Source organism: Podarcis liolepis (genome assembly GCF_965112155.1).
Source record: "Podarcis liolepis genome assembly, chromosome: 1".
Taxonomy (NCBI): domain Eukaryota; kingdom Metazoa; phylum Chordata; class Lepidosauria; order Squamata; family Lacertidae; genus Podarcis; species Podarcis liolepis.
In genome coordinates, this window is record NC_139554.1 from 24291656 (window position 1) to 24833590 (window position 541935).

General features: G+C 42.9%; 8 protein-coding genes and 1 long non-coding RNA gene across 42 annotated transcripts; 5 read left to right on the forward strand and 4 right to left on the reverse strand.

The window, feature by feature from the left end:
* Positions 1-64272: 64272 nt before the first annotated feature.
* On the reverse strand, positions 64273-97259 carry TTC8 (tetratricopeptide repeat domain 8). 3 transcript variants are annotated; one of them, XM_083502565.1, is made up of 14 exons: positions 96990-97250; positions 85864-85984; positions 85423-85486; positions 84488-84647; positions 83366-83455; positions 81799-81843; positions 78619-78704; positions 77983-78070; positions 76044-76154; positions 72684-72823; positions 71021-71195; positions 69828-69950; positions 65850-65933; positions 64273-65058 (listed from the first exon to the last, which is right to left on the reverse strand). In XM_083502565.1, exons 1-14 carry the CDS (start codon positions 97101-97103, stop codon positions 64939-64941), a joined length of 1521 nt encoding a protein of 506 aa, XP_083358691.1. In that variant the 5' UTR covers positions 97104-97250; the 3' UTR covers positions 64273-64938. The 3 variants fall into 3 exon arrangements, with proteins under 3 accessions (XP_083358691.1, XP_083358693.1, XP_083358692.1); XM_083502567.1 differs by having other exon boundaries at positions 84488-84945; positions 85004-85486; positions 96990-97246; XM_083502566.1 differs by lacking the exon at positions 76044-76154 and having other exon boundaries at positions 96990-97259.
* A 10448-nt stretch (positions 97260-107707) lies between these two features.
* EML5 (EMAP like 5) lies at positions 107708-207309 on the forward strand. 15 transcript variants are annotated; one of them, XM_083500656.1, is made up of 44 exons: positions 107715-110174; positions 125960-126119; positions 131597-131695; positions 133186-133254; positions 137286-137471; positions 140672-140807; positions 141884-142085; positions 142824-142961; positions 143575-143831; positions 144244-144456; positions 145181-145348; positions 145692-145798; positions 146658-146776; positions 148733-148919; positions 149803-149908; positions 150627-150720; positions 152348-152448; positions 153365-153567; positions 154195-154306; positions 154922-155049; positions 156159-156300; positions 156691-156843; positions 158516-158647; positions 158853-158941; positions 160841-161017; positions 171394-171595; positions 172453-172579; positions 173927-173941; positions 180999-181077; positions 182611-182740; positions 182868-182966; positions 185057-185077; positions 186715-186888; positions 187004-187212; positions 189053-189210; positions 190131-190245; positions 191650-191838; positions 192056-192228; positions 194328-194490; positions 195800-195903; positions 196155-196308; positions 197242-197342; positions 197970-200297; positions 203022-207309. In XM_083500656.1, exons 1-43 carry the CDS (start codon positions 109978-109980, stop codon positions 198004-198006), a joined length of 5925 nt encoding a protein of 1974 aa, XP_083356782.1. In that variant the 5' UTR covers positions 107715-109977; the 3' UTR covers positions 198007-200297; positions 203022-207309. The 15 variants fall into 15 exon arrangements, with proteins under 15 accessions (XP_083356783.1, XP_083356784.1, XP_083356785.1 ...); XM_083500657.1 differs by lacking the exon at positions 203022-207309 and having other exon boundaries at positions 107708-110174; positions 173865-173941; positions 180986-181077; positions 197970-198801; XM_083500662.1 differs by lacking the exon at positions 173927-173941 and having other exon boundaries at positions 107709-110174; positions 172453-172597.
* On the reverse strand, positions 207063-235319 carry ZC3H14 (zinc finger CCCH-type containing 14). The gene is made up of 17 exons (XM_083501963.1): positions 235112-235319; positions 231995-232037; positions 230334-230448; positions 228513-228553; positions 227980-228175; positions 226671-227091; positions 221049-221209; positions 219734-219834; positions 217999-218154; positions 217219-217293; positions 214992-215151; positions 213693-213916; positions 212680-212800; positions 211060-211193; positions 209673-209767; positions 208710-208816; positions 207063-208453 (listed from the first exon to the last, which is right to left on the reverse strand). Exons 1-17 carry the CDS (start codon positions 235145-235147, stop codon positions 208447-208449), a joined length of 2193 nt encoding a protein of 730 aa, XP_083358089.1. The 5' UTR covers positions 235148-235319; the 3' UTR covers positions 207063-208446.
* Positions 235320-246631: 11312 nt separating this feature from the next.
* On the forward strand, positions 246632-302286 carry PTPN21 (protein tyrosine phosphatase non-receptor type 21). 8 transcript variants are annotated; one of them, XM_083501202.1, is made up of 20 exons: positions 246632-247203; positions 250869-251226; positions 262573-262742; positions 264052-264149; positions 269751-269818; positions 272421-272491; positions 273212-273299; positions 276652-276740; positions 277064-277151; positions 277617-277696; positions 279756-279857; positions 281989-282049; positions 284266-284356; positions 285467-286935; positions 288767-288904; positions 289915-290136; positions 292437-292565; positions 294537-294771; positions 296726-296886; positions 297722-302286. In XM_083501202.1, exons 2-20 carry the CDS (start codon positions 251047-251049, stop codon positions 297848-297850), a joined length of 3669 nt encoding a protein of 1222 aa, XP_083357328.1. In that variant the 5' UTR covers positions 246632-247203; positions 250869-251046; the 3' UTR covers positions 297851-302286. The 8 variants fall into 8 exon arrangements, with proteins under 8 accessions (XP_083357328.1, XP_083357327.1, XP_083357329.1 ...); XM_083501201.1 differs by having other exon boundaries at positions 246684-247203; positions 288764-288904; XM_083501203.1 differs by having other exon boundaries at positions 246684-247203; positions 284269-284356; positions 288764-288904.
* A 4285-nt stretch (positions 302287-306571) lies between these two features.
* Positions 306572-360231, reverse strand: SPATA7 (spermatogenesis associated 7). Of its 9 annotated transcripts, XM_083502265.1 has the most exons (12): positions 359860-360231; positions 352571-352645; positions 347651-347746; positions 339084-339131; positions 333411-333544; positions 322511-322986; positions 320028-320094; positions 318743-318807; positions 316337-316390; positions 309603-309680; positions 308304-308361; positions 306572-307129 (listed from the first exon to the last, which is right to left on the reverse strand). In XM_083502265.1, exons 1-12 carry the CDS (start codon positions 359909-359911, stop codon positions 306650-306652), a joined length of 1683 nt encoding a protein of 560 aa, XP_083358391.1. In that variant the 5' UTR covers positions 359912-360231; the 3' UTR covers positions 306572-306649. The 9 variants fall into 9 exon arrangements, with proteins under 9 accessions (XP_083358391.1, XP_083358393.1, XP_083358394.1 ...); XM_083502267.1 differs by lacking the exon at positions 339084-339131 and having other exon boundaries at positions 359860-360037; XM_083502268.1 differs by lacking the exon at positions 316337-316390 and having other exon boundaries at positions 359860-360037.
* Positions 360232-381926: 21695 nt separating this feature from the next.
* KCNK10 (potassium two pore domain channel subfamily K member 10) lies at positions 381927-461960 on the forward strand. Of its 2 annotated transcripts, XM_083502388.1 has the most exons (8): positions 381927-382873; positions 383851-383966; positions 409110-409447; positions 427826-427943; positions 437111-437271; positions 448760-448946; positions 454160-454302; positions 456640-461960. In XM_083502388.1, exons 2-8 carry the CDS (start codon positions 383915-383917, stop codon positions 457258-457260), a joined length of 1620 nt encoding a protein of 539 aa, XP_083358514.1. In that variant the 5' UTR covers positions 381927-382873; positions 383851-383914; the 3' UTR covers positions 457261-461960. The 2 variants fall into 2 exon arrangements, with proteins under 2 accessions (XP_083358514.1, XP_083358513.1); XM_083502387.1 differs by lacking the exon at positions 381927-382873 and having other exon boundaries at positions 382970-383966.
* On the forward strand, positions 385649-386568 carry LOC310707200. Its single transcript, XR_014526387.1, has 2 exons — positions 385649-386013; positions 386410-386568. It is a non-coding gene; the product is annotated as an uncharacterized lncRNA (long non-coding RNA).
* Positions 461961-500550: 38590 nt separating the features above from the next.
* Positions 500551-504143, forward strand: LOC310710886 (uncharacterized protein; the record flags this gene model as incomplete). Its single annotated transcript, XM_083512185.1, has 2 exons — positions 500551-501229; positions 503605-504143. Exons 1-2 carry the CDS (start codon positions 500560-500562, stop codon positions 504141-504143), a joined length of 1209 nt encoding a protein of 402 aa, XP_083368311.1. The 5' UTR covers positions 500551-500559.
* Positions 504144-518128: 13985 nt separating this feature from the next.
* GPR65 (G protein-coupled receptor 65) lies at positions 518129-538016 on the reverse strand. Of its 2 annotated transcripts, none has more exons than XM_083503286.1 (2): positions 537897-538016; positions 518129-519824 (listed from the first exon to the last, which is right to left on the reverse strand). In XM_083503286.1, the coding sequence occupies exon 2, from the start codon at positions 519662-519664 to the stop codon at positions 518609-518611; it is 1056 nt and encodes a 351-aa protein (XP_083359412.1). In that variant the 5' UTR covers positions 519665-519824; positions 537897-538016; the 3' UTR covers positions 518129-518608. The 2 variants fall into 2 exon arrangements, with proteins under 2 accessions (XP_083359412.1, XP_083359413.1); XM_083503287.1 differs by having other exon boundaries at positions 537902-537990.
* Positions 538017-541935: the final 3919 nt, after the last annotated feature.

The following is a 541935-nucleotide window of genomic DNA, read 5'->3' on the forward strand; positions in this document are numbered from 1 at the left end:
TTTTAGTTTGCAACCCTAGGGACACAGCTAACAAGCATTGGAACTGGAATAGTTCAGAAATGGCCAGGGATGCGGGGGAGAGGCATCTTTTGAAGTCTTTAATGAGGGGAAATGGTCAGAAATATGTTACCAACATAAAATTCTGGACTTCGAATTAGAGGAACTCATCAGGTGGCTTTGGACAAGCTAAGCTTTCTGGCATTCAGCCACCCCTGTGTCGTCTTCAGGTTCTGAAGAGCCCATAGGCAGGGCCACCTCTATAAACTCCCTCCCTCAGTGAGTCAGCCTAGATTCAGGGTCAAAAGATCCTAAAGAGGAAGAGGTTGCATGTGAGAGCAGCAGATTTGCACACATATAGCACCCTTCATAACCTAAGCAACTCACTATAAGCAAGCATGCCCAAAGGCAAACAGGAAGGCTGTATTCACCAGGAAAGAAGACTAGAAATTCAGCCTGTCCCTGGGGGAAAGGGATAGTTTGCAACATACGTAGGGATAGAAGCTGGAGTGGAAATTGCCAGTGTTTGTTTATTCATCCCATGACCAGAAATGGTAATCAGTCCAGTGTCTACCATCAGTATTTGCTGCTGTTTATGTTTTCAGTCCACAAACAATATGTAATGGGTGGCTTTTTCTATATGTACAATTCCATTGCAGCAGACAGGAAGACATGTTGGTTTTTTTAGAAGCCGAACTGCAGCTGAATGGAAGCAGCACTGCCTGTGATGAAAATGGGTCAGGATTGGCATCAAAGCCTTCTTACATCCATATAGGATCATCAGATGAAGACATAGCTGTCAACTTACAGATTTGAAAATAAGGGACCAGCAGCCTCGAAAATAAGGGATCAGCAGCCAAAATAAGGGATTTTAGTCAACCAGCAGCCAAACGAAGCCTCATGTGGTGGTTCCCACAGCACAGCAACCTGGCAAAGGAAAGGAAAGGAAGGAAAACCACCGTCACCTCTCCGCTGCGAAGCGCTGAGCAAAGGCGAGTCCCCAGGCAACGTGGCCGATTTGATCGGCACAAGGCATGCAAGCTCCACCCCCCAGTTGTTCTTAGACTCCTTATTGGGTGAGCAACACAGCCAAGCAACACAGTTGGAGCCTCCCTCCTCCCTGGCCAGCAGGGAGGGAGGGAGAGGAGCTGCTTCCTTTGAAACCCAGGAAATATCATCAATCCGGGACAGCAACGGGAAACGGCGCTGGGATAAGAGTTTCCCGCCAAATAAGGGACTGTTGACAGCTATGGATGAAGAGCCTGGAGTGGAGAGCTCACCCCAAAGTTCTTTAGTTGGTTGTGTTTTCCTGGGTTCTGAGAGTGGGCAAGGAGAGAATCTGGTGGTGACAGTGGATGAGCAGGCCAATCCTGGCTTGGGGAAGGTGGTAGCTCATTGGTGCATGAGAAGGGTCCCAGGTTCAGTCCTCGGTGTCTCTAGAGTAGGGCTGGAAGACCCCCCTGTCTGAAACTGGAGAGCTATTGCCAGTCATCTAATTGACCAATGTTCTAACTCAGTATAGGGCAGCTTCCTATGTTCCTAAGGCAGATGGTTTGATAACTTTGGGCTAAATATTTAAGCAGCCTGCACAATCTCTGTACTAATGCAGTGACATGAAAGGTCAACACCAGCTGATAAATCATCAGTTGTGGAGCGAGATGCCTGCAGTTTTGGCTTGGGTCCTGATCTGTAAAGCTACTTTTCTATTAGCCATGCTGCAATCTTTGTCCAATATGTGCAGAGCCAGATTACTCTTCCAGCAGGCTGGGTTATTAATATTCGCAGTGTTAATGTTTTTGAGGCCCCCTTTTAAAAAATAAAAAATAAAAGCAATAGGAGGAAGGAAAGCCATCTTTTAAGTTCTTGCACGTAAGGCCAGCAACCATTACAAACTGACAAAAATAAATGCAGTGGATTCTCAGAGATATTACACCATATGAAAAGGTCATTAAAAATACATTTGAGAGACTTGCCTTGTCAATACTAATGTACTGAGAAAACCAAGAGTATGTCTGAGCTCAATGTCTGAGGTGCAGCATTAGCGATGACACTAACTAGATTTTATAGCTTGAACTTGACCTGCAGGCTGGTCACCTTTCAGAGGGGGAGGGGAATGTTGCTTGTAATTTAAGAAGTAATAAACCACAGGCAAAGTTGTACAATTGCTTCAGTTTTGTTGCAGCCCAAGTCAACTTCTAAGGGATGCCTTCGGAAGAAAGCCTGACAGGTGTCAACACACTGTTCCTTCAGGAACCAAGTTGAGCCCTTACTCTTCTGATAAGCCTTTGGACCCGCTTGATGTAATGTTCTTATTTTTGCTGATAACTGATATTTTGTTTTTTATCCTTATTACTTTTATATTCTCTGTTCATTTATGTTTTGATAACTATATAAAATCACTTCATTGCTTTATATGTCTATAAAAACAGTGGGATGGGCAACAAAATGTTGCGATGGAGGAGTCCTGCTCAGGCTTCCAGCCAGCTTCCCTTTCCTGGGATACTCCATTCCATTCTTCCTTCCCCCGCTGCTCACCTGCAGTTTTCCATTTCTTCCTTTTCCACAATCACTAGGCATTCAGCGTCTGCTTAGCCACCAGTGAGCTGTTCGGTCCCTATAGGGACTTTAAAAAAGATAGATAAATAGATACTTCTGCAAACCTGAGTTGCACTTAAAATTGATTTCTATGATGTGCTCCACACGGGGCTGCCTTTGAAGACTGGAAACTTCAGCAGCTTGAGAACATTGCAGCTAGAAGGTTGACTGAAGCCATTTACAGTGGTACCTCGGGTTAAGAACTTAATTCGTTCTGGGGGTCCGTTCTTAAACTGAAACTGTTCTTAACCTGAAGCACCACTTTAGCTAATGGGGCCTCATGCTGCCGCAGCGTGATTTCTGTTATCATCCTGAAGCAAAGTTCTTAACCTAAGGTACTATTTCTGGGAGTCTGTAACCTGAAGTGTATGTAACCTGAAGCGTCTGTAACCCAAGGTACCACTGTATAGGGATAACATGGCTCCTAGGCTACAGCAGTTAGACTGTCTTCTGGTCTGTTTCTAGGCACATTACGGTTAAGACTTATAAAACCCCAAACAACTCGTGGCCTAACTGAAGGGCTGCCTCCTCTTGTATGACCCTGCATAGATGCGCAGGTCAGAGAGAGGAACTTCTCCCTGTTCCGCCAACACCTGGCGTGTGTTTCTCATCATGCCCCGATGCCTTCTGCTGCAAAAGGTGCCTTGGCCTTCAGCCACAGCGTCCTACACTGCACAGCGAGTGTTGTTAGTATACTGCCCCAATGAGAAGTCTATTCCTCTTCCGGATGAGCCACTGTCTGTAGAATTACGTCGGTCACATCAGTCCACCAGCCCTTTAGGAAAGGCAGGGAAGCGGCCGCCCGCTTTTGACTGCCTTTCCTCTGCTTTGATGTGGTGCCGCTGCGCCCTCCAGCGTCCAAAAGCCGCTAGTGCAACAGGAGGAACCCGAGGTTGGTTTTGTGTTGTTGTTGTTGCAAACGACCTTAAGTGCGTCCTTTTGATCGTCTCCTCCGCGGCAGTCTTCTAAACCAGAGAAAACAACAAACGGGGTCGGCGGGTGGAGTTGCACCGCTGCATCCTTCCTGCGGGCTCTCGAGGCTTCCTTGGCATAGTCATTGTGCTGCAACCACATCGGGCAGAGGAAGGGGAAATTCTTAGGAATACAGGCTGCTGCTGCGCGGATGGCATTGCATTCCCGGGCAGGGTGGATTGGCTTCGGATCCCGGCGCGGAACCTGGAAGCAGCTCCGGCAGTTGCGCCTGCAGTTTGCGCTCCTTTCCCGGCCTCAGCGTCCGCCCCTCGAGCGACGCTAACCCAGGATGCCGCTGCTGCTTTTAAGCTCTTTTGTTGCAGCGGGCAAAAAGCCCTTTTGCAAGGCGCCTCGGGACGTGGAGCTGCTCTGTGCCTGGTTTCTCGCATTGCACGACATCCTTGCACATTTTAGAGAGGCTGCAGCACAATCAGCGCTTGGAGTGCTTAGGAATCGAGAGTTCGATCCTCGCAGAAACCTAAATTGGACAACAGAATAATATGGGGAGATTTTCCCCTTCCTTTTTTGTCGTCTGTTTAAGGAGCCACGTTGTAGGGGAGGAAGGTTTCCTTCTGTATTCTTACTACCAAGGCTGGCCCGAAAGAGGGGGAAATGCAGGAAATGCAGAAAAAGTTAAGTAAGATTGGAGATGATAGAGGATTATAATTCTATGCATGTATCTATTTGCCCTCAAATTTATAATCATTATATTTAAATAAAGGTTGGTTGATTATTCATTTCTATGCTGCTTTTCATTCAAAGGAATCCCAGAGCGGCTAACAAACAATAAATAATAATAACATAATAAAACCTCACAAATGTAATGTAAGTCATGTAAAGTAATTAACAAATCGCCAATAAAACAGTTATAATCTATAAAACATTATTAACAAAGCAGCAACTAAATACTACAAGTCATATTACAGTGGTACCTTGGGTTACATACGCTTCAGGTTACAGACTCCACTAACCCAGAAATAGTACCTCGGGTTAAGAACTTTGCTTCAGGATGAGAACCAGAAATCACGCGGCGGCAGCGGGAAGCTCCATTAGCTAAAGTGGTACCTCAGGTTAAGAACAGTTTCAGGTTAAGAATGGACCTCCAGAACTAATTAAGTACTTAACCTGAGGTACCACTGTATAAAACTATAATCTATGAAACAATATATAATGATACATGATACTTATAAAGCACTTAACCTTTTCTAAGATATCAACAGCTAAGAAGACAGATCCTACTCACAGGCTCACAATCTAATAGACATGATACAAAAGGAATAAGGAACAGGGAGGGAAGAGGAAACAACCATTGGAGCAGCTGCACTTTTATGAGCTGCTGGATGGAGCCAGCTTGGTCTGCATCTTGGCAGGATACTCAACCTGAGAGGCAGGGAGTACAGTCTCCTATTCTCCTGGCCGGGGACAAAGAACATTTCCCTTCATCTCCAGAGTCCCAGGCTAACAGAGTTATAGAACATAGGGACATAGGACTGGTACTGAGTCAGAGTATTGGCCCATCTCTCTACACTGACTCTCCAGGGTTTCAGACTGAGGTCTCTCCCAGCCCTGCCTGGCGATCCTGGGAATTGAACCTGAGCTTCTTCTGCATGCAGAGCAGGTGCTCAACCGCTGAGTTAAGGCCCTTCTCCAACACCAGTCATTTTCCTGCCGCAGCTATCTCACGGACCATGGCATTTGCATCCATAAATTTGTGACAAACTGTGAGAAAAGTGGATATAAAGAAACAAGGACCAAACTGGATGGCATCCGTCTGTCCTGAGAGGTGATGGAAGAGTGCGCCTTTGCGGTTGAATATGCACACAGCGACGCATAGGAAAATAAAAAGATGGGCATACATGAGGGAATGTACGTAAACACTTTGATGCAAATCCTAATATGTATGGAACCATGTTTCAAGGATGGGTTGTATTTGTAGGTATTCAATGAAAAGCATTTCTAAACTGCATATTATTATTTTTTAAGTATCTAAGCAGTGTACATTATCTGCAATATGCATTAAAACAGAAATATTCTGCAGCAACAGCAGGGACTGCAACCTTCCAACCATTTGACTTCACCCCCAAAGGCGCTCTCCTCCATTGTCTCCTGAGACAGATGGATGCCAGCAGCAACAAGCCTTAATTCAGTAAAAGATAAAATCATATAAAAAGAAATAGAACAGGAATTCAGGGTATTAAAAAAATAGGCTAGTGTGAAGCATGCATATATTTGTGAAAATAACATACAAAAACGCATTATATTAGGGGAAATTGCATACAAAAATGAATTATATTAGGGGAAATTGCATACAAAGATGTGTTTAGCAGGAGAAATTGGCACAAAACTGTTATAAAAATGTGGAGAACTGAACTTAAGATTGGCAAAATAGGAAACTGAGGGAAATGGAAATGGACTCATTCACCCATTGCTACTCACAGTAATCATGTGATACCCCCTTCATGTGACTAATGCACAAGGGGAGCTATAGTGCTCTATAATCCAGGAATGCCCAGCGCTTGCTAAGCCTCGCTTGCAGGCAATTGGACAAAATGGGAAACCAGGATCAGATAATACTGAATGTGGTCTGTGAGGAGAGCATGCAAGCCAGAGATTCCTGTGTGCTCATTCTTGTAACAGCCAAATGATGGGTTGATATTACACTGAATGGCCCCAGTGTTTTTCGTAGCTCCAGAAATGCCAATATATAGCAATGTTATCTTGCGGCTCTAGGTGGCACAGCAGAGTTAGGTTTTTATTTTTAAAAAGGCACTTTGCTCATAAAAATGCAGGTCAAGAGATTTGAAAGGATAAACCGATAATATGTAACAATGAGACTGTGTTTCGCTCTCAGTCTGGCTGGCTGCTACATGGCTCCCTGCTTGGGTGCCCAAACACAATGTTCCCTCTGATTTAAATATATGACAGGCTGCTGCAGAAGATTTCTCTGGATGGCTCCATCTCGCCGGGCTTATTGATATTCATCTCTGCTTTTCATAAGTGTCCCTCCCAGGCCTGTCTCTTATATTATCGTCTTGTATCATAAAAGTGCTTTGATCCAGTGACATCAGAGCACACACAAGCCTTCCATGCTCAGGATGCTGTGCAAACAGGATGCAAGCATTGGACCAGGGCCTGGGAAAAGACCACAGACCCTCCAAGTCTCCCTATCTTCCAGGAACAGTCCCAGAGTTACAGAAGCCACCCCAATTTCTGATTTGATCCCTGAATGTCCTACTTTTCCTTAGGATGTCTCTGTTTTCATCAGAGAAATGCTGGAGGGTTCAGAGTTATGCAACCCCTGAGATATGTAACTATACAACCTTTAGAAGACTTCTGAAGGCAGCCCTGAATAGGGAAGTTGTTTTTTTAAAAAAATGTTTAAAGTTTTATTATGTTGGAAGCCGCCCAGAATGGCTGGGTAAATCCAGTCAGATGGGTGGGGTATTATTATTATTATTATTATTATTATTATTATTATTATTAAATAGGGTTTCGCTATTTTCATCAGGGTATGAGGCAAGGGTTCAATTTCCCCCTCAGCCACGAAGTAAACTGGGTGACCTTAAGCCGGTCACCAACTCACGGCCTATCCTATCTTACCTCAAAGGATGTGGATAAAATGGAGAGAAGAAATATAAACATTATTATTATTATTATTATTATTATTATTATTATTATTATTATTACCCACTGAGCCTCTTGGGCTTGCTGATCAGAAGATTGGCAATTCGAATCCCCGTGACAGGGTGAGCCCCCATTGTTCTGTCCCAGCTCCTGCCAACCTAGCAGTTCGAAAGCATGCCAGCGCAAGTAGATAAATAGGGACCACTGTGGTGGGAAGGTAAATGGTGTTTTGTGTGCTCTGCCTTCCATCATGGTGTTCTGTTGCACCAGAAGCAGTTTAGTCATGCTGGCTACATGACTCGGAAAGCTCCCTTGGCCTGAAGCAAGATAAGCGCCACACCCCATAGTCACCTTTGACTGGATTTAACCACCCAGGGGTCTTTTACCTTTTACCTTAGCACCATAACAACAACCCATTAAACTCTCTGTAGCTTTAGATCACCATGGAAGCTGTCACACAGGCCTTTCCAACGCTTGATTGCTGAGGAACACTGAAAGCCAGTTGCTTTTTTCTCCCAACACTGCCCTTCCCACCTTTGCTTCTGTGTCAAAGTACATCTCCTGCTTCGGGCTTCTGTACGTATCACAATTAAATAACATTCCCCTTTGACTTTTCACCTTTTGTCCCACTACAGCAAGAGGCCAAGCTGCCCAGGGGGCCACTGTGACATTTGTCCCGAGCTGTAACCTGGAAAGGGGGACAGCAGTCAGCTGCTGGGAGATGCCTGACAATGTCCTTAGCACATTGCTTGGTTTCCATATGCAGCAGAATGAGGTGATGGAGAGGACTCTAGCTGGGTGGGTTGGGCAGGTTTTTTATTTGGATGGCCTTGAGAAAGTCATTAGGTATCATATCAGTCTCAGTTTCCCAGTCTATAGAATGGGAATTCAATGAGTGGCTCCCTGGACAGTTGTGAGAAGGATGATAAAAACATTAGGACTGAACCCTGAAAGAGCAAATCAAAGACATTATTGTATTAAAATGAAAACAGCAATAAGACATTGCCGCTGCAATATTGCCAAAATGAGAAACATCTCACAATTTTCAGATCCATTACCCAGATAATAGTGCAATCCATTAGGGATGGTTACTAAGCAAATCTGTTAAAATTTTATGGGTCTTAAATAAGAGTGGTTGTGTCCCAAATCCACAAGGTGAATTTGTTTTGCCACTAAAGCCAGAATTCAACTTTGAAGATTTGTATAGGAGAATAGATTGAAAATCACCAAAGATGCTAGATTTGGGGTGGGGGGAGATAAGAATATTTGGCTGGTAAGCTGCTAGCATCTGGCTTTGCACAAATAATGAGTGTGTGCATTTTCCAAAACCTTCTATAAATACAACTTCAGAATATGGGGGTGCTGGTTGCCAGGAGCTGAGGTGGCCTCGGAGTAAGCAAGCAAGTAGGTGAGGGAGTTCAGCCAGCCAATCTGCCAGCCCTTGCTGTTGGGAATGGACAGACAAGTCCCAGCCCCCTGTGGGGCAGTGTGAGGAGGCAGCTCTCTTCAGCTCAGACCAGGGGTGGCAGAAGTGGTTGCCCAGAGGACTCCCAAGGAGAGGGGAGAGGAGAGGAGGCTGGGGGAATGCTCCACAAGGGAGGCTATTCGAAAAAGGGTGAGAAGCTGCCAGCTCTGCAGGCAAGGGGGGAGGTAACTGGGCTCCTGAGCCCCACAGGGTTGTCGCAGAAAGAATGTAGTTGGTCAAGGGAGCCGTGGACTCAAAAAGGTTGAAAACACCCACCCACCCACAAGCGTGCCTAGAGGAGTTCTGAAATTCATTAGTGTGTGATAATATTGCAAGGCTGCAACACAAAGAAATTTTTAATGGATTTATTAGGATCTTTTGAAGTGCTTGTTTGATATAATAATGATGATGATGATGATACTTTATTTATACCCCGCCCTCCCCAGCCAAGACCGGCTAACACCAGGTATAAAAACAATTGATTAAAATACAACTTAAAAACAAGATTAAAATACAACATTAAAATGCAGCCTCGTTTCAGTAGAAACTCAAATCAAAAAGTTTTGGGGGATGAAAACGTCAACTCTTTACCAAGGCCAACTACCCAGACTGGTCCTACGTGGGCCAGAAAAAAGCCAGGGAAGTCCCCAAATAGGAGTTCCATCACAGAAGGAGAAAGGAAAAAGGAAAGAGGGGGAGGGGATCAAGTTGATTCCAAGCCAAAGACCATATATTGATTAAATTTATCTATAATAAATTTCTAATGTGTGATTCCTTTAAAACGAATAGTAATCATTTTGAATTCTTCCATTGCTTTAGGTCACCTGTTGGGCACAGGATTTTCATTTTCAGGAGGTGTGTTTTATAATTTTGGACACCAAGTATTGCCTCATGCTTTCCATCTGCAGCCTGGATCAGGCTGGCATACATTACGGTTCCTGACCTGCTGTGTTATAGTTCATGAGTTCAAACCAGCTGTGACTCTTAGCTTGCAGCTCCAAGCAGCTGAGAATATCCAGCTGTGTTATTCTCCAAGCCAGAAGGGGTATTACAGTACTTACTTCCTTAAAACAGCTGGTGTATCCTTTGAAATAACTTTGGCAGAGAACTGTACTACAATCTTAAATATGTTTTAATTTGTAAGTATTCTTCTTTTTAAGTACAGTGGTGCCTCGCAAGACGAAATTAATTCGTTCCGCAAGTTTTTTCTTCTTGCGGGTTTTTCGTCTTGCGAAGCACGGTTTCCCATAGGAATGCATTGAAAATCAATTAATGCGTTCCTATGGAAACCGCTTGCCAGGCTGGCGGTGCGGAGAAGGGTTTTTCTCCCCACCGCAAGCCTTCAGGACAGGTACGGGAACAGAGGGGAAGGGGCACAGCGCTTCTCCTCTGTTCCCGGGGCTTGCGGTGGGAGGAGGGTTTTTCCTCCCCACCGCCAACATTCAGAACAGCATTCTGAATGTTGGCGGTGGGAAGGAAAACCCTCCTCCCACCGCAAGTCTTCAGGACAGCCATCCGAAGGCTGGCGCGGGGAGAAGGGCTTTCCGCCCCACCGCCAGCCTTCGGAGCAGCCTTCCGAAGGCTGGCTCGGGGAGAAGGGCTTTCCGCCCCACCGCCAGCCTTCGGAGGAGGTCCGAGGACAGTGGGGAAGATGCGCTGCGCTTCCCCGCTGTCCCGGATATTTCCCTATGGGCTGTCGTCTTGTGAAGCAAGCCCATAGGGAAATTCGTTTTGCGAAGCGCCTCCAAAACGGAAAACCCTTTCGTCTAGCGGGTTTTCCGTCTTGCGAGGCGTTCGTCTTGCGGGGCACCACTGTATAAGCTTTCCCAGTGTGTGTACCAGAAATAGAATAATAAGCTGTGCATTGCCCAGGATGGCAGAGAGAAAGCAAAGTCATTTCTCTAATACTTAGGCTGCATCCTGGGGTGGATGCACACACAGGGCAAAACACTAAAAATAAGTCAGAAATTAAATTGTTATAACAAAAGGGGGGAAATGCTATGGAAAATCGCGTAGAATTTCTTTTTACTCTCCAGCACCATCTGGTGTTGCAAGTTTATAACGAATTCAAAACGCTGTTTCTTTACTAATGTAGCATGAGTCAGGGTAGCCAACATGGTGCCGTTCATCGGCTTGGCAGGAATAATGGGACTCGTGGTTAGGAATGACTGGATCTGTCAATTTCAGATTCTATCTGTTTCTAATTTCCCCAAACTCAAATATGTTGTTGTTGTTGTTTAGTCGTTTAGTCGTGTCCGACTCTTCGTGACCCCATGGACCAGAGCATGCCAGTCTTCCACTGCCTCCCGCAGTTTGGTCAAACTCATGCTGGTAGCTTCGAGAACACTGTCCAACCATCTCATCCTCTGTGGTCCCCTTCTCCTTGTGCCCTCCATCTTTCCCAACATCAGGGTCTTTTCCAGGGAGTCTTCTCTTCTCATGAGGTGGCCAAAGTATTGGAGCCTCAGCTTCAGGATCTGTCCTTCCAGTGAGCACTCAGGGCTGATTTCCTTAAGAATGGATAGGTTTGATCTTCTTGCAGTCCATGGGACTCTCAAGAGTCTCCTCCAGCTCCATAATTCAAAAGCATTAATTATTCGGCTCAAATATAGTTCTCCGCATTTTGGCAGCAATATGCAATTTTTAAAAAGTCATCATGAAAATCCACCTGCATTTTAGTAACACATAGTGGTTTGGACTGTGCAAGTGAATTGTTTGTGTATATTTGTGACTGACTCACAGACAGACAGACAGACAGAATGAGAGGAGAGAGAGAGATTTCTCCTGGACCAACCTTAGGATAAAGAACCTGATTTGATTACCTTCTTGTATCTTAAAGCCCTATAGTCCTATTGTATACTGTGAAGTGGACTACTAAACTTGTGAAAATCTGGAATACTTTAACTGCCTAGCTTGCAGCAATGTCGAAGCTCATTTCCATTTTCTCTGCATCCTCTGAAGCAAGAGAAATGGTTGAGAACATTTCCTTCTACCCTACTAACTTCCCGTAAATATTCTGCAAAGATTCCTGCACAAAGCCCTAACCCTGAGGCACAGTGACAAGGCTGCCTGTGCAAAACAGATAATCTATTTCCTGTGGCAAATAAGAAGAGAAAGGTCAGGTTAGATACATATTTCATTAGCAAATAATATATTAGAAGCACATCCTCAGCTGTGTGGACAATTCAGTATTTTTTATAGGAGGAATGAAATTATGCGATTGAGTACTGGACTTTACAGAAAATAGATTTTACTGTTAAGGAGTTGGGCCAGATGTCCTCTTGGAACCCTTCCAGCCCCATGGTTCTTGATGGTAAGGGTGGGGTTACTAAAGTGGTTGAATTAGTAGAACTGCCAGAGATTGTTTCCATGACCTAGGCGGGTTGTGTGTGTATTTGAAAACGACATTGTTGTAGCTGAAGTCAGTATGAGGAAAGATCAGGGTTGGGGATTCCTTTGGAGCTCTGAAGATGCTAGGTGTCCCCGCTACAAATCTGTTGGCAGAGCAAGGTCTGTTGGGGTGTTACTGCTGTGAACCTCTATGTATGCCCAACCTGTATGTTCTTATATAAATGCAAGTATTGCAAAACATCATCAGTCTCCAGTGACTTCCTTCAAAGGAAACCAAACCTATGGTAGCCCCTTCATCTCTGAAACTTCACCACCAATAGAACACCACTTCTAACACCAGTGTTGCATCGAAGCAAAAAGGTGAGATACAAGTATGTGAAAATTCAATTTAATTGCGGGTAAATAAGCACACATTACCTTCACCCAGTTTTCAGCCCTACAAGAGTTTGAGCGCAAAGACCTGAAACAATTTTAGAACGCTGCAGACTCACGGCTCTAAATCACATGATTAGAGGAGGACTCCCACTTTGCCCTCAAACTTGTGGAAGGCTGGTCAAAGGCAAAACATCAGAAGGAGTGGAGTTTGAGAGGGCATCTCTGCTCTCCTTTCCTTGTTTTTTTTTATAAAAACACAATCAAAATTGAATTCCCAAATAGGGCTTATTTCACAGGTATGCAGACCAGATGTTTGCATGTTTACTCAGAAGGAAATCCCACTAACATCAGTGGGACTTATAATGAGAGATGGGGATAAATTCACTTCACTTCACACTTAAGGGTGAACTGAACAAATCTGCAGTTTCCAAAACCATATATGAACAAAAACAAAGCCACCCTTTGAAATTTGAATTTTGCAATACAGTTCCCCAGCCAAGCCATCGGTGCAAAAATGCACACATTAGAACAAAGTTTGTGTGTAAATGCAGATGTTATGAAAGTAACTTACAAATATACATTATATTAGGGGAAATCACTAGCAAAATGTATAGAATCATAGAGTTGGAATAGACCACAAGGTCCATCGAGTCCAACCCCCTGCCAAGCAGGAAACACCATCAGAGCACTCCTGACATATGGTTGTCAAGCCTCTGCTTAAAGACCTCCAAAGTAGGAGACTCCACCACACTCCTTGGCAGCAAATTCCACTGTCGAACAGCTCTTACTGTCAGGAAGTTCTTCCTAATGTTTAGGTGGAATCTTCTTTCTTGTAGTTTGGATCCATTGCTCCGTGTCTTCTCCAGGCTAAACATGCCCAGCTCCCTTAGCTGTTCCTCATAAGGCATCGTTTCCAGGCCTTTGACCATTTTGGTTGCCTTCCTCTGGACACGTTCCAGTTTGTCAGTGTCCTTCTTGAACTGTGGTGCCCAGAACTGGACACAGTACTCCAGGTGAGGTCTGACCAGAGCAGAATACAGTGGCACTATTACTTCCCTTGATCTAGATGCTATACTCCTATTGATGCAGCCCAGAATTGCATTGGCTTTTTTAGCTGCCGCGTCACACTGTTGGCTCATGTCAAGTTTGTGGTCAACCAAGACTCCTAGATCCTTTTCACATGTACTGCTCTCAAGCCAGGTGTCACCCATCTTGTATTTGTGCCTCTCATTTTTTTTTGCCCAAGTGCAATACTTTACATTTCTCCCTGTTAAAGTTCATCTTGTTTGTTTTGGCCCAGTTCTCTAATCTGTCAAGGTCGTTTTGAAGTGTGATCCTGTCCTCTGTGGTGTTAGCCACCCCTCCCAGTTTGGTGTCATCTGCAAATTTGATCAGGAGGCTCTTGAGTCCATCATCCAAGTCGTTGATAAAGATGTTGAATATATTTAAAGATGTTGTATATATTTGTAAAAACTGCATACAAAATCAGAGGCAGTTTTAGCATGGAGCAACTGGGCGCATTGGGCGCTGCACTGCAGGGTCGCCAAAACAATGCTATAGAACATTGTAAAGGTAAAGGTAAAGGAACCCCTGACCATTAGGTCCAGTCGTGACCGACTCTGGGGTTGCAGCGCTCATCTTGCTTTATTGGCCAAGGGAGCCGGCGTACAGCTTCCGGGTCATGTGGCCAGCATGACTAAGCCGCTTCTGGCGAAGCAGAGCAGTGCTTGGAAACGCCGTTTACCTTCCCATTTACTTATTTATCTACTTGCACTTGGAGGTGCTTTCGAACTGCTAGGTTGGCAGCAGCAGGGACCGAGCAACGGGAGCTCACCCCGTCACATTGTAGCAAGAGGCAAATTTTAGTGTCACGCATAGCACTTCTGAGATTTGAGAGCCCAAATTTCCACCGCTGCAAAAATGTGTTTATTAGGAGAAATTTTCACTAAAATGCTGAACAAATATGGAGAACTGGATTTAACTGTCAAAAGAAAAAAGGGGGTGGGGGGGTGGGAAGGAGAACTGACAGGACTTGCTCTACTTACAATGAAGCAAAGGTGCCAAGAACTGCAGGTCAACAAATCACGTTTGTTTGTTCAGAGGAAAATTCCACAGACCTTCCAAATAAAGTATGCAATGTGATTTCATCTTTAGTCAGGCAAGCAGTTCCATTTATATTAATGGGATTTTGTTATTACTTTTGGCTCACAAGTTTAAAAAACACTTCTCAGTTACAGTTAGACAGGTTCCCCACCACCACCGCAAAAAAATTACTAATTCAAATCCTTTTATATAAATTCATGCCTTGGCAAGGGCCACCTTAAACAACCTAATATGAATGAAGAGGTAATAAGTTAATTTGTTTGGCCCCGTTGTAGAAAATGATTGCTTTTATCTCTCTCTCGCTCTCTCTTTTAGTTGTCTTGGAGTGCATTGCTCTTCACGACATAACAGTGGTTCTCAGACACCACCGTTTCACAAACAACTTTAAAATCCTGGGGTGTATCCACAGATCACTAAATAAATGCTATTTTCTTCAGTGCCACCATCACAATCCAAACCAGTGATTTATTACAAAAATCACAGGCCTTAGTCCAAGCTGCTTAGAAGGTCCTGTTTATGTTTGTTCAGAGCTTTAGAAGGTCTCCTTTAATGGGCAGTGTTAAAAAGAAAAATTACCTAATAGGCTTCTCCAGTGCTGAAAATCACGGGCCCTTGGTTTGGCTCTCCAGTGCTAAGGTGTGTGGAAATCAAGTGCGGGACCAAATTCAGACATTCTCAACTATTCTGTAACCTTTGAGCAGACCACTTCAACTGAGTTCAGACCACAGCTTCAGATTATTATTATTATTATTATTATTATTATTATTATTATTATTATTATTATTCCTGCTCCTATATTGGATAAGTCCTTTCCAGTTTCACCAGCAGAACTTTATTAAGCATATGACAAAACCTATATCAGTAACGATTATGTCTTTTACCATATCACATCCTCTTGTTTGCTCAAATTTGCAGCCAGTGTGGGGTAGTGGTTAAGAGCAGTGGACTCGTAATCTGGGGAACCGGGTTTGCGTCTCCGCTCCTCCACATGCAGCTGCTGGGTGACCTTGGGCTAGTCACACTTCTCTCTGAAGTCTCTCAGCTTCACTCACCTCATAGAGTGTTTGTTGTGGGGGAGGAAGGGAAAGGAGAATGTTAGCCACTTTGAGACTCCTTAAGGGGAGTGAAAGGTGGGATACCAAGTCCAAACTTCTAAGCTGAGGGAGTGTGTCATGACTTGCTGCACATAAAAGCAAGTTGCGGAACTTATTAAATGTAAAAAAACAACAACACAAAAAACGTGTCTAAATTCGAGGCCCAAGCTAGATGGACCATGGGTCTGACATCAGTCCAGGCCCATGCGGTGGGGGGCAGCCCTGAGCCTTGGAGGGCCTAAGCTGGCTGGGCAGCCCCATCAGCAACTGGCTGCTTTTTTGTCTGAGTTTATAACTTTATTCTAAGTGACTCCTGCCCCTGGCGTCAGACAACTTCTGCATGGGCCTGCACCGACCCTTCTGTAGGAAGGGAAAGTGGCAGGAGAAGAGAAAAGGAAAAGCTTCAGTTTGAACCAGAACTCACTGGTTGCCACCTGGAGCTTGTATTGAAGGTTGGAGCTCAGACCAGAAAATGGCATAAAACAACAACAATGGATAATCTTCACCTGGGTGCCATTTTTCCACACTGGAGTGCCCAAGAAGCTCACCCAAAAAAATCACTGCATATGAAAGCATAATTACAATTTATTTATTTATTTTATATCATCTATACCCTACCCTGCTTTTCTACATTTACATGTACTTAAAACGGCTTGCGTGTTTTATTTAAGGAACAGACCAAGAGAAAAAAATTGATCAAAAGAAAAAGAAAAGCCAGTGTTCAGACACACCGTTTAAAGCAGTACCATAAGCCACTGCAGGGTAAGGCACATTGAGGAAACCCTTAGTTCAAGGGTGTTCACTGAAAGAGCTCCGTTTTCTGCATCTTTCTAAATGTGGCCAGTGAAGGGGTGAAGAATACTTCCTCTGCAATTTCACTTTCTACTGTCTCTTCCCAATGTCCCAAAGGCTCCGAGAGCCATTGTATACACAGCCATCTTGTGAACTGCCCTGAGACCTGTGGGTATAGGGGGTATACAAATTTAATTAAGGGACGTGGGTGGCGCTGTGTCTAAACCGGTGAGCCTCTTGAGCTTGCCGATCAGAAGGTTGGCAGTTCGAATTCCCACAACGGGGTGAGCTCCCGTTGTTCTGTCCCAGCTCCTGCCAACCTAGCAGCTTGAAAGCACACCAGCTGCAGCAGGAAGGTAAACAGTGTTTCTGTGCGCTCTGGTTTCTGTCATGGTGTCTCGTTGTGCCAGAAGCGGTTTAGTCATGCTGGCCACATGACCCGGAAAGCTGTCTGTGGAGAAACACTGGCTCCCTCAGCCTGAAAGTGAGATGAGCACTGCAACCCCATAGTCGCCTTTATCTGAACTTAACCGTCCAGGGGTCCTTTACCTTTTACCTTTACAAATTTCATTAATAATAATAATAATAATAATAATAATAATAGCCAAAACAGTACCAGCCATGCACACAAGGGGACCCAAGTACAAAAAGGCTTTAGGGGAAACAGTTAAAATGGGAAGGAGGGGACCCTGCTACCACTGAGGACTGAGCATGCTCAGTGGCCATGGAATGCTGACTGACTGTTGTGGGGAAAGGAAAACCCAATAGGGGAGGCCCAGGGTCGTGCATTTAAAGCAAAAGCACATGGCTTCCCCCTCCCCTCAAGAATCCTGGGAACTGTAGTTTGTTAAAGGTGCTGGAAACTAGCACTGTGAGGCGTAAGTTGTAGTTCCTGGGTGAAATATACTCGGAGTCCTGTAGTGAGTTCATGCTCTTTATTGCAGCTTGTAAAACAGTGATTGAATTGCCCCCCAAACCTCAGGCTTTTATATACATTATTTACACAATGAGTCTCATCTGATTGGCTGAGTCTGCTTCCCTCCTGGAGCCTGATTGGTCTTTTCCTGCAGGCCAGTCAGTTGTTGCATTCTATGATCCTACTTGCCTATTGTTCTAGGATCCAAGCTTAGTACATAACACTAGGATTTTGGGGGTGGGGAAGCAATGTGTTTTACATGCATTGTGTGAATGCAGCCAGAATGGAACAGAGCAGTGGCGGAGCAACACGCTGCAGCCCCCAGAGGGGAGAACAGGCAGGGGTGTGGCTGGCACGCGTCCCGGGGTTGCGCATCCTGGGGGGGGGTGGCCGTGATGATGTGGCACACTCCCACACTCCCCCCCCCCTTTGTACGCCAGTGGAATAGAGTGGCTGGAACTCCAGTGACTGCAACATTTTAATTGCAGGTTCCTATTGCCAGTTCAGTCGGAGCATAATATAGCAAGTAAAAAACAAATCAATAACAATTCATCTCCATAATACTATTGACAGGGTTATAACCAAAAGTGAACTTCACAACGAAGAACTTAATTACAAACTGCAAGCCTAACAATATCAATTTAGTTATCACTACTGGTCTTCAAAGCCAGCAAAATAAAATAAAATAAACCACATTAGTCAGCAGAGAAGAAAAAGAGAACCTGTAAAATGAAATTCAGATAGATTTAAAATGCAAAGTGCATTTAATTAAACGAGAGGGTGTATCTGAGAATGTGCCAAATAAAAATCCCAGACATTTTGGGATGTGGGGAAAGGCACAAAGGGCTGGCAGGTTGGCAGCCAAGTAGCTTTTACCCATCACTGCCTCCCCTTTGAGAAATGAGGTTATTATGTGCACAGCAGCACATACCCTCCAACATTTCTCCAATGAAAATAGGGATGTCCCATTCCATAATAATAATTTAACTATTTATACCCCACCCATCTGACTGGGTTGTCCCAGCCACTCTGGGCAGCTTCCAACATATATAAAAATATAATAAAACATTAAACATTATAAAAAACCTTCCCTAGACAGGGTTACCTTCAGATGGCTTGGGGGCTGGATAACTCCATACCCTCCAGCATTTCTCCAATGAAAATAGGGACATCCTAAGGAAAATCAGGACATTCTAGGATCAAACCAGAAAATGGGACTGCTTCTTTAAATCCGGGACTGTCCCTGGAAAATAGGGGCACTAGGAGGGTCTGGCAGCATGGCTGGACAGTTTGTAATCAAGGGCTACAATCCTGGTACACACTTACCTGGGAGGAAGCCCTACCAAACCCAGTGGAATTTACTTCTGAGTAAACTTGCACAGGTGTGAATTACAGCCTCTTAAAGAGTACCTTTTATTTTAGTTCAGTTTAGTATATTAAATTGTGCCTCATTATTTTGAACCTCACTGAAGTCCATGTGAGTTGCTCAAGTGCTGGCTTTGAGGATCAAGCATGAAAAGTACTTTAATCTTGCAAGGGCAGAACACAAAACCAAATTGTTCTGCCAGCAGGTGGCTTGTGCATTTAAATTGGCTGCTTTCGGTAACTCTTAAAGCGCAGCAGAAAGAAGTGAATATAATAATTACAGCTGTACGCAAAAGGCTGCAGGAGAGAAGTGGCAAAGAGACTGAATATGTATAACAAACATAGTATTACCGTTAATACTTTTTTAGGTTAAATAAGAGCCCTGCTGCTTTTGATACGATACATGGCTCTAGAGCATGTGGCTAAGAAATGTTAAACTGAAACATGTTAAATAAAGGCATTAATGCTTTGCAGCAAAGCAGTATTCAAGTGTTCGCAGAGTGCAATTAATGCAAAGAAGTGATAGGGGCTTTCAGTATTATTATTTTTAATAGCAGGGGGGCTGCAGCAATTGAACTCACCCTGATTCAATCTCTGTCAGAGATCTAACAAACCCACAAGGGCAAAATATACTGTTGTTCTTTTCTTTTTTTGCTTCAGGTGTGAAACAAGGATTAGGCTATTAGAAATTGGTAGATTCTTAAAAGAGTTGACAGGAACAATGCACAGTTCGTTATCAGGTTTGCCACATTTTCTGTTGCTGAAATTCCTGGTTCCTTTAACAAGATTCAGAAAGTCATTTACCGCAGCTTCCCTTATGTACCAGAATGCCAGGGAGGGTCACCTCGGATATTTTTAAGAGACGGTTTGCTAAGATCCTTGCAAGAATTTTGCCAGCTGCAGCTTAATAAAAAGATACCTCAATAGCTTCTTTAATCCGTTCTATCATCTTTTTAAAGGAGATTGATAATTTTAGCATCCCTAAAGTCTGCTGGGATCTCTTCTCTCTCCCAGATTTTTCCAATGAGCATGTGAAGTAGTTTGTAAGTTCAATTCCGCCCACTTTGAAGACTTCGTCAGGTATCCCATCAGGTATACTGGCTTTGTTGTTTTTCATTTGGTTAATAGCTGTACACAACTCTCTCAGATTTCGAGACACATCTCTACCTTGTTTTTGTGGAATTTGTGAGAGGACCTCAGCAGCTACAAGGGAGTTGCGGTTAAGGAGATGTTGGTAATGTTCTTTCCAGCACAGTGCAATAGCTTATTTATCTTTTAGAAGTGTGATACCGTCTGCTGAGCGTAGGGGGCATATGCCATGATTTATTGGCCCATAGATGCTCTTTGTGGCTTTAAAGAAATTCTGTGCATCATGAGTGTCAGCTAAGTGATGGATTTCTTGAGCTTTTTTTATCCACCAGGTGTTCTTTAGTTCTCTAATTTTTCTTTGAACCTCAGCCTTAGCGTTACTTAGGGAAGCTTTTAATGTTTGATGTTTTCTTCTGTTTTTAATATTTTGTTGGGAGCCACCCAGAGTGGCTTGGGAAACCCAATATTATTATTATTATTATTATTATTATTATTATTATTATTATTATTAGTTTATTTCTTAGTGGTACAGTTTCTATCTCTTGGCCAGATCTGAAAGGCCTTCCTTTTCTTGTCAATAATGTGTTCAGTCTCACTGTCATTCTCATCAAACCAGTGGCGAAGCTGCATGCTCCGTTACTGGGGGCGGAGAGCAGGCAGGAGCGTGGCTGGCGACCCCGGAGGGCATGGCGCACATCCCAGGGGGGTGGCACACCATCCGCAGGGATATGGCACACTGCCCTCGGGGGCGTGATGTGCGTTCTGGGGGCGTGGCACGCCACCTGTGGAGGTGTGGCGCCAGGAACATGCGGGGATGCGTGGTGAGTGTCCAGGGGGCCCGCCACGATGGCACCCTACCAGAATAGTGGTGCCAGGGGTGGTCTGCTCCCTCCACACCCCTGTTCCTCTGCCAGCACATCAAACCAGTCCTGGTGTTTCTTGGTTTAGTATCCAATAGTTTGTTCACAGGCTGCAATAATGGATGTTTTTAGCTTGGCCCAGTGTTCCTCCGTGTTGTCAGGGAACTCCGAAAGCAGATAGTCCTTAAGAGTCATTTGGAAGCAATCCCACTTAATAGGATCTTGCAGGGCTTGAGTGTTCATTTTCCACCTTGGTTTCCTTCCTTGAAGCCTGTGTTGAGGTATAATCTTGATAGCTATAGAGGAACATATTAATCTGTGATCTGCAGTCATCAGCACTCGTGGCTCTGGTAAGGAGCACATCACGGAAATCTTCAGCTTGGACAATTACATAGTCTGAGAGGTGCCAGTGGTTCAACCGAGGGTGCCTCCATTATATTTTTAATTTTTTTGTTGTTGAAAGAGTGTGTTGGTAATAACAAGGTTGTGTGCTGTATGTATAGTAAAAAGGAAGATTCTATTCTGGTTGCTGTTGCCAATTCCTTCTTTCCCAATAGTTCCAGGCCACAGATTGAAATCATGCCCAACTCTCGCATTAAAATCACCCATGAAGATAATTTTATCCTCCTTAGGCGGCTCTGATATGATGGCATCTAGCTGAGAGTAATTTTTTAATGCCTTCATTGGCATCCGGTATTGGTGCTTAAGCGCTTAGAATAGTAGCCTGTTGGTTTTTGGTGAGTTTTATTCAAAGGATTGAAAGTCGCTCATTTATGCCAGTAGGGACTTCTGACAAAAGCTTCACAAGATCGTTTTTGATAGCAAAGCCTACTCCATGTATTCAATGTTTTTGTTCAGATAGACCTTTCCAGAAGAATGTGTAACGTTCTTTTTTCTTCCTTCAGTTGTCCCTCTCCTGCTCTTTGAATTTCTTGAAGCGCTGCCGTATCAATGTTAAAACTTTGCAACTCTCTTGCAATGATGGCAGTCGTGCTATCGGGAAGCTCGTTATCTGTGTTATCCAACAAAGTCTGTATAAAATAAAAAAATTCCTTCCAGTAGCACCTTAAAGACCAACTAAGTTAGTTCTTGGTATGAGCTTTCGTATGCATGCACACTTCTTCAGATACACTTCTTCGTATCTGAAGAAGTGTGCATGCACATGAAAGCTCATACCAAGAACTAACTTAGTTGGTCTTTAAGGTGCTACTGGAAGGAATTTTTTTATTTTTGACTATGGCAGACCAACACGGCTACCTATCTGTAACTGGAACTATGAAAGTCTGTATATTCCATGTTCCAAAGTTCAATGGTCTATTAGGACTGCTGGGTGTTGACCTCACTGGGCCCGGTAATCCAGTCAGGGGAAAAGGGAGGCACGCTATGTTTAGGGCACCTTTTCTAGCCCCTCCTCCTTTTCAGGGTGAGCACAGTGGATCCTAAATAGGACTGCTAACTCATGGATACAGCTGTTGAGCTACTCAACTGCCTCATTCCTTGAGTCAGACCAAATGAATTTGTATCTACGGCCCACATGCCGGTTCATGACTAGGGGCTTCCAGATTTCACGGTCTTGCCCCTGTTACCATTTGCCGATCGCCATGGGACTTTTTTAGGTTTGCGTTTGGGATGGGATTTTGGAAGACACCTGTGTGTGAATTTGTTTTAAGTCTGTAGATCAGTGAACGCTGACCAACACACAGTCTTCGCAGTAACGCTCTATTCTGATGGCATGAGTATCACAACGACTGGTAGATTCTTATCTGCTGCAGCCTTCATCCGCCTTCACAGCCATTGTAACATACTGCTTGTTATCTTCCGCCTGTTCTGCCGTTGAGGACTTCTTGGATCATTCTTTGTCTATCTCATCCCCTTTGACTGGGAGTACTGGGAGTACGAGACTTCCGATGGCTTTGCTCACAAGGGTCATAGCAACGTGTAAACCCACTCACCACGACAAGGTGATGATCCAGCGAGTTAAGGATACTGTATTCCCTAAGTAACTGAGATATCTAGGAGTGTTGTTTGGGGGTTTTTTTGTTGGGGAGTTTTGTTGCTGCTGTTGATGTTGGTTTTCTGTATCTTTATTTTAGATCTGGTGATTTATGTGGAAATTGTTCAGTTTGGCTGTGTATTTCTTAAATGTTTTATTTATTGTTTATGACTACTTAGGTTGTAAGCCAATTTGACCATGGTTTCAACTGTGGAAAGGCAGCATACAAATAAAATTATGTATGTATGTATGTATGTATGTATGTATGTATGTATGTATGTATGTATAAGAATCTGAATAAACTTTTTGTAGCTAACTGGGGATCTCTGGGTGACACTTCTCCCCCCCCCCCAAAAAAAGCTAACTGTGGTCCAGCTTGGAAAGGGATCAAGTGAGAACTGAAAAGATGGAGCAAATAATTTTCTTTCTTTTGGATGCATTTTATGTTATGAACCGCCCTGAGCCCTGTATGTATAAGGCAGTATACAAATTGAATTAATAATAATAATTTCTCATTGTGCTGCTGTTTGGAACTTACGGTTTTTGCATTACATCATCTTATTTCACATTGTATTTGTCCTTTAGGAGCTGTAGCTGGAACATACACTGTCTTGCTTGAACTTTTAATTCTAACCAGGTTTTCTCCTATGGCTCTTTTAGCTGCGATACATGCAATAGTTGCATCGTGTCAGGTGTGTGTGTGTTTCTTTTTTTGCTTTTTAGGGGGAGCATGTTTTTGTATTTACAATAGTTTGTGGTGTTGTTCCCATTTTGAAAAACCCATGAATATCTTAATAAAAAGAAAACGAGCGCACCGGGGGAAAAGGTTTAATGTATCTCTCTGCCTGATCTGCAGCAGTATTACACGCAGGAGGCCTTTTCCCTTGAGACATCCAGAATTCTGTCATTTTGGCACTCCACCTTGTTCTGTGCAACTTGTAAACTGGCTTTCAATTAATACAGATAATTAAGTATGTAAGTGCTCCCTTCCAGTTTTTCTCCTCATGAGCGCACACACATATAGACCTGCATTTTATGCATGCCACCATTGATTTAGAGTAATTGCTTGTGGGATTTTCATACAGTTTTCCCGTAATGGTTCCATACATCAGCTGTCATAGCTTCTGCAGGGCTTTAATATTATGCAGTTCAGCATTAAGAAGGCTTAGAAGATCTTCTTAGATCATTTGTCAGTAGTCAATGCAGAGTTTTCATTATTTCTAGGGTGGATTATGGAGACGCAGACTACTCTTCTAATGGCTTTCCTTTGAAATTTGCTAACAGTGTCTTATCGGGAGAATTATGCATGGCTGTATGGTACCTATAGCATAATGCTATAATGTGCACTGAACAAGACACTGACATTTGCTTTATTCTGGATTCTAGGACACAAGGGTATTAAGGCAAAATGAAATAGCAGATGCAGCTGTTGCAGGCATTCCACCACCCCCAAAGGAATCAAGCTAATAGGATATATATCATCATCCAAAACTCAGTTAATTTTTAAATCAGAGGATTAAAAAAAATTAAATCCACATAAACACTACTGCACCAGACTGTGTCAGATAATTACAATAACATGGGTATCTATCAATAAGAAAACTGTAAAGAATGGATGATGTTCAAAAGTAATATACCTATGAATACCCCATGCTGTGAAATAACTGTTGCCTTCATGACTGTATATTGTGGGTTACCCTGAGTTATCCGCTTGGTCGCTATGGGAAACGAGTTGCTTCACTGGAAGATTGACACTTGATCTGATCCAATAAGATTCTTCTTTTGATGCTGAGATATTTAAGAAGAGCATGCCAAGAAACAGAATGGATCATCAGGCAGATAATTGATGTAAGACCCTATGTGTATATATAAACATCCAGCTGTATAGATTCAATCTCTCCTTCTCCCCTTCCCTCTGGATAGATAGATATATAGAGATATATAAATATAGATGTGAAGACAGAGAGGGAGAGAGAATGCTGTAAATGTATTACCCTCAATGGAAAGCAATTTCACTATTTGTTCAAGGTCATGTATTAAAAAATGTAATCTATTCTGTGTGATTAAGCCTTGGATGAAATATGGTGATGGAAAATGAGAGTTGCCCAAACTTTAATTCAATTTTTTAAACCAGTTCGACGACAGAAAACACCCCAGTTTCAGCTTTCCACAGGGAGGCAAAATTCATTTGGATTGGATTTAGCAGCAGCAACAACAAAAAGCCCTGAATTCTCTGCTTTTTCTTCAAAACAATTTGCTGCTCTTCCTTTTTAATTAATGAATCTCAGGGAGATGTTTTTGGGGTGTTTTTTTGTTTTTTGTTTTGTATTTTTGCACAGAGGAATAAAACTTCAATTTTAAGCTGCTTGGGAAGTCACTCCTCTGTTTATGTTCCAGTGGTTTTATAAGGCACCATTTTCTGCTTTAAGCAGATGGGCTCTCAGCTGGATGGGCTCACTTCAGAAAATCTCTCACCAGGAGTCCTCTTAAGCTGTGCCAAGACAGTATGGAACTTTGGAAGGCTACCTCTCCAGTAGCCATTACATGCCTTAAATGCACCTATCTATGTGTTGTGGTATGCGCAACAATCACGTAAGCAGCGTCAAGTCATTTGGTGGTTTATTCTGAAACAGCAGTTCTACTGTATGACTTTTTTTAAAAAAGGTAATTCATATTTATCTCTTAACAAGGAGTATACATACAATTCATCCTTCTCATCTGTCAATTGGTCTAACATAACATTATTATATATATTCTATAAAACAAAGAATACAGAACAAAATTCATTCATGCTACAACGCCTAACTACATAACATTAATATATATGGTTTCTGAAAAAAGGCTTACATAACAAAATCAATTCAAAATACCATCCAGTTTACTTCCCTCCCCCCCCCTTTCCTCCCCACTCCAGCCCTCCCCGCCCCCAGTCAGGCCTTCCTTCTTCATATCTTTATCCATGTACACAGTCTGTTCATTCGAGCTTGTATGTTAGGGTTGGCTTCCCCTCTTTCTATCCAGTTCCTGTAAAATGCCCATTTATTTGTGATTCTTTGGCATTTATTTTCCCATCTATCCTCTACCACTATCCGTGCAAATATTTCTGATTCTACGTATTCAAAAACATAATCATTCCATTTTTCCATATTCCATTTGGCCTTTTCTTTCCATCCCAAAGCAATAACTGCCATTCCAGCTAGAATCATAATCTTGTAAGTTCTACTGTATGACTTGATTTGACTTTGCAAGATGTTTTGAATGACTTTGTAGTGAAAAGCCAGATATAACTAACTAAATTAATACCACGTCTACATAAGCATGCATAGATGTATACTGGCACAGACCGAGAGGCGGAGTAAGTAGTTGTGATACCGGTAGGACCTGCAACTGAATGTTATTCAGTGTTCCAGTCAGCCATGACATGCTCCACAATACGCCATACTGTTTTCACCTTATCCCCAGTTTTCCATTCCTCCCTCGCAGCAGACACTCAGGAGTCTGTGGCCGCAGACTCAATCCTCATCAAAGATGGACAAGCCTGTCAATTTTAGTTTCTCACCCTGCTCACCATCTTAAATTCACTTTGCAACATTTCTGCATCAGTTTGTGGGGGGGAAAGAAGTCTGAATGAATTTTTTCAGCACGTTTCTCCTAATATATTCACACTTTTGATCATGAATTTAAATAGAAACAATATATTTTGAATATAAAGCACCATAACAACAATCTTAGTAAATGAGAAGAAAGGGCAACGACATTGATCACTAACAATATTCAGTTGGGAAACAAGGCCTGAGGCAGCTTTGACTCCTCAGAATATCTAAAGGCAGAGGAAAAAAGGGGATCCACCAGAGCAATATATTCTATGTAGAAGGTTTAACCCTCAAGGTTAAACCTTAAAGCAGATGTGGGGAACCTGTGGCATGGGGGGGGGGAACAGATGCAGTGTTCCCCCCCCCCTTATAATTTTGTCTGCCTTTTGGATATTTCCAGAAACCATTCACTGCAGTTCAGGACCAAAGATGTCAAATAAGAGAAACACCCCACCCTAATGTCATATATATGTGTGTATTATATTGCTCATAATAATTTTTTTTTACTTAATTAATCCAACTGATTAATACTTTTGTGTGATCCTCAGTAGCTCCCCCCCCCCTTGTGGGTCAGAAAAAGAGGGGTTTTTTATTACCACTTTAACTGAGAATGAGAGGTAGGGGAGGGTTATATAACACACACAGAGAGAAGTAAATTAGCCTGTGGGCAGGAAGCTGGTTGTAGTAATTATTATTTTATAATAATCCAACATAATCCATTTTATACTGTGTTTTCTGGGAATCAATAACGTCTGTATGAATGTACAGTGCTTAAAAGTATTTGGTGAGAAATAAAGAAAGATTAGTTCTGTCGTCCCTTGCCAGGTAGAGATGGCAGTGTGGAAATAGTATCAGGCTTCTGTAACCTAGAAATAAATGTTTTCATATTTGTACAACAAGCAACAAACGAAGGGGCCAGTAGGTCTCACCGGGACACAGTTTTCAGGATACACTTGTAACCTGAACAAATGTTACTGTATTTAAAGGGACTGCCATGTCTGTCTCAGTTACCTCCAGGAGAGATGCAAGTATGTGAGGTGCTAAAAGTAGCTTCCTTTTATGTGATCCTCCGTTATCTCATTACCATGAATTAATAAAACAATAACTCGAACCGAGTTGGGTGGTTGCAAAGTGGTGCCAAACAGGTAATTGGGAACCATCCTCTCATTGCTTTGCAGAAAGAAATGCCCATCCATCCCACAAAAAGATTACAAAATGGGATGGTGTGATAGCCTTGTGTAGTTATAGTGCCTGTAACGTAAGTCACATCAAGATGCCTGGATAAAGTTTCTGTCAGAGTGTAGAACTAAGCCTTTGACCACAATGAAGTCAAAGCAGTTTGGCCACTGATTAATGTGGAGCAAGTGATGGGATTTCAAGAACAGGTCAATGATTAGGGGGCGGTTTCAATAAACTGTTGTACCATGGGACCTTTCTATCCCATCAAAGCACATAGCTCATCATACATTCCCATTTGGGCTCTTTTCTAACACTCTGGGAACCAGTGAGCCTGAAGAGGACCAGCTCAATGCATTTTAGCGCCTGAGGCAAAGGACAAAATGTCGTCTCCCCACACCACATGTACAAAACTCAAGAAGACCACCGCTGAATGTTACTTCAGCACTGGTAATGGGTCACTGTCCTCTACTGCACCTGACTGCATCCAGGGCACAAGGAAGGTCACGTGAAACCCATGGCTCTGTCTGCTTCCTGCCCTTTAGCATCTGGTGCTGGAGGCAGCTGCCTCATGTTGCCTAATGATAGGGCCGGCCCAAAACCTGAGTCATAGACAGACCACTAGAGATTACTATACTTCTGAAGGTATGCTTAGAGACCATGATTTCTTCTCTGGAATTGAGGATATTTTTTAAAGGTCGCTTAAGCAAGAAACTGCCACAGTCTCTTCTATTAGACCATGATAGTAGGAATGGGAATCAGTGGTGCAGAATCCCACCAAGCCAGCTCCATTATCGATTAAATGCACCACAAAGCAAAAGCAAGAAGTCATTTATCCCTAGTTACCATGACGCAGGGATGTCCATGGTAACCAGAAACAACACATCCTTTAGCACTAATCTGAGTGACCTATGTTTGTTCCAGAAAGCCAGATGGAACTGCAGCACAGCAGGACTGGAAATGAGGACTCTGATTAGAGGCCATTTATATAGAGGAAAATAAAACAGCAGACGCCTCTGTTTGCAGCTTAGTAAACTCCGCAGTGCTCATAATAGTTAATTTATTAAGAACCTCGTTGGACATTCTCTCCCTTTTCCCTTCTGCTTTCTATCCTCTTTCTGCATCTATCCTCTTTTAAAAATAGAACTGAGTGCAAGTCTGTAGTATAACCAGGAAAAATAGGTTCCAGGAGCAGGGAACCTGTGGCCCTCCAAACTGTTCTTGGACTCCAGTTCCCATCAGCCCCCACCATAATGGCTACTGGTAAGAGATGATGGGAGTTGTAGTTGCTAAGACCTCCCTTCTTGGGCAAGTTTGCAGAGGACAGGGTTGTCTCAATTTTGTTCTGTCCTTTGGCTTTCTCTCTGCTGTAGATATATATGAAACTATCCCCACTGCTGTTTTAGTCTTTTTAATATCTTGTTTTAATTGATTATGGTATGTTTATTGTGATATTATCGGCCTTATTTTATTCATCACCTCAAACATTTAATGAAAAAAATGTGCAAAATGAATGAAAGACAGACAGACCTTGTGCATACTGTCAGTCCCACTTTGCTCAGGGGGAAGTGCATCAAAAGTAAACACACATAGGATTGCAACCCTCTTGATGTTGTCTCCATGTCCTTTAGTAGCAGAGTATTCTTGGTTTTTGGGGACACGGTTTCGCTTTGGGTTAAACCACAGAGCCTAGGACTTGCCAATCAGAAGGTCGGCGGTTTGAATCCCTGCAACGGGGTGAGCTCCCTTTGCTCGGTCCCTGCTCCTGCCAACCTAGCAGTTCAAAAGCACGTCAAAGTGCAAGTAGATAAATAGGGACCGCTCTGGCAGGAAGGCAAATTGCATTTTCATGGTGCTCTGGTTTGCCAGAAGCGGCTTAGTCATGCTGGCCACATGACCCGGAAGCTGTATGCCGGCTCCCTCGGCCAATAAAGCGAGATGAGCGCCGCAACCCCAGAGTCGGTCACCACTGGACCTAATGGTCGGGGGTCCCTTTACCTTTACCTTATTCTTGGTTTTTAGATGTTTATGGGAGTAATTTCATGAAAACCGAAGAGACTATTCCAAGGAGCGTCTCCACCCCCCTTGTTCTGCCTGGACACTGAGGTCCAGCTCCGAGGGCCTTCTGGCAGTTCCCTCACTGCAAGAAGTGAGGTTACAATTGTGCCTGCCCTATGGAATGTCCTCCCATCAGATGTCAAGGAAATAAGCATCTATCTGACTTTTAGAAGACATCCGAAGGCAGCCCTGTTTAGGGAAGTTTTTAATGTTTGATCTTTTATCGCTTTTATTATTATTAATAATAATATTCTTTTGGGAGCTGCCCAGAGTGGCTGGGGAAACCCAGTCAGATGGGCGGGGTATAAATAAATTATTATTATTAGTAGTAGTAGTAGTAGTAGTAGTAGTAAGCACCTTTTTGAACCTTTGCACATTTAGCAAGTCATTATGACGCTTTATGTTTTCAGCAGTGTATTTATTGGGTTCCCATTGAGTTATTCAGCTGGCACTGCTTGTTATCCACCAACACATTAATTAAAGGATATCTTATCAGGTAGAATCAAGCCACTTTGCTCTCTGTCTGTTGTGGTTTTTTGTTTCAATGACATTTCTCTTTATTTCTCTGACAAGATGTGCAGCTTTTGATAATTAGCTATATTATGTTTATACATCGCATGAAGTACACTAGAGCAGCCATTTTAGTACTTGAAAGCCTTAGAAACCCAAGAAAAAAATAAAATTTGCCTTTTGATCCCTGTTCACTCAAAGTGTAGACTTCCTGAATAAACTGTAACATTAATTTAATATAAAAAGGGTCCATATAATGGATGCCAGATGTTGTGAAGTGACTAATTTTGGCTTGTCATTCAAATAAATAAATAAAAATCAAGCCCTTTCCTGCTGGCACAATCCTTTTACTTAAGCTTTGATTAGATTTAAGGAAATGCATGTTTGAATTGCTGAATCACTGCTTTTAAGCATAATTTTAAACCCTAGCTTTTAATGATGGGGATCAATTCTTTTCTGTGCTATTCTTCCACTCTTCTATCACTTATAAAGCTGTACTGGTGTTTAAAAAAAAACTGGCAAAAGATCCTGTCGTATTAATTTTAACTGCAATTGAAATTAAACATCTTTTAAAGCTATAGTGCAGGGCACATTCATCATACACCCAGTGAAGCAGATACTTGCCTATGAAAGCTGATGCCACAATAAAATATAGTCTTTAAGGTGCTTACAAGACACTTTCTTGCTTTTGTTGCAAAATAATAACATGATCTGTAAAAGGTATTGCTTGGGTTCCATTGAAAATGGTTAAGTCCAGTTCTCCACATTTCTTAAGCGGCTTGGGAGTTATTTATTTTTAAAAGTCCTTAGCACTTTAGTGTGGATTTCTCCTAATAATACACATTTTTGTATGCAATTGGCCCAATATGCTCAATTTTGCAAAGCAGTTTTCCCCAATATAATGCATGCTTGCATGCTGTTTTTATTAATGTACCCTTCATTTATACAGACACCACTTGGCTGGCGAACTGCATTGCAAAATTCAGAGGAATGTTAATTTGAAAGGATGGCTCTGTTTCACTTTGCATAGTTATGCCTTTAAAGGTGGACTGAACTGAATTTCTCCCTCATTCCTAATGGAAAAGGACTGTAATCTTGACTATCATATGGATGCACCTCAAAATATTATCCTGCATGAATGCATGCACACAGACACTGTTGGGTCTGTCTGTGTAGCTGTGCCAGCCCTGCCTTTTTCAAAACATTCTGACCCGACTTCTCAGAACTGTTTCTTTTCATACTAAAAATCTTCCCTGCTACATGTAAAGTATGAGAGGCACGCAGACACTGCAGAGGCTTGTTAAGCAGGTTCCTTCCTTCGTTTCAAGTTGCCAGGTAATAGGAGAACACCTGAGGAAGGTCTGTCTTCTTCGTAAACGGATCGCTGTTGGCAGCATCCACCCTCCTGCTTAGGAAAGATTGTGTCAGCACTGATCGAGGGTTTCCAACTCAGGCGTGAAAACGTGCGATTGGCTGAAATTTGTCATATGAGATCTACGCTCGGAATGGAAACATGTTGGTTACAAGAGTGCAAAGCAAAGGAACACCTGTCAGGTTGCCGAGACTTGGTTTAGAACAGGTGCTTCGCAGTAGACCAGGAAATGCACACTGCACACTTATCAATTTTTCTATTGCCCTCTGAATTTTTGACAGTCAAAATGTGTGTATCTCCTAGGCCAGACATGTCCAAAGTCCAACTCAGGGGCCTAATACTTCGGCCTGCCAATTTTAATCCAGTCCCTGTGGTAGTATATGTGCTATCCTAAAAAAAGTTCAACGACTTTGAACTTTGGTCAACCCTCGTGCATGTTCACGTCCTCATATCTGGCCCTCTTTGAAAAAAATTTGGGCACCCCTGTCCTAGGCAGAAGCAACAGGGTGAGCATCAACACTCAGCATCCATGAGCCGTTTTCAGGGTCTATAAGTGCCTTTCTTTCTGCTTCTCTGCTTGCCCATCTTCCCCAACCCAATTTTCCCTTGTGGCAAGCAGCTGCAACCTACCCACCATTTTATTTTTGGTGATAATGCCCCCAAGCAATGCTATATTGGAGAGTTGTGGGGAATTTGCATTGTCAGCACCTCTGTCTGCTGCTGGTCTGGGGCTCACAAGGTCTACACGTTTGCTCCTCAACCCTGATGCCAGCCATGAGAACGAATCACAGCCAAACATTGAACACAAGGCACACTGATCATCGCCCAAGCTGCCCAAACACTCCAAGTGACTAACATTCATGCTGGATCAATAATGCTGTATTCTGTGTAGTTTAATTTTAGTTTTGCTTTAATAACAAAAATCTGAAGAACAATACTGCAAGGCTTGAAAACTTGGAGCACTTTGAACCATTAGCTTAAATGTATGAACATATGATTGTAACATATGATCGTAAAAGCATATGATCGTAAAAGCAGAGACATCACCTTGCCAACAAAGGTCCGTATAGTTAAAGCCATGGTTTTCCCAGTAGTGATGTATGGAAGTGAGAGCTGGACCATAAAGAAGGCTGGTCGCCAAAGAATGGGTGCTTTTGAATTATGCTGCTGGAGGAGACTCTTGAGAGTCCCATGGACTGCAAGAAGAACAAACCTATCCATTCTGAAGGAAATCAGCCCTGAGTGCTCACTCGAAGGACAATACTTTGGCCACCTCATGAGAAGAGAAGACTCCCTGGAAAAGACCCTGATGTTGGGAAAGATTGAGGGCACAAGGAGAAGGGGACGACAGAGGACGAGATGGTTGGACAGTGTTCTCGAAGCTACGAATATGAGTTTGATCAAACTGCGGGAGGCAGTGGAAGACAGGAGTGCCTGGCGTGCTCTGGTCCATGGGGTCATGAATAGTCGGACACAACTAAATGACAACAAATGATTGTAACTTATACTAAGTCATTCCATGAGCCAATTTATTAGTATGGACTATTCTGGCTATTTAATCTGAAACGGTCATCTTTTCAGAGAAAATCCAGAGAATATTATTATCAACTTGTTTTATTGCTGTGTTTTCTGTTCCCTACCCTTTAGAAGACCTAATTTGTTGTGGTTGCCCTTCGCTTAAGACACAATTACAGTGCCATGCTATCCAGTGTGAACAAGAAAACATGATTGAAGGTTTTCATGACTACTGTACCTTTAATTAACAGCTTTCACTTCTTCATTGCAGCTGCCTGTTCAGCATGCTCCAGCATTACTGATGAATTGCCCTTTAATTGTTCAAGTTCCTGTACCTTGTGACAATGACTTAAATATTGGTTTTCTCTTTATTTCCTGTTCTTGCTTTTATCGAAAAGCTATGTAGTATATAGTAGTAATATTTCCATTTCATAGTAATGGAAAAGCAAAATAATAATGAGAGGAAGCAGGTAATAAATAACCTGCCTCCTTCCTCAGAAAACATAAACAGTCTTATTATATGATATTTAAGGGGAAATTAATCAGTAATACCCTGTCTATTCTAGTTCAGAAAGCAGAATCAGAAGGAGGAAGCTTCTAATTAAAGTTGCTGGGATTTCTTGTAGACTCTTGGTCATGGGTATGAGCGAGCATTTTGATACATTTGACACAATTCCCTAATGCCTGAGTAGTCTAAAGGGTGTGAATGTAAGACTCAGATGTGCTAGCAAAAACCCTTTAAATGCAAGTACCATAGAATGAACATTGGGCCCCATAAATCAGCATATTAAAAATGGTCATTTGAACCACATGAAATCATGGGGTGAGAATGCATTTTATTTGAATTAAGGGCCATAATTAATATTTGCTTAAGTGTTCAGAGTGTTTGTTTTGCATAGTTGAAGTCTACAGTTCAAGTTATACTAATCAGGTTATCCCTGTTGTGGAATGATCTGGAGAGACAATCTGTGAACTTAGTGGTAGATTTCCTGCTGCTGGGGGATTTAAAAATTGTAACAAAGGCATCTAAAGATGATGAAAAGATGGTGATGTTGGGTTTCTATTCCTTTCACTGTGCAGATATTGTGTAGGATTGGTTCATCACATGTCTGTGTTATGTATTCTAGCACCGACTGTTGGAATCATGGGAGCGGATGTTTACTGTACTCTGGTTTTTGCTTTCACTTCTGACTTCTCTCTGAGGAAGACCAGAGAGAGGAGCTATGTTTTCTTTTGTTCTGCCTTATGCTTAATAAAGTAGCTTAGTGCTTACAACCCCAGCCTGGCTCTGACTGGGTTTTATCTCTGCTGGACTCTGGATGTGTGCTCAGTGTCTCCAAGGCATGAGTCACTATAAATCGCCAGGGACAAGAGGTACAGTGGTACCTCGGATTACATACGCTTCAGGTTACAGACTCCGCTAACCCAGAAATAGTACCTCGGGTTAAGAACTTTGCTTCAGGATGAGAACAGAAATCCCGCGGTGGCGCGGCAGCAGCAGTGGGAGGCCCCATTAGCTAAAGTGGTGCTTCAGGTTAAGAACAGACCTCTGGAACGAATTAAGTACGTAACCAGAGGTACCACTGTATCCTCCTTCAATAATGTCAACAACATGGATAAATTGTAGCATTAGGGCCAAAGGATCCTGAGGTAACCTGAAGCGTATGTAACCCGAGGTACCACTGTATTTAGTTACTTGGCCTCTTCAACATGTGCCAAAATTTGCAGTTAATCTTTAGCTGCATATATTTTTCTGCAGTTTAGACCCAGTTACCAGAATACTACCATTTGCTTGTGGGAAGCGACAACTCTTCAGGGCAGCTTGAATAACAGAATGCTTTCTTTTCTCTAGTGAAGAAATTTAGTGCATTGATTTTGGCAGCGTGCCATGACATGTATTTTTGATTGATGGCTCTTTCCTGACAATCTTTAAAATATACATTATGACACTTTCCCATTGCAACATAACAAGTGATAATCTCAGAGATGGACTATTTCATTCCCGTTTCTTTGGAGATCAGCATTTCCAAAATCTCCTGCTTCTACAAAATGGTCTACCACTTATGATCTAATAACAAGTCATGGAGCATTGCTGGGAATATGGCTCAATTCCAAATCTCAGCCATAGCCCTGATATTCCCTTAAATCCCACCCCATGCAAGATCACTTATGAAGCAAGGACTAGTCCACCTGATCTGTTAAACTGGCAGTTTTCAAGGACCAGGTTTATTTTCAAGCAAATTTGTCTGGTTTGATAGATTCTGGGTTTACACATTATGAAAGCTCTAAACATGATCTGTGGTAGCCAGGTCTGAGGACCAGACTCTATACTGCTACACAACAAGGATGCTTGACATCCCATTTAAAAGATGCTTACCGCATGCTTTCTCCATGGTAGCACTTATTCTGGACTTTTCTTCCAACCAATACATGCCTAAACCAGTTTTTGCCCTTCTTAGCAAGCAGATAAAGTCTTAGGCAGATAAAGTCTTCTGCCCTCGGTATGTTCATTTTTCACCTTTCCATTTTGATTCTCTGGCCCCATATCTGCACAAACTTATTATCCCAAAATACAGACATGCTTTTACACTTGCAAGATTGGATGTTTTGCCATCTGCTGTACTTGAGGGTCAATTCCAAAAGATCATGCCTGAGAAATGTCTTTGCCTCTTTGGAGACAGTAGCATTGAAACACTGGCACACGTCCTCCTGTCTTGCACTCTCTACAAAGACCTGAGGAGCAAGATAATCACCCCACTTGTACTAACCATCCCAGGGCGCTCAACCACTGCCACAATGTCCTTTCTTCTATCAGATCGAAATGAGCAGAACCTAGCAAAGGTTGCTAGGTTCATAGCAGGGGCAATCAGAATAAGGGCCACTAACTGACTGCTGATTCAGGACCTTAAATTGTGCTCTTATATCAAATTTCCCTTACTGCGTATACTGTAATGTTTTATTGTTGCTATGGCCATTGGCTAATGCGAATAAAGTTTTATCTATCTATCTATCTTAGGCAGGCTTTGGGGCTGACTGGCATTTTTATTCTTGCTTGATCACTCTGCTAAAACACATATTTTGTGGGACCCCTGACCGTTAGGTCCAGTTGTGACCGACTCTGGGGTTGCGGCGCTCATCTCCCTTTACTGGCCGAGGGAGCCGGCGTACAGCTTCCGGGTCATGTGGCCAGCATGACTAATCTGCTTCTGGCAAACCAGAGCTGCGCACGGAAATGCCGTTTACCTTCCCGCCAGAGTGGTACCTATTTATCTACTTGCACTTTGACGTGTTTTCAAACTGCTAGGTTGGCAGGAGCAGGGACTGAGCAACGGGAGCTCACCCCGTCGTGGGGATTCGAACCGCCAACCTTCTGATCAGCAAGTCCTAGGCTCTTTGGTTTAACCCACAGTGCCACCCGCGTCCCTGGTGCTTTATTACATAATGATGATGATAATAATAATAATAATAATAATAATAATAATAATAATAATAATAAATTTTATTTATACCCCGCCCTCCCCAGCCAAGACCAGGCTCAGGGTGGCTAACAACCAATAATAAAAAGAAGTTGATTGAAATACAACTTAAAAAACAAGATTAAAATACAACATTAAAACATTAAAATGCAGCCTCATTATATGGTGTGAATGCACAGGACACAGCAACTTTGCTGATTTAGATTGGTCTCTCTGGATGGAAGACACCCCCCCCCCTCCACCGGAAGCCTTTATAGGATACTTCAGATTCCACACAAGAAAGGCAAGATATGATTTATGCAGCTCCTTGCTTGGTCTCTGTAGCACCATCTTCTCCAATTGGAGTCTGCTCACCCTGAGATCTTAATTTGAGGCTCTTCTTCAGGTGCCCCAAGAAAAAGATGGCATCTTTTTGGTGATGCCCAATGTATGGGAATCATCCTTCAGGGAGGCTTGTCTGGTACATTGTTGTTGCACCAGCTATGATTTAATTGCAATTTTTATTTGCAAATATAACAAAGAGAAATGGAAAAATTAAAAAGACAGGACTTGCAAAAAATAATCATCCACATTTCTTGGACTCTAATGTCTTGTTGGCACCTTTTTACTTCACCCAGGCCCCTTTAAATCCATTTTATATGTAGTTATTTGTAAAGGGATTCCTTGTATGAGTTTATACTTTGATGATCCCTCAGGAGCCCCTGCCACTTCCAGGTTAGGCATGAGAGCCATTTTTCTTCCTCCTGCAATAGGACTGCTTTCTGCGATACTGGGATTTGAATAGATATAAACAGGGTTTGATACTGAGTTGTACACATCATTCTGTCACTGCCTTGCTTCAAGTCTTCGAACCTTTCTGCTCTAGGACTCCTGATCTCATTCTGCCTCCTGTCATTCTGCATTGAAATATTCTCTTCCCCTCTGCCATAAAAAAACCTCAACAACATTTTGTCCTCGTTTTCCAGTGGTATCTCATGTTCCATTCCCCTGTCTGGAGCTTAGTGTCAACTGACATTATGGATGAATAATACAACAAACTTAAACCAGGGCCTCTGGCAGAAGCACAACTTTCCAAGGCAGGCAGGAATGATCACATACCATAAATTTTAAAAATGAAATGTGTAAGATTGAACAGACTACACCAATCAGGCCTTGCGTTCTTGCCAAATACTATTTGAAAGTATTAAGTGCATTATTGAACATCTTGTCATACTTACGTACAATGTACCACTCTCCAGTCAAGATTTACTGGGAGTAAAAAGATGAGGAGTCATTTCTTTTTATAATTTCTGGTATTTGTAATGGGTTCTTTATAGACTTGAAAGATACATTTCTCAGTTGGAACTTGGGGTATTAGCAGTGCTTTCCACCAAGATGTATATGACAAAAAAAGAATTTCTTTTGCCAACGAAAAGACAGGTAACAACATCTTCTTGATAACAGCAGCCAATTTACAGAAAATCTTATCCAAAGAACACATAATGCACTATGAGAAATTACAAAATATGGGGTCCTGGGATCCATTAAGGCAGGAGGAGCAAATGGGGAAATCCTCACACAGGGCTTAGGGAAAGTGAAAGAAAGCACAAAGGGATATACAGTGATACCTCGAGTTACAAACGCCTCAGGTTACAAACGCTTCAGGTTACAAACTCCGCTAACTTGGAATAGTTACCTCAAGTTGAGAACTTTGCCCCAGGATGAGAACAGAAATCGTATGCCGGCAGTGCAGCGGCAGCAAGAGGCCCCATTAGCGAAAGCACGCCTCTAGTTAAGAACAGTTTCAGGTTAAGAACGGACCTCCAGAACAAATTAAGTTCGTAACTGGAGGTACCACTGTAGCTGAAATATTCAGAATGAACAATTAAATGTTTTTCACAGATCTCTAATCGTAAGAAAGAAAGACACGCGGAACTGATGGCACATCAAATATTCAAAAACATTCCCCCAAGTGGGGAATGTTTGAAAAAAAAGCAAGTATGTTTTCTGTGTACTATCTGAACAAATGGAGGCCGTAATCAGAGTGATAAAAGCAACAGCTCCCAGCAGAATAACTAAAGGAGTTGGCCACAGCTGCCTAGATATGCTTAACAGCTCACTGAGTCAGCAGATCCCCTGTGAAATCATTTCCTCAAGTAGCTGCCTCTTCAAGCCATAACAGAGAGAGGACAAAGTGGCCACCTTCCCTTTTCAGCTGATTTGATGCATTTGTAGCAGCTGTTCAGTCCAAACATTCCTGGGAAAGGAAGAAAAGCAAACCACTCAACCACTCTTTCAGCACTTAGGCCAGGGGTCGGCAACCTAAGGCCTATGGGCCACAAGCAGCCTATAGGGGTTGTTTAACCGGCCCACAAGCTGCCCCCAAACCGAGCCGCCTGCTCGGCGTATCCCCACGCACTGCGCTAAACTGGCACAGCGCGGTGCGGGAACTTGCTTCTGTGGCGCCAGAAATCACGTCTGCGCAGGCACAGATGCCGGAAATCACTGGCGGGCGCGCGATCGCACTGAGGGATCTCTGCTGGAGTGAACCAGCCCAGGCGAGGTAAACTTTGCCAACCTCTGGCTTAGGCGGCCCCCTTCCAGACGTGCAATGAATATGAGGGTGAGGTGGGATCGTTTGTCAGTGTTATGTACTGAGTTGAATAGGATCCAAAATGCAGCAGTCTGATTGGTCCTAGAACAATAGGATTCAGAATGCAACAGTCTGATTGGTCCTAGAACAATGCAGCAGTATGATTGGTCCACAGGAGCCACCCAATCCAGCTCCAGGTGGAAATGAATCTGCAACCTGATTGGCCTACAGGAGAATCCCGGAATTAGCCAATCACGTGCAGCCCATTGTGTAAATAATGTATATAAAGCAGATATTGTGGGGGAACCTTCATTCCTCGCTACTGTGAGCTGAATAAAGAGCATGAAATCCACACTCGACTCCGAGTATATTTCAGTCAGTCTCTTCGATAGCTCAGTCAGTAGGGCATGAGACTCTTAATCTCAGGGTTGTGGGTTTGAGCCCCACGGAGGGCAAAAGAATCCTGCGATGCAGAGGGTTGGACTAGATGACCCTCGCGGTCCCTTCCAACTCTACAATTCTTGCCTGGAAAGGGCCACACCAGTCTTCTCACTTGGGCACCACAGAAACCCAGAGTCAGCCGAGTGAAGCTGCACAAACACGACCTCCTCCCAGCATAGCATCCGTGCAGCGCTGTACCTAAAAATGCTTAGTTTTCAAAACAGTGGCTCATAGGACTGGACTATTAGGCATCTTTGAGCACAAAGCTGCCCTTGTTATATAATTGCAATGATTCTCTCATGAAGCTTAAAGGGAGCAGAGGATGTCTGCCAGCTCTCTGCGTGAGCATTCTTCCCTTTTGCCCATCCTGCCCTTTACAGGGAAACACAGGTCATATTCTTGACATCAGCTTTGCTAGCTGCATCAAAGTCTCAGTTACAGATAGCTGTGGATCCTGTTCTTCCCGTACCCTCCAGATTCCCTTCCAGCAGTTGTAACTTACACTGCTAACTGTTGTGTTAACAGCAAAGTGTAATTGTAGATGCTATGGTTCTTGAGTCACACAGAAGCTTACAGGCAGCTGGAGCTTTAGGCTAGAAGATGTAGCTGACTTCTGTTTTTCTTTTTTTCTGGCAGGGAGATTTGCCTCGTTTTGCAATTACATAATGACTTCACAGCGCTCTCAAGGGGATAACGACCTGCCATCTCTCCCCATGCAAATGCACTTGATTTGATTTCTCTTTAAAAAAAAATATTTACTCAAGTCCATTGCTTTTCCATACGGACAGTCTGGATTTATATGTCTTTTTAATTGACATGTAAAGTCTAGGCTGATTTTAAGAACGCAGAATGTAGATAAAAGTAATACAAACGGATAGTGGTGATTGCTGAGAAACGCAGGTTGTAGGAAGAGTCTTGGGAAAGATGCTGTGCTGTGCACTACAGGCCCAGGGCATGCTGTGAAGGCACATGGTTCAGTTGGTAGAGTATTAGACGCTTAATTCAGGGGAATGGGTTCAATCCCCATGATGGGCAAAGGATTCCTGCATTGCAAGGGGTTGGACTAGATGACCCTCGTGGTCCCTTCTACAGTCCTATGATTCTATAATGCAGCAACCTTGCTGAAGCTAAGTAGGACTGGCTTTGGGAAGTGCTTGGATGTGAGCTTATGTGTGTCACCTAAAGGTAAAGGGACCCTGACCGTTAGATCCAGTCATGACCGACTCTGGCGTTGGAGCGCTCATCTCCCTTTACTGGCTGAGGGAGCCGGCATACAGCTTCCGGGTCATGTGGCCAGCATGACTAAGCCGCTTCTGGCAAACCAGAGCAGTGCACGGAAACGCCGTTTACCTTCCCGCCGGAGCGGTACCTATTCATCTACTTGCACTTTGACGTGCTTTCGAACTGCTAGGTTGGCAGGAGCAGGTACCGAACAACGGGAGCTCACCCCGTCGTGGGGATTCGAACTGCCGACCTTCTGATTGTCAAGTCCTAGGCACTGTGGTTTAACCGACAGCGCCACCCATGTCCCCTGATGTGTGTCACCTAGAGGACTGCAAAGAAAAGGTGGGATACAAATAAAATCTGTTTCGCTCCCTTGGTCTTTATGTAATGCTTCCATACTTTTAGAGATAAAAAGGTCCGGGAGCAAACCAGGAAAAATGGGGAGGGGGGAAGTTTTGCCCTTCCCCTCATTTGTCTGTTTTTATTTCTGGGCATTTTCATATTCCTTACAACTATTCCCCCCCCCCCCATTCTTCCACCAAATTGCTCCCTGCACAAAACATGCAGCAAGTTTTAAAATCCAACTCAAAACCAAGCATGCCAGAAACATGCTTCCAGTCCCTGTTTCTTTGGGCTCACAATCTGCTGTCCTTTTTGGCCTTGGTGTACGCAGTGGTGGAAAGGAGAACTTAAAAGAGTTCTGTGGAAGTCCTCCTGAAACTGTGCATGCAATATAATAATGGCTGTCACTAAAATTTTAAAACATTAAAGAAAACCCTTCCCCTTTTCAGCAAAAAAGGCCTATTCCCTTTAATTTGGTGGCTTGGCACAGGTCTGCCATGTGACCGTACTAGGACACATCAGTAGGCATTGCATGACATGATGGGAGGCAGCCTAACTGAATCTGACACAATGTCACTTCGATACACTGGGGAGATGTATATTATTAGCATGTTAGGAACTGCTGCAGTAACTAAAATATCCCATTACCTGAGGTTTGCCTAGTTCCTCCAGCCTCCATATGAAAATGCTCGAATTTAGGAGGAATTCTGCTCCCCTTCAAACCTGCCCCAGAATAAACTCTCTTGTTTTGGGAAACATTTTGCTAGTTTTCCACTGAAAAACGTCTTTGACTGTGTGGCTAAAATACAAACTAAGCTGATCCACTTGAAGAAGGCAAATAATTCAATTAGATCATTCAATTAATAAATAAGCAATAAGGCTGGAAAAATGCAGTGGTGAATGCGAAAGCACAGCAAAGCAGGCTCTAGTCTAGTTGCAGCTTGCCAAGTCCTTCCTGTTGAATTAGAGAGTTGTCATCCAGCACAGAGTCATGTTTGCTGCTTAAACTGGAGCTGTGCTGATTAGTGGTTGTTGCCAAGGTCAAATTACTGCAGAACTCCCTCGGTGTAACAACATTGAAAGAAAGTGCTAGGTGCGCAGCGGATGGGACAGATAAATAAAAACAAGGCTGCACCAAAAGTCGTAATCCCCTCCATCTGAAGTCAATAATTACTCCCATTGATGTCAGTGGATGGCAGGATTCCGCCCCGCACAGTCAGAAGAAAGCAAAAAATTGTTCTTTCCCACTCGCATTTACCATTATATATTTGTTTTAGAGTAAAGAGATAAATTGTCAAAAGAAGAGTTTGCGTTTCATGGCTTAGCCCTAGAGAGGTCACCATAATTTTTCAGGTGTTACACCAAATGTTACACCTAACTCTAATCAAAGGAAAGAGAGAGAGAGAACTGGTCTCCTTGGCTCAACAAATACTCTGTTTCTTATTTATTAAATTAGCAATATACCACTTAGCTGCAATCGGCTCTAATGTGGGGTTTGATATTCTGCTATTCTGTAGAAACAAAGTAGCTTACAAAGACGAATGAAACAGGACACAAAAAACACATGCCAGCAACTTGATTTATTTTATGTATTTAAAATATGTTAATACTATTCTTATGGGGAGGCAACCCCTCCCAAGTTAATGGACAACTACAGTACAGTACAACAATAAAATAATTAAAAGCCAGTAAAAATGAGCATACAGGTGTGTAGCAGCCGAATCACAGCAGAGTTCAATTAAAGGAACATCCTGTTCATGGAAGGGAAGCAGCAATTTTTGCTTTTCCTCTGACACTGCCACTAACTCTAGGGGGCCCTGGGTGCCAGGGCACCTACAATTTGTTTATTTTTTTGCGGGTGCTCAGCAAGAGGCCCAATGCGACGTCTGAGGCCCTGCGAAGCCTCGGAAGCGACTTCTGGTAGAAACTGGAAGCCGCGTTGAAGGTCTCATGAGGCCTTCAACATGACCTCTAGTTCTTAAACACACACACACACACCATTAAATGAATAATAAGAAATATAATTTCCAGATTTGTAGCTATATTTGTCTGTTTCAGCAGAAACAACAGTCTTCCCAGTCTTTAAGGTGTCACAAGATTCTTTCAAGAAGATTCAGTTTTAGCAGAGGAAAGGATTACCTCAGAAGAGCTCTGTTCAATGTTCAAAAATATTCAAAAGTTCTCAATTGTCACACAAGATTCATTTGCACTAAATTTTAGAAAAAAGATAAAAATTGCAGTAGCTCTCCTTTCAGGTAGGTAGCCATGCTGGTCTGCCATAGTCGAAACAAAATAAAAAAAAATCCTTCCAGTAGCACCTTAGAGACCAACTAAGTTTGTTATTGGTATGAGCTTTCGTGTGCATGCACACTACTTCAGGTACTCTGAAACAGAAGTTTCAGTGGACTTCTGTTTCAGTGTATCTGAAACAGTGTATTCAGTGGACTTGTATCTGAAGAAGTGTGCTTGCACACGAAAGCTCATACCAATAATAAACTTAGTTGGTCTCTAAGGTGCTACTGGAAGGAATTTTTTATTTTGTTTTTACTCTCCTTTGTTTCTCCTTTATACAGCAAGACAGTTTGCTCATCATGACAGAATTTAACATATATGGGGAAAGGCATGCATAAAATCCCAGAATCTTCCAAGTTGGACTGGGAAAGACCCCAGAAGAATAACTATCTGTAGATGTAGACAGTACAGTGGTGCCTCGCAAGACGAAATTAATTCGTTCCGCAAATTTCTTCTTCTTGCGAGTTTTTCGTCTTGCGATGCACGGTTTCCCATAGGAATGCATTGAAAATCAATTAATGCGTTCCTAGGGAAACCGACTTCAGACCAGGTCCGGGGACAGTCTGTCCCCCGACCTCTTCTGAAGGCTGGGGGGGGGACAAGGGCTTTTCTTCCCACCCCCAGCATTGTAAAAAACCCCGGGACAGCGGAGGGCTTTTCCGCTGTCCGGGGCGATCTTAAAATGCTGGCGGGCGGCATTTTAAAATCGCCCCGGGACAGCGGAGGACTTCTCCGCTGTCCGGGGCGATTTAAAAGCCCCTGTGAAGGCAGGCAGGGGGGACAAAGACTTTTGCCCCCCGCCAGCCTTCAGAAGAGGTCCTGGACCTCTTCTGAAGGCTGGCTGGGGCGAAAGTCTTTGCTCCCCCCGCCTGCCTTCAAAAGCTGTCCGGCCAAGGCTTCGCGGACCTCTGCCGGCATGCCGAAGCCTGCGCGCGCTGACATTAGCGCGCCCAGGCTTCGCGGAGCGCTCCGCCAGCAGCCGCAACGCTGCCGCTGCTGGCGGAGACTTGCCCGCCTGCCGAAGCCTGCGCGCGCTGACATTAGCGCGCCCAGGCGTCGCGGAGCGCTCCGCCAGCAGCGGCAACGCTGCCGCTGCTGGCGGAGACTTGCCCGCCTGCCGAAGCCTGCGCGCGCTGACATTAGCGCGCCCAGGCTTCGCGGAGCGCTCCGCCAGCAGCCGCAGCGCTGCCGCTGCTGGCGGAGATTTGCCCGCCTGCCGAAGCCTGCGCGCGCTGACATTAGCGCGCCCAGGCGTCGCGGAGCGCTCCGCCAGCAGCGGCAACGCTGCCGCTGCTGGCGGAGACTTGCCGGCATGCCTCTCCTGCCTTCAAAAGCCGTCCGGGATAGCGGGAAGCGCTTCCCTGCTATCCCGGACTGCTTTTAAAATGCTGGCGCTGGGGAGCAAAGCCTTTTGGCCCCGCCAGCCTTCCTGGACCTCTTCTGAAGGCGGGGGGGGAAGGCTTTGCTCCCCACCGCTAGCATTTAAAAGAGGTCCCCATTGATTTACCTATGGGCTTTCGTCTTGCGAAGCAAGCCCATAGGGAAATTCGTTTTGCGAAGCGCCTCCAAAACGGAAAACCCTTTCGTCTAGCGGGTTTTCCGTCTTGCGAGGCGTTCGTCTTGCGGGGTACCACTGTATTGAACTAAGGCCACCCAATAGCCCTCTGATACGGTGTTCCGTTCTCTTAAGACCTTTAATCATAGGACTTCTTTCTTTTCCATTAAGTTGCATAAACCAATCTAGATTATAAGCAGCGCTGACTTTAGCATATGCGCCGCCGGGGTGCAAAGATCCGCCCAGTGCCCCCAAACTTAGTTTAGCGCCCAAATTAACTTTTATTATGCTTATGTCAGACACCACACTTACGCCTTATCTCTTTATGTAAAAGAAACAAACTTTTTTATTTGCTCATTTATTTACAATACGCTTATACTTAAGAATACAACACCACCACATTTAAACTTATAAGTATTGTTTAGGCACCTACTTAAGAGAAACTTCAGTTGTGTCAAAGGTGCCTCTGACCCTGCTGCCACATAGCAGCTCAATACAAAACGTAACATAATATTTTAATGTTAGAGTTAATTTCGTGTGCATGGCGCTATTGTGAATGACAAGCGCCATTGTTGAGTCTGACGAGTGCCGCCATTGTGAAGGACAAGCGCCGTGCTGCCGCTGGTAAATGAGCGCACAATGTCGAACGTCCTTTAGTGAAACAGTAGGTATACATTTCGGTAATACCTAGGTATATATGTATTTTGTTTTTCTAGCTTGATCAAAATTATTTATTATTTCATAACAGGTAGATAGTTAACAGCCTAGGCAGCTTCAGCAGTAGGCGCCTGGTGCCCCTGAGAATTCTGTGCCCGGGTGCCCCACACCCCTTGCACCCTCAGGTAAAGATGGCCCTGATGATAAGTGGCACTTTTTTAGGAATAATAAAAAGCATCATTCTTTTGAACATCTGCAGGCACAAACAGGAAGGCACAAACAGTTTAGTCCCTAATTACCTTTTACGATCAGTGAAATGAGGTGAATAATACGCCAGACTGTAAGATAATTATAAGGCACCCTGAGTGCCATATAAACAGAAGGATGCGTTGCAAAGAAGTATTTCTCACACATTCCTAGGTGAAAGATCTGTATTTTTGTTTATTAGCTTTAAGCTGTAAATTAGGTGTTTTTTAAGATTAAGGTTGGACCAATTCATTAAAAAAACAAAAACACTACTTGCACTATTGTGATATCTATCATGGATGGTCATTAATTCATTCCTTCATTTGTTTGGTAAGCAGTTAGTTATTTTTACCAAAATAGACCTCAAAACTCATGGTACCATTTGGAGGCAGGAATGGTTTCTTTAAGCTTGGTGAGGCACAGCAGGAACAGGAGTACGGAAAGCAAATTCATTTATTCCGAATCACCAAGGAAGAACCTCAAAGGAGCTGTAGAAAAGTGGCAGAGCAGATTTAATCTTTAGCATCTTCAACTGAAGGAGTTTTGGGTAACAGGGACGAGCAAGATCTCAGTCCCGAGACCTTGGGGTGCTGCTGCTAGCAAATATCCAAGCTGGCCAGCTAATTCAGTTGATCAGAGCATCATGCCGATAACATCGAAGCTACAGGTTTGAGCTCCTCGGGTAGGTGCCAGAATCTTCCTCTTATAGTCTGAAAGTATTGTAAGTCGGTTAAGTAGCGTTGCATGCAGAATTCAATCCACAGGAAAAGGAATCTGTGTGAGCCCTGGAGAGCCACTTCCAGTCATTGAAAACGACGCTGAGCGAGAGAGTCCAATGGTTTCATTTTGTATTAGTTAGTTTCTTTCCCATTAAAAGCCCTGCTGGATCAGGCCAAAGGCCCATCTTCCTGTTCAGCTTCCTGTTTCCACAGGCCAGGGAAGGTAGATTTGGGCCACATGCAAGATATTCTCCAGAAAAGGTGTGTGGATCTGTTTCCAACAAGGTGCTCTCCTAATAAGAGATATAACTCATATACACAGGAAGGGTAGAAAATATGATCATCATTGGGTAACTGTTGGGTGATAACGCCAAGGCCGGTGCCACTCCCACCCCCCAATGTAGCATCCCTCTGGTCTCCCATCAAACTGATGTGACCCATATCCAAGGACATGAGCACACAACTAGCAGAGTCCAAACAGACGCTCAGCCTTGAGGAGTAACACCTAAGCCTAATTTATTGCAAATTAAATCAAACGTAACAGAACAAAGAACAAAGAAGAACATGGCTTCTCTCTCTGTCTTTCTTTCTCGGAGAGAGAATTGCAAAAATAATTGCTATACAGAGCAGAAACAGCGTATCTCCCTTTCCGCTCACAAGACTCCAATAACCAGTGCTGGGATGTAAACAGACATGGGACATGTAACAATCCCACACATCTGCAGCACAGGAGGAATGGAATTCTCAGCAGCCATATGTGACCTTTTCATTGAATTTCTCAAATGAAAAATTTGGGCTCTGTGGTTGTCTCACTGTTATTGCACACCCTTCCCCAAACCTGGAAGATAGAATCCCAAATCTCAGACTTAATAAAGGTTGATTATGATTACCCTGGTGTGATGAACTCTGCACATGAGCAGAGGTTATTACTTCACACCTTCAGGACTGAGCCATGCATTATAAATGTGCTCTGATGTGTCCCAACTCAAAGGAAACAATCGCTTTTTGTCAATTCATTGGTTGGAATGCTTAGTTCTTTTAATTTAGAGATTTGTCATTTCATTATGCATATTGTATTTCATCACAGATAAAATACACTGGAAGATTTCGACAGGTCTGCATACCATAATAATATATATCCAGCTTTTACAACAATGCATAAAACTGATTTCCCCCCTTAGGAATAGTCAGTGTAAGCTGCAGGTGCACTTCCTTTGGAAAGACAAAGCCTTTGGGTGAAGTGATCTAAAATAACCAGGCAAAATTTCCTAAAGTTATATATGCCAATGGTTTATAGTTGGTGCAGCAAAATCATGAATGACATGCAATACATGTCTTTACGTACTTTTTAAAAAATGGGAGGAATTCAAAATAGTGCTGTGGCAATAGTTCTGTCAGCGCAGGCATTTATTTCCACTTGCCAGATGGAATGATCCCATCTGCACTGTTTGGGGCACTCTCGCAACTAAAATTAGAATAATTCCATGAGGGATTAGAATTGTGAGTGTGGTGTTGTGGTTGGAGTCTTTGACTTGGACCTGGGAGACTAGGGTTCAAATCTCCCCTCAGCCAACTCTATGCATGTACATTGCTACATTTGTAGAACTTTCTGGTGTACTTGGAACATGTGGGAGTGTAGCCTTATTGGAGTTCACCGATTGGGTCTGCGTTGCTCCGTGACAGGAGGAAGGAAGTAAAAATGACACCGAGTTGGTTCAAAGAAAGAGTTTATTCTGCTCTCCGGATAGCAGAAGGCACTTGCATGGTGAGTCCACAGCAAGTCCAAAGAAATGACAAGTTTCATGCAGTATATATACCCTCCAGGCACCCTCTCCCTCCTTCCAACCACGTCAGCTTGTATACGTAGGTTGACATCACATATGTTCCTGCTCCGGCATTCTTAACCATAAAAGGGATTTCCTTCCTGCACTCCTGACCATAAAAGGATATTCCTGTTCCTACTCCTATCTTGGAGCAAGAGGTCACTACTTCCGAGAACATGCTCTGGCGTTAGTCCCAGACTTGGGTCTCTGCGTCATTTGTGGTCAGGACATAAGATATATCTGTGTCTGTTCTACTGGTAAAGTCAAGGCCAGTCTTGCCGTCAAACTGATAAGGGAGAGAGCTGTGTTCTTGTTTTGCATTTGCTCAACGGCTAAACTTCATGCATTTTAGCTAAGGAGAAATGGGGATTTTGGTGCAGTTCAAAAACTGCCTGCACAGTCAGTTTTGGGTTTTGGAAACCCATTCCTTCAGGAGCAAGGGAGCATGGCAGTTGCTTGTGGCAGTGAAGGGCAGAGCTTATTCACATGACTCCATGACCCCCCCCCCCGCCCTTCGCACATGGAAGGTGTTGTATGAGCCCCCATATTCTCAGCAGTATTTTTATTTCTTTATTTTATTGTTGGTGGGAATCTATGGGTTTTACACCTCAGATGCCAAAATATATTGGGGTTAGTTCTGACACGAGCTGACAATGCAGGCCTGATTTTGAGTAACTCGCACTTCTCTTTCTTGTGGGGATCCCATATCTCAGCAAACCACAGCTTTGATGCATTAATTAACTTATTTCTTGGCTCACATTTCTGCACAGTAAGTGAGAGTTAGTTAGCTGAATAAAATCCACTTTGATTTCTAAGTCTATCTGTCACTGACAGGAGAAGTCTGTGCCGCATATATAGTATCAGTATCTTGGGGGAAAGCACAGAAGTGGAGGAGAGAATTCCCATTGATGTGAGTGGGCTCAACTTCATTTATTTCTGTGAAGTTTTATAACAAGGGAGCCTTTCGTTGTCTCATTAATTTGCTTCTGCAGTGAAGTCCACTAATCAATATTTATCAGGTCTGCATTAATGCCAAGACTGAGACAACAAACACTTTATTAACTAGATAGATGGGTTGCCAACTTGCATCGCTTCAGGTATTTATTGAACCTTTGTACTTTTCTGTGTTTTTGTTTTGTTTTTTTAAAAATCTCTTACAGCTACACCTGTAATTTACACCATGCATTCCAGTTTACACACACGACAAAGCTGTTTCTGGACTGAAACAAGCAAAAACACCTGAAACCACAGTTGAATATGATATTTTGTTGACTATGGTTGTCCATTGAATTATTCCCTAATTTGGGAAAATACTAGCATATCAATGAGGAATTTAGACTAGAGTCCTGGCATCTGGTTTTCTTTTGGCAGCGATTTATATAGGAGCAGCATTCATCCATGTTATTCCTGCAACCAGAAGACATAAGAGTCCAAGTTCTACCTCATCTGTTGTGTATTTAGACTTGGGCCAAATGCGATGTGTCATCCAAGGGAGGCTCAACCAACCCCTTTCCAACTATTGTCCCCTTTAGGGCAGGACTACTCCCCATCTGATACACAATTTTTGTTATCAATCACAGAATTGCTCTGGAAAATGATTCCAGGGCTCACCAGAATAGGTTCTAGTGCAGACTCTAGCACATGTGAAGTTAATTGTCCTTTCTACAATCAACCTTATAATCACTACTTCATCTTCTAAAAATTAACACAGATTCTCTGTGTGACCTAAACTATCAAGTATATATTATACTCATCAAGATTAAACAAGTTTGGGACCTTAGAAGAGATTTGTTAAACATCATGAAGGAAATGTGGAGCCCATGGAAACAAGAGGAGATGACATTGGGGCCTGATCCAGCTGGACTTTTTCTTTCCTCTCAACAGAGGACCTCAACCACCAGCTGCCTCATGATAAGGATCCTGATGAGCTAGAAGAGACACTGAAAGAATTGACAGATTGATCTCTTTTTCTCAATTCTGGTACAGCCAACTGCAGGTTCCCATGAAGTATGCTTACCATCTTGTCTAGTTTGAGCCTCCTCATAAGACAATCTGAAGTGTGCTAGTAATTCAGTGAAAATGCTAATTCATTTACATGATTCCGGTACATCTGTACTCTTGTTTGGTTTGAATATTGCTCATTATGGTCAATCAGTCTTAAAAGCTCTTGCTGTCTCCTGAAAAATAAAGACTGACGGCTCCTGAAGGCTGTCTCTGGCAAAGCAAGGATGAATGATTCTCCTCCATCTTATCACTACTGGTAGGTTAAAGCTGATTTACGGTACTCAGGCATATGTTTGCCAAGTTTGTTTTAAACTGTTTTTAAAGCCATGTTTTATATTGCTGTAACCCTCCCTGGCACTTTCTGGGAAAAGGCTGGTGGTAATCATCGTAATCATAAGTTTATCAATTAGCAAAAGGCCAGAAGGAGTATTCAAAATACAGAATACCACGATAAAATGCACTAAAATCAGGCTGGTATGAGGAGCTTAACAAGAGGAAAAGAACTAAGAAGTGTGTACTACATTTATGTCATATAGATATCATAAAGTCATCAAACAAATTATCTACAACTAAAAATGTATTCAAATCAAAGAATAAATCGTTCATTGCATGCATTTCTTCCAACACATCTTAAAACATTTTCTTGCTTTTGCTGCGTAAAGTTCATAAATGATGCTATTCCTCCAACAGGCTCAAGGATATACATGGATAAACTATCAGGCTGAGCAAGGAAACTGAGGACATAAAAAAACTGAAGCCAAAGCTGTGGTATATGGTGTAAAGGGTTAACAGGAAGTGCAGCCATAGCTCCTCAGTGGGTGAGCTTTATATTGTGTGTGCATTTCAGCCCTCTTCCCGTTCACTTCTGAGTAAGCTGGCCTCAGACCTAGTCTTGTTTAAGGTAAAGATAAAGAGACCCCTGACATTAGGTCCAGTCGTGGCCGACTCTGGGGTTGCGGCGCTCATCTCGCTTTATTGGCCGAGGGAGCCGGCATACAGTTTCCGGGTCATGTGGCCAGCATGACTAAGCCGCTTCTGGCGAACCAGAGCAGTGCACGGAAACGCCATTTACCTTCCCACTGGAGCAGCACCTATTTATCTACTTGCACTTTGACGTGCTTTCGAACTGCTAGGTTGGCAGGAGCAGGGACCGAGCAACGGGAGCTCACCCTGTCGCAGGGATTCAAAGCGCCAGCCTTCTGATCGGCAAGTCCTAGGCTCTGTGGTTTAACCCACAGCGCCACCCGTGTCTCATTCGCCCAAATGTGGGGAAGCTTTGGTCCGCCACATGTTGCTAAACCACAACTCCCATCACCCCTGGCCATGGGCCATGTTTGCTGTGGCTGATGGGATCTGTAGTTCAGCAACATCTGCAGGGCCAAAAGGTTCCCCACACCTATTTTAGGCTATAGACCTGCTAGTCTGGAGGTTGATACAGCCATGAATAGGACATCCACAATAAGAACAAAACTGTAAAATCACTATAGAAACAACACATGGAACAGGTATGCTTATTTTGCCAAAAGCTCAACAGAGGAGGATGGATACCGTGGTACCAGCGTCAGGTACCAGTCCCTGGTATGCTCACGCTGACCCAAATTCTGGGACTGCTTATAAGTACCCCGTTGTTAAACAAGTATACATAGTATAATCCTGCCACCAACAATGCCGGGTGCTTGTGGACAGAATTGATTGGGCTTTTCTGTTGCCACTTATTTATTCCTTTATTGGATTTCTGTCCTGTTTTCCTGTTTAAAAAAATAATAATATTGAAGCGGGTATGAATTTGTTCATCCACCCTCACAGTAGTAACCCCAGCAGTTTCCATATAGCAAATTCTCACTCCAGGGCACAATAACCATCTGTGCTGTCAACACCACAGCCTGCCTCAGAAATGTAAAAGTTTGCTGTTAATGCGTAGGCACGGTTTGTATTACTGGCAGATTGAATGTTCAGGAGAAGTTTCCAGTAGTATGGCACTGACAGAAACATTTCTGAGATGTGGGCATTTTGGGTACAATGCATCCTCACCCCACCTGCACTTTTTGCAAATGACACATTAAATTGCCCTTTTGTTTTCAAGGGCAAGTGTTGGGTGAGTTGTTCATCTCATCTTAAACTGATTGCAGGTTAATCAAGGGTAGTGCTTCTTGACATTAAAGCTTAAGAGAAAATAATTAGAAGCCCTGGCCAGGATAAAGAGCTGTTAAAACAATTTCTATTTGGCAGTAATTTCTTTTGCACAGCAGCTCAGAAAAAGACTACTCAGCTTTCCTCTCACCTGCCTGCTTTAATTTTTATTTTATTTAGATGCGGAGAGAGAAATTAATTTGGTTTGTCCTGATATTGTTCCAAGCTGTTTCTGCAGTTGTTTAAATTTGAAGAATCATTTACTTTCAGAATTTGTAGAACTAGATAGTTCTTCAGTGAGTCGTCGTACCCACCAGACATGTAAACTTACATTTAAGATTTCTTACAACAGTGAGCACCAGAATTCCCCCCCCCCTTTCCCCCCCTGCTTGGTTCAATTGAGGTGCTCTTTCCCTCATCCTTGTGCACCAGTCTACATCACTAAAACATGCTGGGTGATATCCAGCTAAGTTAGGGGTTCCCAAATGGTAACCCTTAGACCACCACAGATCCACAACCTTCAATGGGTCTTTGCAATTTGATTTCTATGGACTGCAATAAAATACAATATAAGAAACAAAAGAAGCAATCAAACACAATTAAAACCACACAGCAACTAGCCAGCACATGACAATTACTACAACAAGCAGAAAAATCATTAATTGGTCCATCAAGACTTTCAGCAATTTTCAAATGTTCCACAGGAAAAAATATTTTTGGAACCACTGAACTGAGTCACCCTCATAATAGTCCCATTGATTTCAGTTAATCTGACTTAGCTGAGTGTCACCTATAACCTTTTACAAAAAACCTCCGCTCTAATTGACCAGACCTTATAAATTGCTTTTTATACAGTAGGTATTAATTTTTACTTCAATCACATTCCCAGGGTAGTTTACAGAAAGAATCAAACAATGTATGTATGTATGTATGTATGTATCTGGTTGGTGTTTTCCAGTCTCGGTGAAACAAAATCAGGCCTTTTAATTCTCTGGCTGCCTGAGTGATCAATCATCACTTTATCTACCCAGTCAACATCTGATCCGACTCCATCTGGATCAGTCTGCTTATCAGCTGGAATTATCTTCTTTTCTCTTCTCGATTCCCTTTTTCCAAGAGGCAAGTTTCTCCAGCCGGTTCCTTTCGCTGAACAAATCTACAACCCGCCTACATTTTTGGTTGGGTATATCCACCAAGCGCATGGTTCTGCTTACAGCAACCTGTCCTGTCTACCTTCCCTTTTCTATTCTTTGTCTAAGCTCCCTTACAAATGCATGTTAGCAGGCTCTGTGTCTGGCTGCCTGGGCTGGCAGCACCACTACAGCTGGACGTAAACTTTTGACCTCCCTGTGCTGTATCATGGGTCATGTTGATAGAAACAATTAACCCTGCACCATATGAACAGTTGAACAGAAAGGGCCATTCAGCAAAGCCCATTATTGCTGTCAATATGCAATTTAGGAACTAATATAACCAGTTATTGCTTCTGCTTTTTAATGTGTTTGCATTTGTCTTCAAGCTGCTTTTCTCTTCTCTGGCCTTTATTGTTATTCCTTTTGGAGCTATTATTTATTTGTCTGTGTCTTCCAGGCTTGGAATCTATTATGAAAGGCTGCAGTAGCGCACTGTAACCTTGGCTGAGCTGCTAGCTAATCCCTGCTTTGGAGGAAAGCAAAGCAGGAAGCAGAAAAACAGAAGCTTTGGAAGAGAAGAAACAGAAAGAAGCTGGGAAGGGGGAAGGGGCGGAAATGCACTTAGAAAAGCGACTGCTTTCTGTCTGTGGTTGAAATAATGCCACGCTGATTCTCCCTAAAACAAGTTTTGTTTTACTGCAGATGGATTCAGCCCAACAGCCATTTCCATTGTAATAAAGCGCAGCTGGGTAGATTCTGTAATAGCAGCAGGTTCTGTAACAGCAGGTTGGCAAAGGCGTATCTATCCTGATGAAGAACTCTGGAGAACTTGAAAGCTTGAACATTATTTTGTGACAATTTGATTGGCCTAATTCAATGTATAACCCTAGCGTGACTTTCACCTTCCTTCCTTCCTTCCTCTTTCTTTCTTTCTTTCTTTCTTTCTTTCTTTCTTTCTTTCTTGCCATACTTTTTGTATGCATAGCTACATGGTTTTCATTCAACACATCCAATATCTACTTATTTATTTATTGCCCCAATTAGCAGGAATTTTGCTTGGTGTATTTGTGGTGGCATAAACCTATGTTGAATAGAAACCTGTGTTGAATAGAACAAAATAAATGGGGGGAAAGGAGGAAGGGAAAGCAGGGCTAACCTTCTAAATAAAATATCAGCATATGAAGCAGCTGTTAATGTCCCAGTTATGGCTCCGTTCCTTTTAAAATGTGCACTCCAAATTAAAAACTACAGAGCAGCTGTACTCTTGACAGAAATTTATAAAGAATGTGGCTTTGCCTTTTAATATGCAGAAAATCCCTATTTATCCACTCATGGAAATGACAAATAACATGGTGTTTTGTTCTATATACGAAGCTTATCCAATTAAATCTTATTACCTCATAACTTTCTTTGATTTTCAGACCCTTATTGACACTGTTATATCTAGAACAGTTCTGTGGCGTTGTCAGTGGCTACACACCCCACCCCAATACCAGACACTGACTTGACAATATTAGCAGGTGCAGGATGAGGATGCAGTTAAGGGGTGCTTCACCTGTTGAATTTCTGCCTGCTGTGCAGAGAGGAACCTGGAGAATGGCCTGAGGTCTGGTGGGATGTTTTTGATGTCCATGATGTATCCTTTAGAATGCCAAAGCAGACATCTAGCTTTACATTAACCTAAATAAACTACCAGTTGACATTCACAGCCTGAACACATCTCATAAATCCTCAATCTACATAAAACCAGCTCAGCCCTATGGTTGTCAGCTTCATCATTCTGGAATAAATAACTTGAATACTATTGCACTGGAAGGCCCCTTTCCATCAAAGAGGTACCGTTCTGTAGCACAGCACAGGAGTGAATTAGCATAGGTTTAAGTGCAGATCAAGTGGTCTGCGATTTGCTGCAATGGTGCATGTTTGCCTATGAAAATATAGCATGGCATTTACAAAATATTTTTTTTTAAGATTACCTATTAATAATATTTGATCCCCATTTGGTGCTTCCTCTTGGTCGTAGTTTAGCACTTGCATATGTTCTCCTTCTCGTTGCAGAAATTGTGCCTGAAAAGGCTTCACAGCCAACAGATGGCTGCCCTCCCCCCACCCAGCCAATGGAAAAACAACTGAAAGTCAGCAATGACATTCTGCAGTTAAATCAAATTTATTTGGGGGGGGGACCCAGCGTCTGCAAAACAAAACAAGCAAACCCCTATAGTACACATACGACATGAGTCATATGTTGGCAAATAGTTTACTAGCCTGTAGCTGCAATTCTAGTTCAATTTACCATGGAGTAAGCCCCATTGAACTCAACAAGGCTTACTTCAGTGTTGACACAGGACTGCAGGGTGAGAAGGAGAGCAAGGCACAAGTGATAATTGGCTTACTAGGTTTCACGTATCATAAATGTTTTCATCCCCCAAATTCAGGTTACCTCCACACCATATATTTAAAGCACATGACTTCCTCCAAAGAGAACTGTAGTATACCCCTCATAAAGCTGCAATTCCCAGCACCCTTAACAAAATATCATTGGCGATTACTGGATTATTTGGCGAAAGCCATGTGCTTTAAATGAATGGATGATAATGACTATTATTATTCCACTATATACCCCGCAGGTCTCAGGGTAGTTCGCAGGATAAAATCACAATATAAAAACACAGAATACATAATCAAAATAAGAACAGAAACAATGAAAATTCTCTCCACCCACCCCTGCAAGATGTAACATGTGACCCGCGCATGCGCTGACACGTTGTCTTGTCTTACGTTCTGTTCGGGATGCAAACGGAGCTCTGGAACGCATCCCGTTCACATCCCAATGTACCACTGTACCTGGAAGCCCTAGTGCAGTACAGTCATACCTCGGGTTGAAGTAGCTTCAGGTTGCGTTTATTTAAGCATTTCCGGGTTGCGCTCTGCGGTGACGCGCGTTACTTCTGGGTTTGGTCGCTCACGCATGCGCAGACGCTCAAAATGACATCACACGCATGCGTGAAAGTGGTGAATCGCGACCCGCACACACGCAGACATGCGGACGTTTGTTGCGTTCGCTTCAGGATGCGAACGGGGCTCCAGAACAGATCCTGTTCGCATCCAGAGGTACCACTGTAGTCAGACTCAACACACACTGCAACATTTCGTTTATTTATTTTTATTTCATAAAATGTATACACCGCTTGATTGTGAAAAACCTCAGAGCAGTTTACAGAAAGATAAAGAAACCAAGGTGGTGGTGGTGAAATACAACCATACTTAAAAACATACAAAAGTTAAAATACTAAAACAGATTTAAATTACCTCAACTTTCTAACCTTGCTGATGTTTTTAGCAGGCGCCACAATGAGTACAGTGAAGGCGCCTTCTTGATATCAATAGGCAGGGAGTTCCACAGTGTAGGTGCTGCCACACTAATTGCATCCACAGAGGCATTCTGTGTGGTATCGTGGTTAACGTGTCAGACTTGGATGGAGGAGAACTGGATTCTTTGCCATAAGGTTTGTTGAGTAGTCTTGGGCAAGTCTCGCTGTCTCTTGACTTAACCTACTACCTTGTAGGGTTTCTACAAAATTACAGAACTCCCTGGCTTGCTTGGAGAATAAAAACAAATCAACCAGAAAATGATCTGAAGGCAAGTAATGCTGTTCTACTACTGAAGCTAAGCAGGTCTGACCTTGTAAGCTGCTTGAATGGAAGACCGCCTGCCTGGAAACCAGGCATAAGCTGGGCTGAGCTCCTTAGAGGAAGAGAGGGGTGTAAGTATAGCCAGAGTTGCAGCTTTCTAATTTTCGACGCAACAGACCATTTTTGGGCCTGCAGCTGAACCAGGTGTTGAAATAACCAAAAGAAGTTAATGGAAAGCTATGTTAGTGTCTGCATTTGCAGGGCTGTTACGCAAGTTCCTTGGTGCGTCCTCCACTCTGAGCTTGAGTTTGTGTTAACAGTGCAGGCCAGGCTTCTGAGGCCTGCATTGTGATTCGCTGCCCTGGCACAGAACAACCAATCAAGCACAAGGTGGGTGTCACCAATTGTCACTGGCAATTATGTAAAAACCTGAAGGTGTTAAAAAGTCATAACGTAAACAAGTTCATAGGAGTAATATCTAACTTTAATAAGCCAAAATGAATAGAAATATTTTCTGGCTCACAAGCATATCCAAGTGGGTTTTTCATCCAGTTAATGAGATTGACCTTTTAATATTGTTTTCCCAGCTTCCCACTGCTTCATCACATTGCATGTAGATAAGTTTCCAGGGACAATGTTATTATTCTTATTGATACACTTCATAAAGCAGTAGAGTATTAACTGAAATGCCTTTGGTATAGCATCACCCAGGTCTTACAGTTATGCAATCAATTATTTAATTATATCTTCCTGGGTGGATGAGTTGCACATAGTTACATTTTAGCCTAATATTTTTCCATTTGTATAGGCAAATGATGCCATTTGAGACAACATCAATTAAAAAAAGCAAGTTTTTGCTAATGACTGTTTACATAACAGCACAGTACAGGGAGAAGGGAAAAAAATATTAGATACAGTGGAAGCCAGCCATGCATGGCAATGCAATAATCCATCAGGCATGTGGGCTTAATAAAAAGCCGGTCAGACTCACATATAGGTCAGACTCATTTTAACATTTCCAAAATCAGAATCAAGCAGACACAGAGCAAAGATGCTCTCAGAAAGAGCGTAGCGTGCTCAGCAATACATTTCTAAGAATCAGTTTGTAAAAAGATGCACACACTTTCTGTGAGGAATTGCAGTCAAACATAACTGTATATGAGTGCTAGTTGATGCATGAAGGGGTTAAGACCACAGAGCTGCATTGCTAGACTCAGGTTATTGCCCCTTTACCTTTGGTGAGGGAGGAAGTGAGGCTTCTTCTCTTCCCTGTCCTCTTTCTTTCTGCCATGTATTTGAGCAGGAAAAACATGTCTGAGCTTGCTGCACCTGGAAGCACTATCTGTACACTACAAGTGTATTTGGGGGGCTCTATGCACACACCACATACATGCACAGAGTTCCTCCTCATAAATGGTTAGGTAAAAGGGTAAGGCAAAGGACGCCTGGACGGTTAAATCCAGTCAAAGGCGACTATGGGGTTGTGGCGCTCATCTCGTTTTCAGGCCGAGGGAACCGGCGTTTGTCCACAGACAGTTTTCTGGGTCATGTGGCTAGCATGACTAAACCGCTTCTGGCGCAACGGAACACTGTGACGGAATCCAGACTGCATGGAAACGCTGTTTACCTTCCCGCCGCAAGGGTTCCTATTTATCTACTTGCACTGGCGTGTTTCCAGTCTGCTAAGTTGGCAGAAGCTGGGACAGAGGAACAGGAGCTCACCCCATTGCGGGGATTCAAACCGCCAACCTTCTGATCGGCAAGCCCAAGAGGCTCCGTGGTTTAGACCACAGCCCCACCCACTTCTGGGGTATCATGACTGGGCCAGGGCTTCCCTTTCTGTGGAAGACATCTATGTACATGAATGCCATAGAGCTTCTTTTGACATGCTTCAATGTAAGAGCCCTGTAATACTTCATTTTGCATCTAGGCTTATTAAACTGAGACCTGAACATCTAAGTGCAGCAACAGTATACAGTCAAACTTCAGGTCCCAGACACCTTCGTTTTGGAATGTTTTGGCTCCCGAATGTTGAAAACCTGGAAATGCTCCGGTTTTCCAACGTTTTTTGGAAGCTGAATGTCCAACGTGGCTTCCGCTTGAGCGTAGGAGGCTCTTGCAGCCAATCAGAAGCCACACCTTGGTTGTTGAACATTTTGGAAGCCCAACAGGCTTCTAGAATGGATTACGTTCGACAACCGAGGTTTGACTGTATTGTTGTCGTCCATCTGTCTTGAGAAACAATGGGCTACACTTCCGGATGTGGAGTCAAACCACTGTGTTAGCAGCACTGAAGACACCTCTCCAGGGAGCAAGTCTGGGCATTGTCTATGGAGGTCCTGGGCTGCCCAGATGACAAGACTCCCCACTTGGCCTCGCTGATGTGGTCCAAAGGAAAGCAGAGCACTACATTTGGCACCAGCTTGGCTGCAGGAGTTGCTGGAAGGAGGAGTACAAGGTACCATCCAACTGTTTTGGGGACTCCGCTCTGGATTTGTGTAGGGTTTACTCCTTAGCCTTTTCTTTTCCCAAAGGTGTCCCATAAAGCAGTGGAGGTTTAGGGTAAGAGTTTCCCTTCTCCTAGGTGGGCTACCTTCCCAGATTGACAAGCCCCATCTGACCTTCACTTCTCTCTACAGCATGTGTAAAAAACACCTTCTTAACCGTTGGATCCACTATAAGTCTCATTTGCTCAATCCATTAGAGCCAGTCTTCACACGCAGGGGAAATGCCTATCTCACGGAGGGTTTGAGACCCATCGGCTACCCTCACCTGGTTTAGCTGGCCAGTCAAAGCCATTCTTGGGGTGTGGTTACTGTTGCATGATGACAGCTTCTAGGAGCCAGACCTGAGAGCTGAGTGCAGGGTGGAGATCAAAGACGGACAAACTACTCCAGAAGGAGCAATATGTGTCTACACCAAAGGTACTCCTCTTCCCCTAACACTCCAGTATATACACCCCACTTATAACACTTTCAGGAAGCTGGTCTCCTTTCATTGCTCTTGCATGTGGAATCAAGATTGCCCTTAATAAATCTGATACACTCAGAATAGTAGCATTCGATTTCTAACAAGAATCAAGCAGTCATTTGCTTGTTTATTAAGAGGCACAAAACTGGACTTCTGCCATTATATATGTTCAATATGGGTAACTGGGCATTAGCGGCAGTTGTGTTAAATAGAGCTGGATAAAGTAGGAGCCTAAAAGTCACACTTCTTAATGTGATGTGTAGGACTTTGGGACTCATTTACTGTGAGATCCCTCAAAGCTGCAGGAGTCAATCTCAGGGATTCCACTCCAGGCAAAGTAGTACAGTAGACAAGTCCCACTTTTCACATAACAGCAGAAGCTGGGAGAACTGAAGAGGTTGTCATCAATGCCTCATTTTCCTACTCCTATGCACATACTGGCTCAAAGGCAAACCGAAAATGGCTTCGCCTCTCTCTCTCTCTCTCTCTCTCTCTCTCTCTCTCTCTCTCACACACACACACACACACACACACACACACAGCGAAGGGTGGAATACAGTTCAGTGCACAAATTATGTGATGCAAACCTCAAGAACAAAACAAGTTGCCTGCAGGGAAGCAGCAGCGTTCAGAATTCCTGCAGTTTAATAAAAATGTCACACAACGGGGTAAGTGGACTCGGTCTCTCTTTTACCCTGACCACCTGCTGGAAAAGCAGCTTTGCTTACTGCTTCATTATCCAGGCTGTTGCTTTTGCCAGTATAGGTCTGGTCTGTGTCCTGCAGGACTGCTCTAGTCTGGGGTGGTGTTGTGGTGGTGGTTGTGGTGGGGGAGTAACGTTATTAGGTTTTCCAAGTTCCCTTACTCGGAAGCCCTTTTCTTAAGCAGTGCCGTCACACCCCTCTTATGTTCTTTTGTTTTGGCTTTTAGGCTTATTTCCAAACTGTATTTGTGTGTGTGTGTGTGTGTGTGTGTTGCACTTGTTTGACTGCTGAGAGTCTTATCTCAGTACAAGACTGCCCTTCCTGAAACAGTTGCAGGCGCCAAGGCTGGGTCCTCTTTTGAGGCTTTTGTCCAGCTGTAAGATTTGGGGTTCACCAAGATGCAACCACGGGACGCGGGTGGCGCTGTGGGTAAAAGCCTGCCAACCTAGGAGTTCGAAAACACCCCCGGGTGCAAGTAGATAAATAGGGACCGCTTACTAGCGGGAAGGTAAATGGCGTTTCCGTGTGCGACTCTGGCTCGCCAGAGCAGCGATGTCACGCTGGCCACGTGACCCGGAAGTGTCTGCAGACAGCGCTGGCCTCTTGAGTGAGATGAGCGCACAACCCTAGAGTCTGTCAAGACTGGCCCGTACGGGCAGGGGTACCTTTACCTTTACCTTTAAGATGCAACCACACAGCTTTAGGTATAGGAATTGCAATTTCCCCTACAGACTTAAGAGAACTAGATTTTCTTTATTTAGCTACCAGGCTCGGTTCAAGTACATAACCCCACACACCAGCACTTGATCAGTGCATTTTGCGAGAGGGCATCCTGCAGACACTACCCTATCCAGAAGGTCTGGCATGACATCAGAATTGGGCCTTTAATGTGGCAGCACCTCCCCTTTGGAACTCCCTCCTAAAAAAAAGGTAAAGGACACCTGTACGGTTAAGTCCAGTCAAAGGCAACTATGGAGTTGCAGCGCTCATTTTGCTTCAGGCTGAGGGAGCTGGTGTTTGTCCACAGACAGCTTTCCAGGTCATGTGGCCAGCATGACTAAACAGCTTCTGGCACAATGGAACATTGTGACGGAATCCAGAGCACAAGGAAACGCCCTTTACCTTCCTGCCACAGTGGAACCTATTTATCTACTTGCACTGGTGTGCTTTCGAACTGCTAGGTTGGCAGGAGCTGGGACAGAGCAACGGCAGCCCACCCCGTCATGGAGATTCAAACCACCAATCTTCTGATCGACAAGCCCAAGAGGCTCAGTGGTTTAGACCACAGCGCTACCTGCATCCCTTTGTAACTCCCTCCTAGACAGTTTTTTAGCATATGCTAAAGACATTCCTCTTTCAATAAGCCTTTTTTATTCCAGTTGGTAACAGCATTGAATTGATTTTGTGTGAGCTGCTTTAATCTCTCTTTCTGTATGTGCGTATGCACTTTTTAAAAAAATAATAGTAATTGCTTTTATATGTTTTAACTGCTTTTATCTATGGAACTGTTTTATATGTTTTTATTATACAGGTGTGCCCCCCCCCACTTATGTAGGAGTTATGTCCCAGGCTTCTGTGCACATAAGTGAAAATTGTGCAAGTGGGGAGCACCCTCTAAGCATGTGTTTTTTTCCTGTTCTCTCTCTCCACACTTGAGTTGAATCTCTGGGATTGGCTGGAAAATCGCCAGCTATCGCGCTACCACACGCGTCAGGCAGGGAGGCTGAGCAGTCTAAACAGAGCTCTGCTGCATCTACTGTCTCTTTGGGGCTTCCTCCACCCTCACTGAAGTCCTCTTCAAGGTCCAGGGAAGGTCTCCTTATGAGCCACGAGGACTCTCCAACTCTCCCTTGCCATTTCCTGGTTTTTATCTATCTATTCATTTATTTCCCAGCACCGCACGTATATGCAGTCCCACATGAATGTAAGTAGGGGGACATCACAGCCTAGGACCCTCGTACCTATGGGACCGCCTCTTCCGGCATGCCCCCAGAGAGCCTCAAGGTCCATAAATAGCAACACCCTAGTGGTCCCAGGCCGTAAGGAAGTTAAATTAGCTTCAACCAGAGCCAGGGCCTTTTCAACTCTGGCTCCGGCCTGGTGAGACCAGGGCCCTGCAGGATCTGATTTCTTTCCGCAGGGCCTGTAAGACAGAGTTGTTCTGCCTGGCCTTTGGCTTGGAGCCAATTTGATTCCCTGCCCTTCTTTCTTTTTTCTTTTTCCTTTCTCCTCCTGTGATGAGGCTGCATTTCAATATTTTAATGTTTCAATATTTTAATTGTTGTATTTTAATCTTGTTTTTAAGTTGTATTCATTCAACTTGTTTTTATTATTACTTGTTAGCCGCCCTGAGCCTGGCCTTGGCTGGGGAGGGTGGGGTATAAATAAAAATTATTATTATTATTATCTGTATTGTAAATTGCTTTGGGGATGCCTCACGGGAAGAGATCAATTAAATAATTTAATAACAATTTACTTCGCTGTAGCTTGTAAGATACAGGTGAAACACCGTTCCTCTTGAGCTACAAATTAAAATAGGAAATGTACAAAGCACTGCTGTGTTCTAGGGATACTGCAAACTGTATGAAGAGGTCACATCGTCTGAACAGAATTCTTCCAGAGAGATGGATACCATTTCTGAAGCTTTGTGTTATGCCATGTCATACCAAATTAACTAAAGGCTGCTTGCTCCAGGGCCAGCCGATTCGCCTGCTTATTGGTGCTCATGCAAATTAAAGGAAAACCGAGACATCCTTCCATGACTAACTGCCTGGTATGGGGATCTGCTGTTCCTGTGGTAGTGCTGCTGTGTTCTCATTTCCACACTGGCTTTAATTAGTATGCATCCAGCTCTCTGCAAATATTGGCATCCCTTTGCTTAAGGGAAGGAAAGGGTAAAAAGAGCAAGCAGCAACTAGCTTATTAAGCAAACAAATCCAGCATGCAGCTAGCTAGCCAGACTGATTATTAGTGGCTTCAAGCTGATGTTTGTTAAAGCACTACACAATTTAATTGACCCAACTTTGTACTTCTATATTCCAAAATGTTAATATCTATATTGGATTGAAAGGAAGCAGATTCAAGTTAGCTGACTCCTTCTCAGAGACTCGTTCCAAGATGCTAACTACAACTGCAGCAAAATCACTATTTTTAAAAATCTCTCATGTTAAAACGGTTATGCCTCTGCTTCCTCTTTATTCCCTTTTTGGGGACCCTTAAGGACAGAGATGTCATCTTTCACTTACTTCAAAAGCTAACTAGGTTCCCCTGAAAACTCAAGCCTTTCCAAATGACTATGCTTTAAATAAAGGTAATGTGTTTTGTAAAAAAAACCTTGTAAAAATTTAAGTTTGCAAACTACAAAGTTGTACATGAACTGACTGAAGGTTAAGCAGAACACAAAAGTGGTTTTTGCAAACTAAGAGCAAGTTCAGTTTGCAACATTATTTTCTGGGGGGCGGGGGTGGACTAAAATGTAAGCCATTCCTCAATTTTCAGAGTTTGTGACCCATTGAAAAGAGAAAACAGACTCTTAATAAATTATAGACTGCGCTTTATTATAAATAGTATTCAAAGTTAAATATACATAATAGCTTCACAAATGACAATTTAGGTTTAAATGCCTGAAATATAATAAATCAATGTGGAATGCAGTGAAAAATTGGAAGTAACATTAACACAGATCCATGTTTTACTATAAAGCCTAATCTGATGGTTCAGGTATGACTTCAACTGCTACACTTGCTGTGTGACCTACATTGGTCCCCAAATCACCAGAAATGTGTGGAAGAGGGCGGCACGGACAGATCTTTAGAACCTGAACGCATCAGTTTAGACTTAAGGGATTGGCGACCCAAGGACAAACCTTTAGTGTGCCTTATACAAATAGGTTGCTTCTTTTTTTAAAAAGGATCATATGCTAGACTTGCTCTGGAGCAACAACTTAACCAGCTGAAACATGAGCTGTCATGTTGCTTAACTGTTCAAAATGGTGGAGCACCACTGCTATAACCGGATGGTGAATAAAAGTGGAAAACATTCCCTTGAAGGAAACAGACTAGCACTTTCTGCTTAAGGAAACAGCTCTTCCTCTAGTCTGCACAAACAATACTTCACTATAAATAACATTCTGAGGATTCAAGCATTAACTCATCTACTCTGCAAAACTGCACATGCCAGTAGCTTTGAGGGACAAAGGTGTTTCACCGAAGTCTGGCAAAGTGCTGTTTTAACTGTTTGATTAGTTGCTTCGTATCCACGTGCTCTGGAAAAGCTTCTTCAGACTTCTGACTGGCTGCATAACTCCTTTGGATATCTCCAGCCTGCAAAAGACACACAGGCCGAAGGACACAAACATGTCATCAACACACTTTTTTTTTTTACTAGGTTGGTCACACCCCAGTCTCTTTAAAAATTCCAACTCCCAAGAAAGAATCCTGACTTGGCTCCAGTTACAGATAAGGTGCTACTGGAAGGAATTTTTTTATTTTTTATTTTATTTTGACTTGGCTCCAGTCACTCACACCCTCATTTATTTCCATGGATTACAGTAATGCATTCAACAGGAGACTGTTTCAGAATGCCAATAGTTCTGACTTGAGTCAATAGATCAGATCTCAAAACACCACTGTTTTATCTTTTATACAAAGGACGAGGAAAACGTGTAGAAACAAAATGCCCATAAAAAGCATTGATAAAAAATACTGCTGCCTTCCTCAATGCTTCTAATATTGGATATCTTTAGCATACTCAGGAATCAAAGTCTTGTGTCTCTTTTGTAGGAAATGCATACTTTTTGTGTGTTCTGCAATTTGATTTTGGGCTCAATTGGCAGTGCTTTAGAGTCCCAAACTTCCTGGGACCAATAGATCTCAAGCATATCCACACCCAACATGAGCTTGCCCAAGTACTCTGGATTAACAAAACTTTCAAACAATCTACAAAACGTAAGGTACATTTAAGAAAACCACTTGTGAAACCCATCATTGGAAGTTTGAAAATGCTTCCCCAAAACTACAATTTTCATACAGAACTTCCCTTGATAACCTAGAGAAGACCGTACACTTCCTGTGCCTACTGGAGAAAGAACGAAAGCATAAAGCAATGATGTTACCTTATCAGACAGTACAGCAAAATTGAAGTGTGGCTCATACATATGAGGTGCTATCCGTGCAGCAGTCTGCAGAAACACTCTTGCCTGAAGAACAAGAAGCAGACACACAACTGACCTATAGATTTGTCTAGGGCAAGATATTCCTACTTTTCATTTGTTATGCAGTTGGGACAGTCAGAATATAGTGCATTTTAACTAGAGGGCTGGTGGGGTTTGGGTGGCAAAGTTGTAGCTTCTTTAAATTTTGCATACTGTAATCCTTGTGCATAACCACCACTTTACCTGATGTTTAAATAGTTTTATTGCACACTTTATTTTCACATGAAATCATTGTATCCCAGTTTCCCCCTTGCATACTCTGCACCCTCTATTTCTCAATCCCTAAGACTCTTTTCTTTATAACGCGACTTTGATTTTCCTTTGATTTATTATGGTTTGCATCCTTCGTAAACCGAAATACATTCGCTGGTCTTCTGCTGATGTAGCTTAAATACATTTTCTAAGCTGATTTCAGCATCTCATCATATTTTGTCATAACCCTCTCATCCATAGGGGAAATTAAGGTTCCAGTTTCAGATATGGGTCCATCAAGCTCGGTTTAGGTACATAGATTGGCTGCAGGCCCCCACGGTTTCAGACATAGGTCTTTCCAACCCTGCCTAGAGGGTGCTAGGGAATGAACCGGGGACGTTCAGCATACAAAACAGTTCTCTACCACTGATCCACTGCCCATTTCTCAAGCGGGGCTGCTGTAACATTCCTCAACATTAGCAACTGTCAGCGTTAGCAGGAGATATGTTATGCAATGTTATATATTTTTATAAAACATTATATGCACCCACACACATGCAGCCTACTCTGAAATTAGCATTACCCCCCAACCCTGCAAATGTGCAGTTCCCCTCCCTATCTGCTCACCCTCCAGCTTTATTCTTGCAGGATGGCGAAGGATTAGAATTGACAAATGCTCTGTCCTTTGAAGTGCTTGGACAGCAGAATTCTTAGTGTTTCCCGGAGGCTCACGGAAAAACAGACTGTCACAGGAAGACATGAAGGATGATACACTGTGCATATATGCAGCCTGACCCCCAATTCGCACAGCACTCAGTTGCCCAGCCTAAGCGGCAAAGAAATTGCCAGCATCGTGATCTGCTTCTGAGAAACCAGAAGTACAATTTATGAAAGCCACGGATCAAGCAAACATGGGGTGGAATTTGGTGATGGATTTATGTGTTTTTTAATAACTGTTCTCACAGAGCTGCTACTTCAGGATTCTAATCACATCAACTTTGGTTTCTAAGCAGCAACAGGGAAGTTAATTCAAGGTAACAGCAAGGATGTGCACTGTATGCATGTTTCCTAGAAAACACATGGCTGGAAATAACTTAAGAGAAGGGCACCTAACCTTGTTTGAGCCAAGAGACACAATGACTCACAGTCAACCCTCTGAGGCCTGCATGGTAAAGTGAGCATGGCTGGGATAGAAAAGTAGGCGTGACTGATATGGAAAATGAATACCTTTAATTTTCTTTCTATCCAAGGTCAGGCTGTTCACTTCCTTAGTCCCTTCCTCAACTCATTTGCATTTCATTTTTTCAAAAATGTTTTTTTCTTTTTTATGGTTCCTTCAAAGTCTCTCCTCCCCTCAGCCAAAATTTCCCCAAATACTTGCCATTTGCTTACCAATGAGACTAGCAGGTGATGCTGACTTCAATACTTTTATTCCCCTCGATTGTTTCTGTTAACTTCACTTCTATTAATTGCTGGCTGGCTGCACTGTTTGTCCTGCTTCGATGCCTTTGGCAGCACTCGGAACGATCATTAATCATCAGCTGCTGCAGGCATCACAGTGGGAGGGATAATGCAACCAGCAGTTAATAGAAGTAAATTGAAAGGGCTTTTAAGGAGTAGCGCTATAAGGAGCACACCTAGAAGCAGCAACAGGAAATAATCGATTAGACGTCTGGGTTTTTTAAAGAAGCCCCAGGGCTTTTCTTCAGCTGGAACTCACCAGGACTCAGTTCTGGCACCTCTCAGGAGGGCGCCATTGCCATTTTAAGAGAACAAGGGAGGTGTTCATGGTGAGTTCCAGCACCTCTTTTGCTAGAAAAATAGCTCTGAGAAGCCCCAACTAAGTTAAAAAGCAGCAAAACTTATCTAAGGGCACTTGTGAAAGCCCAATGAAGGTAATTAAACATGGGAAATTGTTTTTTTGGGGGGGAGGTCTGCAAGCCACCCCAAAATCCCTTGGCAGGCTGTTTGTATGCTGCAGTCCAGCTACCCTTGACTTAGAGGCACTCCTGATTATGAAGAAGAGGTTGTTGCTGAGTGGGGAAAGTGTGGTGATTTCTAAGCTTCAGGAGGTAAACCTCAAGCACATGAACTGCAAATGCACTGAAAGTTTCTTGAACTCAAGTGACAATGGTTTTTTAAACAGCTTGCAACAAGCCACTTCTTCTTTCACTGTCATCATACCTTAAGCTACAAATGAAGCCTAAGCCTAGGCCAACTGAATATGGCTCTGTAAAACTGATATTCATCTATCACTACAAGGAATGCAGGAGTACATTTGAATGTTGCCATGGCAATTGCTAGAATATTTATATAGTAGCCTCGAAAGCAACTTGCTGCTTAGAAACAGAGCTCTAAGGACTGCATGTTGTACTGTAGCTTATCTGCTGAAAATTTAAATCCCCCCAAAACACTTTCACTATTCAATTAAGAAATTCATCAATCTTGTTCACAGTCAACCAAATGGCAAGTCGAAGGCACACTCTATTGATGACATTTTCAGAAAGGTGCATACAGTGGTACCTCGGGTTAAGAACTTAATTCGTTCTGGAGGTCCGTTCTTAACCTGAAACTGCTCTTAACCTGAGGTACCACTTTGGCTAATGGGGCCTCCCGCTGCCGCCATGCAATTTCTGTTCCCATCCTGAAGCAAAGTTATTAACCTGAGGTATTATTTCTGGTTTAGTGCAACAATCCAATGGTGCAAGATCCCACTCCATTTCTATTGTTGCTCTCTACCAACAAATATAGTCCACTTTGAATGCTCAGTTTCAGGGTGGTGTTTATGGTCTTTTCACCTCGGTCTTCAGATCTGTTTCCTAGCTTTAGAATTCTCAATGCTGTAAACAAACCTGTGCTTGTTTCCAGCCAGGTTCTTACAATGGAACTTTTATTTTTATTTTGCATCCGTCTGTCTCAGGAAACAATGGAAGAGTGCACCACTGTGAGTAAAGTCAAACTGTTGGAGAGTTACAGCGCCTGCTGTGGTTGTAGAGACCAATATGGGAGAGACATGCATTATTGCAGGTGGGGCAAATGAAGCCGTCGGTTTCACTGTTACAGAGGAACCATGGCATTTCTTCTTCTCTCTGTGCTCCTCCCAGCAGTCTTGTCTTCACTGGTCACTGCTGTGGATAAACCACCTCTCTGTCTCTAGGCACTGTGGTTGTCTGCAAGGGATTTCTACACAGCAGGGTTAATGTTGCCAGCCTTCATGTCGTATCTGCAGGCATCTTTGTAACACACAATTCGTCTGCCAACAGGTCTGGTATCTGAAGCTAGTTCCCCGTAAAGCAAATCCTTGGGGGTCCTGCCATCTTCCATTCTGTATACACGAACAATCCAGCGTAGATGTCACTGAGACAGAAGTGTGAACATGCTAGGCATGTGGGCTTGGGAGAGCACATATTTGTTTGAGACTCTGTCCTGCCATATGATGCCCCAAATCTTTCTGACACAGCACATATGGAAGGCATTGAGGTGTCACTCCTGGTGGGTGTACGTTGCCCGTGTCTCACTTCCTTCTTACAATGGAGATTACACATCAGAATATGAAATCAGCAGGAAAGATATGAACTTCCAAAGCTCCAGAGACTTCTACCCCTCTTAACCCTTCATTCATCTCAAGCAACAACTACCCTGAAACAATATGTAAGCTACTGTTTTCCTTTAGAGCAGAATACCAACCTGCTCTACGCGGCCTTTCTGCATCTCCAGCACAGCCAAGTTATTGTAAGCTTCTGCGTGATCGTTGTTGTTGGTCAAGGTAAGTTTGAAGCACTGATAAGCCAAGCTTATATCCCCTATTCCCTGAGAAGGAAAAGCCAAAAATACATATATATATATTTTAAAAGTTGCCATCGTTTTCACCCTTTAGTGTAACCAAGAAACAGAAGCAACAGTATGTATGTAGCTCAAGTCGCTTAGATCCTGGAACAGTACCCGAACCACTTTATTTTTCCTTATTTCCTTGGGAGGCCATTGATTCCTATGGATAAGGTTATGCTGCACATGAGGGCAATATTAATGTGAGAAAATGTGTGTGTATACACATATGAGCTCATCCGTCACCATGCCTGGCATATTCTACTAACCTTTTTGTCATGCTCTAGAGGAAGAGTAAGGATGTGATTGGACTATAACTCTCATCATCCCTGATATCAGGATTTAAACCAGGAAAATTCTGAATGCAAAGCACTTTCACTACTGCTGAGCTCTGGTCCTTGGCTACATGCAAACTCTAGGCTTACAGACAGTATGCTGCTGAATCCCACAATTGCTCCCAGCGACTGGCAGAGGGCACTGATTTATGTGTGTGGTGTGTATGCATCTCAATCAATTATTGCACATCTGTTAATACACAGAGATGTGGACAACGTAAAGAGGAAGTCTTTTGAAGTTACTCTGGCATAGCATTGTACTGCATTAGGTTGATTCAGAGCCAGGCTTTAATACCAGAGCAGTTTTTAATGCTACGGTTGCAGTATAGGAAATAGTGTGCCCTTGAAAGGTGTGTGCAGGGTGTTTTGCCACAGAGGAACAAAAGCTTGTCCAGAAATACTTAGATATGGCTTGGGCTGGGGGACTTTTAAGTGCAAGGGACAACTTTAAGCAGCCTTCTGAAGTGCCTTTATCTATTTTTGCTGCAATTCCCTCCTATTTCCTTTCCTGTCTTCCCCAACGTTCACATTGATTCTGCTATGTAGAAAGCAAAAGCACTCCTCTTTGCATCCTTTTGATCTTCAAAACTAGGTCTGTATCCATAATCCAAGCAGAAACTGGGCAGTGTTATTGACTTGCAAATAGCTTTCTAGGATAACGTTTCATTATTTCCATACAAATGTTTCAATGAAGTATTCTTAACTAGTACTGGCTCTTACCACAGCTACGTGTCCCAAGTTGTACCACACATCTGCAGCCTCCTCCTCACTTTCAGCAAGAGAGAGGGCACGTTCAAAGGAGCTGAGAATCATGTCATACTGCTGGGCATAGAAACAACAGAGGCCCAGGTTGTTGAAGAGCTGGCTGTTATAAATACCCATCTGCAGGAGCCGTCTAGTTCAAGAGGGGAAAGAAATGTTTTTCTTTTGTAGTATGGGTCATGAAAGCAACTTATATATTGCATGAACACTACTCACATAATTTTTAGGGAAAAAGAAAAAGAAGGTATAAATAGTAATTTGACCCTTTGCTGTGGCATGATTTCTTTCCACACTACTCAGCAACACCAGAAAACCAAAACCTCACGGGAGAAACACAGCCAGTGGTTCTTCCTACACTATTGCCAACCCTCCTGAAAAAACTGCATCAGAGAAGATAGTGAGAAAGAACTGCAACATGGGACTCTTTCCAGCTGGCATGGAGTCCACCTGTACCTCTACTGACAGTGATGGGTATTGGAGCATGCCCAGATTACACACCTGCTACTTCAGAGGGAGTTCATCTCCACCCAGAAGAGGCAGCTTCCCAAATTCCCAGACAAGGAAATAGCCTATCCACAGGGCCTCTGTCTTGGTCAAGAGTCAAATTCAGCATTCACAGTAGCTTCAACACCCACTGTCTAATATAGAAAGCTGGCCTTAAAATGATCGAGTGTCACTATTGTAAAATTTATATTAAAATGGGTGAAATTATTATTTGGCACTCATGTATTTCTACCGCCCAACCCCCCCCCCTTATCTCCCAAAAGCAAAACAATTTGATGGGACTTTTCTAAATACTGTTCAGCCATCATCATCATCTCCAATGAGGAGCACCTCTAAGTAGAACAGTCAAACAATGCAACCCCAGAAAGCACTTCTGTTGTCATAAAGTCTGGCGTTTCATCAGGTCCAAAACATTTCTAATGGCATAACCTTTCAAATACCAAATATACCTTTGCAATATCTAGAAAGTAAAGGGTAAAAAAGCATTCCCCTTTGTTTCTGGGTTTCTGCGGAGGCTCATTCTGTCCAGCACTCAAGCACACACCTCTTTGAAATTTTATTTATCATTTAAAATTATATCTCATCTTTCTGCCAAAGAGCTTTCAACAGACAACAAAGCCACCCTTTGTTCTGTGGAGTCATAATTGCTACAAATGGCTCACAGAAACTGCTGGGGAAAGCCCAGAAAAGGAACTCAAGTGCATTATTTAGGCAGAAAATCTATGTTCCGGATAAGAGGAAAAACAATTTTAACATTGAGAACATTCAGAACACTTAACAGAAAAAGGAACACAAATGTTTGCCACAGCCTTCGGGGATATGTGGTGAACTAATGGGCTGTATACTACAGGCAGGTAGAACTAATAAGAGCAGCTCAGAAATAAGGGACTAATTCTTCTAGTGCATTTTGGAGAAAAGGTTGCATAGAAACCTATTGGGGATGCTTTATACAAACAGGGCTACAGATTCTACACAGGTTCCTTCTAGGGCTATCACAATAGGATTCTTGCAAAGATATCATTTAGTTGGCCATGCCCCCATCCCCAGATCTACACCAGCCATTAGTTTTCCTTTTCAGCTGACATAAGACTTGAATAAATGTACATGCACATCCTACCTGTAAAAACGCAATGCTATCTCCGGCTGGTCAGAATAAAAGTGATTACTTCCAATGCATGCAATGGCTTCCACATGGGTGTTGTCTTGTTTTAAGACATCTTTATAGCACTCTGCAGCAGCAGAAATGTTGTTCATTTCCTACGGATGGGAGCATTGACACATTGTAAGAGTAGCTTTGATATATACATAAAACTATAAACAGTAATATTTCAAATAATAAGCAGAGACAAAACGGAACAGAGATTATACAAGTTTTATTAGACAGTATACAGCACCCCAAGTTTATATGCCTTCTTGCAAATTGCCTCTTCTCCACCTACCTCTTTATTGCCAAAGAGCAACTATACTGCAGAACGATAATTTTAAATAGCACTCCATATGTTTTCTCCAAGCCTACTCACAGTAAGTAGGCATGCTATTGGGTTTCTCCTGCTATTTATAGGCTGCAACAAGGTAAACAGTACTGCATAGTAGCATCAGTTTCCTATAGCATGGAAACACACTCTTCTGATTGACAGAGTAGGTTAGGTAAACAATCATGGACAAAAGTTTTTTTAAGGGCCACTTAAAAGCTTGGTTGTTAAAGTGTAAGGCACTGGCAAGCCTCCCTGGGGCTACAAGCCCACTTACCTTGATGTAAGTGCCATTGAACTTAATGGTGCTTACTTCTGAGTAGACACATTCACATTAGAGTGGTTGATCAAAGGCCAAGCTACTCTCCCAGTCCTCTGCTATTAGAGCAATTCCACAGAAAAGGGACAACGAAAAGTACAATGTGGAATGTTCACGATATAGCTGCCCTGAGCTTTTTCTTTTTAAAGGAAATTGTAAACAAAACAACATTTCAAATTCTTTCTGGAACAATGCTGCAGCAAATGTTAGATGGTGGTTGTTAAACAACTGTTCTCTGCATAAATATATAATAGTGCCTAGCAAAGTGAAGACAAAGTTACACATCAGACAAAACTACAAAACTCTTGAAAAATCTTGAATTCAAAAACATCTGTATCTTCGTTATAAAATTAGCATGGCAAACCCTTTAATAGCATTAACAGGCTTTCATCTTAAAAACAGATGCATTGCATTCCACCCATCTACTATATTTTATATTGCTGAATGATCCTCCTCCCTCTCTAGCTCCTGTTATGTTACAATTTGGAAAATAACTGTTTTCAAGATAGTGGCTACCTTTTTTTAGTTTACCTTGAGCTATTCTGTTTATTATGTGTGGATTGTTTATTCAGAAATAAGTCTCCAGTAACTCTTTTTTAGAATAGTAACCTTAATTACTATTTCCCGCCCCGACCTGGCCACAGTGATCCATGCGACCATCGCCTCCAGGCTTGACTACTGTAATTCGCTCTATGCAGGGCTGCCCTTGAAGCTGTCCCAGAAACTCCAGCGGGTGCAGAATGCTGCAGCGAGGCTCCTCACGGGGTCTCTGCCATGGGAGCATATTCACCCAGTGCTTTTCAAACTGCACTGGCTCCCGGTAGAGTACAGGGTCAGATTTAAGGTGCTGGTTTTGACCTTTAAAGCCCTTCACGGCCTAGGACCCTCGTACCTACGGGACCGCCTCTCCCGGTATGCCCCACGGAGAGCCTCAAGGTCCATAAATAGCAACACCCTAGTGGTCCCGGGCCCTAAGGAAGTTAGATTAGCTTCAACCAGAGCCAGGGCCTTTTCAACACTGGCTCCAGCCTGGTGGAACGCTCTGCCTCATGAGACCAGGGCCCTGCAGGATCTGATTTCTTTCCACAGGGCCTGTAAGACAGAGTTGTTCCGCCTGGCCTTTGGCTTGGAGCCAATTTGATTCCCTCCCCCTCTTTCTTTTTTCTTTTTCCTTTCTCCTCCTGTGATGAGACTGCATTTTAATATTTTAATGTTTCAATATTTTAATTGTTGTATTTTAATCTTGTTTTTAAGTTGTATTCACTCAACTTGTTTATCTTTTGTGAACTCCTTCATTGAAAGTTATATTCTGTAAGCTCCTTCAAGGATATGGGGAAAGTATTTTGTACATATTTATATAAATAAATACTGAAAAATATACACTCTGCTGAAAGTGAAGTGAATTACTGCAGGAATTCTTACTAGCATAAATGAATCCCCAAATGACAAATACTGATTAACTCAGTATCGGTCTATGAAAAGTCCTTCTGACAGGTTCTTTGCCCGCTCAGACGTTTGTTTCTTCTGTTTGAAGTGAACAACAAATGCGAGAGGAAGACAGAGGACCACAAGGTCAATATCAGGCAATGCCTCACTGGACTAAATGCAGATTTGCCTTTGAAGTTGTTTGAAGCTAGAAAGACAATTGCAACAGAACTCAGAAGGGGTGTGCACTGAATGCAAAAAAGCCCCAGGTTCAATCTATACCATCTTCCAGTCTGAAATGTGGAGAACCACTTCTTGCCAGTGTAAAACACTTCAGAGTGAGATGGATCAGTGACTTGACTTTCTGTATCATAAAGCTTTCTATGTTCCTATATTCCAGAATAAGACTACAATAATGGGTAGGCTGATCGCCGAAGAATTGATGCTTTTGAATTATGGCGCTGGAGGAGACTCTTGAGAGTCCCATGGACTGCAAGAAGATCAAACGCATCCATCCTTAAGGAAATTAGCCCTGAGGGCTCACTGGAAGGACAGATCGTGAAGCTGAGGCTCCAATGCTTTGGCCACCTCATGAGAAGAGAAGACTCCCTGGAAAAGACCCTGATGTTGGGAAAGATGGAGGGCACAAGGAGAAGGGGACGGCAGAGGACGAGATGGTTGGACAGTGTTCTCGAAGCTACAAACATGAGTCTGACCAAACTGCGGGAGACAGTGGAAGACAGAAGTGCCTGGCGTGCTCTGGTCCATGGGGTCACGAAGAGTCGGACACGACTAAACGACTAAACAACAACAACAACAACAATGGGTAGGCTTGGTTCAAGCTTCCCACGTCAAGCACTGAATAATGTGACTTGCATTACAACATGCTGGAAATTAGTGCAGTGAATTTTTGAGGACAAAAATGGGCACGCTGAACACTTATCTTTGTTTAATAATAATTATTATTATTATTATTATTATTATTATTATTATTATTATTTATACCCCACCCATCTGGCTGGGTTTCCCCAGCCACTCTGTGTGGCTTTCAACAAAGCATTAAAACAGAATAAAACTTCAAACATCAGAAACGTCCCTAAACAGGCCTGCCTTCAGATGTCTTCTAAAAGTCAGATAGTTGTTTATTTCTTTGACATCTGATGGGAGGGCGTTCCACAGGGCGGGCGCCACTACTGAGAAGGCCCTCTGCCTGGTTCCCTGTAACTTTGCTTTGTTTACAATAGAAACTTGTTTTACATACCTCGTGGATCCTGGCAATACCACAAATGAGGGACACTTCTCCAGGAAACCGATCTAATCCTTGCTTGAAAACATTTAAAGCTGTCAGAGGCTGGTCTAAGCGGGAATACACCTGAGCAAATAAATGATGGGTGCATCTGCGTCAATGGCTAGAATGATTCTAACATCTGACAAGTAGCTGTTTGTGGTATAGGTGCTACATAAAAGTCTCTGAACAAGGCAGCATCAAGGTATAATATGAAAGGGTGGTAAACTGCCTCTGCACACTTTCCAGGACTCAGCTCAGTTGTATGCCAGAGAGTCATAGCTCCATTCTCAGTTAAGACCTACATAGTGGGGAAAACTCAAGGCTGCCAGGAAAAACACCAAGTTTCCCTCTGCTTGGGCCCTAACAGATTGAGCTAGAGGAATACGCATATAACCTGTTATGCAGGTGAACTCAATACCCAACCAATTTCTTCAAGCTGCACAGTGTAAATACATTGTTTTGTGAGAGCAAAACCTGTTGAGGCCACGCATACCAGTGAAATAACATGATAAAATATGTACTGCTGACATGGCATACAGAAGAACAGAAAGTCAGCTGTCACTGGTGTTCTCATTAAATGAAATAGGCAATAAAGCAAGAGCACAAAGTGGTACAAACAGTACCCAACTCTTTTTGCGAGGAAACAAATTACTATGACTACAATAGCAAATCCTCCCAAATTTTGCACAACCGTCTCCTTTGAAAAGGCACCTTCAGCAAGAATTATGTGACTAACAGGATACAGAACAGCTTGAAAATGTGTCTTCGTAAAAAGCAATAGAAATAAGAACACCAGGATCACTGCATTCATTTGCCAACTACTCCCTACTGTCTCTTCTATTGACAAACAGAAGTAATTGCTTCCTGGAGAGAAGGAATAAATGAGATTGGCTAGGTTCATTTTTATTAAAAGGCATGCTGGACTCTGACCATCTCAAATTGATATTACCAATAAAGGAGGTCATTTTAAGCAGTTTAACCACAACAAGCTACTCTCAGAAGCACTCATTTCTATACGTCAGTCTTATATTGCATCTAAAGCAGTCTTCACTGTAAATTTCTGTCTGTTTATAGGCTATATAGCAGCTCCCAAAGGATTAATCCCAGCAATACCTGCATTAAAAAGTTTTTTAAATGTCTGCATTGTGCTTGCCTTGTTTCTTCTCAGTTCTTTAACACCCGAACCCATTTCTCTTTCAACAGCTTTCCATAATTGCTCCCCTTGATATAAACACATTCAGCGACAGGTTTACATATAAAGGAAGATTACATGGTACCTTGTTAATTCTGAAAAGCAACATATTGGGGGGAGGAGAGGAGAGAGGAGAAAGGAGAAAGGGAGAGATGGGGGTTTCACACAGCTAGAGAAGTTTCAGTTGAAGCCACACATAACTAAGCAAGCAATTCAATTGTTCTGTCCCTTCAGTGGTGCGCACCACTACAGGTGAAAAGCCAGCTCTGCTTTTATCCACAATATTGTACATATAGCTAATTAGATATGCAGGTTTTTGCATAAATAGGGTAGGGGGATGACAATACATGTGATGGACAAGGAAATCAGTGCAAGTTTGCTACTTGCAGCACCAAGGAGTATTACAGAAACCAGAATTGCGGTAAGAGTGATGGCTTATGCGTTATTAAGCCTAGAGAGTTATTAAAACTAACCAAACGCATGCAGCTAAAAAGAAAGGAGATCTAGAAAACTGCATTAGTAACTGGAAAACAAAGCCAAACAATTTTATTAACAAGAACAGATAAAATCCTTGACCAACCTGTAAAAAGGTTAAAATATTAATATTTTGAAAACATTCAAATTCAAGGGCCTCAGCACTGCCGTCACTGCACTTCCAGGTTACAGTTTCAAACTTTTAATCTGAAATGATTCATTTTTTCATTGTAAAGTCCAACTTACTTTTGCCAAATACAGTACTGTATCTACCATATCCTGTTGTCTCAAAGCGGATTTAAATTGTGTTTCTGCTTCACGATATAATCCTAGCCTGAGGAAAAATGCAATAAAAGGTATGACAAAACTGTAGAAACATGGCAGGGGAGAGATTACATTTTTATAAATATTCTAAATTAAAAAGCACCATCAATGTGGAAAAATATGGGGGAAATAGGACATTGGAAATTAAAATTTTAGTCTTCTCCACCTCCCCTTGAATTGATCTTGCTAAACCCTGTCAAAAGAAGTAGATAGCCCATGGCAGGGGAACAAGAAACTCCCAGCCTGTCTTCTTCTGCTTGGATTGGACTAAATAGATGGGAAAGCTGGACAGGGATAAGGAAAGGGTTTACAGGTGTGGACCAGGCCTCTGTTATGTCCTATGGCAGGGACAGGCAATGTGGTGCCCTCTAGATGTTGCTGGGATACAACTCCAATCATCTCTCATCATTTACCAAGCATACTGGGGCTGATGAGAGCTGGAGTCCGACAATACCCATGCTGGCTATCCCTGCCCTATGGGGATCTCTCTCTGGGACATTCACTGGGTTGAGCAGACTGGACTGAGCCCCAGGTTTAAGAACAGGTGAGATGTTTTACCTGTAATAACATTTCCCAATTTGAACTTTCCACCACCAGTCCTTGAACTGAGCGTGTTGCGTGGCATATGCTGCCAAATCTAAAGCCTTAAAAAACAGAACACTTATGAGATTTAAACACACACACACACACACGAATTAGTAACGTGTAAAAAAATAAAAGAAAAAAGATTAAAGCAAAGAATACAAAACAATAGAAAAATACTGGGTTTTGACTGTTTTTAAAATGCGCTATTAGGTGAAAACCAGAAAGGAAAGTAATAACCTTATCAGTTTTAAGGACTTGCAGAATTAACAGAGGTGTTTTATAAATGCATTTTAAAAAAACCTCTCAAAGCCAAAAAATGTAATTAATAGCTAAGGTGCTGCAGCACGACTGTTCCTCATCTCAAGTATTATCTGCTTTTAATTGGATCAACACTTTCAGGGCTTGCAGATTTAATACAAAAAAAAATGTACAAGTTCCCCAAAACCATACTAGCCTGCTTATAAAGCTGGAGACTGAGGAAGTAGAGTTTAGAGAACTGTAAAAAAAGGCAGTAGCAGCCAGCTAATCATTAAATTCTTCACCATTGAACAGTATTTTGAAACACTGACTGACACACAGAGGGGAGCTTTGTCAAGCGTACACAGATCTCACAATGTGCATTCTGTATGTGCAATAGCATTTCCCTAACACGCTTTTGTATCATACCCAGTTTTTCAACAATCAGCAGTTTCAAGGGGGAAATCTGGGGCTGGGGGCTCTATTAAGAAGGAAATTCTTTAAAAGATTTAAGACCCCTGGTTCTTCCCAGTCTTGGTTAAACTGACATAATTGTTGGAGAAAGGGAACTTGGAATGTTTTAATTTAAACCACATATACTCCTCCTATTCCTAAGCCATTTAGATGCAGAAAAGTTCCACTCCAGAAAAACTGTCTTAATTCGGCAATGCACATGCATCAGCTCATGTGCCCATCATTCTTTATTAGACTCTTTTCCCCTCCAGCAGTTTCCTGCAAATATACACGCAAGCTTTTTTTCTTTCATTCATTCCTTCTAGCTGGAAAGACAGCTTGTAGCTTGGAGGGGGAAAGTGCTGGAGGAAACAAAGCCTCAAACAAGCAGTACATTTGTGTTGCTTGCATATGTGTAAAGCGCCTTGCCCAGAACGGGTTGTTACGGTGCATAGAACATACATGGACATATCAAAAATGAAAGCATTGTTTATCTCAACTAGAGGGAATTCTGTGATGATTTATATGGCTAGTATACTTCTGCTCTGAAAACAATAATTTATCAAAGTATGGATGTAACTGGTGAAAAACCTGGTACGCCACATGATGGGAGGTGCTGAAATAAGCAACAATCTTCATACTCACGGTACTGATAGAGAAAAGCCACTAAAGAGTGAATGTATCTAGGCCCAGGAAGCTGGGTGACCTTGGGGCCAATACTGCACTCTTAGCCAAACCTACCACACAGGGTTGTTGTGGGGATTAAATGAGGATGAGATAAGCACACAGATAAGCACACAGATAAGCACACAGAGTGCAATGAGACTGAGTGTTGGGGGGGGGGAGGCTCTGTTAATTTCATTGTACACAGGTTGTACATTGACAATAAATGTATTATTTTATTATTTTTATTATTATTATTATTATTAATGCCACGTTGTGCTCCTTGGAAGAAAGGTGGGATATAAATGCAATAAATAAATTTGAAACAAGCGGCCTTCTTGAGTTGTGAGTTTAGTTTCTCTTTTGCCTTTCCAGAAGTTGCAACTTTGCCCCACTTAAAACTCCTGTATACCAGTTGAAGAAAATTCTACTTCTGAGGCATCAGGCATAAGCCTGCATTTTATTAATGTTTGATCAGGGCTTGTATATTAAAGAGGGCTTAGATTTTTAAAAGTTTCATGCCAGGCAAGAAGGCTAGCTGCTTAAGAAAACACTGACAGTGTTTTCTTCCTAGACAAGGGGCCCCTTGATTGATAGCAGAAAACAATTCTCAAAGTCGTAAAAGCTGAAATTACAGACTGAGTAAGGACACTGACCCTACATGTTATAGAAGATAAAAAAGGCAGAGATAAACATAATTAATAGTTGGTAAATAGTAAAATAATGCCAATGTGCCTCCCAGTAAAATGAGCCAGATCTTCTTTCCAAGGTTAAAAAGGCCAAGACCAAATGGAGAAGCATTTAGCTGGCAGAAATTTTGGGAAGTCTTTTAAAGCTGTTTCTTTCTTAAACTGAGAGAGTTTAAGGGCAATAAATGTTGGGAAGAGATAATGGGAAAAGCAGCTGGCTGAAGCAGCTGGAGAAGGGGGGGATGCAAACTGAAGAGGTTTCTTCTGAAACTGTTTTAAACTGAGTTCCTTTTTTACAAAGGCCTTATTCCTTTTAAGAGGCTACTTGTGTTGTGTATTAAATATATTGGCTTAAATGTAATTATGCAAAGGATTTAACAAATGCTAGATTCTTATTTCATATAGTTGTAAAGAGTTGTATTTATCCTGGAATTAAGTCAGCCACCAGCCTAGCCCTCCTGCCAGACAGGAAGACGCCATCCGGGCGGTCCTGATATATGGCTGTCAGACATTTGTTTGGAAACCTTCAAATGAAGGAGATCTTTCAATGTTGATGTGAAACTCAAGATCCTTGACATATGTTTAAGATAAAAATTTAAGATTAACCATTTGTTTTAGAAGGCAATAGGGCAAGGAGGGCAAGAGGTGAGCTGGTAATTAAGATTCCTTGTTGAGACACATGTAAGATATATTACTACTTATTTGTCATTTATAGATGTAACAATATATAGCTCTTTGTGTTCCATATAAGGACAGGAGGATATGGGTGTATCTTTTTGTGATTGGTTCTAGCAATCAGCCAATAGGAAATCCAACCAGGCTGATTGGACAGAGGCAGCCACAGGAGGAGCAAAGGGGGCTGGATTAAGGGAATATAAGGGCTGGCCATAATGGCAGGAAGCCAGGCCAGAGCTTGGTAACCATATACCACTGTGCCTCTCATTTATTTGTCTGACAAATAAATAATTATTTTAATTTCTCTATTGCTGCGTTGAATATTTCATTCCAGCTAAGCGTTAACCACAAGCAGGGTGCTACACTTCTATCTCATACTCAAAAGTAACATTTCAACTGAAAAGAGCCCTTTAAGTTAGAAATAAATAAGACTTACATTCTTGACATCATTCTCATGGTGAAAAATGTATTCAAACAATGCCTGTAAGGAGAACAATTTGCAATATTCTGTTAAATTGAAGAAAAAGAACAAAAGCTATTTGCAATTAAACTCAAGTTGTCCGTTTAAAAGTCACAAACATCTTTTATACAAACTGTTTTATGCAATAAGGAGTTTACATTGTGAAAGCCAGCACATGTCAGGAAAGTATTCTTAATTTTACATCTGAACCAGGGGAGTTTTTCATTATACTGGATGACAGTGAAAGATCCCTGAACACTTCTACACATGTACCTGGGGCATGGGGTGTGTATGTGACACCAACCCCCTCCCAAATTGGGAATAATGCCCCCTTCCCTAGTACTCTTCCTAAATGTTCTCCCAAAATGGAGGCAAGGCCCCCTCTGACCATCCTGAAATATTGAGCACCACTTAAACGTGGAAGGCTTCTTTTCATCAGACTCATAGCGGTCAACGTTTCCCTTTTTTTAAGGGAAATCCCCTTATTCCGAATAGGATTCCTCGCAAGAAAAGGGAAAAGTTGACAGCTATGATCAGACTGCAAGAAATGTCAAAGATGGCCTCTAACCCTGGCTTCCTTCTAATATCAGCATCACCTCAGGAGGTTGTTCTCCCAGGAAAGGGGATGATTTCAAGACACACGGGATGTCTTGCTCCTAGTGGTGAAAGAAATGTGATAGGGACATGAGAAAGTGTCTCCCATGGGTCTCCTCAGTGAAAACCCTCTGGGAATGGGAAAGATCTGAATACAGTGGTACCTTGGGTTAAGTACTTAATTCGTTCCAGAGGTCTGTTCTTAACCTGAAACTGTTCTTAACCTGAAGCACCACTTTAGCTAATGGGGCCTCCTGCTGCCACCGCACCGCAGGAGCACGATTTCTGTTCTCATCCTGAAGCAAAGTTCTTAACCCGAGGTACTATTTCTGGGTTAGAGGAGTCTGTAACCTGAAGCGTATGTAACCTGAAGCGTATGTAACCCGAGGTACCACTGTAATTAAGTACGGAATGAATTAAGTACTTAACCCGAGGTACCACTGTAATAATAATGATGATGATGATGATGGCTGCCACAAGCCATAAATAGACACTTCTAATTTCAACGATGAAAGAATGACAGCCTGCTCATTTTTGTAACACCAAACTATGGTTTGGTGATACGTCTGAAATGCCTCATTAATGTTGCTACTAGCATAAACCTAGTTAAGTCCAACTAGGGTTTCTGGTCAACCAGGATTCAAAACTAGCTCAGAACCCTGGTTTAATTACTAACATTGCTACTGATGCAACTGCTTCCCTTTGAAGGTAGAAATTTGTGCTCCATTCATGCCTGGAGAGGGCAGGCAACCCTCCAGTCTGCTTCTGACTGCTTCACCTTGTTAAATAATTGGCAATGTTATGCCTAAACAAAAAACTAACGCAGAAACAGATACCCATTTCACCAAAATCAGCACAAAATTAGTTGCCGCTCATTCCTAAACATTTGCTTACATATGACAAGGATTTTAAAAGATATAAGAATACTACGTTTATGCAAACAACGCACCTTTGCCAACTTTGGTTTCTGAGCATAATTATTTAAGTTGAGTTTAGACACGTTTATAAATGGGCCATCAGGATTTGTGAGCATAGAGGCCTGCAGGGGGAAAGATACCACAGAACTGCTTAACATGCATGTTTAAATAATCATCAGCAAAAAATACCGTCTAGCAAACCATTATCTGAAGAAACAATGCAAACTTACTACAGCAGGCAACTGAATTTGGTTGCCAAATTCTTCCCCACCCTGCCATGGATCAAATTGGCATAATGTCCTCATAATGTCCTCAGGTGACTGAACTCTGACAATTGCCAAAGGCAACCACCAAACAGCAGTTACAGCAACCTCCTGTGAAGACATACTTTTGAGTACATCTTCAAAAAAGGCTCTCTGTAACTCACAATCAGCTGATTTTCAGTTATAGGGCACATCTTTGAAGTCAATTGTTTGAACTTTTTCCTCTCTGTACAGAAAAGCAATTCATACTCAAAGCAATAGGAAGCACTTTGAAAACAAACTGCTCTCCTGAATTATTATTATATATTTTTAATGCTCATTTGTATTCAAAGCATTCCCTTGAATGCTTTGAATACAAATGGCTTTCGGTGAGGGAAGGATGTTCCTTTAAAAATTGGCCTTTCTTTCTTTGGCCTCCATAGAAAGCAGCTTGGGGTTTTTAGGGCTGCAGGAAGCATTTTGAATCCAAGCCACTTCCTCCATCTCCCCTCAGCTGCACCAGGGAGTGCAAGGGAACTCCCCAGGGTAGGCAGTCCCAGCTGACTGTCAGGGTTTCAGCTGAACAGCAATCTCTTCAACCACCAACAATCAGCTGATCAAATATGATGTTCAAAGGCATCATAAAAAGCAGCTCTTATATAAAGCACATACTTCTCTTACCCAAGGAAGATGTGCAAATTTTCCATTACATGTGCTAATATTTTGAAAATACAGTTTTTAGATTACTATAGGAGAGATTGAAGAAAATGTAGCCAGGTAAAACACCAAGCACTAGCGAGATGAAAGTTTTCTTATTTTAATACACACATATGCACTTCAAATTTCCAAGGTCTCAAATACTGTGTGTGTTATACTTATTAATAACATGCTCAGTTCTTTCTCGTTCCTTACCGTTCCAAGCCTGACATATCGCCCTGAGGCGCTAGTCATGGGGCGGGCCGTGTGAGCTGTCCTTGGAGTCCTTATGGCCTGTTCAATTGTACCTGGCCGTCCACTCTGTGTACTGGGTCGCACAAATCCTGTAAGGGGTCTTCCTGTCTGAGTCACCGGCCTGAAATGATCCACAGATTGAAAGACACCATCTGTCTGCCTTAGCAGACATGCCACTTGTTATATCTGCAAATAACTTCTGAAGTTTGTGTTGCACTCTGTTACTGTTAGTTCTACACTTCTTTGGGGTTTATATGAAAATTAGTTCCCAGTTAAAGGAATACTAACCATAACATAAAATCCCATGTGATTATTTGGAAAGACAATTTATAACACCCTTCATACCATTTAACTACTTTGTTATTAAAGTGTTGTAGAGTACTATTTTAGGTGTGTGTGTATATGATGACGAGTGAGACCTCGTCGAAACGTCGCCTAGACACCCCAACTCTTACACGGGAAGACACCCGAAGACACCAAAACCTGCATACGTATATATGTATACACATAATTTAAATACCTCGTGTGTGCTTGTTCGCCATGCTCTGAGCATCTTCCAAATCTCACGGCTTTTGTTCACATTCCAGCACAATTATATTTTCACATGTTTGCTTACAGAAGGGAAGACTGGGGTGGGCGGGAGGTGAAGGAATCATCTGATTCAATGACCAGTCTGTGGTTATGAGTCAATGAGGGCAGGAAATGCATAAACAGCAATACAGAAGCAACTGAAGAACTTAAAGTGTGAAGAACTGCCACAGAGGGTGTAGGAATGGATAAATCAAAAATTTAAGAGACACTACTCGCTGGACAGCATTTACTAGTGAAGGGCCACAGTGAACTATATGTAGTGCATTGACACCTGGACTAATTAAATTTATCAATGAACTGAATACCTCACAGCTTGGCTAGGACCTCCACCCTGACCAGTTCCAGGGATTTTCAGTGAAGTACCAGGACCTACAAACAAAAAGAAGTATCATTATTTAATGTAACCAATAGATCAATCTCACCTCTCTAATTCTCTTCCCATTTATTTATTTTTTTAACCCTTCTAACTACTCAATAACATGAGGCAGAAAGTTTTCCTGCAGGGCAATCCTAAACTCAGCAGGGCATGACAGAGCGCTGCAGCTACTACCACAGTCAGTGAGGTTATATTCATTTAAAAAAAACAACAACGAAAATAGCAACTACATCATATAATTGCATTAACTGAAAGTGTTCAGTTATGCCACAGTATAGTCTGTGGGAACAATACACTATTTAAGGGAAATGCCGGGAAGGGAGTCATTGTGTGGCCAAGACATTTTGAAGGAACTATAGATATAGCTTACGTGCAACTTGAGCAATAGCATTTTCATCAAGCATCATCTCAGCGATGCCTTCCTGATCCACATCAATTTCATCCACGTAAACCATTTCTGTTAATGCTCGTATTTTTAAGCACCAAGCAGCCTAGATGATAAAGAGGGGAACCAAGGTTCACTAAGCCAAAACATTTACAAAAAGACAATGCAATATTAAATTATACAGATAATACAGATGACTGAAGCAACTCAGGAATAGGTCTGTCGGCAGATGTGAGCAAAGGAAGAATAGCAAGATAAAAGGTGGAGACTGTGGCACAGAAAACACTGGCTGGATTCTAGTCTGAGACACAAAAGTGAGAAAAAAACAGTGGATGGGGGAAGGCTGTAGTTGTCCTATGTTATTACGGTCCTATACAGCAAAGTTCAAGCTGAGATCTCTTTTCCCCATTACCAAAAAGGAACAAATCTGTCAGAGCACTATCAGAACATAGGCAAAGGGGTTTTTAAAAACAGGATTTGTGATATGGAAATGTATTTTACTATAACATACAGAGTATGAGCCAAAGTGCCCTCTAATGTCTGATATTTCTCAGAATTTGCTTTTAAAATACCAGAGGTGCTGTTGGTATGTGTATGGCATTTTCCTACAACTTTTCCTTTTAAAGGGCTCTCAGGCCACATCCTGCTTTTTGAATTTGGGCATATTTTGAGGAAGGGGGGGCTGTGCATAAGTATTTTGAGGGGGAAACTCAGTAAAAGTGAAGGTACAGATCCAGCACATGCATCTTCTGAATCATAAGCATATCGCTTTAAATGCAATTAATCCTCAGCCTTGCGGGGAGCACTTTTTGGGGGGAAACCACCCAAACCAAATAAAAGTAATCACAGAGCTGATATTCTGCTGTGTGTGTGATTGGCTCTGCTTTAGTTGTGTACCGACACAAATTTTTTGTGCTTACTAATAACCTGAAGGAAAGTATTCCGTGCAGACCAGTCAGTTTATTGAACAAGTACCAAAAGTAGCTTCTTCCTAATGGCTGAAAAACTCTCAACTCTCTTTTTTGGGAGGGCAAGGAAGAGAGATGTGCACCATCTCTACATATTCTCCCAGTCACTTAATAAAAACCTAATGAGCTAACTGAAGTTAAGGGAAAAAAGCTAAAATGGTAAAGTGGAACTGCCAATACAGACCACCATCTGTTTCTCAGGCAAAGATTTGCAATCAAAGTAAATATCAGGCTTTTTATTCACCACAGACATATGCTAAAAACGATGCAAAGCAAGCATTTCAAGTATCAAAGGAAACCTTCCAGATCACAGAAAACCCAGGGTTTTTCATAGCCAAAGAGGTTTCCTAGCGGCCGCCTGCCCATAGATGAATACAGGGATAGCTTCAAGAAACCTCCAGTTCTCTTACACAGACTACCCCACCCCCTGGAAAAAAAATGTTTCATATATTAATCTCCAGGGCAAAGGCATCCATGAACAAGATGTAAAGAAAGCAGTGTACTTTAAGGCAGTTTAGCAGCTGGAAGTAAAGAGAAAGTTATATAATCAGCTCAGCCATACTTTAAAAAACCTACATGCTGCAATAATCACAGTAAAATGTCTGGAAGATCCCATGTTAGAGATCGTTAGGAAAACAAGCTGAAAATAAAACTGCCAATATTGTTATGCAAACTGGTAGCATTCTGGTTGCTGCACCTCAAAGAGAGTACTGTAGAGCTGGCAAAATTTAGGGGGAGAAATGCTATAGATGGGGGCAGAACAGAAGGAAAATGATAGAGATGTATGGATTTATGCACAGTGTGGAGGAAGAGGTGAGAGGTTTTTCTATCTCTTTCATAATACTAGATTAGTTGAATGCTAGGTTAAGTCCCTTGAATGCTTATGGATTTCTCCTAACAATTGGCTACTGAAGAGAAGGAACAAGTAGTCAAGAGAACTTTCCATATATCTGATGCCCTATTGAAGCTATGAAGAACTCTGCTACCAAATCTTTTTAGCAACTAATTAAATAAAGGATAAATTTAGGTTTTTGGTTTGAATGTCATTTTTGTTGTTGAGAAAAATGGACATAATTGTGTGCCTCTTTAACAATTTATATCTTGCCTCCTGCAAAATATCTAAGGCACCCCGTGACATGAATATATCTACTCTGTGTTTTGCCATAGCAAACAAATTGAGTTGATCATTTTAGCAGCTCTGAATATGAATACATTTGAACTCCCAGGATGCTCTGCCACCTACCTTAATGTGGCTATTCTTGAATGAAGGAATTTCAAAAGGAGGCGACAACAGGAAAATGCTAAATAACAATTTATCTTATAGATTCAACTCTTATCACCTGTGGCTTAAATTGGGATAATGGGTTTTGTATCATCTTCTATGAGTTTATTAGCTTATCAATGTCAGAATGTTTGTGTTTTCAACAATGGTGTTTCACCATTAAGCTTTTGTCACTATCTGTACTTTATTTCATTTCCCTCAGACCATATTGTTTACAATCCCCTCTCCCAGGTGCACACATACTAGCAAGTCAGGATACCATTTATGCATCTGATGATAATGGACTCCAGTTCATTATGCCATAAGTTAAAGCCGATACAGCAAAAACAACAGTCTTGATTGTAACAGGCCAGCACCTATAGACACTGCTCTTGCTCATTTTAGCAACCACTGAACAAAGCTCTCAGTATGCCAAGTGTCCCCAAGCTTTTTGGTACTGGGTGCTCATTTAGAAATCTAATAAACTTTTATGGGGATCACAAAATACCTGTTTTACAGAAGAAAAATGGCAAGGTTCAGAATCTCCACTAACAGAAAAACGTTTATGTACAGCCTAAACCAAATGAAAAAAGGGGGAGAAACAGACAACCTTCCTAAACAAACCACCACGATAAGTTTTTAAAACTCCTCCATTTCAGGTTTTTTAACAACAACAACAACAAAAATTGGGAGGGGCAGGGGGCCTTGGTGGGCACAAAGGGAGGATCGGTGGATGCTGTAGTGCCCATGGGGACTATGTTGGTAGCCTGAGAAGTATGTCCTTCTATAGTCCTACATTCTACGTTTTACACAGGCTTATGGAAAAAGTTCAAAAGCACTCTTAAGTGCAAGTAGATAAATAGGGACCGCTTTATAGCGGGAAGGTAAACGGCGTTTCCGTGTGCTGCGCTGGTGCTGGCCACATGACCCGGAAGTGTCTTCGGACGGCGCCGGCTCACAGCCTCTAGAGCGAGATGAGCACGCAACCCGAGAGTCGGACACGACTGGCCCGTACGGGCAGGGGTACCTTTACCTTTACCTTTATGGAAAAAGGCTTCTATAAGCATTAAGCAGTCAGAAGTAAGAAACTACAGACAACAATCCCCAGAGTGTAGTTTAAGTTAAACTCCTATTTTCCAGTAGCTTGGCAGGGGATGGCAGTGCCAAAACCCTCATTCACACCATCTGGCTGGGATCAATACCACACAACCAGGCTAGGATTAAGAGAACAAAATTTTAAATATTACTTATTTCAGATTTTAAGGACAATTTTATGCAATCCACAGTCTGGAAAAGATATATACAGAGCTTGGATTATGATTTGGGTTGCGTCCCACCCTCAACTCCCTTGAAATCAACACTGCAGCTAAACATGTGCGATAAAATATACATACACATGTCTAAGTAAGTAAGCAGCCCCTGTAAGTCCCATTGAATTCCATTTATAAATAAACTATTTTATTTATTTAACAAAACCTATGTATCGCTTACTCTAAGCAGTTAACAAAGAAAAATATAAAACATTCCTTTAAAATAGTGGTGAAAATGAACATTAAAAAAGTTAAACCTAACATCTGCAAATGTAACAAATGTAAACCAAATATAAATAAAATCAGCAACTCAAAATAAACTGTACATAATAAAATTACTTGTTAAAATTGCATGCCTGGATAGGCTTACTGAAACAAGCAAAAAAGCCTTTAGCATGAGCTGAAACCAACACAACTAAGGTGCCTGTCTCATATTAATGAGCAGGGAGTACAGCCACATTAAACAATCAATTCATTTTAAGAGCAGAATGAACATTATGTGGCAGTACACGTCCACAAGTCGAAGCAGTCAAGTGGATACATATGGGGTGAGACAAGCCTTCAACTAAACTAGGCCCTTAAAGAGTGAAGCCCTTGATATTAGCAGTTCCTTGAGATTAGCAGTCCTGGGTGTACTTGATGGAGATGACTTCATATATGAAGAATCGGTCAAAGAAGAAGGAGGAGGTGGAGTCTGGATTTGATATCCCGCTTTATCACTACCGTAAGGAGTCTCAAAGAGGCTAACAATCTCCTTTCCCTTCCTCCCCCACAACACACACTCTGTGAGGTGAGTGGGGCTGAGAGACTTCAGAGAAGTATGACTAGTCCAAGGTCACCCAGCAGCTGCAAGTGGAGGAGTGGGGAAGTGAACCCAGTTCACCAGATTATGAGTCCACTGCTCTTAACCACTACACCATGCTGGACATGCTGATGGACAGCAGGACCATGGTGAACTGAGGAACCACAGCTACGTTCACCAGGCTGGTGTTTCTGCTCATCATCTCAAGCTCCACGGCTTTGCTAATGATTGTTGTGGCTTCTCCCCTGAGGTGAAAGGAGAACATGTCCCTTCCCACAACTCTTATTCTCGTATTCTAGAGGGGACTATGAAATCAAGCACTATGCCTAAAGTCATCTGGAGAGTTTATACAATTTCAACTCTGGAGAGTTGAAATTATAAGGGATATCCTTATTAGCATTAGCTATTAGTTATTATACTACACTCTGATGTGAATTTAGACATTTATTTTTCATTAGCAAATACTTTGAGAAGTTTTAATCACCACTCCATCTCTTATTATTTCACCACTGATCCAGAAGGCACAGAATTTGCATCAATGATGAAACATGTATGAGGCAGCAGTAAGAAATTAATGAACATGGAACATTAAGCACCGGCAACAAAATACTATATGTATTTTATACATTATATAATTATCATACAGTTCAACAACAGTTGACAATTGCTTTTCTCTTGTCAACCAATACTATAAACTGGTGTTAGTTCCTTGCCTTCAAATTGACATATGGTACACAAAGAACAATAATCAGATTAGGCAACTAATCAGGATGATCAACCACGACAGCAGCACAGAAGCATGTTCCTGCTATAAAACAAAGAAACCCAATATACATATTTTTCCTATGGTTGATGATGAAAGGTTATTTCCAGCAGCAGAACCTGACAGACTGCAATCCTGTATCCATTTGTCTGGGAGTAAGCCCCACTAAAATCAAGGGGAGTTACTTTTCAGTAGACAAGCACAAGACTGCAGTTAGTTCCTCTCTCAAATGCTTGTTTAAAGTGATTTACATTTACTTGAAGTTTCAATGACAACGTAATCCTAGGCATGTCCACTCGTAAGTAAGTCCCATTAAGTTCAATGGAGCACTCTCTGTTAAGTGTGTATAAGATCACATGTTAAATGTATATAGGATCACATGTGTTGCACTCCCTATTAAGTGTAGGATTGCAGCTTTAATTTTTAATCTCCAGTACTGATTGTTCTGGTAGCAAGTTAATGCTGCTGCTGTTTTAAACTGTACATTTTGTAGATTAGACCCATGGATGCAAACGACTACATGAAAAATTCTCCTACCCCCCAGTTTGTCTGTGTCTGTCAAATAATCACTTAACAATCAGATCTTGCGACTTACAGTACAATGCATTGCACTTAAAATGGGGCGTATGGCCTGTGAAACCAGCATGGAATCACAATAGTTATGTTTTCTGCCATGCCATTTTTAACTCAACAGTTTTAAATAAAAGGCTGTTTACAATAAAGTTTATTGTGGGTCAAGTTTATGTAGTATCAATACAATAAATAAGGTTTGTTATATATACATTATATATATATATGACTTAAGCTTAAGTGCTTGATAGATTAATTGATTAGACAGGCACCCTCCTTTCTGAACTTGAGGTACACGACTAAGACTCTCTTGTTCTAGTAGGAATTTTAAAGTAGTGTTTAAGTTTCACAAATTGTTATCCTTTCATTGTCCCATTTACTGTGGATTGTTTCTATGTACACCACAGAGAAATGTGAATAATTAAGCTGTATAAAAATTTCTTAAATAAATAAATATTTATTCACTATATTCCTTTCAGTGCCCTGCTGAAGACATTATTTAGACAAGCCTTCCTAGATGTTTCAAAACTCTGTAGTGTTAATTTGTTTTAGTCTATTTTACTGCGGTTTGAACCTGTTTTAAATCAGTGTTTCCCAACCTTTTTTGGGCAAAGGCACACTTGTTTCATGAAAAAAATCTCGAGGCACACCACCATTACAGCCCCGTGACGTCAGCGCACAGCGTCACGCCGGGATGGACGCACGAAAGTGTAAGTTTCAATTTTTCCCCCTCCCCCTTGCCTTCCTTCTGTGCCAACCGCCAAAAAGCCAAGAAAAAAGCCAAGACTTTAGGGCAGCAGGTCGACACGGAAGAAGCTCCTACCTAAGGACAGGTGCGACGGCCGTGTCCTCTTCTGCCACACTTGGCAGCCCTGCCTCACGGTCGTGACTCCCACCCTGATTTCTCCCCGCAGGTCGAGCGGCACAGGCAGCCCAATGTGTCCAGCCCAGACACAAGCCCCGCTTCCCCACTCTAGATCCTGAATGCGACCAAGTGCTCTGGACTCCCGAGCAGGGTGGGAAAGAGGACTCGCATCTGGTAGCCTCCGGGCTCCTCACCTGCTCGAGGGATGGCATTGCAGGCAAGCTGCCGGCCATCGCCATCGCCGCCCCCTCATGCGAGTGGACCTGCCCGGAGTGGTGGGCCGGGGGAGGCTCGCTCTCTGTGGGGATGTGGCCCGCACGCGCGGCCCCGCTTCCTCCTGCCCAGGGCTGAGCTCCTTACCCGCGATCTCGGTCTCGCGCACGCGGATCCCACTTATTCCGAAGCTCGCGCCACTAGCCGGGGCTCTCACACCGTGCCAGGGCGAGGCGGCGCGGCCCACTGACATCATCGCGGCTCGCCGCCGCCCTCGACTTCCCTGTTCCCTCCCCTCCCTCGGGTCGCCGTGGTTACCGAGGACTGCAAGCTGCTCGGGCGAGCGTGGGGCATTAAGTGGGAGAAGGAAAATTAAAATTAAAACTCGCCTGAAGGCCGCCTCTCCGGATATGAAGCTATCTTTCGAATTTTTTAATTTTTCCCGCGGCACACCAGGCAACATCTCGCGGCACACTAGTGTGCCGCGGAACAGTGGTTGAAAAACACTGTTTTAAATCATGGTTGTGTTTTATTTTAGTGATTATTTTATTGTTCCATCCTTTTGCAAACCGCTTTGAGATTTTTCTACAATTAAATAGTACATATATTTTATGAAATATAAAATAAAATAAAATTCTTATGAACAAAACTATGTCATAAAGATAAACCCATGTCCCACTCTATCTTCAATGAAGCATATATATTTGATCCTGGTGCATATAAAGTAATTACTTTAAATTATGGTGATGACACTGAATTATACACCAGTACTGTACTTCCCATTGTCCTGAAGGACTAAATAACTTTTATTTGTTTGCTCTTTCAGCTTTTTCTTAAGGTGAATCCCTACATGCAGCCCAGGTTTATTTGCTATATTTTAAAATGCCAATATATAGCATTAAACCTTTATCCTGGGCATCGTTTCAGTGCTCATTGTATTACAAATCTTGCAACGAGTCTGCAGATCTGATTCTACATGCATCATGTCATATTATATGGCTGAGAGAATTGTGTCTACCTTCTTGAGGTTAAAGTTGGCTCATTAAATAGAGAAAACTAGAATGCTGAGCTTTTCTAAGTACCGTATTTTTCGCTCTATAACACGCACCCGACCATAACACACACGTAGTTTTTAGAGGAGGAAAATCCGTAGGCATGCCACCCGTAGGCATTTCCTCCATAACACGCACAGATATTTCCCCTTACTTTCTAGGAGGAAAAAAGTGAGTGTTATGGTGCAAAAAATACGGTAATTTGTACCAAAACTTTAGAGCTGTTGCTTCCTAAAGATCTGCCAGATCACAATGGAAAGCATGTCAGATAGTATTTAAGTTAAGCAAAAAGGCAACTGAGGCTTTTAGCATATGGTCTTTTAGTTGCTTTAACCAAATTTTAACAGGTTTAAAATCTCTGTTTTAAATCTACCATCACCTGCCCTGAGATTAATTTATGTCTCAGTTCAGAACATCCTACAGCTCTGGTAGGACTGGAAACTATGGTTTGTTTATACTTCACTTTGGCAAAATATAGAAGCAGAAAGCTTCTAATCTCCTCCTGTGATGTGAAGGTTGGAATACACAAGGCCTAAGTTTACTGTGGCTTTTTCATGAATCTCTAAACTATGGGCTGGATCTAGGCTTCCCATGAGTGTAGTTTCACTCATGTGACATTCCCACTGAAGGTCATTTTCATCCATTCCTCCCTGTAAAACTGATACAAATGATTTGGGAACCATCTGGAACAGCTGGGAGGTGGTGCTGGGGTCTGACAGGGTAATGAGAAATCAATTAAAATTGCCTCCCCTTTTCCACACAATTAAGAGTTTATGCTATTCCAGGAACAGGAGGAGTCCTTTGGTTCATGGAAGGGCATATCTAGATCTAAACCTATAGTTGGAAGGATTGTCCGAATTAAACCATTGTGTTTGTGTCATATAAAACCAGTTCCTGGGTTCACTGCTGTCACACATAGACATAATGCAGTTAAGGTCTGGCTTGGTCCTCAGAGTTGTCCCCATCAATTTCCCTGGAACAAAAACAATCAATCTTCAACTTGGGACACTGTTAAATGGGCAAGACTTGACCACTCCTGCACATGCTGTGTGACTTTCACTGATAGATGTGGGGTGATGGATTACAATACAAAAGCCCTTCCTTAGCTGTCACAATGTCAGACATTTAGGCAATGTATTCAAAATAAATTAAAATATCCTCACTCCTCTATCTGAATCCTTCCCATCTTGTTGATACCTTTCTTCAACTGTGAGCACACTATAAACCACAACACACCAAATTATATTAGTAATGAAAATAGTGGCACTGCTGCTACCTAAATCTTGGAAGCAATGCTTATGATAATATAGCCTGAAGTGGTACTTATTGTTGTTCTCTCTTACATTCCAGATGTACCTTGTTGGCTCATGTTCAACAATAATTCTCTCTTCAAGTCTTCAAGCGCTATTGCCTAGCTAGAACATCTCCCATGGTGTATGTAGACTTTGTTCGTTGTTCTCATGGCTAACATTTTACATTTCTCTTTTGAATTCTCTCAAACTAACCTTCCAATTTAACCATGTTTAATCAGAGATGAGCCCTATTAAATTCAATGTGACTTTCTCTCATCAGTGGGGTTAGGAATGCATTTTAAATTATCATCTGATATACTTGCCGATTTTTCCAGTTTACAATGCCAGCAAATCTAATAAGTGAACAGTCTCCTTCACCCAAATAATTACTGAAATTATTCCCTCCAAAACCAGATCAAGAGTAGAGCCTTTCTGAATGCTACTGAATATTTCTTTTCAATGTAACATCATACCATAAAGTATTTAATCTTGTATTGCTTTCTTAGAAAGTTCTCCGATCATCTTACAAGAGCACCTTCTAAAGCATAATTCTCAAACATAGTTGGGAAGAAAGTACTCTATGCAGAACTATGTCAAAGGTTATCCTGTACTAAAAGTAATTATCAAAGGATACTAGGTAGTTTGGGTGCAGTTTGTTCTAAATAAAATCTTACAAATTACTTATTTTATAGATTATAAAGAGAACCAGTTTGTCTCAGGTTTTTGTGGTCTTTTCCATTCTCCAGTATTTCGAAGTTTGCTTTGTCAAAGAGGTTCAGTCTACTTATTTAAAAGATGCATGGGAAGAGGTTGACACAGTTGTTGCTAAAGAACTTGTAAATAATCATGTTAATAACTAATAGGAAATCATGAGCTTGGATGAAAAGAAAGAAGCTTCCATTTCCATGCCCTCCTTTTCTTTTACCCTATTTCAAAACTAACCACTTTTGTTATAAAGCTTCTGCCTTCTGGAAGAAGGTACAGGGTTATAAAGACCAGCCGCCTGAGAAACACTTTCTACCCAAATGCAATTCTGGTTTTAAACGCAGTATAAGGAGTCTCTATAGGAGTATACTGTATTTTAAAATGGGGTTTCAGAGTTTTTAGGGGTTTTTGAATGTCTTAGGTAGATTTTTCAATTTCATCGTTCTGTATGGGACAATGACAATAAAGATATCGTACCGTATTGTATTGTATTGTATTGTATTGTATCGTATCGTATCGTATCGTATCGTATCGCTACAAACAACCCTGTGGCACCTTCAAGATCAACAAATTTATTATGGCACAAACTTCTGTGAACTTCAACTGTTCATTATCCAGAGTTGCAGGTACATGCACAAAATGCTTGGGGTGTGTGTGTGTTAAAAAGGGAGGTCAGATGGAAATAAAATGCATAAAAGTACAGAGAGGGTAATCATACACTTTTTTAAAAAAGTTTTGTGAACTGCTGCTGTTAGCTGACAAGACATTCCAGTATTAGTCAGGCAACTAAGCCATAAAATGTGTTTAAAATCCCTTGTCTAAGTTTCAGCCTACAAGTGGAACCGCATCATTCATGACACCATGGAGCAAAGAAAGCTCTTTGTATCTGGTGCCTAGAGTCTTCTTGTCAAGGTGTGCATATTGCTGACGTACACAAACAAACAAACAAGAGCAAGAAGTGCAACAGGCATAGCTGTCAACCTTCCATTTTTTTGCGGGGAATTCCCTTATTTCAGCGCCGTTTCCCGCTGCTATCCCGGATTGTTAGATACCCCGTAGACTGTCTCCGGGACAGGTGAGGCTGCTGATCCCTTATTTTCAAATCCGAAAGTTGACAGCTATGGCAACAGGCAGTCTCCCACTCCTATGCAAAATGCCGGCGCGTGTGCACGGTAAGGGAGGGGACCTCCAAATGCACAAAGAGCCATTTTTATCTTTTAAATCTGCCTGCCCACGGGCCCATTTTACGTCCTTTCCCCCCGGGGACCCAGCACCCCACACGCCCACACCCCGGCTCTACCCGACTTGACCTGGTCGCCGGGCTCCTTTTCCAGCAGCTGGGAGCAGAGATCCGAGCAGAGCTGGAACTTCCTCCGCCTGAAGTAACTCAAGGCGTGCAGCAGCGGGTCCATTTCCAGCCCCATTGCGGGCCGGAGGCGCGGCGAGTCGACGACGAGAACAGCGCGCCTCCTTCGGCGTCGCCGCGCTCCCTTCTGCCTAGGCCCCGCGCCCCAACTTAGCTTTGCCCAGCAACGCTACAGCCAGGGTCCTCGCCGGCGTGTAGTCGGCTAAGCAACTGCCTGCGCAGGAAAAACAACAACAACAGCCGAGTGGGAGCCTTAGCTCTCCTCGCTGCTCAGCCCTTCCCGCTCGCCTTGCGTGAGAAGTAGAGAGAGAGAGAAAGAGAGATGGTTGGCCTAAAAGACTCTTAGGAGTCGCCTCCCATTTCTCTTCTTCTGTGCTCTATTTTGTTTTGTATTATTCCCCCTCTCCTTTGCAGGGAATTAAGGCTGCCGGTTGCTGGCAGGGTTCTTTCCCCAGGTGCTACTATATTATTGAGAATTTTTGTGTGTGTTTTTTTAAAGAGCAAGCTTTTCACAGCAGGAATGTTTCGACTGTTTTTGTTTGTTTGTTTGTTTTGACTGCAATGAAGCTGCTTAAAAGCTCAAGAGCTCTGTCCGGGGAGCGAGAGGGCAATCCTGTATTTAGCAGTGACTGAAGAAGAAGGGACGTTCTTTTCACTTCTCAATTCTGGTGGGGTGGTTCGCCTGAGTCCAGCAATGAGGAGCTTGTGGCCCTCCAGATGTTCATAGCATCGTGAAATTGTACAGTTGGGAGCATAAGAGCTAACCTCCCTCCCCCCAAGTTGATAAACATTGCCATTCAAACATGTGTGCACACCATATCATGTGATCAGTTGTGTGGGGCGGGGCTTACCTGGGCCCCCCAATATTTTATTCAGGTTGGCACCCCAGGTCGGAAGAGACCCCGAGGTTCATCTAGTTCAACTCCCAGCAATGCAGGAATCTCAACTAAAGCATCCCTGACAGATGGCCATCCAACCTCTGCCTAAAAATGGCAAATGAAGTCCACCAGCGAGTACACCAGCTTCTGAGGTAGTCTGTTTTACTGTCGAACAGCTCTTACTGCCAGAAAGTTCTTCCTGATCTTTAGTTGGAATCTCCTTACTTGTAACTTGAATCCATTGGTTCAGGTCCTGACCTCAGGAGCAGGAGAAAACATCCATGAGGCAAGGTGATGCCAACACCTTGGGCATGCAGGATCCACCAGGGCAGCAGATCCAGTCTCCGAGGAGTGCATTGCCTGCTGCTGCTTCTGCGGTGGCAGTGACAGTTGGATCTGCCGCCACCTCGTCAGCCTCCTCCCGATGCCGCTACTACAGCAGCCTCTTGGCAAATAGGAGTTGCTGCTCGTCTCCCACTTTTGTTCCCAATGTAGACCTTTATTCTCCCACTTGTTCCCGATGTAGATCTTCACTCACTCCTTTTCCCCTGGTGGGCATGGGTGCCAATTTGAATAAAATATTGAGGGGGAGGTAAGCGCCACCCCATAATATTGATCACCAATGCTATTTTTCTAGAAAAAGAGGTGCCAGAACTCACCATAAACACTTCCCTTGTTCTCTTATAACAGCAATGGCACCCACCTGAGAGGTGCCAGAACTGAGTTCCAGTGAGTTGCGGATGAAAAAAAGCCATGTTGATCACAATGCGTGGCACACACACACTGTTTAAATGACAGTGCCTATCAACTGGGGGGGGGGCTGCCCTGCCCTCCTCAAATATTTTATTGGGGAGGGCTGAAGGGACCTTGGCTCCTAGGAGGTGGCTCTTCTGGGACACCATTTTGTGGTTTGCCACAGGTGTCTTGGACCAGCCCTCTAACCAACAATCAGCGGTAATGGGAGTTGTAGTCCCAGAAGTATCTGAATCATTTCTTTATTTACTTCCTGTCCTTCACCCTGAAGGCCCACAAGTTCCTCTTGCCTGGTCTAAGTTGGACTAGGACTGAGGAGACCCAGGTTCAATGTCTCACTTGCTCATGAAGTTCACTGGATGATCTTGAGCCAGTTACTATCTTTCAGCCTAAGCTACCTCACACTGCTGTTGTGATGATACAGAAAACTCCTCTCTGAAACCCAAATGAACCATTGGCCTGACTCCATACAGAGCTCTCCATGGTCTTAGATATGCTGCCTTGAGCTCCTTTGATTAAAGGTGGGGTATAAATATAAGAAGCAAATAATAAGAAACTGTGTGAGGTCTCATTATTATAGTATTATTATTATTTGCTACCGCTGCTGTTGCAAGGTTTAATAGTAAAAGCAGGGTGGTGCTGTGTATAAAGTCCTTAGGAGCTAAAGAAAATCCATTTTGTGCTATGAAATACATTCATCATAATCCACTTCCTTTGCAAAGCCTTTCCTATAAAGTCAGTCTGACCTCTGCTTTGCTAACTACCAGTAAATCCCCATCTCTGCTACTCCATTAGCAAGCCCAGCACCCTCCCTCTCTCTTCTGTCTTATGTGGGATGTGATCCTGTGCATATTCACAAATAAATTCAGTGGGACTTACTCCTTGGTAATTGTATATAAGATTGCAGCTTGTAGTCACAAGAGTAAGGTTACCAGTTGTCCCCGTTTCCCAGGGACAGTCCCTGGATTTACAAATCAGTCCCCTGACAATATCTATTTATTTAGTAGGAAGTTGAAAAGTGTCGCCAGATTCATTGAAAAAAAACTGGTAACCTTACACAAGAGTCCTAATCCTGTTCTTTACAGGGCAATCAGAGAGTTGATAGGAAGCAACAGCTATTTAATATGTTAAACATGCTCATCTTCAGTATACCGTATTTTTCGCCCTATAGGACGCACTTTTTCCCCTCCAAAAATGAAGGGGAAATCTGTGTGTGTCCTATGGAGCAAATACAGGCTTTCGCTGAAGCTTGGAGAGCGAGAGGGGTCGGTGCGCACCGACCCCTCTCGCTCTCCAGGCTTCAGGAAGCTATCAGCAAGCCTGGGGAGCCCGCGGGAGTTCCCGCAGGTCTCCCTAGGCTGCAGATAGCAGCCTGCCGCCTGGCGTGTGTGGCACCCTAAAGCAGAGCACCCCGTGCGCCGGGCAGACATCCGCAGCCTGGGGAGCCCTGCGAAAACTCCCGCAGAGCTCCCTAGGCTGTGGATAGCAGCCTGCTGCACAGAGCGCGGGGTGCGCTGAACCAGAGCGCCCCGCGCTTTGGGCAGACATCGGCCAGCCCCACAAGCTCGGGGGACAGCGGGGAAACGCAGCGCCGCCATCCCGCTGTTCCCCAACCTGGTTTGGAGGCTGGCGCTGGGGAGAAGCGCGCTTCTCCCCAGCGCCAGCCCCACAAGCTCGGGGGACAGCGGGGAGGTGGAGCGCCGCCATACCGCTGTTCCCCAACCTGGTTTGGTTTCCCCGACCTGGTTTGGGGGGGGGGAATAAAGGGGGGGAAATTCCTTTATTTCCCCCCCCAAAAAACTAGGTGCGTCCTATGGGACAGAGTGTCCTATGGGACGAAAAATACGGTATATTACCTGTGATAAACTATGAAAAAACATGTTCTGTCTCACATCTGTGCTGTGTCCTTTCCCCCAAAAGGACCTATTTGTTCCATTGTATTATTCTTAATTCCATCTGTGTGCTACTGTGTAACCCTCCATCTACAGCTTAAAAGATGTGGGAGAACAAGGCAGCAAATCTTTAAAAATGCTCAGCTGCTATACAGTCATCAGCCAGTCACAGCCAATACAGTGAAACAATCTGCATTTCATGTTCACATTAACTCTCTTGAGAACATGCTGTAGCACTATGGAGAAAAGCCTTAAATTATTTATTTATTTAAATACTATGCACAATTGGTTAGATTATTTATTTATTATATTTTTTTATAATAATTTTTATTTTTATTAATTTTCCAAACATATAATAACACAAATAATAAAACAAAACAATACAAAACATACAAACAAATAAACACGTATAATTTCTTCAACTTGTTTTCATACACCTTGTTTCCCGGACTTCCCCATACCTCCCTTTTTCTGCATCCTTATGTTAACCCTTTCTCAGCAACCCTTCGTTCAATTGATTCGCTCATTTTCATTTTACATTCTTTAAAGTTATGATTTACAGCTGCAATTCTCTAATTCTTATGACCATAACATCTCAGCCATCATCAATCTTACAACAGTCTTTAAGATATTTTTTAAATTTCTTCCAATCTTCTTCCACCGTCTCACTCCCCTGGTCACGGATTCTGCCGGTCATCTCTGCCATTCCCATATACTCGATCACCTTCGCTTGCCATTCTTCCAGAGTGGGTAGCTGCTGCGTCTTCCAGTACTTTGCCAAAAGAATTCTTGCCGCTGTGGTAGCGTACATAAAAAATGTTTTATCCTTCCTTGACACCAATTGGCCTACCATGCCCAGGAGAAAGGCCTCTGGCTTTTTCAAAAATGTCCATTTAAGGACCTTTTTAATTTCATTATAGATCATTTCCCAGTAGGCCTTTACCTTCGGGCAGGTCCACCAAAGGTGATAGAAGGTACCTTTAGTCTCATTACATTTCCAACATTTGTTACTGGGCAAATGATAAATTTTTGCAAGTTTGACTGGGGTCATGTACCACCTATAGATCATTTTCATTATATTCTCTCTCAATGCATTACAAGCTGTGAACTTAATACCTGTATTCCATAACTGTTCCCAATCATCAAACATTATGTCATGACCTATGTCTTGTGCCCATTTGATCATAGCTGATTTTACTGTTTCGTCTTGTGTATTCCACTTCAGCAGCAAATTGTACATTCTCGACAAGTTCTTAGTACTGGGTTCTAACAATTCTGTTTCTATTTTCGACCTCTCCATCTGGAAACCTATTTTCCTGTCCTGTTTAAATACCTCGTTTATCTGACGGTAGTGGAACCAATCTCGTACCTTAGACTTTAATTTGTCAAAACTCTGCAATTTAACTCTTTCACCATCTTGTTCTAAAATTTCACAATACTTTGGCCATTTGGACTCCATATTTAGTTTCTTTGACTCATTAGCCTCCATTGGTGATAACCACCTGGGAGTTTTACTTTCCAGTAAATCCTTATATCTTATCCAGACATTATACAGTGCTTTCCTAACAATATGGTTTTTAAAGCCTTTATGCAATTTTACCTTGTCATACCATATGTATGCATGCCAACCAAATCTATTGTCATACCCTTCCAGGTCCAAAATGTCTGTATTCTCAAGAAGTAGCCATTGTTTCAGCCAGCAAAAAGCTGCCGATTCATAATAAAGTCTCAAGTCCGGCAGGGCAAAACCCCCTCTGTCTTTTGCATCAGTTAAGATCTTGAAGTTTATTCTGGGCTTTTTGCCCTGCCAGACAAATTTTGATATGTCTTTTTGCCACCTCTTGAAACAGGCCATCTTATCCAAGATCAGATTATTTATTTATTATAGCCCCAGATATGCACATTGGTTTTTTAAAAAAATTAGGCTTGTTTTATATGCCTTTTGAAAATTGTTATTCAAAATGTTGCACTATACATATAGAACTGCAGGTGAACAAACCCCGTTTCAGAATTTTTTTACTCCTTGTTGCAATGATTTTTGCCCAAGACATAGATCCAGTAGATTGTGCCCTCTCTCTTTAATTCTTTAGTACTACACATTGTGTTCGCTCCATAGTATTTCTTGATAGGTTTGCATCTCAAGTTGGTTGTCCAGTAAAGCTGTTTTACAGTCATGTTCTATAAAGTATAAGATACTGGTGTAGTGCATATATATGCATCAAACAAACATTTAAAAATGAAAATATTAGCCTGCACTAATTATAAAAAAAGATATTAAAAACATACTGGAAAACACTGCAGATGCAGTTTAAATGCATATAAAGTATTGCTTTATGTCATTTTAGATCACATCATAAGATAACCAGTTCTGCAATTGCAGTCACAGAACTAGAATTTTAAAGAGTTCTATATTTAGTTCTGTTGTCAGTTCAAAATCAAATCAAGCTGAGACACAGAAATCAAATTTTCAGTGAAAGAACATTTGTAGGAAAATGAAGCAATTTAATCAGCCTATTTTTGTGTGTTTCATTTATGCCATCGAGGCTTTCATATACAGTACTGTACACTGTGTTCAGTATAAGTTAGTGGTGCTCAATACAGAGTATCTATTTCAACTACAGTGGTACCTCGGGTTACATATGCTTCAGGTTACAGACTTCGCTAACCCAGAAATATTACCTCGGGTTAAGAACTTTGCTTCAGGATGAGAACAGAAATCATGCTCCGGCGGTGTAGCAGCAGCAGGAGGCTCCATTAGCTAAAATGGTGCTTCAGGTTAAGAACAGTTTCAGGTTAAGAACAGACCTCCAGAACGAATTAAGTTCTTAACCCGAGGTACCACTGTACATGGATTATATCCACTTTTTTTAAAAAAAAGCATACTGTGCATTATGAAAAGGATGCTACATGTATATGGCAAAATTCTTTTTGCATCTAGTGCACCTAGTGGTTTGAAGTGTGCTGTATGGGTAAATGTGAAAAGTGCTGGGTGATTCTTGTCACTGCTAGATATTAGTAGCAGGTGTTATAAATAAATATTTAGGCAAAGGATGTTGTAATCATGTTTATAATTTAGAACTTAATTTTCAGTGGACTGTGGAAATACAGAGTTTATATATCTTTCATAATAACTCTGTTAATAGGTTGCCTTTAGGGGTATGATATACACAAGATGGCTTGCCTTATGAAAATATATATATTATTATATTCATTACAACTTTTCTGTATTAATTGGTAATATTAATAGCTATTAATGGTACTCCATTCCAGTGGCACCATAGAGAAGTGGATATGCGACTTCACAGATCAATGCTTCAGCTAACAGAGCAGTGCCTCAACACAACACAATATAGTCAGAGCCTCTGTTTCCACGTAAGCATAAAACATCAGATCTAATATGTGCTCCATCACATATGTTGTCTCATTGCACTTCTTTACTCTGGTTTTTGACATCTGAGGTACATATTTTAGGATCCACTTTATTTTTGTGATTGTAAGTTGTTTCAAACTGTTTATAATAGTGTGGAGACTTCCGGGTTAGCGCCATCGGCTAATGGCGGATTCCCTCCCAGCTCCGGAGGGAATTGGCTCTGTAGGATCTGGGTCTTGCTGCTGCGGCAACGCGGGGACCCTTAAAAATCACAGGCGATGAAGCCTGTGAACCTGGTGACTCGGCGGGCACCATTTGCGCCCCTCCGACCCGTGAAGGAGCCTTTTTAAAGGCTTCGGAATGGGGGACGGGGTGAGTGGCGCGGTGCTGAGAGTCGACTGCTTCTCCTACGGAGTGAAGCCGCATGCCATGGTCGGAGAGCGCTGACTTCTTCTTGTGAACAATTGGATCTTAAAGCAGCAACCCGTGAGTAGTACGGAAATTGGATCTCTAAAGAAAAATCTTTTTTTGAATTAGGCACGATCGGGGAAGGTGTAAACAGGAAGTCCGTCTCCCCGTCCTATAAATAATCTAAAGCAAGGACTAACTAACTAAGGTCGAGAGGAATTTTTCCTTCTTATTGGGCAAAGGATATTAATTTCACGATTTGGCAGTTTAAGTAATTTTTACTGGAGGATAAGAGCTAATTTTCGGAGCTGAAGTGCCACCCCCCCGGACCCGGGAGTGATCTGCGAGAGAGCCTGTTGGAGAGATATCGAAGAGCTTGACAGCTGTCAAATTAGCTGTCAAGACGGAAAAAGCGAACTTTGTTTCCTATTGTCTCTGCTGGTTATATTCGTTACAATTTAGTTATACTTTGTTGAAAATAAGGAAGAACTGATACAAACTAACTTGATCTTTGGATTTGAACTGGAAGGAATACTAAGTAACCAAAATCCCTCTAGAGGGGGTTTTGGGACATTACAAGAATGGCTGAAGGAGGGAAAACTCAAGCTAAATTGGACAGAATTTTCTTTCTCTTGGGAAAGTTACAAGGCCAAATTGATGTTTTGGCTACCAACGTTGCAACCCTGGACTTAACAGTAAATAAGTGCATTGAATTTGATAAGGATTTGATCCGGGAAGTTCATGCAGTTGGACAAGAGGAGAAATTTGAGAACTTTGAGAGTGTGGAGAAAGAGACACATGTTGTTTTTGAGGAAAGGGAAGGAGGAGATGTGGTGTTGCAGATGACAAAGGAGAGCCAGAGTCCTGACATGATGGTTACAAAGGAAAACAAGAACTTGATGATGGAAATCTGGTTCAAATTGGAGATTGAAGAATGGAGAGATCTCCCTATGTGGAGATCTGAAGATCTAAGGATTACAAATTTGATTAAGGTGAAAGCTGGAGCTTTGGGGACATTTGGACATGAAAAGAGCAAGAAACAAGATTTGGGCTCCACTTTTAAGTATGGTGGTCTGGCTGGAGGAAACAATGTCCCCATCGGGCCAGAGCATCTCCGAGACTTGGTGTTTAATATTAAGGACTACCAAAAAAACCGGCAGAGAGGAACTGAGAGACAGTTAAGAGCCTCGGAGGTGAGATCTCCAGGCTGATAGCAGATTAAGACTGATGGACATTTGGGGGATTAAAACCGGGAAAGGGGATGGGGTGGGGTTTGGGGATCCAAAGGGTGTATAATTATAATTTGTTTTTCTCTTTTTATTCTGTTTTGTTATCAGTATGAAAAGTGGGGAACTCGTGGAAGGGAATTGGGGTCGACTTTAGAAAAAAGGATTTAAGAATGAGTACTGATGTATAAATTTTGATGTCTATAAGGTAAAATCGGGTTTTTTAAATGAATTATATATAAAAAGGTTAAAAATTGGGGATAAGAACTTGTTGAATTTACAATTTGAATTGGAATATAAGAAGGGGAGGTGCGGGGAAGTCAGGGAAATATGTTATAGAAAATAAGGACTGTAAACTGTATATGTTTTTAATTTTTCTTTTTGTTTTTTCTTTTTGGCTTTTTAAAATGGAAAATTCTTAATAAATATCTATTTTAAAAAAAACTGTTTATAATATTGTGTTTTAATGTAGTAACCTATGCTGGGACCTTAGGGAGAAGGTCAGGTAAATAATCATTATCACCATCATATTCTGATCACTATCATGGATACCAAAATTCTAAACTCTGTTGTAAATCTTTTTCAATTTTAAGAGTTCATAACTGATTTTATCAACCAATGTAAATTATAACATTCCTATTGACTTTGTCAGGATCTTCAGTTTCAATTCATTCAATTTTAGCCTATTTTTCTCAGTTTAAAGGAATCCAGCAATGTTCCTTAAACAAATATAGTTTTTTATAATGATCTTGGAAAATGCATATGCAAATTGCCAACATAACTCAATTAGGGAAGAGTTTTAAAAGGCAAAATCTTTACCAGCTGCTGCTTGAGAAAGTGTGCTCTGCAACATACAACAAGCAAAACTAGTAGCGTACACAGTAGCTGTGAGAAGTAAATATACAGTGAATCACTAAATAAGAATCACTCCAAGTTAATTTGTGCCAATGTTTTTGATGGAAGCAGAACATAGGCAAGTACCATATTTTTCGTCCCATAGGATGCTCCATCCCATAGGACACACCTAGTTTTTTGGGGGGGAAATAAAGGGGAAAAAAATTCCCTTTATTTCCCCCCCCCCAAAAGCAGGTCGGGGAAATAGAACCAGGTCGAGGAACAGCGGGATGGCGGCGCTGCGCCTCCCTGCTGTCCCCCGAGCTTGTGGGGCTGGCCGATGTCTGCCCCGCGCGGGGGCGCTCTGCTTCAGGGCGCCCCTCGCGCTGGGCAGCAGGCTGCTATCCGCAGCGTGGGGAGCCTTGCGGGGAACTCCTGCAAGGCTCCCCACGCGGCGGATGTCTGCCTGGCGCGGGGGCGCTCTGCTTCAGGGCGCCCCTCGCGCTGGGCGGCAGGCTGCTATCCACAGCATGGGGAGCCTTGCGGGGAACTCCTGCAAGGCTCCCCATGCTGCGGATGTCTGCCCGGTGCGGGACGCGCTCTGCTTCAGGTCGCCCCGCCCGCCGGGCGGCAGGCTGCTATCCGCAGCATGGGGAGCCTTGCGGGGAACTCCTGCAAGGCTCCCCACGCTGCGGATGTCTGCCTGGCGCGGGGGGCACTCTGCTTCAGGGCGCCCCTCGCGCTGGGCATCAGGCTGCTATCCGCAGCCTAGACATCCCTGCCGGACCTCCCTTAGGGCTGCCTAGGCTGCGGATGTGTTCCTGAAGCCTGGAGAGCGAGAGGGGTCAGTGTGCACCGACCCCTCTCGCTCTCCAAGCTTCAGCAAAAGCCTGCATTCGCCCCATAGGACGCACCCAGATTTCCCCTTCATTTTTGGAGGGGAAAAGGTGCGTCCTATAGGGCGAAAAATACGGTATTCTGTCACGTTACTTCGAAGGAGCAAGCTGACCAATGAAGAAGAGAAGAAGAAGAGTTTGGATTTGATATCCCGCCTTTCACTCCCCTTCAGGAGTCTCAAAGCGGCTAACATTCTCCTTTCCCTTCCTCCCCCACAACAAACACTCTGTGAGGTGAGTGGGGCTGAGAGACTTCAAAGAAGTGTGACTGGCCCAAGGTCACCCAGCAGCTGCATGTGGAGGAGCGGAGACATGAACCCGATTTCCCAGATTACGTGACTACCGCTCTTAACTACTACACCACACTGGAGTGCTCCTGAATCTATTGTTAAGATTGGAGAGCCAGGTTTTGATGGCATCCAGCAAAGTAGTACCGTAAATTGCTAAGTTTTTGGGTGTTGGACTTTGCAACAGTTACATCTCTGTAACCATGAGGTGAGACACAAGGTGCTTCTTTGTGGCTATTTGGTAACTAAGCTGGTGCAGAATGTGGTAGTCTGCTTTCTGAGAGTGGACCACAGAGAGCAGATAATACTAGCAGCCCAGTTTCCTTTCCAATTGGCTATCAGCATAGACTGATTTCTGGCCTATAAAGCTCTTCATGTTCAGACCCTATACTGCTGCTTCTCCCATCTCCATACTGAAACCAATTGTAATAATATCAACACTAAGTTTTCCAGTGATCCTGTTTATGCTGCCAAAACAGCATTACCCATGCACAAGACAGAAGTATCAGCAGACTGAGTAGCCCCATATTATGCATAATAATGAGAGACTAGGGAAGGCAGGAGCCTGGTAACTGGGTGGGGAGTAGCTATGGCAGGAGGACAGATGCAAATTGATAAAGGGTAGAAGTAATTAATCCTTGCCTGGAAATGTCATTTCCTGGTTTATACTGAGAAGCTGCTTTTAAACGTTGCCAGAGACAGAATTGAGGGTCACCCATATCAATCAATGGAGAAATCCAACATTTTAATGTAGCTTGGAATGTGCTCCAGTACCTCATGCCTCCCCAAAATTGCCAAAAATTGCACCTGAACAGAATCTAAGGCTCTGAGTAGGTAATTTACTTATTTATTTAACTGCAATACACCATCTTTCTGGCCCTTTTAAAACGTTACAAAACGAAGCCAATGGCTACTTGTCAGGCTAACAACCGTTTGTGGATAAATTCAGCACCATGGAGAGTTATACAGAATCACGCCGCGTTCATGCGAATTGCGCTGCAACGAATGCCGAGAAGAGAAATAGTTGAACAGAATTAAGGCTGTTCACTCCAGATATCTCTCTGTGTTTTTGACCTGTTTGAGTTTCGATGTGTCGATTTAAAAAAAAACCAAAAAAAAAAAAACCATGCTTTGAAAAGATATACTAATGAACGTCCACATGCACTCGGTTTACAGTACAGAAGGCGAAATGTAGTTTGGCGGCATGTTTCCATCTGAATCTGGCTCTGAGGTGAAACGGAGCAGAAGGTTTCCGAACCACACCAGCCGGCAACTGAATTAAACGACAAGAGACGGTTTTATAAGGTCTCGAGTAAGATAACTAAGCAAGGAAAACTATTCGGTCAGGGAAGGAGGGACAGCTGCATTCCTCATGCGGTGAAGGTCGTGTTTGAAGTCTTGAAGGGAAGCTTTTAAATGTTCGATGTTTTATTGTGTTTCTATATTTTTGTGGCAGCAGCCCAGAGTGGCTGGGGCAGCCCAGTCAGATGGGGGCATTTCATTAATAATAATAATAATAATAATAATAATAATAATAATAATAATAATAGCGTCGTTTGGTCTCTCTGACTTAACATTTTGACCCATAGCCGCCTCCCCTTTCCCCTCAGGTAGCCTCCTCCGGGCTGCTTCCCCTCCCCCACGCTGCCTCCCCGTCCTTTTCTCCTCAGGTGGCGCGAGGAAGCCGCGAGGACAAGGACGGCCATTACGCCTTGAAAGTCCACTTTCAAGGGCGGGGAAAGCTGGAGGGGGGGGGTTAAAGGGAAAGGGACATCTTCCAGCTCATGGAAAGGGCGCCATGAGGAGAGGACGACGACGACGGCAAGAAGGGTGACAGACTGCGCATGCGCAGAGTACAGGGAAAGTGTGTGTGGTGGCGGCGGCGGCGGCTGAGGATTGACGTCGCGTGAGGCGGATCTCGAGCCGACGGAGGCAGAAGTCGGAGCGCCGAGCGCCCGGGCTGCTGAGGCGCGGAAGGGGCTCGGGGTCCGTCGCCGGGCTCGGGCTGGAGTTTTCAGCCGCTGCGAGGGGGTGACCTCCAGGCCCAGCAGGTGGATGGTAGTGGAGGAGCCGAGGCCGAGCCGCCGCGCAGCCATGTCTAGCAGGAACGGCGGCGGCGGCGGCGGCGGCAACAGCAGCAGCGCTGCCAGGCTGAGGCGAGCCCAGCGCGTCCCGCGACGCCTTCTGTGAGGAGGACGGACGGACTGGCGGCTGTTCGGGAAGGCTCCATGCCGGCGGCCAGGGACTGAGCGAGGGGAAGACACCGATCCCTGGGCTTGAGGGGACCCTTTCTTTCCACCCTCACCCCCACCTACCTACCCACCCACCCCGCTCCGGGGCTCCGGCAGGAAGGACCCCGACCTCCAGGCGGGAAGGGGAAGGCGGGCCATGGCTGACCGGAGCCCCCCGAACTGCCACCTGAGGCTGGAGTGGGTTTACGGCTACCGGGGCCACCAGTGCCGCAACAACCTTTACTACACGGCCGCCAAGGAGATCGTCTATTTCGTGGCGGGGGTCGGGGTGGTCTACAGCCCCCGGGAGCACCGGCAGAAATTTTACCTGGGGCATCAGGACGACATCATCAGGTAGGGGGGAGGGGACACCACCCAACCCCGCCGGGAAGCCCTTTCCTTCCTTCCTTCTCTCCCCCTCTCCCTCCCTCGTTTCCATTCCCAGGTCTCCTTTAAGCGCCGTCTCTGCAGGAAGACTTGACAGAGGAGGAGAACGCGCTCGATCGACACAGACAAGCGCTGCCTTTCCTCCCGCCTTGCGAAAAACAGCAGCGACAGGCAGGCGCCCTCCTTAGGGCATCAGGGTCCTCGTTTGATCCCAGTCTACAGAAGCGCCGTATTAATCTGGGATTTCCCCCCACCCCCACTCCCCTCCCTATGCAATATTATCTCTCTTCCCTATTCAAGGAGGGTGTGTGTGTGTGTCTGTTTATTATTATTTATTTACTATCCTAGGGGCCGACCAGCTCTTCTTCCGCGTTCACTGCAGTTTCACTCTCTTTCGTGATCTGGATAATAGTAAATGCCCGGGAAACAATCTTCTCTCTAGTTGTCAAGGGCAGTTGTTAATAGGCGGTTATCTCCTTCTGCTCTCGGGAGTAACGGAAAAGTTTGTTAGGCTGATGCCTGGGTATCGATCTTCCTTCTTTCCTTCTCTTTCTTGCTTCCAGAAAACCCCATAAATCAACATTTTTACCTTATAAATACAGATAGGATTTCCTGTATTCATATCCCAGCCCCCACTCTGTCTTTCTCACAAACACATCTGTTATCTGAGATCTGTACTGTTGCGATTGCTGAGATCAACTAAGGGTGCCCTCTTACCAACACTAACCTGCCTGTTTCACTCAGCCAAAGGCACATAGAGAGGTGTTCTCAGGCTGCTGTTTGCACCCTTCATTATGAAACTACCTCTCCTTGGGAGTTTACAATAGTCCAAGCTTAAAATCTTTCTGCAGCATTGTAAGGTCTTCAAGTATCTTTTCTGACTGGCTTATGTGAGTGAGGAGTAGTGTGTACTCTATCCCTAAAACACAGGCTTGAATTCTGACATGTATACATTTTGCTCCATTTCCGCAAAGTACACTGTGTAAATCCAGTTTATATTTGTCCAGTTTGCCAAAAGCAAAATCAAAACCTAGTACTGCAGCACAATATACCCACATCTCACCTCTAGGTAGCTGATTTTCTTAAATCTCTCTTATTTATTAAAGTCAATACATTTATAAATATTTACTGTTGGTAAATTATATAACGTGTGACCCACTTCTGCAGCTTTAAATATTTCTTTATTTGTGTTCGGCTGTTAGAAATCACAGTTTTACACATTTAGTATTGGTGCTCATAGTTGGTAGAATTGCCAAACAATTTTTAGAAGTATCAGTTTTGGAATCTGTTTAGTCTTAGGGGTGGCAATTGATGAGACTAAATCTAAATTTTGAAGCAGTTTTGCTTTGGTTTGCTTAAACATTTTATTTATTTTAGACTGGTGACAATGGAATTTCCCACAGTAATTTGTTATTTTTCTCTTGAAATTGTATATTATATACACAACAAATGGCAGTTGTGGATCCCTAATACGAAAAAGGCATTGCTTCCTGTTGAATTCTGAACTTCCAGTGGTCTCATATTTTTTCCTTGAATGTTAAATTTCTGAACAGTTCTTAAACACCGGGTTGGTATTTTAATCATGGTGGCGTGTGCTGACTTGGCATTCATTACTGAGACTTGGTTGGGGGAGATGGGTGTGCCAGATCGTTCATGGCTGTGCCCCACTGAGGACTCAATGCAGCACCAAGCTGGCTTAGAGAGCCAGGAAGGTGGAGTTACCAGAGTTCATTCTCCCTTACCAGGAAACCTCTCTACCGTGGCGGGGGTCTAGAGCAGGCATAGGCAAACTCAGCCCTCCAGATGTTTTGGGACTAAATCTCCCATCATCGAGGACCAGTGGTCAGGGATGATGGGAATTGTAGTCTCAAAACATTTGGAGGGCCGAGTTTGCCTATGCGTGTTCTAGAGGGTCTGTATCATACATTGAGTCTTAGATTAGGGATGCTGTTGTTGTATTGTGTTGACCAATAGCTTCCCTGACAGAGCTGGCTGAGGTAGTCTCAAGCATGGCGTTAGAGGAATCTCAAACCATAATACTGGGTGACTTTAATACCCATGCCAAGGCTGTCATTGGACCAGCACAAAGTAGCATGGCCTCCATGGCAACCATGGGTCTGTCTTAGGTTGTTATAGGACCCATGTACAGAGCAGGATTACCCTTGGTCATTACTCCAGGTGGTGACAGGTGTGACGAGTCAGGAATTGGGGTAGCATCTGTGACTCATTTATCATGGTTAGACAACTTTCTGATGAATTTTGGACTGAAGGCAGCTATCCTGCTCTGCAGTGATGGGACCAGTTATGATGGCCTGCCTCCAGAGACTTATGGATCCTGATGGATTCCTGAATACTTGTGGGGACTTGGGGAGAGGCTCTTGTTTCATTGTTGAATGGTGAGATGCAGAGGGCATCCTGAGCATTCTGTGCAGTGCTGCAGGTACTGATATTCTAGGACACTATGAGTGATGAAACAGGCTGGATGATGGCTAGAGTGCCAGTGGTTTAGATCTCACTCTGAAGCTGACTGAGCACTGATTAGAGAGCATAATTGCACCTACTTTGTAATTTAGATACTATGGTTATGGTTCCAGTTCCAGCAGAGGTGTCAAATGCTTTGTCTTTTCCAATTTATGGGATCAATTTCAGTTTATGATGACATCAACGGAGTGCTAGCAAGAATGTGCCCAACTTTGTGCCCTCCTGACCCCTAGTAAAATCAAGCTGGGGGATTGATTAGGTGGATCCAGAGTGTGGTGAACACATCTTCACATGGGTAGGAGGTTCTGCAACTTTAAAGGAAGCAGTGGTGCAGCAACTACTGAAAAAGCCAGCCCTGAACCTGGTTGCCTCCTTTCTGGTGACTGAGAAGCTTGTGCAGGATCAAGTTTAAATTAATTTTAAACTTATAAAGAATTTTTTTTATGTTTATGAAGAGCTCTTTGTACTGTAAGAAAATGCTAGCTATGCTGGTGGAGTGAAAACTAAATTATTTACACAAGGAGGCATTATTAGTATTTGTTTTGGATATGAAGTACCACCCCATATCATGCCTAATGTGTAAAGTCTAGAAGGCATTGTGGGCTCTTTTCTTTCTTTGTCTTTCTGCTTATAGTACTGCATGGGCTTGAAAAGTTGTAGCTTGCATTTGGATATCTGAAATGTCATGCTCTAGAAACAATACATGTTTACAATGAGGCTTAGTAAAAGCATTGGCTTATGGGCTGTGTCTTTATATACAACAATAGGCTACAATATCTGTAATATGTGTGATTCTATGCACAGTTATGTAGAAATCACTGGAGTATACTCCTGAGAGAAGATGGATAGAATTACATTGTAATAACACTGATAGTCATAGTGCTGAAGGGCACAAACCTGTAGATACTTTTTGCATAACTGACTTGTTTGAAACTCTGAACCTACACTTAAAATCTCAAATTTGCTGCAATCTTTATTAAAAATTTAAAAGGATAATATCTATTGTCAGGTGCAATGTTTTGTAGTTGAGAGAATATATTTTAGCTACCATTCCTTTGATGGTGAGAGCTACAAAAAAGGCAGTTGTAAGCATTTAGGTGGGAAGGGTCAAGGAAGAGTTTATTTGTCATGACTTTCAACCTGAGGAACTTGCAGTGTGCAGCAGAAGACTCAGATAAGGACAAGGTTCAGGCTGTTTCCCTGACAGAAGAACTACCAGAACCACCACAACTCATATGATGAGTCCCCTGCAGTACCTCTATCATCCTCAGCCTCACAAAATCAAAGTCTGCAAAATAGGACAAATGTCATTTAACCACCTTGCCAACCAATTGCACTTCAGATCTTATTAGCCTTTAGAAGACTTCAGGTGGCTAGCTCCAGCAAAAACAACATCTTCCTATATATGCCTTAGTAGCAGGACACTTCAGCCAGCAGGGCCCCTGTGGAGCTCTCTAAGGTCTTGTTTGTGACTGCTTTGGCCTGACTTGATTTGCCTCCAGCAGCCACTGTGTGCTTCCCTTGCTAGCCTTTCTACTTCTCTTTCAACTTCCCATACCCACTTTAAGAGGACCAACTCACACTTTGAGGATGATCTAGAGCAGGGATGGCTAATCTGTGGCCCTCCTGTAGTTGTTTGACTCTACCTCCCATTAGCCCCAGCTAATATGGCCAATGGTCAGGGATTATGGGAGTTGCTGTCCAGCAACATCTGGAGGGCCATTAATTAACCACCCCCTGATCTAGATCCACAGCAAATTCATTTCCAAAGTACATAGTTTCCCACACTCTAGGCTTGGTTCCTCCATTCCAAACTTGCTTTTTGTATAAAGATTAGAAACACTGACCCCAGACCTTCAAAGCACTAGTCCAATGGCATGATCTGTTAGTCTTTAACACTTTAAATGTCAGATGTATAGTGCAGGTTTAACCACCCCACAATAGAAACAAGTGTATAATCCTTTATTTTCTTCCATAAAAGTGTGTGACTACCAATGCATAAGGAAAAAAGTGAAGCACTGAAATTGAAGGAAGTAGAAATCTTTATTTGTTGGAGCATTATGTCATGCTGCTATGCTAAAGGTTTTATGTTTAAGTTATAAGGAACTGGAGGAGTACACTGTTATTTATTTCTCTTTCCCTCCAAAGAGCAGCATAAGAAGCTGGTAGATGGAGGTAGGTACTATCCACCTTAATTTCATCCTCTTGTTGACACATCATGCATGCCCTAGTACATGTTTTTATGTTGGACAGTGGAGTGCAGTTGACAATTACTGTTATTGGCCATGTTTATAAATAAGACATGGATTGTTTAGTTCAAATGTAGTTTGTTTGTACATGTGAGCCTGTTCTGGCAAGTTAATGATAATTAACCCAACAAATCTCTGTATGAAGCCATGATTTGAAGTTGGCTTATGAATGGTAACCATGGTTTATTGTTACATCTGAACCTGCAGTCTTGGGTTAATCATGGTTAGTTTTAGTGTTCAACCAAAACTGCTCATCCAACTACAGATTCATGAGGCAAGAGTGGCTAGAAAACAAAACCATGCCCAATGCTAAGTGACTCTTGCTGATGCTTTTCCAGTCCTTGCACTCCTTTCTCACCCATCCTGGTAACAGGCTCCTTTCACTGCTCACCTCCTCCCTGGCAAATTCTTGGTCTCCAGTTCGTATGTTTACCAAGAGAAATTTTAGAGAGGAACTGACTATTTTGTTAGCATTGGTTTAGGTCTAGTTGTTGAAAGCACAGCCCTACACTTTGCTGGTTACCCTAATTTTTACACACACGAGGAGGAATTCAGTGCAGTGTGACACTAAGGAGATTGTTCTGTTGCAGTAGCTGAAGAAGTCCTTGTGTGGGCTTCAGCTAGTGGGATCAGTTTAATAAATCTGTCCCAAGGGAATTAAAATAAATACTTCACATGGAGGAAACAGCAAAATAAGGGGCTTCTATTTAGGATTCTAGTCCTATAGCCACTTACATGGGACTAAGTCAGTGGGGATTACTTCTAATCAGACATGCAGAAATCTGCAGCAGATGACAGGTCCCCGCCCCAAGGAACTTTTCATCTAAAATTCAACACAGAGAAAACAGCAAAGGAAAGGTATTCAGTTCAGAAGTCTAGATCTTAACCCATTTATGTGGGAGCAACTCTCACTTTCTGTTATAAACTATAACTGCATTGTGCCCTATTATTTATTTTTAAAAATGAGACTTTTTTTGTAAGCTCGGAGTAGTAAAACTTAACACCAGCAGCAACACAATGGTTGTCTTCCACTCTTGCATGCCCCTTGGGCTATTTAACTAAATTCTTTTTGTATTTGTATCTTGGGGTTCCTACTGATGCCTCCCACTTGTGCATGGATGGTGCCATTTTGGCTACACAAGCAGTGACACTCACAACCTTAAATAGATGTTGAAATCATAAGAATACAGGTCCCTGTCACAAGGAACTTACAATTTAAAATTCAAAACTCAAAACAGAGGAAACAAGAAAAGGAGAATCAAATACTGCATCTTGTTCATAAGAGTAAGTACCAGGCAGACCCATGCAGAGCCTGTCTGAGGCCTGTGGCAGGAGTCTTGTTAGAATAAAGTTATAAAATCAAACAAAAAAAGCAGCCAGTCCCTTGATATCCTCCTTGCCAGGTTAGCCCTCTGAGGCCCGGGGCTGCCTACCCCGTTTGCACGGGACTGGTATCATTGAAGTCAGTGAGGATTACTTCTGAATAGACATGTATTTTGTTGCACAGGAAGACAGCTCTTTTCTTTGAGATGTTCACAATCTAAAATTCAACACAGAGGAAACAAAGGGGATTCAATTCGAGATTCCAATCCTGTACACAGTTACATGGGAGTAAGTTCTACTGAACTCAGTGATGATTTCCTCCAAGTAGTCATGTAGATATTTGCACAAGAATACAGGTCTCTGCCCTAAGGAGTCTACAATCTAAAATTCAACATAGAGGAAGAAGGAAAATAAAGACCCAACTCCTATCCTCACTTTTACACAGGAGTAAGTCACACTGAACTTATTGGGGATCATTTCTGAGTAGACATGCACAGAGTTGCACAGAAAGACAAGTTTTGGCCCTAAGGAAGCACCAGTCTTTGGGGAGGGATCCCAAACCTGACCCCTCCTGTCATATTTTCTACTTGCAGAAGAGGATCGCTGCTCACTTGCAAATTCCTGGGTAAAGAATATGCAGGAGGTGCGCACACACCAGTCTACTGTCTCTTGGGATTTGGGAGTTCTGTGTTTCTTTGTCCCAGCTGACTAAGCTGATGGACTACCACCCATGGTTGGGCCAGATAGCCCAGAAGGTTGAAGAAAGGCAGACATAGAAAAATAGAAGCAATACAGTTAACAAGATGGAGGGGTTGGTTTGGCTAGTACGCTTGCCTTCTCTCTCATGGAGCAGGCTACAACCTGTGTCATCAAGCTGGACTTCATGGTCGTTGTAACTTTCACAATATGCCTGCCAGTGGCTCATGTACAAATTTAACAGGATACAATGACAAGATTGCACTTTGTGTGATTCTTTGGGGAAGGAAATTGTGAGGAATTACAGAGGGCTGCTGTCCAGGATCTCTTTACCATAGCAATGTCACATTTGGAATACTGTGTATAGTTATATTTGTTCAGTTGCATCTCTAAGAAATACCATAGAACTTGAAAATGTGCAAGTAATAAGAAACACCAAGTATATAAAGCTATATCTTCTGATGGCTGTGCAAGAATGTTGAGACAACTTGCTACTTAAAACCCATCAATGAAGAAGACAGACAAATCCAATTTGGGAGTTCTGTAATCTCTTCACTCCTGCTGAAAACCCCCAGTCCTGTGTAAATTGTCCACTACACCTCAGATAATGAAAGGAAAAGAAGCAGGGCCTCTGAATATTCTCTGAGTTGCATGAGTAGGTTCATCACTAGTTCATTCTGCATAGTAACTAAGGCTGCAGTCCTCCACGTTTAGTCACAGTAAGGCCCATTGAATTCCATGGGACTTTCTTCTGAGTAGTGTACATAGAGTAGTAGTATAGGATTGCACTATAAACTTTGGTACTCGTGCTCATTTTAGACATTGAAGAAAATGTGACCAAGCTTATAATTTATAAAAAAGCAGTAGCTACCACTCAGAGTGGCCATCTTTAATACTTAAAGATTATAGTAATAGACCAGAACAAGAACCACATGATAAAAGAAACAAGTATTTTTAAATCTCAGCCACACTAATTAAAATTTGCCCTTCTTTATTAAAATCGAGTCACACCTATTAATCTGCTGATTAACAATGGAATCCTATACACTTTTCCCTGAAGTAAGCACCATTTAACTCAGTGGGACTTACTTCTGAGTATACTCTGCTTAGGGCTGCAGTGTCAGTCCTATTGGATGCACTGCAACTTCTGTGTAAATGCAGGCTAGCATTACACAGCTTGGAGCACTAGTTTTTCTGGGAGGACACCTAAATTAATTTTGAAATAAAACACAGTCCCCTCCTTATATCTTTGTGTGCATTTTGTTTCTGTTGAAAATGCTGTGAACCTTCATCAGTATTAATTGATTGGAAATGTGTTACCTTCTGCATGAAATGGGCAATGATATGGTAGATATAGATGAATGGCTAAGAAAAACCTGAGTATAATGTACTGAAATTCATTAATTTGTTTTAGGTGTTTTATGAAACAGTGGCATGGACAACCTGTGAAAAAATGGGGGAATATTCCTCATATATTTTTACTATGTGTCTTTACACAATAGACTGAGTACTAGTTAATTTAGTGAAAGGGCATACATTGGAACCTGACAATTGAGTTTTAACAAGAAATTCATATATATGAGAGAGATGGTAATTTCTTACTTATATTATATAAAAAAGTTAAAGAAAACCTTGTAGTGAATTTCATTAGAATTTCATTATTAGACTTTAATTTGGATATATTCCTTTTATCACAACAGTATTCACACAGGATGAATAGATTAATTTTACAGTGCAGTTATCTGACAACAAAATAAATGTCCTCCTGACTTTTAGAACTATGTCAATCCTTGTTCTCAGTTTATAATCCCTCAGCAAGAACAAGCAAGGTGAATTATGCTTTATCTTTCATCAACACAAGGTTTCAGACAGTGTCTAAATGATTTATGAAGATTTACTAAGATTAGTCTGTGAATTTTTAAGCTTGATTTCTTTTTAGGACTCCAGAATAGGAGAATTTGAAAACCAGAGTTTGAAATTTTGCACTTTTATATGATACTGCAGCCATATTATTTGATCATTTATCTGGTGTTAAAATGGTCCTGAAAATAAGGTTTATTGTGGCAATCTAACCTCCAGAATATCGCCTTGCCTGCCTGGATGTTCCTAAAGGCCTATTCATGCACTACTTTGTTCCTGGTGAATCTGCCTGGCATGTTAAAACATATCACCTTGGTAAATGGACATCAGAAGGACAGTATATAGTGCATTTTCAAGCCAAAAGCACTGCTATGCTTTCCTGCTTGGTTCCACAGTGTGCCAACATATTCATGGCTTTTCTAGAACAATGCTTCCTCTGCTCCTATTCACAAAGGTATCTCATCTATCTAAGATTGATGACATTATCTAGGCCACAGGTAGGAAGGTCTTGAGAAAGTCCCCTGGGACTTCCAACAATATTCAACCCAGCATCACTCTGATCTTGGACCAGTCCATGCAGCAGATTCACATTCTGCATACTACTGTGCAACCACACAGTGGTTATTGGGAACTAGGGATAGAGGAGAAACTGATTCAGTTTGCATTTAAAAGTGAGCCTACCTAATTTGTACTTTCTGAAACAACCCAAGAACTGAAACACGACCTCAATCAAAATTCACACTGAATTTTGCAATGTTGTTCTCCATCCAGGTAATATGAGTGAAAACAATGTACAAAAAAGCATTATATTACAGGAATTTGTTTGGGGGGGGGGAGTATATTAGGAAGAGGTAAGGTAAGGGTAAAGGACCCCTGGATGGTTGAGTCCAGACAATCTTGACTATGGGATGCAGCATTCATCTCGCTTCAGCCTGAGAGAGCTGGAGTTTGTCTGCAGAATTTCATACAAACATATTGTGCTGAGAAATTTGCACTAAATTGCTTGTTGTTATTATTATATTTATTTATATCCCGCCTTTCCCCTTCAATTTAAGATTTGAAAAATTGAGCAGAACTAAAATGGACAGATTCACCCATCCCTACTGCGTACAACACATTAAAAAATAACTATCTTGCAACTAGCAAGCAGCTCACACAGCCTTTCCTTGATTCTCACATGCCCACAAGCAGAGCTAGAACAAATCAGAGCCACAACGAGTGGAATTAGACCACACCGAGAGCCAGCTCACCAATAACTAAGGGTGAGACAGCTGCCTTAAGCGGTACCTGAAAGAACTGGCACCGAGGAGGAAGAGGAAGCTGCCGCCGTGCTGCTGCTTTACATAGAAGGGTTGCCATAACTGTGTAAAGTGGCGGCAGCAAGGCAGTGGCTTCTCTTTCTCTTCTCCTCCAGATGCTACACCTCTCTGGGTGGCTTCACAGCCTATTATGAGAACCTATTTGCTGAGTGCCTAGATAGCAGCAAGCCTATAGGAAAGCAGCATGCTACTGCCCCTCTGCTGCTGCCACCACTTTATACAGCGACTACAGTGACTATGCTGTGCGAAGCAGCAGAAGTGGGGCAGCATCTTTGTCTTCCACCTTGTCACCACCTTCTCCTCCCTTGGCCATGCATTCCCACAATATGGGTCCCCTCCCCCATTTAATCCCCACAACACTTCTGTGAAGTAGGCTTAGGCAGAGAGAAAAAGCTTCATGGCTGAGTGGGAATTTGAATTCTGGCTTCCCGGGCCCAAATCCATCACACTAACTACTACACCATACTGGCTCTTCAGTGGACTGTCATCTTTGACCATTGGTCATGCTGTCTGGGGGATGGTGAGTGCCTGGTGCTGTACAACCATGTGAATGTTTTTTGTTCTGTATTATAATTGCTACCAAGTGCTCAGTGCTGTAGAAATTCAAAAATATTACTATCATCATCATCATTGCTGGTGAGTGCTTGGTGCTGTATGAACATGCAAAATGTGCTAGTAGCGTAGCATAGCAGGGAGGGCGCATTCTGTGGTTCGCCTCAGGTGCCAAACTGTATTGGGCTTGCCTTGACCACACCAGACAAGTATCAGAGGAAAATGGGCCCCTCAAAGGCACATTTGATATACCACAAGTATCCACCAAATAAACTGAACATGTTGATTGACAGGCCCAGACTGGTACCCAGGAACTATCTACTGCAATAGGGCTTTTTAACCTGTGGTCCATGGACCTCTAGGGTCATAAAATTTATACACCATTTGATTATAGAAAACCTCAAAGTGGTTTACAAAAAAGGAAAATCTATAAAATAGGGAAAAATTTACAATACAAGAAGTTAAAATACCAAAGCAGTTTAAAATTCACACTAGCTCTTATGAGCATCTGGATAGCCTTGACTAAACAAATTACAGGACCTAATAACATCATACACTGGCTTATCTTCCAGTGCAATATATGCCCTCATCTGAAAGCAGTACCATTCTGCTTTCTACATGCTAAAAAGACCAGTTCAAACCAAAGTTCAAAGAGGATAGAAGTGAAAAGAGCTGTGAAGAAGAAACTGCAGGAAATTAATAAAAAATCGTTTGAGAGGCACAGGGGAAGAGGAAACTATCCAGTAGATAGCAGCTGGATTTCTGATGGGCAGTTTCCGAAGGCATGGGGGAGCCTTTAAAAGAAAAAGGGGAAAGGAGATTTAGAGGGATTGTGTGTGTTTTATCTGCTGAATTTCCTCTTTTTCTTTTGCAACCTTTAAGGCTAGGCTTGCCCATTGACCTGAACTCCCACAGGCACTCCACTATGCCTGGCCTCAATTCTATATAATTTTAGACAATTGGTTAAAGTGCACCTGTTTTGGCAGGTTTTTGGAAAAGTGACATGATTAGATAAATTGATTGGCACTGCTGTTATTAATAAATTGTTATGTGTTTCTATAATTGGTTGTGGTGTTTTCATGGGGTTTACTTTTTGTTTTTATCTTGTCCGATTTTGTTGTAAGCCCCCCTGTAAAGGGAGGGGAATGAATGAATGAATAAGAAAGAAAGAAAGAAAGAAAGAAAGAAAGAAAGATCTTAAGTTTTAGATGGGGAAAATCTGGTGGAAATATATTTTGTCCTCATTTGACAATGGAAAATATGATTTTGGACTGCACTGCTCTACAAGATTCACCTAGTAATATACAGTACCTTTACGTTTTTGAGAAATCAGCAGGATGTAATGTTAGGTGCCTAATTTAGGACCGCTGCCATAAACACTAAAGCAATTATGTCAAGAAATTAGGATGTATAAGCTGTGTTCTGCTGCTATCTGAATATAAGAAATTCCAACACTCATTCCTATAAAAATTATAAATGTAAATAGTTGTTCATCTATTTTATTTGGCTTAGGTAACATCAATGTATAGTTTGTTGTGTATGGTAAGATCCTGCAGATGTAATAAAATGACTTGATTGAGAGTTGCTGTACTTTCTATTTAATGACACTATTAACTTTCCTTGGTAATCAGTTTTAGCACAACAAATGGATAGCCATTTCTCATTTGTGGTGTGCAGTTCCAAATTTCTTCCCTTGAGTATGATTTTTGTTGTGGGGATATTTTTTTCTACCAGAGAATAGCCTGTTACTGGATTTTATTGTTTTTATTTGCTGTAAGCTTCCCTAAGTGAAGCAAATTCATTGGAAGGGTAGGAGTGTAATAATAATAAAGTGCTGCTGTCAATTCATGAGTTTCCCTCTCCTGTTTTCCTAATAATAACGTGTAGTTTAACACAACATGCTATGGGTGGGATTCCACTTGCACAATGCGGCTTAGCCACCCCCCTGCACCCCTGAAATTGGCTCTGGGGAGGTTAGGAGAGCCCACAGAACAGGTGGGGGGATCAGGGTTTGTTCCATCTGGCAAGCTGAAGAGTATGATGTTGAATTACACCCGATATGCTTCTGTACCTTGAATATCAACAGCTGGTGATGTGATGTGGGCATGGTGAGACACACAGCAAAATGTATGTGGTGCTACAGTAGATGGGATGTTAGATGGGAAAGAGACATATAGTGGTAGCAGTTCCATGTCTCTCTTAATGTGATTTTGAGTTCCACCCTGTGTTATATATACTCTAGTGTCCCATAGTCTGGGTTTCTATAGAGAATATTAGCCCGTACTGGCAGTTTCTTCCACAAAGTGACAATGGGATCAGAAATTAAAATGTTTTCCTTACTGCACTGATTCTTATGACAATGCTCCCCTGCCCCATTCAGAATTATTTTCTAAATAATGATTCTTAATGATTGTAGAAATAGAGCAAGAAAATGAATGTGTGTGTATGAGTCAAAGACAATGTCTGTGTGCAATGACATGTTCCCTATTACCATTGTTGTGTACCAAGAAATAGTTAAGCTGGAAGATCACCAAGCTGTCACTAGGCAGCTTAACTAGATGAATCTTGCCCTTTAATGAAGGCTCTAAAAGTGCTTCTTTCTTGAGGATATACCAGATAGGGGTGCAAGATTACAACCTGCAGAATGATGCAGTGGAAAATTGTGCAGCTCATGTACCTCTCATCTGATTTTTCACCTGGCTCCTCTTCCCTTGCCTGCTATTGAACAATATTAAAGTTCCATTTTCTAAGTAGGAGAAGGACAGGAGGAAGGTGTATAAGAGGACTGGAGAAGGAAAGGCAAGAAGGGATGGTGGCTGCACAATCTCCCACAGCCTTGTTTGTTTGCTTGCTTTAATAATCTTGCTTTAATTTGCATTTTGTTAGATTCTTTGTCCTTCCTCACTTCCTCACTTTTGGGGCATCAGGGGCTGTCACAGCTGCAGTAAAGAAACTGAGATGGGAGAATATATTTTCCAATAAAACATGGCAAACATGAGTTTACAAGCTTGTGTTTTCTGCGGTATTGTGAATGTGGTAACAGATGGGGTTTTTATAGGGGAGAATAAGCTGTTGGGCTGGCATCAGGGGTTGGTATAATAGGGTATGTACTAAGGCTCACACCCCAGTAGAGGGCCCATTACCAATCCTTGGTGTCTGGTGGTGACACTGCTTCTCCTTGATGCTTTCCTGTCCTCAGTAAATGAGCCCACTGTGAGAATAATGATAAGAAGCAGTACACTGTATCTGCTTTATTCCCTCTTCCTTCAGGAAGTGGTCCTGATTTGAGCCCAGAAGGAGAGGCAGTAGCAACAGCAGGGAGGAGGTAGACCCATTGAGACCATTGTGCCCAAATGGGGAGCCAGCCCTGGCAGAAGGAAGTGGTGTTGTTAAAGGAAGTCTCAGTGGGTGGGTATTACCATACATTACACCCAAGGTCTAATGGGGATTTGAGTAGTCACAAAACAATTTCCTCTCATGTCACTATGGTTAGTGACCCTGGGTATTTTTTTATTCAGAAATGTGCAATGGTTGACTTGCTTGACTCATTCTGTCTTATTTTTTCTTCAAACACCACTAGTATGTTGCATCTTGTTCACTGAACTTCTCTCCTGCTATTTGCTTGTGGCAAATTGTGGTTTATCATGCATTTAATCTGTAGGGAATTATGTCCAGGGGATCTTGCCTTAGAGGAACTGGACAAGAGGACTTTTCTTTGCCGCTATGATTCTAATCACTTACCCTACTGCCTTTTGTAGCTACAGTCAAATATTTAACTAAAATGTAAGAAAGCTGCAATGTTAAAAATAACATTTTAAACTGAAGGAGAGGGAAATGGGCCCTTTTTGTGTAATAGTATATAAGCCATCTCCTTGATAATATATTACCAGTGCTTATTTCTATGCTACCTTGCTCTGACTGCTTGACCTTTTTTGTTTTATGTATAATATACAGCTTTTCTTCAAATAATTAATCTTGCCCAAAGGCTATAAACAGACCATCTGCCTAAGTACTTAAAACTAGGTCATATATTCTGCTTATATTTTAATTATAGAGGTTAGTTCATTTCTGTTGGTCTTTTTTCTTTTATTCTTAGCTGAGCCACACAGATTATTATTCACCTGAGCTGAGGATTTAACTGCTCACAAATTTTCTCTCATTAGTCAGTCATCTTAGCCAGTTGCAATTAGTTTTCTATTCTATATTTAGATACTATTAGCACTGAAGGCAGGGAAAAAGAAGAAAAGAAAATGAAAAATAAAGCTGTTGAAGCCTAATGACCTGGTTCCCTCTTCTTTCTTTTTTCCATTCTTCAAATATGTCAAATTTGCCGGGAAAATCTGAAGCCTCCCATATTAAATACCTTCTGGAGGATAGGTCAAATGATATTACACTCACTGTGGCAGTTTCTTTTAGAGGTCGCAAGAAACAAAGACCATCATGCTCTAAGCATAACAAAATGACTACCTCGGTCTCTTTCGCCTGTTGTTTGGTTGTTTTAACTGTATAGTGTTTTGAAACTGTTTTGTGGGTCTATGGACCACAATAAAGAGAGAGATATATAATATGTCTAATTTCCTGCTCTGTATGTGCGTGAGTGCGTGTGTGCATGCATGTGGACCATATCCACCCAAGGAGAGGAACAAAGCTCAACAATAAAAACACAGTAACAAAATATTAAAATTAAAACAAGTACAAACATTCAGCAATATATTAAAACATAATTCAGTAAGTTATATTCAGCTAGAATAAAAAATAACTTTTATGTCTACAGTAATGATACATAATTAAAACAACAGCATGACCAATAAAACACATCAGTTAAAATCTGTTTGAAAGGTGTTTTTAAAAAGTCTAAAACTAACTAAATGTAAAGACAGTCCATTAATCAGGGCCTTCAATACTAATCTTAAAAACAAGGCCAGCCCAAGCCATTTGGCACCTGTGGCGGACCCCAAAATGGCACCCCCTTCTCTGCCAGGGTGAGAGACAATCTACATCAGGGACAAGGGGGAAGAAAGATTGAGATCAGGATCTTCCGCCCTGTGGATCATGCCGCCTGAGGTGTTTGCCTCACCTGGCCTCATGGGTGAGCCAGCCCTGTTTAAAGCGCAGGTATAGAAAAAGATGGTTAGACATATTAGCTGTAGCACCTTTGAATGAAAGATCAGAACTGTACTTATTTTTTATAGAAAGTTTTGTTGCATTCAGAACGCTGAACAGCTGTTTTAAATTTTAATAACAACTTTCCCCTATGTTTCTTTTTTCCAAGTCTTGCTTTGCATCCTGAACGAGTATTGGTGGCAACAGGTCAAGTTGGGAAAGAACCGTATATCTGTGTTTGGGACTCGTACACTGTGCAGACAATATCAGTAATGAAAGATGTTCATACACATGGTATAGCTTGCTTGGCATTTGACGTAGATGGTCAGGTATGTGTATGTGTTTAGTTTTCTAGTTTAATGAGTGCATGATATGTATCATTTTGCTATGAATTCTGCTGTACATACTGAGTTTGGGAGACAAATTAACCAAAATGCTCATATTTTTTTACTTATTTTTATAGATATTTAAAAAATATGGACATGAGATAAATTAAGGCACATTTACACAGCTAAAATGGGTCATGTCATTCTAAAAAACAGGCAGCAAAGTTATTGCATGTGAGTGGCCTGGTAAGGCAACCTATGGCTTACTGCAGTTGTGGTTAGTGGGGTGGTACAGGTGGTACAGGATTGCTTGCCTGCTTTCTGCTGTGCTGTAGAGTTTGTTTTTGTGTTTTCAGAATGAACATTGTAAGTATACTGATCACCCAGGGCCATGCAAATGCACCCTGAAGCTTCTGAAAGAATACACATTATGTTATGTTTTCTGCAGTCAACAAAATCTAGCTGGGGAAAAAAGAGGTTTCAGTCCTCTTTTGCATAACTGTATAACTGATGATAGAATGGCCGCTAGGATGTCCTTGCAAACAGATTGGAATAAATGTGTGAATTCTAGTTATTATTTTTTTCAGTCTGTTTGCCCACACAAATTCATGTTAGTCATTTGTGGCATATTGACAGCTTGAAAAGAAATGGAGGAAACCCTTGGCAGTTTACAAAAACTTTCCTGCCTGGCCACATACAATAAATTCTTACTCAACTTAGGCAAGCACACAAATGACTTTCTACAAACTTACGTAATTTAAGGTTCACAATATTTGGGAGTTTATGACAGGGTTATTAATTAATAGGTTTTTTACTGAGACTCTTGCTTTTATATGAAAGAAACATTAACCTTATGGTGGTTAGTCGCCTATCACTGACATTCAGTGGTCACTGGGAAGCACATATTCAAAGTCAATGTGCACTTGAAACCCTTCCAGGGTAGGATAGGGAGTGAAATGAAAGGAAGATGGTTTTAAATAAAAAATGGCAAGCAGAAGAAGGGTCAAGCGCACACCCACACATTTCACACACCATTTTTTGATTCCCTCACCCCAAAGTGGCATTTCATATTCTTTTCTTTGTGATGCTGTTAGACATTTGTTACTGGTACAGTGCAATATTTTTCATTTGAGACATACCTCTAACTATCAAGAGCGTTTTGTACAGCTTGTTTAATGTCTTTCTGGTAGGGGTGACTAAACTTTGTTTCCCCCAGATGTTGCTAGACTAAAGCTCCTAACATCTCTAACTATTAGCCATGCTTCCTGGAGCTAAGAGAGTTTGTATCTAACAAAATCTGGAGGACCACAGCTTAGCCACACCTTAATAATAATAATAATAATAATAATAATAAGCTTCTAAACTTTGTTTTGAAAGGCAGTACTTACAGCAATCTTTGAAATGTATGTAAACATTATTTTCCCTTTGTGAACTGAGAATCTGATGTAGAAAAGACAGCTGCTATTTCTGTTACTCCCTTTGGGCAATAAATGTAAACAGTTTTACCAGGCATTCTGCATAGCAACTCATCTACTGATATGTTTATGGTGCAGGATTCTGCTGATCTGTGTGGTGCAGGTAATGCTGCTACTTAATTGCAATAAAGAAAAATTGCCAAGAAGAAATAAAAATCAAGGAACTGGATTAAGGGAAAAAACCAAAAACTTAAGTGGGAAGGAGGAGAGTCAGGAAAGGGAATACGTTTTCTCAATAGACGGTTTTGAAAATATCAGTAAGGTACAGTTGAATTATACACAGGAAGTCTTGTGTATTTTCAGTGTTTGCTAACCTCTGATTGAGGTGAGTGAGTACAATCCTAATTTTTATAACTTCACTTGGCCCACTAAGATCTTGCTGCTTAAGGACTCTGGTATGGATTTTAAAGGCAAAATTTCCTTAAATTTGAGCATCAGAATAATAAGTCTTGCTGAAGGAGAAATAAAATGTTTTTTTTGCAAAGGTAAATTTCTCCATGGGTCACGAAGAGTCGGACATGACTAAACCACTAAACAACAACAGCAACAAGTTGATTGAAACTCTCACAGCATGTTGATAGGTGCAATCCAATAGACATTGTATATTTGGACTTCTAGAAACATCTCATCAAAGACTCCTGAAAAAACTTAGCAGATGTGGGATAAGAGGATGGGTCCTAACAGTAACTGGCTAAAGAATAGGGCACAGAGAATAGGAACAGATAGTTCTCAGAATCAAAGGAATAAGGTGTGATCTGTTATGTATGTAGGCATTGTAGGCTGAAGCCAGGCTATATGCATGACATTACAGGCCTAGGCCACAATGCCTCCTGGAGCTCAGAAGCTTGATCTGCATAACAAAAGACAGAGAGGATTCTAAAACCCTCCAATGACATATGCTAGGAGCTGGCAGGCAGCTGAAATAGGGCCAGTGTTATGAATTGCCAATCACTGCATAAGATGATCTTTCACAGGAGGGGAGTGCCCTTGTTTGCCATTCTACTCTTCTAGTTCCTGATGTTACAATAAATCCTTTTGAGCTGAAATCTGGTCTTGGGTCATGCCTGAACCCACCGACACTTCATGATCTGTATTGAGACAGACACTTTTGAACTTGTTCATAAATAATGAGTTAGGAATGAGCAGCAAGGTGACCAATGGCATCAAATTATTCAGGGTGGTAAGAACAAAAAGGATTGCAAAGAGCCCCAGAAGGATCACTCCAAAATGGGTTGAGTGAAAAAACCATCCCATATGCACTGGCAGAATTGGAACTGGTGGCAACTCACCAGAAAAAAATAAACCATGAGGTAATGGTGGCTAGTGCAATAAAAAATCAATCTAGCAGCATGTGGCAGGGTAAAAAAGCAAGTTCCATGATAAGAATTCGTAGAAAAGGAATCACAAAATAAATCTCCCTGTATTTTAGTGCCAGGTGTGGGCACACTTGGAATACTGTACATAATTATGGTTTCCACATTTCTAAAAGAATATTGTAGAGTAGAAAATGTGTAGAAAAGGGTACCAAAATGATCTGGCTGCTTGAGAACTTTTCCTTTCATTTGGGGCTTGTTAGAATAGAAAAAGGGTAAATAAGGGGGTGGGATGTGGTTGATGTTTTTGCATGGTGTGCAGAGTTAGAGAAACCTTTCCTCCCTCATAATACTAGGCCTGAGGGCTATCTAGTTAAGCTGATTGGCAGGAGAAGAAGGAATAACAGTGGGAAAGGACTTTTGCCTTAATGTCCACCTCGTGTGCTTTCCAGGTGCAACAAACTGACTACTATGTAGTCAACAAACTGACTACAGACAGCTGGACTCAATGTTTCATGGAACAGGGTTCTTAAATTTCTAGGTGCTTGTGTGTCATTCTCTGAGATCCTCTATGCCAGTCCAGATATTTGGCTATGGGTTAACCTAAACTGCAGAATGGATAGTACAAAATATTTTAAAGTGATGTCTGATGTCATGTACTGTACATAAAGGGCTTGCTTGCATAGTAAGCTCAGATATTGTCGTCTGTAGAATAACATAGAGAAATGAAAGGAAGATGCTTGAAAATATATTAAAAGAAATAAGAATTATTGGCACAATTTTGAGTTTGCACATCACTGCTGATAATTTGCATATATGAATAATTGGTTGTCATTGCTTCATGTGTTTCCTAACTACTAGGAACATAAATCTTTGATAGAATTTAGGAACAGCACACTGCACAGTACTGGAAGATGCTAATCCCAGTTTAGTGGTATGTAAAGATGCTTTGGAAGGTTGTCAGCTTCTGGACTGGCCTAGAGGATCAATAAGGAAATGGGATTATTTTTTCTTTCCCTTAATTTTTATTCTTTTAGATTCTCTATGCCAGCCTCTATATAGAATCAAAATAACCTTTGTAGAATTAATTTAAATTAATTACATATAAAATATGTGAAGATAATTCAATAAGATGTCATGTTTCACAAGAAATATGGGCTGTTTTCAAAATGTTGTGGAAGCTTACAGAATTGGCAAGCCCTTTGTATACAGGCAATGATATTACCCAAAAGGATTTGTGTACTGTTTCCATCTGCTTGGCAGGGAGGACCTATATACAAACATTTGGACTGGCATAGAAGCTCATGAAGAAATGAAACAATGAGGTAAGGAATTATTTTCATACCCTGAAAAGCTATGCTTTCTTCTACAAACTACTGTGAGTTCAAACTGATTTCATCACCAAATTTAGGCACGAGATTAGAACAAATAAAACGCTAATAAGCAAGGCAATGTAAAACAGAACCATGCTTGTTCTCAGTTGCCAGCATGGTATCATCTAACTCTGCACTGTAATGCAAGGGTAATAAAATAAATCAAAACTATCAGCAAAAAATTGCATTATGTTTATCTTCAGAGAAAACTTTCCTGGTGGCTCCACAGCCTACATTAGCTCATTTTATGACAATCCTAAAATGGACCTTTTCTGTAATGGCACTGGCATTGAGGAACAGACTTTCCTCTAGAACTGGGCAGACATCTACAGTGGTCTGTCTTCACCACCGATTAAAAACATGCCTACGTGTCAAAGCAGCATACTATTATTATTATTATTATTATTATTATTATTATTATTATTATTGCTGCTTCTGCTGCTGCTGCTGCTGCTGCTACATTTGTATACTGCCCTTCATCTGAAGATCACAGGGCAGTTTACAACATAAAAAATAAATAAAAACAAAATACATAACACAGTAAGGAAAAGAAGCCCCACACAAACATTAAAAATGCCATAGATTGCTTAATTAGCTGAGGGCTTGGGAAAAGAGGAACATTCTTGACTGATGCCTAAAAATATGTAATGAAGGTGCCAGGTGAGCCACTGCAGAAATTCATTTTCTCTCTTTATTACTGAAAATGCTCTTTCTGTTCTTTAAAATATGCACTTTCTTTCTGTCAGAGAATACATTTGGGTAGGATCCAAAGAACCCATGCACAAGTGCTTCCATCTAGATTGCCAGCTTCCTGAAAACCATGGTTTGCATCCCAGAAGCCAACCTCAGGAACTTGCAATCCCCTCCTCCTTCCTTTCTTCCTCTCTAGAGCAAATTTACTATCCTGACCCTCATCTGCTTTAACTGTGGTATTGTGTTATATCTGCACCAGTGCTAACACTGGTTAATGTTCATTCCATATTTAGGCTTTCAAACATTTTTCTAATCCTGTTGAACCTGTTACTGGTTCTTTTCTTCTCAACTTCTTGTTTTTCATCAGAGGCTATTAATGAACTCCTTGTTAAGAAGAATGGCAGATGTGGAGAGGAAGCTCTAACCCAAATACAACAACCCTATGGCTCTTTGGATCCTAGCCTCTGTCTTTAGGAAGTTTGTAGTATCTGGCTGACTTTTTCAAATATGTGTGTCATTAGATTATCATTTGGTTGAATTCTCCCACTCACAAAGTACAGAGCACATTGTTATTTTAAATGTTAATATCTTCTTTTATTCTCTTCTAACATTTTGGAAACGTTCAGCGTTTACTTTCTGTTGGTTTGGATTCAAAAAATACAATCTGTGTGTGGGATTGGAGAAAAGGAAAGATGTTGTCTATGGCTCCTGGTCATACAGACAGGGTAAGTTTAATTTTAAAAATAAGAGTGTGTATCAAATTTTGGGTTGTCAAAACTTTTGCATGTATTTTAGGAATCTGTTTTCTGAGTGTTTCTTTATGTTGGTTAGAACATATTTTGATGAATATACTAGAACACAGAGGGTGGTTTTTTTGTTTTGTTTTTTAAGTGAAATGGCAAATTGAGTTTGCTGCTCAAAACATATTGGTATTCTTGGAATAAAGTAAATAAGTAGCACCTTAATATTTCATCATAGCATTTTTGTAATGTTATATACTTGTACCCCTTGCTTTTTTATTTGTTTATACACACACACACATACACAGACTTGCCTGGTTTGGTATGTCTCAACCCAGTGATCCCATGTGCCGACACAAATCTTATAGGCCTGCTTTGGAAGTACAACCACCAGTTTGCTAAAACATAGATTAGCAATCTGGGAATGGGTACCAGGCCTGCACAGGCACCTCATGCCATAGCTGTCAACTTTCAGATTTGAAAATAAGGGATCAAATAAGGGATCAAAAAATAAGGGATCAGTAGCCTTACCTGTCCCGGGGACAGTCTACGGGATATCTAACAATCCGGGATAGCAGCGGGAAGCAGCGGAAAACGGCGCTGGAATAAGGGAATTTCCCACAAAAAAGGGAAGGTTGACAGCTAGGCCCCAATCTCCTTTATTCATGAGTGTGACAATCCTGGTTAGCTTAAACTACAGTTCCCTGTTACATCCAAAACAAGGAACTTGGATTTCATGTCGGTTTTCTAACTAGGATCTTAAATGACATTCAGCCTGTGATTATTCATCTCTAGCTTTGCAGATTTAAGAGTATAAGAGATTCATTTGTCAATCAGATGAAGGTCTACTCAGTTCAGTGTTCTGTTTCCAATAGTAGTCAGCCAGATGCTTCTCAGCACTCACAATTAAGTTGTGAAGGTGGTTCTAACATCAATTTGTATTAAGAAGTATACAATCCTCAATACCTGAAATTTCATTTAGTTATAGCTAATACCTGAATTAATCATCTTAGATACACATTTTATTTTTATTACGATGTTTAAAATACTGGTGGCATGAAGCAAGTTTGCCTATTTACATTACAATTATGTCTCACAGATATGTTAGTCTGTGATGTTAGTTACGCTGAAAGACAGTGACTTGCCCAAGATGACATAGTGAATTTCATGGCAGAGTCCAAATTTAAGCAAGACTATGCCATGGGCACAGAAACCATGGGAGCAACTCGGGAGACAATTATTAAATTATTAAATAAAAGTATACATTAGTATACTTCATATTAATATATTATTAATTACCTTAAGATGATCAGTTACCACTGAAAATAATGTAAAAGCTTTAACATTGCACAGGTCATTGGAAACCTATGGTGAAATTAGATATAATGATCACCTTTCTCTGTTCATTGATATTTTCAGATTAAATAAAATACATTTTCAAAACTTTTGATTATTTTCTTCTCTCCCTCCTGTAGATATTTGATATTTCTTGGGACTTGTACCAACCAAACAAACTTGTCAGCTGTGGTGTAAAACACATTAAGGTAAGACAATATATTTTGTCTGAATGGTATTCAACTGTTTTATTCAGAGTTCACCTGTTAAAAATATTGGACCAAACTTAGTTATATTCCTTAATTTCAGTAGGTCTACTCTGAGTGAAACCTAGTTGACTATTGCCCTATAGCAGGCATAGGCAAACTCAGCCCTCCAGATGTTTTGGGACTACAACTCCCATCATCCCTAGCTAACAGGACCAGTGGTCAGGGATGATGGGAATTGTTTTCCCAAAATATCTGCAGGGCCGAGTTTGCCTATGCCTGCCCTATATGTTTTATTAATTTTTCAAACAACTTTGTAAATTGAATAGCAATTTCAGCCAGCTGATCAATGCTGATAGCAAGCCCCTTTGATTGACAGATGGATGGCCCCTTTCAAAATGGCCCATGGGGTTTGTGGAAGGTAGGGATTCAGGCTCTTGGTTGGAAAAGGTTCCCTACACCTGTCATAAAACAAATCCACAGGGCAGAGCTGCAGTCTCCCAAAATCACTTTCTGGATCTTCTCCACCCCCAGGTACGACTGGAGCCACATCAGAACTTTTCCTCCAGTCCCATTCTGGCAAAGCAGTCCAGAAAGTTACTTCAGCTGATGTATCAAAATCTTCAGAGAGATCCAGGAGAATGAATAGGGCTGTACTTGCCCTGCCTATCCCTTGACAAAAGTGATTAAGGGTGTTTTATTTCCCAAACCAGATTGAAAACCAAACTGAAAAGGATCCATATATTATTGTGGAGATGTAGTTTAAGTTTTCTAGGTGAAAAGGCTTTTATTGAGCTATGGATAACTTGCAGAAATACCATACTTTTGAGAGTCAGTAAAATGCTATGATTTTAGGAAGTTTGTCAAGGGGCCGAAACAGTAGAATATTTCAACTATTTGAGAGAATACTGTCTTGAAATAGTAATATAACTAGAAATGCTAAGGAGAGTTAATCTGATAAGCACTGGTTTGTTTTTAAAAGTGTAAAATTTTTACACACAAAAACCACTTATAGTGTATGTTCTTTTGGTACTTACAAATTAGTCAAAAATTGGTATGCTAACTAAGTTACCAAGAAAGTGGAAATATGCATGGAGCTAGAAACAACAATTAGATAACATATATCCTGTCTGGAGATAACATTCTTGAAAATTGAGTACTAAAGACTAATTGAGGTCATGAAGGATCACTGACTAACTGGACTGTAGTCAGCAACAAATGCATTCCCACTTAGCCTAGTTACTTCTGACCATTAACCCTCTTGTGGCTTGTCCTGATAGTAGCAGTCAAGATACAAAATGGTAATGAATGGTTAATGCTGCAGATCTAGAGTTAATAAGGATGTATTCCTGCTAAATTATGCAGCTCAATCTAGTCTGTTTTATAGCAAAGATAAACTGTGGTAACAGTGATAAAGATTTGTCATGGCAAATAGAGTAGCAATGACAGGACATGATACTTCATAGGCTCTCATATTGCAACCTGATGTCTTTGAAGAAAATAAAGTGATTATCTTGTCAGGTCCTAGGCAGTCTTGTCTTTAGGACTCATTGCAGTGATGGATTTCATTCTCCTAGTGGGGGTAATCTGCTAGTCATATGTATCCCATGCTGATTGTCATAAAATGGCCATGTTGCTGGGATAGTACAATAAGTCTTGTTCTGTCCTTTGTATCCAAGTTGCCTCCTTTATGCAATTCAGACAGGCCAAAGCAATGACAGGAGAAGCAATTACATAAATTTCCTGCACCCACTGCTGACTTTCCAAACAGGTTTTAATATGGAATTTTGGGCGGTAAATTCAGCTTCAAATATCTATCTGTTCCATGAAATCTAATAACATCCGGGCCTTTTTGGTAGCAGTAACACAGAGATGGATTTCCTTCGGGTAGGACTGAATCAGGCTATTTCTGGTTATGCATATTTACTTTTTTTCCTTGAGGCATGCCTGAATAGCTTAGGAGAGTCTTTAATAGGTTTTTTTGGGGGGGGGGGTTAATGACAGCATAACACAGTAGCAAGGGTTTGAATTAATCCTGGAGAAATTGATCTACAGTTATCTTAATAACAAATTGTATTGTTACACGCCACCCCAATCTCTGCCAAGTGGTAGCAAAATTCCAGAGTTTCCAGTCACTCACCCAGAGTCATGCTTCCATGGGAATTCAGGTCACAGTGGAGGCTGTGGCTTATTTTACACCTATACACAGTTAAAGCCTTCCATGGGGTGTGTGCAGAACATTATGGCCCAAAATGTCTCTCATTACCCTTCTCATAGCTTCAGCAAGCTTGGGGCCAAAGCAGCAGTCAGTCATAGCTCCTGGTCTCTTGGTGCACCCTCCTCCAGCAAGTGCCAATGTGGTTCTACCCTTTATTCCCCCCCACAAACTCTGCTTCAAGCAACTCCTCCTCACCCTAAGCATAGTTTTTTAGAAGTACATTTTTCCTTGTGCGCCCAGCCTGCCCCCTTCCTATTACCTTGGTAATCCCTGTCCGCCCAGGTTCAAGGATTCCCCTTTGATATGGCCATCAACACTTTTCGTTAACTCCTCTATACCAGGTGAGGTCCCGGCATTAGAAAGGAAGTTTAGTTTGTATTTTTCCACTCGCCTGGAATCTTCCCTCCAATACTCCAAATAATGACATTCATCAATTTATTGGGTGTATGGGGGTTCTTTCCCCACCCAAACCTGCAACAGTAGTTAGAAAGACTGCCCTTTATGTACTGATCAGAGGTAACAATTTTCCATTTCTAATATAATAAAACGAAGTGTATCCATTTGGTTGACCTTGGGCAAGTCAGTTCTCAGTTCAGAGCAATAAAAAGGCAGGTTTAAATCAACATTTTCATTGATACTGCTACATACATTTTGTAAACAAAGGCATAAATCTGACCAGCTAATCATGTTAGTTTACAACTAGAGTTTGTTATTTTCAGGAAATGCGGTTAGTTAGGATTGCAACCTACATCTGGAGTTATATGGTCCCTGATTTGACTGTAAATCACATTGAACTCATCCTCTAGGCTAAGGCAACATGCATCAGATCACACCATAGTAGCCAGCAGTGTGGGGACATTTACCTAAGCTCCCATCACTGCTGCTTTTGCAGCTTACTAGAAGGGAGCGAAGGAGGGGCAAGGCACTGCAGTGTTGACATGGTGCAAATGTACCAGTAGAGCCAGCCCACTCCTGCATCATGCCAGCCTCACCACTACATCGCCCCTCTTCTTCCCAGTAAGCTGTAGCAATGCAGATGATGAAAGGTCAGGTAAATGCCCCTGTTCTGCCAATCACTACTGGAATAAAGTTGTAAATCTCTTTTTTCTGCTCCTTATGAAACAAGGGGGGAAATGCTGCATAGCATCAGGGCACACATCGATGTTACTAGACCCACATAGCTACTATCAATAATAGCAGCTCTGCAACTACTTTTTTCAACTTTCCTCATAATGTCTACTATATTGTGACATTATCATGCTTCAATTTGCCTTCCCTCCACAAATAGCTGTCCATTAAGTGGAGTTGGGGAACAGAAGCATGAAGTGCAATGTCTGGACATGTGAATGGGTTAATTTCCTTCATGAGTGTAAATCACCCCATGAACAAGCTAATCACAGATGCAAGGTCAGCCAAGCCAGCCGTTATGGTAACAGCCCAGTGCCCTGACTTTATCTGTGATTAATGAATGTCAGCTCAGTAGTTAGTCTGTGAGCAACAAAGATACTTTGTATGTATCTATCATGCCTGTATCTACATCCAGAACTGTTTTACTGAGCCTTATCTTCTGCAACAGTAAACTATTTGTACTTTAAGCTGCTTCTGTGTGGTGACTGGTACTGGGACCAATTTCCACTGCATGGGTATCTCACCTCAGATTTCCAATAATTAGATTGTCCATCAAGAACCTCAGCAATTTTCAAGTGGTCTGTGGTGTGGAAAATTTAGGAATTGTATATAGTTACATCACAAAACTTTTAGTTGTAATTGTTTAAAATGCTCTGTGTGGTTTACATTAAATCACTTTATCTTGCAGTTCTGGAGTTTATGTGGCAATTCATTGACACCAAAGCGTGGTGTTTTTGGTAAGACTGGTGATCTCCAAACTATATTGTGCCTCGCCTGTGCAAGAGATGAAGTAACGTATTCTGGTGCACTTAATGGAGATATATATGTATGGAAAGGAATCAACCTTATCCGAACCATACAAGGAGCTCATGCTGTAAGTATCATTTTCATATGAAAACTGATTGACCAGTGAAATACCGGTAAATTAAGATTTTGTGTCATACACAGATTTCTAAATGGATTGCATTTTGGTTAACTAATATTAGCAGGGGACTTTATCAGATGTTGAATGTCACAGTTTAACTTCTGGCAGACCCTTTCATAAGTTTCTGGCTAAATATACCAGAAAATGCAGAAATGAGGGCAACTTTGCAGTCTTTCCTTATCTTGCAGATTAATGTTTATGGGTTATTTATCTAGGATGGCTGAAGGCTAAGTGCATTTGTGTTCAGGAAGGAATCTTCAGCTGTATCTGTATGACTTGTGTGCTACTCCCAGGATGTTATTGCTTCACTCTCGGAAGGGGAAAGGCAAGACAGATGGATTTGTGTGCAAATTGAGGAGTACATCTCCTATTCACAACTCCCAATAAGAGAGTTATTCCATATAATTTTCATCTGAACACCTGTGTGCAATTTATGGAAGCATAGTGTGGTGACATTTCATTGATGGGTTGTATTTTATATCCTGGTTTTCCTTCCAAACGGCAGAGTAGCTTGCATATGGCTGTTATGTAGTATTTCATACAGACACTGCACAGGGCCCTTCTCAGTATTTGAACCTTAGCATATGTCTTTTCTGCAAAAAGGAAAAGGTATGTGTTCCTTTTCATCATTCTTCATTCCACATAACCTGTAAATAGGTTCAGAACAATGGGAAGAGGGACACCACTTCATGAAACCCATTAAAAATTTTACGAGGTGCCAAAAAGTCTTAAAAACATGGGCCAACATTCAATGTTTCACAAGCAAACTTCTCACCACTGCAGCCAGTTTAAAAGTAATGCCATTGCATCATCCTAAAACTACCAACAAAATGAAAGCTGGAATAAGTGGGCTTTAAAAACTTGAATTTATGTCTGTGTTGTATGTGTACACACACACACACACACACACACACACACACACACACAGAAGGTCCAAAATCCAAGCAGTTGTGGGAAAGATAACATTGTAAGCATTCACTGCCAAACCTGTGATGGAAATATAAATGTATATATTGAACCACTGTTGTAGCATGCTTTAAACCATCACCTTGCCAACAAAGGTCCGTGTAGTAAAAGCTATGGTTTTCCCAGTAGTGATGTATGGAAGTGAGAGCTGGACCATAAAGAAGGCTGATCGCCGAAGAATTGATGCTTTTGAATTATGGTGCTGGAGGAGACTCTTGAGAGTCCCATGGACTGCAAGAAGATCAAACCTATCCATTCTTAAGGAAATCAGCCCTGAGTGCTCACTGGAAGGACAGATCCTGAAACTGAGGCTCCAGTACTTTGGCCACCTCATGAGAAGAGAAGACTCCCTGGAAAAGACCCTGATGTTGGGAAAGATGGAGGGCACAAGGAGAAGGGGACGACAGAGGACGAGATGGTTGGATAGTGTTCTCAAAGCTACCAGCATGAGTTTGACCAAATTGCGGGAGGCAGTGGAAGACAGGAGTGCCTGGCGTGCTCTGGTCCATAGGGTCACGAAGAGTTGGACACGACTAAATGACTAAACAACAACAACAACTCTATACTGCTCTACGGTCTTCAAGGGCAGCTTTGTTTTAGAGCAGTAATGTAACCTGAAATAAATGCAAAAGTCTTGAGTGACCTTCCCAAGCTATAGAATAGTGTATTGTATATCAACATATGATATCTTCTTTTGGATTTAGAATTTTAAAAATGGATCCGTTTCAGGAACTGGATATAAAACAGGAAACAAGTAAACAATAACGATCTTGGTCTTGCATGGTTACACTTGGTAGGACTTTTATATGAGGAATGTATATACTACACCTCCTTAGTGGGTGAATAATTTATTTCAGTATTCTTTAACAGAGGTGAATACTCAAGTTGTGTGGATTGAAGCCAAAGCTGAGGTCAGATAACAGGCACCCTGTATAAAACATCACCATGTTGCTTGGGCAAGTTTTAATTAAATATAAGTGGAAACAATATAGCAAACTTAAATGAGTGCTTTAACCCTCTTGTGAGCCAACACAGAACATCCACTGTTTTGTTGTCTCTCTTTACAAGTGTAAACCAGAATGGAACACATGGACTTCCAATGAAACTGAATGTTGGGAGATTCAGGAAAAATAAATAAAAGTACTTCTTCATGCAGCACATAGTTACACTACGGAACTATCTCCCATAGGAGGCAGTGATGGCTAGCAACCTAGAAGGCTTTAAAAGAGGATTCAATAAATTCATCAAGGAGAGGGCTATCACTGACTACTAGCCATGATTGCTATCCTCTGCCTCCACAGTTGGAGGCAGCAATGCTTCTTAATACTGGTTGCTGAAAAACAAAGGAGGGGAAAGGGTTGGTTTCTCACAGGCATTTGGTTGGCCACTGTGAGAACAGAACAGGGTTCTCTTCTCAATCCAGATAGGAAGATGACACGGGGAAGAGTGCAGACTCCCTGATCTCCCTGTGATGGTGATTACCATATGTTTCTGGACTTGGTTTCAGACTCCTTAAAAGGGACGCTACAGAGAGCCTTTTTTGGCAGCAGCTCTTAAGGGCAGCATTTTCACAGAGCTAGAGTGGTGAGAAAGGCTCAGGCTTGGGTACTCACAGAAGTGTGGACTCATATGCATAACATTTAAACTTCTATTGCTGTATTTTTTCACTGAGTTAGCATGTAGTTGTGTTAGTGGATCTGTGATTAGCTTCTTTATCCAGTCATGGCGATTAAAGGGAATAAAATTATTTGAGGTGCATTGCCTTGATATGAATTTAATTTAATTAAAGAAGAAAATAACCTGATCATGAAGGTCATGTATCACAATATTGGATCATTCAGAGACCAGCATTTGGAAGGTGCAGACAACAATTTGTATAATCGTTCAGCTACGTGGTTACACAGCAATTAAGTGAAACTGTCAGATATATTTTGCAGTTGTGTGGTCTAGTTGCATTCATAAGCAGGCTTTCTTAGAAAAGCAGATCAGAGTTTTATGTAGTTGTTCTTTTCAAATTCTGATTATTATTTTTTAAAGACAAGAGTCTGTTATTTGTATAAACACACAGTGTATTCTAAAGGAAAACACAGGAAAAATATTTTGTCCCATGTGATTGTTTTTAAATAAATCATCATTAATGCAAGTTGTGTACATCCTTAAATATGCTCTTTACTCCTCTTTAGGCAGGAATTTTCAGCATGAATGCCTGTGAAGAAGGCTTTGCTACTGGTGGCAGGGATGGCTGTGTTCGCCTTTGGGATTTAAATTTTAAACCAATTACTGTGATTGATCTCAGGGAAACAGACCAGGGATATAAAGGTAAAACAAAACAAAACAGTATTTTAATTACATTATCAAAGGAATACCTTTTTCATTGCCCATTGTCCTTCATAGCCCTACTCATAATTGAGGAGTCATAGCCCTACTCCAGAACAGCAACGCTGGTATGGATTTTCTGAGTATTATGGATGTTGTCTGTCATGTGAGCAGGGGCCTATATTAATGGATGTCTGTGTGTGGAGTGCAATGTTAAAACTTCTCTTTGCACAGTAGTGGCACTGTGTGGTGAGAAGACCCATGCATTTGGTGGTCTTGCAGGGTAGGTTTCGGTCAATGTGTTCCCATAGGAATGCTCGCCTAACAAATGATTTCCAGGGAACTCATTGTGTTCAGTAAGCAGGACCTGCATGTACTGATTTTTGGGCTGCTATAAATAGCACGTGTCAGAAAGAGGAAGAGACAGCAAGAAACAGGCGAAGAAAGAGAGAGATTCTTAATTACTGTGCGTGTTTACTTGAAATAAGTTCTACTGAATTCATTTGAGCTTACTCCCATATGACTGTCCATAGGATCATGAGCTTCTCCCAGCTCATACATGAGCTCCATAAAAGAAAAAGGAGCAGAAGCTTCCACAGCACACTCCCATCAGTCAATATGGTCCTAAATGGTTGTGGTAGAATCGTAAAGAAACTTGCATACTCCAGCATGAGCAACCTTGAAGCTTTTTCTGAAATAAACAACAAATGGTTTATTTGTAAGGATTGTGACAACAGCTGAGGATAGGATAGACTGATGAAGGAGGGTTGATGCAGTTATAGTTTCTCCTCCATTCCCTTTTAACAAAGTGCAAGGCGCAGATACAGTTAAATTCAGTTGGACTTAACTTATGAGCAAAGTAGTGCTAGCCAAAACATTACTGCAGGCCTCTAATTTTTATTTATTGTAATGTAAAAACAAAATTTGTCATTTGGGGTAAAAGGGGGGCTTGCCTCAATGTGTACTATGTGATTTAATTAACTTTCTTCCATTTTTTTCAGGAATATTTTATGATTTCACAGTAAATTTTTCTTTGTTAAACATATGCATAATAAAAGCTGTATATTTACTTTCCACAGGTCTGTCTGTGAGAAGTGTTTGTTGGCGAGGAGATCATATACTAGTTGGAACACAAGACAGTGAAATCTTTGAGATTGTGGTGCATGAACGCAATAAGCCTTTTCTTATTATGCAAGGGCACTGTGAAGGGGAGCTTTGGGCCCTGGCAGTTCATCCTACAAAACCTTTGGCTATGACGGGAAGTGATGATCGATCAGTTAGGTTAGTTCCCATGGATTCTCAAAAGACACATGAGCATCTACAGTAAAACATACTTTGAATTTTAAAATGCAAAACCATTTGTTTGCATTTGTGATAAGTTATCATCTGCTGCTTTGGTATGTATTTTATTCATCAAAGTATTTACATGAATTTTATTCATCAAAGTATTTACATGTATTTTATTCATCAAAGTATTTACATATGATCCTCACAAAACATCAGGACTGTGTGCAGAAAGATAAAAGGCGTTTAAAATCAGTACAGAAAAATAAGTAAAATGACTGGCCACTTAAGAAACTTTTAGACAACTGCATAGCCCTGTTATTAAATTATGGAAACAATTGTGCTAAAGCCCCAGGGGTGCCAGTGTGACTTCAGTAATGTTACTGTATTTTAAATCTTAAAATAGCAGTGAGACTGACCTTGGCAATATAATAAAACAGTTGACTGTGTGCTAGATGAAAATGGTTCTGCAGCCTGATAAAATAGTTAGATGGCACCTTGCCATACAGCCAACCATATTGGGTTCTGAATGCTCTGTGACACTCAGAAATGTTTTGGGCATGTGTGAATTGGATCTGGGCCTCAATCCAGTCTTGGAGTACAGGGTGCTAATGAATATAAGTCATATGCTTTTTTTGGGGGGGGGGTATTTTTTAAAAAGATGAGACAACCCACTACATTTTTTTCTGCATGTATGATAATTGTATTTTGTTTACCGTGAATACTTTCTTGCAGAATATGGAGCCTTATAGATCATGCATTGATTGCACGGTGCAATATGGAAGAGCCAATTCGTTGTGCAGCTGTTAGCACTGATGGAATTCATCTTGCACTTGGAATGAAAGATGGTTCCTTCACAGTACTTCGAGTTAGGTAGGTTATGCAGTGGCGTAGCGTGGGTTGTCAGCACCCGGGGCAAGGCAAGTAATTTGCGCCCCCTAACCTGTGGAATTTAGCACTGATTTTAGCACTGCGAGTGCGAGCGTCCCCCCCGATGTTGCGCCCAGTGCTACGCCACTGAAGTTATGCATTGAAGACATTTAAACAAAGATAAACTTTGCCATTAAGTTGCTTTTACAATGAATTGTAAAATTCTGCCACCGGCTAGTATTGCATCAGTGCCAGATAAATTTTCCCATGGACTTATTTGTAATGCATTTGTTTGTGAATGCACGTGTGCCCCTGTGGATCATAAGGCTGGTACTTTTGAAGATATCTGATTATTGTGGTGTTGTTCAATAACTTGAAGAAATGGTGCAAACAATATTTTAATGCAAGCCCATAGGCCTTCTGCTGTAATCTGAGTCCTCAGATGGGTAAATGTAAATAGAGGCTTCCTTATTAATGTGTAGATGTCTGTTATATATTGCACTTCTAAGTAGATATTCCATTTGCAAGGCTTTTCTTCACTTGATGGGAGTAAAGCTGGATTTCTTTGTACACAAACAATGACTAAACTATATATTTTTCTTTTTCTGTGTTACAGAGATATGACAGAGGTTGTTCATATTAAAGATAGGAAAGAAGCTATTCATGAATTAAAATACTCACCAGATGGAAATTTCCTTGCAGTTGGCTCTAATGACAGTTCTGTTGATATTTATGGTGTTGTTCAGCGGTACAAAAAGGTTGGAGAGTGTATTGGATCAACAAGTTTCATCACTCATATGGATTGGTCATTGGATAGCAAACACTTGCAGACCAATGATGGCAGTGGAAAAAGGCTTTTTTACAGGATGCCTGGTGAGATAATCTACTACTATTACAATTATTCAAGGAAATAGGTAGTGGGTTCTGTGCTTAGGTTGCCTAATGCTGTTATAACATAGCACATTCCTGGTAAAGTAGTTGTAGTGACTGCAGCTAGTCATTTCTCTCCAAACAATTTTAATCAGTGGGCAGAGGAATCTTAGACTGCTTGCAGAAGATAACTGATTTTGACCAGTTCCTTCCTCCTACTGCACTTCCATAAGACATATCCCTCTAGAGAGGCTTTTATGGGGGCAGGGGTAGGATGGGCTGCAGGGAAGGGAGGGGGAAGAATTGGTTGCACAAACAGCCTTCTCCTTGTGCAATATTGAATACAATCCAGTTAATATGATAATTGCCCGTATAAATCGAGTGAATGATTAAACAAGTATCTTTCTATATCTAGGTGGAAAAGAAGTGATGAATAAGGATGAGTTAAAAGGTGTCCAGTGGGCTTCATGGACTTCAGTTGCAGGCCTTGAAGTTAATGGAATATGGCCTAAATATTCAGAGATCAATGATATCAATTCTGTAGATGCAAATTTTATGGGCCAAGTTCTAGTTACAGCTGATGACTATGGAATAGTAAAATTGTTTCGGTATCCTTGTTTAAGAAAAGGTAATTATTTAGTGTGTGCTTGGAATGTAAATAACAGAATACCCAGGATGGAAAGATCTCATAAGTTAGAATCTGGCTTTTTAAATCGGAAAAAAAAATAGTGGAATTTTTTTCTTATCCAAATGACTGTTAGCATTTGTGACCCTTGTTTATGTTTCAGATAAGAGATTTGGGGGTCAATGAGATGCTGCACTCAGATAAGCCCCCAAAGTCCAGATGTCACATTCTGTTTTCCACAGAGTAAAAGGATATGGTGGAAGTGGGGGGGGGGGGTGTTACAGTCAAATATCCTTGACTGGCTGAAAAGGGTTTCATATACAAAACAGCAATGGTTGATATAGGTAGCTTGTTGCTCTTGTCTAACAAAGTAGCACAGTTGTAACTGACTGGGATGGCATCTCAGATATTCTGCAATATACTCAGTGGGATACTACAAACCTTGAGCAGACTTTTACTTGTGCAATGAGGTTTTCCTACCTCCTCCACCCCAGTACATTTGCCTGGAAAACCTGAAAATTAAGGTGCCCCTCAGGGACAGTATTTGATGGAATGAAACTGCAGAGGAACCATTAGCAGAAATTGGGACTCACCTCTGGCATAACCAAAAGCATACCGGTATATCTCCTTAGGCAAGGCACAACTGGTTATAAGCCATGGTGTAAAACAGCTCTTTAAATTGATACATAATTTGACACATGATAAAACTGTTTTTTTTTTAAAATAGGTGCAAAATTTAAGAAATACCTTGGTCATTCAGCACACGTGACAAATGTCCGATGGTCGCATGATTATCAGTGGGTTATTTCTATTGGTGGAGCAGACCATTCTGTTTTCCAGTGGAAATTTGTTCCTGAAAGGAAGCTGAAGGATGCTCTTCACATAGCACCACAAGGTGAGTGATGCATCATTTGATATGAGTTGGAAAATAATTTAAAATATTGTTAGTGATATGCAGTGATGGTTGGGACTTCTGCTTCTTGATCTGGATGACTGTAAATACTCCAGTGTTTTCTCAGTTTTGGTTTGACTTTCTGTTTTCTGTTGTTTTGGTCCTGGACCATTGAGTACAAGTGGTGGGAAATTACTATTTTTTTATTTAGGCATATATATCACAGTTGTTGTCAGTAACCATGCTTAGGACTGTGCAGTTAACAGAGTAATTTTATTACCTTTACGTTGTATCTGCTGTTTTCAATACCTACTCATTTATTTATTTATTTCTCTATCTATCAAAGAAAGCCTCGTTGACTCTAATAGTGAAGAATCTGATTCTGATCAATCTGATGTTCCAGAGCTGGACTCTGAAATTGAACAAGAGACACAAATCACATACCGTCGACAGGTATTGTCTTATATTATAAACATAAATATGCTAATACACCCTGCTGCAACAAACCCTGTGTATCACTCACAGACTGTATTAGAACTGATCAGAACAGTTATAATAGCTGATGGCTGGGCCGAATGCCGAAATAAACCAGATCCGGCCCAGGAGCCAAAAATCTCCCCCACCCCTGATGTACAGGGAGGAGAGCTCTGGCAAGGGTACAGTGAGAAGGGTTTGCAAGGGTTTAGAAAGGGCCTGGTGGGTTGGTAAGTTAAGCAAGCAGAGGAGCCGGCTTCTGGTATGTTAAAAATTTGTACTTCATCTTATAATTTAAACTTTGTAAACTTTGTAAGGTGTTTTACAGCGTTTAATATGAAAACAGCAATAAACAAATAATGATATTAGAAAACAACAGCGGCACCCTATGGCTTCCTGTTTCACCAGGTGTTATTATAATTGCTCTAATCAGTTGCAACCAGCATTGGCAGTTGTTGCTCCACTCATATTTCATGCAGTATACTGGTTCCCTGTTACGTTTAGGTTTGCTGAGACATGGCTGTATGTCCAGTTGCTTCATCAGAGCTGTGGGTCATCTTAATGCTGTCCAATATTACCAATGGGTTTTATGAACTCTCTCATTTAAACCTCTGGAGCTAGTAGAAAGATTGTCCAAATACTCTGATTATATTATGTCCAAATACTCTGATACTATTATAGTAACAGAAAAAGCAAAGTTTCAGTTCTAATATTGCAACCATGTGGCATATGCAGTTCATGTAGGAAGCTAAGAAAATTATCTATCAACCTCTATTCCTCAGAGAGATTTGCTTTTCAAATATGCACAATTACAGAGAACTTTATATTCTCTGCTAAGGTTTACAAAGAAGATCTACCTCAGCTTAAAGAGCAATGCAAAGAAAAACGAAAAACTGCAGCTTCAAAAAGAAGAGAACGGGCTCCAATCAATAGTATAAGATTACACTTTGTTCATGGGTTTGTAAATTTATCTTTTTGCCTAAAAGCAAGCAAATCAGATTATTTTGTTTTACATGGATTTAGACATTTAAGGGCCAAACTAGATGTGATCTGTGATTGGATATGCCACTTTTTAGTTTTAGAAAAACACAGTGCTGAGGGGAAAGCATGTCTCCTTCCCTCAAACTCCATTTTTTTCTGATTTAAATCTCCCCCTTCCCCAAAAAAGTACTATTTGCTTGCAGGTGAAAACATAGAAAGACCATACTGGGAAAATGTATTATACCTGATTTGCCCTGAGGGTAAATAGCAGTTTTTTGGGGAGGAGATATAACTAGGGGAAATGATGCAGGGTAGAACACTTTAAACCTTTCTCTTCCAGCACCACGAGGTCATTTCAAACCCTCCCCATACGCAGTAATATTTATCCTTAAAAAAAAACCACCTATGCACAAGACAGAGAAATTCAGTTGCAGCTTTCTGAATATCATAAGTAAAGAATTTGCTAGATTTGTGAAAGTTTTGTTTGTCTAATTCTTGGATTCAATGAATCACTAGGACAAATTAAGGATTCTTCTAGTAAATGGTTAATTTCTGTGGGTTAAGGAAGGGTTAACTGGACATTCTTCTAGTAAATGGTTACTTTGGAGTAACTACCGTATTTTTCGCCCTATAGGACGCACCGACCCATAGGACGCACCTAGTTTTTTTGAGGGGGAAATCAAGGGAAAATTTTTTATTTCCCCCCCAGGTTTGCGCAGCTATCCCCAAGCTAGAAGAGGGAGGCGGAGCGCTCCGTCTCCCTCTTCTGCCTTCAGGGACAGCTTGCCCCGCTGTCCCCCGAGTTTGTGGGGCTGGCGGGGGGAGAAGCAAGCTTGCTTCTCCCCCCCCCCAGCCTCTAGATCAGGTCGGGGGATAGCGGGATGGCAGCGCTCTGTCTCCCCGCTGTCCCCCGAGTTTGTGGGGCTGGCGGGGGGAGAAGCAAGCTTGCTTCTCCCCCCCCAGCCTCCAGATCAGGTCAGGGAATAGCGGGGTGGCGGCGCTCCGCCACCCCGCTATCCCCCGAGCTTGTGGGGCTGCAGGCTGCTGCCCACAAGCCTTGCGAGCCCGCGGGACATCCCGCCGGGCTTGCAAGACTTGCGGATAGCTTCCTGAAGCCTGGAGAGCGAGAGGGGTCGGTGCGCACCGACCCCTCTCGGTCTCCAGGCTTCAGCGAAAGCCTGCATTCGCCCCATAGGACGCACACACATTTCCCCTTCATTTTTGGAGGGGGAAAAGTGCGTCCTATAGGGCGAAAAATACGGTCGTTCTATGAGAAATGGGAGAAAGAAGCAGAACACACCCTTGAAGTTCAATTGGCCTTCATTAGGCACTGAGCCTTTAGTGGCAGCCTGGCCCTGTGGTACCCCTTACCAGTATAGGTTTGGCAAGAACTGCCCCTGCCTCCTTTCAGATATCTTATGAAAACTGTACTGCTCATAGAGGCCTTCGCAACATCAATTTCTTTTTACAACCAACCTGTATCTACTGGTGTTTTTTAAAAATTATGTTTTATTGATATTTATGAACTGCTTTTATTACATTTTGTATGTTTTAAGCTTTTTTACTACAATTTATGAAAGTGCAGATTAAAACTATTAAATATTTAATTAAATAAATAAACATTTTAAAGGACCAGCTACATAATATTCTTAGTTTATCCTCCAGAAACTGAGAAAAATATTGAAATATATTTTTAACCATACAAGTTATTTTCAAATTTCTTTATGCCTCCTACAATCATCACTTGAAGGGGGAAATTGTTGATGCAACCTTGCCTGATTTACTGTTCTCCCATACTAGAGATATTTTTATTTTTTTGGAGTACTTTTGATTGAACTATCAAAATCATTTTGCAGTATGTAACTATATAAACTAAAATATTTAGTTGATTGTACTGTGTCATGATGCCTAAATGTCTAACTGTTTTATTAGTTACAGAGGCTATGACTGTCGCAGTAATTTATTTTACACTCAGACTGGAGAAATTGTGTACCATGTTGCAGCAGTGGGTGTAGTATACAATCGGCAGCAGAACACACAACGTTTTTATTTGGGTCATGATGATGATATTCTGTGTCTTGCTATTCATCCCTTAAAGGACTATGTGGCAACAGGCCAGGTAGGATTCATGTTTAGGAGAACTAGAAATCCTGTGTTGTTTTAGTGAGCTTATAAATTTATATTTCATAAATCTGTGGAATATGCCTCTGTGAAAAGCATGTGAAAGCAGTACAGTTGTAGAAGACAGGTTTCAGCTTGGTTACTTGAGTAAAAACAAGTAGGCATAGATTTATTCAACTATGAAAGAGCTTATGCTGGAAGTGTGAAACAAAGTCTTGTGGCACTTTAAAGACTAACAAAAATATCTTTTGTTTTTGCTGCAAGAGACTAACATGGCTACTATCCCTCTGCAAAATCTTTATACCTGCATCATGCACTACTGCATACTTCTCCCTGCAAGAGTTTTCCTGCCTTCTTCTATATAGAGGAATGCTGTTTTCCTCTTTTGGGAGATTCCTCATTACATGACTTACATCAAAGTATGCTAAAGCAGCTGCGTGTACATTAGTGCCCTCGTGTGGACACTGGAACTATTGAAGTATAGAATGGCTAGTGTTTATAGAATATCTGAAATAGGAGCATTCATATTTGTAGCTATAGTATAGAATGTGCTTGATGAAGATACTGAGAAAATGTGACATTTTGCAAAAGATTGAATTCAGTTGAATTAACCCCAATTTGATTAAACAAAGGTGAAAAGGGTGCTCTTTTAATAGCCCTGCATATTTCTGCTTCTTTATACACATAGCTAACATTCAGAATAAGAACATAGTCTGAGACCTGTGAACCATAATTTTATTTCTTGTATCCAAATTAGTGTTATAACCATGTGAAAGAAACATGAAATGGATGATATGGACAAATAAGCATTATACCTCTTGGAGTTCTTTTAGTTGGTTAGTTTTCTTTCCGCATAATGTGTTCAGTCTCTTTTGTTTAAGGTTGGTCGTGATTGCTCAATCCATATTTGGGATACAGAGACAATCAAACCACTGTCTGTGCTAAAGGGCTATCATCAATATGGTGTTTGTGCTGTTGACTTTTCAGGTATTTATGAATGATCATCTTTTGACTTGGAAACTATAGTTGTTGGAAATGTGACACAGCTTTTTAGGTCCTAAGAATAGATCACTATTACATTGCTATAAGAACAAATGCAATATTTTGCTCTTAGCTTTGAGGAGATTAGCCTCATTTTCAGGCTTTCCTCTCATTATGCTGTAGAAAATCTGACTTGGGCTTGAAAAAAAAATGATTGTGGTAAAAGTCACTAATAAAGGTGCCCTGTGTCCTTCGAGGTTGGGTTAGGGGTCATATTACATAAATTTGTGGCCAGCACTGGAATGTCCCTGTCTTTGGTACTCATTTGCCTAATTCTAGGAGAGTACAGTCCATTCAGAACCAGTTGACTCCATACAGATCAAAGGCCTATATATATGTTTTGATATATATTTTAATAGTGTCCAGTGATTGCTAGTCAGTATGTAGAAAGCCTAGAAAGCAGGGAATGGAGAATCAAACATCCAATTTTGGAGGGATTCTGGAAAAGTAGTAATGAGTGATATTCCTAATGAACATGAAAAAGACATGAAAAGAATAAATATGGGTATACAGAGTATACCCTAATCAACATAGCTGCTGCTTAGATACAAAAATGAGTGAGAATGAGGATTTGAACATGAAGGAGATTTCCATAGAAATTAACACATCCTGCTGATTACAGAATTATGATTATGCCCATCATTCTTATAATTTTCTTTTATAGCGGATGGCAAACGGTTAGCTTCCGTTGGAATAGATGACAATCACACTATTGTTCTTTGGGACTGGAGAAAAGGAGAGAAGCTTTCATCAGTCAGGTAAGAGTTTAGCTTAATTATGGAAACTAATCAAGGCATAAGTGGCCAGGAAGAAAAGTACAAGTACTCTTGAGGAGGTTTGAATGACCTTCTCCTATACACAGTGCAGAAGTGAGGTTGTGTCTTCTTGAGCCATTGGACAACAAAGTATGGATATAGCACATGGGTAGGCAAACTAAGGCCTGGGGGCCAGATCTGGCCCAATTGCCTTCTAAATCCGGCCCACAGACAGTCCAGGAATCAGTGTGTTTTTACATGAGTAGAATGTGTCCTTTTATTTAAAATGCATCTCTGGGTTATTTGTGGGGCATAGGAATTTGTTCATATATTTTTTTTCAAAGTATTGTCCGGCCCTCCACAAGGTCTGAGGGACAGTGGACCGGGCCCTTGCTGAAAAAATTTGCTGACCCCTGTACAGCATGCCTAGGGCATAGGTGTGAATTGCATGAATGATACCCTACATTTAATCCAGGAATTGAAAGCGCATTTTGACTTTATATGTACATTATACAGTCAAACCTCAATTCCCAAACATCTCCATTATTGTACGTTTTGGCTCCCAAATGCCAAAAACCCAGAAGTAACTGCTCTGGTTTTCAAATGATTTTTGGAAGCTAAACGGCTTCCAGGGAGCCCCCCCTTTTTTCTCCATTGATTTTGCCAACTGCCCTTTGATCTTCGATTGTCGAACATTTCGGAAGTCGAACGGTCTTCTGGAACAGATTACGTTCGACAACAGAGGTTTGACTGTATGTGCATTGGACCCACTCACAAAAGTACTACATTCCCAGGTGTACCCAGTGGGAGAGTACCCAGTGGGAGGCCATACTTTTGCGCCCCCACTCCAATAAGTGCAAGAAGATAACCAGATCTGCGCTCTGATACATGGTGTTTCATTTAATAGTCATCTTGTGGATCTGGGCCCTGTCCAAAAGGTGTAGTCCATGAAGTGAGTAAATAATATGAATAAAAGGGCTGATACTAGAAGCCACCATAACTCATCACCCCTGTGATGGTCAGAAGTCTTATAGCCTTTATTAACAAAGGAAGGTGTTATATGCGTCATTTAATGCAGACATAGATAACCGTTTCTTAGCAGGCTGAGACCTGCTTCATAATGCTATTTCTCAACACGATTGTGTATTCTGATTTATGAGTTTGTGAACTAGGCTTTTTAAAGTAAAAATACAGTGTCAACAGAGCAGAGGTATTCTTAATACTGAATATAGGCTAGTGAAAGTAGTGTTTCAGAGTCTACCATACCAGACTATACCATAACTGTATTGTAAACATGATTCAAACCTCTTGAAAAAGTTACTGAAATATAACTGAATATAATCGTTGTGAACCATTTAATTCACATGTATACAATAAAATCCAAAAATAAAACACCGCATTGTGTTGGATCAATCTTCATGTTTTTAAAAGTAAAAAATAGACAGTTCTTCCATTTTCCCCAACACAATGATTCACTACTGAGTGTGAACAATTCATAGAATGGTAGAGTTGGAAGGGACCTCAAAGCTCATCTGGTCCAACCCAAGACTTTTGTTTTCCTTAACTTTATTGCCATGGAGAAAGCTTTCCCCACAAATCAAAAGTCAAAATATTTTGTATATTGTTCTAGGGGGAGCAAAGATAAGATATTTGTCGTCAAGATTAACCCCTACATGCCTGATAAACTTCTTACAGCTGGAATGAAACACATAAAATTCTGGCGAAGAGCAGGTAAGACAAGTCAATTTAATTACCGTATTTTTTGCACCATAACACTCACTTTTTTCCTCCTAAAAAGTAAGGGGAAATGTCTGTGCGTGTTATGGAGGGAATGCCTACGGGTGGCATGCCTACAGATTTTCCTCCTCTAAAAACTATGGGCGTGTTATGGTCGGGTGCGTGTTATAGAGCGAAAAATACGGTATTTGCATCTCTCTTGTAGTAGTGGCCACCAACTTGGATGCCTCAGTATCAGTTGCTGGGGAGCACAAGTGGAGAGAGTGCTCCTGTCCTGCAGGCTTTCCATGGGCATCTTTTTGGCCGTTGTGAAAACACGTTGCTTTGGTCAGACCCAGCAGAGCTCTTATGTTCTTATCTTATCCTTAAGTGTGCATAAGACTACAGTCATAGAATCGTAGAGTTGGAAGAGACCATGAGGGTCATCTAGTCCAATTCTCTGCAACGAAAGAATCTTTTTGCACAACATTGGGCTTGAACCCACAGCCCTGAGGCTGGATCTAAACACATCAAAGAAGTGTTTCAGTAAAACGCGTTATAAATTTACAGGTAGAGAAAAACTGGACTCCACAGTGACATCTGGTGCCACAATGTTATATCGCATATACAATGCATAAAAATCGCCTTTACTTTACTAATCTAGCTGAGTCCTAAGAGTCTCGTGCTTTACCAACTGAGCTATCGTGCTGTCTTAAGTCCATTTGCTTATGTACACATTTTCTCTCAATTTTGGAACAAAAGAAATTGCATGTTTAATAAATTTAAGTGACAAAAAAGAAATTAAATTTCATTAAAAATGTTTCTGTATCGTCTTTTAGAAAATTACATTCATAAAGATACGTAGTTATGTTCATAGAGATACTGAATAATTATTTTTATTGTTATTATTTCATTTTAATTTTAACTTAAGGTGGTGGACTGATTGGGAAAAAGGGCTATGTAGGTCCAATGGGGAAGATTGATACAATGATGTGTGCAGTTTATGGCTGGACAGAAGAGATGTCATTTTCTGGAACTTCAACGGGGGATGTATGCATATGGAGAGATCTCTTCCTCATAAAAACTGTGAAAGCACACGATGGCCCTGTGTTCAGTATGCATGCACTAGAAAAAGTGAGTGGCTTATATTGAAAATGGATCAAAAATAATTTATTGTATTTTTAAAAATGTATAGCCAATATCTAAAGAGCTACTTTAGGCACACCTTGGTGTTTTGTCAGGCCCAATAAGATTTCTTTTTTTTTTAACAAGAGAACCACCTGCCATATAATGAAGTGCTTTTGAAAGCTTTCTAGTGCCCCCTAATGCTGCACAGTCTAATATGGATGATGTTTTTTTACAATGAAGAAATTAACCAGCTTGTTTTAAAGTAATACTTGTGCAAATAAATTGAAAGCACACAGGTAGTCCCACTGTTCTCAGGACAATTAAGGTTAAATCTCTTTTTTGGTGATTTGAATAGAATTTCTAACACATTTTAGAATGAAGCTGGAATCATCACTGAAATATCACCCCTGCTAATCTGAGTTAAATAATATGCACCTTGGCCATATTCATATTTATTTACTGTTCTACATGACTTCAGAAGTATGGATAATGAGGATTGCTATAGATATGCTGTCCAAGATTGCAGTACTGGGATGATTGATGAGCAGGATTCATATTTAAATAACATACTAAAGTTTACTGTACCACAGAACTTTTCTGCTGTTCACTTTCTAATATTTCTAATGTTTTCAGGGATTTGTAACTGGAGGCAAGGATGGAGTTGTGGCTCTTTGGGATGACACCTTTGAACGGTGTCTCAAAACATATGCCATCAAAAGGGCTGCCTTGGCCCCTGGCTCCAAAGGTAACATTTATTTATTTAGTTCATTCATCATGCCTCTGAACTTTTGTTAAAGCTTAGATTGCTGTTCTATATATTGTTTTCTGTATATTATCATGTGGGTCAAGGCAAAATTGGAAACAGGATTCAGCTAAGACATCGTTTATTTGGTTTTGTTGTTGTTGTTGTATTCTACATCATGTTAAGGAGATGGTTCTATCAATGCAAGCATCTCTGCTTGACTGATAAAACAATCTTCCCTTTCCTTCCCCCAAGTGCTGTTCTGGGGGTTCTCCTGGACCTCCAGAGAAGATTGTGGGGGGGGGGCTTGGGGGGAGGAGAATATGGCCCTTTGTAACTGTCAGGAGGAAGATGTTTAAAAGTGGATTGAAGAGAGAAAACCCATACATTTCCACTCCCAAATAAGTTCTACTGAATTCCACTAGACTTATTTCCAGGTAAGTGTGCACTAGATTACATACCAGAAGCCAAAGATAAGAGAGAGAGACTGGGAAGTCTGAACTTTCTGTTCAAGCCAGGATTATGTCAGAAATTAAACAAGCAAATAATAAGCTTTCCAATTAAAATAGTGATTTCATCCAAAATTGAGCTCTTATATATATACATATTTTCATTTAGGTCTCCTTTTAGAAGATAACCCTTCTATACGTGCCATATCATTAGGACATGGTCATATTTTAGTGGGCACAAAGAATGGTGAAATACTGGAAGTTGATAAAAGTGGGCCAATAACATTGCTTGTTCAGGTACAGTAAATATTAACCATATATTTCTCTTTTTTAAAAACATTTTTAGTTTTGAAATGTTAAAGTACAGCTGCTATAATAATGTTTCATAATTGGTGGCGTAAAATGCCAATTTAGGATCAATGTGGTAAGGCTGTGGCTGTGTACAAACAAACATTTCCGGCTTTCTCCTGCCTTCAGCATTTGACAAACTTACTGATTGGCAACTTGGATGCTGGTCCAGTCATCTCTCTTGTTTCCCCCCCCCCCCCCATGTTCATCACCTTCAGAAGAAGAAAATCCATTTTAAAAGATTGGCAAAACTGTGCAGGGGATGGGGATGAGGTGGGTTTGTTTGATTGTCTATTTGGGGCATTTATACCCTGCCGTTTAGCCTAAAAGGCTCTCAGAGCAGCTTACAAAAATCACTAGTAAGATGGTCTCTTCCCTCAAACTCACAGTTGAAAAAGACATGATGTATGAGGAAAAAGGAATGGGAGGGAGGAGGGAAAAGCAAGCTCAAGTAGAAGTTCTTAAAATATAGAACAGTTACATAGTAATGTCTGTGTCAGGAGTGGAGAACCTTTAGCTTTCCCAAGCTAGTGTTGTATCTATAGGGTGGGGGGTAGCCAGGTTTTTTGCCCCAGGTGAAGCCTCCAGAGGGGTGCCATTGATGCTCCCAGCCTGTGTGTGTGTATGTACGCAAATGTGTGTTGGGTGTGTGTGTGTGTGTGTTCCAAACTGGGTCTTTGACTTGGGTGAACTAAAGCCTAGGTTTGCCCCTGTACCGAGCCCTTGAGGCTGTTTTAGTCTAGTCATGCCTAGGTGTGGGGCAGGTAAAGCTGGAACTTGCAGAAAGGGGCTTTACAGGCTACTGGTATTGGTAGTGTCTTCAAAGCACCTTGAACAGCACTTCCCATGGGCCACCAATTGGCTTGGGAAGCACTGTGAAAAAAAGTTCAGATTTTTTATTTACAATCAATAAAATATAGTAATTTACAGTCCTCGAACTCATAATAATTTTTAGTGTGGTTTAATAAGTTGGCTGCATCCTCTGTTGTTTTTAAATCAATTCTTAATTCTTGTTTGTGATATAGCAAATTGAATTGAATTGTTTTTGTTTCTTATAGGGTCACATGGAAGGAGAAGTTTGGGGTTTAGCTACCCATCCTCATTTACCTATTTGTGCCACTGTAAGTGATGATAAAACCTTAAGAATATGGGATCTGTCCCCCAGCCATTGCATGCTTGCTGTTAGAAAACTGAAGAAGGGTAAGATGATGGTGCTTTTCATCAAAATTTGCAAACATTTTGCTGTTCACTCATATTAGAATCTAAATGAAGTTGCGTTAAATAATATTAGTATTAGAACAATAAAATGTAAAAAAGATTTAAACCTTTGAAAATGTAATATGGAAATACGTTACCCAAATTTAGATGCGAGTTGTGTGAGGAGTTTGCAAATAATAATAATAATAATAATAATAATAATAATAATACCCCTCATACTGACTTACCTTATAGAGATATAAGGACCAATGAAAGTATATGTAACAGTTTGAACACTTTAAAGTGCAACACAATAATACATCACATTTTCCATCAAAATAATGCCTGCAGGCCTCCAGTTAGAACTAAAATATGTTTCTTTGCATTTGGCAGGGGGAAGATCTTGTTGTTTTTCTCCTGACGGGAAGGCATTAGCAGTAGGTCTCAATGATGGAAGTTTCTTAATAGTAAATTCAGACACTCTGGAGGATCTTGTTTCTTTTCATCATAGGAAGGACGTTATTTCAGATATACGATTTTCCCCTGGTAAGTACAGGCAACCCCCCATTTACATAGGGGTTACATTCTGGGTCATCATGCGCATTAGCGGAGCATTTGTAAGCCCACCCTGCCCTCTTCCAGTGTCAAACACAGCGGTTGTAATCATACATGCATCAAACATACACAAATTGAGAACTGCCTGTAATCGGCTTCAGATAAGTCACTCAGAATTGTAGAATGCCATTATGACATGATTTTTCCCATTCAATTGCTGTCAATTTCAGGCCTTTTCAGAATTAAGATTACTATGCTGTAAGGGTGCTGGCTGGGAAAGTGTTGCAGACCTAACACATGTGCACTTATTTGAATGTTCATGTAGCTATATGCTTGGAAGATTTTCTGGACATAATTGGAAATCTTGAATCACACCACTTTGGGGAGAAATTGTCTTGGTTGAGTCCCCAAGTGCTGGGTTCACATATCAAAAAGAAGCTCTATTATACTGAGCCAGACTATCTAGCTCAGTATAGTCTATATAACTAACAGTGGCTACCCAAGGTTGTAGACGGGGCGTTCCTCAGCCCTAAGTGAAGATGCCAGGAATTGAGCCTCAGACTTCTTGCATGCAAAATATACATTCTGCCACTAACCTGTATCCTTTCCCCAACAAATGCACAGTTAAAGACATTTTTTTATTTTAAAAAATTGTTAATAAAATGAACCAAAGAAAAGAATACAAAGTACTGTGGGATGCGAGGGAAAGAAGGTAATAAGGCCACTTAAAATTTGAGGAAATAAATATTGGACAATTTAAAAGCTCCTTACATTTACATTGTAATGCTGAGCGAGAGAAGAGATCTTTAAGAAAGTGGATGTTGGAAAATGTTGGCTCTTTTGGAAAGAGCTCTTGGAATATATTGGAATTAAAGGAAGCCCACATTTTACGTGCATTAGATTTTAACCCTTGCTGGATCCCGGATCCCGGTAATTACAAGGACATCATGAAGGCACCATGAAGGCTGAACACCCCCCCCAACCCCCTGCATAACATTATATTCATTAAACACTTTTCAAAGTGTATGAATTTGCCTTCTGAGATTGGCAATAGAATGCTTTTGGCCTCATGAACCCTTTTTCTCTAAGTCTGTACCCCTCATAAATTACTTCTAGGTTGGGTAGTAACTGAAGATTAATTAAGGTTGTATCTGCATCTGCAGTCCATGTCACATTTTGTTCTTCATAATATTCTTCCAGATGGATATTTATTGTGGGATGGGTACTCCTCTTGCATGCAATAACATTGCTGGTATCAAAATGCCAGCCTGTATTCCCTCTTCCCCATTAATCAAGATCTGCTCTTCCTGGGGGAAATTGAATACATTAAAAAAGTAAAATATTTCCCAATGACATATTATAAACAACCCATTTACAATAATAAGGCTTATCTAGAGATACCCATTGCCTCAGTATTTATCCTCACATGTTTTCCATATGTAATAGCTTTTTTTTTTTTTTTTTACTTACGGGCTGCTCCCCCCCTCCCCTTGGCATAGGTTTGCAATAATTTGCAATCAAATGCTAACAAGATAGCATGAAACATAAACCATACCTCAAAACTACAAATAAGACATTTCCAAAGATTATGTGATTCACATTTATTTTTGTAGAAAATCAGGTTACTTGGGAAAGTATTCATCTCCTTATGATTGCATTTTAGGCGCTGGAAAATACTTATCTGTAGCATCGTATGATACGTTTGTAGATATCTACAATGTAATGAGCAGTAAGCGGGTTGGAATCTGCAAGGGCTCTTCCAGTTATGTGACACACATTGACTGGGATGTAAGAGGTAAGAAATACAATTGCTGCAAAATGACTATATTTCTGTAGCTTAGAAAGTGTAAACTATGCATGAATTTTGTGCAGCATTTCCAAATGGTAGTGATGAATTTCTCACAAATTTTCATAAGAAGTTAATTAATAAATATTGTGTAAACAAACTACAAACAAAAAAGTCTTCAATAAGATTTTGTATTTGGTGAACATTTTTTTAGGCAAGCTTTTACAAGTCAACACTGGTGCTAAGGAACAGTTGTTTTTTGAAGCTCCTCGGGGGAAAAAACAGATAATTCCCAGTACTGAGGTAAGAAGATTTTCCATTCAGTTCAAATACAATTTTGTAAATAATATCTGTATTTTCTTTTTGTCATTTACATAATTTTGAAGGCACTACAGGCAGCCCCACATTTACGTAAGGTTACATTCCAAGGCACCACATGCATTGGTGAAATCGTGTATAATTGAAACCTATTGAAAAAGCCTTCAGACAACCCATTACGTCACCACCCTGCCCCCACCTTTTAGTAACGTTTCAGTGATACATTTATGACATTTCTGGGTCACTTCCTGGTTCGGTATGATGTGCATATACTGTACAGTACACGGTTGCACACATACTGAATGTGTGTAAAGGGGGGGTGGTCTCTGCCTGTATGTTATTTGCTTGTGCATGTAAGATGACATCAGGTGGGACTTGAGGTCCACCTAGTGGTACAATGCAAAAGTTGCTTTTCTAAAACTCCAAAGCTTCTGGAACTCTAATACCTTCAGTGAGCGACATCTAAATTCTGCCTTACCAATTGTGATAGTGTTTTTGTGACCTTGGCAGACTATACGGTTCAGTCTTATTGTTTTGGTCCTTGTCAATATGTAAAAGAAATTGTGGAATTTCCTCCTTATATATATTTCTTTAGTGAAGGACAAAGACTTAGCCACAAAAGTAAATCCTGCAGTTTCTCTTTTCAAGATATCCAAAATTTAAATCCCAATACCCTACTAGGCAGACCTATTTTACAAATGTCCTATCAGATGCCATTAAGGATAGAGTCTTCATTTGCAATACCAGCTCCCCCCCCCCTACAAAATCTGAAAATGCTTTTTATCACCAAATAATTTTATTTCCTTGCTTAATGAAATTGTTGTCAATATCCCCACCACCACCACCAAAAAATCCAGTATTTCTGCTTAATGCTGTGGTTTGTTGCATTGTTGTGGCACACTGGTCAGTATTCCTCAAATGAAATGTTTTCTTAGTGGTACAGCAAGTCTTGGAATCAGACTATTAGAAACTAAGAACAAGCAATGAAATAGATTTACAAGACCAGAATAGATTAGAATAGAATAGAATAGAATAGAATAGAATAGAATAGAATAGAATAGAATAGAATAGAATAGTGAGTATTACTGTGTTGCACTTTCAGGGAAATTAAGAAACTCACCTATATGAATTAAATTCAAAAGTATGGTTTATACTAATCACCAGCAAGACACAGGAAGTCAAGGTATGTCAGGGAATCTTTAAGATTTCCTTATATAAAGAAAACCTTCCCAAATTATGTCCTACAAATAGAAGTGAAGAACACAAGCACATTAAGGCTTCAGTCCTGTGCACACTTACCTGAGAGAAAGAAAAACCTCTGAACATAACTGGGCTTACTTCCTAGAAAATTTGCATAGGCTTGTGCTGTAAGTAGTGTAAATTATTCTCCCTGTTCTTGCTGTTGGATATGGAAACAATAAACTTTCTGCATAGCTAACAGTAGCAAATTCCTGTTTGCATTTATGGTATTCACATGCTGGCTCTCAGCCTTTAATTAGTCAAAGTAACTATTACAACCCAAGTGATAAAAAAAAATATTAAGCTATTACTGTACAATGGGAAAGTATCGTTCACACAGTGTTCTATCATAGTTCAAAACAGTATTAATGGTCATAGTCATATTGTCAGACATGGGAAGGTAAGAAGATTAGAATGTAATTGGAATAAATTTTCTCAAATACTGGGTGATAACACATCCTCATAAAACACCCATATGATCCTCCTTCAAACTGAAAGCATTTTGTCTGCAGTTGTCATAGGTAACATCTAATTATTTCAGTGGGAGATGTGAAGAGTGTATACCTCTAGGATAACAGTGTTTGCTCTGAGATCAGATGTATAACTATGGATAAGTATCCTTTCTCAAACAGGCTATCTTTATAGGCAGAAAAGATTTCCTGGACATCCTGGACAAGTGTTCTAGGCTCCTGCTGTGAAGGAATTTGGCCAATAATTGGAGAAGTTACAGATGTAACTGCTTCGTGCCTCACCAGTGATAGTACAGTTTTGGCAACAGGAGATGATTTTGGATTTGTAAAGCTTTTCCGATACCCTGCCAAAGTAAGTAAATGTGCAGTGTTTGCATAATGAGTCTTAAACGAAGTCCTACTGTTTTCATACCTACAATCATTGAAAATACACTTGTATTCTTATCTCTCATTGGTATATGTGAATCAGCTTTAACACAGATCAAAACTACAGATCAAGCATTCATATTGTACCACATTTTCTCAGACACAATGCAATTCAATGGAGACAATTCACATGCTCATCTGTAAGTCAACATAGAGTATATTTTCTGTTAAATATTTTTTTATTGTTTTTCACAATTTAATTCCACATTAACATCAATAAAAAAGAACATTTTTACCCCCCAATCCCCATGTATAGCAATATCTTTTCAAAACCTTTTCTTCGAGATTCCAGGAATCTCCAGACTTCCCTCTATCCCCTCTCCTGGTTCTTTATATAAACAACATTCTCTTACATTTCCATGCCCATTTACCCAATTTTCTAATAATTACACATAGTTAATCAAAACTTACTAACACTTCAAATAATTTACCAGTATTTAACACAGATATCGTTTAAATGTCTAGAATATTATTTAAAACAACTTTCTGCATTCTACATTTGTGCTTAACTATTATTTACCCAATTTTCTAATAATTACCCAGAGTTAATCAAAACTTACTAACACTTCAAATCATTTACCATTATTTAACACAGATGTCATTTAAGTGTCTAAAATATCATTTAAAATAAATTTCTGCATTCCAAATCTGTGCTTAACTATTATTATTTTCTTCTAATTTTATCCCCATCTCTACTAATTGCAAGCGTTTAATCAAAGACTGCTAATGTACCAATATCTACAATATTTTGCACACAAACAATAACCATTTCCAAGATTATTTCCCAAAGTTTTCCTAACTTTGGCGTACTTAAATTTCATCAGAAGACATCTGTCAGTTGAGGCAAGTTCCAAATCCAGCTCGCCTTTCCTCCAAATTTCTCTCAGTATCAGAGATTGTACTTTCTGCCTCGTTTTCTCCACCACAACCTCCTCAAGTGTTTTCAGCCTAAACCACAAAACTTCCAAATCTACCCTGTTCTTTTGGACTTCCTTCATATCAGTCATCTTTTCCCAGTTTTCAGGCTTCTGCTCCAACTTTTGCCTAAGAACATCCCCTTCCTCAGCTCTCCCTGTCCAAGACTCTATTATTTCAATCGGTTCTGTCACCCTTTTAATGCTTTGATCCATTTGGGTTGTAAACTCATTTGTTATTTTAGCCATTGTCAGGGAACTGCCATCGGAGCATCAGGTGGTGGAGGGACTCAGGGAGGAAGAAAGAGACTCAACAGCTGAAGCAGGGACCAGCAGGGGGAGGAGTGGGTCTCTGAGGGAATGCGAGCAGGAGGGAGGGCTCAGGGAAGCTTCCAGCGAGAACAGTGGGGAGGTATCTGAGTCTCCCATAGGGAGACCCACACATCGCCGGAAACTGTCACGCCGTGAGTCCAGGAGACGCGTTTCCGTTAAGGAGCTCCTTTGCTGGAAACGCTTCCGCAGACAGCCACTGTCGGACTCTACTAGTGACTAGAGCAGACATGTCTGAGGAGCTCCGTCACACACGGAGGTTTGTGGGGTCGCACAAACTCTGAGGGAGCACGTTTTTACGCACAAGCAGCTAATCAATCCCTAACAGCAGTCCGACAGTCTCTGTACGCTGCCTGTGCAAGAGAAAGCATCATGAGCGAACCAACCGGAACCGGAGGAGCGGGGGCTGGAGCTGGTCCAAGCTTGGAAGATAGATACCGAGCGTTGGAGGTCCAACTGGCGCTGCAGACGGCGAGGCTGGAGGAGAGAAGGGCTCAGGATGCAGACAAGAAGGGGAGAGCCACTCAATTCCCCAGAAAGGTACCAGGATTGGTGCAAAAATTTGGGGGGGACCCCAAGGATTACCATGCCTTTAGGACAGAGATGCAATATGCCATTAATGTGCAGTTCGATGAGTTCCCTGATGAGGAATCGCGAGTTGCTTTCGTAATTGGGCATCTTGAGAAAGGGGCGAGAGACTGGGTTCGACCCCTAATGGCAACGCACAATGACATACTAAAGGACACGAGGAAGTTCTTTCGTGCAATGGATATCATGTTTTCCAGCGATATTGAGGAAGGGGCGGTGCGCAGACAGCTAATGGCTTGTAAGCAGGGAAGTCGATCTGTCCGTGAGTACTGGACTGAGTTTACCATGCTGATTCACAGACTGAGTTGGGATTTATCGGCGGCACCCATTCAAATGCTATTTGAAGAAGGTCTTTCTTCGGCGGTGAAAGACGAGCTGTCACGGAGCCCCAGGGCGGAGTCTATGGATCAGCTGACCAAATCTGCGCTGACCATAGGAGCGCGGCAGGAGGCAAGAGCCTTGGAGAGGCGGGAAGGGAGAGGGGAACGTTGGAAGGAGTTCCGCATTCCAGACATTCCTGAGCCAGCTTTCCCGCCGGCAGAGCCGATGGAAATCGGAACAGCGCGCGCGCGCGCATTTTCAAAAACCAGCGAGGGGGCTAAGAAGGAGGGAAAGGGCCCCCGGAAATGCTATCTCTGCCAACAGCCAGGCCACTTTGCCAGAGTCTGCCCCCAGAGGAAGGAATGGCAAGGGATGGTGGGAGCTGTTGAGGGGGGAGAACAGGGGGGAACGGAGCAGGTAAAAGCCAACGCCTGGTTGCCACAATCGGGGCACTGCAGCCAGGCCAAAGAGCAGTGAAAGTGCCCGTGCCAGAAGCTCCTCGACCTGCTCTAGTGATTGAAGTGTCGCTAGAGCTGCAAAATGGGCACCCCCTAAAAATAAAGGCGCTATTGGACTCAGGCAGCTCCTGCAATTTTATGAGCAAGGAGTTTGCTGCTGAACACCAGATACAGACTATCCCTTTAAGCAACCCCCTGCAGGTGACCACGATTGATGGCAGGGAGTTGTTGGGAGGAGGAGTCAGCTTGCAGACTGTCCCAATGATAATGAGGATGGCAAGGCACACAGAACTGATAGCGTTTAATGTGGCCACCCTGGGAGGCGCTCCCATTATTTTGGGAATGAGCTGGCTAGCTCTACATGATCCGCTGGTTGGCTGGCATCAAAGAGTGGTGTCCTTTGGTTCAGCACATTGCTTAGAACACTGCAAAGGGGAAAAGGGTTCAGCAGGGGCCCAAGCCACCCTAGCAGGGACTGAAGTAATGGAGAAGGTGAAGGTACCACCACAGTATGCAGATCTCAGCGACGTGTTCAGCGAGAAGGAAGCTGACCAACTACCACCTCATAGACCCTTTGATTGCCAGATCAATTTACTCCCTGGAGCACAGCTTCCCGTGGGCAAGTTGTATGCCATGTCAGACAGAGAAATGCAGGAGTTGCGAGGGTTTATTGACAAGAACCTGAAGAGAGGCTTCATCAGAGAGTCCAAAGCAGCAGGGGGTAGCCCAGTGTTCTTTGTGGACAAAAAAAACGCGGACAAGCCGAGACTTGTATGCGATTTTAGGAGGTTAAATGCAGTGACTGAACCGGTGGCTTTCCCTATGCCCAGAATTGATGATATTTTGACCAGGGTGAGGAAGGGAAAGATTTTTACAAAGCTGGATCTAAGGGGGGCGTACAACCTGATACGCATAAGGAAAGGGGATGAATGGAAAACCACCATGTTTACCCCTTTGGGGGCATTTGAATACCTCGTTATGCCATTTGGATTACAAGCAGGCTCAGCGTGTTTTCAATCTTTTATGAACCACGTACTGGGCCCTTTGCTCTACAAGAATTGCGTTGCTTTCCTAGATGATGTGTTGGTGTATTCGGAGAATGAGGAGCAACATGTGAGAGACGTCAGAGAAGTGTTGAGCAGACTGCAAGCCAACAGGCTGTGGGTCAAACTGGAGAAGTGTCGGTTCCATACCAAGGAGGTGGAATTCCTGGGGTACCGCCTGTCAGACAAGGGATTGGCCATGGATCCCGGCAAGGTACAGGCAGTGCTGGAATGGAAAACACCCAAAACCAAGAAGGATGTGCAGAGGTTCCTAGGGTTTGGAAACTTTTATCGTAAGTTCATCCGCAACTTCGCCCATCTGATGGCGCCCATCACTGACTGTCTCAGCAGTAAAAAGAAGTTTGTATGGACGGCGGAGGCGGAGCAAGCGTTTGAGGAGCTGAAAAGGGCCTTCGCCTCTGAAGAACAACTTCTGCATGTGGATTTACGAAAGAAGCTAAGGGTTGAAACAGACGCATCTGACAGAGCCATAGGGGCGGTGCTTCTTCTGCAGCCGGGGAAGGAGGAGTCAGAGTGGCGACCATGTGCCTTCTTTTCGCGAAAGCTGAACAAATCCGAGAGGAACTACACGGTGTACGACCGAGAACTTCTTGCTATTCATGAGGCGTTCCGGAGATGGAGGCATCTGCTAGTTGGTGCACAACATAAGGTGCAAGTGTGCACGGACCATAAAAATCTAGAGTATTGGAGAACTGCGCGAGTGCTCAACCAAAGGCAGTTGAGATGGGCCCAGGAGTTCTCCAAATTTAACTTTGAGATTTGTTACGTGCCAGGCCCAGAGAATGTTAGGGCGGACGCTCTCTCACGCAAACCTGAATATTTGGAGGGGGAGGGAGCACCCGAAGAAACCCATATCATTCCAGAGGACCGCTGGGTGTGTGGGGCGACTTTGGTGGGGCAAAGGGAATTGGTAGAGGGTACGGTGCAGGATGCATACGCCCAGGACAAACTCAGGGATCTCAGGAGGGAGGAAGACAAATCCGGTGGTTTTGAGGAGAGAAACGGGGCATTGTATTATAAGGGAGCGTTATATATACCTGAAGGGGAATTGAGGGAGAAGGTACTCAAGCAGCTGCACGATAGCCCCACAGCAGGGCATTTTGGGCAACACAAGACCATGTGGCTGGTTACCAGGGAATTTTGGTGGCCCAAGGTCAGGGAAGATGTGCGGGAGTATGTGAGAGGGTGTGAACAATGCCAAAGAGCCAAGGGGGAGAGGCGGGCGCCGGCTGGTTTATTAGAACCACTGCCCACACCTGAAAGACCGTGGGAAGCAGTGGCAATAGATTTCATGACTGATCTGCCAAGGTCTAGAGGGAAAACAGCCATCATGGTTGTAGTAGACCTGTTAACTAAAATGGCCCACTTTATAGCCTGCTCACATGCGGTCACAGCAGAAGAAACAGCCAAATTGTTTGTAGAGAATGTGTTTCGGTTGCATGGCGCCCCCTTGAGGGTGGTTTCAGACCGAGGGAAACAATTTACTTCCAGGTTCTGGAGGAAGCTCATGAGCTTACTGCATGTAGAGGTTAATTTTTCAACGGCCCGTCATCCAGAAACCAACGGGCAGGCGGAAAGAGCAAATGGGGTTCTCCAACAATATTTGAGGTGTTATGTTAATGACAGAGAGAATGATTGGGTGGAGAAGCTGGCGTTGGCAGAATTTGCCTACAACAATGCAGAGAACGTGTCCACGGGGATGAGCCCCTTTTTGGCTAATCACGGGTGCCATCCCAGAGCCTTCCCAGGGGGGGAGGGGGAGAACTGGAGCGTTCCAGCTGCAGAACAGTTCGTTGAAGAAATGGAAGCGATCCATCGCCAGCTCCAACTCAACTTAAACAGGGCTAAGGAGGAATATAAGAGGCAGGCAGACAAAAACCGAAGGGAAGGTGAAAGCATCAGGGTGGGGGACCAGGTGTGGCTGTCAACCCAAGGGTTGCCGTTCAAAGGAGGTTGTAAGAAATTAAGACCCAAAAGGCTGGGTCCGTTTGAAGTCATGCAGCAGGTCAATCCAGTGGCTTTCAGGCTCCGGTTACCGAACCACATGAAGCTGCACCCAGTTTTTCACAGGTCGTTGCTGTCACCGTATAGAGGAGACAGTGAAGGGAGGGTCACTAGGGGACCAGCAATGGAGGAGAAGGAACACAGCTACCATGTAGCGGAGATCCTCGATTCCAGGTGGAAGGGAGATCAAGTAGAGTATTTGGTAATGTGGGAAGGGGAACCGGAGTCGGAAAACACCTGGGTTAGGGCAGAGGATGTCAATGACGAAGTTTTAATAGAGACTTTTCATCAGAGGTTCCCACGTAAACCTCAGCCTGTAGCGAGGTTCCGAAGGGAATACTTTGCCACCACCGACGAGGAAGAGGAGTTGGAGGGGTTCCCAGATTCTGAAGAGGAAGAGGATTCAGCGAGCCAGGACGACGATCGATGGAGGGAATTGTTCGAGACGTCGGAAGATGAGGAAGATTCGTTTCGGGGTTTTAGCCCTTCACCTCCCAGGGGAGAGGAAATGGGAGGGGGTGAGGGGGCCCCTGGAGGGGAGGTGGATGTCAGGGAACTGCCATCGGAGCATCAGGTGGTGGAGGGACTCAGGGAGGAAGAAAGAGACTCAACAGCTGAAGCAGGGACCAGCAGGGGGAGGAGTGGGTCTCTGAGGGAATGCGAGCAGGAGGGAGGGCTCAGGGAAGCTTCCAGCGAGAACAGTGGGGAGGTATCTGAGTCTCCCATAGGGAGACCCACACCTCGCCGGAAACTGTCACACCGTGAGTCCAGGAGACGCGTTTCCGTTAAGGAGCTCCTTTGCTGGAAACGCTTCCGCAGACAGCCACTGTCGGACTCTACTAGTGACTAGAGCAGACATGTCTGAGGAGCTCCGTCACACACGGAGGTTTGTGGGGTCGCACAAACTCTGAGGGAGCACGTTTTTACGCACAAGCAGCTAATCAATCCCTAACAGCCATAATTTCCATCATCTCTTTCATAAATTCTTTTTTCAATTCAGAAAAAAGATTCACCAATTCAAATTGAGATTTATCCCCTGGGTCCTGTACTTGGGCCTTCTGTCCAGACTCAACTCTGACCGTTTAATCATTATCATATTTTCGTCTTTCCGTTGTTCTCAAAACAGCCAGTTTTCACCACCACCTTATCAGTTTCAAGGCCATTCCATGTAAGTTCCCAGTAAACAGTAACAGTTTCTGTGCTTTCACACTATCCCTCTTCTTTCTACCCGTTTACTTTATACACATATGCAATTTAACATAAAAACCAAATTTTAAGTTGATATTCATATATAACAAATATCTACCTTTAAAAAGAGACCGAAACAAACAATATATCCATAAGAGTTGCCACTTAATTGTCCAGGAGAGAGAGTACTAAATTCAGTATCCAATTTTCTGAAATGTCTCAGGGTGGATTGAAGAGTTGCAGCACTTGAAGATCCTTATAAATAGGTATGTCAACCTCTCTTGACAGTTTTTTTTTTCTCCTTAAAATTCCAATTTATATACAGCAAACTGAGTTCAGTGCTCTGTAGGTCCCTCCAGCTGAGATAAGTCTTTCTTATATTCCCCCAACAGAGTACTTTAATTATCTTAATCCAAATCTCCTCTGCTGAGTTCAGTTTTAATGATGGCTGCAGTTCAAAATCCAGTTTCCACTTTTATACTCCAGTATCAGTAACAAGCCAAGAAGAGTAGATTTCAGTTGCCTTAACCTTTCCTCTCCGCAACCGGGGAAAAGCTTTGGAAGGGCAGCATAAGGACTTTCAGATGTTGTCGGAGTCCTGGCACCACGTTCCCTTTTCCATACACAAATACCAAGTCATGGCCAGCTTTAAAATACTGTAGCAATGTCAAGCAATAAAGAATGGGTTTCAATTACTTTCAATTCTCCCATCAGCAGGCCCACACTGTAAATATCAAATAAGATAATAGTTTTCCACCTGCACTTTTTTAATTACCCAGAAGATGAAGAATAGACTTCCTTTTTAATCCTTCGTCTGGCGCCGAATTAAGCTTAATTAATTTCAGTAGTTAATCTTTTTACGTTCCCCTTGGCTTGAATGTTGGTTACGGAAAATCTCTGCTGGTGGCTGGAGCATGTTGCCAAGACTGCACTCAAGCCTGCTTCTTTCCCCCACTCTCCTGAGCCTTTTGGTGCAGGGGTCTGGGAATTGCGGGAGAGCTCTTTGCAATATGCTGGACCCCTCGACATCTTGAGAACCCTCTCAAGACTTTTGGGGGGTATGCCTTGGCGTTTCCCCCTGACTCTCCGCAGGGCTCAGATCTGTTGGAGCAATCAGATCTGTGCTCCGTTCACCATCTTGCAGAGATCGGAAGTCCAACATAGGGTATATTTTCAAGTGATGTGTATGCATATGTGTAGCAGGCCTTAGTTGTCACCATTTTGATTTTGTTTTACCCTTGGGTAGGGAACTTCTGGCCCACAGCCTAACTAGGTCTAACAGATCTTTCCACTTGGTCTGCCAGGCTGTTACATTCAAGTTGTGCCATTCCCACCTGTCCTACAGGTGGTGTCATATATGATGACAGGGCTTGAATGAAAAGGGCTTTGCAGGCACTGCCAGTCAGCAAATGGTACTTGGAAAGTACTATGCACAGTTTTTTTGCCCAGTTGGTTTGATTTCAAACTGCATGGGCAAAAATGGTTTACTTGACATCATTGTGACTCTAGATGATACATAGATACACCTGTCAAACTTGGTCCATGGGGGTTTATAGAGCTAAGGTTCCAGCCCACCGGTTGATTCTAGTACCCCACTCCTAGTGGCTATTTCAGGCAGAAGATATTCATTTTAGAACATGTATGTATTTATCAAATCAGAGGCTAGTGTGCTAGACTTGGACTAGAGACACCTGGGTTTAAAGCCCTTCTCTGCTGGTATCCAAAGGACTCTCTTTGAGTCTTACATACCTCACAGAGTTGTTGTGAAAATAAAATGGGAGATCTCTCATGTAAGAACTCCTTAGCTCCTGGACAAAGACAGAAATGTAAGAAGAATATGATTGACATCCCTTCATACTACACAATCCCCCATTCACATGCCAACAACTCAAATCACACATCTAACACCACATTTCCACTCCACAGCTTTTCCCACCAATAATGCTCCAGGATTTTTGTTCTAACAGTTTAAAAATAAAATAAAATGGGGGGGGGGAGAATGAAAGTATGAGGTGTTCCAGTAAAATCTTTAGTCATCTTCCTCAGGCCATGCAAGCTCATAACCCAAGTAATGATATTCCTCTAGCATCACATCTCAGATGGCTTTGCAACACATGGAGGCAAGGCTACAGAAAAAAAGTGGATGACTATTTCTTCCCTTGGGTTTGCCTCCAGCAATCTTAAGGAGTCAGGGCTAGACAAAGGGGAGCAGTGTCAGACTGTGCCTTCAAATGTTTTCTAAATGTTGTGTAATTTTTTATCTCCCTGACATCTGATGGGAGGGCATTCTACAGGGAGGGTGCCACTGCTGAGAAGGCCCTCTGCCTGGTTAATTTGTGCAGCAGACGTCCATGTATATGCTGGAATGTTCATAAACATTCCATAACACCTCAGCAGCTGAGACAGTGGTTAAGGGTTGTTCATTGGAGTTCGGAGTAACTCTGGTACTGAAAAAAGGGTATTAATGTTTCAAATACTGCAGCCTGTAACTACCCCGTCATTGTTTCCTTTTGTTGAGTTTATCTGATTTGGAGATAATTTGGCAAATTCTGTTTCTGAGAAATTGTGTGTTCTATACTTTAATTAAACACTCCCTTTGTCTTTGTATGGCCATAATTGAAATACTTTCTTGTACAACTTGTATACAGTGAGATTACACGAGCACCCCCCACTCAGCTCTCTTAGTCTTAATTCCCCTCGTTTACTGACGCATACCCACCAAACCCAAAAGTCAGTTGCCCTGTTGTTATCTTTTCATTCAGCAGCCTAACAGCCCACGGATAGAAGCTGTTCTTTACCCTGTTGGTGCAACTAATCATGCTTCTATATCTTCTGCCTAAGGGCAAGAGATCAAGAAAGCACCAGCCAGGGTGTGAATCATCCCTGAGAATTTTCCTCACTCTCCTGAGGCAACGTTCTTCTGCTATTTCATCCAGCAGATTCACGGGACAGCCCATAATATCTTGTGCTGTATTTACCACCCTCCGTAGGCACTTCCTATCAGATGATGTCAAACCAGCATACCACACCATGATGCAGTATGAAAGGACACTTTCTATTGTTGCCCGGTAGAAGGAGATCATCAAATGTTGATTGACATAATCGTAGCTATGTAGATATGTAGGATAACAGTAGTGGATAGTGAGGAAGGGCTGTGCTCTCAGCTGACCTCCCTTCAGCTGCACTGCTGTTGCATACCAGTTTTGTTTTGCAACAGTGCCAACAGGAATGCTGGACTGTCTTTTTCCCATTCTGATATGCAGCAGCATTGCAGCCAAAGGGAGGTCAAGTAAATGACACAGATGCACCAGGCCCTCCACTACTGCCCAGCATATTGTTCAGTGTTACTTTGACCCATATATAGATGCTTTGTAGGCTTGCCTAAAAATGCTAATGAATGAAATGTTCTACATTCTTTGTATATTTCATATTCAGGGAAAATATGGGAAGTTTAAGAGGTATGTGGCTCATAGCACACATGTAACAAATGTTCGCTGGACTCATGATGACAGTTTATTAGTCAGTGTTGGAGGTGGAGACACCTCTTTAATGCTGTGGACCCATGAGATGGAGGGCCATCGAGAAACCAGGCAGTGTGACAGTGAAGAATCTGATCTAGATTCTGAGGAAGATGGGGGTAAGTAACCGTTTTAAGATAACTTCAATCTTATAAAGCAGTGTTGATTCTTCCCATTATAAATGCAACTTCCATAATCTGAATGTCAGTTTGAAAAGTCTAGGGGTTTTTTTGTGTATGTGTGCAAATTAAATATTTAGCAAAACCAGTTTACTGTTTTAAATGCCTTTAAAAATCCTAAGTAAATTATATTTATTGTAATTTTATGTTATGTTGGCTGGGATCCAAATATCCATTAACAGAGCTGTGCTCATGGAAGTGGGGGAGGCAAATTTCTGATTTCTTGTGCCCACTAGAAATCTACACTCCTACACCCCAGTAGTGTAGGACATTGTGTAGGTGCTGCATGCAGTGAAGAAACTGGCAAAAATTCTACCAGCAGGAACTTTCACAGTATTGCAGATACTTCTGCAAACACTCAGTGCCAGGTGGCATCCCGTTTTGCCACCTGAGGCAAAATGGGAATGTACCATTCCCTGACCTCTCGCCATGCCCCCCCTCCACTGTTGCCAGGTGCCCCCCTCTTGCCAAACTCGACAAGAACCAGAGCACTCCTCAAGGTGTTTCTGCGTGTCTTCTGTACCCTGGGTGGGTGGAGGAGGTGATGGGGGACATTCTGCTGGAAGAGGAAGCAGTGGGACAGGTGGGTGCTTCACCCTGCCTCATCAGTGGGCAGGCTCTGCAAAGTGCTTTCCCATGAACTGAAGTACTCCTTCAACTTACTGAAGGGCTGGTCTTGATCCTATCTACTGTTGTTTGTTGTCTCTGGTGCACTTATACACAAATAGAACAAATTAATAAATAATTCACCTACTTCTTAGTTCCAATAGTTCTTGTGGTTATAAATATTTTACTAGGATATGACAGTGATGTCACAAGAGAAAATGAAATTAATTACACCATCAAAGCCTTATCAACCAACATCAGACCTATGTTTGGAATCAAGCCTCATCTGCAGCTAAAAGAGCCTTCAGTTGATGAAAGGTAACTTGGGGAGGAAATGTGAAATTTTATGGCATACTGTAATAGATAGAATTTTAAGGGGCATGTGTGTGTAAAAGGGGCTGAGAATTTTTTTCTATTTGGTTTTGAACCATTGTACTTGAATATTGGATAGTATTTCCATTTAACTTTTCATGGACTAAGAATATTGGCCAAGAGTAAAAGATTTTCACATGTAGTAGTAAATAACACACATACACTGCTGCTGAACACCAGTAGTAGCAAACAAATAGTCAGTGATAGCTTTGATCCTCTGTTGTTGGGACAAGGGTGCATGGAATAATACTTCCTCACTGCCACCACCACCACCAGGTGATCAGTGCTATTAAAGCTGACAGCACTAACACTCATGCAGTGCTAGATGTACTCCCTCCTCCCCGCTATACTGTGATCTTGTGTAAATGCAGGCAACAGTTAACATGTGCAAATTCAATGTTCATTGTTTAAATAATGCAAATTAAAAGCACAGAAGGAGGATAACTTAAAAACTCTTTTGTGCAGGGTTTTACCTATGCGGGAAGAGCTTTTAAGCTCTCAGACTTGCTTACTGAGCTCTCGGAGGCTCTTGCGAAAACTTGAACAACCCTGCAAATTTTGCAAGAGCCTCCCCAAGCCCGGTAAGTTCCCTGCCTTGCTGGGCAAAGAACGCTAAGACCCATTTGGGTGCACTGGCTTTGGGAGGTAATATTGCTCATGCAGGGGCAGTTCAAAGAAGCTGGCTCAAATATATCCAGTTTTGTGTATATGTGCCTTCCCCGGAATGTAATCCTTGATCCGAGTTACCTGTATACCAGAACTGTAGGCAGGCAGCCAGGCACTGAGATATTTGAAGATTTGAAAGGATGGAATTTTTGAGACGTAGGTAGGGTTAAACAATAATTTTAATAATTGCCAAATAATTTTCGAAGTGTACACAAGAGGCATCTTCAGTTCTTGCATCTAAGTGGGCATGTTTAATTCTGCAGCTTTAAATATTTGTGGGCAAATTTTCACTTAACATTTTGAACTGTGGTTGAACTGAAGCAAACATGCATGCCAGATCCATCTTTTGGAAAACGGTCAGAAGTGACATCCCGGAAAAGAATATTCCTCTGCTTACAAATATTTTACAGAGACATGCACTGAATTTTACACACAAATGCCTTTAGACTTGATGCATTTACTGTATTTCGTTCTTGGGTATTAATGCCTATATACGAAATGTGAGTTTAGAATCGGCTAACAAATATTTGGCCCATTGAATTAATTTCAGTTTTCTTTATCCTAGATTTCTGATATATATTGTTCATATTTTAATATTCCTGCTTAATTTTTATGCTTCCTGTGAAGGCAAGGGGTTGTAAGGTAAGATCTTACTTACATATATAAAACATTCGCTATAAAGTATATTTTATCTGATTTGGAAAATTATAACCTACAGAAGCGTCAAGTAATACATATATAGATAAAATCCTAGGGAATACAATGATGCAATGAATATACCATATTCTTCTGTCTATAAGACTCTTCCATGTATAAGACACCCCCTATTTTGGGGGACTCAGATTTAAGAAAATGTATCTGTGTAGAAGACGCCCCCTAATTTTTGACATTATTTTTTAGGGGAAAAACCTAGTCTTAAACATGGAAAAATACGGTACTTCCTTTTTGCTATTGGAAAGTTTCTAGAGCAATCAAATGAGGCTGATAAAAAACAGAAAAGATACATTCTTCTGATGGCAGTTTTTGTGTCCATGAATCTACATACCTTATACATCTTCTGTGTGCCATAAAGGGTATAGCTTCTAGCTCAGCACCAGACAGGAAACTTGTCATAAGCAGTGTCTATAAGCAATGTCTATTAGTTTCAGCATTCTGGAGTTGACTCTTCTTTCCTTCATTCTTTTTCAATTGCTAGCTTCAGTGTCTAAGGAGCTGATTCTAGAGCCAAACTAGATGTTAAATGTATGATATATCTTTAACCTTTTTTAAAAGAATAAGTGTGCATGTGCAATCTGCATTAGGATATTGGCACAGAAGGAAGGTGGTTAATTACTCCCCCTTGCCTGTTTCTGGAAAATCACATCACTCTCTCCAACTGATACTGACTTTAATCAAGAATCTGCCGTAGGTGCCTATTGCAGTTTCTGTGTAGAGCAAATAGAAATTTGTAGAGTATTGTGATTTTCATCACAAAAGCAGCAAAGGAACAATGACAATTTATTGATAAAAGCTGGTATCTTAAAGAAAATAATCTTGAGGAATTACATGTTCAGATTTCACCGATAGCCTATATGAGTTTGCATATATTTGATTTTTTTTCAGTCTCCAAATACAGTGTTGTGATTTATACCTAAGCATAAACAACAAAGCAGGATAACTCTTTTCAAGTCATATATCTGTTCTGTGTATTTCGGAATTTGTATGAGTTCTTTGAAAAAGATTTATAAAATAATAATATAATACAGAGGGGGAAATAGACTCAGGACCAGGTCATCAAAATTACTCATACAAGAGTTACATTATTATGAGTTGTATTCAAAGTAGTGATAAGGAGGCTGTTCCGTCAGTGCAAGCATTTCTGCTTACCTGATGGGACTATGTCTCTTCTCCTCCCTGTATGTGCTGTTCTGCTGATCCTCCAGAATTGGTTCTGGGGAACTTGGGGGGGGGGGTGGAGAAGGGGGGGAAAGCCTCATTGCACTAGTGAGCATCATTGCAGTGTTTTCCACTACTGCTGTGATTTATTTGAATATGGCCCAATGTGTACAAGCCGTTCCTGCTAATGCTTGTGATATAAATGGCAACAGTATGCTAAGGTCTTTGTTGTAAAACTTTGATTTATTTCCCTGTCGTGTCTTGGTAAATACAGTGGTACCTCGGGTTACATACACTTCAGGTTACATACGCTTCAGGTTACACACTCCACTAAGCCAGAAATAGTGCTTCAGGTTAAGAACTTTGCTTCAGGATAAGAACAGAAATCGGGCTCCGGTGGCGCGGCAGCAGCAGGAGGCCCCATTAGCTAAAGTGGTGCTTCAAGTTAAGAACAGTTTCAGGTTAAGTACGGATCTCCGGAACAAATTAAGTACTTAACCCGAGGTACCAATGTAAATACTTATTTAGAGGATTATCACACACCTCCTGCCCCACTCACTTTCTTGGCCACTACTTCTTCAGTTCCCCATTGCCAGTGTCATTCTGAATGCAGTTCTGCTTTTCCCAGTTTCAACCTAAGAGCCTTGAACACGGCATGTGGCTCTGGACTGCCTTTGTTGGATAGTGCTGAGTCTGGTACAAGTGCAGCTCTGCTTTCCCTTTTTCTAGCCTCCAAAACCTAGGGGGAGGAGTGATTGTATCCTGTGAGTCTTGGGTACAGTTTTCTGCTTGGGTTTTCGCCTGGGGTACTTGCAATTAGCTATATAGGAGTGAAAAAATTACAAAGCTGCCTCATTGTTAACAGGTGAAGACTTATGAAAAAGTAATGAGAATTTGATATGAGAATTAGTGACTAGTGTAATGATTAGAGGAGCATCCCAGGCATACCCACAATAATTTGATCCAGAAACTTGGTAAGCAGGCAGAAGCATGAAAAAATGAGTTTTCCAAACCATCCTTTTCTGTACCAAAAAGCTATATGAGCAAATATTTTCTGTCTTATTTGCAATTATATTGCCTTTGTTTAATGAAACCTGTGGAATATCAAGTTAGACATCATTTTCCTGAAAGCTTGTAAAAGTTCTTCTCCTGCTTCACTGTTCTATTGTGTGGTGTTGGAGCATGCTTGATGAGCCTTCTTTGCCAAATAGAGGAACTTGAGTAAATAGTTAGCAACTTACTCTTTTGTGCCCCAAAAGAGGTAATATATTCCTTCTTATTTTCCTTACACTGTGGACTTTTCCTCTCCCAATACTCCTTCACTTTCCTATTCCTTTTCTTTATGCTGCCAAACTACTCCTCTCTTGCAAATCATGTCTCAACGTTTTTTTTAAATCCCTCTCCATCTTATACCTGTAAATATTACCTTTGTAAACAAAAAAACACAACCACAAAATAAAATCTCTTACACTTGGATATTGCCAGAGGATCAGTTCAACACAATTCTACATAATATCTTTTCTGCTATAAAATAATTTTAGATGCTTGGTTTTCTTATCTTAAAACACACTTTTCACCAATTCATCATTAAACCAAACTGGAATAAGTAATCATTCTCTCTTCCTTCTGCTGCTGAAAAGAGGTTCCAGGTAATGCTTTTACTTTGCTAATGTCTTTTTCATATTTCAGCACCATCTTCCATTTCCACGCAAAGCTGTCTTGTCATTTTGGTGTCCCTAATACACATATACATGTTCCTACCAGCCTTCAACATCTTGCTGTCATGCTACTTTCTGTACATATATAGAACTCTGAAAATGTAAACACTTCTATTCACCTTGACCCTCATTAAATTTGCTAAATTTAACAATATTTTAAAAATACTTAACATAAAATAAAGTAGAATTACAAGTTCAAGAAAATATTAAGGACATTTTCATATGATATGCTTCCATAGAAATTTCTATGAATCTAGTTAATTTATTATTTTGTTTATTAGCACATTCATATCCCACCTCAAGATAGAGTGCATGGTTATTCCCACCTATTTTAATTTCACAGCATAACATATTTAGAGAGAAGCCTTATTTAGTAGCTGGCTAAGCAAAAACCTGCTGGAAGTTCTCTTTGCCTATAGGTTTGTTACCTATTTAGCACTACACTCTTCAAAGAGATATTAGTACTATTTCCTTCGTGTACTGAGGTATCTGTTAGGACCTGTTTACTTCATCATCTGCTGCTTTTCAGAATCTCACTCACTGCTTTGGTGAATCTTCTGCTTTTCTGTTCTCTTACATTGTCTTTCTGTGTCTACCTCACTGACATGGGCGCTTATTTCTGTCCCGAAGCTGTTATTTCTCCTGTCACAGAGCACAGTTTTCAGATGCAGTTTTGACTTCTTCATTTAAACCATGTGCAGCTGCTACCTTAAAATGACATCAGAATGATAGATGTCACTATTATTTTCAGGTTCAGTGGCAAATCTTGAGTCTGCTGTGAGGAATAATTGGTAACTTGTTTCATTATCATCTATGCTTCCCAAACTAATAGAGTATGTTTAAAGGTGTAGGATGAGGGCTGTACTACCTCAATATGGAAGTGGGAGGATTGCATGCTTGGGATTATACCACATGCCCTCACCAGAGCTTGAATCAGCTCTTAGCAAATGAAGTATACCTATATGCATAAATCCAATATATTAAGTAGAAGTGGAACCACCTTAAAAACCTTGGGGAAGTAAATAATGGTAAGTTTGGGACCCCTTTCCCTTCCTTAGTATGAGGCTGTATCATTTACTTGGCTGAAACTTAGGACTCAGCTACACGGGTTAATTATAACGTTATATGTGCCTTATAACAATGTGGCACCAGACGGTGCTGTAGAGCTGAAATCCAAGTGAATGGTAAATTGCATTGGGAGCTTTTATAGCGGTCTTTTTTCATAGTTCTTTAAAATATCTGTGTAGATCCATCCTTATATCTATCCACGTGGGTTATTGTTGGCATATGGGTGTCATGTTTGTGTCATTGCCCAAACAAAGCTTTGGGCCTAATGCAACTCTATGCCAGTATGACAGTTGCTTCCAGATTTCTCCAGAGATGCCCAGGATTCCAAAGGTGAAATCACCATCGAGGTGGATTTTTTTAATTTTGAAAAATGTCCGTTTTTTGGGAGGGGGCGCACTAAGGGAGCAGGCGAGCAGTCTGTCTGTCAGTCTGATGGGCATCTGGCTGACTGAGCAGACCCCACTTCTCCTTGCAAAGTTAAGAGCCGTGTTGGGCCTCCCGTCTTCTTCTTCTCCTCTCCTCAGTGGCCTCTGGGCCCAGGCCTGGCTGGAGGCCCCGCCACTGCAGAGCCACTCACCGGAGGAGGAAGCTGTGGGACGAGGAGCCTCCCTCACAGGTCTCCTCCCTCCTCCTCCTCCTGCTGCTGCTGCTGCTGCTGCTGTTCCGGGAGCACAACGTATAAGCAGCCCCTTTTCTTGCTCCCCTTCCCCACAGTGACCACAGTTGTTCCTCCCCCCCCCCAAAGCAGATAAGCAGTCCCAGCAGATGCCCCGTCAACCCGAGGCAAGTCCAATGCACCCCTGCCCCACAACCTTCTTTCTGAAAAAACATAGTTTAATAAAGCCCTCTCAAAGCAAGAGCTATGAATCTTGTGTCTAAAAAGTATACTCTTTTCAGATGATAGCTTATTTAAGATTGCATAGTTACTGGAAGTGTGCCTCAACTGAACACAGTAGGGCATACTTCCATAAACATTCACTTTTTATAGTTTGTGAGGGGTTACTGATTTTCTTGTTCAATGAGGTTACCTTGATATCAGTTCTGCAGTATCCAAATAAAACATGTGTTTGTACCTGCAGCCTCATTTGTGTAACTTTAGATTTAGCATCATTTTAGAAATGTTTTAATTATGTGAATTGGTTCATCTAGTTTCTTAGAATTCTAGTACACTTTAGAGAACAAATCTACAGCTAGCCATAACAGGAGGGGTTGCCATATGGTTATGCAGTTTTGGAGGCTTAACTCTTATTTACTTCCACTACCATTCCTAAGTATTGAAGGAAGAAGGGGGGTGGGAATCAATTTAAGTATAGGAATTACTAACTTGTACTTTATACCAACCCTGAGCACAGGAAAGGTACTTATTTTGGAAACTGATTTCATTTCACAAACTTAGCTGACATTACTTATTCTGCTGTGGCTTCCACAACATTGTGCTTTTTAGCCCTCTGTTATATACAGTATGTTCACTGCCTGTGCCATGTCATCATATCATTTATGTTTAGCAGGGATCAGAGTGGTCTCCAAGATCTCTGCTCCATTATCAGGAGCCTAGTAATAGTATACAAATCCCCATCCTTTCACTCAAAGCCCATGCCTTGTCCTCTGAGTCCAGCCCCCTCCATATTGCTCTACCCCCATACACTGCCATCAGTCTCAGAAGTAGTGCAGTAAGACTGGAGATCTTTATCAGTGGTCTGTGTTACATCACCAACCTGCGCTTGTCAAATTGTCTTCATTCTTTGCTTTTGTCATTAAAGTAATGGAAAGTGCATGTCATGCAATGTTTTAAAATTTGATGGTACTGAACATTAAAGTGTGTATTATAAAATACAATCATGATTTTCTGGTTGGGCCCTTGATGCCTTTGGGTAGCTGGGGCACAAATATTATTTATTTATTTATTTCATGTTGCATATACACCATACATTTAAAGCACATTTAAAACAAAGAATATTGGGAACTAGTTTTTTTTTTTTAATAGGTGCTGGAAACTATACCTCTGTGAGGGATAAATTACAGTTCCTAGGATTCTTTGTGGTTTGCCAAGTGCTTTAAATGTATTATGAATGTATGGTGTGCATGCATACAATAAAAACTGTACTGACCAGATAGTAGAACAACAATGAGGGGATTAGGAACAGAGGAGCTATGAATGCTATAAAGCAACAGAAAGCTAATAACTGCTAATAATAATAATAATAATTTATTTATACCCCACCCATCTGGCTGGGCTTCCTCAGCCACTCTGGGCAGCTTCCAACAAAATATTAAAATACAGTAATGCATCAAACATAAAATACAGTAATGAATCAAACATTAAAAGCTTCCCTAAACAAGGCTGCCTTCAGAAAAGATAGCTTTGCTGTGAACAAGTGTAGGAAACAAACCAGTGTGGGCTTAGCATTTCATGTGAATCTTATGGTTTGTGTTCTTGCACAATACAAGGAGATGGATGGGTGTGCTCATTACGAGCCATGACTTGTAAGATCATGTATTCCATCATGTGTGCACTGCGCCATTGGATTATTACTTTCCACATGGTGGAAATATACAACATTGATCAAAAGAAGTAATAAAATATACATAATAAAACAACTGTTTATAAAATGGTCCCTATGGTACAAGCACAGCCTTGTTTTTAAGCACGCGTCTGTCTGGTGGCCATTGGTGACCAGGAATTGCACACCCAAGAGTGAATGGAATCCCATGCAGGTGAGTAACTGAGCTGGTCGAAGAGGGATGAAGTACTCTGTTGACTTCACTGTACCCAACATAGTAACGAAGGGACTGCTAGAGGAGGGTAGCCTCTTCCTCCTCAATTAGTATAGAAATAAACCTCTCTGTCCCTTCTCTGCCAGCCCCCAGCAGACTGGTATCATTTCTTTGTAGGGTAATAACTTTCAGGGTTTGTTTATAAGGCTGTCCTAGCAAAGTATCTTACAGCTTTCTCTACCCAGGCGACAGTTCAGAAGATGCTGTTTTAGTACTGAATGGGTGACAGACAACCTTTTCTTATTCACAGTTCTTTGTTTCAGACCACCAGTTAGTAGGGCATTGCCTCAGCCTGAAAAACTTCAGACAAATAACGTTGGCAAAAAAAAGAGACCTATAGAGGTAAGAAAACGTGCTATTCTTATTAACATTCTCATTTAAACTTCATTATAACCAACTATATGGGGTGTAATAGAAATTTAATTAAACAGCTTCTGTCAGTGGCGTAGCGTGGGGGGTGCCAGGGGTGCCGGCCGCACCGGGCGCAACATTTTGGGGGGCGCGTTTGGCCGGCCCCCCTCGAGGAAGCGGGAACCTCTCCAAGGCACAGCGCGCCGTCGGTGGAGGAAAAGAGCCGCGCAGCAGCAGCAGCAAAGCCGGGAGGAGGAGGAGGTGGAGCGAGCCTGCTAATTGCTTGCTGGGAATTACCGTAATTTTCGCTCCAAAACACACACTTTTTTGCTCCTAGAAAGGAAGGGAAAATGCCTGTGCGTGTTACAGAGCGAATGCACTCATGCTTGCTTTACAGCCAGGAGGAGGGGGTGGAGCTGAGGAGGAGGGAGGGAAGGAGAGCCATGCCAGCAAAGCGGGCAGCAGCCGCTTACACGCGAGGAGGGACAGACGGGAGCCATAGCGAGCCGGAAAAAGCGCTGCGTAGCCAGCAACAGCTGCTGCAGCCTCAGCTAGCAAAGGTCCGTGCGCTCTCTAAACGGAGCAATGAGGCTGCAGAGGGACGGCAGGGCACAGGAGGGCTCTGAGCCACAAGCGCAGTGAAAACCAGTAAAAAAGTTTTTTAAAAGGCTGCTGGGGACAGGAGGGCACGGGATGAGGGAGAGGGGGAAATTACAATTCTCCCAGCGTCTCAGCTGATCCGCTGAGCAGGACTTGGGTTGCAGGGGATTCACCATTAGCTGTGTAAAGCAGCAAAGAGGGAGAGAAGGAGCAAAGCGGGAGTGGAAAGGAGCTGCTTACACTGCTGTAAGTGGCTGCTGTCCGGTTGGCTCCTTTAAAGCAACAGTGCTCTTTCCCTCCCCCCTCCCCGCTCAGCTCTCCGAAAAGCTCCTTCTCCACCCACCCCATGCGAGCTCCTTTTCCCCTTAGACCCCCCTCCTGCATTATTAGCCACATCCTTCTCCACCCACACCACGCGTGTTCCTTGTCCCCTTAGCAGTGGCGTAGCGTGGGGGGTGCAGGGGGGGCGGCTGTACTGGGCGCAACATCTGGGGGTTAGGGTTAGGGGGCGCAAATCCACGGGTTAGGGGGCGCAAATTACTTGCCTTGCCCCGGGTGCTGACAACCCACGCGACGCCACTGGCTTCTGTAAACAAATGCCTTGTGGTCAAACAGGCAGAATAAGTGATAATTTATTCTGCATCTATTTAAAGGGATCTTTCAATAGCCTAGACAGACTGGCAGAATAAAAGGGGAATTTGGGGGCAAACTTGTGGGCTGGTCAATACTGCAAGCAGAATATTCCCTGTTTACCCCCAATATATACGTGGTGAGTTATAGGATTTTTCTTGATGCTTTGGAACACTATTAAAAGGAAAAAAATAAATTCATTAAACTGCTTGTACAGTGCTGTTCAAAGATGAAATCATGAAATAGCTTTTATTCACAAGGAAGCTGGTGGTGATCATAAATCTGTTTTCTTAGGATCTAGTGCTGGAGCTGGTGTTTGGCTATCGTGGTAAAGATGGCAGGAACAATGTGCACTATTTGAATGATGGTGCTGATATAATTTATCACACTGCATCTGTTGGAATTCTGTACAATGTGGCAACAGGTAGGAAACATATACAGTAGATTCCATCTGGTGTTGATACAGTGTTTTTATTTTCTCTCTCCTTTTCTTTTCCCCTCATAGATGTGATATTTGTACTTTAAATAATATACCGTATTTGTCTCTGTAGGCTCTCAGTCTTTTTACCAGGAACATAATGATGATATTTTGTGCCTCACTATAAATCAGCACCCCAAGTTTATCAACCTTGTGGCAACTGGCCAAGTAGGTATGTTTGTATTTTTTAAAAAAGAAATTAATATATATGCATGAACAGTTAGTCATGTGAATTCATAGATAGAAGAAAGCATTTGCTTATGCTGCTTCTGTTTGTATGAATGTTACTCAGTTACCTGTGCCAATTATATTTTTTCTTGTAACACTGAAAATTATTTTTAAAACGCATTGATGCTTAAGGATGCTAATGCTATATTTTATTGCAGATTTATCAAAATGATTTTTTAAAGCTATTGAGCCCCATTTAATCACAAAACATTTTCTTTTTTGATTCCACACCTGCCACAATGTACACTATCATGTCCAGCATACACAACACAGAGCAAAATGCCCATTGCTGTGAGATGGACGAAGGAATGCAGGGACCCCCTAGGGGTGCAAAGCAGGTCTGAGTGCTTTGCAGATAGATGCATTGTGTACAAACTCCACAATATCTTCTGTGAAGACTGAGAAGCTATAGCAGTGTAGGTTGTACCTTCACATCAATACTGAGCCCATGTAGGCTAGTAAACAATCCTGCCAACTCTGCCACCCTAGGATACCTTGGTCCTCTGTAACATCCTGCCAAGTGCTAAGGGCTGGATTTTTTTGGTTTTTTTCTACCATGCACCCAGTGCAGCTATGTGATAAAGTATTGCCTGTTACAGCATTATATTGTTTTCAATAGACATTGATGATCATTCACTTATTTAGGAGAAACGAAGAGGAAAATATACAGTACACTTTTGAAGCAGAGATAATATAAAAAGATTGAGCTTTCAAAATATATAACAAAATCAAAATCAAAAGTGCACTAATTGAAAAGCAGTGATCATAAACAATCCAGCGCACAGTAATCAGAACAAATTGTCAAATGGGTTGATTAAAGTTGTGCAGGGATGAAAGTGGTCCCTTTTGTACAAAAACCATTGCCAAAAGCTAATCATATAATTTGGGGTAGGAAAGTATTTCTGCAATTTGATTTAAAATGATGCTAAATATGTACCAGAACACAAGGTATTTAGCCAGAACAGATGGAATTTTGAACTGCAGTCTGGAAGATTCTCAGATCCAAACATGATATGGTTTAAATGACAAGTTTAAGGTAGATGGCATGATCCAAAAATTGATTCTGAGAGTAGGTGCACCAGTGTATGCACAGAATTCCCTATACTTCTCATTCGAGAGAGGGAGGCTTCTTTAAAAGAATGTACAAATAGATCTGCTCCTTTCATTTAAATGAGTGTTGAACCTGCATCCTTGAGATCTCCTTCTGCATTCAAGAATACGTATAGAATCTGTGCTATGAACTTAATATCACAGAAAATATGTTAAGAGTGGCAATTATGACAGTGGTCATTGCTAGATCTATTACGTTTTTGGATGTTGATACTTTTTACAAACACATTGAGTTGGTTAAGATCTAACAAAACATGGATTGGACGATCAGGAATGTGCTGTGGACTTGTATTCTTCCTCCCCATGTCTCCAGCCCTCGCAGGCTCGGGTTTGACTACTTACTTCCTGTTTAGCACAAAGAATTTGCCATCATGTCTGAACGAAAAACTGTCCTTACCAATTCTGGATTAGAGGGCAAATGTAAACCACCATTCTGCAAACTGTGACCTATTTTAAATAAGAAACTACTAACTGAATCTTAATGCAGAAGGGGAGAGAGGGATAAGGAAAAGAAAGTAGATGAGTCCAAGGCTCACTCGTGTAATGTGAAACCATGGCATTACACATAGTCCTCTGCTATTTTTTCACAACTGCTGAAAGAAAGATTATTTTAAACCATCTCTAACCAAACAGTTTTGCTCTCCATGCAACTAACTGAGAATTCAATATCACTCAAGTTTGTTTAATTTCTAACTAAACATTGTTCAAGAAAAGGCATCTCCATGCCACTCTGCATATTCTGTTAGTGGAAGCAATAACAACTAACTATATAGGGACAGTAAGTTCCCGTTTAATATACCTGCCACAGAGTTCATATTGTTAGACAACAATTCTGAAACCAAAGCTTGTACTTTATACCACATATATTTTAGTTATCATTTTCATTCTGGTTGTAATTATTTTTCTGCTGCTTTTCCATTACAGGAGACACAGCAGATATGTCAGGTAAGGGAAACTAAATTTTAACACCTTCAGGTATAACTAGGTTCTTTGACATTACGCACAGTACTGTAGGTAGGTTAACTGAATATATTTCCATGATATCAAATGCTACAACATTAGCACTAAACACAAAATTCAACGATATAAATATGCAAGATTTCCTTTAGATGAAGTCAAAGAATAATTTTAACACATTCTAAAGTTTGTTGTATTATACCCACCACAACCACCCCAGTGTTTTGATAAGTGATAAAACATTTTATAACCTATTTTCTTATTTATATAACTTTTAGTTAATTCAGTTTCTGGAAAATCATTGGGGCTGACAACAAATGTTTCTGTTATAAATATTATTTTGTTTAGCTATTCACTCAAGAGGCCTTGGTGACTGAGTTAATAAAGAAATCATCTTTCTCATTTACTGTATTGTCATGCAGTTTTTACCAGCCATCCAGAATGCTTATCAGTGCTATCAAATCCATTTTGTGAAATATCATTATGTTCCTTTGAAAGTCATAGTCTCAGCTGTGATCTTGTATAGTTGTTTTCATCTTGCATGAATAGGTAGTCATGTTACATAGTTGTGTATCAAACAGCTGACAGAAAAGGATAATGCACATGCTTGCCTATGTAGAGCAGTTGTTGTTGTTTCTGAACTCTTATCTATGTGATTCCCTTGATTATAATGTCTTGTGCCACTTGTGTAGCCTATAGTGAACAATCAGATATTATGTCTTATCATAGTATGTTCCTCCTAGGACATGTGATGAGGATAGAAGCCCAGCCTTTTAGATTTCCACTGTGGTCCTTGTTGACCATTGTCACATTCCAAAACAGCAGCGAGCACATTTCAGAACTGGCAGAGTGTGGCCTGGGATTATGTAGTACTGAAAAATGCACTGGAAAACATATTTCCCTCATATATTTCAGTCTTCTATAGACTCTTACCACCCATGAATGCCCCTGTACCATATAGATTTCTTTACTTTATTGCACAAATGACTTGTTGGGTTCCTACCTGGCATTCATACAATGTATTACAAGCAAATTCAGTGTGCATGGAGGTCCTGCCAGCAGAGCACATTCAGGACCAGAATCTTAGACCAAGATTCCTATTTCATAAATAGTTTAATAAGTTCAGGATGGCCCATATCTAAAGACCAGTGAGAAGTTTATTTTTTAAAAAATTAGATTCACAGTACAGGCCTCACTCTGTCGTCTCGGAAGTAAGTCCTATTGAATTCTGTGGGGCTTACTCTCTAGTAAGTGCACTTAGGATTGCAGTCTAAATTGTAAACTTGTGAACTGCAGTCTGTATTCACGCTTTGTTCCCTTGTCATTAAACAAATGTAAGGGTGTGTATAACTTTATATAGATAATTTAAAATTCAGTTTTTTGTTCTTGTGTTAAGGGGGAACTGAATGAGACTTAAGAAGAAGGTTCTGCTGTTAGATGTATCTTTTCTAGATTTGGGTAATACTTTCCCAAATGAGCACTTTTTGCAGTGTTGGCTTCAGAAAGCAAGATTATAATTTCAGGTTTTGTTCTTTTAACTAAAGTTAGTTGAATTATTTAAGTGTTACAAATCCTATAAGCTTTAACTAACAAAATAATTTACTGATCTTCTTATATTTGTACAGCTACAGCACCTTGTATTCACGTATGGGATGCAATGAATAAGCAGACATTGTCTGTGTTGCGATGCTACCATTCAAAAGGCGTTTGTTCAGTCAGTTTTAGTGCCACTGGCAAGCTTCTTCTGTCTGTAGGGCTGGATCCTGAACATACCATTACCATTTGGAAATGGCAGGAAGGTAGGAAGGTTTTTGTTTGTCTAAAACACATTTATCTTGTTCATTAATCACTACTTATTGGTACAATACAATTGTGTATATGTGACTTTAAATTACAATTAATTCTTCCTATTAGGTGCCAAAATCGCTAGTAGAGCTGGTCATAATCAGCGTATTTTTGTAGCAGAATTCAGGCCTGACTCCGACACGCAATTTGTTTCAGTAGGAGTAAAACATGTGAGGTTCTGGACACTTGCTGGAAGAGCACTTCTAAGTAAAAAAGGACAAACAAGTTCAATAGAAGATGCACGAATGCAGACTATGCTATCTGTAGCATTTGGAGCTGTAAGTAAATAAACATACTCTTTACTACAGTTACTCTTTTTACTGTTGATGTTTCCGTGTTTTCATTAAACTATGACTGCCTTTAGTACTTTAAAAACTAAGCAGCTCAAACATAAGTTGCATTATAGATTTTGGAAGCCGTTGAATAGTATTTAAACACTTCGCCTTCCAATGCAGATATTTTGTATATTTAGAAAAACTGATTTATTTAGAAAAATATTTTTAAAAACATTTGAGGGTATTGAGGAAGGTTCTAGTAGTGATTCAGACTTCTCTGATAAAGACTAGTTCTGGAGCGAATGTTTTATGAGCAGTTACCAGTATTGTGCTGCATCCATAATTCACTAGAATCTGATTGAAACCTCGGTTGAGTACCAGATCTGAACATTTTTTCCACTAAACTCAGAACATTATTTGTTTGTTTGTTTGTTTGTTTGTTAAATGATGTTTGAATCTTGCCAGATTGGTCTAAGGCAGTTTTAAATGCAGATACAATAAAATCTAATCAGAACCAGCATAAAACTCACATAAAAAACAGAATAATTGTGTGTTAAGGTAACAGGTAATTGTGTGTTAAGATCCCCAGGAGCTTCCCAATAAATAAAGACACAATTGACACGGAATTTAGTTTTCAGGTTATTGGCATAATTTTGGCCACAACTTTATTGATTACAGATAGTGAGGGGTTTGTTTAGGCATTGGTTCCCGACTAGCTGCATCTGACCACAGCAGGGCAGCACTGATGACTGGGCCCCACCATATTGTCAGTACAGGTAAATATCGTGGGGGAGCATTGGTCCAGAATCAGACTCAAGCTCACCCCAAATGCTCCCAGGCACTCTTGTGTGGCCCTACCCCCCGAAAGGGGTCAACAAAAACATGCCAAGTCTCTGGATTCCTTTAATGGAATACCTTTGCGCATTGGAGGGGACAGGTGCTCCAACCCCCCCTCCAGACCACCTTGAACCAATGCCTAACTGCCAAACCTTACAAAGTTGTGATAATTTGCTACACGGCAGGCAAAGCCCAAGTGACACAAGCCAATCAGCCAAATGGGGAAATTCCTACTGGGCCCCTGTCCCAAAACAGACGACACATGATGGCATAGCAAGGTCATAGCAAGACCCTAAATATAGGGAGGGTGGGCAGGTGATCCGGTGCACAAAGTGAAAAGAGGAAGCTTTACGCAACATACAGTGGTATATAAAGGTCCCTCGGTTAATACACAAAATTCCCCGTTGGAAAGATTTGCCCAGCAACGAAGGGACCACCAGTCAGGGTTGTTGTGGCTATCCAATCGCTCCCACCCACACAAGCAGTGAGGTCAGTCCTGATGATCTCACCGCACTCTTCTGAGGAGGACTCGATTTACGAGAAAGTCTCCAATATCATTAGAAAGCCACTGAAGTGCAACAGAACAGGACAGACTTCTCCTGACACCTAAAAAAATGTTAAGAAGGTGCAAGGCAAACCTTTATGGGGAGGGAGTTCCATATTGATACTACCAGAGAAAATGACATTTTAACTGGCTTTGAGAACGGTAAAACCTGGACAAGGGCCATCGAGGACTGTCTTAATTGGCAGGCAAGTTCATATGGGAGAAGGTAGTGCTTTGATTCCAGGCCATTAAAGTATTGAAACCGTAAAACCAATATTTTGAACTGAAAACAAAAATCATTTTTCTGAAGATATTTTGAACTGGTAAAAAAATGCTTGTAGCAGTTAGCCACAGTTAGTACTCTGTCCACTGTGCTCTGCACCACCTGTAGTTTCATTATAAATATATGCATTTTCCCCTTTTGAAATCATGTGATGAACACATTCCCTCCCTCCTTTTCAGAATAATTTGACATTTACAGGTACAATCAGTGGAGATGTGTGTGTTTGGAAAGAACATATATTGAATCGAATTGTAGGCAAAGCTCACAATGGGCCTATATTTGCAATGTACACAACACTACGAGATGGCTTAATTGTAACAGGAGGCAAGGAGAGGCCGTGAGTCTGGTTTTCTTACAGATACATTTTACAAATATATTAATGAATGCCTAAATGTGTTGAAGTAAATTACACTGCGGTAGTTCTACTTTTAAGTATATACAATTCATTATTTGTACATAAGTAAATTGACAGCCTAAACCTATTTATCTCTATTAGCTGTAGCAGAGCAAGTAGTGACTTTTACTGACACAGCAACCATGGCAACTCTTGTTAAATGTTAGAAAAATTCCCTACCTAATTATTTACAATGAGTAAAACAGGAAACTGAATTCAATGATTTCACCTGTTTCCCACTAGTATTGCATGGTTTGTTGCTAGACTCAATCTTCTTTAGTTTAATACTAATAAGCCTTTCAGAAAAATAATCATTTCAAAGTGAGTGACTGACTTTAAAAAATAATCTTGTATTCTTTATGTTTTCCTATATTCTTACTGCAACAAAATGTATTATAAAGTAAAGAGTATCCTCAGTCATTTTCTCTTACATAGGAAAGAGTTAAGCATGTACTAGATTATGTCTAAGATTAGGGGAATGAATACCCAAGTCAAGGAAGTGAAAAGTTGAGCAGTCACGCTCTCACTGGCTAGCATATTAGCCTTAACTACAATGTGACATGAAATAGTTAAAATAACAGAAGCTTCTACAAAATAGTAAACATGTGCTTAACAACTATGACAAATGTGGAAATCTAAAAATTACATACTCTTAAGTAAGCTAAAACCATTGCAAAATAGTTTGTGGATAGCAAAACTGACATAATATTGTGTATTTTAAAATAGCGGTTTTAATTATTCATTTGTGAATCTCAACTGTGATATCCATTGAATGAATGGAATATGGGATTTGAACACATGCATTTTACACTGAGTGATTTTATCTATTCTTTCTATAATGTTTCTTTCTTTATTTTCACTAGATCAAAAGAAGGTGGAGCAGTTAAACTATGGGATCAGGAGTTAAGGCGGTGTCGTGCCTTCAGATTAGAGACAGGACAGATAATTGACTGTGTTCGCTCTGTGTGCAGAGGCAAAGTAAGTGCTGGTCTCCTTAAAGAGATGACAACATCTATCATGTTGGTTCATATTGGTTTTAGATCATCTTTGCTTATTTGTCAGCAACCTATCTTTTCTGTTTGTTTCTAAGCATCACTGCATGTATACTCTCAATCTTAGCTGTTAAAATTCTATTCAAATATTAGATAAGAAGAGCCTGTTAGACAAAAGGCTTATGTAGTCCAGTGTTCTGACTGTGGAGGTAGCATATAGCCATCAGGATTAGTAGCTACTCCATGTAACTACTCCATGAATTTTGTCTAATCCCCATTTAAAGCCATTCAGATTGGTGACCTTCACAATATGTTGAGGAAGCATATACGCATGTTGGCATTTTTGGTATTTAGTTTTTTTGTTGTACCTTTCAATGCTGTTTCTTGACTTGGGCAATACTCTAGCAATATTGAGATCCTCTCTGCTGCATGAAAGTACTGAGGACGGGAGAGAAAGAAAAGAGGAACACTGAGAGCAGAAAAGTGGCAGTTTTCACAATAGGAGAGGTTTGAGCAAAGAGGGGCTGGAGGAATACTGAAAGAGAAAAAGTGGTGGTTTAAAGCAATGTGAGAGATCTAATTAGATTGGAAAGGGAGCAACACTGAGGGTTATCTTTTTGTTCTTTAAGTTTTAACAAGCAGAAAGAACGAATGTGTCTACAACACAGAAGCACAAGCTAGCACCAAAAAGCTAACATGAGTACAGCACAGTCTTTCCCAATTTCCTTCTTGCTCTACTTCTTTCCCAATGTTTAAAATGAGAGTGTGTGTGCAAAGGGAGGTGGGCTGCAAAATAGAAGAGAGAAGGAGGAGGCATGGAAATGGAGATGGTCTGTGTGCAAGGGACACTTGAAAAAAGGTGGGAGAAGGGGGATAAGGAGGTAGAGGTGAAAACCAGGCAGTGCAAAGGGGTGTGAAAAACAAGGAGGGAGGAAGAGGCATGGAAATGAGTATGAAGGTGAAAAAAGGAGTACAGGAGGCTTCAGAAATAGGACTGGAAAGGTGAAAAGGGAGCTTAGTAGTTGCAAGGGAAGCTCATGGTTAACATGGGGAAAATAGTAGGAGGTTGGCAATCAGAGTGAGCAAGGATCCTGCCCCCCTAATATTTAATACTTTCATGATTTCAACACAGATAGGTAGCCGTGTTGGTCTGCCACAGTCAAAATAAAAAAATTCCTTCCAGTAGCACCTTAAAGACCAACTAAGTTAGTTCTAGGTATGAGCTTTCGTGTGCCTGCACACTTCTTCAGATACACATTATTATGATTTCAACAATTCCTTTAGTGAAAATATGTTCATGACTTCTAAGTTACTATGCATGGATTCATGTTACCCCTCATCAACAGATGCTATTTTTAAAATAGTTTTCATTAACTGAACATTGTTCCAGGGGAAAATTCTTGTTGGGACAAAGAATGCTGAAATAATAGAAGTTGGAGAGAAAAATGCAGCATGTAACATTCTAATTAATGGCCACATGGATGGGCCTATCTGGGGACTAGCAACACACCCTTCTCGTGATGTTTTCCTTTCTGCTGCAGAAGATGGGACAGTCAGACTCTGGGATATTGCTGATAAAGTAGGTATAAAAATTACAGTAAGACTATATACCGTAATTGTTTAGAAAAATAAATCCACTGAGAAAACTTGTACATATTTTCTTTTAAATGTATTTCCAGGAATTAAGTAAACGTAAGAGCTAAAAATAAATCATGACATATTCTTGCTATGCTATATTCATTGTACATAAATGGAAACATTTAATTGTGCTTCCTTTTAAAACCCAATTCTCACAGAAGATGGTGAACAAAGTAAATTTGGGCCACGCAGCACGCACTGTGTCTTATAGTCCAGAGGGCGACATGGTGGCTATTGGCATGAAAAATGGAGAATTTATTATCTTGTTAGTGAACTCTCTGAAAATATGGGGGAAGAAAAGGGACAGAAGATCAGCCATTCAGGACATCAGGTGAGATATCATGTTCCCTTACCTGCTGTGGTTCTGGATTCTCTAAAAATTATAGATGTCAAAGAGATAAATAATTACCTGACATTCAGAAGACATCTTAAGGCAGCCCTGTTCAGGGAAAATAAAAAAAATTCCTTCCAGTAGCACCTTAAAGACCAACTAAGTTAGTTCTTGGTATGAGCTTTCGTGTGCATGCACACTTCTTCAGATACATACATACAAGTGTGCATGCACACTTCTTCTGTGTATCTGAAGAAGTGTGCATGCACATGAAAGCTCATACCAAGAACTAACTTAGTTGGTCTTTAAGGTGCTACTGGAAGGAATTTTTTTATTTTGACTATGGCAGACCAACACGGCTACCTGTCTGTAACTGTTCAGGGAAGTTTTTAATATGTAATGCTGTACTGTTTTTAACACTGATTGGGAGCCGCCCAGAGTGGCTGGGGAAACTCAGCCAGATGGGCGGGGTATAAATAATAATAATAATAATAATAATAATAATAATAATAATTATTATTATTATTATTATTATTATTATTATTATTATTATTTCCGCATCTTGTTGGATATGGTGGATGTGCATGCATGAGGATGCAGCATTAAGAACATAGGAGTACCCCTGCTAGATTAGACCAAAGTCCCATTTATGCCAGCAATCACTCCCCACAGTGGTCAACCAGGTACATATGGGACGTCCACAAGGACATGAATGCGACAGCAGGAAGACATGAATGTGACAACACTCTGTCCAATCATGTCCCCAGCAAATAACTATTAATCTCAGGGTCATGGGTCATTCCTGTATTGCAGGGGGTTGCACTATATGACTTTTATGGTCCCTTCCAATTCTATGATACTGGAAGTTCACAGCCCACAACCATCATGATCTAGTTATTGATAGCCTTATCCTCCATGAATTTGTCTAAACTCCTTTTTAAGGCCATCCAAACTGGTGGCAATCACAACAACTTGTGGGAGTGAATTCATAGCTTAATTATGTACTGTGTGCACACTACTGCCTGTCACCATTTTTTGAAGGGAACAGAGTGATTTAGGCCCCTTTAAGACACACAACCTGTAGCAGCCAGTGGGGTGGGGTGGGTCTGCGTTGCTGACCTGGCTTCCCAATGCTGCACATCTCTGCCAGTCAATATGAGGGGGGGGGGCAAGGCAGCAGGGAACTTGGCACATTGTAAGTGGCAAGAGCATTGGATTGGCTCTGCCGCTTCATGCCCACTGCACTAAGCTCCCCACTGCTTTGCCACTCCCCCTCATGGTAATCGGCAGTGATGTGTGTGAAGCCAGCTCAGCAATGCTGTGCTGTGCTGCTAACCACTACTGCACACTGCTGACATAAACAGACACCTGTTTGGTGGGTGCATGTGCAAGCCAGAAAGACATTTTTTTTAATATATATATATATATATATATATATATATGCACATTTTGCAAAGCCCTAGTGAAACCCCAAGGTTTTCAAGAGCTTAAATTACTGACAGTTTCAGTGGTGGCATTTGCAGAGTCTATGCTTGAGGTGCTGTTTAACTAAGGTTTATTCAGAGTAGACTCACTGAAATTAATGAACATGACTAAATGAGTAAACATGTAGTTGAATACCATCCTATGTACAGATGAACAGAGAACTAGACAGGAATAGCATAACATGTAGAGAAAAGGATGCTATTTGACGTGGAGAAAATGTTTGAAATGGAATAAAACCATTTTGTGGCAGAGAAAATCGTTAAGAAATGACCAAGTTTGATTTGGATAGGTTCAGTTAGTGATTAAAGGGGGGGGGGATACTCCACTTGATATATACTATGAAAAAGGCATGATCTGATGACATTGTTACTTAGAAGTAAATCTCACTGTGTTCAGTGAGGCTTCCTCCAAGATAAATGTATGTAGAACTGCAGCATTGAAATGTCTTTTATTTCATATTTATATAGCATATGCTTTAAACCTTTGCTCCATTTTATACCACAATCATTTTACAAAATATCTGGCATAAAAAGTAAATGAAAAAAATAATATTTTGAGATTTGTTTAATGCAATGTCATCAGCAAGAACTCATTTAACCTGTTTATCTACATAGGTTCAGTCCAGATTCTCATTATTTAGCAGTGGGTTCCAGTGAAAATGCAGTGGATTTTTATGACCTGACATTGGGGCCTACTCTTAACCGAGCTAGCTACTGCAAAGACATTCCTAGTTTTGTAATTCAAATGGATTTTTCAGCAGATAGCTGTTATCTTCAGGTAAATATAACTGGGAGCTTTTTTTTAAAATTAAACTTGTTTCATAAACATTCCCTTTTAAACTGGGGGGGGGGTATTGCTTTTGTTTGTTACGATGGTATGTATTTTTGTGTTTTTATATTGCAAACTTCCCTGTGATCTTTGGATGAAGGGCAGTACAGTGGTACCTCAGGTTTCATACACTTCAGGTTACAAACTCCGCTAACCCAGAAATATTACCTCGGGTTAAGAACTTTGCTTCAGGATGAGAACAGAAATTGTGCTCCGGCGGCGAGGCAGCAGCGGGAGGCCCCATTAGGTAAAGTGGTGCTTCAGGTTAAGAACAGTTTCAGGTTAAGAACGGACTTCCGGAACGAATTAAGTATTTAACCCGAGGTACCACTGTATAAATATTTAATTAATGATAATAATAACAACTATTTCCAGTATCTTACTCTGTTTATCATCTCTCACATGCAAGTAGAAATACATATTGGAACCGATGGTTAGTTTATGTCCAGGAATTAAAAACTCCTATTTGTTTCATGTGTTACACAGGCTCAGACATAACAAAGAGCACATTGGGAAGGCGCAGTGCTGCAAATGGGCTTGCAACATAGAAGCGCAGTTAAGCAAAGTTTCTGTTTGTGAGCACCAGTGCCTCATGTGTCTACCAGGCCACCAGGATCTGTGTACAGTGGTACCTTGGGTTAAGAACTTAATTCGTTCTGGAGGTCTGTTCTTAACCTGAAACTGTTCTTAACCTGAAGCACTACTTTAGCTAATGGGGTCTCCTGCCACTGCCACACCGCTGCTGTGTGATTTCTGTTCTCACCCTGAAGCAAAATTCTTAACCCGAGATACTATTTCTGGGTTAGCGGAGTCTGTAACCTGAAGCGAGTGTAACCTGAGGTACCACTGTAATTTGTGAACCCCTTTTCAAGCCATTGTTATTATGCCAATAGCCAGCACCCACATTTGCAACCTCCATGCAAAGGTGCTGATTCTCATGAATGGTGCCACTGTCTGAACCAGTTTAAAGACAATTCAGCTTTTGTGTTGTGTTGTAGAAATGCACTACTTTTTATATTCCTAGAATATTCTGTTAAGTATTGTTACCATGACAAGACTCAAGCGAAAACCAAATCCGAATAAGAATAGGATGATTGACAGGATAGCATAGGACCAGGTTTTACTGTTGATTTTGAAAATTATATTGATTAGTATCTCTTGATATGTTGACCTATTTGTTCCTTAACAGAAACGTATTTCAAGACAAAAATATCTTCAGAATATCTGCAACTGTATCACTCTATACTAATTCTTATAGGTCTCTACTGGGTCTTACAAAAGGCAAGTTTATGAAGTGCCTTCAGGAAAACAGCTCCTGGATCAAACTGTGATTGATAGAATAACATGGGCCAGTTGGACCAGGTAAATCCAGACATACTGAAGCTTTCTTAAAATATGCCACATCATTTCCTGCCGAAATTTATGCAATTCCTGTTTTATGGATGTATAAGTAGTTTTTCTGACACTATTTGTGCTGTGACATAATTGCTGTGCACCATCCTGTACTTTTAATAGAATAAATGTATGTAAACACTTTAAATAAGTAAATAAAATTACATCAATCCTCAAAATGTATTTCTTTAAATGGCTCCATTTCCTACCTTTTGCTTCAGCATTTTAGGAGATGAAGTTGTTGGAATCTGGTCCAGGCATGCTGAGAAAGCCGATGTAAATTGTGCCTGTGTTTCTCACTCGGGAATCAGCCTTGTAACAGGCGATGACTTTGGCATGGTCAAGCTGTTCGACTTCCCTTGTCCAGAAAAATTTGTAAGAACCTTTTGATTGAAGATTATGAGAGCTCCTTTACTAAGGTGAACCACTGTAAAATTGGAGAAGGAAAATTGCAGGAGATTTTTCTTTACCACCTAGTTTTCTTCAACAGGACCTCTGGAGTCCTTTGAAGACGGAAAATGAAAGATACAAGTATCATTGCTTGCTTGGTGGTTTGAGTCAATGGGACAGTCCTGACTCCATTCATACAACTTGCCACTAACCTGTTGCAAGTAGCTGTTGTGTGCCCAGGTGCTGCAACCCTGCCAACCTGACCCAGTACAGAAACCAGTCAAGACTCAAGGCCACAACTGTATTGATTCCAGATGTAAGAGGTCTGACATGGCCATTGGCTAATTTGGCAGGTAGTTTTCCTGGCCGTCAGAGAGCCATTTTGGTTCCCCGCCATCTGATATTCCCCCAACAGAGGCAGCCCCTCATCGGGAAACATTGGGCAAGGTAGTGCCAGCCTGCAATGCTGCCCCACCTTCTAAGATGTAAGCAGATTTGCATGCACAGGTGCTGTCTGCAACAAGTAGCAGTTGCAGCCCTTTGTGGACAGTTGAGTAGCAGACTGGACTCAGCCTAGCCCCAGAGTGCTGTTTCCCAGTGGAGGAGCACAACACTGAGAGAACAAATAAGAGAATGCATGTGCAACTGCTGTATCACTGTTCTGCAGTTCTCTACCTAGAAACAGAAGTGTGGTTCAGCAGCTGGATCAGTGCAAACTTCAAATTGATCCAGCTGCTGAACCACACTTTTGTTTCTAAAGGGTCAGGAGAGATTGGGATAGTGTGGCAGTAATGTGAATGGTAGCAGCATGTTGTGGGGGAGACAGATTAAAAATCATTCTACATATGCATACTGTGGGATTAGGGGCTCATTTTAAAAATAATGAAAATGACATGTATATTTTGTTTTATTTCAAAGGCAAAACATAAACGATTTTTAGGTCACTCAGCCCACGTGACTAATATTCGTTTTACAAGTGGGGACAGATATGTTGTTAGTGCTGGCGGAGATGACAGCAGGTATGTAAATCTTTATCTAAATGCTAGAAAAAAATCAGATTAAAGCAAATTATTTTCTGCTTTTTCTGAAAATGGACTCAGTGTTTGTATCCCATTCCCTCGCTGTGCAGACGTGTGGGAATGTTTTAATCACATGACTGTGTTTTACATCCAGCACTGATTGTTGGAGTCTTGTGAACAGAAGTTCCGTTCTGTATTGCTTTTATGTTCTCTCTTCTCTTTGAGAGCAAGAAGGAGATGAGCCATGTTTTCCTTTGTCCTGATTTTGTATATAAATAAAGTAGCTTAGTACTCACACCCCAGAGCCTAGCTTCTGCTGATGTCGTTTCTCTGCTAATGTGTGCTCAGTGTCTCTGGACATGAGTCACAGAATCTCATTGGGGAAGAAGATTGAGGAGCGGCACGCAGATAAGAGTAATGGGCTGGCACATATAATGTCGTTGCCTGGTCACCCGCCCTGCCTGCCGGCAATTACCCCGACACTCAGATGCTTGAAAGACAAGCAGTCATGTTGAACTAGCAAAAAACCAAGCATAACAACTTTAAATATACATTGAAATTACTTTTAAAATCTATCAGCTTGCTGTAACTTTTATTTCTTCTCTTACTTTCTGTTTGAAAATACAGCATATTTGTCTGGAAATGTGTACATATGCCACATTGAGAGACATGGAGACCTTCCAAAGAGGACACTACTGAAGAGGCATCAGTGCCCCACAATTGCAAAGAGACATTCTCCAGTGTCCAGCATGCTTCGAGAAATGGTGCTGATAAAAACAGACAACAATCCACCTGACTGACTAGAGTCTATCAGAAGGATGGAGCACTGCAAATGTATTGAGTCTAGTCACATTACTGCAGTATCAGATATCCTACATCTGTTTCCCACTCACTGCCAGATGCTGAAACACATGGAAAGGAAGAAGTGAGTTTTGGCTCAGTGTACAGTTTCCCAATAAGATCCTGAATTTGTAATCAAGAGATGTTATTTCTGACCTAGTGCTGTACATTGCTGTGTTTACTTTCAGCATGAATGTTTAAGTACTGGGGATTGACTCTCACTCAAATAGAAGACTCCTTATTTTATTACTGAAATGAAAGCCACCTTGCAGCTCTTAAACTATAATATTTTTTTAAATGGGTGAAAATAAAATAGAAAATAAAAGGGATAAACCAGCAAAAGGTTTATCTAGTTCACAAAAAAGTCCCAAGAATTAAGTTTGTTCCTAGGACCTGCAGAATTCTATTGGTTTTAAGGCTTGGGTTGTAATCATGTCTGGTGAATGCTAGTAGACATGCGTGAGCCCATTCTTCAAGGCTGATTTAGTGTTTTTGTATCACAAGCATTAAATTAGTTCTGTGAGCAGAATAACATTTGCTCACATTGTGAGTGCCTTGCCCACAACCTAAAAGTCTAACTCTGGTTTTTGCCTTGTGAATAAAAGTGTTCTCAATGAAAGATAAATCGCTGTGTTTGCTTGCAGAGCTGTGCTGGAAATGAGGACCAGGCTGCTCATGTTAATGTTTATACAGTTATGAAGCTGTGGGGTGCCATTAGATGCAATAGGATTTATTAATTGCATTTTCACAGCATTGATTAGTAAATTCAAAGTGAATAGATACTTCAGATACATTTTACCAATTATTATTATTTTGCACAGAATAAGACTCATTGAATCTCTTGCTCTCCGGCTAATAATCTTACAGCTAGTCCATTCATTCATGCATACAGGCACCCACAGATTCCACCTCAGAAGGCACATTTGGGATCATTTTTTCTCAAAGCAACCCCGTGTCAAAATCGTATCTACACAGGGAAAAATTACACGCAAGTTGGCGAGTTAGATTTTTGAAATGCAAGTGCCTGTATGTTTGAAATGGTTCTAACAACCAAATGTAAGCATCAAAATAAGCATACATTCTGAATACACTGGTTTGTGCTTCTTAGTACAGGTATAAACATGAGAATTGCAGGTGACAAATGAATCACTTCTGTGACATTTGTGTCCCTGGCACATTCCACTGCATGCACAGTCTTGGCACCCCTCTTTTACTTCCCTCACTGATTAGTACTGAGATGCATCCTGACTCCTGTGTGAAACATTTTAGATCTAATTTGAGGCCAGGCACGCCCATTCCCTGTTTCTCTGAACAATGAGAATTCAGCATCCCAGCAACCATGCAGCCTTCTGCTGGGTTCAGGTTATCTAAATCAGGGTAATGTGTATATCCTGTGCATTGTGGGACATCAATATAATGAGATGCAAAAATAGAATAAACTCTGCCCAATGCAACATTCACAAAATTATGTTCTAGTTTTCCGCAAACCCTAATGTGAACACCAGATCTACCCCAAAGCATGCTTGAAAGTGGATGGGGAGGGGGAAATCCATCTTTTGACATAACTATGCTGATTAACCATTCAGCAGAGTGTTTAACTTATTTGGGGGTAACTAAACAACATAAAATTGTCTTGATTATTGTCTAGAATTATTTTTCCATGTACAGTAATTATACACGGCAATCCAGGAAATGTAACATCTTTTTTTAAAGCCAGTTTGATTACATATCATGTCAGAACTCTCTTCTCATAACCAAATACATGATAACACCCATAACCCATGTTTTGAAGTTGGCTTATTTAAACCATGTTTTGGGGGGTTTGGACAAAATGATGAGCTGCAGTTAATTAAAAAAAACACAAAGAGAAGTGAAAGCTTTCAAATTCCACCTCCCAGCTATGAAGGAAGAGGAAGAAGGAGGGGGAAGTGCGCAAGCCAGAGGCTCACTGCAGCATTGTGAAAAACCTCTGGCTTTTTGCCTCCCAGCATCCACATTCATACAATGCGGATAAACATGTGAGCATGCTAAACCTACTATGCACTCACCAATCACTGTGATACAAGCAAACCAAATTCTTCTCCTGGTTATGTTACTTTAGACCTTGTAGAACAAGCCCCCAAATTCCATTATCGTTGGCCATATTGGCTGGGGTTGATGGAGTTGGAGTCTAACAACCTCTGGAGGCCTCCAGGTCTACCAGCCTCCCTCTACCAGATGCCTTGGCTTTGCACTTTTAACACCTCATAAATTAGAAGGGATTTAACGAGAGACCATATTTGGATGGACTAATTAGGGTTTATCTGCATGCTTACCCAGCCAATGTTATTTTCCGTGTTGGAGGGAAGAGCACGTGTCATATTTCCACTATTTGCATACAATGTTGTAACACAGGTGCTTAAACAAGTGTTTATTTCTTCTCCATCAAGAGAAGATCATATGAGTTGGGCCTGCACTACATTTTGTTTCATGAGCATGGTGGAGGGATATGTAAATAACTGTTGTATCAAAGGCGTTCAGCAAGCTGAAAGCTCAGATTGAAATAATCGCAAATGTGTCAGTTTATTTTGAAACATGAACTGTTGATACCACTCTCCATGTATAAGCATTTGCATAAAATAGAGACTATGGTGAAATGTTCTGGAAGCCAAGCTAATTGAACAGTTACAAAAATGAGTCCCCTTTTCCAAGCAGGCATTTCAAAAACCACAAAATACGGTATATGTGTGAATGACAGTTCTATATTATGTAAGAACAAATATTAGGCACCCAAGTAACAACTTGTTATTAAAATTTCTATCCCACACTTCCTCAGTAAGGAGCCCAGGGCAGCAAACTTAATACATCTTAATACTATGAAAAATCAAATTCAAACATATTCAAACATTAAAAACAATAACAAGATCCAACAACATTTTGAAACGTCTAAAAGCATTTTAAAACAATCACATTCACAGCTTGTAGTTATAAGGCTGTCCGGAACAGTACCTTTCAGCTGTCAAATGCCTGGGTGAACAGGAATGTTTTTAAGTTCCTCCTGAACGTTAATAATGAGAGAAACAGATGCATCTCACGGGCATTCCACAAACAAGAAACCACCAAGGTTACTTCATAGGTTAAGGCTAACTGGGCAGCAGCTCGCAGCAACAGCAGCACCAACAGTACCCCTCCTGCTGATCATAGGGCCTGTGGGAATGGAGTCAGAGAGTCAGATGGCTGCCTCCCCTGTGCTATTTTGTTACCTGCACAGGTGAGGTCACGTCCACCTCTGGTCACATGTAAAGGAAGCCCAGGAGGAAACAGGAAGTTCTGACTGGCTGGTCCAGACATCCCCTTTTTATGTCCACTCTAGGAATGTTGTATTTGATTGCTCTGTGTTTCACACCCCACAGCGTCCTGTATGGTTGTTACTTGAGCAGGTGTTCTTTTGGGTACTGTTTAGAGTTTTGTGCTAGTACTAGCACCTTGCATTGAGCCTAGTAGCTCTGACAGCCTGAGCACTGCTTTCAGGACCGGTGACACATGGTCCCATCCAACCTAGCAGCCATTCTGCACTAGCTGCAGCCTCAGATGATCTTCAAGGGCAGCCCCATGTATAGAGCATTACTGTAGTTCAGGCAGGAGGTCACCAGAGCATGGACAACTGAGGTCAGGCTATGCAGTGCTGGAACAGCTAAGCAGAGCATAAGCACTCATAGCCATGGAAAACTCTTGAGAGGTTAGCAATGGCAGACTAGGGAAACCATGCTCCAGATTCATGGATGACAGCTCCAAACCATGTCATAAAGATGTTAAATAGTGCAGGAGACAGCATAGCCCCTTTCAGCACCCCACAGAACAAAAGCCGTGAGGTTGAGCAATAGTCTCTGCCAATAGGGGTGAAACCACCATAATACGGTGCCTCCAACTCATGCTTCTGAGGCATTCCAGAAGGACACCATGGTCAATGGTGTCAAAAGCCATTGAGAGATCAAGCAAAATGAATAGGGGCACAGTCCCTATAGGACAATCAAGACTGTTTCAGTGCAGAAACAGGGCCTGAAACAAGACTGAAATGGGCATATATAACCTGCTTCCTCCAGGAATATCTGCAGCCGGTCAACTACTAACCTCCTGATCACCTTGCCCAGAAAGGAAATGGCTCCATCTTTATTACAGCAGTAAATAGTAATGTATAAATTGCATACTCTGTGAATACATCCATTTCAGTGGGTCTTCTGGTAAGGGGCACACAGCACAGGCAGTTAGTGACTGTGCCATGTGCCAGCCCTCCTTCAAGCCTGGGAAATTGTGGTTGTCCTATCAGCAGACTTGGGGTCTGCAGCTGCTATTGTTGAATGCCAAGCCAGCTTTGAATAACACCTCTCTCAACCATGATTTGATTGTGGATGAGGAGGCTGATCTGGTCTGTTACAGATCAGGATGGGTGAGCAGGATGGGGTTGGTCTGTACCAGATCCAGGAGCTCTTGGAGGAAACTGATTTTCTAGATCTATTTCCATCAGTGTTTAGGCCTGGTTTTCGTACAGAAACTGCTTTGGCCGCGTTGTATGATGGAAGCGAGGAATCACTGTTGGAAAAGAGACAGGGGAAATGTGTCCTTGTCAATTCTCAACCTCTCAGAGGCTTTTGATACCATTGGACATGATATCCTTCTGGGGCAACTGTCCAAGCTAGGAGTGGGTGGCGCCGCTTTGTGGTGGTTCTGGTCTTACTTGGATGGACTTTTCCACAGGGTGATGCTTGGGGACTGCTCATTGGCCCTGTGGAGCCTCAGGGTACAATTTTATCTCCAATGCTGTTTAACATCTACACAAAACCTCTGAGTGGGGTTATCCAGCCTTTTGCAGTGCATTATCAGCAACATGCTGATGACACATAGCTCTACCTCTCCTTTATGGTGTGGCAGATTGGACCATTGTTTTGTCTCGGTAATGGACTGGATGAGAACCAATAAACTGAAGCTCAATCCAGATAAGACTGAAACACTCTTAGTGGGCGGTTTGCTAAACCAGATGGCTGTGAGGTTGCTTGCTCTTCATGGGGTTACACACTCTCTGAAGGAGCGGGTATGTAGCTTGGGGATACTTCTAGATCTTTTGCTGTCACTTGAGGCTAAGGTGGCTTAGCCTTTGGCTGGGGGCCTAGCTGCACTCCTGGACAGTGATGGCCTAACCTATGTCATCCATGCTGTGGTAACCTCTAGGTTAGATTACTGCAATGTGTTATGGGGCTGCCTCTGAAGGCAGTTCAGAAACTTCAGCTGGTACAGAATTCAAGGCCAGGTTGCTCATCAGCGAAAGGTGGTTTGAGTTTATTACACTGTTCCTGGCCCAACTGCACTAGCTGCCAATTAGCTTTTGGGCCCAATTCAAAGTGCTGGTTATAGCTCAGGACCGCTATAGCTCAAGGACCATCTCTGTCCATATGAACCTACCGAGATCCTCATCTGATACGCTTCATCGTGTGCCTCCTCCTCGAGAGGTCCAGAGGTTGGCAACACGAGAACAGGCCTTTTCTGCAGTGGCTCCCCATTTGTGGAATGCTCTCTCCACGAAGGCTCACCCGGCCCCTGCATTACATTATCTTTAGGCGCCAAGTGAAAATGTTTCTCTATAACCAGGCCTTGGGCTGATTAACACTCTATGGACTTTTAAAGGTCTTTGTGGGTGGGTGGGGGTTTATTGGTTTGTTTTTATTATGCATTTTGTGTTCTCATTTTGTATTTTTATGTTGTGAACCATCCTGCGATCGCTGGGAAAAGGGTGGTATGCAAATTTAATAAATAAATAACAATGAAAAATATTGAGTTTAACTAATTTTGAATACCACCCAAATGCATTTTACAGCACGGCAACCTTTGCACATAGTGAAATCTCTGGGAAGGAGGGCCCTAATGCCAAGCGCAGTTCACAAACAACACACTTAAAGAGCTCCAAAAATCCAGTCTGTGGAGTGTAGAGGGTCTGTAGCTGGCTGCTATTCCTTTATACAAAATAGGCAGCTGTCCCTGGACTGGTATCCCCCCTACCCACAAGCAATTTCTATCTATTATGGTTGCAAAATGAGAGACAAATTCTAGCATAGTACCAAACCCAGAAGTCCATACAGACTTGTTCTTGCGTAGGTATGCAACTCATAACAAAAATGGCAGTAGAAAAACCACATAGGAATGGGAGTGTGTAGGGAGCTGCCGCACAACTTAAGGAGCTCCAGGAGTGAAACAAAAACTTATGAGAAAGACATATCCAGCCAGAGGCGGACTTTGGTAATCTTTTGAAATATGGCAAGGCCTGTGCGGGGCCAAAATTTAGTGCCTCCAGATGGATCTTCTTAGATTTGTGCCCTCTTGGCTTGGCGCTCTGTGCGGGGGAACCATCCGCACTGCCTTAAAGCTGGCGCAGCTCTAGCACTGCAAAGTCTACAGGCTGTGGCACACAGCAGCTTTCTGTATTGCAGATTCCTAGCCTGTTCCTTCTCAGGTTCCTCCTACCCAGCTCTTGGAAACTCTCTGGCAAATGTTTGTGCCCCCTAGAGGCACAAGCCTCACACTTCCCAGAACCATGAGATTTGGATAACCACCGGTATTTAGTCTGAGGGGACATTGATTTCATTCATTTGCCCCTAACTAAGACTGTATTTTGCTTTGCATCTAGTGAAAAGTAGCCATTTTAGAAATTCAATTTTCATGGATTCTCCTAAATAGGAATTACCACAGACCATCCTTTAATAACTCCCTGCCCCCTGAAGAAAATATAATTCCATAATTAAGATTTCTCGAGAGTCTGATGTAAAACACTATTTTTTTAAGCAAAATGTGTTGAGTGTAGAATTCATATTTCAGGTGCATGAATGTTAGTTTCTAAACTCCAGACTGTATCCTGCTATGGCCATGAAGGCTGGTGAATATTTTGAGAATTCTGTAAATTATTATTTTAACCCCAAACCTAAATGCATGAAATCTTGCACAAACTACATGACTTTGTGGTTCACTTTTTTGAAAAAATCTTGGTGCTTTCAACGCTTTTCCATAATGATAAAGCCTGGTTTGTTTTTGTTTTTCATTTTATTGCAAATATTTCATTATGATTGTGCTTTGGAGCCTTGGGGCATCTAAAGTAATTTAAAAGAACAATTGTGTGGCTAAATGTAAAGCTTCACCTTGCTGCAGTGTTCTCGAATACAGAACCTTGGCTTAGAAAACATTGATTTATTTGCACACAATATAACGTTTTAGTTGCTTTTTCTTGTAAGTGTGACTCAAGATAATAAGGGCAAAACTATAGACTAGATGATGCTTACTGAAAATTTATAATTGTAGGACTGAACAGACATCCTTTTGAACTCATCCAGTGTCTGTCTGTCTCTCTCCCTCTCTCTCTCTCTGTGTGTTTGAAATTAATAGGGAATACAGTTTTAACAGCTGTCACCTGGTAAAGTGACCTGTAGTCCTAAACCACTTGATAACATTCAATAAATTGGTCCCAAATCATACGATGTACAAAGGAAGGCAAATTATGTATTTAAATGGACCTATACAGTACTCTGTATTTAGAGATCAGCTCTGTGCCACATCTGACCCCCAACAAATCCAGTCCCAACAGCTATGTTTGGCGACCCACAACAGATTTGATATACCAAATTTTCTGCTTGCACAGGAAGGCAAAGAACCACGCAAAGTAGAGGAAAGCTGTCAAGCACCTAGCATGTGGGTGGTGCTGGGCTGGATTTGACCCTCTGTACAGGACTGATACAAAACATGCAAAGTTTGGAAAACTTTGGCATTACAACAAACAAAACATCTGCAGGGTGCATTGCAAGTGGTAACAGAGGATGCATTATCCGACCCACTATGCTGGTGAAACCTAAACTTACCCACTTACTTGACGTCCCTTGTACTACTTACTTTGAAGCAAGCTGCCCTGAAATCAACAGGACTTGCTTCCAAATAAATGTTTTGGATCTCAGGCTGAGAGGCACCGGAAAGTGTGTTTAGAGGGATTTATTGATGCTTGGTTTGTCTGAAGCCAGATTGGAGATGTGGGTGGAAATTGGGTCAACAGAACCTTGTTTTCGATTTTGCCAGTGAGCACTGGCAACTGCAGGTTAAGCTGCACAGTATTAAAGGTCAGCTTCTGCCACAAAGGGCTTAATATCGCCAGGCTGCTTCCAGCCGTTTTAGGCCACAGCCAAACAGGGCTGGCCCAAGACGTTCTGGCACCTGAGGCGGACCACAAAATGGCACCTCCTTCCCTACCGAGGAAGAAGGGGTGAGAGGAGATCTCTATCGGAAACAAGGGGGAAACAAACATATAAAATGGGATGTGCTGCCTCTGTGTTTCTGCTGCTTGAAGCAGTCGTCTCTCCTTTTCTCATGTGAGGGCAGCTCCTGGCTAGTTTTGTCCTCAGTGAAACAGGAATAGCTTCCTGCAAATTGAAAGTATTTCCATAAACAAGGTTACAAATAAGTATTTGAATAGGCGATTTCCAAAAGCCCTGAAGTATTCATCATTATGAATTGAAAGCAGAAGCTTTTATTAACTAGAAATGCCATGCTTTGTCACTGTTCCTATTTTTTTTAACACAACACGCTTTTTATGCCCTTCACTGTCTGTTTTACCACATTTCACTGAAATTCCTGGAGCGATTTATTTTCTAGGTCCCCAATATCTCACTCTAACGTGTTTGTCAGATGATCCATTTTGCTTTAACAGCAGCAACAAAATGTTACGTCCAACTATAACCCAAAGGTGTATGTTAACTGTGACCTTTATTACAGTAGCAAATTGTGTTCTCTTTTGGGTTTTCATCATAAAGAGCTAATCCCTGTGATCAAATAATCTTAGAATTTGTTATTTAAAAAGTGTATCAGTTAAGCCTCTTTTTTTTTAATAAATCGTTTTTTATTTAAAAAAATCTGAAAACAGAGATTTCGAAATAATTTCCTCGGTTGTTAAATTTCAGAATTCAAGAATATATTGGTCAAACTTGAGTTTAAAATGTGGAGTTAACTTTTGTTTTCCGATATCTAATGTAAATATTTGTACAGAATATTATCTTTTGTATATTTTTGTGAAAATGTAGTTCCCCAAAAGATACAAAAGATTTAATAAAAAATACATTTATGTTACTGCTTAATCTTTTATATTATACCCTAAGGAGCCCAGAAGAACACCCATTTCTGCCATTTAGATTCCAGGATATACCTTATAGTAAAGTACTGTTTCAAGGAAAACCAGTACTTCAATACACAGACTTATTAGCAGGCCTGCCCATACTCCTTCGCTCCTGAGACTAGCCATCTAGACTAACTGCAATGAAGGCAACAGATACAATTTAGGCCTTTCCTTAAACAGCATTTAGAAGACAGAATGCTCTTTCCCCCATACAAACTACCTTCCAGGAGTGAATTCTAAAGCAAAGCTGAAGGATTCGTCAACAACTTAACAGCTAGCCAGACTGTACCTTAACCAGGTTTACAGTCAAACTTTAAAATCTGGTTTCAAATGCTAGCTGTAGCAAGCTTTGACACCAATTTGAATAAACTGGGAGAGGGAAATTCAGTCTGTTGGGATGGGGTGCTGACAGCTGACCTGCAGTTATATCTCTCCACCAGCCTGATTTCCATTCAAGAGAGTTCTATTTAATTTATTCCATTTATATCTTGCCTTTCTTCCCAGCTGGTCTCTCATTCAGGCATTGACCAGACCCAGACCTATCATAATCCACATACTTTAGATGTCATTAAATTGGTAACATTTCCCTACTTTTAAGAGCTTTTTTCTAGAAAAGAAATTTAAATGGCAAAAAAGGTGAGGTAATCTATACTGAAGATGATGGTTTCTTTAAAGCACATATGAGTTATATTACTTTAACAACGATTTCCCAAAACAAACAGTTTCTTTGTAATGCAGTAATTTTTCCCAGTCTTGGAATGGATGCTCCAAAGGAGATTTGTAAAATTGTGAGCAAAAAGGAGAAACTTACTGGCCCAGCGTAAGTAGGACAATAATTGTGCCTTGACATTTTTATTAGTGTTAAAGCAAAATCCTCTTCCCTACTGACATTTTTACAGTAAAAATATGTAAAACCAGTTATTAAATATACAAGTTTTGAAAATTTCACATTTCAAGTAGGCAATCGACTTCATTTTATGAAACAATATAGATTCAAGGCCTGGCATATACAATAGCTTTTACAGCATCTTGTTCCATCAGTGAGTATCCGCCCATCATTGTACAATGGTGAATTATGGGTTGTGCAAATTATTCACTGGAAAAAAATAAATACAGAAAATTAGAAAATGTGTCATGATAATTATCGTTCTGCCCTAAAAATCACCAATCCCCATATATTTCAAAATTAGGGAGGGCAAAACTCTGAAAAATGAGTTTTCAACATATAATGAAGAACTGCTCTTACTCAAGTTTCTTACAGTTTTTGCCTAACAGCTTGTTAAGCAAAATGATTGTGCATTTTCATGTTTGATTAGCATGTGCAATTTAACAGAGTAAGAGAAATACATTACCTAGTTTGAGTTCGGGTCCATTTTAAGGCATGACGTGGTGGTACAGAAACAGAAGGATGGTAAAACGTACAGTCGACTCTGGTACACTGAGTGTTAAACCTGCAATGCTAAGTAAATAACAGGATTGAGAAAAGGCAATGGCAAGGGAGTTCAGTTTTGCCTGTTTAGTCGAATCCATAGAGTGTACACTACTTGCATATTTCTATTTGAAGTATGACATACATTTAATACAAGCTTTCAAATATGTGACTTGGGTTATCTTAACATAGGGTGGAAGATTTCTACGGTCGATTGACTACTACAAATCCTAGGACCAGTTCAATAAAATTCACTTGATGAATAGCACCTGATGAACATGTGAACTGAGTCAATGTAAAAACATTGTATTTATAAGGTGATATGAAATTCCCATCTGGATTGTTATCGACGGTTCATTCACAGATGCATATCACCACTTGATGCTGCATACATCAAGGAATGAATATGCATACGGCAACCAAATCCTACAATGGAAGGGGAAGTCCATTTTCACTTATTTCCCCCTTTCCCCCGGTGTCCCCGACCGCTGTCCCTCAAATCTGCTCCAGAGGGTTGGGGGATCCTTTGGACAGCAAGGGACGAAGGGTGGAACAGGAGAAGGGGGACACAATTGGATTTGACAATAGTTAAAATCTAAAATAAGGTGCGAATAAATTGCAAACTAGGACTACTTCTTGAGTATAACAAGACCTGTGCTTAGCCTTCCTTCCTGGTTGATGTATATAATGCATGTGTGCATGTATGTACACAGATGTTGTCAAGCGCAGCGTAAGGTACTCTTGAAGGCTGGAAATATTAATAGTGATTATTTAACGAGGCTGGGCTAATACTTCATATTCCCTGGGCGCAGAATGAGTTCCACTTAAAGCTTCGGCCCAACTTTTTGAAACTCCCCTGCAGAGGAAATGAAAACATGGTACTTACTTTGGGATGGTAGAAAGGGCATTCCATTTTCTTACAAGCAGGGAAGAATCGACATAGTTGGCTGTTAGAAGATGTTGGCGGTGCTGGAGGTGGAGCTGCAAAACCCATTAATGGAGGAGGGAAGTGACTGATACCAGACAAAACAACGAATGGTTTCACGTGTACTGACAACATTTAAAAAGACTGCAATTTCAATTCCTAAAGTTCAACAGCAGGAAATTGTTCCTGGAGGCAAGTGAGACAACCACCTTGCTGCACTAAGATGGTCTGGATCTGGTCAGTGTCTGGATGGGAGACTGTAGGATCCATTTGCTGCAAATCCCATAAGATTATGACAGACCAGATATAAATATAATGGATAAATAAGCAGTTCAAAACCAAAATTCATATTGCTTCAGAAAGAAGCAACATTGACAAAAACACATAACCATTTTTCCATCTGTGTTCAAAACACAGCTTTCTGCAAAATTTCATGGTCTGTGAAAGGGGAAAACACAGCTCAAATCATGTTGTGCCACAAAGTTGTTTCCAAGCTGAAAAGCAGGGGGAGGGGGGAGGAGAAACAGAGAGACTGGGAGTCTTGGGTCCTCCAAGGAGGACAAGGAAGTGGCTAGCCATAACATTTGCTGGAAGCGGCAGCAATGAGCTAGGCAAAGAAGGGGAGCACCTTCCCATCACCCCACAAGCTGCTGTCAGTCCTTGTGGGACAGGGCTGAGTTCAGAGACCTGGACCTGCCTCCTCTTACATTAAAAAGACAACTTCATGATGTCTTTTAAATTATCATTCAGCAGCTTGCGCTGCTTCAACCAAATATTATGAAACATGCATACTGCAGACTGCAATGGACACAACTACCAATGGTTGCAAGATGATTCTATCTTATACATTCGCCATTGTTTGCAATGCACTGGTTGGCGGAGCTGTTGGCCTGGCATATTTTGTTTTATGCTTTTTTTGGCGGTGGTGGTAGGGGGAAGGCAGAGCTGTCGAAGAGCACTGCAAACTTTTTACGCTGTGGTTTGGCACAGCGGATTTGCTGCTGGACTTTTCTTTTGTCGTTAGCAAATGGCAAGTTTGGTGTGCCGCTGTGCTACTTTGTTGCATTTTCAACAATTGTTTCAGCCATCTGGGAGTGGGGGGGGGGGAGGTCAGAATCAACAACTGACCCAACTGATAGCAGAGGCAGGAGGAACCTAAGAAGAGCCCTGCTCCACCAATCAAAGGTCCATCTAGTTCAGTATCTTGTTTCCCAACTTGGCCAATCGGATGCCTCTGGGAAACCCACAAGCAACCTGCCTTTGGTTTCGCTAGATCAGATTCTGCTGTCACCAGCACATTCTTCCCAGCAAGCCCACATCAAAACCTGGAATAGCAATAAATCTTTACCTGGTTTAGGTGGCAGTGGGGTCCGACGACTGGCATGAGTGTAGGGGCAATCTGGCTTGGTGCACTTGGCATCGTATTTACAATTTGGATGGATGAACAAGCATTTGTCCGCAAATTTGCAGTTGGGAAAGACTCTGGAATGTGAAAGGGAAAGCTGCTGGGTAAACTTGTTAGAATGCATTCACGTTCAAAATAATGTCTATGTTTACACCTCAGTCCTCACCCCTGGCATCAAATACAGTTTTACTTAAATCAAGACACTGGTGCTCTTGGGCTAGAATTCTAAAGGAAAACCTCAATTCCGATTTTTTGAAAAACCCTCTGGCTTCAAGTGCTTTCCATGCTCAAATAATAAACGGGCAGAAATCTGGAAGCCAATTCTAGAGAGTTCAAAGCAACCAAAAAAGTTACATGTGTGCCAAAATCAAGGTCTGCCAAGTTGGTAAGGTCTGGGTTTTTCCAATGAAATCCCCAAACTCTAAAATGGGCATAAAAAGAGCCAAAATGGATCCCAATGATGTCAGTGGACATACTCAATACTGAACTGAAGGGGGGGGGAAGGTTAGTTGTCAGACCTCTAGAGAACTGATCTGATGTTTGTGGATTAAGAACTGGACTGGTGGGGAAAGGGGAATCTCGTCACTGCCACATCATCCTGAGCACTCAGCCCTCTGCAGTGACCCCGTTTCATTCTATGTTTTGTGGATTTTTTAGATCACAGATGAATTAAATGCTCTGAGAAAGGGCTAAAGAGCTGAATAGTGCTGACATAAATCTGCTCGAGGGAGCTGCAGAACAATATATGAAGTAGCAATGCATTCTGAAACACTAAAAACAGCTTTTCAGCTCTTCCCCCAAACCTCGCTGTACTATATATCTCACAATATTAATTGTATTCTCTCTTTTCATAAGGATTTGCCTCTATCACAATTAAATATATACTTCTATAATGTATATTTCTCACAGCTATTTTCTGGATGTTGTTAGCCTGCATCTCCCATCACCCCTGGCCATGCTGCTTTGAGCTGTAGGGTCCTTCAACTTTAGCCTCGGTTGGGTACACGAAACCCTGACTACGCTACCCGTTTGGCTACACCTGTTCTACTGTGGTGATGCAAGAAGCCAACCAAATCCACAGCTGTCAGGAAGCAGAGCTGGAGACCCAAGAGCAGACCCACCTCCCTTCTCTCCCAGAAGCTTTTGTGCAGTGGCCTGCTCAATCAGACCCCATCTAGCCTAGCATCCTGTTTACTGCTGTAGTCGGCCAATGGCTTTTGCGAAGCACACAAGCCTGGCAGAAAGGCAATTGCCCTTCCAATATAATCCCTCTACCTGGTCTTCAGAAATGAACCGGCCTGACCCTGGAACTTTGATTAGGCGTTATGACAAATAACCAGTGGCAGACCTCTCCTCCTCTTTGCCTCTGTCCAATCCCCTTTTGCCCTTTAAGCTAGTGGCCATTGCCATAACCCGTGGCACGGAAATTTCATTCCAGTGCAGTGGAGGCTTTTGCTCAGGACTAATACAGAGGAGAAGACAGGGGGAGAAGCTAATTTTTGTGAAAGCTGTGCCTGAAGACCAGGAGGGCCAACTGCATCAAGAAGCATTTGTACCACTAACTTGCACGGCAATGTGGGGTGATGGAAGGCACATTCGTCTCCATTTTTGCAGGCGGGCCAATACTTGCAGCGCTCGGGTACTTTTTCCGCTTTGTGCAGGGCACCAACTTCCTCCATCTCCACTGCAGAGAGAAAGCAAAGAGGCTCCAGTTGATCTCAAGTGGTTTGGCTGTTCAAATTTAAGACCGTTTCCATCACAGGGATTATTTACCCACATCAAAACCATGCAAATTTGAGACTCTAAAGTGTCAAAATGTAATGGGGTGTGCTATTTATTTAAAATATTCCTGCCCCACCTAGGCCTCCAAGTCAAGAGAAGAAAAATAAACAGAATATTTGTTTAAAATAAAAAACAATAATTATAAGGCACCAGCGATTGAAAAATACAATACACAACCAGCTGCTGTTACACATGTGACATGGGGAAATCGCTCCTGGCTCATGATTTCATCTCTGGGACAGAAGCATTTCTGTCCTAGGCAACTGTATAGCCTGAGGCTTCTGGCCCAAACAGTAGAGATGATCATAACTGGCTACCCCCCAGGATTTAGGAGTCTACTGTTTGCTGCTTCAATCCCAGATGAGCTTTCATTAAGTCAGGAACGCAGGGTTGGCAAAAGTGGTGATCCCTTCAGATGTTGTTGTGCTCCAACTGTCCTAAGCCTCATCAGGTGCATGGCCAATGGCCAGGGATGATGGGAGTTGTAATCTGGCAATATCTGCAGGACTGCAACTCCCCAACCACTGCCTTAAATGTGGTGCATCCAACCAGGGCCTGTGCTGTTTGCTAATTATGCTTAGACAACGTTGAGGGTGGGGATCAGAGCTGTGTTCTTCCCATTGTGAGAGGTCTATTAGAAAAGAACCTGCCATGGGAACTTAGCCTGCAGTTCAGTCACTGCATTCCTTCCTGCCTTGTGCTCAGCTCAAGTTGCCCAAAGAAAGCAATGCAAATAGAGAAGCTTTGCAACGAAGCTAACAAAAGATGCTTATCCACTGGGGATGGACAGTTACCATCGGTGCTCTCCAGCTGTCTGGATATAATGTGCATCTGTTGCGCACGAAGGCTTCTTAATCCCTTGTTGGCTGTTGCTTTGGGGGCAACTGGCCTTACTCCTTCCATGAGACTCATTTCCTCCTCCTCTTGATCAGACAAGTATCCTGGCGGGCTGGGGACTCCGTCCAAGGTGACTATGAACTTGGGACTAGCAGGCTTCTCTGGCTGCATAAGCTGCTCCCTGGGATGAGAGAGGGGAACCCAGAAGGAACATCAGAGCTACTGAAACAGAGAGCAGACTAAATGTGCGACAATACAACACCCAATTCATGACAATTTGTGAAAGTTTTCTGTTGACAAAAGACCAAACTTTGTTTTTGTTTTTTAAAAGTACATTCTTATCTCTAAACCACTTTCCTTAAACTTCTGATAACTGAGATATGCATTTTTTCTAAGCTAAAATAGAAAAGATGCTCCCCTCTCAGTTTGTGTAAGGAGAGAACGTAAGATTCCTGATGGATCAGACTAGAGGCCTCTCTAACTGAGCATCATCTTTCTCAGTGGCCATCCAGATGCCTCTGGGAGGTCTCCAAGCGGGATATGAGACCCGAAGGATTTCCTGTCCCCAGAGGCAACTGATTGGCTGAGTCTGTATGAGTCATTGCTCTTCCAATCAGAAGGCCCATCCAGAACTGTGACTCATGAAGGGTCACAGTAAGTAGGCTTCTTGCTACCACAAGGCAGGGTGATGGTCACCCGTTTAAGATGGTTTTAAGAAGGAATTAGACAAGTTTGTGAAAAATTAAGATTGTCAGTGGCTACTGGTCACAATAGCTGTATTTATGATCAGAGGCAGCATGCCTCTGGACACCAGTTTCTGAGGAACAAGCAAGAAAGGGCTATTTTCCTACTATCTGATTGCAGCCAATAAGGACATGGCCTGCCCTCAGCTGCTTTTGTAGGTGGATCCTTTGGGCTCATTCGATCAACTGATTTATTGCAATGTGCTAGCAGTTTGTGAATTATTGGACTAAAGTAGCCCTGTCACTTAATGAGCCATTTGAAGGCAGGTAAAAAAAGCCAGGGAGAGGAACTAGGGCAATTCACCATGGCTCTCATTTTTAGAAAAGGAGTAAACACATCTTCAAAGCTAAGAGACCTAATTCACACAACCCCTTTGACATTTCCCTATGTATGATGCGACTGAGCACCAAAACACACCACTCATGTAATCAGGTATGCCAGTTGCTGCAACTAGGTAACTAAGCTTGAGTTTCTTAAGCCTCTTACTGAATTTTTAAGGAACAACTTTTTACCTTGCCTGTATGAGCCGTCCTGAAAGTGCCTGTAAGGCCTCCGAGGCCCTCTTACCCACTTCCAGATTCTGGGGCACCATTATCTCCTCGGACAGCTTGGGCTTCTTTAAGATAAATGATCTGGTGTCTGTGTGGACCATCGATTCCAAGTCATAGTAATCTAAGCCAGAGAAAATGGTAGAAGTGTTCAAATCAGGCTGTCGTAACCCAAGCACGGGGACAAGTGTGAAGCTCTTTAATGAGGATAAGCAAAGTCACACAGCCTGCCCAGTTGAGCATTAAACTAGCATATTTTCCACTGCAGCAGGAACAGAATTGTACAGGTATCCCCTCACTTGCGTGCGACCACATATACACGCGGCACCAGGAAATCAATCAATCAATCAATCAATCAATCAATCAATCAATTCTAACCTGAAATGGTGGGAGATCTGGAAAGTCCTTGTGGCTGGTGAGGAGACCCTCCAAGAGCCCAAATAGGATGCTAGTGAGCCAAAAGTCTAGAAGAAAAGACTCCAAGGGCCCCAAATGGCACACAGGAGCTCTCACTGCTGCCACACTACCCTGCTCAAGCGCTGTTAGATGGGAAGCTGCACTTACTGCAGTGGGCTCCCCACTAACGCACATTTCACTTATGTGTGCGAGAGTTTAGAATGTAACCTCAGAGTAAGTGGGGAGTTGCCTGTGCAAGCAGCCACTGAAGTCAAGATGCCACTGCACTAGATAGGCTGCTAATTCAGTTCATATGCTCTCGTCACTCCTGGCCCAGCGGTCCTTTAATGGATACAAGAGCGGCCGCAAGAAACCACGCTTGCAACCGCTGCAGCACACAGTGTTAAACGTGGCACAGCGCTATGCACATGCATAGTCCTATCCCTGCTGCTAGCTCTGCACCAGGAGAAGCAACTAGTATCGGATGTTGATTGAGCAAGAGTGGCATTGGTGGGGAAAGAGAAAGCAAGCAAAAGAGGGGAGCACAGGGTGGATGGCCAACCCGTGCAGGCCACTGCATGACTGCATTAACAGCATCTCTTAAGTACAGGGGATGTTGTGTAGAAAGCTATCTAAGATTCATTGCTTGAACAAAGGTGGCTATTATAGTGCAGTCAGAATGAATGCCTTTGAACTTAGGCAGGAAACCCAGATGCACAAATATAGGATGGGGAAACACCTGGCTTGCCCCCAACCTACATTTGCAATTCTATGAGTACCATATTTTTCACCCTATAACACGCTCCCAACCATAACACGCACATAGTTTTTAGAGGAGGAAAACAAGAAAACAAATATTCTAAACGAAACAGTGGATGTATGATTTTTGTGGTTCATGTTGTGGCCACAGACATGTGATCTGATGGTGAGTTTGGGGTAGCCCAATGCAAAGATCCTGAGGAGCCATGTGGATCCGTGCTTTGTAACCACGTTTTTGCACCACTGCGGCCCCAGGCAACAGTAGGTGCATGATTTTTTTGGTGCAAGCTGTAGCCATGGACATGCTATGTGATCTGATGGTGATTTTGGGGTGACCCAGTGCAAAAATCCTGAGGATCCATGTGGATCCGTGCTTTGTAACCACGTGAATGAAGGAACTGTCAGTAATGTATGGTATCTCCAATACAGTGATGAAGGAAGTGGGGGGGGGGGAGCTCACACTTGTCCTAGGCAAAGCAGCCAACTCCTATAGGCCTAGGGGCCTTCACCCCCTCATTAAATATTTGAGGGAGTCATCCTCCCCCCAAGCTGATGCTTTGACATGACCCATCAGGAATTTCCCCCTGTGCAAGTCTCCCTGAAATAAATGGTGCCAGCCCAATAATCCACCTGCTTGATTCCATTTATTTAAACAGGACTTTCCTCAGAGAATCTCCCAAGAGGGCTTTCAAGGCAAACAGAATGAACGGATGTGTGCTTCAGAACACTCAGTCAAATGAAGGCCTTCAAAAGTACTCCACAGTTTGCTACAATCTGAAATAAAAGCAATTTAAGCTTCCTCCAACACAAAATTAATGCATCAACGTCGGACATAGTAACACAAAGTCCACTCGGGATTGGCTTTAAAAGCAGGTGACAAAATTAAGTACCTTCCCATTAGCAAAACACTGAAGGGACTTAAGTTTTTTCAAATAAGATTTGGACTTTAACCTAATAAAAGTTAAATGGCACCGTTTTTGGCTGTTAGTGGATTTGGGAAGCCTGCTTTCTTTTTCATTAAATAACCACAGCTAACCTTGTGCCTTTTGTAATGCTTCTCCAATGGCGGGTTCAATCTGGAGACGGGAAAAGAGCTGCCTTTGCTGGGTTCCTAAAATAAATGTGGAATGAAAAAGTATTTTACTGCCTGTGCAACTCAAATTAAGGGACAGCTGTGCAGTCACTTCCTGCAACTCTATTCTTAACAAGTGCTCTCCCACCCTCCACAAGGCACGGGATTCTCTTACAATCAGCTTCCACTTATTCTAGTCATCTGCACAATTGCTAAGAGATTTCTGCCTCCTCCTCTATGGACCTATTTGAGCAATACTTTACTCTTGGATTCTACCTAGAGAGACTGGAAGTGGACTTTGGGCTTCTGCACTGCCTCCCTGCTCTGTAGATGGTTTTATCTCAGAGTCAACATTACCTTGGGTGCCTTTAAAAGGGGATTAAGGCAAATTTAAGATGGATACATAGGTCCACCCTTGACTAATTGGATGGCTACCCCATAATAGCTAATTGGAACATCTCCGTTTAGAGGCAATGAATGCCACTAAATTCCAGTTGCCGGATTGGTAGGAAAAGAGACTTTATGCCCTGCTGGTGGGCTTCACAGAAGCAGTCCAGTAACAGAAGATGTGCCCCCCCCCCATTATAGTGAGGAAATGAAAGAGGAACACACAAGAATCTGAGGCTTATTGGGTTGAGATTCCTGTTCAATAGAGTTATATGTGCCTGCAGCATAACGCACGTTTTTGGGCTGGAGAACAGAATTAACCTCTCCTTGAGAACAGAGCACTTTCTTCAGTATCACCTGGAAGTCTCCCTAATGCTTGTTCCTTTGGCTCCTCTTCCTGTATCTGGGAGTTCCCTCTGGACGGCCGGCTCTGGCCATGTATCACTTCCAGAAAGGTTTCCTCTTGAGATGTCCGGGTTCTGGGAGCCACAGGAACTGTCTGCTTTGCTGGCACTTTCCACAAATAAAAAAGAAAAAGCCATCAAAGGCCGATATGCAAAGAACAAGTGATTCATCATCACAAAAGTTAATTGCATTCTCTAAAAATCCAGACAAATAGGTCAAAAAAAAGCAGCAATTTCTAACCTCATAAAAGTTTGGCTTTCAGACGGATTTCTGGCACGAAATTAACTCGAGACATTAATTAATAAGCTACCCCTTTATCGCTCCACGAACCTTCTGCTTTTGTCTTTTACACCAGCTATACTTCTGCTTTCACTTGAATGTGTTGGTTTGGAGAACATTTGTCTCAGTCAAATGTTAGCTGACACACTGGCTAGACAGCCAGCAGAGAAATGATAAGCTGTCTGGTTGCACTGATGCTTCCATCTGGCTGCTAATACAGTATCATCATCTAGGGGGCAAGAACATTTGCCAGCACTTCTCACAGTCCTTTCTTACTTGAGGGGGAGCCACTGAAGGTCCTTCCTGCCAATGCCAGAAGATTACAGTGGGCTTTAGATTCTCAGCAAGGCTACAATGCTAGAACATTAATGTGTGGTTTCAGTGCTCCATTTCACGGGTTGTTTTTACTATTGCAATGTAGTCCTTAAAGCTGCAAGCAACCTTGAAAACCTTCTGCTAGGAGAGCTGGAATGTAAATCCCATCAGGGAAATATAGAAATATTTCAAAGACTTAAGGACCGATCTGCACATTGAGCTTAAAGTAAGATTTATACCCACTTAACCATCATAGTTTTCCCCAAAGAATCCTGCTAATTGTACTGAAAATTCTGTGTTGGGTACTTCTAGTTCCCTCACAGCACTACGGATCCCAGCTTTAGCCTGCAATCTGCACTTCCCTGGGAATAAGCTTCCATAAACGTGCAAATAGACATGTCTGGGATGGCATTGTTAGTCCAGGGCATAGATAGGGCATAAGGGAGACTGTGGGAGCTTTTCCGTAACAAGTGGGGCTTCTGTTCACTTGCAACACCATTTGGTGCCAGCTATGCAGCAAACATCTCACTTGTGAGATGCTCACTTGCAATGAAAACTGACCTGTGGGGCTGGTGTCTGTAGCGTCAAACCAAAAACCATTTCCAGAGGGGCAGCCATGTTAAGTTAAAACAACAAACAGTGGCACCTTAACATGGATGATGGCAGGATTTTTCAGGGACTAAAGTCCACCTCATCAGATGCTCGGTGTATTGCCTGATGTTAAAACTTAAACATATGCAAAATATGCATGGTTAGCATTCACAACAGATCTTAAGTTCAATCCTTTGTGTCTCGCGCCACTGGAGAGTCGCTGCCAATCAGGTTTGACAATACAATGGACCAATAGCCTGACACGATAGAAGGGCGCGTCCTATGACCCTAACAGCAATAATCGAAGATAAAACAAACATCCTAACTTAGAACACCTGCAGTTATAGTAAGATAGCAAACCATTGTGACTCATGCCACAGGTGGTGGCAGTGATCTTTTGGATATGTTGCTGTTTAGGTTTATCTTCCTGTGCCTCGATTCATTCGGGCTTACTAAACTGGGCTTGGAGCTCACGCGTCCCTGTCAAACTACAGTCACTTACCTGCAGCATAATTTGTTGTCTTTGTAACAGATTCCTGGGCTTCAGAGATAGCCTTCAATATTAAATTCTTATTGGCCTGTTTGTTAGGCGGCAGCGAAGGCCTGGAGGGATTGAACAAAAAAAGATACAAGGAAATTAATTTGTCATTGTAGAAGAGTGAAGTATTGCTAAGCTGTGTTTTCAAAAGCTTGGCCGAAATCCTCACGAGTTGCACAGATGAGAATTTTTGGAGTTATTTGATCATCCGCCACCTTCTGTTGCATCCGCCACCTTCTGTGCTACTCTGTGAGCCACGCATCCTATTACTGAAATAGGACTGATTTCTCTTCTCCTGGCATTCATCTCCACACAGAGGGCACCCTTCAATATTCTGCAATCCCCTACCATACATCCAGTGACTGTAGAAGTCACGCTTCTGCTGTGGCGGCCGCAGAGGCCAATATGGATGCGCTCCTGATCTTCTGTAGTCCTCTCTGACCTCATTCCCTTTTCTGCAAACATAATGAAATAACTGTTGGATACAACTTTTGGATCCACAGCAAAATACACCTTGAGATCAGCACTGGCCTGCAAGGTACTGCCGGGAAAACACTGCAGGGAAGCTAAGGTGGAAGGGAAGTCCCACCTTGGTTGTTGGCCTGGGAGGCAGAGGACACCCTAGTCAGGACTTTTTAACATGTAGGTCACATGACCTCCTGACACCAGCAGTGTGCCGAGTCAGCAACTGTGGGTTCACACGACCGAGGCATCTCCTACCCATCAGTTTCTGGTTCAGTTGGCAATTCCTCTCCCCACTTGATCACCCTGCAGCAATGGCAGCAGTTCCCACTAGCATGCTGCTTCCAGGGCTTGCATTTGTTTTCTCCTCCGTAAGCAATCATTTACTGTAAAAGCCAGGCCTTAAATACAGTGGTACCTCGGGTTAAGAACTTAATTCATTCCGGAGGTCCGTTCTTAACCTGAAACTGTTCTTAACCTGAAGCACCACTTTAGCTAATGGGGCCTCCTCCTGCTGCCCTGCCGCCAGAGCACGATTTGTGTTCTCATCCTGAAGCAAAGTTCTTAATCCGAGGTACTATTTCTGGGTTAGCGGAGTCTGTAACCTGAAGCATCTGCAACCCAAGGTACCACTGTAATCAAGCAATACGATGGCAACAAAATTACTTCTAATGTATTTTCCTGGGCATATGGCATCATTTGATCTTGCCATGTGGCCCAACACCCGGAAACAACTTAGGCACATCATGAACTCAGGACAATCTATTTTGATGCTTACTTTCTTTGGCCTAATTCAAACCCCACAATTCTTAGGTACCTTCTCTCAGGTTTTGCAGGCACAGAGACGCTGCTGGAGATGCCTCCCAGACGGAGTCCACAGTCTTCCTCTTCCTCCTCCTCCTCTCCATCGTTGCTGAACCGTTTCACTCGGACTACAGAGCTTACAACTGGGAGTTTTCTCTTCCTCAAGTTTTCTTCCTGCAAGCGATACAATAATTTATTTGATACATTTTTGTTTGAGAAATTTGTAGCATCCCCTTTAAGGCAGGCATTTCCAGGACAACTATCATTGATTTTGCTTTGAAAAAGAAAAAGTGGCTGGTTTTCCCAATGTCCATGCCCAATGTGTTTTCCATGCCTGATGGTGAGTGAAGCCTGTTAACAGGCAAAAAACAAAACAAAAAAACCCCACACCATGTAACTGAAGTAATCACAATTATACCCCTGCTTGCTCCTGACTCCCTCTGGGGTTTTGCTGTGTTGAATTTCCTAAACATCATGTACATTTGTTGGTGAATATATAGAGAAAGGTATGGTTATGTGTGTGTAAAACTTTAAACACACACACACACACACACACACACACACACACACACTGGGACAACTGGATGGATCAAAAGCATGTACTTAATCTTTGAAGAAACATGATGTTTTCTAAAGTGCAACATAATAATAATAATAATAATAATAATAATAATAATAATAATAATAATTGTACTTAACAAGCTGTTAAAATTCCAGAAACAGGACTCAGATTCACAGGTACTATGCAGTGTTCAGGCCTTAGTTCCCTTCACCCCAAGAGTGATTCAGATGATCATATTTGCCCTTGCTGTACCACTCAAAGCCAAAATCTACCACAGCAAGTCCTCGCTTCTTTCTCATCCACCTGCCCCCTCCAATTTTGCTTCGGAAGGTTGTTTTGGAATCAGAGAGGTGGATGGTTCCCAGTGGATCAATTAGTCGAACTCCCCACACTATATTTAAAAGCAATGGCAGGTGTTCAGTTGACTTTTTCTTGGGGAGCTGAGCTCATTTTGTTTTGTTTTGTTCCTCTTCCCGTTACCCCAACCTGTCCCATTTTCAGGATAACCTCAGGATCCCACCGCAATAAGAGGTTCTTAGCACAAAGGGGGGGGTCAGGTTGGGTTTTCAACCTTTATTTATCACATTCCCATCCTGCTATCCCCTCAAGGAGCTCACAAGAGCAGGTGGGTGGTTTCTCCCATTTTATCCTCACAACAGCTCTGTGAAGGAGGGAAAGCAGAGTGTCAGTCACTACGGTTGCCCAATGAGCTTCGTAGAATTTCAATCTGAGTCCCCTTTGTTCAAATCCACGACACTTTCATCAGCAACTCACGAAAGGAAGAGCTGGAGGGAAAGAATGCATGCAGGATACAGCTTTAAAAGCAAAACACACAAGAACAAAAAAGGGCAATCACCTTCATCAAGGCAGCTTGCATTTTAAAAAGAATCCAAATTCTAAAATTATTCACCAAGAATTATGGATGCTAGGGCAAAATTTGTGCAGATTTATTGGCTGACTTACTGTGAAAGTCAGAGGCAGTGAGGTGGGAAGAGGATAATATAGAGAGGAAGAGCAGTGAGAGACAGAATGAGTGTTTATGATTAAGCATGAAGGGGAGACTGGTCAAACACTAGAGGCTCATCCACACTAACCTTTTGCTCCACACTTCCTAGGCACAGATCCAATCTCTAAAGTACTGTGTCCGAGTGTGTTTTTTTATGTCCTGGCCCTTTTCAGTGAAAACCTGCTTTTTAATGCAGGATCAGAAGAAACAGCAATTAGGGCTTTCTGCAGATTGCTCTGGTTCAGGGGTAAATAGCTGGTTTGGGCAGGGAAAGTGCCAGGGCAAAAAAGAAAAGAAAAAAAGGACTTGGACACAGCACTTTAATACACAGGTGTGTGCCTAGAAACACAGCACAAAAGGATATCTGGATGAGCCCTAAGATGGAAAGCCAGAAACTCATGTATGATAAAGAAATTATCACCTGCTAAATAACAAAAGTTATTTGGCAAGTCCTTCTTGCATTCTCTCTCTCCCCATCCCCACAAATCAATGTTCATTCACAACCAAGGAAGTTAGAAATTTGCCTTCTAAAGAAAACAAATTTATATTTATACTCCCAGCCACTTACTCATCCATACCTAAGAATGTAATGCTTGATAGTATCCTGCCCCCTTGACACAAAGGGTGAGTGCAGAAGACACTAACACATAGCAAAAAAGGACAGGAGAGTCACATCCATCATGGAGGAAAGGAACCAGTAGCTAATATCAAGACAGCCCAAAATATGGTGAGATTAGCTAGATGTGACTGAGAAGAGCAGGTCCAGAGTGAGATTCTCAATTTTGTATGATCAACTGTTAAGAGTGGGGGATTTGTTGAGAAGGGCGCCTACAACATGTGTGACTTATTTTAATACTTTGCAATAAGCTAGTGCTGGTCCCTCCAAAATAGTCCACTGATGTGTTTATTTTTAAAATAACACACTACTCAAGTTATAAAATGGATTGAAACTGTAGCCTGAGGAAGAACTCAGAAGCCTCCCACTTCCCACTAGTGGTTCAGCTTAGCGCCATCAATGTATGCACTGATATATAGAGTGACGTGTCGGGGTGTTTTAATGTCCCAAAGGCTTTACAAGGAGGAGACAATGGGAAAAGGAGAGGCAGACATGACAAGGGGCGGTATTTTATTATTTATTCATTTAAATATTTATATCCCGCCGTTCCATGCCTTTCAAAGATACAACACCAACACAATGTAAAATACAGTCTTAGAAACGACAACAACAACATTGATAAAACGCACCAGCAGACATTATCTGAAGGCACTTGACTAAAAATGGTCAGCTGGCCTAAAACAGTTTGATGTGCATGCTCATTAAGGGGGTTGTTCCAGAGTACTGGTGCCACTACACCAACTGCAGCTCCGTTGATGGGAGGACAGTGAAAGTGGCCTTAAAAACTGAGCCAAGATCTCATGCAGGTTCAGAGGAGAAGATGATCCACAAGGTACATTGGCTTGGTCCCACGCCAGTTTTGAAGGTCAAGGCCAGCGCCTGGAATTGAGCTTGAAAGCAAATTTGTAGCAATGAAGCTTGTACAAAACAGGCGCAAAATGGTAGACCCTACGGGCCCCAGCATTCTGAATCGCTTGACATTCCTGGATTGCAGCTCCACATAAGGCACATTAGAGTAATCCAACCTGGAAATAACCGTGCTAGATTTGATTTCTCCTGGAAAGAGCACAGCTGGCAAATCAGATGGAGTTGGTCAAAGGCAATCCAGGGCACTGTTGTCACTTCCACATGAAAGAGCACAGACAGTTCTAGCAGCACACCCAAGCTGTGAACCTGCTGCTTCTGGGGAGGGTAACCCTATCCAAACAAGTTGATCTCGCCCAGGATCATCAGCACCACCTGTCCAAACCCTGAGGTCATCTACAGAGGCCCTTCTCAGTGCGCCTTCTCCATTGGAAGTGCCTCCATCTTGAAGGATGTGCTGTCTCTAAGGAAGCTTTCTTTGTCATCCTTTTGCCACCAGGCTAAGACTTTTTTATTCTCCTAGGCCTTTTTAAAGATTTCATTAGTTTAGTCCCTGTGCTACAGTTGATAGTGCTAACTGCAGTATTTGCTCACTGTTTTCAGCTCATGTGGTCTGTATTTTCTTTTATTGGATTGGCCTTTCAGTATTTCTGTTTCTTGCCGTGTTAGTTTTTTTAAGATTCACTGAATTATTATTTTATACTGAATCATTCTTATATTTTTAACTGACTGTATACAATGCCTAGAGAACTTGTTTTATGAAGGGGGTCTAACAAATATGATTAACAATGAATACATACAGGCATACATATGTCTGTCTTGTCTGGAGTTTCAGTTTGTTCACCCTCATCGACTTCAAGACTCCCAGACACAGAGTATGTATGCAAAAATTCTTTCTCCTTTGGGGCTATTGGCTACGACAACTTAGGTCAGCGGACCACATTGCTGTCTAGGTTATCTTCCAGTGGTCCCATGCCAGAAGTGGGTGAGGCCAAAGGAAAAAGCTGACAAAGCAAAATATGAAACTATTACCTTTGTACAGTAGGCTGGTTCCTTCATGTAGCCCTCTCTATCCAAGCAAGCACCCACTGCAGGAGGGTGCATAGAAGGGTTGCTGAAGCAATTGATCTCAGAAGGGTGTGTGGCCTGGGGAGAATCTCAGGGCCAGAGGCAGAGGCCTGGAGGGACCCAAATGGCCCCTGGGCCTGAGGTTCCCCACCCGACTTGAACCAAAGGCTTCCAACATGAGGATCCCATTGTTCGTTTAAAATGAACAATGATACTTATATGCCCTTCTAAAAGATCTGGGGTGGAGGAAGCAGCTGCCGAATGTGTAGAACAAGTGGTCACAAGGATATTGTCCAATTAGAATATGGGGCAAATAGGTACTGAAAGCCACATATCCATTCATCCCATTTCCTTTCTTACAGTGTGCTTTGCTCTACAAAAGACCCGAGAGCTAATGCTGGGATTGACCACAGGCTGATTAAGTGACAAACTCTAGAATATGCAGGGATCTGGAAACCAAAAGTCACACAACTTGAACAGGCAAGGTTCTAAGAACAGCAGCCAGATAAACTAGATAGTTGGTTTTACCCTCAAGTTCAGCTTAGTTTGATGATTTTCAAACCTCATTCCAAGGAACTCTCATTTTCCCTTGCAAATGTTCAGGGTTGCTCAGTGACAAGGTCAGCAAAGGCAGTCAAGCTTCTCTGAATGACAGCTGGCCCATCAAGAATGCTGGGTGTGAACTCAGGTGCACTCTTAGCTCATACAGTGCTGCAATCTGTGCCTATCTATTTATTACCCCTCTCTCTTTTCAAGGCACTTAGGTGTCATACAAGGTTCCTTCCACTTTATCTTCACCACAACCCTGTGAGGTAGGGTTAGGCTTAGATATGGAGACTAGGCCATGCTCATGATGAGTGGGAATTTGAACCTAGGTTTTGGCGTTCTAATCACTATACTACACTGACTCTCTGGGTAAGTGAAGACCTTAGGCCACTGGTCTTCAACTGGAGGGTTGGGAATAACCATCAGGTTGTGGCCTGATCTAAGGTGGGTCTCAACAGCACCATACAAATATGGAGTAAAAACTAAGAAATGGGTCTGCAAATGCATTACATTGGGCTAAAGGCGAGTCCTGGGTCTGGAAACATTGAAGACTATTGCCCAGGAGCATTCTCCAGAATATTCTACAACACAAAGGAGTTCCAGTCAAACACATCAGTGTGACAAGAGCTCCCCAAAGACAGGAAACTTGAAATCCTCTTATTTAGTATTAGCCAATGAACAAATCTAAGAAAAATGGACACCTAACACTCATGCAAGGCCCAGCTATGCCCAGGTGAGGGCTACAACTGCTACTCACCCTATTTAAGGCTAACACCACACACACACACACATTTTTCACCCCCTAGTCACTAAAGCAACTAGAATCTGGATGCCACAAGGTTTAGATGCCATGCGTGAGATATTTTTGACCACTCTTGCTATGTTTAGAACAGGGGACTCCAAGTGTCCATGGTGACCTCCGTTTGTTGAGTACATGTTAAATTACCGGCATAGCTTGGGCTTACATACTTACCTCACTGCTAATTTTATCAGCATTCCCTTTGGCAGTGGGCCTGTAACTCTCAGCCAAGCTGCCAAACACGTCTGGATCGCAGAGCTGGACGGCTTCCAGTGACCTGCCGCCCTGCATGTCGAGCTGCTTGCCAGTCTGTATGCTACTCTGTTGTGGCATTCTCTGAAAGTGCATGTTGCCTTCTGCACCTCGGCTTGCTGGTGGGCGGTAGATTTCAGCAGATGGGCGGGAGGAACCGTAAGTCACCGTCACGAGAGGCTTCTTCCGGGGCAGCCGATTCTCCTGCACAAAATTGAGGTCTTCATCAATGAGGTCATCCGGCTCAGGCTTAATGTCGATCACAGCTTCCAAGGGGGACAGCTCCCTGAGAGGTTTCACAGTTGACATCAGGAGAGATGGGGAGGTGTCTTGGCGAGGCTGCCTGCGTGAGAAGAGAAAATATTACCTCTACCTCATGTCAAGAAAATGCTTGCTTGAAGCCTCCAAATTGAGAAGGGAGCATAAGAATATGTTTGTCAAACTTTCACAGCTCTGTTCCAGGTAGTCCTCACCTATGAGGAGGCGTGAATTGCTATAAGGTGCTTCAGGGTCAACCCAATCCTAAATTGAATGAAAAATCTGTTTTTGCTTCTGACACTTTGGGGCAATTCTAACCCCACTGGAATGACTGAGAAGACCAGAAAAAACCCCATGTACATAGGCTACTAGAGGTCACAGTGACTGCACCAAATTCTCTAGACCAAATGAAAATTCCCCAGTGCAACTTATCCTCATTCAAAATGTTCAGATTCAAATTTTCCCATTCAAAACAATTATTTCCCACATCACAGACTTTATGCTGCTGCTTGTGTTGTTCCAGGTTGCCCTTGTGACTTCTGGGGCACAACATCCCTAACCTCTTTCAAAAGAATCAAAAAGTCCTCCAGTTTGATGATCAGCTTCAACACCAAACTATCAATGTGAGAGGCAAGCACAACCTATGGAATGCATTTACGAAGGCTCCCACAAGGCTTTATTTCATATGAGAATGTTGTTGTTGCTATTTAAGGTGCATGTGCACACACACACCACTTAATCATCAGTGTTTCTAAGTGGTGTTACAATTGTGCTGTTCAAAAGATAATGTCCAGTGCTGTTCAAAAGATAATGTCCAATAAGGCAGTATTACTGCTCTATAGTATTTATTTTAGCATTTCAAAATTGTAAATAGCAATTGGGTGGCTTGGCAGAAAAGCAATACATAAATGCAACGAACAAATGCGTAAATAACCACTATGTGTTACTGGTTTTTAAGACGTGAGAACCTTACCGGGAGGCAGCAATTTTCTGTTCCTGGGAGCTGGTTGAAACTCGAGAGTCACTCCTTTCTGGTCGAGAACTTGAGACTGTAAGGGGCTGTAGGACTTCCTCACCACTTCTCTCCCCATTTCCACTTGAAATGCTTTTAACAGAAGGCAAACTGCTCTCAAAGATGTTCGATTCAGAAGATTTTAAGTTGGTAGGTTCTGGAGATACAGGTATTCCTTATCTTATTTCAAAGTTCAATGAAGTATTAACACACAACTGTAAAATATGTTTCGCTGCAGATTTCGATAGAAATGCACTTCCTTCAGTTCACATTGAGTAATATATGCTTTCAAAATAATATTTTCCCTGTTTGCATGAGAATGTTACTTAAAATTCTAATTTCTGTACAATCATAACAATTAAACTCTTACATAACAACATGCAACAATAATTATTTTTAATGTCTAAAATGTAAATGAAAGCATACACACATTATCCCTTCCTGAAGATGCTTAATTTCCAAACAATAAGCCAGGTTGTCTTTCCTTTACTTACCTGTAGTTACAGACCGAAGCTTATCTAGCACACCATGAAGCCTGAAAAATAAGAAAAACATTTTAATGGCTAGCATCTGTTTCAAATGCAGTTTCTGAAGGGATATGCCACTTCGTTATGTTGAAATTTGGAATAAAGAGCAAATGACTTTCTTAATGCAAGTTATCAGCATGGAGGCAAGTGCAATGCAGTGTAGCACACTGGATTGGAATACTAGAAACCAAATTCAAGACCCTGCTCTGCCATCAAACTTTCTAGATCAGTGTTTCTTGAGCTTGGGTCTCCAGCTGTTGTTGGACTACAACTCCCATCAACCCTAGCTAGCAGGACCAGTGGTAAGGGATGATGGGAAGTGTAGTTCAACAACAGCTGGAGACCCAAGCTAGAGAAACACTGTTCTAGGTCGATGAGACCAAATCATCAACTCTTAAACTTGTTAAGGAATGCAGTTATTGAGCTAATTATCCATGAGTCAGCAGAGATTACTCATTCCCCACAATGCACCTGCAGGCATCTTGTGACTCTCTTATCTGTGTTACTGGGCAGATCTGTGGCAAGTAACTTTGTGTATATAAAAAGGGGCTTAGCGTAAAATATACTGTGTGAGTTGTTGGAAGCTGGCTGTTGCAGCACTGTGAAGTTGTCGAAACACTTTGTAAAGATTACAGGTAGGTAGCCGTGTTGGTTTGCCGTAGTTGAAACAAAATAAATAAAATAAAATAAAAAATTCCTACCAGTAGCACCTTAGAGACCAACTAAGTTAGTTATTGGTATGAGCTTTCGTGTGTATACCAATAACTAACTTAGTTGGTCTCTAAGGCACTACTGGAAGGATTTTTTTTATTTTTTATTTTATTTATTTTGTTTTGTTTCAAGTTTGTAAAGAGAGAGAAAGACCACACTTCAGGACTCACAAAACTCTAAGCTGTTGCAGGACTCTGTAAATTGACTTAGAACTTCATTCAGCAAGGAGTGTGAATCAAATACCCTCCTCTGGGCTCAGAGAGAGAGAAGACATATGTAACATCTGTAAATAGTATGGGTGAGTGTTGATGTTGGCTTAGTAAAGACAACTCTGCTACATGGCTGTTTCCTGTGGTGAGCTTAACTGCTTGACTGAGCTTCTGCATCACATATTCACAACCCCAGCAAAAGTAACATACAACCCAAAGTAATAAAACAGGATCAATAAAAAGTTTTATTATTGTTTCTGATCGCCGTTTTTATCAATACCATCAACTAAAGGCATATCCACATAGTTGCCTCTTGTGCTTTGAATTCAGCATTTCAGCGCAAAATTGGAAGAATACCAAACTGCACATGTATCACACGTAACAACAGCAGATGCACTGACCCATTTCAAAGGAGAATCCAGGAAATGGGTGGGTGAGGAAACTCGGAAAGCTGAGTTGCTCTCCCAGCAACATCAAGCTGGATGTTACACTTCATTTGACAACTAAGGTAAAAGCCAGTCATAAAATGACTCAGTGCATAGAACTAGGTCATGAGTTTTAAGATGCATCAGCTTTACCATTCAAATTCAGGAAAAGGAGATGGTCAAACCATAGTATTCTTTCTTCTGTGAAATGGAACCAGTTCTTATGCCACAACACTTTTGCTCAGCACCTGAAAAATAAGCTGAACCCCCTAGTCCTGGCCATTTCCACGAGCTCATCTGCCTTGGGTGGCTTTATTTTGCAATGTTGCACAGGTGAAGGTTATTCATGTGCCCTGGCCTAAGCACTCATCTAGACGTGGAGGTTTCAGGATCAGACTACAAAAGAATTATAGTTCAAAGAATTAGAGGGATGAGAAACATACCATACAGTGAATCTCACAGTGTTGTTTCCCAGAAAGAGGGAAAGGTCCTCCGTCATCTGCTCCTGGCTCTTCTTGTTGGCCACCATGACCATGATATAATCAGGCAGCTCTTCATCTGATTTAAAGAAAGGGAAATATAACTGTATGTTATATGTTTTAAGGGCAGCTGTAGAGTTTGACTACAAAACAGTCATAAAAAAGGGAGAGGGCAACTTTCAGATTATCCCAGGCATAGAACAAGAAAAGAAACAGAATCATTACAGGAAATGGCATGGACCAGAGACAGTATGAAACCATGTATTTTGGCCATTAGTTAGACTCCCAGGGGTACAGATTAAAGGTGCGCTATTAGAACATAGATGTTGCTGGTTGCAAACAGTAGCCCTGATGGCAAAAGGCCCTGCAGCACAATTCTATGTTTGCTTTAGTTGGGATTAAGCACCATTGAATTCTGAGGGACTTAATTCCAAGTGGAAGTGGATAGGAATACTTAATGTGAAATTCTGGGAAGGGTCTTCTTCCCTTCCCTCCTGGTCTTTCTTTTTCCCAATTTAACTTGTTTCAGAATATAGCCTATGTTTTGTTGTGGGTTTTTCTTTACAAAGTTTGTGGTACGGAATTTCCTTTTTCTTTACTTAATACCTGATTTTATTTTCAATGCCCACCAGTAAGGGGAACCATATATGAAGAAAAACATGGCACATCTGCTTTGGATATTTGCTCATTATTATTTCTATAGCACCTACAACCAGGCGCTTTACAATTAAAACAAAACACACAAGAGTTACACAGAAATGCACACCAAGGTTATTAGGGTCGCATAAAAGCCTTTCCCCCTGTATCCTGATGGCTACAGTGTGAGACAGGTTAGGCCAGGTGTCAGCAAACTTTTTCAGCAGGGGATTGGTCCACTGTCCCTCAGACCTTGTGGGGGGCCGGACTATATTTTGAGGGGGGGGGGGGAGAACGAATTCCTATGCCCCACAAATAACCCAGAGATGCATTTTAAATAAAAGCACACATTCTACTCATGTAAAAACACCAGGCAGGCCCCACAAATAACCCAAAGATGTATTTTAAATAAAAGGACACATTCTACTCATGTAAAAACATGCTGATTCCCAGACCATCTGCGGGTCAGATTTGGAAGGTGATTGGGTCGGATCCGGCCCCCAGGCCTTAGTTTGCCTACCCATGGGTTAGGCTGAGAGATGGTAGCAGGCCCATACCAAAGCTGATGAACCTGTGGCCTTCCAGATGCTGCTGAAGTACAACTCCCATAATCCCTTACTATAGGCAATGCTGGCTGGGGCAGATGGGAGTAGGATTTCATCTGGAAAGCCACGGGTTCCCCATCCTGGCTCAATGCCTTCACAACTGTGGAACAGACAGAAATTCAATAGGTGTTGTTTTCCTCAGCATGGAGATATAGTGATGGGAAATGTGGCACCTGCTTACATTATAAATCATTATGGGATACTTGGTAGTAATAACAAATGGTGAACAGTCTTTGTACATGTAAGAAAATAGCCCCAAACTAGATCTGCAATCCTATTCCCATTTACCTGGCAGGAAACCCCACTGAATACAATGGGACTTGCTTTTGAATAAAAATGCATTGTTGTGCCCTATTTTTACAACTAAAGGCACAAGAAACTTACCCACATATGCTCCCAGCTCCTGTAGCTTTCCTTTTATAGCACTCTATATGAAGAACAGAAGAGCAGCCATTTAGGATTGCACAGTTTCAAACAAAATGCATTCAGATGTTGCTCTAGAAGTCTCAAGCTCAAAACCAAGGTTTAAATGAGTTTGTTCTTGAGGGACTGCCTGATGTAAATGGCAGCAAAACATTATTAATTTAGACAGTGCCATCAGCGGGCATGGTACCTTCCAGCAGACAGCGCCCTGTCCTGAGGATCTTATAATCTAAAATTCAACATCAAGAGGAAAATGGAGTTGAAAAATGGAGACAGGCGTAAAAAGGAAAACAATATGCAGCTGTTACATGGGCTCAGATTGCATTTCAGTAGGTCAAGGGAGTGACAGACCCCAATATAATATTCCTTCCTGTGCTACAGGTGGGCTAATGTAAACACACTGTTGTCATATAAACACAAGCTACTAATATAAGTTCATCATTATACAGAGGCTTTCCATACAAAATTATAAAAAACAAAGGATAGCATTTAGCTATAGCTTTCATGGAGAGCTAAGGCTTTAAGACTGCAATCCTGCACACTCACATTTTACTTGCAAGCAACTTTTAAATGCAAGGATTCCTGCCCTCCTCGACAACTGGGCTCATGGCAAACATTTTACAAAATAAAGGATGATTTGGAGAGTCAGTGTGTTTGTTTTGTGAGTATCCTTACAGCTAGGTGGCATAGAAAAAGGACCGTTTGCTTTATACCTAGGTGGATAAAAATTACATATCGCTTCTAAAAATAAACATATTAAGTATTATTGACTAAAAAGTCTTAGAGGAAATCTGAATAAAAACATGTTAAAGCCTATACTTATAATATCTTAAAACTGGTTTGCAACTAACGGTATTAAAGGTTGCTTTTCTATGCTAGAGGAAAAACCTTGCGGGGGAGGGGGGAAGTATATGACTTCTGAAGACCGGCATGACCCAAAGTTGTGTACCGTGTGCTTACTATTGAATCCAGGGTCTAACAAGGTCCCACATGTGCTATACTCTGGCAGACACCCTCCTCCATTTCACGAGGATTATCCACTGATCTCTCCAACAACCTGATCTCTGCAGTGCTTTCTGTTCTCAAATCACAAATATTTGAAATTCTACTTACTAAACAACATGGCATTTACTGCACTTCCATTCCATGAAGAAACACTGTTTTGCCAAGTAACTATTAATCACTGATTGTAGAAGTTCTGAATATTTATTTATTTATTCTACCTTGAATTCTGTGATGAAAGGCAGTATATATAGAAATCAGTATTTTGTCTGTAAACAGACATAGTTCTGAAGTGCATGGGCTACATGTTCAAATATTTTAGATCATACTCCTAGGTTACATAAAGGCTCTTTGCATTTGAAAATCAGTATGTTTGAATTGTTACAGCAATCAGTTAAATGTACATGACTGTTCAGGAAATAGAAGATGTCCAGCACCATTTGTTTATTTAAAAGATGTTTATCCCTTCTTCTAGGTATTCACCCTAAAAACATTGAGAAACTTTACTTACCGGTAAATAAAATAAATTAGTCATGGTGGCTCAAAATTCATGATTTAAAAGCAATTCACCCATGCACAGCAAAATATTTTTACAAGGGAATCATACAAGCCCATATATTTGCAGATTTGGTACACTTCAGTTGAAGTAGTGCAGGTCTCCAAAATTTGTTCTGCAAATGGACATGAGGAATTCTGCATTATTGAACCACTTTATGTGGATTTCTGAGGTATTGTGCCATCTCTATTACTTTCTGCCTAATCAAACCATAAGGATGTTTGTTCTGTGCTACGGTTTCTATGGTGACTGAGCTACAAGTCCAGGTCCTGGGAGGATTGCCCTACCTTTAGGAATTGCGTAATGAATAAAATTATGCTGGGTGATTTTGGAAAATTCAGTTGTTTCTTCTCCTATCATGGCAGTGTTGTGATGGCAAACGCTGCATGAGACCCCAAAAGGCAACACTTTATTTTTGAGCGACTAGAAGTCGCTCCATCCTGCAATTTCTACAGAGAGGCATCTGAACTGAATAAACAAGCCTCCAAAATCAAGGGGGGCAATGTCTGGTTTTAAAATATTTATTTTATTTTACTCATTATCAATGGTATCCAATATGGCCTGCCCACTGACAGAAGGACAGAGGAAAAAACAATTTACAATCATTCCCACTCTCCACTCCGTCAAAATCTGCTCAAAGGTCTTTCAACCTTCTGAAACACGTAGGGGGATATTGGGGCTGCTTGGGCATGCGGGTAAATAACAAAAAATGCCCATTTCCCATTCTGATATTAGATTTCTTCTGGAGTAGACAATATTCAAATACCTCCTAATATCCATACCCCACATCTTTCATCCATGAAGCTCAGGTGACATTTACATGGCTCTCCCCTGCCCTTTTCATCCTCAAAACATGTAAGGCATGTTAAGTATGATAGGGATGGAGAGATAGCGACTTTGCCCAAAGTTACCCAGTGGGTTTTCAGTACTTAGGGGAGAACTTGAACCCGGGCTTTGTTGTTGTTTTGCCTGCTACGTAGAAAAACGGGGAGGAGGGGGCCGAGGATTTGAGAAAACAAAGCAATAAAGTTTTGGCCTTTTGCAGCGGGGGGGTGGATAAGAGGATGCGCGTTTCCATAGTATTATATGAGCTTTTTTTTGAGAGGGGGATGCAATATCCAGGGAGGCAGGCAGGCACAAATCTTCCCACATCTCTCTGCCCTACAAGTGCGTGGGGTGGGGTATCAGTCAGGATATCTAAATAGGCAGAGCAACCCCACAAGCTCGTGGGGGGGGGGGCTCAAATTTGTCCTGTGGGTCACACAACAAGCTCTGGGGGCTGGAGACGACTCCGGGTCGAAGGGCGTCGCGGGGGAAGGCCCTCCGTCGCCGCCTCCAGTTTGTGAGGAGGAAGGGCCTTGCCCCCCCCCCGAGCCCGCCCATGGGGTCCCCTGAAGGGGCGACGGGTCTGGGCCCACCCCGAAGTTGGGGGGACGGCACCCTCTTTTCCTTTTCACCCCGCCCGGCTTCCCCCTCCTCCTCCGGGCTGCCCTTCTCCCCCGCGCGGCTCCGCCTCTCACCCGGATCTTGCGGCTGATCTCGGTGCCGATCTCCATGGCCTCCGACCGGGCGCCCGTCCCGCTCCTGCCGCGCGCGGAGGTGGTGGTGGTGAGGGAAACCAAACAAGTGAGCTAGGCCCAGGCCTGGACCAGAGTCGGAGCCCGTGCGAGCGAGCTGGGCCGCGAGGGAGGAGTGGCCGCTCGGCGAGGCAGCGCCCCCTGCTGGCTGGAGGAAGCGAAGGCTCAATCCCCAAGCAGAGGGAGGAGAGAGCGGGGGCTTTCGGGGCGGGGCTCCTCTCCTGGCAAAACCGCACAGAAAGACATCAGCAGAGCCTGGCTGGGTCAGGCTGGTGGCCCCATTAAGGCCCAGCAGGCTGTTCTCACAGTGGTTGAACAAGCAGGGCCCTTGTGCAAGAACAGCTCCCGTCCTGTGGTTTGGGATTCATTGCTGCCTCCAGCTGGGGAAGGCAGAGCATAGGAGACAGCATGGAGCAGATCTAAGACCGCACCAATGCCAGGGGGATGCGGGTGGCACTGTGGTCTAAACCACTGAGCCTCTCTGGGCTTGCTGATTGGAAGCGAGATGAACTCTGCAACCGCATATGATCTTTGGCTTGATTAGTGTAACTCGCTCTATGTGGGGCTGCCCTTGAAGCTGCCCTAGAAACTCCAGCGGGTGCAGAATGCCACGGCGAGGCTCCTTACGGGGGCCTTGCCGCAGGATCACATTCATCCAGTGCTTTACCAACTGCACTGGCTCCTGGTGGAGTACAGGGTCAGGTTTAAGGTGCTGGTTTTGACCTTTAAAGCCCTATGCGGCCTAGGACCCACGTACCTACGGGACCGCCTCTCCTGGTATGCCCCGCGGAGGACCTTAAGGTCCACAAATGACAACACTTTGGAGGTCCCAAGTCGCAAGGTGGTTAGGTTGGTCTCAACTAGGGCCAGGGCCTTTTCAGTACTAGCCCCGACTTGGTGGAATGCTCTGTCACAAGAGACTAGGGCCCTGTGGGACTTGACACCTTTCCGCAGGGCCTGCAAGACAGAGCTGCTCCGCCTGGCCTTCAGTTTGGACTCAGTCTGACCTTTATGTCTTCCCTCCCCTTACGGTTTTGATTTATGGGCTACTTTTAAAATGAGGCTGCTTTTTAAATTGCATTTTAACCTGTATTTTAAATTGGGGGGGCTGGTTCCCCCACATTATGTTTCTATTGCAATTTTACTCGTGTTAGATGCCCTGAGCCCAGCTCTGGCTGGGGAGGGCGGGGTATAAATAAAATGTATTATTTATTATTATTATTAACCATCCAGGGGTCCTTTACCTTTACCTTCCCTCCAGCAAGCATCATCCAGGAGCCCCAAGGCACTGCTGCCCTGTCTCGTGGGGTAGGAGATCTGGAAATAATGCCAATATATTTCACAACTGGCACCCAATGTGCTCCTTTGGTTTCGGATAGTACAGTGGACCCTCCGGAGGTCTGTGCGCAACCCGAAAAGTCCACAAGAGGCAACACTTCTGCGCACGTGTGCTGCATGATAGAGAGCTGCATGACAGAGCACGCGGGGCGAAACCTGGAAGTATACAACCCAAAAGTTGCATTACCCGAAGGTATGGTGGCTCATTTACCAGAAGTAGTGTGTTTACTTATGGAAGTGTATACAGTGGTACCTTGGGTTAAGAACTTAATTTGTTCTGGAGGTCTGTTCTTAACCTGAAACTGTTCTTAACCTGAGGTACCACTTTAGCTAATGGGGCCTCCCGCTGCTGCTGCACGATTTCTATTCTGATTTTTATCTGTAAGCCACCTTGAGTCTGGGAAAAAGATATATATAATAACAGCAATAATAATGCTTGAGGTATATGAAAAATTGTCGATGGTGTGGACAGGGAGATGCATTGCTTCCTCTTTCCTACTGCTGCATCCAATGAAGCTGAATGCTGGAAGATTCAGAACAGACAGTGCATCGTTGGAACAAGGGGATTTCCTCCCCCAAGAGGCAGTGATGATCACCAGTTTGGCTAGTGTTAAAAGGGAGTTAGACAAACTGAAATATACTCAGAGTCGCAAAGTGATTTCATGCTCTTTATTCAGCTCATAGTGGTGAGGAGGAATGAATGAAAGTCCCCTCACAGTATCTGCTTTATATACATTATTTACACAATGGGCTGCACATGATTGGCTAATTCCGGAATTCTACTGAAAACCAATCAGCCAATCAGGTTGTGGATTCACTTCTATCTGGAGCAGGATTGGGTGGTTCCTGCCAACCAATCATACTGCTGCATTGTTCTAGGACCAATCAGACTGCTGCAGTGGCGTAGCGTGGGTTGTCAGCACCCGGGGCAAGGCAAGTAATTTGCACCCCCTAACCCGTGGATTTGCGCCCCCTAACCCGTGGATTTGCGCCCCCTAACCCCCAGATATTGCGCCCGGTGCAGCCGGCCCCCCCTGCACCCCCCACGCTACGCCACTGGACTGCTGCATTCTGAATCCTATTGTTCTAGGACCAATCAGACTGCTGCATTTTGGATCCTATTATTCTAGGACCAATCAGACTGCTGCAGTTTGGATCCTATTCAACTCAGTACATAACACAAACAAAGGCTGTCCACAGCTACTAACCACAATGGCTATGTTCTGCCTTCAGTGTTGGGGTATTTTCATTATTCATGAACCCTTTTAGAATTAATACTCTTTGCAATGGTGGTAACAATGCAGGTTGTAAAGAGGTTTCTGAAAATTGTCCCAGTAGGCTAGAGGTTCTCATGGCCACATACAATTAATGTGCAACATTTCTTAATGTACAGAGAGCAGCATTTGCTTCTCCCCCCCCCCCTGCATTTTTTCTCCTTCCATCCCCTGTAGCAAAAAGTCTGTAGTTGAGAGGGCAGCTGGATTTCTTTACGCTGTTATCAGTTCCTGCATCACAAGTATTTTTGCTTCAGGTCACAGATGTTTAAAACTACGCCCTTTGGTCCATCTGTACTGTCTGTAAACCTAATTATAATATTTCTGGGAGTTATAAAAATAACACCATTACACTTGAAGAGATTTTAATTGGAAAGGCTTAATATAAATGATCATATAATGAAAAAGAACTGATCAGCTGTTATTTCTTGTTTCCCCCATATGTATTTCTGCAATGTCCCTTTAGCCAAAGAAGCAGCTGTCCCATTGCTGACATTCTCCCTGTTAGGCGTTCCAACTTTCTAAGGTAATGACTGCAAGCACACACAATATTCTTTCAGATGAGTAAAATGGACACAGCATCTTCATGGCTCCTAAGCCATGTTTTCAGGCCTCAAATTATTCATTTGTGAGTCCCTTTCACCATTAATTTCCAATTACTCCATTCCATTGCAAAATTTCCATGCCTTACTGTTGCTCATTTTCTTTCATCTCCCACTTCAATGGGGCTTTCCTGCCTCCTCCCCATTGACGCCCCTTGTATCCTCTGAGAAGCCTCACCTGAGAGTCAGGGAATCTTCCCAGTTTCTGCCAATTCCCCCTCCCTTGCCACACCCCAGGCTTTTCCTGGGATCCTTGGACTCTCAGGATATGCTTTAGTGAGAGTGCTGTGTGAAAGGATAGGTAGAAAAGCCCCATTACATGTGTATGCTTCCATTCACACAACTCTAGAACCATCCCACTGTGTTTGCACAACAGCCCTGCAATGATGCTCACTATCCTATGACCTTCACATTTCCCAAAAGAGGCTGAGTGCCAAAGTCGATGTTGCATGTGAGTGCGTGTAACACTACTCCAGTTAGGAGTAGTTAGGACCAGAGAAGATTTTGTGGAGGAGGCATAGCATAACCCTTTCCTCACTTGCCACTTTCCTGCTTTAGTTTGGCCCCCAAGTGACCTTTCCCCTGGGTGTGAGCTCACTCAGGCTCTCTCTTATTTTATGAACCACTGACCCCATGGCTCCAGCCATTCCAGCTCAACTCCAACAATGTTGGACTAACTCAGCTCTGCTAGGAAGGAGAAACCTGAGGGTTTTCCCTGGACTCGAATGGGGAATAAACACAGAGACGTGAAATCTGATCTTTTGAGACTGTGATCTCTGTTCCAACTAGATCTGAGCTCTGTTTCACAACAGAGCCAGTATAAAATCCCAGACATTGCCTGCTGTCCACTCCCCCATGCCATTGCACAGTAGGTGCCAGCTGAGGAATATGTAGATTCCACACCAGCAGGACATTCAGAGGAAGGGACAGGAAGAAAAAGTTCAGGTTGTCTCTAAAAGAAATGGGAAGCTAGATAATAAGCTGAGTACTGCAGCCTCCCTCTCTGCTACTCTAGCTACATGTGCTACACGTTACTGCTCCCCAAAGCAGGTTAATCCACCTGCTCTGGTTGCAGATTGAAGACACAAGGGACCTATCTAACCTTGTTACCAGTAAATGTCTCAAAGGTGGTGATGCTGACATTTACTAGTAAGTCCTGAGATGTGAATAAGCTCAGGGGAATGTCAGAACACTTAACAGTAAATGTCAAGACTTAAATGTCCAGATATTATCCTCATCTTCAACATTTACAGATGAAAATGGTAAGAGGGTCATTTTATAGGAAAATGGCATTTGCCAGGCCATGAGTGTTGTTTTACTCACCCAACCTCTCTGAGCTTTATGGCAATCCTGATAGCTCTAATCACAGACATCTGATAGGAAGCCCACAACAGTGCAAATGTCAAGAACGTTGCAAGGATGTACAAATGTTCATCACATAACTATTTCTGACATTTCCTGTTGGTTCCCCTGCTTACATTCTCCTATAAATGTCAACATTCACCAAGTTTCTCACTTAACATCTATATGATGCATGTGTTCACAGTGACATTAAACTAGCAGGCTGCATTGTCACTATAAGGGACTGGAACCGAGGAGGCTGGGGAGAAGGGGCATTGATAGGGGAGAATTCTTGGTGTGTGTTTTTAAAAAGGGTGAGCAACCCTGGCCCTGCATTCTGCAGCAGCTGAAGTTTCCAAACTTTCTTCAGAGGCAGCCCCCTGTATAACGTGTTGCCATAATCTAACCTAGAGGTTACCAGAGTATAGACAACAGTTGATAGGCTGTCCCTGTCCAGATAGGGGTGTAGCCTATCTTTAAACCTGATAAACTTTGTAATTTATTTTTACTCTCATCATCCATATTTCTTACCAGGAGTTGGGTTTTATCTTTATTAATTTTAAGGCCTGCTATTTCTCCGATTGTTTAATCTCTTCTAGTGCTTTCGAAATTGCCTTTATTAGTTCTTCTACAGATATCACCACATCATCTGCAAAATATTTTAATTTATATTGCCTCTGTCCCACCCTTATTCCTTTAATTTCTTGATTACATCTGATTCTTTGCACCAAAACTTCTAAAACTATTACAAACAATAAAGGTGACAGTGGGCAACCTTGTCTAGTTCCTTTGGTTATTTCTTAATTCTCAGTCAGTATATTAATTACTATAAATTTTGCTGATTGTTCAGTGTATATTGCCTTTACTCCTTTCATAAAAATGTCTCCACAACCCATATATTCCAAAACCTTAAACATAAAGTTCCTCAAATTCCATTTCTGAATACACACATTGATTTTAATGGAGCTTTGGCTGCAGTTCAGAAGGAAAGTTCTATAAAGAACTAGGACATTTCTGTGTAAACATAGTGGACTGTTTGCTTGATACCATAATAACTAAGTGTACTAATGATAATGTTGTAGTGAAATCTGTGGAACCTATTCACAAGAAAGAAACTGTATGTAAAGATAAGCGGATTGGGGCCTGACCAGTTCCTGGACTGCAAACCCCTAGAGCCCCACATAAACAATGAGAACCGGTGTAATCACTAAGGGTGTGTGAGCTGCGAGCCATGCCACAGGAAATGTCTAGTTAAGATCTCACTTCAGCTATGAAGTCAGTATGGTGCTCAGCCTTCCTCTGCTCTCTGGAAATAATAACGTTGACCTACATTTCCAGGTAATTGAAAAGATTCTTTGCAATTATGTAAAATGGTTTGAAGGGTTTGTGTAAAGGTGATATGTAAATACCAAGAGTTGTGACTAAACCACTGTGAGTCTCATCGAGTAAGGTAATAACGTGCCCATTATCAGTTAACACCAGGACAGCCAATGCCTTTTTTCGGCTGGAACTCACCAGAACTCAGTTCTGGCACCTCTCAGGTGGGTAATAATAATAATAATAATAATAATAATAATAATAATAATAATTTTTATTTATACCCCGGCCAAAACCGGGCTCAAAGCGGCTAACATCAAATGTATAACACATTAACATAAAATCAGGCAATCAGTTAAAATACATCCTAAAATCAGATCAGGATCAGAATAAAATCCAGTCAGATGGCAACCCGCAGATTAAGGTTGGGGACCTTAAATGCTCACCAGGCCCAACTGTTTGTGCTAAATTTACATGAGCCTGTGAGAAAAATTGGGAGGCCGAAGGCCTGGAGGAACAGTTCCGTCTTGCAGGTCCTGCGGAAAGATGTCAAGTCCCGCAGGGCCCAGATCTCTTGTGACAGAACGTTTCACCAGGCCGGGGCCATGGCCGAAAAGGCCTTGGCCCTGGTCAAGGCCAGTCTAATCTCCTTGAGGCTCAGGACCTCCAAGATGTTATTTTTTGCGGACCGTAAGGTCCTCCATGGGGCATACCAGGAGAGGCGGTCCTAGAGGTACAAGGGTCCTAGGCTGTATAGAGCTTTAAAGGTTAAAACCAGCACCTTAAACCTGATCCTGTACTCCACCGGGAGTCAGTGCAGCTGGTATAGCACTGGATGAATGTGATCCCGCGGCGAGAACCCCATAAGGAGCCTCACTGCAGCATTCTGCACCCACTGGAGTTTCTGGGTCAGCTTCAAGGGCAGCCCCACATAGAGTGAATTACAATAATCAAGCCTGGAGGTGACCGTCGCATGGATCACAGTGGCAAGATCAGGACGAAAGAGGTAAGGGACCAACTGCTTAGCACAGCAGAAATGGAAAAAGGCCACTTTTGTAGCTGCGCCTCCATAGAAAGGGAGGCGTTGAAGATTACACCCAGACTCTTGACAGAAAGCGCTGCCACTAATTGAGCCCCTACAAGAGATGGGAGCTGCCCCCCCCCAGCCCCATGTCCTGACCCAGCCAAAGGACAGGGTTTAACTTCAACCAGCTCCCATGCAGCCATCCAGCCACAGCTTCCAAGCACCTGATCAGTGTGTCCGGGGCTGAGTCAGGATGGCCGTCCATCAACAGATAAAGTTGGTGTCATCAGCATACTGGTGGCAACCCAAACCAAAACTCCGGACAAGTTGGGCGAGGGGGCACATAAAGATGTTAAAAAGCATCGGGGAGAGGATTGCACCCTGTGGTACTCCACACACCAAGGAGTGTCGTGATGACAACTCCTCCCCTAGTGCCACACTCTGTCCCCGACTTGAAAGAAAAGAGCGCAGCCATTGTAGGACTGTGCCCTGAATCCCCACGTTGGGTACCACTGCCATTACAAGATAGCAAGGGAGGTTCTTTTTTTCTTCTAGGAAAATAGCACTGAGGACAGCAGAATGAGCATGCAAACAGGTCGCTTGGTCCCAAACTTCCACAAGATGGAGAGATGTATTTTTATTTAAATGAAAGGAATTATTTCTAGATATCCATCTGTACATATAAATTAGTACATGCTAATTTTATGCAGATTGATGGCCTCTTCTGTCTTCTTTTTTTGAGGATGTGTATCATGAAGATATATGTACCAAATAAGAAAACAAATACATTTAGTATAAGGATATGAGGAGAAACTGTAACCATGTTCTAAGATTGTTTTGATAGAAATAGAAATACTGTAATTCCTGGAAAGGGGAGTTAAGACTGTTAAATCTCTCTAGGATGCTTGGAGGTAATTTAAAACGAAAAAAAGATAGAAGCTCAACTAGAATATATACAGCAAAATAGGAAAAGTACTTTCAAATCCAAGTGCCAGCAGGGTTAACAATTGGAGCCAAAGACACCATAAATGGCAAGAAGGATTCTTTTCTTGCCCAAATGAGGAGAATAAAAAGGCACATTTTTGTATTTCAGAAGCAGAAAAACAGCCAGGGAGGCGGTTGGACTGCCTGTTGACAAAGGAATGAAAAGATTGCTAAAGGAGGATCCGGAGACTGCAAAGAAGCTGAACCAGTTATTTGCATTGGTATTCACTGTGGAAAATGCTGTACGCCTGAATTGATGTTACTGTAGTTGGGCAAAGCAATCCCATATTGCAATTACCATACATCAGGGTGCTGGTAGAGGGTAGGAAAGATGCCACCACTGTGCCAGTGGAACAGCTTCCATGTCCTATACATGCTCAGCCCAGGATGGTGAGGGGGAAACACAACAGAGTAAATAAGAAAATGAACGGCGTAAAAATGATGGACAAACGCCTCTGGAAATGCAACCAAATGTCACTGATCAGGGATTGTGCCAACACCACCACTGCTTGCTGCCCACACACAGTGCCAATGGGGACCCCAGTGCCCCCCATCACAACACACAGAACACCACAGTGCTCCAAATCCATCAACCCCAGTGTCCCAGTCACCACTGACTCCAGTACTTCCTGTCCCAGGCAGAGAGTGCACACAAGGACAAGAATATAAGACTCCACCCTGGGAGGGGAAAAGCTCCTTTGCCAAGTAGCCAAAAGAAAAGGACTAGGATAGGAAACAAGGGCAACCACAGAGATATGCATCAACAGCTGCAAACTCCAGCGTCTTCCTCCATAGTACATGGGGAGCAGCAGAGAATGCACCCCCATTACCCTTTGCATGCTGTTTAAAATATGTTAAAAAATAACCAACTTAATGCCTTTTTTAAAAAGAGTCTGGGTGAGCCAATATATTTGTTCAGCTAACTTTTTCCTAGCTAAATTGGAGGAAGCATGTTTAAACACAGATTATATTAAGTATAAAGAAGAATTGTTGAGGGGTTAGCATGGCTTCTGCAAAGAGAAGTTCAGACCCTTCAGGATTGTGAGCTCTTTGAGAGTGTCAGTATTAAGCATATGAATGAGAAAAACTCCAAAGTTGGGCAATGCCTTTATTGGGACCAGCCAAAATGTTGCAAAAGTGTGGCGATCTTTCAAGTTCTCAATTAACTTCAATGGGTGAGTAAAACATAGCTGAAATACAACCTGCAGAGAATTTTAGTGCTGCTAGACAACCAGATTGTTATTTTGCTGTGGTTGAGCCAGCCTGTGGATGGCTGTGTGTTGATGTGTCCTCCATTTAAAGCATTTTTAAACCAGGCTCATTCATCAGTTACTCTGCACAACCCATGTTTGTTTGTTTGTTTGTTTGGTGTTTTTTTAAAAAAACACACTCCCAAGGACACATTTAAAAATTATTTCCAAGAACTGTATGCATAAATTATATTCAGTCTGGAAGGCTTGCTTGAATTGGAAGGGATTAAAATAACTGAAATAGATTTAGCCCTTGATGCTCTAAATACACTTTTATTGACACATACCAAAATAATAATAATAATAATAAGCAACTGGCAGAGAGAATTGTTATGCTGTGCGATAACCCCAGCAAAAAATTCTCTGTACCAAACAAGCATTGAAGGGAATCTGAAACTCCCTTAACTGAGAAAAAGAAAAACAGAAAAATGTCCAGGAATGGCTAAACTTGTTTTGTTAAGAACTAAGGAAGGAAGACGAAAGTTTAGGCTGCTCGCCAACAAAAACTGACACTTATTTATGGAGCACTGGCATAACAAAAGCCCATCCGTCGTGGTAAAACAACAGAGTATTGTGCTGCCTTAAAGACTAACACATTTATTATGGCATAAGCTGCTGTATGTTATTATCATGAGTAAATCCAGGATAGTACTTCATATATCTCTGATGCAGTGGACTTTAGTCTACAAAGCCTTATGCCACAATAAATTTGTAAGTCTTTTACCAAAGGTGGGGGGAACCTCCAGCCCTCCAGAAGCTCTTGGGCTCCAACTCCTGCTCAGCTCCAGCTAGCATGGCCAATGGTCAGGGAAGATGGGAACTGGGAGTCCAACTACACCTTGAGAGCCACAGGGTTCCTTGTCTCTGCTTTATAGTGCCCTAAGGCTCTGTGGCTGCTTTTGCTGCAATGGGCTAATGTCCTCTGGAAACTATTGCGTCAAGTGATGCCAGGCGTCCAGTTTGTTGCCAATCTGTGTTACGCCGGTGTTCCCACGAAGAACCGATCTGTGCATCTTGTACAGCATCTTTCGATGCCTTAAAAGTAGACACACAGAACTTGTGGTCCTCCGTGTGCTGTTGGACTCCAGCTCCAGCATGGATGGCACTGGGTGGCAGGGGAGGGGGCAAGTGCCCACCATGCAAGGAGCTCATCCCCCACTTGCCTCACCCCCATCGCTGCATTCCTGTCAGAAACATATACTGCTATGTTTAATGTGGGACACAACTCGTCCACCTAGAAATATACTTTGCCCCTTCTGTGCCCAATAAATTTCCCCCCCCCGGTGTTTCCAGAACTCCAGTCAGCCCCAACCAGTATGCCCAGTAATCAGGGATGATAGGAATAGTAGTCCAGCAACATCTGGAGACAAGGGGTGCCAACTTAAATAAAATATGAGGGGAGATAAGCTCTGCCCCGCAGAATTGATCACATGATGTGGTGGGCACACACCCTTTGAATGGCAATGCCCATCAACTGGCCGCCCCCCCCCCGATCCCCTCAAATATTTTAGTGGGGGTCTGAAGGGACCTTGGCCCTTAGATCTGACTTTTAGAAGACATCTGAAGGCCGGCCTGTTTAGGGAAGTTTTTCATGTTTGATGTATTATCATGTTTTTAATACTCTCTGGGGAGCTGCCCAGAGTCGCTGGGGAAACCCAGCCAGATGGACGGGGTATAATTAATTGATTAATAATTAGATGCTGGCTCCTATGTCTGGAGGCTCCCAGCTTTACCTCGCCTCAAGACAAGATATAACTATTATTATTATCATCAGTGCTTTTTTTCTGGGGGGGGACGCATACCCCTAAACATTTTGCGAATCTCTGTACTTTTGTCCATTTACTGTAAAGTATTTATTTCCCCCCCATTTGAACGATAAAATTTACTGTACAGTATTTATTTCCCATTTGAACGATAAAACGGTCATTTTATTGAGTCAAAATGAGAGTACCCCTAAACATTTTTTAAAGGAAAAAAAAGCACTGATTATTATTATTATTATTATTCCTGGTAAGCTTCCATGGGCAAGACACTTTTGCTGCAGCTGGCTAACACGACTCGAGATCGGGGAGGTTGTATCTATTCCACTTTTTGGCGGGAGGGAGGACTATTTCGTTGTCGCCGCTGTTGTTGTTCCAAAGCGACGGGAGCTTGGCGGGCGGGCGTGCAGTTTCCTTATCTTCCTTTCTTGCCATGCCGCCTCCTCCCTCCCTCCTCTCCTCGTTGGAGCAGCAGCTGTCCCATTGCTGACATTCCCCCGGCCGACATTCCACATCTCTGAGGTCATGGGGCTGCAAACATAAGAGGGCTGTGCTTTAATGACCGCGCGCCGTATCCTTCCGCATGGCTGGAGCAAAGGGGAACGCCTCCCTCCGGAGGGGAGAGAAAGAAAGGAAGGCAAGGCAGGAGAGGGAAGAAAAGAGAACCCCGCGCGCTCTCGCGGCGCACGCACGCTGGCAAGCGCGGCGTGGAGCGAAGCGGCTGGGGGGGGGGGCGAGAGAGAGAGGGGGCGGGAGGCCGTCCTGTGCGCTCCAGCAGTCCGGGGGCTTCCTCTGTCACAGGAAGGCGGCTGGCTGGCTGAGGGGAAGCCTCCTTTGGCTGTAGTATTTCTCCTCCCTCCTCGGCCCCGTGGAATGAGCTCCAGCCTCGGCTTTTTCTCGCCTCCGCTGTTGTTGTTGTTGTTGTTGAGGCAGGAAGTGAGGAATGTTTTCGCTCTGAGAGGAGCAGAGAGATGCAGGCGGCTCTTCGCTTCCAGGGAAAGGGGACCCGAGAAGCCTTGCTGACCTTTCCACTCCCCTCAAAAATAAAAAGGAATACCCATGAAATGGTTTCATCCGGATTGCTCTCCAAACTGCGCCTGGATGGTTGCAGTTAAAAGTCCGCTTTCCTTGAATTGCTGCGACAGGTAAAGGGGCGGCGCGGGGGGGGGGATGCGGGGATGCTGCTTTTGTTTTTTAAAAGAGTTGTTACACATTTATAGTACCGGTTTTCAGGATCTTCGCCGCTTCTTTTCTTGAATCGCCCGGCCGGAGCCCTTCTGAAGGTGGCAGTGCGCAATGAAGCCCCCACGAGCGGATTGGTGCCCTCGGCATCCTTTTTGGGGATGGTGTTCAGAGCAAAACTTGGTTTAAGATCGGGCTGCGAAGTAGATCGCGGCGCCCTCGCGAAAGGATAAAGGACGAATGCCAAGGAGTCTCGTATCTCGGTGTCCTTGTTCATTTCTGTATGGCAGGGTCTTAATTGAAAGGAATATTTGTTTCTTTAAAACGTAAACGCCCCCCCCCCCCGTTTACTGCAACCCTCCCTTAATAAAGAATCGCAGCCAGATGGGCGGGGTATTAATAATAATAATAATATCACGAGGCTTCCTTTATTCGAATTATAACACTAAATGTAAGAAGTTAGAAGGATATTTTGCAAGCAAAATGATTTGTTTTACCCTTAGTACAGCTCTGTCAGTGAAACGCTTGCTGTTAGTTCAGTTGTTAAAAGGAGGGAGTGTGGTGGAGATGGTATAGTTTCGTGCATTAATAGGGAAGTTATTTTGTGGGTTGCTTGTACATGGGTAGCAAATGAATAAACAAACTAGTTTTCAGTCCCAGAGCAACTTTCATCCTTACCCCACCCCAAATTTCCAATAACATTCACTCTTCCAAATGATTTCAGGGGTTGATTGATAAAATGAGGACATAATCTTGCTTTGTGGATTTTCGCCTTTAAAAATTGATTGATGTATAATTAACCCAAAGGAAAAACCCTTTTCCTTTCTGTGCACTCCAGTTTTATTTTGGCTGTGTATGGAGTTTCTGGGCAACTGGAGAGGAAAGAAGTAGAAGTTAAGTGGGGAAGGTTGAGTCTTTGATAATACTTAAGTTTCTTTGAAAGTATAGGCTAAATCAGAATATAACATCTGAAGTGTTCCTAGACCTGCTAAATAGGGAACAATGATTTCAACATATGGTTGATTGGATTTGCTAGTGTTGGCACTAAAGTGCTATCGTCTTACTGAATGCAAACTCCCTTTAATCGTGCAGATAGACATTATTTTGAAATAGGCGTATGTGGCAGCGGTGGCGGCGGGGGGTGGGGGAACGACTAACATGACAGCAGCTGGTAGCAGAAAATAACAGCTGCTAAACAAAGCTTGGTTGTGCTGTGTTTGCAAGAATTGTGCTTGGCCAGCACGAAAACTTGTTGAATAGGTTTGAAGCATTATTCTCCCCTAAGACATTTTATAATTGCCTTTGCTGTTAATGTATTTAAGTGTAGCAATGCTGCATGTGCTCTCCCCTTTGAAAATGATTTATATAAAATTTTATGGGGAAAGTGTCCTGAATTCTCATTGGAGCAGCCTCAGGAAATATTCCCACCATGTATGAACATGATTTATAAATTATTGGGGGGGGGGTGGTGGTGGAAGAATTTATGTTTGTTTATGAAGTCAAAGCAAATGTTAGAGCAAATCTGATGGACTTTGAACATAATGGGCACAAGGCAGCCTGATCTCGTCCAGTTTTGCTTAGAAGTGAATCCCACTAATTTAACTGAAAACCAGGAGTTAAGCTTGCATAAGATTGAAGGTTTAGACTTTAAGCATTGCTTTGTTCTTCCATTGGAATCAGTGCAAGCAAAATTGCTTAACTTTTTGGATTGTTCCATGCAGTTGAAGGCTTCAGATGCCCAACGTTCACAAATCTTTTTATTATTATTATAAAGACCACCAAAGGTTTGCTAAAATGTCAAAATTCAGTACAGTATATGCCCTCTAACCTGGGAGCTTACTCCATTGACTCATTTCTGAGCAGACATGTATAGTGCAGGTTGGTCAGTGAGGAGACTAGTTTAAAAATCAAACGTTTTGAAAGAATGCTTCATCTTTTAAAATGTAGTCGTAACTGTTTATCCCATGGATAAAGCACTGCAACTGTCTGCAATGGAGAACTAAATGGGAGCCTCCTCAGTAGACTTTATAAGCAAGAAATGGGTTGTAATCTTCACAAATATTTCGAGAGAATAATCAGAATGAAGCCTGAAACTCATTTACTCTAGGAGAGTCATAAATAGAACTGCTGCAAAATGCATAAAGCTATGGATTGTAGTATTAGTGGGGTAAGTATTGTTTATTCATGAATGAATGAAGGTGCCATTTCCAGTTGGCTTTGTAATGCTTTCTTGTATGTTTTCACAGTAAAGTGTGTTGGTTTGTGGAGGGGGAAGACTGCATATGTGGAATCACTTTTTTTCAACCTCCAAGTCATGATGTCTAAGACCACACAGAATTAACATGAAGGAAGGTTCTGTTACATTCTTGTGGCATCCTTTAAACTTAGTAGTAATCCTATGCTTAGCACCAGGTTTATGTTAGGCTCTGTTTAGAACAGGCATTATTTCTGCATGGAAGAAGGCTTGCAATCTGCACTAGGTACTGCTAGGATGATTTAGGAAAGCCTCTGCTAGAATTTGGTTTTGAAAAGAATTTAGAGCTGCCTCCCCCCAATACAATTTTTCTGTAAAAACAAATAAATCAACATGTTTCATTTTTCTTGGCATGGAGATGTAAAGTAACGATGCATGATGATACGCTGTGCCTGTTGTGTTTCTGCCTGTCACACAGCCAGCCTACCAGTTCTGGCAGCGGTTTAAAGGGGTTGAGGCAATGTGATAGGATTGAAGTGGGTGGGAGAGGAACAGTGGATGAGAGCAAAAGTGAGGGAACAGGAAGAGGCACAAACAGCCTAGCAAGTAAATTAGCCAGAGGAGTTATCACCAATTGCAGTTCTGCTTGCCTGAACCCCTTTTCTCCTGATTTTATACATCGTGCATAACTCCTACTATTTTAACATGTGTTTAGTTTCAGCTGTGCATTTGAATGCTGTAGAAAATATGGAATTGATATGGTACCTGCCCAATAAATTAAAATATACATTAATATATACATTAATCTTGTAGTTTGCTATTCCATAAATGTCTCTAATTTCCATATAGAACATGGTTGTTTTTTTTAAAAAAATACCATTAGTTGCAAAACCCTTTTATCTATACAACATATACTTGTTACACCAACACAGATTAGTAAATCTTAAAGAGAGTTTGTGTAGTAGCTACAAATGTGAGCTGAGAAAGTTCCCAATTCCACCTAATTATCTAAGCCATGTATTTATTGGGGAGGGATAGATAAGCCCTATATTCTCAGTCTCAACCTTCATCTTCCCCACCTGTAATATGGGGCTAATAATATTGGCTGAGCCAACAAGTTTGTTGTAAGGATTCCTGAGATCACGTAAGGCAGGCATAGGCAAACTCAGCCCTCCAGATGTTTTGGGACTACAACTCCCATCATCCCTAACCACTGGTCCTGTTAGCTAGGGATGATGGGAGTTGTCGTCCCAAAACATCTGGAGGGCCGAGTTTGCCTATGCTTGATATAAAGGCTCTGAGAGTTGAGGAATTTTCTGTGTTGAAAAAAACAAGCTATACTTTTTTTCGGGCTAAGCTCGCCAAATGTGAATGGACATTGTGAGCTAAACCCATCTCTTTACATAAACTCCTCTTTGCTTTCTCCCTCCGCAGAATTTTCGTCAATGCTTCCTTTGCTCAGATCTTGGAGGAGGACCTGCCACTTTTTGATGGCTGCTGCTGCAGCTGCCGGTTGATCATCTGGGGACTTCATAGCTCCTGACTATTCGTGGGAGGCAAGGCATTCCTGGAAGGCTTTCGGTGACTTCTTGTGAATGTGCTAGGGAAGAAAATGCCTCTGCCTTTCGGGCTGAAGCTGAAACGAACTCGACGCTACACAGTGTCTAGCAAGAGCTGCTTGGTGGCCCGCATCCAGTTGCTTAACAATGAGTTTGTGGAATTTACACTGTCGGTGGAGAGCACCGGGCAGGAAAGCCTGGAGGCCGTGGCACAGAGGCTGGAACTTCGAGAGGTAGGGAACGTGGTGGCAGGCTTGTGGGACTTTCCATCCTGGGATGGAGGCACCATTCAGGGGTTCCTGTTCAGGGACATAGGAAGCTTATGCTTGGAGAGACTATTTGCCTACGCTGGAAGGGAGCAGCTTTGCAGGGGAGTGGGTAGAGACCAAGCCAGACCTACTGGCAACTGCCTCAGGTAGCATATATTGGGGGGCAGTTCCCTTCTTTGGAGGACAGAGCTGTGTGGGCCACATGCACCCCCTAAACTGATCAGCTGCCCTCAGCTGTAGGGGAGGGAGCTATTCAGTCACCAGTACCAAAGTCAGATTCAGCTGCCAGTCTAGCTGGCTTCTGTGCCTAGTATGGAGGCAATGGCGGGACTCCCTCTTGACTTTAACCTCAGGCGGCTAAATGCCTTGGGCAGGTCTGACCTTTCCCATTACATATTCTTTTTAACTGGAGATGCCAGGGTTAGGGTTTGGGTCAGGACTTGGAACCACGGATTGAACTTGGAACCTTAGCATGCAAAGCAGTTCTGTTCCCTCCTATGAACATGTCACACCATGCAGTCCTCTTTGTCAGCATGTACATGCACAGAAACAGGCTTGTGGAAACGAGAGATAAATTCCACAGGTATATCAATGTTGAATCTGTGTGATATATCAATGTTGAATCTGTGTTGCAGCCAAAACAACACAGAGTCTTGTGGCGCCTTGAAGACTAACAAAAACATTTAGGCACGGGGATTTCTGGATAAGATCCTGCTTCCTCAGAAGCAGAAAGTAGTCACCTAAAAGGTGAGGATAAATCAGAAATAAAAAAAAATTAAATTTCTGTTGGAATTTATGTATCACTTTGCTACTTCACTCACCCTCAAAGCAGCTTACATTCAACATGCAAATAAAAATATGATGTAATGATCAGTGTAAGCTGCTTTAAACTTTTTTTTTAATGTTGCATGGGATAAAAGTATAATAAAAGACACATTGCCTTCTCCAGTGCTGCTCAGCCCCTGAAATCTCGTTAAAAACATGCTGCTAATTTCTGCTGCATTCTGTACTTTAGAAGGCAAAGACTTTTGGTTACTCCATCCTGGCTTGTTGTAAAAACAGCCTGTATGTGCAAAACAATGTCAGGAACTCATTCTGCGCTTGGAGCTCTTGCCTTTCTATGTCCACTAAATTGGAAGAGTCCTGAAGATATATGAAAATAGGAAATGGCCCTGAGTCAGACCACTGGTCTGCCTAGCCCCTGTCTCTTGGCTGGTGGGAGTGCTCCAAGATCTCTCCCAGCCTTGTTACCTGAGATCCCTATGGCAGGGATGGGGTGGCCCTCCAGATGTTGAACTCCAGCTCCCATCATCCTGCATCTGCAAGTCATGCCAAATGGAGGAGGCAAAGGAAGCAGCTGCAATGTGCTTCATTTGGATCACAAAGTTGCAGGGTCCAACTTTTCAAAGTGCCGAACTGGAGTTACCTTGGTGCGGCGTGTTCTCTTTTGAACTGTGTGTGCACGTGGATCAGTCCTGTTCTCTGTAACGAAGCAAACCCTTGCGCATTGCTCCACATGGGGCACGGGGCATGCTTTTTCTTCCTTCATATCTCTCACAAAGTGGCCCTCAGTGTGTTCAGCGAAAGTGGAGTTCAAGATGAGTCAGCTCAAGGCGTCCGGTTGTTGACGGAGATTTTGCGTGCCTGCGAGCAAGCATCTTGCCTGCACGTATATTTCCTCATGGACTTACCTTAGAACTGTTGCCCCCTTAAGCTTTTCTTCCATTTATTTCCCATTTTATAAGTGTGGTGAGAGCAGAGAGAGAGAGAGAGAGAGGAAAGGGTGCCACATAAATAAAGAAAAGCAGGTCCCCACCCATTTTTGGCTCCTGTCCTGTCAATACCTGTTGCAGCTCTGCCAACCACTGCTATGTGGCATTCAGCAGATTGTGCGCAAGGAAATGTTACCCTGCTCTAACCACTACCCCACAGATATTTTTCCCTATCTGATCTGTGCTTCTGGTATCTAGGACAGAGTCAGAATTACGAGGGATGGCAGCAGTGGCATAGCTAGTGTTGCTGAGCGAAGGGTCTGGCCTGCTTTGAATGTATCCGAGTAGAGATGGCTGTTGCGGCACAGTTAAGGGAATATCATTTATGCTTGAACTGGTAGCGGTAGATCCTGCCCTTCCTGAGGAACCTCTTCTGACACTGACCAGTGCATGCACCCCTTATGAAGGACACTCCAGTCACCTGATCCTCTTTTCCATTTTAATTTGGGTTCTGGAATATTTTGGGAAATGGCAGGAACTCCTTGAAGTGACGTTAGTAAATCAGATCTAGGGAGTGCAAACTAGACTGCTGAATTTGAGCAGGCTTCCTCACGCTCTCCAGAACACATCGTTGTTCAGATTATTTTGACAAATAAATACTTGTGCAGCAAAAAAAAAGGAAGCAGAGCGATGATGGAATGGGATGGGATAGGAAAGGAAACAGAGATAAGGTAGAGAACAGCTCTCACTAAGTGTGAAAATAATATTCTTGGCAAACTGAAAACATGTTGTTTTGCTTCCAGTGCTGTTAATTTTTTTTAATCTGAAACGTTGAGGCAGTTATGTCCACTTTAAATATTACATAATTTTGGAAGACTGTTTACCACATTCCAGGTGTGGATTGCTTCTGAGGCAACCACCTCAGGCCTGTATTTTCAGCCATAAAGCCACCAGAGGTCTTGCCTGTAATTTTTTTATTCCATTTTTATCCCAGCCTTTCTCCAAGGATCCTGGGAAGGTATATATTTTATAACCTTTTTGAGTCCACGGCTCGCTTAATCAACTTCATGCTTTCTGCAGAATCCCTGTGGGGCTCAGGAGCCCCTGCCTGCAGAGCTGGCAGCCTCTCGCCCTTTTCTGAACACCCTCTCTTGTGGAGTGTTCCCTCAGCCTCCTTCCCTCTCCCCTCTCCTTGGGAGTCCTCCAGTCAGTTGTTGCTGCTGCTGCCATCCCTTGTCTCTAAGCGTCACAACTTAATTTGAACCCAGGTCTTCTTGGGGGCCTACTCCAACAGTCTAATCCAGGGCTGGGGAATTTACGTCCCTCCAGATGTTGCTGGACTACAATTTCCTTCATCCCTGACAACTGGCCTTGCTTATTTGAGCTGATGGGAATTGGAGGCCAACAACATCTTGTTCCCCTGCCCTAACCACTATACCACACAGTGATTACAGCAACAAGTCTCTGACCTTGCCTCCTTTGTTCTTTGCTGTCTGTAAGGCATCCTTGAGTTATCTTTGTAGCAAGATGAGTCCACATGGGCCATGGTAGCTCCTCCGGTAATGTCCTCCTTTCTGGGACGGACAGTACTATTGCTGGGAGGGCCTCCACAGGAACTTCTACCGTGATGCAAAGAAGTATTTTGCATGGTCTCCCATGCTGAGAAGACAACCTAAGGAGAAATAAATGGGGGGTTAAAATTCACTGAATGGGGCACCGACACCAAGAGGCAGGGAACAAGAGTTGCCAAAGCAAGTTGACGTTGGAGCTAAGAGAAAAGAGCAAGGAAAGTGCAGGAGGGGAGAATGAGGGCAGTAGGGCAGGAGGATGGAGCAGGGAGCTTGAGGGAGCAAGCCAGGGCAGTAACAGGAAGCAACCGGGATTAGAGAGAGACTGAGCCAGAAGGCGGCAGATATCCCTGGGGCTTATCGCACAAGCATTTAGTCCAGTAGGCTGGCACAAAATTTAGAATCCATTCAACTTCCAGGGTGTTAAAAGGAAAATGCAATGGTCTAGTGCAGGGGATAGGCAACATGGTGTCCTCCAGATGTTGTTGGACTACAGCTCCCATCAGCCTTAGCCAGTGTGGCCAGTGGTCAGGCATGATGGGAATTGTAATTCATCAACATCTGGAAGGCCACCATGCTAGCTGCCCCTGGTCTAGTCCTTATGGTTTTGGAGAATAGTTTAGTCATTACTTGCAGAAGGCTTAGGAGAGGATGAAACATGGAATAGTTTCTCTTGACAGTCTGTCCTTTTCTGCCTCTTTCTCTTCTACAACTGCTGTACCACTTTGCCATCTAACCAAAGTCACACCACTCCTCAGTTGTTCTTTCTCCATTAGTGAAACCTGCATATATTATGTAAAATAATATGTGCCTGTTCATCTGACGTAATTCAGCCCTGAAGATGTGCCTGTTTCTATGCAATAGATTTTTTAAAAAATGCCACATGTCACCCCTCCCCTTTTAAAAATTATTGTGCACTGTAAACATGATGGAAAAAGCTAGTTTCCTAAAGCAGGGTAGGCTAAGGCACATGTATTGTGCTATTTGCAGAATGTGAATTGCAGGGAATGTAAATACAATCTGGTTCTCTTTTGACACACCCTGGCTAAGAGGCCAAGTGGTAAATGCGCCTTCATTAAATTCCAGGAGTCAGTGTGGGCAGAGTACAGAGATGATTGAATGGAGCACAAGCAAATTTTGCTAACGTAGTGTGTTCAAGAGACTGAACACTCCCTGCAAAAATGCATCCAAAAGCATTTTATACTCAGTGTCAAACTATAGACAGGATGCCAAGTTCCATGTTTCTTTTTAATTCTCTCTTTTTATAGATAAAAAGTTGCCCTGGAAGATTGTGATCAGGAGTAGAGGAGGCAACGGGCTGCACAACCCCTTCCTCTTCTAACATTATTTGGGCCACTGCCACAAAGATTTTCTTCCCTCAAGAGTGAAGATACAGGCCCATTTTGCACATGGTTTCAAGCTATAATTTAGCATTATGTGCATTAGCAGCAGTGAGCCTCAGCTTGATGTACATCCTGCTCTCTGGTCTGTCTTCTTTACTCCTTTGGTGAAGCTGTGAAAAGATTGGCTCTTCAGATAACTAACTTTGAACTGAGGGAGAACTCTAGTTTAAACACAGGCAAGCCTGGGTCAAACTGTGGTTTATTATCCTGGCCTATCAAGCTACAGTGAAAACTAACAATGATTTCCTTCTTTTCTAACACAACAGGGAACTCTAGTTATTTTAGAAGTGGATACTTCCAATTTCTTTGTTGTTACCGCAGAAGAAGAGAGTATGTTCAGGGGAGTATGTGAGCTTGATTCTTCATGTTGCTCATGCACACAACAATAAGTTATGGTCTACATCCAAAACAGCCCCCATTTCCCCATATTTCTACCCCAAAGGCATATGAAGACAGCACAGGGGCAATATTTAATGGAAGAGTGGCAGCAGGTTGTCAGGGAACTGACATCGGAGCTGGAGGCGGAGGGAAGGCTCTCAAATGATGCTGGAGAAGGGCCCAGCAGGGAGAGAGGCAGCTCCGGATCAGCGCAACACCAGGGATATAGAGGGGCTGATGGGGGAATTGGCGAGAGGGCTCCAGGACTCTTCACCGGACACCAGCGGGGAGAGCATGGGTCCTCCGCTACCCACGCCCACCCTGCGCAGAAGACTTCCGCGCAGAGAGAGTAGAAGGAGACTGGGTGTCAAACAACTTTTATGTTGGAAAAGATTTAAGAAACGCCCACTGACAGATTCTGCTAGCGACTGAGGCAGCCACGAAGTGAAGGGCTGCCCAGACTGAAAGGTTAGCAAGGCAACAAAGCTTGGAGAGGCGGCAACTTACGCACGAGCAACCCATACACATTACACAGGTGAAAGGGTTAAGCAATACCTCATTTTCTGCTATTGCATTTCTGATCACAGCCTTGCAAGGCTATGTTCCCCATCCCCTCATTTTAGAAAAAAGACATTACATTGAGTAAAAAAGAGACACACAGTTCTGTGACATGCCTAGCATGGCCCTTTTGTGCCAAGCATCAGGCCACAAAACCAGGAGCCCTTGGGCTGCAGCTGAGGCCTAGCAAAGGGAGCCACTGAGGGTGATTTGTTCTCAGACTTGAGAGCTCTCTTGAGGAACAGAAGCTAAGAGGGATAGCCACCAACTTACCACATGTGAAAATGGTGCACAGGATGGTGAGACTAAAAGTGAAGTCCAGCAGCCTAGCTGTATGACCTGGTGGACTGTGGCAAGACCAACACGATCCAAACTTGAGCATCTTGGTCACCAGAAACAGGAAATGAAAAGTATGTGCAAGCAGATGGCCCCAGATGCAAATTTTCAGTCTCTCTAGATTCTGGTGTCTGGAAATTTGCAGATACTCTCACAAATCTTGCCTCCCTAGAGAAATGTCTCATTTGTCTGATGGGCTGGTGCTAATTAAAAGATAATCTTTTAGAACATGCATCTGCCACATAGCTAATTAGGTAATAAGTCAGTGTGAGTGTGATTGCTACATCAAACACTATTGCATCGTGGATTTATGGCATAGGCTATGATCCACACACTAATTAAAAAGACTTGGACGGAAGCCTGTTCCACTTGGAATAAAATTGGCTCCAACGTGAGTATTGTGACCAGACCTGTTTGTGAATTGCCCCTTCGCCTTAAAAGGTGACAAAACTGATCTCCATTTCAAAGCTGTAGGATTGCTCACGAGGACCGTGTATCTGCTTCAGGCAAAGTCTGAATCCAGAACTAAAATGGGTTGCTTAGGAAAAATTCAGACTTTGTCTTAACTTTACCAAGCATCAATGTTATGATAGTAATAGTAATAATAATTTATTATTTATGCCCCACCCATCCGGGTGGGTTTCCCCAGCCACTCTGGGCAGCTCCCAACAGAATTTTAAAAATGCGATAAAACATCAAACATTAAAAACTTCCCTAAACAGGACTGCCTTCGATGATGTCTTCTAAAAGTCAGATAGTTGTTTATTTCCTTGACATCTGATGGGAGGGCGTTCCACATGCAGTCATCACTTAATTGTGTAGGGCAAATAACTTAAATAAGCAAAGAAACATTTCCATGAAGATTACTACCACGTAAATCAACCAGTTCCTTCTGAAGGTGAATGGAAGAAATTGTCTATGTTCTGTATTTCTACTGTAGGTTAGAAACTTATGCCGAATTGTGGGGGGAAACAATCTCACTTTGACCTCATAAAACCCTTAGCTTATAAGTTATTTCCCCTCAAAAAAGGCTGTTTACCATATCCTAGCATTCCTCTAAAACTGGGCTGTAGTCACCTGTGCTTCTGCAGGCAGGTGAATTATTAACTCTTTAAAGTACAAACCCATATCTTCTTCCTCAAACAAATTTAGGAGAGCTACCCAAGCAGTAGGCATAGCATGGTGATCTGTTATCGCACCAATTTCTTGAAAACTGTCATTGGACTTTGGACAAATCCCACTTTGACGATGAGTAGTGGAAACCTGGCAGTCCCTCCAGCACCTTGGTGGGGATGAGGGAATCGCATAAGGCAACTTGCATGGTGCTGAGCACCATTTATGCACTCATTTTAACCACAATTTCCCATCTCTCGCTGGGATACAGTGGAGGGGGTGTTTGTTCCACGTATCTTGTTCAACCTTGTTAACGTAGGCTGAGCTCTTTTCCTTGTATTATTCTGAGACCACCTGGACTCAGATTTTAAGAGAAGTTGGTAAAGTTTCAAAACCAGTCCCTTCGTGCATCCATCACTGTATTTCACTATTTCCCCCCCCTCCCCCAAATCCAAGAGTTGTCTGGTAGCAGTTTCTCACATAGCACTTTTGTTCAATAGAAGTGGAAAGCTGCACTCAGAACAGTCAGGATAATTGGAAATCTCTTCTGCCAGAATGGGGACCACGTTTTCAAAAAAGTTGCAAAGGTGACATAGGACTTTATTGAGAGATAATCACTAATCTGGCCTGCTGAATTTAGAGCTGCTTGTAGGTGCTACAAGGGGCTTCTTCCTTGACTGCCATTGCTAAGCCTCCCTCTGCATCTGAGACGGCTTGAGTCAATCAGTCCTGGGCATCTGGTGTTTTGGATTACTGTTACGAAGTAATCTGCTACAAGATTTTCAGCTGTCTGGGTAGTATAAAAGTGTCTTCACCGGATTCGGCAACAATTCATGTTCTCAGTTTCAAGGAAGAGAGATCTAATAATTTTGCGTTTTACTTCTCATCAAAGTGCCTTGGACTATGTGAATACTAAATTTCATGGTTTTGAGTCATATGCTCATAGTTTTGGTACCTATTGGTGTGCCTAGGTAATTTTGAAATCTGAATTTAGCATTTACTGGTGTATGCACTTTAGATGGTTATGTTGTGTTGGTCTCGTATCAATTTATTTATCGCATCCATTACACATACCCTGGTGCATCCATATCACAAGCGCTGGAGGTTGTGGCATGGTATACAAGACAGTGTGAGCTTCCATAGCCTTGATATCCCATGATGCATGGACCATCCTAGATGGAGGGGGGTTGTTTCCAGTGTTCATCAGAGCAGGCCCATTGAAATCAATGGATATGTCAAGGTCCAATAACATCAGTGGTTCTACTCTGAATGGAACTTACTTAAATGCCACCCTTGGTTAGGATATAAACACTTGCCTAAATCCCGTTGAAATTAAGTGAAGTTCATGTTTCCTTTGGTGTGTCCTGGCAGTTGGCTAGAGAGACCAGAGATAATTATTCTGCTATTATATCAGCTGGGGAAGTCCCATATACAATGTATTCGCTTGACGACTATTCAGAACTTTATAATGTTCTCTTTGGAGTACTGGCCCAAGTCAGTCTTGCCTAGTTAAAAAAAAATACTGTTGCCATTCCTGTGTTCTTTTGAGGGAAATCTTTCTTTGCCCCTGCAGCTCAGATTTCCTTCATTCGGTGTTCTGTTCCCCACATATATTTTGTATTAGTTGCAGGGTTGAGTGCTACCCTCCCTCCCCACTTTTTCAGATGTTCCATGCGCATTCAATAATATTGCTATTTCTTGTACATCTAACAAAGAGGGCAATTAGCTGGAACATAACTGTGTAGAAAATCCACGGTCCTTTCTGTCTAGGGTTGATTTACTGCCCGGAGGTTGAATGATGAGTAAGTTGCTAAAATAAATAAACCTTGCAACAGTGTTAATCTCAGAAGCTTAACATATTTCAAGAGTTATGTCATGTCGTTTCTGCAGGGCTAGGTAATCTCTTGTGCTATGGATAGCTTTAGCCGTGATTACAAAGTGATTCGCTTTTAGCCCATTCAGCATCAGTGCTCCAGGATGCCTGAATGCCACCAAGAGCTTGCGAAACTGAAATATACCTTTGCAGCCGTGCGTGTGAGCTGGAAACAGCACATTTTATCCCAATTCTATGGGGAATCGCTTTTCCCATCTCAGGAGCTGTAGAACTGAAACACTAGAACTTTCTGGTTGTCTGAATTTCGTCCTTGTGTCCTTTTCTCTGTAAAGCCAAAGGGGTAAACAGGATTCTGCTGTATGTAATTTAGATTGTGTCCATTTTATAGTGGCAGCATCAATTCTTACGTTTTGTGCAAGTTAGAAAGGGGAGGGCAAGCTTGTTATCAATCCAGTATTGGCACAACAGTGGCATACGCTGTTGTTGCTGTTAGCATTAGCATAGCAAACCATAGCATATGAATGGCACATCTCTAGAAAAGGAACCACAATAACATTCACATTCATCTCTTCTTTTGCTTGCCTCTCCCTCCCTTCCCATGCACACGTGTCTACATTTAGATTGCAATCTCTGGCAGGCAGAGAACTGCCATTTCAGCTAGAAAATCTGAACCAATAAAATTTGGGCTTATTTTCTTATAAAGTAAAACATTGGCTCTTACATTTTGTGTTCACATTAATGGATACAATCTAATAGGACTGTAAGCAGCTCTGACATTTTCATGGGATTTCCAACAGTTGCAAACTAAGGCACTATTCCCAGTGACTCAGGAGCACTGCTATTTTTTCTGGCTCATGTGACAGGAGCCCATGCTACATCTCACCATTCACTATTTGGTGTTTTTTTTTGGGGGGGGGTACATTTTGCATGTGATTACATATATGAAACAGCTGGTCTTTGGTGCAAGGATGGTGATAATCAGTTGCTCAAGCACCAAAACGTCTCAGTGACCAGCTTAAATCATGGCACAGAGCCGAAAGATTAGCAGTGGTAGCCGACATTTGTTGCTATAACCGGCAAGCCTGCTAAATGCATTAGCACCTGGGCAGATAGAGATCACCTGCAGTGATGGCAGCTTTGTGTAAGAAGCATTATCATAACTTCAAGCAAGATCGAGTTCCAGTGACTCCCAAACTGTATGCCAAGGCACACTAGTATGCCTTGAGAGAATTGCTGGGGTGCTACAAGCAATTAATGCATTAATTAAAAGAATCCCATGAAACTAAAGTCCCTATCAACAGGAGAGGGAACTCAAGACGCAAGGGAGGAACGTGCTAAGAGGAAGGCATGCTTGGCAAATCCACACCGGGATCAAATCCTGCCAGGAAACCAATGTCCCCACTGTGGAAGGACGTGTGGATCCAGAATTGGCCTCCACAGCTGCTTACGGACTCATTGTTAAAACTGTTTATGGAAGACAATCTTACTTGGATACGAGTGATCGCCAAAGAAGAAGAAGATACAGATCCACTGTTCTGGCCTGGCCTCCTTCCAGTCAGCTGTCATTGGGGACTGTCCACCTTGCTACATCATTGCGCTGATATAATTTGATCATTCTCGGATGCAGCAGGGCTGCCATGCATCTTTGCACTGCTCAGTGAGAATGCTCAGATCAGTGACTCTTGCAGAAATGGAGCAGGTGGGAACACTGGAAGCTGCCTCATATGCCAAATAAGGCCACTAGTCCTTCTGCCTCAGTACTGTATTATTATTATTATTATTATTATTAGTAGTAGTAGTAGTAGTAGTAGTAGTAGTAGTATACTGCCCTATACCCGCAGGTCTTAGGGTGGTTCACAGGATAAAATCACAATACAAAATCACAAAATACATAATCAAAACAAAAACAACTATCCCCCCCCCAATTTTTAAAGTTTCAAATGTGGGTCGTCTTATAAATGAAATGTTTAAAATATTTCTTAATTTTGGGCTCAAAAAATAGGGGTCGTCTTATACACTGAAAAATACGGCATATTGACTGTCAGCAACTCTTCAGGATTCCTATATACAACATGTGCTCTGCTGCTGGTTCCCAGAGGGGAGGTGATTTTTTTGGCCTTGTTTTTGTCTGGTGTTGGAATGAAATGTGCCATTAATTTTGTTATCCTTAATAATAATAATCCTAATAATGTGCTCCTCAAACAGCAGAAGCTTGGGAAGCACCGCTGTAGAAACTGATTTTACTTTAATTGTATTACTTCGCTGCTTTGTTGCTTTCCCCCCTGGGCTCCTTTGCGAGGAAGGGTGGGATGGAATCTTTTAATAAATAATAATAATAAATTAACTGCAAAGTGTTACAGGTTTCAGTTTGGAATAACTGAGCTCTTCCTTTTGCCCTTTTCTCCTAGATCACTTATTTCAGCCTCTGGTATTTCAACAAGCAGAACCAGCGCCGGTGGATAGACTTAGACAAGCCTCTGAAAAAGCAACTGGACAAATATGCCTTGGAGCCGACTGTATTCTTCGGGGTGGTGTTTTATGTGCCTTCTGTCTCCCAGCTTCAACAGGAGATTACCAGGTGAGTGGTGCAAGCATGCCTGCCATGTTCTGCAATGAGGATGGAGCATCTTTTAGCTATCTTTACCTGGCACTTTACAGCCTGTAGCTTTCTGTGTATATCTTCTTTTCAGAACAGTGAGCATGACGTAGGTTGTTGAGGTTACGGTCTACCCATGTTCACTATAAGCCTTTCATTTTAACTAACCAAAAAGGTGTAGCAGGCAGGTAAATTATACAGTGGTGGCCTGCAAGACGAATGCCTCGCAAGACGGAAAACCCGCTAGACGAAAGGGTTTTCCATTTTTGAGCTGCTTCGCAAGACGAATTTCCCTATGGGCTTGCTTCGCAAGACGAAAACGTCTTGTGAGTGTTCCGATTCCCCCCCCTTTCCCCCCCTTTTCTAAGCCGCTAAGCCACTAATAGCCTTTTAGCCGCTAAGCTGCTAAGCCTTTAATAGCCGCTAAGCCGCTAATAGCGCTAATCCGCTAAGCCGCTAATAGGGTTGCTTTGCAAGACGAAAAAACCGCTAGACGAAGAGACTCGCAGAACGGATTATTTTCGTCTTGTGAGGCACCACTGTATTAGCGCACGGTGTTACACTCTAGGTGTAGGTTCCCATCAGAAACCGCACCATGAAATGCATGGGGCACCAGCTTCTAAAAACTTTTCTTCTAAACAGAAAACTTGGTTTGTCAGTAATACTACTTAGGTCGAACCAGGATATTGGATTTAGGATTAAGGACAAGGTAAAATATGCACTCTTGCCCCACCTTTAGAAATTTTTATTATTTGAGTTCTTAACTATGACACAGGTGTAGATACATTTTATCTTGTCCAATAAGTGAACCTCTCCTGCAAATAAAGTATTCTCCTTTTGATGGAGGGTGCTGGTGATGGGGGAGTCACATTTTATGCGTGATACAGGGTAGTCCCTCTATTCTTCTCCTTAGCATGGATGCTAAGGAATGGAACTCCCCCCGCAAAAAAGTCAGGATGCTCCCAAGTTCCAGACCACCTCCAACTGTAGCTAGAAATGCCAGTCAGAATCCCCAGTCTGACCCCTGTGCCCAGACTCCATGTTACGCACCCAAACCCAAAATGCTGTCTGCAGAGGGTGATCATAGTGTCACCTGCTGCCCAGACAAGCAGGAAAGAATATAATTGCGCAAGCATAAAACAGGGTTGGGTCACCTCCAGATGTTGCTGAATCATAACTATAGTCATCCCTGACCTTCGCCATGCTAGCTAAGGATGATGGGAATCCATCAACCTCTATATTCACAGCCTTCGGAAAATTGCCCTGAATGCATGTTCTCTTTCCATAATAGATACCAGTATTATCTACAATTGAAGAAAGACATATTGGAAGGAAGCATCCCATGCACGTTTGAGCAAGCAGTGCACCTGGCTGGGTTAGCTGTTCAAGGTAACATGTTTAGCTGATTTTAGGAGCTGCTTGAACTTCGTGTTCCTGGGAGAAGTGGGTGCATGGCCCACAGTCCACCAAGGCTCTGTCCCCTAAAAGGGGTTTCAGCACTTTTCTGTGGAGCAATCTGGGTTGAGGGATCTTAGGCATACAGCAGCTGTTTCACCAGCCCATGGCCATCATTGCGTAGCTGTTAGCTTTTCAGCTGGGGAATACTCTTTGGCATGCTAGAGATAGCAACAAACTTCAGGTCCCTTCCCGCTCACAACCCTGCAAGGCTGAGAAATGGATCTCCCTTCCATTTGAAGTCAGTTGAACTTCTGGCACCTCCTGAATACTTTTATTTTAAACTGGATTCTGATTTTATCGTTTTGTTTTTGTACTGAGTTACTCGCACACCACTTACAGACAATTCAGTGGTATATAAACAAATGATGTAATGAATGAATGAATGAATGATGTTTTGCCTAAAGCTTTGTTAGTTTGATTGAGCCTGGGATTCAAGCGCCGACGCTCATCACTCTGCCTAGTCTGCTGCACTACACAGATCTGGTGTGGTACCCATAACTAGTTTCATAACCCCAATACATACTTTTTAAAAGTGTTGTTGTAAACTTACATGTAACACAATAGTAGCTTTATTTTTTATGCTGTAACTAAGATAAGTAGGTAATAACTATTCCTTATTTAGTTTCCCCTGCTGACACCATCAGAAGATTGTATTTTTATTTTATTTTTTTAATGAATCACTAATGTGTTGAGGTTCTGTGACACCCTACTTAAAGACAAGCCGTTATAAAACAAACTGCTGTGTTGCTGCCATTCCACCTATTAAGATAAGGAGGGGTTCGTCTTTCAGTACTGATTTGCTGATTCAGGGAGTTTTAAGTTCTTCTTTTTTTTAAAAAAAAAAGAAAAATGCACAGGTAGAGAAGAACCCACACAGAAACGACTACTTATTTTAGGCTGATGCAGTAGCAAAGATCAAAATACATTGAAGATAGGAATACATTGGCCTTCCAGTACTGATTTCCTTTTTCTTTTTAAAATCTTTATTTTAAAAATGGTTTGTGGGGGAAATCAACAAAATCAAATAACACAATATATAAATAATCAAGATCCATAAATAAGGTTCCATGCACTCAATTGCTCAAACAAATTGCACATGCATTGATGCACCCTTGGCTCAGTCTAAATCTGCACACGTTCTTCCTCACTTTCAATAATTGCCGTAGTCCAACACCCACCAGTGCATAGCTAGACAGGCCGCACTGTAACTCTGCTAGCTTTACATGATAAACCTAAAACCAAATTCACTCTTGGGAATCCATGAGTGGCGCATTCAAACAAATCATTTTCTTGTGCTTTTAAACTCGCGTCTCGATTCTTGTTGTGTTTGCAAGACCCAGACCTTAGTGTATATCAAGGGAACTCTTCTACCACGTGCCTCCTTGTTTGCAAATGAAATAAAAAATAAAATCATACCACTCGTCCTCTGGATACTTTTAATTTGTGGGATTTCCCCCCAGAGAAGGACTATTTACCATACCTGCCTTGAGTAACAATACCTTATATGATTACGAACTACAGTTTTCAAAGGTTTTGCTATGGATGCCTGTGCTGCTCTAAGCAAGTGCAAAATAAGCTCTTCATTTTTTAAGATCCGCAACCTCCCCTGCATACAAATTCAGTAGAGCCAAATAACTTTTTTTTCCTCTCATCGGAAAGTCACATCTCCCAAGACCGTGGCCAAAAGGCTAGTACAGTGGTACCTCGGGTTACATACACCTCGGGTTACAGATGCTTCAGGTTACAGACTCCGCTAACCCGGAAGTAGTACCTCGGGTTAAGAACTTTGCCCCAGGATGAGAACAGAAATCGTGCACCGGCAGCACGGCAGCAGCGGGAAGCCCCATTAGCTAAAGTGGTACCTCAGGTTAAGAAGGGTTTAAGGTTAAGAACGGACCTCCAGAACGAATCACATTTGTAACCAGAGGTACCACTGTAAGAAACTTTGCAGGGAAGTTTGCTTATTAACATTGTTAATAAACTGCAGGTACTTTATTAGAATTGTAGAGTTGGAAGTGACCGTGAGGATCATCTAGCCTAATGCCCAGCAATGCTGGAATCTTTTGCCCAACATGGGGCTCTAACCCACAGCCCTGGGATTTAACTATCTCATTCTCTACCGACTGTATAACTGTAGAGAGGATAGCTCCAATAACAGCTCTTTATTTTAGAAAAGACTTGGAGTCAAATGCAGTCCTGCATATCATTCTTTTTTGTGAGCCTTTAGGTCAGGGGTCCGCAAACTTTTCCAGCAGGGGGCCGGTCCACTGTCCCTCAGACCTTGTGGGGGACCAGACTATACTTTGAAAAAAATAATAATGAACGAATTCCTATGCCCCACAAATAACCCAGAAATGCATTTTAAATGAAAGCGCACATTCTACTCATGTAAAAACACCAGGCAGTCCCCACAAATAACCCAGAGGTGCATTTTAAATAAAAGGACACATTCTACTCATGTAAAAACATGCTGATTCCTGGAGCATCCACGGGCCAGATTTAGAAGGCGATTGGGCTGGATCTGGCCCCCGGGCCTTAGTTTGCCTACCCATGCTTTAGGTTGTTTTTTTTTTAAACAAAAAAACCCTGTGACTGAACTGGTATATGCATGACTACAGTACCACACAAGGTGTATGAACTGCAGTTCAGACAGCATGATTTGAACATGCACTACAAGATACTCAGGTTTCCTTTGCACCACTTTAAAACCATTAGAGCCCCAATGCCTTTTGACAGTTGCAGGATAACTGCTTGAATATAGCAAATGTGCTTTGCAGAAACTGAAGTTAAAACCAGGCTGCCCAGAACTATAAGGGTGTTTCAAAAGGTAATAGCAAAATGACTACCCAGACTGTTGAAATTGGCTGTCATTTTCTGAAATGCCTTTGAATGATGTATTCGTTCTCCCTTGGTATGTATATCCAGCACGCTGAAGGGAAGTGGGCTTTAATACCTAGGAATTATGATTATGATTTTGTTCCTTTCCTACAATCTTCATATTTTCCTCCTTGCCATTTTCAGTGGCGTTACCTACCTATAAAGCCCATTTCTACTACTTTACACAGAAAATAGCAGTAAAATTGCAGCAGACTCTGAGCAGAAGCTATGCAGTGCAAATTTGCGCTGTCTCTCCTTACTCCCACCCCCGCCATCTTATTGGATTTTTCCTTTCCCTACTTCTGTCTTAACGTTTTCCACTCTCACTTATATCACTCATCCTCGGTTCCATTGCCCATCCTAGGTTACTGCAGAATGTTAGGTCCCAGGAAGGACAAGAAGTCACATTCTTTCTGTGTTCCCATGTACTCTAACTGTCCCTATTTGCCAGGAGCCTTCCCTTTCCTTGGTTACCTGTCCCAAGTAAATTACAGTTGTTGTTATTATTATGTTCCCATTTTACCCTTTTAGGGATGCCCTTTGAAATGGGGGTGGCATGTATGCTGCTGGAGTTGCCCTGGTATGCCCCATGGAGGACCTTAAGGTCCACAAATGACAACATTTTGGAGGTCTCAGGTCGCAAGGTGGTTAGATTGGTCACAACTAGGGCCAGGGCCTTTTCAGTACTGGCCCCAACTTGGTGGAACGCTCTGTTACAAGAGACTAGTGCCCTGCGGGACTTGACATCTTTCTGCAGGGCCTGCAAGACAGAGCTGTTCCACCTGGCCTTTGGTTTGGACTCAGTCTGACCCTTATGTTTCCCTCCCCTTATGGTTTAATCTATGGGCTACTTTTAAAATGAGGCTGCATTTTAAATTGCATTTTAACCTGTATTTTAAATTGGTTTTTCCCCTCTATTATGTTTTTACTGTAATTTTACTGTTGTTAGCTGCCCTGAGCCCGGCTCTGGCCGGGGAGGGCGGGGTATAAATAAAATTTATTATTATTATTATTTTCAAGGTTTCTTCTTCTGGTTCTTCAGCAGTCAAATCTCTTGAGCAGGGTGCAGATTCTTCTGCCATCCCTAGCTTTTGGGGCAGGGAGTCCCTTGGCAAGATGCCCTTAGTGAGCCCCACCCAGATGGGCCCACTTCTTTGTAACCACTACCCCTTCCCCTCTGTTTTCCCTTCTCTTGCCCTCTTCTGCTTACAGCTGCCAAAATAAAGAGGGTGAAATAAGCAAGGGCTTCTCCTTGCTCGCTATCACTGTTGGCTTACTCATTTAGTTAGTTAATTGAATTCAAGGATGGCTTCCCAGGACAAAACACCCCAAATTGATTGGAACAAAAATTAAAATGTTGGAATAGATTGCATAAACACATTAAGAACGTAGAGTAAAAAACAACAACAAAAAAAAACCACCAACCAAAAATTGGCTCAAATGCCTAGGAAAACAAAAGCTTATTTTCCTGGTGCCAAAATGAAAGTTGGTGCCAAGCGGGCCTCTCTGGGGAGACCATTCCATAGATAAGGAGCTACTACAGAAAAGACCCATTCTCTTAAAGAGATCAGATGAGCAGGCAATGGCAGCAAGGAGCAGCAGAAGGACCAGCAGGGGGATATTGTAGATAGTTTTCACTCAGGTCCACATATGCAAATAAGGGATTGAACGTGACGTTCAGTGATTGGATAGTTACAGAAAATGGTTACTGTTGCGTTCTAGTGGAGCTCTATATAAGTAGGCTGGCTGAACCCTTCAGTTCTGTTCTGTTCTGGCCTGTGAATAAACAAGAGCTGTTTGAAGAATCGCTGTGTCGTCTGATATGTTCATCCACAACTTAACACAAGGCATCAGTAGTAGGTCCCTCTGCTGAAGGGTGGGGCTTTGCCTGACAATACACAACAGGACATTTTGCAACCTGCAGAGGCACATTTTGAGCTGCGGCAGCATAATATAGGACATTTGTGTATTTAAAAATATATCGCCAGCCCAAAGAACAAACGCACCGTCTTGGCTTTTAAAACCAGTGGAGGACGGCCCTAAATTTAACCAGCATAGCACAAGAGAGAGTTGCAGCCTTCAGCGATTCATGATTCTCACAGACAGCAGTTTTGGGTAGAGAGGTGTTTCAAGTGTGGCCTTATTTTCATCTGTGAAATGCAGGAGACAGTATCACTCTTGGTTTTAACTTAGCACTTTGGTGCAGCTGCTATATGCCAGAGAAGAAAACAACCACAAGAATGAGGTGGATGCCTGGCAGGGAAAACGAAGAGAGTGCTCTAAGCCTCTGGTCTGTTTTCCTTTGCTGCCTCCGTTTACTTGCTATGAATGGTGATCGCGTGTGCTAGAAAAGACTTGCCAAGAACGTTATTTGCCAGTGAGATCAAACTGATGACTTGAAATAGCTTGTTTATGCAACATTCTTTAATTTCTTTTCTTTAGCCTCATCTGGTTCTTTAATAATGACTGTTCAACAAATTATTACTTGTTTAATTGCTCTTGTACAATTTAGGCAGTCTTGGCTTTGCACAATTTTATTTTGAGGTGAAAAACCAAAGGGCACCAGCCACTATGCTGTATCTGTTATGAGACTTTTGTGAAATAGTGAACTTCCCTATGCACTTAATTTCTGCCTGTTTTCTCTTAATTCCTCAGCTGATTTTGGAGATTATGACCAATATGAATCGCAGGAATTTCTACAGAGATTTGCCTTGTTTCCTGTGGTAAGAATAGCTCACTTCTTCCCCCCTTCTCTCTCCAATTCCAATTTTGGAAATTACTGGGGGGAAAACAAACTGATGTAGAAATATCAGAAGTGAACACATTATGCCTGGTGGTTGCTAATCTTTTTATTTTGTCTTTTAAACCGAACAGATGTGTGTTAGTCTTTACTTTATTATAATTCACTTTAGAGGATTGCCTGAGAAGCTTGATAAATAAAAATAGTTTTTTAAAAAATCATTCTTCAAAAGTAGTACCATTCATTACTAAATCTCCCCCCCCCCTTTCAGAAGGGTCATTTAGATACCCTTCCTGTTCTAAAAACTTGTTTAATGTTAATACAGTCATACCTCGGGTTACAGACGCTTCAGGTTGCGTTTTTTCAGGTTATGGACCACTGAAACCCGGAAGTACTGGAATGGGTTACTTCCGGGTTTCGGTTGCACTTTGCGCATGTGCAGAAGCGCTAAATCGCAACATGCGCAGACGCGGGTTGCGAACGCTGCGGGTTACGAACGTGCATCCCGCACAGATCACATTCGCAACCTGAGCATCCACTGTGTCATAATAAAAAAACCTGGGAGAAATTAAAATATTGCTTCTTTCAAGGCAGTGGGCATAACTCCCTCTTGCAGTGAGGCACTGACCATGCCATTTAGTCATTCACCTTCTACCCAGTTTTATCAGCCATGTTGGTCAGGCAGGGATGAAGAAAGCATATTGTTGGTCTCACCGCTGCAAGCATCCCACATCAACGGGTTGAAGCCACTGACCCCTCAAGGTATAAATCTTGGTTGTTCCCAGGACCTCCCAACAGATCTGAACCAACTGTGGTATCAAGATCCAAGTGATTTGGCTCTCAAAATGATTCAGTGTGGTATAGTGGTTAAGAGCAGTGGACTCGTAATCTGGTGAACCGGGTTCGCTTCCCCGCTCCTCCACATGCAGCTGCTGGGTGACCTTGGGTTAGTCACACTTCTCTGAAGTCTCTCAGCCCCACTCACCTCACAGAGTGTTTGTTGTGGGGGAGGAAGGGAAAGGAGAATGTTAGCCGCTTTGAGACGCCTTCGGGTAGTGATGAAGTGGGATATCAAATCCAAACTCTTCTTCTTCACAAATCACTCACTTCAGGCTACTGACTGGTTCAGTGTCAGTGATTTAACACTGTTCTGAGCCAGCTCATTTACCACTCTGTAAACAGCCCTGCTTGGAGATTCACTGAAGATGCAATAGAGCAGCAGTTCTCAACCTGTGGGTCCCCAGATGTTGTTGGACTACAACTCCCATCATCCCTAGCTAGCAAGGCCAGAGCTCAGGGATGATAGGAGTTGTAGTCTAACAACATCTGGGGACCCACAGGTTGAGAACCACTGCAATAGAGACAGAGAGTGATGCTCTCCTCACCTGCCATGTGGTAGGTATGGCTGTGTATTTGCTCCTCTATTTGGTCAGATATGTGCCAAATTTAGTGCCTCCTATGCTCCAGCTACTGACCAACCTTCTTCATAGCCTGGAACTCCTCAGGAAACTTAAGGAGCCTACTGGACTCTTCGTGAGCAGAGAGATTCCACCCTCTCTGCCTAAAGGCAGTTGCTTAATTACCTGAACAGGAGAGCTCACTATCCAGTTACCACCCATTAAACATTTTGCATTTGCACCCATGGATGTTTTCCATGCTTTCACCAGGTCGCCATTCCCTAGCACACCATATCTCACCAAGAGGCTGGGTTAGGGCACCTACCTTTTCAGTGATGGTTCCGACCTGGTGGAATGCTCTGTCCCATGAGACTAGGGCCCTTCATGATTTAACCTCCTTCTGTCGGGCCTGTAAGACAGAGCTATTCCGCCTGGCCTTTAATTTGAATTCAGCCTGATCCTTTATTTCCCTTCTCTTCCCCCCTCCCCTTTTATGAAGATTACCCGCTCTGAGACCCCACAGCTAATTCTCCCCTGGCCTCCTCGTTGGCCCAAGTAGGACTAATTCAGCCAGCTAGTCCTGGTGATTATCTAATGCTTATTAGATGGATTTCCCCTAAATTGATTTCCGAACTTTGAATTTTATGATTATTCATGTTTTTATAGTGTATTTTATGCTGCCTTTACAATTAAATTTGTTGTTAGCCGTCCTGAGCCCAGTTTTTGAACTGGGAAGGGGGGGTATAAATAAAAAATAATTAATTATTATTGTTACTGGTTGTTCCTGGAATCAACCCATCAGTAACCAAATATTCCAAGGACTAAACACCCTCACCCAAGTGGCTCCCAATGGGGGGTAAACCCCTTTGGTGGTGAACCCACGGCCCAAGGCAGTGTTTCTTAAGGAGGTACTGATGAAGGCAGGCACAGGTGCCTGCAATCAAGAACTGCTGAGTCAAGCCTGACTCGGCCCTCTAGGCAGCCAAGCTCTGCAAGCCTACCAGAAGTTGAGATAGCAGGCAATAGATGTTAAAGTGCACTACTTGTTCTCTTCCTGGGTAGATGGCCTGGGCTTCTCCCTTTGCTGCTGCCTGGGGTATGTGAATGTTAGCCAGCCCTTCATTAAGTTTGGAGGGTTGTGAATTTACATGGGAGGAAGTTCTCATGGTTTCTGTTCTGTTGCTTAAGGGTTGGTTGCAAGATGAAAAGATCCTGGAAGAGGCAACCCAGAAAGTGGCCTTACTCCATCAGAAGTACAGGTAACAGTTCTGAAATTGTGCTGCTGTTTCAGGTCTGAATGTTGCTAGATGAGCTTGTTCACATGTGGGCTAGCACAGACGTAGCCTTGGCTCTGTGCCTAACTAACACCAATTTAAGCTAAGCATGATTTCCAGTTTTTAGAAAGTTGCTTCAAAGAGGGTTAATAGAAAACCCCGGTTTGCTTTAACCCATGTTGTTGTCAGCATGTTATTAGAAGGAGAGGGAGAAATTTGCTCAGATACTGGGCACATATTCCTTGAGTGTTGTTGCTAACCACATTTTTCAGAGATCCAGCCTTATGTCTGCACTGGCCCCAAGCCAAAAGGCTGCAGCAAACCTTTTGAGTGCCAGAAACCTGATCATTGGAGATAGATGAAACAAGGGAAACTGTAAAAGGCTTAGAATTATTTTTTATATCCTGGATATAATTCTTAAATGCACTGATATTTCATGATAGGGCAGTAAAATACTTCTGTCAATAAAGACCTAAAATAAATAATTCCACAGGTGCTTATGGAAGTTAAACAGTGGTCATTTTAACCCTCAGTGTAGTTGCATTTTGCATTTTTTTTTTCTGCACCAAGTACAGATATTGCACCAAGTGTATTTCTGTTGGGGAACATACAAGAAAAGTAGACTCTTGATATGCTAAAAGAAGCAGTCTAACCTGCCTCAAGAAACTACTTTGCAAATTGAATTTCTTTTTTTTGTTTCTGAAGGGGCCTCACTCCACCTGATGCAGAAATGTTATATATGCAAGAAGTTGAGAGGATGGAAGGATATGGTGAAGAGAGTTATCCTGCAAAGGTAAAGCTAAGTTTCTTCTGTGAATTTGTTGACTGTTTGTGCCATGACTTCACAAAGGCACGACTATAATAAAAAAAACTCTCTCTTTGCATTTTTTAAAAAAGGTATATTAAGCTGACTCAGGCCTAAGTCACTTTGGCTTGTTACTTACAGTTCTGAGATATCAGAATATTTTTGCTGAAACGTCAACAGATTGCTCAGATGTCAAACTTGGATTGCTCAGGTCTCTGTTCAGCATGCAGAATTTCTGAACTTAAAACATTCCAGATTTTCAGTTTGGAAACAAATTAGGCAAACAGGAACATTGTTTTGACTTCCGGGTTAGCACCATCGGCGAATGGCAGAGTTCCTCCGACCGGAGGAACTGGCTCCATGGAAACTGGGTCTTCCCACCGCGGCGAAGGTGGGGACCCGCTAGGAATCCCAGGCGGAGGAAGCCTGGGAACGTGGGGTTCGGCAGGGCACCAGGAGCGCCCCCCCTACTCGCAGGGAACCCCATTTTGGGGCTCCGGAGTGAAGTGGGGTGAGCGGTGCGGTGCTGCGAACTGATTGCTACTTTCACGGAGTGAAGCCGCACAGCCATTGCCGGAGAGCGCTGACTTTTTCCTGTGGACAATTGGATTTAAAACAAGTACCCATGAGTAGAAACGGAAAATTGGATCAAGAAATATCTTAATTTGGCACCGAAGCGGGAAGGTTCAAAACAGGAAGTCCGCCTTCCGCTTTTTGTATATAGACTGAAGCAAAAACCTTGTAAGCTAAAGCCTGGAAAGTCGTTAAAAAAGTCTAAATTTCCTTCATTTATAACTATTGAAACCCCCTTGGAAGCAGGAGAAAAGGGGGGGGGGACTTTGTTTAACGCCTGCAGGAGAGGGAGTGAAGAAAGATAAGTTTCCACCGTCTCTAACCTGGGAACGGGGTGTCAGAGACAGAAATTGTTGGAGAGGTTCATTGACTGTGAATGGAATACTTTGACAGACAGCTAAAGAAGAGAAATAAACTGACTCCAATGTTGCCTTTTGCATCCTAAAGAAACAAAATATCTGAAAAATGAAAGTAATTTTCCTTTGTTGGACTTGCTTTAAAAAAATGGATACAAATAGAAATTGTCTCCTCTAGAGGGAGCTTGCTAAATTGTTGCTGCAGTCTACTTGAGGACTCTACAGCTGTGAGGATAAGATCATGGGACCAGTCCTTTTTGACCTTGACTAAATATGAGCTGGGAGGAAGTTTTGGTGCTTGCTTTATGCAAGACAAGTGCCTTGTTGGAACAGATGCATGAGAAGGTGGATTTGATGAATGAGAAAATGGATTTGATGACTGTTGTGGTTAATAACTGTGGACAAACAGGGAATATTGATACAGAAACCATCCAGGGACCAACTCAGGAACCTGTACTGACTGGGCAAGTGCAGAAGATAATGGAGGAGGTTGCGGTTGCACCTCAAATAATACAAATGGAGAGATCCGAGGCCCTACAGGAGCATAAGCCGCTTTCTTTGAAGATTGAAGTTGGAGTGGGCCAGGGGGAGTCTGGAGCTGAGGAGGTTCTTAACTTTGGAGAGACCTTGAAATATGCTTTTAAATATTTTTTGGATTACATTGATGACTGTGGGGAGTGAGACTGTGGGGAATGGGCTGGTTTGATGAAGGGAGACGGAGACAATTTTGGGTTGGAATCCCCCAGAGACCTACTCCTCAATGAGAAAGGAAAGAAATTAAGAAAGAGACCAACAAAAGACAAGGAAAAGGGCAAGTATAAACAACAAGAAGAAGATCTGCAGAAGGGACATGGAAGAGACTTAAGGGCCTCGGACATAAGATCACCAGGTTGATGGACTAGATGGAATGGACAGTAAGGACTGACACGACCCAAGACCAGGAAGAAGAGACGTTGGATGAAGATTGGAAGAAAATTTATAAAGATTTTTTTTTTTTTTAGGGAATTAGCCTAAAATTAATGAATATTAGGGAAAATGTTGGAATGAAACTATATGACTTTAGTAGAAATGATATCAGGAGTTATGTACAATCGAGTATTAAGCTTTAAGCTCTAAAGTATTTTACGGTAAGATAAGGTTAAATAAATTAAGGTAATTTGAATAACAGAATATGGGGGAAAGATGGAAAGGATTTGTTGAGTTAATTAATAGGTTAAATTGTTAAGATAAATTATTTAATAAAAATTGAGAAAGATGGAAAGAATTTGCTGAAATAACTAATCAAACTAGAATACAAAAAGGGAGGTGTGAGGAGGTCAATGAAACAAGCAAATGGAAGTTAAAGATATGTAATATGGGATTTGTGTCTTTTTTTTTCTTTCCTTTTTTATCTTTTTGCTGTATTGTTACATTGGTTTTTATGTTTTGTTTTTTCTTTTCTTCTTTTTTATGTATTGTACTGTTGTTTTTAATTTTTTCTGTTTTTTTCTGTAATTTTGAAACTATTAATAAATATTTTTTTAAAAAAACCAGGAACATTGTTTGATTCTTTTATCATGTAATTTATATTGCATTTTATGTAGAAAGGCAGGGTTGTTAAAACACAATCAATTTTTTTATTGTTTTCACATAAATCCACAAAAAAGACAACTGTCCATATCCATCAACACAATAAGAAAAAAGTAATATACCAAATACCGTACCCAAATAATAAACCATATACCAAACACGAACCCATAGTATACCAAATAATAAACACAAAGCCATAAATTTAAAAATGTCTTCTTGCTTTAGACCAAACTTCCCGTCCACTCCTTACTTCAGTTACTCATCACTAACTTGCTGCCGAAACATAGCAGATTATTAACAGAATTTAAATATTTTTTAATGTATCTTGGGTCTTGCATCAGACTTAAAACTGCTACTGAAATTACTCAAACGCTGCAACAGAGTTTAAACTGCAACAGTTGTTTTTCAAATATATTTTGAAGACTACCCATTTTGAGATAAATACTTGTTTTGGGTTGTTCTTTATTCTTTCAGACATATTATCTAGTTCTGCATATTCAACCAACTTTTGAATCCATTCTAGCCTTGAAAGAACTTTATAACTCTTCCAGTTTGCTGCAATAAGAACTCTTGCTGCGAGCGTGGCATATAAAAAGATCTCTCTTACATTTTTGGGAATATCTGAGTCTGTAATTCCCAGAAAAAAGGCTTCTGGGTTTTTTTTTATTAAAGGAGATATTGAGCATTTCAATTTTTAATACATCTAATGAGCTTACTTTGCATTGTTGGTGCAAATTTAGAGCACAAACATGGGAGCAGGGTGCTGTGGGCAGGGTATGACGAATGAAGCTATTTTCGCAAGGAAAAAGGTGCAAGTGATACGCAATTTCTGTATCTTTCAGGACAGCCAAGGAAGTGACATATTCATCGGAGCTTGTCTTGATGGAATCTTTGTGAAACACAAAAATGGCCGGCCTCCCGTCATCTTTAGGTGAGCTCATTTCCTGCGATGGTGATTCTTTTAAGAGTCTTTGTCCCTTAACCTTTAGGTGCCCAGTCATGTGGTCAGTTCATACCTTGTGATTCCCTGTGTTGCAGATGCATGTGTGCATGCAAGCAAGCATCGAACCAACCAAATCATAAGACCCCCTGAAGCAGAAACTTTTCAAAGTAACTAAGAATTTTTGCAACTATGTGGGAAATGGCATGACGAATTCAGATCCCCTCTTATACACGTGCAGTTAAAGCAGAGTGCTTTGTGAGGTCTCTCTCTCTCTCTCTCTTACACTCTCTTCTTTCCTTACCCCTGTCTAGGTGGCACGACATTGCTAATATGTCCCACAACAAGTCCTTTTTTGCATTAGAATTGGCAAATAAAGAAGAGACTATCCAGTTCCAAACTGTAAGTGAGTGAGATTTTATTCATATGCATTTTAAATAAAATGTATGGCATGAGAAAGAAGGCATAAATCATCTGTTGGCTTTTAGATATCAGACCTTTGTAGACCCGAACTGTGGTCTTTTAAATGTGTTTGTGGGAGGGGGGAGGGCTTACTGGTGTTTTCCCGTTGTTGTTGTTGTTTGTTTTATGTATTTTGAGTTTTCTTTTTGTATTTTTATGTTGGAAATAGCCCAGTGATCTTCAGATGAAGGGTTGTATATAAATTTAATTAACAACAACAACAACAACAACAATGGCTGAGTGGGATTCTCTTCCTTTCCACTGTCCTTGAGTTTATGCAGCAAGAAGATAGGCCAAAGCTGGCCCTTACTTTGGTCCTGAGAATCCTCTTAGTAGGGAAGTGATTTGAAAGAGATGCATCCAGCCACTCGTTTTGTCTTACATACAATCTCTTTTGTTTAACAGGAAGACATGGAAACGGCAAAATATGTGTGGAGGATGTGTGTGGCCAGGCACAAATTTTATAGACTAAATAAATGTAGCCTGTAAGTATAATAATTCTTTAGTGAATCTCTCTCCTCATTAATTTATATTCTGTACTTTACTACTTGAACACCTTAACCAAATAGCTTTGTTTCTGAGTGCAGACTCCTGAGACTGAACATATTTTTCAGCGCTATCTGAGGCCTTATCTGAGGCCACAGAAGTCTTATTCTTGGTGCTGAATCTAAGAATAATGTATTGCAGTGGTTTTCAACCAGTGTGCCGTGGCACCCTGGGGTGCCTTGAATGATGGCCAGGGGTGCCACGGGCAACACTGGCCTCTGTCCCTCTTTCCTTCCCTCCTTCTTCTCATGCCCTCTTGCATCTCTGCCTCCCAAAGGCTTGCACAGCTGTTTATTGCAGCAGCCCTGGCTATAAGCTCTGCAAGTGAATGCTACATCTGGGAGGGCACCTCTCTTTGGGGTGGGGTGGGGGCCGAGCAGCTCAGAGACCTGGGATGGCAGCAGCTGTCTGGAGGCTTCCGAAGGAGAGGGGAAAGAAGAGGAGGCTAAGGGAACACGCTACAATGGAGGGTGTTAAAAAATGGGTGAGAGGCTGCTAGCTCTGCAGACAAGGGGTGACATAACTGGGCTCCTGAACCCCACAGGGGTGCTGCAGAAGAAATGTAGTTGGTTAAGGGAGCCGTGGACTCGAAAAGGTTGAAAAGCTCTGATGTATTGGATCCAAAGTACCTTGGGTTAAGGGTGCTTAAAGAATTCTGTTTTTGTGAATTCCAGAGCAAACTGACTTCACACCTCCTAGAATAAAGTGTGGATCAGAATGTAATTATCCTTCAAGTTTCACAGTCCTCCTACTGTATAATAAGAAAGTCCAGTGTTATAAGATGGGTTTTGTGCAGGGGTGGTTAGCCAACAGCCCTCCAGATGTTTTTGGACTCTCAACTCCCATCAGACTAGCCAACAACATTAGGAGGGCCACAGCTTCCTCACCCCCAGTGTAGTAGCAGACCAGCTCCCAATGGACAGAGGTGCATATTACAGGATTACCAAGATGACTCACAAAGGCTTGCTTCTCCTACTGGAAGTATAACAAGGTGCAAAAGGATTCCATTTATATGTCACGTGCTCCCATGAACCTGTTCCTATGAGGACGTTTGTCAGAGAGCGTCTGTGTTGTGGGAATGGTGCAGAGAGAATGGCATGGCATTTGGAAGAACTACCGTACACTTGATTGCCTGAAGAGGGATGGAGGAAGAGGCCAGAAATCCAAAATGGTGTCATTTGGGAAGAGGTTCAGTGCTATGTTGGTAGGAAGCAATGCTTGTTACAGTGCGGTGATGTTAGAGGTCACTGTCTGCCCCTCGTATCCGCCATGATTTAAACAAGCCACTTTGTTAAAGCTCTACCAGGAACAGTTTCAAGAAATTACTCTTAATTGTCATTATCATTTTACCAGAACACTTTTATAGAAATATGGGAATTTTTGTTGAAGGGTGGTCTAAAAATATAATAATGAATAGTTTATTTTATTACTGTGAACATGATCCGTTTATTATTGCTTTGCAATATTATGGTGTAATAAATGTCAAATGTCGACAGCACTAACTCAAGTCCCTTAAAAAAACCACCCATAGCCAAATAAATCTATCTCCTCCCTTCTATTGGGTTTCAAATACAATAAGATTTGAGGTGAGGAAACTGTGATGCAGGTGAACATCGTTTTGTCTGTCCTTGTTTCTTTAAGATACACAACTAGCATTTTTTCTTTTAGCTGTGTGGACTAGAAACTTACTTGCTGTTAAACAGGAACAGAGACTCTTTGACTCCTAACTCATGCCTGCTGTCCAAAAACACATGACCTCAGAAACCACATGTTTTCCATCCCTGTCGTAGACTAATCAAATCATTTTCCTATAGACTCTGCTTTATTTTTCAATTTGTGATTATAGGAGGGACTGGGTGATCATGACCATAGGAGCACCCTTGAGAAACCCACCTGACAATCTCTTGAAATGTCTCCTCCATTGATAACAAGCATCCTTTTTGTTATAAATGTGTTGTTTCATTGTCTACATTTTGTCTGCATGTACCTTGTCTTTAGAGACTCCCCAGATTCTCCGCCTGAGGAAGGCTCTCAGAAATCTTTCCTCATTCTTTCCTTTCCACGCTTTCCAATCCTTTCTCGTCCTTCTCTGCTCAAAGGGTGAGCCAGTAAACATTCTTTCTTTCCTTTTGTGTTCTTTGCATGCAAGGTATTTGTACTGCTCCCCCGTTAGCTCCCATGGCACCAACACAATGCAGTCATGCATTGCTCAACTCTCGGAGGCAGCAATTCTCTGAATATCATTGCTGGGCATCAGATGTTGTGGGGGAGCACTTGAGTTCTGCTCTTGGGCTTCCCATGGGCATGTGATTGGCTGCTGCGAGAACAGGACCCTGGACATGAGCAGACTGCGAGGGTGGGGTGAAAGAATTGCTTTGGGTTCAGGCCAAGCATATCTAAGGTTGGCATGGGCAAGGCTTTTTTTTCAGCTGGAACTCAGTTCTGGCACCTCTCAGGTGGGCACCATTGCCATTACAAGAGAACAAGGGAGGCGTTCATGTTGAGTTCCGGCACCTCTTTTTCTAGAAAAATAGCACTGGGCATGGGCTTGTGCTGTTACAAACTGAACATGCCGGATGGGACAGAAAGAGCAAGGAAACTGCATGATCCCCAAATTCAGCGTAAGTTAGTGCACCATAGGACCAATTTATGCAAGAAGTGGGGTATGCCTTTTGCAAGGTTCTGCACAGGTCACAACCTGATTCATTCCCATTGTCACAGGAGTGATTAGACCAGGAGTACTCTGCATTCTAGGGACGCCGGTAGCGCTGTGGGTTAAACCACAGAGCCTAGGACTTGCCAATCAGAAGGCCGGCGGTTCGAATCCCTGCGACGGGGTGAGCTCCTGTTGCTCGGTCCCTGCTCCTGCCAACCTAGCAGTTCAAAAGCACGTCAAAGTGCAAGTAGATAAATACGTATCACTCTGGCGGGAAGGTAAACAGCATTTCCGTGCACTGCTCTGGTTCGCTAGAAGTGGCTTAGTCATGCTGGCCACATGACCCGGAAGCTGTATGCCAGCTCCCATGGCCAATAAAGCGAGATGAGCGCCGCAACCCCAGAGTCAGTCACGACTGGACCTAATGGTCAGGGGGCCCTTTACCTTTACTCTGCATTCTGGCTGCCAAAAGTACCCATTATGTGTTCTTTTTGGCCAGTAACTCCATCTGGCAAGGAGCACAGCTGGGACTTTCTGCAACAACTGAGGCAGGAAGTGCCCTGAGACCTGATAGATCAGTTAATGCTGGTGTGTTATGAATGTGTCTTCCTTTTAGACGTGGTGGTCTTGCCTGTGGTTCTCTTCCCTGTCGCTTACAGAGGCAGATGGGCTCAGAGCAGACGGGAGAAACAAATTAGATTGGGAGGAACTGGAGGGGGTACAGAAGGAAAGAACTCAAATGGATTGAAAAGGGCAGGCAGGCATGCTTAAGCCAGCAATAGATAACTTACAGTCCTTGATATGTTGCTGTGCTACAAGCCCCATCTCTGTTGACTGCTGGCCTTGCTGTTTGCGAGAGGTGAGGCTACAAAATTCCTGGTTGTAGTCTCTGCCATATTGCAGGAGGGCAACAGGAGTGTGTCCTACAAGCCAGGCAGGGCTTATTATTGGACATGGGTGTGCCTCTTCAAACAAGGACAGCTCTCAAACAACTCCACTGTTACCAGCAGGCTTGAGCCACTCAGAGGTAAACTGAGTAGTAAATTGAGCAGCCTGGTCTATCTAATTAATAAAGACAAAGAACCAGATGTGTTTAAGATTTACTTGGGAATTCACTAACTATGAACAAATATATCCTTGCAGCAAAACCTAGCCATGCAATTATGAATACAGCTACAGTATGGGCAGGACTGCTTGAGGAATACTAGGTTGCCAAGCAAAATGCTACTGTCTCCTTCGAGCAGATTTCTGGAAATCTGAGCTGTCCTCACTTTGAACTCCTGGTGTTAATGCAATACATGTAAGATGAGCATTAATGCCACTGTTTCCTGATGGAGAAAGGATGTTAAAGTCACAACATTTTCTTTCATTTGCCTTTCTTGGTGGCCCCTCTCTCTTACAATGGAGTAGCAATCACACTTTTTGTCCCCAAGACTACAAGCCTAAACACACTTAACTGGGGGGAAAGTCCCTTTGAGCACAGTGAGACTTCCTTTTGAGTATGCATACATAGGACCGCACTGTCAATGGCATTACTTCAAAATCTGTTTTCAAGTGTGTAACTTTGCTTTGTAGACAAGCTCAGGCGGTGACCGTGAATCCGGTTCGAAGAAGGTCCTCCTCCAGGATGTCTCTGGTAAGGTCTTTAGCTCCCAGCTCTTCCTTATTCTTTGAGGTTTCCTTTAAAAGGTTATTAATTAAGGTGGAAAGGTTTCTCATTGGCTGAAGGGCTGTTGATAGGAGAAACTCGAAAAAGCTAGAAAGGACCAATTTCCTTTGTGGTGGATGGGCTGCTGACTCCTATGTGATAGAAGGCCTATGGATTTGAAATAAGCACTTAATAGAAATCTGGTATAGTCGTGAATATTTGAATAGCTCATCAAAATTTGAAGTCAATTAGAAATGAAAAAAATTGAGCACTTTACCTTCTACTCTCATACAAAACCCTCCAAGTGTTTAATGGCATTGCAAAGCCATAAGAGAAGCCCCATTACCACCACCTGCTGGCTTTAGTAGTTTCTGCACCTCAGTTAAACTCACTTGTATCTTTCAAAAACTTCCACAAAGTCTTTAACCTCAGACCCCAAAGACAATTTTTGTTCTATAGCACAGCCGTCAAAGACAAAATTGCAATGCCTAACTCATTATGTTTACGGACAGGGTCAAACAATCCCATATTCCACGACCAGCTGTTTCCTCTGCCGCATGAAACTTTACACAGATCAGTGTTAATCCTCATGAATTTAAAGAGATTACTCTGAACAGCAGGTCCTGCAAAAGCCTAAACAGACGGCTTGTTTCATTTACATTTACATTTGCAGCTTGAAATACCTGAAAATAGTCTAGTCAGGGACTGCCTCTGCCATCCACTCGTCAGTTTCCACTTAACCCAACTTTTGTGCTTCCAGGGAATGGCAATAAAGCGGCAGTGTGTTGTAGTGGTTAAGAGTGGTAAACTCGTAATCTGGTGAACTGGGTTCGTGTCCCCGCTCCTTCACATGCAGCTGCTGGGTGACCTTGGGCCAGTCACACTTCTCTGAAGTCTCTCAGCCCCACTCACCTCACAGAGTGTTTGTTGTGGGGGAGGAAGGGAAAGGAGAATGTTAGCTGCTTTGAGACTCTTTCGGGTAGTGATAAAGCGGGATATCAAATCCAAACTCTTCTTCTTCTTTAGGTCTCAGGGCTTCCTTAGAATCCAGCAGACACCCCCATTACTGCTATCATGAATTCAAGAGCCATATTTCATTCACCAAATTGCATCCCATGCCTCTATTCTATTCTGAATGACCAATGATTCTGACAACGAATCAGTTCAGATTATTCTGTGAATATTCCTGCTTTTAGGCTAATCCCTTTAATTTAAAGAAAAAATCTAAACATCTTCCCTAGCTGTTTTTTGCTGGGAGGAAGCTGTCCACACTCATGTCCTCATATCACACTGTGACACAGCAGCTAGCGTAGTAGGTTCTTCCTTGTTAAGGTACAAAGGCTAGTTTTACTATGCTGTACTGACTCTATTGGATAATCCAGGTTTTGCACAACTGGAGTGAGTAATTTCTTCATAATAGCCTTGAGTTGGCTGTTACATGCTTATTGGTTTAACATAGATACTGCTGACTGGATGATTGGCAGGTGCTCTTGGCTGCGGTCAACTTCAAGAGATGCATTTTAGCTACCTAAGGTAGTGTTTGCCTGATTCAGCAGTTTTCTTGCAGACACAGGAATTCCAATAGGTGTGGCTTTCCCCCACCCCACCCTGCAGCTGTGGACATCCTATTAGTTTCTAGTAAGTTAGGGTTGTCATCTCTCCAGAATTTCCCGGATATAGCTGGGATTTTGCCGTTGGAAACAGCATCCAGTCGGAAATTGCTTTAATGTCTGGGGAAATCCTGATGTATGGCGACCCATGTCAGAAGTGTAGATTTTGGCAAATTTCCTTTTAAAAAAGCTCAAATACTTCCTTTAAAAAAACCAAACAGATTTTGCAAAAAAACAAAACCTCAACGACTTTGGCCAAAAACTTTTTTTTTTACAGATTTTGCTTTCACTTTGTGAAATATGACAACCCTAAATAAGTTAGCCAGTTAGAATGAACATTCCCTTTTATGTACAGCTCTCTTCCGCCAGCGAGATGTGTGAGGCAGCATGTGCTTGCAAATAACACTACATGCATCCTGGAGTGCTTTAAGTTATAATAAAAATAGTTTTAATAATAATTTTCTTATTTGTACCCCACCCATCTGACTGGGCTGCCCCAGCCACTCTGGGCAACTTCCAACAGGTATTAAAAATATATATAATCATAATTTTGTGTAGATCTCCACTTAGTTCTATAATATCTTTTTTTTTTAGCAGCCCAAACCGCAGCCTTATATGATGGCTCCACCACCACCTCAGTTGCACTACAATGGACCCTATGCAGACCAGTATACATCTTCCCAAGGTAAAGGTTTAAGGTGCTTGGGAAATTTCAATATTTTACTCTGCCAATAAAGGAGTTTGAGGAAAATTACATTATTGAATTGGAAGTGGTAGAGAAGAGAGTGGGAGGTCATTATTACTATTATTAATGTTATTATTAATGTTATCAATGCATTCAGTGCCTGGATGGGAGAATGTGACCTGGTTTGCATGTAACACCAAGCCAAGGTTTATTAACAATGGATTATTGAACCGTGATTTGTTTGATTGTTTGATTGAACAATGCCCAATGGCTTAACTGTGGTTTGTTAATTGCTAGCACACCACAATCTGTAGTCTTGTTTTTTGACTTATAAACCTTGGTTTGTTTTATCTATGCTTTGACATTGCACATGGACCTGTCATGAGTATGTTGTCTTATGCCAGGTCAGCCTACTTGTTCATTTAGACCAGAGTTTCCCCAAGCTGGGTCTTTCCAGCTGTTGTTGGACTACAACTCATATCATCCCTAGCCAGCAGGACCAGTGATCAGGTTTGATGGGATTTGTAGCTGGAGATCCAAGTCTGAGAAACACTGATCTAGATTAACACTGCCTATTTTGATTGGCAGTAGGATCTCAGGCTAAGGTATGACCCATCACTTGCTAACTGCTCCTTAAAACTGAAGCTGGGTAATACTGCAAGACTGGGGACCTACTGGGCTCTTCCATTAGCTATGTTCCCTCCCCACAGTTGGAAGCAATAATGCTTCTGAATACCAGTTTCTAGAAACCACAGGACAGGAGAGTGCTCTTGCGCCCATGTCCTGCTTGTAGGCTTCTCCCATTGCACCCAGTGTGAGTAAAAGATGCTGGATTTATATCGGCCACTGCCTGATCCATCAGGCCGTTGTTATGTTTAGGCTGTTCTTTGCAGTGGATTGAAATTAGATATTCAGCCCATTTTAGCTGTTGACCATGATGTTGTCAGATTAATTTGCTGATACGGAGAGAGGCACAATTTCGTTACCGATCTAAAAGCACACAATGCACATGGAGGAGAGGGGAGGTTGACACTTCATTAACAGCTATTACATGCCTTTTTTGAAGCTTCTGCGGGTGGCTATAAAAGGGCCCTAACTTGTGTATTTCAGATAACCTCTATGGGAATAACCAGAATGGCTATTACTGCCACTCTCAGACCAGCCTGGACAGGGCGCCGCATGACTACAATGGCAGAATCCGCAACGGCAGCGTCTACAGCGCTCACAGCACAAACTCGTTGAATAACCCACAACACTACATGCAGCCGTCGCCCATGTCCTCCAACCCGAGCATCACCGGCAGCGACGTCCTCCGGCCTGATTACGTCCCATCACACCGGCACAGTGCCCTTATACCGCCTTCGTATCGGCCTACCCCGGATTACGAGACGGTGATGAAGCAGCTTAACCGGGGAATGATCCACTCGGACAAGCAGAGCCACTCAATGAGGAACCTTAACATCGGCAACTCCTACGCCTACAGTAGGCCCGACGCCATGGTTTATAGCCAGCCTGAAATCCGAGAACATGCCAATTTTACCTCCCCTCATTCTGGCCACTACCCGTTCAACCTGAATTACAGTTTCCACAGCCAGTCGCCCTACCCCTATCCTGCCGAAAGGCGCCTGGTGGTTGGAGCGGTGAGCGTCCCTGAACTGACGAACGTTCAGTTACAGGCCCAGGAGTACCCTGCGCCAAACATCATGAAGACTCAGGTGTATCGCCCCCCTCCTCCTTACCCTCACCCGAGACCCGCCAACAGCACGCCGGACCTTTCTCGGCACCTCTACATCAGCAGCAGCAATCCGGATCTCATTACCCGGCGGGTCCATCACTCGGTCCAGACGTTTCAGGAAGACAGTCTACCCGTTGCACATTCTCTCCAGGAAGTGAGCGAGCCTTTGACGTCAGCCCGGCATGCTCAGCTGCAGAAGAGGAACAGTATTGAGATAGCTGGCTTGGCCCACAACTTTGAGGCCATGAGGATTAAAGAGAGGACCATGTCAGCATCAGCCGCAGACGTGGCCCCTCCAAAGGTGATACTTGCCAGCTCGCAGCCCACTGTTTTCTTGGAGAGGATGAAACAAGAGGAAAATGAGGAGCAAGAGGAAAGCGTGAGCTATGGGCATAAGAAGTCTCTTTCAGATGCCACTATGCTGATTCACAGCAGCGAGGAAGAGGAAGAATTTGAAGACGAACACAAGGCCAATGCAACCCTCTCTCCCTTCGTCAATGGGAAACCCCAGCTTCCTTCTGTCATGGGATGCTATCCTTCTGAATCCTTACTGAACTACCCCTACAGCTCCATCACTTCACATCCGGGCCCTTTGCACATACACGAACCCAAGTTGCATATTACTGAGACCGAGAAGAGAGTAAAAGATGCGAGTCCTGCCCACATCATGGCTGACACTCAGGTACAGAGAAGAGGCGACGGACTGCTGACTCCGTCTGTGTCAGAGTCTGACTTAACAATGTCTGCAAGGTACAGGGTGCGGAAGGATTCCGTAAAGAAGAGGCCTGTGTCTGAATTGCTTTCCGGGAAGAAGAACATAGTGGAAGGGCTTCCTCCTTTAGGGGTGAGTTTCTCTAGTCTAGGATGTTCCTCTTTTGTCTTTCTAGACGCTTGTTCACACATTACATGGAACACAGGCAAGCAGTCTCTACGCATGTACAAATGTTTGCGTGGAAGCATGTACGCTTGTCGATTTGTGCAGGCCAACTGACTCTATACAATATATGCGTGCATGTAATGTGAGCTTTACATATGAATATGCCATCGAGTGTTAATATGGTTAATAGCTCCCAAACAAGCTAGGATATAAAGTCCGCTTCAAACAATAACTTTGTGCCTTGACGTGTTTGGAAGCCAATAACCTCTTTAATTTCTACTTCATATTAAAGATCTCCTGCCAACATACCTGCTCAGCTGGCATAATGCTAAGGAGTCTCACCATTTTGCTTGTGTTCTAGACTTTGAAAGGCTGGATACTCTGGGTTAGGAAATGTTACTTGCCTGCCAATAAAAAACGTTCAAATTTCTGGCAGCTAAATGTTGAAAGGTATTTGACAGGTTGTATTTAGGGCTGTGTGTATTCCACAGAAGTGCAGGAAATCTGCAGAATGTGATATTGGCTGAAAGGCAACAATGCTTTGAATACATCTTTGTCTCAGAAACAGGATCAATTCTGCAAAACAGTAAAAATTGCTGTGTCTACTGTGCAAAATGAGAGTAGGAAATCTGCTTCTTCTGTAGCAGAATGTTTTATTTTTCCCATGCATACCTTTGTATATGAAGTCAGGGGGCAGTAAAGAGAGTGTTTTTGTAAAGTGCTTTGACAGGCTATTGTTATTAATTTACAATCAAGTGGTATATAAATTTTGTGAAATAAGCAAACCAGATGTTCCTTCACACTTTCCTCTTAATTTCCATTTGTCTAGTTCAGGAATGGGAAACCTGTGCCTCTAGAGATGGTTTGTTGCACTCCAACTCCCATCAGCCACAGGGATGATTAGAGTTGTAGTTCATCAACATCTGGAGGGTCACAGGTTCCACATTCCTGCTCTGTGCTAACTGATTCCAGTTGTGCACATTTAGGCTGTCCAAACCTCATTGTAAGCCAATGTGGTACAGTGGTACCTTGGTTTACAACCATAATCCGTTCCGGTGGTCCGTTTATAAACCAAAACAGGTTGTAACCCAAGGCGCGCTTTTGCCAATGGGGCCTCCCAAACAAAAATTGTTCGTAATAAAAAAAATGGGTTTGTAATCCAAAAAAAGTTGCAAACCGGGACACACACTTCCGGGTTTGACGTGTTTGTAATCCAAAATGTATGCAAACCAAGACGTATGTAAACCAGGGTACCACTGTAGTTAGAATACTGATGTTGGGGGAGGAAGACCTAGGTCCACAGTTTGGGCCAGTCACATACTAGCCTCAGCTGTAAAAACCTCACAGGGTTGTTTTTGTGAGTATAAATGAAAGCAGCAGGCACACATCTGCTCACCCTGAGCTCCTGGGAAAGAAGGGCAAGAAGAAAATAATAAAAGTCACTGGGACCTATGCAACTTGGGTGCACGATTTTGCTGTCCTGCACTAATTTTTGGACTGTAGCCTGTGGCTGTTCATGAAAGTCCATTGTCTGCAACGATCCTTTCTCCCTAAGGTCTGTTTATCCTTCCTATGAAGTTTCGAAAACCTGAGGAATGAAGACAGACCAGGTGGAAAGAATGTTGCTTAGCTACTGCAGTCTCTGCAGGGTTCTGTTGGCCAGAGGAGGCAAGGGCTGGCGGTTCTTCCCTTCTTGGGATGAGCCCCCTCCCCTCCACACTCCGCCACCCACCCTAGCAATTTCATTTGAGCCAGGTTTCTGCTGCAGCACATTGTCAGGTTGCCTTGTTTCCAGCAGGTCATGAAAAAGAACAGAGCCGAAGCCAAGAAAATGGGACCTTTGAAGTTAGCTGCTCTAAATGGACTGACGTTATCTCGGCTGCCGCTGCCAGACGAAGGGAAGGAGGAACCTGCCAGAGCAACAAATGATGAACGGGTCGGTTTGATGTTTTCTTTGAGCTGTATGTTAAAAAGGTTTCATATTCAGTTCCCATAGTTGCAGAATCTTGGTTGCCGCTAAGCAGAAGTTTTATCCAAGTAAAGGCATCAGGATTTGGTTTTATTTCTGCACCAAGTTTGGAATAAAAGTGTCAGGTGCTTTTTATTGCCACTGGTTTTATACATCTTTCTGGTCCAGCTCTGTGGTTTTGAGATATTGTATTCTGCAGATGTGTAGAGAATGGCCATGGGGGTCCTTATAAAGCAGAAACCTTAAGTTGCGTTTTTGTTTTGGATCTTAGTATTAATGAGCTGGATGGTTGTTTTAAACAGATTTTATGGTGGCGCTGTGGGTTAAACCACAGAGCCTAGGACTTGCCGATCAGAAGATCGGCGGTTCGAATCCCCGCGATGGGGTGAGCTCCTGTTGCTCGGTCCCTGCTCCTGCCAACCTAGCAGTTCAAAAGCACAGCAAAGTGCAAGTAGATCAATAGGTACCACTCTGGCGGGAAGGTAAACGGTGTTTCCGTGCTGCTCTGGTTCGCCAGAAGCGGCTTAGTCATGCTAGCCACATGATCCGGAAGCTGTACGCCGGCTCCCTCGGCCAATAAAGCGAGATGAGCGCCGCAACCCCAGAGTCGGCCACGACTGGACCTAATGGTCAGGGGTCCCTTTACCTTTACCTATAGTTTTAAATCTATTAATGTTTATCCGCTTTTTAATATTCTTTTTCTATGTTCTTTGCGGTTCTTGTTTTTATATGTAAGTTGCCTTGAGTCCTGTCAAGAAAAAAGGCGAGATATAAACAACAATAATAGTTTCATTACAACCAGCAGCTTTTTAATCAATTTTGTGTGTGTGTGTGTGTGTTTGTGTGGTTTTTAAAATTCTATAAGCCTACTTGAGAGCACACCATATAAAGGCAACTTAAAAGTTTTTTTGGGGGGGGATTAAAAAATAGAGGCAGACATCTGTTGAAAAGCAATAAAACGTGTTCTTTCTTTCTAGTGTAAAGGTCTGGAACAAGGGTTGGAACAAGGGATGGTGTTTACAGAATATGAGCGGATCCAGAAGAAAAGGCTTCTGGATGGGGACTGTTCAATTGCCCGCCTTCCAGAAAACGCAGAAAGGAACAGGTTTCAGGATGTGCTTCCTTATGACGACACCCGAGTAGAGCTGGTCCCTACTAAAGAAAACAATACGGGTTATATCAATGCATCCCACATTAAGGTGAGCTCAAGAAGTAATGGGATTGTTTTCCTGAATGATTTCTTTCACCTATCTGTGATCTTTCTTGTGAAATGTTTTTTAAAAAATAAAAGTCAAAGCATGCCACAGGCTTGTTTAACTGGATGGCGTTAGGGATGGTGCAGAGGAGCAGCAGCACTGGAGAATGGTACTTTTCTTAGTGGACAAAAGGAACTGATAAAACATCTGCTGTACATCCAACATGCCACTTGCCATCATTTATTTTCTGTGAGGCTAGGCAGAAAAAAAGAGCCTACATTCTTTGCATTTTCTGATCCTTTTGACTTGTCCTACCTCAGAGCGTATCTATCAAAAAGTAGGTTTTAACTTAGAGCCTTTTGCTTATTCTCAGTAGGGATTATCTTGGAAGTTGATCTTTTCAGAATCTCTGTCTTTGAACTAACTCAATGCAGGCCCATATTATGAATTCATCACGGGCCTGGGCCCTACCATAAAGCAGACTGAGGCAGCTGCCTCAGGAAGCTGATTTGAGGTATCCTGAAAGGGCAACAATTTCTACTTATCTGATTTACTATTTTTCTATTTTTCACTGGCAGAGAGGGGCAATTGTGGATTTTTTTTTTGTCTTGGGTGCCAGAAACAAAATCTAGGCCGGCCTTGCATACAATTCTCTTTGACCTGGGGGCACCTTTTGCTGTTTTGCCTCAGGCAGCAAAATGTCTCGAGCTGGCCCTTCTTATCAGACAACCTTCCTTCACTCTGAAGTGACCTGAGGCGTATTATGATACTGCCTGAGGGTTATGGCTCTGCCAAGCATATTTTGAGCTTTCTAGTTGCCGTGAAGGTGACAACAGTCAAGGAAGAGGCCCTTACCTGTGTTCTGTTCTCATCATTATGATATGCTGGGGTGGTATGAATTGTCTATTTTGGGGATTAAATGTGAAGAGAGGAAATAATATGGCAGGAACAAAAGGTATACAGGTTGATCTGTGCTTACTGACTTCTACCTCTCCATTTTTAAATCAGAGGGTGATATCTAATTTTTACCATGCTCTGACAAATCCAGTGAAATTAATAGCTTAAGTTACTTAGGTCTGTTGATTTTAGTGAGTCTGCTCTGAGTATGGCAAACACTGGGTATTTCCCAAAACCATAGAATTTTAAAGTTGGAAAGGTACTCAAGGGTCATCTAATCCAGCCGCCTGCAATGGAAGAATCTCAGCAAAAACATCCATGACAGATGGCTATCCAACCTCTGCTTAAAAACCTCCAAGGAAGGAGAGTCCACCACCTCCTGAGGGAGTCCATTCCACTGTCAGAAAGTTATTCCTGACGTTTAGTCAGAATCTCCTTTCTTGTAACTTGAAGATAATGATTTGAGTTCTGCCTCTGGAGCAGGAGAAAACAAGCTTGCTCCATCTTCCATTATTTTATTTTATTTTATTTTATTGAATTGAATTTATATACCATATTTTTCGCTCTATAGGACGCACTTTTCCCCCTTCAAAAATGAAGGGGAAATGTGTGTGCGTCCTATGGAGCGAAGACGCCATAGCCCTGTGACCCTCTCCCGGCTGGAGAGGTGACACGCGGCTTTAGAGGCTCCTGCCATAGCCGCGCGTCACCTCTCCAGCCGGGAGAGCGCGCGCGGGGCTAAAGCAGCCCCCCGCAACCCTCTCCCGGCTGGAGAGGTGACGCGCGGCTATGGCGGGAGCCTCTCCGCTGCGCCTTTCCGCTGCTCCCTGACCTGCTCTTTGGGGCTGGTGGTGGGCTTCCCCCCGCCAGCGCCAAAGAGCAGGTCAAAAGGAACCTGAAGCCTGGAGAGCGAGAGGGGTCAGTGCACACCGACCCCTCTCGCTCTCCAGGCTTCCAAGGTAGCCGCCTGAACGCACCTTAAACGGCACCTTGTTTTAGAGCAGGAAAACAAGAGGGGGAAAGTTCTCCCCCTCTCTGTGCAGCGCCTCCTGCCGCTTCACTGAAGGGGCGCTGGGCAGAGAGGGGGAGAATTTTTTTTTCTTGTTCTCCCCCCTCTAAAACAAAGTGCGTCCTATTGTCCGGTGCGTCCTATGGTGCGAAAAATACGGTACCTCCCTATACCCAGAGGTCTCAGGGCGATTCACAGAATATGGCTGTTCCGTGTGACAGCCCTTGAGATATGTGAAGATGGCTATCCTATCTCCTCTCAGTCTCCACGTTTCCAGGCTAAACATACCCAGCTCCTTCAACCGTTCCTCATAAGGCCTGGTTTCCAGACCTGTTGCTGCTGTTTTCTTTCAAGTCTTACAATCCCCTGCATCATTTTTTCTATTTCTTTTTCTTAGGTTTGCGTTGGGGGCATGGAATGGGATTATATTGCTACCCAAGGTCCTTTGCAGAATACATGCCAAGATTTCTGGCAGATGGTGTGGGAGCAAGGGGTTGCCATTATAGCCATGGTGACTGCAGAAGAGGTGGGTACTTGCGACACTTCTGGGGAGCTTGGAAACTGCTGTCTTCATGGCCCTGACTCTGAACGAACTTCCTCTGTGCAAGAGCATAATAAACATGAAGCGACTTGGTTATGTATGAATGTACTGTTGGAAACTGGTCCCCTCGGGAAAGGCTGGCTCCTCTTCCCAGGCGCTCGGGGCCTGTTCCCAATGATCTACCCTGGCTGGTTTCCAGACAGACCAGGGAGGTCTTGAATAAGTGACACCTCCCTCCGGAGAGGTGCACACTCCCTTCCCCCTTGCATGGCAGCAGGAGAAAGAAAACAGTCTGAAAAAGTAGTCTATTTCATTCTACTTTTATTCCTGGTCTGTACACTGTACAAAGCATGACTTCTCTCTCAGAAACCTCTGAGCAACTGACTAACTCCTCCTGTACAGGAACAACTGTACAGGAACAACTGTTTCCTGCTTGGCAGGGGGTTGGACTCGATGGCCCTTGTGGTCTCTTCCAACTCTATGATTCTATGAACAGGAAGGTTTCATGTTACACTGAGAACACAACTCTGAGAACATCTTGGAACTTCCTGTCCCATGCTCAGACCCATCATGTGATGTAAACATCGAACTGCTTGTTTGCAGCTGCTGAGTACTCATATTACAACATGTACCAACCAAAGGAACATGGGAGGCTAACTTATACCAAGGCGGACCAATGGTCCATCTTCCTCAGTATTGTCCACACTGACTGACCACAGTTCTCCAGAGTTTTCCCCCAGTTAAGAACATAAGAAGAGCCTGCTGGATTAGGCCAATGGCCCATCTAGTTGAGCATCCTGTTCTCACAGTGGCCTCCGAGATGCCTATGGGAAACCTGCAAGAGGGTTTTGAGCCTGAGAGCTCCCCTCCTGTGGTTTCCAGAAACTGGTATTCAGAAACATGGCAGAGCACAGCCATCATGGCCAATAGCCACTGATAGTCTTAGCTGTACCTGGGGAAGCCAGGGTTTGAAGCTGGGCCATTCTCCATGCAGAGCAGACCCTCTGCCTCTGAGGTATGGCCCTTTCCTTCCAGTCTAATTTTGACTGACCAGGTCTGACAGGGCAGTGTAGAAGGGCCCATGTAGTTTAGTGGCTAGCGGGGAAATCTAGCTTCAAATCTTCACTCCCTGGGTGACTTTGGGACATGCCCCTCTTTAACAGCCCTAGCATACCGTATTAGCCTGAATATAAGCCGCACCCACAAATAAGCTGCACCTTTAAAATTTAAGGAAAAAAAAAAAAAAGACAATACCGGAATATAAGCCGTTCCCTTAAAATTGGGTTACAGGCTGAAAATCGATGCGGTTGGTAGAATTGTAACTCCAAACCGATTTAAGCCTTTGATCTTGCAAACCCACAAGTGTTACCGTGCAATTGCTAAAATTGCAAATTGCTATTCAATTGCTACAATTCCGCAGGCACTCAAGCTCGCAAAGCGGCAATACAGTGGTACCTCAGGATGCGAATGGGATCCGTTCCGGAGCCCCGTTCGCATCCTGAATAGAACGTAAGACGCGCCTGCGCATGTGTGGGTCGCGTTTCGCCGCTTCCGCACATGCACGTGATGTCATTTTGACTCTCTGCGCAAGCGGCGCAACCCAAAAATACTTATCCTGAAGCGTATTTATCCTGAGGTATGACTGTAAAACATTTTTTTGTTCTGCTTTACCGTATGTCTGTTTCAGCAGCGATATTGCAAAAGCAATTTTTTTGTAAGGTCGCGAATACAAGCCACACTTTAACTTTTCACGGTCAGAATTTGGAAAGAAAGTGTGGCATATATTCGGGCCAATACGGTACCTCACAGGATCGTTGTGAGGCTGGAATGAAGGTGGGGGGGAAGAGGCGGGATCAAAATTTTGAAAATAATAAACCACAAGTCCTATTTGAAACAACAATGTTTGTGTGGAAGGGCACATGGGAGCTTTCTGTTGACGAAGCTTAATGTTTCCAGGAGGGATGCCGAGAGAAAAGCTTCCGGTACTGGCCGCGGCTTGGCTCAAGGCACAACACGGTGACGTACGGGAGATTCAAGATCACCACCCGATTCAGAACGGACTCTGGCTGTTACGCCACGACAGGCCTGAAGATCAAGCACCTCCTCACGGGGCAAGAGAGAACAGTTTGGCACCTTCAGTACACAGACTGGCCGGAGCACGGCTGCCCAGAGGACATAAAAGGGTTTCTTTGTAAGTGTTTCCGAGATATTTATTAAAGGTTTTAAACAATACATCACCCAACACATAAGACACCATCACCAACTTGAAGAAATAAAAAAGAAAAAACAGAAAAAAACAAACACAGAGCAAATAAAATACAGCATAATTACTTTTCATTAAACCAAACTTCCCTAAACCTTCCTTTCGGACTTCCTCACATCTCCCTTTCCTGCGTTCCCATTTATAAAATTATATTCAGCAGTACTTCACCTTCTTTCAAATCTTATTATGTAATTTTCAGAAATTATATCTCCAATTTTGAACTTTATTTTCAAATATTTAGATATTTAAGTTTAACCTGCTGTTAATCAAAATTTCAACCTTGTTCTTATGGTTAGCTTATTTTCATGCGTCTTTCCACTAATTTTACTAGTGCCAGATTATTTTCTATCCTGCATCATCTTAACATTCATACAATTTGCAATACTTTTGCAAGTAGTCCTTGAACTTTTTCCAGTCCTCTTCCACTGTCTCTTCTCCCAGGTCCCGGATTCTGCCAGTCATTTCTGCCAGTTCCATATAGTCTATCAGTTGCATCTGCCATTCTTCCAGCGTGGGCAAATCTTGAGTCTTCCAATGCTTTGCGATGAGTATTCTTGCTGCTGTTGTCGCATACATAAAAAAAGTCCGGTCCTTCTTAAGCACCATTTGGCCGACAATGCCCAAAAGGAAGGCCTCTGGTTTCTTAAGGAAGGTATATTTAAATACCTTTTTTAGCTCGTTATAGATCATTTCCCAGAAGGCCTTAATCTTAGGGCACGTCCACCAAAGGTGAAAGAATGTTCCTTCAGTTTCTTTACATTTCCAACACTTATTGTCAGGCAAATGGTATATTTTTGCAAGCTTGACTGGGGTCATGTACCACCTATATATCATTTTCATAATATTTTCTTTCAAGGCATTACATGCCGTAAATTTCACACCGGTGGTCACCGAGGCGTTTTCTTGTCTTTGGTTGTGGTAAATGAATCCTTTCTTGGGAACTAGGTGTCAAGAGATGCTATGGAAATGTCTTTTGTGGCTAGAAGTACCTCATCTGCCAAGTAAAGAATTTGCGCTGTTTTTGCTTTGCCTACTTTTGCTCAAGTTTTGGTGTGATCTGGGCCTGGTCTTGAAAAGTACATAATAAGGCAAGCGTCCTGAAAGGGCCAAATGCTGGCCAGGGCACAACCTGGGAATGCTCCTGTGTTCTGCCATGAGTTCTTTTGAAGAAGGGAGGGATAGCAATAATTTTTGGGGGGTGGCAGCAGAGCAGATGCCACTCCATGGGGAGAACAAACCAGAGTCATGACCTCACAAACAAACCAGAGCCAGTATGGTGTAGTGGTTAAGAGCAGTGGACTCATCATCTGGTGAACCGGGTTCGATTCCCCACTCCTCCACATGCAGCTGCTGGGTGACCTTGGGCCAGTCACACTTCTCTGAAGTCTCTCAGCCCCACTCACCTCACAGAGTGTTTGTTGTGGGGGAGGAAGGAGGAGGAGATTGTTAGCCGCTTTGAGACTCCTTAGGGTAGTGATAAAGCGGGATATGAAATCCAAACTCCTCTTCTTCTTCTCACCATGGAGAAAGCCCTACTGTGAGCTTCCTGACTACAAATCCTCACGGAGACTGGAAGTAAGGTCTCCCTACCCTCTCCCAATCTTAAGGATTAATTGAGTTGCTTGGTATTGGAGTTGAGGTGCTCCCGCAGATACTTGGGCCTTGAGCCATTTGGGGCTTTATAATCCATTAGCAGCATGTGGATTTGGGTCTGGTAGCTTATAAGCAAATTTAAGGAGTGGCGTTGCGTTCTCAGTGGACGCTCTCAATTGTGCTCTCTGCCGCCCTGACTTACTTGGCTGTCGCTTCCTGTACTTGGTTGCGTTGTTGCCTAGTTTAAATAATTTCTCTCTTCTTTCCTCTTTTCTGTTGGATCTGACAGCATACTTGGAAGAGATACAGTCAGTCCGGCGCCATACAAACAGCACTGCGGACCCCACAGCCCCCAACCCTCCCCTGCTGGTGCATTGCAGTGCTGGCGTTGGGAGAACTGGCGTGGTCATCTTATCGGAGATCATGATTGCCTGCTTGGAGCACAATGAGGTTATTTCTTGGCCTTTTAAAACTCTGGCGCGTGTGTTGGGGAGTTTGATCAGGGGGTCCACGGAGCATGGGGGTAGCCAATTCCCCTCCCATGCGGTGATATCAAGGAACAGCACTAGGGGTGCTGGTTTCCTGATCATCATTGCTGTCCTGCCGCGAAGTAACAAAGCCTACCAATTGCTTCACCAAATTTTGCATTCTTGGAGATGGGAGCTTTAACAGAGCGTGATCTGGCAGGGATCAAAGACAAGGAGCATTAATGAAACTCATCCCAGTTCTAGCAATCTGGGAATGACTAACTTTATGCCAAAGGTTTCAAAGCATACTTTTCACCACCTTCTATTATTTACAGTCTATGTACACGATATGCATAGTGCTGCACAATGAAACTCATTGAAACTAATTTCTTCTGAGAATATTATTTAATTAAATTTGTATACCGCCCTTCATCTGTAGATCTCAGGGCAGTTCATAGCATTGAAGGATGGTTTCTTGTCCTCTCCTACACTCACCTGTGACACCTCCCCCCCCCAAAAAAAAATCCTGGGTTGAGGGGGATGCTAGTAGGAAGAAGAGATGAGAAGCATCTCTTTAACATGTCTTAGGGTACCACTCTTTGGGCAATTCCCTGTCATACCATTCCCCTCTGGCCCTCCAGAAAGGCATTTTGGAGCGTACAGCAAGGGCAAGAAGGGGACATGAATCTTTCCTTCCATTCCCTTCCTTAGGTTAACTGATCCCCATGCTAAAGTCTGTAAATGTGCCTGTCTGTCTGGGGCAGAAACCTATAGACTTGCAGGCATGATGATTCTCCATTCTGATCTTTCTTTTGCAGCCACTGGACATCCCAAGAATGCTGGATATGTTAAGACAGCAAAGGATGATGATGGTGCAGACCTTGTGCCAATACACGTTTGTCTACGGAGTCCTCATCCAATTCCTTAAGAGTTCGAGACTTATATAAACCTTCCTTACTCCGCTTCCTAAGTCTCGCTGTTTGCAAGAGTTTACAAAAGCAGTTTTGCCTTCCGCCGGGGCAACCTTTCCGGCTTGGTTTGAAGATGCTGAGTGCAAGTCCAGTGACTTCGCTGGATTCTGCAGAGCAAGACTTTGGGGTGGATAGATTTTCTTCTTCGTGTGCAGTTGGAACAAGAAAGGAATGAGTGTGTGTGTGTGTGTGTGTTTAAATAATGTACTGATATGCAGTGCTTTACGTATAATTCTGACACTGTGTGACTGTAGGCAAAATAAGTGTGGATCCTACCAAGACATCACCATTTTGAAAACCAAGGATGGATAATTTTTAATTCTTTTTTTTAAAGCCCACTTTTAGAATGAAGAGAGGAAAAACACTGAAACTATATTCATATATATGTTTAGATACATCATGTGGGAAATACATGTGCCCTGCAAACTGAGAGCAGTAAGCTATGTATACTCAGAATAGACCCATTGAAATCATTCTATTATTTCTGTGAGTTTTCTCTGGGTATGACTGTGTTGGCTACCACCCTGGAGTTACAAACGGCATCACTGTGCTTTGAATTTTGTATTTAAATCAGTGCTAATATATATTTATATATATACTTTAAGACGCTCATGAAATGTACAGATTTCATATTGGAACCAGCATTTGCAAGAAGATGGCACTTAAAAGCAGTTTCTTTTTTGTACTTAACTTTTTCTTTTGTATTATTCTAAAAACTCCCAATAGCGCAATATTTCAGAGTATATAATATGTAAGGGGAAAAGAAGGGGTTTGAGTCCGCTGGTTTATAATGTGCAGAGGGAAGTGGGAAGAAATGGGAAGTGACAATGGCACGTACAGTTTGAAGTGTCATAAAATGAGCAAGAACAGCGTCTGTTTTGAAAGAATGCTAGGTTTAAAAAATGAAGAAGTAAGGAGGAATGGTTACAGCTGGCACTTTTTTTTTTTGTTTTAAAGCTAAGAAAAGGAGAACGCTTTTTGCTTACAGTTCTAGGCCAAAAGGGGGGAAAAGGCATTGCCTTTTTGTGCTATGTAGCTCCCAGAAGCTCCAAAATTAATGAAGTATATCCTCAGTATTATTCTTTTAAAAATATATGTATTGAAAACTGGTTGCTACTACTGGTTGAAATCAAGGTGGATGCCGGTGAAATGGAAGCACTCTCTTGGCTCTTATTTATCTAGGGAAACATACTAGTATGTTTTAAGTGGTTAACATGCCCATTACTAAGTCGTTTTTACTTTTTGTTTTAGAAAAAGTTTTTAAAGATGGAATCCGTGGATGAGAGGAACATGTATGTGAGAGTGGGTTACTGGTTTACATGCTTCAGTAGAGAGGCTGCAGTATTAACCCTTCTGGTTTTATGTCCCCCTGTCAAGGAAATCAAAAAGTATCTTAGGTTCATAGTCTGTGCTATGGCAGCCTGTTTCCTTTCCTGGGTCACATCCCTTCAGTGAGGTTGAAACGAGATAGGAAGGAAGGAGTATGCATTTTGATGGGTCTGCAATCACTTGCAGAACCAGAAACGGCAAATGTTCTAACTGGATGGCTATGGAAGGCATACAAAAGTAACAGGTTTCCCATAATTGCTTAAAATGGAGAGGTGCACATTCTCTCTACAGGCATTTACACCGTAAACTTATTTTATTTAGTAAATAAGCTGTTTCAAAGCACCTCTGGCTGTGCTTTTGGGATTGTGGTGAGCTCTTTAGTCAGGAATTAAATTGATCCATGTGTGAGATACATGCCTCTAGGTATTATTTTTCTTCTTTTGAATTTTGACCGCGCCTGTCCTTGCTGTGTACAGCCCCCAGTAAGATGAGGTTAAACTATTGTCCAAAGAGGTTTATGGCATACCTTGAAGAATCTCATTAGGTCTCGCGTCATGTTTTAGCGCTGGCCCTAGAGCATTGGGCCGAAAACCTTGGCTGCTTTCGATATCACTGTTAATTTACATTGTGTAGACTCAGTTATGTTGGTCATTTCTCTGTCTGGTCAGTATGGATGAGCTAATTTTGCTGCCAGCCTTTAGCTGTTGACCACCAACAGCAGTTTCTGCAAGTTTTGAGTTTGTGGCGTTTGGGCTGAATTCCTTGACTCAGCATTTTATTCATAGATTCCGGAAATGTAGCATTTTTTTTCAAGAAAACGTTCCCTCAAGCCGGGTCCCATATGTCAACATTGAAAGGTGGGATGAGTTTAGGCAGGGAAAACAGCACAGATGGATTTGGAACTGTTCTGAATGCACAATATAGCAGTCAGAAGGGCTGTCTTCTTACGGGAAGTCAAGAGACCATAGAGCAGGGCTGGATAACCGAGGGCCCTCCAGATGTTGAACTACAACTCCCAAAGTCTCTGCCCATTAGCCAGACAGCTTGTGCTGTTGGGAACTGTAGTCCAGCACCATCTGGAGAGCCAATGGTCAATCTCACTATAAATATTTTAATATTTTGCTTTAAATTTTCTGATTGAGTTTCCTCTCTTGGTTGTATCGGATGTTCCCTGGAGATGTAGTTTGGCACAATAGTTTCTGTATAATGGGACTGAGACTCTGTTCATCTGGTTGCCTTACTTGCAACAGCACAAGGAGGAAGGGAGGGCCCTGCTTTGGCTTCCTCGTAACTAAGCATGCCCTCTGATATGTGCAGTTCAGAAACACCTTATGGTGCAATATTGCACTGTCTGTGCTAAGCACAACACAGAGAATCACAGAACTCTTACCAATGGAGGCTCAAGTCTCTCCCTGCAGCAAGCCCGTTGCCCTGCAAACCATTGCTTAGATTGCGTGGCAAGTTGCTTTTGAAAACTGAAGAAACTTCAGAAGTGGTTTGGGATGGAAAAAATAGGAGGTGCAAGATAGGGGTGGGGAGTTTGAAAATGTACAAGACTTTGGGATGGGAAAGGGAGTTCTCCAAGTGGGTCTTTTACTGCAGTTTCCTTGGTTTTCCTCTGTCTCTGTACAGTCAAACGTTTTGGGATGGGCAGAAATGCAAGCTGTAATGGCGAATGTTTTAGAACTCTGGCAAGAGCAAAGAGCATTCTTGCTGTGAATGGAGAAGGGGGGGGGGGTGTTTCTTCCCCACTTATCCTGAGCTGGCCTTTTCGATTATTCTGATTTCCTTGAAGCTGCATTTCGTATCTCAAACATGCTAAATCAGTGAACCTGAATCAAAGTGGTTTGTTTGTTTGTTTGCTTGTTTTGGTATGTGTAGCCAAAACGTACGTTGACATGATGCTGTCTTGTGAAGTGAAGAATGTGCCACAATTTCCCACCCCCAAAAAGACCTGTGGTGCTAAATGAGGTAGTGTTTGACCCAGTTACTACAGATTAAGCAAGACATAGAAAACTGGTGTGTGTGAGAGAGATAGAGATCTGCAGCTGCTTTAGTCACCCTAAACTCCCTCCTGAAACGGCTTGATGATTCTGGAAGGAAAATGACCAGTCAGGTGATCTAACCCATTTTCTTACTAAAGGTAAGATAACTTTTGTCAAAACAGGTATGTGAGGTTCCTTTTCTTGAACAGCTCTTAGACCCAAAACTTAACTTTGCTGCTGGCTTAATCTAGGTAGGATGTGAGTCTGTTTTCATTTGCTCCTACTGTAGTGTGGAATTGCCCCCCCCCCAAAAAAAAATCCAATTCTCAGCTGCTCCTGCCATGTTTCTCTGTAGGGGCTACATGGGTAAGGCAAATGATGTTGTTTGTTCTCACACCAGTATTGTGCTTGCGGTGGGAACCATGTCTTGTGCATGATCCTTCCATGTTGCTGGACCCTCAACTCGCATCATTTACAGCTAACATGGCTGTTGGTCAAGGATGATGGGAGTTTCAGTCTACCACCATCATTAAAGGCACGATTCCACCATAGTGGAAGACTGGACCACAAAGAAGCAGTTCCCATGCCATTCTGGAAATGTGTGAATCTGTCTAGGGCTAGAAGCTTGTCGGGGAGCAGGGTTGACCTTGCAAGGTTTCCTGAGATTGGGAGACTTCAACATCTCATTGGCCTTAATTGGGTGCTCAGATTTAATTGTATGTGAGTGAAAGATGCTGGATTTTGGGCTTTGTTTCCACGTCGGTTTTTTGTGCCAGTATACAGGGATTTATAAATTTCTTTAACAGTAGCACATGTCTCCTACTCAAGTATTATTTTTCTAGCATCAAGCTAAAGGTTTTTTTTTGTTGTTTTTTTTTAAAGTTTGCTCTGCTTTGTGTCTCTCTCAATCAGTACTGTAAAAAATGTAAAATTTCTTCAGCTTTAAACCTTGTACAATTGAAATGGGGTTTGTAAAACAATGTACAAATTGTATTTGATAGACAGAAAGGCTTGTTTTTCTTTGATATGTAATATATGTGAAATGAATTATATCATAGTCTATTTTTGCCATGGAAATAAATATTTGAAGCGCTTACATACCGGTTTTGCTTTATTGCTGCATGAAATGTTTTAAGAGGAAGCATCTTTTAAGTGCGGTCCAAATGGTTTCGTAACCCGAAAGCTGATGCCAGAAATGGATTGGTGTTTATTGCACTTGCTTACTGCTGTATTATATTTTAGCCAGACAATCCAGTGAAGGGAACAAAGGATCCCAAAGCAAAGTTGGCAAAGGCCGAAGGAAACTAGCTAGTGGGAGGTTGGCTTTGGAGCTTTGGATCGCTGTCCCGCTCTATCAAGAGTAGGGAAGCTCAGGCTCATGGTCCAAATGTGGCCCTCTAAGCCTCTCTAGCAGGCCCTCGAGACACTCCTTAGACATACCACTGAGTTCTTTTTCCTGTCTGGAATGTGTTGTTGAATTCTTAAAATGCACCCCTGGATGGTGCATAGAGGGGTGTTTAATAATAGTAATAATAATAATTTATATTCACACCCCGCCCATCTGGCTGGGTTTCCCTGGCCACTCTGGGCATCTCCCGATGTTTGATAACATTAAAAACGTCCCTAAACAGGGCTGCCTTCAGATGCCTTCTGAAAGATAGTTGTTTATTTCCTTGACATCTGATGGGAGGGCGTTCCACAGGGCGGGCACCACCACCGAGAAGACCCTCTGCCTGGTTCTCTGTAACCTCACTTCTCGCAGAGGTGGACCTCAGTGTCCAGGCTGAACGATGGGGGTAGAGACGCTCCTTCAGGTATACTGGGTCGAGGCCGTTTAGGGCAGGCATAGGCAAACTTGGCCCTTCAGATGTTTTTTGGGACTACAATTCCCATCATCCCTGACCACTGGTCCTGTTAGCTAGGGATGATGGGAGTTGTAGTCCCAAAACATCTAGAGGGCTGAGTTTGCCTATGCCTGGTTTAGGGTTTTAAAGGTCAGCACCAAACACTTTGAATTGTGCTTGGAAACCTACTGGGAGCCAATGTAAGTATTTCAGGATCAGTGTTACATGGTCTCTACTAGTTTACAATACAAAGTTAAAATGCACATTCCATGCCTCCAGCCATTTTGGCCTCTGCCCCACCTGCTGCTGACATGTGGTTTCAGTGGGTGGCTACTGTTGCCAAACCCTTACTTTCATTTCTTAGAATTGTAGAGTTGGAAGGGACCCCAGAGGTCATCTTGTCCAACCCCCTGCAATGCATTTGTTCCTCACTTGAGCAGAACTTCCACCATATTGTTTCTGATGTCTCTTAATAACAAAGAAAATAAAAGTTATTTTCACTGACTGCTGCATGCCTGGTTTGGAGGAGATAGATATTTGCTAGTACAGTGGTACCTCAGGTTACAGACGCTTCAGGTTACAGACGCTTCAGGTTACAGACTCCGCTAACCCTGAAATAGTACCTCGGGTTAAGAACTTTGCTTCAGGATGAGAACAGAAATTGTGCTCCGGCGGCACAGCAGCAGCAGGAGGCCCCATTAGCTAAAGTGGTGATTCAGGTTAAGAACAGTTTCAGGTTAAGAACGGACCTCCAGAACGAATTAAGTTCTTAACCCGAGGTACCACTGTAACTGAAAACAACACCCTTGTTTGACCCTGAACTCCGATCTCATGCTTCAAATACAGTTTGGCCCTTTGTAGCACTACAGTGGTGCCTCGCAAGACGAAAAGAATCCGTTCTGTGATTCTCTTTGCCTAGCGGTTTTTTCGTCTTGCGAAGCAAGCCCATTGATGGATTAGCGGATTAGTGCTATTAACGGCTTTTAGCGGCTTATCGGATCAGTTGATAAGCGGCTTAGCAGCTTAGAAAAAGGGGGGGAGAAAAAAAAACTCGCAGGAACTCGCAAGACATTTTCGTCTTGCGAAGCAAGCCCATAGGAGATTCGTTTGGCGAAGCACCTCCAAAACGGAAAACTCTTTCGTCTAGCGAGTTTTCCGTCTTGCGAGGCATTCGTCTTGCGGGGCACCACTGTACTGGAAAAAAGAACCCGAACCCACTCCACTAATTCAATTTCTGACTAATTCCATTTCCAGAATTATTTGCCTGTGAGTGGCAGACAAACACCCAAATATAAACCAAACATCTGTCACCCTAGACATAGCAACTTGGTATTATTTACAGTGCTGCATATTTCCAGGTCTTAAGGTATCTTGTGCTTAATGAACAAAGCATCTGGGAAGAATTTTGGAGGACTCGCCGAACAGCTTGCTACTGTCTGACATTATTTTTGTGTGACTCAACAAGATTATTATTAGCAGTGGTAAAGTGGGTGCCATGTGCCTTATTTAAATTTAGAGCGCCATTTTCTTTCTTTCCGAGAATGCCGCTGTGCTCATCTGTCCAGTACAGGAAAACAAAAGATTTTTCACTGTGATTTAAAGTTCTTAAAAGGAAAGCATTTGTCAAGTCCAGCTCATGTTTCTAAATGATCTGATGCAGCCCAAAATACATTTTAATGATTCTGTTTCGTTTAATTCTATTTAATGAAATCTATGTTTGACTTCCTTTAGTCATACACTGACTAATAAATGAAGGACTATTTTAGAATGGAAAGGAGGGAATCTGCACTCATACTCACATCCCCAGCTATGTAGTCCAGTCTCCACTGGACGCAGAAGTATTTATGAACACAAATGACAAAGTACTAATAAAGGCAAACACAGAAAATGGAACACAGCTGTATGTAAACCAAACCTAAAAAAAACTAGGGCCAAAGTGGTTTTATTGGGTGTTATACTGGGGTGGATGAAGTGGTTATTGGTTATATATATAGCGGACAGATAAAGAATTGGAAGTTCTTTAGTTTCAGAACTATATTCATTCTCTTTTAAGCTCTTTTCCACCTCTCTCTCTTCTTCTCTTTATGTTTTTATCTTATCCAGATTAACGTTGAATAAAAGTGATATTTGATATTAAGTTTTGTATTTCTCTTTACAAACTCTAATAAAATTTATTTTTTAAAAAAACTGGGACCAATTTTTTTGGGGGGGGCTGTATGAAAAGTGATACTGCCTAAGCAACTAAGACACAGATAACAAACAATTTTTAATCCTTTAGAATAAGAATGGGAAGGGTACTGTGAGGGATACATATAAATGCAAGCTGAACAAACACCACCAAACTCTTTCATTTGGAGACTAACGAAATGGCTAATTTCCCCCTTACCTCTATTACGACTTTGCATGCATCAGAAGAAAAAGGAATCAGAATTGCATGCAGGCACTGAAGATCCTCACCCTCGACTTTCTCTTTTAAACAGATGGCCTTGATCCAGCACTAGGTACCGTCAACTAGTTGTGCATGCTTATTTGCGGCTCTGGATAGAGATGAGAAGGCCTAGCAAAATTAGCCCCATTACCCCCTTATCCTCTCAATGCTACAAATGCCCCACATGTTCTGTGACTACAAAGCTCTTAGTGGCAGCCTCATGTCAGAGCTGGAATACTTCGTGATAGGTATGAAAATTTCTGCTGTAGATAATATTTATCAGACCCTGGGCTGGTTGGAGCTGGGATCAATCTGGAAGCATACTGCACATATCCACATTGTTGTTTAGTCATGTCCGACTCTTTGTGACCCCATGGACCAGAGCACACCAGGCACTTCTGTCTTCCACTGCCTCCCGCAGCTTGGTCAAACTCATGCTGGTAGCTTCAAGAACACTGTCCAACCATCTCGTCCTCTGTTGTCCCCTTCTCCTTGTGCCTTATATCCGCATTAGCAGAATTGTTTATGCCCTTGTTACATGTGCAGCAGTGAGCTGTCCTGCTGCTGCCTGAAAGGATTGGTCCCACCAAAAGATGGGCAACACTTGTCATCGTGCTGATCACCTGCTGTCAGGTGGAGTGCTGGGACACAGCCCCTACAATCAGCTGATCCATGCTTTCAGAGCTGACGGTACCACACATCTGTTTGGGCATTGCATTGCAGCCACCGAAATAAACGCGACAACCCTGGTTCAGAAAACTGCACTGGAATTCATACAGCCGTAGGAAATCACTGAGCAAGGGCATATGTTTTAAAACAAATGGCTACATAGCGTAGGTACATCAATTCAATGACTGTATTTTACCGTTGCAAATGTTATATTCATTTATTATAAATAAATCTTATAAATAAATCACACCTGCCTTTAAAATACATAGAAAAGTTCTACATTCAAGAGTTTTCAGCAGATAATCTCATTGTGTTACATTACATGTCAGCTGCCCACTACCGTGTGTGGCGCACTACTCAGTTCGCTACAGCCTGATTCGTAAAATACTCGGGCCCTTTTTTTACGAGTGCATCCAAAAGAGAAGGTTTTTAAGGGGGGGAATCATTTGCTATTGCTTTATTTAGTTTGCAAAGTTCAGATATCTGCACCGCTGGCTGGCTTGGTGCTTTGCTGCTAGTTCTATTGTGCGTTGTCGGTGGAGATGGGGAGGGATTCCGCAAAGCTTTCTTTGAGCTCGTCGACTTCCCTCAAAGAGTCGCTCGTTTCAAAGTCAGCGTCGCAGGTGGTTGAGCTGAGCGCCGGCGGCAACGTGCACGAGGTATCTGCAATTTCATCGCTGACCACAAAGGAGGAAGGATCCAGCCCCACGCTCACTGGTTCGCTCAGATTTGGGGAGAAGCCAGCCTTGCCCTCCACCTTCTCAGAGTCATCACTGTGTACGGGAGATACAGAGGGATCGTTTCCATTTAAATCCCCCGCTTTTAACAGCACCTCGCATTTTGCTGGCTTGTTTTGTCTTTGAGCTTTGCTGCGATGTTGGCGGTGCTCAGCTGTGTCAGGCCTGCGCAGGCCAAACATGTCCAAGCCTCCCGCCGGCTTTTCCTCTTTGCTGCAGCCCAAGTCTACTTTCAGAATCTCCAGCAGGTGGCGCATTTTGGTCTAAGATTTCAAGGAGGAAATAATACAAGAGTTCAGAAAAACAATTTTAGATTTATTTATTTTTAAATATATATATATATATATAATATGGTACAGTGGTTTTGTTTTTAACTATCAGAAAGATAATCAAATAGGTCATTTTGAACCCAGGCTTTTCTAGGTAATTGAAGCTGAAATATATATTTTAAAAACCTGCTTATTCCCGGTTATAATGCATTTGCTTCAAAGTGCGATTATCATCTTCCAAAGCAACTACTTTATTCCAAACTTAAAAATGGTAAGCATAATACTGGTGGTCAACAAAAGAGTTTCAAAGACTCTCTCAAATCTAAAAAAAATGTAGTATAAACACTGACAACTGGGAAACACTGGCCTGCGAGTGCTCCAGTTGGAGAACAGCCTTTACCAAAGGTGTCATGAGCTTTGATGACTCAGGACGAAAGGGAGAAACGTGCTAAGAGGAAGGCATGTTTGGCAAACCCTCACCGTGATCAACTCCTCCCTGGAAACCTATGTCCCCACTGTGGAAAGATGTGTGGATCCAGAATTGGCCTCCACAGTCACTTACGGATTCACTGTTAAAACCGTGTTTATGGAAGACAATCTTACTCGGCTACGAGTGATCGCCAAAGAAAGAAGAAGATAACGCATCCAAGAATGAACAGTTCAGTATAAATTCTTAAATGGGTCTATATAACATGTATATGAAATAAGGAACTCTCTACGTACACGTGTGTGTGTGTGTATTTTCTACTGTACAGAAGAAAAAAACAGATTCACAGAGCCAAGTGCTTAAATCAGTCAGTAGCTGTCTATGCATTTAATGCAAAGCCAAAAACTATGGTTTAGTTAGTAAGTCACGCTTGTTCACAAATGCTCCATGTGCATCTGCTTTGCTCAAGTGGGTAAATAAACTACAAACCTAACCTGTTTTTTCTGGCATAATAAGCCACAATTGCCATCCAGCCTTAAGCCACGGTTTGTTGCTGACTTAGCGATAAAGGTTTGTTAGGGCAAAATAATCTCAGGCTGGGTCACCGTGCTCTTTGTGGTTTGTTTGCCTGGTCATTCCCAGGGAAGAGCAAAGTGGGTGTACTCACTGAACAGGATAACAACAGCATTTGCGTTAATCTTATGTGGCCTTATCAAATGGCCTTGTATACACAGGACATACCTCATCCAGGTGGTTCTTATTTTGTTCTATGTGACGCTCAAATAACCTTTCCAGAGCCCTTTTTTTAAAAAAAAGAAGAAACATTTTGCAATGAAGGTGCTGGTGATTTTTCAGAAGGAAACAATTTTTAAAAATTACTAAAGTTGTCTAAACACCAACACTTAAAAGTGTTTTCTAGACAGAAGCAAAAGAAGCAGCAGCAGCAGCTAATATTCTCTTATTTATTCTTTGCCAGGAATATTTCTCAATAAAATAAAACGCCATTAAGCAAAAGTTTAAAAAGTTATTAACAAAGTCAGTAATTGACTCGGTCACTTGCACCTGCAGAACTAGCACTTCTACAAGCGCCCTGCAGTTTCCATACTGCATTCATCAGGAGTCTGGCCTTAGGGTGGCAAGAAAATGTCCTTTGGAACTCCCTGCCTATTGACATTAGGCATGTGCCATGTATTCTTTCTGACGCCTGCTTAAAATGCTTCTGTTTTGGGGGCTGGTTATTCAGATACATGACTTCTTACATGCTTAATTGTCCTTAACTGATTTAGATGTTTTTAACACCCTTTGAATGTTTGAATAGGTTTGTATTTTATTTTTTTAACTGTCTTTTTACTGCAGATATGTTTACTGCCCAGGGCTCCTTTTGAAGGAAGGACAGGATATAAAAGGCTAAAAAGAGAGAGAAAAGGGCCATGCCCAATTATTTCCCTTTGCCCGAAGGAGCGTCTCCACTCCCATCATTCAGCCCGGACACTGAGATCCAGCACCGAGGGCCTTCTGGCGGTTCCCTCATTGCGAGAAGTGAGGTTACAGGGAACCAGACAGAGGGCCTTCTCGGTAGTGGCGCCCACCCTGTGGAACACCCTCCCTTCAGATGTGAAGGAAATAAGCAGCTATCCTATCTTTAAAAGACATCTGAAGGCAGCCATGTTCAGGGAATTTTTTAATATTTAATGCTGTACTGTTTTTAACATTTGATTGGGAGCCACCCAGAGTGGCTGGGGAAACTCAGCCAGATGGGCAGGGTATAAATAATAAATTATTATTATACAACACTCTTTGATCCAGTGGAGGCTTAAATGACTGAAAAGCAGGCGGCAAACAATTATTGGTGATTCCCGGTTCCTTCTGCAGCCCAGAGGGCTGAAGGATCCTTGAGAAGAGCATAGGCAGTTTTGCTGGATCCTGACCAGACCTCTTCACTTCAGCTCCCAATCACTTATATAATGCTTTTCACAGTATCGCGAAAAAACTTTATATATTTTTTTCAAAAAAATAAAATAACCTCAAATATATCCAAACCTGTTGGAAAACAATCCGAGCTTAAGAATCTCATCTGTTATGTCCTGGATGAAATTTAAATACAGAAGTTCTTCTTCTCTGCAGAGGAAAAAAGAAAGCTGATATGTATCTCTCTCGGAAGCAGTAGATTATATAGATGTAAATATAGCTATCGATAAATTTAGGCTGGAGATCATTAGAAGCAAAGGGCGTCCAATACATGCAGGTCCTGCCTGCTCACTATGTAAAAACTATGCCCAAACCTCCCTATAAACCCTGCAAGGAATCAGATATCCAAACAGCTGTATCAGACAAATCAGAGAGCAGGAGAGATCAGGTAAATCAGTTTCCCCTTTATCTCTTTGCTGGTTGGCTGCAGCCATTTCAGAAAGAAATGGGCGGGGGGGGGGAGAGAGAGAGAGAGAGATTGGAGAAATCATGGATTAGAAATGTTCCTATGGGAATCAATGGAAATTGTGGAATTGTTATGTGAACACTTGCCTAACAAATTACCTGCATATAGTTTGAAAATGCAGCCATATAAAACTATCAAGGTTAAAATGAGTAATTTGAACTTGATAAACTGCTGGAGTTAGATGGGTAATACTCAACCAAGTTTTAGGGAATGAAATTAATGAACATGACTAAATTGGGCCCATTAATTTCAGTGGGTCTGCTCTACATCAGTTGAATACCACCCTCTGCTTCCATAATGGGCTGCAATCCTAATCCACTTTACCTGGGAGTAGCTCTCATTTAATTCAACAGGCCTTGTCAGACATGAGTAGAAGTGTGCTGTAAATGGGTTAGGTTAATGAACTTCTTGAATGACAAAAGATGCACCAATTAATTGGGCAGCAGATTTTTTAAAGAAGTTCTTTAATAAAAGAACTAAACTGTAAAAAAAAATACACCCTAAAGATGGCAAGCTGTATTGTAAAAGAGGTGTTCCGTTTTTCCCTTCACGCAAGAGGGAACGCCTATTCTGAGATGGCGCCTATTCTAAGACACACTCTCTTCACCTAAAAACAAGGAATGTTCTTTTTATTTTATTTGCTTTCACATTTGAATTCTTTTTGTGGCTTCAGAACATTCCCCCCCATACACAAATGTGAATCAATTAATCAACATGCTTAATTGGGCCAGATTTCTGTTATCAGGCACCTGCCTTCGTTCTTAACCCGGCCTCCTAACAGATTAGATCACAACAGGATCCACTCTTCTAAACCTTCTGTACTCAGGAGTTAACAGATTAACCTACTGGCAAATGGGAATGCTTTAACTTCTGCAATTCCCCACACATTAGAAGCAGGTAACCTCAAGGCTGTCCCCTTCCTCGTTCCCACACAGTCTTCTCTTATAATGTTATTATATCTCCTCCCCCCATCCTTTTACAAACGTGTTTAATAAAACAAGACAAAACATTTCAAGTCACAGGAATGTAATTTAATTGCTCAGATGTCTAAATAGTAAGCAAACAGATGCAAACGAACGTCGGGGAGACGCAAACACTTAATAGAAGTAATCAACCATCAGTATGCAAATCTGTTGATAGGGGCTGCTAAATTTCCTTCCATAAACAGAAATGGCATCTGTAAAGGAGTTGCTGCCTGAGTGAAGGCTGCTGAGCATCGTGAACACCTTGAATGGCTCTGGCACAGGCTCCTTTGCACCCGCCGTAAATCCTATAGAGGTTGGAAAGTTTCCAGCTACTTGGCATTCTGATCAGACCCCACGTTGATGCTTATCATACTACATTCCTGCAGTGCCTTCCACGGAATACTAGAACGCCTTTCAATATTGTGTCTTGCAGCCCAGATGTCTTTGAAAGACAGAAAGAGAATGCAAACGGCCTCCCAGAAATCAGTGGCAAAGCTGGGATAGGGGAGACTTCTTAACACCATTTCCCTGGCTCGGCCCAAAGCTTTGTTTGGGCAGGGAAAGAATCAGACAGTTTTTCCATCTTGGGTTCCCAGATTCAGCTGGACTACAAACCCCATTATCCCTAGCCCAATGAGCATGGGATGATGGGAGTTGTAGTCCGACATCTGGGGACCCTAGGTTGGAGAAAGCTGCTTTATCCTGTGGTGGCATGCCTTTCTTTATGGTGAAGGAGTGGGCATACCATCGCATCTCCACCATGAAGCAGATGATGCTGTGTGAGCTGGGTGATCCACACCAATGCCGAATTATGCTGTGATGCTCGTTGTTCTTATTCCTCAAAGAAAGGGAGGTGTGTGAGCCTGTGTTTAAAGTACACAATTCTCTCATGCAACAAAGTGCTGGAATGCACAGCTGCATGTTCACTCCCACTCCTTTCCCCTCATGTGTACAGAGCTTAGATTCAAGTGTCTGAGTATTTTCCCCACCATCTCGCACGGCATCTTACTGTTAGGGTTAGTGTGATTAGTATAAATCACATGAGATGTCTGAGAAGAGCGTGGGAACGGAAGACTGTCTTATCTCTTCCGTCTGAGAGTGTTATTGGACTGTACTTTCGCTTTTGCTGTATGCTTTCTGTTTTCTGCCAGAGTTTGGAGAACACAGACGGGATTATGGATTCTCTGTATATACTGTGAATAAAACGTAGTATGGATCTACGGATGTCTCTATCTTCTTGCTGAAGACTTGTGTGCACTTTTCATAAGAGAAGTGTTGCAGATGGGCACTCTGGAGTGAAGGGACATTCCAGAGACGTGCCTACCAGGAGACGCTCGGAGGTACTGGGGGTCTGCCGTCCCCCCAGGAGCGTTTTCCACGAAGAGGATGGTTTGACGATCCAGTGCCCTCTGCTACTCTGGAGTAACGACGGCAAGTCTTCATTCCGGGGGTGCCTATAGTGTCGAGGCTGCGTTCCTGCAGGAGAAGAGTGAAGTTGGCTGTGTGCCGTCGGACTGTGTGAGTACCCTTTGATTTATGAGGGCAATAAACCTCGGAGAGATAAGCAAGCCTTAATTGCCGGGATTGCCCGTGCTGGCTGGAGACTGTTTGCTGCTGTAGAAATTGTTGTGGGACCTTTTGGCTGCAAGTGAAAGGCCAAAATGGATTCCAAGCAAGGAGTCGGATTGCTGTCGTGTCCGCCATTATCGGACGACAATTATGCTGCGTGGTCACAGAAAATGGAGGCCGTTCTTGTAAGGCAGCAGCTGTTCCATGTGATTGAAGACCCGATCCCACTGCAGCCGGATAGAGTATGGCATGACCAGAACACACAGGCGAAAGCACTGATCACCCTGTCTGTGTCTGATGATCAGTTGATTCATATCTGGGATTTAGCCACCGCACAAGAGATGTGGCAGGCTTTACGAGATGTTCATCTCAAAGCAGGGAGTGCTTTCTTGCTTTTCCAACGGCTTTTTAATTTGAAGTTGAAAGCTGGAGATTGCCTCCAAAAGCATCTCACACAGTTGAAGTATCTGCGTGGTCAGCTGATGCAGAGGAACTTTAATTTTTCGGAACCTGTTTTCTGTCTCTTGATTATCCACAGCCTAGATGGGAGGTACGCGTCTGTTGTGTCACAGCTTCTAGCTCTGCCAGCTGCAGACCTCACCGTGACGAGGATTTGTTCTATGCTGCTGTCAGAGGCTGATAGACAAGCAGCATTTGTGGCAAGTGAGGGGGAGAATGGAGCTTCGAAAGCCCCCCCTCTGGTTGCTCAAAGGGAGGAGGGAGCGGTTGCTCTTAAGGCCACACGGTGTTACAAGTGCGGGGCCATCGGACACCTTCAACGCAGGAAGGGCCAAAAGCCCAAAGAAGCGACCAGGAGCTCTGGAATGGGAGGGGCCAGTGGCAGAGAGCGTGCTAAGCCCCGTCCTACACAAGCACTTGCTTTTGGTTACACCACAATGCCTATGTAGTGGACGCAGGAACCACAATCCACATGTCGGGGAAGAAAGGTTTGTTCACAACCTTCAAGGAGTTGCGGAATACCGTCAAGCAAGCGGACGGTCAATCTTTGAGAGCTACAGGGATTGGAACTGTGTATTTGGAGAGCATCCAAACCACGATTAACAATGTCCATTATGTTCCAGGACTGTCTTACAATTTGTTGAGTGTGTATCAACTTACTGAGCAAGGCTTTAGTGTTTCTTTCAACAGGGAGAGATGCGTGATCGCCAGAGATGGAAGAGATCTCCTGTATGCCTACCAAGAAGATGGACTTTATTTACTTTCTTTTGACAGTAATGACTGTAAGAAATGTGATGATGCATTTTGTGTTACAGGTACAAAGCCAAAAGGCAAGAAGTCTGGTAAGGTAGTCATAAGAGCTTTCCAGTGAGTGTATGCTGACATGATTGGTCCTCTATCACCTTCTAGAGGCAAAGCCAAGTATTACCTGATTACGGTTGTTTTTCTCAGTATTCATGGATCTATATGCTAGAAAAACAACGTCAGACTTTAACAAAGTTCAGAGAATTTTGTGATAGGGTGCAATTTGTTCATGATGCGAAAATTGAATGTCTTTTCACTGGTGAAAAATAGGTTTTTGTTTCACAGGTATTAGAACATTTGCTAGGTGAACAAGATTGCCGTCCAGAAGTCTTCACGGATAAATGATGTGTGTGTGAAGGTGAACATAGAGTTACAAAAGGGCATGAAAGCACAACTGCTAAGTGCAAGTTTGCCACAAGAGTTTTGGGCTGTATTGCTGAATGTTTATACTTGGAATAGAAAATATTCCAAAGATGTAAAAGGTACGCTCTATGAGAAACTGTTCCAGAGAGAACCTTTTGTCAAACACCTTAGAGTTTTTGGGTCTGACATATGGGTGGAGACACCGCAGAGTACACGTGGTACACATGGCAATTTTATGGGTTATGAGAAAGGACAATACAGAGTTTTATTGCCTGACACTGATACAGTGATTCTCACTAGGGAAGTAGAACAAACTGATAGAAAGGAGAAAGATATTCTCCACAGTTATCCCATTTTTGCCACTTCAGATGTAGAGTTGACATTGACATTGATAGTGACAGTGAAAGCACCACTGAGAGTTCTGATACAGGTGACACAGTTATTGCTAGAAGTACACGTATATTGTCCAGACCATCGTTAGAGTCTGAACTGGAAGAAGAGAAGCCACTGTTCACTGTAGGTCGCAGTTCTCCCAAAGAGGAGACGGTCAGTAAGGAAGACCTGCCCCTGATACACAGATCAGACAGAGCTACGAAGGGTAAACCACCCAACAGGTATGCTCAGGAATTTGCCAACACAGCTGTTGGAAATATAGCTGTGGCTTGCATTTCAGACCAGGTTACAGAACCTGAGATCTTGAAGGGAGTACAGGGTTTGTTCTCAAAGGGCAAGAAACCACGTCTGAAGGTTGCAAGAGTCAACACCGTTTCCTCAGACCAAGGAAAAGCTAGAGCTCTAATCCCATGGAAGAAAGGAAATCAGAGGTGTGAACTGGTCAGTCCAATTGCAGAGAGTTCCAAAGGTGGAACTGGTACAACAGATGTATACTATGTGTATGACAACTGTTTGTTTAAGTCACTTAATGCTGCCCTTGCTTACGCAGCATCGATTACCTAAAACGGCATCTTACTGTTAGGATTTTACGTAACCGATGCTGGTTAGTGTGATTAGTATAAATCACATGAGATGTCTGAGAAGAGTGTGGGAACGGAAGAATATCTTATCTCTTCCGTCTGAGAATGTTATTGGACTATACTTTCACTTTTGCTGTATGCTTTCTGTTTTCTGCCAGTTTGGAGAACACAGACGGGATTATGAATTCTCTGTATATACTGTGAATAAAACGTAGTTTAGACCTGCGGATGTCTCTATCTTCTTGCTGTGTGATGCCAGAAGACTTGTGTGCACTTTTCATAAGAGAAGTGTCACAGATGGGCACTGTGGACATGCCATTCCAGAGATGTGCCTACCAGGAGATGCTCGGAGGTACTGGGGGTCTGCCGTCCCCCCAGGAGCGTTTTCCACACTTATGTGTGTTTTTCTCACTGTGTGTGATGCATTTTGCTCCTAAAAAGCACGGGAGGGAATAAGGAGGACAGGGTTTCTTTTAATTTTTATTCATAGCAGTGGTAAAGGTAAAGGTGAAGGGACCCCTGACCATTAGGTCCAGTCGTGACCGACTCTGGGGTTGCGGCACTCATCTCGCTTTACTGGCCGAGGGAGCCAGCGTACAGCTTCTGGGTCATGTGGCCAGCATGACTGAGCTGCTTCTGGTGAACCAGAGATGCACGTAAATGCCGTTTACCTTCCCGCCGGAGCAGTACCTATTTATCTACTTGCACTTTGACATGCTTTCGAACTGCTAGGTGGGCAGGAGCAGGGACCGAGCAACGGGAGCTCACCCTGTCATGGGGATTCGAACCGCCGACCTTCTGATCAGCAAGTCCTAGGCTCTGTGGTTTAACCCACAGCACCACCCGCATCCCATAGCAGTGGTAGACACTGTTTAAACCAATCAACCAGATAAGGAAGCATCATGTTACAATTGGTTCTCTCCCGACACTATGTGTCTCATTTAGGCATCAAAGGTGGAGGGCAGAAGAGGAGAAAAAGGAAAGAAAGAGTGCCTGGAACAAAGGAATGATTTGCCATAAGAGGTTTTTGCCACCATTGGGCTGATGGGATCTGGAGTCCTATTGCAGCTGGCAGGCCACAGACTCCTCTTCCCTGGCATAAAGTGACCAGCTCACAAGGTGCTCCCTCATTATTGGTTCAGCTTTATTATTAACAATTCTGAACGTTCAGAATTTTCGTAATGCTGAAATGAAAACGGCACTTACTCAGCTTGGATTCTTTTCATCGTTGGGGACTGTGCAGAAGACGGTGACGTCACCCTGAGCCACAAGCAGGTGGGAGAGAGGGCAGCAGAAGTCAGACACGGAAGGCAACGCACTACCACAAAGCCATCATGCATTTATGCTCATATATACCTCAATGAATAGACTAAATGTGGAGGGGGAGGCTCCTATTGTCAGAGGGTGGGCTGAATACCATGTGGAGAGGAACACGTGTAAAGGGTTTCTGTCTAGCTGTTATTGCCTCACTAAATAATCTTGGGTATTTACGGCTTGGGAAGGATGACGAGAAATTTGTTAGTGATTCCTAGCCCTCCTAACGTAACTACATTTCCCAGGATTCCTTGTGAAGAGGGGTATCAACATTAACCTGGTTTCAAAATGTAACATACACGTGGTGAAAATAAGGTTAAGCAATATTCTAGAGACTGGCTTCATTCTCTTGCATTCATCAAATTCTGGCAACTCTTTCTGAAATGACCTTCACATAAAACCATCTTTTAAGGAAGATGCCCAGGGATCTCTTATAAGCCAAGGACTGCCACTTCTGATGGGCCTCAAGTACATGACCTGCATGCTATTTAGACTGAAATTTTTTTAGCGTGAGGAATTTATCCAATGAATGGCCCCATTGGTGTGTTCTACATACTAATGCCTTCATGATCACAACAAAAGGTAGTTTGAAAAATCACTTCTGACAATGCTGCTTTTCAGCTCAAGAAAAGTACATTGACTTTTATAAGCTTCTGAATTTACAATATCTCGTTTCCTAAAGGGAAATGCTCCTTAAGTAGGTCTTTGATTCAGTGATTTTACAGCATGCCTATCATAGAGCTCTCATGCTGCCGAATATGCCACCCACTAAATCTATTTTATTTCAGTGCTTTTGTCCTCGATGCAGACGGAGAGTGCACAGAATGCACAAATACCTGCTGCACTTTTTTATTTGGGGGGCCTCTGTGGCTCAGCACAGGTGAGTCATCAAGAATATGAGTAGGCTTGAATTTGGCTGTAAACTCAAGAGGTTTATCAGGAAAATCAAAACAAAACACAATTGAGCTGTATCTAACGATGCTGTCTTCTATTTGTGGAAAAGAACTTTAATTCTCCCCAAAATCAGTCATGGAGGCTCCTCCAACCTTCCGGAGTAGATTTGGGGGAATGTGGGGGGCGGGAATTATGCTTGCATTAGCAGGGCAGCTTTGCTGACTGGGTTGTATTCAATGTTACTCATACAGAAGCAGATCCATTAAAATTAATGGACACAACAAACTTATATCCATTAATTCCAAAGGGTCTACACGTGAGCAGAACTTAGCTGGATACAGCCCAATGAGTGGTATCCAACTAAACTGTCACATCAGTGCACGAATTTGTCTTTCCCTTTTCCCCTTCCACATGTGCTCTGCACCCGCGACACATCTGCTTTGGAGAGCTGGGGGAACCCCTAGAACAGATTGGGGGGGAAAGCTGCACTGCACAAGTGTGAATCCTTGTGCAGCTCAGTTTTGTGGGGTGTATGTTTGTGTGTCTGGGAGGGGCAGGACAAAAAGGTATCTCAGCTATGGTAAAAGCCAGTGAAAAGAACTGCGACTTTCTTTGAAGAAGGAATTTGGAGTTTTTAAATGGTATGTCTGATGTCGCAGCCATATTGGTGCTGGAGCATAAGAACAGGACAAAATTTGCTTCAAAGCACTCAAGAGGCAGAGGAGTACAGGGTCTGGCTAATCTGGCAGGTCAGGTGTTTCCTCACTAGGCCCTTAACCCTGACTCTGTCTGGTGATACGAGAACCAGATCCTGAGAGGGAATGTTAGTCTAGCAGCCACATGACACAGCTACTTCACATGCTCACTTTTTAACATGACTAAATGAAGATTATTTGACACACAAGTGCCATTTAAATTTCTTCATATGTATTAATATTCATAGCCCTTCCACTCCCACCCCTTAGCCTGGTCTTGTTTGCTATTATACTTTTTATTATCCATGAAGGCAACAAGTATTTGGGCCACATCCAAATGAACTTGAACCTCCTTTCCATCTTTTGTTACCAACAACTTGCCCGAAATATTTCCTGGTGTACCACCCTGGGCCAGAGTTACTTCCAATAACCATTTTGTTTTATTGCATTCTCGCCATTTATTGGTAGAGAGAGAGAGATGCTCTTGCTGTTAACAAAATTGCCCCCTCCTTTCAAACACACTTTCCCTCTTACTAGTTTTGCTGGTGAAATTTTGTTTGAAGGAATATGTAAATATAGAAAGCATATATAATAGCCTTAATCTCAAAAAAGGCGCCTTTTCTGGATGGTCATAAGCCCAGCATCAGCAGAACGGCAAACAAGCAGAATTGAGTATGAATATTGGCACCCACCCCCAAATGACATGTACCTTGGTGAGGAGAACTGGGGGAAAGACTTCATTTCATCAGCCTTATCATCTGCAGTGTCTTCCACCTACAACCCAGAGAAAGCATCTGTGTTATTGGTGCAAAAGAAATGAAAAGTGAGAGGAAGGAACTGTAGTCTGTTAACATGTGGAACCGAACCTGTCCCCTCCTCAACGTGCATGTGCTCTGCCACCATACCAGGAACAACGCAATGCACCTGGACTTTTCAGGTATGGGAAAGGGCCATACCTCAGCAGTAGAACATTTGCAAGCAGAAGCTCCAGGTTCAATCTCTGGCATTTCCAGGAAGAGCTAGGGAAGGACTCCCGTCTGAAACCACGGCGAGCCGCTGCCAGACAGTGTACACAATAGTGAACTGAATAACCCAGACAGCTTATTATGAGAACACGAGGCCTGGAAGTTTCATATTTTAGTTGAGATTCCTCAACTAGTCCAGGGGCTTGGACCAAGATAACTCTCAGCATCCCTTCCAACTGTGCAATTCTATGATTCTATGCAGTTGTGCAGCAACCTATTCCTTTTCAACCCCCCAGGACCACAAGCTACTCTCACAAAATATGATGGCCATCTGCAAACATCTCAAGGGCTGTCATCATCATCTTCATCATCATTTATACCCTGCCCATCTAGCTAGGTTTCCCCAGCCACTCTGGGCAGCTCCCAACAGAACATTAAAAACACAATCAAACATTAGAAACTTCCCTAAACAGGGCTGCCTTCAGATGCCTTCTAAAAGTCAGGTAGTTGTTTATTTCCTTGACATCTGCTGTGAGGGCGTTCCACAGGGCAGGCGCCACTACCAAGAAGGCCCTCTGCAGTGAGGGAACCGCCAGAAGGCTCTTGGAGCTGGGCGATGGAGGTGGAGACGTTCCTTCAGGTATATTGGGCCGAGGCCATTTAGGGCTTTAAAAGTCAGCACCAACACTTTGAATTGTACTTGTAAACAGCTCCATGGAAGATGGAGCAAGCTTGTTTTCTCCTGCTCCAGAGGGTAGGACCTGAACCAATAGATTCAAGTTAAATGAAAGCAGATTCTGATTAAACATCAGGCAGTAAGAGCTGTTTGGCAGTGGGACAGACTCTCTGAGAAGGTGGGGGGCTTTCCTTCCGGGAAATTTAAAAGCAGAGGCTGGATGGCCACCTGTCATGGATGCTTAACACCAAGGGTCTAAATAGTGATCCATTTAAACGTTATTACCACTTGGAAGGTTAAGATGTAAAATGGCTTGTTGACTGAAATACATTTAAATATATCACTTGAATTACCTCCTTTATCATCTTCTGAAAGTCAGCCATATTACTTTTTTCTGACCCTTCAGACGCCACTTGAAAACTGCAAAATGTAATATGATATATTAGGCAGATCTTGAAGTTACCTTTAAACAGTACACTGGTTTTTTCTTCTTCTGTATGTCAGAAAATCCAACTTTCAACAAACAAACAAAAACCTAATGGAAATTGTAATGCTTTTAGATACCTGGGACAATCTCAGCTATGCTCTTGCTTGAGTGATGAAGGCACTGATGGGTGAAAAGTGCAAATCCATCTGCTTATTTATCACTGCATTTTAGTATTGAAGGCAATTGCAACATAGATGAGGAAGCCAGATGATATTAATAGCTACCGTTGCTCAGCTAGGGCACATCCTCAGTCCTATGAATAACAAGCTACACAATAGATATTCATGGTCCTGACAGCATTCAGCAACCCCTCAGAACGGGAAGATTTGACAATATTAGATTGGGAGAATGTGTGCTTTGGCGAAGAGGGTGTTCACCATGTATCACACATATTTCTCAATAATTGGATATATTTCCTACAACACTGTTGCTGCTTATCTTCCATTATTTTGGGGGGGAAATTAAAGAATTAAAATTACATGGAGGATATGCAGTAGCAGTGCTTAGTGAATTTATTATTGATTGAAACAACTCCATGAATGTATATAACACTTCACCGCAAAAGAAAACACATGCATACCAAATAATTTGATCATTGTCCAATACACTTACCGTACCCACAATGCCAAATCTAAGAAAGGGATTGAGGATCGAAACTTCAGGTTTTTTTTACCTTGCTTAGGTAAAGGTAAAGGGACCCCTGACCATTAGGTCCAGTCGTGACCGACTCTGGGGTTGCAGCGCTCATCTCGCTTTATTGGCTGAGGGAGCCGGCGTACAGTTTCCGGGTCATGTGGCCAGCATGACTAAGCCGCTTCTGGCGAACCAGAGCAGTGCACGGAGACGCCGTTTACCTACCCGCCAGAGTGGTACCTATTTATCTACTTGCACTTTGACGTGCTTTCGAACTGCTAGGTTGGGCAGGAGCAGGGACTGAGCAACGGGAGCTCAACCCATTGCAGGGATTCGAACCGCCGACCCTCTGATCGGCAAGTCCTAGGCTCTGTGGTTTAATCCACAGCGCCACCCGCGTCCCCTTTTACCTTGCTTATATCAGTGTAAATCCTAGGGAATTGTTGTGGTTTCAATCAATGACATTAGGTTTGTATACCAATGTAAGTCACGGTGGTTCTCAAGTTAGGATGTTGGCCTTGAATCTTTAGAGAATTGAGTTCAACTGTTAAGTCACAAAGTGACCTTGGGCAGGTCACAGTATCCTAGTTTTAGTCTAACCAACCTATCTGTTGACATGATCAGACACTGCATATGGCAACCTCTCTTTTCAACTCTGGAACAGAGTACACCATTTGCTAATGCAATAATAATAAATAATAATAATAATAATAATAATAATAATAATAATAATAATAATAAATAATAATAATAATAATAATAAATAATTTAAACCACAGCCACTCTGAGCAGCTTCGAACACACATAAAAGTATAAAAAAACAAACATTAAAAACTTCCTGATACAGAGCTGCCTTCAGATGTCTTCTAAAACTTGTGTAGTTCATATATCGCAATGTGAATACATTTCAATATTCAGAGCTTTGGAACATTAAGTTTCTGTAATTATGTATTACTATTGAATTCCATGGCTTAGAGCCAGACTAACCTCCTGTTTGCTTCTGAGTTCAATTCATAGCTTAAAACGGAAGCCCTAAATAGGTTGGAACATGAGTATTTGAAGGAGCACATCTCCTGGCATTAGCCTGCCTTTTGTCTAAGCATCAGTGGATGAAAAGTGGGCCAAAAATAAATTTCAATAAATACGTTAAATCAGTTAGTTGAATTTAGGACCTATTGAAATTAATGGGACAAATTAGTTATGATTAAGGCCAGTGTCCAACGCACTCATTCTGTTAGTGCAAGGATTCCCACTTGTGCAATGGAAATCCTCCCTCCAGTCTTTGCGCATGCCCAGCACCCTCCCCAAATCTACTCCAGAGGGTTGGGGAAACCCTCTAGGGCAGTGGTTCTCAACCTATGGGTCCCCAGATGTTGTTGGACTACAACTCCCATCATCCCTGAGCTCTGGCCTTGCTAGCTAGGGGTGATGGGAGTCATAGTTCAACAACATCTGGGGACCCACAGCTTGAGAAAGGCTGCTCTAGGGTATGGAGGTGTATGTGGACAGAGGAAAGGGATGGGGAAGTTTGCATCCGGTACACTGGCTGCAAATATTAAGTCGTGGGTGGCAGGGAAGCATGCAGGTCCACTGCCACATGACATGTATAGCTTTCCATAGCTGAGATTAGACACGAACTGGTAGCTAGATGCAGCGTTCATTATAAGCAAGTTTGTGGCATGACTGAGCACAGCCTGCTTACGAAGGTTTTTTCACCTGCTTATGTCGGTCTGAGTTTCTGCTTCCACCTGCTTGGTGAAATTGCTTATTTTCGGTCTTGCTGGCTTATAATAACGGTACTGCGAAAGGAAGGACTTAGCATCCGATTTCAAAGTGCGTGGAGTGAATGGCTGCCGACCATTGGTGAAACGTTCAGAGTGCTTGTCAAGGAGATCCCCGCTGCACACTTTGGGTTCAGGGTTCGGGGCCTTGTGAGGATGCTTGTTTGCAATGCTGTCGGAAGAAGAGTTGGATGAAATTTTGGAGTGCAACCTCTGGAGACTCGATGTATTGACACATGAGGTTGGGTCTGAGATGTTGGAGGCTTTCGGAGCATCTTTCCGGGCAGGATTTGCGGCATTCGGAAGGGCTGTGTTTTGCCTCTCTGGAGTTGCCTGGGGGCCCAACACACACCTTTGTTCACTAGGTGTACACGAGGGTAGCCCAACGTTGTCTTCTGCTTCCAAGGTATCCTAGCAGGGATTAAAAAATACATACACAGAGAGTAAGGCTCCTTCTGCTTTATTTCATTAAAAAGTACAGTCTTTTTTCCAGCTTTAATGTGTGCAGAGGAGGGCAGTCAAAATAATAAAGGGTCTGGAAACCAAGGAACAGTTTGAGGGAGTTGGGTGTGTTTAGCCTGGAAACGAGGAGACTGAAAGCAGATATGATAGCCATCTTCAAATATCTAAATGGCTGTCATGTGGAAGATGGAGCAAGCTTGTTTTCTCCAGCTGCGGCAGAGGCTAGGATCTGAACCAATAGATTCGAGTTACAAAAAAGGAGATTCCGACTCAACATCAGGAAGTACTTTCAGACAGTAGAATGGACTCCCTTGGAAAGTGGTAAATTCTCCTTCATTGTCTCCTTCCTTGGACATTTTTAAACAGAGTTCGACAGCTATCTTTACTTGAGATTCCTGCATTGTAGGGGGTTTGACTACTTGACCCTGAGGGTCCCTTCCAACTCTAAAAGGTAAAGGGGCCCCTGACCATTAGGTCCAGTCATGGCCGACTCTGGGGTTGCGGTGCTCATCTCGCTTTACTGGACAAGGGAGCCGGCGTACAGCTTCTGGGTCATGTGGCCAGCATGACTAAGCCGCTTCTGGCGAACCAGAGCAGCGCACAGAAACACCGTTTACCTTCCTGCTGGAGCGGTACCTATTTATCTACTTGCACTTTGACATGCTTTTGAACTGCTAGGTTGGCAGGAGCAGGGACCGAGCAACGGGAGCTCACCCTGCCGCGGGGATTCCAATGGCCAACCTTCTGATTGGAAAGTCCTAGGCTCTGTGGTTTAACCCACAGCACCACCCGCATCCCTCTTCCAACTCTACAAATCTATTATTTATATGATTTTTTCACACTTTTATTGTTCACTATGTATTTATTCTTTGTTAGCCACCTTGAGAGATGGTACATGAACAGGCAGGTTATTAAACTGAACAATAAACAAAAGAACTTGCAACTTAATATCATCCCTTTAGATTTCTGGGGTTGTGATACTGCTAGAGAAGAAGCTCCAGCAGCAAAAAAATTAGGAGGACCAGGTTCTTGAAAGCACTAGGCCCCAAGGCCAGATAGATTTTTTTTTTTTGAGAGCGAGTGAGCAAACCAGTTAGCACTGAAACAGAACATTAAAAAACAAAATGCAGCACATGCACTACTGCCACACATACTAATATTATCAATGAAGTGCATATTAAATACCTAAATAAATCACATTGTAGATTTAAGGCATCTGAAAACTAAATGCTTCAAAGAAAACACCAGGCGTGCTACCTGCTTCCTTTCATCTTTCTTTATAGATTCATCATGACTCCTATTAGTTGGAAGTCTTGTGTCCTATGTGCCCACTTCTTATTAAGGACTCTTAGGTGGAAAGCACACCAGTGTCTTGTGGAGTGCTGTAGCGTGGGTGGGTAGGGATGGCCCCGGGTGCAAAATTCTGAGGGAGTGCAACCCAACACCTCCACAACAGGCTCCCTCACCAAGGCCACGTGACTGCCACCCTCCAGAGCCACGGAGAGGCGAGCTGTGCTTGGGCCAAGCCTTTGGGGCTGTGGCGGCACCTCCTTTTCGTGGCTGCCAAAAGGAACCAAAACAGCACTTTCTGGGACACCTGTTCAGAATTTTTTTTAAACTGTGAAGAAACCTTCTCTTGTAGCTTCCCTTCCCACAGGAATTAGTATCCCCGCGATGTGTTTCCCATCTCCCGAATGTTTACCCACTCACAATTGGCATCAGTGCCGTTTGTTGGCAGGGAAACCAACTATTATTTGTTTGTTTATGGATTTCGCTTGGCCTTTCTACACGTAACTTCTAAGGTGGCTTACAAACAGTCTGGAAAAGAATGCAAATGAAATGAAAACGATTAACATAAAAACCAGCTAAAAATCCAATGGCAACGAAAGCTGGCAACACAACCAGCAACAACCTGAGGTTACACATTGCTCCAAGGTTGGAAAAACAAAGTTTGTCATGGTGGCTAAAATATGAGAGAGTAAGGACAGGCAAATGGTGTCTGGGGAGGGAGGGAGGGCACTGCAGATTTGGGGTACCACAGCAGAGACATCACTGTTCCTTATTCCCAAGGACGGGGCTTCCAGAGCAGTGGCTCATTTGATGACCTCAGTGCATGGGCAGCATTACAGTAACTAGATAAAATGCTGGTGGCAATGGGGATTTGCCATGGTGAGACCAAGCCCTAAAGGAAATCTAGGGAAGTTGTGAGAGCTAACCTAGGACACATCTTTGTCTTAAACCAAAATTGTACTCATTGATCCCCCTTTTTAAAAGAAAGAACAGACGGATGCTGAAGATGGTATATGGAAATGAATTCCAAATTAGACCACTTCCTATCGCTTCATAATAGGGTACCAAGAATACAGTCCTCACTACTATGTGTCCTCTTTAGTGTCTTCTTTCAACTCCATTTATTCCTGCTTCTGGTCTTCAGCTGTTTTTTATTTAGTGAGATACAAAGATAGCCTGAAAGACACATCATCAAAATGCAGATGCTGCAGTTTTCTAGTGTACTGGAACTTCTAGCTAGCTTCATCTGAGAAAGCTACTTTGCAGTGCCTTTGAAAGCTGTGACTTATTTTTCACTGTCTCTTAAGGGTAGTTTGCTTGGTCTGAATATGATCGCATTTCCCTCTGATATGACACTTTTTTTAATGGGCTTGAAAAAAGAGGAATGCAGAGAAGACATAAAAGTAGGTGAAGACAAGTAGAATGTGGAAATAATTCATTAAAAGATAGCAATACAAATCTAAGGTAAAGGACCCCGGATGGTTAAGTCCCGTCAAAGGTGCTCATCTTGCTTTACTGGCCGAGGGAGCCGATGTTTGTCCACAGACAGCTTTCCGGGTCATTTGGCCAGCATGACTAAACTGCTTCTGGCGCAACAGAACACGATGACGGAAACCAGAGCGCACAGAAACGCTGTTTACCTTCCCGCTGCAGCGGTACCTATTTACCTACTTGGAATGGTGTGCTTTTGAACTGCTAGGTTGGCAGGAGCTGGGACAGAGCAACGGGAGCTCACCCCATCACGGGAATTCGAACCGCCAACCTTCTCATCGGCAAGCCCAAGAGGCTCAGTGGTTTAGACCACAGCGCCACCCATGTCCCTTTAATACAAAATTATACCTACAGTGGAACTAGACAAAAGGAAAACATGGCTCGTCAACTTTTGAAGAAGAATTGGGAGAGGGTTTATAATCCTTTTCCTGTCCACAAACTCTGCCCCGAAAATCCCTCCTGCCATTTTTAATGGATTTCCTCTCTACTGCTGTCTCCAAAACCAGAAGAGGGAATAGCACCCTGGTGGGGAGAAGTATGGAATTGCTTTAGAGAATTAGCAGACATGGGCTTGTGTACACTTCCTTCCTACTTGCCAATTCTCCCATGTAAGCATCCCTCCAAATCCTTATTACCTCCTATCACAGCAAGTGTTTTGGCAGTTCAACAGGGTAGTACCTCACTCAGCTGTTACTTGAGAGCAAGTCCCATTGAAATCAACAGGCTAGGAGTGCAAGAGTGATGTATGTTATGAAGCAAACTTACAAAACATCTAAAACAGAGCTGCTAGTTGGTAAGAAGAATGAAAAATAATAGTACAAGACAGTGGCGTAGCGTGGGTTGTCAGCACCCGGGACAAGGCAATAATTTGCGCCCCCTAACCCGTGGATTTTAGCACTCGAGTCTCTTCCCCCCCAGATGTTGTGCCCGGTGTGGCCGGCCCCCCCCCTGCACCCCCACGCTACGCCACTGGTACAAGAGTAGCCAAAATGGTGCCCTGCAGATGTTGGGATACAGCTCCCATCCTCCCTGATAACTGGCCATGTTGGCTAGAACTGATGGGAGTTGGAGTTGGAGTGGGAGTTGGAGTCCAACAACATTTTGGCTACCCCTGGACTACGTGATACATTATTTTGGGAAGGGGAGAGAGATGCAGACAGTCTTGTAATGCTGGAAACTCTAGATAATGGACCAGACTAAGGAATAATAATGTGAATGATAGCAAAAAAGAAGAACAATTGCCTTGAAGTATGAAACAGAATGAGCCACACATTTGAGGATGCTCAGAGGCAAATAAAAGCTCAGTATAGATAGATGTGCATTTTTAGAGGAGAAGCTTTTGGCCAGCTGTGGACAGCTGATAAGACCAACAATTGCTCTATTCTTGTTTCTGTCACCTCATGCCAACAAACAGAGCATAAATTACACAACTGAAACTTAGCGGTTATCATCTCAGTTTTGATATTATGTGATAACAAGCTATATTCCTCTCCACGCCACTCCACACAAAATGAATTCATGAGTGTTGTTTGGTTTTGGAAATAATTTTGATTAAAGATTTTCTTGAATTACAAAAGAACATACAAAATCTCTCTTTTTTATCATAGAGTCTCTTAGTTACATTCAAATACCAGTGATAACCATCCTGCTACTGTTTTATATCTTCCTATATCTGAGGTCTCAGGTTGAAAGAAAGATTTTCAAAGATTTTGAAAATGAGATCAATCATCCCCACTCCAACAAAATCTAACACACTCTTGGCTGTGTACTCTGACCAAGAACTTTAAAATGAGCCATTCCACAGTAGGGATTGGCCTGTTCAGTATGGCTATTAAAAACAGATTGTTTTTAGAGGCATAGGAGATCTTGTCCTTCTTGTGTTATTTTGATGTGCTAAATATTATTAATACAATAAACTATACAACAAAAATTTGATAAAATCCAAAAGATCGGGAGTTCCCAAAATTTTGTCCCCATGGATCACTTGAAAATTGCTGAGGGTCTTAGTGAACCACTTACTGATTTTCTCTTCCGCCTGTCAAAGCAGAATATAATGTGCTGTGCTACCTCCAAGATTTATCCGATGAAAATAGGGACGTCCTAAGGAAACGCGGGACATTGTGGGATCAAATCAGAAACCAGGATGGCTTCTGTAAATCTGGGACTGTCCCTGGAGAATAGGGACACTTGGTGGGTCTCTGCTAGATGCTGTAGAATTTCTAATTGTATTTTCTTAGCTTTTGATTTTTTTCTTGTACAGCAATTTGAATTCCATAGAATGCAATATAAAACATGATACTAAATAATAAAACAAATGTAGAAATACAAAAGAAGGAATAAAAATACAATTAAAAATCAACAAGAACAATTAATGCACTCTGCCCACCATTCATAGACCTGCCACTGAGGAACACCTGAATGAAGCCCATGGGCCACTGATGATCCATGGACCACAGTTTGGGAACCCCTGCAACAGATCAGTCACCACTCAAATAACAAATATATGAGGCATCAAAAACGCAACAATGGGGCAAGAACAAAAGAAAGTATTTCCAAGTGAAAGAATTATGAAGTGCTCCTTAGCTGCCTTCTGACCTTCAGTGGGTCGATTTCCACAAATACACCTGCAGAACAGAGCCCTGTACAATGAGAAGGAATTAGAAAAGTTGGGTTGCAGACAAAACTAGGAAGTCAGCACTCCTGAAGGCTTTGTCTGACTTTGAACTGCAGAAAGTCATTCAAGATTTACAGAAAACCATGAATCTGAACAGGCGACAGACACATCCTGTTCCTAGGGGACTCTTCCCATGGCTTCGATTCCATACTGAAGCATGAAACCAGAAGAAAGATACAGCTAACCTTCAGCAAAACATATATATCTTTCACACAGATCCCACTGAGTGGTAGAAGCGCTATTGAATAACCCTGACAGCACAAAACAAACCACAAAGCTTCCTAGTTTTGCCTCTCTGCCCAGCCACCCAGACCCAGTCTTAAAAAATACTGCGATCTGCACAAATAGGATATGTTTTATTGAACAGGAGAACTTTGTAACACTTGCTCAACCTGATGAATTGCAACACGTCAAGGACACGGCTGTCATTTTTTCAGAATTTCTGCATTACACGGGAAGAGGTAAAGAGACTGATTTGGGGATAGCTCAAAGTGTATGCTACACACCACTTGCCAGTTTGTAACATAGTATTTTGACTCAAAACATTGGGCTGAATCAGACTTAATGCTAAACTATACAGTGGTACCTCGGGTTACAGACGCTTCAGGTTACAGACTCCACCCAGAAATAGTACCTCGGGTTAAGAACTTTACCTCAGGATGAGAACAGAAATCACGCGGCGGCAGCAGGAGGCCCCATTAGCTAAAGTGGTACCTCAGGTTAAGAACAGTTTCAGGTTAAGAACGGACTTCCAGAACAGATTAAGTTCTTAACCTGAGGTACCACTGTACAACAACGTTCTGAGTATGCACTGCAGGAGCCCCCAACCTTCTGTGTTCCCTTCTCCTTGGACACAAGGAAATTGGAAGTTTTCACTTCTGTATTCCAAACCATAGTTTGCCATGCTGACTTAACCTACAGAAACTGTGGTTAATCTTAACTTTGGTTAGCAGAAAAACCAAATTCAAACCATAGTTTTGTAATTATAGGTTTTTTTGTAATTTTGTAATTATAGTTTTATAATTATAGTTAAGACTAATCACAGTTTAGGGTTCTGATGTCATGTTAAGCTATTTTTCCTTCTGTTTTAAAGTAACTGCAGTTTAGCATGTTGTTCGAACCCTAAATTCATACTCCACAGTTTAGGGTTTGGAAAACATGCTAACTTGTGCTCAATCAAAAACAGAAGCAAATTCTTCTGACCTCTTCCTTGTAGCTTTGCCCTAGGAGATAGGAGAAGGAGATAGGAGACGGGACATTTAGTTCTCCAAAGCTGATTCTCATAATGCTAAACCAGGGATAGGGAACCTATCGCTGCCTAGATATTCTTCAACTCCAACTCTCACCAGTCCCAACCAAAAAAGCCAACGGTCAAGGCTGATGGGAAATGTAGTCCAAAAACCCCTGGAGGATCACAGGTTCCCCACCCCTGTGGTAAACCATAGTTTAGTGTTACATCAGAACAGAGCAGATGTATTTTAAATCCCAGATCTGGCATAGATTCAGCATTCCTAGGGGCTTTTCAAGCTCTAAGGTTTGTTTATTCAATTTTATTGGACAACAAAACTAGTTATAGATGAGGCTTTCCATTTACATGAACAATTTTTCATACAGGCCAGAAAATTCTACTATATCATATTAGGATATCTTAAATAACAATCGAGCAATGTGCCTATCCAGTTTATAAGATGCTTCATTTACTCTTTCACATGGGCAACTATTGCAAAAAGCAGCTGGTGATCTCTCTGAGTGCAGGGATTCTGAATGGAAAAACTGGGATCACATATAGCCTTATGTCTGCAGCAGGTAGATGCAACTGCAACACTAAATACTAATGCTAAAGCTAATAAATGCAAACTCGCTGATGCATGGAAGATTAGATGCCAGCGCTCATCACTATTAATGAGAAGAGAATGCAAATGAATACCACTTAAAAAGAAGCAGAATAGAACAGAAAGTCAGGTGGATAATCAATGCTAAGATGGGCTAATTTGTTTGGACATTGATTTTGTTGGTTATCCAGGAAAGTGTATTTATTATACTTAGATGGAGTAAAACCTCAGAAATTTCTATTCATCCATCACTGACTGCTCATAATACCACAAAGTGCTTAGACAGTACAGATTCATATAGTGTAATTATTTTATGACTTTTCATTCTGTTGTCTGAATATTAAGATTCATTGTAATTTACTTTCCTGACCCCCAATAGCTGAGAAATTATGAACAGCCTGATTTAGAAGATGAATGTCATCTAATATGTAATCTCTTATAGCAATCGAAGCAGATCCCAGTTAAATTAATGGAATTTAAAGATAAAACAGGTGAGCAGAATCTCCACACACCCTGCTTGTCGATGGAATGTAACACTGAGACAGGTTGCTCTGCTTGACACACACTGGGTGCCTGCTATAAGTAAGAATTGCATAAACCACTCCCTACACTTTTGCTTCTACAGATATCTTAGATTTGCAGCATGATCCTGTGTGGTGCCAGTGTGGTGTAGTGGTTAAGAGCCAGTGTGGTGTAGTGGTTAAGAGCAGTGGACCCGTAATCTGGTGAACTGGGTTCAATTCCCCGCTACTCCACATGCAGCTGCTGGGTGACCTTGGGCTAGTCACACTTCTCTGAAGTCTCTCAGCCTCACTCACCTCACAGAGTGTTTGTTGTGGAGGAGGAAAGGAAAAGGAGATTGTTAGCCGCTTTGAGACTCCATAGTGATAAAGCGGGATATCAAATCCAAACTCCTCCTCCTCCTAACAATGTCTACACAGAAGTAAAACAGATGAACAGGGGATCCATCGGTTTGTAGACCTATTACAAAAATATTGCCAATTTATATGCATAGATGACTCTAGGCAGTAAGATGGCGAATGGCTGGGATCTCACCAGCACTGTGCTTTGCAGTCTGCCCAGATCTGGGGCTCATTGCAACAAACCCACAACTTGGGCCCCCAACCCACCCCTTAGGACCTGTGGTACAAGTGGAGGATCTCATTTCTCAACCCAACTCCCTCTTCCAAAACACTAACTGCACGGCATGAAAAAGAGGAGGTTCTAGGCTTACCCTTTTTAGACAGATGATACTGCAGTGGGACAGAATAAGCCGTTTTGGCATCTAAGCACTACATAAATGAATGAATGAAACAGCTGCATCTAAGACAGCCAAAGGTGCTTCAGGGTGGAAGGTGCCACCATCCCCGCTTTTCCAGTTGCAAATATGCTGTATTTGGCAAGAGTTTGTTTATTATTATTTTTTATTATTTATTGAATTTATGTACCGCCCTATACATGGGGGTCTCAGGGCGGTTCACAGATTAAAATCAAGATATAAAACCACAAAATATATAATAAAAATTAAAACAACAACCCAATAGCCCCCCCACCCAAAAACACATTTTAAAAATGGTATAGGATGTAGATTAGGTCAGGCAAAGGCCTGGTTAAAAAGAAATGTTTTTGGCTGGCGCCTAAAGGTGTATAATGAAGGCACCAGGCAAACTTCCCTGGGGAGAGCATTCCACAGACAGGGAGCCACTGCAGAGAAGGCCCGTTGTTGTGTTGCCACCCTCTGGACCTCTTGAGGAGACGGCACATGAAGAAAGGCCTCAGAAGATGATCTCAGGGTCCATGTAGGTTCATATGGAAAGAGGCAATCCTTGAGAGGCATTGCGGTCCTGAACCGTTTAAGGCTTTATCAGTTGTTATCATTGTTGATGAATATTGACCCACATGGTTTCATCAACACAAAGTCCTGGGTCAGTTACCACTGAAATGGCACTAGGGGTGGTCATGTGTTAAGGAAGGAGTGAGATTGTGCCCGCCGACAACACTCCTCCTCTTCCTGCATGTTTGACGTACATGAGGGCCCTAAGTGCACCATCACAAAGCTCTTCCACATGAGGAAGGTGAAGAAACGCACAGCATGTTGGTGTCACGGAATGAGGCCTGGGAGGGAGAGCTTCTGCCTCGCACGAAAGCAGAGAAGAACAAAGTGGGCAGGAAACATTGCCTGGATAAACCTAGTTCTATACGGACATCATGCAATTTCAGTTCCTGTAGTGGACTTGATTGCAATTTTATTTTGAGCATCGTTCACAAGCTATTTCGGGAGCTTCTCGGGGCTATAAACTGAGACTGAAGTATTCTAAATAAATGCATTTAAAATGTCATATTCTACTTCTTCCTATCTCACTGGTAGAAAGAGCACTTATTTTTAAAGTCTCACATATGTCTTGTAAGACACCTGCATTATTGCAAACCCCACATAAACACGGTCAAAGCAGTAGTTTGCTAGCAAGTGCTGCAGAGCATCTCAAGGTTATAGAAGTATCTTCATCCATGGGCTAAGAAAGACATAACAACATCCTTGATGCGAGAAAATAACAGTGACTAAAAGATGAAAGCTCACATATTTTATCTGACATTCCTCTCTTCTTCTTCAAAACGGAAAACAGAAGTAACTACTGTGCATATTGCATCTCCAGCACCAACAATATTCCAAAGCACAATTATTTTCCAGAAACCTAATAATGTCATCACTCACATTGTCAGATACCAAATAGTCATGCAAGAACCAACCAGCTAATGGCCAGCATTATGCAGCAGCTGGATGCAAAATACACCCCGGTGCATATTTTAAACCGAAAATGAATCCCGTCAATTGTTTCTCCTGCTCTCATTGCTATGAAAACAACATTATTCTTCCAAGTGTTTGTCTTACAAAAAGATTCCTCTCCTGGCTAGTATAATTCTACCCAGTGCTAGTCAACAAGTGTAGCTATGAAACCAAAAGTTTACGAGAACTAGTAATTTGATGTGCTATTATTCAACACGGCAATGAAAGCAATTAGAATGAATCCTTCTCTGACAGGAGTGGAATCAAAGGCTAACTAAAAAATGAAAATCATTACACCTACTTTTCTATAGGTGGCTGACAGTGGTCTTCTACTCTCCCTGGAACTAGATCGGGACCCATTTTTAGATGAAATCATCTCCTTTTCACATTTTTCGACTTCTTTCTTGAGTTTCTCTCTTCGCTGCTGGTCTGAAACTTAAAGTATGGAAAAATGAACCAGAGTTAAAAACAGAGGGATTCATATTAAGGCTCCTTTTAGTAATTAAATTACTGAGCTATTATGTGTTGTGATGGACTGAGGAAACTGAAAATTTTGAGATATAGTCCAGAAATGTATGCTGCTCAGTTTAATTATGTATCACATAAGTGTTATCATCACCCATCTGGGTCTACTACTACACAAATAGTTATGTGTAACAACTACAATTCTCCTCATCCCTGGCCATGATTGCTGAAATTGATGGCAGTTGAAGGCCAGCAACATCTGGAGGGTGAAAGGTTCCCCAGAACTGGAATAATCAAATACAAATAAACAAATAAAACAGTTGCTTCCTTAAAGTCAATTGGAATTTCATTTGTACTTCAACAGTACTAAGATGAACTCTTATTTTGTTGTGGCTAACAGAAATGAGACAAATAATATTTACTTAGCAATGTCACGTATGTGTCATAAATATGCTGAAGATGTCCCTCTGGCCTTTTGACAGATGAACTTTTAACAAAACAACCTACCTGGAAATTATTAATTAATGTATGACAGTTTTCAGTTGGTAGTTTTGTTTGCTTTTAAATTGGATTATTCATGTTGTTGTAACCCAAACTGGCAGCTAATGGCAAAGGTTGGGCAAGGAATCAAACTAAATGAATAAGTATCAGTAGGGCTGCATTAAGAACGTATTAAACACACAGGTTGGCAGCTAAAGTTATATTTCGCTCTCATAATCAATTTGAGTCAAATGTAATCCAAGAAGCCTGGACTTCATTTTTCCTCTAAATTGTTAACAGTTATTTCAACTTTCAGATAAAGGGCAACTAGGTGGACAACTTGTGGTTTCTGAAAAATGAGTAGATACAGTGGTGCCTCGCAAGACGAAATTAATCCGTTCCGCGAGTTTCTTCGTCTAGCGGTTTTTTCGTCTTGCGAAGCAACCCGATTAGCGGATTAGCGGATTAGCGCTATTAAAGGCTTAGTGGCTATTAGCGGCTTAGTGGCTATTAAAGGCTTAGCGGCTTAGCGGCTAAAAGGCTATTAGCAGCTTAGCGGCTTAGAAAAAGGGGGGAAGCGGAAAAAAATCGGAACACTCGCAAGACGTTTTCATCTTGCAAAGCAAGCCCATAGGGAAAATCGTCTTGCGAAGCAGCTCAAAAACGGAAAACCCTTTCGTCTAGCGGGTTTTCCGTCTTGCGAGGCATTCGTCTTGCGGGGCACCACTGTATTCCTTTAAAATAAACACAGGCTCTGAAACATTCTGTGGAAGTGAGTAATTCAGTGTGGCACAAAGTATACAAAGTCAATGAGGCCATAGTTCTGTGAAGTGATCTGTGAATCATCTTTATGGATGACACAATAGATATCTGTTAATTAAAATGCTAGGAACCCTTCTGGCTTCATTTCTTCTGGCTGCTCATACAATCAGACACACTATCTTTTATATGACTACATATGGAAGAAAACGCAGTGAGTGACTGCAGAATTACACACATCAATATGTTATAGCTAAAACTTTGGCTCAAATCCAAAGAAAGTTAGTAACCTGAATGTTCCATTGAACTTGGTAGGATTCAAACGAGTTACAAGAAGTTTGTCATAGTGGGGACTTCCGGGTTGGCGCGGACAGCTAATGGCGGATTCCCTCCGAGCTCCGGAGGGAATCTGCTCCGCTGGGGACGGGTCCTGCCGCGACGGCGACGCGGGGACCCCCAAAAACCTCAGGCGCGGATGCCTGAGGACCTGGTGACTCGGTGGGCACCTTAAGCGCCCTCCCCGATCCACGAAGAGCCTTTTTAAAGGCTATGGAGGGGATACGGAGAGTGGCGTGGTGCTGAGAGTAGACCGCTACCCCAGCGGAGCGAAGCCGTGTGCCATGGCTGAAGAGCGCTGACTTGTTTCCTTAAATTCGGACCTGAAAAGAAGCAACCCGTGAGTAGAGGATTTGGACTTTAAAATAAATTATTTTTGAATTTGGTACGACCGGGGGATGTGTCAAAAGGGAGTCCGCACCCCCCTTCCTGCAGAAGTTTAAAGCAACGGCAGAGAACTAAGCTGGAGAGCCTACCCTTTTGGGGTGAGTTAATAAGACATTAACTTTCACGATTTGACAAAACAAGTTTGGAGCTGGAGCGTAAGAGTGGAATTTTAGAAGATTTTTTTGTTGTTGTGTGCAACCCCCCCTCCCGGGCCCGGGAGCGTCCTGCCTCTGAGTCTGTTAAAGAGGAAAGGAGTTTGACAGCTGTCAAAACTGTCAAACGAGCAATTTAAAATAAAAAATCCTTTTTAACCTAAGATTCCTCTGGACTAAAAGTGATACAATTGAACTAAGGCTGTTGGAAACAAAGAAACTAACGAGGCAGAGGGCTGTTGGAAAAGGATTACTAAGTATCAGATTCCCTCTAGGGGGATTTCTGAGACATTACAATGGCAGTGGATGGAAAGTTACTAGCGGAGCTAGAAAAAACATTCTATCTTGTTGGAATTTTACAAGAGCAGAGTCTGATTATGAACAAACAGCTCATGACCTTGACTTCTGGAATAAACAGCTCTGCTGAATGTACTGAGGATTTGAATAAGAAAGAACCCACAGCTGAACTGGAAGAGACATCACAAGAATTGAAGACTAAACAAGGAGAGGAGAAAGTACAGATGGAAAGTACCAACCAGGAAGCGACACTAGTGGAATATAAACAAGAAGACTCTTGGATTTTATGGATTACAAATCTGCAAAAGATGAGAAAGATGAAGGAGGAGGCCTCCAGAGTACTTGGATTACAGGAACTTAAAATAAAGAAGAAATATGACTGGGGCCTCCATCTCAAAGATGAAGGGTTTGTGAATCTTTTGCAGCAATGGTTTTCAAGCTCTCTTGTGGAAAGAAGATTTGGTTTGAATGAGACAGAACTTCCTCGAGCTTTACTGACCAACATAAAGGACTACCAACAAGACCGGCGGAGAGGGACTGAAAGAGATTTGAAGGCCTCGGACGTGAGGAACCCAGGCTAAGAACTGTTATTATGGACTTATATTTGGGAAGGGATGCAAACCGGGGATGGAAGGGGGGGGGGAAACAGAATTTTAATAACACTCATGAATTTTTGGGTTAATTAATTTGTATTTTATCTAATATAAAATGGGAAATCGATGGAAGGGAATTTGAGTCCAACTTAGGAAAGAATCTATTTTTTTTTTTTTATAAGAAGATTATACTAAGATGGTGAAGAGGAGAAATAATAATTTGCTGACATAATTATGGAAATTGGGATGCTTGAAGGGGTGTGGGGGGAAGTCAAGGAACAAGTTTATGAAAATAAGATTCTTGAAATTATGCATGTTTTTGTCTTTGTCCATTAGTGTGTGTTATGTCTTTATAAAATCTGGAAAACTAATAAAAATATTATTAAAAAAATAATAATAAAAAAAAGAAGTTTGTCATAGTGATCTCTATGTAAATTGAAACATTGCAAGTTTCCCCTGGGTTTGGGTCAATATGTTTTATATTTAAAATGAATGTACAGTAATTCAAGTGTGCTTTGGATTGCACATGTGTAGTAGTAGTAGTAGTTGTTATTGTTGCTGTTGTGTTGTTATTAGAATTTATATACCACCCTATACCTGGAGGTCTCAGGGCAGTTCACAGGACAAAATCAAAGTATAAAACCACAAAAGATATAATCAAAATAAAAACAACAACCCAATAACCCTCTCCTCCAACCCCTCCCCCTCCTCGATTTTAAAAGGGCTGTCAATCAAATCAACCAAAGGCCTGGTTAGAAAGGAACATTTTAAAAGTTTTCATCCACAAATGATCAAAGAGGAAAGTAAGAGGTGAAACTTTGGAGCCGGTGGATAAAATGTATTTATGTCAGCTTGGCATTTTCTTACAACATAAAGCTTATCAAATACAAACAAAACCAAGCCAATTTCTTAAAACCCATTAAAACAGCAGAGAAGTCTTACTGGATCAAACCAAAGTCCTACCTCTTGCTTGCACAGTGGCCAACCAGATGATGCAAAGAAGCCCACAACTGTCCACTCCCACTCATGTCCCCAGCAAACAGCATTCAGAGGCATGCTACCTACCTCTGATCCTCACGGTTTCAGAGAACCACATGACTAGTAGATGCTGATAGCTTTTTCCATCATGAATTTACCTAACCCCCTTTTTAAAGACAATGAGCATAAGCCACCACACGTTCTCTAATGCAGACCTTCTAACAATGAACAGCTGTGCAATGCTGCAAATTCCTTTGTGCAGGAAGCTTTCCTGTTGAAAGCTTTCCTACCCTAAAAGGTGTAAGATGGGAGTATAAAGGAGGAAAGGTATTATTGATTTCACAGGTGGGGTTTATTTAAAGTATCAAAGCAAAGCACTCAGTGCTGCTATTTAAAAATTCCAGGTACAATTTTGATACGCAATTTTCAAGCAGAACCAAACGTATGTTCCAAAGATATACTGTTTTCTTTTCAGGAAACCAGCAAATTACGACACTCGCCAACAGTCAGAGAGCACCAGCCTCGTATGCAGAAGGTTGCTGGTTCAATCCCTGGCATCTTCAGGCACAGCCAGGACATTGCTGTGGAGCTGCTGCCAGTCCCTGTAAACAATACTGAACTGGATAGACCAATGGTTTGGCTCAGTAAATTTTATGTTCTGCCCATGGATAAGAAGATGGCTCCAACTGCCATGTAGCACTGCAAGACGATGCATGCATACATCACCTAATGAATGCACAGAAATAGCTAGAAAAATAATGAGTCTGTAGCTTGAGAGCAGATACGGTGGAATTACAGCATGGATATATTTTTTAATTTGACAAGCAGATGGGTTCCCCTCCCCCCACCTTTGATTGATACAGTTAGGTGCCCGGCAAGCTCATAATTTTTCAAATCATTACTCCAAAAGTTGCATATGCTTCAACTGTAAAAGTATATTCCTTTATTGTGTTCGCACAGGAAATGCTGGAGACACGCAGACAGCTGGTCTAAAAATGGTAATTTCAGATCAGCCAACACCTGAGATGACATTTTCTGTCACATATTGGCTATAAGTCCAATGAATGAATGAATGAATGAATGAATGAATGAATAAATAAGGAAGCAAAGCAGGCAGGCTCTGAAGAAAGATGACAGGTTTTCCACCACAGCCTGGCAGGCAGGTATTAGAGAGAAAGAGTAAAATATTCTTACTCTCTTCTATGTTATTATGGAGTGTTTTAACAGCAGTGAAGTCATCCGAGTGGGATTGGCTCACCCTCAGAGTCCGACCTTATTTGAGATCTGTGGAGAATTCCCCCTCCCCCAAAGCCAAATTAGGTAGCAACCTGAAAGGATTGATGGAATATTTTCAATGTTAGTCAGAGCAGACCCATTGAAATTAATGGAGATGACTAACAGAGAACCATAGAGTTGGAAGAGACCCCAAGGTTCATCTATGAAAGGACAATGTATTTTTAAAAAAGAAGATACCATAGTATGCCTTCAGAAAAGTTTTTAGAAGACAAATGCCTCGGAAATACGTACGTTTTATGCTGTTTAACCTGCTTTTTGGTACTGAGCAGTCTACAGCAGCTGAAAAACAAACAACACACCATTAAAGTGAGTGAATCAACATTCTCTTTGAAGATTTGCAATAAACAGACTTTGCTTAACGTCAGCTTATTGGTGGGATGTATTTTCGCCAAAGCTACTAAAAATGCAAAAAAAACTTCTATGGATGAAACATAATGGCCAGTCTACATTTTAAATGTTTTCACTCATTTAACCAGCTTTTTGGTTTTAATGAATCCAGTTAGCTGTGTTAAAGAATGAAATAGAAAGCTTGTGACCGGCTTTTGCAGAAGACGGGCATCATAATGAGGATTCCGTGCTGTACTTCAACATTTATGAACTCTTATTGAAGAACGGTAAGGCCTGTAACTGTAGCTGTGGATACGTACTGTTCCCTGACACAGTATTACTTAATAAAGAATGTTTGTTCCTGTCCAAGGCTTTAATGGGTATGGAACCTGAGTATTTGTGTCCATGAAGCAAATGCAGAGAATGTGGTCAGTAGTGCATGGAAAACCACCAACATCTGAATGACCACATCAGCATATTCTAATGGTATATTTATTCAAGGCCGCACTCAGATACATACAGAGCATCTAGTTTCCGATACTGTTAATCCTACGCATCAGCCCCATCTGAAAAAATAGGTACTTTTACAGTCTATTTATCAAGCAAGATGCTAAAGTAGGGATCACAGTATAATTAAATGTTTTGGGCACCCAAAGCAGTGTTTAAAATTTGCACTGCCAATTAGGAGTTTTTATAGCCATAATCAAGTAAAGAGCTGAAGTGCTTAGGCCACTGATTTCAAGACCAAGGCATGGCCTGACTGGGCACTGAATTGCAGGAAGTGGTCTTAGTGTAAGACCACTGACCCATTTGGCTCTGAATTGTCTGCACTGACTGGTAGTGGCTAGCCAGTGTTTCAAACAGGGGTCTGTCCCAGCCCTACCTGAAGGTGATGGGGACTGGGATCTTTTGCAAGCAAAACAGATGCTCTAAAACAGATGCTATGGCCCTTCTTAGCCCTTGCTGAGGCTTAGCAGTGCCTGGATGGAAGACCACGTGATGGAAAAGTTTGTTTACTGAGAAGGTTGAGTCACCTGAGTGCCCCCCCCCAGCAAATAGTTAACCAGCAACAGCTTATGATTGGCCAGAGTTCCAAGGGAGGCAGTTGGAGTGGAGTGAGAGGCGGTGTGAGAGATTCATGGGGTTTTGGATTCTGTCAGGAGATTTCGTTTTGACAGGTGGTAGAGCTGAGGAGAGCCGAGAACTCTCAGTATATGCTCTAAGGTTCTGAATCGCAGAACACAGTTAAAATAGAAAAGACACAGTCGCACATGGTGTTTACAGGAAAAGGGGTCCTCTGAGGGAATACTCTGACAGGAAAGAGCAGTAGTGATTTTGAGACCAAGGAGGATTTGGGGGTCTGTAAGGGAAACAGTCCAGTTAAAATCCTAAATTCCTGAAGTGTGAGTGGAGAAATCTGATCTATGAAAGATGTGTAAAAGAAAGTAACCATAAGCTTAAACAGCATACAGCCTATAACTTGAAACAGTATATATTTTAATAAAAAGCACCAGCACTGTTTGTTACATTGCTGTGGAAGAAGAAGGAATAAAACTCATTGTTTACATCTGTTATAATAAAGTTTGTTTGCAACCTGTTTTCCCAAAAGAAAAATCCACCACCGCTCTTAATTCATTCTCCACTGGGGATTTCACCTAAGGGAAAGGGAAACAGGGCCAGCACAGCGGCGCCAGGGAGAGAGAATGCCGTTGTACCATTGCACTTGAGAACTCTATGCCACCTTGAGTTGCAGTCATGGAATTCTAAAGGTGGAAGGAACCTCAGAGGTCATCCAGACCAACTCCCCCACCCTTTTTCAGTGCAGAGGCGCAACTACAGCATCCCTGAGAGATGGCTGCCTGGTCTCTGCTTAGATGTCTCGATCTCGTGGATATAATAATAATAATAAAAATAAAATAATAATAATTAAATAATAATAATAATATAATTATTATATAATATATAATATTATATAATATTGTTATATAATATTATATTATTATATAATTATTATATAAAGCCAGCCACTCTGGGTGGCTTCCAAAAAAAATTAAAATACTGTAATACATCAAACATTAAAAGCTTCCCTAAACAGGGCTGCCTTCAGATGTCTTCTGAAAGTCTGGTAGTTGTTCTCTTTGACATCTGGTGGGAGAACATTCAACAGGGCGGGCACCACTACCGAGAAGGCCCTCTGCCTGGTTCCCTGTAACTTGGCTTTTCGCAGTGAGGGAACCGCCAGAAGGCCCTCGGAGCTGGACCTCAGTGTCCAGTGGATTGGCTGGATACAGAGTAGTGGGAGGCTCCACCTAGTGAACCTCCAAGGGAAGAAGGCTCAGGGCCAGGGGACTGGTGGTGGAATGGTGAGGAGTGGTCCGAGGATGAAGAGGGAGGAGACTGGGAGGAGGAGGTGTCAGAAGCTGAAGAGGTAACAGTGGTGAGCAGGAAGAGGCAGAGGGCAGTCCAGAATCAGAGGCAGAAGCGGAGGCTGGAGAGAAGTGGGGCAGGTTTGTTTGAGAAGCCAGGGAGTCTCTCTCTCCTGCTGTGAACAAGTTCCTTCCTGCTTTCCCAGAACATGGAATAAAAAGGGCAGAGCAGAGAGAGACAAGATGAAGGAGTCTCAGGTTGTTGGGGAAGGACCTGGGGGAGGAGTCTTAGAGAGCGGTGAGAAGTCCTTGCAACTGCCTAACTGGGGCAAGACTGACTGGGAAGAGTTGTTGTGATCACTAGGCCTGACTGTTTTGGTTTCTTTGAAAAAAAGAGTTAACCTCACTGACACCAGTTGTTTTTTGGCTGACCTTCTTCTGACTTGACTCCTGGCCCCCTAGCGAAAGGAAGCCTACCGCCCCCTGAGAGAATCGTAATGGGGAAAGGATGGGATACAAATGCACTAAGTAAAAAACCAAAAGTGGTCTGAGTGATGAGGTAGTGCCACGGAGTCACATGGGATTGGGCAAGGCAGCATTGCCAGTTCAGGGCAGCAAGGGCACATGGACGGAGCCAACCCAATGTTCTCCCTGGTGCGCCCACACAGCCCCAACCTTGCCACTGATGTGAGCTAACCTCACATCCAGGTCAGCTGCGGTTCCGCCAGCATTGACACCATTCCACTACACAGGCTGCTATTGTAAGTACATGTGTGTGTACATGCACAGTAGACTGCATTTGTTTGATTGGAAGTTAATTTCCTTCCTCACCTCCTTCTGTGAGGCAAAAGTAGAATTCTGTTGGGTACAGGGGTGCTGGTAAGAAGCAAAGGGATCTGTGGGGTGGCTGGGAGTCACAGGTCCAGTGTGCACTGGGTGGGCGTGTCAGGAAACTGGAGGCACGCTGTAGTCTAACTCCTCTTCTTTCCTTCCTCTCTTCTGCCCACAAATGCCCCTTCCCTGTTACAAAGCTATCTATAGCGCTGCATTGCATCCACACCATCTGTAGCCATGGTAACCAGGGTGAGATGCAGGTTTGCGGATTCTGGCTAACCACATGGTTAATGTGGTAAAATTATGCAAACGTAACACTGCACCGTGGGTGGCTCTGGAAAGGGAAGGAGGCAGGCACCTGGTGCAATGCTAAGGCACTGCCTCTGGATGAGAACCAAGGAGCTGTGGTTTCCTTAAGCTTTGCTGTAGAATGGGCACTTGTCCTCTCCCCATCCCCTTAATACAGGGCAGTCCTCTTTTCACTCTGCTACCTCCTACATTTTCAAGAGGACAGTGCTTGGTCTTCTGTTTGGCACTCCATATTAAATTTGGGGAATTATCTGGACTTCAAGATTTTCATCAAGCACTCCAACTAGTACATATTCTGCTGCATATTCTAAGCTTCCATTAAGACAAAACAACACCAGTGAAGTTCAACCCTCACAGTTACAGAGAAAAACTCAAGCAAGAAAATGCACAGGTTCTACCATAATGTTCATTTAACAAAGAAGCGCTCTCCTCCTGTCTTAAGCAAAAGGCCTCAAGTCGGATTGGCAAGCCAGAGAAGCTGCCAACAGCAATTCTATCCCCTGAGTTAGCTTGTGAGGGGAACGGGACAAGACTCTTCTACTTACTGTGGTTGTATTTTATAGCAGTGACTTTACCTGCATGACTGTCCAGCACACTGGGAAGACTGGCAGATGGGGGAAGACTATTCATGATAGAAACACGTGCACTGTATTGAGCTGTCAGCTGTCATCTCCAACGGCGACAGGCTGGTTGGAATGAATGATAAATCAAGGCACTCTGGGTTTAATTCAACCCAAGTCTTTCCAGAGGCCTCAGCTTTGGAGAAGTAGCAATAATAACCAAGATTATATTTGACCATGTGCAGAGTGCTGAGTCTTCACTACTGTGAAACTCCAGTCGTTCCCTGAATATCTAGGGCTGGGGACAAAGCTTCCCAGTCACCTGGATGCATGAGAGGCTGAAACAGTTGTCAACAACAGCCGGGACAACTGCCAATTGGTTCTTTCCCTGCCAGAACTGGCTCCATCCGCCGACGTTCCTCTTGGTTGCTCCAGAGGGAGAAATAAGCTTAGCAAGCTCCATTCTGTGGGCTCAAGTGAAGGGATCAGTCACCATTTGGCTCACTCCTCTGTCAGAGATGTCTCCATCAGCAGCAGAAGAGATGAACAAGCCCTCCTCCATCAGCCTGGCTAGGGCCAACTGCCACTGGGCTTCTCCCTCCCCAGAACTGTCTCATGCTATTCCGTTATGTCTTCCCATGAAAAGGTTGGTGCTTTGAGCTTGCTTCTTTTCCTCTTCCCTCCTGATTTTTCCTTCTTATACCCTTTCATCATAAACTATATGCCACTTTGGGCGCCATGACAGAAATGCAGTATCTAAAAAAGCAAATAGCATGGCATCCAAGAAAGCTTGAGTTTTATGAGCACAGGAAGAACCAAGTGACGGGAAACACAGACCAAGCCCAGGGGGTCGGAGGGAGGGCTATAATGATATTTTTGCAGCAAATCCAGGAGATAGTCTCCTACTATTGGACTGCACTGTGACTATTAGGCTCCATTCCCATTCTTCTTTCCTCCTCCCTCTTTCTCTCCCTCCACTCCTCTCCTCTCCCCTCCACCGGCCAACTGTCTTCTCATCCTCTCCATCAATTGCTGCCCAAAGTAGCGCCTTAGAAATATGAATTACCTAAACAAGAGAACTCCCCTCCCCCTCCAGGCACAATTACAGAGATAAATGACCTGCTGCACAGGGCACAAATGAGATATGTTAATTTAGTGCGTCTAATTTGCACATTCATAATGTATGCTACCTTCTGCACCTTTTGGACTCCTCAGCAGCAGCAGCTGTTTCCCTTAGAGAGGGTCACTTTGAGACGCGAGTGAGGGCCAGCATCTCAACCAACTTCTGTTTGCACAGATATCCACATCTCTCTTGCCTCTAATCTGGCAAGTGGAAGGTGCGTATGTGTCAGCTGGCATTCCTTGGGGCAATAGGTTTTGCCGGAAGGGACTCAGGGCATGTCAAAAGTGGCATGATCCTGGTCAGTCAGAAAACACCCATATCCTTTGGCCCTCTCCTGCTCTCTTTTCAGGACAAACAGCTGTGGTTAGTTACTGTTCCCCTGCCCCCTGCCATTGTGCCTTGACTGCTTCCCCAAGAACAGCTGCACCCGATGCAGGAAAACAAGCAGCGCTGCCCTTCTTACATCCCTAGTAGTGGTTTATTTTTCTTATTTTCTGAATATCTGATGATACACCTAGATCACAACGGCTAGAAAGTTAAGGATTTTTTTTTTAAAAAATGTGACATGAAAACTGATAGTACCAGTTTACACCCTGGGCAGACTATGCTTATGAGCTCAGGAGCTGGGAATTAATTTTGTGCAATGAAGCATGCAATTGGAGGAGGTGCACTTCAACAAAAATATTGGCTGATTTGTTTCACAATGATATTCACTGAACTGTACAGTTTTCTTTATAAAGCTGGTAGGCATGGGGCAGCTTGTTAGATTTGGGTGCAGGAGAACTGGGTTCAAATTCACACCAAGGGTGAACATCCTGGACAGCTTTGGATTCTCAGCTTCTATTCTAAGTTTGCAAAATAGAGATAACTTGTCAGGGTACTGACGGGGTATTGAGGATACATAGTTCAGAGACTGTAAAATACCTGGCCCTATAAATTGCACCTTTAATGAAATTATTTTTTAGAACCATCTATTAAGGTCTTTTGTACTGTTTACCTTTAACCCAGTATTTGCAATTATGGTTGACATTTTAAAAGTACAAAATGGATACAATAGTTTGGTATGGATTTGTTTTTCTAAGTCACATTGAGTTCATTTTTTTTAAGCAACTGATATATGTAAATGATTTCATTTAATAACAGGGTGAATATTTTCTGCAAGATGACTAAAAAGTTGTTATATGTAATTTATGTGGAAAACAAATGGATTTGGGGACTAGTTTAATTTGACTGGCTGAGGCTGAAATCTTAAACACATAGTGCAAGTCTATATATGTCTAGTGAGAAGAAAGCCCCACTTAGTTCAATGGGACTTATTTCCAGGTGAAATGTATCTAGGATGGCAGGTGTAATGAGGAGTAATTGAACACAAGGGGCCTTTCTTTCTTCTGGGTAAACATGCATACAATTGCATTGCACTGGCTTGGCAGCAGGAGTTGCTGGAAGGAGGCATACAAGGCCCCATCCTACTGTCTTAAGGGCTCCATTCCGGATTTGTATAGGGTTTACTCCTTAGCCTTTTCTTCTCCCGCAAGGCAGCAGAGGATTAGGAGCAGAGTTTTCCTTCTCCTAGATGGGCTACCTTCCCAGGTAGATAAGCCCCACCTGCCCCTCACTTCCCTCTACAGCACGTGCAGAAACAGCCTTCTTGACTGTTGGACCCACTATGGTTCTCGTCCACTCAATCTGCCAGAGCCTGTCTTTGCATGCAGGGAACAGTCCCTAGCTCATCAAGAGTTTGAGGCTCACTCGGTAGTGGCGCCTTCCCTGTGGAACGCCCTCCCACCAGATGTCAAAGAGAACAACAACTACCAGACTTTTAGAAGACATCTGAAGGCAGCCCTGTTTAGGGAAGCTTTTAATGTTTGATGTATTATAGTATTTTAATATTTTTTGGGAAGCTGCCCAGAGTGGACGGTCCAAGCCAGCCTTGCTCCCATCACATGACAACACTGGACTCCATCTGGGCCCAACAGCAGCATCAGCTCCAGGCTGGCACAGCGATCTGCCTGCCCCACTTTCCACTCCTGCTTCTGTGTGCAGCAAGGCTCAATTCAGCCCAGCAGTCAATTTTAGTATCACCCCCTAAGTATCTGCAGACAGAACAATGCAGATCATAGTTGGAAACCTTTTTGTGTGTGTCTGAACACACAACATTTGAAATTAAAGATCATTTAAAAGAAAGGTTGTTTATTGACTATGCATCTTAAACTGCTACAAGGCTTAGGGCAGGCTGCATCCCTATACCCATGTGCCTGGGAGTAAGGTAAAAAAAGGTAAAGGACCCCTGGATGGTCAAGTCCAGTCAAAGGAGACTATGGGGTTGCGGTGCTCATCTCGCTTTCAGGCCAAGGGAGCTGGTGGTCGTCCACAGACAGCTTTCCAGGTCATGTGGCCAGCATGACTAAACCACTTCTGGCATAACGGAACACATGACGGAAACCAGAGTGCACAGAAATGCCGTTTACCTTCCCGCTGTAGTGGTACCTATTTATTTACTTGCACTGGTGTGCTTTCAAACTGCTAGGTTGGCAGGAGCTGGGACCGAGCAACAGGAGCTCACCCCATTGTGGGGATTTGAACTGCCGACCTTCTGATTGGCAAGCCAAAGAGACTCAGTGGTTTAGACCACAGCGCCACCAAACCCAATGGGACATACAGTACTTCATAGGAGGCATGCATACAATTGTGCTCTTATTTTAATCTTTCTCCTATTTATGGGATTGACAATTGAAACATAAGAGATTAAAAATATGTTTGTTTTTTTAATATTGAACCACATACTGTGATTTTATAGAGGGTGAAAATGGAAGTGTGTCGAGGCAATGCCATGCAATGAGAAATAAAGGAGGATTAATTAATGCTCACGTTTGTGCCAAATATTAATTAGCACATAGCACTGACTTTGGAGAATGACTATCTGCTCACCGATCCAAGAAATAGCAAATGATGTACCTTAATGATAGAAAATCTTTAGACAGACATATTGGCACAAGCTGTATTCAGTCTAGTGCATATATTCTTGATGTAATTTTCAGTGGGAAAATAATATCTCTTCAGAATGCACAAACACTAGAGCTTCTGATTAAATTTAGCATTTCAAACACTCAGTTAAATGTTGGGAAGGTTAGGCGTTGGCATTTTTCTTTTAATTCTAAAATGGTAGGCTTTAAATGTGAGTGATTTTTCTTTTCCCCCCTAAGTGACAGATAACAGGGAAAATGTATTACTAAATAATTACTCCATTCAAGGAGAGGTGAATGACTTGTATATGCTTACCTTTAGCTGAAAGTATTTTATTGTAATGGACTGCCATGTGATCCCTGATCAGGTACTGGTTGCTTAGTCTGCGGGAGGAGTCGTCAATGCAGAAGGCTACAAAAGTAAAGCACATTTGACCGTTATTGTGGAAAGTGCCAGTAGTCTTCACCAACAATTGCAGAAATATAAGTTCAAAGCAGGAACACATAGATGGAAACAGGTCATTGAGAAAAACTCTTTCCAAAACTTATTGACTCCTCCTTGACTGGAAAGTCAAGGAGCAGGAGGTAACAGTGGCCATGGTGAGGTAGTCACAAGACTTTGGCCATTCAATAACCATGGCCCAATGGGAAAACCTGTGGAAGAATAATTGGAAATTTACAAAGTGTTAAACGATTAGAGAGAACTTTCTAAAAATGCAACACCGATGGTACTTAACACCCTGGAAACTTTCGAAAATGTAAAAAAAATGTGTCAAGTAATTGCTAGAGATGTGGAGATAATTCAGGAACTTTTTACCACATGTGGTGGTTATGCAGGAAAATACAGGTATTCTGGGAGAGTATTCATTCAGAATTGCAAAAAATGCTAAAGATCTCTTTTAATAAAAAACCAGAGGCCTATCTCCTGGGAGTTACAGGTCTGGATATTCTGCAAAAAATGAAGGGTATCTTTTTATATGCCATGGCAGCAGCAAGAGTTCTTATTGCGGCAAAATGGAAGAGTTTCGAAATTCCCTCTATACCTGAATGGATCTGAAAGCTGACGGAATATGCCGAATTAGATGGTCTATCAGAAAAAATAAAGAACAAATCAAAACAGGAATTTGTCTCAAAATGGGAGGTCTTCAAAGAATATTTGAAATATAAATATAGTAGTTTAAATTCTGTTGCAGCATTTGAGGAACTTCAGTAATAGTTGCAAGTTAGACATAAGATATATCAAGAAAAAGTTAAATGATGATAAAAGTGTGTATTGGCAATAAGTAATATGAGATTGAAATAAGGAATAGATGGGAGGTCGGTTCTATAGTGTTAAGACCAACTTATGTTTTATTATTTGTTAAGAAAATTCTGTGTTTATTGTTATTCCTGTGTGTAATTCTGTATCTATTTATCTCCTTTTTTCCTTTTTTTGCTGTATCAATAATATTATTTTTTAAAAAAAGAGAGAGCAGGGTGAATTGGAATCTGCAACAAAATGCTGCAGTATGGAGTGCTCCTGTTCCATTTCACTTTGTTCCAAAAAAAAAAAAAAAATCATCAGGGAGGAAGCTAGATGGATCTCCTGGAACAGAGAGCCTAGGCATGACAATGGAAAAGACTGTGCCAAACAAACTTCAGATTGCAATGGGATATGCATGAGGGCCTCCTCAGATGTTCTAAGTCAGGGATATTGAGCCTGTGGCCCTCCAGATGTTATTAGACTTCATCAGCCCTAACTAGTGTGGCCATCAGGCAGGGATGATGGCAGCTGCAGTTGAACAGCACATGGGACTCACTGATTCCTCAGGGGTGTTTAAAAGAATGGGGAGACTCATGCAGCAGGAGGTGGCCCCTGTGGTATTCTAGTCCTAAGCAGAGAATTCTTCCCAAAATGAATGCAATATTCCATCTAGCATGATCACATCACATGCTGTAGTATTAGAGAGAGATTGGATATCTGGCAGGGACAAGAAGCCCCTTGCTAAAGCAATATTTTAAATATCTCATTCAGCTAATATTCCTGCTTTAATGAACAGAGTATTTAAACAAATCGAAGCTGTTTTTAGGGCCCTGAACATAACGAGCCTTAATTAGCCAAACTCTTCAACACATGCATTCCTTACTATGTGCTTAAATAGAGTGACACTCCTTTCATAGCTCTTAATATTTTTATATATATTTTTTGCACATGACAGCCAGAGCTGCACTTATTTGGACCTCAGATTCCAAGTGGTAAGTAAGTGCACATATACGGACAATCCGTTCTTCCTCACTGTTTGTGGAACTAGCAACAGGAACACTCAAATGCCACCAAGCCTGATGGCTTCCATATCTGCAGTTTCCACCCGTTTTCAGACCACTTACAACATTTGTTTTCTTTTTATTTGCTGACTAGTAAGGTCCCATATCTTGCCGTGGCAAATCGCAGGAGGACACTTTGTACTCAAATGGCTTACACATGGACATACTGAAAAGCTAAGGGTAAAATCAACACTTACATCAGAATGCCTGTCTTCAGTTATGAAGCCATGAACAAGCAAATCACTCACCACAGAGCCATTTCAGTGATGCTTCTGAGATGTAAGGTTTACCGTTTAACAGCCAAAGCAGCAAAACATATCCCTGCATATGAAACTAGGATGAGATCCTCAAAAACAGCTACTCCAGAATAGCCCCATTATGAAGTCAACATGACTACTTTGGAGCAAGTAGTTTAAGGACTGCAGCCTGAAAGCCCTGGCAGCAGACTTCATGCCTATTAGGACTGAAAGGACTGATCAACTATCTGGTGAGGCAAATAACAAATTATACATAAAACAAGTACTGTATTTTTCGCCCTATAGGACACACTTTTCCCCCTCCAAAAATGAAGGGGGAAAGTGTGTGTGTCCTATGGGGTGAATGCAGGCTTTCGCTGAAGCCTGGAGAGCCCCACCGCCAGCCCCACAAGCTGGAGGACAGCGGGGAGGCGCAGCGCGCCTTTCCCACCGTCCCCCGACTTGGTTAGAAGGCTGGCGGGGGGGGGGGGGGTAGAAGCCTGCTCCTCCCCGTCGCTAACCCCGCAAACTCAGGGGACAGCGGGAGAGGCACAGCGCGCCTTTCCCACTGTCCCCCGACTTGGTTAGAAGGATGGCGGGGGGGGGGGAGAAGCCTGCTCCTCCCCGTCGCCAGCCCCGCAAACTCAGGGGACAGCGGGAGAGGCGCAGAGCGCCATCCCGCTGTCTCCCGACCTGGTTTGGAGGCTGGCGGAGGGCTTCCCCCTCCCCCAGCCCCGCAAGCTCCCAGAGTGATGCCAAAGTGACGCAGCTTCGCAGAGTGACGCAGCTTCGGCATGGCTCTGGGTCCCGTTCTGGGGGCTGGGGTCGGGGGAAGCTCGGGCTTGCGGAGAGCTTCCTGTTCTGGGAGCTGGGGTCGGGGGAAGCCTGGGCTTCCCCCGCCCCAGCCCCGCGCCTGGGGGAAAAATAATTCCCCCCCCTTTATTTCCACCCCCAAAATCTAGGTGCATCCTATGGGCTGGTGCGTCCTATAGGGCGAAAAATACGGTATGTAGATTCTAACTGGGTTTTAAACAGCACAAGCTCTTAAGAAAAATGGCTCCATATTTGAGGTAGTGTCAGAGCTGCCTCAGGTCCCAGCTCACAGAGGACCAACGCCAGTTCCTCTTTATATACAAAAGTCTTTATTGAAGTTCATTATTGGTTTAACAGCCGTGGCGCGCAACTCTACGTCTGAATCCCTAGACCGGCGAAGCTCCGTCTGAATCTCCTCCCCCCATACACCAGTTTAAGACTCTCGCCTTGCTCCACCTTTTCCTCTGCTCCTTTCTCCTCTGGGTCCTCCTGCCCGCTGGGGTCTCGCCCTTCCTGGACTCTTCGGACGCGGATTCCTCTGACTCCTCCCCCTGCTTCCGGCGGGCTTTGGGACCTGGTTCCCAATCCGGATTTTCTGCTGTCCCGCGCGCCTGCACATTTGAACTTGGCGCGCGCGCCCAGCCGCCCACTTTCCTCCTAACGGCTACACTGCTCCTGTCACTGCTTCCCCCTTCGGGGGGGGGCTGGCTAGAACTGACCTCCCCTCCGCTCCTCCACTCTCCGACGGAGGCGTGGTCAGTCCTGACTCACTCTCTCTCCCTGCTGGAGAAGACGCTGGTCCTGATCTGTGGGCTTCTTCCCCCCCGCTACGCTCTGGTGGGGAAGCTGGCCCTGATCTCCAGCTGCCGCTTTGAGCCTCTCCGCTGGCCCCCCTTGCCCTGACCCTGGGCGCCTCCTTCTGGGAATCTTCTGATTCGCTGGAGAGACTCATGGAATCTCCTGGGTCACTGTCATACCCTCCTATGCTTCCCTCAGATCCTTCCTCTTCGCTCTCCATCTCCTCTTTCCCCTGTGGCTCTGTCCCTGAGCCCCTGACAGGTAGCGTTGTACCTAAATTGTATCCATTACTTGAAATAATTAAGGGGTTGCTGTGGAATAAATACATCCTCTAAGAGGATTTTGTGTCCCCCCAAGATACCCTTAAAAGGCTTTTTAGAAGTTTGTTTTTCCTGCTCCGATGAGTCCCTCACTGTATTGCCATGTTGCCCAAAGATTTTTGTGGCCTCCCAAGCCCCCCATCAGAATTATTTAAATTTATAATTCTTTTTATTTTCACCCCCCTGATTGTTTCCATAGGTACCCTACTGTGATGTCAAAAGTTTTTGGTGATGCCCAAGAATCCTAAAATGTTTCCTTATTTTGGCCATGCCAGTTCTGACAAGGACTGACCAAGGATCCATGTGGTCCTTGCCCTAGGCCTGCCCCCCCCCAATTAACCACCTATGAAATAAATCTATTTGTGGTTTTCCCAAAATATGTAAGCCAAGCTTCAGCAACAGTCTTCTACACTGAGATGTATTATTTACTGAATTGGTTAAAACCAAGACAATGCAAAGACTAAAAACTTTGGGTCGGCTGATATTCTTGCATTGAGTATCAGTATTCAGTTTCTGTTTAACAGTTCTGATCAACCAAAAAAGACTTCCCCTTTCTCTTCTCCCCACCCCCCGAAGCCTCCCCCACTCCAAATATGTGCACTGTGCAATGACAGATTTTACTCATTAGTATAGTCTCAGCCAAACTAAGTTCTCACCACAATGCTTTAATGTAAAATATTTTAAGAGTCCACACAACAAGAAGAATTTGATGCAAAGCTATACTTAAAAAATGTTGCTGTTTACCCCATTGTGCAAATTACTTACCATTACTTTTAGTACTTAAATGTCCCCTGAATGGGCTTGCTGGTCCATACCGGGGAATGGCTTGGTATTCAAGCACTGATATAAAAAAGAAACAAAGAAATTAGGGTGGAAGTATAGCTTTCAGCATAGAGAATTTTAAAAAAACTCATAAAAAGTCAGTATGCTCATTCATGATGACCTATTGTGAAAAACATGAGTTTGTAGAAAAGTCATCAAAATACATGAGATGAACTTACTTTAATATTACATCAACTGAAGAGAAAAGAAATCTCATTAATAGTAGTAAATCACTGATTAAATCAACTGTGCAACCATACATTAAAGTAATGCATAAGCCTATATATCAATGTACTTAGGCGGATTTAACTCTGCCTATGATTGGACTGAAAATGAAGCCATATATTTTTTCCTTTCATCTTGAAATGAATATACAGTGCCTATTCATTTTACCATAATTATAGTAACTATGCTTTTGAGTTTCAAGCTATCTAAGATCATAGGTTTGGAGCTGAAACATCACGGTGGCAATGGACAATTCACTGGAAGGTGTCCATTTTCTGAGCAACAAAACTTTGCACCTTGAGTTCTGGTAAAATACAAAATCCCAGTAACAGAAGTTCTGTCTTGAAGGAAGCAGGTTCCTGGAATCCTCATTGTTGTGAGTTTTCGAGAGTGTGTTGCGAGTTTCTTTGGCTGAGAGTTGGCATGAAAGATGATGATTGATGATGATGATGATGATTGATTGATTTTATATACCGCCCTATACCCGGGGGTTTCGGATGGAGTCCTGGGTGAGATTCCATTCTAGAATCATATCTGTGTAGTTTATTTCTGTACCAAAGACACATTTTTTTGCTTTTTGTGAAATATTTCCTGCTCCAAATCATTAACATAATTAGTAGGACCACATGTATCCCATCAAAATGGATTATGGATTCTAAGGCAAAAAGAGAAAGGGTTGCCTTGTAGTATATTTTTAGTACTCAGCTGCAGTAAACAAGTACAAAATATGTGCATGTCATGTCAGATATGAAGTATGAAATTACCTCTCCCTTCCCTTTTACACCCTGCTTTTCCACATTAAAAATTAAACATATAATTATCTTTGCAACCTGGGCACTTAGTGTGCTTGTGGTTGCTATTCTGGATTTCTTCAATCCCACTCCTCTTAAAGCTACAGAAACTGAAATACGTAACTGATCATAAAATAAACTGGGGTCAAATTCTGGGGTCAGTAAAGCAAATGTCTTTTGTCGAGACTGAAAGTGTTTCCATATTATTTGGCATTCCTAAAACCTGCAAGCAGGGGCTCTGCTGATCTCCACAAGTACAAATGGAAAAGAAGGGAAAAGGAGAGGGAATTAGTAGAATTACAAGTTTCAATTGGTAGTACGAATCACAAGTTTCAAGTTTGCTGTGCTAAAAGGATGCAGCATTTAACCTGTGGAGTACTGCTTTCTCCACATACAAGTTCATGGTAAACTATGTACAGTGGTACCTCAGGTTACATAAGCTTCAGGTTACATACGCTTCAGGTTACAGACTCCGCTAACCCAGAAATAGTGCTTTAGGTTAAGAACTTTGCTTCAGGGTGAGAACAGAAATCGTGCTCCAGCAGCACTGCAGAGGGAGGCCCTATTAGCTAAAGTGGTGCTTCAGGTTAAGAACAGTTTCAGGTTAAGTACAGACCTCCGGAATGAATTAAGTACTTAACCTAAGGTACCAGTGTATAGGGTGAAATTCTGGTGCATCCTAAGATTTAACCCACCAAACATTTTAAAAATAAAAAAAATCATGTGCAATGGCTAGCTTCCACGTATTTCTTGCACACCATGAAACTCCATTCACCGATTTTACTACATTCAAAACAATTATAGTACTATATTGAAAATGAACCCTTGCATACGTATAATTAACAAGCGGAACTGTTAAAGCTAGAATACTGTACTGTGAAAGAGTCTGCTTAATTGTGGTAGGTATCAGTTTCTGCCACATGTGCTGTGGATTTTTTTTATCATAATCCATTAAATAGATAAAGACTACTAATACATTTTATCATGGAGGATTACACGTTCTCCCATTCCTCTGAAGCAGCAAACTGACATAAAATATGAAGCGAGCCATTTGCAGTACAGTTCTAAAAACTATTTCAGCTATCATTGTCATTTTCTTATTACTGAATTCTAACGGATTGCTGAAATATGTGAGCTTTCGAAAAAATATTCACAAATGTTATTTCTTGCTTTAGTAAGAAGAGTGGTTTAAAAACAAAAAACAAAACCCAGAATGTGAGCTGGGCCTCCGCTTCTGCCTCTCTACCACAAGCTGGTTCCAGACCATTGGTTCCGAAAACAAGAGAGCTTATCACTGACCTTAGGGAGGGGTTGCAAATAGGGATATGAAGTGGCAGGTGGCCATGCTGCTTTCGTACAGGAGCCAAGCTCAGCTCCCATCTATTGGTTAGATGTTCAGATATAATGAATGTCCTACAGTGGCTACCACAAACAGCACTGGGCCCTGCTCTAGTTGGGTGGGAGGCCCATTGCTTGGAATGTGCTAAGGGCTCCTGGAGTCTGGAACTGGCACTGCCTACCTGCTCCCCCACCCCATCCCACTCCAGGCTTTGGGGAGTTCTAGAGTCCCTAGAATTCTGCATTGGTTAATCATGTTTGGAGAAGAGCGACCACCATCATTTCATTATTTTGTCTTAGTTGGACTTGCTGAACATTTTAATCTATATAGATTATATGGAGTCATACAGCCCCCCCCCCAAGGTGGCTAAGAAAAAAACTCCACTGCTGAACCTCCATGCTAAACTGGTGGGGTGGGGTGGGGTACATCCATTTAACACCTAGAAAAGTCCAGTAGACAGCAGCACAGTCTCTGTTAGAATTAAGTCTCTTAACTTTTAACTACTTGGGAAGTTAGAATTGTAGAGCAGGCAGATACAGCTAAATTCATCTAGTAGTCTACTGCTCTGGAGACGGTTTTATTAGCTTCAATTAAACAAATTTGCTAAAGGTCACAGAGTGCATGCTTGTTCTTCAGCACAGAGCAGTCTCCACTGAACGCGAGGTGGAATTAACGATGCAACTGGGCAGTCGGACACTCAGAGGGCTAAACTGGTGCAGGCTTTGGTAGCACATAGTCTATGGGGATTTGGATAAAGTCAACACAGAGGTTACTTCTCAACAAAGGCTGCTTCTCTATTCTGCCACTCTCGGGTACCTTGCAAGACAATTTTGGCAACATTTTCTAAAATGGAAATATATGATCCTGAGTCCTTGTGGCACTAGATTATGGTAGTTCAGAAGGCTTTAGGTGGTCTGAGCAGAGGTGGCAGGAATTGAGTTGACAGTACAGGCAAGGAGCCAAAGCCATTAATGCAGTCCATAAGATGAAAGAAGACCGCTGGACTGAACAAGCTGTAGAATAGAGTAGGAAGCAAACCAGGGAGGCAGATGAGAAAAGGAAGTGGTTAAAGGAACGGCCAAAAAAGTTCTTTTGGACCAGCCTGCTGCCCTCTCCAGACTATATCAGATTCCTCACACTGATAATGGCTCCTGTGTACATGAATGGAGAACAGAGAGGTATGTGCAAGTCTGTGCAGAAACCAGTCTGTTATGCAAAAATAAAAATTACATCACTCCATCCACTTTTGCTTCTGGCCCTGATCAGTACTGGCACATGGCCCCCACTGGTTGCCCATAAGGGAATGCAGCCCTTGGATGAAAAAAGTTTCCACACCCTGGTGTTGAAATACTGAGCTAGATGAACCAATGGTTTGACTCAGTCTAATCCAACTTCCTGTGTTCTTTAGATGCCTCATAAATATATCTTTATTTATGTTGGCAACAGGATTTAATTTTATTGGTTTGGTTTGCTCCGCTCTGCGTGGCTGTGACCTGGTAATTTGTAAAAGTATGTTTGTTTTTAACAGTAGTTTTATTGTTGTTTTATTATCGCACGTCTTTTTTTGAGCAATATGTTATTGAAAAAATGGCCACTACATTTAAAAACTAATCTAAATATTTCAGTTTTTTTCTTTTATAACTGGACAACACACATAGCTCCTATTCAAACAACATAAATATCTCAGTAATCAGCCTGTAAGTAAATTACGTCTTATTTGCCACAAGTAAAATCACGTTTCTGTGTTACAGATGTTATTTTATTACTGCTTCAACCTTTGGCAAGCAAAGGCATTGGGAGATAAACAGCTCAGTGCAAACCACCAGCTTTGAATAATAAAGCTGTTTTAGAGCAGTTGCATTAATGTCTAGTTATAAATAACACTGGTCTGTCAATAATGCAAAAAATGTTAGTGCTTTTTTCAGTGGTGAACTGTTTTGATTGCTGCATATGTTAAACTGATCCCAAGGAAAAATTAACTTAACTACACTTCGGCAACTTTGTTCCTAAGGTTGGAATCCTTAGATATATTCCAACTGAGTTGACATCACGCACTGTCTGTCTTAACCCAATGGATTTTAAGCTTTGTACCAGTAAGCCTTGAAAGCTGAAAAAGGGATTCCTCAATGAGAAGATGGAAGAAGACGGAGAACATTCGTGGAGAAAAATCACCCCAGTTGAAACAACAAAGTAAGCGTTTATGAGTGTCAGTCTTCCAACTAAAATCAATTATGACTGCATATATACTTCGGTTGAATTAATATCCTACAGCGAGGGGATATTTACCGTATTTTTCGCCCCATAGGATGCACTTTTCCCCCTCCAAAAATGAAGGGGAAATGTGTGTGCGTCCTATGGGGCGAATGCAGGCTTTCGCTGAAGCCTGGAGAGCGAGAGGCATCGGTGCGCACCGACCCCTCTCGCTCTCCAGGCTTCAGGAAGCTATCCGCAAGCCTTGCAGCAGCCTGCAGCCCCAGCGAGTGTCCGCAAGCCTTGCGCGCCCGGCAGGAGGTCCCGCCAAGCGCGCGAGGCTTGGGGCAGCAGCCTGTCGCCCGAAGCACGGGGAGCCCTCCGCAGGGCTCCCCGTGCTTTGGGCGAGTGTCTGCAAGCCTTGCACGCCCGGCAGGAGGTCCCGCCGGGTGCGCGAGGCTTGGGGCGGCAGCCTGTCGCCCGAAGCACGGGGAGCCCTCCGGAGGGTGCCCCGTGCTTCGGGCAGGTGAGCGCAAGGCTTGGGGCGGCAGCCAGGGCGGAGGGGGGAAATTTTTTTTTTAAAAAATTCATTTCCCCCCCAAAAAACGAGGTGCGTCCTATGGGCCGGTGCGCCCTATAGGACAAAAAATACGGTACCTAAACTCATTTCAAAACCATCTTTCAATATAAATACCCCCAGGCATGTAAAAACAGAACCCATGTAAAACATTAAAAAGACATGCTGTGGATCAGACCACAGGCCTTTCTAGTCCAGCATTCTTCCTGGTTGACACGATTCCTATGGGAAGCCAGCAAGCGGGACCAGAATCCAACAGAGCAATATAAAAAGGAGAAAATGTTGGAAATAATATAACCACCAGGTAGGGCCAGATTTAGGTTTGATGAGGCCCTAAGCTACTGAAGGTAATGGGGCCCTTTATATGTCCAGCTGTCCTTTGTCAACAACAAATTGTCGCTGTTTTTGTGTTGAATATATGCTGTTTGGTAATTTATGGACCAGTCCATGCAGAATGTAAAGGTAAAGGGACCCCTCACCATTAGGTCCAGTCGTGGCCGACTCTGGGGTTGCGGCACTCAACTCGCTTTATTGGCCAAGGGAGCCGGCATACAGCTTCCGGGTCATGTGGCCAGCATGACTAAGCCGCTTCTGGCAAACCAGAGCAGCACATGGAAATGCCGTTTACCTTCCCGCCAGAGCGGTACCTATTTATCTACTTGCACTTTGGCATCCTTTCGAACTGCTAGGTTGGCAGGAGCAGGGACCGAGCAACGGGAGCTCACCCCGTTGCGGGGATTCAAACCACCGACCTTCTGATCGGCAAGTCCTAGGCTCTGTGGTTTAACCCACAGCACCACCTGTGTCCTGAATGTAGAATGCAGAATGTAAAATGCAGAATATAGGCACCCTATATATAGAAATGAGCAAATCAGTGATATTTTAGGGAGCAGGCTAGTAGGCGGTTACTTACATCATAGGAGCCTACACAACACAAAACACTGTTGCTGTATGTAGGTTTTATGTTATTTGTTTTTTATCTTATATTTTGGAAATGTACATCCAGTTTATTTTTTCCTTTAATTTTTTGGGGGGCCCCCAAGAGAGTGGGGCCCTAAGCTATAGCTTGTTTAGCTTATACGTAAATCCGGCACTGCCACCAGGCCCTCCTCCAACCCCCCCAACAAAACCATGAGCTATTGGTTCTTTAAAAATAACGAGGGTCCACTTGGGTGGTGACACTTGGGAAAACCTTGGCTCCTCCTTTCAAACTCTCACAATCATTTACTGCACATGCTGAGAAACTGCACAAGAAAACAAAAGGGCATAAGGCCGGGGCTTATTGGCTGGACAGAAGCTTAGGTATAGATAAACGAACCAGCACACCACAAACCCTGCACATGTCTACTCAGAAGCAAACCCCATCCCGCTCAGTAGGCCTTTCTCCCAGGCCAATTTATTATATGGAGCTGCCGTCTAAAAAAAGCACTTTGTACTGGAGCGGGCGGCGATTTCTGTTTCATCCAGCTTGCCCAGAATGGCAGGTCTCCACAGAACCACCTGTGTGCAAGGGAAGCTGGGAACCAGGACAACACAGTGGAGGAGGAGGAGGAGGAGGGGTGCATGCTGGGAAACTCCCACGCTCCTCATCCTATCCCCCCCCAGCGCGTTCTGGAGCCCTTTCACAGCCGTGGGATCGGAGCGGGGCGTTCTGGAACCCTCGCGGAACTCCAAACGAGAAGCCTCGCGACTGGGGCGGCGCGCGCTGCGGGGGGTTCCCTGCGCACATTTGGCGATGTCGTCATAGTCAAGGCTGGAGAGGAGAGAGGGGCGCGCGCGAGCGAGGGGGAAGGGCTTGTTTATCGCGGGGAGCGTTTCTGTCTGCTCTTGCGCACGGAACTGCCTGCAGTCTCTGGCGAGAGGGATTTACTTGGCTATACGGGGGTGGGGGCAGGTGTAGGGCGGGCGGTGCAGGATTAGCGACCGCTTCTGCCGGCTGCGGAAGGTGCGAATGTGTCCTGGCAGGCGCCAGAAGAAAGGGGCACGGAAAGGGAGGCGGAGAGCGCTCCTAGCCTCTTCCTCCAGGTCTCGCCGCCCTCCCATCCGCAGGACATGCCGGCGGACCTCTTCCCCGCTCTCCGGCTCGTCCCCTCCAGCCCGCCGTCTCTACCTGGGCTCCTCCTCCTCCTGCCGCCGCCGCCGCCCTCCAAGCTCACTCCCATCCTCTTGGCCCGGCCCGCCAGGCTCCTCCTAGCCCAGAGGGCCACCGGCGGCCTCAGCCCGGCGGCTTCCGTCCGTCCGTCCCTCCCTCCGCCCTTCCTTCCTCGCCTCTCCCGGCCGGCAAGGGGCGGGCCTGGCAGCCCGGCGGGTTGCTATGGATACCGCCGCCGCCGGGCGCGTTACGTCCTGGGACCGGGGGAAGGGCAAGGAGGAGGGCCGGAGCCGCGGCTCTCTGCGTCGCCGAGTAGGGCTTGCTCCCGTGTAAAAAAAAGGAGCGCGGGGCTTCAGAGGTAGAGGCTGAACAGCAGGTCTCCTCAGAAGCAAGTCCCGCCGTGCCCAAAGGTGGTGCTTGTACGCGGAGGGGACCCCTTGCCAAGCATAGGAGCGCGGGTGTCTTGCGCCGCGCAGGGTGGACTGTAGGATGGGCGGCTGTTTTCCACGGGGAAGGTCCACTCCCTGGTTCATGGCACCACCTGTTTACGTGGGGTTGGCAACAGGGTCCCCTCCGAAATCCCGGAGAGCCACTGCCTGGTATTGTAAACAGCACTCAGCTACGTGGAGCGAGGGTCTGGCTTCACCTAATGAAATATACTCGGAGTCGAGAGTGGATTTCATGCTCTTTATTCAGCTCATAGCGGTGAGGAGGAATAGAAGTTGCCCCAGAATGTATGCTTCATATACATTATTTTTACACAATGGGTCCCACATGATTGGCTAATTCCGGGATTCACCTGTAGGCCAATCTGGTTGCGGATTCACTTCCACCTGGAGCTGGATTGGGTGGCTCCTGAGGACCAATCAGACTGCTGCCTTTTGGATCCTATTCAACTCAGTACTGTACACATAACACCTAAGGTCGTTTTCTATGCTAGCCTATGCACATTTACGAGGGAGGGGAAAGCAGTGTTGCTCTAGGCAGGTTGCCGCCCCCTCTTATGTGATAAACACATTTCATTTTTGCTTGCCTTTCTGGAAGTCACAGTGATCCTTCAAGGCACTCGAAGACCCCTTGGCATGTTATCCAAATGTGTGTGCTTGCTCAGCATGGACATAGCCAGAATTTATTGGGGGGGGGCAGGCTTTTTGTTGGGAGGGGGCAGAAACAAGTTATCCCAGGATGCCCATCAGCCCTCCCACCCTACAGCCTTCCCCACCACCTCCGCTCTGCAATCCCCCCTGTTGCCCAGTGTGCCCCACCCCCCTTACTGAGAGTAGGGGGGGCAGAACCAGTGTGATTGGTCAGACAGTATACCCCTCCTTTTCTTTTAGTGTAAGTGGTATGGAACTTTGCTATGCTCACTTTCCTTAGGTTTGGGAGCTTTGGAGATATTTTTTAGAACTAAGGTATTTATATGTGCTTAGTGATCATTTGCTACCTGCATACAGTATTTGTCACCTTGGCTAACCAAAGCAGCACTCCTATACTCTGCCTCTTTCATTTCTGTGTAACAAACCCATACAGAGGTACCTCGGGTTAAGTACTTAATTTGTTCCAGAGGTCCGTTCTTAACCTGAAACTGTTCTTAACCTGAAGCACCACTTTAGCTAATGGGGCCTCCTTCTACTGCTGCGCCACCGCCATGCAATTTCTGTTCTCGTCCTGAAGCAAAGTTCTTAACCCGATGTACTATTTCTGGGTTAGCAGAGACTGTAACCTGAAGCCTATGTAACCTGAAACCTATGTAACCCGAGGTACCACTGTATTTTTTTACTTCCTAGTGTGCAACATTCTTTGTTAAACATAAAAGTTAAATGTATCCATGCATTGTTATCAGAAGCACATTCTGATTACATGCAGTAGGTTCCATCCCCCTCAGTAGTGTACGTTGGGTACATTGGTGGACATGGGCGGGGGGGAGCGTTCAGTGAACCTTGACACAATATATATACAAAACAGGTCTTGTGTTTGGAGAATTCAGAACTAACCAGAAAATCAGTGTGACCATGTTTCATGAACACTACACAGCAAACCAACCAACACTGGTGTTTATTTAAAGAGCAATGCATTGGAAATGAGAAAGAAAATGTGGAATGCTGTGCTGGAAAAAATGTTACCATCTCAAAGAGCTACCTGTCTGCCATTTATAACTTGGCTTTGGCTGCATGCTAGCAGTAGAATCACAAATGTGTCAGTAGCATAATTTTCACATTGATTTGAAGAGTGTTTACAAATGGCAGCACATTCTACTAATTTCCATTCTTTATAAGATACGGATGTCTTATAAAATGTTCAATATTTACAAGGCATTTGAGCATGTTTCTCCAGATCTAATGTCAAAAACTAGATTTTATTTTTAAAAATTCATAGTAGACACTTCAATGAGTTTAAGTACATCAGCTCCATGCTGGGCCGGTCCTGTAAATAGTGTCTGTTGATGAACCAAATTTGGATTGCATTGGATTGTATATAATTCTCTTAACATCCAATAGACAGTTCTTGCATTAGTTATTGTACTCAGACAGGGGCAGCCAAATAAAATGCAGAAACATGCATTTTAAGTTTCTAGCACCTTTACTATGCCAGATTTCTGTCTGGAGCAGCAGCTTACTATTTCACCTTACTGTACTCTGAAAGTTCATTTTTCCCAATGTAAGAATTCTGTGGATGAATCTGCCCCAACCGTCACTTGATGCATTGGGCTTCCAGTTTCCCACAAAAGTTGGTGGTTTCATTCACAGAATACATATTTTTTAAAAGGGATGGGGACAGTCTCCCACTGAGCAAACAAACATTTCAAAAGCATCATAGCTATTCCCTTGTTACCAGGCAACACACTATGCAACAATTTCTATTGCTTTTCTTTCTTGTCCGCTGCAGTTTATTAGAATTGCCCTTGTTCCAGAATTCTGGCCCACTGGTGCCAATACATTTGCTACAGTTTTTTAGCAGATTGCCATTGGCTTGAATAGCCTCTTTTGTCTTTTACACAACACCTTTCAAGGTCAGTTTCCAATGTAATGCATGCATGGAATTGCTTTTGGATTAATCTGTGTGTGTACACTGCACACATGTTTTAAAAAAGCATTTAGTTGACTGTGTTATTTGGGCAACTTATTCATTGATGAGCCTGTGAACTCAATTATTTTAGAAACCTAACCTTGACTACCATAATAATCTTTGCACAAATTGCATGAATGATGCATTCTAATGATATGTTTGTGAATGTAACCATGCAAATAACACCAAATGTCATGGATGGGGAAAAAATGTGACCTAGGAACTGGGCTAGCTTTTATGATACCTAAAGACATTCAGATGTAGAATGACAGTTCTTTGGGATATCTTTAAAAACCACATGTTCTTATTTCTTGCACTGTTCAGCCAGAATTGAAAGCGCATAATTTCATAATTTAATTCCTGCTCCCTTATATATGACATTTCTGTGCCACCCCATAACATAAAGACTGGATTAAATGACAAAAATCCAAAACATGGGAGATTTCAAGGGGTCAAAAAAAATATATGGATGTACCATGCTATATTAGAAGCAAAAAAGCTTGTTTTGATGAATTGGAAGAGCTGAAAAGATTCCATTGAGCACATGGATTGATAATATGGACAGATTAGCTACACATGAACGAATTGCATGTTGACGCAAAATAAGAATGAATAAATATGAAGAAATCTGGAATGAATATTTAAGCGATAAGGCGGATAGTGGTGGGAAGTAGGGGGAGGAGAGAGAGGTGGGAAAATATTTTTTAAAAAGGTGTAGTTGTAGGTATATCAGTGTATTCAAATCTGAATTGTCAAATTATGTTATTGTTATTATGGTTTTTGTTGTATGTGTCTTTTGCGGTTGATGTTTGTATTGAAAAAATGATTAAACATTTTTTTAAAAAACACACATAAAAACACTATTAATAAAATCAAAATCTCACCAACATCTCCCTGTTGGTGACCCACTTCACTTCATTTGTCAGAGGCACCCAGTATAGGGCCTCTATAGGGGATGCTAAGGTATGGGGAAGGTCCCTATGGGTTAGTTAAAATTGGTGGTTGATGTGTAAGAAAACCCGCTTCTGTATTTCTACCTAAACTGCACTATTTTCTGTTCACCCATTTCCTCCTATAAACTTTTTGGAGTGGGATTAAGGACATGACAAACTGTAGCTATACTTTATCACTGCTAAGAGCTGTTTTATTCTCGCCGTTTCAGTTTGAAATGCCAGGCATTACAAAACACAGACACTAATTAGCAGCATTAACTGGAAGAGTCAAGAAGTTGAGAATCTGACTTTAGTCATCCAGGCCATAAATTCTGAATCTTTGCTTCCTCTGCCAGGTGACACCAGCCTAATGTGACATATGCAAATGCCCCTTTGCGATAATTAACGATCCAGAAGATGCATATTCCCAAAGTATGGCTATATGCGTTAAATGGCAGGCTAAAATAACAAAAGTAATGGCTCAAATTAGTTTTAAAAAAGAAGTTTTGTGACAACGTAAAACAGATTTATAGCCTCTCTTTTTTTAGCCATGTATATGCAGAACGGGAAATAATCCCCACTGACTCTAATGGAATTTATTTCCAAATTCGGGGGGTGGGGATTGTGAAGCCCAAAATTCTTGAAACTTGTTACATGCTTTGAGACATTCTGAAACGTTGGCTTTGGAAAATCTCCAGGGTGAATTCCATAGTTTGTGAAGCAGGTGCTGAGAATGCTTCTGTATGCGTGCCCTGTCTGCTTGAACCTGGAACGCAGATGGTCCAATTGCCAGGAGACTCTTGGTTGAAGATTCAGATGGGACCAAGAGTTCCCAGTGGTTCAGCGCAGCATGTGGGCAGCTGACAGCAGAAGCTCTCATGGTGCAGCTGTGAAGTCATCTAAGTAGCAAAAGCATTACATGGACAGACCCTAGGGGTGGCTTAGAGCTAGGGCAGGTTAAGAGCTATAAAAAAAATAGGGGAGGGGATTACTCTGCGAAAAGGATCTTATACCAGGAAACTCCAACTTTGGAGGAGCTGGTAATGGGCTTTCAGGTCTCTGAACCTTTTGCCGAATCTCTGCCAAGTGAAGAGCTGGAACTAGGCATGAGTTCTGGGTGGACCCTGGGATATTTTTTCAGTATTGAATCAAGGGCATTAAAAGGAGGACGGGTTATAATTTCCAGAGATTTTGGTTGGCAGTCATCTGTCTCAGGAGACAACTGGAGGAGTGTGCCTTCAGGAGTGATGTCAAAACACTGGGGAGTTGCAGCACCTGTTTGTGGCTGTAGAGACCGATATGCGAGAGACATGTTTTGCTGCAGCTTGGGCAGATGATGGCATACATTTGTGCTGATGCAAGTGTACCATGACGTTTCTTCTTTCTGCACTCTTCTCAATGGTCACTCCTCTGGCCACTGCTGTGGATACACAACCTGATTGTCCCCAATCAGAGGTACATGTGTAAAGAAGGATAGATTTCCATAGGGTGGAGGGACCTCAGGCCTGGGGACAAATGCAGCTTTGGGGGCTGCTCTGTCTGGCTCTTGGAATTATGCCCAGACCACCCTCTCTTCCATGTTTGTTTTTTTAAAAGTCAATTTTATTAAGAGTTTTCAACATAAAATACACTAAAAGCCAAACTAATCTAAAAAAGATACAGTGGTACCTCAGGTTACATACGCTTCAGGTTACATACGCTTCAAGTTACAGACTCCGCTAACCCAGAAATAGTGCTTCAGGTTAAGAACTTTGTTTCAGGATGAGAACAGAAATCGTGCTCCGGTGGCACGGCAGCAGCAGGAGGCCCCATTAGCTAAAGTGGTGCTTCAGGTTAAGAACAGTTTCAGGTTAAGTACGGACCTCCAGAACGAATTAAGTACTTAACCCGAGGTATCACTGTAAATAGGAAAGAAGAGGAAAAAATAAAGAAGAGAAGAAGAAAAATAAATACCAGGCCCGCTATCAAAATTATATCTTGTTATTCCACATGCAGAAGAGTGAACCTTCCCAGGTCTCATCTGGGAGCTTCCCCCTCTTACCCCAGCCTTCTGCCCTGGGAGATCCTCTCTACCCTGTCCCTCACGCAGGGCCTTTCTTTCTTTTTTCTATCTATCACCTTCCTGTGTGTATCCCCATCAATCCAAGATAGGAAACTTCAAAAATCAAAGCACAGATATAGATAGACTTAACAGAGAGAGAAAGATAATAGAAAAACAAGCTAAGAAGAGACATAAAGTCAAAGAAAAAGAGGGTCTTCTGATTCTCTGTCAGCTGATTATGTATGTGACAATTATTAAAATATTCAAAGCATGCATTCCGGGATAACATCTCGCTGTCTTAATATCCAGCTTTTTCTCAGTCTGCTGGGTGTTGTTTTCCCAGTCTTCAGTCCCAGGCATCCCACCCCCTCTTCCAAGGCCAGACCCATCACTGGCTCTGCTTTTCACCCAAGTATTTTTGCCAGGTTGGAACATGTCTTTGAACTCCGGTTTTGCAAGTGTAGGGCAGTTGTGAATGCAAGGTGAAAGTTGATAGTTTGCTAAGTGAAGAGTTTTCATCCCTTGGCTGAGCTGGGCTTTCTCTTTATAGCAAGCAGCGGCACTGTAGTTTCAGATTTATCTATAATAGCTTGGGATAAAAACTTGCTTTATGATTTTGTAAGGAAGGTTAAACTACTCTCAATCCGTTAGACTCCATATCCTGTGGCATTCTCTGCAGTAAATGGCACAACTGACCTTGTTGTATCTGAAAAAGTGTTTTCAGCTTCCAGGTTTAGTGGTGATTGAAAAGTTTGGTGAACATAAAAGAAATAAGGGTCTACAGACAATGAAATAATGTGTGCTTTACCAAGTTTAGGGCTACCTGCACTACCAGGCAGTCTGACGTTCTGGAATATCAATATATAGCAAGCCTATTATGAGCTAGAAAAAAACTGTGAGTCAGTTCCCATGGCAGCACCCACAGCTGTAAAGATGCCATAGACAGTGACTCTGTTATGAGCCTAATGTTTGCAACAGCTGGATTTCCTCCTCCTCCTATTCATGAATAAGAAACAAATGGCAACAACGGGAGGCCAGCTGTCTCCCACTACTTACCCCTGATTAATGAATAGGATGGTAGAGACAAAAATAGACCACAATGTAAGATGCATGCTTCCTGGAGGCTAAACTAAGCCCTTGTTCTTCCAAACAGCAGCTGAAATGGTAAACCTGTTTCCAGCCAGTGCCACTTTAGACTGCAGGTGAGAATTCACCTGGCTGAATTTTCCTTGACACACAAAAATAACATATATATAAATACCTGTGTATAGAAAACTAGATGTCAAGGAAAAAGGAAGGCCCTTAGATCAGCGCTGGTGTATGTGCTTAAACCAGGACACTTGAAAGCACAATCCTATATATTCAGAAGTAAACCCAACTAAGTACATTGGGGTTTAATCTTGGGGAAGTGTGTCTAGGTCAGATTTCAGCCTTGGTGATTACTAGAAGTAGAAAGAGCCAGTTTTCAACATTCCCATATGACACAGGTAGGAAACTTGTGGCCCTCGAGAAGTTGCTGAACTACACCTCCCATCAGCTCCCGTAAGGGGGCAATGACAAACCTAGACAGCATCTTAAAAAGCAGAGACATCACCTTGCCAACAAAGGTCTGTATAGTTAAAGCTATGGTTTTCTCAGTAGTGATGTATGGAAATGAGAGCTGGACCATAAAGAAGGCTGATCGCCGAAGAATTGATGCTTTTGAATTATGGTGCTGGAGGAGACTCTTGAGAGTCCCATGGACTGCAAGAAGATCAAACCTATCCATTCTTAAGGAAATCAGCCCTGAGTGCTCACTGGAAGGACAGATTGTGAAGCTGAGGCTCCAATACGTTGGCCACCTCATGAGAAGAGAAGACTCCCTGGAAAAGACCCTGATGTTGGGAAAGATGGAGGGCACAAGGAGAAGGGGACGACAGAGGATGAGATGGTTGGACAGTGTTCTTGAAGCTACCAGCATGAGTTTGACCAAACTGCGGGAGGCAGTGGAAGACAGGAGTGCCTGGAGTGCTCTTGTCCATGGGGTCACGAAGAGTCGGACACGACTAAACGACTCAACAATAACAACAACAACAACAACATTGGGAGGGTTACAGGTTCCCCACTCCTGCCTTAGAATATCTGCCTTGAGCTCTGGTTTGGTGTACAATAGTCTTGGCCAATCAATGCCAAGTGGCCATTCTATTCCTGGTTCCCAGAGCGGAGCTGCTTATTATTACTATGTACACATATACTCTGTTAGGGATTGGTTGCATTTATTCATTTTTACTGCCCTTCATCAAAAGATCTCAGGGCGGTTCATGGAATAAATGAGGCTGGTCAGACTTTATACCAGAGACAGGGAAGTTGTGGCCCTCTAGGAAATTGTTGGACCACAAATCCTGTCATCCTGACTAGGGCTAATGGGAGTTGAAATCCAGGAACAACTGAATGGCTTGAGGTTCCCCACTTTTGCTTTAATCCAACTGTGGTAACGTATTCCACTGTTGTGCCTGCTATGCAATGAAACAATTTCAGCACACTTGTGAAAGCAACCAGAGCAAACATCTACCGGCTAAAGCACTTGCCTTGATGACAGCAAACACCTTCTGCTGTTTTAGATGGGTGTGCTTGTGTGTCAAGGAAAATGCCCTGTAATTCCCATAGCTGTATTTGTGGCGATGAGGAAGAAGAAGAAGTAACGGGGAGTTTGGCTCTTTTAAAAATGTCATTGCCCTGCAACTGAAGAGTCTCTTGGTAAACGTTTCCATCTTCTCAATAGTCATGAAACATTAGATGGATTTACAGGAAACAGATTCCCTTTTTGCTAATGATGGTAACTGGATGATTCAACGAAAGCTATAGGAAAACAGCACCAATTGTAATTTAAAAGTGATGTGATGGATGGTTCCACTATGACAAGAGAAGCCATCGAGGTTGAAGGCTGTATTTTGAGCAATGGACAGACTTGTAGTTCAGTGGTTAACTCTAACATTTAGTAGTAAATGTTACATTTTGCTACTTTGTTACAGCTTCTAGTCAAGCAAATAAATCATATATCTACGCACTTGTATGATATTAGGAGCAGGAACTGAAGCGACAATTGCAATGCGATGCTTCTTAATGATGTTTATATTGACACAAATGTCAAGCTTAATCATAGGTTATTATTTCAATTCTACTGAGTGCATAGCAGTTATATGGAAGGCTGAAAATGGCTTTAGAGCTCTAATTGTTAACATAGAGTTTTGAAGAAGTTGAGTAATGCAATGTTCTTCCATCAGAATATAATTTGTAAGGACTAATTTTTCTAGAGAAAATGTTCAGTATTTCATGAAAGTCAGTTCCTTCTCAAGACTTTATCAATTAAACAACTACAGAAAGGAAGCATCCAACTTTAGTCATCATTCCTAAATGGTTTCACAAGGCTGCTCATAATGCAAAATGATAGAAAATTATCCACATCATGGTCTTGTTTAGCCATCTTATATAATTTTTAGAAATCTGTCTATAACTGGAGTATTATTAAAGCAAACCAATTTCTGTACTTCTGTTTACATGCTGTAGATTCAGGAATCTGGTGCCAAATTTGATTGAGAGTCTTTTATCTTTAAACAAATGCAATTTCCATTTCTAACCCCCAATTTCTAGCTATTATGATGGGGGGGGGGGACCACATGCAGGTAGCACCTTCTGCAAGTTCAAGATCCAACTGGGTTTTGCGAGCAATTCCAATGGAAAGCATGCATGATAAAACCCCAATATGCTGCACATGCCTTGTTCATAGCAGCTAAGTCCTATCACCCTGCTCCTGGTTGCATCCTGACTCACAAACCTCTTTTTTTGCTATCCTCTGCCATCTCAGTTCCTAGAAAAAATATGTTACTTTATGCCCATCTCCATCACTTAATTATAATATCCACCCTACAGAGATCTGTTCTAGGCAGTTGGATCATGGCGAGTTAGATCAGGTTATGAAATAATATGAAATATCGTGTCTCTATTAAAATTCACCTGTAAATTGTGTTATGCTACACCTTTCCCAGCGGTATGCATTGGGAATCTATAGAATGCCTTGAAACACCAGCTGTTGTTCATGGCTGCAACACCCCCCCCCCAGAGCCTGACAGCCGATTTAGTTTGCAGTGACAGCCTCACCATGAGTGACAAAGTGCTGCATCCCCTTGTTCATTCCACAGAAGCAATTGCTTTCTCATTATGTTCTCACCCAGAAAGTTAAACTTATTAAGATGGCAAATACCATTGGTACTGCTTTTGTCATAGGTGCCAGTTTTTATATTTGGGGGGCAGCTTAATATACTTAGTGCTATGTTTTCTCTCTCCTGCCTGATGGCAGAAGAGAAACACACAAATCTAGCTAACTAGCTTTCCAATTTTCTGTATATGAAAGTTGTGAAGACACCAATGCCAGGATGCATTTGCTATGTGCCTGGAAATGTAAAAATGCAAGTTGGCTCCTGATGTCTATCCTATTATCCATCCATCCATCCATCCATCCATCCATCCAATGTATCAGTTGCCCAACAATAATTCTTCTCAGGGTGATTCACAAAGAATAATACAGCTTAAAACCACAAAAATCCACACCCATCAAATTCTATATAGCAACACTAACACTAAAAAGAATAATTTTAAATCCAAGAAGTCTAAAGATCATATGACTAGTAGAAATTAATACAAAGCCTAACAAAGGGATAGGGAATCCACGGAACTCCAGATATTGTTGGATTTCCATCATCTCCGACTGGGGATGATGCAGCCCAGAAACATCTGAAGGACCACAGGTTCCTCACCCCTGGTATAGCATGTTCCACAGGGTTGAAACACAGCATAATAGCAGAAAATAGAAGCAATGGCCCATGAAAGTAAAATAAACTCTTTGCCTGGTGCCAAAAGGACATTAAAGTGTGTTCCTGTTGAGCTGCTCTGAGGAGGGCATTCCATAATTGAGGAACCACTGCTCAGAAAGTCCTTTCTCTGTGTCCAGCTACTACATCTCAACTTGCAAAGGCATTAGGAGAAGGACTTCCATTGATGGTCTCTGGGCTCTTGTAGGTACATATGGGAAGAGATAATCCTTCCGATGGATTTTAAATGATACTTTTATTATTATACTAATAGACATTCTGCATGGAGTCTGGTCATGCAAAACCTTGCAGTCCAGCATTCAACCCATATTGATGCTTGAGGTGGAATGCAAAACTGCACCTTCTGCTTGTGGTAAAGAGGTCATTTTTTTTGGAGGGGGGGACATTTTGCCACTCAGTGAATCCCAATAGGCAAAAGAACAATGCTGAGTGCAGCTATCCTTCTGCGAACTTCTTTTCACATTGCATAATTACTCTGTGGTGATGGCCAATAGATCACATGTTTCTTAAAGGAAATTAGACAAACCCAGTGATTATTTGCCATGATGGATATGTGGGTTCAGCGTTAGTATCCAATTAAATACCAGATGCTGGGAGGAAGCCATGAGGAAAGAATATAGTCTTCAAGTTCTACTTGTATACTATCCAGAGGCACCTGGTTGGTCACCGATGGGAGGCAGGATCCTAGACTAGATAGACTTTTAATTTTATCCATAAAGGTTCTTCTCAGTCAAGTGGCAAGATGCACAAGCCTTTCAAGCTTTGCATTTTCCCAAAGATAATGAAAATTGTGTAATTGTGTGATACACACACCTTGCATACTCTAAGGGCTTGTTCCACACAAATGCAAGTTAATCAATGCCAATACTGACAATGCCATATGTGCACAAATATGAATCTCTCTCTGTCCCATTGTGTCACATCAGGCCAAGCTTTTTAATGCAGTGAATTCAGACATTCAGCTGTCAATCCATGTTGTACATTAATCAAGTCTAATTTGTGTATCTTTGAATCATCCACATTTCTGAAATCTGATTCTAGTTGCTAAAAGAAGCAAGTTCTGGCATCTACATATTTTCACTGGTTGTTCAGACATGAGATTCATTCTTGAGACCATTCACCTGACTAACTAGCAAATTTGACATCTCTATGTAATTTCAGAGGCTGTCACCAGTGTGGTTATTATAGGCAAGATTCTGAACATTATTACTGATGCCATTATATTATTACTGGTATTAATATGAAATTGCTTATTCATATTAACAATTATTTTGGATACAGGGATCGCCACAAAGGAGAATTATGCAAATAGCTGTCCAAGGTCCTGAAATACATCTCACTATATTGCTTGTCAATTTGATTTACCTATATTGGATTTCTTTCATAATGCTCATGGAATTAATGAACTGGAAGGAGAAGCTGAAACACTGAGTTAGAAGCTACCTCCTCCATTTACTAAGCTGCTCTGAAATTTGTAGGCGGTCTGGATGAACTTTTTAAGGAAAGAACACAAAGGGATTCACAGGCCAAGGAACAAGTTTTGCACTTCCAAAAAACGTTATCTCTTGATTCTCCAGGGACAGCTAACATCTGTACAACATCTACAGATCAGGTTTTTGTGTTTTGTGTTCAGATCATTACTACAGCAATTTCATGGTAAATAACTGAAACGTTACACCAGCATAGGGCATACACATTAACACACACACACACAATCATATAATACTACTGTAAATAGCATTTATTAGTAATAATGCAATATGATGACCTTCAAAGTTGAATATTGTAAAGAATTTGTTTTTTAGACTGCCAGTTTGATTTCGTTCTTGCCACTATGGTTGGGATGACCATTAGACCTCAGTCTTGGGATGCTCAGTTAGAAGCAGAGGGCAGCACTCCGCTGCTCGAGGCAAAGGAGAACACATTCAGTGTACAGGTCAACTGGACTGGCACCTGGATTTTAATACCTACAATAGCATAGCGTCCTCCATGACACCTGGGGGTCGTAGGGTACTTATGGGTGTGCAAGGCAGGCATAAGAACATGAGAAGAGTCTGCTGGATCAAGACAATGGTTTATCTAGTCCAGCATGACGTTCTCATAGGCCACACATATAAAGCACATGACTTCCTCCAAAGAATCTTGGGAACTGTTGTGATTGACACCCATCACAGAGCCTGCTGTGGCTGCAGAGACTGGTAACTCGTACCTGCTGTCTCCCACATTGTTCTTGCTGCGTTAGTGACCTCTCCAGGGTGCGAGCCTGGGTAGTGTGTATGGAGGTCCTGGGCTGCCCAGACAAAAATATACCCTCTTGGCCTCACTGATGTGGTCCAAAGCAGAGCAATATATTTGGCGCCATCTTAGTTGCAGGAGTTGCCAGAAGGATCTGTACAGTGTAGTTTACCCCTTATAAAGCTACCATGTCTGACACCCTTAATGAATTATAGTTCTTCCTCACCCCCAAGTAGTTTTGAAGGTACCATGTGGAGAGGGGATGCTACAGCAACCTGTTTAAGTCCTTAATGTAGCTCTGCCCTTTAAGTCTTCACAGTAAAGTCAGCAGTCGGACAACCATAAAGAAGAACCCACATTGAAACCTACCATCAGTTAATCAATACAACACCAATTGGTGCTTTCAGTCTAATTTGAGCCTCCTCCATCAAACACCGCAATAACAAGTACAGAGCGGAACATGAATTATTACTTGGTGGAATATTTTTATATTTCAGAAGTAACACCACCACACAATTAAACCGGGTGGTAATTACAGTTTAAAGGTGTAGAAATAATTCAGCAAGATTTGCCGATAGCATTTATGAGCTGCATTGCACTTTTCTGACCCTGGGTAGCTTCAACATGCAAAGGGAATACTACTGGCTTGTCATGAGCTGCTTAAGCCATTTGGAGGATGTCAAGACAACTTTTTTTTGGCACTCTTGACATAATGCTCTGTTCATAAATAATGAATTGTGAGTAGTCCCATTAATATGGGAGACGAAACCCTTGGCACTTAGAAAACTAGCCTTGAAAACACCGTAGACACCACTGCAGCCACAGCAGCACTGAAGTATTTTTTTAGTTCCAGTATAAAACAAAGGTCTGGACAACTCAAAAGATTAGCAATGACCTAATGTGATGATGTGAATAATAATATCCATGACATTTATTTTATTTATTTATAAGACTTCTTCCCTTCCCATCAGTCTAAGGTCCCAGGGCAGGTTACAACTGTAGAATATACAATTATAAAAATGGATGAAACCATTAGAATTTGAAAGCATGCAAAAGCATTCCAAATGGAACAGAAGAGTGACAACCATTACAGTTTAGAGTTTGAGATCTGTTCATTCACATCAGGTTAAATTTAAACATGTAATGTGGTTTTTCTTATATTTGCAACTTTAAAAAAAGAAAGGGATCAGATTTAATTGATTACAATGCCAAATACTACCTATCACTGCAGCTTTATACTAGAATAATGTGTTGTTTCTATATTGTTATTGATTTATAATTTATGACATGAGACTAGTTTTGGCAGACAGAGGTGGAACTGGAAAACCTGAAAGGAGTAGAACCAAAAGAGACCAAGGATGGCCACACTCAATTCTAGGAAAAAGATTACATTTTCTTTTAAGGATGTAATCAAAGCGTCACTGGGGTGATATCCATTGCTAGGCATACTCAGAGTAGAACCATTGAATTATCCATGATTTTAAAGAACTATAGTAATACTGCTGGCATTCATCTGTCTTGGGAGACAATGGAGGAGTGTGCCTTTGGAGTTGAGGTCAAGCTGTTGCAGCACCTGCTGTGGCTGTAGAGACCAATGTGGGAGAGACATGTTTTGTTGCAGCTGTGGGCAGATGCAGGCATCCAGTTGTGCTGCTACAGATGCACCATGGTGTTTCTTCTCTCTGTGCTCCTGCAGGCGGTCACTGCTATGGATACACAACTTGACCATCTGTCTCCAAACACTGTGGTCATTCTGCAAGGGATTCCTACATAGCAGTGTTGATGTTGCCAGCCTTTGTGTCACATTTGCAGAAATCTTTGTAATGCAGGGTTGGTCTGCCAATTGGCCTGGTGCCGGAAGCCTGCTCCCCATAGAGAACGTCCTTGAGGATCCTGCCATCTTCCATTCTGTGTACATGACCAAGCCAGCATAGCCGTCACTGAGACAGGAGTGCAAACATGCTGGGAATGTGGGCTTGGGATAGCATGTATAACTTTTAACTACATGAAACACGTCACCACGGATTACAAATTTACAGTGCAGCAATAAAAACATCAATGTTAATTACCGGCAATGTGTGATTTCATTAGGTGTCTTTGTAGCACTTCTTGTAATCTTATCCAAATCTGCATCTGAATGATGTTTTCTTCTGCTGAGGTCAGTGGCTGGATCTGAAAGTCTGAGAAACGGGAGCTGGAATTGGCAGGAATATAGAGAGCTGCTTCACACCAAGTTAAATTATTTGTCCATCTAACCCATCAAAGTCTACCTTGACTGCCAGACTCCTGTCTCAAAACATGACAGCAGTGACTTTTACTGGAAAATAAGGAAAAGGTCTTTATTCAGGCTGATAGCAGTACAGTGGTACCTCAGGTTTAGAACTTAATTTGTTCCAGAGGTCCGTTCTTAACCTGAAACTGTTCTTAACCTGAGGTACCACTTTAGCTAATGGGAGCCTCCCGCTGCTGCTCCCCCGCCGCAGTGCGATTTCTGTTCTCATCCTGAAGCAAAGTTCTTAACCCGAGGTACTATTTCTGGGTTAGTGGAGTCTGTAACCTGAAGCATATGTAAACCGAAGCGACTGTAACCTGAAGCGTCTGTAACCTGAGGTACCACTGTGCAGGTTCAGCAGCAAGCAAGAAGTCCAGAAGTCCAGATTCCAAAGCAAGGCAAGAGGTTCATAACTGAACGGGCACTACAAAGATGTCCCAACAGGTGACAAGCCTTTAAAGATGAGCCAAGGAGAGCACACTCATGGGACTCTCTCACCCTATGAGTCTGCTGTGCACATGTCCATGTCCTCCATCTGGATGGTGCATCTAATCCCACCCATGAAGGCGCCATCTAGTTCTTGGCAACCAGACTATGCCCTGCCCCTCTGTCTCCAGCTCCTCTGCCATCTGTTCCACCTGTTCAGCTGGTCAAAGTCCTCCTGCCTCCCTGATGAGGCTCAGTGCTCTGCCAGAGGGGCAGAGGAGGAAGCTGACAGTTTCTCCCTGACATCTAGAATCACAAGGGGAGGACCCCTCTCCTCCATCCCCAGGGGCCAGCCTTCTAGTCCCACATCTGCCCCTTTTTCTTTCTCCTCTTCCCGATCTGCCTGAGGCTGCCAAACCTGACAGAGCTGGGAGGTCCACAACACTGACTGGAAGAGGCTGTCTAGCGAACTAGGTAGAGTGTATTTCACCCACACCTCCTACTCAGTAATTTTAGATGGTATTGCCAGGGACTGAACATTGGACCTTTTCCATGCAAAGCATATGCTCTCTCTGTCTGAAGGAAAAAGGCATTGCTCTGTTGACCAGGCAGCAACATAAAGTCAGGCTTCCAGGGCTTGTCAATCCAGAAGTTTTATACTACCCAATTGCAGGGGCTGGTGTCGCACCTCCCCTGTCCCATTCCACCAATAAATAGAAGTCTGAGAACACACAATCCAGGCCAGTGCATTAGGCTAGGACCTCTCCATCTGGCCTGCATTACACCTCGCTTTGGGTTTCCAGCTTGTAAAAACCTCCTATTGCAACCAATAGGTGGTTTTATTCAAGAGTTAACTGTGGCATGGGCTGTCACAGCTGGAGAGAGGTTCATCCCACTGCCCTTTTGTGCTGTGACCCTCCCCCATGCCACACAATTTGGTTTGAAAACAGCCTTCTGTTGCTGCAGTGCAACAGTGCATTCTAACTGTAGCGCAAGGGGGTGGCATTTTCAGAGGGAATCACAGCTGGGGGAGGAAGCATTAATCTCCCCTTCTCCATGCACTATGACCCCAAAGTGGAAAACATCCATGTGCTGCAATTAAATCCTTCCGTTGAAGGCTGTTTTCAAGCCTAATTGACAAAAGTGGGAGAGATCTGTGTTAAGAGTGAGGCTGGCCAGTGGGGGAGGGAGAAAATGGCGGCCCCGCCTACTCTTCTTTTGGTCCCGCCCACCACTGACGTGCAACCCTCCCGAGATGGAAGGCCAAGAAATAATGCAATCCTCAGGCTGGAAAAAGGTTCCACAATTCCGAGGTGTAGACAGTACTGTGCGAGATTGACCACTGGTTTGGCTTGGTATATAAGGCAGCTTTCTATGATTCTCTTTGGGTCCCCCAAGGTCTATAGGTCTGATGTACTTTGCTGTTAGTGCTGCAACTAAAGCAATGTGCTTGAAGCTACTGGGACTTGTTTTCAGTGAAACCAAGGCTGTGTATACACATGGTTGGCTTAAAATGCAGCGAGGCCATTGTTTTTTCTCAGTTTGGATCACAACTGGTTTGGTGGGAAACACCAAAACATCAGGATATATTCCCGTGATTGTAATTTGTTTTAACTGTTTTTACTTCTGAATTTAAAATTACTGTAACTGGGACCTGCTGGTGATGGCTGGGTAGTAGTAGTAGTAGTAGTAGTAGTAGTAATAATAATAATAATAATAATAATAATAATAATAATAATAATAATAATAGAATATACAGGCCAAGACTGCTCTACTTCTTAAGCAGCCATGTTGTCAGGAAGGAGAGGGTTTTCTTTTCCAGAAAGACCAGTAAGGCACTTTTTACAAGCATTGGGCGTGTGTGTGTCAAAGGTGATTTTACAAGAACTCTTTCTAGGCCTCACTGATATCTGGAGAAGGTCCGGGTTTGGAACGTACCTCCCTCAATGTGGGTTTAGGAAAAGATAACCTCGAACAATCTAAGCTCCCCCGATTACAATCAGTGTTATTGTTAACATGACTGTAAAGCACAGCCTAATCTCATTCTGTTTTCCATTCAGGGTTGCTGAACTTGTGTCACTTGGAATCCCAAAGCCTCTTCAGACTTCAATGGGATTTTCTTCCATTCAGAGGAAATCAAGTCTTTGTCCTGGTCCCATAGCAGCAACAATCACGTTAAATCCAAGTCTGACAGAACAAGCTCATTATCATTCCTGCCATGTCTGTGTGCCGCCTGGCAACTCCTTTCCCTACTATATCGACAGCAACTGAGCTCCACGGGGGTGTCAAAATTAGGGAGAAAGATGGAATGCAAACTGACAAAACTTCATGCAAACTTGTTATGTGCTTCTTGCCACAACTTAACTGTCATTCATGGAAACTCTCTTCCTTGCACATACCAAAATGATGCCAAATTAAATGGTGCCACCATTATTTCCCCCTTTTCCTGTTCCAATAGCAATGTACAAACTTTGGGATGATTCCAAAGGCTCCTGGACAAGATGTACTGGCAGTTTTTTTAAGGAACACTTTGGAGGAAACGTAATGGAATGTTTCCAACGATGTTCTGCTCATGCAAGAGACGTTTGATTGTACAGTGGGACTCTCTCCCTCCTGCACTCTGATGTCCCATTGCAGATGTAGAACTCTGTGCAGTGCACAACTCAGTGATTCCCCCAATATTATACATTTTCTGGACTGCTCATAGGCCAGAGTCTTCTGAGTGGCTTATAGCATCAAATCAAATACAAAACAAGTCAATAAAACAATCTTGACAGAAATGTCATAAAAAACACAGCATAAAACATTGTCAGAACAGCACAAAAAGAGACCAGTATGAAATGCTGTTGCTCAACTATTAAAACACAAACAATGATGTGAGGGACAATTCATGGCAAACATAAATCATGGTTTATATGGACTGAGCAGTGGCATGCTTGAAAGCGATCTGGGCTCATGATGAACAATTCAATCAATTTGCCACTGACATGGTACAACCTGAGCTTCAAAAGCGCTGCTGCCCTGCATAGCTCCTTATGCAGTGTGTTTTGAGAAGGAGTCCATTTTAATGATCACCTTCTGGACTTATTTCAGTGTGTGTAATCATCTCTTTCATCAAATACTGCATAAATTGAATGGACTGGGTGTGGTGATCTGGCCCTTAAGGCAGGTATGTGGCAAAACAGCATTCCAGATACTTTGATTGCTCAAGTGACTTGGGCCTGTGGGTGGTTCAAACCCCTGCCCCCCCATGAACCAACCTTGACCCAGTGTTCATCATCCGAGAAGAGGCGCCCGCTTGCGAGGGCTGACGTCCCGACTTCACATGCGAGGCATAAGGAGGAGCCGGGGTGGAACCAAACATGGGGGCCATACAGCTCAAAGGCTAGTGGCTCCTCCTCTGCCTCCTCTTGTGCTGCCACCAGTGAAAGGCTGCTCCAACACTCCTTCCCCTCCATGGCAGAAAGAGGAGGAGGAGACAGCCAATGGAGGGATGCCACACTCAGCTCTGCGCTTTGGCTCTGTGGTTTTGGGACACTGGGGGAGCAGCCCCTACCCGCAAAATATAGGGGCCACCAAAAGGGCTCAACCCCCAGGAGCTGGCATCCCTGCACCTGAGACTCTGCTCTGTGTGTTTCCATAGAGGGAGGTACAGAGGGTGGTGACATGACACCTGACCTTCTCAGTGGTGGCTCCCCATTTATGGAATGGTCCCCGCAGGGAGGCACATCTGGCGCCATCACTATCTGTTTTTAGGCACCTGGCAAAAAAACCCATTTTTATTCACCCACGCTTTGGACCTTAATTTTCTGCTTGTTTTTTTAGTGTGGCGGGGTTGAGCTGTATCTGCTCATTTATATAAAATATTGGTGGGCATTTGTACACTTGTTTAGAACAAAAAGCATCTAAACAATGACAATGTGCATATTCACTATGTGGAAGGAAAAAATAAACCTCATATACAAAGTCTAAAAGCAACACCCAAATCACTGACTGGGCTAAGCAGCCACACTGCTAATTCCAAGTCTCAACAGAGTTGATGATTGTCTCGTTTTTCTGTCTGGGTGAGTGTAGTCAAGTGTGCAAGGCTGCTGTGATTCCGCCGTCTCCAGAACCAGCTGATCCTCCCTGGGGGGTCCTCTGGTGCCAACCTGTCTTTGACCAGAAGTCAACCCCAGAGTGGGAGGAACAGGGCAGAACCAGCAAACAACAGCTGTAGCAATGCAAGCTGTGTGCGTATGTATGAACAGCAAAGAATCCAGTTATCCAAAGCTGAGAGAAATTTCCTTTCAGCATAAAGAAAAACATAATGAAGAAATTTCCCCCTTAAAGATAATTATAATAAAAGGATATTTATCAGGAAAAGGGTGAATTGGTACCTGCCTACATTCAAGGGAGCTTTTTTTTTTTAGTCATTCATATGTTACAAAATTTCCATACTTCTTTTCAGTTGCAGAAAGGAATACCAAAGTGTCGTTCTTTGTCTTGCTCCATGAACACAGTCACTTCAAAACATAGTAAAAGCTACCATCCTCTAGTCCAGGAATGGGAAAACTTTGGCCCTTCAGATGGCGTTGAACCCCAACTCCCATCAGCCCCAGTCAGCTGATGCCAAAGGTCAAGGGTCAAGGGAGTTGTAATCCAACAAAATCTGGAAGGCCGTAAATTCCCCATTTCCGGATCTAGTCACAATGCATGCCTTGCTTGGATAGTATTTACCTCACATTGGACTTGTGCTAGCAAACCATGGCCAAGTGTGTTGGTTAATTTGCTGTTTATCTGTGATGAGTCTTGCACCGGCCATTTCGTGGTTTTGAATGCAGAAAACTTGTTCGAATGGCCTTAATATAACTGTGCATGGCTTTTGCTTCAGAAAGGAACGTTCTTCTTATGCCATGTGGAGGGGAAATAATCAAACAGGTGGTCTGCAACCACGGATGTTGCAATTCTATGCACATTTCCCATTAAATACAGAGGCAGTGGCTGCCCATTGGCACTGACAGGATGGAAGGAAGGGTGGAACTACCAGCAGTGCAGAGCTGGATTTAAGGCAGTGTGGGCAATTCCCCCACAGAGAGCACTGAGCCGGGGGGGCGCAAAATTGATAAGGTGTATAACTGAGAAGATCCATTTGAGAACGCCAGATTTTGGCCTCGCACAGGGTGCCATATTACAAAAGATGACCAAATTTGGTCCTGATAGGTGGAGCCTGAGCCAATGACAGACAGAGCCACCACTGACTTATTGTAAGAAAGAAGGCAGGTGAGCAGGGGCTGGTTGAGGGGCAGTGCTCCTCCTCAGCGGCGGAACTAGCCGCTCAGGCACCTGGAAAGGCCACATGCAATGCACCCAGGGTGTTTGAGATCGGCGTAGCATTGATCCGCCCGCGGTGCGCATGATCGGTGCAGCCTCGATCCACCGAGGGGGTGCGCGATTGGCGCAGTGTCAATCTGCCCGGGAGGTGCGCAATTGGCACGGCCTCAATCCACCCAGGGGCTGCTTGATCGGTGCAGTGTAGATCCACCCAGGGTGTGTGCAACATCAATCTGCTGGGGGGGGGAGTGCACGGCGCCACAGCGTCGATCTGCCCGGGGGGGGGGAGATTTTGTCACCCCTCCCTCAGAGATGACACCCGGGGCGGGTCGCACCCACCACGCTCCACCTCTGCTCCTCCTTTCACCCTAATGGACCCTAATGCACCCCCTGTCAGTGACAAACTCTGAAGTTGCACCTAAGAAGGAAGCTGCCTGATTGTCGGGAGCCAGAGTCAGGGACAGGTCAGAAATAAAACACCCGGGGTCAGTGCAGTTAACTCTTTATTAAAAGGATCCGAACAGCACAGGCCTAGCGATCACAACAACTCTTCCCAGTAGGTCCTACCCCAATGCAGCAGTGGCAAGGACTAAAGGTCCTCAGCTTCCCACCTGCAGCAGCCTAAAGCTCCATCCTCTTGTCTCTGTTGCTCCATTCTCTTCATTTCTCTGTGTGTCTGGGACACCAGGAAAAAGGGTAGTTGGTGGACTCTGTCTCCTGGCTCCCCTCCTGGCCCCCTCTCTGTCTCCTGGCCCTCCTCCTCTCCTGCCTCCGAGTCTGGACTGCCCTCTGCCACAGCCTCTTCCTGCTCACTAAACCCTGTTGCCTCTTCAGCTTCCCACACTTCCTCCCCCAACTTTGCTTCCTCTGAACTCTCACTGTAGCCCCACCACCAACCCCCTAGCTCTGAGCCTTCTTCCCCTGGGGGTTCCCCAATTGGCACCTCCCACCACTCCTCTGCACCCAGCCAGACCATGACATTGATGATGCTCAAACTGCTCCATCTAACTCAGTATTGTCTCTACCCCAATGGCTCCCCAACGTTTCCCTCCACGGACCACTAGAAAATTGCTGTGGGTCTTGGCCGACCGCTTAATGATATTTCTGCTTGCCGTAGCAATGGTAATGCACTGTGCTAGATGTTGTAGGCTTTTTAATGGAACTCTATGGGATTCAAGTCGTAACGCAATAAAATGCCATCAGAGAAATAAAAAAGCAATAAAAAGACAATTAAAAACAAAATGCATATTTATAATATGGGCATCCACGGAGCTGAAACTCCTGGGTCCCTCGACTGCAATCCAGGACCCTAAGCTTCACAGACCCTCCAAGTTTCCTTATTTTCCAGGGACAACAAGGGATTTACAGAAGCCGTCCTGGTTTCTGATTTGATCCTGAAATCTCCCGCTTTTCCTTAGGACGTCTCTATTTGCATCAGAGAAATGTTGGAGGGTATGTGACCACGGCTCTACAGAGTTTCAAGGTGGGAGTCCTTCCAAGGCCTGCTTGGAGACTGAACCCGGCGACGTTTCGCGCGCACAGCTGCTTCGCCAGCGCTCAGCGTTGGACTCGCCTTTTTGCGCCAACGGGGGAAGTCCTTGGCGCGATCCAAAAGCACCCGCCTCGCTGGCTCCCTCGTGGTGCCTGGCAAAACTTCTCCCGCCAGTTCGCTCTCCCTCTCCCTCTCCCATGTTTCCTCTTTTCCTTTTGCAGGGGCTCCCTCTGCAGCTCTTGTTGGCGCGTCCCCCCCTCCCCACCCCAGCCATGTGCTTCTGCCGCCTCCGCCGCTCCTACTACCCAGCCAAGCGCGCATCCGCTGCAAAACTCCACCTAACAACACTGCATTGCAATCTCCTCCTCCAGGCGAGGAAGGGAGCCAGTAAGTAGCCAGCCCCCACCCGCGCCCCCACCCCACCCGGAGCTCAACCCCCGCCCCCTTTCCCTACCACGTATAGCCGACCCCCCCTCTCCCCCACCCCTCCCTCGGAGCACACACACCCCTCTTCCAAGGCAAGGTGCCCCCACTGAAGTTTGAGATCAGCTGTTCGAGGAGAGTCTGCGCTTCCTTCTCCGTCTAGCTTGCGCCTCCTGCCGCCGCCGCCGCTTGCTGTTGCTGCATTCAGATGGGATGATCTCCCCCACCCTCCCACCAGCCATGCGGCTGCAGCTCCCACCAGCCAGCAGTGGGTGACTTTCCCCCCCTCCTCTCTCCATCGTCTGCTCTCTCCTGGTGTCTTCTCCCCCCCCCCCCCGCCCGCTGCCACGCGCACATCTCGAGCTGGGCTCGCCTCTCGGTGGCTGCTGAGTTTGGTGGCGATGCAGGGACGGTGATGGGTTGCTTGAACGCCTTCTCCAAATGCATTTGCAGGGCGGAAGCAGCGGCAGTGGTTGTCTGGCTCTCAGGCGAGGCTTGACTGAGTGACTGGCTGGCGAGCTTCCCTGGCAGCCTGAGATCTGCATCTGGCTGGACGATGCATTCACGTGTGCGCCAGCCCAGCGTGTAATGCTGCAGTGGGCACGCTCAGCAGCGCCCAAAGGAGCATCTGCAAAAAAAAGGGACGGGTGAGAAGACCAGCCAACTGCTGCTGGAGCGCGTATAAAACCAGGCAGCGCCTTGGATCTGACTTCCTCCTTTCTCCAGCAGGCGATTTCGACTCCCTCTCAAATTGTACCAAAGCTCATTCCACGGCTGCTTCCTTTGCCACTTGCTCTCCAGTGCAAAGCCCACTCTGCCTTGTTTTCACGTGTAGCTTATCTTTGCCTGGCAACCACTAGTTCTCTCTCCCTCCTTACACACACACTCCCAGCGGCGCAGACTCCCCCTGATCTGAAATTAATTTGTTTGTTTGGTTGCAGCACCGAGCCAGCTAAAGGTTAGGATTTCATTTAGCCTTTTCCCCATCCTGGTGCAAAGGAAGCGATGAAATTTCCAATTGAGACTCCAAGGAAACAGGTGAACTGGAATCCTCAAGGTTGGTGTTGCTTTCTCACTCGTTTTTTGTTTGTGTTTTAAATTATCTTTGTTGCCCATCTAACTGGGATTGTTATTCTTCCTACCTAATGAATGGGAGAAAGGAGACGGCTTTGGCTGTGATTTGGACCAGAGGCTTTGTTATTGACCCTCCTCTCCCTGCTGACTCCCGTCTTGGAAGATGGTCAACATTGCTATGATCTTTCTGGAGTGCAGAGTGGGAGGGAGAGAAACTTGTCCAACTGAAAAACAAAACAAAACCCAAGAACCAGAAAAGCAAACGTGATATTGCTTCTCGCTCCCCCACTCTCCAATTATCACTCCCTCCCCCCGTACACTATTTTAGTCTTCTGGATGAAAACTTGTCTTGGTTTGATAAGGTCCTGGAGATCCTTATATTTTGTTTGCAACATTCCTTTGTTGCTTCTGGGGATCATTGTCTCCCGTAAAAGGGGCGGTGGAGGCTGAGAGTGAGCATCCGCTGTCCACTTTGGTGCCCTCAATGTCAAATGTCTCTTAGCAGCTTGGTGGGTGGGATAAAAAGTGAATGCGGTAAGACCCCTATTGGGATTGCAGTCATAAAGGCATGGTAAATAACAAAGCTTGACAAGACCTTCAGCTGTTGGGTCGTCACCCTGTTAACAACTGAGTTAGCACTCCTGCCTTGGTGGGTGGGTGGATTAACTCTGTGTTTAAGCGGAGGCTGTGTTGTGAGAAGACTGTTTGGGTGGGTGATGGTATAGCACACAAGGCTCGTGTACGTGTCACTGCTGTGGCTTTCTGTACAACAGTCGGAGTTGTTTAGAGCACAGGGGTACACACAAATGCTTGTTTCCAGTTATCTGTAGCATGTATTGATTGTGAAATAAATGCCCAGTAGCATCCTTTTGGTTTATTCTTCTTCTTGGGAGTGTGGTACATATTTATCTGGGTGTAAGGATCCGTTTAGGTTTTGGAACCAGTTGAAAATGCATGTTCATAAACTTGAATAGAAATATTCTCACAGTTCAGTGTTGGTGATGCATGTCAGATTTATATGTTTTCCAAAGGACTTGGTTCAGCTCCTTCCTTTCCCTGCTCACCTCATTCTTTGTGCTCTAAAATGTGCATGTACTGGGGAGAAATATCCAATTCAGTGCTGACTTCATGCATGGCTATGTCTTTAATAGCATGACAACTGAATTATGGAAATATCCCAGACACTTGGATTTCACCAAGGATACGTGCAGAAGAAGTGTGCTTGCCTCTACCTTTCAGAGAATGATTTATTGCCATCATGATTATGATGACGATTCTGAAATCTTTATTGTGTGACAGCTGGGAGAATGGCTGTCATGCGATTCATTATTTTTTTTTTAAAAAAAGTTTGATGTTTCTCCAGTCTAAAAATAAATAAATTGGGCATTGCATGATTACTGTGGTGAGGATGGGCAGTGATGCTTATACATGTGGCCAGAGCCAGATATTTAATCAGCTGTGAAGGACGTGATTCTTCGTTCCCAACAGGTGGCTGGCTCCAGTTCACCAATTGGCCTGAGATGTTCAAATCTTCAAGTGACAGCCAGCCAGTTAGTTCAAATGCTGGGATTTGTTTTTCCTGGGTGATGTGCTACTGTGCTGACATCATGTATTAGTCATAAAGTAACGCCAAGTAGAAGGATAGATTAAACTTCAGCTATGTTGCAGACACTAGGGCTAGAACAACTTTGGCTGTACTTTTAACATCATGGGATCCACTTTTCCATATGTTTGCTCAAGAATGCTGTTGTGAGATTGAAAGGTCTGCTGCCACCTGAGCCAGTCCTGTGCCTTGGGTCCTTACCACCTGCTTGTCACCCTCAGTCTCACCCATGGTGACCACAGTGTGCCTGAAGTGAATTTGTAGGGCATTAGAGCAGTGGTTCTGTGACCTGGAACCATGCATGATGTGAAAGGAGATGATGGCGCCATTTTGCTGATGCTAAGCAGGTCTGAGTATGGTCAGTAGCTGGATGGGAGACTGCCTGGGAGACATGTTTGCCACCTCAGATTCCACAATGGGAGAAAAGGTAGGCTATAAATATTAAGGTTGTTATTTTCATTATTAGCAAATATTAGTAGCAAATGAATAATAATAGTAACAACAACAACAACAACAACATATGGTCATATAGTAATAATATGGTATTGTATTCATATATCTCAGTACTCTTGAGAGTCAGCATGATATAGAGCTTAGAATGCTGAATTAAGACTGGGGAGACACAGATTCAAATTCCCACTTGAATATGAATGGGTGATTGAGGGCCAGTCACCTTCCTTACAGTGTTGTTGTGAGGATAAAATGGGAGGCACCATTTAGATTTCTTTAAGCTCAATGAAGGAAAGGCAGAATATAATTGTAATTAATAAATAAAAATAATAACTACATTATCTTGAATTATACCCTCTGTTTTCTCTACTAGGGATTCCTCTAGTTGGAAACATGGGCCAATTCAGACTGAAAGTTCCAAGCTGCCACTGGTAACCTATTCTTCTTTTCTGACAAATCATCAGGGAGCACCCCTTCTCCCCAGATTGTGAGCATAGCAGGATCTGGGAATATGAGATCTCTTGAGCACATGGTCCTTAGATGTCATTATTGGACGATTTGCTGTCAGAAGGTTCTGGTGGCTTGATTTCAATGTGCAGTTTTCCTCTCATAGCAAACACATTCTTTGCAAATGCTCCTAGCTTGCATTAAAACAATGCAGATGACCTATCTCTCTATTACACATTTGCCTCGGGTGCATCGAATATAATTCAATGTACAAAGTGTTGGATCCAGAGTTCCCATGAGAAGAACTCTGCTCATGAGATGCTCTCAAAGGAGGAAGGGTGTGGGTGAGGAGGCAGTTTTTGGCAGTTCCTTCTTCCATTTGTAGCCATCTTTGCCCACTAAAAAACCTGCTGGAGTGAGGCAGTGAGTGACCCTCTGGAACAGAGTGTGACAGGCAAAGGTGAATTGGAGAAAATTGCTGCTGTCCACTTCAGGGCTGGCCTCTCTTGAGGCAAGGTGAGGTGACCTCAGGTGGCAGATTCCACCGGGGCAGCAGATCTCAATGTTGATCTCTCCTCATTTCTGATGAAAGAACTTCCCGGATCCCTTCTTTGGTGCGGACAGGAGCACCATTTTGGGGTCAGCCTCAGGTGCCAAAATGTCTTGAGCCACCCCTGCTCTCCTTCCTCCAGAAGTGGAAGGCTGCTAGATATGAGTCCCTTCTGTGAACAGAAGGAAAATACTGGATTTCACTCAAAGAATTAATAAAATAAAGAAATGAAACCAACAGGAAACTTTCAACACACAACTCCATTGGTTTATCCTTTTTTTTAAGGTGTGTGTGTGTGGGGGGGGGACTCCTGAATTGCTGAATGACTTATTCACAATGTATTTTAATGCCTTATATTGAGGTAGGGGTCATATAATATAGTTTCCTTAATACCATTGAAAGGAACTGGTATTCTGGATCTGTGGTTGGCAATATCATGCACCTATCAGTCTGTTGTTTTTTTAAAAATGTGAACTGCTTTGAGAAACATTAATATTATTATTTATTGAATTTATATACTGCCCAATACCATGAAATCTCAGGACGGTTCATAGAACGCTGAAAAGCGGTATAGAAATATGGTAAATAAATACATTATATGACAAAATGTAGAGGATGGTTTCACTTGGTACCGTAACCTTGCACAATTACTAAGATACACACTTAGAATTTCAAACTTCATGGATCACTTATATGTGAGAGATTGGATGAGTATTTGGAAGAATTGAATACTGTAACCCTGACCCTTAATCCAATCTAAGAGGTCTGGCAAATTGCTTATTTGTTGGTTTATGTGCATTTTAGTGTTCATGGCTATAAATTGTGGGGTAATAATCATTATCTGAAGAATGGGGGGTGGGCAATGATAAACATAATTGCCAACTGTTAGGTGATTTCACGTCTGACATGGATTGCATGCATTGCAAGGTAACTACAGTGCTAAAAACAACTTCAAAAGTCTGCCAGTTCTCTGGATTTCTACCTACATTACTTTTCTGAGTGTATGTGTTGTAAAATGTCTCTAAGATGTGTGCCTTGTGATTGGCAAGTGACTAAATGTGCGCCTGAGTCCTAGGGTGAGTTCCGATCACCCTAGCTTTTAATGTGATGAATGATGTTTGCTTGAAGTTTTTAATCCATAAATATAGCCAATATTTCAAACTCTTACACTTGGTAGCTGTCATTGAGACAGTAGCTCCCATTTGTTCAAATTATCACTCTGCAAAGTAGATGTTGATGGCTTGAATCTCAAAGGCAAACTCAACCATTCTCATGGAAGGACCTAGGACTGTTCCAAACGCAGCTTTGTTTCCCGCTTTCTTTGCACAAGTGTGAACAGTGTACTACGTAGGTTTGGAACTTGCGAAACTTAGAAATGGCAAGTTCTGTTGCGCTCCCTGTTGAACACACATGCTCTGAGTGATAAGTGACATGGCCCCAAGAGCACCATGTGTAAGACAAGCGTTGATAGTAATTGCAGAGCTTCTCAATTCACTTGAATGGAATCAGCGGGAGTGTAAGACGATGAAGTAACGAGGAAAAACTAGATAGATTGGCAGAGATGCTGGAGAATCATTAGCAAACTTTGCGGGACTAATTTTACTGTGCTTATCCATGGCTCGGTGTTTTGAACTTCTGTAGTGTTATAGTTGTGTAGCCTGAGAGAGAGCGCAAGCTCTCCACAGTTGCCACGGTAACACTAGTCATTTGGGCCTGTCTTTGTTGGGGAGAATGTGCGCAAGCTCTTCAGCCTTAAAAGGGAATTTTGTGAGATCTGAACACCTCTAGAGTTTCTCACCAACTGAGCTTGGATCTTTATGATGTATTGCCTTTTGCTTTTGACAGGCTTTTTGAGATACAAGACAGCCTTAAATGGAACCTGCCACATCTCCACAGAGGACTTTAGCTTATGAGAAACTATTCACACATACACACCCTTAAATTTCTTTAGCAGGGGCAGAAATTCTCAGATTCTCAAAAAACCAAAAAACACAAAAACCACCCAGTGAAACTATTGAGTGAAGAATTTGAGGACTGTGGCCTAAGAAAAAAGAGAGGGCAGTGAGGCAGCAGAGACACCATAAATGACCAAGCATACAAAAACAAAACAGGATTTCAATGAATTGTGGAGACCTGCCATATTCACCCAAAACACTTTCCCTGCCATGTGTAATTGTGTGTAGGAAATTGCCTACAGTACAAAGGTAACATTTACATGTCTTGCTCTGCCCATTTTTCCCTCTGACCCTGCCTGCCACCAGCATGTGGCCCCTGGAAAATTGCCCAGAAGGAAATGTGGCCCTTAGCCTGGAAAAGATTTATCACTCCTGAACCATATCAGTGCCAAGTGCTGTATGTAGAAGATGGAACAACTCCTGCCCCCCCCCCAGCTTGCCTACCTAGGCATGTAATTTTAGGAGGTGTGTAATTTTAGCATACAATTTTAACACGATTTCAGTAAGTATAATAACTTTTAAATGACTGGTTTTGTTCTATATTTTAACTATTTTAATGTAATTTGTTTTCAATATTCACTTTTATTGGTGCTTTTAAGGAATATCTTAGATTGTCTTTTGTCAACTGTTTAGAGGTCTTTCATTTGAGAAAGCGGTATATTCTGGCAGGCGTTAAAAACTGATTTTATAGTTTTAACTCTTTTTCAGTCTTATCATATTAAATCTCCTGTACACTGCATAGAGATGACTGTGATTAAGTGGAATGCAAATTGTTGACCTAACATAAATAAATAATATATACATTTTGTTAAATAAAATAATACATAAATAAATAAGCCTTGGCAAAGGGTTTACAATCAAGCATAGTTTGGTTTTTATTTTTTAAAAATGTAAATAATAATAATAATAATAATAATAATAATAATAATAATAATAATTTATTATTTATACCCCGCCCATCTGGCTGGGCTTTCCCAGCCACTCTGGGCGGCTTCCAAAAAAATATTAAAATACTGTAATACATTTCAAACATTAAAAGCTTCCCTAAACAGGGCTGCCTTCAGATGTCTTCTAAAAGTCTGGTAGTTGTTGTTCTCTTTGACATCTGGTGAGAGGGCGCCACTACCGAGAAGGCCCTCTGCCTGGTTCCCTGTAACTTGGCTTCTCGCAGTGAGGGAACCGCCAGAAGGCCCTCGGTGCTGGACCTCAGTGTCTGGGCAGAACAATGGGGGTGCAGACGCTCCTTCAGGTATACAGAACCAAAAGCCAATTTTCTGTTCCATAGCTCAGTGGTGGACCTTCTGCCTTGCAAGCGGAAGGTCTCAGTTTCAATCCCAACTGGCATCTCCAGGCAGAGATGGGAGAGACTCCTGTCTGACATATGGGAGAGCCGCTGCCAGTCAGTGTAGACAATACTGAGTTTGATGGACCAATGATCTGACTTGGTGTAAGGTAGCACCCTATGTTCCTATGTTCAGGGCTGTGCAAAGCTGGTTAGTAGGCCCAGGCCCCATTTCAATAATATTTACCAAAAGGGACCCCTTTTGCTTCTACCAGGAGGACTCAGAGTAGCCCCCTCAAAATTGTAGGCCCATGCCAATTGACCCACCTGGCCCCTGCCTACATTTTGGCCCGCCTACATTCCTATGCCACATGTATCTATTTAATAAGCTACACTGTGCTTTTCAAAAGGAATAACAAGAGCAATAATGATGTCCAGTCCCATCCCACAGCAGCAACAAAGCACAGCAGATTACCCTAACCAACAGCACCACAAAAGACCTAGTTAAAATGGAAAAGCAGAGCCAGTGCAATCACGTTTTGGCCAAACTCCTGAAGGTGCAGAATATTAGTAGGCGGTCTTCTACCCTGGGGGCCAAAGTCCCAATCTCTTTTTTTATAAAAATGTGTCCCCTCATGTCTCTTGAAACTTCCCCATTCACGATTCTCATTGGACCAGTCCTGGTCTCTCAGCCTAACCTCTCTCATAGGGTTGTTGTAAGGATAAAATGGGGAAGAAGAGAGTCCTGTGTGCTACCTTGAGCTCCTTGGAGGAAAAGTGGGATAAAAATGTAATAAATAAGTGCATAGTGGGGCACTGAACCCATCCATAGCCTACCTTACCTCAAAATTTTTTTTATTTGTACAAAGGTGTTTTACAATTAAAAGAGCTAAAGTTCCCAGAGTGTTGTAACAATCCCCCTTCACAGGGTTTTTGGGGAATTGTAATCCTGTGAGGGACTACTGGACCGAGGCCGTTTAGGGCCATAAAGGTCAGCACCAACACTTTGAATTGTGCTTGGAAACGTACTGGGAGTCAATGTAGGTCTTTCAAGACGTGTTATATGGTCTCGGCGGCTGCTCCCAGTCACTAGTCTGGCTGCCGCATTCTGGATTAGTTGTAGTTTCCAGGTCACCTTCAAAGGTAGCCCCACGTAGAGAGCACATTGCAGTAGTCCAAGCGGGAGATTACCAGAGCATGCACCACTCTGGTGAGGCAGTCCGCAGGCAGATAGAGTCTCAGCCTGCATACCAGATGGAGCTGGTAAACAGCTGCCCTGGACACAGAATTGACCTGTGCCTCCATGGACAGCTGTGAGTCCAGAATGACTCCCAGGCTGCACACCTGGTCCTTCAGGGGCACAGTTACCCCATTCAGGACCAGGGAGTCCTCCACACCTACCCGCCTCCTGTCCCCCCAAAACACTACTTCTGTCTTGTCAGGATTCAATCTCAATCTGTTAAAATGTCAGTTAAAACAAAGAAAAAATAGCCAGAGCTTGATTATAAGAAGAATGGGTGAGAAAGAGAAAAAGAAAGAGAAACAGAAACAGAAACAGAAACAGAGAGAAAGTGACTCATGGGTGATATTGAGGCTAGATGACAGGGAAGGACTCTTGTGAACTGTTGGTGGTTAAACTGTGTTAATCCTGGGCTTCAGTTTAAATGATAAATATCACACTTTATACTGTTGCCACATATGGATGAGAGAGGTCCATTCATTGATTTATGGATACTCCCTGAATAGTCTCTCATTTCCATGCATTGCCACTTTTCTGTCTCTTCTACAGAAGGAGGGGAGAGTGAGAAATCACATGCCATTGGACACGCCTTGATTTACTATGAATTAGAAGATACTCTCATATATACTTATTTCCCTGTAGAGATGTACAGGATGTTCTAAGGCAACACTGCTGCAAGATGCTCGTAGTCATAATTTAGCATAATACCGTTGCTGATTTATTTTTACAGCAGCTACATATAACTAAACATTGACGAAGCCTTTATTCAAACCACATTGGTCTCATTATGATCAATAGCCAGTCAGCTGGTAGTTCCTCAGTATTGCAACCACCAATTCAGGCTGTCACAATTGAGCCACTAAATTGGCAGTTTGTTACAGGCAATGTTGGGGTCCACACATTCACCTGGAAGCCCGAAAAGATGCTCAGGTCACTGGCATGATCAGAGGGACTAATGAAAAAATCATGGCTAGCTGCTTCCACTTTAACTTCCTCCAAGATTCATGGTGACTTCTCTATAGTTTGGGGAGCTCATAATACAACAACAGCTTCCTTGCCATGCAGTCAGAGATGCCCACCCTTCAGCAAATCAGTCCTTGAGAAATAGTGTTATCTACAAATTGAATGAGCACCGCCCTTAATTCCTTCATCCAAGTCTTTTATGAAGACGTTGAGCAATAATGGGCCCAGGACAGAAGCCTGTGACACCCCACATATCACTTTTTTCCAGGATAATGCTTCACAGGAAGTCATTCATTAATGAAATAAATAATAAAAGAATAACGATAGTAGCAGAAAGCTGGGATTTTGTTGGAGCCCTTTGACAAAGTCCATGTATGCCTCACTGTCCTTTAGTAGAGCAGCAACAGAGTGATTGAAATCTATATTAGTGGAAAAGGATCGGGAACTGATTCCATGATTTTCCGTACTTCACAGTCATGGGGCTAGACGTGACCCCTCACCTTCTTTTTCTACATTTCCTGCTGAAAGCATGGAGCTGTCCCTAAAAAAAATGGGTTGGGTAAATCTTATAAAGATGCTTTGTTGTGGTGAAGCAACAATTAGCACTGCTATAGCAACACAACCCCACAGGACCTGCTTGCTGTTTCACGCAACAGGTATAAAACAATGAGATTTGCTGCAGCCGCAGAGTTCATATCCCCGAAGAACTGACTCAGCCCTTCTCTTTCCTAGGAAGATAAATAGGAAGCGATGCAGTTTGCTATAAGGAGATCTCTGGAACAAGACCTTAAAAAAAGTGGGTATGCTTTATTTTCCTGTGTGCTCCTTGAAGAGTAATGTGAGGAAGGAAATTTAATTATATTCCCCATTGGGAGGGGGTTTAAATCTGTGCCTTAAAGAGAGCATACAAGACGGATTCAGTTGCACCATAAATGCACAGAACATGAAAACGTTTTTTTAAAGAAAGCTTCAGAGGTCATGTAATTGATGTTTGGGTCAGCAGGAAGCTGCAGGTGTTACACTTTGGAGTTATTTGGACATGCTTTCGCCATCCTTTTCATGGTGGATGTAAGAATGGCTGCCATCAATTGTCTTTATATCGAAGGCACCTTCTGAAATGCCCTTGGGGTGAAAAAACAAATTAACCTTGTGAATGATTTTATTCTGATTGCAGTGACTCAAACCCCACCTCCCCCCCAAAAAATATGGGGAGTGGGAAGCAGCATAAACAAGAAGCTGCTCAAAGGGCATCCAAGAAACCCAAGCCACATATAAACTGCTCTGTGTGGGTAGATGTTTGTGTGTACTCATGATATGGCAGATTCATTGTGTTGCTGTAAAACATATTATCTGTAGGTGCGATCAGTAGGTGCCGCCTTTGTTTAGAAGTCAAGATGCTGTGGCTTCTTGTGTCCGATGTGGCTCTGAATGGGCAAAAACCAAGAGGGCAGGACTGAGATTGGGGAGGGCAGTGGCAGGGAAGGGCAGGGCAGGGTGTGGTGATAGGTTCGCACAAAAAGGCAGAATGAAAAATCTTAACCATTACTCCACTGTATCCAAAATAAAAAAAATCCTTCCAGTAGCACCTTAAAGACCAACTAAGTTAGTTCTTGGTATGAGCTTTCGTGTGCATGCACACTTCCACTGTATCCAGTTTATGATAAATATAATTGGCATTAGGCTAGTTTTATGGATCCAATATGTTTGAAGGGAGAACCACTTGCCTAAGTGGAAAGGCACAAAAGAGGAGTCTTGAGAAATGCTGGACTCTACTTGTTTGTAACTTGATAACTTCCTTGACCATTGGGCTATCGCAATGAAATGTGGTGCTTAAGTTCAGGGTGCAGTCCTACGTTTCAAGCTAGAACACCAGCTAGAACACCTGTTTTCAGAAGGTTGGAAATATGCAACTAAACATAATGTACTATGTCTCTTGAGCGCTGAGATATTTTAGTTTATGACATGATTCTCAGTTTTAAAGTTCAAATTTCCAGAAAGCACTAGCTGCTTCGGATGACTTGTAAATACATCTTTTTGCCCAGACTTTCCCTGGCCCATAAAATTGAAACCTGTTATTACTTAATTTCAGCTATTGTCTGTTTTTATCATTCTTAACTGTGTTTCAAGATGTATCTCGGTTTTTATGATACAGCTTTAATGTTTTTAGGTTGTCTTTTTGTATAGCGCTTGGTGATTTAAAAAAAAAATATTAAGCTGTTTAGAAATACTTTTAAACCTGGAGTACTGTGTCCAGTTCTGGGCACCACAGTTCAAGAAGGACACTGACAAACTGGAACGTGTCCAGAGGAGGGCAACTAAAATGGTCAAAGGCCTGGAAACGATGCCTTATGAGGAACGGCTAAGGGAGCTGGGCATGTTTAGCCTGGAGAAGAGGAGGTTAAGGGGTGATATGATAGCCATGTTCAAATATATAAAAGGATGTCATATAGAGGAGGGAGAAAGGTTGTTTTCTGCTGCTCCAGAGAAGCGGACAAGGAGCAATGGATCCAAACTACAAGAAAGAAGATTCCACCTAAACATTAGGAAGAACTTCCTGACAGTAAGAACTGTTCGACAGTGGAATTTGCTGCCAAGGGGTGTGGTGGAGTCTCCTACTTTGGAGGTCTTTAAGCAGAGGTTTGACAACCATATGTCAGGAGTGCTCTGATGGTGTTTCCTGCTTGGCAGGGGGTTGGACTCGATGGCCCTTGTGGTCTCTTCCAACTCTATGATTCTAAGATTCTATGAAAAGAGCAGTCGATTCGAAGCACCGCGCTGCTCACCCCACGTCGCTCCGGATCCCCGAAACCGGGTTTCCCCGCAAGTAGGGGAGGCGCAAAAGGTGCCAGCCGAATCCCACATCCACAGGCTTCTCCCGCCCTGTGGTTTTTGGTGGGTCTCCGCCTCACCGTGGTGGACCAGACCCTATTTTCCACGAAGCGGATTCCTCCCGATCAGAGGAAATCCGCCATTGCCGGAGGCGCTAACCCGGAAGTCATTCATCTCGCTTTATTGTCCAAGGGAGCCGGTGAACAGCTTCCGGGTCATGTGGCCAGCATGACTAAGCCGCTGCTGGAGAACCAGAGCAGTGCACGGAAACACCGTTTACCTTCCCACTGGAAAAGTACCTGTTTATCTACTTGCACTTTGACGTGCTTTCGAACTGCTAGGTTGGCAGGTCCAGGGACCGAGCAATGGGAGCTCACCCCGTCGTGGGGATTCGAACCGCCGATCTTCTGATCGGCAAGTCCTAGACTCTGTGGTTTAACCCACAGCGCCACCCGCATCTCATATAGAGCTCTTCAAGGCAGTTAGACAAATCCAGTAAGGATAAGTCATGATGGCAGCATGACAGTGAAGGCCAGTTTCCTGAGACCAACAGTAGGAGAGGGCAACTGTATTTGTGTCCTGTACTTGGGTTTCCTATACTAGGCATGTGATAGGCTTGAAACTGGTTGCTGGGTTTGATAGACTGTTGATTTGATCCACGAGGCTGCCCTCATGGTCTTAAGAAAGATATAATGAAGGAAGGCAACAAATGAGAAGATTTGGAAGGAGCTAAGTATAAAGACAAGCAGACAGAAATCTATATTGCTCATCAGCCTTGTCTAAACACTGTTTGGCAGCTTGCAGGTGCTGATTGGACCACAGACAGGATTAGGTTCCAAACTACGGGTTGAGTTAAAGGAACTGATTGCAGATATTTAATGCTTGTGTGTGTGTGTGATTTTTCTTGGAATCAGGGCAGAGTTGGGAGTCTTGATCAGGATTCAGAGTCCTGATTCATGATCAGCCTCCATCCCAACCAGGCAGCAATTGCTATTTATTTAAATATTTAATTTATATTCCACCCCTTTCTCTCAAGGTGGTTCTCCCCTCAGTCCTCATTTAATCCCCACAAGAAACCTTTTGTTAGGTTAGGCTGGGAGCTGCTGGCCCAAGATCACACACTGAGCTTCATCCAACACCCTTTTAAATGTGTTTATGGGAGCAGGTGGTGGAGAGTGGGGTTATTGGGGGGGTTATTGTTATTGTTTTTATTATGTATTTTGTGTTCTTTATCTTGTGTTTTTTTATGTTGTGAATTGCCCTGAGATGAACGGATGAAGGGTGGTATGCAAATTAATTAATTAAATATGATGATGATGGCCTCCCAGGTCCTAGTCCAAAACTCTACTCGCTACCCCACACAGGCTCCAGTTTAAAACTATAGTTAAATGTGACAGTGCATTTAACATGATGTGCCATTTGGCCTTTAGCTATGCATGGAATGAGGTGTGGTGCAAGAGAAATCAGAGGCACAATAACTTCATGTAATGACAGCAGATATCATTTCCTGAAGGTTAAAAGGGAATCTCCCCCAACCCCCTCTAAAATATTTTAGGTCTTCACAGAGGGCTCTCCAGGGTGTTGTAGTCCTTTTCAAGACTTGCAGAACTTGTGAACTTGTCCAATCAGGAAAGAGGTGCAGCGTAAGGGAAGGGAGAAAGGACAGCTGCTTATGCCTGTGATGTTTATCTCAGCCCTGAGATTTTGTGTGGGAATTTGTTCAGTGCTGAAAAGCTAGCCTTGGGACTCCTTCCTGTAGTTTCACTGCTCTCATTACTGCAGAGCACTTGTGAAACTCCCGCCCCTGAGCAATCTGACCTTGGTTGCAGTAGGGGCAAATGAAAGTTCGGACTGTCTTTCATAGCTCAGTGTTGCATTTTTGCCTGTGTCAGATTCATGGAAGATGCTCGATGTGACAGGTAGGCTGCTGTAGCATCCAAATTGGTCCTTATCAACTGGGTCAGCCTTCCCTAAACTGATGCCCTTCAGATTTTGTTGGACTGCAACTCTATTCAGCACCAGCCAGACTAGCCCGTATTAATGATAATCATTTGAAAGGACTATCAACAAATTGATGGCGTTTAAACATACAATTGGCTCTTACCCCATCATATCAAACATGCTTTTTAATGCCCAATTTCCCACTTGTGAACCAGCCATACGATTGGCTGTGAAGTGTGGTCTCCCTGCTTTATTTCATTGTCTGGACGACTCTTTTCTACAAAAGCAGCGAACAAAACATCTACAAAATTAGAGGCTTTTAAAATTTACTCTTTATACTAAATTCCAAACTAATTAGGAGTTGCTTCGGCCTAAGAGCTATTAATTACTTGGATTCCAATTATATGTTGATGGAATAGAACAATGTTGATTTTTCAAAGACTATCAGGAATCATGTTATTAGACTCTAGCTGGTAATATCTGACAATTGCCACTTCAGAATTGCTTTAATGTGACAGTTTCAGGGTTGATTGGGGGGCGGGGTTTGGAAAAAGATCTGCTAGGATGACAACCAAGCTTCATTCCTCATGGTATGTGGCATCATAAGATCTCCTGAGCACCATATATAACAAGAATGAAGCATCAAGGTTATAATAAAAGCCCAACATCCAGGCTACATCTCTCCCTAGGCCACAGCTCTGTCCCCAGGCCTCACCCCTCACTGGTCCTGCTCTGTATCCTCCTCAAGTGCTTTTGCATGTCTGGAATGTATCCCCATATTCTGATAATGCTTCCTGCATACTTGGACGGAGGTTAGAGAGAGTTGGGAAGTGGGGGGGGGGGGCTGTGAGCTCTGTAAATGTAAAAAAACCTGGACTTCCTGTGGCTCAGATGTATCCTACTGGCCAAATGCAGTGTGTTAGCCCTGTCCAAGACCTGTTGCTGAGCAAGCAGGGGCTTGGAGTCTCCAAGGAAGTCTTGCCTGAGAGCAGAACTCACATACAAAGTCAGGCAGTCCGGAGGCCAGGGAATCCAGATGATCACAGAGCCAATGGTCTGGATGGAGAGCAGGAAGCAGCAAGGTTTGGCCAGGGACCACAGGCGTTGTTTCCAGCATCTGACTGCTGCTGAGAGCTCTGTTGAAGACGCTGGTTCTCATCAGTGCCTTCTCCTCTGCACAGGCTAATCAGTTGCAGGTGGAGTTACCCCACTTCCCTCTTCAGGCTGCTGTTAAGCAGGTGAAGCTTGGCCCATGGCATGCAGGACAGTGGTACCTCGGGTTACATACGCTTCAGGTTACAGACTCCTCTAACCCAGAAATAGTGCTTCAGGTTAAGAACTATGCTTCAGGTTGAGAACAGAAATCGTGCTCCGGCGGTGCGGCAGCAGCGGGAGGCCCCATTAGCTAAGGTGGTGCTTCAGGTTAAGAACAGTTTCAGGTTAAGAACGGACCTCCGGTACGAATTAAGTACTTAACCTGAGGTACCACTGTACTCCATCTACTTTTGCCTCGGACTCCACGCACCACTGGGACGCAGCCTTCGGAAGGCTGCTTACAAGGGAACATGGCCCTTGGGCTGAAAAAGGTTTCCCAGACCTTAAAGGTCAACACCAGGACTTTGAGTTGTGGTGCTCTGAGCTCCAAGATGAAGGCATGGGCTGCTTTTGAAGTTGGATCAAAGTGAAAAGCAATTCCAGTGTCGCCTCAAAGAAGCAAAATTTCTCCCTGTTGTGGTCAACAGCATTTGATGTCAACCATAGTTTATGCCTTTATTCTGGCCTGCTTGCCTCTGCTTCCGCTCCACCCCCTCCCCAAATTCATTGACACCACCAGCGGCGTTTGCTGCAGCTTGCTGAAATGTTGCTGAAGTCAGCAAGTCTGTGCACTGCATTAGAGAATCCACTTTAGGGAAACGGATGCAGCTGTTCCCTTAGCAGTTTCTCTTACAACCTCTCTTCAGTGTTCTGCAACTGCTATAATGGCAATTCTGCCATGGTGGAAGATAAAGCCCCCCCCCCCAATAGCTCAGTCTGCAATGCAGTTACGCCAAAGGCAGGAAATTGTTCTGGGGACTTGTTCTGTCATCAGCTGTCAAGGTTCAGCCTGATAAGTATGAAATAATGATTAAAAAAGAGGAACCTTTGATTCTGTATCAGGTACCTTTATCTCACCAATAAATAACCATAAGGAGCTTCCAGAAATCTGGAATGTGGGGGAATGGCTTCTAGGCAAGCGAGCATGACTAGAACACTAGCATCTATCTTGTAAAGTGCTGTCTGTTAAGCCCTTGCCTAAACACGTAAGGGCTGTGTTGATTTAGTGTTGAAGACTGCAATCCTAACCCCACTTACCATCTAGAGTAAGCCTGATGGAAATCAGTAGCACTTCTGAGTAGCCATGGTCAGTAAGTAACAGTAAGAGCTGTTCAACAGTGGAACGATCTCCCTTGGAAGCTTGTGGATTCTCCTTTCTAGGATGTTTTTAAGCAGAGGTTGGCTGGATGGCCATCTGTCATGGATGCTTTAGTTTAGATTCCTGCATTGCAGGGGGTTGGGCTAGATGACCCTTGGGGTCACTATGGATCAGGGTTGTGCAGTAAGGCGATATGGTAGCAGTCTTTTTGTTTTCTGTTGGAGTGTGCCATTGCTCACTTTCTTAATCTCCACAGTTCATTTGAATAAATTTCTATTCCTGGACCTTTGGCGGACGCCTCTTCTGGTTTGGCAAGCCATTCTTTCTTTTCTACTTAGAACAGCAAGGTCCTGTTCAGATGCTCTAAAATACTCTATTTGCTTCTTGGGTTCGCCACACTAGCAGGCACTGTTGCCCCAGTGTCAATTTACAGGAACACAGTGAGCAATAAATATGCCACCGGGCTCATATGAATTTCCCCTGGGAGGGAGCATCTGTTGGCATGGATGGGCATTACTGTTCTGGCATTGGCTTCCTCTTTATGACTGTGTCTGTCAGGAAGGCCTTGCATAGAGTAGCCTCCACCAACCTGGTGCTCTCCATATATTTTGGACTACAACTCCCATCAGCCCCAGTTTTTGTGGTCCAAAAACAACTGGAGGGCACCAGGTTAGCAAAGGCTGGCACAGAGCACAACTTGGGCCAGAAGACAGCAAACCATAGGCTATGGTCAAGCCAGTAGTTTCCTTCAATGGGTTGACTTCAGTGGATATTCACAAAAGTCATACTGGTTTGTTCCAGTGTGCATAAGATACATCAGGCACCCCCAAACTTGGCCCTCCAGATGTTTTGGGACTACAACTCCAACCATCCCTAGCTAGCAGGACCAGTGGTCAGGGATGATGGGAACTGTAGTCCCAAAACATCTGGAGGGCTGAGTTTGGGGATGCCTGATAGACACTGATCACAACACCTAAATTTAGGCTCCTTGTGAGAAATTCTTGACTCTGGAGAAGTCAACAGAAGGAGCGTCTCCACCCCCATCATTCTGCCCTGACACTGAGGTCCAGTGCCGAGGGCCTTCTGGTGGTTCCCTCCCAGCAAGAAGGGAACCAGGCACAGGGCCTTCTCGGTAGTGGCACCCGCTCTGTGGAACGCCCTCCCACCAGATGTCAAAGAGAAAAACAACTACCAGACTTTTAGAAGACATCTGAAGGCAGCCCTGTTTAGTTTAGCTTTTAATGCTTAATAGACTATTGTATTTTAATATTCTGTTGGAAGCTGCCCAGAGTGGCTGGGGAAACACAGCCAGATGGGCGGGGTATAAAATATTATTATTATTATTATTATTATTATTATTATTATTATTATTATTATTATTAAAGTTGAAAGGGGTGTGTGTGTTGTGGGGATGGGGGGAACAGAGGGGAACCCACTCCTTTGAGTAATTAATTGCCTTTTTTTAAAACTGTCAGATCTGAGCCATAGGCAGCTGTGAGGTTAGAGTCAGGAGCTGAGAGCAAGGAGTTGGTGGGGCAGAGCCTGAAAACAAGCTAAGAGCTACCCCTCATCAACAATGAGGCTCCAACTTGATCCCCTTATATTCACCACACATGGCAGCTATGCCCAGAGCCAGGAGCTCCTGGGTTTTTTTACCCTGGCAGTCCCAGCTGTTGACTAAGGGCAAGGGTAGCCAACTCCCATCCGCCCTGACCACTGACCATGGCGGCCGGGACTCCTGGCCCTTGTGGTCCTACAATATCTGGAAAGCATTGTGTTGGCTACCGCTGACTAAGCAGGGGAGCAATTCACATGGCTATTCTGCTGCTGTTCTTTCTTTTTCCCGGAGAGATTATGCTAGGTTAATGAGGAACAATTCTGCTGAATCCTGTTTCACAACTGCAGATCATGCCTATGGAAGCCACTGCTGAAGTGGCATGCGGCAGGTTCAATTTGTCAACATAAAGTAAATTGAGCAAGAAAAGAAAAGAAATGTGCATTGCCCTTCATATTGTCATTCTATGCCCTGTGAATTGAAGAGCAAGTAGCTAGCCCTAACTGACTGACAGTAAAGATTTCAATAGATTAGTACCTTTCAGTGTTTATTAATGTAGCCAACCACCTTTTTCTTCGCTATCAACAATTGAGCATTTCAAAGAAAAGAATTCCTGGATATATTTTGCATGCCTCATCTGGTGAGTAGGATGAAAGCAGCAGGCAGAGTGTGGGTTACCACAGCTCTGTACTGATGCATAATTGTAGACTCATAACAAAGGAAATTTGGAAGAGGTTAGGTCTTGTTAGGAGCTGCTCCTATGGAAGTTTAAAACTGGAGTTCACGTTACCTTCAGATTAAATTAGGTACCTAAAAGGATGGCAGAAATTGAATTAGAGCTGGACTGACATTTAGACCATCTGGTCCTCTTCCAATTGTATGACACCTCTCACCCATTCCCCTCAGATAATACGTAACGGATACATTTTTAGTGCCCAGTTTTCATAATATAGCTGTTAACTTGTCAGAGGTATATCATCTTTATATGTAAACATGTATATTCCTATGAAATCACCGCAGCCCACAGATAATGGAAAGATAGCTTGCAAGGTTGCTGATGTCTGCTGCTCAGAAGTCCCACTGTATTTAGTGGGGCATACTACAAGTGTGCAAAGCCTTCCAACTCTATAATTCTATTATTGTATGACTATCTTTGAACTTATTTTGGTGCTGAAAATATTAAATGCAGCTTTTATTATTCAATGTTACAGTAAATGATCTCCCCCTTCCTTTGGATGAAGTAGTAAGGTGTTGTTCCACTTACATGCACCCCCTACTTATTTGAATGATGGAATGAAGTGAAGACTTATTCTTTTGGTACAGCTTATTCTTTTCTACAAATGTTGCTGCTTGTAACTCTCAAAGAGGACTGTGGTGTAAATCAGGGATGGGGAACCTTTGACTCTCCAGATGTTGCTGGAATACAGCTCTCCTCTTTCAGGACCATTGGCCAAGTTGTCTGGGGCTGATGGGAGCTGGAGTCCAGCAATGTCTGGAGGATGACAAGTTCTCAATTCCTGGTGTAAAGTGATTTCTGCATGTGGGCATGGAAGCTGTAGTTGTGCCACTAGCTTATACTACTAGAATTCAGGATTTTGAAATAATATTTATTACGTAAGTATCCAGCCAACACATACCATCAGTTAAAGGATTTATGCTAGCACAGCTTAACTTTTCTTCACTCTCCTCCCCCTGCTCCTTCCCCAAATCTGTTCTGGCATATTAGGAGAACCTCTTGTACAGATTTAGGGGGCATGTGCAGGGAGGAGAGGAGGAGAAACTTCCATTGCAAATGTTTAAATGCTTGCGCTGACAGGACACATTAGTTGGTCACTACCCAACATAAGGATGTGGGTGGCGCTATGGGTTAAACCACAGAGCCTAGGACTTGCCGATCGGAAGGTCGGCGGTTCGAATCCCCGTGACGGGGTGAGCTCCCATTGCTCGGTCCCTGCTCCTGCCAACCTAGCAGTTCGAAAGCACGTCAAAGTGCAAGCAGATAAATAGGTACCGCTCCGGCGGGAAGATAAACGGCGTTTCTGTGTGCTGCTCTGGTTATCCAGAAGCAGCTTAGTCATGCTGGCCACATGACCTGGAAGCTGTACGCCAGCTCGCTTGGCCAATAAAGCGAGATGAGCACCGCAACCCCAGAGTTGGCCATGACTGGACCTAATGGTCAGGGGTCCCTTTTAACCTTTACCTTTACTTTTACCCAATATCTTATCCTTATATGAAGTTTCCAGATGTTGCCAATCCACAGATCCAGAACTGCTTATCTTCCGTAATGGTGTAGCTTTCAGATGCTCTCTGACCATTCACTGACTCCAGCATTTAGTGGTCTTTAATTGATGCAGACATTGCAGTTTCTGTGGTAGTGTTTTTAGTACCATCTTGTATGCATGTGTGAGGTACATTTTTAAATGTGATTGCTTTTATGACTGCATTATTTTACCTTCTTTATTATTCATCGCCTTGGGTGACTTTGTGCTGAGAATCCATTCGTAAATATTAAAACCAGAATGAGCTGGATGTATAAAGAAGCAAATGCTGATATTTAAGGCAGCTTGTTAATGGTTCCTTAATGTTTCTATACTGTGCCCTCTCCAAACAAACAGGAACATACCTTTCCCAAATGGCACCATCTCGCGGGGAAAAGGGCTGTGTCACAACACTGGCAAGTCCCCTATGAGGCACAAGGATCTGCCAATTTAATGTGCGTGTTGCATAAACTGAGATTTGTCATTGCTTTTAATGAGAGAGATTAAAACCTCTTTCGTGACAAGTTAACAAACAGGCACAAGAAAACGTGTCATGCTAGGCAAAGCAGACTCTGAAGATGCCTCTTGAAGAAGTCAGGCTCTAGACAGATATTTATTTCAGAGTTTGAATGTAGGTTGGAAGCAGGCATACTATTTGTGGTAGCCCTTTTCAGATGTTTTGATTCAGGGATGAGGAATTGGCTTCGGCTGGTGGATGTAGGAAGGGCCATTGTAGCACATCCACTTGGCATGCATGCAGGTTCAATCTCTAGTATCTCTAGCAGTGTTTGAAATTAGCCAGGCACTAGGTGCATTTTGTACCTGGCTTTCAACCACTTGCGACCAGGTGAAGATGCCTGGGCACCAGGCTGGCACGTGACATCTCCACCATCCAGAGGTGTGTGCCTGGGGATCATTGGATCTGGGCTGGTTTCACACACTGATACTCCATCCTGTAGAATTCTATCAGTTATATTTTATCTGTACAATCAGACTGCAGTCACCATTAAGAAAAAGAGGTCAGAATAGGTCAATATATATGTGGACTGTCCCTGGATCAAGTGACTTTTCTTCTTTAAGTTCTCAAAGCTCTTAATCTAGCTCAAGGTTGCCATCTGAACTAGCCAGATGTTTAACTAAGAATCAATCACAGGCAGTCCATCGTTTGAAAAATAAGTCATTAGAACTGTCTTGCCCCAAATTGACAACTAGACATTCCATTTTCGTGACTGTAACATTCGTTTAAGGAGCCAATTGGCACCTAGCTTATATATCTGAGTTTCTGACACTGATTTAGTTGGGGGTGGGAGAGAACCCAGCCTGAAACCCTGGAAAGCCACTTTTGCTCAGTGTAGACCAGGCATGGCCAAACTTGGCCCTCCAGATGTTTTGGGACTACAATTCCCATCATCCCTGACCACTGGTTCTGTTAGCTAGGGATGATGAGAGTTGTAGTCCCAAAACAGCTGGAGGGCCAAGTTTGGCCATGCCTGGTGTAGACAGTTCTGTGCTAGAGGGTCCAACTTGGTCAGCTTCCTAACTTTCCTGGTGGCAGCCATGTTTTTTTCTGTTTCTGTTCAGTTCCTCCCCAAAGCTATGGAATGTCATCATCACTCCTGGGTCCAAGTTGCTGTACGTGGAGCCAGAGCAAAGCATGGCAGCAAGTAGCCCCATGCAGCTGAGGGTATGGGGTAAGGGTTCAAAAGAAAGTTCAAAAGAAATAATTATATTTTAAGGGAAAAGAGGCATTGCTGCAGCCTCACAAGCCTCAGGACAATCCCTCCTCCAATTTGTTCAGCTATTCTATTTACCATTTAGGCCCACACTTTGACTAGAGCTGACTAAAAATGGTGTGTTCATATTTGAAACTCTCGCTAGCATCAGTGTAGGTGTAGTGCTCAAAATGTCAATTTTTGCTGATGCTGGTAGCTAGATTGTACCCAAAATTATCAAATGCCAGTGAAGTAAATTGCTATTAGGATCAAGTTATGGGAATAGCTTAGTAAATTTATTGACACTTTTTCAGAGTTTAACAGCCTTTGTGAATGGATTGCATTTTGCATTATTTATTGTGCACTGAAAAGTTTTCAGGATCTTTCCACCCCGCTTCCTATAAACTTGGTGATTGATATCTTTAAGTTCTGCATTTATACCCCACTTCTTCTTGAAGGAGCATGAAGTGTTGCACACAGTCCCCACCCCTTCATTTTATCCTCAAAACAACCTTGTGAGGTGGGTTGGGCTGTGAGACTGTGACTGGCTCAAGGTCACCCTGTGAGCTTCATGGCTAAGTGAGGATTTGAAGTCTGGTCTCCTGGATTTTCTACAGCACTCTAACCACTACACCCACCCCACACATCCTAGAGATTTGACAATAAAATGTGCTTGGTTAGAAGGTGCAAAGGGCAATGGGGAGCTGACATGATGATGTCCTCCAAAAATTTTAGACTATCTTCTCTGACCAAGCTGGCTGGGGCTAATGAAACTTGCAACACTACCCTGCGTACTGTTGGGCTAGGGCACATAACATACAATATTTGTTATGATAGTTCACCCAAACTTGAGGTGAATAGGAATGTATTTTTAAAGGAGACAGGACTGTATAAATAGAATACCTGACCACACTGCTCCTTTTATAAGATGCTAAGGCAAAAGGCAAAAATAACCCCTTTGCTTTCCTGGGAGGCACTAAGGCAGGTTCTCTGAAAGATGATGTCACACTTCAGGGAATTCTAATACACCATTTATCGGAAACATTGTCTAACATGTGCAGATTAACCTTTGACTTCTGACACCATTTCTCTCAAAGGCTTGAAATAATATGATCCTTCTGGAGACTGTGCAATTTGTAAATGATCAAACACAGTTACTAATGACTTCAGGTCGGCGCCTCGATCCCGACATAACTGATGTGAATGAGAAACACCTGTGAGTGTTCTTGATGCAACCCATCTCCCATTAAAGTGAATGGCACCACTCCTGTTCGCCAATAGATTGGTTCTGCACCCTTCATTCCTGTTGCATGAGCCTATGTACAGGGTGTTCAAAAAGTCACTCTACACTATACTGTAAGTAAATGTCCATAGGTGTAGTTACCTTTTGAACACCCTGTACATCTTTATGCATTGTTTTGAAAATCAGAAAAATAGGCAGAGGTAACATTTGCGGGATGCTAGGCTTTATACATCTAAACTGAGTAATTATTTAGTTCTCCCGCTTACCGATTGAGAAATAATAATAATGGGTGTAATTCAACTATGTCTTCCTCATAGTAGCCTCACTGAAATTAATGAACCTGACTAAGTTAGAGCCATTAAGTTCAACGGCTCTACTCTGAGGAAAGCTTTGTTAAAATATTAATACAAATACAGAAAGCCTTTTGCATGTGTTATCACAGCAATTCTTATAACACTTCTGCAAGGTAGTATTTTAGCTTTGAGGGTTGAGAGAATAGCTGCTTGCCTGAGGCCACTTAGTGCGTTTATGACAGAGACTTGAACTAATTCACCGCTCCCTCACTTCCAGCCATTAAATGACAAGGGTGGAACAAAAGTTGCTTAGGAAGTTTTGGGCCCAGATCAGAGACTCGTATTCCAAGCCTCTGATAGTAACCTTATTATGGCCCTCCTGGCCCTCTGCATCATTATACTGCTAAATGTTAATGAGTTAATAATCTCATAATCTGTGTGAAAGACAATGTGACTCATGGTATCTATATCCCTACCACCTTCCAAGCAGGGCTGATTTCCTTGGTGTATGTGGTGGGATTTTAATGAGGGAACAGTTCAGGGTGCCACTTTTCCAGTTCAATTTCCCCTTTTATAAAAGTTGCTTGCAGTTTCACCCTTATTTTAACCATCTACCTGTATAATTGAGCTTGCTAATGCCAGGATGTTTGTGTTATTGTTAACCATGGGTAGGCAAATTAAGGCCCTGGGGGCCGGATCCGGCCCAATCACCTTTTCAATCCGGCCTGCGGAAGGTCCGGGAATCAGTGTGTTTTTACATGAGTAGAATGTGTCCTTTTATTTAAAATGCATCTCTGGGTTATTTGTGGGGCATAGGAATTTGTTCATTCCCCCCCCCCCCAATAGTCCAGCCCCAACCTGGTCCGAGCGACAGTGGACTGGCCCCCTGCTGAAAAAGTTTGCTGACCCCTGTTACCTCTTGTGAACAGTCACTGTAATAGCATACTGCATTCTTATACTTGTCTACTCAGAAGTAAGTCTCATTTAGTTCAATGGGGCTTACTCTTAAGTAAGTGTGTACAGGATTGCAGCCTTAAATTTGATCATATTAGTCACAGGGCATTTTTTTTGTTTCTTAGCATTTCATTCCCCTCTGACCTTGCTTCTTGTGACCCCCAACCCCCCGCCATGTGCATGTATTTGCCTGCTAACTTGGAACAACGCTTTGTACATCTGATGAAATGAGCCTCAAAAAACTTACGCCGCTATATTCTGTTTTAAGGGACGGCCTCATCAGTAGCAGAGTCGTGATCTAAGATCAGCATTCCAGTTTAGGCAATCACAGCAAGGCAAGGGCAAGGTCTAGAATGCAGTTCAGCACCTTGGATAGCTCCATGTGTGTCAAGGGGACAGAAAGGGATGGGAATGCTTGATGTCAAGATCTGGTGTTGTAGGAATATAGAACAGCAAGTCTTCTTAAGCTCATAAAAAGCATAATAAAAATTCATGCCAAGTTCCACTTTTAAAAACAGCAGTTACTGGGCAAAAGTCTAGGATCATTGTTACAGAGTTTTCATCCATACAGTTAACGGACAAGTAACACCAGGGCTGGCCCTATAATTAGGCAGAGTGAGGCAGACACCTCAGGCAGCTGATTTTGGTTGTCATGAAAAGACAGCAAGTTATTATTTGTAGACTTCAGTTAGTAGGCAGGGTATAAATGCTCCCAAACACACACACATAAACAAATAAACTACCATATTTTCCCTCTGTATAAGACTAGGTTTTTTTAACCAAAAATTAGGTTTAAAATTGGGGCTCGTCTGATACATTGGGGCTTGTCTGATACAGTGCTGAGGGGTGTTTTCTTAATTTGGAATCCCCCAAAATAGGGGGCGTCTTATACATGGGGGCGTCTTATACACGGAAAAATCATGGAAATCATTAGTGTATTCTTTGAGCCAGGGAGCAGGAGATATGCTTGTGGCAGGCTGCACAATACCCTGGTTATAATATTTTTATTTATTTGGTTGTTTAAAAAACTTATATACCACTTTTCATTTATGAATCCCAACAATGGTTCACTGTAGGCATAAAAGCCATTAATATAAATATCAACAATGAAAACATCCAGGCCAGAACACAAAATTGCAGCAACTGCAGCAGCCAGAATTCATTATCAACAGCAAGGAAATTCCAAGGTAAACAGAAAGATCTTTAAATCTGTGAAAACATCCCATTGTTGGTGCTTGCTTGATCTCCATAGGGAGCTCAATCCATGAATGGGTGCTGCAACAGATAGGGTCCCCTCTGAATCCCAGTCAGGTGAATTTCTGATAGGTCGCAATGCAGTCAGGAGGGCCTCAGAACTGTAAATCTAAAAGAAAACCAAAACTCTTGTTATCAAGAAGAGAATTTAACATCCTGATTTACTTTTTTTGTTTTGTTTTAGTGACTGTTCCAGCAGCTGTTCCCTTGGCGTGTGAACCTGAGAGCAATAAAGCCAAGGCACACAATCCGGGGCCACGACTCTCTATTTCCTCCCCCCGGACAACTGTGATCGTCAGCATGGAAGCCCCATCACAGGGTTTGCAGACGGTCATGAAGTGGAAAACGGTGGTGGCCATCTTCTTTGTGGTTGTGGCCTACCTGGTCACCGGGGGACTTGTGTTTCGTGCCCTGGAGCAGCCAGAAGAAAGCAGGCAGAAGGACAGAACAGCCAACGACAAGGCGGATTTCCTTCTGGAGAACAAATGCGTATCTCAACAGGAGTTGGAGGAATTGATTAAGGTGAGAAAACTAGAAGGGACATACTAATGAAACTCAGTGACACTGCGGTCTAGATTTGAAGCTATGGGAAATGATGGTTCACCACTATGTAAATGAACCATGGCAAGCATTGGGCTTGGGTGCTCCTCCTCCCCATTTTCTTTAGTTTTATGACCACCTGCCTTTGGTTTTAAGTGAAGTGCAGCTTTCTGTCATGCCTGAAGCAAAAAACTGTGGCTTGTTAAAATTATGGTTAAGGAGAATGTGCCATGCTCAAAGTGTGGTTTTACTTGAGGTGTGATCTGGAAGCATCTTTTTGCACAAGTTCTGGAGTGGTTTTCCTGGTGACCTGAAGGGGCTGCAGTGGATCCCTTGGATCCCAGCCACTGTTTCCTAAAATGTATCTGAAGAAGTGTGCATGCACACAAAAGCTTCTACCAAGAACAAACTTAGTTGGTCTCTAAGGTGCTACTGGACTATATATATATATATATATATATATATATATATATATATATATATATATATATGCAGGTTTTGGTGTCCTCGGGTGTCTTCCCGTGTAAAAGTTGGGGTGTCTAGGCGACGTTTCGACGAGGTCTCACTCGTCATCTTCAGGCTGGTGCTTTCGGCTTCTTGTTACTGGAACAGAAACGTCGCCTAGACACCCCAACTTTTACACGGGAAGACACCCGAGGACACCAAAACCTGCATTCCTGTACCCGTGAAAATCTACGAAAACATATATATATATATATATACCTACCTGAATCTAAAACGTACAGGAAGTTGAGGAGAAAAGATCTGAAGAGATGTTTCCACTCAGAATGTTTCCAAGTTCAGGCAGAAGCAGGTCTGGCATGTATAGTCCACAAACCCCAGTTTTTATTTTATTACATTAATATGCCAACTTTTTTCCTCCAAGGAGTTCAAGATAGTATACATGGCTCCCCACCCCCATTTTTATCTTCACAACAATCTGTCAGGTAGGTTAGGCTGAGAGACGGTGACAGGCCCAAAGTCGCCCAGTGAGCTTCATGGCTGAGTGGGGATTCGAACCCTGGCAACCCAAGTCATAGTCTAACACTCTGAGCACTGTACCATACTGGCTCTCTGAATGTACTATTGTAACACGGCAGTAATATATTGCTCATTGACCTTTTAGAAGAGTAGGAAGATTTTTTTCAGGATGAGGGCCACACTCCCTCATGGCTAGCCTTGGTGGGCAGTGGTAGGCAGAACCAAAGCAAAATTGGGTGTGGCCAGAACCCCCCTCAAGGGCACTCTCTCTCTCTCTCTCTCTCTCTCTCTCTCACACACACACACCTTTCCCAGCAGCCCTCCCCAGATGTAGTGTCCACAAAGATCACCCCTCCACCACACAGCAAGTGCACTTGAAACAACCTTTTCCCCCAAGCCTAATTGTGGCGCAGGCAGCTGATTTCATTGGGGTGGTCTAGCACATAAGGAGGTGGAGTTATATTCCCCCAGTGGTGAGCCTGTTAGGGCAGGGAGGCCAACAGTAGGTGGCGCCAGAGATGAAAACAGACAGAGCCAACTAGTTCATGTTTTGACCCCATCCTCCTCCTTGTTGAGTTCCACAAAGGCAACAGTGAGACCAAGGAGAAGGAAGCTTACAGACCATGGTACCTTCTGGATTGGTTGTAAGTAAGAAGGGAGCCAGGGGCTGGCTGGGAGCAGGTTGAGGTTGGTGGTGCAGTGCTTCATTTGCCCGAAGGAACCAGCTTCTACTGCCTTTCCCTCCCCAGCTTCAGCCCTCCCCTTCTATTCAGGCCAAGTGACGTGTGGGGGGAAGAGGCAAGGAGAGGAGTCCTCCATGGGTTTCATCTGGCCCCAGACTGATGACTCACGGGCCCATCCTTGCTTTAGGGAACACATGGGATTAGAAAGAAGAAATGCAAAAGACATGGCCTTTAGTGCTGTGGCAGCTACACTTTGGATTTCCTTAGATAGGAATTAGTCTCTGCTGTCTTTTTTGTCTACTGAAGACCTTCCTCTTCCAATAAGCCTTTTATGCAGAGATCTTGCCAAGTTTGCATCTGTATTGACATTGCTTTTAGCCGTTTTGTTGTTTGTGTGTTTGGGAGGAAGGCCAGCATATGAACCTGGAAAACAATGACATCCAGTTTTGACTCTGTTTTTATTAGTAGGAGGAATTCAGCACCACCCAGTGGCGTAGCGTGGGTTGTCAGCACCCGGGGCAAGGCAAGTAATTTGCGCCCCCTAACCCGGTAGGGGCAGAGAGCTGCGAGTGCGAGCGCGCCCCCCCCAGATGTTGCGGCCGGTGCGGCCGTCCCCCCTGCACCCCCCCACGCTACGCCACTGGCACCACCTCCATGGTCTCTAACTACTCACGGTTAAGGAAGAATGTTAATGGGTTAGGAAGGGAGGGGACCCCCCAGCCAGATGTTTTGCAAGCCAGCAAAGGTGGGGCAGGTAGTTGGAGACAGCAGCTGAACAGCTGATCGGCTGAGCATCCATGGCCAGATCCACTTGGCTGAGGAAGAGCATGCTAGAACTGGCAAGTGCACACCAATAAAGTGTGAAGTTGTACTTAAACCAATAAACCTCTTGGCAGTACATGTTGGCTGTCTTGCAAGCCGGCAGGTTTGAAGCCAAAGAGAGCAAGAAATGGGTTGACAGGATGGCCAGCTATTAATAAAATCCCAAGCAAAAAAAAACACCACACTTCTGCCATATATAAGCTTTGGAGCAGCTGTCCTATCAACTTTGTATGTGACTTCATTTGCAAGGATCCTGAAACAGCATGCATTCTTGCATCAGAAGTCAGCCTTTAAGGTGACTTCAAACAGGGATTTAAACACCCCACACAGAGACCAACCAATGATAATAGATGGAGGCTTCCAGCCTAATCCCTCCATCTGAATTCAATGCATGGGGTAGCGATCACAAACTGTTATCACCCGACAGCTGTGTGTTGGTCTGTATGAAATAGATTTCATCTTGCTGCAGGTCTCGGTTGAAAGGTGACTTTATTTCCAGAGCCTTTCTTTGTCAAACTAAGCAGGGGTCCAGAGTATATGAGTGGCCTTGGTGACCTGATTCTTGTCTGTGCAGTTTAATGGGTTTTCTTTCCTGTCAGTAAACGTGGGGCAGGCGGGGGGTGGGAGGAGGCTCTGTTGCTGCTCGTGATGTTTGTGTTGTGTGGGGGAAAAAAACAAAGGACCTGGTATTGTTGCTTTTAATGTGGCGCTTTCATTCATAGCGATATTTCTTTTTACAAACATCAAGGAACTGGCTGCAGGACTGCTCATTAGTCCTGTATAGTTGTATGAAAGAGGTGTTCTTGATAGTGTGCTTGTTAATTAGAAATTAGAGGGGGTTTTAGTTGAATTTTAAAGAAAATGAAGATTTTGGAAATTCACTGACTTCTTTCGCATGTTGCAGTATGCATGCTTTATCCTGCATGAGCAGATTATGTTTGTTTTACTTCTCCCTACTAGCATATGGACTATGATCTCTGGCTCAGGCTACATTCACACCAAACATTTAAAGCACTATGGCTTCTTCCCTCCCCCCAAATTATGGGAGCTGTAGTGGCACTGTGGGTTAAACCGCAGAGCCTAGGACTTGCTGATCAGAAGGTCGGTGGTTCGAATCCCCGCGACGGGGTGAGCTCCCGTTGCTCGATCCCAGCTCCTGCCCACCTAGCAGTTTGAAAGCACGTCAAAGTGCAAGTAGATAAATAGGTATCTCTGGTGGGAAGGTAAACGGCATTTCCGTGCGCTGCTCTGGTTCGTTAGAAGTGGCTTAGTCATGCTGGCCACATGACCCGGAAGCTGTACGTCGGCTCCCTCGGCCAATAAAGCGAGATGAGTGCCGCAACCCCAGAGTCGGTCACGACTGGACCTAATGGTCAGGGGTCCCTTTACCTTTACCTTTAGTTATGTAGTGCTGAGAGTTATTAGGAGACTCCCATTCCCCTCACAGGACTACAATTCCCCAAAAACCCCGTGAAGGGGGATTGTTACAACACTCTGGGAACTTTAGCTCTTTTAATTGTAAGACACCTTTGTACAAATAAAATAAATTTTGAGGTAAGGTAGGCTATGGATGGGTTCAGTGCCCCACTATGCACTTATTTGTTACATTTTTATCCCACTTTTCCTCCAAGGAGCTCAAGGTAGCACACAAGGCCCTCTTCTTCCCCGTTTTATCCTTACAACAACCCTATGAGAGAGGTTAGGCTGAGAGACCAGGACTGGTCCAATGAGAATCGTGAATGGGGAAGTTTCAAGAGACATGAGGGGACACATTTTTATAAAAAAGAGATTGGGATTTTGGTCCCCAGGGTAGAAGACCGCCTACTAATATTCTGCACCTTCAGGAGTTTGGCCAAAATGTGATTGCACTGGCTCTGCTTTTCCATTTTAACTAGATCTTTTGTGGTGCTGTTGGTTAGGGTAATCTGCTGTGCTTTGTTGCTGCTGTGGGATGGGACTTGCCATCATTACTGCTCTTGTTATTCCTTTTGAAAAGCACAGTATAGCTTATTAAATAGATACATGTGGCATAGGAATGTAGGCGGGCCAAAACTAGACACAGGGGCCAGGTGGGTCAATTGGCATGGGCCTACGATTTTGAGGGGGCTACTCTGAGTCCTCCTGGTAGAAGCAAAAGGGGTCCCTTTTGGTAAATATTATTGAAATGGGGCCTACATTTCCCAACTGGCCTGGGCCTACTAACCAGCTTTGCACAGCCCTGAACATAGGGCGCTACCTTACACCAAGTCAGACCATTGGTCCATCAAGCTCAGTATTGTGTACACTGACTGGCAGCAGCTCTCCCGTATGTCAGGCAGGAGTCTCTCCCATCTCTGCCTGGAGATGCCAGTTGGGATTGAAACTGAGACCTTCCACTTGCAAGGCAGAAGGTCCACCACTGAGCTATGGAACATAAAATTGGGACACTGAGGTCCAGCGCCAAGGTCCTCCTGGCAGTTTCCTTACTGTGAGAAGCGAAGTTACAGGGAACCAGGCAAAGGGCCTTCTCAGTGGTGGTGCCCACCCTGTGGAATGCCCTCCCATCAGATGTCAAAGGAAAAAACAACTATATGACATTTAGAAGACATCTGAAGGCAGCCCTGTTTAAGGAAGTTTTTAATGACTGGTGTTTTAATGTACTTTTAATCTTCTGTTGGAAGCCACCCAGAGTGGCTGGGGAAACCCAGCCAGATGGGTGGGGTAGACATAAATAATAATAATAATAATAATAATAATAATAATAATAATAATTTCTCATGCCTACCAAAACAGAGTACATTTCTGTTCCACAAATGTAAGTGAGAGAGAACCCAAAGAAATATGCAAAGAGACTGGAAATTTTCCATACAGAAAACCCCCCATTTAATATAGCCCTTGGGGGAAATTCCGTTGCTTGGGAAAATAGGCACGAGTTGTCATAGGCAGCACGCCTATGATAACAAATAAACATAGCACTACAAGACTTGGTTGATTTAGTTCCAACAAGCCAATGCATCTCCCCAGTTTCATTTATAAGATAAAAACAACAGTGTGTAGTAGTGGATGGAGGGTTGCCCTTGGACCAGAGGGACCTGGGATTATGTCTCTGCTCAACTATGAAGCTCACTGGACGACCTTGCGCTAATCATTGCCTCTCAACTTAACCTGACTGAAGTGAAAGGAATGATTTAGTTTCATCATCATCATTTTTAATTTGTATACAGTCTTTCTATCTTACAATACTTAAGGCGGTTTACAAGCTGAAGAAACAAAAAATGTACATCTTATAACAATCGAATGCAATACAAAAGTGTGATAATAAAACCTAACTTTAAAATAAGCAACCTACATCAAAAAAGTAACATTCAACAATCATTAGAATCGTATACAAGAATAATATCAGCATATAAAAGTTAAACAGAAATTCACCCTTAACAGTTATGATAAATAATTTCTAAACTATAATCAATAAAACAATGGCAAGCCACAGTACATAAAATAATGCAATAGAAATTGAGAAGCAGAGACTAGAGGTTGGAGTAAGGCAGGTGGAAGAGAGCGTCTCTCCCCTCACGGTTCTTCCTCCAGGCACAGCTTCCTTATGAGGAAGTTTGAGGTGCTATGCCTCACAACTCAGTGAGCACACACGTGCACACACATATGTCTCTAATGCAATGGTGTTTTTATTACCTTCCCCTCGCTGGATCAGGGCCATTCCAATCCATTCCCTAGTTGTGTAGGAGAGGGGGGAAGACATTCTGCTCTGCCAAAAGTCAGTGGCATGAAACCCGGCAGTTCTGTCCATTCTCAGTGAAATATTTATTCCCTGAAAGGTCAGTTCTGGTTTTGCTTGTGCAAAGTAGGTCATCAAGCCATTATGGTTGCCAACTGGCCATTTTTAGAGCACTTTGGGAGTTCCAGATGCCTGTAGAATATATATAACAAGAGCCAGTTGAGTATTAGTGGGCTTCCTATCCTTTTCTTATATCCCCGCCCAATGCTTGAATCTCCCTCATTTGTGTTTCTCCTTGGGCCAGCCACAGAATCTCAGCCTAGCCTGCCATAGAGGGTTGTTTTGAGGATAAAATGGGGAGGAGCTCCTTGGAGAAAAGGTAGGCTAGAAATGTAATAAAGAAAGAAATGAAGTTATCTGATAAAAAATAAATTGACACCCCTCTTGTGCAAGGGGAAGAGCAAAGCAGAAAAGCCACCTACGGGTTCATGTTAAGCCATTAGCCGTGGGTTTCCATGACCTGCAAATGCTGCTATTGCAGAAGTGGAGTGTGTGTTCCAGGGGTTTGTCACGGATGTTCTGCTGGTGGGTTGTAAGTCCAAACTGCACAACACCTTACTTTAAGTTGACCTCCATCAACCGCAATTTTTCAGAAAGAGAGAAAGCAAGAAATATAAGTGGAAATAATAAAAGATGGGGGGAGGGGGAGGGGGAGAGAGAAACCGAGACAGAGAAAGAGAGAAGAGGTGGGAGGGGAGCAATTGAGGAAGAGAGAGGCATAAGACACAGGCTGCATTCACATGTTACTTCATTCCATTTTCATTATGTTTCTCCAGCTGTTTCCACATTAAAAGGTAAAGGGACCACTGACCATTAGGTCCAGTCGTGACCGACTCTGGGGTTGCGACGCTCATCTCGCTTTATTGGTTGAGGGAGCCAGCGTACAGCTTCCGGGTCATGTGGCCAGCATGACTAAGCCGCTTCTGGAGAACCAGAGCAGTGCACGGAAATGCCATTTACCTTCCTGCTGGAGCAGTACCTATTTACCTACTTGCACTTTGACGTGCTTTCGAACTGCTAGGTTGGCAGGTCCAGGGACCGAGCAATGGGAGCTCAATCCATCGCGGGGATTTGAACTGCCGACCTTCTGATCGGCAAGTCCTAGGCTCTGTGGTTTAACCCACAGCGCCACTATGTTATGGATTATTTCTGGAAATGAGTACTAAGCTCGGACTGTATCCCACTATAGTTCCAGAAGTGGATTTTATGCCGTCTGAAAGCTCATCTATAATGTGGAACTTAACAGTTAGGGAGATGTCATGAAAATGTGCATGCAGGGAGACACACACACTCACACGCACAAACAATGAAGGTTAAGTGAAAGGTAAGTTCTGGGCCTGCAAAGGCTGGAGGCTCTTGCTCCGACCCTTTTTTCTCCTGAGAAGCAGCTGGCTTTTCTCTCTCCCTTTTGTCATGCATTGTTTCCTCCTGTGCTATGTGCTGTGGTCGGTCTGCTTTTGCCCAGCCGTGGAGCATTTTTGTTCCTTTTCTCTCCTCTCCTTTAACCTCAGTTGAGGTAATGAATGATCGCGGAGCTAATGAGCGGGCCGGCTTTGTCAGCGTACGAGCCAGGTATTCTAAGCAAGCTTCTCCTCAGGGGAATTCACTTTTGTCCTTAGGCGTTTTGTGGGCTCGAACGGGAATCGTTTCTGAAAAGTAAATTAAATAGGTTTAGCTGCTTATCGTATCAAATGGCTTACGGCCAGCAAGTGCACAGTATTGGAATGGATTTTTGCCGGTAAAGGAAATCTTCTCTTAGATTTTTTTTGCTTAGGTGCTGGGAAATGGGTAAACATACCTCACAGAAGCACATGTTTTAAACATAAACTGCCCCCAAAGGTTGTAAGTAAAGAGGTCAGAAGGTCAGAAGGTGAAGGGTGGCTTTTTTAAAGAGTACTGTTGCTAAAGGGTTAAAGCACTATCCTCTCATACCTCCATGTGGATTTTAAAAAATGATGCTTCCCTACAGCTGGCACAGGATCTTACTGCATTGCAGCAAGTGTTGACCTGCCTGTAAAAAAAGAAATTGTGTGCAGAATGATGGAGAGCCAGTGGAGCATCTTCCTTGGACACGGCTGCCTTAGATGCCTTCAGAGCTGCACATAGCCAAGAACAATTCAAATTAAAGTGAGACTTACTTGCAATGTAATAATAATAATAATAATAATAATAATAATAATAATAATAATAATAATAAATTTATTTATACCCTGCCCATTTGTCTGGGTTGCCCCAGCCACTCAGGGTGGCATAATAATGATGATGATGGTCATAATAATAATAAGAAGAAGAAGAAGAAGAAGAAGAAGAAGTGACAAAACATCAAACATTAAAAACTTCCCTAAACAGGGCTGCCTTCAGATGTCTTCTAAAAGTTATGTAGTTCTTTATCTCCTTGACATCTGGAAGAAGGGCATTCCACAGTGGGGTGCCACTACTGAGAAGGCCCTCTGCCTGGTTCCCTGTGGCTTCACTTCTCGCAGTGAGGGAACCACCAGAAGGCCCTAGGAGCAGGACCTGTTCTGTTGGATACTTGGTTCGCGACTCTCCCAGTGGCGGTGCCTGGTTCCTTTTATTCTGCAAATGAATGCTCCCATGGAACAGATTCAGTGTGTGGCAGGAACGATTTCAGTCAGCGGAGGCTGCTCCGTTAGGGCGAATGGGGCACCCCTCAGCCAGCCCCCACTTGCTTGCCTCCTTACTTACAACCAGAGCACTACTCCCATCAGCCCCAGCCATAGCAGATTACAACAATTCCAAGCTCATTATAAGTCCCAGGGTACAGTCTGAAGGCACACAAGGCCACCATCTTGCTGAAGCTAAGTATGTCCAGGTATGGTCAGTGACTGAGGCTGGGCGGATGACTGCATGGGAACTACATCTTGGGTTCCAGGATGGAAGCGTGTTGGGTTATAAACATAATAAAATAATTTGCAGTTTAAAAAAACAGGACACACTAAGAAGCCAGAATAACAACATAATAGGACCATGCACGCAAGGTTAAAATTCACTAAAAAACCTGGCCAAAAAAAGTCTAAACTGCCTACTGAAGACATCAGAGAAGGGCCCATACTAAGAACTCCCTGCGAATTTGGAAGGTTCATATTAAAAAGCAAACCAAATGAATGTCATCTCTATGCATAAATTCTAGCAGTTCTGTAAGCTGAGGGAATAATAATAATAATAATAATAATAATAATAATAATAATAATAATAATAATATTTATTATTTATACCCCGCCCATCTGGCTGGGCCTCCCCAGCCACTCTGGGCGGCTTCCATAGAACCCAAAAATACAGTAAAATATCACACGTTAAAAACTTCCCTTAAGATGTCTTCTGAATGTCAGGTAATTGTTTATCGCTTTGACATCTGCTGGAAGGGCGTTCCACAGGGCGGAACACCGAACCAGTGAGATCAACTATGCTATAGTGGTGGTACTTTCACACATTAATTCAAGTGGATTGGCCAGTTTATATAGACTGTAGATCTCTAGTATAAACCAACTGGGAGATGTGGACTTTGGGGGAGTAAGTGGACTGCTTTGTTCAGGGCAAAGCTTCTTATAAATCCTTTGCCTTTATTTGCTTCTCACAGTAACTCTTGCTTTTCAGATTGAGCTGTCTAATGCTAATGTGTTCTGCCAGGAGTGTTTGTGCTTTGGTGGGGCCAGTTTGGTCCTAGCCTCCCTAATGAAATCGCCAGTGTCTCTTTTCTAAAGTAATTACACCTGGGGCTCTGTGCTGCGCGACACAGGGAGCATGGTGCTGTCATTTGGTCCTTGCGTGGCACAGTAATCACTGCATGGACACACTGCTGATTTCATTGCTGGAAAGCAATTTGTGAAATGAAGGAAATGCAAAAAAAAAAGTAACAATAGTAACTGAAAAAGCAGAGTGTCAACTGACAGCTGTTGGCTCCCAGTATGAGTTTGTGTGGATCACTTGAGCAAAACAGAAAAACCCATGAAATAAATTATATTTCAGAAAGAGCAAATTTTAGGGACGCAGTTCATTATGTTTAAACTATTTCTATAGTACCTTCCATGTAAACACCAAAAGGCGGTGTACAAAAAGGCACTAATATTTATATGCAGAATAAATGAAGTCAACTTTATGCCAAAACAGCCACATCAGGTTCTTATGAACAACTGGTATCCACGTCCAGCAAGGGCTGGAGAGAATAAATAAATAGCAGTTGTCAGAATGCCAATCAGTGTCTGTTTTAATTCAGAGAAGAGGTGATCTGAAAGAGAAGGTACTGCTACCAAAAGGGCTGCCTTGCATTCATAAGAGGTTGGGTAGAGAAAGACCAAAGCTTAACAGCGGATGGCATAGTGAAGTTTGCGCGGTGTAAACTGACTGGTGGAGCCAATCTGGCTTTCCTGATGGCGCATTTGCACTTTGCAAACCTCCTCTCCATCTCAGTGTGTTGCAGTGACTCAGCCGGATGGAGGTCAGGTGGGCAAAGCAGCCCCACCACCACCTGCTGCTGGCACAGCCTTTGAACATATTCTACAAATTTGTGTGTGACCAGCATTAGAGCCTGTTACACATTTACTAAATGTTTGGAAATTATAATCAACAGCACATTTACCATAACAGGATTTCTTGCTAGTTTGCTAGAATTTGGGTAGGGCAATTGGTGCGAGGAGAGAAAACTGTTCTATTATAATTGATAAGACTCACATTCCCCCCCACACATTTCTTACATGAAAAGTGGGACCCCTGCCCCTATTATTTCCACAAATATTTTGCCTCATCTTACAGGTAAGGTAAAGGTAAAGGACCCCTGGACGGTTGAGTCCAGTCAAAGGCAACTATGGGGTTGCAGCGCTCATCTCGCTTTCAGGCCGAGGGTGCCGGCGTTTGTTCACAGACAGCTTTCCGGGTCATGTGGCCAGCATGAGTAAACCACTTCTAGCGCAGTGGAACACTGTGATGGAAGCCAGAGCACACAGAAACACCCTTTACCTTCCCGCCGCAGCAGTACCTATTTATCTACTTGCATTGGTGGGCTTTTGAACTGCAAGGTTGGCAGGAGCTGGGACAGAGCAACAGGAGCTCACTGCATTGCAGGGATTTGAACCGCTGATCTTCCCATCGACAAGCTGAAGAGGCTCAGTGGTTTAGACCACAGTGCCACCCGCGCTTACATCTTGCATCTTACAGTTGGGATACTCGCTCACCAAAGCAGGATAGGGTTTTTCAAGAGGCTAGATTGTTCTCAGAAGCTATTTTGGACTGAATAATTATTGAATTATAAGTAAGTAAGTGAATCAAAATAGGATGAATTAATTCTCGATTCAGATATTTAAATAACCTAGTATTGTACATGCTGTGAAATGGACAATATCACACTAATCTTGTGCAGTTTAATCATCCATGCCTTTGTAACTTCCTGGTAGACTATGGTAATATATTTTTCTGGGGCTGCCTTTTAGGATTCCTCATAAATTTGCGTAATAATAGAATGTAGAATTCTGCCGTCATATTGTACTAGTGATGAAGAATCAACACTGGCTTCTTGTTACTTTCTGATGATAGCAATTGAAGCCATGGGCTTTAACTTGTCAAGCCCCAAATGCCTTGGATGAAATATATTTCTCCACCCGGTTTAAGATCACCAAGAGGACTGCATCTTTGCATTCATGTAGAGTCTGTTCCTCAGTTACGAAAGTCCCACAAGTCCAAGCTCCTCGCAGAAGTAATATAAAACTTCTAACATGTCATTTTGGGGTAGATCATTCCTGTGAGGTGCTGTCACTCTCATAGTTTTGTTTCTGTTTGGTTTTATCCTGTCTGTGCTTTTCTTGGTTACTGTTGGCTATTTGGAATCTTCTCAATTGAAGGCAATTTACAGATAAAATAACTTTTTTTGTCCACCACACATCATACAGACTCATGCTTTCATTATTTCATTTTATTGAATGTGTTTTTATACTGCCCTCCTATTAAAATTTTCCAGGTTATTTTACAGTAGGCCATAAAACACAATAAACAAGAGCAATTGGGAAAACAGTAAGTTATATCACTACAAGTATGTACTAAAAACAACCACAAAAGAAATAAAAAGACACACACCGCAGTTTAACAGAGTTATGATGTCCAGTGAAATTAGCTGGCAAAATTATGCAGGATTGAGATGGGTCATGACCTATTCCTTCCCCCCTCCTCACCAATGGCAGTAACTCAGGCAATTAATTGGCCACCAGGGAATATCACTTTGTGCGATGAATATGCCACCTGACAGCCATTGACCAAGCCTTCTGCAGGCCCGTAGTGCTGTTTACACTTCATTCACTCTTTTAAAGATGTTCTTACAGAGTGTGGCTAGGAGCTAATTTATTTTTCATGAAGACAATGATTCCAGAGAACAAGATAGGAACTTAAAGCATGTCTGTTGCAATGCAGTCTCCCAAAAGCGGGGAAAAGTGGTGATCTACCAAATAATTCAAAAGGGTAGAATGGATTTTGGAATCCATTCATTTGAGCTCTCAGTCTGTTGCCTGTTTTTGGCAGGGGTTGTACATGAAGAGAGCTTGTCTTTTTCATCTTCCATGTATGCTCCAAAGCAGGCTTCCTCAGCCTTGGCCCTCCAGATGTTTTTGGCCTACAACTCCCATGATCCCTAGCTAGCAAGACAAGTGGTCAAGGATTATGGGAACTGTAGTCTCAAAACATCTGGAGGGCCAAGGTTGAGGAAGGCTGCTCCAGAGCAAGGGTTACCAAAGTGTCACCATTGAATGCTCATGCACTTAAAGAGATCTCCCCTGGTACCCACAGGGTCCCTTCCCCCTGCCTTTCCTCCTGGTTTGCAAATGCAGCCATGCACCCAAGAAGGTTGGCAACCCTTTCCCCAGCATGTTCTGGACTTGGGCGGGGTGGAATCCATAAAAAGGGACCAAAGTTTAATGAATGGAGTGCAAATTTCAAAGGTACTTTTCATGTTTTGTTTTGATTCCCCGCCCCCTGCCCCTGAACTATTGGGCCTAAGGTCATTGAGGGAATGGAAGTTCGTGCAGGTAGATGGGAATTGTGGACCCATGCCTAGAGTCATAGTTCAGTAGTAGGGTACATGCTTTGCCTATGTCCCCATTGTGGAAGGATGTGTGGATCCAGAATTGGCCTCCACAGTCACTTATGGACTAACTGTTAAAACTGTGTTTGTGGAAGACAATCTTACTTGGCTATGAGTGATTTCCAAAGAAGAAGACATGCTTTTGCACACAAAAGGTTCAATTCCTAGCATCTCTGGGCAGGGCTGGAAAGGACTCCTTTCTGAAATCGTTGAGAACATGTGCTAGTCAGTGTAGAAAATGCTGAGCTAAATGGATCACTGATCTTATTCTGTACATGTTTTCAATCTCAGTGTCTAGGACTATAACTTTATTAAAAAGCTTCTTGATTATCGTAATTCCTCAGCCCCTTTCCATCTTCTCTTAGACCTTCAAGCTGGTGACCTGTTCTGTGTTTGACAGAATATTTATGGATTAGCCAGGAGTCTATTAGCAAGAAAAATGGGCAATTTGGTTTTCTTGGAGTGGGGATATGAGCTGACATTTTGATGATAACAATATTGTGTGGACACTACAAAAAAACTTGCATGCATGATACTGATTCAACAATAAACATTTATACAGGGCCGTCTTACCCATAGGCACTAGGGGTGTGGGGCACCCGGGCGCCGGGCTCTCAGGGGCTCCAGGCCAAGAGTCCAGGGCCTGAGAGTTGAGTCAGGGAAGAGCCCGCCCGTTGGTCAGAGCACCATGGCGGACTCTTCTGCTGCCGGCTGCTCTGCACCGTGAGTTCAGGGGCGACTAAGTTAGTGAGACACTGAGGTGGCTGGTCTGCTCTGCCCTCCTGCGCACCTGGGATTGGGCAACCTGGGGTGGTGGTGCGCTGGGCAGATCTTTGCACCCCGGCACCGCATATGCTTAAGACAGCCCTGCATCCACATGAAATCACCTAAGTCACGTTTATCTCAGTGCGACTTTTTTCTGTATAGGAGTTAGTTCTCCTTAAAGATAAAGAACACAACCCTCTACAGTGGTGCCTCGGGTTAAGAACTTAATTCGTTCCGGAGGTCTGTTCTTAACCTGAAACTGTTCTTAACCTGAAGCACCGCTTTAGATAATGGGGCCTCCTGCTGCTGCCGGGCTGCCGGAGCCCGATTTCTGTTCTCATCCTGAAGCAAAGTTCTTAACCTGAAGCACTATTTCTGGGTTAGCGGAGTGTGTAACCTGAAGTGTATGCAACCTGAAGCATATGTAACCTGAGGTACCACTGTATTGTCCTGTGGAAATTTTTTGAAGAGAAATGTGTTAGGGTTCTCTTTTATTCTTCAAGAACCAGCTTTCTGGTATAGTATCAATTTGAGACTTGCCTCCCTTCCTGCATGTGTTAATATGTATTTGCTTAAAAAGATTTGTATACCTCCTCCTTCTAATAAAACCTCTAAGTAGCTTACAAGAAACATTTAATTATCAACTAAAACCAGTTGATTTTTTTGGTGTAGCACCCCCCTTTTTTTGTACCACTAGGTTTGTAGCTATTCAGATGCCTTTGTGAGCTTGTTTCTTACATCATGTTTTCTTCACAGAGCCATTTGCACAGTGAGTAATACACACAAAGTCTGTTTCAGAAGAATAATTAAAAACAACAACAACAACCCCACAGTACTTTTGTAGAAAAGATCAAATCAGACAACAGATGGGAGCCTCAGGCTGGAAACCCTTCAAACCACTCTGTCTATCCCTCGGGACTCCCCCCAGGCCACCCTTGGTATTCAGGGTAGGATTGTTCTCAGGAACCCCATATGTTGAAGCCCTGCACAAGGACTTCTGCATGTGCAATGCGGCTGCCCCCCTCTGTTTCTCCTGCACACTTTCTGAACCCCCCAATTGACTGTGGTTGGAATGTGTCTTTGAACTGTGATAATGCCTCTTGCTTGGGAGATGGAAAGATGGGGGTAGGGTTGCAGAAACCTCTGATGCCTGGAATGTAGCCTTTCATGCAAAAGCAAAGGCCACATCCATGGCTCCACGCGGGACGCGGGTGGCACTTTGGGTTAAACCACAGAGCCTAGGACTCGCCGATCAGAAGGTTGGCGGTTCAAATCCCCGTGACGGGGTGAGCTCCCGTTGCTCAGTCCCAGCTCCTGCCAACCTAGCAGTTCGAAAGCACGTCAAAGTGCAAGTAGATAAATAGGTACCACTCCGGCGGGAAGGTAAACGGCGTTTCCGTGTGCTGCTCTGGTTTGCCAGAAGCGGCTTAGTCATACTGGCCACATGACCCGGAATCTGTACTGGCTCCCTTGGCCAATAAAGCGAGATGAGCGCCGCAACCCCAGAGTCGGCTACGACTGGACCTAATGGTCAGGGGTCCCTTTACCTTTACCTTTTATGGCTCCACACACTCTTGTCTTTGACTCCACCCACCCCGGGAAGGTTGTGCATGAGAAAATGCAGCCCATGGGCTGAAAAGGTTCCCTGTTCAACAAGCGCACACTGGTCCGTTTAGTTGTAAAGCTTTCCCCCTTCTGCATTCTTATTTGAGGAAGACAGAACCCCCCCCCATACTTTGATGGAGGCCATCCTTAGAGATTGAACTAAAACCGCCCTAAATTCATGAAGTGAAAAACGCTGTCACGTCAGAAGCAGAATGCCAAAGCAGCCTTTGTCTGGGGTGCGCTGCTGTCAGGCAACTCGTTCCTGGAGGTGCACTGCACACCTTTGGCCGAGCAAACACGTTAGGCTGGGCGAACCACAGATGTGCTTCTCGTACTCTGGGTCATGCCGCATACGGTGCTGCCTCTGGAATGGAGAAGGTGACGCATCCTCTGGCAGAAGTAACACCAGTTGAGGTGACAGCGTGCCGTGGCCTGCCTGTCACGTTGAGGTGTCAATTAAGCTGATTTATGCTCTTCTGGGTAAATAAACAGAATGCTCTCTGCACTCTGAGATTCCGCTATGTAGCAAACAAATTTTCCCCTGACACCATTGGGAGCTTAGTAGATAGACATCCTAGTCCCCTTCCTTTGTATTTTAGCTATGCTGTTAACATTTTCCATCTTCCCTTTTCCCTGTTTAGGTATCTAGATTTTAGGGTAATTAAACATTCAAAGATAATTAAATAACCAGAGGTAATTAAATGATTTGGGGCTTTGGATACTTTTGACCAACACGAGCCATGCTGCACAGAGATCTCCCTCCTCCCCCTGGCTCTCCACATTGTTTCAGCACCAGAGTTGTACAGTGGTACCTCGGGTTACAGACGCTTCAGGTTACAGACACTTCAGGTTACATACTCTGCTAACCCAGAAATAGTACCTCGGGTTACGAACTTTGCTTCAGGATGAGAACAGAAATCGCGCAGCAGCGGCGCGGTGGCAGCGGGAGGCCCCATTAGCTAAAGTGGTGTCTCAGGTTAAGAACAGTTTCAGGTTAAGAACAGACCTCTTGAACAAATTAAGTTCTTAACCCAAGGTACCATTGTACTTGGTTAGAATGGAGGGAAGACCCTCCTTTGTCTCTATGCCAAGGCTTTGGAAGCCCCTACCAATGGAGGTTCACCTTGCCTCTTCTCTCTGATGGTCTTTCAACACAGGGCAGAGACATTTCTTTGCTGAGCTGCTCATCTTAATCTTCCTGAAGCTTGCCCTGAGACGATATGCTGCCTCTTTCTTTCTTTTGCTGTTGCTTTCTTTTTGCCCTTTATTGTTGGTCGGGTTTTGTGGGTTGCTTAAGCTGCAAGGCAACCTGGGCATTAATTTCACTTCTGCTTTTAATAAATAAATAATGGGGTTCGCAGGGTCAGGTCGGTGTCCCTCATCGTTCCCTCAGCCTCAGGGCCAAACCTAAGAGGCTGTGAAACCTTAGAGACAGGTGAAAAAGGCGTTCCCATGTAAACAGTCCTCTGCCAATCGCTCCCACCCAAATGCACTCGCTGTGGGGAAATAGCCATTTCTTTTGTGAGCCAGAGAATCATAGTTTCTTAATGCCAACGTGATACCTTCCAGATGTTGTGGATTACAACTTCCATTTGACGTAGCTAGCATGGTTTTCATGCACCATCACAATTCAGATATATATATTTTTTAAAAAACAAGCCTGAAGATTATGTGAATTTGCTCATGTAATATTACTATTTCGTATGAAGATGGATGTATGCCCTATGCAACATTACCAAAGAGGAATGGTTGCTAATGGCTACCTTAAATAAGCAGGACTTAAAATATGAGAGTAGCACCCCCAAAGAGCAGGATGAAGCGCCCTTCATACACCCACCTGTTCTACTAGACCAGCCATCTAGTTAGACATAGCAACTGCCTTTGGTAACTCTATTCCTACACAGCTTGTGTGACTGAGAGCTCTTGAATAAATGAATTTAATAGATTTCCACAACTGGTACCAATGCCATGGTCTCTGTCCTTTCCCTCTCTGATCCCAGGTTGCATTCATGACATGGTCAATGGTCAGGGATGATGGGAGTTGTATTCCACAATATTTGGAGGGTTGCCACATTGGCTACCACTGCTCTATGCAACTAGGAAGATGAACACAATAAATGCAATTAAACATGGCAGGAGACACATTGAATGCTTAGGCAGGTAAGCACTTTACCTGTGGTCTTCAGCATGTCTGGTTCAACCCTCTCTTCCCCATCTGCAGTAGTAATGCTGGCTTGTTTTACTGGGCTGTTGAGGTGATGGGCATCAAGTGCCTGCAATGCTGTACAAATGTTTTGTGGTGATTTAAATGGTTTGTGGTGATGGTGGTGATTAGATATGAATGAGATGAAGGCATTACGGTGCTTTCTGAGTGTGTCTGTTCAGATCTCCATGCTGCACATTTCCTCAGTGAGCTTTGGTGAGAGAGGCATAGCTCAGTGGCAGTACACATGCACTATGTGGAGAAGGTCCTGGGTGATGGGAAATACCTCTAATGAAGAGCCACTGTCAGTTAAAGCAGAGGTAGAATGGACAACCTGATAGAAGCAGTTTCCTAGTTCCTAAGCTTCCATTGAAGTCCAGTTCCAGCTGTGCTATATTTCACAATAAAGTATTCTGTGGGTTAATTTTACTGTTGATATTTTTTTCAGAGGCTCATTAATGCTACCAGTGCCGGAGTCAATCCTGTTGGAGATCCCGTTAACAGCAGCAGTCACTGGGACCTTGGAAGTGCCTTTTTCTTTGCTGGAACCGTCATCACAACTATAGGTATGCATTTATATAGTATTTAAGATGGAGGCAGAGATGGAAAAGAGTGGGGGTTTTGTAGGGCTGTTCATGTAGGCAAACAATCCCGATCAGTTTCTGCATGGAAAATAGGGGCAGGCAGCACAGCCCCACCACAAGCTGTCTTTCTGTCTTGATTTTGCACACACACACACACACACACACACACACACACACACCACACAGATCAACAATCCAGTGTCCCTGGACACCATGTCCCCCACAAAAGGTCTTCATTGGTGCCCCCTAGGCAGACACCCCGATACTTAGGTTTCTTTCTTTTTTAAAGCAGCAGTCTGGTCCTCCTAGAAAGAAAGTTATGAAGCAAAATGTGGAGGTAGCTTTCTAAGCAATTTAAGTGACGTGAGCTTGCTGGCTACTCTTGGCTGTCAGTATTTTAGCTAATGAGTGAAGGCAAAGCTGTGATTGATAAGGGAGTTGTTTGGACACATGGCAATAGGAACTCCTTGGGGTCCTAAAGAGCTGCTCTTCCCCCCTCTGGTCTTATTATTGGAATCTCCCTAACCATGTCTTGGTTTGCACATCCAAGAAAATGTACTAGCTCCTTGAGAGCCAGTGTGGTGTAGTGGTTAAGAGCGGTAGACTCGTAATTTGGTGAACCGGGTTCGTGTCTCCACTCCTCCACATGCAGCTGCTGGGTGGCCTTGGGCCAGTCACACTTCTCTGAAGTCTCTCAGCCCCACTCACCTCACAGAGTGTTTGTTGTGGGGGAGGAAGGGAAAGGAGATTGTTAGCAGCTTTGAGGCTCCTTAGGGTAGTGATAAAGCGGGATATCAAATCCAAACTTTTCTTCTTCTTCTTCCTGGCAAGGAGCTTGCACCTGCTTTTCTCCCGTCCTGGGCTTCCTAGGTCAGCACGGGATGACAGCTAAGCCAAGGCTTGAGTTAACAATTCACACATTTGTAGGTATATGTTTATTGAATTGTAGGTAGCTGCAGAGATTGAAAACCAGAGTGCCAAATGCGGGTTCTTGGCTCTTGGAAGGATGAGCAGAGTGCATTTCTCCAGGGGCTGAAACTTCAACCTGCATTCTGAACTTAACAATGACATCAACACAAGTGTGAGAGAGAACAAACAGAAAATAATAGCATAGATCGTAATCCAAACTCTTGTCATCTTACAATTGTGCTATTGATGTTAATGCAGATGGTGCTATCTGTTTTGGCTCTGGGTTATGAGATGGTCTTTAATGGGGGTAAAATAAAAATATAAGTATCTTATACTTATATTAAGTATGCATACAGACCTTCTGAGGAGCTGGGATGCTACATGATCAGGTTTCTACTCTGATAAGGACATAAGAGGAGCCCTGATGTATCAGGCCCTGTTCTAGTCATATTATTTCTCCTAGCTGCTGCCAGAGTCCACCCCTCCACCACTTGTTAGGGCTGCTTTCTCTTTCCTGTTTTACTCACATGGGTGATCCAGTTCAATCCAATCAGAGAGAATCTAGGGAATCTGATGTTGTTGTGATGGTTACTGACATCACTGAGGGCAGCACCTGTTCAGAGTTAGGGCTGTGCTTCCTGGACTGAACCCTTCTGAAGACATCAAAGCAATCATTGGCTAATTTTGCTCCACAGTGCCTCTCTGCTACTACTACGCCATGATGTAGTATCCTTTCAGATGTAGTGTTGAAGGGAAATGCTGGCACTAATCCATTTAAGAAGTGTGTGTGTGAGAGAGGAGGGAGTGATGGAGGGACAGAGGAATCCTACAGGCTTTTGCAGGGTGCATGACAGATCTAATCTAAAAAGCTTATCCTTTGTTTTGCTTGTTTCTGGGTCTGAATAATTCATTCTTGGTCTGATCTCTGTACATGGCTGCATGTTTCCAATATGAAAGTGCATTTTTATTGCCAGGCTGCAAACCGCTGAAATGAAATGGATTTTAATGGAGTAGGCAGTAAAATGGTCTGAACTTTGGTGCTGTAACTACACTTTTCATTTCTGCCTCTTGTTTCAATGAAAAGGGGTGAGTTGAGGAAGCCCAGCACAACAGATAATGAAGCAATGAAGTCTGTCTAAGTGGCAGTACATTGATATCAATGAACGTCTGTTGGATTAGATTGTCTGCATCTATGGGTAACTAGAATATATATATATAGAGAGAGAGAGAGAATGGGAAACCTCCAACCTGCAAATCTAAATAGGCCTCCCAGGCCTCCCCATTTGACCCAACAAGCCATCTGGCTAACTGACACCCACCTGTTATCGTATATGATGTCACATGTGGGGCAGGTGAAGAGATCTGACACAACCAAAAGGGGGTTTACAGGCACAGCCAGTCAGCTGATCAGCAGCACCAGTAAAGCCTTTGCAAGCCCCAACAGTCAGCTGAGTGCCAAGTCTTGTGAAGCCCCTTGCAAAGTGCTATGCGATATGGTGCTTTGCAAAACCCAACAGTCAACTGATTTTCAGAGCTCAGGAAGCCCTTGGCAAAAGCACTCTGAAAGAGACCTTGTGAAGCCCCTTGCATAGCACTATCAAGTCAATGTTGTTCTAAATCCTTATTGCAAGAAATTAAAATGTATGGGTGAATAAATTTGTCTGAATTGCAGTGTAGTCACCAGGTGAACCTCTTTATAGGGAAGGCATTCCAAAAGATATTTATTAAAGTTTTTTTAAAATATAACAATGAAAAAATAAAAAATAAAAAGAAACAAAATACGACATAAAAACAGTTAAAAAATCAAATAATTTTCCATACCATATCTTCCTTACGCTTATTTCCCCAGACCTCCTCATACCTCCCTTCTTTGTATTCCACTTCAATTTGTTAGTTCAGCAAATCCTTACCATTAAGCTTTTACCCTTTTATAAACCTTTTTTTTCGTATCTCCTAAAGCATTACAGCTGGAAACCCCTTAGTTTCTATCCAACAACCTTCTAACATTCATTAATTTTACAATATTTCTGTAAATAGTCTTTAAATTTCTTCCAGTCTTCTTCCACCAACTCTTCTCCCTGGTCTCGGATTCTGCCAGGGAAGGCATTCCATACCTGAAGAACCACTGCTACAGAAACTCCTTTTTGTTGTTGTTAAATGTACCTCTGTTAATGAAAGCACTGGAGAAGGCCCTGGGCTTTTAAAACGTAAATTGCAAATATTGGAAGCTATTTGCATTGGGAAGTAGTTCCAATTCACTGCAGACTGTGTGTGTGTGTGTGTGTGGTGATCCTCATGAGGGCTGGATCTAGACACATCAAAAAAGTGATTCAGTTAAATGTGTTGTAAACTTCATACAGGGAAATCCCATTAGCGAAAAACGGGACTCCACAGTGCCATCTGGTGTCGCAGTATTATAACGCATATAAAGCGCTTTATCTTTACGAATGTAGGTGAGTCCGAGGACTGCAGTGGGATGCAAATGGGAAATGATTAAAGTCCCCTTCCCACATTCCAGGTTCCTGATGCAGATCAGAATGCCCATACCTTCAGTTTACTTAAAACTTGCCCACCATTTGTGTAGTATTGATTATGTAAATCGCATCACATTTTCCTTGGCCTTCATTGAAAACAAGAGTTTGGAAATTAAATACACCCTTGTGCAAATTATTTGAAACAAAGCATGTTTTGTGTCTTACTCGTAATCCTGTACTCAAAACAAACACAAATAGTCAGTTGATCATTATGGTGTCAGAAGCCTGCAGCCAATAGAAGAAATGATGTGCTTACCACAATATATTGAAGTTCTACGAAAGAGAGTTATTCCAGAGCTGGAAAAGAGGTATCCTGACGGTACTGGGATATTGCAGCAAGACCTAGCCCCCTGTCACACATCGAAAGTGGTGAAGAAATTCATGACAGAGCAGCAAATACAGGTACTTGATTGGCCAGGGAATTCCCCGGACGTAAATCGCATTGAGAATTTGTGGGCTACACGCAAAAGTCGCCTCTGTGCTGTAGACTGTATGACTATGGAAAAGCTCATTCAGGCGCTGATTCAAGTGTGGTACAGGGATCCAAAAAACAACAGTGACTGTTCGAAACTAAAAAATTCCTTCCAGTAGCACCTTAAAGACCAACTAAGTTAGTTCTTGGTATGAGCTTTCGTGTGCATGCACACTTCTTCAGATACACTTCAGTGTATCTGAAGAAGTGTGCATGCACACGAAAGCTCATACCAAGAACTAACTTAGTTGGTCTTTAAGGTGCTACTGGAAGGAATTTTTTATTTTGACTATGGCAGACCAACACGGCTACCTATCTACTGTTCGAAACTAGTAGACTCCATGCCAAACCGTGTTCAAATGCTGCTTAAAGATAGCAGAGGTCATATCCGTTACTAATGTATGTATATGTGAGATTGTACATGTATATGTGAATTTTATACTACTACATTCATTGTTTGTTTCAATTAATTTGCACAAGGGTGTACTTCATTCAAGAAAAAACTCCATGAGTTATCTGTGAGACAATAGGCAAGTTGAAAACCTGCAGTTGTTTCTATCGTGGCAGGACTGATGTTGCTTTAATCTAAAAGTTAGGGGACATATCTTGAAAGTCAAAGTCCTTGGACAATGCATGAAAATAAGTGCTTTAAAAAGTGTGTGTGTGTGTGTAAGAATGTCAGATAATCTCTTGAAGATTCACATAAACTGGGAAATGTGGGGAGAGGGGTGTGTGTAAGAACTGGACATTTCACTAGGCATAATAGGAGATAAAGACTGGACGTAATTCAGAACTCCAGCCTGAAAATGTGATTACTCTGTTGAGTCACACTCCCATCAGGAGTCAATTTGCAAAGGCTGTATGCAGTAGCATGACAAAGCATGGCTTTCCTTTAGCAAAGGTCTTGTATCCTGCCGTGCTGACAAAAACGCGTTGCAGATTAATCAAATGATAGGTTTCATTAGGAACTCAGTTCCATGAAGAAATTGTGGAAATGGCGGGGTCTGTAGGTTTTCAGGGCAATTAACCCCCGAGCTGCTGTGAATCCCATTTAAATGGAGGACCAGGCAGTGGCCTTCTATCCCAAAGTACGTCTTATAGAGATGAGCACAATGTATAGATGGGTTCACACAATCTCGCTCCTGTGGCTAGATCCTGGCAATAGCTCCCTCTGATTGCACCAGTTTGTGGTGGGCATTATCAATCAGAACTGTATTTTGGCTTGGTTGAGGAAATGTTTGTCCTGGTTTTTTTTATGTGATGTCTGAATAGGCATTGTAGTTCGCATCTCAAATTAGATCTGCTGGCTGGGAGGGCTCCAGGTTCTTGCCTGAAATGGATCCCTCATTCATTGGCACATAGATGCTATCCTTACATGTTTCCTCGGTCGGGGTGGCTGTGCTTGAACCAGCAGAAAAGGACCCTGTCTCTTAGAACTGAGCTCCCCCACTCACCCCCATCAGGCAAATTTCCAAGTACCCCAGGGAATCTGCCAGTGCCAGTGAATGAGGACCGTGATTCACTTGAGAGGCTGGAGTTCTTTCATCCAGCAATTGGGGAAGGACCACAGTTGAGTGGTAGAGCATGCAGTAAGTCCCATGTTCAGTCCCTGGCATTGTGGCGATCACACAGGGCCCCCGGACGTTTGACGGTCTATTGACCCTGTGCCACCACTGTGATTGCTTTCTTCGCTGCCACCACCCCGCTTCTCACGGGGACACACGGAGTCCAGACAGTTGCTAACATTAACAAATAATCAAGTTTATTTTTAAATGCAGGAACAAGTGTATGGTTTCAGTTTAATTTCCTCTTGTCAGTTTCTTAATCTTAGTTCCTAACAACTCCAAACTGATTATTCCAACTATCTATCCGACTCAACCTAACAATTCCTCTCACTCTCCCTCTTACTTCTCCAACTCCCAAACCTCAACTCTCAACTCCCAAACCTCAACTCTCAACTCCCAAACCTCAACTGACTTTCAAAACTTCCCACTCTAACTTTTACTCCCCCCTTGCATTCTCACTGGCCAATCACATCACACCCATTTTAGCCCTTTCCTTATGACCCACCTAGGAGGCAAACGCCACAGGCATCTTTACATAGGGCTGAGAAAGGAAGTGGCTTGTCCGTTAGGAAGGAACTGCTGTGCTGGTTTCCTGGCAGGTCGGTAGCTGTTGCTTACAGGAAGGGAGAGGGTAGGGAAGTCAGGAGGTTGGCACGGTGCATCTACATCTGCAGGAATGCTGGATTGCACTTTGCTGGATTGCACCCCGCTGGTGCATTTGTGCTACCTACCAGGAAGCTACCACACTGGCTCAGCTCCAGCTGGAAGCTGCTTCTAGCTGGGATTGTATCCTCTATGAAGCCCAAGAGAGCCATTGCCAGTCAGTGTAGATGGCACTGAGCTAGGTGGACCAGTGGTCTAACTCAATATGTAAAGGTAATAGGGACGCGGGTGGTCCTGTGGTCTAAACCACTGAGCCTCTTGGGCTTGCTGATCAGAAGGTCAGTGGTTTGAATCCACACGATGGGGTGAGCTCCTGGTGTTCTTTCCCAGCTCCTGCCAGCCTAGCAGTCTGAAAGCACGCCAGTGCAAGTAGATAAATAGGTACCGCTGCAGCAGGAAGGTAAACGGCATTTCCATGCGCTCTGGCTTCCATTATGGTGTCCTGTTGCAGCAGAAGCAGCCTAGTCATGCTGGCCACATGATCTGGAAAAATGTCTATGGACAAACACCGGCTTCTTTGGCCTGAAAGCAAGATGAACGCCGCAACCCCATAGTCACCTTTGACTGGACTTAACCGTCCAGGGTTCCTTTACCTTATTTTACCTTCTAACTCAATAGAAGGTAGATTCCTCTGTTCCTAATTCCTGGCCACCTTGATTTCCCCCTGCTGTGAATATATTTGATTGCTTTAAAAAATCTTCATCTTTTGTTGTTTGCTTCCCTGGTTGCCTTCGGGGAAAAGGGCTGGATTAAATCTAGTAAATAAGCACCTATGAATAACCACCTCATGTTTGGATAAGGACTCTTGCTTTTGGGTATTGTGTGCTCCTTTTGGTGGGGACAAACCCAATGTAACCTCAGATGAGATCAGAGAGGTTTGCAAGTCAGGGTCAACATACCCAATACCTGCAGTATGTTCAAGGCCTGTGAGTGAACCGTGCTGCTTCTCCCATTCATTTAACCAGAGATTTCTTTACATGTGGGTTAAGTAAAGGGATGTTTCAGCATGTTGACAGTTCAAACAATCACAAAATGCTGCACTACCACACACTTCAGTGCCATTCAGGTGAGGATAATGCACTTTGAGCAAAGTGCTAATAGCTGCTAAAAGGGCTTCAGCGGATGTGCAGTTCAGTGAGGAAGAGAAGGGAACAACGGTAAGGTTCCTTTTATTTGCGTCAACGGTCCGCTTCTATCTCTATGCAGAAATCAGTTGGGAGCCCTTCGTATTCATTTCCATTACTCTTATTTAAAAAGAATTTGCTACAATTTCTTCTTACCCAGGGAATGGTTAAAGGTTCAGTTGGTAATGGCTGCAAAATTATTTCTGGGTTGGTTTTATTATATTATTATTATTAAAAAGAGTACAACTAAAAATGGGAAGTTTGAACCTGAGAAATTTGTGTTTGAAAATGTGTATTGTAGATAGGCAATAAGAGAATTTGGACTAGCTGTGGCTCCCTGTTGAGTACACTTGGTGACTAGTGGGTTTTTTGTGTGCAGTGTGTGAAAAGGCAGTCAGATAATCAGTAATTGGGTATCACTTCACTTTTATTTTATGGCAAGACAGCACTGTGTCATCCTGCTTCTTAGCATGATGGCTATGTCCTGACTCCATAGCTGGAGGCAGTAATACTTCTGAATTCCAGATGCTGGAAACCACACAAGGGGAGAGTGCTCTTTTGCTGGAATCCTGCTTGTGGGTCTTCCACAAGCACCTGGGTGGAATCTACACACATATAAGAACCGTTCTGAAAAGCATTTTAAAAAATACATCGAATTTTCCATAAGGCTCACCATTGCCATCTAGTGTCCCATTGTATATTGCACTTAAGACACACCTAAAACCAGGCATAGGCAAACTCAGCTCTCTAGATGTTTTGGGACTACAACTCCCATCTTCCCTAGCTAACAGGACCAGTGGTCAGGGATGATGGGAATTGTCTCAAAACATCTGGAGAACTGAGTTTGCCTATGCCTGCCTAAAACATTTCATTTGCAGCTGTATAACTGAGTCCCTGGTTAGCCACTGTCAGAACAGGATGCTGGACTCGATGGGCCATTGACGTGATCCATCAGGCTCTTTTTGTGATGTTTCAGTGGCATTATTCCTTTTGAGGAGTTGCTAACATAAGCTGGCATTTATTGAAGTAGAATCCATTGTAATTAATTAACACGACTAAGTTAGATCCATTAATTTCAATTTCTGCTGTGAGTAAAACTTTGTTGAATACCACCCAGACATCTTTAAAATACGCTGGAACAATCTCCACATGATCATCAACATCAGATGCCAGTATCTGCCTGCCAATAACTCTTATCCGTATCTCAGTTCTACTTTGTCAGTGAGGACTCAACCACCACTCCTTTTGTTTTCGTTCAGTATTTTGATATGTGGTACATGTTGAAAAGCTTTTCAATAAAGTTAACAATGGCAACAAAAGAAATAGAGTGCTAACAAGTTTGCTTTGTTTATGGGATTCACATCAAGTTGAACACTTGTGCACATGTACATAATGCTGGAAGTTCAGCCCCACAGGGTGTATAAATTAAGGCAAGGTGAATGCAATGCTCTCCACACCCCATTTTTATTCTCTTTCTGGCAACACAAAGCAAGTGAGATACTAAAAACTCCAAGTAAACCATTGCATGTGCAGAATGATTTTTGTGAACGCAACAGAGGTTCTTCCATCTTTGCAGCTCTTGCACCACCAACAAATGTGCTCCAGAGGCTTGGAGGAATTCCTAGAGCAGATCTGGGGGTTCATGGTTGGAAGATAGGAAGGAGAGGTTCTGTTGCATTTGAGGAACTCATTCCACATGTGCAGTGTAACTGGATATAACCTCATAAGGCGGTATGGGGTAATGGAAATGGGAAATTCCTCTTTCTTTGTATACCTGCATTCTTATGTAGCATCTCCCTTTTTCATTTCCTCAATCACTCTTCAGATATGGATCTGAGATATGGTGGTGATTTTCTCTCTCTCTTTTTCTCTCTCTCAATAGGGTATGGAAACATTGCCCCAAGCACAGAAGGTGGAAAAATTTTCTGTATTTTGTATGCCATCTTTGGGATTCCACTCTTTGGCTTTCTGCTCGCTGGCATTGGTGACCAGCTTGGGACCATCTTTGGAAAGAGCATCGCACGAGTAGAAAAGGTTTTTCGAGTAAGATTGAAATGGTTTTGTCTCTTTTTAGTCTTGAACCCTAATGACAGGTCATACATATGGCTAGAAGATTTTGGGTGGTAAGACACAGTGAGAATTAGGTATTAAAAACACTTCTTGCGTCATAAATATGCCTTGAAATTTTGTGGAAATGGGTTTTTTATACCTCTCCAAATTAATTCATCTTCATAATCACTGATATATATATATATCAGGAGATGAATGAATTTGGAGTGCTTGTAGACTAGAAGAGAAAATAGATACAGTGGTCATATCAGAACTGGTGGCCCTGTGACAATATCTGGTTAGAAAGCCTATATTGAAAAATCCTTTGATATAAAACTTGTATAAAATAGATCCCTGGGTATAAAACCTGTAGAAAGATCCAATACTGGTCTTATATTAATTTTATTTATTTAACAAATCTGATATACTGCTTGGTTGTTAAATAAAGAAAAAGCCCACCTTACATGAAAAAAACCCCTCATGAAAGCAAACAAGTACATGCTTTAAAGAGTGACTTACATAACATACATAATGAGCTACCCTTGCATTGACCTGGTTTGCACGTAATGCTAAGCCATGGTTTATTCAAATACAGTGTATTGAACTATGGCTTGTTTGATACTCCAAACTCTGTCCAGTGACTTGTATGCTACCAAGAAACCAAGCTCTGAAGACATAGTTTGTTTTTGGCTTATAAGCCTTGGTTTGTTTTAACTATGGCTTGGTGTGTACGTGCAAACTTGCACTCTTCTTTAATCATGGGTTGTGTGACTGTCCCACCCCAGATGCTCACCAAGCTACAAAGGCATGAGGCAAGAACAATTGGAAAAGAAACAAAACTTTGGAGAAACAAGCCATGATTTGGTTGCCTGTAGAAAAATGCATGGTTCAGTTCTCATTAACTTGTGGTTTGTTAAACAAACCATAGCTTTGCATCACGTGCAAACTAGGCCATTGACTGTTAAAAATAATCATAAACACAATAAAATGTGATTTCTAACAGCTCAGCCCCATAATGTCAACTGGGAAATAAACCCCAATGAGTTCAGTGGGACTTACTCCCAGTTAGGCATGTATAGGATTGTGGCCTCGATATTTACAAAACAACATATGACAAAATGTCTGGATGCAGCAAATGATTGTTTCTTAATAGTCACGTGAACAAAAAATAGAGAGACAACACTTGCTTTAATCCTGAGTGGCACCTGGGATCTGGTGCAAGATTATTCTATGCACCACATGAGTCTCCAAGTAGTGAGAGACTCCAGGGTTCCTGTGCTTACCCAATTTTGGTTTCCTTGGAATGAAGGTCAGTGGTGACTGTGGTGTCTTTAAGATACAGTTGTACCTTGGAAGTCGAATGGAATCCGTTCCAGAAGTCCATTCGACTTCCAACATGTTTGGAAACCAAAGTGTGGCTTCTGATTGGCTGCAGGAAGCCCCATAAGCCCCGTTGGATGTTCAGCTTCCAAAGAGTGTTCACAAACCGGAACACTTCTGGGTTTGCAGCGTTCAGGAGCCAAAATGTCCGAGTACCAAGGCGTTCGGGATCCAAGGTATGACTGTATATGGTTTTATTGACACACATATACAACCTCAGCAGTAAATGGAGGGACTCGTAGCATCAACACCCCAGTGGATCTTGCTTCCCCATTTGGTTTCCAGGGAAGCCCTGAAATCCAGCAGACAGCAAGACATATATCTGCACACACACACCAAAAACAAAACAACAACAACAACAAAAATCACTCTTGTTCTGTGTAGCAGCAAAGTGAGGGAAGGCCCACCCATTTGTTTCTATGGCACAGGGCAGCTTCTTCGGATAGGCTAAATCAAGGCACTTACTGTAAGTAGCCAGCCAAAGCCATTGCCTTGACAAAGGAACTGGTTCTGTGAGCTTCCCCTTATACATTCTACCCTCACAGATACAGGATTGCAGGTTTGGAAGGGGACTTATGGTGGAAGGCATCCAAACCATGTTCCCCCATGCTCATCTCATGATAAAGGATGTTGAATCGCTAGGAAACATGGTCTCTCAAGGCTCTTATGCAACCCAAGTTGGACTTTTCGGATTGAAAGAGTATCTGTGACAACAGGGTATCAGTGCCATGTTTTGCCAATATCTACCCCTTCCACTTATCTCAGCTGGACTCCAAGGCAGCCTGCTTTTCAGTCTGCCAGGCTATCACTATAGATAATTTATAAGTGCTTTTAAAACCTACAATACTTTGAGATCTGCGGATGAATACACTTCCTCTTTCCTCCTTTTGGCAGAAGCTCTCAGATCCCATGGGACTCTCTCCAGAACCATATGCAAATTAATATTAATCATATCCTCTATTAGGATATTTTTCTAAGTCTGCAGAAGGAATTTGCCTGCGGGTTGGGGTGGCTGGGAGGAAGTGACTCTCCAGATCAGGTACTGGGATGAACTGCAGCATCCCCTGTCTTAAGCTAGAGGACCCATGAAAAGAGCAAAACTCTAGTTTCTGTGAAGTTAATCTTGACTGGGACTTGAAGAATCTCCCCTACTGAGCTCCAACTAAATCAACCGTGTTTCTGTAAAGCTCTAAGTATGTAGAAATTGCTTTTGTGCTAGCTGTAGCTTATAGTCTTCTGCTTTTGATGTTTCCTGTTTGACCCTAAGGGAAATCAGTGTACTAAAGGATTTTTTCTTCCTTTCTTTCATTCTGTTTTTTTAAATAAAAAAACATTTAGTTTTTCAGTTTAAAATTTTACAATCAATTATCCAAGAACCAACATGAAAACAAGATTCCAAAGAATCTCCTGAGCTTCCCTCCTCCCCTTTGTGCTTCCTTTTGTTAACCATTTCCTCCTGCACCATTTATAATAATCCAAACCTTTTTCATCTCCATTATATCCAAAATTCAATATGAAACTGCAAGTGTTATTCCAATCCTACTAATGATTTTAGCTGTTTACAATGGTTTTTAAAGATAAATTACAGGTATGCACTTTCCCCATTCCTTATTAAAATTTTGGTTTTCCTGATTTCTGATTCTTCCGGTCATCTTTGCCATTTCGGCATAGTCCATCAACTTAATCTGCCATTCTTCTCTGGTAAGGACATTGTCCTCTTTCCATCTCTGGGCCATTAACATCCAGGCAACCTTCCATTCATTCTAGTGGCCTGCACAAAGTCTCTCTCTTGCACTCAAACCACAAAAAACTGCATTCCTGCTTCCGTGTCCTCTAACTTGTTCCACCGCTATGCAGTGGAACTGACTTGGACACAAACCTTGCTCTAACTCTGCTGGCTGATGATGTGTGCGTGTGAGAAGGGTTGTTCTTTCTGTGCCGATGGGATGTGCTCCACAACTTGGAACTCTTCCCAACCAATTTCTTCTGTGAGCAATTCGGTTGCTCGCTGTAGCAACAGTACTTTTAGCAGTTCTCCTGGAGCATAACTGGGAAAAGGAGAAGGGTAATTTCTCCCACAGGAATAAAACTATAGTTCAGCTTTAGCTGAACTGAATTTGAAAGGGCTAAATTTGGTTACACCACATTTTGCAAACACCTTCGAATGTTCTAATTGCACACAGGCTTCAGAACTGCTGAGATAATAATTTAACCTCTTCAAGGTGATGTCCAGAGGTATTCTGCTCTCGTGCTGTGAACATTTTGATATATGAAGTTTCAATTATGTTTGCGTCTCTCTCGTACCTTTTATGGCAGGCATGGCCAAACTTGGCCCTCCAGCTGTTTTGGGACTACGACTCCCATCATCCCTAGCTAACAGGACCAGTGGTCAGGGATGATGCGAACTGTAGTCCCAAAACAGCTGGAGGGCCAAGTTTGGCCATGCCTGATTTATGGGAATGTTAAAATGGAATGGAAAATCAAAGGGAGGTGTTTGTATTTTCAGATGAGAATTCTGGCCAACCTGGGCTTTACATTCTTATTAGAAACTCAACTGAATCAAAAACTGCCTTAAGCCTCAGGGCCTTTTGGGGGTGGGGTGGGATATAAACTGTGGCTGCAGGTTAAAATCAAACTGAATCCAATTTCAACAGCATTATGCTGTGGGTATAAATAGCCCTCAAAGCAGTGCTTTGTTTGACTGCCCTGTATGAATGTGTTATTTCCCTCTTAACTTCCTTAGTTTACCAAAATGATCAGTTCAGGTTTCAAAGGATGGAAACAAGTTGGAGGCAGAGAGGTAGTTCTGGCTATCAAATTTCAGTTTAAGCTGATCTTCTTCTTCTTCTTCTTCTTCTTCTTCTTCTTCTTCTTCTTCTTCTTCTTATTCTGTTTACCCTAAGTTCCCAGAGCAGGTTACAATAATAAAAAATTAAACATTAAAATAATGTAGAAACTTACAGTTACAAAAAATGTGCACAAACCTTTTGTACAAACAAACATGGACACCCTTCATTCCTTTCCTGTGTGCAACCTACTTAACCATGGTTTCCTGTTTCATCCAAACAGGAATGAATTGCGCTTTTTAAGCTGTGATATCCATGAACTGCTTGCCCATACACGGAGCCCCTTTGTTTGAACTACAGTGAAACTATATAATTAACCATGGTTTCCTCTTTCGTTAAAACCAGGAAAACTATGGTTGCCAGGTTCAGAATAAAAGAGATCACTGAACCAATTTCAAACTGTGGATTAATATCCTGGCTTTTTCCATGGCTGGTAACCATAGCTCCAAGGGCCTTCTGGTGGTTCCCTCCCTGCGACAAGTGAGGTTACAGGGAACCAAGCAGAGGGCCTTCTCGGTAGTGGCGCCTATCCTGTGGAACGCCCTCCCAGCAGATGTCAAGGAAATAATGAACTATCTGACTTTTAGAAGACATCTGAAGGCAGCCCTGTTTAGAGACGTTTTTAATGTTTGATCTTTTATTGTGCTTTTAATATTCTGTTGGGAGTAGCCCAGCGTGGCTGGGGAAACCCAGCCAGATTGGTGGGGTATAAATAATAAATAATAATAATAAATTACTACTACTACTACTACTATTACTATTATAGCTTCGTGCTTTTGATGAAAGAGGAAACTATGGTTAATGAGCTGCTTCATGGCTGAAGTGTAAAAGGACTCCATGCCTGGGCAAAAGGCTCAGGCATATGGCAGTGTAAGAAGCTGAACACTGTATGTGGATAGAGTTGTTATTTATTTTAGTCATTAGATTGCACTGGGTGGCGTCAGGAATTCCTGTGTCTTGTTCTGTTCCTGTGGGGAGCTGACAGTTGAATATGTAAGCTTTGGAAGATGCTCCAAAAGTGCAGCTCACTAGACACAATTACTAGTAAAATACAACTTCATATACTATCATGATTAGTACCACTTGTGCATAGCAATTTCATGCTTATATGAGTGGTGAGACCACCACATCATTTCGGCTGCATTCAGACAACATTCCATTCTGCTTTCCTGATGATTTCCTTACCTGATATTTTTTAGCAGTGTGAACTGCATTATACTGCGCAGGCTTCTCTAGAATATTAGCTATGGAGATGTTGCAAACTGTTGTGACTTCAACTCTTAAGAATCTGCTCTCGTTGCTTTAGAAAGGTAGGGTGCTGCTGTTTCAAAGACACGTTTTGCTTTTAAAGTCAGTGTGATATGGGGATTTAGCTGCATGGCTCCCCACTAAATGTGGTGTTTAAACACTCCACTTTAAATCTCACTGCAATGGCTTTATGAGTCCAAACCAATTATTCCCATCACATGGAGCTGGGAAACAAGCCAGTATTGAATGCGCGATTAAGAGTTTACTGCACTGCTTGTGTTATCTGGGCCGCTCTATGTGAAAAGGACAGTTTGATATTGAGGCTACCTCTCACATCAAGGGTAAAGATTTATTCACATTTTCCAAAAACCAGAGCTATATGCTTGCATTTTGCAAAAAATCACCATGGTGAGTAGAAACAAAAGAATGCTGAAAAACCAGCACTTTAAAAATGCCTAACGTTAGTAAAGGTGAAATGAATAAAGACTTCATTCATTTTTCCAGCTTGGTTATTCCTAATCAAGATCAATGCACAAAGTTAGGTTTCGTGCCCCCTCCCCATCATTTGCTTTCCCTTAAATGAAGCGGCCACCTGGAGATTAAAATGTATCCATGTTGGGTGCTGAATGATTTTCATCTGGGCTGGATCAACGCGTTTAACAGAATCATAAAAGTGATTCAGTGAAATGCGTTATAAACTTCATACAGGGAAGTCCCAGTGGTGAAAGACGGGACTCCACAGCGCTATCTGGTGTCACTGTGTTATAACACATGTAAACATAGCTGTCAATTTTTCCCTTTTCTTGCGAGGAATCCTATTCGGAATAAGGGAATTTCCCTTTTAAAAAGGGAAACATTGACAGCTATGCATGTAAAGTGCTTTATTTTTTACGAAGGTAGCTAAGCCCCTGAAGTAAATAAAAGGGTAGAAAACACAAGACAGATAGTCTTTGAGTTAAACGCACCATAGATTCCGGCGTATAAGGTGACTTTTTAACCCTGGAAAAGAGGTTTAAAAGTCTGGGGTCGCCTTATATGCTGGGTCTGGGTAGTGCGGAGCGGAGCCCGCCCCCCCGCTGCTGCAGTGGTGGCTCGGAAGCAGCAGCAGTGGGTGGCAGGCTCAGCTCCACGCTGGGCAGCTTTCTCCCAGCGCGGAGCTGCCCAGCGTTTTAGTGACTGGGCTTAGAAGACAAATCCCCAAATTGCAGTTGCTAATTTGAGGGGTTGTCTGATATGCCCAGTCACCTAATACGCCGGAATCTACGGTAGTTCTTTTCAGTTAGACCCTTCTCTAAACACTGAACTACAGGAGACTGCCCACTATTAGCATGCATGTGTGTGTGCAATAATTGAGAATGGTGTGGTCGTTTCGTTGAGTCTATGACTCACCTGCTGTTGTTTGTGCCAGCAACTAAAATGAAAAGCTGCAGTCCATTACCTCAGAAGATTTGTGCACCCCATACGGCGTTGGCATCTCTAGGAGAAAAACAAAAGGGGGCTGAGAGGTTGCTTTTGTAAAGAATGCAAACCATCAATAATACATATTTGGATTTAGCAACTGCAGTCTTTTGGAAGCATGGTCGATTTTATGGGATTGCAGTTGCTTCATATTTTAGTGCTTATACTGCATTATGTGTTTCTTTGGATGAGCAGAAACGAGAGTTGGACACAGCAGGGGGTAAAATAAATCATGAGCACTTCTATACCTGTCAGCAGTAAGATCTCTGTCAAACTAAGGCTCTCTCTTGCATGCTTTGCTATTCATGTTTTTAGCAGGTTAGGTGCACTGTGCAGACAGTGACTACCTCCAAAATGAGGGTCTGCTTTGGAGGGGAGCTTGGAAGAAGGGTAGGCAGAAGGTAGATTGGGATCAGTCTGGGTTTCCAACTACCAAGGTTTCATAAACAGCAACACTTGGAGGGGGCTTTGGAGATATCCTTCTTTGGCTTGGAAGAGCCCCAGATCTGCCCAAAGATCTTGATTTGGGATTTGTCTGAATTCAAGGCACAACCCTACAGGGAACCGCAGTGGGTACAAAAATCCGCCCACTGCAGTCTCCTTTCGTGACAGAGGGGTTTGTGGAATTATTGCATTTGCCCCCATTGCCTCCCCTATGTGTTAATTAATATTTTAAGGGAAAGCCTGGAGAGAACTATAGATACAGATATATCGCACGTCATGGATTTGATGGGCTGTTTTTTTATTGGGTTATGTTTCCCTTGTTCATTTGATTTCTTCAAAGATAGACACAGAGCAGACATATAACCAGGAAAATTACAGGAGGGAATAATAACTTGCTGTCTTAGAAGCAAAATTGTGTTGCTGAGACCTCTGGGGTTATTATTCCGCCCCCCTTCCAAGCTGCTACCTGGCGATCGACTGCAACATTTCACATTCAGGTGACCTTTTCAGAGCTGAGGAAATGCAGTTTCAGCTTCTTCAGTCCAGAGCAATGGAGATACTCATTGGCAGGTGGGATTGGTAACTGCCAATTTTGCAGCTGGCATTTCCATAGGGAATGAGGTAGAGAGAGTTTTCTGAAACCCTATTTCCTTTCTAGGTGATCTAATCTGAAATGAGATCACAGCTCTGTATAAAAGCACATTCCTGGTTTGAAAAAAAACCACCAGTTGGGAAGCATGAGAGGAATAGGCCTAATTCTCACTGAGGTGGTATGTTTTTGTTTTGAATTTCATTTGTAACCTACCTTTCTTCTGTGGAACTCAAGGCAGTTCTTGGAGTTACTATCCAGGCACTGAATGGACCCAGACCTGCTTAGTTTCAGCAAGGTGGTGGCCTCATGTGCCTTCAGAATATGTGGTAACTCACTGCCAAATGGGTTCATATAATTGAATGTTCTTCCATCCCCGCTCTTGCCTGGAATTCTACCTCACATTCTAGCTGTCTATGTATAGAATATTTCTCTTATTTCTGGACAATTCCATCTCACGATCCATCACCCCGGAGACAAGTGGTACAGCCAAGGCACTATTTCATCACCTCAGTGGGAACTAGGCCATGAGCCAGCCAATGCGAGGCACTTTGATATCTTCTTGATTTCAATGAGAAAATTGACAATATGTGTTAAATCTCTCCCATTAAGGTAGCTATACTGTAATCTTTCTTCCCACTCCTTTATACCTCACCATGGCACCGGCATACGTGTGGAGGAAAACCTTCAACATATAGCAGAATTCCCAAAAATAGACCAGAGGCAATTGTATTTCATCCAGCAGAGCTTTACTTGTGCTGGAGGCAAATGAGCTTAATGGTTGCAAATCCAAATACATTCATGATTGGCATAAAAAAAATCCAGTTGTAGCACTTACAAAAACTTGTAACAAGACTAAAACTTAACACCAAGCATACTATGTATAGAACACCACATGAGAAGGAAGAGATACAAAGAGAAAGTAAGGCCCAGGCTCCTTTTGGCCTATATTTATAGTCAGCATGACCTTAATTGGAAGAAATAAGAGAACTAGTTCAAATCAGCTTCCCAGAAGTTTTAACCCAAACAGTCATGAAGCTTCTGCCTGCTTCTCTCACTCAGAGAACCTTCTAGTAGCGTCTAGAATCCTCTTGTATTAATCAGAATAGGAAAGATCTCTACACATCAGTCAATACTTTATGCACTAAGAAATGCAAACGGACAGTACTAGTGGAATTCCTTGCATGGGCTTCCACTAGCAGGACCAGTTAGGAGTATTCTGGGCCAGAGGAATCCGCTCCATGGAAATCAGGGTCTGGACCGCCACAGTGAGGCGGAGACCCATTAAAAACCACAAGCGGGAGAAGCCTGTAGACATGGGATTCAGCCGGCACCTTTTGCGCCTCCCCTACTCGCGGGAAAACCCAGTTTTGGGTATCCGGGGCGACGTGGGGTGAGCGGCGCGGTGCTTCAAATCGACTGCTTCTTTCACGGAGTGAAGCCGCATTGCTGTTGCCGGAGAGCGCTGACTTTTTCCTGTGGACAATTGGACTTTAAACAACTACCCGTGAGTAGAACGGAAAATTGGATCTTTAAACATCTTAATTTGGCACCGAAACGGGAAGGTTTCAAACAGGAAGTCCGCCTTCCTCTTTTGTAAATAGATTGAAGCAAAGGCGCTGCAAGCTAAAGTCTTGGAAAGCCTCTTCTAAAGGATTAAATTTCCATCGGTTAAAACTACTAAACCCCCCTTGGAAGCAGGAGAAGAGGGGGAAAATTTTAGATTGCCTAAGCCTGCAGGAGAGAGAGTGAAGAAAGATAAATTACCACCGTTTTGAACCTGGGAACGGGCTGACAGTAAGATTAACGTTTTGGGAAAGTTCATTGTGAATAAAACGTATGTTGACAGACAGTTAAATAAGAGAAATATATTGTTTCCATTGTTTCCTTTTGCACTTAAAAAGGAGCAAAAATAGCTGAAAATTGAAACTAATTTTGTTGCTGGATCTGCGTTTAAAAGGACGGATACAAATAGAAATTGTTTCCTCTAGAGCTGGGGAGCTGGGGAGTTTTCCAGCTGCAGAGATTAAAGATCGTGAGAATCAGAGATTGAACTTGGACAAGAATGTCGACAGAGGAAGCCTTAGTGATTGCATTTTGCAAGATAAGTGCTTTATTGGAACAGCTTCATGAGAAGACGGATGTGATGACTACTAAAATTGATAATTTGGGACAAAAATTGACTGATTTGGGACAAAAAGTGAATACCTATACAGAAACTTCTCAGGAATCCACTTTGACATGGCAAGTTGTGGAGAAGACGAGGGAGAAAGCTGTTGTTGAACCTCAAATAATACAAGTGGAGAGAGCCTCAGCTGTTCAGAGGCAATTTGATGAATATAAGCTGTTTCCTTCTACGATTGAATTTAGAGAAAGCCAGATTTGGAGGGATGGAGTCCCGCTTGGATTGGAGAAGGAAAGTTGGATAGATCCCCTTATGCAGGGATGCTCTGGCTTTTGGGATCTGGATTTGGGTCAGGGGGAGATTGGAGTTGTGGGGGCTTGTAGCTTTGGAGGGATTTTGAAACACGCTCTGAAATATCTTATGGACATTAGTTTTGACTATGGAGAATGGGCTGACCTGTCGAGAAGGAATAAAGACATTGTTAGGTTGGAGTTTCCCCGAGATCTACTCCTCAGCGCCAAAGGAAGGAAATTAAGAACAAGACCAGCAGAAGATAAAGTTAAGTGCATGTATAAATATGAAGAAGATCTGCAGAAGGGACATGGAAAAGAGTTAAGAGCCTCGGACAGATCACCAGGTTGATGGACCATATGGAATTGATAGAAAGGACTGACAGAATCCGAGACCAGGGAGAAGAGACGGTGAAAGAAGATTGGAAAAAAGTTTAAAATTTATTTCGAGAAATATTGTAAAATTAATGAGTGTTAGAAAAATGTTGGAATGAAATTACATGACTTTAGTAGAAACGTTATAAGGAGTTAAGTTCAAATAGGTTTTAGGGTTTTAGTGGTAAGATAAGGTTAAAATAAATCAAGACAATTAAATGACAGAAAAGAGTGAAAGATGGAAAGGATTTGCTGAAATAATTAATAACAAGAATACAAAAAAGGGAGGTGTGAGGAGGTCGATGAAACAAGTTAATGAAAGACAAAGATATGGAAATATTGGATGTGTTTTTAAGTGCTTTTGTTTTTGTTTTGATGTATTATGTCTATTGTTTTTTTCTTTTTCTTTTTATGTATTGTAATGTATTGATTTGTATTGTTTACTTTTTCTCTTTTTTTACTTCTATCTGTAATCTTTAAACTTTTAATAAATATTTTTTTTTTAAAAAAAGGAGTATTCTGGGCCACAGGCCTGTGTTGCATTTGTACATTCGACATTAAATTGCAATGCCATAAAATTTACCAGTACTTGATTTTTATTGCCTTATCTTTCTGTAGACTGCTTTGAAGTGCTCCCAGGCAAATGATTCATTTTCTCTTGGTTTCAGGAAGCATTGCATTAACAATCACAAATAAAGTTTTGATTCCATTTCGGTTTTTTTTGCAGAAGAAACAAGTGAGTCAGACCAAGATCCGGGTGATTTCAACCATCCTCTTCATCCTGGCCGGTTGCATCGTCTTCGTCACTATTCCTGCAGTCAGTTTCAAATATATTGAAGACTGGTCAGTTCTGGACTCCTTTTACTTTGTGGTTGTCACTCTGACCACAGTTGGCTTTGGTGATTTTGTGGCAGGTGAGGCATGCAATTTGGCTTGGTGGTACATTCTGGGGGAAGAAGTTCTACTCTGCCACTGGTGTTTGGAAATAGACAGTACTTTGCAGATTTTGTATTGATTCCTTCCCCTTAAATTTAACTGTAATGCAATCCAATTGAGGGTAATCAGGTTGGAGGTCATACGCTGGATCACGCAAACAAGAGTCAAGGGCCAGAGGGAAGTGATATGGTCATGGATGGGCTAGTGGTCAGATCCCAAGGCTGAGCAAAAAAAGCTGGATTTGGCAATCCTAGCCTTCATTGGTTCCTCAGGTTACCAGTAACCTTTCTGGCCATTATAATGGTGGTGTTTCAGTACAGAAAACACCAGGACAAACTCCTTCAGCCCACAAGCTGCCTATTTGGCACGAGGAGTACAATGCCTGGGCCCTTCAGTCTGCGCCCCAGGTGCAAACCTCCCAAGCGCCTAACAGTAGCTGATTCAGTAGTTAGGGCTGCACAAACAGAACCAGTTTCAAAAGAAAAGTCTAAACTTAAATCCCACCAGGAGGAGAGGGAGAGGGAATAGATTAAGTCTCCCCATGTTTGGTAGGATTTTAGCATTTTAAAAGGATAGTGCATGTATAGCCCAACCCATCCGTGCATCTTCAGTTTGATTGGAACCTGGAGGGGAAAGGGAATCATTTCTTTGTTTCTTTGTTTTGTCTTGGGGTAGAGAAAAGAGGTGCAGTGGTTAGTAGGGGAAGAAAGGAAATTATCTGGAAAAGGGAACTTTTCAGAATGCAGATGTCCTGCTGAAGAAATGAGTGAACAGCTGCAAGTCATTTGACAAAACAGTAGTGTGTGTGGTATCCCCTGCTGGGAATCAGCAGCATCCAAACCATGCATAAAAGTGAATGCAGTTTTTCTATTTCACACATATTTCTTCCTAATAAAAACAGCCTTCCTGAGGACATCAATTTTTTAGAAACACTTAAATTCAAAAGTGGAAGTAAGATCAGAAGTATAAATGATAGCTGTCCAAAAAGCTGTTTTACAGTCTTTGAAAAAAGGGATACACACACACACACACACACACACACACACACACATCAAAGCAAATGGACAACAGCTTCTTAAGCGCTAGCTTGCAGAATTATGTTCTCTATCTTTAATAGAATTCTTGGTACTGGATCCATTATAGAAACCTGACATTGGAAGTGAAAGACTAATGAGGTGTGTAGTGCAGATGTTATGTACTTGCTGGGATGAGAACACTGCAATTCGGAGCCATAAATATCTGTTCCTGTCAATTACCAAAAAGCAAATGTACCATTTTGGACTGGAGGTCAAAGAGAAGAGGGAATGTGTGTCTCTCCCCCCCCCCCCCGTTGCCATGATGAAGAGAAGATGCTTTGACTCCATGTTTTTCTGTAGAATCTCTTAACATAACATGCTTCATATCAGTTGGCAGGAGGAAGCAACAGTAGGGGGCGGTATTACCTTCGTGCCTTAATTGTGGGTTTCTTGCAGCCTTCTGGTTGGCCATTACTTGATGCCAAACGAGGGACGAGGTGGGCATTTGATCTCATCCAGACAAGCTCTTCTTATTATATTACTATCTCTGGTTGCAATCCACCAGTCATTGTTGCCACAAATTCCATTCATTTCAGTGTGCTTTCTCAAGAAGGCAATGAATGAAGGATATACAGCAGGGAATCATTGTGAAATGGCTCTTTTTATCTCGCCTTCTTCCAATGTTGCTGGTTTCAGTTGTATCAATATTATCAGTGTTTAACAAGTGCTTTGAAATGAAGATGAAGCCCTGTGTTAAAACGAAAGGATGTAGGCAATTGATCATTTTGCCTTCTATGAAATGCACTAAATTTTGGGTACATTAGGTTGCAGTCCTATATTCCAGGGGTTGGCAACATGGTGCCCAAGGGGACAGTGATGCCCTGTAGGTCTGCTCCAGTATCCACAGAACCTCTGGGCCCACACCCCTTGCTGCTCCCTTGGTGATGAGGTGATAAAATTGGTTAGCTTTCTCATATCCGAAAAGCACATAGGGTTGTATTCAACCAAGCCCCACTCACAGTAGTAGACCAATTAAAATTAATGAACCTAAGTTAACCATGCTCATTAACTTCAGTGGGCCTTCTCTGAGTACAGCTAGTGTTGAATACCACACCCATAGAACTGAGTGAGGATGATACTTTCTCCACTTCCTCATTCAACGCTATTTACTCAGATCCCTTGGAGAAGCGAAATGTGTGTGCATGCAGTCTCTCTCTCTCTCTCTCTCTCTCTCTCTCTCTCTCTCTGGGGTGGGGAGCTGATTGAGGGAGAGGTGATAAGAGCAGAGATCTAGTTATTGGCCCCTGGAATGTTTACCCAAAAAACTTGAATAGAACTGAGTTTATCCATGTTTACCTATATTATCAGTGTAGCCGGTCTTGATGGTTTCTTCTGAGATTTATGAATGGAACAGAATACGGAATTTGTAAGGATGGAGCCAGTAGTGAATCTTAGGGCACTGGGCAGATCCAGATCATCCATTACCAATCCAATAACATGTTGAATTCTATCGGCTAGGAGCTTTCTTCCTGTTGGCAGCTTTTTTTCAGGAGACTAACTCTTGAGAAGAATTGCCGTGTGACAAGTTCCTTCAATGCACCACTGTGTGCTAATAGCAATTGCCATCCAATAAGGCGTCAGTTGCCTGGACCTTCCCATTGCTCTGTATTGACAGCCTGTCAGGCTATCTCCCCTTTGATCTTGAAAGAGCTGTTTTAAAATATAAATGACAGATTACCACAGAGACACAGATTAGTGGACATTGATTGATTTACACCAAAATGGCTCTCTCTGTGCTTACCACTGTATTTTTCACTCTATAGGACGCACCGAACCATAGGACGCACCTTGTTTTAGAGGGGGAGAACAAGAAAAAAAAAATTCTCTCCCTCTCTGCTCAGTGCCCCTTCAGTGAAGCGGCAGGAGAAATGGAGCCCCTTCCATTTCTCCTCCCGCTTGACTGAAGGGGCACTGCGCAGCTCTCCCTCTCTGCTGAAGCCAGGAGAGTCTTGCTCTCCTGGCTTCAGCAAAAGGAACCTGAAGCCTGCGGAGCACAGCGGGAACTCGCGCTGCACTCCAAAGGCTTCAGCAAAAGCAACGTGAAGCCAAGGAGCGCAGATTGAGCGCTCCCTCTGCGCTTCGGAGGCTTCGCGTTGCTATCGCTGAAGCCAAGGAGCCCGTATTCGCTCTATAGGACGCACACACATTTCCCCTTAATTTTTGGAGGGGGAAAAGTGCATCCTATAGAGCGAAAAATATGGTAATTTGTGTGTGTTTGGAACTGTAACTGTTGATAGATTGAGGTGGCACCGGTTGATGGACAAAGAAAATAGCACAGGATGAAGCAGCACCTCTGCCACGCTCTGTGCTAACTCTGTGCTTAGATGGCCGTTATCTTGCTTTATGGCAAATCCCCACTGGGGCACATGTGATCAGAATAACCTCGCCGCCGCGTAGCAACGAAGAGCACAACCGCTTGCCCTTTGTTATACTGGGAAAGGCATAAAGCGATGGCAGCACGTATAGCGTACGTTGAGAGAAAACAATATTTGGATCCCTGCCAGCAATTGTATGCTTTGGTTTTTATATGAGTCTTCAATCATTGCAAGCCCGCTCCTAGACAGGCTGGGCAGAATGCACTTTAAGGCTTCATTGAAATGGATCAGATTGCTAACAGCCTGCAAGAGTGGAAATGCTCAGGGGGAGTGAGAGAGAGGTATGGACTGAACCATATTACAGGGGAGGGGGACGCATCTACATACATAAATGTTATTGGGCAGTGGTGCTGCCAGGGCAGAAGCCAAGGGCCCTGAATGAACAGGGGGGCTGCAGGAAATTGCTTCGTTTTGAAGTAAGGTAATACAAATATATTGTATACTGTATATTGTGGTGTGAGGACTGAGCTCCATAAGGCTATTTAAGTCCAGGCTTAGGAACATAGGAATCTGCCTTATACTGAGTCAGACCATTGGCTCATTGAGCTCTACACTGTCTACACTGACTGGCAGTAGCTCTCCAGGGTTTCAGGTAGGAGTCTGAAAAATATGACTCAGATCTCTCTGGAGATGCCAGGGATAGAACTGGGGACCTTCTGCATGCAGAGAAGATTCTCTACCATTGAGCTGTGGTCCCTAAAAATTACCTAACTGCACCATTGATCTCAAGTGGGTCTTCGCCAATCTGTCAATATTTAGCCACATGGAAAAGGGGAAATTTAGGGTGCGATCTAATAAACATTCACTATAATGTTAGTTGGGCTTCTGAATAGGCATAGAAAGTTGCACTTCAGCACTGCAATTTGATTATGTTTGAAATCTGCCTTGGAATACAGCAAAAACATTTCAAACTCTAAACTTGGATTCAACATTTGCATTCCTGAACTTTAAACTTTGAAGGAGAAAAAACCCCTTGCATAATGACCTGGCATGTGGTTGCCAGTTGCCACCCCAATTAGTTTGAAACAGAGCTTGCTCTAATATGATCATTATTGTTTTAAAAAGTTATGAACAAGAAAAGAGGAAATAAACAAATGAAAGTTCCAATTTTAGTTACGGATTTGCAACAATTTAATTTGATATTCCAATCCCTCAGAGTGCTGGCTGCTGGGACAGAAGTTATTACAGCCTGATTTTAAAGGACAGATTCGTTCTGCTGTTTTAAAGCCATTGGCATGGAGGAAATTGTTTCAGGAAATGAGTGGTTGAAGGTCCAGTTTCAGTAACACTGTTGACTCAAAAAAGGAGCCACTACCATACCAATTGAAGGCTTCGTTCCTAAAGCAAAAGTTTCAGAGCTGAACTGGGTGTATTTCTGAATAAGACTACTTTGGATATTATTACTGTAAGTCTGCCATCCTGCATCAGGTATGGTTAAGAACTCATCGAACCTTCACAGGACAATGTAAATTTATCAAGCAGCAATTTGCACACTGTGACAAGCTATCACTTTGTAAATAGTCATTTGCAATGCTTATAGAATATTAGAGTTAGAAGGGACCCAAGGGTCATCTAGTCCAACCCCCTGCAATGCAGGAATCTCATTGCAAAAATATATATAAAAGGTGGGCTGTTAACTTAACAGTGACAAAACATGGTTTCACCCTTTGATATTTCTGCATTTAAATTCCTGGGTGAAACCAAACACTTTGCTTTTGTCTGTTTTTTTCCCCACCTCAGGAGGAAATGCCGAAATTCCTTACCGGGAGTGGTATAAGCCCTTAGTATGGTTCTGGATCCTCGTGGGCCTTGCATACTTTGCTGCTGTCCTCAGTATGATTGGAGATTGGTTGCGAGTTATTTCGAAGAAGACTAAAGAGGAGGTAACTACAGGCAAATGATTGACCCTGGCAGGTTTTCCTTTGCCAGTTTGGCTTTGATTTGCCCTTATTAGTTCATTAAGTCTGTTTTAGAAGACTTGTACCCCACCTTCCACCGTTAAAAAAAAAAGTGTTCAAAATGGTTTGTATAAAATATTAAACAAAACATTTTTTTGTTGTTTTTACCTTTATCACGAAGAAGAAAAGACTGAAGTGTAAGTCCTACCCAAATCTGGAGTAGAGTCCCTAAGATGGTTGGATGGCATCTTGTTTTCAATTTTCAATTTTTATTGGAAATTTTATTTACAACATAACATAAACCCCCCAATACAGAAATCCACCCTCATTAAACGTGAACATAACATACAATAAGCATAGCATACAGCAATACAAACAACCAGATAAAATACTTCCTTGTGCATATTTAAGTTATAATTAGAAAAATCTTAATAATTATTCATAAAGGAAACAGCTTATAAGAAGTAAATAAGGAGGCCAGATACAGGATAAAGGCGGTGGGGGGGGAAGGTTGGATGGCATTCCCTTTGGCCTGCATAAGCAAGACTGAGAGGAAGGTCTTATCGTTTGGGGCAGCCCAGGACCTCTATCCACTCTACTGAGGCTCGTGCTCCCGGAAGGTCACTTTGGTGCTGCAAACGCAGTGGTTTGAGTTCACCTCTAGAGGCACACTCCATTGCCTCTCGAGACAGATGGATGCCATCATCAATACTCTTATCACCATCACAAATTTATTTGTATGCTGCCTTTCCACAAAAAGAATCAGGCTCAAAGTGGCTTACATCGAAGAAAGTGGGAAGGCATCTCAAACTCTACCGTTGTTAGAACAATTTCATAATAACATAATAAAAAAACGGCATAATGGCAAATATAACTACATACACAAAACCCACAACAATTTCAGTGCTATAAATATAGCAAGATTGCATTAGCGACCGTACACCTCCTGGCAAGAGCAAAAATAACAAGGGAGCTTGACAGTTTCAGCTTGGTCAAAGAAACACCTCTTCCATGATGTTGCTCTTCTATCCTGCATTTCTTCCATCATCGAATCCAGGTCGGCATACATGTGGTGGATGCCCATTCAAGCACCAACCAGATCCAGGCCTCCTTAGCTTCAGCAAAGTGGTAGTGCTTTCAGATCATGCCCTGTGATGATAGATATAATATCTTAACAAAAGCATTGATAAAACAAAGACACTCATAGCACAGATGGAATGCATTAAAAACAACCAGATCATGTGTTAGAAATTGCTAAGCAGGCAAATTCTAAGTCTATCTAAGACAAAACAAGGTAGGGCAAATAGAGAGGGAGCCTGCCTGGCCTTCCTTGGAAGAGAATCCCAAAGTTTAGGTGTCATCTCATAGAAGGGTTTCACCCAGTCTAGCCTCAGGCTTGTTGGAACCACTGGCGGACAAAGGTGGGGGTGGTGTGGGGGTAGTCCCCTGGGTGCCATCTGGGGGAGGGTGACATTATGGCTGTCCCCACCCCCAGGATGCTCAGTGCTCACTGCGCATGGCCCGGGATGCTTGCTGTGCACCCCGGCGTGCGCCATGCCCCCTGAGACATGTGCTATGCCCCCTGAGATGCGCACACCCCCGAGACACACACCACGCTCCCTGGGATGTACGCGAGCCACGCCCCAAATGTTCGCTGCTCCGCCACTGGTTGGGACACAGAAAAGAAGCAGCTCTGTTTAAATTCCTTTTAACATTCTTACTGGTGGCACTTTATAGAGCTGCGGTATTTATCCTATAGGGTGAAAGAAACGGGAGCAGGGATTGATTGAATCTGAAAGCACTTTGATGATCAAAGCTAACGTCATGGGGGAAACAGAAGGGTGGGTGCATACTTATTAACACAAGGCAGAGACTTTCTGGTTTCCTGGAAATCCACCTCATGGTGTGGAGGGTGGGAACCACACACAAAAGCCTGGCCCCTTGTGAATAATCTCAAATTGTTATTTAAGCTTGGCGTTGTATGTCAAAATGGTGTATTTTGTAGGAAGTTGAATGTCCCAGCTTTGCCACAACTGGTCTCAAAGGGAGCTCTTATGCCTTGAATAGCTTGTGTGAAAGAAGACATTTGGCCAGCATCGCCTCCCGTGTGGCTTTAAATGGCATGAATGTAATATAGTAGGAAGTAGACAAGAGCTATTTGGAAACCAAGTGAATAATTCTAACTAGCGTCACTTCCCCTCCCTGCCCCATTTGATCTATACTTGCAGGAGTTTCTAAGTACCAAACAACAACAACAACCCACCCTTAAAAAAAACAATACTATGATTTTTTTCAGCTCTTTGTTCTGGTCTTTTGTCACAGGTTGGTGAAATAAAAGCCCACGCGGCTGAATGGAAAGCCAACGTGACTGCGGAGTTCAGGGAAACGCGGCGGCGTCTGAGCGTGGAAATCCATGACAAGCTCCAGAGAGCAGCGACGATTCGGAGCATGGAGCGCAGGCGGCTGGGGCTGGACCAGAGAGCCCACTCGCTGGATATGCTCTCTCCGGAGAAACGCTGCGTCTTTGCTGCCTTGGACAGTGGCCACTTCAAGGCTTCATCTCAGGAAAGCATCAACAACAGGCCTAACAACCTGCGCCTTAAAGGGACGGAACAGTTGAGCAAGCATGGGCAGGGGGCCTCCGAGGACAACATCATCAACAAGTTCGGCTCTTCCTCCAAGCTGACCAAGAGGAAAAACAAAGACCTGAAGAAGAGCATCCCGGAAGACGTGCGCAAAATCTACGAGACCTTCCGGAACTATTCCTTGGACGAGGAGAAGAAGGAGGAAGATTCCGAGAAAGGGTGTCACTCGGAACATTCCAGCACTGCCGTTCTCACCGACTGCATTGAGCAGCACATGGGCCTCGAGAACGGGATGATCCCCAGCGAAACCAAAGAAAGGGAACACGAAAACAAAGCATTACTTGAAGACAGGAATTAAATGTGAAAACAAACAAAAACAATGACCCTTGACTCTCACGAACCAATGTTAGTCTTTTATATACGTACAAGATATATATACAGAGGGATATATGTATCAAGAAGACATGTGCCTTATACAGACTTCTAATTCAGTCTGGTTCCATAACATCCTGGGATATTTCACTGTGCCATAACAACCGAAGTTTGCTCTGCCAAAAGAAATCACACTGGGAAATGGCGTCCGCAGCTGGAATATTGACAATGACAGCCTACGTGTGCTTGCCGTGGAGGAACATCCAAACACCAGGGTAATACAGCTGGAAAGGCAAATAACACAGCGGGAATGTTTGGGGGCAAAGACAGACCTCTTAGAAGAGCATTTCGGGAAGTGAGGAAAGAAGGCTTCTGCTTTTTCAATGGATGACAAGTTCCTTGCTTCTGTCACTGCTGAATCCTTTTTTTTAATATGGAAAGGCAAAAGAACTTTAAAATAAGGCAGTTTATGATTTGGCATAGGATCCAAATATGATTGTTCGCCCATTTTGTATTTCAAATATATATATATACACACACATACAAAAATGGATGAATTAGCTTCAGTAATCCAAAAATAAATAAATAAATAAATGCCCATGCACAAGGAAGTTGCCTGGACACTGCTGAAACACTGATGAAGATAACAGCAGGATATCCCCCCCCCCCCGAAAAAAGATAAGAAAACACACAAAAACAGCACATAACAAATGGAAATTTGGGGTGTGGGTGGGTATGGGTGTTTTCCCCTGCCCTTGGAAGAAATTCCTGTGATAAACTGATAATCATACACTGGAGAACCTTCAAAATTTCAGGATCTGCATTGTTTAAGTGAGGAATAACCTAGCGCTTGGTTCAGTTAAACAGTGAGCCCCTTGTTTTAAAATGTTTGCATCCACACTTTGTATTACTGACGGAGCTCCAGTTGTAATGCTGTAATACAATGAAGACGGAGAGCGAAGCCTTTGCATGATGTCAAACATTTTGCTCTTCTCTGTAGCAGAAGTTGAATTTTTTAAAACAGTAGGCATAAGTGCATATACAATGTAAAGTCATGGGGCAGGGCAACTTTCAAAGCTCAGGGCTCTGTGTCCCTATTGGTGGTTAGGGTTTAGGTATGAGAGACAGACAACTTCCCAAAATTCCATGTGGATGATGAAGGCGATGATAAAAAATATGATCAAAATTTTTAAGTGCTTATAGCTTTAAGTGCCATTAATAACATCATATTGTGCAACTGTTAAATCACATGCTTTGTGGACTATCCTCCTGTAAGTGTTACTTTTCTTTCTCATTCATTTTAGTTTCTCTAGCTCCCTTCCTCAGAACCTAAGCAAAACCTCTTTTGGTTTCAAAGCCAACAACAAACAAGATAATTATTACTACACATTTTATACCCATTGCCATGTCTTTGATGATTGCATATGGAGAGCACAAATAGCTTCAGACCTCAAAACAAAGGAAGAGGATGTGAGAAAATTAATTAATGCAATTTTGGGTGTGTTTGCTTGCATAAGAAATAGAGTGAGGGGAAAGGCGTTGAAATGAAAGGTGGGTTGGATTACATGTGCAAACTTGCATATCATCTATGAATTTTTTGCATAGCCTTCAAAGACTGTCACCAACAGCTGTGGTTCTTCAAATCCCACCAAGCCTAATGCAACACACTACACCTCCCTCCTTCCGTACAATCCACCCAAACTTAGTTTATGAAGATAATATAACCAGGAATAGTTTCTGTAATCATGCCTTGACATTCTAGGGAAAGCACGGGGTGGGCCCAATCTACAATATGGTTACCGGATGTCCCCGTCTCCCAGGGACAGTCCCAGGATTTACAAATTTGTCCCCGGACAAAATCCGTCCTCGGAATGTCCCCGGATTTCATTTAATGTCCCCGGATTTATAGTTTAAGTGTTGTAGATTTATTAGTAGGGAAAGAATGTTGTGTGATTGGTTCAACAGCACAAGACACATCATATGGGGACTTCTGGTGAGGCAAAATGGCGGGCACCACGGCAGCGAGCAGCTCCTGAAGCCAGCCAGAGCCAACTGCGCTACCAGGCTGGCTCCAGGCTGCTGAGACTGCCACCACCACTGCTGAGGGGGAACCAGGGACGCCTGGCGCGTCAACTGGGGGAAACTGCTGGACACCCCCCCCCCGTGACCCAAATTGAGCTGGGAGTGAGAGCGCCTGGCCGACTGCCCAGTGACACTCCGGGGCCAGGAAAACCCTGGAGCTGATGCAGGGAGAAGGAGGAGAGGAGAAGGAGAAGGAAGAGAGAAAGAGGAAGGAGGAAAAAAAGAGGAGCCCTGACCTTGCTGTGCCACTGCCGCCATTGCTGAGAAGGAGAGGTAGGGGAGCACCAGGAGGGCAAGGACAGGTGGCTGAGCCCAGGCCCGACCCAAATCTACTCTCCGGCGGCTAGCACTCCCAAGAGAGCAGGCCAGGCCCAGAGGAAGGCCATGCGACAGAGTAGATCACAGAAGAGATTACTTCTTAATTTAATAATAATAACAATAACAATAACAACAACAACTTTTTTTCTCTTTTCAAAAAAAAAAAGTGTCCCCGGATTCTTTGAAAAAAATCTGGTAACCTTAATCGACAGTGCACTGGGCTTTTGAACACGCACCCCTCACCAGTGAAGAGTTGTTACTGGGAATTTGCTCCTGTAGCAAATGTGGGGAGGTGGTGGTCACTGAGACAATTGGGGAGCTTTGTACACCCACAATATCAAACCTGATTCCCCTTGTGAGATTTTTTTTTTAAGAGACACATTGAATGCTGTGTAGCTTGATCATAAGGATGTGATTAAAGTGCATAATGAAAGGAGGTGCTGGGGAGTTGGGACCAGATGCAAAACCTGGGGTGGGAGTGTCCAGAGCATGAGGAGACGCTGTGAGAAACTTACCTGTGGCTGACATTTTTCTCAAAGGCTGCCCTGGAGTCAGCTGGTCTAGGAGGCTATTGAAGCAGTGACAAAGATCAATGCTGGATAAATTCATAGATTAAAAGCCTTGCGTGACCTTTATCATGAAAGATGTTGCTTCAGAAACTGAAAAAAGGCTAGAAAAACAACTCTTCCCACCCTTGCAGTCTATGGATTTGTTGAACCAAGACAGCCCTGAAAGCTTGTTCAGTCGGTTGCCCTTCACTTTATGATCAGATACTGGGAATTACATTCTCTTAAGACATGCAGTTTCTGTGATAACCTTGAGAGGGAAATAGTGGCTAGACTTAAGAGCTCTAATCGCACAGATCTGATGTTTTAAAGGCCTGATCCTTCAGACTTTCATTCTTTGAACATCAGATATGCAAAAAAAAGTTTAACAAAAACACCCTCTTTAAAATGCCAGCTGTTAAATGTTACTTCGCTACCAGCTTTCTCTTACAAGGAGAGTGTGCACTGGGGGATGCTAGTGCTGCTAGGTGAGAATTATTTAAATATCAAAGGGCTTTAGTGAGCCCAAAATGTTCATCATCAAGGATGCCCCAAGTGTCTGCTGCTCTGGCCTTGCCATCTTTCAGCCAGCCTCTGCTGGGAGGCAGGTATTTCTTCTTTGCATTGAATATACAGTAATTGGAGAATCCATTCATTCCAGGAGCAGAGGAACTACAAAATGGCCTGCTCCCGCAGAAACCTGCCACTTCTTTCTGAGTGGGGAATGCCCAGCCATTGCCTATTTACATGCATTATCTAGTGGATGAGAATGCAAATTGAAATTGCCCACTGACTCTGTTTATTGATTGATTTCATTTCCACTAGTGCTGCTAATATAACTTTTGGCTCAGTTCTTTTTGTGCATGGCAGTGGCAAATTTTAGTGACAGCATAACAAAATTAGGGTGTTCCTTATGGTGGCTGTGAGTTGGTGACCATTTTTTTTAAATAAAAAAATACCTTCAAAGACAGGGAGTGACACTGCATAATTATGTAGCGTCACTCCTGGGGGATTTGGGAAGAAACAGTGGCTGCTACCAAAGGATTGCCAGAGGCAGGCGATGCGTTTCCAACTCACCCTGAATTTGGGGCCTCCTGAAAATGGACCAAAATGCTCTCTTCTATCAGTTCTCTCAAACTGGACAATTTCAGATCAGCCCTACACATCTGCTTAGCTGCATGAGTCTTCAGACTCTATTCCTCCTGGTGCAGGGCCTGACACGAAAAGTAAAAACAAACCCAGGGCTGTCTGAAATATAAACAACTGTTGAACTCAGTATTGGTTTCGTGAAGCCTGATTCTACAACATGCTTAGTCATCCTACTTTTCTAAATTCAAATGGCAAGTGAAGTCCCTGGGATTTCAGCCTTTTAGATCTGCTTAGGTTAAACTACACTGAAAGCAGCATTGTCAAGGCAGGTGAGCAAGCTGACTTCTCTTCATGACAGTTTTCAAGTTACAGTTGGCCCCTTTCTACAAAAATGAGAGCAATCAACTTGAGAATCTGGAAGATGCGCCTTAGAACTTCTCTGAGACCCATCAGCTTCACACTCATAAATGATGCTCCTGGTGCAGATTGATGTCTTACATGAATGATGGGAGTGGCTGAAAGTAACATCTAACTAAAGGGACTGTTATTAATATTATTATTATTGATGTAGTTTATTATTTCAACTGCAAGGGAACAATGGATGATGACGAGATAGGATGCACACACCTCTGTCAATTAGCAATTGGCTCAGACCCTGAGGGATTAAGTGCAACCCTCTCTGTGTGGTTTCAATGAGCTACAAAGTGTGTGTGTGTGTGTGTGTGTGTGTGTGTGTGTGTGTGTATCTCACAGGCATCCTTCCTAAAATAGCTGAGCTGTTTATGTTTATGATCTGTCCTATAGCAATACCAAATGTGTTGGAGAAACTGGCTCTCTAGATGTTGTTGTGTTACAACTCCTGTCGGAGCCAGCCGTTACAAAATGGTGCTGTATAGCATAAAATAAAGACACAGAGAGCCAGCAATATTTTCATGGATGGAGGGCAGCTCCTTTCGAACTTCTCTCTCCCTCCGGTAACTTTTTATTATCCTTTGTTCTCTCTCCAGCCGCATGGCCATTTGCCAATGTCTCACATTACCTACATCCGGTCATGACTTTAACCCACCCATCGCCAAATAAGGTTATACTGCCCAGGGGGGGAACATAGCTCCATATAAGGTCAATACATTCCAATACATTGTAAAGCTCAGAGTGCTGGTCAGCCGAGGTCAGGGGGCACCCTGCAACATTACAAGCCTTTGCCTTGGCTTTATGACTCCCACAAACTCCCACCATTCTTGGCCATTAGCCATGCTGATGGAGGCTGATGAGAGTTGCAATCCAACAATATCTGGAGAGCCACAGGTTCCCTCACCCCGCTTTTTAAGGGTCGGATGGCCTCATAGTTTTAAACAACCAAAATCTCTAAGGAATGATTATGGGTGCCATGTTTGGAAGAAATTAATTACTTTTGAGTTGATGGGGTTTTAAATGTTTGTTTCATGCTTTCCCATCATTTCTCTTTTTTTATTGCCAGGCTTTGATAAGGTGTTAGTATTTCCCTTTCTCTAGTTCAAGTAACATCTGGTTTCTTCCCTGCGGATCTGAGAAAATTGTTAATTGATATATGTAGATATGCCACTGTGTAAATGACAAAAAATAATTGTAGTCCTTTAGATGGATTCTGAGGTTTAAGATATTCACATTAGATGATGCCAAATGCAAATTAAGGTGGAAAATAATCACATGTTAACTATAGAAAACCGTTTTGAAGTCTAATTGTAGTGGCTGGGGGTAGGGTGAAGCAGGAACCTGCAGACCAGATGTGGAGGTCCCAGGACAATATCTAGCCTGGGGCCACTGTTTACTCACCTCTGCCTTAACAACTTCCAAGGCTAGGCCCACAGCTTCCAAGATCATGCAGAAAATCTCCCTGCCCTGCTCTGCCAAGGGAGATCCAGACATGGAAACTACCTTTGACATAATGTCCACCCAAATCCTACTGAGATGGCTAAATGTACCTTCTGAGCAGAATAAGAATGTGCACCCATACTTGGAAGCCACTATGTGTTATACATGACTAGTCCATAATTCCAGTTGGATCGGGAACATTAATTTCAGTTTGAAAGGTGGGCAAGAACAGCTTAAGGGCTGGAATTTTTGAATAACTCATTTGGACTCATTGGAGATAAAGGTTCTCACTACTGTGAAGTTTGTGACTTGGGTAAATGTTGAGATTTCTTAAAACCCAAAGCCATGAACTGGAAGTCTCTTTTGACTGAATGAAATTGAGGATTTGGAGTGAGGGCTGGGGTTGGCTTTCTCAGTAGCAATATGGGGGCCAATATTTTCAGCGTGGCTCCCTCTCTAAATTGATAATAATAATAACAACAACAACTCAGTCCTCTTGCGGAAAAACTTTCTACACCTTCTCATACCATTTTGACTTGCTGGTTTCCATATAATTTCACAGTGCTCTAGAAAGCTATTTTTAGAACATGAGGATTCTCTAATCAATATCATTAGCTGGGTAATAAGCCAAATACACCTCTTGCCATCTCAAAAAGTTTTGCTGCAACTGTGTTTTGTTTTGAATAATGTAATGTCTTCCAAAGATGAGTAAAACTGCAACAAAGACCTTCTGGAGGATTACAACCATTCTTCCTGTTGTTTAGTCTTCTTCTAAATCTTTTGTAGTTGGATATTCCATTCATCTTTTGCATTAGTTCTGCAGTCAACACTGTTAGCATGTTGTGGCTAATATTTCATGAAGAAGAGAGTGATCAGTGGCTACCAGCCATGATGAATATGCTCTATGGCAGGGGTGGCCAACTCCCAAGAGACTGCAGTCTACTCACAGGGTTAAAAACTGGCAATGATCTACCCCATTTTGGGGGGTTCAGGTCAAAGTTGCTGAGCTTTTTTTAGGGGAGCCAAAGTTGTTGAGCTTCTTTGGGGGGCAGCCAGTGATCTACCAGTGATCTACCACAGATGTCCAGTGACCTACTGGTAGATCACGATCTACCTGTTGGACGTGCCTGCTCTATGGCCACAATTGGAGGCAGCAGTACTTCCAAATACCAGCTGCTGGAAACCATGGGAGGGGAGTGCTATTGTGCTCATATTCTGCTCCCTGATTTCCCCCACACACCTGGCTGGTCACTGTGAGAACAGGATGCTGAACTAGATGGGACATTATGCTGATCCAGTAGGCTCTTCTTATCTGCTTATTTCTTTATCCCATGTCACCTTGTGTTTTGAGATCTAGTGTTGTGGAGGGAATGCTGGACCAGAAGGATTCCAATTCAACTCTCTGGACAGCCACTATCTTCCATTGCTAAAAGCCTCCCATTGTACTTGTGAGACTGTCTTAAATTCAGTGGTTTGCAGCACCAGGGACCCATTATCAGGACTGGAACTGTGTCATGTGGGGAGGGAGGATTTAACCCCTTTCGTCCTGGGCGTCAGTCTCAATGAAAATTACTTCCCACCGCCAGGAGTTCTGTTCCAGGAATGGCCACAGCAGTGTGAGCCTTTGAACCGAAGCAGAGGTTGCCCTGGCAAGAGTTCAGGGTTAAGCAATGCAGAGTCAAGAGAAGCTAAGCAGAGCAAAGGCCACTCTTTAGCAAACTCAGGATGCAGGTAGCACCATGGACAGCTCTGCAAGACACCCAAGCTGGGGATTCATTGGAACAAGATTCAAATGTTGAGCAATGGGCAATCTCTTGACTGAGCCTTAAAAGAAAACAAAAGAAATAAAAGCAGCACTTCTGTCTGAAAGTCTTGCTCCACTTCTGGTGAGAGATGCTTCCTCAGTTAAAGTGGCGTACTTGCTTCAGTGGCTACTGAGTATAAGGGAAACGTGGTTTCATGGGGGCTCCATGGGATTGGAGTCCATGGAACCAGAGGAGGGCCACACAATCTGCATCATCTGTCAAAGTGTGGGGCATCTGCAGCTGACTCTGCGGGAAATTCTGTCTCATGGGAATATATGAAGGAACATCAGAAGCTGCCTCATACAGAACCAGACTATTGGTCCATCTAGTTTGATACTGTCTACAATGACTGGTAGCAACCTCATCCTTTGAAGACAGGGAATGAGATCCTGAGTTCTTACACCAAGGTTCTAGTTGGCATAGGAAAAAGTTTTATGTTTTGTTCATCTTTGTCAGGATTGTAGCATCAGAGGAAAGGCTCATCCCCACTCTGCGTGCCGTGGCCCATCCTATGTAGCTTGACCCTTGGCCTAACCTACATCACTATTGGCTATTGGGGCAAACTATGGTACCTAGAACTCATAGGAAGGGTGGGATTAGACAAATATGTGGACAATAAGGTTATCAGTCATGATGGCTATGGCTATGCTCTGCCTCCATGGTTGACAGCAGTATCCTTCTAAATACCAGTTGCTAGAAATGGCAGGAGGAGAGAGTGCTCGTGCCTTGGTCCTGCTTGCGGGTTTCCTATAGGTATCTGGGTGGTGATGGTGAGAATAGGATGCTGGACTAGATGGGCCATGGACCTGATCCAACTGGCTCCTCTTAGGTTCTTATGGGTGAAAGTGCAGCCATAGAAATAATAACAATAAAAGAGGCGTATTCATCCCTGAATGACACAAGTTACATAAAATTTCTCCAAAGGGTGGTGTGGGAGTTCTCTTTGAAGTCAGAATCCTCTGATACAAGTTGGAGCTGCTTGTGGTTATTCAGTGGTGACTCATATTCTTTCACATTGTATGGCACCATATGTTTATGCTGCAAGCCAAGACCTCCTGCAGGCAGCCTCCAGGCAGTGCCTTATGTTTTGCCACCAGGACTGTGTTTCCAGCAGGTCCAGTGGGAGGGGTTGGTATTTTTGGGCAGCTGCTGAGACCTATGCTTAGTAGAGGGCCTGGAGACTCCTGGCTCTGTAGGGCTCACCCTTCTTTCTGTTCCTTCTTGTTCACCTGCCTTCTCCAAGCAAAGGAGCAATGTGAGCAGAAAGTAGGAGAAACAGTAGGAACCTCTGCTACATCATGCTCTCTTTCTCTCTCTCTCCTTTCTCTCTCTCTGTCCTGTCTCTGCAACACACTTTGGGAAGAAGGGTGGAATATAAATTTTGTAAATAAAATACCAACTCTCACACCGAAGTCCCAAAAGGCTTGGTTTCCTGGTGAGAGTGATGGAACTTTTTGGATGACTGTAACATCCCTCCCTGTCATGCCAACCTGCTGAGATGGGCAAAGTTGAATAAAGGCAAGGCCCCTTGGCTTGCCCACCCAAGTTTTAGGAATGTGCATGGATGAGGTGGTTGACCTTGTGTGCGTTACTCAAACTTGGGTGGACAAGCTGTGGGGCCCTGTCCCTGTTGGGAAATCTATGATCAAATCATGGATGGGATTTGCTTTATTGCAGATTGAGCTGGCATTATTTAACCACCAGATGGAAGGGCACATCAGCATGGTTACCCAATTCTCCATTTAGGGATGACTGTGCAGGGGTGACAGACATCAAGTATCTTCCCTTCTCCTATGCTGATTATTACTTTCCACCCTACTCCATATTTCTCCCTCCCCAAACCCCCTAAACTTCCTCTACCTGTCCCCTCTGACCCAGGCACATGATGCTTTTGTTATTGTTTTCTCCACCCAAATGCCACTGCTCTGTCCCACCACAGAGAAGTTTGAGATCTCTCCTGCCCCTTTCAATGGGAGAGATAAAATGGTAGTTATTCCACTTAGCGGAGTTATTCCCTTGCATCCAGGTCACTCAGAACCCAGACTCTTGTTCTGGTCCACCTCTGCCTTCTCTTGTTAAGGGTGACTACCACAAACACATGCCAGGGGTTCATGTTCATGCCCCTGTATTGGCTCCCCAAGGGGGCAATCCACAATTCCCCCCTTTTCATCTGTCTCAACCCACTGACTGACAGTCACTGAGAACTAGGCCGAGGGATGGGAGGAAAAATTTGACCCTGTTTGCATTTAAAGTATACCCTATTTACACTTTCTGAAACTAAATGTGAATTGAAACTTCTCTGAAGTTTGCAACACACTTCTCCAGCCTATTTCCTGTTGCTTCTACGAGGTCTTGATCAACATAATTCGTCTTTCTTAGGGAGAGGCAGACAGAAAGCAGGAGCCATTAGCAATGCAGCAGATTTCATGCATTGCTTATAACCAGATCTGATTTGCTACTCTAAACACACATCAATATTCCTCCTCTCTGTAGCTGAGACTGCTGAAGGAAATTTTATTCTGGAAAATTAATGACCCTCCTTCTACCACCACACTTTCATGCTGCCAATTTAACTACTTGAATTAGATGATTTAATTGGACCAGAATACACTAAGAATAGCTTGCTGGTTACTTCCAGTCTTCTCAGCATTATTGGGCATATATTTTAAACTGATTCTATCAGGTGTCCACAGTGAGTCAGGACAATGGTCCATGCAGCTCAGCACAGCCTGTTTTGAATTCCAGTAGCTCTTTGAGGGTGTCAAGCAGAAGTCTGTCCTGGAATTTCTAACAAAGATGGTTTTGATAGGGCAGATTGGATGTAACAGGTATGCATGTGGAACTTTTTAAAAAGACATACTTGCAACCCCCTGTCTGCAGTTACATGTTGAAGTGAAAAACTGGGATGCACTTGTCATGTGAGCCTTGTGAAATCGTGGCCTCAAAAGACATGCTTTTTTTGGGAAGGGACATGATCTTACACAGCACCCAAAAATGTGTGTTTGGTGGTGCTGTGTGAGATCACGGCCCCAAAAGAGATCATGGCACCCCCAAAACACATGTTTTTGGGTGCTGTGCTCTCATAGGAAAAAATGGGGTATCCCTATTGGGATAGTTGGAGGGTATTTATTAAGAAAATTAATGTCTCTTAGCTTACTCTATTAAGGAATATGTGTGTGAGGGGGGGGTGAAGTTTGTGGGGGAGCAAACAGTAGAATGGAGAGGGTGAAGTGGGAAGGAGAATGTCATTGTTATTGACAGGTGAGGCTGGAAATCAGAAGGAATTATTTAGCAGGACTCTCCAATCCTTGTGATTTTGGGGAGGGATGTTGAAGTAAATTGGCATATCAGCTGGGGCATCTATTTTGCTATTGTACTCAAAATTCATGAACAAATGTTTGCAGGGAGGAAAGTAGATCCCTTTTATGAATGCCTGCCCCCACATCAATCAACTTTAAATACTCCAAATATGGCCTTGTTTGCCTGAATGCATGGCTTCTGGTAGTTACAAGCATCTGAACCATGGAGCACCACTAACAGAGACTCCTCTGAATCTCTGTGACTTGGCTGGGCTATAAGGGATCAGGTGGTTCTTATGGTATCCATGTTGTAAATTAACACAATAACCTTGAACCAGGCCCATTAACATATGGGCAACCTGTGAAAGTTTTTAAGCACAGGTGTTAGGGTGTTGGTGGTAGCCTGTCTCCACCTGTAGTCTAGAAGCATTTTGAACAAGCTGGAGCTACCCAACCAGGTAGCAATCAAGACAATGTTCCAGACCACAGTCAGTCTCTTTTGACTCAGTTGTAATGGAAAAACACAGCTACCTATCATCAGTGTACTGGTGACATTTTGCCCCCAAACTCTGAATGGCCACTTCCAATGGCTCCCATTCAGGCCTTTTCCAAACAAATTTCCTCTTGGATTTTAGCCATCACAGACTTTCCTTTCCTTTGAAAGTTTGAGCACAACTGAATCAGCTTTGAGAGATGCCCATTTGAGAGAAGTTTCTGTGCATTTCCCCTGACAGATTTATAGCCCCTTTGATGGATGTTCCCAGCCCTGAGCATGTTCCATTATTAGCCTCTGTGAAACAACAAATAAAAGGGGACTTTGAAAGCAGGCACCTTCCTTCTATTCCTTCAGAATTTATGGTGGCACTAAATCAGGAGCGTTCTTGCTGGAAGTGAAGGGGTGAAATCTTCACATCACCACTTTCACATGCTTCTCCAACCATCATTCTACAAATACATGCTGTTAAAAAGCAAACTCATTGGGGGTTTTACCAACACATTCCCTCCCGGTTTGCCTTTAATACGATTGCTGTGCCCTCAGATTACATTAAACTGTGTTTATTTCCTGAGTTTGAAATTGAGCTGAACATTGACTATGTGAAACTGAGCAGCAGGGCCATAAATCAGAAACTTTCCATTGGCCCTTCTGCATCATGATTAATCACTCTGCAGATGTAGGAGCGAAAGTCTTCTCATGACAGTCCTTTCTTTTGAGCTACTTAACACCACTCTTCCCCTTCCCTTTTTTGAATTAAACAATACCAGTTGCCACTATAGATCCATGGATCGGAATCCATTTGAAAATGATGCCATCTTGACAGTTTGGGTGCAAATATAATGTTGTTCTACCACCCATAAATGAAACTTCTTTTTTTCCCCATTCATAGGACAGATGGACTTCATGCTTTGCATGCGTGATGCCAGCAGTAGTGAATGTCAATTGTTCACATGAAAGAAAACAGGATCTGGCCAAATATTGAGTTCAATGTGCATTACATCATCTGTGTCCAGATTGGTTTTCAGTCCATAGTGACAATTTAGAGTTGCATAAACTTCAAGTAAAGCAATCTGAGGATAAAGATTGATCCAATCACCACCACCATCATCATCCTTAAAATTTGTATCCTGCCCTTCATCACTGATGCAGGGCAGTTCACAACATAAAAAAATACAATATAAAAGCACAAAATACATGATGAATAAAAGAACAAAACATAACACCTAAACCCCTCCCCCACAACCCAAAAAACACGTTTAGAAGAGGTAAAAGATATTAATCAGTCAAAGGCCTGGTTGAAGATGAACGTTTTCATCTGGCACCTAAAGCAGTGTCCTTACTTCCCAGGGACATCCCTGATTTAGAGAAGTCATCCCAGTTTCTGACTTGATCCTGGAATTTCCCACTTTTCCTTAGGATGTCCCTATTTTCATTGGAGAAAAGTTATCCGACCCCTCAAGCCGACTGCTGGATCTTCATCCCTCACACTGGCCACTTGTGTATAAGATAAATAAATTAACCATTTGCTTTGGATATATAAAAAAATCATAAAAGAAAACAAAAGTACACAAGAAGCTTCTCCCCTTTTAGTATCTGAAGCAAGAAAGCTTCCTCACAAAAACCTCATTAGCAATTACATTAGTTCCTCTCAGCTTTTCTCCTTCCAGCTGTCTGGAATATCCAGGGGCTGTCTGCTCCCCCTGGATGAAAAAGAAGAGACAGAAGACTTCCACGGGGAAAGGAGATGGAACAGCAAAAGGCTTCCTGTCTGCCAGGCAGTCACAAATGGCTTCCTGCTTCCTGTTCCTTGCTGCTGCTACATGGAAATGCCTAGGAGCAGGAACCAGAGTAACTCCATTTGGGAAATCTTAAATGGATTCCCTACCCCCCTTTGTCTGAAGAGGAACGTTAGTACAATTACATTTGTAATAATGTGTGAGATCTTCCAATGGGGGGTGGGGGAAACACTTAAGAAGGAAGAACAGAATCCTTTTATTGTTCTTGGTAGCCATTAATAAACTGCTGCATTGGTGCATTTTAACCATTTATCCTTTCAGTAGCACTTCACACACACACACACACACACACACACACACACACACACACACACTCCTTGTTAGAATAGGGACATGGAAGCCATTTAAACATGTAACTGTGTGGGCACCATTCTATGTGGGAAGCTTTTTGTGCAAATTTGCTTCTCACATGGTTATGACAGTTTCAACCACACCATCACGAATCTTCTTTCTCTAGGGGAACTGAAAGTGTAAGGAGAAGAGATTACCCAGGTTGAATTCCCAGCTGCATTGGTTGCGTCAACACTACTGCTCTTATGTGCAGCCACTGAAAAGCTCTGCCCCTTCATGCCTGAGGATTGCAGCAGCATTTTGGGAAAGTCAGAGTTTCCTAAACTTAGGTCTCCAGCCGATTTTAGACTACAACTCCCATCATCCCTAGCTAGCAGGACTAGTGGTCAGGGATGGTGGGAATTGTAGTCCAAAACAGCTGGAGACCCAAGTTTGGGAAACCGTGGTTTACGTGGTCCCCAAGCCATGACTAGGCCCAAAGGCATGCAATACCTGTGCACCAGACAAGGGACCTGCCATGGCCCCAGAATCCATCAGCGATCAAGAAAAATAAATAAAATTGATTTAAAAAGGAAAGAAAAGGAGGAGATTCCACCAGGCTTGGCTAGGACCCAAAGGTCTGCAGAAGAACAAAACCAATAGGGAGTGAGGGAGACAACTTCAAAAACAGTTCAGTGAAGATTGAAGGTGCTCAATGGATGACTGATTGTTTGTGAAAGGGTGAGGGTTGGTGAGAAGGGGGATGGAATGGAAAATAACAGCAGGACTCCAGACTGCAGCATTTTGTTCTCAGGCCCATTTGTTCCCTGTTTAAGGAAGTTTTTAATGTCTGATGTTTTATTGTATTTTTAATATTTTATTCGAAGCTGCCCAGAGTGGCTGGGGAAACACAGCCAGATTGGAGGGGTATGTATGTATGTATGTATGTATGAATGAATAAATAAATAAATATTATTCTTAATAAAGAAAGCTTCAAATGAGGAAAGTCTATCTGCTCTATACATGTAAAGCAGCATCATGCCACATTAAACAATTGTGGCTTCCCCTAAAGGAATTCTTGGAACTGAAGTTCGTTAAGAGTGGTGAGAGTTACTCAGAGAATCGCCTTCTCCACAAAGAGCTATAGTGGTCAGAATGGTTTAACAACCAAGCCCCATTCCTAGGGAACTCTGGGAATTGTAGCTGTGAGGTGAATAAATGGTCTCTTAATAGTGCTCGGCACCCTTAACAAACTACAGTTCCCAGGATACTCGGGGGCAAACCACAACTGGAAAGTGATTAAAGAGAGCACAGCTGCCTGGACAATAATATGTATATTATAATCACCATCCTTCCTGAGGCAAACAACTCCACACAACATATATCTTCTCAGTACTGCATTCATGGCATGTACAAATTGAAAAATAGCAAGGTCCTGCTGTTTGCTATACATGGCAATTACCTCAGGCAGTGAAAGAGCATAGTATTTAGGATTGCAGCCATAATTTGAGACCACAAACATATCCATCACTGCAATGTGTTCGAGGGTAGAGTTTGGATTTTTTTTAAAAAAATCTTTTTGCCTGAAGAGCTTCTAAACCAAAATTACAGTGACGTATCTTAGTCACCGGAAAACATTAAAAAATAAAAATAAATAAAAAGATATTCTGTGTATAGAATAAGCTGAGATTCAACGTACAATATTTGCATAGAGAAAATGAGGAGACTGACAAGGCCAGATATTTATTACTTGTGTTTCTTGGTTGCTGGTTGTTTCTGGACTGAAAGACTGCCTGGAAATTTCTCGGGTCCTAAGAATGGCAGAGAGGGCCTCTTGATTATTTGGCTGCCCTCAGAAGCTCAGGGAAGTTGAGTGGTGCTGGTAGTCTGAGAGAGGGCCTTCTCGGTGGCAGCCCCTAAATTGTGGATCAGTGCATAATTGGTGTATTAATGGATTTGTATACTGCTTTCCCCAAAAGTGCCTAAACAGTTTGGCTTCAGTCATCCTCCTCCGTTCTGCAGAATGTCCCATGGCAACATTTACTTGCAATTCTTTTAGAAATACTGCTTGAACAGAGAAGAAAGAAACAGTCTAATGAGCTGCCACCATCCAGCTCCCAGGGGTGGTCCTTCCCCCTCACCCCACGGTCCCCATAGGGCCTTCTGCACAATCATTTTCCCCTGAGCGGAGCAAAAGAACAAGCAGTCACAACTAGGGAATGGATGAATCTGTCAATTTAAGTTACCTCACGTTTTCATTCTTCTCACTTTAAATTCAGTTCTCCACATTTCTGTAGCAGCTTGATATCTCTATCTTCACATCTATATTTATGTATCTCCTCATGAAAATTTCATTGGAGGGTGATTTTCTCCTAATCAACACAATTTTATATGCTGCTTTGGCTGATATTGAACATATTTTGCAAGAGGTTTCCCCTAATGCAATGCATTTTATTGCTATTTCCACCAATGTATGCAATTTTTTACATAATATATTTTCACTGACATATCCTTATCTGAGTCTAATGCTTATCACTTTCCCCTCAATCGTTTACTTTTAGAGCACATGAGAGATAGGCAACTGTTTTGTTATGGGTGTTCTTTATTTGTACTGCAATTTTCAAAATAAAATTATTTTTAAAAACTAAGTTTATGCACACTTTCCCATGCTATATGCATCATTGCACACCTTGCTTGGTTGGAGAACAGCATCACGAAATCCAAATTTTCCAATATAATTTTTTATTTTTTGTAAATCAGCTTTTACATTGTAAAAATAGTTACATTGTTTCTTCCACCCCACCTCCACAGTGCTTTTATTCAAACTCTTTTCTACTGCATTATACAACAAATTATCATCTATTACCAATATCCCTCTAGAGAAAATTCTAATTTTCCAATTTATTTACTACTATAATAATCTTAAATTCATCACTTGTGATGTTCACCTGAAGATAAGCTATATATACTTTAAATGAAACAAAATAATAAATAGCTATTTGGTGGTCTGGTTTTTATTAGGAACATTGTCTTTCTGCAAGCAAAACAGTCAAACACCCCACCTACTGTTGGGTTAAGCCATGACTCTTGAGATTAAGAGTTTCATGCTCTTACCATGCTCTTACCATGCTCTTACCAGTTCTGTAACGCTTTTGCATACATCAATCTGGAGGCTCATTGTGAATAAAATATCATCCATGGCCCAATGCGGTTAAATGAATACCTGGTTTCAAGAGGAGAAATCTTTTAAAGAAATCAAGGCATGTCAGTAGGACAATTGGCCTTAATACTTAATCTCTGTTTAGTACGTTAATAATAACCAAGGAGTAGGATATTTACTAGGGATTAATGTTCCTTTGGGTCATCAAGGAGTCTGAGCTGATCATTAATCTCCCGGAAATGCACTGTGTCTGGGTCATTAGTTAAACAACAAACTGTATATTAAATATAATTAGATTGGGCACTCTACTTCCCTTGCAAATATCACAGGCGGTCTTCTTGTTGTCAGATCTAGGAGTCATGGGCATCTGCCTTATATAATACAAAAATGTTTGACCAATCTAGTCCAGCACACTGGCTGGTGTTAGTGCTCCAGGGCCTCAGACAGTGTCCTGCCCCCCATTGCTACCAATGCCAGGGATTTAATCTCAGACTTTCAGCACACATCCTAGTATCCAGCTAAGGTTGCTTTTTTGTCCTGTCCATTTGGCTTGCTATGATCAAATGATCTGAATGAAAATACCCTATCCAGGGCAAAGCTCCATGCAGGATGTGCTCTTGAAGTAAAATCAAAGGCATCTTTTATTTCCTTAAACTTTTTTTTTTAATGTCACCATATTTCTTGAAGGATAGTGCCAGAAAGCCAAGGTTTTGCCAGGTTACATTTGATTAAAACCTATCCATGCACAGCTCTTTCTTACTAAGGTTTTCTTAATTTTGACCTGCAGATCAGTAGCATGTATGTGTGTGAGGTCTTCAATGAAATCCAGTTTTCTGTGAGGTTAAACTTGTACTTTTTTAAAAAAAAAAGGTTTTTCCTAGTAGAACACTGGAGTTCATTGGAAATCATTATGCAAAATGTGGCTCTGTGGAAATTTTCTGGGAGAGAAAAATTGAATTTCCAGGGGCTGTCAGATTAGTTCCAATACTAGAATTCTCAGATGCTCATGTTTAATCATTTACTTGTAATGCAAACTAAAAATTTTGTTGCCTGAGTTGAAGGACAAAATGGTGACCCTCCCATTTCATGTACAAAAGCTGACTCTTACTTTAGGCAACAGGGCAGCAGCCTCCACTGCACTAGGGGGCAGCAGCCTATCATCTGAGGTCCAGGGTGCACAGCCCTGCCTGTTTATACAAATGTTCCCAGCAGAGGTGGCAGCTAGCGAGGGCAATTGGCGGGGCCAATGTTGTTCTCGTGATGTCAGGATATTGGGAGGAGTTGGGGTGGAGCCAAATGCGGAGGCTATGTGACTTCAATGGCCAGAGACTCCTCCTCTGCCTCCTCTGGGTGCCACCACTGGTGAGAGGCTGCTTCAACCTTCCTTTCCCTCTGCAGCAGTAGGAGAAGGAGAAGGGACTGGCAACCGTGGTCGGCTCCGCACTTTGCTTCTGCGCTTTTTGAACAATGGGAGGGCCTTGCCCCAAAATATTGGGAGGCAGCACAAAAGGGCTTGTCCCCCAGGAACTGGCATCCCTGGTTCTCAGGTACCATGGGTATACATGAAATCACGTATTGTGGGAAACACCATCTATTACCAGACTGGCATAAATGGATGCAATTGGGGCTCTCACTCTTCCTCATCACCGGAGGATGATGTGGAAACAATGACAAGGAGGGTGGACTGGTACCTTGAAGTGCTTGGCTGTGGGTCAGATTCATTTGCAGCTGCACCTGGCTTTTCCTGCTCTTTTTGGGATGTTTTTGCCCTTTTTGTGCCTTTCTTGTGGTTTAAATTGATTTATTTTATTATTTCCTGGCACTGGCAATATGCGTGGTTGTGCACGAGTTGAACACGCACCTAAGTGGGGAAACACTTGTGCCTCATTCTGTTTCATTCTAATGACTTTCAGATTGGATTACTATGAGTGGCTGCCCTTGGAAATGACTTGGAAACTTCCATTGGTCCAAATTGCAGCAGCCAGATTACTGGCTGGGGTTCCTGGCTCACTGTGCCTGCACAACATCAACCTCCCAGCTGCTTAGTCCATTCCACTCTCTCTGCTGGTCAAGGCAGCAGTGGCTTCACTGCCAGGGGTCAGGTAGGTCCTACTGCCCCAACCCACCATCTGCTACTTAGGGGGATTTGCAAGGCAGTGGATGGTCGACCTAGACTTTGCTCTTGTTTGCCCTTCCTTCAGACCTCTTCTCCATCATTCATGGATTATACAGAAGTGTCTATGTTGCACCATATATTTTATGATGCCTTTTCCATACCTTGCAGCACTTTCCCAACCCTGCCTAATATTTTCATCCAGTTCACTTTTACACATTATTCTCCATCACCATGCTTCAAAAGTTTCCATTCATTTCCTCCATGTCTTTCATGGCTCCCATTTATACAGAATTGTACTCAGAGTCACTGTTTTCACAAAAAGGGTCTTTTTTCAGCTGTAAACTATTTCCTCCTGCCTGCAGGCATTTAATCTAATAGAACGCCATTTTTGCCATGCCAATTTCACTTCTAATTTCTGTTGTGGATCTTCCATCTTCTCGTTATTTTACTTCCGAGACTTTTTATTTTAATGAGTCAGCCTTGCAACCATAAACATTGGAAATGATTTCTCAACAATCTTCCAGCATCCACTGACTTTTGAACAACCATTTACATCAGAGGTGGTCAAAAGAAGTAGCTGGCATCCATATATTTTTGGAAGATGCAATACCTGAGCCATCATTGCTATTGATCTTTAGGTATTGCTAAGATATGTTTCCTAGGCTATTTTGCTCCAAAGCCTTAATCAGAAAGAGAATACCCAAAGCAAACCAAGTTGCAACTGTGCAGATTTCCAGTGTTTTTAAAGAACCCTTCTTGCTCAAGACAACCACCCTTCCACCCCTGTTTCCTTGCACAATAATTCTGAAGACTACTCAGTGTAGCAATCAATTGTCTATGATTGATAGTTGGTGGTCCTGCAGTTTCTCAGCCTCCATGTCCGTCCTAAATTCCTGCTATTCTTCAGGCACTATTATTCCTTCAATAATGATGTCATTTCTCTGCAGTGCTTTAATGGAGTGTCATGCTGGTATAGACAGGCTATCAGATAATGAATAGCCCGATGGGGGCACAGGGGAACAGTGAAGCTGAGATATTTTCTGGATTCCATCTTTGAGTTAAAAGACTCACATATGTAATCAATAGATTATACTTTTAAAGTGACAGCAGAGATAATAGTATGCTGCTTCTCTAATACATTGTTGGAACAGATTTTTAAAAGCTATCTTGCGTGTGTGTGTAATGGTCCTTAAATTATTTGTTCCCATTGAGGCGATAAAAAGCAAATTTGGGGTGGATGGGTGGGTTAGTAAATTTAACCAAAGAAATGACTGATTAGCTATAAATATGTATATCATCAAAATCTCAACCAGTGTCTTTCTGAGGTATCAACTGAGGAGTTAGCTTCCAATAAATAATGGCTGCCATTCCTTGTTAGAAAGAAAAGTCATCATGAGTATTATCTTTTTCATGCTGTATCACACACAGTCATACCTTGGGTTACAAACACCTCAGGTTACAAACACTTCAGGTTACAGACTCCGCTAACCTGGAAGTAGTACCTTGGGTTAAGAACTTTGCCCCAGGATGAGAACAGAAATTGCGCAGCGGCGGCAGCAGTGGGAGGCCCCCATTAGTTAAAGTGGTACCTCAGGTTAAGAACGGTTTCCGGTTAAGAATGGACCTCCGGAACAAATTAAGTTTGTAACCAGAGGTACCACTGTAGTGCAAAAGAGAAAAAGTTGCTTCTAAAAATAAATTCCCCCCCCCTGAATTCATAGCCCCTTTGTCTTCACTGCCTGACAACTCCACCTTGATTTCAGATGTCAAATAATTGGAAGGGATCTGAGAAGTCATCTACTTAGTTCAATCTGCTGCAACATCCCTGAAAGGTGGTCATGCAGCCACTCCTTAAAAATCTCTAATGAGTCCACCATCTTCCAGGGCAGCCTACTCCTGGAAGGGCAGCCTACAGCCCAACAGGTCATGTGCTCAGGACATTCTTCCTAAAGATTTAGTCAGGAAGAATGAAATTATTATTGCTTGGAGGAGACTAGCTTATATCTCTAAACCCAAGGTGGATGAGTGGGATGCTTCTTTGCTTCATACTGAGGCATGGAAGGGAATCTTAAGCTTCTCTATATGGCTCACAAACTCTCCCCAGGCAACACACCACACCAGCCCTGCTCTGCACCCTACTTGATTGAACTCTGATAATGCTTCCCAGATGGAAGATAGAGCTGTGTGTGTAGAAACTACTGTGAAAATATGAAATTAGCATCCATTGCTCTGAGATTTTTGCTTCTGGTCCCACCCACCACATGCATGTGGCCATCAGAAGGTTGTTTAGAAGGGAATGTGGCCCCTCAGGTGGAAAAAAATGTTCTCAAATGGCTCTCAGCTCCTCCCATGTCAATGGCCAGCCATGCGACATGCTGCCAGGACTCCATCTCTCCAACCTCATTCTTTATTCTTGAAAGGGCTGAGGCATAGCCACCTCTCTCCGATGATGACTTGGAAGGGGATGGTGCTGTTCCTCTGCCCATTAGAAATACAACCTTCACATTGTTCCTATCTAGGAGGCACACAAGCCATGTTGTTGTAAGGTTCAGGGGAATGCAAAGGCTGACAGGATGCAGGAGGAACCCATGCTTCCCATTCTTGTGTACAGTCACCCAACGTTGCTCTTGGTAAACCAGCATAAAGAGCCTTAAGACTGGACCCATGAGCAGACTACTGGGAAATGGTGACTGAAAGTATTGCAAACTGTCTAAAGGCCACACAATGTCTTCAGCAGCTCACAGCAAAGAAACACCACTCTTTGGACCGGAACAAAACCCCTGTGGTTGAACTCGTAACTAAATATCATTTAGTCTGTCTGGGAATGCTTTGACTATTTTTGTCAAGCATTATTAAATTGCAGTATTATGTCAAGTACACTCAAAAACCAAAAGGAAAAAAGTTCTCTTGTTGAGGTAAATCACTATTCCACGCTGCTGAGCTAATATGCGGCTGTGTGATTGTACATGCCTGTGTGTTTGTCCTTGCTTTGAATACGCGAATAGTGCTTCACCAATGCTCTCTTCTCAGCTGTTTAAATAGTCTTCACCTGTCATCAAATGTGACATCCTTTGCCACTGAAAACGTTAATGGGTGTCACAGGACTGATACATCTGTTAAAACCGTTAGAAATATCATATTATGCAGGAAATGCTTTTGGAGTGGCTGCGTGAACAAAATGCAGCATTATAAGTGGGTGATTAATATGAAATGAAAGCTAATGGCATGGTTAAAATTTCATGATAGATATTTTGTGCTGTTTGTATATGAAGACAATGTGTCTCTGGCTCTCGCAGTCCAGAAACTTTTTGAAAAATGTTTTATTTTTGCTACTGTGAGCTAGGAAAACAGCTTGTAGCTGTCCGTGGTACCTTAGCCATACTAGCTTTAAACAACATAATGAAATTCAATTTATGAAGAAGCACACACATTGTGGGTTTTACTTGTCTCTGATTTTCAAAGACCATTTTGCCCGCAGATCAGGATAATAATCTAAGTGAAACCACTTGAGAATCTGCAGGCAAATGTTTGATGCCACTTTCCAACAAATTTCAAATAAGAGATTTCTTGCACTTTACAATTCTCTGAAGCAGACAAGGAAGAAGTATTCTGGTAATTAATGACAGCTTAAGAACCCATGAATAGCACTTCTGTACAAAAACTTCTAAAACCTTAACAGACCAAGCGTCTTTAAACACAGTATGCCTAGATCCAGGCAATCATGCACCCACAGTAAAATCAATGAGAATGTATTGATTTTCATGAATTAATCCTAGGACCCATCATCTTGTACACATTAAACATATGCATTCAATGACAGGCACATTCATCCACTTATGTACCTTCCTGTTATTTTGACAGAGGTGCAAGTAGCCACAATGGCAAGATGAAGTGCCCGACGCTAATCTGCACATTGCTAAAGATCAGCAAATGATTATTCAGTGGCAACAACCACTGCTGTATATGAGATCAACCTGAGCATTCATGCTGAGTTCTGAAAACTCCATGCCCTAACTATGCTGCTTGAATTTGAAATGCTGGAGGGCTAGAAACCAAATGTTTGTTTTAGTCAATGACTTTGTTGTAAGAACATCTGTAGAGGACCTGAACCGTCTGTTGCTACCTTCAAAAAATAGAGCCCCTATGGTTGCTGAAGAGGGCGGGACCAGAACTAGTGGGTAGCAAGAAGCAGATTTCAGCTGTATACTGGGAGAAATGTCCTAATGGTAAGAGCTGTTTGAAATGGTGCAGACTGCTTCAGAAGATCATGGACTCTGTTCCACAGGGTGCCTTTAAGTAGAAGCTAGGTGGCCAGATGCTAGGTATGCTGTAGTTGCAATCTGTATTGTTGATCAGAACACTGGACTAGTTGATGCTCAAGCTTCCTTCTAATGGGTCCATTGGTGAGCATGGCTTGGTGTAAAGAGACATTGATACTCTGGTTGTGGAAGTCCATTCCTTTGGAGACTCAACAGTCTCCTCACTAATTATCTTCAAAAGACAACTAAAAAACCGCTCTTCATGCAGGCATTTGGGCAAGGACTATGTCCTGGTTTTGGTTTTAATTCAGACCTGCATTGTTGTTTGATTTTGTGTATATCTTATTCTGTCTTGTGCACAACCCTAAGATCTTTTTTGAGGAAGGGCAGTATAGGAAAACAAATGTTGTTGTTTAGTCATTTAGTCGTGTCCGACTCTTCGTGGCCCCATGGACCAGAGCACGCCAGGCACTCCTGTCTTCCACTACCTCCCGCAGTTTGGTCAAACTCATGCTGGTAACTTAGAGAACACTGTCCAGCCATCTCGTTCTCTGCCGTCCCCTTCTCCTTGTGCCCTCCATCCTTCCCAACATCAGGGTCTTTTCCAGGGAGTCTTCTCTTCTCATGAGGTGGCCAAAGTATTGGAGCCTCAGCTTCAGGATCTGTCCTTCCAGTGAGCACTCAGGGCTGATTTCCTTCAGAATGGATAGGTTTGATCTTCTTGCAGTCCATGGGACTCTCAAGAGCACCATAATTCAAAAGCATCAATTCTTCGGCGATCAGCCTTCTTTATGGTCCAGCTCTCACTTCCATACATCACTATTGGGAAAACCATAGCTTTAACTATACGGACCTTTGTTGGCAAGGTGATGTCTCTGCTTTTTAAGATGCTGTCTAGGTTTGCCATTGCTTTTGTATAGCTTTGGAACACCACTGAGACACAGTCCTTGGCCACAAAGAATGGCAGGCTTTTTTGTAACTATCTGGGAAAGAAACGGCCACAGAAGGACTGAGAGGTGTGGGGAATCAATGGTATGAGGTGGGAAAGCTGGGTCGCTTCAGATGTTGTTGAGCTCTGTTTACTGAGGCTAATGGTTGAGCCCAGAAGCATCTGGAGGACCACTGGACCACCCTCCATGCTTTATAACAGGGCAGGGGAATCTTTTTCATCTCATGGACCACATCAATGTACTGAGATAGTATGAGACTGTGTGGGGCACTGCTGCTCCATCACCTTCTTGACGCTGTTGGTATTGCTGCTCAGTGGGGTTGGAGCAGGGCAGGGTGGCAGCACTGAGTTGGCAGTGGCAACTGCTTAGTTGTAGGCTTAGGTAGAGCACTGCATGGATCTAGGGGTTGTGGCAAAGGAGGGCTTCATGGAAAAGCAGGGATTTAAGGAAGGATTTGAAGGAAGTAAGGGAGGTGGCATCATAGACGTGTTCTGGGAGATAGGTATGAGCATACAAGCTAGCTTAGGGGAAAGTGCAGTGCCTTTGGAGAGAGCAGGAGGCCTTCAGGTGGTGGAGGCTGGAGGGGCTGGAGTAACAAATACCAGGGGCAGGGATGTATTAGGCCAGAGAGGTAAGGGGGACCAATCATGGAGGGCTCTGGAGTGAAGTAAGTGACATTGTAAAAATCAAACTTGTCCAATTGAAAATCAAGCAAGCATATGCAACAGGTTTGGATATTGTGCAAGGACCCTCTGCCAGCACAATACATGCTTTGGGTGGTATAGCTGATAATGAAAACAAATATTGAGCATCTCCTGTATACAAATATGGCAAAACCAAGAAGTGGTAATGAACAGGTTGCTTGTTGTATGCTTTTTAGCAATTCTTCTTTATGAGTTATTTGGGAAAGACTGCCATATTCTTAATTTCATTATACTGTTTGGCTTTCTCAAGGGGATAATTTTTGATCTCCTAAATCAATCTAATTATGAAGATTAGAGTAAATATGTGACTCCTTCTGTTCTAGTCTACTCACATGAAAGACAGTTTTGGATTGGATGCAGTATGTAACAAACTAGCCCTCAGTGATTTGCAGCTAATTCATTTGAATTAAGCATTTATTGGCCTAGCTTGTAAAATGCTATCCCTGCACACATCAGAACTTTTCAGCAGGGAGTGCAATTTAATATCTGCAGCAGGGACACACCAAATCATATCCTAGCTTGCCCTCCCTTCTCTGCACGCAGCAGTTTGCAATGGCAAAATGTCCACTCTTAAACACTTGGCCATGAAGTACAAACTCATTTTTTCATTTGCATTCCTAAACCCACCTAATAGAGAGCTAGTCCCATTGGGCACTGCAAACTTACAACTGAATAAGTTGCTTTCTCTTCCAACAAGACTTTAAAGTTTTTTTTAAAAAAATAAATCTCCACCTTCCAACAGATTTTTTAAAAAATAAATCTCCACCTTCATCTCCATTGGATCAGAAATGGATTTTATGTGGGTGTTTTTCTTGTTGGTATTCCCCGCCCCCCTGTTAATCAGTTTACATTCATAAATGCAATGAAATAAATAATAAACATTACTGTGGGAAGCTGCCTTACCATGAGCCAGACCACTGCTCCATCCAGCTCAATAGTGTCTAGACCGACTGGCAGCAGCTTTCCATCCTGGAGATTCCAGGGATTGAACCTGGGACCTTGCATGCAAGGTGGATGCTCTAAAGCCCCTCTCTTTTATGAGGTAATGGCTGAAAGAAAGTCACCAGTCAATGTATTACTGAGCCAAGATTTGAACCCCCGTCCCCCAGGCCTATTTTTACAAGGACTCTAAGGAGTAAGCAAATGGTTAATATTTTTCCCGGTTTACTGTGAAGAACTCAAGTTATATTAGAAATACATCTAATCTAAAGAATCTGATACTATACTCAGGATCAAATTACTTCCTGAAAGGAAAGATGAGCTTTCTTTGTCCATTGCTAAAAATTAAAAGCATTCAAAGAAGTAAAGGTAGTTGCCATAGCAACTAGCTGTTCATTCCCAACTACCATTTGACTTTTTTTTTTAAGTCTCTAAAATGAGAAACTGGGTTTGTATCAAAGCAACTGGGAAACAGACTGATATTCTCAAAAGTATTCAAATGATTGCCACTTTTTTTTTGCGCAAATTCTTCCTAAGATATGCATCTCTGCCCTCATTGACTTCCTTTTACAACTTTTCTTTAAAACTAAATGATATTATTCCAGAGACAAAGGTATGGGCGGGGGGAACACTCTTGACTCCTGAAATCAAGGGCAGATGTAGCACTGATTCACCCATTTTTTTGAAGTGTACATCAAACATGTATTAAGTCTGCACTTGATAACGTAAATTATTACTCCAGAACCATTGTGGGGGTGGTGGAAACACTTTGGTGCAACATTCAGGCAGAATAATAAAGATTAATGGCACATATATCAGTCACAATGTGCTCATGAGTAGCGCTGTTCACATTAAGTACGGTATCATTTTGAATCTGTGCAAAGATGAGACTTCATTCCAACTGAATGCCAGAGAACTGGGTGTATTGTAGAAGCTCTGGTTGAACCAAAATTCCCTCAGCCAAAGCCATTTTGTTTTACAGTACAGAATCTACTGTAATTCATAGCTGTCAACTTTTTTCTTGCGAGGAATCCTATTTGGAATAAGGGAATTTCCCTTTGAAAAAGGGAAACGTTGACAGCTATGATCTAATTCCATCCACCTGCATCTCCTGTGGGGATGTTAGTAGGGAAGTCCAGGCTAGTTATGTAGTGAGCTGCTGATAACTCATCTCCCCATCTCCAAATAAAAGGGGCACAAACCCAAAGGAAACATAGGCAGTGCTTCACAATCGTGAGCCAGCACTATCACTCATGCGCAGCCAAGGAACCCTGTGCAACAGGCTCCAAATGCCTTAGTGACACTCAGGGATGTAGTGTGGGGAGGCCCCGGGGGGCTGTGGCCCCGGGTGCAGACTTTTGAAAGGGCGCGAGGGGGCGCAACCAGGTTCTTTCACTCACCAAACCGCTCCCAGGCTGAGCCTTCAGGGCTGGGACAGTGGCGGCACCTCCTTCCCCTCACGGCTGGTGAAGGGTACAGGATGGAACTGGTAGACAGCTGCCCTGGACACAGAATTGACCTGTGCCTCCATGGACAGCCATGAGTCCAAGATGACACTGAGGCTGCACACCTGGTCTTTTAGGGACACAGTTACCTCATTCAGGAGTCCCCCACAACTGCCCACCCCCTGTACCCCCATGTACCCTGTCTTGTTGGGATTCAACCCCGATCCATTGACTGCCATCCATCGTCCAACCGCCTCCAGACGCCCACATAGGACGTTCACCGCTTTCATTGGTTCTGATTATGGGAATGACCTGCTACTGCACTCTTGTGAATGCAATGTTAGAATTGGCCATTCCTGCCAGGCACTTGGGTACATTTGCGTTCGCTTCCTGAACGAGCATTTAACAGCTACGAGTGACCTTTTAATGAGAAGCTCTGAGAAAACACTGCTGTTTTTATTTCATACCTTTGTCATCCAGCAAAGCAAAAGCCATCTGCCCTGTTCAGTTTTTGCTGAGTGCTTGTTTGTCCAGGAAAACTGACAGCCTGCCAAAAACAATAAAAGACCTGAATGTTGGACAAGGGGGTTTATATTACTATGGTATTGGCCACTTGCTGCATGTAATATGAGGAAGACACAGAGGCTGGCTACTGACAAGACATTCTTTTCTATGGTAGCATTACAGTGATGGAACTGCCTCCACATTCCGATTTATTGGGCATCCATTCTTCTAGCTTTCAGCTGCCACATAAAAACCTGTTTGTTTTACCTATATGCTTAATGGCACTTGATATTAATTTGCGTGTGATCGTGTTTGCTCCAGTCCTGCTCCCTCAGAGCAGTTTAACAATCAAGCCTCTTCCCAGGGACTTTTGGGAACTGTAGTTCTGCAAGAGTAATTGGAGTCGCCTAACAACTCTCAGTCCCATCACCTCCTGGCAAATAGAAGGGGAAGAAATGGAGGCAGTGAGAGATTTTACTTTCTTGGGCTCCATGATCACTGCAGATGGTGACAGCAGCCACGAAATTAAAAGACGCCTGCTTCTTGGGAGAAAAGCAATGACAAACCTAGACAGCATCTTAAAAAGCAGAGACATCACCTTGCCAACAAAGGTCCATATAGTAAAAGCCATGGTTTTCCCAGTATTGATGTATGGGAGTGAGAGCTGGACCATAAAGAAGGCTGATTGCCGAAGAACTGATGCTTTTGCATGATGGTGCTGGAGGAGACTCTTGAGAGTCCGATGGACTGCAAGACGATCAAACCTCTCCATTCTTAAGGAAATCAGCCCTGAGTGCTCACTGGAAGGACAGATCCTGAAGCTGAGGCTCCAATACTTTGGCCACCTCATGAGAAGAGAAGACTCCCTGGAAAAGACCCTGATGTTGGGAATGATGGAGGGCACAAGGAGAAATGGACGACAGAGGACGAGATGGTTGGACAGTGTTCTTGAAGCTACCAGCATGTGTTTGACCAAACTGCAGAAGGCAGTGGAAGACAGGAGTGCCTGGCATGCTCTGGTCCATGGGGTCACGAAGAGTCGGACACGACTAAATGACTAAACAACAACAACAACTCTCAGTGCCCTTAACAAACTACAGTTCCCAAGATTCATGACAAAGTGGCATTTTAAATACATAATGCAAATGGGGGCCTAAGTTTTACTCAGAGGAGACCCACTGAAATTAACATACATGTCTAAGGTAGATCCTTTAACTTCAATTGGTAGTTGCTTATCACCCTTTGTATTCAAGTTGCTTTTATACTTATTTATTATAAAAAATTCCTTCCAGTAGCACCTTAAAGACCAACTAAGTTAGTTCTTGGTATGAGCTTTCATGTGCATGCACACTTCTTCAGATAGAACTAACTTAGTTGGTCTTTAAGGTGCTACTGGAAGGAATTTTTTTATTTTGACTATGGCAGACCAACACGGCTACCTATCTGTATACTTATTTATTGTAAACCACCCTAGTGTACTTTATGTTATGGGGTAGCATGCAAATACCCTAAGACAAGCAAGCTCAGATAACAGAAGCCCACAAGCAGGACAGAAGGGCTTATAGACCTCATTTTCTCTTTGCAAGAAATCAACTAGACTGACCCCATCCAAGGCAGGCCTGGGAGTGTTTAGAATCTTGCTAATGTATGAATCACTACAACACAGTGAAAGAATTCCTTTTCTTAAGCTGCTAAGAAGCTTGTGGTGTTATTATACTCTTTTCTTCATATTTGTTAGCTGTATTTTCAACTCTATTTCAAAACAAAATTTGATGTAAAAGAAGAAGAAACCACCTAAACCATACTGTTTTCTCAAAATCACAAGACCCAGCCTATCGTCGTTACAAAACAATTTGTTTAGCGGTAAAAGTTCACAAGGAGAAGGTTGCGTAAGTGCTGAGGGAGATAATGTTCTAACCTTGAAGGTGATGCAGTCTAGAAAGGTACAGACAGCAGAAAGTAAAGAGAAAGTGATACACAAACAAGAAAATTGAAAGCATGCACATGACTTATCAATTGCGCCTTTGTTTTAACCTCATCATATTTAATTCCCAGATCTCTGGAAGATTCTCCCAAGGAGAGCCTTACTACCAAAGAACCCAGCCAAGTTTATGTAAAGGAGCATGGCTGAATAGAATGGCGTCTGATAAGTGGCAGAGTGGCATGGTTGCCTCAGGTGGCAGATACAGGTGGGCAGAGATGACAGCAGCAAGGTGTTCAAGGATGGAGCAGGGATGGAAGAATGTGCCAATTTCAGTTGTTTCAGTTTCTCATTTTCCCAATCTTAAATTCATGTCTCCACATTTCTTCAGCAATTTGCGAATTTCTTTAAAATAAATCCTCATGAAAATTCTTCAGTAGTTTAGTGTGGATTTCTCCTATAAATAATCATGCAGTTTTTAATGATGTGCACATTTTTGCAAACACATTTGTATAATACAATGCATTTTTGTAGTTTATTTCATTAATATATTGATTTTTATCCATACTTCTCCCTAATATATGATTTTTTGTTGGAGAAGGGCATTGCAAAATTCAGATACGTGCAAATTTTGATGAATGCCTATGCTTCAGTTCTCATACTGTTTCAAAAAGTGCAAATTTGATAGATTTGCCTTTAAATACGAACTGAATCTAATTTCTTCACCATCCCTATGAACCACATCTGAAGCTGGCTATGCCTTCATTGTAGCTCAATGCCCACCATCTAGCCTTCTGTCCACTTTAGTCACCTCGTGCTCCTCTCTTGTTCATGGCAGAGCCAGAGTGGCAGCAATAGGCACACAGTATTGCTTTCTAGTTTGTTACTCCAACTCAGTGATGCAAACAAGAAAGCTAGAAGCATAACTGGTCCTCTCCAAATTATCTGTTCCTTGAGCATTCATTCTGATTTGCTTGCATAAGGCATACGTATCAGTTTTGTGATTTCTTCTCTTCAATAAGCAAGTGTTATGATGTCTTTGTGGGCAGGTTATACGCCAATGAGCATTCAACCTGAGTTGCTTGCGTGGAGGTTGGGATGGGAGAAGCAATTTGATTCATTTTGCATTTAAATGTGAATTTACCTAATTAGCACTTTCTAGAACAGTATTTGAACTGAAACATGGCCATCCTTCAAAATACATACTTCTCTGAACTTTGCAATGCAGTTTACCAGCCACATAATGTGCACAAATATACAGATTTTTACTAGGGTAAATAAATGCATGTATTAGTGAAAAGGACATAAAACATGCCTTACAACATGGCTTTACAAAAGTGCATAAATCAGGATAAATTGTTTTGGGAAAATGTGTCTATTAGGAGGAATCAGCACTAAAATCCTGCTAAATTTTCATGAGGACTTTAATCCCCCCCCCCACTGCAAACCAATGTGGAGAACTGAATTTAAGATTGGAAACATGTGAAATAAAAAAAAGCCCATCCCTTGAATCCCTTGCTCATCCCTGGAAAGGTTCCTGCCAATCAGTCATTTATCCCACACTTTGCATTGCATTCCCCATTACTTTCCTAGCTGCAGCAGAATGCAAACAGGAGACATATTGCTGTGTTCTACTCCCTCAAACAAAAAAACCCTGATTATTTGTCTCTATTCTCTGCCTATGTAGGCAGCGAAGAGAATACTAGTACTATTCTTCAGTGGAAACTACCAGCACAAGCTTTCTAGATGTCATGAAAAACTTCAAGACAATAGAAAGAAAGAAAGAAAGAAAGAAAGAGGAAGAAGGAAGGAAGGAAGGAAGAAAGAAAGAGTCACCTAGATAGGAAATAAATATTTTTACTGCCTGGGGGAAAGTAATCTAGACAACATACAGCTCTTTTTTTAAAAAAATAAATAAATGGTGCTGCATAAAATATTCAAATTCTCTACAGAAAAGCATGGTTGTAAATGATCTGTGGCTATTGCCTCAGGCAGCTGAACAGCAAAAATGAGCTTGCCTTGTTTGGTTTTGGGATGGCTGCTATTATTGGATTGTGTTTATCTACCTACCCATCATTTTTATAGATCTTGAGCTCCTGCCTGCTAGAGGCGAATCATTTCATTTAGGTTTCTAGTTTTAGCATCATGTTGACTGCAAATTGTTACCTCACAGTTTACCTCATGAAATTTGTTCTCTCACTGTGGGTGCTGTGTGTGTGTGTGTCAGTTTGTGGGTGTACCTATGTCTGTGAGAGAACATGAGTCAATGACAGAGAGAGACGGGGGTGGGCAGGACTCACTAGTGTACATTTTGCCAACAGAAAGTCCTTGGCACTGAGAAGGCAGAAAAGGTCTGTGTAACAGTTCATGAATTCCACATACAAGATCATATGTAAATCATGTAGGTCCTTCTTCATGTAGGTCCTTTGAGGGAGGCTCAGAGGATGATGACAAGGAAGAAGAGCTTTTCATTTCCCAGCAATTTGCTTGTGGAGTGCTCTCCCTAGTGAGGTCTGCCTCATGCCTTCACTGGCATTTTTTTTTTTTTTGTGCCAAGTAAAAACTTACCCTCTCCCTGCCAGGCTTTTGATGGACTACACTGATTTTTAAAAAATATTTTTTGCTGTTCATATGCTAAAGCAAAAGATTTCTGTTACTTTTATGGAGAAGTTTGCCCCAATTTTTATGGTTTAAATGCAACAGATAAAGGGTCACTTATATTTCAAAATTAATAATTCCAGTCTAACACAGGGCCTTTATGCTAGCCCGGCTGAACATTTCCCCCTCAGTTTTGGCAAGGGCAGATATTTAAACATCCCCAGAAACAATAGACATTGCGGATGTTTTTTGAATGTGCCCGACACTGTAGAACATATTCTTTTCTGCTATTCATTGTACAACCAGCTACGCAAACACGTGCTATCCCCTTTTTCGGATAATCTGACATCATGACACAATGAAAATATTGGATTCTATCTGTCTGGCATTAACCCGGAAGTAACTGCAAGGGTGGCTGAGTTCATATCAATAGTATCTCTCAGTGTGGTGTCAAACGGACTTCTGGAACGGATTAAGTTTGGCGCATTTGTTTTTGCTGTTCATTTTGCGTTTTTGTTTTTGAGGCTTATTCATTTAATTTGTTTTTGTGACTGTGTGGAACCCAGTTCAGTTACTGTTTGATTGCAGAAATAGATAAAAGTCCCCCCATCCAAACATCATTAATGCAGATAAGAAAAAAAAATAATTTTAATTTTTATCATCTACAGTACTGTCTTATTTATTTTATAGTACAGTACATTGATTATTGCTTTCATTGTATGGATCAATGGTCTCGTTAGATAGTAAAATTCATGTTAAATTGCTGTTTTAGGGGTTGTTTTTAAAAGTCTGAAATGGATTAATCCGTTTTGCATTACTTTCTATGGGAAAGCATGTTTTGGTTTTGGAACACTTTGGTTTTGGAATGGACTTCTGGAGCGGATTATGTTTGAGAACCAAGGTACCACTGTAATACTTTGACAAAGTAATTAAGTAAGTACTTTTATGGAGGGGTTGCTTTTTGTGTCCCCCCCATGAATTCCATGTGTTTTTCAAATATGCTACGACTTGCTGGAACACCTTTTTGTGTAACAAACAGCTAACAGGTTTAATACATAATAATGTTATAGGATTGGGGGTCTGGTAGTAGAAGGAATAGCTGAACTGGTCAGACTGGTTTGTTTGTGTGGCTAGCCCTATAAGCACCATATTTTGCATGACTTAAAGAGTGGGCAAATATATGGGTCTCCCCCGAAATCTGGCTGAATGCCATCTCATCCTAGGAAGGGGAACAATAGACCAGGATGGGGGTAGGTTTTTTGTATGTGAGTTTTATCTGGCCTGGAAGCTGGACAGAAATGCTTTTCTTTTCTCTGTAGGCTGAATCCAGAACTATGGCTTTGCGTCTATTGGAGTGTTAGGGCCGTGAGCCCTTTCATTCTAGGATCAGGTGGTATACAGTGGTACCTCGGGTTACATACGCTTCAAGTTACATACGTTTCAGGTTACAGACTCCGCTAACCCCAAAATAGTGCTTCAGGTTAAGAACTTTGCTTCAGGATGAGAACAGAAATCGTGCTCTGGTGGCGCGGCAGCAGCAGGAGGCCCCATTAGCTAAAGTGGTGCTTCAGGTTAAGAACAGTTTCAGGTTAAAAACAGACCTCCAGAACGAATTAAGTTCTTAACCAGAGGTACCACTGTATATGTGAAAATAAAACCATATAAATAAAAGAAAACCAATTTTAGGACAACTGCCAAGATTACTTCTGTATGCAATGGCAGCAGCAAGAATTCTGGTAGCACAGAACTGGAAGACTGGAGAAATACCATCAAAGGAACAATGGCAAGAGAAGCTGATGAACTATGCAGAGTTGACAAAGTTAACAGATAAATTGCATGAAAAAGACAATAGTGACTTTGAAAAAGAATGGGAACCTTTTACATCATATTTGCAGAAACAAAAAAAAAATAGAGTCATTGGCAGGATTTAAATAAACATTTGCTATTTTATTTATAAAAAACAAGAAACCCAATAGTATGACAATACAGAAGTATATATAAACAGCAGAATGTACCGTAATATGAGATGTAATAAACCAGGGATGGAAGCTGAGGGAAGTCAGCAGGGGTGGGGGAAATTGAAATTTGAATGTAATTTGATTATAGATTATAGATATAGATATTGTTAAAAAAACAAACCCAATAAAAATGATTTATAAAAAGATGTTCGTAACTAGAGGTACCACTGTAGTACAGTATAGGAATGGTGAGACTATACATTTCCCCCCTGCTTGTATGATATTACTTGTAGCTTTGAAATATTGCAGTGTGAGAGAGACTTGGTGTACTAAGACCCCTGGTAATATTTCATAGCTGGAGTTAAATTAGAACACACTGAAGGGTTCTGCAGTGTCTTTATAAGGGAACAAAAAGCTGCTTTTCGTGAAATGCATCCAGAGGTAGTTCATGACATGAAGAACACATCAATCAGGCTGTGTAAGAAAGGGTACAATTTAGGTTCTCATGTAGCAAGTACATTAATTCACCAGAAGCATGGCTAAATAGGCTATAATGAAGATAATGTGCTAGTGAGAAATTGTTTATGGTACCCTAGATGGAAACACTGGCTATAATCCTCATATCAGTTATTACAGATTAAGTGTTTGGAAGTTAGTGAAAATCTGACCTTAATAAATTATTTCTCTAGTGTCTCAAAAAGATGCTGGCATTTGTCATTCATCATGATAGATTTATTTTGTGTTTAATAGAACTCTTTTATGTGTAATCTGAAATATTATAGTAGGATTTGCTTTTAGGCACAGACCTTGTTTGGTCTGTCGTATTTAATTGGGATGATCTGTAAACTACCGTAATTTCCTGTACTGCCCCTAAAATTTTTCTTTGATGTTTCACTGCTCATTTGTTTTAAGTGTTCCTGCTTCATGTGGGGTCATTTGTTGAAATGGAACTCTATTACTTTGGAGTAACTTCAGTCTAGTTCTTTAGATCAGGGGTTCTCAAACTGTGGTCTGCAAGCCTTTTTCAGGTGGCCCATTAGGACCCATTAAGACCCATTGTGAGTTGGGGAAGGGGTTAGGCTGTGCAATGCCTCGGTCCTCGATCTAGCAAGGGTCAAAATCTAATGGAGAATTCCATTGTTGAATTAGCCTGGCAAGGGTTGTAGTTTCCACCTAAGCATGATTATTACTGTAATAAAGGAAGCTGCTTTGTGCCAGAGGGCAAATGGGTTGGCTAGCCTCCTTCCTTGCCTGGCAAGTTGTCAGAAACACAATAGAGTGGTAGGTGTGTGAGGTGGGCTAGAAGCAGGCAGAAGTCAGGGTGTCAGAGCCTTGCTTGATTTCCGCTTGAATCCAAGGCTGTGGCTATGGGAGAAGCAAGACTTTCTGGGGTGTTAAGCCCCTCCATCTTAGGCTCGGGTTGTATATTTGTGTAGATAAACCATATATCACAAAGACACCACAGTCTCTGCTGTCCCTCATTCCATGCTAACCAAACTCTGGGTAAATGCCTGGAAACCCTGGAATCTTGCACTGCTCAGAGATTGGGGTGGCATGCAGCGGTGCAATTAAAAACCATACAGAATCTAATCATTAAACAGCCCGGTAAAACCCTCAGCAACTTTCAAGTAGTCTGTGGGAAGAAAACCACTGCTCCAAACACTGAGTATTGTGCAACTGTGAATTTCATTCACATTGCAAGGGGTGGAGCCAGAACTAAAACTGTACTGGGGTTGCAAGATTGAAAGATTGGATGTCTCTCTCTCTCTCTCTCTCTCTCTCTCTCTCTCTCTCTCTCTCTCACACACACACACACACACACACACACACACACACGCACACACACACACACACACAATATGAAAGTGGAGGACTGCAATAAATTAGGATAGGTGCTGAATGCTACCCACCACAGATTTCGTACTTTTATATCCTTCCTTTAATCAGTTCAACATACAAGCAGCTTCTAGGTAGGCTACCATCCCTGAACTGACTAGTCCTTTCAGCAAGGTATCTGAATCATTGCTTTCAGATCATGACCTGGGTCGAATCCTTGCATTTTTACATATGCAATTCAAATATAAAACCTACCTAAGATTTTGTTTTCTATTCTTATTTAGCAAAATTTATATACCACTTCAGTGTAGCAATACCTCTAAGCCATTTTCAAGAAATATTAAAATTATCAACAGGACTGTTGAAAACATTTAAAAACATTTTTAATTGTAAAAATGCAATAAAAACACATCAACACTTTCGTGTCTGGATAACCTTGCTTAAAAACAAATAATTTAAGCATATGCCAAAAACAGTACAGTAAATGTGCTTTCTGCTGCCACGCTAAAATATATTGTTGCATATCTCAACCCTTCCTCCCATAGGTACCCAATCAACCATCTGCCTCCTGCTGCCAACTAATGTAGCTGCCCCACTGGGAATCTGGTTTCAGAACTGTGAAGTATTTGGCTGGACTTCTAATAGAGGCAATTTAAGACCACACCATTTTGAATGCCCTTGCAAATTATATCCCAGGAGAAAAACTTGATAAATGCTTCCCTCCCCGCTTCTTTGCATACATAGCTCAGTAATTTATACCTTGGTTGAATCTGAGAAGGACATATGGTCTCCTTAATCAATTAGTATTGACTCCTCCTCAGTTGTCTGCAGTTGTACACACTACTGAATTACTTCTCTGGGACGAAAATAGAACTTGTCAATAGGCCACTGGGGTTATCAACATGTTTTGCTGATCACTTCCAGGGACACAAATCTTTCCTTCATGGCTTCAAGGTCCTAACTACCATTACTGCCCAAGGCAGTTGTCATCGCAACTATTCGCCTTGGATTCACCGTAAGAGTGCAAGTAACATCAATGAGAAGAAATGATAATTAGTACTAAATAAAACAGAGTGGAATACATTCTCATAGATTCATGTAAGACCACTAACAACTCATCAGAATTCTTTGTATATATTCCAACAATAATTGCATCTATAACCAGCACGGTATTGTGACATTTCTAAAAAGGTCACACAGCGCCTTGTTAATCTGTCTGTTAAGTTTTAGCAGTTTTAAAAACAGTTTGGCAGACATGCTTCATTTTCATTTTTTAAAAAAATATTTTTTATTGCAAATTTCAAACAAAGAAAAATCACCAAACATATATAATCCCTTCACCAAAAGATAACAAACACAGAAAAATATACATAAGCAAGAACATAAATCTAAAATAAAAAACATCATGACTGTTCATAACATATTTTTTCATACCTAACTGGGCTTCCTCACATCTCCCTTCTCTGCATTCTCAATAATAAAGTTTTAAACAGCAATTTATTACCTTGTTTCAGTTCTTAATTTATACTTCTCAAATATTATGTCTCAAACTTCAAATAATTTTTGTCCAGTACTTATCAGTTTAATTCAAACATAATATTACTTCAGATATCATCCTTTTCTTAAACATCACTTAGTCTCATATATCTTTCAGCTAAGTTGCTGGTACCATGCTCTTTTCAATCATGCAGTTTCTTAAAATTCATACAATTTGTACTGTTTTTGTAAATAGTCCTTAAATTTCTTCCAGTCCTCTTCCATTGTCTCTTCTCCCAAGTCTCGGATTCTGCCATTTTCAGAACAGATGGTGTGGTGGGGTAGCGATGCTCGCCTGACCTCCTGACAGCTGAGTCACTACTGCTTTCCAGGAAGGTGAGAGGGAAGACTGAAGTGGTGGGGAGGTCAGTTTGGTGCAAATGCACCAGCAGAGCCCAAGTAGCATTCCTGTATGCATTGATCTCTCTGCTGCCTCCCTCCCAGTACAGAGCAGGGACTCAGCTGATGGGAAGTCAGATGAGCACCACTATCCCACCAAGCCACCAACTAAGCCCCTGGCACCGTCTACCTCTGCTATACCTCCTTACTGCTGCTTGTTTACCTGCCTCTCCTAACACTCAAGCAGTGATAGGAGTGAGAAAATGGAGTATCCTGCTCCACTGATGCAAATTTTCATAGGGCTGGATAGGATGACAGTTTTCCTCCCCAGTTTCTCACCTACATGCAGTGGCTATGGGCAGTGAGACTGCCTTCTCATATCTATTTGGCATGCCTGCCCTACTTCTGAGCAGTCTACTTGCCTCGGACATGAATGTTGAATACAGTCCAGTGCACATTAGCCCATTCATTTCACACGACTGATTTCCCTAAAATCCAGGGAGCCACTGCATGATCTGAGTCTCTACGCATTGAACTGCCAGTTTGACAGTCCCATTGGAACATTGCATTCCCACAGGAATGGCTTGCTTGAACTGGAGGTATGGTGGGTGGGTAGGGAGGCTCCACACCATATGTATGGAAGCAGCAAGACAATGTTTTATTTGTCCCATCCCCTACGGTATAGCATTTTTGCTTGGAATAAATAATAAAGAGCTTTGCCTTAAAAATACCTAGCAGTGTTTAATTTAGCTGCCTGTCATTATTATCTGTATCTGCAAAGGGATGGTAACAGCTGTGTCCAGCTTTCCATTGTTCAGGTGATGGACGCTGGAGATTCCAAATGAAAAATCCCACAGTGATATCTGTCGAGCAACCCTGGCATGCTGGCATTACATTATTTAGCTTTTATGTTGTTGTTTCAAAAAAATGAACTCTTATTCCTGCCTCTCACTGTGTAATGTGAGGCAGTCCCAGCAGATGTTAGTCTATTTGCAATAATACACTTTTGCCGAGCAACTGCTCATGTACATGTTGCCCTATAAATGGAAAGGGGGAAAAAACCTAGCCTTATTTTCACTCAGATAAACTCCTAATTTCCCAAGTGATCAATAAACTTCATGAACAAGACCAGAGAGCAGAATCAAATTGACTGAAGACATCATCTATTGGACGAAAGAAAAACCTTTATTTTGAACCAAGGAGCTATATTTAGCAGTAGTATAAAGGTTTGCTCCAATTAACTTTGTGAGCAGGAACTTGACCCTTCTGGAGTGCTTCTGTGTACATACAAAGAGCAGATAGACAATGAGGGGTGGGAGGTTCTATTCTCTACTGTCTGTGCACTGAAACATACATCTGGAATATGCTTTTATGCAACAGCAAGCACACACTGGGCCAATGGCAGGGCACAGTGGGTGTTAAGTATAATTGATTTAATTGACACAGAAATGGAAAGTGTACGTGTATTAATGAAGGTTTGAAATGGAAAATGGCAAACTGTGTATTGCTAACATTGGGGTTTCTTCACAGTCATTTTTCTAAGCTGAAATGATTGTGCTCAGGGAATGATCAGAAGGGTGCGACATTGAAGTCTTCCCTATATGATTTGGAACAGTACCAAGATGCAAAGATAATGGGTGTAGGAGACTAATAATGAATAAATTAATTAAAAATACCAATACATTTTGAGTAACTAGCAGTTCACTTGGAGACATTGCTATTATTATTTTTTGGGTGACGTCCTCCAAAAGTAGCCTCTCAGCTCTTGATGTCTGTAATGGTAACTATTGTGATTTCTTACAGTAATCGCAATATATGCCTAAGAAGTTGGAGGTGTCTCGGAAATGTACCATGTTTGCAAGAGTAAAAAAATATAAACTTTTTGTTAATTTTGAAGGCAGGATATGCACACAATGTACAGACATTTTAATATTAGGGCCAAACTAGGCATGAGATGGGAGGGGTGAGATCAGGGTGTCCCATGCCACATGTCCAAATCAAATTAGGACTATGACATTGGAGGAGAGTTAACCTATAGGGCCATAACTGGTGGAAATGTGTATTGTCAAAGAATATTTCTTGAAATCAATCAGCACTCAAATGTCAAATATGTTAGGATATAAGATACCACTGAACCCAGTATTTTTTCTGTTAAACTATACAGATGGTTTAGTTAAACAGGAACATAAGGAATTGGCATCATATATGGTGTTGGCAGCAAGAATTTAGTTTGCCAGGTGGGGGGGGGGAGGGAAATGCAGACCAGCAACGTTACCAACTGTTAATTAGGAGAGAAAGAAAATGTGGGAGCTTGTCTGAATGGCCAAATTAACTATTTTTGATGGATTTAAAGAAAACGCAAACACAAAGACAAGATAAATCTGCAGCAAATTGGCAGCAATTTTTGGATTTTTTTTTTTTTTACCATCTCTTAAATTCACAAATTCAATCCACTTTATTATTTCAGCCGTTTCCCAAAGCTTGGGTTGCAATCCTATGTATATACTTACTTGGGGAAAAGTCCCAGGGAATCCTGTGGGGCTTACTTCTGAGTAGACATCATTAGTCTTGCACAGATGGCTATTCCTGCAATGTTGGGAAAATGGAAAATCCTATGTACACATATTTCCCCCTTGTAATTATTATTTTAGCTCCAGTTCATAAGTTGTGTACTAGCTCATAGAACTTTAATCTGATATCAGGTTGTTTATTTGTGGTAAATTCTATCCCATCTGTGGGCTAAGGTTGACTAACCGCCATTGTGAATTGTAGATGTGCATGCATGTCCCTTACAGCAGGATATGGGGAACACGTAACTCTGCAGATATTGTCAGACTTCATCTCCCATCATCCCAGACTATTGGCAACTCTGACTGGAGCTGATGGGAGGACCACATATTCCCCATCCCTCCCTTAAGGTGTCCCCCCAAATACAGACTATGTAAGTAGGAGAAGGATGAGAGGGTGGGTGGGAAGAGGAAGATAACATGAAATTTTAAAACACTGGTAAACACAGATGAGGAATAATTAGGAGAGGAGGGAACCAGAAGGAACCAATCCTGGCTTATCCAGCTGCTTACAAATATTCTGAAGGAGAAAGCTGCAAATTATACATGCTTGCTGCATTCTTTATGCTAGAAGCAATACAAGTGTACATTGTGCTTGGGTATTAGAATCCAAGTGGAACATGTATTGCTAGAAGGATGGAATGGAATGCTAAATAGAGCTTTTCCTCAATTAACTCACACATTCTGTTGTTTCTGGATAAAACAAACCCCAGTGCTTCCCTCTGGCATATTTATTAGAGACATGAACCACGTGCACGTGCTTGAGAAGAAACTCAAGACACTCATTCATATATTGAACTACTTTCCACCCCTCCCTCCCCATCTCTTTGTCTTATGTTATCCAAGGGGGCACTAAATCAGATTTATGAGTCATTCTCAGCAAGGCTGTATCCTTCCATAAAGCAGATGACTGTAAGATATAGACAGTGGAACTAATCACAGATACCAGAAGCCATTTATTCTGCAATAAGAGCACTGCAAAAAGCCATACCACTACTTCACACCTTCTATAGAGCCCGTTATTGACCTTTCAGGCAAAATGGATAGGCTGGAAGGCTAAGATTTGCTGGCATAAGAGGAAAAATGGGATTACAAGGGAACAATTGAATTTCTGCTTGGTATGACTGGAAATCAATCTGAAGCAGAGATGGGAGAAATAGGGGTTCAGTCATTTTATTTAAAGTTCAATTTTTTAAGAGAGAGAGAAGTGTCTGAGATTCAGTGATAGGCTACAGCTGGCAGAAAAAGAATTTGCTAGATTTTATATTCCTAGTGGTTTTGAGATTAATATCCCTCCTCTGGTACTAAAAGTAAATTGGAATCATGAATGCCTTAGCCACTCATGGAGAATAGTGATCATCCATATACCACACATGAATGAGGAAAGAGGAACAGAGGAGGGTTACTCCAAGTTATTTGTTTCATTTAAAATAAACCCACATTTCATCAATATCAATATCAGGGCTGGATACATAAAATGAAATAAAAACAAGAAACCAAATAAAATAAACAGCAAAGCGTGTTCTAATAAAGGAGAGCACATGTTGCGGCTGGGGCCAGGCAAAGCACCCTGTAGTTGCCAGGGAAATTTGATGAAGGGGTCTGGCAAGGATTGGTGCTGGTGTTGCTGGGGCAAATTGTATGTTGCCATTTTGGGGGTGGAGATCAGAGATTATTTAAGCAGAGCCCACAGAGAGTTGCTTTCTCTTTCGCTGTGGGCATCGGATCGAACACAGCTAAGACCGGTTGTATAATTCTTATCTTCTCCTATTTTAATTTTAATTAATTCCTTGATCTTGGCTTTTCGTTTTTATCTCCCCAAACTCTACCCCCCCTCCTTTATTTTATTTATTCGCTTCTCTTTCTGTTAGTTTTCAATTAATTGTTTACCCGACTTTGTCTTCCCTGGTATTAGCCTTCCCTCCCGTCCTTCCTTGTGGACTTCGGGTCCCGTGGGGCTGCTGGGGGGTGGCTGGGAGGGGGGGGCAGATCCTAGGCCTCTCGGCCTGGTCCTCAGTTGGAGCGCCAGGCAGGAGGTGACTTGGCCTTTGGGGCTCCGGAGCTTTAACCCCCCCCACTCAGTTTTAAAACGACCGTTTACCTTCCTCCCCTGATCGATCCCGGCGGCGGCTCCATTTCGCGGGCTTCGGTGCGCTCTTAACAGGGCAGGCCGGCTGGCGCGGAGGCTCCGCGCAGGCGCCGTTGGAGCCGCCGATCCGCGTGCGCCGCTCGGCGCTTGTTTTTTCGGCCCGGGTCGGGCCGGGCCTGGTTGGGCCTAGGCCCGGGCTGGTTGCCGCGGGCCTCTGGAGCTTCGCCCCCCCCACTCCCCCACGTAGTGGCCTCTCCCGGCGGCGGCTCCCTTTCGCGCGCTTCGGCGCGCTCTTGGTAGCCGGGGAGGGCCGGCTGGCCGGAGGCTCCGCGCAGGCGACGTGGGAGCCGCCTGACTCGCGGCGCTTGTTTTCGGCGCGAGCCGGGCAGGGTTGGGGAGGCCCGGTTGGGGCACCCCCCCGACTCCGAGCTCTAGCGGTTTTAGCCGCGCTGCGGCGCCTGCGGCCTGCAGAGTTGGGCCTTTTTTGAACTTTGGGGATTGGAGGCCTGCTTAGGCCTGCTTGGGCCTAGGTGGGAGGCCTTCTGCCGGGGGCAGTGGGGAGGCCTCCATTTTGGGGAATTTTGGCGGGAGCGCCATTTTCTACTGCCTCCTCATGGTGTGCTGACCTCTAGTGGCTGTTTGCTGTACTGCAGCCTTACCATTGGCCTGACTTGCTAGCTGCGCCACCTGCTGGTGGGCCATTTAGTTGTAGCTAATTGGATTTGTTGTTTTTGCCTGCTTGACTGTTCGGTTATAGCACAGAACACCGGTTGCCTTGCATTAATTTTTGTTATTGTTTTACTAGTAGCAGGTATGGCTCCAAAGAAGAAGGTGTCTAGGAGGCCCGATCCGGCTTCGTCAGCAAAGCGGCCCATAAAAGGCCCGTCCCAAGCTTTGCGATCTCCAGTGCCACAGCGATCTGTGAGACGCCTTCAATCCATGGTCACTGGCTTGGCCGATGACCCAGTGGCGTTAGCGCGTGTTGAGGCTGAAATGGATGGTTTGATTCAACGCTGTTCAACTCCAACGACTTCTCCTGCTAGCCCAGCCCCGCCTGTTGACGCTCTTCCTTCGGTTTCATCTTCTGCGGAAGATGAGGGGGAGGATTTGTTAGCTGGGGGTCCTTCGCGTACTACGCAATTATCCCAATCGACGGCCTTACCTGTCTCCCAAGCTGCAGCGCCAAGGGTACGGGGTGGCCCCAAGGGTCAGACTAGGCGAAGGACATCCACCCGGATTCGGGCGGCACGGGGTTCAGTTGGACAGGCCCCGTCAGTGGTGAGGTCTGTTCCTGGTCACTCACCTTTAGTCTCTTCTCAGTTGCTTCCAGACGACGTGCTGCAGGGTGGCGCATCCGAATCCTCAGTGGAGGACAGCCTTCCTCTCCCTCCAAGGTCGTCCTCAGGTGGGCTCCGTCGCCGAAAAAAGAGTTCTAAGAAGCGTGCTAAGAGGAGACGGAGAGACACCTCATCCTCTTCTGCAGGTACGTTGTCTCAAACCTCCAGTAGTGATGAGGAAACTTCACTCTCATTATACTGGGGCTTTGGCGAGACATCGGGGCTCCCAAAATGGGCTTGGGAGAGGAGGGCAAACTCTCATAGGGCAAAGTATGGGGCGGTGCTGGACTGTAGGGACGGGGTCCTCCTGCCTGATGTGAGAGTTTCCACCAATTCAGCCAGGGACATTATACCAGGTGCCCACTTAACTACGAAGCTGCGATCCAGGATTCTGGATGGTCGTTACATTGACATATTTAGCTTGGCACCCCCTCAGGAGGGCCAGGATTCCCTGGATAAGGCGGCCACAAAAAAGAGGGCGGTGGTGCCAAAGGCGGAAAGGACTTTCGAGCGTTGGCTTGATAGTTTTCAGGTGTTTGCAGGAGTGGTGGCAGCGGCCTACCCACGGAGGTTGATGCATTTATGGGTCTATTTATCCATAGTTCGCTCAGCATTTACGATGGCTGGAGCATCCGCTGCGATTTCCTATGATGAGAATTTCAGACGCAGGGCTGCCAAGATCCCCACTGCCCGCTGGGACAGAAAAGATTTGGATGTTTGGACCACTTATGTGGCTCCACGTATTGACAATAAGCTCCCTGAACAGCAAAAAGCTAGGAATGCGCCAGCTAAGACGGGTCGCAAGTTCTTTTGCTGGGATTTTAACAAAGGTACCTGTCAGCGCCAGTTCTGCAGGTATTCGCATAGTTGTGAGAAGTGCTCAGGGAACCATCCAGCATCTGCTTGTACAGGTGTTAGACGGCCCTTTCGTAAGGGGGGGGGGGCTCTCAGCAGCCCCCAAAAGTCGCCCCCCAGGCTGCAGCCGCCAGTGCGGGAAAGTAATGTGCTTTTTTCTTTAGCTTATACCCCAGTTAAGCTACAGCCGTTGTTGTCATTGTTACAGTTATACCCTCTGCAGGAGGCAGCATCATACTTGCGTGACGGTTTCTCCCTAGGTTTTCGAATCCCAGTGGCGGCAAATCCTGTAGCCAGAAACCCTTCAAACCAGAAGTCTGTGAGGGATATGCCAGAGGTGGCGCGTAAGAAAATTGGGAAGGAACTGGCTTTACGCCGTATGGCCGGCCCCTTTGCGGTTCCCCCCTTTCCTAATTTCCATATTTCACCATTGGGTATAGTGCCCAAGAAAACTCCGGGGGAATTTCGCCTGATACACAACCTTTCACACCCTAGGGGCACATCAGTAAATGATGTTATTCCCCCGGAGCTTTGTTCGGTGAAATATGCATCACTTGATCAAGCGATCAAGATGATAAGAAAATTTGGAAAGGGTGCTTTGCTAGCCAAATGTGACATTGAGTCTGCGTTTCGGCTGCTCACGATTCATCCTGATGACTTCTGGTTGCTGGGATTTCAGTTTGATGGGGAATTTTACTTTGATAAGGCCATGCCCATGGGCTGCTCGGTAGCCTGTGCGGCCTTTGAATGTTTTAGTTCATTTTTGGACTGGGCTCTGCGCAAAAGAACTGGTTTGGGCGGAGTCACTCATTACTTGGATGATTATTTAGTGGCCTCAGCTAGTGATACGGGGAACTGCGTGGTGTTGCTGCAGGCTTTTGCGGCTTTGACCGAGGAACTGGGCGTGCCGTTGGCTGCGGAGAAGACCGAGGGTCCTTCTACGCAGCTGACTTACCTGGGGATTTTGCTGGATACGGTGGCTCAAACTTCCAGTTTGCCGGCGGATAAGATACTCACGCTGAAGGCTATCATTGCTGAACTCATCCCCTTGAAAAAGGTTACCCTGCGGCAACTGCAGTCTCTGTTGGGCCACCTAAACTTTGCTTGCAGGGTGGTCGCCCCAGGGCGACCTTTTTGTTCCTGATTGGCCAGACTTATGTCAGGTTTGAAATCACCAAGACACAGGGTGCGCCTGTCAGCTCAAGTGCGTGCTGACCTTCGTATATGGTTGGAATTCCTGGAGGAATTCAATGGGGTGTCTCTCTGGCAGGACACTTTGAACCTTTATACTGATTTTCAGGTGCACTCTGATGCTGCAGGGTCGTTGGGATTTGGTTTATATTGGGATGGCAGGTGGTGTGCCGAGCGTTGGCCTTTAGCCTGGCGTGGGGAAGCCATAACTCGGGATTTAACCTTTCTTGAGTTTTTTCCCATTGTAGTGGCTGTTCATTTGTGGGTTGAGCAATTCAGGGACCGTCGAGTGTGTTTCTGGACAGACAACCTGGCGGTGGTGAACGTGTTAGCTAAGCAGTCCTCACGTTCACCTAGGGTATCGGCCTTGTTGAGGGGTTTTGTTTTGCATTGTTTGCGTTTTAATATTGTGTTTTCTGCTCGTTTTGTGCCTGGAGTGTCTAACGAGATTGCCGATGCTCTGTCCCGTTTTCAGATGCAGCGGTTCAGGTCCCTGGCGCCAGTGGCTCGAGACCGTCCGGAATTTTTCCCGGATCATCTCTGGAACCTTGGCAGCACTTAGTTTTACAGGGAGTAGCTGCATCCGTTGCCCCCTCCACACTGAGGTCCTATAAGAAGGCTTGGACCGATTTCTTGCATTTTACTGGGCAATCGGTGGTAGGGGAAAATTACACACCTCAGTCTACAGCACAGGTGCTCCAATATTTGGCGCATCTATTTCAGATGCGGAGGGCTGCCAGGACGCTGAGATTACATGCGGCTGCTATTTCTTTCTTTAGCAAAGTTTATTTCAATAATGACCCATGTGGGAAGTTCGTAGTGCGCAAGGCTTTGGAAGGGTGGGGCCGACTTTGCCCCTCCAGGACGGTTACGAGGAGGCCAATAACGTTTGCCTTGTTGTCCGAAATGCGAAATAAACTTAAGGGCGTCTGTTGGTCTAAGTTTGAGGTTATTTTCCGCAGCCTATTCCATAGCTTTTTTCGGAGCCCTGCGGCTTGGGGAGGTGGTGTGTGAACCTAAGCAGGAGGGGGGTTCGAGGGGTTTGTTGCTGCAGGATGTGAGCTTGTCTCAGTCTGAATTGCAGATCCTGGTTAGGAGTTCCAAAACTGATCAACTGGGCAGAGGGGCAGTTATTAGGCTCCCAGCTACTGGGCGGGGGGGCCCTTGCCCAGTTAAGGATCTCCAGAAATATATGGCGTTGCGGCCCACAGGGGCGGGGGCCCTGTTTATTCATGAGGATGGGCGTCCATTGGCACGTCATCAATTTACTGGTGTTTTGCGCAAGGTCATTGCTGCTTGTGGCTACGCGGCTGCGGAGTTTGCTCCGCATTCATTCAGGATTGGGGCAGCAACTACAGCCGCCCATTGGGGCTTGTCGGCTAAGAGGATTAAAGACCTGGGTCGCTGGAAGTCGGACGCATACAGGGGTTATGTGCGTAAATGATGTCGATTCCTGGTACTCACATCTTTTGTTTTACCCTAGGTCTACCCACTGTCCGGGTTTGGATAGTGGGGCACAGTATTGTGCATTGGGCTGCTTGCAGAGCTCGGCAATCTGAATGGGGAGCTGGCCTTGGCCTTCCGCAGCACGTACAAGTGTCCTGGATTTCCAGAAGGGGGATGCGGTGGAAGGAGTTCTTACCGCTAATGCAGAGGCGTGTTCTCCTGGAGGGCCCCCCTACGGCGATTGTGGTGCAGCTTGGGGAAAATGATATGGTTTCTTTTTCCTGTTATGTTTTACGTGCTATTATTTTGCAGGATTTGAGGGATCTGGCGACCTTAGTGCCCAATACTAAGCTAATTTGGTCACAGTTGCTCCAGCGTTGTGTCTGGAGGGGTAGTCCCTGTCCTGCGGCCACTGAAAGGGCGCGAAAGCGTATTAATTCAGCTGCCAGCAAGTTGGTGTCTGATCTGGGTGGGCTTGTGATTCCCCATCCAGATATTAAGGCTAAAGCCACTGATTGCTACAGGTTTGATGGGGTTCATCTTACCTCTGTTGGGTGTGATTTATGGTTGAGTTCAGTGGTGGCTAAGTTGAGAGTATGTTTAGGTTTGTGAGTGGTTGGCGGTGAGCGTAAGGGCTCAGGTGGCGGTTAGGCATTGGTTTAAATTGGTTGGTGGAGGGGTATGGATTGGCTGTGCCTACCCCTCAGGTGAAGCTGCAACACGGGAATTCCGTTAAAGGAATTCAGGGGCTTACCATCCTTTCGTCCAAACCCCTGGAATCGGGTTTGGGCCGCGTAAGCCCCTAGGAGCATGCGGGGAGAAGCTGTGGGTCTGTGTCGCAGCTCCAGTTATCCCTGATCTTGTTCCTCCACACTGGCTTCCGCTGGAATCCGGAAGTCAGTGCTGTCCCCAAAGCGGGGGGGGGGGGGACAGATAGTCTTAACCAATGCCTAAGCAACCACTCACAATTTGTATGAAAATAAAGTTGTGGCCAAAATTATGCCAAAAACCTTAAACAAAAATTATGTGTGAAGTGTGAGTTATTTGGGATAAGGGTGTTTTGGGGGACCTCAGCACGCAATACATACTCAAACAACAGAGCAGGCTGAACCTGTTTACAAAACTTAAAATGCCTTGGCAAATAAGCAAGTCTTAACCTGGTGCTGGTATGATTATAGCAGTGACACCAGTTGTTCCTGTAAGAAGGGGTGCCACCACAGAGAAGGCTCTCTGCCTTGTTACCACATTGCAAGCTTCTCTAGACTGTGGAATATGGAGAAGAGGCTTCACTGAAGAATTCTTAAGCTACCCTACACCAGCCCACCAACATCTTGAGTTATAGATAGATAGATAGATAGACAGATAGATAGAACTCCACATTCAGAGCTTTAACTGACCCTGAGGCCTTTACTGCTGGACTTGAATAACGTGTGGTAGACATTATTTTAACACCTTGCTTCTGGAGACAGAATGCTTGACTAGACAGATTTCCTACTAATCTGGAACAGCAAGTCCTATGCTTCTTAAAACTCAAAACATCAGTTTTACTTATTTTTGTCTAAAGAATTGTATACCGATCCATAAATGTAGCAGCAGAACATGTTCTTGCTGATGGTATCGCTGCTTCAATCAAAGCAGATTCATAGCCATTATTTAAATTTCTCTCCTTGCCCCCCACCAACCCAATACTTTGTTTTTCTGTGCCTGATATAGAGAAACTGAGGGGAGGCTTTCCCCATAATTTAACCTTTGAATCAGAAACTACTCTCTCTACTAAATTTCTGTGCATCCTATTAAGGGCAAAATGTAGTAAAAGCCACCAACTTTGATGCTTTAACATCATGGACGATAGGACTATCTGTGGCCTGATCCATGATGGCCCTTCTTAAGAAGTGAAGAACTCATTTAATCGTCAGTTTCTAATTAAGGCCCTATCTGATAAAACAGCAACAGTAATGACTTCCCTCACAGAATTCTGGGAATCGTAGTTGTTAAGAATGCTGAGTGTTGCTAGACAGTCTATTCATCTCACAGAACTACAATTCCCAAAGTTCCTGGGAAGTGGGATTGAATCTTAAACCACTGTTGGAATTGTTCATCTGTGTGGGGAATAGGGGTCTCTTAACAACTTGCAAAACCCTTTTAAAAACTGCAGTTTTGAGGATTATTTGGGGGGAACCATGGCTATTTAAAGCGTTGTGCTACTGCTTTAAATGTACAGTGGTACCTCGGGTTACATACGCTTCAGGTTACATATGCTTCAGGTTACAGACTCTGCTAACCCAGAAATAGTGCTTCAGGTTAAGAACTTTGCTTCAGGATGAGAACTGAAATCGTGCTCTGGTGGCGCGGCGGCAGCAGCAGGCCCCATTAGCTAAAGTGGTGCTTCAGGACTTCCGGGTTGGCGCGATCTGGGAATGGCGGATTCCCTCCGAGCTCCGGAGGGAATCGGCTCAGCGGTGGATGGGTCTTTGCCGTGCCGGCGACACGGGGACCCTTAAAAACCGCAGGCGCGGATGCCTGCGGACTGAAGACTCGGCGGGTGCCTTAAGCGCCCCCCCTGATTCGCGAAGAGCCTTTTTAAAGGCTATGGAGGGGATACGGGGGACGGCGCGGCACTGAGAGTCGATCGCTACCGCCGCTGAGCGAAGCCGCGAGCCATAACTGGAGAGCGCTGACTTCCTTCCTTGAAATTTGGACTGAAAAAAAGAACCCGTGAGTAATCTGGAACTGAACGTTAAAATTTTTTACCTTCTGAATTTGAGACGACCGGGGGGGTGTGCCAAAAGGAAGTCCCCATCCCCCCCCCTTGCAGACGATCCAGAGCAACGATAGAAGAGCTAAGCTGGAGTGCCTACCCTGTAAAGGGTGAGTTTCAAAAGGACAGTAACTTCCAAGATTTGGAAAGGCAAATTTGAGCAGCAGAGCGGAGTGTTGGAAGAGCCTTTGTTTTAAACAACCCCCCCCTCCCGGGCTCGGGAACGTCCTGCCTTTGTGCCTGCGTTAGAGCTGCGGAGTTTGACAGCTGTCAAAGCTGCCAAACGGGCGGTTTAAAGTGAGAAATTGCCATTTAAGATTCCTATGGACTAAGACGAGTTATAATTGAGTTGAAACTGTTGGAAACAAAGTAACAATAATCAGTTAAAGGATTGTTGGTGAAAAGGCAAATAAGTAACCAGATTCCCCCTAGGGGGAACTCTGTGAAACTACAATGGATACAATGGCTGTGGAAGGAAAGTTACTAGTGGAAATCGAAAGGATGTTTCAATTGGTGGGAATCTTACAGGAGCAGAGTTTGGCCATGAACAAACAACTTGAGACTATGACCTTGGGAACAGGCAACTCTGCTCTTTGTATTGAGGACCTTAATGAGAAAGAATCCACAGCTGATTGGGAAACAATATCTACAGAGTTGGAAGAGACTAAACAACAAGAAAAAGAAGAAGTAATCCTGGGAAGCAACAACCAAAAGTTGACATCTGTGGAATACAAGCAAGGAGACGCTGGGAACATTTCCACCACAAGTCTGCAAGAGATACAGAAGAAGAAGGAGGAGGTCCCAAGACAAAATGGAGTACAGGAATTTAAAATAAAGAAATATGATTGGGGCCTCCGTTTGGACTTTGACTTGGAAGAGATTGACTTTGTGGAAATACTTCAGCAGTTACCTTTGAATCTTTTTGTCGGAAGAGGACATACTTTGATGGTGAAGGAATTTTTCCCAGATCTGACGACTGCTATAAAGGATTACCAACAGGACAGGCGGAGAGGAACGGAAATAGATTTGAAAGCCTCGGACGTGAGGAACCCAGGCTGAGAACTTCGACTTTGGATTTTTATTGGGAAGGGACAAAAACCGGGGATGGGAGGGAGGGAAGAAGAGACTCTTAAAAACACTCAAGACTTTTAGGTTTGGTTAAGATGACTTTTAATTAAGATAAAATGAAAATCGATGGAAGAGAACTTAAGTCCAACTTATGAAATTTAATTTTTATCATAAAAAAGGAAATAAGATGAATAAGATTGTTAAAAGGAGAAATATCAACTTGCTGACATAATCTTGAAACTGGGATGCATGAGGGGGGGTGGGGGGAAGTCAGGGAACAAGGTTATGAAATGGGGATTTGCTGATTTTATACATGTTTTGTCTTTTGTCTTTTCTTTGTGTCTGTTTTGTCTTTATAAAAGCAGAAAACCAAATTAAAAAAAAAAAAATTATAATAAAGTGGTGCTTCAGGTTAAGAACAGTTTCAGGTTAAGTACGGACCTCCGGAACAAATTAAGTACTTAACCCGAGGTACCACTGTACTTACTGCACAGATGGGGCCCAAGTGTGCTAGCTGTTGGTCCTCCTCATCAATGTCTGAGCAAGAATTTAAGAGTTGATCTCCCTCATCCAACATGTTTCTCCTTGAAGTTCATCCTACTGAGGCATGGCAGAAATGTATCCATTAGTATGACGGATGTGCTTGTGCAGAAAAATCTCTTCCTTGCTACATTTCCATTAGACCCAATTGCCCTTATTTACATGTGCTGCACACGTGCAAGGAGTGGAAGGTAATTGATCTTCATTCATTTTCAGAGTATTACCATTCATGTTGAGAGTTTCCCTGGAGACAGCACTCACAGTTATGAATTCATTCACAAAATAGAGACACTGGAGGTAAAATAATACATTGTTCTTTCTTTCTTTCTTTCTTTCTTTCTTTCTTTCTTTCTTTCTTCCTTCCTTTCTAAAAAAAAGCATGTTGCATTTTTCAATCATTAAAAAGGGTTCTTGGGTTTTATGCTAAGCAAGTTAGCTCTTTTATGCACACATTTGTGTTACATCTGACTTTCCAGTAAGGATGTGTCATTTTTCTAAGCAAAATGTGTAAGGATGAAAACAACACATGGTTTAGAGTTTCTTGGAAGATTAATTACCTTAGAATTTAAAATGTGGTGTAGGCCCCAGTCATAAAACCACTTCAATTGGTTTCATATTCACCTTTGTGTATTTAGGATAGAAGCGTCAGAATTTGGCTCCAAGAATTCAGCCTGCTAAAGTTTAGCAGGTTATTTTGAGGCAGTTACGTGATTCACATCCAGAAAGGTCTGTTTTGTTTTTAAAACAGGAGGGTATAATTTGCATGGAGAATATAATTTCACCAAGTATGGTCAGGGTGGCCCAAGACATTTTGCCGCCTGAAGCAGAACAGAAAATGCATTCCTTCTGCCTATGTTGGCATACAGTAACCAAAGGTGGCCATGTTACTTTGATACCTAAGGGGTAAAAAAATAACCCCACAAGCCCCTCTCTCTGTGAGTAAAATTATGATACCTTAAAAAGAAAGAAAGTTGGCTGCCTTTTTCATGCTTCCTGGTTGCTTCTTTCTGCCTAATGTAAGGGCCGGCCCAGTTCTCAGAGCACCATAGTGTAATTTGCTAAATAGGATTGTCTAAGCTCCCTTACATGTAAGGTTATCAGGTGCAAAGGGACTTAGGTGTCACCTTTTTAATAGTTGTACTTCCCTGTTTGGGGTGGGAGTCCCATGCTAACCAAATGTGTGAGCAGAGAGTGGAGGAACCAAACAGGGCAGCAATACCACCAATGTTGGTGTGCTATTCTGACCAAGAACTGAACACATTCACACATTTAATGTGTGAGTGAGGATTTCCACACAGGCACCCACCCTCCACAACTGGGGTTCCTGACTGAATGGAAGCCTTCACAAGTGTACACCATAGGTGTTTCCACACATAATATGAACAGTTGAAAAGGTGTAGTCCTGCAGGGATATCTCATCTGAAAGCATGTGCTTCATTGAGGGGGAGCACATCTCTTCCATTTATCAGAGCCATTGACTTGTCTGTGGAGCAAGTGCTGAAAACACGCCCTCTTCACCCCAAATTCTGTTCAGCCACCTGAAGGCTGCAGATCATTTCCCTCCCCAGACTCCAATAATGCTATTTCCCTGAGACTCCTGCCTCACCATCAAAGCCTGCAAGGTTCGGGAGGAGATTGTCCATTCACTAGATTCTGCTCTGGTGTTGCAGCTTCCCACTCCCATTTGCCTTCGTTTCCCTCCTCCTCTCCCATCAGAGTCTACCAACCCCAATCTGGGACTGAAGGCGCTATGGGACTTACAATATCCCTTTAGGAACATGGGGAGCTGCCTTATTATGAGCAGAAGGAACAAGATTGAAGAGTTGATGCCACTAACCAAAACTTTGTCATGCTGGCTGGGGTTGATGGGAGTTGTAGTGCAAAATATTTGGAGGACACAAGGTTGGTGAAGGCTGCGCTAACAAAACTACTACTGCAAACCAAAGAAGAAGAGATGTACGGTATTTAATTTTTCACATAGCACCACATGCAGTGTTAGGTGGCAAGACAGCCTGCTAGGGAGCATTAGCAGAAAGACGAAAGACTGATGTTCAGCCTTAACACACAAAAGGCAGCATGATGCCGTTATAATGGCATCTCAAAATGGGTTTGTAGTGACTAGCAAATTAAGTTTTTGGGTAGTCTTTTTATTAGCGACTTGTTTCCCAAGATTTATAATTAAAAATCTATATACAAATGAGTTGATCATATCATTGAATTTGTATGCCCTGCTGGAGTCAAACCAGAACTTCTGTGATGTTTCAGATACACTTTGGAAGTAATACTGATATTTTACCTGGAATATGAGGGGGGAAATGGGATAGATTTGATTGTCCACAGACAGCTGGCCTGCGTCCTGTTGCTACCACTTTGTCGCTTAGCTCAGAAAGGGAAAATTAGAGACCGGATGGTGGTTTTATAAAATCTCTGGATGCAAGGAGAGACTGTTCAAGACTGGTCACACCAGGTAAAAGTTGAAGGTAAAGGACCCCTGGACAGTTAAGTCCAGTCGAAGGTGACTATGGGGTTGTGGCGCTCATCTTGCTTTCAGCTTTCCGGGCCTGACTAAACTGCTTCTGGCGCAACAGAACGCCATGATGGAAACCAGAGCGCACAGAAACGCTGTTTGCCTTCCTGCCACAGCAGTACATATTTATCTACTTGGACTGGCGTGCTTTTGAACTGCTAGGTTGGCAGGAGCTGGAACAGAGCAATGGGAGCTCACCACCGTCGTGGGGATTCGAACTGCCAACCTTCTGATTGGCAAGCCCAAGAGGCTCAGTAGTTTAGACCACAGCGCCACCCACACTCCACCTCTTTAATGGAGGTGGGCATAACTCCCTTCTGTATTGAGGCATTAATGATGCACAGGACCCATCCAGTCAACCCCCTCCTACTAGATTTTACCAGCCATGATGAGCAGGAATAGAGAGGACATGTAGTCAGCTTCACTGCCACAGTTGTCCTGTTGATCTCCTCAGGCTGCGACTGAAACAACCTGTAATTTTATGCTGCTCCAGGGTCCTCCAAGCAGCCTGAACCAACTATGACATCAAGTTCAGCATGGATTTGAGTAATTTCTGCGTTAGTTTGACATCCAGGTAATATTCTCAATATGATGCCTCCTGAACTAAAGCTCCCATCACCACACTGGCTACCCTGATTTAGATCAACAGATAAATCCCCCTTCATCCCTTCAAGACTTCTAATGCAAGGCTCTCCTCTTCTTATAATTCCCCGCGTGTGACTTTGAAGTTTTCAGCTGAAACCGTATTTGCACTTGCTAGAGAATAAGCTCCACTGAACTCAGCAGGCCTGCCTTCTGAGCAGCCAAGCGTTTGGACTGTGCTGTTGATGAGCCATTATCTGATCACCCCATTTTGTAAGTGTTTCCAAGGGACTAGAACCACCTTCATATATTAATTCATTTAAAAGGCCTTTCAGGGTGTGATTCCTCAAATGATGGTGCAATTATGAGGCTTGACAAGAAGGACAATTTACAACATCAACAAGCGAAAGAGCCCACGTAGGCATCTGCTTAATATTCACTGCCATGCCTTTGAGGAAGAAAATAAAATCTTGTGACCACTCAGTCTAGCAATGCGAGTCCAATTAATGTTATACTGAATAAATTAAAGCATCCTTTTGTTTACTATGGGGAAACTGCCGTGGCGCTGTGAAAGGTATTAATTTTATGTGTTTGCAATTAGCCTCTATGCTTCTAACAAGCGAGAACTCCTTGAACGTGGGACCTTCAAAAAATAACTTTGATATGAGGTTTAGATAAGACTGTTTTTTAAGTTAAAAATTGAAATATATAATTATCAGTTCAAGCAGTGCAGCTTTTCTCTGTGTAGAAATCCAGTAGAGAATTTGTAATCCTAGACGTTGAAAACATATCAGGCATATGAGTATAATGCAGTGGGGCGATTCATAAGGAAGCAGCCCTATGCCTGCTTTCCTGTAAGTAAACCCTATTGAAAACTATAGGATTTACTTTTGAGTAGGCATGCTTGGGGCTTTGCTCTTTAAATGCATTTTGATATGGCCTCTAGCAAAACATAGTAAATGAGACTGCAACCCTGTGCACACTTACCTGTAAGTAAGCCCCATTGAACTCAGTGGGCTTACTACTAAGGATCCACGTCCTGCATTGGGCTGTGAGGTCTGAGTTCAAATACCAGCTTAGCCACAATCTAAGGTGTATTTAGGCAAGCCACTATTCTGTCTCAATCTAAGCCTCAAATCTGAAATACAGGAAATATCATCCAACCTTACAGGGCAGTTGTAAAGACTTAACATGTGTGAGAATATATATATATATATATATATATATATATATATATATATATCGCCAAAGAATTGATGCTTTTGAATTATGGTGTTGGAGGAGACTCTTGAGAGTCCCATGGACTGCAAGAAGATCAAACCTATCCATTCTTAAGGAAATCAGCCCTGAGTACTCACTGGAAGGACAGATCGTGAAGCTGAAGCTCCAATATTTTGGCCACCTCATGAGAAGAAAAGACTCCCTGGAAAAGACCCTGATGTTGGGAAAGATGGAGGGCACAAGGAGAAGAGGACAACAGAGGACAAGATGGTTGGACAGTGTTCTCGAAGCTACCAGCATGAGTTTGACCAAACTGCGGGAGGCAGGGGAAGACAGAAGTGCCTGGCGTGCTCTGGTCCATGGGGTCACGAAGAGTCGGACACGACTAAACGACAACAACAAATATATATATCTGTTTACGAATGCCCTATTTTCTTTAAGGATTTTTTAAAATGGTTATTTGCTGTTTTTATGACCAGGACTATTCACTCTTGTGGTTTTGATTTTGTCCCTGTTGTCTGTTTTGTTACTTGTATGTTACTGATAGCTGCCTTTTATTTCTCTTTTATTTTATTCCCCTCTGTGCAAATCTTGAACGAAAGACAAGTTGTAATTTTCTAAAACCAAACCAAATCATCCATCCTATGAACATTTGCTTCCATTGACCTCAGTGGAATTCATTTTTGAGTAAACATGCGAATGATCAGCCTGCAATGCCCAATCTATTTACTGTGTTTTTATTATACTGATCATTCCCAGCAGAGAAAGTGCATCTTAACAGAGCTATGCTAATGACTTTTTTCCTTTTCCTTTATTTTTGCCTACACACTGTAATTACTTCCCACTTTCACTCATTTCTCATTCTCCACATTTTATTTCATGGGCTGTGTACAGTGTGCTGGGAATTGTAGCTCTGTGAGGGGTAAACTCCAGTGCTTTAAACATATGGGGTGTGTGCAGCCAAGGTCCCCGCCTTCCCACAAGAAGTTAGAGTAGAAATAAAAATGCTTCCTTTGATCAGGAAAGCCCTAAAGCCTCATCCTAAGCAGAGTCTCTTGGAAGGCCTCACTGAGTTACATGGGAATGACTCCCAAATAAATGCACACAGGATAACCATTCTGCGATAATTATCTCTGTGTGGGAAGATAGGAAGAGTTATCCAAATCTTGGAGACCTCAGCATCATCTTCTATGTTGCTTATTCCTGAGGGATGCTGCGAATGACAGCTTTATCTTCCAGCAGCAACTGTCTCTTTTTGCACTGAGCTACCTCTGGGGAAGTATAAACTCCCTACTGTGGTAGTTGCAACATGAAATTGGCAATAAAGTGCTGGTGCCAGCACAAGTTAATAGACAGGAATAAATCTTCAGTGGAAAAGCTAATCCAACCTGTTAAGAGCGTCACTTTACGGGAAAGCAGGGGTCTTTTAAGGCCTGCGGTCTTAAAAGTAGCTTGGTCTGCTGAAATATTAAGGGCGAATGCTCCTCAGACATTGATGGGGACAGTCCAGGAGTCCCCCCCCCCCGCAGGTGAATCCCACACATTTTATGTGTTCTGTGTCTTCAGGAGTAGATCAGATCATAAAGGGTTCCAGCAAGATGAGGCATCTGTGGCCCTTCAGATGTTGGTGGGCTAGAATCCCATCATCCCTGATTGCTGGCCATGTTGCCTGGGGCTGATGCAGGTCAGAGTCCAATAACATCAGGAGGTCCACTGGTCTTACAGCTTTCACTGATACCTTCAGTGATACCTTCAGTGATACATTCATTGATACCTCAGTTGATTTTGAGGGGTGGTGTATGAGAACTGTGTTAGAGCAATTAACTTCTTGAAATAGCACTTTTCCAGTTTCCAAGCTTTGGGTCATTAATTTGAAGCGTGTTGTAGTGTGACTTCTTTTAGTTGGGTGGGATCTAGAAGTCCTGCCTTTTATCTGTATAGCTGTGTTTCGGGGTTTTTACTTGGTTGTTCTTAATTGCTTTTAATGTAAGTCACTTTGGGTCACTCTTTGAGAAAAGCAACTAACAAATATAATAAACCATAAGAATATGAATAAGAATAATAGAGGAACCGAGAAGTTGTCTGAGTTCACAGTTGTGCATGCATATTGTTTGTGTATTAGCTGGGTTAAGGCAACATATTCCCAAACTCTTCCCTAAATGAAGACTTGGGACTTTAAGGCAGGAATTGCTTAATGATTATGTATTTTCCTGAGTAGTATATTCTATATCTCACTTTACTACGCAGAACTGCACTGCCATCTACTGAAAAATAACAGCTCTAACCATCCACTCTTTTTGTTAAGCAAGAGGGTGTTCACAAACAAGGGCAACTTCCAATTATTGTGCCAAGTCTGAGTTGCACTAAATAAATCAAACACCTGAGGGAATCGTCACCTGGATGATGGAGAAAATTTGTTTTCCATTGCTCCAGAAGTAAGGACCCAAATTAACAAGATCAAATTACAAGAAATGGGATTTAGTCTAAAAATCAGAGTGTGAGCTGTAGAACAAATTGACTCAGAAAGTGGTGGGATCCCTTTTGTTAGATGTTTTGAACCCGAAGCCGGATGCCTACCTCTCAGGGGTGCTGTAACAGTGCATTCCCAACACTTGCAGGAGGTTAGACTTGATAACCCTTGATGTTCATTTATGATTCTGTCTACACAGAAGAAAATCCATGTGAGGGAGATGGAGAAGCTACAGAGATGAGTGTGTCAGAAGAGGTGCTAGGGGGATTTTTTCCCCTCTGACTACCAATATTAAAGGGGAGAGAGGCTGAGAGCTGAGAGCTGCTGGGTGGACAAAAAGAAAGAAAAGAAAGAAAGGGGGGGGGGTTCTGTCTCAGTGAGGCACCAGCTGTGAATGAGAGGCCCAAAACCAAAAGAGAGACATAAACTGCAGAGATAAGATTACAACAGTAAGGCCTTTTGGGAGGTGAGGTTTGAGCAGAAGCCTCCAACCCAGGGAATATGATAGAACCTGTGCCTAGAGAAAGGTGCAGTAGGGATAAGAAAGTATCAAGAGTGTCAGATGCTGCTGTGGTTACTCGAGAGTAACCAGGCTAGACTCTGACCTGTCTTTTACAGGCTTTATTCTTGGTGCAAACTATTTACAGTGAAGAGCGTCGTAAGTTCATGTCTGGCTCAGTCGCTAGCAGAATCTGGGAGTGGTCGGTTTTTGTACCTCCCCCAGCATAAAAGTTGCATTGCCCCCAGCCTTTTCCGCCCCTCCCTGTGGCGAAGACTACTGCGCAGAATGGGCGCTGGCAAGGGCGTGCTTCCCGCCTCTCCGGTTTGTTCAGGCTCAGTGTTAAGGCTCTCCCTAGCATCCTCTGGTCCTTGCCCCTCTTCTCCACTGGAGGTGGGGCTTTCCTCCTCGCAGGAAGAGGAACTGCTTCGCAAGATTTTCGGAGGCTCCCTATAACACAACTGCCCTTCCATCTCTTGCTTCTGAGCTGATGGCAGTTCCCTGACAAGGAGGTTTTGTTTTTATTAACAAGGAGACTGGGCAGGAAGTGAGTAGTTTTTTTGTCTGAAGGGAAACCTCCCAGGGAGACCTCGTAATGAAAAGCCACTGTTATTCCTGAAGTAAGGGAAGCAGGCTGGATTCTGAGGGTGCCTGCTAAATCATAGCAACTCCTCTGAGTTCAATGTGGGTCACACCCCGGTAAGTGGTAGAGGATTGCAGCCTTAGACTTATTCAAAATTTCACATGCATTATCTTGGTAATCCACATGACAGACCCTGTCACTCTTAGCAATTCTGTTGCATGTGTATATCATTTCTTAAGTAAGCGGCCTAGCTGGAGCAACTTGAACCTCCAAAGCAGACTTCTATTATTAGATCTGATTAATGTAGATTTCACAATATTTTGCATACATAACAAAGAACAGGATGCTTCATGAATTTCCTAGGTAGCTGCAGGCTTCACCAAAGTTAGTCGCTATGCCCTTGATAGTATCAGGTTACTATTTTTCCATTTCCTGCGTTGCATGTTCTTCTAGCTAGCAACATATGGGCTAAGATGACTTGATAAAAGCCCTGACGTAAAATCAAGGAAAATAACACCAGGGTGCATCTAGATAAAGTGCACAGGAAATTATGAGCTGTACACCTACGGTCCCCCATGCTGTTTCAGAAGTAGCACAAGACAGTTTGTTTTGGCGTCAAAGGGCTTATCCACATAATGTGGATTTGAAGCTGCTTGTGCCTCAATGTGTCTGGCATTGTCTGTATGACATCTTTCCCATTGACCTGGCAGCCAGGAATTTGGCCATGCCAAGCTATCAATGGTGGTTTCTTTCTCTTGTGCACTAATAGGGAAGCGCACTGGTGTGTTGAAATCAGTGGTTGAGAGTGGAGTGTACATGATAAATCAATAACTATGGTTTACTGCATCAAGTGAATAATACCATTATTTTTAGCCCCCTCTCAACATCTTGGCCTATGAGCAGCAGAGTTCAGTTTAAGCATCTACTTCCCTAATTTATCCTCCCTTAAGGTTTCCTTTTTCACTTATGGTTCTGTTTTCTGGGCCCATGATGTTTTGACCGTACAGTCATACCTCAGGTTACAGATGCTTCAGGATGCATTTTTTTCGGGTTACAGACCCACAGAAACAGGAAGTACCAGAATGGGTTACTTCCGGGTTTCGGTAGTCGCGCATGCGCAGAAGTGCTAAATTGCACTTTGCGCATGCGCAGAAACGCTGAATCGCAACCTGCACGTGCGCAGACGTGCTGCTGCGGATTGCGAACATGCATCACACAGATCACGTTCGCAACCCGAGCATCCACTGTACAATGTAGAGCAGTTTCTAACTAAAACAGAAAGCAATAGAATGATCTAGAACAGCCTTCATGTGCACAGAATACATTTTATTTTATAATAAATTAAACTTTCACTCAGACTTTTTTAAAAAGCAATCATGCCAATGTGGAAATATGGCAAACTGAATTTGACGGTGAAGGGGGCGGGGAGAGAGAGAAGCCAAACTTTACAGCTTCATTCATTTCAAACTCCCACTCCAAGTATCTTTTGCCAGGGAAGCGTAAAGCAGCTGCCTTAGATACTGGGGCAAGATGTTGGAGAACAGAGTTGTGCATACCCCTGCTGTTAGGTGTGGTGGAAGACAGTGACCCAATGCCAGTGATGAAGTAAGATTCAGCTGGGAGTCCAGTCAGCTTCTGGTTTGGGATGAGGACACCACCTTGTTCTTTTCTTCAGGCACAAAAAAGCTGGTCCTTTTCACTCACACAGCCAGAGGCCGATGAGACTTGAAGTCCAACAACTTACAGAGGGCCACAGCACACCCCCCCCATTCCTGTATCTCTGCTCTATAGCACAGTTTCTGATTTCAGAACCATCATGGCTTTCTCCTGTGAACTACTGGAAATGGCAACCTTTTGTGAAAGTTGTGCATCTCTTTGGCTCTCAGAAGAGCCGCACTTGAGCATGTTCCAAATATCCATTCTTCCAGTTTCACTCACGAAGCAGTAGAGAATTGGGTCAGCTATACAGTTCAGACTCGTCAGTGCAGTTGTAATCCTGTAAGGTATAAACATCCTCTGGGGAGCGTCACAGCCACAGCCACAGTCACACTCACATGGCTCAACGATACTGCGAATGAACAGAACGACATGATATGGAGTGAAGCACAAAAAGAAAGTGACGACGATGCTCAGCAATAAGTGGTTGATTTTCCTCTTGTCCCTGTTCCGGGTTGCTTGATTGTGCTTCACGGCTCGGTATATTTTCTGATAGCAGAAGACCATGATGGCTAGTGGGATTGTATACCCCACAACCACACGGTAAAAGTTCAATTGGGCCTGCCAGTTTACTAGAGGGTATGTATCATAACAAAATGTATGGTTTGTGGATACAAATGTTTCATTAAATATGTCTTCGTTCTTTAAAACCTGATAGTTTGACATGATTTCGAAGGCCCAGACAAAGATAGAGGCAAGCAAGGCAAATCTTCTTGTACGCAAATAATGGAACCTCATTGGGTAGACTACAGCCAAGTATCTATCAATGGAAATGCAGGTGAGAAATGCTGAGCTGGTATAATAATTCAAGTACTTAAGGAAAACAGAAAAAGTGCAAAGTTGCTGGGAAAGGTCCCAGTTATCCTCATTCTGAGCATAATAAATCCATAGAGGCAGGGTCAAAGTGTAAAGCAGGTCAGCTAAAGCTAAATTTAAAAGATAGATGCCCAACTCATTTTTTTGCTTTATTTGGCTGTAGGATATATAAAGGGATGCAGAGTTGGCAGGAATACTGATAATAATCAAAATGCTGTAGAGAACAGGAAACAAATGTTGATCTAGTTCGTAAGTTACAAGACAAGTTGTTGCATTGCATAATGATTTATTACAGGCCATTCTTTCCATTAAGACCAGTTCACTCCAGATGGAAGGGATATGATGCCAAAAATTACTAGTTGTCCCAATCCAATTTTGGGTCACAGAAGAGCAGATAATAGGTTCTTATGGTCCAGATTGTCAACTTTCACCAAAATGCAATTCACTGTGTTTTGTTTTTGTTTCTTTGCTGCAAAGGAGAGAAAGAAAAGATGCAATTAGATGGTTTGTTTAGTTACTCTGATCGAGACAATTGTCTATGATGCTCAAAGCAAAAAACAGTAGTAAAAGGATGGAGATGATTAAAGGTACTGCTGTACATCTGTCATTTTGGGTGGCTTTAGGGTCTCTTTCCCTCTTTTAAAATTTTGAAAGGAAGGAAAACTGAGCAATGAAGGACCATCAAGAAGGAATGGCTCATGTCCAGAACAATCTCTGAGGGAGAAAATAACACAGCACAGATTAGAATAGCTACAAAGAAGTACAAAAAGGGAGCCAATGTAGTTAAATTGCAGGATCACTTGCTGAAAGAAGAAAAATAAAAAGACCACAAACTGTAGTGAACTCTGATAAGGTAAGCAAAGGAAGAATGTGTGAAGCAAATTCTGAAAAGCAAACATTTATTTAAATGCACCATTAGCAAGAATCCACCCAATGAGACGGAACAAGGTCTAGACAAAGAAAAAATGTGGGAGGATTAAAATACCTGAGGGAGGACAGAGAGGTCACAGAGAAGGTAGATAAATTCTTTGCATTGGTCTTTACTGTGGAATCATAGAATTGTAGAGTTGGAAGGGACCCCAAGTCCAACCCCTGCAATGCAAGAATCTCAAGTGAAGCATCCATGACAGATGGCCATCTAACCTCTGCTAAAAACCTCCAAGGAAGGAGAGTCCGTAACCTCCTGAGGGAGATTGTTTCCATGTCGAACAGCTCTGTCAGAAAGTTTTTCCTGATGTTTAGTTGGAATCTCCTTTCTTGTAACTTGAAGCCGTTGGTTTAAGTCCTACCCTTCAGAGCAGGAGAAAACAAGCTTCTTTCCTCTTCCATGTGGCAGCTCTTCAGATATTTGAAGATGAACATCATATCTCCTCTTTTCCAGGCTAAACATACCCAGCTCCTTCAACCATAAAGCTTGATTTCCAGACCCTTGATCATCTTGCTTGCCCTCCTCGGCACACATTCTAGCTTGTCAATATCCTTCCTAAATTGTGGTGCCCAGACTTGGACACAGTATTCCAGGTGTGGTCTGACCAAGGCAGAATAGAGTGGGACTATTATTTCCCTGGATCTGGACACTATATTTCAGTATAAGGCAAGTTTCTGTCTTCCTATATAACACAACATTCCATTCAGATGACATTCATTCAAGAGTTCACCAAAAATACACTACAGAGAAGAAGTCCAGAATATGAAACAACATGGCTTAGTATGAATGAGTGAGTGAGGGCACTCTATTCCTCTCTAGTCATTCTGCAACTGTGTTGCACTGAGGTAAAGCCATAGTTTGGCCCAGCATATTGTCCAAACCCAAGTTCATAAGTGGTTTGCCCAGATAAGCTCATATCTTAGATCTGGGCAAACCACGAGCCATGATTGTTTGGAATTGGGCTGGGGGAGAAATTTGCATTTGCTGGTGAACCAACCTAATTCACGCTTCTGAAATAGGGGCATGGGCAAAACACAGCCATCCTTCAAAATTCACACTTCTCTGTATTTTACAATGCAGTTTTCCAGCCAAGTAATGTTTACTAAACGAAATGCATTTACAGTGGTGCCTCGCAAGACGAAATTAATCCGTTCCGCGAGTCTCTTCGTCTAGCGTTTTTTTCGTCTTGCGAAGCAACCCTATTAGCGGCTTAGCGCAGTGTTTCCCAACCTTTTTTGGGCAAAGGCACACTTGTTTCATGAAAAAAATCTCGAGGCACACCACCATTACAGCCCCGTGACGTCAGCGCGCAGCGTCACGCCGGGAGGGACATGAATTGCTAGCAAATTACATAATCACCTCCTTGAGGGCTGGCTCATCTTCTCCGAAGGCAGAACCCCATTAATTAACAGCACAGACTCACACCATAGCCAAGACGAGGGGGGAAAACCTCAGTCATGCACAGTCATGCACATGTGGGGACTAAATGAGGACGAAGACCGGGCAGAGAGCAGGGTTCAAATCACCCCACCTGGCCAGGACAATCCCTGGGTGCTCCCTTGGGCCACTCACCTGACCCACCTCACAGGGCTGTTGTTGCGAGGATAACACGGGGAGAACCACGCGCGCCCCCGGGAGCTCCTTGGAGGAGAAAGCGGGCCATGAATGCAATGCACGAAATATATGAGAGGCGACCAGGTTTTGCAGGTGAGGGGCCCCCGCCAGCCTCCGCTTCCAACACCCGGCGCAACGACGCCGAAGTTTTCCCCCCCGGGCTCGGCTCGGGGAGCTGCGCTGCTCCCCCCCGGCTCCCCTTCGCCCTCCCGGCTCTCTCTGCCGCCCACTGGGGACCCCCCTCACCTGCCAAGTCCGGAGCGCCGGTGGAAGTTGCATGCATGCATGCAGGGCGCCGCGTTGCCATTGCATTGCACTGCACTCCATGCAACGCCTGCACGCATGCATTGCCTTGCACGCCCGCCAAGGGGTCTCCCCGCGGTCCGATGCGTCCCCTCCGGCACGGATGCAGCATTGCAAAAATAAACCCCCCCCGACGCAGCCCTACCTGGGGGGCAGCCTCCGCCGCTCCGCCTCCGCGGGGATCCCCGGCTCCATCCTGCCGCCCGATCTCCGCGGGGGCGCAGGCAGGCTGCGCGGGGTCTGCGCGGAAGAGCCCCTGCCCGCCTGGCCGCCGCCGCGCTCATTCCATGGCCGGGAGAAGAGCGCTTCAAACAAAACGCCCGGCCCGCCAGGCCACGCTGGGAAACGTAGTTTGCGCACCCCGCGCGGGCGCGGAGCCCAAGGGCGAGGGGACTACGGATCCCGGCAACCCCCGCGCCGGGGACGGAGGGGGATAGGCCGGGTGCAGGGATGGAGGGACGGGTGGGCGAGTGAGTGAGTGAGTGGCAGCCGTCAAGCCTTGGCCGAGAGCCAGGAAGGGCCTCCCCGGAGGAGGAGGAGGAGGAGGAGGGAGGCGCAGAGCGGGAGGGAGGGAGGGAACCCCAGGGGTCATCTAGTGACGGCGCCCCAATCGAAAAGTTGACTTTAAAAAAAAAAATCTTTCGAATTTTTTAATTTTTCCCGTGGCACACCAGGCAACATCTCGCGGCACACTAGTGTGCCGCGGAACAGTGGTTGGGAAACACTGGCTTAGCGGATTAGCTCTATTAGCGGCTATTAATTAGCGGTTTAGCGGCTATTAAAGGCTTAGCGGATTAGCGGCTAAAAGGCTATTAGCGGCTATTAAAGGCTTAGCGGATTAGCGGCTAAAAGGCTATTAGCGGATTAGCGGCTTAGAAAAAGGGGGGGGGAAGCGAAAAAAAAATCGGAACACTCGCAAGACGTTTTCGTCTTGCAAAGCAAGCCCATAGGGAAAATCGTCTTGCGAAGCAGCTCAAAAACGTAAAACCCTTTCGTCTAGCGGGTTTTCCGTCTTGCGAGGCATTCGTCTTGCGGGACACCACTGTACTAGAGTAAGGTGTGCATAAACATGCATATATGCCTGAAAACAGCATACAGAAATGAATTATAGAACAGGAAAACGCTTTGCAGAAATGTGTTTATTAGGCAAAATCGCAAGCAAAAATTTGTATTAGGAGAAATTCTTACTAACATGCTGCTGAATTTTCATGAGGCTAGAAATGCGGAGAACTAAATTTACGTGGGGGGTGGAATGAGGAACTGAGAGACACTGAAACTGACAGATTTGCCCATCTCTAGACTGGAGAGTGCTAAACCACAATCTAAGGTTTGCACGACATGCTAAGCCAAAGAAGCCTGTGTGTGAGAGAGGCAGGGCTGGAGCAATGGTGCATACTATACACTAGTAATGTGAGACATTAATGGGAGTGGATATATGTCATTTGATCAGCATTGTAGACCCTAGCCAATAAGTGCTTTGGCCTTCAAGAATCCACACTGCACACTTGCTAAAATAAATGTAGTAGCAGGAGGGTGGGTGGGGGAGGAAGGTCACTTTCCAAGCTAATCTGTATGGATTTGTGTTTGGGGGAAAATAACTGTAGGAAGAGAATTATGACTATTATATTTATTTATATCCTGCCTTTTCCCCAGCCTGAGACTCAAGGCGGCTTACACAGATGAAACAGAACAAGCTAAAAACATAGAAAAGACTATCATTAAAATGTAGTGAGGCATCAGGCATAAGCCTGCATTTTATTAATGTTTGATCAGGGCTTGTATATTAAAGAGGGCTTAGATTTTTAAAAGTTTCATGCCAGGCAAGAAGGCTAGCTGCTTAAGAAAACACTGACAGTGTTTTCTTCCTAGACAAGGGGCCCCTTGATTGATAGCAGAAAACAATTCTCAAAGTCGTAAAAGCTGAAATTACAGACTGAGTAAGGACACTGACCCTACATGTTATAGAAGATAAAAAAGGCAGAGATAAACATAATTAATAGTTGGTAAATAATAAAATAATGCCAATGTGCCTCCCAGTAAAATGAGCTAGATCTTCTTTCCAAGGTTAAAAAGGCCAAGACCAAATGGAGAAGCATTTAGCTGGCAGAAATTTTGGGAAGTCTTTTAAAGCTGTTTCTTTCTTAAACTGAGAGAGTTTAAGGGCAATAAATGTTGGGAAGAGATAATGGGAAAAGCAGCTGGCTGAAGCAGCTGGAGAAGGGGGGGGATGCAAACTGAAGAGGTTTCTTCTGAAACTGTTTTAAACTGTGTTCCTTTTTTACTGAGTTCCCTTTTCTACTTCTACTTTACAAAGGCCTTATTCCTTTTAAGAGGCTACTTGTGTTGTGTATTAAATATATTGGCTTAAATGTAATTATGCAAAGGATTTAAGAAATGCTAGAAGAGTTGTATTTATCTTGAAATTAAGTCAGCCACCAGCCTAGCCCTCCTGCCAGACAGGAAGACGCCATCCGGGCGGTCCTGATATATGGCTGTCAGACATTTGTTTGGAAACCTTCAAATGAAGGAGATCTTTCAATGTTGATGTGAAACTCAAGATCCTTGACATATGTTTAAGATAAAAATTTAAGATTAACCATTCGTTTTAGAAGGCAATAGGGCAAGGAGGGCAAGGAGGGCAAGAGGTGAGCTGGTAATTAAGATTCCTTGTTGAGACACATGTAAGATATATTACTACTTATTTGTCATTTATAGATGTAACAATATATAGCTCTTTGTGTTCCATATAAGGACAGAAGGATATGGGTGTATCTTTTTGTGATTGGTTCTAGCAATCAGCCAATAGGAAATCCAACCAGGCTGATTGGACAGAGGCAGCCACAGGAGGAGCAAAGGGGGCTGGATTAAGGGAATATAAGGGCTGGCCATAATGGCAGGAGGCCAGGCCAGAGCTTGGTAACCATATACCACTGTGCCTCTCATTTATTTGTCTGACAAATAAATAATTATTTTAATTTCTCTATTGCTGCGTTGAATATTTCATTCCAGCTAAGCGTTAACCACAAGCAGGGTGCTACATTTTATGGTGCGCCTGTGACTCGGATAAGTGGTCTGCTGGAACGCAGCCCCTTCGCCCTATTGGGCAGGGTACAAGAGAGAGGATCTCTAAACTGCTTACCCAAGCGCGCACTGGTAAATTTTTCCAGGGGGAACGCAGAAGTCTCGTCTGTCTGATACCCTGCTCACTGGCGGCGACGGACCGGGGGGAAACGGAACCAACCAAGGGTAAGTGCACAAAGGGATTTTTGGCCCTCCAATTAATTGGGAGGAAGAGAAGTCTTGATCAAACTTCTGCGTCTCAGTAAGTGGGAACTGAGTACGCTAGGTGGTTGGGTACATCAGATGGTGGTCTGGTGGGGAAAAAGGGAAGAATGGGAGGTAGTGTGTGGTGAAGTATCTAGCGCATTGTATGTGTGAGAAAGTACAGAGCAATCTGTAGCTGACCTGAGTGTGGAGTGGGCAGTACTTCGGTTCCTGGTAAGGCGACTTCACCAGGCAAGGAAACCCACGAAGCGTGTGTGTGAGTGACTGAGTGGATACTTCACAGGGCCATACAATGGGAGTTGGGGGTTCAAAAGGGGAAAATACACCTCTTGAATGTATGTTAAATAATTTTAAGAAAGCCTTCTCAGGGGCGTATGGAGTCAAAATGACGCCAGAGCGCCTGAGAACGTTATGTGAATTAGAGTGGCCGAAGCAAAATACTGAATGGCCATCTCAAGGAACCTTTGATATAAATTTAGTAAGCAAACTTTGGTCTAACATCGCCAAAGAAACTGGAGGGTGCCCAGAACAATTTTCATATATAGATTCCTGGCTGAGCACATTAAATAAAAATCCTCCATGGATAAGGGAATGCAAAGTCCAACGATGCAAATTATTGGCTGTAAAAGCCGAAGCTAGGAAAGGAATCTTGCCAAATAAACTCAAACCCATTTTTGAGGGACCAGAGGAAGAGCTGCTTCCACCTCCACCTTATGCTCCACATCGAAGGGAGCCTAATCCAAACACTCCACCAGTTGTAACCCCAAAGCAAGAAAGTGGAATGAATAATGGGGCTGGAGTCACAGAACTTGATTCCTTGATAGATTATGAAAAATATCTTCAGGAGGCATTGGAGTCCTATAATAAAGCCCAAGCAGAAGCGGTTATTCCATCTGTGAGTCCCAGTAGAACTCCATCTACAGTCTCTTTTAGTGGAACAACTGATTGCCTACCCCAAACCCCTGTACATCCAAGTCCTAGAGAATTATTACAGAAGTTACAGGGAGACCTTAATCGGTCAGCAAGCAATACAGCCAGGCGTATAAAGCTGCTAAAAGAACGCCTTGGGACAAATACCATCCCCTATGATTTGAGGCCCCTAGAGCAAAGCGAAGAGAAAGATCACGTACTAGCCCCTCTCAGAAGAGTATTTGATGCACTTGAGGAGCCTGTGCTGGTTAACGGGCAACTCGGACCACGGCCACCTCGAACTTCGACCCTCCAGTACATTCCATTCACAACTACGGATCTGATGAATTGGAAAACACACACCCCATCTTTCGCAGAAAAACCTCAGGCTATGATGGACTTGGTGACTTCAATAATAAATACTCATAGTCCTACTTGGACAGATTGCTGCCAGCTCCTGAATACTCTGTTCACCACTGAGGAAAGGAGAGACATAATTGAAAAGGCACAGATATATTTGCGTGAGCAGGCCAGAGTGGGAAATATTTTTAATATTGACCGTCATCTCCAAGACAACTTTCCCTTGGAAGATCCTAATTGGGATCCAAACAATGTAATTCACCTGGCCAGACTTACCACCTATCGCCAGACGCTTGTGCAAGGTATCCGCAGGGCATGCCAGAAGCCCACTAATATGTCTAAAGTCTCAGAAGTAGAACAGAAACCAAATGAGAGTCCAGGAGACTTTTTAGAGAGGCTGCAAGAAGCCTATCGTATATGGACTCCTTTTGACCCTGAAGCCCCTGAAAACAGCAGAATGATTACTGCTACATTTGTGGCCCAGTGCGCTTCTGACATTCGTAAGAAAATTCAGAAATCAGAAGGATGGGAAGGGATGCTGATGAGCCAAATTATGGCCATTGCACGCCGAGTTTATCGGAATAGGGATGAGGCTGAGAAACAAGAGAAGAAGAAGTGGCAGAAGGAAAAGATGGTAATGCTAGCCACAGCAGTGAAGCAAGACTACCGCCCCTTAAATGGAGGAAGAGGGCGGGGAAGGAATCCACCACTGGGAAGGAATCAATGTGCGAATTGCAAGAAGGAGGGTCATTGGAAGCGGGAATGTCCTGAACCTCTGAGGTTGGAAGAAGTACGCCCAGGCCCAGGCCCAGGCCCAGGCTCCGGCCCAAGAAACCAGGGACGGGGACGGGGAATGATCCGAGATGGAAGATATCAGAGACCTGGACAAGGACGGAGTAGGGACAATGTCATTGGACTGGCAGAGGAGGATTTTACCCAAGACTAGGAAAGACCGGACTCCATAAAGTTAGGCTTCCAGGAGCCCACGGTCACGATTCAATTAGGAAGCCATTTAATAGACTTTATGATTGATACTGGGGCTGAATACTCAGTACTCCCAGAACTATTGCAGAAAAAGGCATCCAAAAGTGTAGTCATTAAAAGTGCCACTGGTCAGTCAGCTAAGAGGTCTTTCCTCCAACCTTTGGAATGCCAGATTGGGGGACATCGTTTAACCCATCAGTTTTTGTATATACCTGAGTGTCCAATACCTCTCTTAGGTAGAGATATGCTGTCCAAATTGCAGGCCCAAATCACCTTCACTCCTCGAGGTCCAGAAATGAAACTGCCATCAAAGGCAGCAGGAATAATTTCCCTCTCAGTACCTAAGGAACAATCATGGCGCCTAATGTCAGCCCTGCAAGTCCAACCCACATTGGATACAGAGTTAAACAAGCTCCTCCAAACTCTACAGGTGCCACCAGGAGTATGGGCCGAAAATAGCCCACCAGGAATGGCCAAGAATATAGCTCCAATTGTAGTAACCTTAAAACCTATGGCTACCCCTGTATCTGTAAAGCAATATCCTTTACCCCGGCGAGCAGCAGAGGGCATCCAGAAACATTTGGACCGCCTATTAAAATATGGTCTGCTTAAGCCCTGCCAATCAGAATGGAACACACCCCTTTTGCCTGTTCGAAAACCTGGGACAGATGAATACAGGCCAGTGCAGGACTTGAGGCTCGTAAACCAGGCTATCGAGACCTTGCACCCAAATGTACCAAACCCATACACCCTGCTGAGTTTGATCCCACCAGAAGCAACATTTTTTACTGTATTGGACTTGCAAGATGCATTCTTCTGTTGCCGGCTGGCACCACAGAGCCAACCTATATTTGCCTTCCAGTGGGAAGACCCTTTGACAGGAACAAAAGGCCAGCTAACCTGGACAAGATTGCCTCAGGGATTCAAAAATTCCCCAACTTTATTTGGCACTGCCTTGGCGAAGGATCTAACAAGTTACCCCTCAATACCTGGAGAAAAGGTGGTTCTGCAATATGTAGATGACCTTATACTAGCAGCAAAGGATTTTGAGACCTGTAAAGAAGGTACAGAGGAACTGCTCCACTTGCTCTGGGAAGCTGGCTACCGAGTTTCCCAGAAAAAGGCACAGTTATGTTTAGAAAAGGTCAAATATTTGGGCTTTGACATCTCACACCAACAACGAGCATTGAGGCCAGAGAGGAAAGAAGCTATTTGCCTTATCAAGGAACCTACCACAAGGAAACAACTCAGAGGATTCCTGGGAACAGCAGGGTTTTGTAGACTATGGATACCTGATTTCAGCAGTCTGGCCAAACCCTTACATGAAAGCACTCGAGGTGCAGAAAAGGACCCATTCGTATGGGGACCTGAGCAGCAACAAGCCTTTTTAGTTATCAAACAACGACTTATGGAGGCCCCAGCCCTTGGACTGCCTAATTCGGAAAAACCCTTTCAGCTGTATGTACATGAACAGAATGGGATTGCAGCGGCAGTCCTGACCCAGAGATTAGGAAGTTGGAACCGTCCAGTAGCTTATTTGTCAAAACAATTGGACTCAGTAGCAAAAGGATGGCCTCCATGCCTAAGGGCAGTAGCGGCCACTGCAAGCCTTGTCAAAGAAGCTGATAAATTTACCTTCGGCCAGACAATGTATGTGAATGTACCTCATGCTGTTCTGACACTCATGGAATATAAGGGTAGTTATTGGCTAACGAACCCAAGGATGGCTAGGTACCAAGGCCTATTGTGTGAAAATCCCAGGATTCATCTACGAGTAGTGAATATGCTCAATCCAGCGACTTTGCTGCCCCTACCAGAGGTAGATGATGAAGAATCACATGATTGTCTCCAAATAATGGATGAAGTTTATTCCAGTAGACCCGATCTGAAAGATGAACCATTGAAAAATCCAGATGTTGTGTATTATACTGATGGTAGCAGTTACCTGCATGAAGGTGCCAGACGAGCAGGATATGCTGTGGTCACCAATGAGGAAGTTGTGGAAGCTGAAGCTTTGCCTGCTGGCACCTCAGCACAAAAAGCTGAACTTATAGGTTTAACTAGAGCTCTGCAATTGGCAGCCGGATGTAAGGCAAACATCTATACTGATTCTAAATATGCCTTCTTAACCCTGCATGCACATGGAGCTCTATGGAAAGAAAGAGGTCTAATAGGAGCCCACGGGAAGGCCTTGAAATATGGACCTGAAGTAGAAATCCTGTTAGAAGCAGTATGGGCTCCAGAACAGATTGCTGTAATGCACTGCAAAGGTCATGGACGAGGAAGGGATCCAATAACCAGAGGAAATCATGCTGCTGACAAAGCAGCCCGAGAGGCAGCCCAAAAGCCTGTGGGAGGATTTATAGCAGCCCTCATACCAGAGGTAGTTCCAGAAGAAGTTAAACCTCACTATACCCCAGAAGAGAGGAAGTGGGCTGAACAGGAAGGAGCAGTTGTGAAGGACGGTTGGATGATCCTGCCAGACAATAGGATTTATGTACCTCATCATCTAGCAGGCACAATTGTAAGAAATTATCATGAATCTACTCACCTTGGCGGTACTGCAACCAGAGAGAGTCTCAGTCGGAAGTTGTATATTATTAATCTATCACAATTAGCAACTTGCATTTCACAGAAATGTGTTCTTTGTGCTAAAAACAATCCCAGGCAGGGACCGGTACAACCTCCTGGAATCCAACATGTGGGATATGTCCCCATGGAAAGCCTAATTGTGGACTTCACAGAGCTGGTCCCTTCTAAGGGATTCAAGTATCTCCTTGTGTTTGTAGATACTCTTACCGGATGGGTTGAAGCTTTTCCCACCCGAACTGAAAAGGCACGAGAGGTAACTAAGAGACTCCTCACTGAATTGATCCCGAGGTTTGGATTACCTAGATGCATTGGAAGTGATAATGGGCCAGCGTTCATTGATCAAGTAGTACAAGAAGTATGTCGAGTCCTACAAGTGAAATGGAGACTGCATGCAGCCTATAGGCCTCAGAGTTCAGGGAAAACTGAAAGAATGAATCGGACTCTGAAAACCCAATTGGCAAAATTAACCCAGGAAACGGGATTGGGATGGGTAGATGTGTTACCCATAACACTGTTTCGTGTTCGGTGTGCACCCACAAAAAGACTTAAGTTGTCACCTTTTGAGCTCCTGTATGGGAGACCGCCCTCCTTTGTTCAGGATATTCCAGCTGATCTTAAACAAATAGGAGACCATGTGACACAGGGACAAGTGCAATCTCTCTCCCGTGTTTTTGTTTCTCTTAACAGGTGGGCCCTCGAGCGCACGCCGTGCAGCATTGCCGAGCCGATTCATCAGTTCCAGGCTGGCGATAGCGTATGGGTGAAAGAGTGGAAACGTGATCCACTTGCACCTAAGTGGCGTGGACCTTACACCGTCTTGCTCTCTACTCCAACAGCGGTGAAGGTAGCTGAGGTGACCCCCTGGATTCATCACTCCCGTTTGAAGAAGTCCGAAGGCAGTTGGACGTGCAAAGGTGACCCCTCTAATCCTCTTAAACTGACTCTCTGCAAAAACCCCTGTATCTAGCCCTACCGGGAACGGGCTAGGTCACGGGCAACATTAGACGACCGGCCTGCTGCAGCCACAACCTGGAAGCTGGCTGACCTGCGCACGCCTGAAGCTTGAGGAGCATCTGAACCAGCGATTGTGAAAGGAAAGATTCTCTTATACAATTAATTGACTGCCCACCCCCCTTGTGGAACAATTATCAGAGATATTACTCATTGGGGATCCTCGGGATATATGTTTTGGTCTTGGTGGTTCCCCATTCCTGTCACTGGGGGAATTATATTGGGACTAATATTTATTTGCTATCACTATAAGGTAATCTTTTGTGGAAGGAATGCATATGCTAGACATCAACATGATTCTATTATTAATCCTGATCCCTTGGGAAGGGGAAGGGTCCTTGAATCTGGCCAAATTGACTAAATATGGATTCCGCCATGACCACAATATGTGGGTAGGTTTAGCTGAAATGGTAGCCAATGTTGCAAATAGGACCAATTGCCTTGTTTGCTCTCTTGGGCCAGATGATTCAGAGGGAGGTATGCCCTTATTACCGATACCATTAGATGCCATTGGTATGGTAAGCGAAATACCACACCAAACAGAAGTACAGAATTTCCCCGGATGGAACTCAACTAAACCATTACGAGTTATACCTGTACAAGGGGAATTCTGTGTACATAAATCATCAGATGCAGCTGATTCTACCATGATAGGCTCTTCTCATTGTCACTATACTTGGGATAATATTAAGAATACCTGGGCACACGATACTACCTATCGAACTCGGAATGCCTTGCCCTGTGCACCTCCTTTTATTCATGCATGGAAAGTGGTATGGAACATAACTGTGACAGAAAAAGGCAATCTAACATACTGCACTGTGAACTCTCTACCTCTTCTGATATTTCGCCTTCTGTACTCCACGTACCAAAAACCTCAGACCCGATGGTTGTGGTGGATATGTGGAGAATGGGCATACAAGAAACTCCCCTCCAAATGGAGTGGGACTTGTTTCCTGGGATGGGTATTACCACCAATGTGGATTATGCCTACTAATTTGGCCAAGCGTACACGAAGAAACGCTGATATTTCTCATATAGCAGGAGGAAGTACCCAAAGTTGGAGCGGTACTGATGATTGGCCACCAGAGCGCATTATAGCCTATTATGATCCTGCCTCCTGGAATCCTGGTGAGCTCATACAAGGGGCACGGGATCCTATTTATAATCTAAACAGAATAATTCGATTGCAAGCAGTAGTGGAACTTGTAACCAATGCAACGGCCCAGAGTTTGAGACTTATTGCACAACAGTTGGATGAAAGTAGAGCCGCCATTTTGCAGCTGAAAATGGGAATGGATTATGTACTTGCCAAGCAGGGAGGCCTATGTGGAGTCTTGAACTTGACAGGGAATGCCTGTTGCTTTAACATTTCAGATAATGGTGAGGCAATCCGTGTGTTGGCCACAAAGATGGAGAATATAGCACATGTCCCAGTACAAACATGGGAAGGATGGGATATGGGATGGCTCACCAATTGGTTACCTAATGTCACAGGACTCAAAGGGATATTATTGTCTTGCTTGTTTTTCTTGACAGTAGTGGTAATGGTTTTATGTATGATGCCATGTATCATTTCATGTTTTAGAAGTACAATTAGCAAGATGGTTTCAAATGAAACTCTACCTCATATCATGGCCCTATACAGAGCTTTACCTCAGGAATATGATGAAGGTCAAGCTATCAAGGACACTTGGGACGAAGGTCCTTGAGCTTGAAAGGGGGGAATGAGGCATCAGGCATAAGCCTGCATTTTATTAATGTTTGATCAGGGCTTGTATATTAAAGAGGGCTTAGATTTTTAAAAGTTTCATGCCAGGCAAGAAGGCTAGCTGCTTAAGAAAACACTGACAGTGTTTTCTTCCTAGACAAGGGGCCCCTTGATTGATAGCAGAAAACAATTCTCAAAGTCGTAAAAGCTGAAATTACAGACTGAGTAAGGACACTGACCCTACATGTTATAGAAGATAAAAAAGGCAGAGATAAACATAATTAATAGTTGGTAAATAATAAAATAATGCCAATGTGCCTCCCAGTAAAATGAGCTAGATCTTCTTTCCAAGGTTAAAAAGGCCAAGACCAAATGGAGAAGCATTTAGCTGGCAGAAATTTTGGGAAGTCTTTTAAAGCTGTTTCTTTCTTAAACTGAGAGAGTTTAAGGGCAATAAATGTTGGGAAGAGATAATGGGAAAAGCAGCTGGCTGAAGCAGCTGGAGAAGGGGGGGATGCAAACTGAAGAGGTTTCTTCTGAAACTGTTTTAAACTGTGTTCCTTTTTTACTGAGTTCCCTTTTCTACTTCTACTTTACAAAGGCCTTATTCTTTTTAAGAGGCTACTTGTGTTGTGTATTAAATATATTGGCTTAAATGTAATTATGCAAAGGATTTAAGAAATGCTAGAAGAGTTGTATTTATCTTGAAATTAAGTCAGCCACCAGCCTAGCCCTCCTGCCAGACAGGAAGACGCCATCCGGGCGGTCCTGATATATGGCTGTCAGACATTTGTTTGGAAACCTTCAAATGAAGGAGATCTTTCAATGTTGATGTGAAACTCAAGATCCTTGACATATGTTTAAGATAAAAATTTAAGATTAACCATTTGTTTTAGAAGGCAATAGGGCAAGGAGGGCAAGAGGTGAGCTGGTAATTAAGATTCCTTGTTGAGACACATGTAAGATATATTACTACTTATTTGTCATTTATAGATGTAACAATATATAGCTCTTTGTGTTCCATATAAGGACAGAAGGATATGGGTGTATCTTTTTGTGATTGGTTCTAGCAATCAGCCAATAGGAAATCCAACCAGGCTGATTGGACAGAGGCAGCCACAGGAGGAGCAAAGGGGGCTGGATTAAGGGAATATAAGGGCTGGCCATAATGGCAGGAGGCCAGGCCAGAGCTTGGTAACCATATACCACTGTGCCTCTCATTTATTTGTCTGACAAATAAATAATTATTTTAATTTCTCTATTGCTGCGTTGAATATTTCATTCCAGCTAAGCGTTAACCACAAGCAGGGTGCTACAGTAGTTAAACACTAATAGAATTAAAATAATAAACAAAGATCCATTAAAAACAAAGACAATAACAATAAAACCCCCACAGCATCAGCCTTTTCCTTTAAAACAATCAGATCACAAAGGCCTTTTGAAATAGAAAAGGACAGAAGGACAGAAAGGAGGGAGCCGGTCTAACTTTTTTAGGAAGGGAGTTCCAAAGTCTGGGAGCAGCCAGCAAGAAGAATTTGTCTGGGTTAGAATCATAGAATCACAGAGTTGGAAGAGACCACAAGGGCCATCGAGTCCAACCCCCTGCCAAGCAGGAAACACAGTCAGAGCACTCCTGACATATGGTTGTCAAGCCTCTGCTTAAAGACCTCCAAAGTAGGAGACTCCACCACACTCCTTGGCAGAAAATTCCACTGTCGAACAGCTCTTACTGTCAGGAAGTTCTTCCTAATGTTTAGGTGGAATCTTCTTTCTTGTAGTTTGGATCCATTGCTCCGTGTCCGCTTCTCTGGAGCAGCAGAAAACAACCTTTCTCCCTCCTCTATGTGACATCCTTTTATATATTTGAACATGGCTATCATATCACCCCTTAACCTCCTCTTCTCCAGGCTAAACATGCCCAGCTCCCTTAGCCGTTCCTCATAAGGCATCGTTTCCAGACCTTTGACCATTTTGGTTGCCCTCCTCTGGACACGTTCCAGTTTGTCAGTGTCCTTCTTGAACTGTGGTGCCCAGAACTGGGTTCCTGCTGATACCTTTGCAACAATTGCACTCTCAAAGTGCAGAAATACTTTTGTTTGGAAGCAGCTCTGAAATTGCTAGTCCTACTCAGAGTAGACCCATGGAAAGGCACAAACCTTAATTATTCAGGTCCATTAACTTCAGCGGGTCTGTTCTGAGCAGGACTAGCACAGGATAGAACCCTGGAGGTTTTTTTAGAGTTATAAACTGGTTCATAATAATTGCACTTGTCAAGTTGTTTTCCAGGACACACACACACACACACACACACACACACACACACACACAAATATTATTGCAGGCTTCTGAAGCAGGGGGTATTAGTTAACTGGCCATTACAGAGAGCCACTCTAACAGTGGTGTAACGTGGGTTGTCAGTGCCCAGGACCGCGTGAAGGGGTGGGAGGGAAGCAGATCAAGTACTCGTGCACATTCAACTGCCTAATGGCATCCGCATCACCCAGGAGATCACAGCCACAGAAATAAGAAAAGAAGAGTCATTCTGTAGTCTGGAAAGGTCACTTCCTGGTTCATACGGAGAAGCCATTTTCAATGGAGCCCAGCAACGGAAACCCACAGCTGTATTGAGGTGGCACCAGGTGTTGAAATTTTTGTGCCCCTAACAATTTTGCACCTGTGCTATGCCACTGAATTCTAAACAGGTGTATTTAGAAGAAAATCCCACTAAATGTGTTTAAGACTTCAGTCATAAAATTGAGCTTAGAATAGGGGTACGTTTGCCGAAGTACACAAGGAGAGCCTCCTTGTTCAGGCCAATGGCCCATCGAGTTCAACATCCTTTTCTCACAGTGGCAAATCCGATGCTTATGGGAGCCCTGAAAGCAGGGCTTGAGTGCAACAAGACTTTACTCACTTGTGATTCCCATCAACTGGTATTCGAAGGAGGATGAATATGCCCATCAGTGATAGCCTTATCCTCCATGAATTTGTCAAATCCATAAACTCATATACTCAGAATTGTAGAGTTGGAAAGGACCATAAGGGTCATCTAGTCCAACCCCCTGCAATGCAGGAATTTTTTGGTCAACATGGGGCTCAAACCCACGACGCTGAGATTAAGGGTCTCTTTTTATAACAATTTTTAATTGAATTTTCAAACAATTAACATATATACTTCAATAAATAACAATTTTGTCTTTGCTTGACTTCCCACCCCATTTCCCATGGTGTTTTAATTTATCCCCCTCTACTGCACATTGCATGAGATTAAGAGTCTCATGCTCTACTGACTGAGCTATCTTCTTTGAAAGCTGTCCGTGTTGATGGCCATCACTCTATTGCAGAATACCTGGAACTCAGAGAACATTCAGCAACATTTCCTATCTGTAGAAGCACTCTCTCTCTCTCTCTCTGCCAATACAGTGGTATTTGAATGCACTCAGAGATAAAGGGGACGATTGAGAACTCTTGTTGCACTTGTGTGTGAGTGCACGCTTGCATGCACACACTAAGGACAAAGGCATTTTCTGAAAGAGAGGACGGAGATTTACCAGGGACAGATTCCAGAAAGGGGAAAAAGAAGAAGAGTTTGGGTTTGATATCCCGCTTTATCACTACCCGAAGGAGTCTCAAAGCAGCTAACATTCTCCTTTCTCTTCCTCCCCCACAACAAACACTCCGTGAGGTGAGTGGGGCTGAGAGACTTCAGAGAAGTGTGACTAGCCCAAGGTCACCCAGCAGCTGCATGTGGAGGAGCAGAGACGCGAACCCGGTTCACCAGATTACGAGTCCACCGTTCTTAACCACTACAGCACACTGGCAATTGGACAATTGAAGCACATGGCCGCAACCTTTTACAAAGCTGTTCTTTATTAATCTCCCCCTTAGATGCTTTATCCCTGCGCTCGGTCCCAGCGCCTGCCAACCTAGCAGTTCGAAAGCACCATTGGGTGCAAGTAGATAAATAGGGACCGCTTACTAGCGGGAAGGTAAACGGCGTTCCATGTGCTGTGCTGGCTCGCCAGATGCAGCTTGTCACGCTGGCCACGTGACCCGGAAGTGTCTCTGGACAGCGCTGGCTCCCAGCCTCTTAAGTGAGATGGGCGCACAACCCTAGAGTCTGGCAAGACTGGCCCGTACGGGCAGGGGTACCTTTACTTTACCTTAGATGCTAGCTGCCCTCCACTGGCTTCCGAAACAGTTTAGTGGAGGGATCCAACAATTTATTTATTTTTTTATTTCATAAAATTTATATACTTCTTGATTGTAAAAGGGACCGTGGAGCAGGTGTTCACCCACCCACATCAACACAGGTCACAGGGAGGGGGGAAAAAGAAAAGAAAGCCAAGGGTGCGCCTTGTGTTACATTCACTGCCGGCTGTTGGCCAATCTATCCACACAATGCTCCAAAGCCTGGGCCAGAAAAACATTACTGATCTTTGTTTGTATATAGTTTTTAGAAGTTACAGGTCAATGTATTTTGAAACAGTTTATGTCATTGTCTGTCAAGAGGAAACCTCTTGTGTCACCCTTAGTTTGATGACATAGATGCCAAATCCCTGGGGCGCTGCGTGCCCAAACACGCACAAAATTCCCCATGAAAGTGCTGGGCACCCATAAATTTCAGTGTCAGGGCCATGCACGCTGTATGGCACCCACAGTCCCGGGCACCCACAGTCAAAGGCCCAAGATGGCACTGCTGTTTGATGATCTCGAACAGATCTCGTAGTTTCAGCCTTTATACCTAGCCTGAAACCTGTATTTCTAATTAAAACCACTCAGCAGACCATATTTCGTACCAATATAAGAGAGTCTGTTAGGATTTTGTAAGAATTAGGACTTACCTTACTTCAGTTGTGACCTGCTCTGCTGCTTTGTTTTAGTTACTTTAGACACTTCAGCCTCAGAAGACAATGTGCTCTAATGAGAACCATTTCTCACGCAGAGACAGGAAATTGCTAGAGTAGTCTGCTTTGAGAGGTTAGGAAAAAGAGGAAACAACTTTGCAGTTGCTGGTGGTGATGGGAGGAAACCATGGTTTCTTTTCTGCCCACATGATCTGGAGCTTAAATCTTTTCACACTAATACTATTTGTACAGGGAAAGGGGCCATAAGGTTCACCAAGTCTTTACCTTACCAAAGAGGGAACACTAAAAGGATTACTATAGGGCTGGAGAGTCAGTCTGGATGATATTTGTGGGGGTCTCTTCAAGGCCTGTGATGTTCTCTGTGAGAGGTAAAAACCTGCAAGAGAAAAATCTGTTGAACCAGCCAGAGCAGTCTCTCTCTTAGGTGCTCTCACCAACATCTCAAAGAGTGAGTTACGTTGCCATAGTGACAACTAAGTGATGGTCCTGTCCAGAAAGAGGACACATATTTCCTCACCTCCGTCATCTTAGGAAAACCATAAGAGACCAAGGGGATATCTCTGTGTGAGAGAGTTTGGACTGATGCTGTAATCTGGAGAAACAGAGACATGTGTTTGTGCTTCCTTGGAAGCCTAATGGGGAAGTAAAGACACCACAGTTTCCACTGATCATCATTCCAAGGAAACCAAACCCTGGGAAAGCACAGGTACTCCTAGAGTCACTCCTTGAAGACTGCGATGTGTAATATAATAATAAGAATAATTTATTATTTGTACTCCGCCCATCTGGCTGAGTTTCCCCAGCCATGCTGGGTGGCTTCTAACAAAGATTAAAAATACATTAAAATGTCACACATTAAAAACTTCCCTGAACAGGGCTGCCTTCAGATGTCTTCTAAATGTCAGGTAGTTATTTATCTCTTTGACATCTGATGGGAGGGCGTTCCACAGGGCGGGCACCACTACTGAGAAGGCCTTATGCCTGGTTCCCTGTAGCTTTGCTTCTTACAGTGAGGGAACCGCCCGAAGGCCCTCGGCGCTGGACCTCGGTGTCCGGGCAGAACGATGGGGGTGGAGATGCTCCTTCAGATATACTGGGCCAAGGCTGTTTAGGGCTTTAAAGGTCAACACCAACACTTAGAATTGTGCTCGGAAACGTACTGGGAGCCAATGTAGGTCTTTCAAGACCGGTGTTATGTGGTCTTGGCAGCCGCCCCCAGTCACCAGTCTAGCTGCCACATTCTGGATTAGTTGTAGTTTCCGGGTCACCTTCAAAGGTAGCCCCACGTAGAGCGCATTGCAGTAGTCCAAGTGGGAGATACATAACTAGAGCATGCACCACTCAGGCGAGACAGTCTGCGGGCAGGTACGCTCTCAGCTTGTGTACCATATGGAGCTGGTAAACAGCTGCCCTGGATACAGAATTGACCTGTGCCTCCATGGACAGCTGTGAGTCCAAAATGACACCTCAACAATATTCTAGGTTTCACTTACTTAGGGGGAAAACATTGCACAGCTTAGGCTCTGCAATGAGATTTATCATAGATTTATATACATATATGAAGCCCCTTTATTGTCACTGATTTTCACTTGACAATAAGTTAACTCTCAATTTTTTAACAAATCTGTTTCTCAGAAGAGATTATTTCATAGCTGGCTGACAAATGAACATATCCTCCTTGACCACAATCCAAGACAGACCTGGGTGTGTTTAATACCATTAGAATCAATAGGTGGCATTCACCTACATTTTTTGTGATAGTGCAAGGGAATTTCCCTCCTCTCCTCTGCCCCACACCATCTCCAAATGTGCTCTGGAGGGCAAATTTAGGGGGTGCATAGGAAGAAAGAGAGAGGGAGATAGTTTCCTTGCACAAGGAAAGAAACTTTGAGTTGACAATCTGATTAAGATAATTGTATCTTCTGCCTCTTTAACAGCATCTTGGTTTGTGGATTTAGGCAGAAGTGTCTCATTTCTGCTTAACAAAATTACTCCCAACATTTCATGTTGCATGAAAGCAGAAGCTGCTATTTACCATATTTTCCATTACATCTGGCTTTGGAAATGAGAAATGAAACTCTGAATCAAAAAGGTCTTTCAGTGGCACAGGATATTGCAGGTGAGGGTTTCTGTTCCATTTGCTGCACCCCTCCCAATTCTTCCTTTATTGGAGGTTTTAAAGCAGAGGTTGGATGGTCATCTGATACGAATGCTTTAGTTGAGATTCCTGCATTGCAGGGGGTTGGGCTAGATGACCCTTGGAGTTCCACCCAACTCATTCCATGATTCTGCTACTTAGGCATGCCTGACTCATCCTTGATTTGCAATATACAAGGCATAAACCATTTGCTGTAGTAGATTAGAAGCAATTATCTACCCAGTTTTGACACATTGTCAATGTATGACTTCAGGCAAACTCATCGACCCATTTGCCTTGGTAAAAGCGGAAGCTTGATTTGTACATTAGTCAACACCTTTGTCTGCCTAATCAATGAATCTGTCTAATGAGGATAAGGAAAAGCATTGAAAAGCGAGCACAGCCTCTGGGCAAAAGTATTGATACTGGGATGGAGACCAAAAAGGATTACCAATCTTACAAAGACAGGCTTGGGGACAGAGCCTAGGAGGGGCAAAAGAACAGAACAAAGTGCAGGGCAGGGAGAAGGCCAAAGCTCTCAATTTTGGTTTCTATTTCTCATTTTTCTCCTCTTAAGCTTAGCTCTCCACATGTCCACACCCGATTCAGGGTCTTTCTCTCTCTCCTAATTTACACAGTTTCTATGTGGGTTGGCCTAATACACATGTTTTCGCAAAGCATATTTTCTCTGATGTTTATATTTTTCTTACTTGAATGCATTTTTCTATGTTACTTTCATAGGGACATAGGAAGCTGCCGTATACAGACTCAGACCCATTGATCTATCTAGCTCACTATTGTCTACACTGACTGCTAACAGATCTCCAGGGTTACAGGAATGGATCTCTTCCAGCCCTACCTGGAGAAGCCAGTGATTGAACCTGGAATTTTCTACATGAAAGGCAGATGCTCTGCCACTGAGCTATGGCACTTCCCAAGAGCTATTCCACTCCCCTTGCCAATTTTCAGAAATATATGCATTTTTATGCACACTTTACATTTGCTTATTCATTTTTGTGCACATTACTCGGCTGGAAAACTGCACTGCAAAATTCAGAGAAGTGTGAATCTTGAAGGATGGCTGGGTTTCAGTTTGCACATTTTGGAAAGTACAAATTACCGTAGGTAGGTAGAGAGCCAGTGTGGTGTAGTGGTTAAGAGCGGTAGTCACGTAATCTGGGTAACCGGGTTCGCGTCTCCGCTCCTCCACATGCAGCTGCTGGGTGACCTTGGGCCAGTCACACTTCTTTGAAGTCTCTCAGCCCCACTCACCTCACAGAGTGTTTGTTGTGGGGGAAGAAGGGAAAGGAGATTGTTAGCCGCTTTGAGACTCCTGAAGGGGAGTGAAAGGCGGGATATCAAATCCAAACTCTTCTTCTTCTAGATTCACATTAAAATGCAAACTGAATCAAATTTCCGATCTTCTGGAGAACACCTTGTTGGCTATCCCAGACTTGTGCAAAATTCACAGAGTAATGCATACCGATAAATTGATCATCCTGTGATGATTCAAACACAATAGTTCCCAGTCTCACTTTCCCAAGAGATACTCAACTTTTGATTGGCATACATGTTGCAAGCCACGTATGATTTATGACTCCATGATTCATGACTGTGTGCAATCCTAAGTATTTATACTATATATTTAGCATCACAATGACACTTAGCTGACTGTACACATCTGTAATTTAAAATAATGAGCTTAGGCTTCAACATTCAACAGCTGGAATGTACATCAATTAGCAGAAGCATTGCATAAAAACAAAACAAAAACAAACCATCAAGCCTTGATCTGTTATGTTTTAATTGATTTTTGCCTGAATACAAATCAATGAATGAATCAACAAACACTGTAGTGGTGAACTCAGAGCAGAGTCA

What these genes read in the sequence shown, in the direction of transcription:
- TTC8 (XM_083502565.1), bottom strand. Translation starts at nt 97,103, where the DNA reads ATGGGGCTGGAAATGGACCCGCTGCTGCACGCCTTGAGTTACTTCAGG. An exon ending in ATGAGAATGATGTCAAGAAT is followed by an intron (nt 78,705 to 81,798) that starts GTAAGTCTTATT and finishes CTGTTTTTTAAG; the next exon opens with GCTTTAGATTTGGCAGCATA. An exon ending in GTATTGCCAGGATCCACGAG is followed by an intron (nt 72,824 to 76,043) that starts GTATGTAAAACA and finishes TCCCATCCGTAG; the next exon opens with GAAATGAACAACATTTCTGC.
- EML5 (XM_083500656.1), top strand. Translation starts at nt 109,978, where the DNA reads ATGGCTGACCGGAGCCCCCCGAACTGCCACCTGAGGCTGGAGTGGGTT. An exon ending in CATTTGACGTAGATGGTCAG is followed by an intron (nt 126,120 to 131,596) that starts GTATGTGTATGT and finishes GGAAACGTTCAG; the next exon opens with CGTTTACTTTCTGTTGGTTT. An exon ending in GCTGGCGGAGATGACAGCAG is followed by an intron (nt 197,343 to 197,969) that starts GTATGTAAATCT and finishes TTGAAAATACAG; the next exon opens with CATATTTGTCTGGAAATGTG.
- ZC3H14 (XM_083501963.1), bottom strand. Translation starts at nt 235,147, where the DNA reads ATGGAGATCGGCACCGAGATCAGCCGCAAGATCCGG. An exon ending in AGCATTACAAAAGGCACAAG is followed by an intron (nt 215,152 to 217,218) that starts GTTAGCTGTGGT and finishes TCTCTGGCTTAG; the next exon opens with ATTACTATGACTTGGAATCG. An exon ending in CCCACTGCCACCTAAACCAG is followed by an intron (nt 209,768 to 211,059) that starts GTAAAGATTTAT and finishes TGGGTTTTGCAG; the next exon opens with CTCCACCTCCAGCACCGCCA.
- PTPN21 (XM_083501201.1), top strand. Translation starts at nt 251,047, where the DNA reads ATGCCTCTGCCTTTCGGGCTGAAGCTGAAACGAACTCGACGCTACACA. An exon ending in TTACTCCATCAGAAGTACAG is followed by an intron (nt 272,492 to 273,211) that starts GTAACAGTTCTG and finishes TTGTTTCTGAAG; the next exon opens with GGGCCTCACTCCACCTGATG. An exon ending in AGACTATCCAGTTCCAAACT is followed by an intron (nt 277,152 to 277,616) that starts GTAAGTGAGTGA and finishes TTTGTTTAACAG; the next exon opens with GAAGACATGGAAACGGCAAA.
- SPATA7 (XM_083502265.1), bottom strand. Translation starts at nt 359,911, where the DNA reads ATGGGAGTGAGCTTGGAGGGCGGCGGCGGCGGCAGGAGGAGGAGGAGC. An exon ending in TAAAATACTTTCAGCTAAAG is followed by an intron (nt 339,132 to 347,650) that starts GTAAGCATATAC and finishes TTTGTTTTTCAG; the next exon opens with CTGCTGTAGACTGCTCAGTA. An exon ending in ATGAAAAGAATCCAAGCTGA is followed by an intron (nt 309,681 to 316,336) that starts GTAAGTGCCGTT and finishes TTTCCTCTGCAG; the next exon opens with AGAAGAAGAACTTCTGTATT.
- KCNK10 (XM_083502388.1), top strand. Translation starts at nt 383,915, where the DNA reads ATGAAATTTCCAATTGAGACTCCAAGGAAACAGGTGAACTGGAATCCT. An exon ending in AGTTGGAGGAATTGATTAAG is followed by an intron (nt 409,448 to 427,825) that starts GTGAGAAAACTA and finishes TATTTTTTTCAG; the next exon opens with AGGCTCATTAATGCTACCAG. An exon ending in CGAAGAAGACTAAAGAGGAG is followed by an intron (nt 454,303 to 456,639) that starts GTAACTACAGGC and finishes CTTTTGTCACAG; the next exon opens with GTTGGTGAAATAAAAGCCCA.
- GPR65 (XM_083503286.1), bottom strand. Translation starts at nt 519,664, where the DNA reads ATGGAAAGAATGGCCTGTAATAAATCATTATGCAATGCAACAACTTGT.